The sequence below is a fragment of the Canis lupus genome, chromosome 17, assembly GCF_003254725.2.
Source record: "Canis lupus dingo isolate Sandy chromosome 17, ASM325472v2, whole genome shotgun sequence".
In the NCBI taxonomy this organism is placed as follows: Eukaryota; Metazoa; Chordata; class Mammalia; order Carnivora; family Canidae; genus Canis; species Canis lupus.
Window position 1 is genome coordinate 14,380,344 of NC_064259.1, and position 576,716 is coordinate 14,957,059.

At 43.1% G+C, this 576,716-nt stretch overlaps 1 protein-coding gene, 6 long non-coding RNA genes and 1 pseudogene across 8 annotated transcripts in view; 3 read left to right on the top strand and 5 right to left on the bottom strand.

Moving 5' to 3' along the window:
• Window positions 1-83,499: 83,499 nt before the first annotated feature.
• LOC125752759 (uncharacterized) lies at window positions 83,500-83,974 on the top strand. The gene is made up of 2 exons (XR_007402943.1): window positions 83,500-83,657; window positions 83,741-83,974. It is a non-coding gene; the product is annotated as an uncharacterized LOC125752759 (long non-coding RNA).
• Window positions 83,975-148,207: 64,233 nt separating this feature from the next.
• Window positions 148,208-365,603, bottom strand: OSR1 (odd-skipped related transcription factor 1). The gene is given in 7 exon segments (XM_035700561.2): window positions 148,208-148,986; window positions 148,988-149,026; window positions 149,028-149,139; window positions 149,915-150,614; window positions 228,853-228,929; window positions 341,276-341,373; window positions 365,324-365,603. Coding segments are annotated over 4 exon segments (984 nt in total). The 5' UTR covers window positions 150,583-150,614; window positions 228,853-228,929; window positions 341,276-341,373; window positions 365,324-365,603; the 3' UTR covers window positions 148,208-148,821.
• On the top strand, window positions 261,145-263,651 carry LOC112664773 (uncharacterized). Its single transcript, XR_003139957.3, has 2 exons — window positions 261,145-261,780; window positions 263,413-263,651. It is a non-coding gene; the product is annotated as an uncharacterized LOC112664773 (long non-coding RNA).
• A 26,437-nt stretch (window positions 365,604-392,040) lies between the features above and the next one.
• LOC112664771 (40S ribosomal protein S8-like) lies at window positions 392,041-396,985 on the bottom strand (annotated as a pseudogene).
• Window positions 396,986-424,663: 27,678 nt separating this feature from the next.
• LOC125752765 (uncharacterized) lies at window positions 424,664-443,888 on the bottom strand. 2 transcript variants are annotated; one of them, XR_007402974.1, is made up of 4 exons: window positions 443,675-443,888; window positions 442,493-442,580; window positions 427,703-427,810; window positions 424,664-426,521 (listed from the first exon to the last, which is right to left on the bottom strand). It is a non-coding gene; the product is annotated as an uncharacterized LOC125752765 (long non-coding RNA). The 2 variants fall into 2 exon arrangements; XR_007402975.1 differs by lacking the exon at window positions 443,675-443,888 and adding an exon at window positions 443,535-443,643.
• Window positions 443,889-461,997: 18,109 nt separating this feature from the next.
• Window positions 461,998-478,420, bottom strand: LOC112664769 (uncharacterized). The gene is made up of 3 exons (XR_003139955.3): window positions 475,346-478,420; window positions 470,878-471,706; window positions 461,998-469,562 (listed from the first exon to the last, which is right to left on the bottom strand). It is a non-coding gene; the product is annotated as an uncharacterized LOC112664769 (long non-coding RNA).
• Window positions 478,421-489,575: 11,155 nt separating this feature from the next.
• On the top strand, window positions 489,576-496,316 carry LOC118351147 (uncharacterized). The gene is made up of 2 exons (XR_004806017.2): window positions 489,576-490,161; window positions 495,047-496,316. It is a non-coding gene; the product is annotated as an uncharacterized LOC118351147 (long non-coding RNA).
• A 79,382-nt stretch (window positions 496,317-575,698) lies between these two features.
• The window catches only part of LOC112665094 (uncharacterized), a 2,695-nt gene continuing 1,677 nt past the window's right edge, over window positions 575,699-576,716 (bottom strand). Inside the window, exon 3 of the long non-coding RNA XR_003140211.3 lies at window positions 575,699-575,849. This is a non-coding gene — a long non-coding RNA (uncharacterized LOC112665094). The remainder of the gene's footprint in view (window positions 575,850-576,716) is intronic.

The window sequence follows — 576,716 nt, forward strand, 5'->3', positions numbered from 1 at the left end:
AAAGAGTGTGGCTGATATAAAATACAGTGGTGAATAAATGCTCCAAACCTGAGAAATTGTGAAGATTCATTTCAATTTTTTTCACAGATTTATGCAACTTAATTAGGTTGGGAGGGAAGCATGTGATTCCCAGACACAGAACAAGTGAGAATTTGTATATATAATATGTTTATAAATTCACTCAACATGCAAATTTTCCACCAGGCCTTCTTTTCTTTCTCTAATCCTAGCAAGGACAGAGAGGAGAAGGCAGCTTTCCTCAGGCATCTGCAGCAGGCCACATGGGATGCTGGCTATCACTTGCACGAATTGTCCCATAAAGGCACCTTCCATCATCCCTAGATTCTCAGCCAAAGTACCAGGGCTTTAAGGACAATGGTGTTCACTCACCCATTCATTTAGCCAGCATTAATGGCATCCCCCATTGCCTATAAAACCCAGTATAACATTCCAGGAGAGACACACAAATGAATAAAACCAACCAGGGAGTTTCCAGGTCTAAAGGAAGATACATATTACTCTAACACCAGATACAAAAAGGGAGGAAGGAAGCAAGAGCAAAGTTGAGTAAGAGTTATCAAAAGAGCTGATGTTCATTATGTAATCTATATGAAATGCACTATCAATGGTTCATTTTTTAAAAAGCAGAGTAGTCATTATATAATTTTGCCAATTAGAAACAAATATCTGAGTGATATTCATCATCTTTTATTACTCAGCCATCAGAAAGGATGAATACTTACCATTACATGTTAGTGGATGGAACTGGAGGGTATAATACTAAGTGAAATAAGTCAACTGAAGAGAGACAATTATCATATGGTTTCACTCATGTGGAATATAAGAAATATTGCAAGGGACCATAAGGGAAAGAGGGGGAGCTGAATGGGGAAAAACCAGAGAGGAAGACAAACTATGAGAGACTCTTAACTCTGGGAAACCAACTGAGGGTCACTGGAGGGGAGATGGGTGGAGGGATGGAGTGACTGGGTGATGGGCACTAGGGAGGGTACATGATGTGATAAGCACTGGGTGTCACACTATATGTTGGCAAATTGAAATTAAATTTAAAAATTAAAAAAGAAACAAATGACAATTTGAATGAAAAGTTGAAAGTTTAAGCCAGATATTTTGCCTACAATGAACAAAGAGCTTTTATTTTTAAAGATTATTTATTTATTTATTCATGAAAGACAGAGAGAGAGAGAGAGGCAGAGACATAGGCAGAGGGAGAGGCAGGCTCCATGCAGGGAGCCCGATGTGGGACTCAATCCTGGGCCTCCAGGATCACGCCCTGAGCTGAAGGCAGACACTCAACCACTGAGCCGCCAAGCGTACCTCAAAGAGCTTTTTGTATTAGCTTCTGCATATATAGCAAGCATTAAACACACAGTCTTATCCATTTATATATATATATATATATATATATATATGTATATATATATGATATGTTCTGTGTATATATATATGTTCTATATATATATATATATATATATATATATACACACACACATATATATTTAGATTTGGAGATGAATTATAAGGCCACAACAACTTCCAAATTATTCAGATATTGGAGTGTCAGTGAGACTCATTGCTGTAAAAATCAAGCCTCAAAATCTTTCTCTTTTCTTCAGATTAGGAACACAACATATCCAAAGCACAGCTTAGCTAGGGAATGGTTTAATATGTGAAGTAAAATACAGATTTCTAGCACAAAAACACACTAGGTTTATACTTGAAGAATACTAAAATCCTCAAGTATATCACCAGCTATCCACACATCAAATCTGATCCTGAAAAGTGAATGACCATCATGTCAGCTGCCAGAGTCAACGGGGAAAAAAGTTTCAAACAATTCAGAAGCCCATGTTTACTCACAGTGTATACTACTTGCACATCATTCTTCTTCATTGCATTAAACCCTGAGGCTTCTCTTAGCAGACATTTGATGCCATACCTTGAGAAAAAGAAGAAGGAATAGGGGCTTGAATGAGCACAAAATGATATTTCTTTCCTAAATGGAGTATAATTCTGACAGACTTTTTCCAAGTAACTTGGGATTTTTGAGGTTTGACATTGATCGAGCAGATGTAAAGCAAATAACACATTGTATTATAAGCTAAATTGCCATGCTGCTTTCTGTGTAATAAGAGTGATTTTTAAAAGAATATCAAGGATACTGTGAAGTGTGCCCACTCTTCCAGAAATCAATCTTGTGACCTTGATACGATATATCAATTTATTGAAAAATATGACATATTGAAACTAGCTGGTATAAAATCAGTGGAGAAAGAAAGGACAAAACATTTTGATAAATTTAAATTATTATAATCTGTTAAAAATACCAACAATAAAAATAACATACTTGAGAGAGTTTCAATGCAAAGTAGATTAAATTATGAAATGCCAACAATATGAAAGATGTTTGGAAGGAAGATAAGGATATTGATTAACCTTGGATTCTGTTAACTGAAGTATGAATGGTAAAAAAATTTTAGAGTGACAACCAAAAGAACAGCAATAAAATGCATAATTTTCACCCCTCTACGGGAAAAAAAATAGAAAAAAGGAAAGAATCTAGTCAATAAAAGCAGGGAAGGAAGAAAAAAAAAGAAAACATCATGGCAAATTGAAAACATAATAATGCTGAAAAATATATCATAATAGAAATTTAAATGTTTAGAAATAAATTGCAATTAAAGCAATATATCTCTACAAATACCCACCATTATAGCTGTCGTTGTAGTCATGGTTATATAACTATTCCTACCGGGCATCTGGCATCTAAAAAGTTCTCAGAGGAAAATTAAAGTCTTATACATTTATATATTAGAAAAAATAAATACTGAATATAATTACATAGGTTTTAAGTTTAAAAAGAAAGCAGTAAATCCAGAGGTAATGTTGACAAGTCGAAAGTAGAGGTAAGAGGAAAATGTGTAAAAGAAAAAAAGGAAGTAAAAGAGAATTACGAGATTATTGATAACTGAAATAGCAGAAGGCAAGAAAGGTATAAAGAAGGACAGAGGGAATGAATGAAAGAACTTCTAGGGATCCCTGGGTGGCGCAGCAGTTTGGCGCCTGCCTTTGGCCCAGGGCGCAATCCTGGAGACCCGGGATCGGATCCCACGTCAGGCTCCCGGTGCATGGAGCCTGCTTTTCCCTCTGCCTGTGTCTCTGCCTCTCTGTCCTCTCTCTCTCTCTCTGTGACTATCATAAATAAATAAAAATTAAAAAAAAAAAGAACTTCTAGCAAAGTTAATCAGGGAAAAGAGAGGAAAAGAAAGTAATCAGATAAATACAGATAATATGAGGAATGTAAATTATGCCATAACTAAATATAAAATTTAAATTACATTATAAAAGTATATTCAAAATAATTTTGCATCAATCATTTGAAAATATAGTAAAATATGTTAATTGACTCAAAATACATCAAATCCTAAACTCATGTAGAACTATTAAACAAATGGCATAGGCAGTCAAAAACACACAGCCCTTCAAACCAAGATAACATAACAAAAAATTTTATCAAGCCTTCAAAAAGCAGCTAGTTCTTTACTCAAAATTTATAAGAATAAAAAAAAGAAAAGATATGTATCTTATTTCATTTGGCCTGTACAAACTTAATTTGAAAACAGGAAAATTAAGAAAGGTATAGGTAATCTCACCTATGAATATAGATGTGACTCTCCTAAACAAAATATTATATCAAAAACAGCAGTATCTATTTTTAAAATGCATCATAACTGGGTAGAACTTATTCCAGACATGCAAGAGTGTTTTTTCACACACACACACACACACACACACACACACACACACACACAAAAGAAACACATAATAATGAATTTACCACATTAACACAGTGAGGAATATGTTTAATAGGGGTATAAATATATATCTGTTAAGATGTAACAATCTATTCACGATTTTTTTTAAACAACAGAAAGCATTTACCTAGCATCATAAAGAGCCAACTGGATAAAAAAATATGTAAAACAAAATCCATACTAAAGCACATACCCTACTTACTGGTAAAATTTTAAAATCGATTAGAGAAAGACAATTATTATATGATCTCACTCATATGTGGAATTTAAGAAACAAAATAGGGGATCATAGAGGAACAGAGGAAAAAATAAAACAAGACAAAATCAGAGAGGGAGACAAGCCATAAGAGACTCTTAATCATAGGAAACAAACTGAGGGTCGCTGGAGGGGAGGTAGGGGTGGGGATGGAGTAACTGGGTGATGGGCATTAAGGAGGGCATGTGATGTCATGAGCACTGGGTGTTACACAAGCTTGATAAATCACTGACCTCTACCTCTGAAACCAATAATATATGTTCATTAATTGAATTTAAATAAAATTTTTTAAAAATTTAGAAGTAGTCTGGGATCCCTGGGTGGCTTAGCGGTTTAGCACCTGCCTTTGGCCCAGGGCGCGATCCTGGAGACCTGGGATCGAATCCCACGTCCGGCTCCCGGTGCATGGAGCCTGCTTCTCCCTCTGTCTATGTCTCTGCCTCTCTCTCTGTGTGTGTGACTATCATAAAAAAAAAAAAAAAGTGTAAAAAAAATTTAGAAGTAGTCTCATTCAAATCAAACTATTGTCACAATCTTTAGCTCACGTCAGCGAAATAAGACAAGAAACACAAATGTTTAAGATCAAGAGAGAAAAATATCTGATGATGTCATAGTGTCATAGATGTCCCTGGAAAATACATGAAGACTGTCAAAATTAAAACTAATAGAAGTCAGCAACATGCAGGTTACCTTCCACTTGTACTTGCACACCCCCCCTCACCCTTCCCCACCCTCCCCCACTCTCCCCTACCCTTCTTCACTTTCTCTGTGCCCTGTGGCACTAACTTCTGTGAGCTTCAGATGGATGTGGCCAGTGGTGAGAGGGAGACCAGAGGCAAGGCAGGAGATCTATCAGCAGAAAGTAAAGCCAGGCTACTACTGTTCCTCAACCCTGTGTAGCTGCTGCTGGCCAGCTAATCCTCTCCACAGATGTCTTCGCTTTTGTCAGGCAGACTTCCTATGGGGACCTCCCTGTGTCGGGTTCCAGGCTTTGCTCCTCCTCTGACCTTTCAGGTGGGCGGCTGATAATTGAGCCTTACTATTACTAGCCCCAGGCTACTGTATTAACCATGATGATTTTATATACCCTGCTCACGCCTCTGTAAATAGTCTCTTTGCCAAACACTTCCCAAATTAACTTAATCTGAGTGTTCCATCTATTTCTTGCTGAGATACTGGTTTATATAGGCAAGTGCACTGAACACATGATCAGAAATATAAATCAATTATTTCTCCATCAACTGACAGGAGCCAATCAAAATATGATTATTAAAGATCCTGGAAATTAGTCTGGCAAAGAAAATGTGTAAAATATTCACAAAGAAATATTTAGAATTCACTGAAGGACCTTAAGACAACCGGGATAAAATATATGAACATACAATGTTCACTTTTGGAAAACCCAATGTTATAAAAATACAGATTCTCCCCCAAATTAATATGCAAATCAAAGGGGTTCACATCTAAATTCCAACAAGATTTTTATGAGATGGAATCTTTCAAATGAATTCTAAAATGCAGAGGGAAATATGAAAATCTAAGAAGAGTCACTCATCTTTGGAGGAGAAAGGAGGAGAAGGAGGCAGGTCAAGAGAAGGAAGGAGAAGAATCTCTCCTACTAGAAATCAGGATGTACTTTAGAGCTAGAGAAATAATAAAAGTGATGTATTTGCATAAAAGAAAATTTACAAGTGAACAAAAGAGAGAGCCCAGAAGCAAACTTGAACATTAATGGTGACTTGCATTATAGCAAAAATTACATTCTAAATCACTAGGGAGAGTCTCTTTTATGAAAAGTATTTGTATAATAGGCTATCCATAAAGTGGAAAAAATAATGATCTTGTTTAAATAGCACCAAAAAAGAAACCCAAATATTATAAAAGCAAAAACTTTATTTAAACTGCTAACAAAGTAGACTATCTTCATCATCCATGCATAGAAAGATATTTTCAAACAATACACCAAAAACTAAACTTGTAAACCAAACAGTCATCTCATTCTACCTTCATGTTAACTCTACAGGCTAAGAGAAAAGGTATTGTTGGGTTTTGGGGTTTTTTGTTCTTACTCCTAAGGAAGGCCTATGTGACTTGCTTTTGGTGACACAGATGAGATTTTGTTCCGGGTCTGACTAAAACGCTAGTGCTTTGGGAAAATTATCACTGTTTTTGTCTTTCCTTGTATTTTTAAGAAGCTATTAGTCACTTAGTTTTGAAAATTGATGAAATTTTTGACTATTTTAATGATGACCTACAGTAGATGGAGAGGTGCTGGAGGCAAGACCTGTACTTATATTCCAGTAAGAGTGCCCCAGAAAGGTTGGAGGCAGAGAGGAAGGGCAGGATCCTGTGTCCTGACACAGCTGATGCATGCCAAACCTGAATTTTCCTGCCAGGTCAAAGAAAAGACACATGCCACCAAGATCACCATCCTTCCAGCACTGGACTCTTTCTCTAATTAGAATGTCAAGAGGTCCATTGGTGGAAAACTTAATTAAGAGTAGATAACTGAATAGAACAGCTTCTTTTCTGATACATGGTAGACTTATTATTATCTCTGAATTGATTCAAAACTCTTTTGAACCCATTACTATACCATCAAGTGTTCAAATTTACTCCCCACCTACCATTTTGTCTGCCACAAAACCCTGTTTAACCATTAAGCATGGAGGCTTTCAAGCTCTGGGATGTGGAAACTAGGTTGAATGCAGAGCATCGAACTTCCTGATACTTGGATCTCTCTTTCCATCTGCAGTCCTTATCTCCAAGTTCTAGCATGTTCTATGCCCAGGAACCCTCCCCCCGCTCATTCTCTTGTACCTTCCTGACTGTGGTGAACCATCCCATCTGGGGCCAAGCACCTGTTTACGAGGGTAAGGGTAACACATGAGCTGTGATTGGGACAGGACTGGGACTCGTCCCATGGTTACTTTAGCTGAAAAAACTTCATAAAGGAGGGTAGGGTTGTGGGGACCTTGAAGAAAGCCAGGATCAAAGCCTACAGTTCAGGCTTTCTGGCAGGTGTGTTTGATTGCTTTGTGCCTACAACCAGGAACTGTGAAACGTGGCTACCAATTTGTTTTCATCCTTTGTTGGGCTTCGTCTAATAAGGTCAAAACAGCCTGTCAGTTTAACACAAAGGTACTAGCTGGTTCATTGGAGACATTCACTTACTGTTTGATTCGGCAAAGCCAGAGAAGCTGGGAGCGGGACCGCCCTCTCGCCTCCCTGGCCTCCCTCCAGCCCCCTGGAGTAGATTTGCTATTGTACATTTCGAGATTGCAAGGTGTGAAAGAGGTAGCTCAACATGAGCCCTGGTGAGTGAGCAGAGGGGCTTTGCTGCTCCGGGTTATTTGATCTGCGCTGTTAATCACAATGAGCCCTACTGCCATTGAGGGATGCACACCACTTCACGAAATTCAATGTACTCAAGTCTATCTATTGTTGGTCTATGGTTGGATAAGGATAATTATTACAGTAATTAATAGATCATTTGCAATAAGAAGAATTTGCTCTATTATCTTCACCTTTATCTTCAAAGCATTAGACAAACAGTGACTTGATCCTTTAAACACCCCCCACTTGGCCTATTCTCGTCGGTCAATTGCTCCCCACATTAATCTTAGGACATAGCAAGGGAAATACCCCCTTCCTGTAGCTGGGCTCAGTAATGACAATCTTCTGAGGTTTTGTGGCTACAGCCACCTTCCTTCCGGCATTTGGTGGGCTGAACACCCCGTTCATCCCACTGCTGGGTGGTGAGAGATCCCAAACAGTGCACCACATGGAACTTGAATCATCTTCCAATACACTTTTTTTTGCAAGTAAAAGTAGCTGAGTGTGTAGGGTTTCATCTGGAGCTTTGAATTCTAGAAAGTAGGAAGAAAGTGACCATGTAGACTTGCAACAAACACACAGCTGCAGGAATACGAGGTCTCCGTGCAGGCCAGCCAGAGCATGAAGAGAATCCAAAGTCATTTTCAGCCTGTGTTGGTTCTGGCTAGAGAGACCAAAAGTATTTCTCAGCTAATTTTTCAGGTAATGAAAAGGAGGAAAAAATATCTACCTAATTTGAATTTTAAAATCTTGATTTATTTCTGCCAACAATTTGCTTGATAGCTTTATCTTTACAGACTTTGCAGTGGTAACATAGTTTCACCAGACAACCCTTAATCACCCAGCTCTGCAATATTATGAGGACTGGGTGTCCAATCACGTGATAGTTCCCAGCAACCAGGCTTTACTTTTTTTTTCTATACATACACAATACCAGATGGAACACTTTTTTTCTTAAGCTGAGTGACATTTTTCAACTGTCGATTGTATTATATTTGTACAGCACACAATTAAATGTTTGCCCATTTCAAATTGAAAATCAATACTTTCCCTTTATATCTCTTCTGTATAAGGAAGCAGCATTGCCTCCAAAGGGAAAATACTGTTTCTAGAGTTACAGGTCTTGTGGTGAATGCAAAGGTCATCGGCTGCGTGTGGCACCACACACCGTGGTATGCTTCACTCAGGCTGTGACAGCTTGCTGAAAGAAAGGTTTTTAGCCAGACACAAATTTGGGGGTGATGAAATCTGTTCAACGTCTTCCGTAGCTTCTCAGGAAACATCCGGTGATTCTCCCCAGCCGCTGCCTCCTAGGCCATTCCTGCAAGAAGGCAGGAAGCAGCTCAGCACTGAGACCTGACCTTCAGCTCAGTTTCTCACCTGGGGACAGAGAAAAGTTCTCATAAATTGGAGTCAGGAGACCTGTGGACCCATTCATGCTCTGGGACAAGGCCACTCTAAGGCCTTAGACCAGGCAGTCCCCCTCCTGAGTCTCCAATCTCTACTTAAAAAAGCCAGGAAGATTCCTGACAGAAGTGACATTTAAGTTTATGTCTAGTACCCTCTGTCAGCTTTAAATATATAGCAATGATAAATCAAGCATAAAAAGAGAAATCCCAAAAGAGAGAGTTGGGCTCAAAAACCCGACAAACATACCATGGACTGAAATAGAACTTAAATGCAAAGCAGTGAGCGGAGCTGAAGCCACAAGCCTCCTGGGTCATGATCCAAACCAAAGCAGTGGTGGCCAGTAATCAATGGGCAAAATGGACGCCAAGTGCTCCACACAAACTGGGAGATTAAAGCTGTGGTCTGCACCTGGAGTAAAGTGCCATAAAGCCAGCTCCCAACCATGGCCAGAGGCGAAAAGAAGCTGTGATTGATTCTGCCTAGAGCTTATGTTCACAGGAGAAGGGGTACAGGAGAGCACAAATACCAGAAATGGAACCAAGCTACCTGCTGGCTCAGTGACAGGGTTTATTTGAAATTCATTAGATGCAGAGCTTATCTGTGGTCTCAGAGCTATAAGGCTGCACGTTTGAACTTTATAGGATAAGAAGGATACATGTAGAGGGAGGAGCAAGCTTTCAAACTCATCTAAGACAAAAGTTCTAAAGGTACAAATATATCTTATGGTAAGAAAGATGGCCAAATACTAATGTATTGAAAAGCTATTATCTTTTATGAAATTAATTTTATAGAACAGCTTGAGAAAAAAACAATAAATTTGTGTAGGAACATCAAAGAGATAAAGGAATCATTTCTCTGAAAACAAACAGGAAAATACGAAACAGAAATTGGCAGAAATTGAACAAGAGCAGGAAGTGAAAAATAGAGTCACTTAAATGAGAAAGACCTAATACTCTCCAGACTTGACACAGCAAAAGATGAATTGGAAAATAGCACAAAGGAATTTAACGAGGATATCAATTATGTAATATAAATCTATAGAGCTTAAAAAATTGTTAGATGTATATTTTAAAGAGAATGGAAAAGTCAGAAAAAAGACAAAGTTTTATAGAATTGGAAAACATGTGACTTTGCAGACTTACATTTCACTTCAATGACTAAACCATAAAAATAGTCACATGAACATATCATAAAGATTAAGAATAAACAGAAAAATGATACAAACAACTGGAGAAAAAAAGACAGGCTATCACAATGTTTCAACAGTAGGACCTAATGTTAACATTAGGTTAAACTTAACAGAGCAACAGGAGACAGAAAATGGTAGGTTAAAATATTTAAAATGCTGCAAAAAGATAGCCAAATCTGGAATTTTATACACAAAAGTATACTTTGGAATGGGAACAAAAGAAAGACATGCATATCTACACAAAATATAAAATAGTTTAACCATTATAGGCCCTCATTAAGAGAATTTTTGAAGCACTACTTCAGCAAGGATTTAAAAAGAAAAAAAATGTACTCAAACTCAAGTATGACAATTATTACAAAAGACAACTATTAAATTATACACACACACATAGTAAAAACTGATGAAATTTTGATATCAGAAAGTAAAGCAATAAAAACCATCAATGAAATCAAAATCTAGCTTATTGAAATAATCAAGAAAATTCAAAAATCTCTAGCCAGATTTAAAAAGAGAAAAAGACAAATTGCCAATTTCAGTAATAAAATTGATACATTGCTAGAGAGCTTATAGATTAAAAGGATAAAGGAATGATAATATATTAATTTTATATAATTCTATACATTATATAAAATAGGCAAATTCCTTGAAAAAATCTACTAGTAAAGAAAAAATAGCTAACCTAAATAATCCTATATTTATTAAATAAATTAAGTTGTAGTTAAGAAACCTTCCCCACAACAACCCCCCCGACACACACCCCCCCCAACAAACAGATGCAAATAGCTCAGACCCAGTTGGTTTGAATGGTGAATTAAGAAGGAAATGTCAGTTTTACACAATTTGTTCAAGAAAATCAGAAATGAAGGGTGCTTGGGCGGCTTAGTGGGTTAAGCGTCTGCCTTCAACTCAGGTCATGATCTCCAGGTTCTGAGATTGAACCCTGAGATGGGCTCTCTGCAAAGCAGAGAGTCTGCTTCTCCCTCTCTCTCTGCCCCTTACCCCACTCATGCTCTCTGTCTCTCTCTGTCTCCCCTCAAAAAAATAAATAAAATATTTTTTTAAAAAAATAAAAAAGGGAACACTTCTCAATTCATTTTATGACCCTAGGATAGTTATTTTCATTTACCAAATAAATGGTGAAAAATAATCACATGAAAAGTTGCTCAGCATTCATTGTCACCAGAGCAAATAAAAGCTCCACACACACACATAAAAAACACTACACAATAGCAAGCATGGTTATATAATTTTTTCCCCTGACAATACCAAGTACTGGTAAGATTTTATAGTAATCAGAACTCTAATTCATTGCTAGTGGCAATGTAAAGTTGTACAACCATTTTGGAAAACAATTTTAGTTTCTTACAAAGTTGACCATCACACATACCATATGACTCAACCATCCCATTCCTAGATACGTACTCAAGAGAAATTACAACTTATGTTTACATAAAAACTCTGAATGTTTGTAGAGACTTTATTCAAAACTGCCAGGAACTGGTAACATCTCAAATGTCCCTTATCTAGTATGAATAAACAAACTTGTGGCATATCTATATGATGAATACTGTTCTGCAATAAAAATGAACAAACTGATATGTGCAATAATGTATGTCAACTTCAAATCTGTTATGCCAAGTGAAAGGAGACTACATATTGTATGACTCCATGAAAAAGAAGGAATCTGTTTAAAGAAATTAACAACAGACTAAATAAAGCAAAGAAAGGATCAGCAAATTTGAAGACAGGTCAACTGATACTATATGAAGAAAGAAGACAAGGAAGAGAAAAATAATTTTAAAAAGTTGAGCAGAGGGGATCCCTGGGTGGCGCAGCGGTTTGGCGCCTGCCTTTGGCCCAGGGCGCGATCCTGGAGACCCGGGATCGAATCCCACGTCAGGCTCCCGGTGCATGGAGCCTGCTTCTCCCTCTGCCTATGTCTCTGCCTCTCTCTCTCTCTCTCTCTCTCTCTCTCTCTCAATGTGACTATCATAAATAAATAAAATAAATTAAAAAAAAAAGTTGAGCAGAATATCTAAAATTGATAGGACAAAAATCAAATAGTCTGAATCCTTGAAACTAAAGTCCCAGGAAAACAGAAAAGAGGAAATTGGAAAGTAAATGTTTGAGGTTATATTGGCTGAGAATTTTTCAAATGGATAAAAGAAATTAACACAGAGATATAAGGAGCTCAGCAAAATAAAGAATAACATAAGTTACCTAGAAATATCATATTCAAATTTATAAAATTAAAGATAAAGGAGAAATATTAAAAATACCCACAGGAAGAAAAAGACACAATACAAATAGAACAGTAATCAGAATAATAACACAACAGAAACTATGGAAGTCAGATGACAAAATGACAATATCTTGAAAGTGCTGAATTTAAAAAAAAAAAAAACCTTTTGGCCAACATATATACAACAAAAGTATCCTTCAAAAATGGAGATAGGATGCTTGTTGCCAGTATAATTTAGTAGCTCCTACTAGACTGGTCTCTCATACAAATAAAAATATAAATTCTGGGCAATATGCACAGCAGCAACTAAAACAATCATCTATACTTACTGGAGCAGAATAAAAGTAGCAATATTCTGGAGACAGATTAGCACTTGCAAAAAAGGAATGACACCGTGTGCATTCCCTGTTATCACAGCTTTCCGCCAGAGGGTAAACCCTAGTGAATGTCTAAAGTCTTTGTGCCTGAAGAACTGGAGGAACTGAAGGGAAAAGTTTAAGTAACCAGAGAGTTGAGAAGTGAAGAGGGATTTCCAAAAAGAAGAGGACCAAAAAGAAGTAGTTACAAACTCTGTGTTTCCATTCTGCCCAAGTATCTGGTCAATCCCTAATTCATGTACACATGTGTGTCTGGGTTAAAAGGGGAAGGAACTGAGATTTAAACATATCCCCCAAAAGATAAGAGTTTGCTGTTTCTTTCAAACCAAGTTCATTCTCTGCCAAAATAAAAAATAAAATACAAAGTAAAATAAAATAAAAACCCATTCAGATTCTTTGGAAGAATATTTAAAAATCCATAGTCTCCACAATGTAATATTCACAATACTCAAGCTGTGATCCAAAATTGTGTGACAGGAATCCCTGGGTGGCTCAGCAGTTTAGTGCCTGCCTTTGGCCCTGGGTGTGATCCTGGAGTCCCAGAATCGAGTCCCACATCTGGCTCCCTGCATGGAGCCTGCTTCTCCCTCTGCCTGTGTCTATGCCTCTCTCTTTCTGTGTGTGTGTGTGTGTGTGTGTGTGTGTGTGTCTTTCATGAATAAATAAATAAATCTTTAAAAAAATAATAGAAGAAAGAAAAAATGTAAAATTCAAAATTGTGTGACATGAGGAACCAAAAAGATGTGGCTCAACTTCAAGAGAAAAAACTATCAATGGAAATGAGCCCTGAGATGATGAGGGTGGTATAATAAATCCATAGGGATTCTAAACCAACTCCTATAATAATGCCTCATGAAATAGTTTTAAATATTTACAGTGAAGGAAAAGATAGAAAATATCATCAGAGGGACACCTGGGTGGCTCAGTGGTTGAGTTTCTGCCTTTGGCTCAAAGCGTGATCCCAGTCTGGGGATCGAGTCCCCCATTGGGCTCCCTATAGGGAGCCTGCTTCTCCCTCTCCCTATGTCTCTGCCTCTCTCTCTGTCTCTCATGAATAAATAAACAAAATCTTAAAAAAAAAAAGAAAAAATATATCAGAGAAATAGAATCTGTACAAAGAACAAAACAGGAATTTCTATGTTTAACAATTACAATACCTAAAATCAAAATTTCACTAGCCAGGTGTAACAGTAGTGTGACGGTTAATATTATGTGCCAACTTGGCTGGACTACAGTGCCCAGATACTTGGTCAAAACATTATTCTAGATGTTTCTGTGAGAGTGATTTTAGGATGAAGGTAACCTAAGGTCACCTATGAAGGTGAGCTTGTGTAAAGCAGATTACCATAATGTGAGCAGGTCTCATCCAATTGTCTTCATAAAACAAAGACTGAACTCCCCTGGGCAAGAAGGATGGCATTGCTTATGACTTGCTTGATAGTATTCAAACCTGAACTGCAACATTGGCTCTTTCCCTGGGCATCTAGCCTGACAGCCCACACAGCCACTCAGTAGATCTTGGACTTGCCAGCCAGTATAAGGTTGAGAATCAATTCCTTAAAATCGATCAGTCTGCACGCACACACACACACACACACACACAGGTGCACACTATTTGTTCTGTTTCTGTAGAGAATTCTAACTAATAAAAGTGGAATGGAGATGAAAAAGGAAAGAGCCAATGAAATTGAAAAAAATTAATAGAATTATCCAACTTAAAGAACAAATAAAATAAAAGTTAGGGAAGGACAGTTTCTAGGACATGAGGAACAATGTCAAAAGGCCTAATATATGAATAATTGGAGTCTCAGAAGATGAGAAAAGAGAATATGTGGCAGAAGAAAATGTTTGAGGAAATAATGAAGTCATTTTTTTACAAATTTTGTGAAGAATATAAATTTATAGAATCATGAAATGCAGCAAAACTCAAGCACAGTAAATATTTTAAAAATCATGCCTAAGTAAATCATAGTAAAATTGCTAAAAAAACTAATGAGACAATTACTAAAGAATATAAAGACAAAATTCACATTTGATACAGAGAAACTAAGTGATATTTATAGAGAGACTAGAATATAAGGGAATAGCATTTTAAGGTTCTGGATGTGGGTGGGAAACTGCCAACACATAATTCTTTTTTTTTTCTTCAAGATTTTATTTATTTATTCATGAGAAACACAGAAAGAGGCAGAGATATAGGCAGAGGGATAAGCAGGCTCCTCAAAAGGAACCCAATGTGGGACTTGATCCTAGGACCCTGAGATCACGACCTGAGCAGACACTCAACTACTTAGGTGTCCCGCCAACCCATAGTTCTATACTCAGGAAAGATAAGCTTCAAAAATGAAAGTCAGATAAAAGCAGTTTTAGGAAAATAAAATAAAATAAACCCAACAGATATAGAGGAAGTGTATTAGAAGCAAATGTAAAGTAGATGGAAACTCAGATATTCAAGAAGAAATGACTACCATCGGAAATGATAAATATCTTTGCTTATGTAAAATGACAATGGTTTTCTCTCAATTATTTAAGAAATGATGAACTGGTTAAAACAAAATTATAACACTGTCATGTAGCATTTATAATATATACTGATGTAATACATATCAAATATATCAAAAATCGTCTAATTAGACTGTGAAGTTAATGATGTATATTTTAAACCCTAGAGACTTTAATAAACCACTAACAAGTATGTAAAAGGTAAGGCTAAAAAGACAATGGATACATTAAAATGAAATTTTTAAAGCTATATTTAAATAATAAAAAAATACAGGAAGGAGTAACAGAATTGTTTAAAAATGAAATAAAGAGAAAATAAATAATATCAACATTTGGTACCATTACACCAAATGTTGATAATGGTATTAAATGTTAATGACTAAAACACTCTAAGCAGAAGGCAGAAAACTGTCAGAATGGATTAAACCAAAAACTGAAGAAAATTTTACACATGAAAGCAAAATGTAAGACTCACATCAAATATAAAGAGAGATCGCTTGAGGGATGCCTAAGTGGCTCAATTAAACATCAGACTCTTGATTTAGGCTCAGGTCATGACTTCAGGATCGTGATATCAGGCCCCACGTTCACTCCAAGCTGGGTGTAGAGTCTGTTTGAGACTCTCTCCCCTTCCCTTTGCCCCTCCTCCCCTTCTCTCTATCTCTCTCTAAAATAATAATAATAATAATAATAATAATAAATAAATAAAAACAAATACAAAGAGATAGTTTGAAGGTGGAGGAATGGAAAAATATATACTTTGAATACAGTATGCATAAGAAAACAAAGATGTCTGTACTATTAATAAATAAAATAGGTATCAAAACAGAGTATTACAGGAGAAAAAGAGAAACACCAAATAGTGATAATAGAATCAATTCTTCAGGTATTCATGATGACTACAAACATCTATGTGGCTAATAAAAGAGCCTCAAAATACATAAAACCAAAGATGGCATAATTAAAAAGAGAAATAGAAGAAAATCCAAGGAATCTATAGAAAAACTCCACAACTAATCAGTAAGTTTGACAAGATCACAGGATATATAACACCAGCATTAAAAATCAGTTGTATTTCTATGTATAAGTAATGAACACATGAAAACTAAAATTTAAAATGTCATTTGCAATCACTAAAGATATTAAATACTTAGATATAAGTCTAGCAAAATATATACAGCATTTGTATGCTGAAACCACACATTATTGTTAAAAAGAAATCAAAGATCTAAAAAAATGGGGAGATATTTTTGAAAAAGAGAGAGAAATAGATAACTTCATAATCACAGTTTAATGGATAGATTAAGTAGTATTATAAAATATTAAAAATATATAAATTTAAATTTATATATTATATATTTTATATTATACAAATATTATATTTATATGTTATAGAAGTAGAATATATTATATATATATATTTTTTAGGCCTTTAATGCACTTTGATTTTTTTTATTATATATATTGTTAAAAATAAGAACTATGGGGCATCTGGTGGCTTAGTCTGTTAAGCATCTGCCTTCAGCTCAGGTCATGATCCCAGGACCCTGGGATTGGCCCCACATGGGGCTCCCTACTCGGTGGGGAGCTTGCTTCTCCCTCTACCTCTGCCTGCCACTCCCCTTGTTTATGCTCTCTCTCTCTCTCTCTCTGCAAATAAAATATTTTTAAAATAAAATAAAAATAATAACCAGATAAAAGTAATATCTAGATAAAACAGCAAAAATTCCCCCCCAAAAATAAATTGCTCAGATCATTGATGTAATTATTATTTGGGGAACATTACCATGAACAACAGCAGAATACATTTCCTTTTCAAATGTGTATAAGATGTTCAGCAAAACAAGACCCTACATATTCAAAAGGATTGAAATTATATCAAGTATGTTCTCTGACCATAATGAAATTAAATTAGGATTCATTATGGATAAAACATCTTGAAAAAGTCCAACAATTTGTTTTTGTTTTGTTTTGTTTAAAGATTTTATTTATTTATTCATGTCAGACACACACAGAGAGAGAGGCAGAGACATAGGCAGAGGGAGAAGCAGGCTTCATGCAAGGAGCCCAACGTGGGACTCGATCTCGGAACCCCAGGATGACACCCTGGGCTGAAGGCAGGTGCTAAACTGCTGAGCCACCCAGGGATCCTCAAAAGTCCAACAATTTGGAAAGTAAACAGTATACATTCAAATAATCTATTACTCAAAAATGATAGGAGAATGAAAATAACAAAATATTTTAAACTCAATGATAATAAAGATGCAACATGCTAAAATTGGCATTCAGCTAGGAGAATGAAAATAACAAAATATTTTAAACTCAATGATAATAAAGATGCAACATGCTAAAATTGGCATTCAGCTAAAGCAGTGTTTAAAGGAAAACATAGTTTTAATGTTTACAGATATATCTAAAGAGAGATCTAAAAATCAATGACCTAACATTCTACTTTTAGAAGCTAGAAACATAAAAGCAAAGTAAAACCAGGCAAAAGGAATAAATGAATATAGGTAAAAGTAACAAATCAATTAAATTTAAAACTGAAAAAAATAGCAAAAAAAACCCCAAGTTTAGTTATTTGAAGGAAAAAAATCAACAAAATTGAGAAATACTTCAACTAATCATTTTGAAAAAGAAATGAAGAAGAGCACAAATTAACAATATTACAGGTGAAAGATATATCTCTGGACCCTACAGATATGAAATAGATAATAAAATAATATTATGACAAACTTTATACAAACAAATCAAACATTTTTGGTAAAAGGGATGCATTTTTAAAAATATAACCGAAATGACACAAAATGAAATAAAATCTGAATAGCATTTTATAAAGAAATTGTGTTTTTTTTAATCAAAAATCTTTGCATAATAAAATACCAAATCATTTTACTGGTGAATTTTATCAAATATTTAAGGAAGAAATAACACTAATTTTACAAACTTAAAAAAAAATACATGGAGACAAATACTTTCCAAATCACTTTATACTGCGAGCATAATCCTAAAACCAAAACCTACAAAGACATTACAAAAAAAAATAAAATTATAAATCAGTATCCCTCAAGAACATTGATGAAAAGTGCTTAACAAAATACTGTATAAGTACATGGACTCCAGCAGTTGTGTACAGTAATATAATGCAACTGACATCCTTCTCCAGGAAAAGGCTGGAAGCGTCAACAATCTGAGATATCCCAAAGCTTACAGTACTTGACTCATATCAGAGCATGAACTTTCTAAGGGAAAAAGAAATTAGCCTAGTCCCTTTCTGAGGTCATCAAACACCTATTTCTTTTTCATCCCTGTTCTCTCTTCCACAGGATCAGTTTTATCCTAAGGCTGGCTCTCTGCTACCGCAGGATGCCTACCGATAGCAATACTTGCTCATTCTTGCCTACAGGAGTTAAAGAACATCTCTTCCTGGGGTTTTTTGGGGTGTGTGCTTTTTTGTTTTGTTTTGTTCTGTTTGTTTTTTGTTTGTTTGTTTGTTTCCAATCAAGGAAAATTTTACCAAAAGCCCTTGAAAGTATGTTTCCTGCCCACTTAGGAACGAATTCTGGCTAACAGGGAATGCCAGATGGTGATTAGCTTAGGCCTGAGGCCTCACATCCTTCTCTGTCAAAAGACATAGGGATGACTAGGATTGAATGTATTCCAGGGCCCAGACCCAGAGCTGGGAAGCTCCATAACAGGGAAGGACTGGAAGGACAGCTGGAGAGACCAGTAGTGTTCACTGAGTATTACTGCTTATACCACAGGAAGTGCTGTCAAGCATTGGTGGGGCTGGCTAGCTTTTTGACATTTCCAGTTTACATTTCGTGGCCCATTAGTCCTTGAAAGTATTACTTGGTCAAAAAACACTAATCAGAGGCCCAAAGTGACACCGGCCTATTTTGCCATTCAAGGGAGGACAACATGACAGGAATACGGCATTGGGAAGGTGAATAAATGAAATCTGCTGGCTCAGAATCAGAGGGAATTCCAAATCATGATCTCAAGGAATCAAGATGCCTCAGAATCTGTCAGTTTCCCAGAGGGGTTGTCAAAGATCCCTGGGGCCTTTTGTGCCCTTGTTGATCTTGGTGAAGGTCGGGAGGATCCCGGTGTTCCAACAGTTAGGGAGGGAGATTTCGTGACTCGGCAGTGACTTCTAAGAAAATGTGTTCGGCTTCATACCCTACAGGCTACATAGCACTTTAAAAACTCTTGCCTCCGTGGCCCAACTAGATGGGGAAATACATTTTTGTTCCAGATATTTATTTAAAAGTTTCATTGTCACTTAATAAATCTATAGCCATGGCATCCATGGAAGGTTTCCCCAAGTGGTAATTTATGCTTATTGTAGAATTACTTTTGAAAGTGCATGGGCTGCCTGTCACTGAGGGAAATTGTGGCCATTCAGTTTTTAGACTTATTGGCTGTTATAGATTTGGGAGTTGATATATATTTGAAATGTTTATGCCTTCTCTTTCTTGTTAATTATCGATCTAAACCTTTATGGATTCCAAGACATTTGTGAACAAGGCTTTCATTAACCCCCAAGGCTGCGGAGGGGTCTGGCCAGTGGAATTCCCAATTTACAGATATGTAAAAAAAAAACTTGGGGGTAACAGGATAATTTCTGGGGTCACACAGTGGGTCCATGATGGCCCAGTGCACAGTTATTAACAGGGGTAAAAGACACCTGACTTGCTCTCCAAAAAGGACACCTTTGCTGTACCTAGAATACACAGTCGGAGTTGGCCCCAGACACAAATGGGATGTGGACACAGCCCTTTGCAACCTTCGGGGACACCTATCCTATGTCCTGTTTCAGCCCCTACCTAAGTGTAAGCTACCTCTGGTGGATACATTCTCTTATTCTGAAACAGGTATAGAAGATTTCCAGACCATTAAACCCTTCCTCTCATTTTATGCTGCTCCTCTTCCTTTTCCTCTTATCTCCCACCTACCTACCACTCTAAGGCAATGGAGGGTCTTAAAAATAGAAACACTGGCTAGAATCTCTCAGAACTTAGGCACCAGAGCATGAGAGCACGGGGAGTCCAAGGCGAGGTGGCTTATTGATTCTCCTCATTGGTGGGAACCCATGCAGGACCTCAGAACTGGCCATAAGTCCTGCCACTGCAGGGCTGGCGTAGAAGCTACATCTGCTCACACGACGACCCTTACCTCTCAGGTCCACAGAAGGAAAAAGGAATGGGGAAGACACTCTATTTTCTTCCAGCTCCTTGCCCTCTCCCAATAATTTCCTAAGAGGATTACGTGCTAAAAAGAAAAATTAAAACTATTTTTCTTTCTCTATACAAGACCCTCTGCATCTGTCTGGCCTTCCAAAAATAACTCTGGTCACTCTGAGGTCTGACTTTGAGGCCTCCCTAGCACTTTTCTTACCTTCTTGTTTCCTTGGAGGTCATGACCTTGAAATAACATAATACAGGTTGATGGGAATAATGAGAAAGCAGATATCAGATCCTGGAGGCCTTAGGTGCAGAGGTGAAGAGCCAGGATGTTACACTGTGGGCAATATGGAGCCTCTCCAAAGTGCCTACCTCTTCCTTCAGGAGACCAGAGAAGACCCAGCCTCCTTTCTCCTGGGCCAGGGACACTGGGAGTTCTAGAGTGCTCTCTGCCTCGTGTGAGAACTAATGGGTTCTCAGATTTAGCCTGGTGAGCCTCTCCCTGCTGGACACAAGATACCAGCACCAGAAAGGTCCTGAAAACTCTGCTTACCTGAGCCCTGCATATGTAAGAAATGAGGACCCTGAGGCCCACTGAGTAGAAGTCAAGTCTTCAATCCTTCGATCACATGCACCTGATTACCGATTCAAGAATGAGGGGGTCTTCATGGGGTGCCTGCTTCCAGGAGGCCTGTGGTTTTATGTGTGTGAGCAAACACATTTTGTTTAAGTAGACCTTCCTCCTGCCCCCACCTCCAGCCCCGCCTCTGCCACCCTGCCTTTACTCATTGCTAACAGATGCCACCCCCATGCTGCAGCCAGACAAGAGCAGGAGCGCACAACCTCCCGCGCTGGTGAGAAGAGGGAGAACTGATGAGCTGCCACAGTGCAATGCATATGAGGGCCTTGGCTTTGAATTTCAAGTGTTCCTCCCCCTCCCCCAACCCTCCAAGCCAGGCCTTCCGACAATCTCTGTTCTGTGTCCTCTCACATGTGGGAACAGCAGGATGAAAGGCCCCTGTGAGCTGCCGAGGAGCTGGGGCTCCCCCCAACAACCTCACCCCGGGGCCAGGGAGCTGATGCGTGAACCATAACGGGCTTGATGTCAGAGACCCGAATTGGAATTCTGGCTCTGCTGTGCACACCAGCTGTGTTACCCTCACTGTGCCCCACAGCCACATAAAGTCTTGGACTCCTCACCTGAAAAATGGAAACGTTGGTCTCCATTCCTGCCATATACACCATTTCTTTGGAATCAAACGAGAAAATGGACTCTAAAGAGCTATTGCAACTATTCAATGCAATACATAAGTAAACTGGCACTCTAATTGCTGTGCTTTTGCTACTTCTGTTATTAGGACTCCTCCTTTTATTATGATTAATAATGGAAATGAGGAGGATCCTGTTGAGTGGTCCATTTCAACTGCTCAATAGCCTCCTCCCAGAGGAATTAGTTTCATCCATTCTCTTCTTGCACTCACTTTCAGCACAGAGCAGAGTGGGGAGACAAGATCCCTCAGCTGTGAAAGGGAGATTGAGCCAACCACTGCCCACCCACCCGCCCCAATGTACTGAGCCTCTGGTCTGATCTGAGCCTTTTCCTAACTTCAAGAGTGCCTGACGTCTCAAAGCGCAAGTGGGCAGAGAGACCAGCTTCCTGGGATCCAACACTGTGTGCATGAAAGTTTAAAAACTGAACATACCATGAGAAAACACGAGAAAGCGTTAAGAATAAACTTAAATGTATACTGCTAAGTGAAAGAAGCCAATCTTGAAGAGGCTCCATACTGTATGATTCCAACCATATGACGTTCTGGAAAAGGCAAAGCTACAGAGACAGTAAAAAGATCAGCGGTTGCCAGGGGTTGTGGGGGAGGGATAAATAGGCAGAGCCCAGAGGATTTTTAGGGCAGTGCAAATCCTCTGTATGATACTGCATGGTGGATGCATGTCATTATACATTTGTCCAAATCCACAGACTGTATAACACTAAGAGTGAACTGTAATGTAGACTATGGACTCTGGGTGATTATGATGTGCCTATGCAGGTTCATCCATTGGAACAAATGGACCACCGTGCTGTGGGATGTTGACCATGGCAGAATAGGGGGAGTGGTTGTTGTGCATGTGTAGAAACTACACCCGGGCTGCTGTGGGAAATCTCTGTACCTTTCCCTCAATTTTGCTATACCCTTAAAACTGCTCTAAAAAAAATCAAGTCTTTTTAAAATGTGAACATGTGCCTCATAAAATAAACTAATATTTGCTTCTTTAGGAATCCTGAAAGCTGAGCTAGCAGTTTGACTTTTTATGAAATTTGGGACCACTTTCAGGGCTTCCTGGGGGAGAGCAAGATGGGACAGGAAATGAGCAGGGATGTTAAAGACTGGAGGAAAACACAGTAGGAAGAAATGGCCAGGAGAAATACAACCCAGGGAATGCCCGGATCCCAGCTCAGTCACAGACCTAGATGGAGGCATAAGGCTTCTAAGTCAGGGTTCTTTTTTTTTTTTTTAATTCAATGTGCCACATATGGTATAACACCCAGTGGTTATCTTCTTAAAAATGTTTCTGGAATGATAAAGATTTCCTCCTCTGCCGTCAAAGGCATTAGCTAAGAAGCCAACCCTGATATTGCAAAGCATTATTTGCTACACCAGACACCAGAAATGGAGGGCCATGAACTTTCTAGATCTTTATCATTTGTTATCCTGTGCATCACAAACTTTCTTGCCTTCACACCCATGGCATGAGCCTTGCCCTGTTGTTCCCCCATGTGTGAAAGCAGTAGCACATGGACAGTAGGGAGGTGGGCAGTCTAGGGGTTCTTTTCCTTCCTAGTCTTCCTCTGACCATTGCTGGTTTATTTATGGGTGTGCCTCCTGGGCCCTGTACTGGCCAGGCTTTCTCCAAGGCCACCTTGGACACACTGTGTGGGGTGTCTGTCCCACAATGGAGAGCTACTGTGGAAAAATCTGAGAAGAACCTGGTGTATAGGCACAAGAACTCAGAAAATGCTGCTCTGGGGTCAAGATGGTTCTGTTTCTCTCCATGAAATGAAACTCCCCCAGAATTCCCAGCCTGCTGTGCTGCTTTTCAAGCATAATCTGGTGGCAGAATTTAGACTTTTGGGTCTCTAGTTTTGGCCCATGATGTTTCAAGGACACAAGTGGAAGTAACGTGTCTTAGGTCTTGAGGATTGAGAAATATTTGTCCTTCAACATGCAGTTACCTGAGCTGTCCCTGCCAGGAGCTGTCCCTGATTACCCCTTCCCCCAGCACCACGACAGGATGACTATATCTACTCTGTGCTCCCCCATCACCCCATGGGGACCTCCCCCCCAGCATTTATTACATGGTATTGAAACGATGTGCTTGCTTCTCTGGCTTCCTCAACAAACTATAAGGTCAAGGATCCTGCTTATATGACTAGTTTTGGTGACCCATCTGTCCTTGTGACCCAGGGGCTCAGCAAAGTATCTGGCAATTAGCAAGTGTTCAGTAAATGTTTGTGGAATGAATGAAGGGATATTCAAACCCTAGGGAGCCAGGAAACCACAAGAGTGGTAAAGAGGGTTGATCGGACCTCCAGAATCCTAGGGGTTTCAAGCCAAGACAATAAACAGTAGTGACAAAATTGATACAAAGATAGATAATAGTAACAACTTTGCAGGAAATATGTGATTCACTAAATAGGGTTTGAGCATTTTTCAGATGGTATCTCATTCAATTTCCCTATAACCTTATGAAGTTGACAGTATAACCCAACTGCTTCAATGAAGGGATTACAGGCCTGAGAAAGAGATCTTCATCAGAGACACCCTCTATCCTGCCTGGAGTGATTCCTGGGACCTGATGGATTTATGTTTCTGAGCATTTGCAGAAAGGGGAGGCAGATAAGGGACATCACCGTTCACTGCATGCCCACCTTAGACCAGGCTGTGGACTGGGTACACACTACACACACATTTTCATTTAAGCCTGCAGGAACCCTGAGGGAACTGTATCATCATCTATAGCAATTTAATAAATGAAGAAACCAAGACTTAGGGGGTGAGAAAAGGTTGAAATGCACCCAGGCAATGGGCAGGTCCACACAAGCTGATATAGACTTGGCACTCAGTAAATATGTATGGAATTAAGTGGGATGGAATTAAACTGAATATTCTCTATTCACAAAGTCAAACTCTATTTTAGGGTGCCTCATTTCCACAGACCCAGCAGGGTACCACCCTCAATCTCTCTTTAAAAGGCAGCAATGAGCCCCAGGAGCCATTTGGAGAAGTGAGAGCAAGAAGTGGTACCTCCCACATTAATGAACGTGTGCGGTGGTCATGGATTTGGGTTGAGGCTATGGCCTGTAGGCCACAAAATCTCATCAGCCTTGTAAAGGGAGATGTATTTATGCAAAAGGCTTGCCAGTTGGACTGCACAGGGCTCTTTTCTCCCAGAACACCTTAGGAAGGCAGTTCTGGTGGTAGCAAGAGTGGCTGTGAGCCAACTTAGGGCTGTGTGCAGGCCCCCCCAGAATATAATTGGAATGTTATTTATTATATTTGACATAGCAGCCTATGGCACTTGGATGCCTGGATCTCCAGCAGTGATCCAGAGAGGAACGGGGTAATCATTTTAAATAACTGAAGATAATTTGCTTTAAAAAATGTGCATATTGGTTGTCTCTTGCCTAGAAATATCTCTCAGTGAGGGAATGATAATTTTGGATTTCTGTAGCTAGCTTGGAAACTAGTACTTATAATATTTTCAGTTGGTGGCAGCAAAAGTCTATGTAGTTTAATATCACCAGATTTAATATTTTAATTGGAACGTGAGCTAGACATTCCAATGCATGAATCTTTCTGAGAACCTTGCCATCCCCTTATTCACCCAAGTAATCCAGTCATGGAGTTGGTTTATAGTCAACAAGAAAGTCAACTGGAGGTCCCACCCTTTGGACTGTTTTTCTCTTCTCTTAAGTATGTCAAAATATTTTAAATGTCAGTTATTCCCATTCTCATGGCTCAGACAAGCTCAATAATCAGTAACTTCCCCAGCTGCATAACAAATGCTAGGGGAGGTGGTTGCAAGAAAGAGGAGAGCTTAAGAACTTGAAAGCAATTACAGCCAAAACAGTTCACCCCTTTTGTTTCTGCAAGTCTTGTGCAAAAGTCCTTCTCTGCTACCGTTCCCTGGGCCCCAGAGTCTACTTCCCCTTAGAAGCAAGCAACAGCTTGCAGCAAGCTTTTGTTGACACAAATTCCATGTTGCCTGGTGCTTTTGTTTGTTTCACACATAATTCACATTTTTCTATCTTACATGCATTTTTCATAGTCCGTCCTGAAGCAATGTCCTGGCTTCCATCTGGGACTCCCCGTCTGGGGTCAAAGTCCTTGCAGATAACTGGGTTAAGGGTGTTGATGGAACACTCAGCAGGATGGAGCTGACATATTAGAAACTACGTTCCTACAATACAGAGATAAAAAATCACCTTGGATCAGACCCTAAACCAAACATAAAAATGAGAAATCACTCAGGTAGCCCAGTCTTAAGGACATTTAAATTTTCTTCCTTTCTATTCTTTTCCTAAAAGAGTTTTTACAATACTCAGAGGGGGAAACAGAAGTTTTGATTCTTAGATGGGACTCCAAGGGAAGAAGAAAGGGAGGACAGAGAGCAGGAGTAGGGGACCCACTGGGTATTGTCAGTGGCCCAAATGGCATTTGTAAGACTTTCCATGACTCATTAAACCTTCAAGGTAATGTCCTGAAAGTGAAGACCACTTTTTCTATCTCCCAGCTCAAGGATACTTGAAGGGAACCTCTAGACATGGCTTTTCCACTTACAGCCAATTCCACGGTAGACACTGACTTCATGGAAGTTACGAATGCCAAGACTAGAAGACTTCTTAGAAAACATTTATTCCAAATTCCTTCATAATGAGGGACTCTACTCATGCTATGCAGCATCTCCAATGCATAGACACCCCATTAGTAGGGCATTCACTGTTTCACAAGGCTTCTCATTTCCTTATTCAAACACTCCTCTGTGACCAAGTTCCTGTTTCCATTGAGACAAAGCACAAGACCCTGTTTACCATCAGTGAGTGTAAATTCTACCTTAAAGTCACAAGCCTTTAACCATGGCTGGGTTGTGTGATGGTTATCGGCACAGGTTTGCATTCATTCTGTCCTGAATTCAAGCCACATGTCTGCCACTTATGTAACTTTGAGCAAATGATGTAAGTTCTCCAATATTTAATTCATCTGAAATGTGAGCACAATAGCAGGATCTGTCCTTTTAGTCAGGCTTGCCTGTAAGAGGTATAATGGTGGCAGGACCACATGGCAGAAAGAAGTATGAAACCATGAGTCAGGAGATTCATGTTTTGTCCTAGTTTTGCCCTAAGTGGGCTGGGTGACTCATGCAAGGCTTCCTACAACTCACTCCTCCCTTTTCTAAAATGTCACTCATAACACTTGCCCTGCCTATTAGCACCTAGATGCCATTATAGAGATCATACGCATGTGACTTGCACATCCTGCACCTGTGACCTATGGTACAGCACCAGGCAGATCAAGGCAAACATTCAGTACCCAGTGACTAAATTGTGCTTGTGCTTTCTGAATGAAAGATTAGAAATGGTGGGTTGAAGGGGCTTACTAGATGATGTTTGCAATTTGGTAGGCTATCTGGAAGGACAAAGTCCATAGAAAGCAGAAGCTGTGTCTTTGGGCTTCAGGAAAAGGATCTGGGATTCAGGGAAGGACTTAGGTGTTACATGTTGTAAAAGAACAGGAAGGGCAGGAGTGATGGGAAGAGCACATCTCTGGGTTCCAGAAGATGTTTAGTGGTAGCCTCTGGGGCACTGATGAAAGGAGTTTTAAGCAGAGGTGAGTCGAGGGGCCCCATGTGCTGAGGGGCAGTGGGCTGCTTGTGGTCAGCTTCCTTCACCTTGCTCTGATTCCCAAGATCACTGCTTCTTTGAGACAAAGCCCTAATTGAATCTCCCCCAGAAAGTCATCCCTCAAGTCTGGAACAATGAGAAATCGACCCCCTTTCTAAAATGTAAACCACAAGAAACTCTTAACTTCAGAGAACAAACTGACAGTTGATGGAGGAGGTGGATGGGGGATGGGCTCAATGGGTGATGGGCATTAAGGCGGGCACTCATTGTAATGAGCTCTGGGTGTTGTATGTAAGGGATGAATCACTGAATTCTACACCTAAAACCAATTTTTAATAAACTAGAATTGAAATAAAAAAATAAATATAATTCCTATAATAATTTTAGTCTGTATAAATCATCTAGTAATTATGAGTGTAAAAAAATAACATCTGGACAATGTATCTACTACTATCCTAAAATAAGATTATTTACCATTTTGTAGGTAGAGCATATTATGGTCTGCCGTTCAGCCACCTGACATCCCCCTGGAGCATACATCAAATGTTACATAAAAGGGATTTCAGCTCATTTCCTTCCTGCTTCATGGTCCCGATCCCCAACTCTTAATCTTGCTTACATGTCTGAAATAATGGCCAGCATCCTTTGCCCGGCCATGTGTTTGCCTCCTCTTTTATTTTTCCCCCGGTCTCTCCTTGGCAGTCCCTCTGCCAGTACACTGCCTCATGGAAAGCCTCTTCACTAAGCTGGCTCAGAAGGGACCAAAAATCTGGAATGAAACCATGAGGTCCATTCTATGCCTCTCCTTTACTTCTACCATGCTTATCAGAGAGTGGTCCACAAACTAATCTCTTGATAAAGATTGGTAAGTTTAGATCACCTTTAAAGAAAGTGGCAAAATGGTCAGTGGACCAAGCAGTGTATGCAAGAATTGGTTGCAAAAATGAGCCATTTATGAATTTCCCTCAGTTACAGCAATGGGTCTTGAACATGGCAGGTGCTCAACAAATATCTGTTGAATAAACTCTAGAAAATCAAGGCCAAATGAGTTAAGTATCAAACACTCCAAATGGAAAAGTGGGTAGGGAAGAACTAAGAGAAGAAGTACTTGCTGACATGGAAAAGTATCTCATTAGGCAGAGCCTCTGCTCTTAAATACCAGCCTCCACTTACAATGCAGAATGGTAGCTACTCTCCTTCAACCTCCTGAACCTCAGTCCTACATGACAAAGGCACTCCTGGCACTGTGCTGTCCACAGCAGGTTAGGAAGGCTGCTAATGGAAGCAAATAGAAGTTACCATGGTGGGTGGGTGACTATCACGTCCATACCAACTTTCCAACTTCCCTTAGCCCATGTCCAGGTATTCCCTTAGGAATGCTTTCAGAACAACTGACTCCAATCCAGTTAAAAAGTTGGTTTGCTTGAACTCAGTTATGTGTTGGCATCTGAAGACTCCAGTCCAAAGAGATGGGTGATTCATCTGTTCATCACGATGGAGGTTGGGATGGAGGAACAGGTCCTAAGGACAAGAGGATGCATAGGGCAGTAGGTATCTACCCTCAAAAGCTAGTCATCCTGAGAAACCATCACCCTGTTTACCCTAAGTCATCATTGTGCCTACCTTCCCAGCCCTAATATGCCTCTTTCATATCTGTTATTTCCCCATTTATGTATACATAGCACATATGGATCTCCTATACAAATGCCAAGTTCATGTTTTTGTTCCTTCTAATACAATTATTAATTAAGTGCCTTCTGCATACCTGGCATAGCACTAAATGCTTCTCATATTTTGTATCATTTAGCCACTCTATCAATGACTGTAAGATGACTATCGTTACCTCCAGTGTACTACTGAGGAAACTTAAACATAAACAGGTTGCCCAAGGTCACACAGCTAATAATAAAATTAGATTAAAATCCATAATTTCTGAAGCTAAGACTAGTATTATTTTCATTGTACCACACTTACCCTTTAACAAGTGTATAATAACACTTAAGAATTCAAATGATAGCTATTAATTATGAGTATTTATGAGTTATGAATCCCTAAGTAGGAAAGGCTTATATGATTTATGTATTACATTTATTAATGTATCTGTAATTACTTTAGTGCTTAGACTAAATATGGAATTTTACTGTTATTTCCATTCTGTATTTTGCCAGTTACTCATTTGTCCCTGCAATATTTCTGACATAGTTTCTTTTTTTAAAATATTTATTTATTTATTTGTTTGTTTGTTTGTTTGTTTGTTTATTTATTTATTTATTTATTTATTTATTTATTTATTTATTCATAGAGACAGAGAGTGAGAGAGAGGCAGAGGCAGAGACACAGGCAGAGGGAGAAGCAGGCTCCATACGGGGAGCCTGACATGGGACTTGATCCCGGGTCTCCAGGATCACGTCCTGGGCTAAAGGCAGCGCTAAACTGCTAAGCCACCCTGGTTGCCCTCTGACATTGTTTCTATAGAAAGATACTTTACATGCTTTGCATCTATTTTGCAAACCAACCCCCACCACACACACACACACACAGCAGGTATGAGCCCTACTCTTTTCTTCTCCCAGCTGCAGCCCACAGGACAGGTGTGCAGCCTCAGTGGTGGTAATTCACACATACTTGGGGTTCTGTGAGATATAACATTTTTTTAAGTTCTAAATAACACAAATTTGGACGTTGTCAAAATAAAGCCTATAGTTAAAACCAACACATACCATCTTAGGAAAGAGCAGAGTTTCCGGGGAGTTAAGATGATCTTATGCAGGTGGAATATTTGGACCTCTACTTCAATCAGTTTTGACACAGATCTGGGAATAAGTGGCTATTCTCTGGCCCAATCATCTGGCCTACAATCTAGTGGGTTTTGGATATGTGCAATTTGGGCTGAAAGAATCCAAAGTGTCCAATAAAAACAAGAGTTTAAAATGGGAGACACTGACATAAAGTAGTGTGAAAACATGCTCTGTTCCAATAAAGACAGCTGAAAAATTCCCCCTTTTGTAACACTGAGCAAAAGTGATGACATATTTGGTCTCATACTGAATGCATGAAAACAGAGATTTTTTTCTTTGCAGAGGATGAAAACATTATTTGGTGTCCTTTTCCAGCAACAAATGCTAGCATTTCACAACAGGTGAAATTTGGAAACCTAAAAGGACAGTGGGAGAGGACAGTTTTTCTAAGAACAGAGTTTTGGGTTCCTTCTCAATGTTCACACCAGAAATTTCTAAAGGCCAGTTTATTCTTCTACATCGTTACTGCCTGTTGTGAATTAAGTTTGAAATACCTTCTCTTGACATGTGGCATTTCACCTTGGTGCTCTTTCCCCATGGAAAAGTCTTGCCCATCTGTTTTGAGGCAACTTGGCATCAGAATCTGATTTCTCTTGGAAACTTTAGGATAGGACTGGTCATCAAAGCACATTAATCTCAACTAAACCTGCAGCTGAACACATGCATCAAGTGCCTCCCTGCCTGATGTGCAAGTGTTCTCACCATGCGTGCTGCAATCCTACGGTTCACTCCACAGCATAGTGCTCCCCCTTTCCTGCACACCCCAAACCCCCCATCCTGCTCTGGGTAAGAGCCCTTGGCTTGTTTGCATATTTTAGCCTGCTCAGGCTCCTGTTTAGCATTTGTTTTTCTTGGCATTTCAAAGCATCATGTCCATTTTTATTATACCCTTGACAGACCAAATCCTAGTGCCAGCAGGCCACAATGAAACGAACACTTAAAATTTATAGAAGAAATTCAGAATATATTTTCCACAGAGCCTAGAAACTTCGTCACCTGGTAAAATACTGCAGGCAGGACAGTGGGCTTCCACTGCATTTGTGTGACCTTCAGAATCGGCTCTGACTTTTGAATCTCTCTCTTTCTCTCTCTTCTTCCCCTCCTCACCTATACGCATACACACACAACAACAACAACAACAACAACAACAACAGCAACAACAATAAATTAAATTCCGGTATAGATGCCTGTTAACCTTCATGACATAGCCACAAACCTAGCACCTGAGTTTTGAGCACTGAAAACCAGCAGTTATCTTTAAATAGTATAAAAGACTCAAAGCCCCAATCATTTCAACTCTGTCTATACAAAACATAGCCTAGGCTGGCTATGCATAGCTCTTTCTTTACAGATAGATAATTTTTCCCTAAAGACTAAATGTTTTGAGGGATATTTGGGCTCAGCCGCACATGTTTTCCCACCAAAACATCTTACCTCCTGACAGTTCTGAGATTTGAGATTGCTCCCATAAACCCAGTTGTCAAATAACCAAAAGTGAATACCAACATGGCACCCACGAGGTGATCATGACTCTGCTTGAAAGCTACCAGTCCCCACAAGGAACATTTAGACAAGACCCTTGCTCTTAGGAGAACATATCTAGTTGAGAAGGGAAATCTTAATACATCTAAAACAATCAGTATACCTTCTGAGTTCCACTGATACAAGTTTAGTTACATTTTCCAAGTTCTTTGATCATGGAATATATTATAACAACTCATGAAGGAAAGGGAGTTCTGATCAGGTGGGACTACCTGGGAATTTCAAGGATGCTAGTATTGTGCGTTTTATAATCTATGCAGGCACCACGTAGGTATTTGTTCTCTAACAGTTGGTTAAAATGTACTTGTAATTACCTGCTCCTAAGTCCTCAAAATCATCGACCACGGCCTCAGCTGAGCTGTAACTAACTATAAGTGTCACCCAGCAATGTCAGATTTATCATCCCAAAATGCTGTTTCTTTCATACTACAGCATGTTGAGGAGCTGAAAGGTCCTCTCTCTTGCCCAGGATATTACTGAGTTCTAGCTTCTCTGAAAGGAATCTTTAAAGTGTGACATCACATCTGTAATAGTTATTTTTATTTGTCAACTTAGATGGTATTTTTGAATGAAATTATCACTTAAATCAGCTTTGAGTTAGCAGCTTGTTCTCTGTCATATGGGTCGGCTTCATCCAATCATTTGAAGGCATGAACAGAACAAACAGATTAGCCTCCCCAAGCAAGAGGGAACTTTCCAGCAAACTCCAGAAGTCTTTGGACTTCTTCCACACCAATGGTTCTCTTGGGTCTTCTCCTGCTGGTCCACACTGAAGACGGAGTATCAATCTCCATAACTTCACAAGCCAACTCTTTATGATTTCTTTCCCCCTTCTCCTCTCTTTTGTTCACTCTTTCTCCATAGAAATATATATGTGTGTGTGTGTGTATCCTCTATATGGTTCCTCTGAAGAACTGACTGATACAACACCCATTGCTGCATAGTAAGTTATACCAAAACTCGGAGGCTTAAACTACAATTAGTCTTACGTAGCTCCTGTGGGTCAGAAATCTGGGCACAGTGTGTATGGGGTCCTCCACTTCAGAGTCTCTCACAGGCTGCAATCAAGGTCTCTGCCAAGACTGCAGTCTCATACAAAGCAATCACCTTGCTTGGGGAGGGATCTGCTTCCCAGCTTCTTTCCATGATTGTGGTAGAGTTCAGTTGCATGTCACTACTGCAAGGAGGGACCCAGTTATTTGTTGGCCATTAACCAGAGGTTTGCCTCACTTCTGAACCATGTGGTCCCTTCCATAGGACAGGTCATGATATGCAGCTTGTTTCATCAGAGCAAGATTGCAAGAGAAGTCAGAGGGAGAGGGCTACCAAGAAGCAAGTCACAGTCTTTATAACCTAATCATGAACATGACATCCTACCACTTTTGCCATATTCTATTCGTTAAAAGCAAGTCACCAGGTCCAGCCTAGCTTCAAGGGCAGGAGACTGCATAAGGACACTAATACCAGGAGGCAGAAATCATTGGGAGCCACGCCAGAAGCTGTCTACTGCACCCATCTGACCTCCTCTTTCTCTGTTTTTCTACATGAATCCTCAGTGCAGCCTTCAGAACTCTTAACTGACACTCAACATAACCCGTACCTTTGCCAGCCTGTTGTTCTACCTACAGTGCTCTTCACTGTTTCTTCCTAGCAAATTGTACCCATAACTCTGGATATGAATTTCAAAAGTTGTCAGTTATCTCATGCATGCAAACACTTTGACTTTAAGACATTTATCCGTACCTATCTAGAGTCGTGCATTGAGCCTCAGGAGATGTGTAGGTTAAGTCTGAACAAGTCATCATTAGTGTCACCAGAGGAAATGTATTCAACTTTATTAGAAAAGTGTTGCTCAGGAATGTGGGCAGTTCACTGAGAAGTGTCCAGATCTCCTGGACCATGTGGAAACAGAGAAATGGCCATCCTTATCAAATTTCCATTGCTAAAACCATAATGGTAGAAACACAAGTCTAATTTCATTTGAAGGGAAACATTTTCAACCCTCAAGAGAATGACTGGTTTTAGATTCTGGGTTCTGTTTCAGGGAGGCATTTTTGTTTTGTTATTGCCTCCCTTCTGTTCTATGGAGGTCAGTTCCATTTCAAAGAGAATAGTATTTAAGGTTGGTTTGCTGTATGGCAAGGGATTTGCATGCCACCTCATCACAAAGGTATTTATCTTTCTGAGTAAAGTGAAAAAATAAAAGGATACCAAATTATGCTTGCCAAAGAAAGCTTAAAAATCCAAATGACGGGTCAGACATATATGATTGCTATAATCTACAGGTTTCCCTCAATCCAGTATAGAAAGAGAGACAGAGAAAGATGCCAAGTGGTAAATTTTCAAGTTCCCAATCTTAGGCTTTTAAAATTAAGTTCAGAGAATTAACAGTTTAATGTAGGGAAGTTAATTTTATTGCTATTATTCATAACATCCTCCTTCCCTTTGTTTTTCTCAGGTTTATCAATTGGTCTACTTTCACGTCATCTTTCCAGATGAATAGAGGGTACAAAAATCACACCAGCAATCATTTTGAATAACAAGCTTGGACGTCAGACCTCAAAAGAAAATAAGAATGCAGGGACACACGTGTGCACAGACGCTCACACAGCGTTTTTCAACATGAAGGTATAAAGGTATGTACGGAGGAGTGAAAAGGATTCATGAACACTGTCAGAATTAAGAAAGCTGCTGAGGCAGTTTCTTTGGCTCAAGTAAAGTTTGAGATTATTTTTTTGGCAAGAATTACATCTTTAGGGATGCTAAGAAAACAATATGATAGCTACAGAAAGAATTAACCCTTCCATTGCTTCAGAAACCTTCTTTGAGCGGTAGACCCATTTGGCATGTCACAGGATTAAGAATGGGGTGGGGGGTGGGCACCGCAGAGGTGAGGAAACCACTCTCACTAATCAGTGTGGAGCAAGGCACCATGTGAAGTCACCAGTGTAAATAAAACCCCATGATGACCAAGTGCAGCAAGGACAAGCAGTGACGTTCATTGTTCTCTCTCTACCTAAAATGGAAACCACTCAGATACAGACTGGGGAAGCCAACTGGATAGGAAGAGCAGTGGGGAAAAAAGTTGGTGACAGGCTATGATGTAAATAGACTCGCTGAAAAATCATTTTGTCTTAGTCTTAAAGCCTGGTTAGTTCTAGCATATTGAAATTTTTATAACTCCAATGTGCAACCAAGAAGCAGTTCTGCATGTAATCTCGTCTTAATAATAGCTGCTAAGGGACTGTTCGATGAAAATTATGAATAAAAAAGGTAGAGCTTCAGAAACAGCTGGTAGGAGGGATTGAACAAAACCATTTCCTACCCGTTCCATTCAACAGTGGCTTCACACAAACTGAGGTCATCGCATTATTCTGCTATGTTTCTTCATCTCTTTTTCCTGAGAGAATTATAAGAATAAGATCAGTATACTCAAAAGAGTAAATGGGAGTCTTTTTTCCACGAAGTTATAAGTGGTCCTTTACATATTAGCTATTGGGGTAGTTAGTGGTCACAAAAGTTGGTAGCGAAAGAAAGGCTAGTAAATCACTTCCTGCAAAACTTCCTAGGGTATCAGACAAGCCCTGGGAAACTATTTACTCTGAGATAAAACACACATGATTGGGAAGTGCTATCCATAGAACAAGTATTAAATTGTGGAGGTACTGATATTAGTTGAATATCGGTGAGAAAAGTATGCTATTATAGCTATTCGTTTGCATTTTCATGAAATGCAGCTAGAATTTTATATCTATTTTATTCTCGTATTTTCCTAATACAGTCCAATCAGAGTTAAAAAGAAATCTGTGGCATTTCCTACTCCTTTCCAGCAGTGGAAAGGCGTGTATATAAAAATCAATTAACATTTTTTTCAAAACCAAATCAACCATCCAATAATCAACTGTCTTACACTGAGCACTTACTATAAGCCAGGCAGAGTGTCAAGCATTTGCATATGTTATTTCATGTAATACTCACAAAAATACAATGAAACTGTCTCATTTTACAGATAAGAAAATTCAAGTTCGGACAAGTAAATGGTTTAATCAAGGATTCACAGCTGCTGACTGCAGTGCGGAGGTAAGAACCAAAGTCTCTGAGGGCCAGTTCCTCCTACCAGCTAAAACTGCACTCAGGGCACCAAGCCTCAATGTTACATCCCTAGAGTTAGAGATTCATGAAGTCCTTGCTATCATATATATGATGGGAATAGAGGAGAATTGGTATTTGGTTTTAGGTGTTCTTACCTACTATAACCAAAATTTGCCAATTTTTAATACTCATGTGGATTCTTTATACTGTTCTATTTTATTTACTGGTTCATGAAAGCTCAAAGTCTTAGCACTGCTGATCCAAGGAGCATGTAGTGTTCTGAATAATAAGAGTTAGGCACTATGGTAGGCTGCAAAAATAGCTAAAATCCTCCATTCCTCTCTGTATCCACGTTACTTTGATGTTACAGTGAGACTTTGAAATCCTCCCACTGAAGGATGGAGGTTATTTCCCCTCCCACATGAATCAGCTGGGTCTTATGGCTTGGCCATACAATGCTATGGAAATAATTGATGTGCCAGTTCCCAGTTTAGGTCTCAAGAGACCTTGATTACTTCTGCTGTGTCTCCTAGAACCTACGACCACCATATGAACAAGCCCAGGCTAGCTAGCCTACAGGAGAAGAGAAACGATGTGCCCAGATGTGTCTCTATTACCCACAACAACCAATATCCAGTTAACCCCAGAAGCAGAATCATCCCGCATACATATGAGTGAGCCCAGCCAAAATCGCCAACCCATAGGATCATCAGTTAAATAAATGGCTGTTGCTTTAAGCCTCTAAGTTTGGGGCTGGTTTGTTCCACTGGAAGGCTTAACTGATACAGGCATATTTATAAGCATTAGATAGAAATTGGAACAGATATTAGAAAATCTTATCACTCATCAGAACTCTGAAACCAATCTTGGAATAATTCCTTAGCATATACATTCCTTGCAATCATCTTTTCCAATCTTATTTTAAAGTTGAAGCAATTTAGATGCACGCTGTTGTGAGAATTATGCAAGCTCACACATCTAATTATTGATAGAAAGTATGTCTAGGAACCTCAAGCAATAGAACTATTTATCCACATGCCCTGAGTGCACTAAAGTTACCTTTGTTCATCTATCTATCATTACTGAGTGGTGTTTTTTTGACACTGTGCATGGCACCATCAATGATCTCTGTGGAGCAAATGAGGCTCTAGGAGATGTGTTTTGATGACCCAATGAAGGGAACAGAACGCTCCTCATGGGCCAAGCTGACCCCATTTTAAATTAGAAATATTTTCGATGGAAAAAAAAAGAAATATTTTCAATGCTTGTCAGTCAACTGGAGTAGCTAGGAGCTGGAGGACCCCAATCGAGTGTATGGGTCTTAGTCCTCTCTGTGCTTATTATGGCCCTAGAACAAATTCCTTTCCCACTCAGCCATTCAGATTCCTCATCTATGAGGTAAGGGGGCTGGACGCTGAACTTTACGGCCCTCACCATTCCAACAGCATCTTGAGCCCTTAATCTGGTCACTTAAGGCTTGGAAATGAGGCCCAAAAGATAAATGCATGAAAACCCTCTGGAGACAGAAAACCTGGTATCTACTTTAGTCGAGTTTAACCTGCTGCTTTTCTGAAATCCAAACAAAAGGGAATTTGGTTTACAGGTGTTATTGTTATGGGTTATTGTAGGTTATTCTTCTAGAAATAAGATTTCTACAGCTTTTTTCACTAAGGTTGCTTTTGTGCACACTACGATCTTGGTTTTCCATGGTCGGTCATTAAATGTATTCTGTGACTTGAGTTAAAGTATATTCAAGGATCCACATGAAAATAAAACCAGGCACATTGCAACCTCTATTGTGATATTTATCACTGATGGCGCTCACATGACTGCAGAGCTCCATAAAACTCTGGAGGGGTTACCTTCACTTAATGGCGTCCTTCCCTTTCACTCACCAGCCACTTCTTATTGCAAACAGCTGCTTGGAAACGAAAAAACATTTTGTATTTCCAAGGGACATTGTTGGCTCTCAAAGTACTTTACTCATTTTATTTAACAAATGTTTAAGTTTAATCAAATTTCTAATTCCAAAAATGAGCCGATCTTGCATTTTGAATCGCTAGCTCATGAGACCTGTGCATTTAAAATAGTATAAAAGGAATCACATTCGAGAGCCAAAAAAAAAAAAAAAAAAGTGCAGTCTGTGGCTTCTATGGCTTTAGCTTCCTCCTGCGATGTTTCTGTCACCCCCTTGGACCAGCTGGCTTCTGCCCATGCATTGATTCTGAGGGGACCAACGACCTGGCTTATAATGAAGGCTTCCCTGAGTTCTGATAGAAAGTTCATTTCAAATAATCTAGGGAAACTGCATCAGCACCAAAGTAAGGGAGGAAAACAAGCATAATATAAACTTTATTAGCACTCTTTATAATGAAATAAACTAGGCTTACACTTCTTTTGCAGGGGAAAATGATGAACACAAAAAACATACCGTATTTTTACTTACTAACGTGCACTTGTAAAATGCATGGCATGCTGTTTTACAGGCAGTAGCATATAAAATACTTTTTCCAGATGTGGATTCATAATTCTCTAAAGACTATAATAGTTATCATAAGATTTATGGAGGATAATTATTAATCACATTTTTTTCTTTTAGAGATCTGTTTAGTAAGATGAAAGAGAACTTTAAAACGTCATTTTAACCAAATGTAGATGGCATAATATCAAGTTACTCCTTTTGTTCAAATTATTTTTAATGACTTTATTTGTTTTATGGCCTCCACAAGTCAGTACCAACTTGGTGGTAATGATCTATTCAGGAAATCTCTTAAGATTTTAAAAGTAAAATAGCATGGAGCTATTTTAAAAATTAAATGAACTGAACTGTGTGACTGTGTGAGTTGATTAGTGTTCATTTATTTGAGGGACATGGGAGCTACTAAAGCTTATTTTTTATAAGATTTGGAGGAGACAAATCTTGTGAAAACCGTGGCACACTGAACATTCAGGCAGCTTCCTCAATAGAACCTCAGAAACCCACGTGTGTCTGAAGTGCTACAAGTAACACATTGTTAAATAAAACACACATTTCAAACACGGATCCCTTTAATCTGGCTTAGATTATTAAAAACACAGCTGTGCTAAATCCTTATTGAGTACCTGAGTCACGTGATAAGTACAAAAGTCCAAGAGACCCTCCTTTTGTCATCAATTTATTTGAAGTAAGTTCTGCCTAAAGCTTAACACTGCCAAAGGAAAGAAAGGTAACTCTGAAGTTGAAGGGAACTCATCAGTCCTAAAATAACTCTCCTCTCACACACCATCTCACTGCTCTCCAACTCACTGCTCCCCTGGCAGGGGTGCTTACACGATGGGTGTAGACCATTACTGAATGAATAGTCAGCATATAGATCACCTTCCTTGTTCCATCCAGACTCTTACAACAGCCACCAGACTTTCTTCACCTCTAATATACGTATAATAACACTTAGTTTGCAAGTTATCATAAGTGTTATAATCAAATGATGAGTACAAGTCATCTATAGCCCAGCACATAGTCAGTATTCAACAAATAGGAGCTATTCTAATTATCATGTATGTAAGCATATGAGAAGTTTGTCTTTATTCTGGAAGAGTAATATAGTCAAATAGTATTTATTGACAAATGTGAAAATAAAAGCTGCAAAATTATTATGAAACAGAAACCTTTTGAGTCACTACCACGTATAATCCAGTATTCTGGGCTTGGTAAGGGACAAGCAAACACAAGGGGGAGGGATCTATGTTCCAAAGTGTTGAAAATTTCAGCAGTATTTTAAAGTGCCAGGAATATGAGACCCTGAGATCAGATACAGACCTGGGTCGTAAGCAGCAATTACCACATGAAGGGAATGGGCAGTGACTCCTGAAACTCAAGAAAGGGTTGAGAATGGATGGGTAGGCTATGAAGACTTCACCCAGGATGAACCTGAGTATAAGAAGGTAAGAAGTATAAAGGAAAGAACTCAGGGGCAGCCGATATTTAAGTGAATCAGGTAATAGGTGTAGCCGAACAGCTTGAGCAGTGAAGTGATGATGCCAGAAGAATTGGCTCTAAGTAACTGAAAACCAGGCTCAGTTTCTGTGTGGAGACACCAGGCCTTCCTGAAACTCTCTGAGAGTATGAAGGAAGGCTGTGGCTAATATCGGTATCAGTCCCTAAAGGAGGAGACGTGCTACATCTGATGAAGATTAGTATCCCCAGGGGAACTTCCTTTCCCATGAGAAAGGAACTCCCCTCTCCTGCACAAAGCAGCCTGTCAAGAACACAGCCCTCCAGCTACGCCTCATGTACCCCTCCACTGCAACAGTCTCTGTGGTCCTGGCAATTCCCTCTCCACTCATCTGCCTGCCACACAGAACTGTGAGCTCCTAGAGGACGGGAACTACTTTCTCTCCGCTTCTCCAAGATCAGGGAACGAGTTGTAGTCTGAGAATGTCTGATGAATGGTCTTATTCTTGGCTGAAAGTCCAGTGGTAATGGTGATTGTCAAAAGAAGATGTTTACATACAAGGTTTTCATCCAGGCAGAAAGTGCCACATGGAAAGAGGAAAAGAATGTAGGAATAAAGGGAGCGCTAAAGTCCACCTGGGATGAAGATTAAAGCATTCCCTTGCACCTCTTTAGTTAGTCTAAGGGTGCAACCTGGAAATGCACACGCTGGGGACACTTCTTAACCAGAAGCCAGCTGACCATAGTGATCTATTCAATATCAAACCAGACTCCATCTTGTTCCTTTGTCCTCCAGAGGAGAGACCAGGCAGGACCAGATCATGAGCAACAAAGTGTCTTGAGCACCCTACCCAAGAGCCCATTACCCTGAGAGTGCACACAGGCTTGACCTCTGCCTGAACCTTACAGTCCACAAAGCAGCATCCTTGGACCATGGAGAAACATGCTCTCCTACTTGGTCAGCTGTCACTGATCTGGAAAGCAAATGAGTGCTCTGTCCTCATGAGACAAGAGACCCTCCCTTACCAGAGGGAGTGGGGCTGGAAGATAATCTGAGTGTCACCTTGGCAGTATACACGTAGTTACTCTTCCCTACAAGCTTTCCCCTGAGATCTTGTCTAATCTACTTACCTGGAGGGCACTGTCCAAAGTATAGGGGAGATGCTTCAGAACAAATTCCACATCTCTTCTAAGCCATGGCTCCTCCTTTCTTTATAAATGCTTCTTAGTTGAACAAGGAACACAAACCAGAGGTTGACAGATGCGCCCTGCAAAAAAGCCATGTGGGGAGCAATAAAGAGAGCCTCATGGGATAAGAGAAAAATACACCTGCTTTGTAGTCAATGTAACCAGACTACATGGCCCAGAATACATGCATCATAGAATTTCAGAGATTATAGAGCAAAGATTGGGCGGATCTTCTCTGAGGAGACAGCATGCCAGTCTTTTCTAGAGCAAAATAGCCAAGGAAGGTAACCACTGTACATATGTCTCCTTGTTCTAAGCTGGGGCCAGCCAGATCATGGCTCTCAGAGAAGTTTACATTAGATAATGGGTAAAGATAGAGTTTTTTAAAGGATTTTATTTATTTATTCATGAGAGACACAGAGAAAGAGAGAGAGGCAGAGACACAGGCAAAAGGATAAGCAGGCTCCATGCAGGGTGCCTGATGGGGGACTCAATCCCGGGTCTCCAGGCCCATGCCCTAGGCCGAAGGTGGGGCTAAACTGCTGAGCCACCCGGGCTGCCCAAGACAGTTTTGAATAAATAGCATGTGGACCCACCGTCCCTTCACCAGCTTCCTTCATGTCTGGTTCCTCGGGGAAAAGATAGTTCACACATTTATATGACAGTTGGTCTCAGGCAGTATTCTTACTGTTTTGCATAGAATAATGCAATTAGCTCACAACCACCCTATGAGTTTACACTATTCTCACCCCCATTGTTATAAACCCAAGTACTATGAAAGTTGACAGACACCCTAGTAGGGAAGGTAGAGTCTCAAAGGATGTTTTATCTTCTATCAGCAAATGCTTTTCAGGACCCCAGTGTCTATAAAAAGAAAAGCTCAACTATAAAAAGATGAGTCTCAACTCATCTCTGTTGAAATCCAGATAGTCTGTAAAGTTCGAGAGAATAAGTGGCATTTAACTCATTAGTCTGCACCTAACACCACTGTATATTCTCTTCAGCAGCTTAAAGAACAGAAGTGAGAGCAAAGGTGGGAACTCAGGACATAAATTTACCATCTGCAGTGAAATGAAATCTGATCCAAGGAGTTTCCACTTTGAAGTCTTCCTGAATCTGTGTGGGTTACAGGTCTGAACATATCACCAGCTTTGACAGGTGGCTTTATTTTTCATTTCAAAGAGGGAAAAAGAAAGGCAAGGAGACCGAGAGAACACATGCACAGTGGAGCTTTGAACATTGCCCTCCGAGTGCTCACAGATGCACTTCCCTAAGTTCAGGTTGCATGTTCAGGAGACCAAAAGAAGTTGGGCTCTTGTGCCTCCCAGACTTTTCCTTCCCTGGTCAGAAATCTGTGAAAGCAGCTGCTCACCAGCTTCCTCCCTGCTTGGAGTACCCACCCTTCTCCTCAGCTCCTGCTTGGGCTGCAAACCTTGCCCACACTTGAGCCAATGCTCTGGGGGCTGGCCATCTGTAAGGTGATGCCAGCAGGCAAGAGAGAGCTCCAGTGGAGGAGAGCTTCATTTCCTAGCAAATGACAGCATTTCGGAAGGCTGAAATTCGGCTGCCCTTCAAAATCATTCAGCCCATAGCCTGCTGGTTACAACACTGAGCCTGTCTAACCAATTACCTTTAATATCCTGAGCAAGGCAGAACATAGAGGACTGAATATGGCCAATAGCTCACTCTGGGTGTAAGGTCACCAACGTGTGATTTAAATCCTACCTCCCTCCAAAAGGATTACCTGTTACTTACTCATAAAAAAAAAAAAAAAAAAAAAAAATGCAGCAAAGCAGAGCCTGAGTGTTTCCCAGTGTAAATTCAGGCAAGCCCATGCATGTCCTGGCCTGCCACAAGCCTCCACCATGAGGTCCCCAGGAATCCCCTGAAAAAGCCAGTGCTGACCATCACCACATCCTGCACCATAAGAACCCCTTACACTATGGGGAACAAGAGGTCCCACTCCACTGGGTGGGAGAAGGACATTCTTCAGGAAGAATGGGTCTGATGTGTGAAATCAGATCACTCTCACGGCCTTGTAGGGAAGATGACACTCAGGTTCTCTTCCAGCCAAGCCCACTCTGGGCCAGCTATGCATCCTCAGGGGAAGGACAGAGGGAGTGGGTCTCTTCAACAGCTGTGAGGTCAGACCCCCCTGTACGAGACTGGGAGCATCCAGCAGCATAACTCAGGGGTGTCCTGAACTGAGTGCTTGGAGGACAGGATTTGGCTTTGTATCTTTAATAAGTGACATTTGTTTGACATTTATTTCTGATTACAAAAGTAATACATGCTCATTACAGAAAAACTGGAGAACACGGAGAAGCATGAGGAGGAAAACAAAAGTCCACCATAATCCCACCCTTCTGGGCCTTGTGTTTTATTTAGTCAAATCTTTCTTTTAGACTGTCAATATACTTATCAGAAATAAAAATATTGTTTTCTAACCTGCCCTTTTGTAACATTGCAAGAACCCTTTCCCCCATGATGATGGATGCTTCCACAACAGGGAATGTCTAAGATCCCTGTGTGTACCTGCCATAATTTGCTGGGACCCTTTGTTGACTATCGGTTTGACCATCTATCATTTTTTATATTATAAATAACACTGAAAGGGACATCTTCTATGTACAACTTCATGTACATCCCAGATTTTATCCTTAGAATACAATTTTGAAATCCAACCATGGGAATAGAGTGTTTGGCATTTCTTATTTTCAAGGTTTTTGTTGCATACTCTAATTTTAAACTGACTGACAAATCCACTTAGAATTGCTCAGTTAATGTCCTTGGCTTCCTGGAGACTGGAGGTGACTCTGTGTTCCAGGGTTTGGATGGAAGTACTTCAGGGTACTCTTGGAGTCTTGTTGCTGTCATGAAGAGTGGGGTTTAATTAATGTGTGATGTCATCACCCAGGGCAGTCCCTTATCTCATAATTGACCTTCTCGAGTGTTCTTCTCTACTTGGTAGTACTGCAAAGCATTTAAGCATGGATTTGAAGGTTGAGAAGGCCTGGATTTGGATCTCTGCTTCTCTTATTATTTTGTGACCTTGGGCAAATTACTTCATCTCTTTTAGTTTCCTCTTAGACTTATTGTTTAGTGCTGTGACTACCCACTAAGCACAACCACCCAAATCCTGCCCCACATTTGAAGTTTATGCTGAATGCCTTATCTTATGATTGAGATCAAAGCTGAAGACTTTGGGTTGTATGCTATCAAGATATAAAAAAAATTTACTGTATCAGGATTTGCTGGGTATCAATAAGTGAAACAGTGATTGGGAGTCAAAGGGAGTTATAAAAACTAAGTACCTTAGAAATCAACTAGCCACACTCTCCCATGCAGCTTTGCAATGTGAGAAGACAAGCTGGAGAGAGGTGAGCATCAGCCCTATTTGTGAATATCCATTATCAGTCCCTACACTCTAGCTTTTTTCTAATGGCCTTCTTCACCAGTATTACATACTCTCCGAAGCAACAGAAGGAAACAGGAAAGTAAATGGCACTTCCCATAGAACTTTTATCATAGAAGGATTTGTGATATTTGACCTGCCAAAGGTCTTATGGGAAATAGTGGGAAAGTGCAAACTATCCCCAGGGCAGGAGGGATGTAGCTATCATTGGCTAGAACTGGCTTGCTATGGGCCCTATCCTGCAACCAAGACAAGTTAAAATCCAAGGGAGCTGGGTTTCCAATAATAAAAGGTGGATATGAGCTAGAGATCTACTCCTGGGTATCTGTTGCCTCAACTTAATCACTGAGCACTACAGGTGTGTGTGTCCTGGGAATTCAAAAATGATGGGGTTCTTGAACTCTGTGAACAATCATAAATCCCTCTGAGAAAATGTTGAATCTATGTCCCTATATCTTTGTATTCTTTAAATACAAAGAAGTTGTTGCAAATATACAGGGGATTCATGAAAAACCCATCCTATAAATCCAAGATAAAAACACAATGCAAAGTTAGAACAAGAAGGAATTATCAGGTGCTGGGGTAGATTTAGCACAATTGGGCTCTCAGTTTTAAGCACATCGATTGCCTAAAAACAAAGGGGAAGCACATTTGTTTAATAATGGTTACTAACCACAAAACCAAAGCATTTGAATCCATCTTTAGAGACACATTTATTTCTAAACTTAAATTTAAGGAAAAAATGATCACATGGATCTTGACAGAATACATCCCAAAGTCTTCAGCTTTGATTTCTTTTGAGCATAAAAATACACTCTATGAAAATGAGAGAACACCCCTCCAATGATCTGATTAACTACTTTTCAAGAATAACTGGAGATTCATGGTGCCCATAACCCCTTCCCTCTGGTGAAGAAGAATCATGTGGCTCATCTTTGTTAAAAATCTCTTTCCTAAAGATGAAATAAGGTTAAATCAGAGATGAACACAAACCATAAGAGACTCAACTCTAGGGAGCAAACTGAGGGTCACTGGAGGGGAGGTAGGTGGGGTGATGGGATAATTGTGTGATGTGCATTAAGGAGGGCATATGATATAATGAGCACTAGGTGTTATATGCAATTGGTGAATCACTAAGTTCTACCCCTGAAACTAATAATACACTCTATGTTAATTAAAATGAATTTAAATAAAAAATAAAACTAAAAAATAAAAGAATTGTATAAATCCATTTATACATATATCCCTATTTTACAAACAAATGCAAGAAAAATCAATCATGAAAAATGAAGACTCATTTATTAACTGAATCTGACCAGACAACTGTAAAATAAATAATTTGGAAAAAGAAATCCCTTTCCTAGAACCATGGGCTAGGGCATGCCTCAAGGGCCCATATACTCATCCATTCATCCATTCACAACTTTTTCCTAAAGGCTATTCTATTCCAGAAGTTGGATTAAGGCACTGGCCAACAGAAACTGATAGATTACAGATGAGAGAATGATATATGACCAGAAAAAAGCAAATTGATGCACTGTAACCATATTCACCTGTGAATATCTGTATGCCTGCATGTGGAAGTGAGTTCCTCCATCCTGTGTGTAACACTGTTGCCTTCATGCCAGGCAGAAGCTAGTTAGGGTCAGGGCCTAGGCTGTGTCTACCTTACCTACAGTTCTGACGATGCCACTGGGTGTTCAGTAAGTACTTGCTAAGAGAGGGGTTCACATCTTCTCCTGTGCCATTAGGTCTTTCCCTAAACCTATGGATAGGTTAGACAGTACTGTCTGACCCCTTCTGGAGCCTGGCTCATAGCCCTTCCCTTAGTCCAAACCTGCTCCTCCTCTTGGAGCTAAGACTACATTTCTTTCCCAAGCCTCTCAGAGCCCCATGTGGCTCTCGGTTCACCAGCTGTGCTCATGCATCCAGCTCCCAGCTAGAAGCAAGAGAAAGGCAGCAAAGTGTGTCCTTCTTTTTCACTTTCAGCTTCAAAATAGAGTTTTAAAATAAATACTGAAAGAGGGGTACTTGGGTGGCTCAGTCAGGTAAGTATCTGACTATTGATTTCAGCTCAGGTCATGATCTCAAGGTTGTGAGATCGAGCCCCACATTGGGCTCCGAGCTCAACATGGAGCCTGCTTAAGATTCTTCCTCTCCCTTTCCCTCTGCCCTCCCCACTCTTTAAAAAAATTTTTTTAATTAAAATAAATATTGAAATTACCAACTTAAAATAACATAAGGTAAATACTGAACTCACTAAATTAATAAGATAAAAACCTGATTCTGTTAATGTAGTTCCTTGTTCCTATTTTAAAGGAAAAAGTCCAAATCCTTCATTTTGGGCACTCATACCATAGCTAAAATTCTGGAGAAACTTAGGAAAGAAAGGCACAATATTTAGTATAATTATTCCTAAAACCAAGCCTGTAGGAAGAACATCTTTGTGACATAGAGTGGTGTAAGAAGAGCTCAGCTAAGGGAACCGGAAAAAATGAGTTATGTCAGGAGATAGTCTGGTCCAGCAGGGACTGGTTTGGCTGCAGACTGCACACGACAGCAGCTCACATCTACGGAGAGTCCTCCAAGACTCTGCAATCTGAGTGTTACACACCTAGTCTCATGGAGTCCTCAGGAGCAACCCTATGAGTCATTGTTATTATTCCCTTTCTACAAATGAGGAAATGGGAGACCAGAGGCTATCTTAAGTAGCTGTAGGTGATAGATCTGGGATTAAAATCCAAGTTTTGGAGTGCCTGGGTGGCTCAGTCGGTCAAGCATCCAATCTTGGTTTCAGCTCAGGTAGAGATCTCAGCTCGTGAAATCAAGCTCCATGTCAACAGGGAGTCTGCTTCAGATTCTCTTTCTCTCTCTCTCTCTCAATAAATAAATAAAATCTTTTAAAAAATCAAAGTCTCTCTGATTCCATCACTCAAGACCTTGCCGTATTTAACTACTCTATTATATTTAACTATATTTAACTATTGCTTTTTTAAAGCATAGGACCAGATCCTTTTATTTCTATAGTCCATTCCCAATATAATGTGCTGGATCTACCACAAGGCATGTTGTGGTTGTGGTTATTAATGCTGTCATTGTACTTAATGAAAAAGATAAAAAAACAATCATTACTTTTGATAAAAACTAACGTGTTTATGACATTTTGTAAGTATAGTATTAATTGATTCAGCAACTCTTTGAGGTTGACATGTCCTGTTTTATAGATAGGCAAACCAAATTCAGAGAGTTTGATGACCTGTACATTTGTCAACCCATCAGCATTAGGCAGACCCAGCACTATCATGACCCTGAGAGTCACAACACCCCAAATGTTGTGCCCTAGGCATCTCGCTTTCCACACCCTAGGCTCTGCCCTGAGCCCAGCCTCTACCTAAATTCAATTCTCCTGGTTGTGCAGATTATATTGCTTTCGATCATCTTGTAAGATATTGGTGTTTCCTACCCACTGGAAAAGGTTGGCACAGTAAATTAACCATGAGTAAGGAAACTTGAACACAAATGCAGCCAGAATTCTAAGACTCTTGGTGAGATGCAGCTTATTCTTGGGCCCTTAGGCTGGAAGCTTCCTGGGGACACCACCTGTGAATCATTTATCTCTGTACCTCCAACTTTGGCCTTTGGCTTGATGCACAGTGGATACTGTGATATTGAATGAACAAATCAATAAACACTTCTGAGTTTGGAGTTCTTGATGATCTTCTTGTGCTTCTAGTGCTTCCTCTTTCAACTTGTTCTTGGCATTTAGAGAAGATAGAAAGAACTCCAGGGAACCTTGGTGAGCCCCAGATCAAGTAGGAGGTAAGAAGGTCTGTATGGTACAAGCTCCCGCTCCCAGCCTCGCTCTGACCTTCTTGTCTCCCTGCTTCTTGCTGACTCAGGTCCCTGACCCCAGAAGCTTCCCTCTGTCCCCTTGAGGATTTTTTACAGTTATAGGAAACCATTCACCTCCACTTCCCTATCCCAGATTATTCACTGGTATAACTGAGCCCTTTTCATCTGTAATCCAGGGAGTGACACCCCTTTGGAGAATGCTAAGATCCAATTTTATATAAAGAAGGGCTTCTTTTATTTCTTCCTTCTATTTTAGGGAGAAAGAGAAGCAAGATTGATCCCAGTTTTCAACATGGATTGAAAATGGAGTTTTGCCAATTTTCTATATTTTACCCTGTAGCTCTCTGCCGGCCAAGGTAGGAGAACAAGCAGCCTGTGTTCCTGGAGCATTTTTCTGAGAACAGGAAAATGTCAGTGATTTGGATAATTGAATGTCTGGATTAGAATTTACCTATGCCACATCTTTGAATAAAAAGGGTTTTGATTAAATAATATCAGCAAAGCAAACAGGATGATAAAGTAGAATTTCTGTCTGATTCAATGAAAAAACTATTTATATTGATAGTATACATAAGTAATGTTAATTGTGATCCAATTCAATCTCCTTATTAAAACATATCCCATAAGGCCCTCTACTAATCAGGAAACATTTATTAGTCAAGTTTGGGTATATAACTGGCTTTCTTGGGTTTTGTTAGTTTTGACGTTTCAGAATTCAGTTTCCCTCTTGTCAGAGACTGTTCGCATCTATGAGGTTTCACCAGGGTTTTACCTGGGGCAAGTTCTCATGGGAAGGGCCTGTCGGAGAGTTATTTGTCAGGACCAACCTTGGCCTGAGAAACGTGATGAAACTGCCTGGCTCTCTGGGTGTCAGGGGTGGGCACGCCATGGACTGTGAAAAGGGATGGAATGTAGACAGAAAGGTCTTTGGACAGAATTCCAACAGCAGATGAATCTCTACTCTGGTTTTGCAACCTTCGGTAGCATTGAGATCTTTCAGCATACTGCTTTATGCGATAAAATTTTGAAAAGAGGTGAAGAAATTGGACTGTCTTGCAATGATTCCAACTGTGCCCAAATATCTTGTAAACAAGAAGAGATTTCGAGTGCAGAATGACATCGCTTTCAGGGTCTTCCAGGGCAAGACGGTGCTGAAGGAAGTAGTTGACAAGGATCAGAGGGAGTCTGATGAGGGTCCTTCCCCTTCCTGGACCAAGGAGCACTGCCAACCATTTGTGGGCACCCTGACTCCCTTTACAAAACAAGCCAGGCCTTAGAGCTAGAAGGTTCTCCAGATGTTACATGGGCAACACCATTACAATTGGCTGAAATAGAAACATCTGCCTGACAAGACACCCCCATTCCTTGAAGAGACCAAAAGAAAGTTAGTCCTACCAGATGGTGACAACTCAAGTTTTCGAACACTTCAGCTAAAGGAATTTGTATTACTGCACTCTGCTTCCTCTGGCCTGGCTCTATGTGTTTACAGAGAAAACATCCACACATGACATCAAAATCAATTATACATCTTCATGCATCACAGATGGAATCTTACCATGGTTTTCCAAATAACTAGCTCTGAGTGCCTTGTGGATTCTTCTCTCCTCTCCTCCTCCCACCCCCTATATACACACATACACACATACACACACAGCTCCTCTTCCAAACCTTCCTGGACCATGCCCACCACAGTGGTCTCTTTCCACCTGAATTTCCCAGGAACTCATTATTCTCTCTGCCAGAGATTCTTCTCAAAAGTGGAAAGCTCTTGGGATCCCTGGGTGGCGCAGCGGTTTGGCGCCTGCCTTTGGCCCAGGGCACGATCCTGGAGACCCGGGATCGAATCCCACATCAGGCTCCCGGTGCATGGAGCCTGCTTCTCCCTCTGCCTGTGTCTCTGCCTCTCTCTCTCTCTCTCTCTGTGACTATCATAAATAAATAAAAATTAAGAAAAAAAAACGTGGAAAGCTCTCAAGCAAGCACTTCACTATCTTTCACAATGTCTTCCACTGAACTGGCACTTAGTTCTGGCTTTCTGGTTGACTGAATAATTTCAGGGTAGTAAATATACACAGAGAAGCTACTCCTCCTTCTCTGTCATCTCTATGTGTACCCCCCTCCCATAAGTCTTCTAGACTCAGTGATCCCTGCCCGGTGAGTTGTGTGGTTGGGAATTAGAGGCATTCCTTCCCAGTTCCCTTGATGTAAACTAACGAGGTTGGGCTTCTAGTCTGTAAGAACCTTTTCCAGTGTAACCTGACAGATTTATGTGATACATGACTTTTCAAAGAGTCACCCAGTTAGTTCCTCAGGCAGCAGCTTCATAATTTAATTTTCAAGGAAAGAAATTAAGCTTTTTTAGTCTCATTAGTCTTTGTGTCTTGTCTTTATCTTGATTATACAAGCTCCTTTCTGCCCCAGGAAAAATGTAAAATACTGTTCTCAGCATTATCTTGGGATCTAATAAGGATCACTCACCCCTGCTCTGACCCCTTCTGCAGGGATTCATCCTTGGCCCAGTAGGTAGCACCATATCTCCCCACCCAAGTCTTCTGCCCCTCTGTCCTCCCCTGATCTTCCACCAGCCCTGCTGGCCATACTGGCATCTGAGTAATGAAGGCTCTGAGTACTTTCCCTCCTGAACAGGCCCTGTTGCCTGCTCCCCTAGATTCTCTCAAGATCGTTGCCTTTCACTTGAAAGTTTTGTTGTTGTTGCTATTTGTTTGTTTGTGTTGCCTATTTTCAGAACTCTTCCACTTTCCTCTGTATGACTTTCAGGTTGAGATGACCACAGGGGCTTTCCAGGCCTCTATGTTCCACTCACCTACAACCCAAACAACCAGATGTGAATTGTATTTGCATCTTCCCTCCCCAATAAAATTTCTTTCCACGTGAGAGCCAGAAAGTCAGCAGGAGAGTTGGCTAGAACCCCATCAATCTAGCCAAGACGCCTAGAAGCCTCCAGAGGGGCACAACACCTGCCCAGACACACCTGCCGGGCTCCTACCCCAGGCCATCGAAATGCTCCCATGAGTGGTCACAGCCCTCTTGTGCTATCAAATCCAGTATGAAGAGTATATACCACGCTTCCTGGAATATAGCTCTCAGAAAGTCAAAAATATATTGCGATCATGTGGCAGTCCCCATGCACTGGGAACTGGCACATAGCTGTGAGTAGCAAATTTTGTTGAAAAAATGAATGAATGAGTAGCCATGTTGGCCATGCTCCTTCCTCCACATACAGATTTCTCATTTCCTCTACCTTACAAGCCCTTCAAACTCATGCCCTATATACCATGACTAGCTTCTTGTCCTCCTCCCCTCCTACCACCAACCTATTCTCACTGCCTACTATAATAATATTTGTGAACTACAAGTTACCCCTCTGGGGTTTAAGCTAAGCAATACCAAGTCTTTTGCCTTTCTTCACAAAACTTGCCTTTTGACCATTATCTTCCTTCTACTTGGACTCTCTCCAAATGGTCCGCCTCCCTTCTGAGTTGTAAAGCTGAGAAAGAGGTTAGGTTTATGAAGCCAAACCATTAGGTTTTATCTATTCAGATGGGAGCCTTGGAGAGTTTGGTTTCCAGCTCTCAGAGGGTATAATAAGTTTCAATTAGCCAGAATGACAAAATTACCCCAAAAGCAGCCACTTCTTCTATGCACTGGCCATCACTGCAGTGAGGTGTGAACACTGCCCATCATCTTATGAGCGATCAGAGGAGGTCTGTGACACCGTGAGACTGTCTTTACAATCAAGGTGGGAATTAACTGGCAAGAGCATGATGATCCAGGATACCATTGTGGTCTCGGCACTTCCACTGGGAGGCTTATCATCCTCTTCTGTTTACCAAGGTCTTTTAAAAATTATTATTATTATTAAACACCTAGGATTGTGGGGTTCATGAGCTGCATGATAGGAAGGCTTAAGCTCAAGTTGTCTAAGTTGCTTTTGGAAGAGGATCAAAACCCAAGCTGAAGCTCCTTCCCGCCTGACTCACAAGGCCATTGTTATTATATTTAGCTTTGGATAAACTTTCCTATGGAAGGTGATTGCTCACAGCAGTTCATTTTAAACGTGCAGGCTTAGATCTGGCTTCATGTGTGAGCGCAGGCCTGTCATCGTACATTCCAGGTCACTCTCCGAAATGAATTTGTCTTTCCTCAATGTTTCTCAGAGCCGGGGAGCAGACATTCCTTCGGCTCTGCATTAATCCAATTACTAAACACCTGCAGACGTGTAATAACAGTTTGGGTGCCAAGAGCCTTAGAAATGGTTTTAGAGCCGAATGTAATCTGCTGTCCTGCTATCAGGAGTCACGTTACACACCTGCCAAGATCCAAGCCAAAAACATAACACTCACGGTTCTTACTCCAGGCAGGAATGTTCGGTGCACATTACGGAGACAAAGTGACAGGCATTTTAACTTGACTGCCACGGAGCCCATTAAACATCTTGAACTTCTTAGTAATTATATTCAAAGTCATTTTAGTACTAAAATATTTATAAGAAATGTATGACAAAACAGGATTTTTCTTCCAGGGATGGTTACAGCAAAGCCTTCCCCCATCAAATAGAATTCAGTGAGCATGATGAGTCAGGCTGATCCTCTGTGCTTCAGAGGATGTCAGAGGTGGCTTCTTATAGATCATCCCCAAGATGCCCGTGGCCACAAGGATGCCTGAAATGAGACAATAATCCCATCCCACACATGCACTCTACCTCACTGCAAAGCTTCCAAATAATTTAGATATTCAGAGACCAAAGAGCCCTGGTGTTCCCAAAGATCCTGAGCTCAAGCCTAAAACCAGGGACACTTGGAAAGCCACACCAACACTGTTCTCCAAACACAGTCACCTCCAAAGGAAATGCAAGAAGACTTTGGAGAATTCTTTCAGAACAAATCACATAAGCCTTGATTGAGAAGTAATTGCTCATTTTGCTCTTTTGAGCCAATTTTGAGGAAATTCTATTGCTGCCTATGGGAAGAGTTAAATAAACATTCACAGACAGCCCTTAAGTTCTGTTTCTCACAAGACACAAATTTCTCTACAAGCAGAGCTTCCATATTATCTAATTGTCACCAACCTGAGCTCTTAAAGGATGAGGACAGTATCTCCCTGTGTCTGTGCCCCCAGGACTTTGTGGGGCCTCAAATACAGTGGGCCCTTAGGAGATGTCTGCCAAGTGAATTCTCAAGTCAAGGGTCACTTCCTGTGACACACCATCCTGGGCTGAGCACACATCCAACTGACTGTGAGGATATCCTTTCCCTCCCCTTGGTCACTTAGTCTACATAACAACAATAACAACAACCAACAATGCTGGAAACATGAGTGGCCAGGACATAAGAGAGTAGTAACTGTCCTGGGGAAGGAGGCATAAAAGCGTGTATCCTTTACACAGTCTCCCTGAGCTACCCACCCTTGCCTTTGAACAAACCTCACCCTGAACCAAGATTTCCAAGGCCCCTCAGACAGCCTGCCACTTTCCATAGCAGAGCACTCAGAGTCCATACCCCTTGGCAGGCACTCCAGCAGCAGTAAAACATGACATGGGATTGGTCTCTGCATGGGTGTGAGACTTGCTCTTCCAAGGGCAGGAAGTGGCATCATGTTTCCCCCCTCCATTAGGTTTTCTCCCACTTGGTACCCCAGGTCCAGGTGCTCACCAAATAGAACAGTTTAGCATTTACTCTCCTTGGATTTTCTTTCTGAAAAAAAAAAAAAGTGCATAGCTTAGAGGCCACAGCTAACTTGGTTTCCAGCTGTAGTCCAAGTACTTGCTGACCAAAGTGTGGCCCAGGGACCAGCAGCCTTGGCATCACCTGGGAGCTTGTTAAAAGTCCAGAACCTGAAGCCCCATTACTAACCCCCTGAGAAAGCACCTGCATTTTAGCAAGATCCTCAGGAGATTCAAACTGATAGAAGACTGGGGAGTCTAGTTAAGGTATAACCCCCTCTTTTTGCAACACAACCACTGCAGAACCTTAAGATTTCTCTATTTCTGGAAGAGGAGGTCTCAAAGCAGAGTGAGTTGTGTGTGCAATGCATTCCCTGTAATGGGGAAACACGCTGATGATCCAAGATGCCTGAGCGGAAGAGAAGAGAAGGCAAACAACAGCATCACCATGTGCCTGAGAGGACGATGCTCAGTGTCCAGAAAGAGTGAGCACGGAGCCAGAGCCAAGGCGGCCAGAAGCTGGCTTCAGAGCAGCATTCCCGGGCTGGGGCTCCATCTGCCAGCCCCTCCCGCGCAGCCCTGCGTTCCCAGCCCACATGTAACCTTCAGCCCCAGCCCAGAGCAGTCAGCGTGACAGTAATAATAGTAGTCACAAGAAAATGCAACCTCGATCATGCTAACAACTTCTGAAAAGTAAAATGCTCGGGATATGATTTCAATTAAAACTCACATTGTCTGACTTGTCTCTCTGCATAGCAAAAGTTCACCTCCTCTTGCCCTCTTACCCCCTCTTTCCAAAACTAAGGCAGACAAGAGGAGCTGTGGCAATGCTTGCTCTCACCTTGAGGTGCAAGGCTCTGCGTTCCCCGCATCACTTCTCCATGCTCTGGTCTGCTGGTCCCCCACTGCAAAAAAGAAAAAAGGAAAAAAGGTCTTCATGCTCATCTCGCCTCAAACAAATCCCAAGGATTGTGAGTAGAACCCAAGTCCTCTCCCTCCCTCTCTCCTCTTTCTCTCTCCTCTTTCTGTCTTTCCCTCCTTCCTTTCCTCTCTCTTTCTCTCTCTCTCTCTCTGTTTATTCATAAAGCATTCTGAACTTAAAAGGAAACTGTTTTTGCACAAATGGAAAAAGCCTAAATCCTTTGCCAGGGCTTGTCTCCTGCATCAGTTCTGATCACCTAGCAGGTGAGTGCAGACACTGAGGTGGGGATGGGGAAACACTGATCTAAGTCAGTCAATCCTGGCACATAATTTCCCCAAGGAATCAGAACTGCTGTCCTGCTAGGGATCTCTAATGCCTCCTTTCAACAAGATGCTAAGCAGAATACAACAAATAAGGCTGGCATCAAAGCCATTCGGTTATGTATAAACAGTCAAACTTACGCTTCCTAAGAAATTTCTGAACTAATGCAGCAAATATTTGTTGAGTGTTTGACCCTCTTTCTGGATCTTCTTCCCACCTTTTCTTACCCGAGTAATGCCTGTTCACAATGCTTTAAAATTAGCTCAAATGTTATCTATACCTAAACTTTTCCAAATCTCTCCACATTTCCCAAATGCTCTCCCATTCTGCTTGGGGCAAGTCTCCTCCTTTGATGGGGGTTTTCAGGAAAAACAAAATTAGCAATTGTTGCTCAGATGGTATCCGTCTATTACTTTGGTGGGGAATTAACTGTGACTTTGAAATTCAAATGAAGTAATTTCTGTAATAATATCATATATATGTTCCTGATAAACCTCACATTTTGTAAAACCACATATTAAAAGCAGCAGGCCTTGGGGGAGAAAAAGGTTAAGGGCAGACCACTCAAAACATCTGAAATTTTAACCAGAACACTAACAAAAATAGTAACAATTAGTAATACAAATAATAGAATAGTGAAATCACCACTGGCATTTGCTCCTAGCATCAAAACCACTTCATCCTTTGCATCTTTAATTCCTTTAATTTAATTTCTAATTGAATTCCTTTCATTCCTGTTTTTGAGACATAGGTCCCCAGGGGTATTTATATCTATGAGAGATCAGCTTCACCAAAATGCAATTTATGATCCAAGGTGTAAACCTTCTTCATCCATTGATTTTTTTTTTAACACTAGGGGAAATGTATTTGCAGCTTTCTCATTTGCAAGGAGAGCTTTCCCAAATATTTTAAAACAGAAGAAAGTGCACTGGTACTAAAAGTCATCATATAGGCCACTTCTTGCTCTAAAGTAAACCATTATGAAGGATTTTCAGCTTTTTTGAGGTCATCCATCACAAAGGCATTCTTTTTTACTTGAGAACAAGTTTGCTTTCCTTTGTTTGAACATTAAAACATTACAAATTACCATTATACTGATGCCACTTTGCTTATTGAAGAAACACATTATAGCAGAATGGACTGTATAGATATTTGCAACTAAGACTATATGAATGTTTCAAGTATCAGTCATGTGGTGGACAGAATATTGTCCCTTAAACAGCAAAAGGGCCTTGACTTTGCAGACGTGATTAGGGATATTAAGAGGGAGGGAGGCGGGTGAGGGATGGGCTAGATGGGTGGTAGGTATCAGGAGGGCACTTGTGACCAGCACTGGGTGTTATACGTTAAGTGATGAATCACTGAATTCTACTGAAAGCAATATCTCACTGTATGTTAGTTAACTAGAATTTAAAAAAAAAATTTGAAGGAAAGAAAAAGATGGGAAGATTCTCTTGGATTATCTAGCTGGGTTTAACATAAACACAAGGGTCCTTAGAAGAGAGAGACAGGAGGAGTGCCAGAGTCTGAGTCAGATATATGACAGCAGCTGCCTCTGGAGTGGTGTGGGGCCATAAACCAAGGGACACAGGCAGCTCTAGCAGCTGCAAAAGCCCAAGAAACAGATTCTTCTCTAGGGCCTCCAAGGGAACACGGCTCTGCTGATCCACTTTAGACTTCTGACCTCCAGAACCATAAGAGAATAAATTTGTGGTGTTTTAAGCCACTACAGTCCTGGTAATCTGTCACAGCACTGATAGGAAACTAGTACAAATGGTCAAACCAGCACAGTAAGGTCAACATGTGTCATTATGGCTTCATCCGTCTCCTTCACCATGACCACCTCCCCAGTTGTTCAACTGGGGAGCCATGATAAAACTTTTACTGTGGGCAGACCACATCAAGAGTTTTGCCACTATTGTTTCATAGCAGATGCTCATTGACCCAAAGATTGAGACAATAAAGTGATGAAAATAATCAAACAGGTCTTTGTTAAATATTTGACATAACCTGAATAATTATACTTACTTTATGAAGCCCCTAAGTTAAATAACTCCTCAGGGGAGTGCACTGAGTAATATTTAGACCAAGGAAGCTCATCCAGCTATTGACTTCAAGGTCTTGGAATTAATTCTGTATGTAATAGGTGTAAGGGGCTTGAACTCTAGCCATTTCAGTCTAGGAGAACTACTTCTTACCCTCGCAAAAGTGCATTGCTATGCCCAAGAAGACTGCAAAGCAGGCACAAGCTGCAGGTTCATCCCTAGCCTTAGTTAGCAAGAAGACCACATGTCGTCAGCCAGAAGCAGGGTCAGGGACCCAACCTCACCTCCTTACACCAAGCTAAGCCTTTTCTCCCCAGGAATAGAAGCAAGCAGCTTGCAGAAGTATGTAAAATGCAACACACACCACAAAATACCATTCTCAGACCAACTCCACCAACTTTCTGTTGAATTTCATTTCAATGAACAAAGAGAAGAGATGGTAAGAGGCCTTCCACATCTCCTCTAGTGATTCTGCCTGAGGTGAGAGGGCACAGCATACTCCTGCCCCCAGGAGTATTTTGGGGTGGAACTCCCTCTGCTATCACTATCACTCTTTCCAGTTAAAGCATCAGGCTCACAGCATTGCCTTTCAAGATGGGACAGAAAAGCCTCAATGCTTCATTTCTCCTGTGCTTATTCCATACATTTCCAGATCAAAAATAGACTTCATGAAGTGATGTAATCAATAAGCATTCCACAAACACACAAAGCAGCCCTGGGGTTTTATGCAAAGTCCAAATAGAAACGTGATTTGGGCTGATTTGATAGATCTGCTTTCTGGTTGGCAGAGCTCAAAATACATATCCTGTTCCCATATCACCCCAATTTCTTACTATCCTTGCTCCCCTCTCACTTCCTAATACTTTCAGATTAGTCTAAGAGGGAACTTCAATTCTTTCCTCAAAGGTAGGAAAAGTGAGTTCTTTTCTCCTGGGACTCAGAAGCTCCCACTCATGTCACCAATTCACTAGGTCACACAGTGTTACATTGCGGCTCCCTGAAGAACATAGAATGTGGTGTGGTGGACTATCTGCAAAGGCGGTGCTTAATATCCCTTCCCATTCATGCAAGCCCACACCACTCCCCCTATGAAAAAGTAGAGTCTGCTTCTTCTCTAAATGCCAGGGTGCCCTGTGACTTGGTTAGGCCCATACTTTAGCTGGCCAGGCAGCTTCCACCTTGCATTTCTTGAAGGACAGCCTCCCTATGAAGATGCTCAGGCTGACAGGTGAATGGTAAGACAGCAAATGGAGAAAAAATAGTTGTCTGGAGGACAATTAAGGTTCCCAGCCCAAACCACCTGATACAGAAAGAGACAACTCCACCAAACCCCACCCACACCAAAGAGCAAATAAATGATGGTAGTTGATTAGCTATTACACTGAGGGGTGATTTATTATGTTGCAACAGAAAAGTGAAACAGGAAATCTGGAGTGAGTGAGGGCTAAAATCCCTTCTTGTCCTAAAATCCTTTGTTTTTCATTTCAAAACAAAGTACTCATCTGAAAGTGCCAGAACTAAGATGTGATTAGTTGAGAGGACATTATTTCAAGAGGCATCCCCTTACCTCCACCCCAGACAGACTCTACAATTCTCACACTTGGCCATAATGGAGTTCAAAGGCTGAGCCAGTTTCCAAGCTTTGGCCCTTGGCATCTTAGCAGGGCAAGGAGATGGGTATCCTAAGCCTAGATGCCCAGAGCCCCTGACAGGGAAGAGAAGAAAGGAATAAAACTATTACAGAAAAATTGGGTGGGTAACTGAACAAGGATTATGCTATAATAACAATGAGGATTGGATTTCATAAAATCCTCAGTTCATAAGTTCATGGCTGGAAACAAGGTCCCCTCTGGAGCACTGAGTTCAGCAGTCTTGAAAAAGCCAGCACAACATTTACATCTCTGCTTTCTCCGCTCTGGTAGGAAGACCTGGTTTGTAACCACAGCCCAGGCTGACAATTGAGAAAACACAAAACGTGGCCCAGTGATGTGGAAAAGTAGCTGCCCACCAGGTGTTACTTAGAAATGCCATCCAAAGAAAGGAAGCAGAGAGTGCGAGCTATCCTAGGTGCTTAGAATAGAGGGGAAAAGGGGGGAAGCAGATCATGGGGAAAAATAAAAACAAAATGAGCCTTACAAAAAGAGGGCATAAGGGCGTTCCAGAAAACAACCCCCAGCACACGTTTACATCCCATGATTCCAGCGTTTAATGATGTCAGAGGTTGTTTCATAGGTTACCTGGCAGAGGTGGAGAGCCTGGGATTTGGATAATAACAACCACATTGCTCAGCTTCTCCTCACCAGACGGGCAGAGCCTAGCCGCCAAGGAGTCCCCTGGGAGCAGCCTCTGCTCTGAGAGGCAAATGAGCACCCCACCGTCACTCGGATCTGCAACTGAGCACATGATCTCAGTGTGTAGTGGAGGCCCTGGTTCCTGCTTCAGGATAAATTCACAGAACAGAACAAAAGCCCAGAACTGAGAATGCACCAGGAGACTCAGGCAGGAGACTTTGTTTGCTGTATGAACTGGGACAAAGCCCTTCCCTTCTCTGGGTCTCCATTCTCTCTCTGTAAGATGAGATAGTTGGACAAAATGATGTCTTTGAAAAAAAAGAAGATGATGATGATGAGCAGCAGAGGCTCTGCACTGACCAGGGAGCCTACTGTGGGGCTCGATCCAAGGACCCTGGGAACATGACCTGAACCAAAGGCAGATGCTTAGCCAACTGAGCCACCTGGGTGTGTCCAGAATAATGTCTTAAGAACTTTCTTAACTCTACAGTTCAATTTTTAAAAATCATTTCCTATATTTCTCTCTTTCTGAAAACTAACATGAATTTGCCTGCAGTAAATTTCTATTCACTCCCTGAGTGGCCGGTAGGGGGGGGGGGGGCGAGGTGTGCTCATCTCCCTTGATTCCCTTGTTGTGAAAATTCGAACAACACAGAGTACAAAATGCCTGTCCTCCAAGGCAAAGCTGTGATAATCTAAATACAGAGGTTAGGCATTCACAGAGGGCTTCATCTAATGACTAGATGCTATATTAGTTATTTTTTTTATTAAAGCTTTTTGGTCAGACACTGTAGCCAGAACACTTTCTGTTTGGGGCCCAGGAGGTATTTTTTATCGAGAGGTTCTTTGTGGTAGATATAAAGGAATAATTCAATGTTATAAACATCCTAGAAACACTTGAAAAGAAGGAACCTTCTCTATAAGGACACAAAGTAGATCAAGGGGATCCCTGGATGGCTCAGTGGTTTAGTGCCTGCCTTTGGCCCAGGGTGTGGTCCTGGAGTCTCAGGATCGAGTCCCACATCAGGTCCCTGCATGGAGCCTGCATCTCTCTCTGCCTGTGTCTCTGCCTCTCTCTCTCTCTCTCTCTCTCTGTCTCTCTCTCTCTCTCTGTGTATCTCATGAATAAATAAATAAAATCTTTAAAAAAACAAAAACAGAAAAACAAAGTAGATCAATAATGTAGAAATTCAACCTTTTTATTTTGTCCAGATTTCTTGGTTCTTCTTGTGTCCATTTCTTTCAGGTTTTATATTGCCTACTTAAACTATTATTACACACTGATGGTGCTATGTTGACATCTAGTACTGTTGTTTTCCCTCAGATTTCTAAGTTTTAGTGGTACCTAAAACTGCTAACATAGTGGATGCTATGTATTTGTAACAAAACGTTCATTATGGATTGACTCTTTGACCAACAGAAGATGACCTTTTGAGGGCCCCTCAATGCTTTTTGTCTTAATTTCTACTTTATCTGATAGCAGTGTTAGCTAGCTGAGTTCTTTTGGTTTCCCTCATACATTATTGCTCATAATTTTATTTTTAATCCTTTTGTCTTATTGTCCTTGGCTGGTCTCTTGTTAACATTCAATGTAACTTAAACCAATCTGATTGGATATTTTTCCTTGTTATATGAATCTGTTATATTTGTTCTTGTTTCTGTCATCTCCTCCCCCCCTCCCCCCATTCTCATGCTATCTCTACCAACCAGGGAATTTTTTATTATTTATTTCTTTTCTTTAAAAAAAAAAGATTTTATTTATTTGTTCATGAGAGACACAGAGAGAGACAGAGACATAGACAGAGGGAGAAACAGGCTCCCTTCAGGGAGCCCGATGCAGGGCTTAATCCCAGGATCCTGGGATCATGACCAGAGCCAAAGACAGACACTCAACCACTAAGCCGCCCAGGTGCCCTATTATTTATTTTCATCCTTGCTGCATCTTTATTATTTTCTCTTTTAGGAATTCTTACTGTGCATAGTTTGGTCTCCAAGATCTATTTCCAATATTTCTTCAGCAATCTCTCATTTCCTTCTTAATTCTTCCTTAGCATGCTGGAGGGCTTCTTCAAGCTCTTGTCTCTTCACTAATTGTTTTCTACAGTATAAAGCTAGCCATTTGCTATGACAAAAATAATTTAAAATTTTCTTAATGAAGTATTTCATCCAGATGAGGTTAAGTACTCATCTTGATTTTCTCCTTTTAATGATGTACCGCATGTCCCCTGCTCCTTACTAAGTTTAAGAAAACGTGTTAAATACTTTCTCAAGTGTTCTTGTTTTCTTATGGTGAAGTTATTTCAGAGAAAGGGTTGTACTTTGTCAGGGTCTGTGGCAGCGACCTCCTGATATGCAGAAAGCTCTCAAATGTCTGCAGTGTTGTCCTGTCTGGTCACCTTACAGAAGGAAATCTCCCCTTTTCCCCTTGTGGTGAGGGCTCACTTCTCTGCCTCAAGTGTCACAAAGGCCTTCCAGAATCTCTTCCTACCTACTCTTTAGTCAGGAGTTCTTGGTTGAAAGTGGAAAGTGGTCAAAACATCTGAGTCAAACTAGAATGAGGAGGGTCATGGGGAATGCAGTAGAGCAGATGAGGCTAAAGTAGAAGTGTCATTGGTAACTAAGCTCTAGAATCTTAGGGTTCTCTCAGGACTATAGTCTAGTCCCTTATTCACAGTATAGCAACACAGTCAAAAGTCAGATTGCTTGGGTCAGATTACATCTTTCCACTTGTTAGCACCATGACCTCTCACTTCAGTTTCTCCATCTATAAAATAGAAAACCAGTACCAACCTCATAAAACTGTCGCATGCATTAAGCGAGGTGATGTAAGCATATTACAGTACCTAGTACATAATAAGCATGATAATATCACCTACCAGTAGCTCATGTTCAGGTAGGATTGAAGTAGAGATTTGTGAGAACCTGGTCTGTATCTTCCTGGTGGAAATTTTAATGGGAAAAATTCCATACAGATTAAAGAAACCAAAACAGGGGAGGAAGAACCAACTCAACAACAGATTACCAATTCATAGAACCAATATCCTAGGCAAATCATCAGAAAGCAGAAAGAGTCATCCCTGATTAACAACTGGGAGCTTCCTCTCAGTACAGATGGAGAAGATAGGACTCTCTGGCCAGGTCTCTAGTAGGTGTGACCACTTCCACTGGGCACTGAGCAAGTTCAATGCCTCTTTTTCTTGTTAATGAGGAACCAACACTCCCTCTCCAAGGAAAGCTTCACTGCTAGTGCCTTCACCCACCTGGAGTATTTACTTGGCTTGGCCAGGATCAGCTCTCATTTCCTTCCTGTCTTAATCAAGACTCTTTGGATGTAATATAATCAAAATCACACTCAATCAAAGGGATAATAAACAGCAGAAAAGATGGGCTAGACTGGGAGCTTCATCAACAACTAGACCTGGGGATTCAACATCCTGAGAACTTCTGTAGAATCACCTCCACTGCTCCTTGTGGAAATTTTTTTTTTTCTCTTAGACAAGCTCTCCTGTAGGGCAGAGTCATAATTGTGGAGAGTTCCAAGACTCTCTACTCTGTAACCTAAGAGATGCAGCTCCCTTAAAAACAAATTATCTGGATAGCCCTGGTGGCTCAGCTGTTTAGCGCCGCCTTCAGCCCAGGGCCTGATCCTGGAGATCCAGGAATCTAGTCCCGCATTGGGCTCCTGGCATGGAGCCTGCTTCTCCCTCTGCCTGTCTCTATGTCTCTCTCTCTCTGTGTCTCTTTGTGTCTCTCATGAATAAATAAATAAAATCTTAAAAAAAAATTATCTGAGTGACCTTGCTTGAGTTATCTATTCATCCCTGAACCAATCACTATAGCCAAGGTAATGGGGAGCTTTTGTCACCCTCCATCAGAACCACATGTTTGATGCAAGGAAGAAGCAGTCCCCTCAAAGAAGGAGTTGCTGTTTTGAGAAGATAAACACTAAATGACAACAATACCTCCCTCATACGCCATCTCAGCCGACAAATCAATAGTGCTGACACTGAAATCATCTAACAAGTATTTACAGCTTGGACAATCACAATGGCCACTGAAGCCAAATTCTGGAGATGTCCCTATTGTGCCAAGCCTAATTCTGTTATTTGCTGGATTGGGGGAGACTGAAGCATTGGCAGAGGAGGGGACCACCTGATGGCAAGGACAGCCTGAGGGAGCTCAAGAGGCTCCAGGAATGGCCATCCACCAATCACTATAACTGCATTTCAACATTTTCACAATTGTTTGGTTATTCCACCATACACTGGTTGCATTTGGTCCCATGGACAAAACTCCCCAAGTATCTAGGCATGTGGATGATACCTTTCACTGCTCACTCATATAAATAAAGATTTCTTTTCCCTTTTTGGCATATTCTGTTGATTGTTTCAAGGTGAATTTGAGAGGGACTAGTTCAGTATCAGTTCTTATGTTAACAGCTTGCCTAGAAATCTCTGGAATTTTTAAGATAATCTTTTTAACTAAAAACCAAATCTCATGGATGCCTAGAAACACAGAAAACTGGTCTAGTCCTTGCAGCTGAACGTTTGTCTGCTCAGAATGCCCAGGGACACTAGGAAGAAGTCAGAATTCAACATTTGAGAGCAAGTATTCTTCGCATCATGATCCAGACGAGTCCCAAATATCTGATGTTGCTGGCTCTAAAAGCTAGTAAAAACACAGATACGGGTCTTCTAAGGTTTTGTTGTGCTTATTTTGTCATTGTTATTTCATTATTTTGTTGAAAATTTACCAAAACTAAAAACCAGAACTAAATATTCCTCACAACCCACTAATTGTTCTACAGAAAACCTTTCTGTTCCTTCCTAATCTCAGTTGGACTCAGCCCAACTGGACGAAAGTAGTGAGCTTTATCGAGCTGATTACACCCTCCTGCCACACACATGCGTTCCCTCCTCATTCCCCAAATGACCACATACTTTAAAGAAAAAAGACCACAACTGATATCTCTAAGATATTTCAACTTGCTTAAAAAATATAATATGCTTTTCTGAGGTCATTATTTTTCTGTTTCTCTGCCTCTTTCAGAGCTATCAGAATTCTCTGAATTTTTTCCCCATAAAAACACCTTCAGCTTTTTCACTATTATAGACTGCATAGTCGTTTTTTTTTTTTTAATAATAAAAGGTATTCTTTGTTAACAAAACACTGAGGTGCTTGTAAGTTATTTCAGGCATATATGGAATTGCTATTTAAAAAGAGAAATCCCAGATACTTTAGGAAGCATGTAGATTAAAGTGGAAAAGAATATCATATCTTTTGAGAAAGCATCACCCAACTCTTCCACCATCCATGATATATTTATTGGCCCTTCCTTTATTAATGATGTCTGGTAGGCCCTCACCAAATCCATATTTCCTGGAGCCATCAAATGACTGGGTTCAAGGTTTCTCCTTCATAAACCTCAGGTGAAAGTTTTGCTGCAGACCATGGAACTCCAGAGATTTGGAGGATAGCTATAGATATTGTTATAATACAATCCTGTCTTGATAAGCCTGATGGGGCCAGCTTCCCACAGAAGTATCCAGAGAGCTCTAGGTATGACTCATGTCGTTCATAGAGTATTTGGAGCTCTGTGATGGTCTGGTCCCTATTCCTCTTCGATCTTATCTCATACTATCTCATACTACAACATACCATGTGTCCTGGACCTTGAACACACCAATGACTCTCTATTCTATAGAGATTACCAAGAGAGATAAAGACACACCAAGACCCAAAATGTTTCTTCTCGTGCTCTTTTGTCATCTTAAATCTTCCCCTTCTGCTTTACCTCTCTAGACACTAACATAGAATCTATTTGTTCAGCATATAATACAGAACTGGGTAAATCATGGATATTCGATGACTTTGCTCTATTTTCCTTCCTCCTCTTTTCTTCTGTCCTTCCCTTCTCTTTTTTCTTCTCTTTCTCCTTCTCCTTCCCCCCATCTCCTCCCTCTTCCTCACCACCACCACCAGCATCACCACCACCACCACAACTACCCATCGTCACGCTCACATTTATCCTCAAAGATGTAGTTCAAATGCAATCTCTTCTGAGAAAACTTCCCTAATCCTCTATTCAGAATTAATTGGACCACCTCCTCATACTCATTGCTTCTTTATCTCAGCTCAACAAAGTCATTTTACTTTGCATTAAAGTCAGTTTTTTGTTATTATTCCTACTTTTATTGTTGTTACTTTTATATTATATAAACTCATCCATTGGTATCTACTCTCTTTGAAAATAAAAATCAGATCTGATTTTATTTTAGAATACTCATCCACATCCTGGTCATGCTTTATGCTTTCCCTTAATAGGCAATTGGTAAACATTAGTTGAATTGGATTGGCTGCCAGCAAAATTTTCTTATTTTGTTGATATTTCAATACTTGATCTGAGTTTGGTTTTGCTGTACTGCATCTCATATTCTGTAACTTATTCTGCAAAGTTGAACATGCTTATCTTTTCAAATATTTATTTCAGAAATTAATTTTGAGGTGGGCACATTAATGTTCTCAATAGTACAACTTGGCTCCTCTGGAATGAGCTTCATGCTGTTCAAATGTGTTTCCCTTTTGGATCCACATAGAAGTAAAAGACTAGGTTGCTCTTGATATTTTCACAGGATATCCTCTGACCCCTAAATTAATTTAAGTGTACTGTAGGAAGGCAGTGAAACATTTGTTTGGGTTTCAAATCCCAAAACCTGACCTCCTAACTCTCGCCCCAAACTGCACAGGAAATTTCTAACAGTAAATCAAGAGCCAAAAGTGCTTTATGACAGAGTCAAAGAAAAGGAAAAAAAGACTGAGAATGACCAATAGGATTGTTTCTATTGTAATTTAAAAATAGTCTGCCAGCAGAGCAGAAATCCAGTCATTGGCTGTGTGGTGTAGGGATAGAATTCTTTACAAGAAAACTCTGTTGCCCCATCTTTTTCCTCACTCACTTTAGCAAGAGCTTCTCCTGCCTGGAATTGAAGGCACAGAGGAGACAGACCACATGCACCACTTCCTAATCACAGGATTCACTACTGAAGATCCAGACCTAATTTTTCCACTTCTATCTACTCTCTTCTTCTATCCAGTCCCCACACTAAGGTCTTACACTTATGCCACTGACTTTTAATTTTGTGATTTAATTCTAGCTTCATCAAGCTCAAGACCATATACCTGTGCAACATCTCCAACTTCATAATCCCCCAGGACTCACAATCAAATATCCAAAGCCATTGTCCAAAGCTCACCTTCTAATTTGTCCTCTCACACTAGACTGACCCTATTAATATCATGCCACGTCTCCCAGGCTGGAAGTCTCAGAGAAACTTCCACAGACCTTGATGGTTCTTCACATCTGATTAACTGCCATAGTTTACAATTCTTGGACCACATTCTTACTCAAACTATGCAGCAGTTCTTGAACTACTCCTCAATTACTACATGTGGCTGCTCTTAAAACAAAGCTCATGTTATTGAGCTATGTTTTTTCCTTGCTCCAAAATGTTCTTTGGTTCCTCACTATTCCCTCAGTCTAGCACCTAAGGCTGGCCGAATCATCCTCATATCCCATTGTTACTAGGCACCTACCACAGATGTCTTACATACATTCTCTAGGAAGGCAGTCTGATTGCTGCATTTCCATCCCCCTCATAGCCTTATACTGTGTTTAGCATACAGTAGGTATCATTAAATATTGATAAATGGAATCTCACATGCCTATCTTGATTCCAGAGTCCTAGGTCCAGTCCCACTCAAATGAAACCCTCCTTTCTTCATGTATCATCTTGTACCTGATCCAAATTCCCCTAATTGGAATTTTTAATAATTTGGGAAGAAGCCAGGCTAGATTTTATCTTTGCAATAGCTACTTGAAAAGTAAATTAATAGTGTAAAGCAGCTAGCATGACATATATTTTAAAGCATTAAGAATGACATTTTTATACTTAATTAGTATTCTCTCTCTCTCTCTCTCTATATATATATATATATACACATATATAAGAAAAGTACTCTTCTTATACACATCTAATCCTGAATGCATCTTAATTTTATCAAAATAAAGATGTATATAAGAAAAGTATATACTTTTAATATACACCCATGTGTATATATACACATCTAATCCTGAATGCATCTTAATTTTATCAAAATACATTTCTTATTAAATATTTTATAATCAGGGGCACCTGGGTGGCTCAGTGGTTGAGCATTTGCCTTTGGCTCAGGTTGTGATCCCAGGGTCCTGGGATCCAGTCCTGCATGTCCCCTCTGCCTCTGTCCACGTCTCCCTCTGCCCATGTCTCTTCCTCTCTCTCTCTCATGAAAAAATAAAATCTTTTTTAAAATTTATTATCAGACACATCCTGCCCACTGATTCCAGTCAGTGAGGCTGTATTGTGTATAGTGATTACTCAACTCTTCCTCCTCTGACCTCCTACTTTTCAGTGATTGATGCAAAGTGAGCCTCTTCTGAGCCTGACATCAAAATCAACTACCATTTTCTACTTTAAATTCATGCAAACTATCACTGCAAGACTGGGACGTCTTCCTAGAAGTACGAGCAACAGCTTCAGAATCTTGAGTCTCAATGCCTTGGAAAACTGGTGTGACCTCATACTGCCTGTGGGCTCATCTATGGAAAGGATAGTGATGATTGGAGCTCTTATGCCCAGTCTCCAGTACTGCCTGGCCCTACGAATTTAGAAGCATTTCCCTTTGCCCAAGCCATGAGGATTAGTTAGCTGAGTAGCAAAGACTAAATTCTTACTCCCTGGTTATTTCCAGGTGGACATAACTGGCTCCGGAACCAGCCTGGGATCAGATTTTACCTTTTTACCCCAATCTGCTGTCCACACCTCCTCAGCTGACTGATGAGGTTCCTATTATCCCAATTGCCCCCAGCAAATGATACTCAATCATTGCTGAATCTAGCACAACATGGGAGTAATTTGGAGAATTCTAGGCTACAATGCCTACAGACATCATCAAACTGGAAGAAAATGCTGTGGTTGGATGTGTCATGTGGCATTAATTAAAAACAACCTGCATTTTTACAAATGCAGCTGAGCGCCCACTTATACTCCTCTACAGTTTCCAGTTAGCAACCACAAAAAACATTCTCCATCCCTTTAACTTCACAGAAACCACCACCCGTAATTCACTCCAAGGCACAGAATTCCAGTGGATTGGTTCTTAATTAATCTGTGCAGGGGAGACATTTTCCCATGCAAGTTACCATGTGAGTGATAACCCAGTGTTGCAATATCCCACTCAATTTGCCTTAATATTCACACAAGCAAGGAATTTGAGACCCAGGGAAACCAGCAACTCCTTGGAAGACTGCCATCTACTATCAAGTTACTTTAGCCTAGAGGCTGCCCTTTAGGATATATCACATTAGGAAGGACTTCCTTGAGAAAGGGGTGCTTCAGGACAAATTATTCAGTGTGGGCTCATGCCTACATACACAGATATTCAGACAAGACCTTGATGTGTTCATTTAACCCTCTTGGCCTCTGTTTTCTCATCCATTCAATAGGGATAGTAACCTCTACTTGCTTCATAAAATTGTTGTAAAATAAACAATAAACAGCAACTCAACGTGCAATGCAAGGAAAGCAAATGCAATGCCTTTTTTTGTTGCAAAAATAGGCACCCCATATCTACTGCCAGGCCTCAGTTCCCCTTTCTCCTTTCCTCAGGCACAAGCATGTGACATAAGGTGACAGGCAAATGTCACTAGATATTGCCATTAAGAAAAAGAAAAATTAAAAGTGATCATTATCCATGTACCCAATATGCTTGGCATATTTTGGGAGAGTGAAAAAATGTGTTGGTCCATGAATAGCAAGCATATTATGCTTTCTAAATCAAACTATCAAGATGGAAATGATGATATAGTTGAAAAAACACAATTCAACACTGCCTAGAAAAAAAAAGATGTAGAGATAGTAGGACACCCATACATGCACACACACACACACAATGGTAAATTGTTCTTAGTAGGTTAATATCAGTTACAGTATATATTAAGGACAACCTTGGAAGGTAAATCATTAGAAAATGGCAATCTGGAGACTGAGGATGAAAGAGAATGGAGCAACTCAAACTTTGTAGTTTGTAATGGGAGTTAGAGTTTATAGGATTCTTGCAAAGACAGAGTCTCTGTTATTTCTGGTACCTTAATTATAGGGCCACTTCCTCTTTTGCTCACTATCGGAGGTCCTGTCCAGAATCCTGTCACTTTTGTTGGCTTGGGCATTAGCAGTTTCATGATTAAAATGATCCTTCACTGATGGAAATGAGCAAAGAGAAAATGACCAACAGTTAGGTCTTGGGTGAGTGTTTGGGGGATTAATAGAGTATAGTATTGTTTAAGAGAAGAAAAAATAAGAATTAAAAAGGTTCTCCTACAACATGTGGTCCAAATCCTTCACTGGAGGCATTAAAGCTCACAAAGAAGAAAAGACCCGCCCAAGTTCAAAGCAAGTAACTCCTACAGCTGGTAGGAGTCCATTGAGTAAGGCTGGCCTCATATCACAAGTGACCAGAAGGAATCACTGCTATTTTCCCAAGGACTAACACTCAGAAAGTCTAATGTCTTTGTTACTCCCTTGAGTAATTGTAATTTAATTAAAAACAAGTATTTCGTTAGGAAAATTTGAAGAAAATGGAAATCCAATCACTCATTTTTGTCTTCTTGGAAATTGTGGTGAATTGTGGGCAATTTCTCAAAATATTCAGCCTTTTAATTCAGTATTATATATTTTATGGAATTCTTGGTTTGGGGCAATGAGATCTGTCCCTTTTTTTCCTTTCATTTTCCAAGTATTTTCCAAGTGTATCCTACCTTTTTCTTGCTCTTCTTGCTTAGCCCCCCTCTTGAAATGAATCATCTGAAACAAATTTGTCAAAAATGAATGTTTGCAATTGCCACTTCACATTCTTTAAACCTGTATACAGTCAAGAGTAAAGTGGCAATTTTGTCATAAAATTCTAGCAGTTCTATTCACTTCCTCAGTATTTTTGTCTTTTTCCTAAATTTAAAGTAACTTCTATCAATATTAGCTATCTAGCCACTTAGCACCTTTTCAACTGCATATTGCTTTTATGCTTTAGAAATTCTTGTGTAACTCTTCTGCAACCTTATATTGCAATCATTATGTTGCAAACAAAACCATCTTTCCTAAAACTTGAGGCTATGGGGAAAAGCATGAAAAACCTCAGTAAAGATTTAGGGACAAGCTATGCCTAAGCTTTTAAACCAGCTGTTGGCGTGAAGGGCACAAACAAATGCAGAGCAGTGAAATGTGATTGGCAAGGTGCCCTCTAAGGACAGGCCTACAGCTGGAAATCCTGGAGATCACATTGCCACCACCTGGGTACAGACATGTACATCAGACATTTGTGCAAGAGTCAGGAGTTGAAAATTGAGCACAAATACTGATATATGTTGGACACTCTGAAATGACAGAGGTAAATTCCATAAATATATAATGTAATAAAAAATAAGCCTTTTATGCAAAAACCTGCACACAGATATTTATAGTAGCTTTCTTCATGATTGCAAAAACTTGGAAGAAACCAAGATGTCCTTTAGTAGGGGATTGGATAAATAAACCATGGTACATCCAGACAATAGAATATCAGCCAACAATAAAAAGAAAAAAGCTATCATGAAGACATGGAGGAAACTGAAATGAATTTACTAAGTGAAAAAAAGCCAATCTGAGAAGGTTTCATACTGTATGATTCTAACCACACAGCACTCTAGAAAAGGGAGAAAACTGCATATATCAAAGGATCGGTGGTTGTCAGCGATTCGGGGTAGGGGTGATGAATAGATGGAGCACAGAGAATGGTTAGGGCAATAAAATTACTCTGTAGGCTTCTACAATGGTAGATATGTGTCATTCTCCATCTGTCCAAATCCATAGAATGTACAACACCAAGAGTGAACCCTAACGTAAGCTCTGGACTTTAAGTAATAAATGACAATGACATGTCAATGGGGGTTCACCAATTGTAACACAAGTCCCACTGTGTGCAGGAGGTCAGTCATGGAGGCTGTGCTTGGGTAAGGGCAGGTGAATAACACTCAGCATCTTCCCCTCAATTTTTCTGTAAACTTAAAACTTCTCTAAAGAAATAAAGCCTACTAAAGAAAAATTTTGATTATCTTTATTATTAATAATACTAGCTAACACTGAGTGTTTAATCAGTGCCAGACAGCACTCTCGGTCCTTTATTTGCATCCATTTATTTAATCCTCAAAAGAGCCCTAGAAGGTAAGCACTAGTATGACTTGCATTTCCCTGATGAAGAAGCCACAACGCAGAACAGCTTAGTGACTTGCACAAAGTCACATGACCTAGCTTTCATATGCCGGGAGTCAGGCTCCAGATTTGTTTCTTTCATTGTCTCCAAGGCTCTCACATCTGAATAGCAGTTGTACTATGAAAGGGAAGGAGGAAATAATTCAAAGCCTGGATTGTGAAGAGTGTTTTCTGAGCAAAGACAGGAGACCTCCCAGTTGTAGCTGCACTTTGGCCTGAGCTGAGGGACCCCGACCCCTCGCCCCACATCAGCGTGGCTATGGCAGGAGCCATGTGCAAGCACGCTGTCTGCTGGACACCACAGTGCCCGTGGTGAGCTCTGGGATGGATGTGCGGGTCCTCACCCCTACAGAAGGACCTGATTGAAGAGGTGGCGTGCACGGGAAGCTCATGGGGATTTCACAGCCCTGTCTTCCGACTTGGGCAAAGGGCACCAGTGTTTGTTTTCAAGAGAACTGAGCTGAAGGAGCAGAAGGTGTTTCCAATGAAGGCCCACCTGTATCATGTTAAGGAACACACGGGAACCATGGCTTTGAACTTCAGCACCGATGACTGTTTCTCATGCAAGTAATAAAAAAACAGCCTGTGTGTGTCTATAGGGTCTATAATGGGCTGAGGATCACTGCTGACCCCTGGCCCTTCAGATATACCCCCCACGCTGGCTCGGGGCTGACCTTGCAGTGCCCAGAGTCCATCACTTGAGCATAGGAGGCTGCTCCATGATTGCTTCCCCCAAAGTAACCATACATCACACAGACCAGCTTCCTTCTCTCCCAAAACATGCCTTGGCTGGATGCTCTCTCCTGCCTGCCTAATAGACCACCTCCACCTTCCCAGAAAGGTCAACAGGAAGGAAGCCCTAATTGTGCTTTGCTTCCTCCAAGGACAGCCTCAGAAATGTGGAGGTGATTTCTAAAGAATGCCCTGAGGTCCAAGATCAGATGGAACCTAGAATCTCTGGGCCAGAAGCATAAGGATCTAGAGGCAATCTGAGGATCTCTGTGTTCTCACCAGCACCCCCTGCACTACCTCCCCACGATGTGGCCCACTGGTTTCACATATCAGCTCCAAAGTTTTCCTAAAACAAAACAAAACAAAACAAAACAAAACAAAAACACATTTACTTCCCCTTAGGGTTCTTTCCCAAGTAACTGGCAACTCAAATAATTGATAACCTAAGCAGCTGGTGAACCTGACACTGTAGTAATATTAATTGGTGGCTTCAATCTTACTATGTCTTCCTCTCCTACAGACACCTCTGGTTTAAACAGAGGACCAAGGGAGGCAATGTTTAACCCAACAGATGGCTTAGCAAACAGTGGAATTTCTGACGCTATGATCCTAGACTGGTGTTTGCTGACTTGCCAGTTCTTTCCAGACCCTACTGAAGCCCTAGTGGGCGTCCTTCATCACCCACATTTGTGACTGTCCACTCAGACTACAGGAAGGCTAGCTCGCCTGAGACCACAGGCTGACTTCCCATAAGTTTAAGAGGTCTGTACCAAATTGGGGCCATGAGAGTTGCCTCATTTGCTAGTTTGCTCCTGTGTAAGTTAGCAAAGTCACAGCCTGAGTCATGGGTCTTCCCTGGGACAGCTCTGCTCTCTGTGGGAAATTAAAAGCCTAAGTTTCAGGGCATGTCTGCACTATTGCAAAACTATGATACAAATGAAGATGTCTGTCCCCAAAGTTCATTGTGAAGATCCAAAAAAAGTACAGGACAATGTTCTGTGAACTTTATTTTTAAAAAAAGATTTTATTCATTTATTCATGAAAGACAGAGACAGAGACAGAAGCAGGTTCCACACAAGGAGCCCGACGTGGGACTTGATCCCTGGTCTCCAGGATCAGGTCCTGGACTGAAGGTTGCGCTAAACACCTGAGCCACCCAGGCTGCCCTGTTCCCTGAACTTTAAATACTTCACATTTCTGCTATTAGAAGCCAGGACGTTACAATATATTTTAAAAGTTCGCTGGAGATGTAGCTTCATGTGTAAATGTTCAGTCGCAATTTTATTTTTAATCTTTGGGTCACCAGCTCTGCATTTAAATCAATGCCTCTATGACCAGCATTGTATTCTGGGCTACAGGGAAAGCATAAGGAATGTGAGACCCAGTTCTGCCGTCCATGCATCTACAGTCTGGCTGGAAGGCCAGGTCACACGTGGGAAATAGACATATAAGCAATGCAAGATGTAAGATAGGTTTCCTTGTTGTTGGTGCCTCCGTCACAAAGACAGACTCATGGACAATTCACACTCAGCAGTGTTGCCCATCTGACCTCTTTCACCATCACAGTCATCCAGGACCCCTTGGGCAGGGCTCCCCACCATTGCCATGATCCCTGCAGCAGCATCCTACTCTTTTTGCCTCCATGCTGGAGCCCCTTCCCACTCTAAGCCTGGGGTAGACACATGGGTTTTGAATCATCCCAAGATGAGAATAGAAACATGTTCTTCCAGAAAAGGAATGAGCCCAGTGGTATTAACCAGGTCTGTTCCCTGCAGCCTGGTCCAGATACCCCCTGTCTGGGCTCCTGGGAGCCCTCTCTCATCGCACTAAAGCACATACTCTTGTAAATCTCTGAGATCAGAGTCTCTCCAATTCATCCTGGTGCCCACAAACCCCAGCACAGGACCTGACACAAAGTTACCCAAAACAGATATTAGTGGGAAAAACAAATGACGAGGCAACCATATCGTGGGCTAAATGTTTGGAGAAGCTAGCCTGAGAACCAAACCCCATAGGCTCCCCTGGGAACTATTGTTAAAAAAATGACACCAAAAAAAGTGAAAACATATATGAGCATTTGTGTTTGCACATAAATACAAGAGCGTGTGGAAACGTGGGAAAGAAAATGCACTGGGTTGTTAACATAGCTGGGGGTGGGGAGGCAGCCAAGCGTGAGGGGTGGAGAGAAGCAAAGAGCAAGAACCACAGATGAAAAGAGAGGCTTGAAAGGGAAAAAGCTCCAGAATTTATAATAGAGCCACATATAAATATCTAAGGAAAATTAGGAAAGGGGAATGATAATTCTCTGGAACAAGCCAAATAAGAAATGAGGACAAGCCTAAGGGAGGAGATGAGGTGAGTGTTCGCAGGCACACATGCGAAGACATGAGCCCCAAGGCCAGGAGCCCAAAGGGCACCTTCACAGCACCAGTGTAGGGGCCTGGGTGCTCCCTAAGAGATCCAGGGCCCCCAGACTGCTGGCTCTGTAGGCTCCAGGCTTTCCCACTAGCATGTCCAACTCCAGCCGAGGACAGGTCCAAGTAAAATGGTTCACACAGCTACGCCTGCATCATATGAGCTGAACTAATATCAACAATTACATCAGGAAAAATGTGTTTACCTTGGTTTCCCGCCACAGAAAATGGGTCCAAAATGATGTTGAACATACGCCTTTCATTCCTGCTTCTATTAGAAGGACAAATAATTTAACAGGTGGGACTCAGAATTCCATGGTTCTTTTTTTTTTTTTTTTTTTTTTTTTTAACTGTAGAGTATTAAACATTCCACTTTTGGTCAACTGAATCTGGAACCCTTCTTAACAGACCTCAGCGAGCTCTATTTATTTTGCAAAAGCCCTCCTAATGCTCACATGAGCAGTGAGTTGGAAAGGCCTGGGGAGTCCAATCAGACTGTACTTTTACGTGTTATCAGTACAATATGTTGCTTCAACTGAGAAAGCAAATTCTGTGACTAACTCCTCCAAGAATTGATCCAGACAGCTAAAAGAGAGGAAATCCATTCGACTTTAACAAGGCAATTGGTCCAGACTTCATACAATATCATTTCAGTCTAGAATTTTCATCGTCACTGCCAAAAACATCAAACAGAAACATTACAGGACTTTCACTCGCTTTTCACTCTCCAAAGAATAGCCAGCTTGTTCCAGGCCTGAGCAGCAAGAAAGGAATTAAAGGGAGATGGGGCGTGGGGTAGTCACATGGGGCATTTAACTGTTTCTCACTGTCTGATTTCTGAGCTTCATGACAATTATTCCTAAAAAGTTGATGTTTTGAAATTAAGGACAATCAGAGGTTTCCCTGTATGTTCAATGCTCTGCTTCTCAAAGTCTCTCCAACCACATCCATCAGATTATCATATTCACCTTTCCTCTTCTATCTGTCTGTCCTATGTAATCATTCAATAGATTATTCAGGAACTGTGATATTTATGCCAGATATCAATTAAAAAGTCTCTCAATGATCTGTGCATAGAAGAGTGCAATAGTAAAGGTAACTCTGACTACTACAAGCCCAAAAATATATAACGTGTCAAAAACTCAATCAGCATAAATAACTGGTTCCCATGAATTCCAAAATAGTACAGATTGGTGGCAGTCTGATTACACTTGAGATTTGGGGACCCATGATCTTTCCTTCATATTCTCAGTTCTCTACTAGGACCACAGAGTCTTCTATGTTCAGCCAGCAGACAGGGGATCAGATACTGGAAGAGCCAAACCCACTGCTTAAAAACCTCAGCCCAGAATGACACACAAGTCCCACTCAAAATCCATCAATCACCTAACTGCAAAGAAAGCTGAGGAATATCATCTAGCTATATGTTCCAGAAGAGGAAACACATTTAATAAAAAGCTAGCCACTGTCTGCCATGGACATCCAACTGGAATAATCCATTCTCTAACAATCCATACTTTAGAGTAGTGATTTTGTTATTACCATGGTAATTTCGGAATCACATTTTGGTTCAGGTTGTGTCTGTGTCTGTGCATTATCCAGATAACTGAACTATAATGACCTAGCTCCAGAATCCTGCACAGAGTTCAACACCTGATACTTGCCACAGATAAATACCCAGGGAATCCTGAAGTACACTATAAAATCCAAGTCCAAAGTGAATCAGATATACTTATGACAATCCAAACTCTGAGGCAGAGTATTTGTCTAAATAAGAATATGAGGAATGATACAAAAATTTGCCAAGCACTCTGCCTTCACTGTAGACACTGGCCAGTCTGGGTGCTCATATGTTCCAGGCCTGCAGTTCAGACTCCTAGGGGCTTTGCGTGCACAATACCCACCATGTTCCAACTTGTTACAGGTCACACGGCATGTCAGTAATTCTCCTTTAATCTTCAACAAAACTTTGTAAAATACAGCAGAAATTACTGCCTTATCTTTAGGTAGAAACAGAAAGTCTAGTGATCTAAAGGTAAGTAGATGTAGGAGAAAATTCTTTTTTTATATATAAATTTATTTTATAAATTTGCCAACATATAGAATAACACCCAGTGCTCATCCCATCAAGTGCCCCCCTCAGCTCCCGTCACCCAGTCAACCCCACCCCCCGCCCACCTCCCCTTCCATCACCCCTAGTTCGTTTCCCAGAGTTAGGAGTCTCTCATGTTTGGTCTCCCTTTCTGATATTTAGGAGAAAATTCTAAACTCAACACCAGCACTTACTTGCTCCCTAGAAAGACTAGAACTGGAGTCATTTCAACAACTATAGTTGGCTTCTTCTTTCCACACAGATTGCTTTTTCCAGATCATTCCTAGTGCTTTTATTTAACAAAAGAAATGTCTAACACACATTGTTCTTTAAATATGATTGAATTTTGCCAGATAAAACTTATAAAACCTAAGACTTTGTTGCCCAGAATATGGTTTGTGGACCAGTAGCATTGGAAGCCCCTAGGATTTTGTTAGAAATGCATATTTTCAGGCCCATCCCTAACCCACTGAATCAGATTCTCCGTTTAAACAAGATACTCAAGTGATATCAAAGCACATTAGAGTTTGAGAAGCATTGCTCTGGGATGTTGCTTAACATATTAACTTAAATGGTTAGTAGAGGAAAAAATGACCTAATATAAAAAGAGTTCCTACAAATCAATAAGAAAAACAAATATGGGTGGTTCAGTCAGTAGAGTCTATGACTCTTGATCTCAGGGTTGTGGGTTTGAGTCCCATGTTGGGTATAGAGATTATATAAAAATAAAATCTTTTTAAAAAGAAAGAAAAACATATAGAAATTGTTAAAATATAAGAGCAGTTTATTCACAGAAGAAATGTAAATAAAAAGTAAACATAAACATAAAATGTTCAGCCTCTCCAGCAATTGGGGAAATGCAAACTAAAGTAACATGTTACCATTTTTCATCTATCAGACTAGCAAATCCTGTAAAGTTTAATAATTCCAAATAGAAAATACTTTAGGAAAAGGGCATTTTCTTATGAGTGGAGAGTTTACATTGCTATAATCTTTTTAATTTCAAAAATTTTGACCAAAAATTTCCACTTTTAGGACTCCAATCTATAGAAATATCTGTTTAAATGTGAAAGATAGAGATGCCTGGGTGGCTCAGTGGTTGGGCATCTGCCTTCAGCTGAGGACATGATCCCGGGGTGCCAGGATCAAGTCCCACATCAGGCTTCCTGCAGGGAGCTCACTTCTCCCTCTGCCTATGTCTCTGATTCTCTCTGTCTCTCATAAACAAATAAATAAAATCTTTTTTTAAATGTCAAAGATAAGATGATCTTCATTACTCCATTTAAATTTTGAAATGTATAGGAATTCTAGACATCCATCTATAAAGAAATAGTTTAAAATTTTAAATGTTTATTTATTTATGATAGTCACAGAGAGAGAAAGAGAGAGAGGCAGAGACACAGGCAGAGGGAGAAGCAGGCTCCATGCACCAGGAGCCCGACGTGGGATTCGATCCCGGGTCTCCAGGATCGCGCCCTGGGCCAAAGGCAGGCGCCAAACCCCTGCGCCACCCAGGGATCCCTAAAGAAATAGTTTAATATATTACTGGTATTCATGTCAAGGAACTATGCAATAATTTAAAAAGAGGTCAGTGTCACAGAAAAAAAGGCCATACATTATTGAATTCCTACACTAGTCGCAAAATAGTACATACAGTATAATCTCACACCTGTGTTTTAAAACTCAGTAGGACATAGGTGTATAGATTTGTTCAAATTCACAAGACACTAAACTTAAAATTGGTGCATTCTATTTTTATGGGAATTATACCTCAATAAAGTTTATCAAAAGGAAAATATATATGTTAGTGGATGTTATGTATTTTGGGGCCTACCAAATGGTCTGTAAGGAAATAAAACAAGCCTTTCAAAGTGGTAGAAGCCGAGCAGAGGAGGATGGGAAGAGGAACTTTCTACAGTGTTAGCATTTTTCCAAAAAACATGCACACTTCTTATATTTTTAAGTCAGGAATCTAAATGAAATAATCAGAGTCATCTGCAGTGATCCTGAATCCACGTGGAAACCCACATCCAGCCTGACTTCATTCATTGCTTCCATCGGCTGAGTTTAGTCATTTGGTATCTGATGAGAGGCCCTACATGCAGAAGGGGTGTCGACGTCACAGATGGGCCCTGTATAAACACCTGTTTATTACTTCATACATAACGACTGAGCATCCTTAAACATCAAGCTAAAAATTTATGGAAATTTGATCGGGACACCTGGGTGGCTCAGTGGTTTAGCGTCTGCCTTCCACCCAGGGCATGATCCTGGAGTCCTGGGATCGAGTCCCACATTGGGCTCCCTGCCTGGAGCCTGCTTCTCTCTCTCTGCCTGCGTCTCTGCCTCTCTCTGTGTGTGTTTCTCATGAATAAGTAAATAAAATCTTTAAAAAAAATAAAATAAAAACTTTACGGAAATTTGATACACAAAGAAGACATAATTCTAGCCCCCCGCCTTATCACTCTTCCACTGAAAAAGCTGGACACATTCTGTACCAGATACTGTAATGAGACTAAATTTATAAACCCACCTTTAAAGACTCCTCTTGCTGCATCACCCAGTGAACATTGTTTATCATCATTTCCATCTACTTCTTGTTCAATTCCTGTCCCTCATCCCAGGAGGTTCTTGCTTAGCCCAGAAACTCTCAATCAACTACCTTCCCCCATATTCTGTCTTGTTTGTTGGATGGTCTTGTCTCTGTAAGGAAAAAGGGGTCTTGTCTTCCCCCTCTTTATCACTCCCATCACCTTTTTTTAAAGATTTTATTTATTGATTGGAGAGAGAGAGAAAGACAGTGAGAGAAAAAATGAGCAGAGGAGAGGGGCAGAGAGAGAGGGAGAAGCAGACTCCCTGCTGAACAGGGAGCCCGACTTGGGGCTCAATCCCAGGATCCAGATATCATGACCTGAGCCAAAGGCAGATGCTTAACTGACTGAGCCACCCAGGTGTTCCTTGCTCCCATTGTCTTGTATAAGGTCATGTACATAGGAATAATTAATACAACTATCAATGATATATACTTTATAATCATTTAAATGTTTGACAAAGGAGAGAAAATGAGTAGGAAATGAGTGCTTTTCCGAAGCCTGATGAGGTAGGTATTTTCCCCTATTCTATAGATGGATAAACTGAGTCTTAGCAAGATTAGGTGATTTAGTTGGGCTTATACAGCTCATAAATGATAAGACAAGCCTTTAAATCTATTTCTGAATGCCTCCAAAGCCCATGTCTCTGCTCTGTACCATGCTGACTTCCTAACTTGTCACTTAGGTGATCTCACTGAATTCCCACATTGCTGTCTCAAGAAACACTTGTTGATTGATTGATGACATGTTCAGTAGCAATGTGGTCCAGTTCAAGGGTTTCCCACAGCTGAATTTGATGAAAAGCCCCTGCTGTGCTCAGAGAGATTTAACCTGTTTCAAACTCTGGCTTTCCCTCAAGATCATCAGTCTCAATCTCATGACCTGTGCAATACATAGCATGAAGTTTTATATACTCATAGAGCTTAAAAGTAGTCTGAAATGACAGAGTTCAAACTCAAGGCCTGGCATCTGAGGCAAGGATTCAATGCCAGAGTGTCTACCAATACTCCACTTCCCAAAGTTCTCTCTGGTAGTCACTGGGCCATGTGTGGGTCAGGCTGTCCCAGACCAGCTGCTCTGACTTCACTTCCTGAGAAGTGGACAGTTGATATATCAATGTAGAACCCTGGTCCCTGGAATGCAGGGACACAATGATGGCATAAGGCCATCTGAACACTCTAGAGTCAACGAACCAGGTTCCAGGTACAGTTCTCCATTAACTCGCAGTGTGCTTTTGGGGAAACGTTCAACATTTCTGTGCCTGTTCACTCAGATATACTATGGGAATAATAGCACTTTTCCTCCCTACCTTCAGGAGGTTAAGAGAAGCAGAGAGATGCTATTTATGGAAAGAATATAACCACAAACCCCTGCCTGTATACTATATGGTGAATAGTCTCTGTCATTACAGGAGGTGGCATGCTGCCATGGACAAAGTACTGGGAAAAAAATCAGGAGACCTGGGATCCACTCCTGGCTGAGCTGAAAAATCTCTTCATGTTGGGACATCCAAGATGCTCTAGACTCATAGATCCTGTGAGTCAGAAAGATAGATTTCCAAGGTAGCTTCATTCAGAAGTAACATATTCTTATTAGCAGAATGATCCAGAGGAGAAGCATAAAAGCCTGGGATGTGTATGTATGTATATATGTGACTAAGCCATGATCTCTCTGGCTAATTTCAGCTGCAACATCCTGGGATTCTGGGACTCCAGACTTAATATTGGCCATCAGTGACTCATTCAGTCTTGGTGCTTGAAGTATCTCTTTTGCATTGTGTTTTATTATTTTCAATTCTGTTGTTATTTTTAACTATCTTGACTTAAGTGCATTTTAATCCTATAAGCCACCTCAAATCCTTTTTTGATCCATGCCATCTATAAAATACATCAATTAACAAGCAACTTGCTTTGATCTTAGTAAATCATAGAATTTCACAGCTGGAAAAGAACTAAGAAATCAAATTCAGCCTCAAATGTTGAAAATGGTAAGATAGAGGCCCAGAGAGAGAGAGAGAGAGAAGGCACGCCCAAAGTCACACATCCAGTTGGAGGAAGAGCCAGAAAATGACCTGAGAGTTCACAACCCATTGCGTCTATATCATTGTATAAACATAAGCTGGAGTCTCAGTTTCTCCAGCAATAAAATGGAAATAATAATATTGTGGTCTTGCAACACTATAAAAGAAAAAACTTGTATCGTTATTACACAAAGTTTTTAAAACTTTCATAATAACTAATGTTCTCCCTTGTATAAACATTGTGTCAGAAGAAAATTTGTATCAATATTACATATGGTTTTCAAAACTTTAATAACTAAATAATGTTCTTCCTAAAAACTCATGGAAAGATTCTTGGAAACCTAAGAACATAGAGTAAGCTTTACTTGTGTCACTCACCAGAACACTTCGAACTGGGCTGTTCAGACATGCAGTCTGTACACTGCATTAAGCTGGCCAGTGAAGGGGCTAGTGAAAGCCTGTATAGACCAGTGGCAGACTGGCTTTGAAACTACCCCCTTTTAGGTGGAGACCACTGTGGCACAGAGAATCTCAGCCACAGATAACTCAAAAACTTATTCCTGAGGGTTTCTGAAGTGGGCAGAAATTTTGGTGGCTATGCATTAGAGGGTCCTCAGAAAACAAATTACATCTCACTGATACAGTAGTGACAATACTATAGAAGAGACACACACACTACAGCATCCTGATCAAGAAGTTGAGCAGAGAGCAGTCAAAACATTGAGATGTGGATTCTTAACGTGGCCACATACCAACTCCGTGGTCATGATCAGGTCACATGATTTCTGAGTTCAGGCTCCTCATCTCTAAAACTGGAGTAAAAACAGTATGTTCTTCATTGGGTGTTCCTAAAAACTAAGCTAGTTAATTATTAATTAATTGCTTAAAGCAAAAACTAATGCATGCTAAAAACCCAGTAAGTGTTAGCTCTTATTCCATTACAGCAGGCAAAGGGTGCTGGGGTTGGTGGCAGAGTTTATAAATCCTGCAGCGGCCTGACTCTCTAGACATGAATCTCAGACTCTCCTGTCCCAACTTTTGCACACGATTAACAGTTGTAGACTAAAAATGTTCCATTTCCCAACATCAATTTTCACCTGTACGACAGAAATTTTCTGTTCTTCTTGAGTATTCACAGAAGAGGGTCCAGGCAGAGGAAAGCCTCAAAGCCTGTGAGGACTGCACAAGTAACCACCCCTGGACCCTTGCCTTGCCCCTCAGGCCCAGTGGCTTCCCATTGTTGCTGGTCCCTGGGTGACCAGTCCCTCTCAATTCCCTTCACCTTGCCCCTGCTCTGAATATAACTTCTTCATTAAACTCTCTGCTGGGGGGTGGACACCTTGGTGGCTCAGTAGGTTAAGCATCCGCCTTTAGCTCAGTCATGATCTCAGGGTCCTGGTATCGAACCCCAGGGTGGGCTCCCCGCTCAGCAGGGAGTCTGCTTGTCCTTCTCTCTCTTCTACCCCTCTCCCTTCTCTCTCTCTCTCTCTCTCTCTCAAATAAATAAATAAAATCTTTAAAAGAAATAAAAAGTAAACTCTCTGTTGAGACTGATCCACGAGCCATCAGCTATTTGGCCAGGCTGAGGTGGAGTCAATATTAGGCTGCATTAGCTGCCTTTAAGAGTCATTAGAGCCACAGAAAATTTTTCTCTAGCATTTGAGTAAAAAACCAGTGGAGAAACTAAGATTCAGTTAACAAGTTTTGCGGGAATATGGTTGTTACAAAAGGCAGATAAAGCCTGAATTGGGCGCTCTCAACAGGAGGAGGATGTCTTCACTGGGCCCAAAACACACTGCAACCGACTTTCTATGAGTAGTTGAAATGCCAAATGCTTCCTCTTTTAACCCATTACCACTTGGCAATTTAGGAGGAGTCAGAGAACATAAATGAACTGGTGGGTTCTTCAGGAAATCTTAAAGGAAACATAAAAGAGACAGTTGCAGCTACTGTGAATGATTATGAAAGCAAATGTGATTGTGATGCATTTTAGGAAGCCGCATTAACTCGACACATTGTGGTATTTCACTGTGTGACAGAGTAACCAAGGGGTGTCAAATCTTGGAACACACCAGGGGCTCCAAGCAGACATCTCTCCTATCACCAAGATCATAAAGACTTCTGGGTCTGTGGCAGAAACGTAGAGGTGATATATTCCTTCTTTCTACTCTTGAGGTCCTCTGGGTTGACCACAGCCTCTTTCTGAAGCTGAATTTCCCTTCTTTGCAGAAACCAGAACAGGCATAAACATTCCCTCCCTCATTCTCAAATACATGGGAAATATGTTCACTTTGCCGACCTCAGAGGACTTCACAGCAAAGAAGGTGAACTCTTCCTTTCTCATTCTCAACAGACTCGGGGATGTTGAGCACATTCTCTTGGGGTATCTCTCAGAGTCTATGATACAGGCTGCTGATAATTTGGTTTTCACCTGATTACAATCACTTGCTGTTTACTCATCCACTGAACAAGTATTTATTGTCTCTATGCTGACTACATGCATGAACACCAAGGATACAGTAATTAAGAAGACATTTAATTGACATTAATAGTTAAATTTTAAGGTGGATGGATAATTTTGGCTGGTGAGAACTGCTCTGAAGAAAAGCAAGCAGGGGAATGGGCCTGAGGGTGACTGAGGGCAGGACAACAGCACTACCTCAGGAAAGGAGCAGATCATGAGAGAGACCACTGGAAGAAACCTATCACTTGCACCATGTCGTGCCTCCATCTGTGATGAGAATCTCATCAGCACCCTGCTCTGTCAGCCAGCCCCTGCCTCAGGCACACCACCCATGGATCACACCTACTCACGCAGCTCCATAAGCCCATGGATTGCCTCCACATTTCTGTACCTTCATTCAGGGCCACCTGTCTAGACTGCCCTCCCCATGCCCACCCAGGACTCCTGGGCTCAAGACCACTCTCCTTCCACCCTCAGGTCAGACATCTGTTGGTATAAGCTCCTCCTGATGCATCACCTCTGCCTCCATGGCACCTTATTCTCAGCCGTTGCTGAGCCTGGCCCACATACAATCCTGAAAAATCACTTCTGACACATGATCACACTTCTCACATCATATTAGAATGGTTGCTTTGATCACCTGTCTTCTGATGAAGCCACAAGGCCCACTTCCTCTCCCTGCCCTGGGCCCAAAACACACTGCACCAAAAGAAATTCTCCTCCCCAAACCATGTGATGGTCTTCAACTTGATTTTACAAATGGGGAAGCAAAGACTCGGAGAAGTGAACTCACTTACCTAAGTTCACACAGCTAGTAACCAGTTGAAGCTGGAATTTACCAGTGGGTGTGCTGAAGCCAAACCCTACTGATAGAGGAGCAGCATCCAGCTAATTGGGGTAAAAAGAGGGGAGCCGGGCCTGAAATGCCAGAATCACTGGCAGCCCTTGCGCAGGTGTCATGTTGAGCCTCCACAGAGCCCTGCTTGAGCCCCTTTCGCCTCTAGCCAGAAACCGGAGCTTATCTGTGGTATTTAAAGGTCCGAGGTATTGGGCAAAGTTTCATGATGCGGATGGAAAATGTCTGCTTGTCAAATTTCAAAATCTTGCCTTAATTGTCTTACTTTTTAAAAAGGTCTTTCATTCTAAAAATATTCTCCTGTGACCCCTGCAAGAAATTCCCCTTTGTCATTTAAGTGGTCAGAGAAAACCCTGAAGAGCTTAAGGAGCAGCAATGCGGGGTAAGCAGACCACAGACCTATCTCAGATGTCTGAGATTCTCTGAGCCCATGGAGGCAGAGCACTGGCTGAAGCAGCTGACCTTTATTTTAAAAGCCATTCTTTTTCCACTGCAGGGAAGGCAGCTTTCAGGTGAACATGCTCCCTGGAAAATTCAGTTGCCTGCGGGAATTTCAGGGGAGCATCCCAGCAACCCCCATGTCCCATCACCACTTGTCCACATAAGAAGTCAGGACTCTCCTCTTTTTCTGTAACTTTATCACCCCTGGCTCTAATTTTTCTCTGAAATCTGTGGCTGTGGTCACCATTGATCCATCCCGTCTTTTCCATGTGCGTTGTGGTCTCAGCTGTCTCTCTTCCAGAATGATCCATTGGAAGCCAGGCCCATGCCCCATACCTATGCACTTTCTGCAGTGTTTCACACACTGCTTAATAACTGAGTCAACGGATTGGTCCTCCATGCCTACACATACGGAGCTCTGAGTGGTCACCACAGAACACAAGCGGCTCCGATCTTGAGATCGACTGTCCAGATAGAGATCTTTCTGCACGCTAATGTACTATTCTAAGGAGGTACCACATGGACATGGGGAAGTGCTTTCACAAAACTGAGTCAAGAGTGAGGAAGAGCCAAGTTATTGGAACACAAGTCCCCAAAGTAACCGTGGGTTTGTGTGTGTGTGTGTGTCAGCACTGACACGAGCCACAGCCTTCACTCTTGCCTAGGCTTCCATCCAAGGCACACTATAGACCTAGCTTTGGGATGGGTAAGGTTGGACTGGGCCCAAAGAGAACTGAGCCACCTCTTCCACCACAGATGCCTGGTTAGAAGACAGGGAAAGATGGTGCTTTTCTTAAGTACAACTTTGTTAAATAAGAAATTGTTCTATAATTTGGTATCTCCTTCCTGAAGCTTGGCCTATATTTCAGGCAGTGTCTGTTCAAAAGAGAAGGAACAATTGAACAATGAATGAGTCAACCACACTCTGAGAGGCATTTCCTGATATATATACATAAAAATTCTTTCCAAAACTGAAGTGTAAACTATACACTAGGCCTCTGGCAGTCTCTAGGGGGTCTTAATCATGCCAACAGTGATAGCAAAACCAGAATGAAGAGGTCCCTGGGCTATAGTTAAACTAGAAGGCCAGACTTTCTGCTTCATCCTCCTGAGTCTTCCCCAGTAATGTGGCTAAGAAGATCACAGACAGGTCAGGACAGAAGGGGAAGAGTGGACTACTATCCACTGGCCCCTTCTCATTCTCCCAAGTGGATTAACAAAGGACCATGGACATGAAAGTCAAGAAGCCTAGGCCTCCCAAGAGTATTATAACCCTATCCTTCCCATGGTCATTGGGGTGTGCACTCAGAGCCATATCTCCAGGGCAAGGATGCATCATCCTGGCTCAGCATGCTTTTTCAGAGATTGCCTACCCAGCGAGGTAGGACTGCCAGCTGAGTCTCACCTGAGTAGTAAGTGGCCCACTGGACCCCATGTGAAACATAACTGTACTAGTGAGACAGATTCATGGGTACTTAATAGCTCATGGCAAAATCTTCCCACAGGGTAACAAGAAACTTTAAGACTTTCTTGTCAGGGCACCTAAAGATGGATGCCCCAAGAGGACAGACTAACTGCATAAGTATGTGCGTAGGTGCCCAGGAGACAAACTGGGCTTGCCTTAATGTGAGGCCACAAAACTTCTAGACAATGCATTATCTCCACTTCCTCATAAAATTCTTTCCTTCTGTGACCTCGGCTAAGTCATATGATAAGCTACTTAAAACACATACATACTCCCACACCCATACTCATATGGACACCAAGGGAGCAAGAGCAGATGCAAATATACATCTAGTACAGGCAAATCCTAATAGCCTCCATTCTGAAAGTGTGTGATTTATTGGTCTGTCAGTGAGACAGATGGGGAAGAGAGGGCAGTGAATTCATAGCAGTGACAGTAGTGATATTATGAGGTCTGATGAGAAAGAATGAGCCCAAAGCCTCAAGGCCACAGCAAGATTTTGCTGCTTCTGAGAAACCATACTCTAGAGTCAGAGGCATCACTTGCAGTTCTCTTCTGCCTTCTGTGTGGAGATTCTAGGCAATGGCACCACCTATTAGTGAGGGATCTTCCAGGTGACAAATGGAATTCTTAGGCCATACTACCAGGGAGGTGGCTTGCACCCTTGGATCAAGCCCAGGCTGGGGGATAGTAGAGGATACCCCTGGATGCAGCCTGGTCTCAGAAGGATTATGGGCATGATTGCTATTTTTTGGAAGATAATAAAAATTTTTGCTCAGTCACAGAAGAATGACTGCAAAGTAATTCATACTGGGAAGGTCTGGGCTAGGGACCTTTACTCTGTCTTTATAGTGTACAGCATATGGTTTAGTTTGGGAAAATGAGGAAAGGCTTTATATATACATAAAGCCATCAGTGAGGCATGGTTGAAAAGAGTCCATCATCAACTGTAACCCTAGAAAATGTAGCCCATGCTAAGTCAATGTGTATTCCATTGCCATGAGCCACTCTCCAGCTTCTTTCTCCAGGGCACCCAGCCCTGGACTGCAGAACTTCACTGACTAGAAACACACAGCACAGCAACTTCTCATCTGTCTCCTATTCTTGTCTCCAGTGCCAACCACCTGCATCCTTTTGCAAATCTCTAATATCTAGATCTATTCACTCTATCTCAATTCAGGATAGCCATTAGACTACCACCCTCTTGTCTCCTATCTTCCTGGAAAAATTTAAACTTCAGTGACTACTCCATCAACATGAGAGACCAAATAAATATGTTTCATCTTTAAAATCCAGCTTTATTGTGCATTTCATGGAAGATCTTGGCAAGAAACTGGTTGTGGCTGAGTAATGTCATTTTCTCAACCCAAGACAACTGCAAAAACTGTGAGGTCTTGAAAAAAAAAATGGTGCCTGAGGGCATGTCCACAACCCTGGGTAACATTTGGAAAAGCAAACACTAGAGGCCTGCTTCTTAGGCAGACTTCCATTCTGTCCTCCATATTAAAGGGGCCGAATTCACCCAGGACATATAGCATGAGAGAATCGAGCACTAACTAGCACCCTATCCTACCAAAGAGTGATACTGGCTCCAACAGTATAAGCCCTGGGGCTCTTTATCTCAGCAAAAGTCCAGGCAGAATTAGGTCCCAGGGCCAGACTTGCTCACCTTTGCTGATGGAAGGTGCCAGTAGACCTGGGCTCCATTTTGGTAGGTATTACTCTGTGATGCTTCCAAGGTTTACTTCACAAAAACTTTGGCAACTCAACTGATAAAGTCACTGTATAAAGTATGTTGAATTATTCCCTTGGGAGAAGTGACTGGAGAAACCAAGTCCTCACACCCTCTCCATCCATGTCTTCTGATGACCATATATGATTCAGCTATGGTAGCCAGCATTATTGCTATGGTGGCAACCATAGGCAAAGAATCTCCTGTTCTTGCATGTGAAAGTGATTGATGTCTAATTGGGAATCAGACCTGCAAAGTTTCATTGGCCCTAGATTCTCACCGAGTTAATCTACCCCAGATCCACAGACAACCCAACTGCAGAATGAAGTAGAACCAGACTTAGTTTATCTTGCCAAAAGAATGGTATGATGAGTTCTGTTGCCAATGGCACAATCTGCAATACCATAGTAAAATAAAAATCAATGCCTCTTGGTCCTAGACATAACCACAATACTTTTATGGATCCACATTCTGAAAACTATGATAGTGAATATCTTATTAGTATTGATTTTGGCAACTTCCAAAGATGTTGTGTATATCTTCCTGCCACCCTCTAAATCTCCCGCCCTTGCCACTTCATCAATGACTCCACATTTATGAAGAAAATCTGCATAAGAAAAATCCCCACTCCTCATAAAACTAAGATCTCTACACATAGGAATGTTTTATTGGAAAAAGTACTTTAAATGAAAGTTCTCAAAAAAATACTTAGGCAAGGATTGTCTCATTGTTTGGGTACCAAATAAAGAATAAATGTGTATCATAGTGTATAATTTTCAAGCTCTGTGCTACATTTACAACAGTGAAAGAGATCCAACTCCAATGCAAGCACCTTGAAGGACCAGGGTTTAATTAACTGCATAGTCCCCAAAACTATGAAGGTTCCTGGAACATGGGAGACTATAAATATTTGTTGAAAGACTAAATGTCAGACTTAACCACATTGGGGGACACATAATAAATCCTATGTGCCAGCTTTTGAGCATAATCAACCCTATGCCCCAGTTTCTCTCCTCCTCTCAAAACATACACCCATATCCACATACTTAAACACATGCATGATCAGCTAAATTAGGCTGTTGCATGCAAAGAAAACAGAATAAAAGATATGGCATTATTATATTTGGACATTACAGTTTAAAAAGGTCAGGAAAAATCTAACACACTCTGATAGACACACATCCTAAGAGATTACATATCTGGGTAGGTAAAAGTATATAGTGCGATGAAGCATCATTTAGTTACAAACTAAAACTTCAAATAAACTTTAAAAACTGGGAATTGGAAACATATTAAATTCTCTGCTTTTGTTTACTTGTTGTTGTTGTTTATCATATTAAAAATAAGACAAAACTGTTTAAACTCTTATAGTTTTTCCATACAGAACAGTCAGATGACTTCAGGAGAAATCCCACTCACCAACAGACACTACACACACTCAAATCCAAAGCCCTAGTTGCTCATATTTATTTCCCAAACTGATTAGTAAACACTGGCTTATTAAAGACTAGACCCAGAGATCATTTTCATATATATGCCTCATTGGTTTTATGAGTTCTTGGTGACCATAAAGGTCTTGAATTCCTTTGCAAACAGCAAAAACAGATTTCCTCTTTGTGGGGTACCAACAGTTTACACCAAAGGCTTTCGTGAGATATTCCTAGTCTGTGCCTATGGGTAACTGAAGGCCACCACTCCACTGACATGAAGGTAATCAGGCATTAATATAAGTAGAAAACATTTTAAAGAGAAAGACACTTGTGGTTTGAACCTGGTCGATCTTGGAAATGACTGTTTGCTAATGAATTGCCTCAATGGCCAAAGATGCCAGTCAATATCCACTAAAGATACAGCAAATGTATTTTAAAGGATAGAAATACAATATATTTCTACATGCAGATTTTCTGAATTACATTAAAAAGGATAATATTAAGAATGAAGCCCAACAATTCTATAGGATGTTAGAGTTTGCGAAGCTTCTTTCCTTTCATAAGGTCTTTTGAAATCTACCTCTAACTGGCAAGGCACACAAGGCAGGTTCCAATGTGAAATGCCTGCCCCTCAGATGGAAGGGTAACAGGAGTTAAAATGGTATCCTTCTGAAATAACACATTATAAAATGAGATGATAGCCACCAGTGCAGGATTTGCAAAAGAAATGTTTCAAAAATCATATCTGCAATCCTGAGTCCAATAGCCACTCTGAAAAACTCTAAGGTTGAAGAGACCTTGAAGAAAGGATGTCTTTGGTAAGAATGCTAAGCATTACCACCACCCCTACATACACCCCATGAAGGAAGGAAAGGGGATATATCCCTTTTACCTGTCGGGGGCTTTAGAATTACAGGTTGGAGAGCTCGATCTGATGTCTAAAGGCAAGAGACAGAGGGTGGTTCCAAGCCTGGAAAAACCCACAAAAGAGGCAGTGAAGGTCCAGTGACCCTGAAATTAGAAGCAGGGGAGATGGCTGTGTAGGAAATGTCTATGTTTCAGGTTTCCCTTAGGTTCCATATGGACCCTGTAGAAAGATACCAGAATATATCATGGTATGAAGAGCTCTGCCCAGGAAGTCCTTGTGGGAACTGTATAGCAAGATAACCCCAAGAAAGGCTGAACATTGATATCTGGAGTCATAAGTGACTGATATGAAGGGGCAGCAACCAATGTTAAGGGAACAGTGGTTGATACTCACTCTAAGTCACAAGCTTCCACTAAATCCAGAAGGCAACAATATTGGATCGTGATAGCCCGTCAAGCAGTACCTTTCTCACTCCTAACTCTCCCACAAACCCCTAGATGATCTAGAGCAGGCTAAGTGCAGGTATTGGGGAAGGACAAATAGCGTAGAAGGGAAAAAGAAGGGGAGGTGGGGGGGTGGAATGGGGTGACTGGGTGAGGGGAATTGAGGGGGGCACTTGAAATGAGCCTGGATGAGCACTGGGTATTATACTATATGTTGGCAAATTGAATTCCAATAAAAAATATATATATAAAAAAGAAGGGAAGCAGACAAGACTACCATAGCCACCACTTCACCCCACCCCCGCCCACCTTCAACTGCAGGCCTCTCTGCCTGAGGTACTATTGAGGTGAGGCAGACGAGAAGCTGCAGTATAAAATGAAATTCAAAGCATCAGAAGTTCGAAAGATCTAGGGGCTCCCCATAAAAGTGCAACTGCCTAGCAACTGGTGATTATATTTCATGGCATACCTCTAAGATACCTGAATCTGGGACTCTTGGGCTGAGACTGGGTTACCCTACAAGTCCATTTATGGAAATCAAATCCAGGATGAAAGGAAAGGCCGTCAACAGAAAACTGTCCCAGCTTTGCTCTTCATCCCACTCCCCTTGAATGTCATTGTTTCATAATACCTGAGGCTGTTTCATTTGAACTCATCCATCATTGGCTAGGTGCCTTCTTTGTAACAGACACTGTTTTTGTTTTTTAAAGCATCTAAGAGCACCTGGGTGGCTCAGTCAGGTTAAGTCATGATCTTGAGGTCCTGGGGTCAAGCCCTTCATTGGGCTCCCTGCTCAGTGGAGAGCCTTCTTCTCTCTCTTCTCTCTCTCCACTTGTGTGTTCGCTCTCTCTCTCTCTCTCTCTCTCTCTCTCTCACAAATAAATAAAGTATCTAAAGGGAGTCAGATCTCCTAGCTCCAGCTTCAGCCCTGGCACTACCTTGCTATATTAATTTGTGGGCAAATCCCTCTCTGCATGCCTCTCTCTTTCAGCTTCCTGTACATAAAATCAGAGCACTGAATGAGATGACCTCTAAGAATGCCATTGTTCTAATGCAGCGTAGCACAAATGGAATCTGGAAAGACATAAATGTTGCTAAAATATGTAGAATTAAGTAGCCCTAGAATCTTATAGCATTTTGTCACCTTTGCCAAATGTGTTCACATTCATTATCTCATTGGTTTATATCTCCACTTCTGATGATAAGGCATTGGTATCATTGGCTTACTGAATAAAGAAAGAATCAGACTCAGAGAAGGTAAATGAATTATCGGGGGTCACACAAATAGCAATACAGTGTGGACCAGAAGTTAGGCATCTTGACTCCCAGCCTGGTCCCCTTTCCTTGCCCCACAAACTCTGGCGTTCGCAGCTAATTACAACACAGGCAGCTCCTGAGAACCCATCAGGGTCCCTTCTCACTAATGTCAGGTAACAACATTATACCGGTCTTTCTCAAAGTCCCAGTGGCTGGTCTGAGCGGGCTCTTCCCAGAGGGTCTTGTGAACCTCAAGTAACCTTTCCAAGCTTCTTTCAGTAACTCTGACCATTTGGAGAGAAAACAAATCCATACACAGGGAATTTGAAGTGTTATTTTAACTTTGTATACCACACATTAAAAGTTACCCTTTAACTTGAATTTTTGAATGTAAGTTGGGGGAAAGAAAAGTTTTTGGCACATATTCTTCAGGTGAATGCGCCAAGGGCTGAAGTTTAATGCCAGGACCCCCAACCAAACTCCAGAGTCACCCTTTCCCTAACCTCTCCTCCTATCCACACACACTTGGGCTTCTCCCCTTCACTGTATCTTGCCAGCCACCTGGAAGTTTTCCAGACCTTCTCCACACAGGGATGAACTTAAAGCAAGGACTTTGCCCCAAACACTCAGAATTTTCCTCCAACTTATTCTTTATCTTGTTTAGTGAAAGAATTGTTACTGCATTGTTAAAGGAAAATAAAAATCAGTAATATACCATCATTACAAGAGCACAGAATAGTCTCATGACCCAAAGTAGACACACACATACACACACAAATGGTAATGAACATCAATTGCTCCATAGTTCAATGTTAATTTGTATTCAATATCTGCTAAAGAAGAAGAGTAAATTTTAAAGATTTCTATTCAAAATGACTAAAATAGGGATGCCTGGGTGGCTCAGCGGTTGAGCATCTGCCTTCAGCCCAGAGTGTGATCCTGGAATCCCAGGATCGAGTCCCAAGTCAGGTTCCCTGCATGGAGCCTACTTCTCCCTCTGCCTGTGTCTCTGCCTCTCTCTCTGTGTCTCTCATGAATAAACTCAAAAAATGACTAAAATATAAAAGTTTCTTTGAGAAATAATCAATGTATGGGGAAAAGTCACTTACAGGAAGGAGTTCACTCCTTGAAAGTGTGTACATCCTTATATTTTTTTCCTTATATACAGAGTCAACTCTGATTTCTGTTCATTAAACTTTTACATGGATGGTTCTGCTATTCCATCAAACATAAAATAACTGGCTATAACCACACAAAGAGAGAGGAGAATTATACAGAAGCGTTAATAAGATCATATTTCCTAAACTATTATTAAGAAAAACTCATTTGAGGATTCTAAAACATGCTATCCCAACCAGGTCCATGAGCTCCCTGCTCAGAATTCCCCTGCCTAGCCCTGGAACCCTGACTTCCGAGGAGGATGGGGGTGGGGAGTCAGCTAAGAAAAAGAAAGACCTAGAAACAAATGCAGGTCTTCTGAGAGCTTTGACTACCACCCCAAGTAACCTTTGGATGGTCTGAAATGGTACTGATAATATTAGATAATTCTATCACTACTCAGTTCCCAAAATTTGCCACCGCAACAAGAGGGAGTGTTACTGGCAAGTGAGTAGTATCCTGCAGGGCTGAGGGTGTACTCTGCTCAATGTCAAACTTTTCAGCTGAGTGGACAATCTAGTTTAACAGTGGGATGCTGGGAGCAGGGACATTGGACGCCAAAGCTCTCCTGGTCCTGTTGGTAACTTCATTTCCCAAACGTTCATAATTAAACAGCTTTTATTGAAGTAATCAGCATGAGCTCCTTAGCTTTGTTTTTGCAACCGGTATCGTGTTTATGGAGCCAAATATTGGAGACTTTGATACTGAATACCTCCTCGGATGTGTTAACGTTGGCAGGGTCTCTAGATTCTGAAGATGCCGGGCTGCCTCAGCACAGCCTTCCCTCCACCCTCTAGCTCATCAACCCCCCCACCAAACCACAGAGCTGCAGCTCCCCTGTAAGACTCCCTTTCAATATTTCTCCTGAAAGTCCCAGGGAATGGTGTGCAATTGAAACAGGGTGAAACATGATCTCAAAGTGTCTGTCGGACCAGAAGTTTTCAAAGAAAACATTTCTTAAATCTTATGTTCACTGCTGTTTCAGCAGGCCAATTAGATTGGATGGGACTTGGGGGGAGCTGTCGCCAGTCACTGCAGCAGGAATAGCAAACAAGACTTAAAGCAAATAAACGAGCCCAAAACTGGCATCCCAGGGGCCCCTGGCCAATGACCCCCTTCATTCCCCAGTTGGATGGCCAGCCCACCCTCTGGGACCAAGAGCCAAACTACAGGTTAATCAGATGAGACATTAGTTAGCAGCCTCGATTACTAGAAAGTAATTAATCAGGGAAAGTCTCCAAACAGGAGGAGGATAAATAAACAGGCAGGCACATGCGGTCCCATTTTGACTCTAGATAAGGCTGCCATCCAGGTGTCCCGCTGGGGTAGAGCCCATCTGTCTTGTTCAGTTCCTCTTTGGAAATGTGGTGACATTTCTCACATCTGCCTAGAAAATGCAAAGCCAAGAGGGCTCTGAATGGGAAGATGATGAAGGACTTTGGAAAAACTATTTGAGGAAAGGCTCCCAAGGGAGTCTTATGGTAAGCCCTGCCCTGAACACCCTTTTGTATTATATGTAAACTGCCTTGTTTCAACATTTCAAAAAAAAAACAAAAAACAAAAAACAAACAAACAAACAAAAAAAAACCGACTCTAGTTGGGCCTCCAAACTCCTATCCATTTGGAGAAAACCAAGGTCCCAGGTGGTATTTGGCTGGTCTGTGCCTAAGGCCAAATAGTTTGGTTTATTAGCCCCTCAAGACTCTATCCAACCTCAGACACTCTCAGTATAAGCTACAAAGAATTCAGACCATCTGATATAACTGGTTCCTTCTTCAACCTTGACTTGGGGGTGAAGAAAATTGGAAAGATGGGAAGAAAATGCAGTTAATGCAAGTGGAAAGTATCACCCATTGGTCCAGCTTGACCTGACCTAGCACATCAAATAGTCATTCTTCTGTGCTGTGTCTTTTTCCTTCTGGAGGAACAAAAAATGTCAGCAACTAGAAAATGCACATAATGTAAACACGGCTGTGTTAGCTCAGCGTCAGAGAAAACACACCCAAACGTAAGTCAGCACAAGACAGCCTCTATCCTCTGCTCAGAGGACAAGCACAATGATTTTAACCTAATGACCCCCTCTTAAACAGCTCTACAGCAAATCACAATTAAATAAATACCACTTAATAGCAGAGATTTGTTTTATGGCCAGATTATTTGTGGGGAGAGAAAGAGAAGGTTGGATGAGTCATTTCATTTTTAATTATAAAATTAAGGTACTTTCCAAGTATTAGTATAAATTCAACACCAAGCTAAATTTATAAAATGCTATAAAAACAAGTTATGGATATTCTGGAACAAAACAGAGAAGCTGGGGATGAGAGGAATGGAAGGATATAAAAAACCGAGGTGGCTTGGTCTTGTCTTCATCTAAAATGGAGTGGAGTGGCCTTCCTCCAGCCCAATGATTAGGAGTGACCAAAGCTGGATAAAATCATGACATAAGCACCGGTGAGTGAGTGAAAAATGCAGCCACATAGGTTTCTGTAGAAAACTGCAGGATTAGATGTCAGGAGCACCAAATTCAAGGTCTAGCTCTGCCTCTGTCTGGGGCACCAGGAAGGAATTAGCTGGGGTGGAGGAAGGAGAGCTGTCAGAGTTTATGACTGGCTCTAAGAGATCACGAAGGCACTTGTGGACCTAGGGACCTGACCAGGTCCGATTGAACCGACAGGCTGAACCGACACCTGCCTTCCATCAAGAACTTATCTCCTTCACTCCCTCCTTCCTCCCTTCCCTGGAAAGTCTCACCCTCCTTATTCTTTTCCATCTGGTTATTTAACTCTGATATTTTGGATGTATTTGATTTGTTCATATAGGTGCCAACATGCAGGCGACCTGATAAAGGCTTTGTGACCTCCAAGGGAATCCAGTGACCCTTTTATCTTGCCCCCATGGACCTTTACAACTCCCAAAGCTTGATGATTGTATCCGTGGGCATACCAGGGCTCAATCAAAAGCCAAGTTCCACAAAACATTTTCTTCTTTGAACCTCAAATGATCCCTAAAAATCAAGGGTTTCCAGAAATATCTACAAGTTCATCCCCGGTGTGTGCCACTACTAAGATCAGAAAAGGTACTTGAGTATATAGAGAAAGGGGAGCCCTCTTGCACTGCTGGTGGGAATACAAACTAGTATAGCCACTCTGGAGAACAGTATGGATCTTCCTCAAAATGCTAAAAATTGAATTGCCCTGCAATCCAACAATAGCACTACTAGGTATTTACCCAATGGATACAAAAATACAGATTTGAAGAGACACATGAACCCCGATGTTTATTATCAACAATAGCCAAACTATGGAAAGAGTCCAAATCTCCATCAACTGACGAGTGGATAAAAAAGATGTGGTGTATAAACACAATGCAATATTACCCAGCCATTAAAAAGAATGAAATCTTGCCATTTGCAATGACGTGGATGAATCTAGAGTGTATCATGCTAAGTGAAATAAGTCTTTCAGAGAAAGACAAATACCATATGATTTCATTCGTATATGGAATTTAAGAAATAACAGATGAAAAAAAGAAAAAAGATGAATATATGGGAGGGGGAAAACAGAGAGAGGGCACTATTGGACACATAACCATAAGAGACTCTTAAAGGTAGATAACTGAAGGTTGATGGAGCAGGTGGGTGGGGGATTAGGGCAACTGGGTGATGGGTATTAAGGAGGCCACTTGTTGTGTTGAATACTGGATGTTGTATGTAAGTGATAAATTACTGAATTCTTTAGAAACCAATATATAAGTGATAAATTACTGAATTCTCTAGAAACCATAACTAATTAGCATTCAAACAAAAATTTGAAGAATAAAATAAATATATGTGCTGCTGAAGCCGGCACTGAAGAAAAACATAAATAAGAGCAGAATACCAAGCTAAAAAGGAAGGGGGGGGCACTCATGCTGCTGGTAAGCCCATGGCCATTCACTGGGCACAGCAAAGTCCATGAGATGGTAAACACCACTTGGGAGCACTGCATCCCCCAAAATCAACTTCTCAAAATTCACTGCTTAGTCATTCATTGATCATATCATGAGAAATCCTTGTCAAAGTCTTTGTGAGAGCTGTGCCACAAATTTTTGCATTACAGTACCTAGAAAGAGACATGAACATAGCAGTTGTCATTTATTTCACATTTACCAAGTAACTGCCAGTAGCCAGACAGACACTCTGCTGTTGCAGAAGATGCACAAAAATAAAACTTAGCTCCTCCTACAAAGAAGCCAATAAACGAGACAAATACTTAAGTGGATAATTATAATCCTGAATGGCACATGTTAGGCCAAATGTAGCTGAACCCATGTCATATGTTGCCGAAGGGTATATAGCTCTTTCCCTTAATCCTACAGATCTCCAAGTCTTGTTGGTCTCTAGAAAATCACTCACTAAAGCAAAACCTTAACAAACAGCTCTTCCTGATGGCTGCATTAACACAAGTTCAAAGTCCAGGCTGGAGATGATAGTCCTAAATCACTCTAATGGATCCCACTTGCAGAGGGACCCTGACAGATAAGCATATACACAGGAGAGAAAGAACAAAAGGGTGAGTATCCTCGGGGCCATGACTAAGAGGACATAATAGGAAGAGAGCCCAGGAGGTTCTGCAAGACTCAGAAGCCTCAGAAGACCCTTGAGTAATCTGCAAGGGCCTCAGGGATGAGAATGTATACTTTTTGTGCAGACAGCCCCACATGCACAGGCTGTGGTCTCTGTGAGTGGAGCCCCTGGAGTTGTGCAGGACACAGCTGTGAAATCACATCAGTCATCCTGCACTCATATCTCCATCCATTGTGCCCAGAAGAGCAACTTCTTGATAAATGTTTGATGAATATGACACACTGCTATCTACAAATAGGTGAAAAACTGCCATGTGAAAGATGAAGCTTGATCTGTATTGTTTTAGTCGCTGCCCGAGGTGGCAGAGAAGGGCCAGTGGAGACAAGAGCAAGAGAGAGGCAAAAATGTTTCTTAAGCTTTAAAGAACTTCTTATGAAGCAGACTAGTCTAACCATGAAAAGGATGATGGCCAGAGGGGGAGGGTAGGTAGGCTGTGAGCTCCCTTTCATGGACACTCAACAAGTAGAGAGTAGATGAGTGGCCGTCAGGATTTGGGGAGAATATTACATTCTTAGAAGAGGAAGCAGAGGTTGGGCTAAAGCCCAGGCTGCCTTTGGGTCCTGATAAAGAAAAAACCATTGTGAGCAGACCACTGGAAACTCCCAAAGCTGGGTAGGAAGTAGCACAAATGGGCTTGAGAGAGTTAAATTTCTATTTGCTTCCAGAACATTTTAAAAATTATTTCTTGTCTAATCAAAACATTTCCAAACAACCGAGGTCAGATAATGCCACGCTTACCACATGGGTTTGCTCAGCATGCAGAAGGGCCTACAATGCTGTCTGACTGCATTCTGCACATAGAGGAAGAACTACCCCATCCGTGCCTCCTAATCTGATGAATCCTTGTCATAAATTCTGCCCAGGCAGTCGGCAGGGCGGCTGCTGGCACTGGGCTAAGGGGAGGGGCTGCTTTACGAGGGCCCAAGGAGACAACGGGCCGCCAAGCCCTCTGTGAGAAGCTAGTAAATCAGCAGCCAGGGGAAGCTCTGTGAAGAAGAGGCAGCCCCACATCTGGAGTGCCAGGGTCCCAGAGCCCAGGTGACATGGGCAGGAGCAGGGAAGGGTTTTGGTCCACTTGTAGTGGTGGGACCCTGGGGACTGTGGTGCTGAGGGCACAGTAAAGCAGGATTCCACAACCCCTGAGCCTCCAGCATGCTCTGATCCCTGTCAATAAGCTCCAAGTTGGAGGCCAGGAATCCAGGGCCAGCAACAGAAAGCATCTCCACCAATCAGTAGCTCACATTCCAGAAGGGAGACACAATCAGGGAGGAAAGAGATTCTATGCGACTGCTTGAGTTGCCCTAACAAAATACCCTAGACTGGGTGGCTTAAACAACAGGTATGAAGGCAGGAAGTCTCAGATCAGAATCGCTCAGGATCAGTTCCAGATAAGGCTCTTGTTGAGAAGTGAACTAAGCTACTCATGGGGTTGCCACCTCGGCATCCGTTCTGTGAGGCCAAGTGGCCTGCAGGGACCTACACTGACTCTAGTCCCTGAAGCAAGATGCAGCAGCAGAGTCCCAAGCAAATGTGAGTTCCTGATTGGCTGTCCCCAACAGCCCTTGTGAGCAACAGCCCCCCTGCCTCCCAGTGTCTGTTTGCCTTACGTGCCCCTAAAGAAGAGCCCATACCCTGTTCTGCTTTGAACTGACCAACCCACCGCTCGCCTGGAAACCACACATGTTCCACCCACAGACCCTAACAAAGACCAGAGTCCCAGCCCCGCCCTCCCATCTGCACTCTACCTTAACCACCCTATGTGGCCCCTCAAGCCAGGTTCTTCCTTCAGGACCTGGGAGTAATACACTCTTTTTCAATTTCTCCTGTGATCCATTATTGAACTGAGGGTCACCATCCAGCACCTTATACTCTGTTTGACAAATGTTAATTTACCGCAGTCCTAACAGCTCACTTCCTGGCTTATAGACCTCTGCCTACATACTGTGACCTCACAAGGTAGAGAGAGAGGGAGTGAGCTCTCTACTCTCTTCTGATAAGGACACTAATCCATTGAATCAAGATCCCAACCTTATGATTTCATTTAACTTTATCTCCATAAAGGCCCTACCTCCAAATACAGTCACCCTGAGGGTTGGGGCTTCACCATATGAACTTGGGAGGGACACAAGCATTCAGTCCATAACAGAACTCTAGAAACAAAAACTGAGAGAAGAGGTGAGAAATGCTATTAGAGAATTGAGCAGAACTCTGTGGAGTGACCATCTGACAGAGGGACTTGGGGGTGAGGGACAAATCAAGGAAAGTGCCAAAGAAGAGACATCTGATCTGGGCCATGCAGAATAAGAGCCCATCCAATGAAAAATCAAGGAGAGACACCACACAAGAGAGTGCTAAGGGATCCCTGGGTGGCGCAGCGGTTTAGCGCCTGCCTTTGGCCCAGGGTGCAATCCTGGAGACCCGGGATCGAATCCCACGTTGGGCTCCCGGTGCATGGAGCCTGCTTCTCCCTCTGCCTATGTCTCTGCCTCTCTCTATTTGTGACTATCATAAATAAATTTTAAAAATTAAAAAAAAAAGAGAGAGTGCTAAGATATACAAATATTGGAGTCAGGCTGTCTAGGTTGCAATCCTGCCTCTGATCCTCTAGTTCTGTGACCCTGGACAAACATTTTAACCTCTCTGAACTTCAGTTTACTCATCCGTAAAATGGAAATAAAAGAGTCTGTTTGACATGTTGTTGTCCCTGTAAAGGGACCTAACCAATAATGCTAATGAATAAAGGATGGCATTCCAGGCAGAACATGGAGGAGAGCCTGTCAATCACACAGAGCCTTGAAAATAGGTATCCTGTTGAGGTACAGGTGTGCAGTTCAATGTGACAGCTTCAGAAACATCAAGGAAGGAACAAGGACATGGGATCAGTCCAGATTAGAGGTTATTTAATGCTGTATTTAAGAGTTTGAACTTTCTCTGAGAGCTCAAGGAAGCCATTGGGAGACATGAAGCAAAAGAGTGATATGAAGAGGCCTAGTTTTAAGGACAACCACTCAGATGTCCATGTGAAGCAAGGGCTGATTGGGAGGAAGAGCAAAGCCAAGGAACAAGGCTAGGGTACCCAAGACGGCAGCCCAGAAAATGTCCTGATAACCATTCTGCCTAGCAGTTAAGTCCCTTTCCCTTAAAAAAAAAAAAAAATCTTCTGAACTCCACAACATGCAAGACTCAGTGCCAAGGGCTCACATTTAGACTCTTGTTCCAACCTCAGTCTACTCAGTATTTAGGATCCTCCACAGTCTTTTCCAACCCACCTTCCAGTTGCTCCCCAATACTCCTCAGCAGGCATGCTGGGCTCCAGCCAAATGGACTGAAGGGCCTTTCCTGGTAGAAGGAGCTTAAACTATGTCTTCTCTTCATGTCCTTGCTCTTGTAGGAACCTTCATACCTGGCTTTGAAACACTCCTTTCCCACATACTAGCACTGTGAGACCTAAGGCAGATCACTTAACCTTTCTGAGCATCCATTCTTTCATATGTGTAATTTAAACAGGGGGAGTACTTAAATCAGTGGCATATTCTAAAAAAGTAATCAACCCATTTAGCACAAAATCTGGCATATTTGCTGCCACTTGCCTACAAGACTCCCAGAGCCCTCTCCAGGATCTTTTTCCAGGAGGCAGCTCCTGACCCACTGGCCTTCGGGGCCCACCACTGACCTCTACAGCCTGTCCCTTCACTCTGCTCTCAGAAGCTAACATACATTACAATCTCCAGGCACTTTGTTTTCTCCACCACAAAACTACTTCCTGGTGGAGAGGTCTCACAGGGACCGTATATTTCTCATCTGTGTGATCTCTCAGCCCTGAGCATAAGAGATTGTGTATAGATCTGAACTGGGCAAATATCTATACAATGTTAGGCTATAGGCTATAAGGGATTAACAGAACAACACCAAGAGCCCCTCCACCCAACATGCCATGTCCACACTCCCTTCTATGTATGCTTTTTTCTTTCCTGCCAACAGTCTCTGAAGTTTAGACCAGAAGAGGCCATGGAACAAATGGAAGCCTGCTAATGAAATGGCCAGTCACATATGACATGACCCAACCAAAGCCATGAACTAAGACAATCAGATTCTCTGTTAAGAACATTGCTGGAAATGAGAAAGTCAGGCAAAGACAAGAAAAAGTGAAATTGAAAGGAGTTTGAAAGCCCTGATGTCAAGACAGAGACATTGAGGAGAATTTACAGTTGAAGCCACAGGAGCTTCCACCAAGTAAAAGTTATAAGAAACCAGAAATTATCAGTAATAATAGAAATCACATGTTTTGAAGATCTCCTGGGTGCCACCCACTAAGCTAAGCAATATACGGATCATCCTATTCATTTCTTTTACAAAAACCCAATAAGTGGTTACTAATACTAATCCCATTAGAAGAATTGTGTCACAGAATGGTTAAATATCATAAGCTCCCCATTACCTTTATTACCTCCTCAATTCCTAATAAACTTTCATACCATCCCCTATGCCCACTACCCAGTGCTTAAAGTAACCTGAATAAATCTCTTCTCCTTGTAAGGAACAGAACCAGAAAGTACTATGGAAACAAAATCTCTGCACAAGAAATGAAAAAATGTGCAAAAAGCAAAGAACACAAAGAAGTGCCCCAACAAACTTGGTCTAGAACAGCCCTACTGTCCAGAGTGGTTTCCCAGTCCCCAGCATGGAGGACTCATTCTCCTGGGCCCCAGTGGTCTGGGCCATGCATACCACATGCTGTCTAGTACCTTTAATGATCTTGTACTATCATGCCTTTTCTTCCAAGCCAGCTTGTGAGCTCCTTGAAAACAGAGGAATCATGCTTTCTCATGTTGTTTGTCCTTTGGCAAGTGAGGGTGCCCTGAACATTTTCAGAAATCATCCCCCCGGCTCTGTTCAAAGTGCCAGTGATCCCACCCGTGTATATAGAATCCTTCAGGGCTCTCCAAAGGCATCAGAGCCCTTAGGTGTAATGTGAGAATCACCAGCAGAATAAATAAATCCCTGCCCTGGTGGCAAATACTTCCTTTTACTTCTTCCCCTATAAAAGCAAACTTCTCCGACCCAATCTCACAAGTGCTCTCTAATGGGTTCTTAGTTTTGTTTATGCCACTTAGTTCAAGCCAGAAGCAAACAAGAGAAAATGCACAAGGAACCACCTAGCACAGCTCATGGCATAGAGTCAGGAACTCTGTGTTTCCTCCAATACTGCCTTATTTGAAGAGTGCAAACTTTCATGTTTTAAATGGCCCAAAAAATGGTTGGGTAATAAGTGGTGGGTGCCATAGCCAGGAAGCCTGCTTCTCAGCATTTGTGCAGACTTGCCACATGAAAGCAGGAACAATATAAACCAAGGCACCCATCTTGGGGCTTCCAGATGGCCCTCACCAATCAACAGAGAGTTAGACTAGTCCACACCTCCCAAGGGGGGATCTAGCTCAGGATTCCTTCGCAGGATCAGCCTCAGAAGAAGCTGCTTCTGCAGAGGTGGGCTGAAGAAGTAAGTCTTTTCCTCAGAAAGTGGCAGATACTGAGGTTAAAAATCTCACACAAGGTTCAAAATATCAAGAAGGGAATTAAGGAGATCCCCACTTGCTGGGGTCAAAGTCAAGCTATGAAGATTGGAGCACAAGCAAGCAGGCAGGGGGTCAAGGGTGGGACTGCGAGAGTGAAGGAGAATTACTGGCTTTCAGAGGTTCATCAATGCGGTGTTTTTCAACTATTTTTAGTGGATGAGCTCTTTATAAATGAAAGATATGCAACCCTAACACAAAAACAGATTTTTCAATTGGTTATTAGTAAATCAGTACATTTACTAATTATAAAGACAACTGATAAGAACAACAATTTAATTTTAGTAAGATGAAAATTTGAAGTAGAGGGTGACCATTGCAATTTTCTATCATTCTCAGCTTCCAATTTATTTCAATATTTTGTCTTGATTCTACTGTTTCAAAAGAAAAAAACAATCCTGGTCTCAGGGACAAATTGCTGCAAATGATAGTAGCTATTTTTAACCAATCGTTTTATAACGAAGATAATCTTCAATTAGCCAGCAATGGTAGGAAAAGCTTCATTCTGAAATCCAAGGGGGGGAGGGAGATTAAATATATTGAAGGACAAAACTGCATAATCACGAAAAGAGAGAATCCTTTAGCTGAAAAATTCCCAGCCAAGATCTACTAACATTTACCACTTGATTTCACAGATTGGCATGTGCTAGAAGCATGGGCCAGTTGGCCTATCTTAAAAGTTTCTTTCTGTGTGGAGTGGACATAAGAGCCGAAGAGGCCTCTGGTGGGGAACTGATGAACAACCCAAGAATTCAAGTTAAGAAGAAAGAAACTACCTAATCCATACCAGCAAATAGCTTAAAAGAGTGGTAGAAAGAAGCAAAAAATGTAGAATCTGACAGATTCAAGACAAAACCTCAGATAGATCATTTATCTGACTTTGGGCACATTATTTACAATTTCTGAGCCTAAGTATTCTTATCCATAAAACTGGGATACTAATGTTCTTCCACTGGATTGTAAAAATATTAAATGAGATGCAAACGTACAAGCCTGGCCATTTAGTCCAATAACTAAGAACAAGGATGGAATGACCCTGACCTGAGTGAGGGGACATGGAAGCCCATTGGTCATCTCTGGGGGACCTGATCTAGACCTAGGAAGATCTTGGGAGCAGGCCCTCATCAGGTGGAGAGGAGAGGGAGGAGACAGTGGAGCTCACTTGGTTCTTCCTGCCTCCATGGGGATTGATACAGAGGACAGAGCCCAAATGAAGAGCTGAAGAAGGTAGAGGCTGAAGGCCTCAAAGACCAGAACATGCTAGCAACAAACACAGGCAAGTCCAAGGAGGACCCCTGTGTCCCAGTGATCACTCTTCTGTGAATTCCTCCGCATGTAGATTTTTACAAATAGACATACCCAACTTACCCTCCACCCAAAGTCTACAGAGAATTGCAGCACCCATGCCAGACTCTTCAGCAGACCAGGCAGAAAGGGACCACATGAGGGCAATGCTGCTTGGTGTCAACCCTAACCCTATACTCTGAACTCATGCACCATGAGGTCACCACTTCATCAGTGGAAGTTCTGGGTACCTCTCCCTGTTCAAAATCAAGGTTCTATGTTCTCCTCTCTTTTCCCAAATTAAAATAGCTGCTTGCTCCCATTCACACATAGGCTTCCTAGAGTAATTCCTTCCTGTATTCAATCCCATTGGAATCTCTTATTTAAATGGGATCCTCATTTCTCTTTTGCCCTAAGATACTTACCACCATGATAGCCAGCTAACTCCCTAAGTCCACCCCCACATTGGCCAGGTCTCTCCAACCCCAACTGGAGATGGACGGAGATGAGATGAAAGGGGAGATTCTTCAGGGAGAGGAAGAAAGCAAAGCCCCAAACACTGCAGCCTTCCCTAGGAAACACCCTTCAATTTCACCTGATACATTCCCTCAGGCAGGATTCAATGAATCCCCTAGGTGCTCTTTACTCCCATACTGCTGATCTGTGACTCAAAGCTTCAAGTCCCATGAGCGAAGGGCCTCATAGGCATGTGGCTTCTTGTTGAAACAATATACCAAAGGAGAGAGAGTCCATACCCCCTCCTAAAGGATCTCTTAACACGCTTATGTAAAGATCCCTGATTCTCAGAGATCATTGTCCTAGTGACAGGGAGCTATAATTGATTATTGTGACTTGGATGCCTAGAGAATGATTCATTAAGGTCCCACCATCTCTGTCATTTTTAATGGGAAGGGTTGGGTAGTATGTAAACACAATTATGACAGGCAAGGAGAGAACAAACAGACCAAAGAGAGAGAGAGAGAGAACCACAGAGGTCCCTGCAAGGTGAAGACTTTCTTTCCCAGAAGTTTAAGAGAACTCTGTCAGAGATGCCCTTCCAACAATTGTCCTGACCCAGTGCTACAACAAGGCCTGAGCAGTGCCACACCACCTTCCCAGGCATCTCTGAATGCCAACAGAGCTCCACAATAGATAATTAAATGAGTGACTGGGGTATTATGGTGGCACTATCTTTGAAGTGTACTTGCTTTTCCTGGAAGATGTCTTACAGCAGAATTTATGGTCATGCTAAGCTTTATAGAGGGTACACTCCAGGTCAGTGACTGATGTGCTCCAGTCTTTATCCTCACTTTACAAAGAAGATCACAGTGAACCCCAAGGAGCTTGACTCCTTGTTACATGAAATCATCTCACTGTGATCTCCAGGAGAAAGTCATATCTTAGTCATCTTGAATCTATCTCATTTTCTAGCACCATGCCTGGCACGTATTGGGTACTCTATATGGTTTACTGAAGTACTAGAATTGGGATGTGTAACTGCTATTACCAGCTTTACCAAGACACTCACTTTTCTTCTTAATATTTGAATTGACCATTTAAGTCTTACCCAAGTAATCAGGATATCCAGATTATCTTCCTTTGGATTTTCTCTGCCTAGAATTGTCCATGTTCATTCAAACCAAAAGGGTTACTTCAACTTTCAAACACCAAGTAAACCGAGAACCTGAGAATCACATTTATCCACCACTGAAAGCCCAGGTTTTGACTGCTATGGCTTTTGTTTTGGCCACATTGATTCCTTTCAAAAACAGATATATCCTAAAGGCACACCAGTGATAACACCCTGTCGGGTCCAGCTCCCTATGCAAACAGTACTTTCTTCAAAAGGAACAATCCCATCTACTCCAGAGTTGGGCTTGGCCAAGGATGTCCCAAGCTTGGTTTCCTAAGGTCTTTGTTTTACCCTCATATGTTCAGCTATTGTTCCCCGGAACTAGGAGCTCCTAGCCTTAGCCTAACTCTATACCCAATCCAGCCCTTCTGCCCTCCTCCCTGCAGTGCCTGGCAGTCCATAGCCCTGGCCCTGAGCCTGGGTCCAGAGCAAATTCCACTGAGTTCTCCCTGGGAACATATGGTTTGGAGGAAACTTAGCCCAAACGCTCTCAATCCAATCTTGTTCCCAAAATTGTTCCCAAGAAGAAAACTTAGAGTTTCAATCCTTTCCTCCTTTCCTCCTAAAGGATGATTTTTGCCACTACACAAATTACCCCACAGCAACCCAATCCACTAGTGCTAGGAGGGACTGACTTGGTGAAGCCACAAGAGTTGGCCTTACGTTTACATTACAGAGTCCTCACTCAACTGTTTTCTGAAAGGAATAAGATCTGCTCCAAAATGTTTTCCTGATTCCACCTAGAAAGAAAAGCACAGGAGTTGGCAACTTTTAAATGGAGATTTCTCTACTTTTTCCTTCTTCATTTCTTAAGATCTAAAGTTTTAAATTAACCATGCTTTCCAGTCTAGGGCACATTATTATCGTTAGTCTGCACACATTCTCTTTTAATAATTTCTCCCCCTTAATGCCCATTTCTGACTCATTGCCCTCCTAACCCCTAATGCTAACCTTAATCCTAACCCTACCCCAGCATGGAGACTATTCTCATGTGTTTAACGCACCTTGTGTCTATGTTTTCTTGTAAAGTATGCATTGTATTGTACACACATGGAATGGTGCTACGGATCTCATTCTATTTTCTACTTTTTAACTCAGTACTATATTTTAAGGTCCACCAATATTTAGCCCCACTGTCCTAGGGCATACTACCTTGTCATATGCAAACATTTTAACTATCCACTCCCCCAGTGATGAGATACTGGGCTGCCTTCAACATCTTTCCCCATAAACAACACTGCAATGCCTCTCCTCACGTAGGTCACATACAGACCTAGGTGAGCCGGATTAGAATAGGTGTATATTTATTTAGCTAAACCTTGCCACACTGCTCTGCTGAATGTCTCCAGCAGAGCAGGAATGTTATTTTATATGCCTATACTCCCTGACACATGGCATTATCAAATTTTAGAATTTTAGCCAGAATAACAAGTATAAAGTCCTATCTCGTTATTGTTTAATTTTCATTTAAGTTGAATCTCTTCATTTACTTATTAGCCTTTGAGGTCTTTTCTCTGTCAAATTGGTGATTCATATCTTTGGCCCATTTTTCCACTGAGATTGTCTCTTTTCCATATTGATTTTTAGGAGTCCTTTTTATGTCCTACAAATTAATATCTTGTCACCAGGAATGTTATCCTGGTTGTTAAACTGTTTTTAACTTGATTCATGACGTCCTTAAATTTGACATGATCAAATCCATCAACTTTTCTGCCTTGTGCACTGTGTTTAATGGTTTTATTTAAGAAGTTCTTTCTCCCTCTCGACCTTAAAAGTATTCTCCTATATTTTCTTCAACTAAGACTATGGTATTTCCTTCAACATCAAAGTCTTTCCTCCATCTGAAATTCACCTTTGTATGTTAATGTTTATTTATTTTTATATTGTGAAGCAGTTTTCCCAAATCCAACTATTAAATTACTTATCTTTAAGCCCCTCACGCCTGTCCTCAATCTGTTGTGCCAGTTTTCTGGAATATTAAGTTCCCAGATGTAATAAATACATGTGTAGATGGATATACATATATAATATCTGTACATATAGATTATAAAGAAATATGTACACTCTATGGAGATGATATAGATGTTCAGATACAGATGTTTCAGATACAGATATAGATCTGCAAATACATAGATGCATGTCTATCTCTGAGTTCTCTATTCTGTTCCATTGGATTATTTGCTGAACATGTCTTAATATCTGGCAAATAAATATTCCCTTTTCTTTATTTTTTTAAAATTCACTTAACTATTCATGGACCGGATTTCTTCCATATATTTTTAAAAATATGTTTATCAAGTCCTTCAAAATATCCCACTAGAATTTTAAATGAGATTATATTGAATTTGCAAATTAATCAGAGCAGAAAACAGCTTGATAATATTAACTCATTCCATACAAGAATAAGGAATGTCTCCATTTAAGCAAATCATCTCCTATGCACTCTAATAGAATTTAACATTTTTCTAGAAATAGAAATCCTGTATACTCTTGATTAAACCTACTCCTAAATATTCTGTAGGTTTTATTGACTTATGGAAGATTACCTTATTATTATGCTTTTTAAAAGACTTTATTCATTTATTTGAGAGAGTGTACAAGTGTACCAACGGCGGGGAGGAGCAGAGGGAGAGGGAGAAGTCAACTCTCCGCTGAGCAAGGAACCCCCCATGGGGCTCGATCCCAGAACCCTGGGTTCACGACGAGCCAAAGTCAGATGCTTAACTGACTGAGCCACCCAGGCTTTCTGCTCCTTATTATATTTTTAAATGATTGTTGATTATTGCTGATGAAAAATCATGTTAAATATACTTAAGCTGACTTGGGATCCAGCAAACTTGTTGAACTTTCTTATTACTTCTCATAGTTTCTATTTTGGGGAGGGTGGTTCTATTTTTTTTTTTTAAATAAAAGCTTATTTCAGTTTTATCTTAACAATTACCTCACAGTGACAGCAAATATTCCTTCTGGGAATCCTTTTTTTTTTTTTTTCCTTTTTCACATACAAAGATTATAGATTCAAAAAGCTAAATAAATTATGTTTTTAAAAATAACTACTTTGTGAATAATCAGAACCAAGAAAAAAGATGTAACTGCATTTTAATATGGAACATGTTCTCCATAGGAGCTAAAACTGGAAGTAGATACTGACTTGGCTCTTAGAAGAGCTGTGAATACTGTTTAGAGTAAACTTTTGTTTATGAGTTGTAGAGATGATGTTACACATCAGTGATAAAATTAAGACACAAAGGTTATACCAGGGTTCATAAACATGGGTCTTTCAGCAGCTCATGTCAGGAAAACATCTTGTGGAAAGATGCTGCAGTTACACTTGCTACACAGAAACACCAATGGTTGTTTTTGTGCACAAGGACAGTCACTCAGCCTGAGTCACCAGGGCAGGACAGTAACTACTCCCAAGAAATGTCAGATGGCACACTCTTTCTTCTTCCTAGGTCCATAGCTCCATATCCTTCATCCTCTGTCCTCCTTGCTCCTGTGGCTACAGTACGTACACGTTAAAGTTACCCTGACTGGAAATATTTGTGAAAAATGTTCCCAGTTCATTGAACTTTGGTCAGTTTTCAAGCAGTGGCAGATGTTTCCCCTGTGCTATTCAGAGCCTTCCCTCATGTTTCCATAAGCAGGAAGAACCCTGAAGTAAACGAGTGCTCTCTCTCATTAAAGGCAGGAATATCATACACCAAAAGCAAACTCAGTCTGGATGGAATGAATATGTTACATGTCCCAAGATCCTTCTGTGGATTTTGAAACGATGGTGGCAATCTCAATCACATGGAGGCCATTTGGAATAGTTCTATTCTTTCTCTGGAATAGTCATATTCAATCAGAAAAGGCTGATTATTTTTACAGCCTATCAAAGAGCAGATGAAAAGCCTCCGTGGCTCCACCCAACAGCAAACACGAAGAGTCCATTCCCATCCTCAACAAGGGGCTTAGAATCACCCCACTTTGGAGTGGGCTGGGGCCACCATCACCAAAGCCAGCTCCCTGAGGCCTGAGCTGGGGCAAAAGGGAAGGAGTGACTGGGACTTGGACAAGAATCTTGCTCAGCTCTTTTAAAATAGACCCATGCTGCCACCTGGTTCCCATTAAAGCCTCGAGACAGGGAGACTTGCCCACTGAGGCACCCAGGTGGAAGAATGAGGCTGAGGCCCTTGTGCTTGGAGCCCAGAGAATGTTCCCAGCATATCACAATTACAGAAACATCTGTGCCCAACAGCTTGCAGCTGAACTGCTGTGAAAATTTACAGTGTTCGATTGCTTTCAGAATTTCTCACTTCTCAGCCTGAGGCAGGGTGGTCTCAAGGCTGCCAGTGAGTTGCTGCAGGAAGTGAGAGAGATCACAAATTTCCAGTGTTTGGATGAAATGTGGCATAAGGGTGTGAGGGGTGAGCCCAGGGCCCTGAATGCTGTGGATGTCCATAACTGAGCATTTCTCTTTTTTTAATTTAAATTTTGTTAGTTAACATACAAGGCAATATTGGTTTCAGGAGCAGAATTCAGTGATTCATCACTTACATACAACACCCGGTGCTCATGACCACAAGTACCCTCTATAATCCCCATCACCCATCTAACCCATCCCATACCCACAACCCTCCATCAATCCTCAGTTTGCTATCTAACACTAAGAGTCACTTATGGCTTGTTTCCTTTTTTTCTTTCCCCCTCCCCATATGTTCATCTGTTTTCTTTCTTAAATTCCACATATTAGTACGATCATATGGCATTTGTCTTTCTCTGACTTATTTCACTTAACATCTCTATCCATGTCACTGCGAATGGCAAGATTTCATTCTTTTTGATGACTAAATAATATTCCATTGTATGTTGCGTGTGTGTGTATATATATATATATACGCATATATGTACACATATATGTGTATATATGCTGATGGACACTTGGACTCTCTGTAGTTTGGTTATTGCTGATAATGCTGCTATAAATGTTGGGGTGCATGTACCCTTTCAAATCTATATCTTTGTATCCTTTGGGTAAATACCTAGTAGCACAATTGCTGAACTGTAGGGCAGTTCTATTTTTAATATTTGAGGAAGCTCCATACCGTTCTTCAGAATGCATACCCATTTGCATTCCTACTAGCAGTGCAAGAGGGTTTCCCTTTCTCAGCATCCTCATCAACACCTATTATTTCTTGTGTTGTTAATTTTAGCCATTCTGATCTATGTGAGGTGGTATCTCATCATGGTCTTGAATTGTATTTCCCTGATGATGAGTGATGTTGAGCATCTTTTCATGTGTCTGTTAGCTATCTGGATATCTTCTTTGGAAAAGTGTCTATTCATGTCTTCTGCCCATTTCTTACCTGGATTATTTGTTTTTTGAGGATTGAGTTTGATAAGTTCTTTATAGATTTAGGACACTAACCCTTTATCAGAGATGTTGTTTGTCAACTAAGCATTTCTTTCTTCCTTTCTATTCAATCAACATATACTTCCTGAGCATGGTGTGAACCTACCATCCAAATGTGATTAAGAGTTGGTCCTCAAAAAGCCAATAACTTGTAAATAACCAATGGTTAAAAGTCATTCAAATAATTTATTATTTATGTTGAAACCACAAGACAACAGCAAAAAGCTAATGATAAAAAAGCTATACTAAATGTAAACAGATTTGAGAGAACAATATAGAAGAGCACTACTCTAAGGTCCTCAAACAAGCAACAATAGCATCACCTGGTAGCTTATTAGAAATGTAAATTCTCTAACTTCCACCCCAAACCTACTCTCCGGGAATAGGGCTCAGGAATCCATGTATTAAAAATCTCTCCAGAAAATGAGTGGGAAATATCAGAGAGGGTTATAGGACATGAGACTCCTAACTCTGGGAAACGAACAAGGAGTAGTGGAAGGGGAGGTGGGCGGGGGGATGGGGTGACTGGGTGACGGGCACTGAGGGGGGCACTTGACGGGATGAGTACTATACAAAAAAATAAAATAAACAATAAATAATAAATAAAAATAAAAATCTCTCAGGTGATACTGGCTAAACCTTCAGAAGCAATGATCTAGAATATACACAAAACCAAAAATCAATCCTAGGCGAACAAATTACCCAAAACAATCCAACTTGACTTTTCCAGGGGACCAGGGGAAACAGGCAAGAAGGACAAACTGCACGGTGCAGTGTAGCAAAGGGTCATGGCACTCAGTGGTGAGAGCAGATTAGGATTTACAGCAGTAGTAGCAACAGCTAGCCAAAGGAGGAATCCATAAAGTCTTGGAGAATTACAGAGATTGCATGAGGATATTTTCTTAAAACACTTAGCGAGTGTTAATAGATGATATCATACAAAGACCTCTCAACAATTAGAGGATAAACAATTCAAGGATAAGACTGTGCATGGTTGGAAAAATTGGCTAACAAGGCCTCTGTCACAATTTACACAACATCCCCACAACTATTACTACCATCTTCTATGCTACGAACCAAGGATTTTCACTTTTTCCTACTTTTAAATATTGTAACCCATTTGTGATGGTTAATTTTATACGTCAACTTGACTAGGCCACAGGGTGTCCAGGTATTTGTTAAACAATATTCAAGGTATATCTGTGAGGGTATTTCTGGTTGAGACGAACATTTGAATCAGTAGACTTAGTAAAGCAGACTGACCTCATTAACATTGGTGGGTCTCATCCAATCTGTCGAAGGCCTGAACAGCACAAAAAGTGAGAGTAAGAGAGAATTCTCTTTCTGCTTCTCCTTGAGCTGGGACATCAGTGTATTCTGCTACTTTTAGACTAAAGATCTTGGGAGTCCTTAGCCTCCATAATCACCTGAGCCAATTCCTTATAATAAATCTCTTTGTGAAAAAAAATAAAAAAATAAATCTCTTTATGTATAAATATATATATACATATAAACACATATACACACATATATACATACATATGTATATATAGATATGTGTTTGTATCTATGTATGTGTGTGTGCATGGATGTATGTATACATATATTTTTTTTCTATTGTGCCTGTTTCTCTGGAGATTCCAAACTAATACACCATTGTTAAAATAATATTTTACCTGGCTGGAATCAAAATGCATAGGAATCAGCTGCTCCAGTTGAGAAGTACACTGGGCCTCCAAACTCTTCTATTTCCAGCTTTGAGAGGATTCAAGAGATTTTAAACCATGAAGTTAAAGAAACTTGTGTGTGCTCTTGATTCTAATTTACTATCTTCAACAAGCTCACACATACTCCTTGCCCATCCTAGCTCCATCCTCGTCAGCCATGTAGAAATAGAGGTGACCAGTTTCAAAATCATTTAAACCATCTTTTATAACCTCTCTATGAAAGCCAAGGGTTCCCATTTTCAGTGTATTCACATGCATCTTTGAGAGAGAAAGAGTTTAATAATCCAGTCTTGTGAAAATTGGGCTCAATTTTCTGACCTGATCCAGAGCCCTGTTCTGAGGCCTGCAGAAGACAGAAGTAAGACACTCCATAAAACAAACCTCTCTGTTGAAGATAGAAACTACACAAAGGCAATGTGCTTTCAAAAGACTTCTACAATCACCGTCACCACCCTCAATCAGGCATTACATACTACCTGTGATGCAAAAGTTCTTATCATAGCTACTTGGCACTTTTATATTGAGTTGGGCCTCTGACATTAGAGCAATGTTGGATGCTTAATACATAGCCAAAACTTGGACCTTCTGATTTCCATTGCATCACATTTTTCCTCCCTTATCAGCTTTATTAAGGTATAATTGACAAGTAAAAAATTCATATATGTACAATGTGATGTTTGATAGCTGTATACATTGTGAAATGATTACAACAAATAGGCAAATTAACTTATCCATCACTTCACATCATTACCAGTTTGTTCATGGTTAGAAAACTTAAGATCTACTCTCTTAGGAAGTCTCAAATAGCAAGAGTAGACTATAGTCACCATGCTAATTTCAAATGACTTATCTTCAAGTTAGTAATTCTTTCATCTGCATTATCAAGACTATTGTTGAAGCTCTCTCTTGAGGTTTTTCAGTTCAATCATGTATTCTTCAGTTTCAGAATTTGTTTTTTATGATTTTTATTTATCAAATTTCTCACGTCACTCAAATATTGTTTCCTTGATTTTGTTTGGTCACCTGTGTTCTCTTGCATCTTGTTCAGCTTCTTAGGCAACTTACAGATTTCCATGTTTTGTGGTTGCTGAATTTTTATTAGTTTCCTTTGATAGTGTCACATTTACCTGCTTTTCAATGATGTAGATAGCCTTGCATTGGAGTCTTTGGTGGAAAAAAACACCTCTTCTAGCCTTTACAGACTGGTTTAGCAGATAAAGATTTCCTGTTAGATCTCTGGGTGTTGGGAGTCTCTCTGGTGTTGCAGTTGAGTAGGGTTGGAACCAGGTCATGTGGCTGCTGCTGGAACCACAGTTGGCTGACCTGTTATCAGGAGCTTAGGTGGGTATGGATCATTCCTGGTCCCTAAGATGACAGAACTGCCTCTGGGACCTTGGTCAGTAAGGCTGGAACTGGGACAAGGGTCCACTTCAGGGTCTACAGATGGGTCTAGAGACAGAGGGGATTGTTATCAGGTATGCAGAAAGGTACCGTTCCCACCATGTTCCAGGGAGGGCTCCTACTTCATCACTGGATAGATCCCTGGGTGGGGGTAGGATTGGCCCCAGACCACAGGAGAGTACTGCTCAAACCAAGTTACAGAGCTGCTTCAGGCTCCATAGCCAGGACCATGGCCTGCAGGTCTGCCTCTAGGAATACATTTCCCGCTGGATCTCTGGCAGGCAGGACCAATCTCAGACTATGGCTGAGAGAGGCTACAGCCAGGTCACGAGTTGCATCAAAGTCCACAGCCAAGACAGGTCAGTTGGCCTGCAATCCAAGGCACAGAGGGGTGTGGATCTTCCCAGTTCCCTTGGCAGATAGTACTGGCAGATGGCCTTGGCAGGACCAAGGACAAACAGGGCTGTTGCCAAGTCCACAGAGGGATGGGGCTGTTTCTAAGTTATAATTAGGACCAGGGTTGGCAAGCCTGCAACATGAGTGTGTGGCTTCCCTCTCTAAATGGCTCTCCTTGGTCTTGGGTTCCACTGGGGTTTCACGACATATTCCCTATATCCCAAAGTTGCCACAAAGGCACTTTTGTGCATTGATGGCTGCCAAATTGTTGTTGCTGTTGGAGGATACAAGTGGGGAACTTCCTGTTATAACACCTTGCTGTCATCTCATTTTTCTGTTTGGTTTGGAGATCTCTGATCTGGTAAAAGATAAGATGATGTAGGAGCAGATATTGTCAACTGCACAAAAAATTTTAGTTGCTCCTGTATGATTCTTGGTCTATATCAAAGTATAATATTAGATTTGATAATGCATATTGGGGTTCTTTTTTGGTGGTTTAGGTTTGGCTTTTCATTGGTTAATTGGTTCATTGGCTTGGGGGAATTTTGTTTTGATTTGTTGTTGCTTTTAAAACCATCAACCTGAACTAAAACATGAGTTAGAAACAGAGCAATGAAGAGGCATGTAATAAATTACCTTAAAAATAAACTATGATCATGTATTTTAACTTTGTAGAAATAGGCTAGGCTATTAATTTAGGCTCCTAGGCTTTAATTTTTTTTTCTTGATTCCACTACCAGTGAGGAACAACAGAAAAAGAGAAGAGAGGAGAACTCTCATGGCATCTTTGACAGAAAAATCTGGATTCTAACCAGTCATAAATATGTGTCTAACATAAATAATTGAGGGGATAGAAATAGAAGAGAGAGAATTTATTTTTAATTGTCAACAGGAATTTAAAAATAATCAATGAACTTCAGAAAACTTTCTTGGGCTATTCTATGAGAGACTTTTCCTGCACTGTCCTTGACCTAAGAGGGCCATAGCTGAAATCAATCCCTAAGACATACAGTATGCTTTAAAGAAAGGAATGCAACATGTGAAAGCAGAGAGTTAACAGTGGAAAAATATCACACTTTGAATCACAGAGCATATAACTATAAAGGCATTAGAGGGCTTTCAGAATAGTCCCCCATTTAATACATAGAGAAGATGAAACTGTAAGAGGAGAAGTGGACCAAAACAAGGCAAAAAAAAAAAAAAAAAATAGGCACTTTACCTAAGAGGAACTTTAACTAACTATAAACATATGTAAAGTTGCTCAATTTCATTAGAAATGAAATTTGCCAGCTAAAACAGTAATAAAATACATTTAACACCACCATACTGGCAAAATACTTAAAATCTGACAATACCAAGTGTTGGTGAAGATGTGGAAAACAACCAGACAATAAGTAGGTTACAACAAATTTAGAAAGCAGTTGGGCATAAAATTAAACACACATAACTATGTCCATCCCAAAATTAGGTGTACATACTCTAGGGAAACTTCAGCAGATGGGCCCCAGGAGAAAAGCCTAATAATGTGCATAACATAATTTTCTGTAATATCAAAAAGCTGCAATGACCCAAATGTTCACTAAGAAGAGAATGAGTAAATAAACTGAGATGAAGTAGCATGCCATTTAGCACTGAAAATAAGTAAACTATAACTATATGGTTGAATTTTATAAATATAGTTAAAAGTATAAAAAGCAAATCAAAGAAAAACACATTACAGTATTTCTCAGTTTGATAAAGTACAAAAACAACACTAATCAATATATTATTTAGGGATAGGGTATGTATGTGTGACATATAGAGAAAAACAAAAAACAAAAACAAAAAATAAAAATCTAAAGTAATGGTTAGCTCTGGGGTTTAGTGAGGATGGTGTTGCCAATAGGGGAAGAATGCAGGGAAGACTTCAAAAGTATGGGCAATGTTCTACTTTCTAATCTGCTTAAAAGGTACTCAGACTTTTTTTTATTGGTCTATAAACAATACATATGCCCTTTTATATATGTAATTGTCAACATTAAAAACAAAATTAAACTTGTAACTTTAAGACAATCAACACAGACCAGTAGTCAAAAGGTTAAGTAATTTTTCCAGGTCACTCCACAAACAAATGACCAAATCTGGACTTGGGCACAGATGATCTAGTTTCATCATCCAAGCTTGTAATGACTGTTATTCAGCCTATCATTCTACTACACAATATATACTATACTCCTTACTTAACCCTGCTGAGTCTCTGCCTCTTCATCAAGAAAATAAAAATTAATTGTAAGCTTGTAAAGCTCCAAGTACATCACTTCGCCCATGTTATGTGCTCAAGCAAAGATAACCCTAAGAAGGAGGAAAAGGAGAAGGAAGGAAGGAAGGAAAGAAAGGGGTCGGCAGTCAGAAAAGAATGGAAGACAGAAATGGAGAGAGGGAGAAAGAGAAGAAAAAAATAAGAAGGAAAGAGAAATACCCATGAGGAATGGCATCCGTAAAGAAACTGCTCATGCCCAATTTAGAAAATGCACAAAGTGGAAGTGTAAACTAGAAAATCTGTTTTCTCTTCATTGCTGCAGGCCCCAGAGCATCTGGTCTCATTAAAGGTGCAAAAGTCGAATATCCTATTGAAAATTCTCTTTGGTGTAGGAAATTAAGTTAAATTAAAAACATGACCTTTCTTTCAAACTGGCAAAAGTGATCTCGCTCTCTAAGCATGATCGTATCCATCAGCAATACATCAAAACCAGACGTCGCTGTGGGACTTCTATGGCAGAGCCATCAACCTCCTCTGAGACTTCCATTTATTTGGCTCCATTCAGGCAAAGAGGATCAGGTTCTTCATAAAATCCAAAAGAAAAAGGTGATATCCGCCCAGGGAGGAGAGTTTCAGGTCTTCTCTAACATTTCACAGGCCATTCACTCAAAGGGAGAGCTGCTAACAGCCTGGAGGGTTGCTGCCCCCACTCTTCACTTTGGATATAACACTGAGCGGAGCTGTACAGACACAACTGCTCTCTCTGGCAGAGATCAAGTCGTGAATTCAATTGTAATCTCATAAAACCCAACTGGGAGAGCCCTGCAGACCCAATGGGGACTCCAGGCAGCAACATGCATCCACCCATCTGACGTGCCATCCCTCTCCTTGTTCTCTGCTTCGCACATCCAACCCCAAGCAGACACTATCCTTTCCCTACACCAAGATCCTCCAGAGCAATGGGGCATTATCAATCTAGCTTTGCCATTCAACCAACAACAACAAAACTCAACTTTTTACAATCCCATTAATAGCCAGGTCTTTCTGGAGGTCCTTCTGTAGTCCAGAGAGAATGCAAGGGGAAAGAATTCTTCAAAGAGCAGAGCAGCAGTACTGCTAAGATAGGAGCCCAGAGCAATGGCAGCCCTATGAGAAAGTGACTGGCTTTCTGAAACCAAAATCCAAAGAGATATTCAGAAATGCAGACAAAGAATCTATGCATAAGCATAATAATTGCAGTGTTCCTTATTCTTTTTAAGACTTATTTATTTGAGAGACAGAGAGAGAGAGCAGCAGGGCAGGGGTGGGGGTGGTGGGACAAGCAGAGGGAGAGGGACAGAGAGAATCTCAAGCAGACTCCCTCTTGAACATGGAGCCTGACTCAGGGCTCAATCTTAGGACCTGATCATGACCTGAACCAAAATCAAGAGTCAGAGGCTCAACTGACTGAGCCACCCAGTGCTACAACCGAGGTGTTCTTTATAAGGCCCAACTAGTCTGAAACATTTTAATTGCCCAGTTTAGAAGATGGTTACTGAAATTGTGGTCTAACTATACCGTATCACTTTAAAAAGGCTATGTCACATGAAAACTTTGGTTCCCCAACAGGAGAATATTATTCCAATTAAATTATTATTACTATACTAATGTATATATTAACATTAAATACAACTTTACAATTTACAATGAGCATTTATGTAGAATTTATCCCATTTAAAACTATGAGCTAGACATTGTTCCTATTTACAGGTAAGGAAACATATTTTCAGGAAGATTAAACAATTTGCCCAAGTTCAGATACCTAATAAGTGGCAGAGTTGAGATTCAAATCCAGGTTCTCAATGGAAGTTGGCGGAAGTAGATATACATGCAAAAAAAAAAAAAAATGGCAGGCCTTTCATGAAGAGGCTTCAGATAATTGTGAATACACTGGAAAATGTGTTTGACCAATATTAAGGGCCAAAAAAAGACTTTTGACACTTTGTGCTGGAAAAGCAAAGACATTTACAACTCTGAGAAGGCTTTCACCCTAGACCCTTATATGCAGGGGTCTGCTAAATAACCTAAAAGGAGGGAAAATGAATGGGAAAAAATAGAGAGGGTGACAAAAAATGAAAGACTCTTAACTCCGGGAAACAAACCAGGGGTAGTCGAAGGGGAGGCGGATAGGGGGATGTGGTGACTGGGTGACGGGCACTGAGGAGGGCACTTGACAGGATAAGTACTGGGTGTTATACTATATGTTGGCAAATTGAACTTCAATTAAAAAATATTAAAAAAATAAAAACAACAAATTATTAATAACCTAAAAAGATAGGTAGCTATATCAATAATAATAATAATAATAATAATAGGAGGAGGAAAAACAAGAAAATGAAAGAGGAAAAATGGCACTAAAATACAATTTATTTCATAATTTTCTAACAAACACCTAACAACTTCTGAAAAATCCCTTAAGAATTACATAATGGGAATGTGAACTGGTACTGCCACTTTGGAAAACTGTGTGGCAGTTCCCCAAAGAGTTAAAAATAGAGCTACTCTACAACCCAGCAATTACACTGCTGGGGATTTACCCCAAAGATACAGATGCAGTGAAATGGCAGGACACCTGTACCCCAATGTTTATAGCAGCAATGTCCACAATAGCCAAACTGTGGAAGGAGCCTCAGTGTCTATTGACAGATGAATGGATAAAGTAGATGTGGCCTGTGTACACAATGGAGTATTACTCAGACATCAGAAAGGACAAATACCCACCATTTGCTTCAACGTGGATGGAACTGGAGGGTATTATGCTGAGTGAAGTAAGTCAATCAGAGAAGGACAATCATTATATGGTCTCATTCATTCGGGGAATATAAAAAATTGTGAAAGGGATTATAGGGGAAAGGAGAGAAAATGAGTGGGAAATATCAGAGAGGACAACAGAACATGAGAGACTCCTAATTCTTGGAAACAAACAAGGGGTAGTGGAAGGGGAGGTAGGTGGGGGGACGGGGGGACTGGGTGACGGGTACTGAGGGGGGCACTTGATGGGATGAGCACTGGGTGTTATGCTACACTAACAGGTTTCAACAGACCCCTGTATTTGTATGTTGGCAAATCGAACTCCAATTAAAAAATATACAAAAAAAAAGAATTACATAATTGAAAACCAGGATCACACAGAGCTTATTTATTTCTTGACACTATTAATTGTTTTGATCACCAAAAACTTTTCAGAGTGAAAGCAAGTACAGAAAACTCACCTTAAATATCTTAGTTATCTTCTGGTCTTGTTCCTACTGGTTAGCAGAGGATGTGAAGTCTGAGGCAGTTATTTGAAGAAGGGTCAAAAAACATGCAATAGCATTATTCACAATAACTAAGATATGGAAACAACGTAAGTGTCCATCGATGGATGAACAGAAAAAGAATATGAATATGTATATATAATATACATATATATATAATTATATGGCCATAAAAAATAAGAAAATCTTGCCATTTCTGACAACATGTATGGATCTGGAGGGTACTATGTTAAGTGAAAGAAGCCAGATACAGAAAGAAAATATGTGAAATTTAAAAAAAAAAAATCAAACTCAGAACCAGAGAGCAGTTGTTGCTAGGGTTGGGGGATAGGAAAATAGAGACATAGTGGTCAAAGGGTATAAACTTCCAGTTGGAGGATGAATAAGTTCTGAAGATCTAATGTATAGCACAGCAACTATGGTTACTACATGCTTGAAATCTGTTAAGAGAGTAAATCCTAAGTGTTCTTACTACAAAAAGAAAAGGTAATTAAGTGAGGTTATGGGTGTATATTAGCTTGAATGTGGTGATCATTTCACAATGCATATACATATATATATACACATATATGTATATATATATATACAATCATCACATTGTATACCTTAAATATATTTAATATATTTAAATATATATATTTACTTTTATTTGTCAATATACTTCAACAAAGCTGGAAAAAAACACATACAATATATATAGATATATTTCCATTCATCATCATCCTTGATTTAGAAAAAAACAAGCATAGCAAAAAAACATGCATTGAAATACAAGTAGAGAAAATTATACTGTAGTAATACAATATGGAATATTGTGAGTGTCTGTGTGTGCATATAAACTAAAAAGAAAAGGGTAGTAAGGAAGAGAAAGGAAAAAATGAGCACTTAATTCCACCCAAAGAGAGAAAGATTAAAGCTACTGTACAAAACACTAACAGGTTTCAAACAGACCCCTAATTTCTGGAGGTCATGCTCAATTCATATTTCTTCATCCGGTCCTTTCAATGGATCCATCTGCTACTCATGGAAACCTACAATTGTTGTTAATGAATCCAATGTTCTCTAAGTTTTCCATAAAAGGTTCTTTTTTTAAAAAATGGAACTTGAGTAGCTAAACTGTTTTTAAAAGAATAGTCCATAGACTGTGCAGTGTTACTTTCCCCACACTCCACCATGCACTGAAGTCTTAATTAGAGCTATAGCTATCTGAACTATTTTTGCCTTTGACTTTATAGCACAACATGTAATTCCTATTGGTATAGTAAACCAGTAACTTCAGTATTTGTTAAAACTAAATAAAGTTTATAAGCCTATCAAAATACCTCATGTTTCTTGTAAATGTTTAGGAAACATTTCTGAAATGTTTCTGAAAGTTAAGGTCTTAAGAGTTAGCAGGAATCAGTGACCTCACTTTGCACTTTTCTTCCTTCTGAATGAAGCAAGTCCTTCACTCTAAAGAGGCAAGGAGAGTCAGCCATCAGAGAGGGGAATCAAAGAGAAGATGGACCACAAGAAGAAGGACAGATCTCTTCCACAACCACACAAAGTCCCTGAAGATGGCACACTTTGTCTGTTAATTGCCTTAGCAGCATCCGTTAAAAATGGCACCTGTGGGGGTGCCTGGGTGGCTCAGTTGTCTGAGCATTTGATTCTTGATGCTCTTGATTTTGGCTTAGGTTGTGATCTTAGGATTGTGAAATCAAACCCCATGTCTAGCTGATATTCTCTCTCCTTCTCCCTTGGCTCCTCTCTGCTAGTGCACCCTCTCTCTCATAAATGAATGAATCAATCAATCAATGAATCAGTCAATCAATCAATCTTTTTTTAAAATGGCGCCTGTATTCCCAAGAACTCTAAGTAGAAAGTGAAGTAGGGTGGAAGAGTGAGGGCTCAATCCACATAGTAGCCCTTGGGGAAAACAGCCTTTACTTACTCCCTATATCACTTCTGAAAAATTATGTCATGTCATTGCTCTTTGGCAGGGTCTTGAAATAATGCCTCCATGCAGAAAGCAGTAAAAATCAGAGCCTCACCAATATTCCAAATGACTACACCTCTGTCTATAAACCACCAAGTCTGTAAGGTAGAAATAACAGAGATACCACTCTCACTGGGTTCTGAGCATTAAATAAAATAATCCATGACACACACTCAGTATAATGCTTCACAGTAGGAATTCTAATGTACTATTATTAGTGGTTGCTACTATTGTGGCTGCTCCTATTATTAAAAGGCTCTACATGGTAAACCTTTGAGTTTCTTCCAGGAAGCTATAGGTGGTATAGCCTTTGGCTGATTCAACACCTTCCCAGCTAGTTTTGATGGATACTCACACCTGGATGCTGATCTCTCTTTAAGCCAGTGCAATATTTGGAAGTATTAAAACAACATAGCAATAGCAAAGCTATTCATGGTTTGTTCATGTATAGCCCTTCGAAAATCATGAGATTTGCTGACATATTTCTGGTTACCTTGAAAGAGTTGTCATTACTTTGTCTCATTTCCTCTCTTCTTAACCTCTTTTGAACACAATTTAGTCAGGCTTTTCATGCTATTATTCCACCAAAGCAGCTCTTACCAACACCTCCTGTGAAGTCCATTTTCAGCCCTCACCTCACTCTCTTTACTGAAATATATTTTCCCCTTGACACAACTCATTTGGTTCACTTTCAAATTCTTCATCTTTTCCTATTAGTCTCCTTCCTAAGATTCTCCTCATCCTCCTATCTAAATGATGAGTGCTCCAGAACTCAGTCCTGGTAACTCTCCTTTTCTCTATACTGGCAATTTCATGTAAATCTGTGACTTTAAATGCCCTTTATATGCTAATGACTCCAAAATGTGCATCTCTAGCCTGAACTCTATCTCCAACTATAGAATTCTACCTCCAACTACATGCTCAGTACCTCCATTTAAATGCCAAATAAGTACATCAAAATTGTCAAGTCCAAAACAAGATTTAGAGTTATCATTTCCACCTGTGCTCCTATCAGTCTCCTCCAACTCAGTAATTGGTAACTCTATCTTTCTAGTTGCCAAGGATAAATTCCTTGGAGATATTACAGATTCCTCTCTTCTGGTCATATTCAATGTCTGATCTGTCTGTAAGTCCCAGAGGCTATACTTTCAAAACATAAAGAGAGATGCAAACTCTTATCACCTCCACCACTATCCCCCACTAAGTGAGATCAGGAGACTATGAGCTGAGAAATAACATGACATGACTTAGGTTTAAAAGGACCTCTGGAAAAAAAAAAAATAAAAAAATAAAAAAATAAAAAAAATAAAAGGACCTCTGGCTATATTGACAATGAACTGCAGGGGGTTAATGTCACAAAAAGAACCAATCAGACACTAGGTAGCATTATTTATTGCTGTATCCCCACTACCTAGAACAGTATGTGGCTTATAGTAAGAGCCTAATAAATGTTGTTTAAAAAGGAATAAATATAGCACCAGAAGATTCTGGAAGGGCTGTCAAAGTCAGGGTTTGTCATCATAACAGGTAGGTTAGACAAGCTACTCTATTTGGTGTGAAACATACAACAAAGCACCAGAGTGTATAATATGCAGTGGATGCTCAATAATTACATGTTTGACAATTGGTTAATTGGTGGATGGATGGATGGATGGATGGATGGATGGATGGATGGATGGATTACTGATCCAAGTATCAAGTATCCAAGTATCCAAGGAAGGATAAATTGACCAATGGGTAGATATTAGGAGGTAGGCTACACAAGCTGTTGGGCCTTTGTGAGATGAGTCAAATAGAGAACAAGGGCTCAGAGCAAACAATATACCCAAAGTCATCACCAAAAGGTGATGAATGTGGGAGAAGACATTTGTCTTAAAAACTTCCAATTCTCAAAAAAAAAAAAAAAACTTACTACACTCAGAAGTGTGCTTTGATTTTCAACAGTACATGCAATTGACCACACACATCATAAAGTAATAGTTTTGTTCCATGACATTGTGCAAATTACAAATATTTTATTGAGCCAAAATGTGTAAATGTCTATTAAAATGTTGTTTTAACCCAACTGATAATGATACTACACTTAAACAAGCTCTACCCCTCCAGGGTTCTGCTGACTACCCAAACTTATCATTCACATTAACACATGCACAGCCCTCCGTCACACAGCACATCTTGTGGCATTTTGAGCCATGTCAGTTTGGACTTTTTCTTTGGTAATATAAATCTAAGAGAGACTAAAATCTCTCTTTCTGTCCAAAGGAATTTCTCAGTGACTTATCCAAATGCCACTATCAGTCTGTTTCTCTACCATCTGAGTCTCTTCATTAGACATTGCTGGCTCAGATTTTCTGGGAGACACTGAGCAGCCATCAATGGTGGCCTGGGGTTAGGAGCTACATCCATGCCCCATACAATAATGGTTCAGCACTACGGACAGCAATGTGTGTGATTGTGTGTGCCCCCCACCCCAAGAAATTTTATGTTCTAACTACACTCAGACGTACCCATATCACACTAGCTTCTTTCCCCAAAAAACAGCAATAATAACAGGTGGGATTTATTGAATGCCCAATGTGTGCCAAGCATTGTACTAATTTATTTTGCTATTCTATTCAGTCCTCTAAAGAACTTGACAAGATAGGTATGATTTCCATTAATGGATGAAGAATCTAAGAACCAAAGAGATCAAGTAACTTTCCAAATGTCAACAACTAAGTCTCCAGAGTGGATCCTTGATCTCTTTACAATACTATCTTTACCCCCACATACACATATAATAAGGTTTCCTCCCAAGAGCCCTATGAAGCCCTAGTTTAGTGGGCCACCAGTTCATTTCCTGATAACAATCAGTGACAGGAAGGTCCTATCTCAGAAAGGAAAATATGGCAACCATCAGGTGCCACCCAAGGAGAAAACCATCATTGTGCAAGGGAGAGAAAGGAGCCTCTGAAGGATTTTTCTCCAGCCATATCTATAGATTGCTCACAAGGTCTCTGGGCACATAAACCACAATGATAGGCACATTCCATTTACAAATGCTTGCATGTTTTCATTTTCATGTCTCTGAAATCTACATTTTTTCCCAAGCATAGCAGTTTTCTAATCAATCCCGCATGTCTTCTCTCAACCATGTTTCTGAGGGCCAGCCAGACAAGCTGCAAAGTCCTTGGCCACAGAAGCACCTGGCACCCCAATGATGTGTACCTCATTGTCTTAAATCTAAGAAAGGCTCTTTGATCTCCCTGCTTAGGAAAGATTGTGGCCAGGCTTTTTTCCAACATCCTTCGAGACCCAGCATTCCCTCTTCTCCCAGATCCTTTGCTACTCACTGACATCAAACTCTACCCACCCTTCTTCATCTCCCATTGCCCTGAGAAACCATACCTCTTTTTGGGTCCTCCTCTTGCCTCTATGACATATATCATAGAGCTTTCATCCAAGGATATGCACATGACTCTCTAACTAGACTATAAACTCATTGAGGACAAGAATTACCCCTACGGGGGAAGCCTTGATCCTGGAACTACCCCAACTTTAAGCATCATTCCTTTGACTTTCTATGGAGTTATGTTCATATCGGTCCATGTATCCTAATTTTGACATTAAAATGTGGTCAACAGGGCAGCACTGGTGGCTCAGCAGTTTAGCGCCGCCTTCGGCCCAGGCCGTGATCCTGGGGACCCGGGATTGAGTTCCATGTCAGGCTTCCTGCATGGAGCCTGCTTCTTCCTCTGCTTGTGTCTCTGCCTCTCTCTCTCTCTCTCTCTCTCTCTCTCTCTCTCTGGGTCTTTCATGAATAAATAAATAAAACCTTTAAAAATAAATAAATAAAATGTGGTCAACATATTTACAACTTTGGATCTCTCATATTGAGTGTTGCCCCTTATCTTAGGACGCTACCTCTCAAAATATACACAGACACATACACAAGCATATATGTATATGTATGCATGAGTACATACATGTGCACGCATATGCGTGTGTGTGTGCGTGCACACACATATGTGTGTATATGTATACTTTCTCTGCTACTGAAATAATGATTTCCTAAGAATAGAGGATATGTTCTAATTCTTTCCTGAATTTCTAAACTCTGGTACTGTTCCAGGCACACAGAATGTGGCCAGGTATTTGAAAGGTGGATTTAAACACAGAGCATGTGCATTAAATGGCTCTAATACTGCAATGTGAAAAACTCTTCCAGGAGCCTTACATGGAAAGACCCTAACCAGCCAAGTCTAACCTGTTTGTGTGTGACACTCAAGAGCTGGGAGACAGTGCTGAATCTCCAACCTACAAAGGCATGTGGACAGGAAACACCTTTACACAAAGCACCACGAATGGATCATCCCTCACACACTTCCACTGATCACCTTCTATGTGCCAGACCTGGTTGCTAGGAATAAGAAATTAATTGGTTCAATTTTAACTTTAAAAAAAATACTGAAGAAAATTGAATTCCTAATGCAGTACATAAGAAAGGAGAGTAAATTGTTTTTACTGAGTACCTCTTCTGTGTCAGGTTTATTGTGTATGTTATCTCATTTAAGCATTGCAACCATCCTGAGAGAGGGAAATCATTTTCTCCATCTCAGGGAGCTCTACAAAGATCTGAGCCCTCATCTGCACACCTGAAATGCATGCTGCAGGCTCATAACACTTGTGGGATGCAAGATTGATCACACAAGCATCCCTTCTCCACTCACTCACTATCTGTTTCCATTTCTTCCACAGCTCATCAGAGATGGTAAGCCAATTTGAGCCCATAATAAGTAGAGTCTAGTAATGTTCCTTTATGATAGAAAAACAGTAAAGATTTCCTGTTGTAATATTAAATGCCACTTAAAGGAGTACAGATGCTGAATCTGAGTAGATTAGCCAAATTATGGTATAAACTTCAGCTCTTAGAGTTGTATCCCCAAGGCAAAGTAAAATGTCCAGTAGTGGTTACCCCATTCCTCAACAAAAAACAGCTTTCTAAAATATGATGCAAATAAAATATTACATTTCTTAAACTATGTTGTCTTTGGGTCAGTTGCATATTTTCTATTGGAGTTAATACCACATATTGAGGTATAGGAACTTAAGACAGGCATCTAATGCAGTGAGCTATTTTAGGCAAACCAAAATGTAAAACGACAATGTGCTCTGCACAATGTAACTTGTGTTAGTTACATTGCTTTTGGTCCTAATTGATGCTTTGCTGTGCAGTATAAAATCCTTTACCTCTGGTTGCAGCACTGGGCAGAGCAGAGAAGCATGTGTTGGCCAAGTAGATGAACCTGGTATATGTCCTCTAGGGGTTGCTCTTTGGGAGGCCCGGCCACTGCCCTCATGACACCACTGTAGTCCAGCTTTGTGTTTCAATCCTAAATCAGGAAAAAGCATCCAAGGTTCCAAACTTCTATCTTCCCCCTAGACTATTATAAAAACTCCAGGGCCTAGAATAGTGTCTGGCATATAAGTACTCAAGAAATAATGTCTGAAAAAATTGGTATCACCAACATAATGGAATTGATAGTGTTACACCATCTTCCTCTCCAAAAGCACTGATTTAATCACCCATGAACTACAGTGCCTTTGTGGAAGTCTGGGAGTCCAGTGGAGAAGCTCCAGCACACAGCTGGAGATAGATATAGATAAAGATAGATATAGATATAGATATAGATATAGATATAGATATAGATATATAGGTATATATAGAGAGAGATAGAGATTGGATGCATTGAAGAGGGTAAGAGGAACAGTTTAACTTTACCTACGTTACCCCTCCCCCAAAGTGGCACAGCTCATTGCCAAGAGAGATCTTCTCAGACTGTGACCTCTCCCACAAGGGAAAGTAAGTGCACCTGAGTGAGCATCCAGCTTCCCAAGATATGTGGGACACTACCAAAGAGACCCAACTCTTTCTCATTTCACTCAGATCTCTGAGTACTAAGTAGGGAGTAGGGAGTGTCTAAGAGCAGCCAGGCCTCTTGGAGGGCATCAAAGAAATATATATCCTACTAACCATGTTACACACTCCATCAGGAAGCCAACCAATGAGCCATTGGGAATATGTTACCTACAGATCCTCTTGCTGGTCCACAGGTACTCCAAAGGCATTTCAACCTCAACCAAAACCCCACTCCACCATCCTGTGGCCAGCTCCCTGAACACAATCCCTATGACAACAAAAATGAGCCTTTGCAGACAGCTAGTGAGTACATGCAAAAGCCAGCCCAATTCTGCAGGATTGTGATAAAGCACCCAATATGAGCATTCACCACAGTCATAGAGAAAGCAAATGGGAAGCTGACAGCCCAAGTCTGGTTTTGCAGGATTAAAAGGCAGCATACAATCTTAGGAATTCACCCTCTATGCTGGAACAAGAATTGTGGAGTGGAAATATCAATATAAAATATCTGAAAAAAAGGCTGAGAATCCCTAATATGGGTCATGGAAGATATTTCCCAAAGCCAGTGAATAAAGACAAGAGGAGGTGATTATTTCTTTAACTGTGAATACAAACTTCAAAGAAAATTAAAAATTAAGTAAGCATAACACCACCAAAGAAATAATATTTTCTAATAACCAACCTCAAAATAAATCGTCCAATAAAAATACAATATAGTCATTTTAAGAAAACACAGAAGGGCAGTTCAGCAAAATCAGCAAAATGATAATAGAATGAGAAGTCTATTAGAGATATAGAAATCATTTTTAAAAACAGGTTCTGGAACTAAAGAATATAATGAATGAAATTAAAATTTTCATAGAATGTCCATAGCAGACTGAATTAATATAAGAAAGAAGCATGAGGTGGAAGACAGATCTTTTGAACTTGTCCAGTTAGAGAAAACAAATAAAAAAGAATTCGAAATATTAAAAGAAAGCCTATATAGACTATGGGATACCATTAAGAAAAATAATCGTGCATTATTGGAGTCCCAGAGGCAGAAAATAGGGAGAAATGGACAAAAGCTTATTTAAGCAAATAATGGCTGAGAATATATTAAAACTAGAGAGAGATTTGGACACTGTTGGTAGGAACGTAAATTGGCACAACCACTTTGCCGAAGGAAATCAGTATGGCATTCCCTCAAAAAATTAAAAATGGAAATACTATATGATCCTGCAATCTCACCCTGGATACATATCTGAAAGAAAATAAATTATCTTGAGATATCTGCACTTCCATGTTCATTGCAATGTTATACACAATAGCCAAGACATGGAAACAACCTATATGACAATCAACAGATAGATATAGAAAATGTGATATATCTATATCATATAGATATATGGACATAGATAGATAGATATCATGGAATATTATTTTGCCATAAAAAAGGAAATCTTCCCACTTGCAACAACATAGGTGGACCTTAGAGTATTATGCTAAGTAAAATAAATAAATCATAAAAAGAAATACTGTATGATCTCACCTTATCCAAAAAAGCTAAACTCATAGAAATAGAGAGTAGAATGGTGGCTCCTGGGAGCTGGGGGTGGGAGAAATGGGGACAAACTTCGAGCAAGATTAAGAAATTCTGGAGAGTACATACAGCATGGTGACTGTAGTTAATATACTGTATTGTGTATTTAAGAGACTGAGCAAGGGAGAAGCAGATTTCCCAACACTCTGCATGGTCACAGCTGCCATGATCACTTGTCAGAGAAGCTTCAGCTCTAAGATCTGCCCTTTGTTTGCAGCACTCATTGAGGCACAAGGCCACTGGCCAAAGCTTGGGCAAAGGATTTTCCATCAGGAAATTTCAGATATGGGCTTAACACTAGGATACTGATATCTCTGCATTCCTATCTGCAGGAGTTGGGAGTCAAACCTGGTACAGGACTCCTTGCTAGCATGCCACCCAACCAGTTTTCCTAATGTTTGTTGACACCTGTGTCATCTTCTTTTGGTTCAAAGCCTACCACTCTGGGTGTTCATTCAGTTTCTAGTAAAAAATTCACCCAATATTCTATACTAATTCTTAAGTGTTAAATTGTATACCTTAAAAAAAAAAAACTAAAGTCCTACCCCTAATATACCTCATATTTTGATCTTATTTGCAAAACGGGTTGTTATAGATGTAATTAGTTGAATTAAAATGGGATTATATTCTAGTAGGGTGGGTCCCTAATCCAACATGACTGGTGTCCTTACAAGCAGATGTCCATCTGAAGACACAGAGACACATGGGGACAAGGCCATGTGATGACAAAGGTAGACAATAAAGTTCTGCAGCTTCAAGCCAAGGAACCAGAGACTGCTGGCAAACTACCAGAGGCTAAGAAGAGGCAACAAAGAATTCTCCTACAGGTTTCAGAGGAAGCATTGCTCTGCCAATACCTTGGCTGCAGATTTGTTGCCTCCAGAACTGGGAAACAATACATTTCTATCATTTTAAGATGCCACTTAGTTCACAGTGCTTTGTTATGACAATCCTAGAAAACTAATACAGAAATTATTCTATGATCCAGCAAGAGTGCAATAGCACCACTCCCACCCCTGGCTCACCAATAAACACAATTCCCATACAGAGCTCTGAAGTGGCACTATATCTCATTTATTCAGAAAGCAGTGCTTTAGCAGACTCAACTATGGAACTGTGGCCAAAGACCAGAAAGGAAGCAAGAAAGTGTCCAAATACATATGACATAGTTCACGTTTTTAATTCCTAGAAGAGATCTTCAAACACTCATTTAGAACCTACTAACCCTATCTAAGAAATTGCCCTACAGGAGAGGTGACCCATAAACTACTGGAGAGTTGGCCTGGAGCTCATAGCAGTGGCAAGCAATAGCTGAGGAAGGAGAAGATGGACAACAACAAGTGACATTTAAAAAAAAAAAAATCACAGCATCCTGGGGCCATTCAGCGCAGTGCACAACATTTCTACATTTTAATAAATGCTTGGAAAATAATGATGTATTTGGTTCATCCAAAATGCAGAAGTGTTCTTTCCAGTCGATATGGAATAACAGGGACCATTTTTTTCTCACCCTGCATGAAAGGACTACAAAGCCAGACAAAATATATGAAAACAATCATGTTCAGGACACAGGATATCAGGCAACAAGTGACAGGGGTTCCTGAGAAATGGGAAAAACTGAGGCTAGCCCTACTGCTGCCTTGAGAGTTTGTAGGCTTTGGGACTGGGAGGCAGGGTCCAGTCAGAGCCCAGATTCTTTTGAGTTGAGGAACAGAACAGAAACTCCGGTGAGCTCCCAGGGAAGAGAGCTAGCAAGGAAAGAGCTGCAGAAAGAGCATTCTGGAGATGTGGGGAGTCTCTCTCACATCTTCATGGTGTCGGGAAACTGCCCAAGGCTGGGGTAATAACCACCAGAAAGGGTCAGCAAGAGCATGGCTTAGAGTTCATACACACCTGGAAATAATGCCTGTTGCCACAGCAAAGTAGAAAACCTCATAATTCGTGGAGCATTAGGCAGAGTACTAAGCAAGGGCTTTGGTTTCTTTTCCCCCCAATAGGGGGACAAAATAGGCTGAACTAAACACTAATTCCAGTAGCACCTAACAAAGTTCCAAATACTTTAACAACAGTGTGGTCTCAAAGTATCTCCCACAAAACACTTACTAATTACAGATGGAGAAAGGGTAAGGTTAAGGGGGTAAAGCCTGGCAGACACAAGTTAATCAAATGATCAAAAGTTGAGTCACCAGTACTGGACAAATCAGTGTGCCTCCTCATAGGATGCATTAATGGCATTACTTTTGTTACACTCCTGCCAGGAAGGCATGATCCAAATCAAATCATGGGGACATATTAGGCAAACCCCAAATGGGGGACATTTTACCACATAGCTGGCCCATGACCTTCAAAAGTGATAAGGTCATGAAAGTCACAGAAAGACTGAGAAACTGAGGTTGAAAGAGACAAAAGATGCATAACTAGATACAAGACGTGATCCTGGACTAGATCCTGTTTCCCTAAAAGCCATAGTTAGGCACACTGGAAAAACTGGAGTGAGATCTCTGGGTGAGGTGACAATAATACATAGATGTTAGTGTCCTGACTGATTTTGATAGTAGTACACTGAAATCTTCCAGCAACTTGTTTTTAAATGGTTCAGGGGAAAAAATATTTGTAATATTCCAGCAAATTTTCTGTAAATATGAAATTTTATGCAAATAGAAGAATAAAACTCTCTTGAGAAACACACAGGAAAATTCTAATTTAGAGAGACATCCTATATGGCTACAATGGGAAGATTATATATTGCAAAACCACCATTTCTTCAACATAAATATTATGAAGTCAATACACTTCAAATCAAAATTCCACCAGAAAATTGTGAACACATTAGGGCAAAAGAGCCAATAAAATATTGAAAACTAAAGAAAGAAAGGAGGAATTTACATTTTAATGTATCTGAATTTATTTCAAAATATAATAACCAAAAGTGCATACTGTGACACCAATCTGCAAAGCAGAACAACTGAACAGAATGAAAAGACACCATAAGAGGTCAAGTATGAAAATTGCATTTGAAATCACTGAGGATGAGTTATTTATTAAGTATTAGGCTACTGGTTAATAAGTTTGCGGGAGGGAATTTTAAGTATGTACCTCATACTATATATCAAAACAAATCCATGTACATTAAAGTTTAAATACAAATAATGGATTTATAAAATAGAGAAATGTAATCAATATATTTCTAAAATCTTGAGATGGAAAAGGATTTTCTAAATGTGACATCAAAGGCAAAACAGAAAGGAAGACATAAATGGAATTATGTACATATGTATTTAAAACCTTTGTACAGGGATCCCTGGGTGGCGCAGCGGTTTGGCGCCTGCCTTTGGCCCAGGGCGCGATCCTGGAGACCCGGGATCGATTCCCACATCGGGCTCCCGGTGCATGGAGCCTGCTTCTCCCTCTGCCTGTGTCTCTGCCTCTCTCTCTCTCTGTGACTATCATAAATAAATAAAAAAATTAAAAAAATAAAAAAATAAAAAAAAATAAAAAAAATAAAAAAAATAAAACCTTTGTACATCAAAAGTACACAAAGAAAGATAAAATAGTTGGTTGTAACAAAATTAGCAAAGAGTTATAATGTCCTTACTATTCAAGAACATTACATATCAATTTGAAAATAAACCCCCAAAAAGAAAAGAAACAATTCATATAATAAGACAAATAGCTAACACATGAAACTGAGTGTTCAATTACATTAGAAACAAAAACACAAATAACAAAATATCATTCTTCACCTATCACATTAACACCGGGTAGATAAAAACATCACTTACAATAACAAAAAGTTAGAAATAAGCCCAGCTTAAAAAAAAAAAACCTGTTAAATTAAAATATTATGTTAAGTAGATATGTAGGACGGCCCCGCTATTTCTCTACCCTGGTACACATGCCCTTACAGTCCTGCTGACTGTCAATATAATGGGGTTTATTCCCCTGATTAGGTCATGTTATACGACAGTTGTTTTCAAAATGAGATTATTCTGCTGGGCATAGTCTCATCATATGAGCCCTTTAAAATGAAGAGTTTTCTCCAGTTGGTCACAGAAGCAGCCAGAAAGTCCAAACACAATAAGGATGCGATGCACAATTGCCAGCTTGCAGATCAGCGAGGCCACATGTAGGAAGACCGGTGGCCTCCAGCTGCTAAGAGTACTCCGTAGCCAACAACCAGCAAGGATGAGAGGACCTCAACCATACGACCTTGAGGAACTAAATTCTGCCCACAAGAATGAGCTTGGAAGCAATTTTTCCCAGAGCCTTCAGAGAACCTTACCCAGCTGACACTTTGCTTTTGGCCTTCTGAGATGTGAGCAGAGACCCCAACCAGGCCATGCCAGACTCCCACCCTATAGAACTGTGAGCATTATAATATATGGCTATTGTTTGAAAGTGCCGACTTTGTGGTGATTTCTTACACACCAATAAAAAAACTAATGCAAATACATTCACACAAAGTATTAATAGGTGTTTTCATTAAAGGTGCAAGAAAACTGGCAAATGTTTAAGATATAATACTTAGTTTTTAAAAAGGAATCAAAACCAAGTATACAATATATTCACAATTTTACTTGATATGCATGGAAGAAAGACTACACAAAAGTATATCAGAATGGCATGAGAGGTAAAATCTGGTCAAAGAATTGAGTATTCTAAATTTCTCCCTTATACTTTTCTGACCCATTTTTTCCCAAAATCAGCGTATATTACTTTAACAAGCAGAAATAAAATTAGCAATACTTCGACAACTGCCAAGAACAAAGCATCTGGTTTCGAGGGGCTACTGAAGTATTTCAGCTACTTTATCAATCAGATGCAAAAAAAGAATACTTAGCATCCTTATATTACAAATTAAGCTCTGTTATGAAATAATAATACATAAACACAAGTCAAACGTATGGGACTGTTGTCCTGACCACTTCAGGGCCAGTCCCTGATGTGACATTAATTCTGGAGCCTGTGTCTGTCCAGTTTAGCAGCTGAACAGCCCAGTCTCAGACGCTGTGAATGAACTTGGGGAATGCTGCAATATTAGCCTTCTCTGCTAATCCTGCTAATGCACTCACAATCTATTTGACAGGCTGCCCATCACGGCCCCTCTGTCAGGGCGAGCAGTGTTCGGAGGTGGCTGTGACAAGGGGATTACAGAAAGGACGCCCCGGAGGACAGACTGGCCCTCCCTCTGCTGCACTCTGACTAGCTTTGTAGATAGGCCGCATACCACAGAGGGCATCGGATTTGTCTTCAATATGGACCTCTTGGCACAGAGTACCAGAGGGAGACGTTCACCAACCCAGGGCGGATGAGTGTTTACTGACAGCCACGCCATTCTCCAGTCTCATGGAGAAAGACAAGAAGGCAATTGGAAGGGACAATTCACAGGGCTAAGGTTTCTGGATCATTCCTTAATAGCAGAGCCCCACTTCTCTACAGAGACCCTGCATGCTCACTCATGTGATGAGTCATCACACACCTCGGCCCCCTCCTTTCCCTCTGGTTAGCAGGATCCTCAGTGAGTGCTTGACACTCCATAAAAGTTACATTTACAGCTTGGTATTCATTAAATTAGCAGGACCACTTTATTTGCCTTCTAAATTTTCAAGGATTTCATTTTAAGTGTTTCATTTAAATACAAGGCAAGATGGAAATCAAAGGTACAGTCTTCGTACTAGCAGATTATTATTTGAAAAAGCAATATAGGATTTGTCCAGAGCAAAGCCGCTATTCCTTTTCCTGAAATAGTCCCTTCCAGCTAGCCCCCATCACTCAGGCAGTAGACAGCTCCTTCTACTTCACTTTACACACATGGTTCTCAAATGATCAAAAGGAGACTCTTTCCAGAAACAGTTAACTAGTTACCGTCTTTCCTTATGAAGTTTTCCTCACCCTCATAATCAATCAAGCCAAGGCTTTTTGGCTTCCCACTCAGCTAGGAACATGTTCTCGGGCTCAGGTACCACAAAGGACATAGGGAGTGCTGAGACAAACAGAACTGGCCCAGGTCTTCAAGGAGCCTGCAATCTAGAAGAGATGACATTATCCCAGTGTTACAAGTGCTCTAAGTGAGGTTTCTGTACGAGCACCTAGGAGACATCCCTGGACCAGGCTGTGGAGGCCAGAGTCTGAGGCCATGTCCTGAAAGAGTCTAGTCTGGGGGACCTAAGTTCCTCTTACTGCCTTCTCCAGCTGTATTTTGGCCACACTGATCATTAGTGCCTCTACTGCAAGATGGACCTCGAAGGTTAGCTGAATGTCTTAGCCATGTCCCATCAGGACAGCACCCAGAGGCCCACCTGAGGCTTCACTGTCTACTCTGTCATCAAGTCCTCAATGTGGTGAGTGCTTCAACATTATTCAGGTTCACAAGCTTGTAGTTAAATGAGCAGAAATGCAAAGGAACCTCTCACATACCACATTGCCCTCCTCAAACAAGCCACACCTTCTCCCCCTGGAAGATGAGGACAATAGCTCTCATGCAGGCAAGAATCAGACATATGCTCCTGCTCCCCGTTCTCCCAGAAGGAGCTCCATCCTGAATGAGACCTGTGGCAGATTGCCCCATCGAGTAGGAGCAGAGGCTGAAGGCCACAGATCCTCATCTTCATCATTCCTTGGCCTGTGCTCAGTACCCCTTGGAAGGCCCAGAGCTTTCTCAGCCTACCCCTCTTACCTACTCTCTCCCTCCCCAGGAGTCTTCATCCTTCTGGGCAGGACAACCAGAAACCTCAAGTACTGGGAAGTAGTAGAGGGTCTTATGAGTGCATAGATTTTGGTGTCTGAAGAACCCAGAATTGAAGGCTAGTTCAATGATATACCGCGTCACCTGGCGCAAATGTATACTTCCACCCTCCATTTCTTCATGTAAGAAAATGAGAATAGTATCCTTGGACACCATCTCTCAGACAATGTTTGGCACATGGTAAGGACTCAATAAAATATCTCCTCCTAGCTTATCTCCTAGGTCTGCATCTAAAAATCAGCTCTTGCTAAGGAAGGAAGGGTTCTCATGAGAAAATGAGGGATTCCAGAACCCTGAGGAGCACGTAAGGGTTTGTTTTCAAAGGGAGGTAGGCTCTGAAATCATCCTGCCAACAGAAGTACTTTCAATTAAGGTAATTTCTGTTCATCACTTAGAGGCATGCCTCCCAGGCCAGAGGAGAATGTGTACCAAGGAATACACCAGACATTAAGCCCAACTTTCTGGCTGCACATTTACATGTGGATTTTCTGGGAACCTCAAAGGACCTGGTGCCAGCCAAGCAGGCTGAAGACAATCACCCATTGTAGAAAACAATGAAACCAACAAGCTGGAAAAGTCAGAATGGATTTCGCCTGGCCTCCGCAGGCTACACTAACAGATCCTCACTGATAGTCATGTTCCTCATCTTTCTGGCCCATACCTATTGTACAGCTCAGAGTGATTTACGTGACAGGGAAGTAAGCCAATAGTAGACACACAAAGAAAACTCTAAACACTGCTTTACATTTTTTCTGCCATTCAAAAATGTGCTCTGCTGCCAATTGTAAAATGACCTTAATATCTACGGATAAAGTCCATGTACTAGCCAACTTTGGCTCACTTGCTAATTTCAGATTCTGAAGATTAGAAACAGTAGATGAAGTTGACAGGGATTCTTTGTTAGCTCCTTGCCACATCTAAGAACCAGTTCAAAGACAGAAGAGATCCTGCCGACCATGGGGGTGGCAGCAGGGCTCCTGGCCTCCTACAGTTGGCCTTATGCAGAAATCCCCATGTCAACACACCAGTATGGTTGGTGTGGTCTCGCTACCGCGAATGCTTTCCTCTGAAACTGGAAATGAGTGTGCCTTGTTTCTCTAGAAATAAATATTTACGATTCAAATCTCTGTGTTCATTTTTTTTTCAAAATTTGTGTTTTTGTAATTGTCCTTACTTCAAGACCAGTTGGTTTACTTTTATTGTGCTTCTGGGACAAGTCAGAGAATGCACATGCTTCTGCGGATTTCCTAAACGTGAGACTGATTTTCTAATCACAGCTATTTCGATCCATGTATGTCTGCTGCACAGTTCTGTAAACCATGTGCGAGGCCTCTGCCCGAATCCGCATGGGTGACGCAACCAGCAGCCTTACGACTAAAGAATCAGAGGGTGCAGGAGAGAAAAACAAATTTGGTTTCTCACTCATGGCAAAAATGGACATAGTCGACCATGTCAATGAAGTCTGAAAAAATGTTTATGGCTCTCCCGAGCACTATTTGAATTCACTTTGCTCAAAGATATTTTTGACACCAAAAGAAGCTGAAAAGCTGGGAGTGTTTACAGATGCTTTTTTTTTTTTTTAAACTAAATAAGAAGATGTGGATAGTCTTTAGCAATATTATTTATACTTATGGCACAACTTTAATTTTTCTCTAACCAAAACTGTGCAAGTCAGAAAAGATGAATACTTTTATTCTCGTTGACAGTTAAGGAAATTGAGGCCCCAAGAGGTTACAGGATTTGGCTAAAGCCACCCAACAAAGTTCAGCAATGAAACATGTGCCAAGACACAGGTTTCCTGCTTCCCAGTTCCTTCTATCTGGGTTATCTACTTAAGTTGCCCTGACTCATGGAAGTAAACATTATGCAACATATATTTGGAAAAAGTAAAAACTATTGCTCTCAATTTGCATGATGTTCACACTTAGCCTGGGCTCAGGTACAAGTCATAGGTCTTAATCAATAAATAATATTAACTGAAGATAAGTTTTTTGCTTTAATAGTGATTCCTCTCCCTGCCCAGTGCAATACTAAGAAATCTGTAAGGCACAATTTTAGAGATAAAAAAAAAAAAAAAGAGCCTAGCCTGTTAGGAAAATTTGGACTATGAAGGAAACTAACCTAGTATTTTAGGAAAGTTTAGACATATTCCTGAAACTCCATTCTCAAAAATTTAACAAAGCCTAAAAATCTATGGACATATTTATATTAAAAATTATAACCTGAACACCAGACACAGGAGAAGGGTGAAAAAGAAATCCATGCACCCAGCCACTAGATACATTAGATTTTTTTCTTTTCATAAACAAAATAATACAACACTCAATTATACTGGGTCAAAATTCCAGACATTATAGCTAATCTAAAAATATCAATTGTTCTTTTTTTTAATCAACAGGGACCCTACATACGAACATCTGAAAATAGGCAGAAGTTTTGTAACTTTTTAATAAAATACCACCCCAGAGCATTTTATGTCAAAACATAAAGTGAGAATTTTGTATTACAAAATTAAAAACACCACAATACATTAGAGTGACAACCCAGGATCGTGTTAGGACAAAAATAGAAGTGATCCCAGGAAATGGGAATTTGTGGAGAAATTTGTCACTTAGTCTCTAGTTTCATCAAGCCAATAAGAGTTCACTTATGCAACACAATATTCAAAGGGCCACAGATTACCACTCAGGAAAAGACTGAGGGAGGACACCGGGGTTCTGTCTTTGTCTGCCTGCAAAGTGGGGCTCCTCCCTGCTTTACCCAGGTGTATCTGACAGAGTGGGCAACCAAACTTGCACCATCACGTAGAGGTAGCAAGGCCTTCCGCCCTACCCCTGGAAGAAACCATGTGCAAACAACAAAAAGGACCTCTCCCCTCCTAGTCTAGGTAGTATCAGTGGAGGCCTGGTGGGAATCCTGAAATCCCACCTCTTCCAAGTGGTAAGTGGCACCGTTCTATTCCCAGAGTGCTAAGGGATGCCAACTGGGGGACCTGGACATTCACCCTCACATGGTAGTACTGAAGTGGCACCCCTTCTCCCATCATGTAACAGCAAGGCAAGGGAAATTTACTAAAACATATTTAATTAGGGCAGCCCAGTGGCTCAGAGGTTTAGCACCGCCTTCAGCCCAGGGCGTGACACTGGAGACCCAGGATCGAGTCCCACGTCCGGCTCCCTGCGTGGAGCCTGCCTCTCTCTCTGCCTGTGTCTCTGCCTCTCTCTCTGTGTGTGTGTGTGTGTGTGTGTGTGTATCTGTGTGTGTGTGTGTTCTCTTGAATAAATAAATAAAATATTTTTAAAAATATATGTAATTAAGATTCCAGAGTCTCATAACTCAATACCAAAAATGTCAAGGGTACAACTGGAAGTTACAGGTCAGACCAAGAACCAGATAAACCTTAACTTGAAAGAGAAAAGTTAATCAAAGCACATCCACATCAAGATCACACAGAAGCTGGAATTATTTACAAGAATTTTAAAGCAGCCATCATAAAGATACTTTAATGAGCAATTATGAACCCTTGCAACAACTGAAAAATAGTCTCAGCAAAGAAGTGATAAAAGAAGGAAACTAAAAATATGCGGGAGAAAAAAAAACCATTGTAAAAGCAAAATCACAGCTACATACAATAGACTTTCTCTCCTCTTGAGTTGTCTAAATTATGTTTGATGGTCAAAGCCAAGAACTAACATTGTATGACGTGGATGTCAGTGTATGTAGAGCAAATATTTAAGACTATTCTGTCATAAACAGAGAGACTAAAAGGGCTTAAAATTTGGTGTCGTAGGTCAGGCTGCTATAGCAGGATATCATAGACTCACCGGCCTAAAAGGACAGGCACTTATTTTTCACAGTTCTTGAGCCTGGAAGTCCAAGATCAAGGTGCCAACAGATCCAGTGTCTGGTGAAAGTCATCCTCCTGGTTTGTAGATGGCTGTCTTCTTGCTGTGCCCCCACCACCACTACATGGTACAAAGAAGAAGAGAAAACGAGCTCCCTCAAGACCCTTATAAGGGCACTAACACCACTGATGGGAGCTCCACCCTCAGGTCCTAATTACTTCTCCAAAGCCCCATTTCCTAGTATCATCACATTGGGGATAAGGATATCATCATAGGTATTGGGGGAGGGGGGCATTCAGTCCACAACAGGAGGTATGGTTTCTACATTCACTCAAACTGCTAAATCACTGATATTAGTAGATCTTTGTGGTGATTTTATAGTTCTCGATCTTCACCATGGTGGTGGTTAGAACAATCTACCTCTTCCTATTTTTGTGGGGAAATAGCATAAAACTATATGCATACACTGTACCAGTATCAATTTTTGTTATGATATTGTACTATCATTAAGCAAGGTGTAACCATGGGAGAAAATGGGTGAAGGGTACATGGAATCTCCCTCCACTGCAACTTCTTATAAATCTATACTTAATTCAAATTTAAAAGTTTTTTTTTCTTAAAATCAGAACTGTTCTAGATCAAAGATGCTAAAGACACAAATGCAATGTGAAAAACTTCAGGTTCTGATTTTTAAAAATTTAGATGTTGGGAAAATTGGGAGAACCTTTAATGTAGATGGGACATTTGATGACATCAGGCAAAATTATTATTGACAATAATATTGTGGTAATACAGCATAACACCCTTATTCCTATGTGTGCTGGATTATCTGGGGCTGAAATATAATGAAGTCTGAAACTATCTTTCAAATAGTTCAGGGAGAGAGAAGAATATAACAAAACATGATCAATTGTTGACTTTATGAAGAAGATGCAAGAATGTTCTTTGTCCTATTCTTTCAGTTTTTCTATGTGTTTATATATTTTCATTTTAAAAAAGTTTGAGGGATGGAATGGTGGCAGGATATGTGATAAAGCAAGTATAGTAAAATATTAATTGTGGAACTTAGGTGGTAGATGACTGAGTGTTCACTATAGATTTCCATTGTTCTGTATGCCTGGAAATGTTTAAATTAAAATATGGGGGAGGGGGAGAAAACTGAGGAAACCTACCAAAACCCAGTGCCCTCCCCCAATACTCCTAATCCTCCCTGGCCCAGTTAAATACATACTTATGATAGTTCAAAGAAAACATCATTTGCCAGGGGCAAAAGCTTGCCTGGTTTCTTGCCTGGAGAAGCCCTAGCAACGCCTCACATTTTTCCCAAAGTGGTAAAGCCCCCATCACTGCCATGGTCCCAATGCCACACTGAGGAATCTCCCATGAGTACTGCCGACTGTCAAGGAGAGACAAACCTGAACATGTGATATATATTAGAGCTTCAAACAAAAAAAAATAATAAAATAAAAAATAAAACAATTCTATCATGATGGTGGCAGTTTTTAACACACTAAAGTTAGGAACTTATAGAAAAAGAAATTTAAAAATATGGAAAAGATTTAAAAAGATAGATCTATGGTGCACAGATCTCTGTAACAGCTAACAAGAACTCTCTGAACCACTCCACTCACTTTGGAGTGACTGCTCAAATATTTCAGTGTTGGCTGGTCTTTCTAAGGACAAGGCCATAACAGAAACCATCCCTGACACCTACAGCACCACACCTGCCCTATTTCTTCACCTACCACAGCCCTATAAGAGGAGCTACGTGAGATACTGAAGATATTCTGAATTCTGCACAGAAACAGTCAGTGCTTGACCCAGGTTAATAAGAAGTCAACCAGCCTCTCAAGTAGATATCATTTAAGGCAAGGCCTGGATTCTCTCATTTTCCTTCTCTGGTCCTTTGGGTGGTGAAGAATCTAGCTCTTCCTGCTCCATCTCCTTCACCTTTATTCCATGTCCCCCGTAAAGTTTCTCATGCCACCATCTACCTACAGTCTCCAAGTGGTACCCACTCCCACCAGTGACAAAAAGCAATCCATTCCTGCCCTTGCTATTGAGTCTCACAAGCAAGAGTTCAATGAAACCAAAGGTTGAAAAGAAATTAATTATGCTTACACCTCCCCAGAGATGGCTGACTTGCTAAGAGCCAATTCTATGTTTAGAAAGAAAAAAAAAACAAAATTCACTCCACTCATCCATCCACCCCACTTTCCAAAGTCCTTCTATTTTCTAATTGCTGGAGCTGGAACTAGCACTGGCCAAGAGGGGCATCAGATAGCCGGGGGCTTGGAGGGGCTGGCTAAGAGGACCATTCCTGCAGATCTGTGCATGAAACAACATTGTACAACTACCTTTTCTTTAGGCTATGGACACTGTAGTACAAATCAAAGAAAGCACAAATCCAAAGACGATTTGTAATTGGGTGTGTTTGCAAAGTGAAAGACCCCTTGCCACGTATTCGGTCACACTTCCACACACATGGGCCCCTCCCCTGCCGGGTCCGACACCTCAGTCTGCACCCAGCTGTTATTTTCTCCCTAGGCATATGCCACAGAGGAGTGGTTAAGTAGGGCACTTACATTTTATCACCCGCCTTCCTCTCTCTACCAAATATAACAATAATCTGTGAACTGATTTATCCATTTGTCTTCGTGGAGTTAAAGAAGGCCTCTTCCAAGTTTTCAAGGAAGGTTCACGACCACCAGTCCACGTGACATTCTTCTTCCATCCCATTTCATTATCTCTGGGTGCTGAGACAGTGAAGACCAGAAGAAGATTCTCTTAGGAAGGCAGCTTGGGAGGCAGGCTGCTTCACGATGCTGGGAGAAGCATCTCTAGTCCCTTCACGTGGTGCTTCGTAAACGCCAAAGTTGTTCTGCAGCACATCAGGGCCCCTTGTTGGTTCGAGTGGTGAATAGATGATTGAGAAAACGTGTATAACTTTGACCTCTACGCCAACTGAGCGAGGTAGGTGGGAAGGCTATTACCTCCACCGTAGAAGGAAAAGCGAGGCTCAGAGAAGGGCAGGCACTTGCCCAAAGCTTGTGAGTGGCAGGAAGAGCTACAACTGGGTCTTCGGGCCCCTTCCCTCAAAGGAAATGCAACTTCTTCTTCTTCCACTGACATGAGGTTTGACAACCCCCTCCCCTACTGTCTCAGGTCGCTTGTGAATTTTTCATCTGAAACTTATGCAAACTGGGCCCAACCACCATTCTGGCTCTCGCAGCGGCCCAGGAAGCAGGGCTGAACGGCCAGGGTGGGTGACCACGCCTGTGCCCCGAGAGCTCCGCTGGGCTGGAGGGCAAGGCTTCCGTCTCAAAGACCCTGCTCCAAAGGACGAGCTGCGCTGCCCGCAGGGCGGGGGCGGCCCGCCCCGTCCCCGCGCGGAATCCCAGGGACCGCGGTCCACCAGCGGGACTCCCAGGGGCTCCAGCCCGCATCGGCCGTGCGCCGCCCTCCGGCGTTACCAGCTGCAGCCCGCACACGCCGGCAGCGGGGTACGCCCGCACGGCCAGCCCTCCGCGCTCCCGACACCTGAAAGCGGGCACCGAAGACGGCGGCCACTGCCCAGGTGCGCAGCGGGACCTGGAGCGCCGCGACGAGTTCCTTCTGCGCCTGCGCGCAGAGCATGCGCAGTGGTGGAGGCGGAGGGGGTCTAAGGGGGGAAGCGATGTGGGCGGGGCCAGAGGAACGATGTGGGCGGGGCTAGGAGAGCGGCGTGGGCGGGGCTAGACCCCCGCCGCAGCTGCTGCGCCGAAACCCAGCGCGCGGAGAGAGCGTTGCTAACCGCGAGGTGCCTGCTGGCGGGGGCTGTGCCGGGCACTCTCCCTCTCTCGGGGCGCCCACCGACGCTTCGGGGTGCGGACCCTATCGTACGGGAACGAACGAATTCTCCGCGCGTTTCTGGCAGGATTCGCAGGGCGGGGCCAGGAGATGTGGGAGCCGTGGTGTCACCGCCTGTCTGTGACGTCACAGGACGGAGTAACCGAGATGCGGCTGTAGACTCGGCGGGAGGCCTGTGTGACGTCACACAGTGCTGTGCTAGTGCTGTGGGCGGTGGGGCGGGATGCCTCCGAGCCGGCGCTGGAGACCCCGGGATTCCAGGGGTGGGGTCGGGTGTGCTATCACCACCGCTTCCGCGGTCTTGGAGCTGCGGTGGTATCGGGGAGCCCTAGACCAGTCCACTGAGTTTCTCCCTTACCCAGGACCCTGTTAGCCCCGACTCCCGTGGCCAAGAGGTCTGCAGGGGAAAACGGCCCATCCTACACCCCCGACCTCTGGCTACATTCCGAAGGAGGAGGTGGAACCTTTACCTCTTACTTTGGGGAGAAGCCCCTGAGAGCCTTTCCCCAGAGTGCTACTGACCTCCCAGAGCGGAGAAAGCTTCAGGCTGCTTCCAAGGTCTCCTGTGCCTTTTACCCATGCAGCAGAGGTCCAGCCTAGTAGCCCCCCCCCCATTCCCTTGCCCCCCACAGGAACAGCTGGCCTAGCTGGCTGCGTGGGGAAGGGCCCCAGCTGGACTCTCCTCTCCCTTCCTTCACTCCCTAAAACCGACCTGAGTCACTCTGCGCACCTGAGACCAAAGAAGCTTCATGTCTGAGGACTGGGGTCGGGGGAGGAAGAGGAGGGAGAGGGATGGGATCTTGGAGGGGTGTACCAAGTTGTCCTCTTGCAGGGTGTGCAGGTAATAAAACCCACCCAAGCGTTTTGGGCATTCTCCTTGCCTCTTCTTGCTCCCCACAGAGTAGGAGCTGGAAACTGCCCCCAACCCCAACCGCGTTGCCTGGGAACTGTAGCCTGTGTGGTGTCTGGGGGCCCGCAGCCCCAGCCCGCCCTTCCACTTGCTCTGCTGTTACTACACAATCTCTGAAACTACTGTCAGGGTATAGATGCGGCGAGCTGTGCTGAGAAATGGCTTCTGGGTCCACCGGGATGATCGTGAGCCACTGGTAGAGCCAAGCAAGGTGGAAACATTGTGAGTCAGTGGAGGTCTTTGGTCAGTGCCCTGCCCCACTCCCCAACGCCTCTCTACAAACCGTGTGCTGGGAATCCATCGTCTAAGGATGCACACTTGATATTGAAAATCTCTCAATTCCAGGGCCTAGGACGGAAGGCCGGGGTTCAGGTTACCAGAGATGAGGTGGGCCAGAATGGAAAAACCTCCCCTGTGAACTTCTCGCATTTCACAGCCTTCATGAGGTCTTTGGAATGAAGCTAACTGCAGAGGCCCTAGGTGTCCCGGGGGAATGGGAGGTGGCTAACCTGCGATGGGGGGATGGAGGGCGGGGTGCAGGGGCAGGAAAGAGATCCTTAGAAAGAGCAGAGGAACTGAGGAAGGTGCTCTCTCGGGTCCTCGGAGCCGCCCACAGCTTTCCGTAGAGGCTGTGTGTAACCAGACACTGTCGTTTTAGAACAGCCAGGTCCCCAGACCTCAGAGAGCTACTAAAGGAACTGATGTGGCTCCTACCATGAGCCCTAACATAAGCCTTAAGACCTTACTATGGCCTGCGCTGCGCGGGGGATAAAGCCCTCGAAGCCCCCAACCCCCTCCCCCCCATCCTCCCTCTCTGAGCCCAGAAATCGCGGTTCTCTGGGGTCCAGACTCCGTTTCTCTCCTGGGGAGCGTCCCCCTGAGGCTGGGGGGAGAAGGGCTGTGATCTTGCTCAACCAGCGGAGATATCCCGGCAGAGGACCGTCCTCCTCCGCCGCGGGCCGTGGCACAGGTCGAGAAGGCTTCGAGGGCACGACCAGGCATCTCGGTGAGGGGTGGGCAGGGCCTGCGGCGGAGAGTCCGTCTAGAGAGCGCATCGCGAGGAGCTGTGGGGCGGACACCGTGAGGTGCCCCGGTCCCGGGCCGCCCCTCCAGGCCTGTCCAGCAGGGGGCAGCGTGGCTCCGAAGGCGGAGGCCCCGCCGAGGCCACTGGGGCGAGTTGGGCTCCGCAACCTCGCAGCTGCGAGCCCCGCGCTGGGCGGGGAGGGCCGCCCTGGGGCGGTGGGGATGGTGCGGCCCGAGCTGGAGCCGTTCGGCTCCTACGGCCCGAGCTGGCTCGCTCAGGTCGCAGGGCCCTGCCGGCCCCCGAGTGTCCGCGGCCGGCCGGGCACACGAGCCCGAGGGGCTGCGCGCTCCGCCTGGGAAAGGCCGCGGGCGCCACCGCCTGCGCCGCCCTGCGGTCGGGGCTCGGGAGCCGGGCAGCCCCGCCCCGCCCCAAGCCGGAGAGCCCCGCGGCCCGGCCTCTAATTGTGGGAAAACGAGACGCCCCGGGGAAGGTTCAACTTGTGGAGGGCCGACTCAGATTTCCCCTCCTAAACTTCCCGGGCCTCCCAGGGCGCCCGCCCCCGCCATTCCTCGCAAGGCTTTACAAACTGTAGGGAATCTTCGCGGGCGTGGAGCCGTGCCCCGGGCAGGGGACGCGCCCCAGCCAAAGAATTGTGCCTGGGGGATCCTTACAACCCTAGGGAGGGTTGTAGGTTTGGGGCTTTGGGGAGGCGGCGATGATTGTGCAGGTGCAGCCGGGTATTGGGGACCAGGGGTCAGTACTTGTCCCGAAGGACACCCCCTTCCCTCCCCCGAGCAGCTGCAGGAGGCTGGTACGGAAGCCTTTGGTTGAGAGGTGGGTGACACTCTGTCCCTCTTAGTGGACCCTAAGCGACCCCGGCATCCGGAGACGTTGAGATTGCTCACGGCTGATGTAGTGGCCGCGGGCTTGGCCTCTTTATAAACCCCCAGCCCTGTGGAGTTGAGGCCTGGGGACGCTGAGACCTAAGGCCGAAATGGAGGAGTGGACTGAGCAAATAATCCCGGGACGGGAGGCGGACCCCCACTGGGAGAGGGGACGCTTCCCCAGGGATCTCAACCCCATCACCTCAATAAGGCGGGGCCGGGGAAGTGGGGCAGGTTGGAGCCCGTAGAGGAGCCTCCCTGCGTCCTGCGTTTGGGAGGGAAAATACCTAACCTACAATGCCTGTAAAATAACCGTTTATTTCATATTTTTAAAAAACTCCAGTGATAAATGTCCGTTACCGATGGTCAGCATAAAGTGCCAATCGCAATACAACGCCCTGCTCCTAGCCGGCTGCTCGCTCGTGGTGACTGGGCGCGGAGCAGGGAAGCCGGAGGCGCCCCCCCCCCCCAGCCCCGGGGCCCGAGGCCCCCAGGCCCCCGCCCCGACGGCTGCGGCTGCGCTGCGCGGAGCAGGGAGGGGGCGTCCGCGCCCCGCGCTCCCAGGGCCGGGCCGGGCCGCTGAAGCAGATACACGGATTACACTTTTGCAGGCTCCCGGGGGTGGGGATGGGGACGGGAGGAGGGGGTGGAAGCTGCGATCGCGCAGGACTTCTTTCCCGCTCCCCTCTCTCTCCGCAGGCAGAGTTACAAGCTTATATGGTCAAAGAAAAAAATAATAAAGAAAACGTATAAAATAACAATAGAAAAAGTAATACTTCTGGGAGAGGCGCCGCTGCGGCTCCGCGGAGCTTTCGTTCTTTTTTTAAATGCAGTTTCCCTTCCGCCACGTGAGTACCGCCTTTTGGCCAAGACTTTAGCCGCGTCCTGGGGGAGCCGCCCGGGCGGCTGGGGTCACGGCTCCGGGCGGGGCTCTCGAGTTCCGCGTGCGCCCGGGACCCAAGGGACAAGTTTGGGATTGGGGAAGGTCCCGGGCACCCCTCCCGCTGCCCGCCAGAGTCGCCTTCGGCTTCTGGTCCCTCTGGAGGAGGGGGCAGCGTGACCCAGGGTCCTGGTGACCCACCCGGAGGCTCTCTTTAGCATTTGATCTTGGAGGTTTTGAGCTCCTTCACCTGTGAGTGTAGCGTCTTGTGGACAGCGAGAGTCCTGGACTGGCAGAAACCTTTCCCACACTCTTGACACTTGAAAGGCTTCTCTTTGGAGTGAATATATCTGAAAGCAAAAACAGAGAATTGATCTTTGCAAAATGAGGTAATGTTGTAAACAGTTACCCAAGATCCTCTCCTGCTGCAGTGAGGCACTTGCCCTCCAAAGGAAGGGGGGAGGTGGGGGGCACCGCATGTGGAGTGGGCAAAATGAGAAGTTTGTGAATAGAGTAGGGACGTGAAGGAAACCCAAAGGCAACGTCTGATCCATTGGATGCCTCAACAGGTCCAGCTTTGGCTGGTCCCTGCCTTCCCCAGGAGGGACAAGCAGAGTTTCCTTATAAGGCCTGGGTTAACAATAAAGGTGAATGAGGGAACCTAGGGGGAGGGGTAGACGATTTGCTGGAGCTGTGCTGCCCAGGCTGTCAGCCTAGCTAGCCGCATGTAGTCATTAAAATTAAAACTAAGTAAAACTAAAAAGTTAATCTCGCAGTCACACTAGTTGTGCATTTCAAGTGCTCGGTGGTCACATGTGAAACAGGTCCCACTTGGCCATCAAGGCAGAAACTTGTATTGGACAGCACTGCAGATGGAAGAAGGGGTGAGGAAGCTGTGCCTGCCTGTCTGGAGTTCACGGAGACCTGACTTAGGCTTCCCATCCTTTCTCCAACCACGCTCCAAGAGCCTATCCCTGAGCCTTGTATGGCTTCCTTTGCTATGTTAGAGAAGTCCCAGAAACTGATGCTTGGAGCCACAGCAGGGCTCAGGAACCACCTCATTAGGGAGGAGGATGGTGAGGACAGAGACAGATAGACAGCTGCTCTGGGAGCCACCCACAGTACCTGTGGTCCCGTAGGTGGTCTTGCCTCCGGAAGGCTTTGTGGCAGATGTCACAGGTGTAGGGCCGCTCATCGGTGTGCGTCCGCTCATGGATAAGGAGATTGTAGGACTTAGTGAAGTGACGGCCACAGAACTTGCAGACAAATTCCTTCTTGGTCTTGGAAGGCAGGCGTCCCCTCGTGGGCTTCTTTTCTGGGGACAGCTTGGTTACATCCAGGAGGGCACCCAGCCCACCAGCGGGGGAACCAGGACCCTCCCCCCGGCCAAGCTTAGATGGATCTTCTTGCGTGGCAGCCAAAGCCAGGTTGGCAAAATCAAAGCGTGGCTTGGTCTTGAGCGAGGAGGGGCCGCTGCCTCCAACAGTGATCTCGGGCTTCGGCTGGATTACGTGAGGAAACCAGGGAAAGGCAGGCAGTTGGAAGCGTGTGTCCACCAGGCTGGACACAGCGCCCGGCATTTTGGAGAAAGAGGAGCGTGGCAAGTGCACGGCAGGGTAGCCTAGCGTCCACTGGTGCAGATGCACCGCGTGCAGGGCACTGAATCCATACAGGTTGGGCAGGTGGTCCGAGGGCACCGTGGGCAGGCCGTTCACTGCCTGGAGGAAGGAGTAGTTGGTGAGCTGCAGGGATGGATGAATGGGCACTGGCGCAGGCAAGGTTTTGCTGCCCATTGTGGTAGTTGCCCTGTGTTCTCAATCTCAATCTGCAAAGAAAAAAGGAAAGAGAGGGAAGAGAAAAAGAGAAGTTCAGGGTAGGTCGCCCTTCCTTCTGAATTCCAGCCCAGCCACACCCTCTGCCTCCCCCGTGACAGATGCTGGAAGTCTAAGACCCCACTGAGGGAACCCACTGCCCTCACAGAGAAGATGGAACCCTCTCCGATGCAAGGGCTCCCTCCGAATGGCCTTGGCAGAGACACACAACTTGCCACAGAGACCAGCAGGAAACCAAATCCTGTGCAACTCAACAACTTAAGTGAGGGCCTCCAGGGTACAGAGTGCTGAGAAAGGCAGGAGCACCGGGAAACGGGTGTGTGGAAATTCACATCCACGCCAGCCCGAGTCGACACGGAATTGCACTCCTGCAAAGAGAGCAGGAACTTGGAATTACACTTATACATTCACGCGCAGATAAACAAACACAGAAATGCGCAACGGCAGATAAACACAGATTCGCACGTTCTGAAGCAGAGTTGGCAACAAGGTACAAAGATAAACTGAGATGATCCGTGTCGTAGTCCTAAACAAAATGCAGGAACTGGCCCGAATGTGTCCATAGGGGCGCATGTGTGTGAGCACACACATACACACACGGGGGATCGTGTGGAACTCAGGAAGGGCCTCACAGAGAGACAGCACAGTACAAACACACACACACACACACACACACACACACATCTGCGTATCTCCCGTCTCCCGTGCATTAGGCTCTACTAGCTGATCTTCAATTTGGCTTCCAGAAGCCATGTCATCTTTCTCCTCAAAACTCTCAACTTCGATGTCAAATTTGCTTTTCTGCCTCACTGTTGGGGAGCCCTGTTGACACCACCCTCTCCGCGGCTGCTTTTGGATTGACTCCTCACCTTAGCCCCTGGGGATCCCCTTCTTTTCAGCGAGGGCATTGACACCACATTCCTTTCCTCATTCAGACATCAGCAGTCACATACAAGGGGGCTTCAGTGTCTTCCCTGCCCCATTGAAAAGAGAGCAGTGTCTTGGGGCTCTCTGGATGTTTACGCCTGCAGTGACACCTGGGCAGGTGGGCATGCCCTTGGGCAAAGCACTGAAGCTGGCCCCTCAGCTGCTTTAATCTCTGCCCCTCCAAATGCAAGGCCAGGAAGCTGAAGTGACCGGCAGACTGGCATCTCCTGGCCTGCTTGGTCAGGGTCACCAGCCTCCATGGACAGATCTGGGCTCTGCAGAGAGAACTTTCATCTCCGAGGCCTCCCAGACTGTCCTAATTGAAGCCAAATTGAAGATCAGTCTGTCCCGTGGAGGCAAGATGGAGAGAAGGAAAGTAGAGAGTTCACGGGGGCCTTGGGAGGCTCAGGTGCTGAACGCTGACAGCTTCCCTAGCCTAGCTTGCCCTCAGCCCTGGGCCACAAGGCCCAGTCAGGCTCTGCAGCCTTTCACCGCAGCAGAGCTTTCCATGGAGGAGTGCCCTGTCCGGTCAGGAAGGAGTAAGGGCAATCCTGACCCAGAAACGGTTTCCCTGGGAAGCTGGCAGAGAGGTCACCGGCTGAATAGTGGGTGGTAGGGAAAGAGGCCCTGCTGGGAGTGGAAGGTGCACAACAAGGAGAGCCTGCAGAAAAGTCCGGAGGCGGGAGGCGGGTTATACTTCGCAATCATCTGAAAACCGAGCGTAAAGGAAGCAATGAATTCAGCCTCCGGGCTAGGGGGAGGCACAACTCTGCGGTGACCTTGCCTCTGGAGCTGGAGCTGGAGCCGGAGTGCCCACCCTGGTGGAAGAGCCAGGGCCTCCGTACCAGTCTTCTCTCCTGCTGGGATCACTGGTGGCCCGGTGATCCTAGAGCCCCAAGATCATCCTAGAGCGCTAAAACAGGGCGAAGTAAAATAGGAATTGGGCCCCAGGGAAAGCAGGGGCCCTTTGGGGTTGGGGGAGGGAGAAGGAGAAAGAGAAGACTCTCCAACTTCAAAGGTTGGCCCAGATTTAGGCGAGGTGAGCGCTCTTTGATTTGCTGTCACCTCTTCTTCCCCTTCCAGGCGCAGGAAATCAGATCCTTATCTCTGGCTCCCCGGGGTGCGCCGGGCGCCACCGGGGCCTCAGCTTGCTCCTCTCGGGTCTCGGCCTATCCCAGGCCCGGCCAGCGGTGGCGGCGGCAGGGCTCTGGGCTGCACAAGGGCCTGAGCCCGCGGTGCCCCGGTGGGGAACCCACCAACGTCGGGTACTAACCTGGCTTTTCCTCGCCTATCCCCCGAGCCTAGAAGGCCTTGAGCTCCATAGGGGGAGGGGGCATTTGCAACCATCACTGCTCTTGGGAGCCAACCTTTCCGGGCTATATGCCCGATCTTGTTTCCCCCAACACTCAATTTATTTTCTTCAGCAGCGCAGCCAGTTTCTTATTTTCTGCCGCATTCCGAGGCCAGGGCTCCCCAGACTCTCGCCAACGACTTTCCCGGGGACAAAATTCGTTCGAAACGTGGCTCCTTACACTAGTACCAAGAATGGGCCAAATGCACGATCCGGTTTCAGGCGGTCAACTAAGAGAAAAACACAGTCTCACACTCGCCTCTCCAGCTGGAGAGGATGGACAAACTCTAGCCCCTCCTGGTCCGGTTGCCCTGACCCCGGAGCCCTTGTGCGAGCGCTTTAGATTTTTAAACACGAGGGAAAACACCTCTCTTGGGGCCAGGCACCCACTTGGCAAAGAGCCTCGGGACCTGAGAGGTGACGGGGAGAGATCCCGACTACACGCAGGCAAAGCCATTCGCGCTTCCAAGCCCGGGTCCGCTGCGCAGCGCCCGCGCTGCTTCCCTGGCGCGGTGGAGCGCCAACCTCAGGTCTTCAGCCAGCCCTGTGCCGGGCATTAATGAAGTGTGCAGAGTCTATTAAAGTGGTTTATTCGGGGCTAATTGAGCGTGAGCGAGTTAACTGCTTGCATTAATGAGGACGGAGAGAGCTCCCCGAGCTTGCGCCTGAAGGAGCCCAGCAGCAGCCCCAGAAAATCATCCTTGACATCGAATCCCCAACACGCGTGGTGACAGGCGTCCAGACCCCTGGCTGGGGGACTAACCACCGCCAGATACTTCTGTGGGTTCTCCCAACAAACGAGATCGAACGAACCCTTCGGCTAGGCGGCCATCCCGCCGCATTTAAACGCCCGCTGTGTCCTTAGCGATCTGTTTCCCAATCTTAATGAAAGCGCAATTACTTCGGGCAGCCCAGGATAGGACATCACCCACCGGTGGTCCCCTGTCCCTGTCAGCCCTTCTCCTCTCTGGGAGGTGGTGAATCTGGGAGACTAACCAGCTTTGCACGTGGTTTCTGTTCCCAAAGGCCAGCGCGCAGCCCAGGGTCCCCTTGAAATTTACCAAATTGTGGCAACAAAGAAACCCTCGGAGCCACTTTGCACTCTGAGAGGCTACCCCGCTGCTGCCCGTGCTACTGCTGCTGCTGCTGCTGCTGCTGGAAAACCACTGGATATGGGTTTTCATTCTTCCCATCAGAGCCATTTCGGGAAAGAAATCAGTTCCGCGGACAGCCCCTCGCCTCTTTCCCTCTCCCCTCCGTCCTCCCCTGTTTCTCCCGAAGGCTGAATTCGGGGACAGACAGGGGAGGAAACGAATTCTTCGCTTATAAGTCCCAAACCCGGGACCCTCACGGCACCCATAGCGCTTCCGCTGCTCGGGCGTGGGGTCTCCAATTGGGAAGTAGGGTTCGCGCCCCCCTGCGCGGGGCCTTGCACCGAGACGGGTCGCGGGTTACTCCCCAAGGCCTTGGCCACACAGAGCAATCATCCTACAGAGAACACCCCGAAGTCGGAGCACCAGTGCGAGGCGGGGTCAGGCTCGAGTCCCCGCGCTCCGGGTCCAGCCCGCCTGATACCTGAGCGCAACTGCGCAAAAAAAAAAAAACAAACAAACAAACAAAAAACAAAAACAAAAAATAAAAACAAAACCAACTTGCACGAGCAGCGCGACCTGGCTGAGGCATGCACCTGTCCCTGCGCCGTCGGCTGCGGCCGTGGCCATCCCTCCGCTCCCTTTTCCTTCTTCGTCAGCTAAAGTAGGTCAGAAGGAGCTAGGCGTGCGTCTCGGGAAAGTTAGTGCTCGGGAAGTTTCTTCGGTTTCTTAGAGGGGGGCCCACGGGCTGGCCTCCGAGGTGCGCGGGCATCCCGCCGCGGGTACCCGGGAGCCCCGGGGCAGCAGGGAGGCCCGCCCCCTCAGTCCCCGGAGGTCGGAGGCCGGCGACCCCGCGCGGGAAGTCCCTGCGCCCGCACCCCCCAACCCCCCTGGGCTGCAGCTGCTCTCACTTTCACAAAGGTCCTGCAGCCTACGTTTGGCAGGAGGAGCTTCCTTCTGGGGCACACAGAGAGGAGACACCCGCCGCACGGTGACAGGGGACCCGGGAGTGCCGCGCGCACCCCCCTCGCCGAGCAGGGGCTCCCGGGGCTGCAGTTACCTCGTTCCGCGGCGGTCCCGGGCTGAGGGCGTCTCCGGGGCTCCGCTGCGGGGGACCCGGGAAGCCAGAGGCGCTGGATTCCACAGGCACCCCCGGAGCTCTAGAGTCCTGGCCCCGCTCCGGCTGCGGGGACTCGGAGCGCCCGACGCGCGGGAGCGCTCGACTGCCCCGGAGGCCTGCCCTTCGGGGGGCGCTGAGCCCAGCTCGCGGCTCCCCGGTTGGGTCTGAACCGGGAGCGGCTGAGAACTTGCTGGGGAGAGACCGAGCTCCGACTCACTCATCCCTTAGCACCGAGCCGCCTACTTATTTTAATCCACCACCCTCCTCCCTCCCTCCCCCTCTCCCTCCCTCCTCCCCTTGCCTCAGGATTCCTCCCCTCCCTCCCCTGTCCCCCAACCCTGCCCTGCGCCTGCGCACTGAGAGACAAAGTTTTGCTGACCCGGGCAGCAGACTTTGGCAGCTGCGCTCACTTCGCCCCGGCCTCCCCGGACCTGCGTCCCCCGCCTTTCAGTCCCGTGCGACCCCTTCTGCATTGCTGGGCCCCCGAGGGCACCCCTGGTGTGCTGGAGGAAACAGCCTCAAGCAGAGGAGAGCAGGCTGAAACTGCACATTCCGGGGTCCTATTCCTGCGCGCCTGGGACAGAAGCCTGTGCACGGGGGCCGGGGGGAGGGGGGCGGGTACACCAGGATCCCCGAGGCGTAGCTTGGACTCCAGCGCTCTTCGGCCCGGGCAGAGTCGCCCTTTCTCCCAGAATCCCTTCCCAGAGGCGTCGGGCCCTGGGTATCTAGCAGTCCCTGGACATCCACGAGTGCTCACCTCCAGGGCAGCAGCCCAGACCCAAATGCCTAGGGCTGACGTCAGACCCCGGATTATGGAGGTCGGTGGAAAAATCGGAGGTGGTGGAGGTCAAGAGAGTTATTGTCCTAGGATCCAAACCCCTCTGGGATCCCACCCTAACACACAGTTGCACCCTCCAATCATGTATTCACTTGTTTTGGGAGGATAGGTTGGGAGTTTGGAGAGCACGCTGCAAATTTCCTCAGCTCCAGGACCTCTGAGCCCAAGGAGATGGTTCAGGTGGCACTTGGGACCTAAGGAGAGGTTAGGGTTCCCGCTGCAAGAAGTACGGTCTTCACTGCTTCTGCCTTAGAGAGAGTACCAATACCTTACTGACTGCTGGGCTCTGGGAACTGACCTCTAGCTGACCCCAGCCCTGACCTCTCCCTGCCACCTCTCTGGAATACTCAGACCTGGATTCAGGAGGAGGCAAAGGTTTCCCAGGACTTGGGTGGGTCCAGATTTATACCACTGCAGTTCCAGGGTTTGCCCAGGGTTGCTGCTGAATGACCCACCCAACCCTTGGGGCTGAGTCCTGGCCTCAGTAGGTCTCTAGCATATTAGGACCATGTCCTCTGGGGAGGAAACAGTGCTATGTCCAGCTTCACTCTGATCACTCTGGTGTCATTCTCTGACCTAGGGAAATGACAGTGGAATTGCGCACTCCCCCCCCCCCCCCCACAGTTGAAGAAGACCCTTGTCTTATTTATCCACAAGCCTTTAGGAGAGAACCTGGCCTTCAGCCCCCACTTGGTGTGGGGAGGAGGAAGAAGGGGTGCAGTATTTACCCCAAGGGACAGCCCCCAACCCCTGCCACAGGTTAGTGCTGGAGTCAGGGACCCACATAAGTTTGCCTGTGCAGTCGGAATCCTAGCAGCTGCCAGCATGAGGCGACATTCTGGCCAGGGAGAGGCCCCCTGGGAACAGCAAGGAGCTGAGATCACTCTCTTCCCTGAGATTCCAAGGCAGCAAGTTCCAAGAGCAGGGGAAGGCCTGGAAGAAAAGTCCAGCAGGGCATTCCTGGATTGTACTCGCTTCTACCTTGGTCCAGGGAATTTGCCTTTACCAGTCTCAGGCTTGCCTAGGAGACAAAGCTAAGGAACCTCCATCAGCATCCAGGAAAGCATCTAAGAGGGGCCCCCACAGTTGGCCCTCTGGCTGTCTGGATTGCTTAGGAAATGTCCACTCAGGACAATCAGTGGGGGATGGAGCCCTGAGGTGTAACAAATCCTATCTCCTGCTCAGAACACAGAGCTAACTGTGTTTCCTCCATCTTCCCACCTGCCATTTTCTTCTGAATCAGTGTCCCTGGCCAACATGCTTCAAGGATGTGTAGAAATCATCTCCAGGTAGTAGGATCCCTAAAGAGCTCTTGGAGAGAGTCTTCAAGGATTCCAAAGAAAGGACCCAACCCACAACTGGGTTGTTTAAGGCCACTTTTGCCAGGGTATATAGAAAACTGATTTGGACTCAGGCAAAATCTTGGAATTTAGCGGGTGTAGGGCAAGATGGGGATGCAAGGCTGGAGCTGGCTCTTCGTGGCCTAGCATCTAGGGCTTTGCCTCCCAAAGGAGTTCTGGCTACCTCCCCTGGAGCTGATCTGCAAAGTAGGACCAGACAGGGTGAGAGAGATGTGGGACTCTGATGCAGCTGAGGCATAGAGGTGCCTGTTTCAGATACGGGCTTGGAAGATGCTACTTCTAGGTCTTACTCTGACAATGGACAACCCCAGAAACCTCAGAAATGAAATGAAAGATTTGCTGGTTTCTGAAAAGTCCTCTACTTCAATCCGAGCTCCCAAAGGGGTGACCCACACACCGCGGCCTCAGTTTCCACCGGAAGCCAGCCAGGTTCTGGTTCTCTCTGAGGAGGACAAGCAGAAGCAGCCCAGAAAGCTAAGATCTCCTCTGCCCTCCGTTCAATGGGGAACAGCCAAGGATCCCCCTCCCCCGCCTATTTAAGAGAGACTGCTCTGCCTAAAGCAGGTCTAAAAGCTACTCCTGGACTCTGCCTCGGCTGGATTGAGGAGGGCAGGACCCAGGACACCACCTGGGGTGGTGGGGCTTCCAGGTTAGTTTTTAGGGAAGTCAGATTCATTTAGGACTCGCAAGGACATCACGTTTGCAATTAGTAAACTTCCTTGGTAGCTGGAACCTAACCGTTCTATAGCCCCCGAGCCCACTGCAGGTGATGAAGCTCCTGTCTGGACACTCACCCTTTTCCCAGTGGCCAACGCACCCACCCTGTGGCCAACGCACCCACCCTGCCACCCGCGGCTGCAGCTTCGGCTCACTAGGAGCCTGCGGGCTCCCCCTGCAACCACACCCGCAAAAGTCGGCCAGGCTCCCTCTGGCTCTCCTGCCCCCACCCCCAGCAGGGTGGAACCGCGGGTGCCCAAGGGGTCCCAGTCTCGGCTGGAAGTGAGCGTCCTTGGGAAAACATCCCCACGCCAGCCACCAGGCCTTCAGGTCCGGGGTACACCCCGCCAGTGCAGGTAGGGTCCAGCAGGGATCAGTACCCCGGGGCCGCGGAGCCACCTGGTCTTTAACGGTTTGCACCCAGTCCCTCAGCGAGCCCTTGCTGCCACCTTTTCTGGGCACGCCTGGGGTTGTGACAGCTTCCCTTGGTCTCCCTTCCTAACCCCAGCTCCTCTCCCAACCTCTGCTTACTGGGAAGGAAAGAGCCCCAGTCTGTCTTCGGGAGTGAAAATTGAACAGCTTCCAGAAAATTCACCAGAACGTGGCCTCTATTGCTTTGGAGTATTTTGGATTCTAAAAAAAAAAAAAGAACCCCACTTCTCCCTACCCCCAGCCACACACACACACACACACACACACACACACAAAAGACCTTATTTTTAAAAATGGAATTTACTTATTAGCACTTGTGAGTTTTCACTTTCAGTGCAAGCTTTCCCGTACTACTTTGTGAACAATTGGGGCTCTGCTCGTTTGACCCCCCTTTACGCATGTACAGAGCTTTCAAATAACCCAGAGATTTAGGTATCCCTCTGTAATCATTTAGATGATGGATTGTAATGGTTCAACAGTTCCTCTGGAACCATTACGATCAATCAGGTCAAAACTCAGCTTGGGTGGGGGGTAGTTTTTAAGCAGGGGAGGTAGGTAACATGACATCCACACACACTTGTACAGATAACACGCTCTGATAACGTACAAACAACTCCAGAGTCTTAGGAGAATAGATCCCAGGTGAACCCGAAAGCCGGTGTTTATTGTGACAGCGACAGACAAGTTACAGTATCAAAACTGAAAGGGAAAGTGAACTGTTTTTTTTCCAGGCAGTTCCCGTTTCGTAAGTTCTTTAGAAGCCTCTAAGTATCGTGTAACTATTTGTCACCTCGATAAACCTAACAATGCACACATGCATGGAGCTACCCTTGCTTTGTCAGAAGAGTACGTGTGAAGCCCGAATATTCGTGTGAAATTGCACGGATCCTGAGCATGCTATCATCCGTAAAATGAAATGATGATGCCTTCCAGCGTGAGGAGCAAGTGTAAAATGTGCATAAAAGGTGTAGTGAGGTTTTTTTTTTGCTTTCTTTTTTTTTTTTTTTTTTTTTTTGCTTTTCGCACAAACATGAGTGGCCGGAATTATTTTAGACACTCAACAAAATCTCCGTTCCGAGACTACTCAACTTTTCCTCGTGTGCAAAGGCGGAAATAAATGCATTAGAAACGGGGCAGTGTCTAATCAAACGGAGGGTGGTGGAGAAAAGTTATTTTAACTGAATTGTGTGTAGTCAGGGTGAAACCCCGCGGATTAGCGTTACCTTAGCACGCCCGCGGCGTTGCGTCTTTAACGGGCTACCTCGGCGGTGGCGCTGGAGGAATCAGCGTTCGCGGTAATTAAACATTTCCAGACACTGGAGGGTTATTAATCCGCGTTGCGATTTCCGGCGAAGGGACTCAGCGAGTCTGGCCGCGAGGTTTTATCCAGGGATTCGGGGAAGCAATCCTAAAGAAAACGCGCCACCTGCTGGCGACCAGGTGGCATCTCCCGGGGCCCCCTCCTCCCAAACTCTCCAATCCAGTTATCTCTACTTAATCTTACCTGCAAGTGGGTTTCTGCCCCTTCCATTTTCTCCTGTGAGTTACGAAATTCGCCTTCCCTCTTGCACTTCCAAGGAACAAACAAAAGAGGAATTCCCTTTCACCGCGGGGGTTTCTGGTTTTCCCTGCTCCCAAACCAGATTTGTGAGTTTCTGTTTTGTTTAGTTTTTAAATAATCCGAAATCCTTGGCAATTATCTACCACCATTAGTTTCTGGTCCTGGGGAAAAACAATGAGCCAGGATCTGTGGAACTTTTCTGCACTCTGCAAGCTGGGTTATTAGCCTGCCTTCCAGGTAGCTCCTAGGTTGCCTGCAGGGTGAGGAGAGGAGGATGGGGTGCCCCCTGCCCTCCAGCTCAGGGCCGGTCAGTAAGTACTGGGTCCCTCTGAGGATTCGGATTCTGGCTTCCTGAAGAACCATAGCAATGAAGAGAGGGAGTCTGCTTCCGTGAATGGGGTTTCCTTGAAACATGTGATGAGAATCCAGGTCTTTTGTTCCTCACTTTCCATCCGAATTCCCTCACAGAATATTATAACTGGACCCTCTCTTTTCCTTGGCATCAAAGCTGTGTACAGGGTGCTGGTTTGATCCATTTACAGACTGCAGTACGATTACCACCGTAGCTCGAACACTTCTGTCCTTCTTATAATCACCATTACTTGGGTGATGAGGATGCTTACTTAGGAGCTAGTCTCTTAGCAACTTTGAAGTTTGTAATTCAGTGTCGTTGGCATATAATCACTATATTGTGTCTTAACTCTCCAGAGCTTACACTAGCTGCAAGTTTGTACCCTTAAACAACATCTCCCCAATTCTCTCACCCCCAGCCCCCAGTAACCATCATTCTACTCTCTGTGTTATGAGCTCAACAAAGCTGCACCCTTGAGGCTTTCCTTCCTTGTCATCAAAGCTCCAGCTTTTCAGATAGGGACCAAAAGAGAGACATCTTCAGGATAGACCCGTTATTGTGCTCTTCCGTCTGGTCTCTCCTCCAGAAGAAAAGAGGGTATAGAGGATCCTTGGGAGCTTTAGCTGTGCAGTTTTTGCAGGCCTCTGGCCACCTCACTTACACTTGAGAACCAATGCAGAGAAAACAAGTTAGGGACTAAAAGAAAGGCAGGTTCCCTGCCTCTGCCCCAGACTATTAGAAGAAGGTTCGCTTGCTCGCCTACCACTGTCGCTCTCTTTGCTCCAATAAGAGGTAGGGCCTCCCAGTTCCTCATCCTGAGCTTGCAGGGGGGTGGGGGCAGGAAGGGGACCCAACTCAGACATTCCACAGAACTCCCAAGGCTGCCAATGCCAACCCTCCAAAGGTGATGTGACACTGTGGGATGCCTCAGCTTGATTCATGAATAATGGTATTCACCGGGTGGAAGGAGATCAGGGGCTTCTGCCTCTTTCGTGTTTACGGCAGGAGGGCTTCCTGAGTACAGAATGTCACACTGAAGTAGTGCTGTGTTCCCAAAGTGGTGGCCCAAGTGGGAAAGAAGTGATTGCCCTAGGAAGTTGAAAAGCATCTGGATGAAGCTCTAATAAGTGGCCATCCTCCTCCACCTGGATTGATTGAAACCCAAGTACCAGCTTTAGGGAGGGGGCTGGGTAAGAGATGGAACTGAGAATGTTCCAGAATACTGGCCCCTTGAGCAAATCCAGAGTGACCAGCAAGCTGTGAGAGGACCACCCCCTATTTTAGAAGAACCCTTATTTCTCTGATTCCTATGAAATCAGACTTCATAGGAGGAGAACAAGTAATATTTGTGGATCGGAGCCACATTACAGAATAGTGCAGTATCTGCACAGAGCAGGAAACCACACCCCCTATTTTAGCCAACCACAAGGGCCAGGAGCCCTTCCTCAAAGGTCACAGCCCGAGGTTGGTGTGGACACTTATAGTGCCAGTTCCCACCGTAGCTCCCTTTATTCCCAGGTGACTCCAGGCAAACCCACTTGCGATCATGCTTCTCATTCCCTACATCCAAGCCTTTGCTCCAAAGATAAAACATCTGCTGAAACACTTTGAACAAATCCAAAATATGAAAAAAGGAAATATATTAGCATATGATTTTTCACTTCAAAATGACTAATGGTCCGGTTCCTTTGGTATATTAGGTGTTAGTTTTCGTATCACATGTCAACAATAAAGAAATGGGGAGAAAATTCAAAACTTAAGTGTTGTTATCAATGTATTCCAGATAAAGAAATTTCAGGAATCATGACTTGGTCTGGCAAAACTCCAGACTGTAAGAAACATTTCAAAAGATTTATCTTAAAAAAAGAAGAAAAAAAAAAAAGGATAAACCATGTATTGTAGTGGGGTTTGTTCTTTCTTAATTTTCTGAGAAGCTATCCAAGGGGGAGCTGTGAACGCCCCCTATGATTGGAAAAGGCTTGGTTTTCAATTCTAATGTCTTGCATGGGCAACAATGTGACCACAGCAGGAGGCTTGACACAAGGCACTTGAGTCTTAGTTAACTTAATATAAAACCCACCCACTGAGGAAAGGCAGGATGAGCAAATGTCGCCTGGTTCCATTTAGGAGCTGGCCAGTGAGCTACTTCCTGCTGGGGGTGGTGACCAACAATTAACATGTTACTGGTTTCACAAGGTGCTTTTCAAAATCCTGTGGCACACAGTCACACCCAAAGATTTTCCATGATGAAGATCCCTGGGTCCCATCCTTGAGTTTCTGATTTAGGAGGCTTGCAATGGGCCCCGAGTGTCTGCATGTCAAAATGAAAGAAGAGCATTAAAAAACTCCTGTTGGCTAGACCCTGATGTCCTGATCCCAAGTAACACAGCAAATGTGTTATCATCCACAGATGATTTGGATGTTGGTGGTCTTTCGAGCACATACATACTGAGAGCCATTGGTAAAATAGGACTCTGGCCCATGATATATAGGCCTGGCTAAGGAGAATTTCAAGGATTGAAAAGTTAACCAGAGTCAAAGAAGTGGCTCTTTATTGAAGCACTTGAGTAGGTGTGTCTTTTTGTAAGCACCCTTTTCTTTTCTTCTTTATTTAAAGATTTATTTATTCATGAGAGACACAGAGAGAGAAAGAGGCATAGAGGGAGAACCAGGCTCTCTGCAAGGAGCCTGATGCAGAACTTGATCGCAGGATCCTGGGATCATGCCCTGAACTGAAGGCAGATGCTCGATCACAGAGCCACCCAGGTGCCCCAGCACCCTTTTATTTACCTGCAAGAGAAGAGAGTTGTACCTGATAATTTACAAAAACCTGCTCAGTTCCTCAATTTTAAGATTCCTCTTGGTGCATGCTATAGAATGATGGGAGATGTGGGGCAGGTGCTTGGGTCCTGACGCTTACATCATGGAGGAGGCTCCATCCTGCCAACATGTGGTATTTGTCCCATGAGAAAGCTGTCAAACAAAAACAAAAACAAAAACATCCATCTCAGCTCACAGAGATAAAGGTCACTTTTGCAGGAGAGCTCCCTTGGGAATACAGGTGCCCAGGAGAACCAACAAGTGAAACTGCCTTCTAAAGTTGGGTACACGGAGTCTATAGTTGGTTCTATGACTGTTATCAGAAGTTGCAAAGAGAAGGAAAGTGCTCTAGGCCCAGTGGGGAGTCCTCGTTTTGCCCACCCTGCACCTTCCAGATTTTGTAATAGGATTGATGGTTATTCTCCACCTAGGAGCAGTCTAGACAGCAGAGTGGAAGCACTACAATAGGAGATCATTTGCTGTGTTACTTGGGATCAGGACATCAGGGTCTAGCCACTAGGATTTTTTAAATGCTCTTCTTTCATTTTGACTGTACCTTTCCAATTTTGTTTTGGCAAAACTCACTTTACCTGTCTATCCATTTAAAAAACCATGTGAAGTGTTCCATGGGAGTCCTAGCGATTTGAGCCACCTATCACATATGTCGGTGAGGTGACATAGTCATCTCTCTTTGAGAGTGTTTATTTTGATTTCCTTAAGTTAGGTACCTACAGGGCCCGGGGCTGATGGGAAGGGCCTGTGATTTCAACCACTGACACCACTGGAGTAACTTCTGTTAGGAAGGAACTCTGTGCGGTGCTTCCAGGAGGAGGAAGAGTCACTCCTGTTTTACTAACGGAGCAGTGAGGTCCAGAAGCCTCCCTGTGGCACTAGGTCAAGGCTGCCGGGTGCTGTCCTAAAATGGGATGAAGCCTCAGGGTGCACAACCAGACAGTTTTCCCAGGCCCCTCACCCCCTGAGCTTGTCAGCCCAGCACACCTGCATCATCTGCCGGAATCCTCACAGCAATCCAAAGATGTCGGTGCACTGATTTTCTTACTTTCTGTCTGAGCAGGTCTGACTCAGAAATATCATCTAACTAGTCCCAAAGCCACAGAGTTAGGGGAGTCTGGAGCCAGGACGTAAGCCCAGTTGCATTTGATTCCAAAGCCTAAGTTCATAACGAAGGCATACTTGGTAGGTACTCAAAGCGTGGTCTGCTGGTGGCAACGGCACCACTCAGGGAACTTGCTAGAAATGCAGAGGCTCAGGTCCTGCCCCGGAACTACTGACATGAGAGCTGCATTTTGGCAAGATCCCTGCCCCTAGATGTATGCACAGGAAAGTCCGCAGTGCACATTATCTAGATTCCCTGGGCCGAGGCCCAGGCTCTAGCCCTGCTATACTGTCTTTGCCCTAAACACACGATTTAATCTCAGCTTCTAGAATAGAGAGGAATAGCTCCTGGGTGTACAAGATCAAATCAGAGAGCCATAGACTAAAGCTTAGAAAAACTGTACTCCAAATCACAGGTGTCCTATGAACCCACAAAACCCACTTTGGCCCAAAAGTGAGCAGTGTGGGCCAACCCTTTCCCCATGGCCATTGCCCTCTCCTGGCTCTCCAGAGGTTAGGGTGCCTAAGCAGAGCACCCCCTGTTAAGCTGGACATAGCTTCTCTGTAAGACAAGCAGGCTTCAGGACTTGCTAGAAGAGATGGGGGATGAGAGATGTAGCACCCCCCAGTGGTATTTTGGGAGCCATGGTATTTGCCTCTACTTCTCACTTCCTAGTTGAAGAGAAAATAGGAAGGGTCTCACAAGATCTTCTTTGGGGGAGACATGAGCTTACAACAGTAACATACACATTATTGCTGATATGTGCACATTAATAACGTGCAATTGATGGGTCATTTTGGCACAGATTATGTTTTGAAATTCCAAAGGTACCCATGATTAGGGATGGCATGTTAAAGTTACGCAAAGGGTCACTTTCTCGCGAATTTAAAAGTTCTTAAATAGACACTCTTGTTTGACTATCCCAATCCCTGCCAAACTCAGTGAAGTTATTAGATCATCCTCATCGATACTCTGCCAACAAAAAGGAACGGAGTTTCAGCAAGTGTGCCTCAGCTTCTTTTTCAACCCCCGTCTGTAAAATCACACGCAGAAGATGCCTAAGTTGACGTGCGGTGGACCGCGGCTCACCATGCAGACCACATCAGCAGTCCACGGGAACATGGGGGCAAACGCTGGCACTAACCTCTCCCTCTCCAGGTGTTGGCTCCTCCAGGAGCCCCAGGCTTTCCAACTGGCCCCATTTGACTCGCTCCCTTATTCTGAGGTTGGAGGGGTTGCAAGAATCACCACATTTAGGGAGATGTGCCTTTTAAGAGCAGGGTCTGGAAAGAATCATGTTTAACCTACAGGATTGGCATAGAAATGATGGAATTGCCTCCATTCCAAAAGGCACAGGGTGTAAACTCTTGGAGGAACCTGAAACATATCGTCTTTGACACCTCCATTTCATAGATGAGAAATTTGAACCTCCAAATATTATTTACCCGGTAACACAACGGTGATGCGGAGCTTGCTTTCCTGACATCTGGTGGGTCCTCTTTACATTTTGCTCCCTGCTTCCCATTTTTGTGAGTGAGGCCTGGGAGTGTGGGGTCTTCTAAGGGCCCCTCTTTGTTCTCCATCTCCAGAGGACAAAGCCTGTGTCAGGCAACGATGTCCCGGGTAAGAGGCCCTCCATGAACCGGGCAGGCCCGCCACAGTACACGGATGCACCGCTGGATGCCTGAGCCCGGGCTTTGGATGATTGCTGCTCAGTGCAGCAGCTTTATGAAAACATTAAATGTCATTACTTATTTCTTCATGTCCAAAATGTATACTTCAACATTTTTTCTTTGTAGACAAGTGTCACTTTTACTGCAATCTTCAGGCCAGATGTTCCTGGTATAAGTGGTAACAGCTGCCACGCTGGCAGACGTGTGGCTCCGGCTAAGTCACTCTCCAAAGACCCCAAGGCCCTCTCTGCAAAAACACTGGCATGACAGGAGAAACCCATACCTGGCCCTCCCAAGCCGCCTGGGGAAACCACGAGGAAGGCTGGAATGGGGCATTTGGGTGGGCAGGTTGCCAAACCGCGACTGCATTTCCCTCTTCCTCGGTGATGAGCTGGAGTCTCTGGATAGGGAGAACTGCCTTGCTCCTTCCCTGCGGGCTTCCCTTCAAAGCAGCGTTTATAGTGCCATCACCCATTATCCACGTCCTCATTTGTCTGGGCACCAAGTCATTTCCCTGGCTTTCTGTCACCCTCACCATAGCCTGCTATGATCTCAAGTTGATGTTCTATTGTTTGTGAATTTTGCTCCAGTTGTAGCCGCCTGGTAGCATTTATCTTCTGTGCTCCCTTGGGCTTTGGTGAATTCTTCAATAAGGTTCCATCTCAGCGCCAGCCTTTCCAGAAAATGCAGGCACAATTTGCTTCCATCTTCAGTAAGACTGAAGACTCGATTCAGCCAAAAAATAACTCTTTCCTTTGTAATTTTTGGCTCTCGGGCCAAATAGCCTATTATTCGAGAATGCCATCCTGTTAAGTAAGGTTGAACTTATAAGACATGCAAATACAAGGACAGACACAAATGCTCTCCGGACAGCACACAATGTATCTATGGGTGGCTGCAGCATGATGCTCCCTCCAAGAGGTGGCGAGCTCATTCAAAGTTCTGGCTCCTTCAGACAGGAGTGAGGCCAGCACTGGGCAGGAGTAAATCACTTTGGTGATGCTGGAATCTGGCTAGATATGAACTCAAAGGACAGAAGGCCTCCTAGATCTGAACTTTTAAGAGGCCAGTGGCAGCAGAGTGGTCTCCTGGAGTAGCTTAGCCACTGTCTCTCCCTCCAGGATCCTTGGTCTCAGCCCTGGGAAGAAGCCACTTCCACCACAGAAAGACCAAGAAGTGGCAGAAAGGCTGGCTTTGGGTCCTGACCTTGCCTCTCACTAGCTACGTGGTCTTGGGCAAGCTACTGAACCACCTGAAGATTTATCTGTAAAATGCGATGAACACTTGTTCTTTGAGATTATTGTGATTAATGACCCAACATCCATAAAGCTCCTGGCACAGAGGGAAAAACTGATCAATGTTATTTCTTTCTTCTGCAGGGACCAGATTATGGTTTTGTCACTTCTTTATTTATGAGAGACACAGAGAGAGATACAGAGACACAGGCAGAGGGAGAAGCAGGCTCCCTGTGGGGAGCCTGATGAGGGACTCAATCCCAGGACGCCAGGATCATGACCTGAGCCAAAGGCAGACACTCAACCACTGAGCCACCCGGGTGTCCTGGTTTTGTCACTTCTTGAACTGAGTGGTCTTTTAAGTGAATAAAATCAGGACCATTTTCAAGCCTGCTGCTACAAATAGAGTCAGAGCCACAGTGCCAGTTACTACACCAATGTCACTCAGGTTCAAATTCATCTTCACCTTCTGTGGTGTTGGGGCCAGGACCCTGCAAACCATATTTTCCTTCTCCCAGCTGTTAGGCTTTGCAGACAGGGGAACCTGGAGACAGTCTGCTCACCGCTTCTGTCAGTGTCACCCTACCACTGTCTGTCACTCAGCCTCCCCCAGTGGCTCCAGCTTCTAGCCTCTTCCCAAGCTCCCAAGCCGCAGCCTCATCATGCCCTTGGCGGGTGCATGGGTCTCCAAATGCCAGCCCCACCCCACCCCACCCCTCGTGATGGACTGGGAGAGCTGAGCCTCTGATCCATGGATTTTCTCTTCAGAGCTCCTGAGACTTCTAGAAGTGGTAGGGAAGTGCTACCTCCCCAGAAGGCTGAGCCCCAGCTCTGCAAGGTCCTCCTTCCAGCTTTTAGGTTCTGATGAGCCCAACCTCTGCCTTTGTGTCACTGTGGTGCTTCCACTGTTCTTTCTTATACTCCTTCACTCATCCAACCCGTTTTCTCTATTGAATTCTCTGTGGAAATGCCTAGCATGGTTAATTTTCCCAGCTGGACTCTGACCACTCCAGGGACCATATATCCCAGTTTGCCCAGACTATCCTGATACTGTATACTACTTTTCCTGGCATTTTGTCTTGTTTAGCATTTATCTCACACAAAATTGTCTTGGTTTCTAATGCAAATTGTAAAGTCACCTTAGATGTAGTTGCCCTTTTAGAAGGCCACAGGGGAAGGACTTTAAGCACTTGCATGTATTAGGCTTCTCTCTGTAGATTTCCATCATTTCTCTTTGATCCAGAGCCATATTCAGATTCTCTACTTTGGAGCAGGCATTCCCATCGATTGTTTAAGAAGGGGAGAGCTTCTTGAATATAGCTTAGAACTGGAGCTGCAAAAGCATTGCCCATAAGTCCTCTTTCTTGCGATTCTACAAATTAGCCCCTGCTGGCTATCTTCATCCAGCCAGCCCAGCCCAGCCTCATCTACTAAGGAAGCAACTGCTCCTGTTTTTGAATGCCTTATATAAAGATTTAATTTTTTTTTAATTTTAAAAATGTTTTCATACCACGGTCTCCTTTCCCATGCAATCCTAAAATCACTGGAATCCCTGTTATCCCCAAGTCCTTGATCAAAGTATTCTCCCCTCGCCTGGAATGATACTCTCCTTCTACTCACAGATGATCCTCTTCTGCTCAAGTGTCAACCTCCTCGAGCCCTGCCCCTCAGCCAGTGCCTTCACCCTCTTACAAACCTATTTCATGAAACTCTCTACCTTGCTTTTGGCACTCTACCACCTTTTATTGGGTTTGGTTGCTTTGATTTATTTTTTGAATATTATTTTTAAAGTGAGGGGGTGGGGAAGGGGCAGAAGGCAGGAGGGAGAGAGTCTCATGCAGACTACCTGCTGAGCACAGAGCCTGATGTGGGGCTTGAGCCCATGACCTTGTGATCATGACCTAGCTGAAATCAGGAGTCGTGCACAGAACCAAATGAATGACCCAGACACTCTGGGTCTGGTATCTTTTATAATGTGGCCTCATATTGCTGTAATTTTTAATGCATCTTTAATTTGTCAATTTGGCCAGTTGGTAAGTTCTCCGATAGAACTGTCTGGACTTCATCTTCGAATCCCTCACAAGCACCCATCAATCTTCTCTGGTCTAATAACATCTGACTTCTTCTACTTAGTCCCCTTATACTCATCCCTCTCACTACCCCCTTCCTAACCTACATGTGTACCAGGATATTTTGCACCTCTGCACTTTTGTTCAAGTTGTTTCCTGTACTTGGAGCTCCCCTCCCCCTTTACCTGACTCATCCCTCCAGATTCCTGGTAAAGCCTCCTCTGATACCCCAGCTGAGCTGAGTAACCTCCTATCTACTGCCATCATTCCCGTTACAACCTCTGTCATTGCACTTAGCACATTATACTGAAATCACCTCCTACATGCCTGTCTCTTCTGATGGGCTTCTCCATAAGCTCCGAGGATAAATGATGTGTCTTGTGCACCTCTGTGCTCACAGGACGTAACACAATGCCTGTCACATAGGAAGCGCTTGATAAATGTGTGTTGACCTAAACTTAATACATTTTTGCTGAATGATTGAATGACATCGAGGCGGCAAATCCATGAGCTGCCATTTTTCTCCCCTGGACACATATTTATCTCCTTCTTCCCCTGCCAAAACCCCAACGATTGCTTCACTGTGCTGCATAATCTTTCTGTCAGGTCTCTGACACACAAAACACATGTAATCGTTCCATTATGAGGGCTGGCACTAAGTTTAAGCTGAGTGTACAGATTTATTAGATCTTGTACCAGGAAACTAGTGAGGCAGAGAGTTTAGGGGGATTTCCAAAGGGGATGTAAACTGTTCATGAGCCCTTGTACTTCGAGGCAATTCTATGTTCCTGTGGGGGCCTCAACTGTCCTTGCAGATTGTGTTTCTCCATCTTCGTTTGAGAGATGCAGGCAGGCTACTGCTACAGACTGATTTGTAGAAGAAAAGAAGGGTCAAGGGCAATGAGCAACCTGCACATTCCATACTTGCCACAGCCACACTTAATGACTAGAATGCCCCACACCATGGACTCACTGTTTCTGTGTAAAGAGAAGTTGCACACAGTTTAGACATCCGGTCACCTGAAGCACATTTTGCACACTGGCTAGTTTGCTATGTTGATATGACTGTGTGTTCCTACTCTCAGAAAGGAAAGGTATTGGGTGCATTTGACAAGAATGCCTAGCAGGGGTTCTAATGGTCTCCCAAGTGTTTGCTGACTCTGTTGCCCCAGGAATCCAAACTTTAAAGCTCCATCTAAATCTCATCTCCTCTAAAAAGTTTCATCAACCATTTCAGCCTCTAGGAATCTCTCTTGAAGCTCTGAAGATGAATGGTTCCCAGTGTGGTGCTCCACTGCACTATCGTAAAAAGACCGTGTAGTGCAGAGAGCCCTGGATTGGGATTTTTAAAGCTTACATCCTTGTCCTCGGTTCCTTCGTGATATTGTCTAGATCCCTGCACACGTCACCTCTCCCTCTTCTTCTCTCCTCCTTTCCTCCTCCTCCTGTTCCTCCATCTTCTTAATCCTCCCTTGTTTTCTTTTCCTCATCCTTCTTCTTCTCCCCTTCCTCCTGCTTCTTTTCTTCTATAATGAACAAAATATCTCTTTCATGCCCAAATTGCCAAGCCAAATATATGGGAAGGATCTTCACGACACATTTGTGAAAATAGTGTTTAGGATACAGAGTGCACAGAGTAAAAGATGGTGGTGGCAGAAGGGAAGTTTTGTAGATGTTTTTATTTCATAGAACCTGGCTGCCTTCAGGAGGGGAGTGGCAACAAGAGGCAGGCACTGGTTGCAAAGGGTCAAACAAATTTGGGAAGAATGAATTCCACAGATGGAGTTCAAGTTTGAATTGAATGAGCAGTCACTACCTAAATATTCCCCAAGGGGGCCTTAAACCTAAGGATGGATCATTGGTATGGTGGCCAAAATCTGGGAACAACCAGAGCCACCGCTGTTTCTTTCATTCATTCAAAGTACAGCTCACAAGCTTCACTGAGAACCAGACACTGGAAGGCACCAGAGACATGGTGGTGAAGAAGGTACAATCCTTGTCCTTACTAAAGTTTCTAATTGACTGGGGGAGACATGGCAAGGCATTGTGGGTATTACAAAAAAGGGGAGCACAGGGTGCTTCTAAAGGACATAGGATGGGTACCTAGCTTGGTCTCGGGAATTCAAGGAGGGTCTTTCTGGACAAGGTGACATCTGACTCAGGGAAGCCGACTGCAAATAAGGAATAACTACTAAAAAGCCTGAGAGTAGGGGACTGAGGCCCCCATTCGCTGGACTGCCCCAGGAGAGATGTATCAGGAAACTGGCAAAGCTGAAGCTTCAGGTCCTCTCACTCAGGCCCTCTGCAAGATTCTGACAACAGTCAAGCAATTTGTAATCTTATCATATGTTCCTGTCAAATTATAAAAAGTTAAGATTAGTTAACTTATTAACTAATTAAGTTAACTTAGTTAACTAAGAGATTAGTTAAGATTGCTGCTTCTTTCCATTTTGACTTTCTATCAGCCATTTCCTGCTATGGATAGATGGCCTCCTATACACACTTTGCAGAATGACTGTGCACTGTAACATGAAGGTGAAGACCAGAGGTACCATTGGGCTGTGCATTGTTTTGAGGCGACCCTACCAGAAGTATGTGGGTAGAGCAAACAAATGAACAAAACCACATAATTGGAGCTAGAAGCTAGGGTGGGAACGTTTTTCCAATTTTAACTCTTATATGAGAACCACTTGATGGAGGTTTTCTCAAACCTTAAAAGTTTACAGAATTACCAATAGCAAGCTGTAAAACTAAAATAAAGTTCCCTAAACTATAAATGGTAAAAAATAAATTTTGTCCCATCATGCTAGAAGAAAGACTAAATTATCTTTATTTCTCTATATCAAAATTTTACTTAAATGAAAAAGGTCACCAAAGAGTACATAGCCAAAAATGTTGAGATAATCCACTATGGAGGTATATCAGGCAATTATTAAAAATAGTTATCTGGGGATCCCTGGGTGGCTCAACGGTTTAGCACCTGCCTTCGGCCCAGGGAGTGGTCCTGGAGTCCTGGGATCGAGTCCCACATCGGGCTCCCTGCATGGAGCCTGCTTCTCCCTCTGCCTATGTCTCTGCCTCTCTCTCTGTGTGTCTCTCATGAATAAATAAATAAAATATTAAAAAAATAAAAATAAAAATAGTTATCTTTCTGGATTTTGTGACACATGTTGTATTTGTCAGTTCTTTAAAATATGTAATTTGGGGGCTTTCTTTTCTTATTCTAAATAAATATTACTTCCACATCGAATTTTGTCTCTGTAATTTTGAATTCTTTTTTCTTAAAGAGGGTCTCCCAAATTGGACAAGCTTCAGGCTTTTCCAAAACTTGACTTACCCTGGCTGATCAAGTGAGTTCTTCTCCCTAAATCCTAGTACTTCTTGCTTGTTATGCAAAACCAGTGCCTGAATAATATTCCATTGTATACATAGACCACATCTTCTTTATCCATCATCTTTCGATGGACACCGAGGCTCCTTCCACAGTTTGGCTATTGTGGACATTGCTGCTAGAAACATTCAGCCATTAGAAACGACAAATACCCACCATTTGCTTCAATGTGGATGGAACTGGAGGGTATTATGCTGAGTGAAGTAAGTCAATCGGAGAAGGATAAACATTATATGGTCTCCTTCATTTGGGGAATATAAAAAATAGTGAAAGGGAATAAAGGGGAAAGGAGAGAAAATGAGCAGGAAAAATCAGTAAGGATGACAGAACATGAGAGACTCCTTACTCTGGGAAACAAACAAGGGGTGGTGGAAAGGGAGGTGGGTGGGGGGTTGGGGTGATGGGGTGACAGGCACTGAGGGGGGCACTTGACAGGATGAGCACTGGGTGTTATGCTATATGTTGGCAAATTGAACTCCAATAAAAAATTAAAAAAAAAAAACAGTGCCTGAGGCATGTAATGTGCCTTTCCTGAATGCTGCGCCCTGTTTTCTGAGAGCCACTGGCTTCCTTACCCCAGAGCTGAACCCTTAAGGGCCTGAGGAACCTAGAGTCCCCTGGAAGGATGCTTTCAACTGGAGGATTTGTGGGTGGAGACACCAAGAGCTTGGGTAGGGTGCAGTTTGGGCAGCCAAGAGAACTCTGTAGTACATGCACCCTCAGGACACTGCCCTTCAATGAGATTTTAGGAAAGCACGATAGAGAATATAAGGGGAGGCCTGGGCTAGAATGGGGATATATGCGGCCTCAAAGGGATGGAAGAAATAAGAGGAATGCTTGTCAAAGTCAGGCAGAGGCCTACTTTGCAAAGCTTCCAACCACTTCCAGGTGGCAGAGAAAATGAGGTCTGAACAGCACTTGGTGACGCAGCAGACAACAGCTGACCCCAGCCTGTGGGCCTGTACTTGGAGGAAAGGTCACAGTCTTTAGGCAATGACAGTTGGATACCCTGGGGCAGCAACAGCTCAGGGAAGAATGAGGGAGCCAACAGACAGAGCCGGGAAGGTCAGAAAAGCTGGAAAAGCTAGAAAGACTCAGTTTGCCCTGGAATTGGTTGGCTAATTGCAAAGAGAGATACTCTTCTGTCCCCATAATTTTTTCCTCTTTGGGCAAACACCTAAAATGTACTTTGGAAACTGATAAACTAAAGGGCAAGACCGCTGTGTTAGTCAGGGTTCTGTAGAGGAAAAAGTATCAATAAAAGATAGACATCCATATACATGCATGCATGGATGCATTATGCATATATAGGTTTATGTATATGTAGTTTCATGATAAGGAATTGGTTCGTGTGATTACAAAGGCTGAGAAGTCCCAAGATCTGCAGTGGGCAAGCTGGAGACTGAGGGGCTGATGTTTAGTTTCAGTCTGAGTCCAAAGGCATAAGAAAGAGGGGTACACACAGATAGCTTGAGTTCCGATCTGAAAGCTGGCAAAAGCAGACCCAAGAAGAGCCAATATTTCAACTCAAGTCCAAAGGCAGGAAAAGCCCATTGGCCCAGCTCATCCAGTCAGGCAGGAGGCAATCCCTTTTACTCAACCTTTCTGTTCTGTCCAGGTCTTCAACTGACTAGATGAGGCCTGCCCACATTGGGCATGGCAATCTACTCTACCTAGCCAAGGATTCAAATGTTAATCTCATTCAGAAACACAGGGATAAACCCACAATAATGTTTCACCAACTATTTGGATACCCTGTGGCCAGTCAAGTTGACACATAAAATTAACCATCACAACCTCCTACCTCCTTCACCTTGTCTCCTGGAAAATGTTAATAGCTGGAAGAAAATGAGGGAACATGCAACACTGGCCTTGTAGGGCCTGGAGAAATAGAAGTTATCCCACCTCGCCCTTTTGCAGGAGCAGGGGTTACTTCTGGTGATGTCATGTATCCCAAACATAATTTTAACTGTTTGTTGATTGCTTCTTATTTTCCAAATCAGATTTAAAGTTCTCTGAGGGGATCCCTGGGTGGCACAGCGGTTTGGCGCCTGCCTTTGGCCCAGGGCGCTATCCTGGAGACCCGGGATCGAATCCCACATTGGGCTCCCAGTGCATGGAGCCTGCTTCTCCCTCTGCCTATGTCTCTCTCTCTCTCTCTCTCTCTCTCTCTGTGTGACTATCATACATAAATAAAAATTTAAAAAATAAAAAATAAATAAATAAATAAAGTTCTCTGAGGACAGAGAACTTTCCCCTTTCCCCCAGACACACACCAGTCACTGAAGGCAGAGCTTACTATAGGCCAAATAATTCACAAAGTGCCAAGGTGTTCGCTAGCATCATTACCTGAAACATTTATTGCACTCTTTAAGGAGGAATGGTCTCCTTCTTCCAGAATAGTCTAGAACTCTATTCTATAGATGATGTATAAAATATGTAAAGACCCTAAAACAGCTAATTTCTACAATAAGGAATAAAATTAAGCTAGTACAGAAGTCCATTGCAAAAGTAATCATTCTTTAAAGTGCTGTCTTGTGCCTCATCATAGGGAATACAGAATAGTGTTCTCTAAGCCTGGACCCCTACACCATGCGCGGAAATTCAAACAAGATCATATGAAATTCAAGTACATAATTTTGGGGGTAATTATTAACTATTTGAAAAAAGGAATAAGAGTTTAACTTAAAGAATGATTACATGTGATTTAAAAAATCTAAACAAACCCGATGTGAATAAGTTTGTTTTTCCTGCCAAAAAAAGCTTTAAAATCTTTCAATCTTTATCTTTAAATCTTTTTATCTTATTGTTGATGCAGTTATATTTTAAAATCCCCACTTTTAACAAGGAAATTGATAAGACTTCTATTCCATTTCTTCAAGATTTTATAAATTCAAAAAAAAAAGATATTGAGGCCACACTATAGGTGACTCTGCTTTATATTTAGTAGAAGAAAAAATTATTTGGGAAAATTAAGTTGAGGGCCACTCAACTTAATGAATGAAATGAAAAATGAAATGAATGAAATGAAAAAAAAGTTACCAATTCAAATCCTTATGTTCGTGTTCAAAAAAGAAAATCAAATATTTTGGATTCTGAAGGATAAGTCTTAGAGTCACGAAGTGCCTCCAAGATCACATGTGGGCACTTAGATTCTAAAAACACTAAAGGAAGTTATGCGGAAATTCTTCTGATGGAATAATAGGCACTTGGTCATCAAGGAATCATCTTTATCCAGTACAGGTAGACACCTGCTCAGAACTTGGAATGCTGAGGTGTAAACATCATGTTCCGGCCCCCCTTCTGGGTGCTCACTCAGGTCTACATTGTGCCATAGGGCCAACAAAAGTAGATGCATGGGAAAGAATGGGATACTGGTCCCAAATGGCCAAGGTCAGGAAGTATCCTTGCTTTCTGACTCGGGCTGCTTCTCACCATCAGCGCTGACTGCTCTCCTGTGTTCCTGCCTCACTCTCTGGTGGCTGCACTGTCCACTCAGAGCGGACTTTCGGTGAGTCCATCCTGTAGCTCGCCTGCCTGCACTCTTCTTGCTGGTCTGCTTTCACAGGCTCGAATGAACCCAGCAGCAGCTCCTCTGCTGCAACTCCTAGCCCTTTCTGAGGGTGTTGTGCCCTCCTCCAAGATGGGAATCTGGAGGACTGTTTTATCAAGAAAAAGCTGAATTGTAGGCCTTTCCTGTTTTCCCCTTTTTCCCACCTGCAAGTGACATAGATACTGGCCCCACAGCAGCCAGATTGCTCAACTCCGAGTGCTTGGGCACTTCTTGCCCACTTTCTGATGTGGCCAAGTCTGGGGTCACAGGAAAACAAAAGGAGTAAGGGAAATAGCCACTGCACAATGCTCCATGTGGATGGCTGCCTCTTGGAGCTCACCTCCAGAGAGTTCTGCTAAATGAAAAAGCCCAGAACATCAGGCTTTGACAGAACCCTTGAGATTTTATTAACCCCCTAATTTTATGGCTTGGAATATTAAAACTAAGAGAGATAAACTTTCTAAAGTCAGGATGTTAGAGACTGGCTGAAGCCTGGTGTGGGTAACTCCCTGCCCTGCACTCTCTCTACTCTATAAGGCCACACCCTTATTAAATTATTGCCTTAATAACACCATCAAACCAACTTTGCTCACTCACATTCTTAATGGCAAGGTACTGACTAAAATGTCACTTTGAGGACTTGAGAACTGTTTTGTGGTCTCTCCACTCAGCGATTTGCTCAGATGGATACTCTGTCTTCCAACAGATGGAGAAATAGGTGACTGATGTCCGGGCTGGGGAAACACCTGGGGGATGGCTTCTGAAAAACTACAGTGGGAAGAAACCTCCAGCCTATATTTAACCTCACCCCCTTTTAAATAACCATATTTATATTTGGAATACGTGAAATGGTTAACTCTGTAGAGGAGAGTCAGAGAGGGTACCTAATCCCAGCTTGATGCAATTACTTTCACATGAATTTAAAATAAAATTAAAGTTAACAGTTTAAACTGATGTTTGAGGGTTTTAAAAAGATTTAGTTTCCTTTGGAACCACTGTGTTATTTGATCCAGTACAATCTTTTTGAGCTCCATGCATAACATCTCTACCCAAGTACCATTACTACTAGATTATGCCCATAGGTTGAGTTACAAATGTCTAAAAATCTTAAAATTATTAAGCTCAGATTAGAGTGTTCAAAGACTATGGTGTTATTTTAGTCTCCTGCCATATCCTCCATTTACTATAAACTTGTTATATTGGCATTCAAATAAAATGTCATAAAGCAAGTATGTAAGGAGGTGTTTGGGGTTTGTTTCAGGCCTCTGCGAGCCAAGTTTGCATGGCAACCAGGATGTATAACAGAAACACTCAAATAGTCTTCATAAAAGAAATGCTGAGCAGAGCTCAGGAGTGGGACAGTTTCTAAGCTGGGGCACACCATCAAAGCTGGTCAGAGCAATGACGGGTCCAGATAGGGACAGCATGTCACCCAACATTGTCTCAACAGAATTCTGAGATCCCTCCGAGCAGCTGCCAAGTGCTAAGGCATCAGAGGCCAAGCCTCTAGAGATGCAACTTCGTGGAATTTGCAGATGTTACAGTTGGAAGGCCTTTTCAAGGCCATTTTACCAAACCCTTTGTTTTATGGGTGAGGAGATGGAGACCCAGAGCTGTGATTTGCCCACAATCTCCGAGGTCTGCTGTAGATTCCTAGCAGAAGAATATGGATGGGTATGCTCTCATCCATGTTCTCTGGGTTAGTGAATTCTCTTTTGTTTTCCCAACTGGGCATCAACTGCAACTGCTCTGAATTAGGACCAAAAAAGCCAGGGTGGAGGCAAAAGACTTTCATTTGGACATTGCCTAAACAATACTCATAGGGAGTCTTTCTGTGCTTCCCAGAGCAATATGCCTGGTAGATCTTTCCTTAGAAGACCCATCTCATGGGATCCCTGGGTGGCGCAGCGGTTTGGCGCCTGCCTTTGGCCCAGGGCGCGATCCTGGAGACCCAGGATCGAATCCCATGTCGGGCTCCCGGTGAATGGATCCTGCTTCTCCTTCTGCCTATGTCTCTGTCTCTGTCTCTCTCTCTGTGTGACTATCATAAATAAATAAAAATTTAAAAAAAAAGAAGACCCATCTCATGAAATCAGACAAATGGTGCTTTGTTTCCACCATAGAGAAGGGATTTGTCAGACCTGAGTTAACCCACCTGCCACCATACGGAAGGGAGAACTCTCCTTTGGAGTCCTTTTTGTTTCTGAAACTGAAGGGTGCAAGGGTGGTTACCTGGAATGAGGCTGCCGCAGAGCCAGGTGAGGTGAGATCCATGAACCAGGAACTTATCAAAAGCTTCAATCTATCGGTAGCCACCAAAGAAGATGCAGCCTATATGAACAGCATGAGAGTTGCCTGTCGATTTCCAAACCTCCTGACAGCCCCATGGTTTTCTCACCCAGTACTCCTAAGAGAGAGTGACTTGAAGCCCATGGTAAATACTACTCTAAATTGTGATTTCCTCTGAGATCACAAAGTAGAATAAGAAGAGAAGCAAGAAAATGGATGCTCAGTATTGCTGGGAAAAGATGCTACATTATACGAGAATCTATTGCATAAAATCTTAAAACGAAACCCATATTTACATCTACTAAAATTAAAAATCATGATGAGTTTCTCCTATTCCTGTCTTTTTTTAAAATTCAAAACCGATACTCTGCAATCCCATTTCCTCCCCATTCTTCCCTAAAGGCAACCAAGCAGAATTCCTCTAGTCTCCAGGATATGTGTTTATGCATATGTGCAAAAATGAACTCCTAGTGTACACTTTTCTCCAGATTTATTTTACCCCCACTCATTTTCAGTTCCAAGAAAATCTCTACTTCTATAGTTTTCTTTTCATAAGAGAGAGCTTTCATACAGTAATATCTGGGTCCTCTGCATATTCCTTACTCATCCCTTCCCACAGACAAGAGGGAAGTTATCTGATTAATGAGTTTGGAAGAAACAATCTTGTTGCTGTCTCTCTATGTTGGGTGTCAGGTTCTGCAGGATGCAAGCAAACCCCTGATCTTCTACCATGGGGCAGAGGGCGGCTCTTTGCAAAGAAGGCCCATGACTGTGAACTATAGGCCAGCAAACTATGCAAGATTGTATAATTTAGAGGAAGTGCTAGGGAGACCATCAGACCACTGAAGTAAACCACATTCCTCCAATCAGCTATATTAGTAACATATATGAGATACTTTAGGTAAAGAACTCAGGAACTTTTTCAGCCCTCCATACATTGAGGAAGGTGGAGAGAAACTGTCCTGAACTTGAGTATAGTTAAACAGGGTCCTTTTCAGGGAATGAAAACAACAATCATAGGAAGATTGGTGGCCACTGAAATAATAAGACACAAGTTGCCAAGAACCCACATGATTTTGTTTGGTACAGCTAAGAGCCTGAATATTAAAAAAATAAAAATAAAAAATATAAGGGGCACCAAGGTGGCTCAGTTGGTTAAGCGTCTGCCTTCAGCTCAGGTCATGATCCCAGGGTCCTGGGATCGAGCCCTATGTTGTCAGGCTCCCTGCTCAGTGGGAAGTCTGCTTCTCTCTCTCCTTCTGCCCATTTCTCTGGTTCCTGCTCTCTCTCAAATAAATAAATAAAGTTTTCCAAAAATTAAAAATATAAAACACTTTATGGGGTTTGCATTCTGATGATCTTTACTTGAAGTGAAGTGGGATGGGAAAGCAAGGATACCATAAATATGTAGAGTGGGTTTGCCAGAGAAAACCCAGGACACCCAGTTAAATTTCAATTTCAGATAAACAATAATGTTCTAGGATAGTCCAAATATTATACAGGACATACTAAAAATTATTTCTTGTTTATCCAAAATTCAAATTTAACTCGGTGTCTTAATTTTTTGACATCTTTATTGAGTAATAATTCATATGCCATAAATTCACCCAATTAAAGTCCACACTTTAACGGTTTCTAATATATTCACAGGGCTATACAACCATCACCACAATTTCTGTTTAGAGCATTTTCATCACTCTAAAAAGAAGCTAGTACCCGTTAGTGGTCACTTCACATCTCTGCCCCCAGCCCTTAGCAGACACTAATGTACACTCTGTACCATTAATCTATGTTTTGTCCTCATACCCTCACCTTCCTGGACATTTCATATAACGGAATCACACAATCCGTGGTGCAGCCTGTATCTTTAGTTTTTATTTTTTTTTTATTTTTTTATTTTTTTATTTTTTATCTTTAGTTTTTAAATCTGACAGCCCTGGCTTAAGCCAACCTGGATGGCAATGATGGGTAATGGCAACCCAAGAAAATGCAAAGGGGAAATAAATATGGTGGAGCAGGTGGGGAAAGTGGCATGTTGAGAATCTGGAGGAGCTGCCCTTCCCTACATTATGGATTCTTCCCACAGGCACCAAAACCTGAGTGCAGCCAGCCACTCTGGCTAGTTTAAGGAGGACTTTTTTTTTTTTTCCTAAAGGAAACTCTTATGCCATTGTAGGAGAGTCAGAGACTCAGAATAGGGGCTGTACCTTCTGGAGCAACACCTACGCACATCACAGAATTGCTTGCAAGGGGGATCCCATGATTGCCACGTTCAGGTGCTGTGGCCAGGACCCCTGCCACCTCTGTACCTGAAAGCCTTGTGTGTCCACCATGCTCCCCTATCCTCCCAGAATAGAAAAAGATTCCATGTTGACTCTCCTCTTGACCAGCATGCAAGAAGTATAGCAAATGCATAGATTTCACGAGGAGGTCCGTCTTCAATTCTTGCTGCCTGGGGTGGTGAGTATAACTGGCAGTAACTGGATTCATCATCCTGTGTCTTGGCTACCTAAAGATTGACCCTGTCATGTGGGAAAGGTACAGGACAGGTGTTCACAAGATTCCAGGCCAATCTGAGTATGACACCTCTACCATCTCTTTTCCCCGGCTTGCTTGGGACAATGTAGAAATGACTGCTGGCATCAGAAAGGCGAAACTGGGTAAATGAACGATGTCAGGCAACTCCTTGATGGCAGCAGAAGACCCGGGGCCCTTTGAACAGAGAAAGCACCAGCAGCCCAAGAATACTGGGTGGGACAGTTGGGATGCCTGCAGCTCCTAAGCACCTTATTTTTGGAATCTCCACCCCAGGATAACAAATATATTAAAATTCACCCACATCCCTCATTAAACATAATTTTTTCCCATACATTCTTTTGGGAAATCTCTTTGCCATTTGGCACTTAAAACTATTTACATTGTTTCGAGTGCTTTGCTCCATTTAAAAATTGTAATGACTAATTCACAATTATCAAGCAAGCTCAGGAATTCTTATGAAATAATAGAGTCAAGCAAGCAGTTCCTTTCAAGTATAATGAATTTTTTTTTTTTACTAATGTCAAATTTTAACAAGGAAAACATTCGGTATAATGCGACATTTTAATGACATCATTAACAAATTCTTGCTTCTGGTCTTTCAGTTTTCTATTTGTCCTTTGGATACAAATAATAATTTCCTGTTTCCACCCTTTACAAGGAACACTGAAAAGCTTCCTGGATAACACAACAACATGAGGCTGTTCCTATAGAAAATTATCTGTGGGTTAGGGTGGGAAAAAATATGATTTAACAAAATTAAAGATGAGAGAATAGAATCCTACTGTAAGGCTGCACATCATTCTGGATGAGGGTTTTCCTCAAACTGCTCATTCCTCTTCTCCCTCTTCTGGTCTTTATAAAGACCAGAAAACAGAAAACCTCATCTGAACTCTACCTTTTGAGGGAAAGTAAATTCTCAGCCAAGATGGAAAGGGACTCCAAGAGAATTTATCCATGTTGTCTCAATACAAAGAAGGTTAAACTGACCTGCTCTCCTTAAGCATGAAAAAGGTTGGGAAGAGCATGCAAATATATGATAATAGGAGAGATAAAGGGGCACCACATGCAAAAGACAGCATCTAATCAAGATGACCTCAGAGATGAGATGTTCAAACAACAGAATAAGAAAAAAAGGAAGTTTTTAGAGTTAAGGAAATAAACCAAGGACCAAAACACCACTTAAGACTAATTAATTATATATTTTATATCACAGATATATAGATATGTATACAGATTTAAAAATATAGAGATATCTATTGGTGATATATATTTCCTGTGATACTGGATTTATTGATACCTGTGACATAGAAAATATAATTAATTAGAAACAGATTGAAACAGAGCTGACTACCTCAAATGAATTACTGGCACACAGGAAAAGTTTAAAACAATCCTACTGAATGTGAAGGGAGAAAGGATTATGATTTAAAAGCAATCAGAAGAGGCGCCTGGGGTGGCTCAGTTGGTTAAGCATCTGCTTTTGGCTCAGGTCATGATTCCGGGGACCTGGGAATCCTGTGTGGGCTCCCCACTCAGCAGAGAGTCTGTTTCTCCCATTCCCTCTGCCTCTTCCCCTGCTCATGCTCTCTGTCTCTCTCTCTCAAATAAATAGATAAAATCTTTTTTAAAAAATAAAAGATAAAAGCAATGGGAAGAGGGGTGATACAATCTAACCTGAAGATGACTGGAGTCTCTGAAGTGGAGAACCCTTTAAGTAAAACAATATATACTCTAGTCCTAATAAAGAAAAAATTCAAGGGACAAAGGAACTATCAAGTCTACTGATTGAAAGTCATGCTATTTGCAAAGAAAAGCAGATATAGAACAACTGAATCTATGCCATAGCCAGCTTACCTAACGGATTTCAAGGAAGCATTAAAAACTAAAAACAAGGATAACAGAATTAAGACAAAATATGTATATGCATATGTATGTAATATTAATTATGCTAACACATGTAAAGAGAATAAACCAATCTAGTAAAAGTTTCATAGATTGTGTCACAAAAACTAAATCCAAACATACTGCATACAAGAGAAGCTTCTATAACAGATCACAGAAATACCAAAAATAACAGGATAAACAAAAGCACCTTGTAGAAATCCCACCCCTCCCCAAGTTATAGAGGAATTCTCCTATGTTTTTGGCTTATATTTATAGATTCATTTTTTTTACATTTACATTTTTTATTCGTTTGGAACTTTCTCTGGTATATATTGTGAGAAATGGATCTGGTTTTATCTTTTTACAAATGACTCTCCAGTTTTCCCCCAACACAGTGATATAAAAGGGTTATTTTTGCCCCAGTGATCCCAGGAATGACCATTATCATCCACAGTTTCACTTGTTTCTAGGCTCTCTATTCTACAATTACCACAGTTGTGTTGTGATTTGTTTAGATATCTATGTGATATGTTTAGATACCTATTCCCTCTCATGACTATTCTTTCTCAGGGCCTTTCTAGTTATTACTGCAGGTTTGGTTTTTCCATGCAAACTTTGGAATCACCTTATCCAGTTCTAGGAAAGGTTTACTAATCAATGTTATCAATTAGGAACTAATCAATGTTATCAATTAATTTATAAAGAACTAACATCTTGATGGTGTCAAGATGTCCTAAGCAAAAATGAGCAGTATCTATAGGTCTACTTTTGTATTTTTCAAGAATGATCATAGTTTTGGGGTGCTTGGATGATGCAGCTGGTTGAGTGTCCAACTCTTGGTTTCTGCTCAGGTCGTGGTCTCCCTACATAGGGCTCCACCTCAGTGTGGACTCTGCTTGAGTTCCTCTCTCTCCTTTGCCCTCTGTCCTGCCCCTGCTCAAAAGCTCTCCATCTCCAAAATAAATAAAATAAATGCTTAAAAATGACTATAGCTTTTTTTCATACAGTATTTGAACACTTCTTCCTAAATTTATTCCTAAAGTATCTAATTTTCCAACACTATCAAATAGGTTTTCTCTTTCACTATATCTTCTAGCTGGTTATTATTTGCACATGTGAAATCTATTGATCTCCATAGATAACAAAGTATCTCAAAACACGATGTGCTGAGATCTACCCTACTCCATCCACCTTTATTATGTCATGGGCTGCTAATCATCATCACTGAATCCATGAGAAGAAAGAGTTGTTGACTGAGGGAGAGATCCAGCCTAGGGCACAGGCCTGGCATTTGTGAGCTCCGGTTTATTTGCTCTTATCAGATCAATCTCTATTATCTAGATGAAGGCACAGGTGATGAAGGTAAATCATGACATTTTCTGATTCTATGCAATCTGACCTGCTTCTCATAGGATAGGAAGTCCCAAGAATACTTTTCTCAATGCATCACCATTAGAATTTCATTTGCATAAATTTAGGCTGGACATTTTTCTATGGAGCTTTTTTACATTTGAATTTCTATGAGGGGGGGCACCTGGGTGGCTCAGTGGTTGAGCATCTGCCTTTGGCACAGGTCATGATCCCAGGGTCCTGGGATCGAGTCCCTTATCAGACTCCCTGCAGGAAGCCTGCTTCTCCATCTGCCTATGTCTCTGCATCTCTCTCTGTATCTCCCATGAATAAATAAAATCTTGAAAAAAATTTCTATGAGGCTTCCTGGATGAGCTTCATACTGCTAGTGTAACCACCACAAGCTTAATGGCTTAAAGCTATACACATTTATTCTTGTATTCTATATACAGGTTAGAAGTTCAGCATGCAACTCATCAAGCTAAGCTCAAGAAGCAAGGAGGGCTGCATTCCTTCTGCAGGTTCCAGGACAGAAATGTTTCCTCCTATTTCAGATTCTCGAGGCCAGCTATATTCCTCACTTCATGGCCCCTTCTTCTTTCTTCAAAGTCACCACTCCAATCTTTGGTTTGGACTTCACATCTTTATTTTCTGACTGAAGCTTTCGCCTCCCTATTATAAGGACCCTGTGATTACATTGGGCCCACCCAGATAATCCAGCAAAATCCCCCCAGATCAAGATGCTTGATTTAATCATATCCGCAAGGTCCCTTTTGTGATGTGGGAATATATTCACAGGTTCTAGGGAATTAGAATGTGGGTATCTTTGGGGGCTATTATTTTGTCTACTACATTTTTCATTTACATTTTTTCTATAATTTAATGGTTGATGGAATATCTGGGAATAGATGCCTTCTGGGAAGCAACAGAGTGTAGGAAAGAACCTAGACTCCAGAGTCTGATCAACCTGGATTTGAGCCCTGATGCTTTGCCTGACTTGCTGGATGACCTTATGGAAGTAACTTTTTTAGGCCTCATTTTCTTCATCTATAAAATTGAGTAGATAATAATAATGTCTACTTAAGGTTGCTGCAAGAAATAAATGACTTGACAATGTAAAACATTTAACTGTGTCCGGCACACAATTAGCACTCAACATCTGTTAGTTGGGGTCTACTGGCACTTCAATTCAAAAAATGAAATTACTTTCCTGGGGCACTTAGGTGGCTTAGTTGGTTGGGCATCTGCCTTTGGCTCAGGTAATGATCCTGGAGTCCTGGGATCAAAACCTGCTTCAGGTTCCCTGCTCAGCAGGGAGTTTGCTTCTCCCTCTCCTGCTCCTCTCCTTGTTCATGCTTTCTCTCTCTTCTCTCTCTCTCTCTCTCTCTCTCTCTCTCTCCTCAAATAAATAAATAATTGTTTAAAAAAATTAAATGACTTTTTAAAAGATTTTATTTATTTATTCATGAGAGAGAGACAGAGAGAGAGAGGCAGAGATACAGGCAGAGGGAGAAGGAGGCACCATGCCGGGAGCCCGACATGGCACTTGATTCTGGGTTTCCAGAATCACGCCCTGAGCTAAAGGTGGCACTAAACTGCTGAGCCACCCTGGCTGCCCACTAAATGACTTTTCAATGGTGCTGTATTAATACACTACTGAACTTATTTGGGCATTCTTAGATCTTGAATAAGTAAACTAATCTTTCCATAACCCAAGTTGGTCCCTGACTTTCCCAGCCCAAACAGGGCATACCATCAAGGAAGCCATTTATCAATGTAGGCACACACATATCCCTCTATGTCTCCACTCCCAGGAGTATCATATATTATTCTAGCAGAGTGGCAAAGACAGTGCAAGATCTGCTGTCTTAAGTCAGCACATGAATAACTAAGCTGAAGGGCATTCCTTATTGACATTGCTATACTTGGTATTTCAAATATTTGTTATGCACTCCTGTAATTATACAAAGAATCATCTAATCATCATATCTAATCATATTCTGGTTTGTTCTAGTCCCTGCCCACCTCCCAGTAACTATTTGTCTGGGGCAGCAGGCTATCAGAGAGAAATCCTTTTCACGGTGTGGTCCCAGCTTTTGTTACTTTATTTTGCAAGCTGGACTTGGTAAGTCTGTCTGCCAGTGTCCCTGTTCTTACATCTGCAATTATAATTGAATCCACACATTTAGATTTAATCATACAACCTCATATAATAATACATTGGTTGCCATAGTTTTCTATTGCTTTAAGCATATTTAATTTATAAGCTACTGTATTTCTAATGACTATTTTTGGCAAAGGATTTTATTAGTATCTGCTAGACTCTCTTCCTTCCAGTTGGATCTAGTTGAAGTGCATGCACACTTATAAACACACACAAAAGAAATGAGTTAGTATGATTCTGTCTTTATGGTGCTTAAATTCTTCCTTGTTCAATTTTTCTTTATTCAATAAGATAGTATGAAGAGGGATCCCTGGGTGGCGCAGCGGTTTGGCGCCTGCCTTTGGCCCAGGGCGCGATCCTGGAGACCCGGGATCGAATCCCACGTCGGGCTCCCGGTGCATGGAGCCTGCTTCTCCCTCTGCCTGTGTCTCTGCCTCTCTCTCTCTCTGTGACTATCATAAATAAATAAAAATTTAAAAAAAAAAAAAAAAAGATAGTATGAAGAGATTGGCCATAATCTAATCCCTTCTTGCCTTACAAGGAAAACAGACTTGCCCAATATCCAGCTCTCCATGATTTCAGAATTAAAAGTCTTTGAATTTTATTAAGATGGGTGATAGAGCTCTGCTATTCTGTGTGCTATCAGAGTTACTTTAAATTCCTTGTAGGTATATATTTTTATCTTGATCAGTATTTGCTTAGAATATTTTACTTGGGGGATCCCTGGGTGGCGCAGTGGTTTGGCGCCTGCCTTTGGCCCGGGGCGCGATCCTGGAGACCGGGGATCGAATCCCACGTCGGGCTCCCTGCATGGAGCCTGCTTCTCCCTCTGCCTGTGTCTCTGCCTCTCTGTCTCTCTCTGTGTGACTATCATGAATAAATAAATTAAATCTTAAAAAAAAAAAGAATATTTTACTTGGTGAGAACTAAGAAATGGAGTAAAACTCAATTAAACTCATGAGAAAACTCATGAGAGCCTTTCTGTGGCACCATTATCCTCTAGTGTCCCTAAGGTTTCCCAACCAAATATCTTGACAATTTTTCTCATCGAGCTGGGTCAGCAGATACCAAAGATTCTAGCTTGATGCAAATGGACCCAGTTGGTTGGAAGATCATATCTCCATAGCGATAGAGCTATCCTTGGGTTGCCTCCATCACATGACATCCTGAACCACTGCCCTCCCTGTATATCTCATTCCCCTTTTCATTTCCCAAAAGCCATTCAGTTAAGTGGCTGGGGTCCACTTCTTGCGTAAACCCCCCATTTCCACAGTCCTCTCCAATGTTAACCCAGTGTCCACTTACCCAGTAAGGGACTTACTGGAACTCCACGGGAACAGGAACTCCCAGTTCAGAGATGGTATTACCTGCTCCTTTTCCCTCACTGGATTGTTTTCGCATGCATCCAGTCAGCAAGTTTGGCAGTGGCATTTATTTTGATGTCCCCAGAAACCCAGTAAAACTCAGATAACATCCTACACAGGATACAACCTCAGGCTTTGTTTTCAATGAGAATACATGAATCCTGGAGGAGCTCTTACAGGAAGTAAAGGACGTAAAATGACCTCAGACTCCCAAAAGCTCAATACAGGCCTTGGATATATTCTGTATGTGAAATATTTAATTTTTATTTTGTTTTGTTCTATTTTTCTCTATCTTGACTTAAAGGCAGCAAGATACATTCCCTTAATAAAACTTCAAAATCAACTTAACCTTTTAATATGTCTAGAGAAAATAAAGCATTTGTATTAAATGCTAAAGATATTAGAAAAAATACAAAAAAGGAAAGTTATCTTCATATCTGATTTCAGTTGAAATGAAAAGTATAAAAGTTACTATGGATATCACTTATATAGAAAGTGAAATATAAGAATCACATCATATATAAATGCAGAACACTGAAAGATGATAACCATCATTTAAGTGACACAAGCAATGATTTGAAGGGGCACCTACCTGCACCCCAATATTTGTAGCAATAATGTCCACAATAGCCAAAATATGTCCATCAAGAGATGTCCATCAAGAGATGAAGGGATAAAGAAGATGTGATACACACACACACATACACACACACACTGGAATATTACTCAGCAATCAAAAAATTAAATCTTACCATTTGCAATGACATGGAGGGATTTAGAGGGTATTATCCTAAGCAAAATAAGTGAATAAGAGAAAGGTAGTTATCATATGATTTCATTCATATGTGGAATTTAAGAAACAGAAGAGTGGACAATAGAGGAAGAGAGGGAAAAATAAAACAACATGAAATCAGAGAGAAAGATAAACAAGAGACTCTTAACTATAGGAACAAACTGAATGTTGCTGGAAGGGAGGTGTGTGGGGGGATGGGATAATTGGGTGATGGGCACTGAAGAGGGCACTTGACGTAATGAGCACTGTGTGTTTATGCAACTGATGAATCACTAAACTCCACCTCTGAAACTAATAATACACTATATGTTAATTAATTTAATTTAAATAAAATAAAATTAAAAATAAATTTTAAAAACACATAAATGCAACAGCAAACATAATTAGGACAAGCCTTCTAGAAAGAAAAACTTGTTGATTGTATTAAAAATTCATAATCAACTGTTTGTTACTTATGTGAGACAGTTAAGATCCAGTGACGTCAAGAGACTCAAAGTGGATGCATAAAGTCAAAGGTCAGTTATCACTACGTGCATGTAATGATGTCAATGTAGTAGATGTAGGAGGAGGTATAGTTTCATATAGAAATCCAGCTATTGACTTAGATAGAAAAGCTAATGGCTTTCTCTGGGAATGAATAAAATTCATAGCAAAATACTTTCAAGAAGACAGTCATGGCCAAAGACATGGTGAGAATACGTGCACCCGTTGTTTGCCCCTTCACTGTCCCAGGGAATGACATTGAGGAGGACAGTGATGAATAAGCTCTCCCTGGAGTTTGTTGTCTGGCAGGGCGATGCGAGTTCACTAGCAACCACTGTCCTAATCTGTGCATTTTGGGTTAACATAGGTAACCCGAAGCAGAGACCTGCTACTAATTTTCCAGGGGTTCAGATTCCAGGTTTTTCTGTGATGGAGATGTTTGGTAGTCTGGTATATTTACCAAGCAGACACTCTGGCCTGCATGAGCAGTCTCAGATGGCAAGATATACCCACCAGAAAACTTTCATAAATTATCACTGAACAATATTTTAAAGATTTCACAGGAAACATTGTAAAGTCTATTACTAACTTCTGTTACACTGACCATGTTGTCAAAAAAACAGGATCATTTTTCCACCGAGGTGTAAGTCATATATATATATATATATATATATATATATATATATATATATATATATAAACTTCACTGTTTAAAAATTCATTTTCGTTTGACAAAACAATTAGCATTCTTTCTGAAGTTGAGATCAACATGTGAAAATGTTGTCTGATTCTGTAAACCAAGATGACAGATTGAATATACCGTGCATACCTCACAAAATCCTGAAAGGGAGCGAGGGCACGTCACGTGGAGTTGTTCAGAGTTTGTTTAGAATGGCCCGGCAGTCTCTATTGTAGTTGTAAGGTGGGGATTCTTTTTCAAAGGAATTAAAGGATGGCTTGCTGACATGGCTATCTTCTTCAATATTTTAACTGGAGATGCTTTCTTATAGGTCTAGACATGTAACTATGTCTTCATTGTCTACCAAAACCAGCTTTGCTTTAATGCATCTAGGATGTTGATGAGGTGTCTTTGACTCAATAAAAGTGTCTCAAAATGAGAATGGGGAAAATGAAGCCATTTGCAAATGCTTAACAAAAATACTTTATCCAACTGCTAACCTCTCACTTAGCACTAAGCACTTGTACCACAGAGGCTTTGCTCATTCTTTCTTTTTCCGGCATTCTTTCCCAAGGTTTGCACAGGGTCTGTAACACGTTCTCTGCATGCCCGCACCAGCTCCTGCATGGGCTAGCATGAGGAATTTGGGGTTTGGGTACAGAGTGGACAAGTTTCACATGCCGGTCAGCTGAGTGAGTCCCAATGTGATGGTTTGTCATTTTCACACATGTTGAACTTCCAGGGCACTTATGGCAGTAGGAACCTTGGTACCTGTGCAACTGTGGTATTGTAGCAATTCCATAATGAAATTCACATGGAATCTCCCAACCCAGCCAGATTTGTGTCAGCTTTCTTAACATGTTCCAGTTGCATGAAATACTAATTAAAGGCACTCATTGTTAACTGATATAAATAGTCCCCACTTAGCCCATTATAGGTATGGGCTGTAAAACAAACAATTACGTGACAGATGATACATGTGAACATAGAGAAATTCTGTAATGACATTTCTGTAACTCTGTAACCTCTTCAACCACCATATGTTCCACATTAGGAGCTAAAAGGGGTGCTGATTGCGAAGGTGACGCTCCCTCCAGCGTGTGACTTTTCTTCTAAGAATAGAAAGCACCTCTGAAGGATTTACATTACAAATGGAGTTGAAGCAATGAAATCATTAATGGGAGCTGGTTTTTAACCATTCCATGTATTTGGGATTCTTCACCCAAGTACCAAGCAACAGCATCAGGCTACCTACAAAATTCTCCCATCTGAGGAGAGAGAAATTGAGAGAAGCAACTGTATGCAGTCAAGCACATCTATCTTCAAAAGTCACTATTTTGTCCCTGTGCATTCAAGTTTAATAGATTTTGACACAGTCCAAAATTAAGTTTGAAATGTGTTCTTTTTCTCCACAAGATAAATCAATTGCATGTCAAAATTATCAATGACTGTAATCATTGATGAATTGCCATGCATATAATACTCCTGGCCATCAAATAAATACAGAAGTTAATTAAACTATGCAATGCAAAATATCTTCTACTTTCTTGTCTCTTATTCTCCTAACACAGATTACAGGTATTTCTTCTGAAATACTGACAGCTGAGCCCATCAAACAAGAGAAATTGAAATATATACTTTAGTTGAACAACCACTTTAAGAGATTGTGAACATTCTATTAAATTACAAATTGTTCATGTACAAATGGCACATGGTCTCCACATATTCAACCATTATTAACTCCAAAAAATGGCATTTTTTCATAATTACTAAATTCATTACTGTGAATTTCTATTTCCTGGCCTCTTTCTATTTTCCAGGTTTTATGTTAAAGGCATTATTATATTTATCTTATTTATTGCTTAAAAGCCTGTAGAGCAGGCATTATTATTATTAACATTTTATAGACAGTCATTTAGGCATAAAGTAAGAAACCTGCTGAAATGTTTGATCAGCTACTATGAGCTAAACTCTGTAATGAGTGTTGGGGATACAAAGGTAACAAGATAGGAATGGCCCCTATCCTTGTAGAATTTACAGTCCGGTGAGGAGGTAGATGTGAAATCATTAGTAAAAACTAATTAGATGAAACTATGCTAAGTGTCATGGAGGGAAACTTTTGAGAACTCTGAGAACATTTACAAAGGGCAGGTATATCCTAGTTTGTTGGGTCAAAATGGATTTGTCTTATGAAGTATGCTCATTTTGGGATGTGAAGTATGAATAGGATCCAAGAAGGCAAAATGGGGGTAAAAGAGCTTCCCAGACAGAAATTATGCCCACTATCCTGAGAGTGGAAGGAGATAAGAGTATTTGCAAAAAAGAGAGGAGGCCAGAGAGCTTAAACAATAATAAACAGGAAGAGAGTGGGGAAAGAGGAGGGGTGTGGGGGCAGGGAGGCCTAGCCAGGTCACTGTGGGTTCTGCAGACTTCACCAAGTATTGTTGAATTTGTCTTAAGAGCAACTGGGAACCACTGAAGCAGGAGAGTTGCAGGTCAAATTTGCATTACAGAAATCCCCTAATCAACATGAGGAAACGGGCAAGTCTAGAACATGGAACATTACACTACACAACCAGCCTATTTTCCTTAGAAATTCAATATTACCAAAAAGGCATAAGTGGGGGTGGGGATGGGAGAGGATATTTTAAAAAATGTTAAGAGACTCAACAATCACATGCAAAGAATGATCCCTGATTTGTTCCTGACTTTATAAGGAATGGTAACACAAGAAATTTTTAGAGATGATATGGGAAATTTTACTATAGATTTGTTACTAAGTTATAGTAGGGCATTATTTTTAATTTTCCTAGGTATAGAAATAGTGTTATGATTATGTAGAAGCATATTCTTACTTTTCTGGATATGTGTGCTTAAGTATTTAGAGACAAAATGTCATGATGCCTGTGTTTTTTTTTTTTCTGAACCATTTCAAAGTAATACACGTGTACATCTGCGTACATATATATAGTTTTTTTTAAAAGATTTATTTATTTATTCATGATAGACAGAAAGAGAGAGAGAGGCAGAGATACAGGAGGAGGGAGAAGCAGGCTCTATGCCGGGAGCCCGACGTGGGACTCGATCCCGGGACTCCAGGATTGCGCCCTGGGCCAAAGGCAGGCACTAAACCGCTGAGCCACCCAGGGATTCCCTATAGTTTTTATTTTATTATTATGTCTGATTTTCTGCATCTTTTAGTGGTAGTAGTAGTAGTAGTAATATGAAGTCAGAGAAAACAGCCACGGTTCTGGGTAAGCAGTGGTTGTGGTTGAGAGAGATAAGAGTAGACTTGAATTAGTAGACTATACAGAAGCATGGGTAAAAGATGAAAGAAGTTTAGCTAAAGGGTTTGTACCACAGAGGGAGATACATGGATGCATATAGAAGATAATTAGAAAGTAGAATCAACAGCATTTGGTAAATTGATTAGTTATGCAGGAAAAGGGAGGTGTCAAGGTAACTCCTAGGTTTCTAGATAAACAACTAAGTGGATGGTTGTGCCATTTACTGATATAGGAAAGAGTAGCAGAGGAGCGGGTGTGTGGGCTAAAGATTTCAAATTCAATTTAGGGCATGGTGAGTATGAGGATTTGGAGATACCAACATGGAGATGCCAAGGAGGTAGATATACATGCAGATCTTGACCACAGTAATGAACAGACACACACACACACACACACACACACATCCAATACTCTGTTAAGTTGTGATTTTTTTCTCCAGCTGTGTTCTGGAGTCCCAGATCAAAGACAAAAGTTTGGACTCAGCAGTAGTAGAGGTTTTACCAGCAGGAATGACAAAAGAAAATAATGCCCCCAAAAATAGGATATTGTGAAAATGATTAAGGAATTTGTATGTGGAAGTTAACCGTTAATTATAAAAAGGGAAGTAAAGAAAGGAGACATCTATGGATGGGAGGAAGTAAATTAATCAGTAGTTTGGAGGTCACGTTACAATTTAATAACAGGTGAAGTGCTATAAGTTGAGGAGACAACATTGAAATAATACAAGATAGCATATGGAGAAGAAAAATTTTTGAGAGAATTTTAATGGTGATGGTAAGTCTCAAAGTATGACTATGGAATCAGTAATACAAGGGGGTTGGGTTAAAAAGGAGATCACTGTTTAGTTAGGATTGTCATTGGTTGCTCATTGTAAAGAACCCTAAAATGCCAGTGGTTCAAAAAATTTGAAAGATGACTTCTCACTCTTATAAAAGAAGTTCAGGGTTAGGCAGACCAGGGAAACTGACACTGGGGTCTGGGTTCCTACCTTACTGTAATAGAATCCTATGGCTGCCTTAGCAAATTACAAAAACTTAGTGGCATAGAACAATAAAATTATTATCTTGTAATTCTATAGGTTAGAAGTCCAACAAGGTCTCACTGGGATAAAATCAAGGTGTTGGTAGGGCTGTGTTCCTTTCTGAAGGATCTAGGGAAGATTTCATTTATTTGTCTTTCTCAGCTTCCAGAGGCCACCTGCATTTCTCAACCCATGGCCGTTTTCCTTCATTTTCAAAGCCAGCAATAGTGGATTGATTATTTCTCATGTCCCATAACTCTAACCCCCTCTTCCATGTTTAGGAATATATTGTTCCTATCTCAAGGTACTAAATTACATCTGCAAAACCCCTTTTGCTATGTAAGGTAATTTATACATAGGTTGCAAGGATATGGGTAGTGTTTGGGATTTGGAATAACATTATTTTGCCTACCACGCTTGCAAATTTCCCAAGCTCATTGTATGATTTCCATTCTTGGAGGTGCTTAAAATGCAACATAGGGGGTCTGCACTTTAAGGTTAGGATGTAGAAAGTAGTGATAGATCATTGCTCACCTCATAAAAGCAAGAAAAATTGGATGAATTACAAAGACGATATTCTTAAAAGACACAAGACAGCTATGAAAGCAAAGAGGTTTACAAAAATTAAATTCCAGTGAGGGCTTCCTAGGTAAGAAGAGATTGGAAGATGTTTTCCACCTTAGGGGAACTTACTGAGTCTTATCACAGGGTGAAAATCATGCTTAATAGGCAGAAGAACTCTACTAAGTAAAGAGAGAAACCAGCAGAACTCCTCATGTCTGCATGGGCTGGAAAGGTGAATTTGAATCTGGAGAAGTTTCAAACATAGGGCCACTTTCTCCCATGAGACTAGGTGCTAGGCTAATGAGGTAGCCTGAAGCACTGAGCTGAAAAAGCAGAATAAGATTTCCTATTGTCTCTTGAAATTTAGACTCCCAAATCCTGGGAAACATCTAAAATAAACTCTGACAGGTCTAACACTCATGAAATTTGAAATGACAAATGAATTGATTCTAATTAAAACTCAACCCAGCCCTGACTCAGTTCAATTATTAATTGAATAAAGATGATCAGTTCCTCACTCTGTCTTCTTAACAAAGAATGGGTAAGTCTTCTCTAAGACTAAATAGCATTAACTCAGTCTTGATATTTCTTTCATACACATGTCCAAAATGTAATTAAAACTTGAGATATAAGGAGGATAACAATGTGATAGGTAAAAATGAGACTGATTATCAAGGGAAAAAATAGACAACAGAAGCTGACCCACAGCTGACTCACTTGTTGGAATTAACAGGGATAGATTTGAAAAATAATTGCTATAGATGTGTTAAATAAATTAGAAGACTGACAAAAATAAAAGAAAATAATAGAATTTCAATAGATCATGAATTAAAATCTATAAAAAGAACAAAAATGGACATTGTAAACTTGGAACATGGGATCTCATTGGCTGAGCTTCAAAGCATACCCAACTGAGAAGATAGAATTAATAAACTCAAATACAGGTCAATAGAAATTATTAAAATTTCAATTTTAATTTAATATCATATTTAATATTTTATATGAAATATATAATTTTCTACAATAACTTAATAAAATTATTTAAAATATAGAGAAAAATTAATTAAAAAGAGAAACAAAATTGAGCTTGAGAGATGTGTAAAACATAACCAAATGTTCTAGCATGCATGTAACTGGAATGTGTGAAAGTAGATGTGGATAGAGGAAAAAGGAAATGGCCAATTATTTTACATAACTGCTGCAGGATATTAATCCAGAGAAGCAACTGTTGCAAGCCAAAGATCTAGAAAAAATATAAAACCACCAGAAGGGAGGATAAAAAAACCAGTTACCTTCAAGGAGCAATGATGCAAATTACCATGGACTTTGGGCAAAAACTATGGAAGTTAGCAGATAGTGAAATAACATATTTAAAGGGCTAAAAGGCTGCCAACCTAGGATTCAAGTTAGCAGGAAAAATCCTTCAAAAATAAATGAGAAATCAGATATTTTCAGACAAATGGAAGTTGACAAAATTTTCTGCCAGCAGACCTAAAATATAAGACATTAAAGAAAGGTCTTACAGCAGAGGGAAAATGATCCCACAAGGCAACAAATAATGTAAAGAAGCTATGAGAAGCTCCTGAAGGGGTACATCTGTGGGTATAAAGGACTCTCAACTCTTAACATTGCAACATTAACAACATCTTGTGGTTTTAAAATTATACATATAAGTACAATATATGACCATCATAGGACAAAAGCAAAGAAAAGGGTAAATGTAGTTACGTTGTTGCAAAGTTTTTCTGTTGATGATGAAGCAATAAAGAGCTAATTTAAATTATAACATATTAAGTTAAGGATGCAAGTTATAAACTCAAAAGTTGATATTAAAATAATACAATAAAATAATGAAAATGTTAACTAAGAAAATAAAGTAGAACATAAGGCAGCAAAACAGGAATAAAGAAGAGATGGAAAAAGAAAATAGCAAGGTGATAGACATAAGCCCAAATATATTGGTAATCACATTAAAAGAAAATCTATGAAATAGTCTAATTTAATGGCAATATTGTCATACTAAATAAAAATCTCAGATGAGCAGCCTGGGTGGTTCAATGGTTTAGCACCGCCTTCAGCCCAGGGTCTGGTCCTGGAGACCCGGGATCGAGTCCCACGTCAGGCTACCTGCATGGAGCCTGCTTCTCCTTCTGCCTGTGTCTCTGCCTCTCTCTCTCTCTCTCTCTCTCTCTCTCTCTCTGTCTCTCATAAATAAATAAATAATATCTTTAAAAAAATCTCAAAGACCCAGCCATATACTATTTATAGGAGATATACTTTATATATAAGAATATACATAGGTTGAACACAAAAGAATGGAAAAAGTTGTTCTTTGCAGACACTAGCCAAGAGAAAGCTGGAACGACTAAAATGATTTAAAACCAAGAAGCATTAACAAAGCTATAAATGTTTTTGTCATAATGATAAAAAGAGTAAATTTAAGAGAGTCTACTTCAAATATATATTTAATATATGCCTTTAAAAAATAGAAGACCAGAATTAAAGAAAATTCACCAATTTCAGATGTAAACATACTTCTCTGAGTAAATAACAGAATATGTCCACAAAAATAACTGAGAATATGGAAGATTTGAATCTTCCCCATAATTATTCAATATACCTAAATTACATTAAGAGAACCCTGAACTCAAGGGCTATATAATGGACATTCTCCAAACTGTGTGAGCCTCACCAGGAAATACACAGTATGCTCTCTAACACTGAAATTAAATTAGAAATGAATAGCCATTTAAAAATGTAGAAAACAGGGATCCCTGGGTGGCGCAGCGGTTTGGCGCCTGCCTTTGGCCCAGGGCGTGATCCTGGAGACCCGGGATCGAATCCCACATCGGGCTTCCGGTGCATGGAGCCTGCTTCTCCCTCTGCCTATGTCTCTGCCTCTCTCTCTTTCTCTCTCTGTGACTATCGTAAATAAATAAAAATTAAAAAAAAATGTAGAAAACACACAAATGTTTGGGAAATAATTAACACAATTCTAAATAGTCCATGTGTTGAGTAAGAAATCCCCCCAAAATATTAGGAAATATTTTGATACAAAATGTTGAAAATAAAATATATTCAAATTGATGGGAGGCACCAATGGTAGTGCGGAGGAAGATGTATAACTTCTATGCATAGATTAGAGAAGAAGAAAATCTTTACAATTAGCGATCTAAAATTTCACCTCAGGAAGCTAGAAAAACATAAACTCAATCTGCCCAAAAAGTATAAAGTATAAAAAATGAAATAAGAGCAGAAAGTAGCAAGGGGAAAAATCAACAAATCAAGAAATAGAGTCTTCTGAAAAGATTGATAAAATTGAAAAAAACTCGAGGAAGATTGATCTAAAAGAGAGAAATGCAATCACTATCAGAAGTGAAAAAAGAGATATTACCACAGATTTGAAGTTATTAAAAGGAAAATCAGAAGATATTATTGTGAAAAACCTCAGAGTAGAATATAGCTTCAAAACCCCCAAACTTCATAGCAGAAACAGGAAGGGAAGAGGGTGTGTTCCTCTGTGTCCTGAAGACTTTCTGACTGACCCACATATACTGCTGCTCATCCTTTTTTGGCTCAAATGCAATCAAATGGCACTTGTTCTCTGCTGCTCTTCAAAGAAAGAGAGAGGATGCCCCAATCTAGAATGGCCTGTGACGATGGGTAAATCATTAGCAAACCCAAAGGATTCTCACATCTTACACCAAACCGTATCTTTCCACTTAGTCTCTATTAGGTTTACAGGCAATGTTTTGTTTCTATAGCCACTGATTCTTTTGTTTCATTTGTTTTCTTCATTCTTTTGCTTCATTTTGAATCCAGATATGGAAGAAGGTTGTCTATTAGTTGACCACATGCAGACTCAACATCTGTATTCCAGAGAATGGATTCAAACATCATTCAATCTAAGCCTTTCATTATACAGATGGGAAACTGGCCCATGGCTGCAAAGTTCACACGTTAAGACTGACAAAACTAGAATCATGGTTGAACTCAGGCATTATGTCATATCCAGTGTTTTACCCACTGCCTCTTGAGGGCTCTTTATTTAGCACTTTTATTAGAAGGAGAGGAGAGGAAAAGAAAATTAAAGGGAAGGGAAGATGAAGAGGAAGAGAAAGGGGAAACCAAGGCACAGAAAGGTTAATTAATTTCCACAAAGTCAGAATCCATATTTGGCAGTCTCCAAAGCGCATATTTATGCCTAAAATGCTATGTTCTGAACCATTATACTAAGAATAATCTCCTTATAAAAATTCATTGGAATTTTTAACAGGGGCTTTCATTTCTTAACCACAGAGTAGTAATCTTTTTTACCTTCATATTATGGAAATTTTCAAAACAAAAATATAATAATAAACAAAAATATAGATAATACAATGGATTCTCTGTAATCATCATCCAGCTCCAACAATTATCACTATTTTTCTAAGGAAATAAGTGACTCTAATATACCAACTTCAGCATAAAGGAGAAACTACTAGGAAAGACAACAGAATTTTTTCACGTAGAGACAGTGTCTTCTGCCAAAAATTGTCACCTCAACATACAATATTGAAGTTTTCCAAATAAATCCTCTAGATAAGTCACAAAAGCAGCAAATTCATATGAGTATATTATTTTCTCCTATTCAGTGAGAGAAGACAGTGAGTGTTTGGCAGTATTCTCTGCAAGTCAAAATGATTTTGGCTTCACCTCTCTGATGCATAACTGACATTTAGAAGTTGAATGTCATAAGCTGAATTTCCAAAAATTGAAAGCAAATCTGCCTTTGTATATGAACACCATAATTTTAAAGACAGTCTCTTGGGCTCTTTTGAAGCCAACTTTTTGACATTTGGGAAACATATTTTACCTGAAGGGTGGTTGTGACATACATGCTACAAAGTGCTGTGTAATCTTCAATGATAATAGCAACACACAATGGTTTTTAAAAGTTACAACTATACACACACAGTAGAGTCACATCATAAGCATATCTAATTGACATGAGTTTGATTACGTCTACCTAGAGGAGAAACAATAATAGGCTGTGAGCTTCCTTGTACCATCTCCCTCAGGAATGCAGAGCCTGAGGGGAGCCCAAGATAGAAGCTATAAATATGTGTGATTTTCACATTATCCCAAAGTTGCATGCCACTCAAATATAAGCATCATGTTTAAAACCTAACATACAAAGAAAAAAAAAAGGAATACATTCTCAAAAAAATCAATCAACTCCTATACTGAGATAAACCAGATGTTGGAACTAACAAACAAGGATTTTAAAGTCATTATAAGTATGCTCAGTGAAGTAAAAGAGCAGACTTTTCATGAATAATAAACTCAGCAGAGAAATAAAAAAATCATAGAATATAAATAGGAACAAAAAAGGATGAAATTCTAGATCTGAAAAATACCACTTCAGAATTTTTTTAAAAAATCACTAGGTATCCTTAATGACTGAATGGGCATGGCAAAAAAAAAAAAAAAAAAATTGTAGGTAAACTTGAAGAAAGAGCAATAGAAATTTCCCAAGATGAAGAACAGAGCGGAAAACATTTAAAAAGAACAAGGCCCTGGGGATCTCTTAGATAGTATCAAACACTATAACATACAAACTTGATGAAAGACAGAAATTTGCAGAAACAAGATGCTAAATGAAAATCAAGAATCATAAACCCAAAGAAGCTCATGTTAAGGCACATCAATGCCAACATGTCCAAACTGCTCAAAATGGCTATTTTATTTTCTATTTTGTTTCAAGTTTTTATTTAAATTCTAGTTAGGGGATGCCTAGGTGGCTCAGCAGTTGAGTGCCTGCCTTTAGCTCAGGGTGTGATCCAAGGATCTGGGATCAAGTCCCACATTGAGCTCCTTGCAGGGAGCCTGCTTCTCTCCTTCTGCCTGTGCCTCTGTTTCTCTCTCTCTCTCTCTCTCTCTCTCTCACAAATAAATAAAATCTTAAAAAATAAAAATAAAAAAAATTCTAATTAGATAACATATGCTATATATACTGTTGTATTGGTTTCAGGAGTAGAATTTAGTGATTCATCACTTACATGTAATACTCAGTGCTCATCACAAGTGCCCTCCTTAATAGCCATCACCCATTCAAACTGGTTGTTTTACTATACCTCTTTCTGATCCAGACAAATCAATTAGATATAAAATTAGTGAGAATATAGAAAATGGGAACAAAAAAATTAAAAACGTGATCTGATAGGTATGTGCAGAATCCTCTTCAGCAACAAATAAAGAGTAGACATTATGTTTCTATACACTTGAAATATTTATAAAGATCAACCACATATTGAGCCAAAAAACTCATCATACAATAAAAACTTGAATCATAATGGATCTACTCCCTAAGCAAAATTTTGTTAAATGTGAGAATGACATTTTAAAAATAATTTTAAATTTACATATGCTAAAATTAAAAATACACTCCTAAATAACTCTTGGATTTGAGGGGAAAGTAATGGTGTAAATAATGAAATATTTTGAACTAACTAACTAAAAAGCACATCATATCAAAGTTTGTGGTTTGCAGTGAAGGTGTACTTAGAAGGAAATTTATACATTCAAATGATTTTTTTTTAAAAAGTAAAAATTGTAGGTACTCAAATAAAAGAAGCTATAAAAGGGCAGAAAACTCAAAGAAACTAGAACTTAAAAATTTAAGAGAAGATTTAACAAATAGAAAGTAAATTCACTATAATAGAAATAACTAAAACAAAATGCATTTATTTTTAGAAAATGGCACATTTCTAACAAAATGGAATAATAAAAAGAAGGGAAAAGTAAACAATATTAAGAACAAAAAATAGAACATTTGTACAGATTCAGGGGAGATATAAGTAATCTCAGAAATTTCTGGGAATAACTTTGTGACATTAATTTGAGAATTTAGATGAAATGGACAACTTTCTGGAAAAAATATGAATGAAAATAATTTACTAAAGACACAATAAATATTTCAACAGACTGATAACTACCAAAGAAACTGATAAGAAATTGAGTCAGTAGTCAGAAATAGAGACATCAAGCTGAGGCTATTTTGTAAGACTGTGAAATATTCAAGAAAAGAATAACTGTTAAAAAATTGTTTTAGAATATAGAAAGATATTTTCCAAGATCTTTTTTGAGACTAGCACAACCATGGCACAAAAATCTGATAAGAAAAGTATAAGAAAATGCAATTATAGACCGATCTAACTGATAAATACAATCATAACTGTTCTTGATTAAATATTAACAAGTTAAATGCAGCAATATGCATAAACGACATATGAACATGTAGAGTCTTTCCCAGGATTACAAGGATGGTCTAGTATTAGAAAATCCACTGTTATAAATGATCTCATTAAATAGTTAAAGGGAAAAATTACATATTCATCTCACTAAATAAAGATAATCATTTAAAGTTTAATATTCATTCTTGTTAAACAGAAAAAATGTTGGCATAACAGAACGTGACATCAAATCATTCCTGTTGTCTCTGGTTTGAGGCTCCAGAAACTTAGAACAAGGCAAAAAGTTTTAAGTATCTTTACATTCTAAAGCAAGTTGCTCAATTCACCACTGATGGACTTGGGAGAAGGGATGATCAAATTCCTTTTCTGTCCTATTGAGAAGGATGAAAAGTCAGACCCTCGTACTAGGTAATCTGATGTGCATGCATTGGGGAGAGGAAGGTATTCATTTCCACCTCAAACCAAATGAGGGGGACCTTCAAAAGAGCACCTGGAAAATCTGAATGTGTCCTTTGATTTGAGGACTTAGGATTAGTACCTACCATGGGCACTTGCCATCAGAAGTCTAAAAGCAAGGAGCTGTTTCTTTTTTTTTTTTAATAAATTAATTTTTTATTGGTGTTCAATTTACCAACATACAGAATAACACCCAGTGCTCATCCCGTCAAGTGTCCCCCTCAGTGCCCGTCACACAGTCACCCCCACCCCCCGCCCTCCTCCCCTTCCACCACCTCTAGTTCGTTTCCCAGAGTTAGGAGTCTTTATGTTCTGTCTCCCTTTCTGATATTTCTCACACATACCTTCTCCCTTCCCTTATATTCCCTTTCACTATTATTTATATTCCCCAAATGAAAGAACATACACTGTTTGTCCTTCTCCGATTGACTTACTTCACCCAGCATAATACCCTCCAGTTCCATCCACATTGAAGCAAATGGTGGGTATTTGTCGTTCCTAATGGCTGAGTAATATTCCATTGTATACATAGACCACATCCTCTTTATCCACTCATCTTTCGATGGACACTGAGGCTTCTTCCACAGTTTGGTTACTGTGGACATTGCTGCTAGAAACATCGGGGTGCAGGTGTCCCGGCGTTTCATTGCATCTGAATCTTTGGGGTAAATCCCCAAAGTGCAATTGCTGGGTCGTAGGGCAGGTCTATTTTTAACTCTTTGAGGAACCTCCACAGTTTTCCAGAGAGGCTGCACCAGTTCACATTCCCACCAACAGTGCAGGAGGGTTCCCCTTTCTCCACATCCTCTCCAACATTTGTTGTTTCCTGTCTTGTTAATTTGCCCCATTCTCACTGGTGTGAGGTGGTATCTCATTGTGGTTTTGATTTGTATTTCCCTGATGGCGAGTGATGCGGAGCATTTTCTCATGTGCATGTTGGCCATGTCTATGTCTTCCTCTGTGAGATTTCTGTTCATGTCTTTTGCCCATTTCATGATTGGATTGTTTGTTTCTTTGGTGTTGAGTTTAAGTTCTTTATAGATCTTGGAAACTAGCCCTTCATCTGATACGTCATTTGCAAATATTTTCTCCCATTCTGTAGGTTGTCTTTTAGTTTTGTTGGCTGTATCCTTTGCTGTGCAAAAGCTTCTTATCTTGATGAAGTCCCAATAGTTCATTTTTGCTTTTGTTTCCCTTGCCTTCATGGATGTATCTTGCCAGAAGTCACTGTGGCCGAGTTCAAAAAGGGTGTTGCCTGTGTTGTCCTCTAGGATTTTGATGGAATCTTGTCTCACATTTAGATCTTTCATCCATTTTGAGTTTACCTTTGTGTATGGTGAAAGAGAGTGGTCTAGTTTCATTCTTCTGCATGTGGATGTCCAATTTTCCCAGCACCATTTATTGAAGAGACTGTCTTTCTTCCAATGGATAGTCTTTCCTCCTTTATCGAATATTAGTTGCCCATAAAGTTCAGGGTCCACTTCTGGATTCTCTATTCTGTTCCACTGATCTATGTGTCTGTTTTTGTGCCAGTACCACACTGTCTTGATGACCACAGCTTTGTAGTACAACCTGAAATCTGGTATTGTGATGCCCCCAGATATGGTTTTCTTTTTTAAAACAAGGAGCTGTTTCTTGAGGTGCTTCAGGGTAAAAGAGACAGTGCTTCATGGGTTGAGCTCCTGCTCCCCCAGTTTGGTGAGAACAGAAGTGTGTATATCTCATGGGTCAGCTTAAAGTCCCACAGAAGGGAGCCAAGCATGGGCCATCCTAAAATGAATGCTGTCGAAAAGGGCTGATGGAAGAGATGAGCATATCTCTAGTGAGTAGTGGACTAGTGGAAACCCACAGCCTGAGTATGGAATCATAAAAGATTGGGTGGTGAAGGCTTTGCCTGAGTGAAAGGAGCTAAATGCAAGAAACCCACTGAAAGCATCACTTCAAAGAGTCACAGAAGCACTCCAGGAAAGGAAAGTCAGCTTTTCAACATTCACCATATCCAGAGACGAGCAATGACAGTCAAGGAAGACTTCCTAACTTCCTACCACCCTAGACGAATCCTGGAAATACGAAAACACCAAGTGGTGAGCCTGAGAAAAGGAACAGTGGAGAAACAGTTGAGGAAGCAGCCATGGTGCCTCTTTCTCTCACTGTGGAGCTTACAGCTTGAGATGCACCTCATGTGCAGCAGGGTGATTTTAAGTTGGATTAAAGTCTGAAGTTTTATTATTAACTGGACTTGACTATTTATAAACTTAAAGTAGCTGGAGAACATTTTATGACCTGAGACAACTGGCAAAACTTGGGAATCTAAACATGCTTTCATCCCAGGTAAGAAAGACCTATTCAACAGGGCTAAGTTAATCAAAAGTGATGAGGGGAGAAAGAAAGGGAAATCTATTTCTGCCAGTGACATCCTGAATCCAGCCTGTTCAACAGGCTAGTTAGTTAGGCTAGTTAAACCAGGGTTTAAAAAGGTAACTATATTGGGATCCCTGGGTGGCGCAGCGGTTTGGCGCCTGCCTTTGGCCCAGGGCGCGATCCTAGAGACCCGGGATCGAATCCCACGTCGGGCTCCCGGTGCATGGAGCCTGCTTCTCCTTCTGCCTATGTCTCTGCCTCTCTCTCTCTCTCTCTGTGACTATCATAAATAAATAAAAATTAAAAAAAAATAAATAAAAAAGCTTTAAAAAAAAAAGGTAACTATATTAGTTTGGTAAATAGTATCTATTCCAAACTACAGGGAACACACTTAATGTGATACTTTTTGGCAGTGCCCTTGTAAAGTCAAAGAAGAGATCAGGATGGTCACATCCACTGGTTCTATTCATCATTGCCCTGGAGAGTATAGCCAATGCAATAAAGCTAGAAAAGCTTTTGTGTAAGGAATAATAAGTGGAAAGGACGAGAGGAAATGTTATTTTCAGACAATGTGGTGGTCCATTTTGAAATTTAACTAATATTAAACTATTAGTTTTAATAAGAAAGATGAACATTCAGAAATAAATAATGGTCTTTGCTGCAGTGGGATCCCATGTTTATATGACGGTTGTTAGGTGTAAAGCTTTTCCTCTGCTTCTAGAAAGTACTGTTGTAACTAAATTGCATTCCTTCAATATTCCTACACTGGAAGCCCTAACCTCCAGGGACCCAGGATGTGACTGTATTTGGAGATAAAGCCTTTAAAGATATGATTAACTTAAAATGATGCTGTTACAATGGGTCCTACTCCAATATGACTGGTGTCCTAATAGGAAGAGGAGATTAGAACACACAACAAAGAGAATACCAGGGTATGCATGCACAGAGCAAAGACCACTTGAGGACACAGTGCAGGACGGCCATCTACAACCAAGGAGAGAGGCCTCAGAGGAAACCAGTCATGACAATGCATTTAATATTGGACTTCTAACACCAAAACTATGAGAAAATAAATTTCTGTTGTGTAAGCCACCTCAGATGTGGTATTTTGTTATGGCAGCCCTAGAAGACTAATACAATCTTATGAATTAACAATGTCTAATTAAAATGTAATAGGAATATTACATTTAAAATATCTCATTTAAAATAGCAATGAAAGGGTAACCCAGGTGGCTCAGCAGTTTAGCGCCTCCTTCAGCCCAAAGCATGATCCTGGAGACCTGGAATCGAGTCCCCCGTCAGGCTTCCTGCGTGGAGCCTGCTTCTCCCTCTGCCTGTGTCTCTGCCTCTCTCTTTCTCTGTGTCTCTCATGAATAAATAAATAAAATCTTAAAAAATAAAATAGCAATGAAATTAAAAAGTACTTAATTAGGAATAAATCTAACAACAGTACATGTTTAAGGTATTTATAGGAAAAATTATAAATCTTCCTGAATAAATGGAAAGATAGAGCAAGTTCACCCTTAGGAAGACAGTATCATGAAAATTTCCATTCTTTTCCAAATTAATCTATTACATTTAGTACAATAACATCAAATTCAACTCAGATAGAGTTTTCATGAACAAGGAAAGAAATTAAAACAACAACAAAAACACTGACAAAGTACATAGACGAAAGCACTTGATTCCCTTGCTGGCTATAATTTAAAAGCCTTAGTAATTAAGGCAGAGTAGTCACTATGCATTTACGAAGTATTATTTGAGCTTTCACTGTAAAATACAATAATTCTTGTTGTTTTCAGATTTTAAAAAATTGTGTTAAGGATTGTCTACCATTCAGTTTTCTAGAAGACTTTTTTATTGCTATAGAAATAGCTACTGTAACAATGCCTTTTCAACATCCCAAGAAATGGCCACATGGCTTTACTTCTTTCACCTAATAACAAATTGTATTATATCAATTGATTTCTTAAATGGAAATATCCTTTTATTTCAGGAATAAACTCAACTTGGTGGTAACATGTAGTTCTTTTCACATGTACCTAAATTTAATTAGCTAATGTTATATTTGGTATTTGTGAGTCGATATTCACAAGTAAGGTTGATCTCTAGCTTCTTCTATTTTTTATTTTAGTATTGAGGTTTTCTGGCTTTAAAAGTTGTAAAGAACTTCATTTTTATCCTTTGGAACGGTTTAGATAGGATATTAAAAGTCGATCCTTGACAGTTTGAAATAATTCACTAGAAAAAACTTGGGGCCTACGGCCACTTTCTTTTATGTGGTGTGTAGTTTTTTATGTTAAAAAACATTTTATGTTGATTACAATGCTACTCCTACTTAAGTTTTCTACTTCATATGGAGTTAGTTTGATAACATAATTTAGAAATATTTTCAAGATTTTTTTTACAAGAAGTTGTAGATTAACATAACAACAAAAACAACAACAAAATAACTCTATATATCAGATTCAGGCAGGGAAGAAACAGCTGCCTATTAAGTCATTAGTCTCTGAGTTTGGGACCTTAATCTCTAGTTTGGGAAAACAGCAAGATTATAATAGGAAATCTCTTTTAGCTTTGATCAGAATATTTTTTCATCAAGTGAATTAAGAGTGTCATATGCTAAAGTCTAAGTATACTTCCTCTGTCTAGCTTAAGAGGATACAGAGAAACAATAGATCTATCTCATTCTCCAAAAGGGCTCACCTTCTGGTTATAATTTTCCTTTCCAATGAAGAACACAATGCATAAAAGTAACCAACAACTGAGTAGTGTGCCCCTGCAAAAATTAATTCTTCATCATCTCTTTCCACTATTGCAGGATGTCAGCCACATCAGACCACCCAGTCCTTTGACTAATTCTGGTACGTGAACTCTATTTCAGGAGGCTCCAGTTAATTTCTATCTCTCTGCACACCTGTCACTACCCCTCCCCACTCCACACACATACACCCTCTGCCTAAACCATCCCCAGCCTGCCATCAACATTAGAGATATATGTGTTTCAAATTTCTAGGTCTAAATTTCCAAAGAGAATTCTGGTTTTACTCATGACAAATGGCACCAAAGCTGCTGCCAGGTTTAGATTATTGTGGGACCCTAAGTTTGGGTGCAGACCCATTGGGTCAATGTCAGTACAGGGCACCTAGTAGCCAAGAACCCAAGTTTCTTGGGAGGCTGGTATCTTAAGGCCAATATCTAAATGCAGTGATCTTTTTTTTTTTTTTTTTCCTATCAACTCTGTTTCCTCTCTTTTCATTCCTTCTTTGAAGGCTTCTGGATCCCTGATCACAGGTAATATTTGAGAGGGAGGAGGGAAATAAATGGTGGACATAAAAAAGGGAGGGGTTATACACATTAAATTTTTTTGCCTCTAAATGAAAAAAAAGTGTTTTGCAAATTTTTATGGCTTTTGAATTTAAAAGCAGAGCAGAGAAGGATACTTTTGAAGCACATGGGAAAAGTTCCAAACCAGAGCTGCTAGGAAACAGCAGTTGAGAGAGGAAAGTTCAAGAGCCATCTGTATGTCACCAGTGCCTCTGAAAGCCCTGGGAGGTGCTGGAGGAAAGTGGCATCCTGAGGCAGTTTATTTTATGGTGAGTGTATAAACGTTTGAGAAGACCCTGAGAACCACATTTCATCACATGGCCTTCAGGGGCCCTGCAGTCTACCGGCTAGAGGCTGCCAGGAGGTGGAAGGCCACTGAATACCGTGACTGCTCTGTCCTGTGCCTGCTGAATAAAGTATCACAGTAACTTTATTTTTGGAAACAGCCCCAGAACTGGAAGACCCTTTGCTTGTGGCACCCTCATTTCCACCTTGAGTACAAATAGAAGTCAAACAGAAAGTTGGTCAATGGCCATCTAGATGGGCAAAGCCAAGACTGGATGGAGTTAAATATGAGTCTTGAGGAGAGATGCACAAGAGTGGACGTGGTGAGCGCCCCACACCTGGGGCAGAAACAGGTCCCAACCCCTCCCTGTTGGGAGAAGTAAGAGGAAAGCATCTTCCAAAGTCAAGAAATTTGTTGACCAGCTTACAGAGCGGCCAACTGGCTGTGCTTTCTCAGTTGTCCACTGTGAGGAATAGAGATGGAGAGACCAGGACTTAGCACTGCCAGTCACGAGAGGCCAAAGGGCATTGCACATTTGTTTTCCTTCTGTTGTGGAGATTTCAATGGAGTATCCACTATCACACTCCAGTTTCTCACCTCAGAGTGTAGAGAAAGTAGAACACACAGAAAGAGAATATTGATCTGGCAATACAGGAAGTATGTGGGACCGTAGTGATCTATAGTCCTTTGACTAATTCTGGTACATTAACTCTATTTCAAGGCTAGCAGAACAGAAAGAATTCTTAGAGATTATCTGGGTTAAAAAATACGTGCCAAAAAGTGAGGCAATGGCCTGAGCTCACATAGGAAGTTAGTGGTACAGATGACAGTGGAGCTAGTCTCTCTTAGTCTTGGTTTAGTGTCTGCAATATTGTGACTTATAAGAAATACATATTGGGCCATTCAGATGATCAGAGTATATTTCTCACATGTATTTGGTCTTTGCCTGGCTTGCAGTTCCTACAATCCTTGGAATTTCCAGTGATAAGAACTTTGAAGTTGTTTTTTATTATGTTATTTAAGGTGACTTTTGTATCCCAATCAAGGGTGGGGGAAAAGGGGCTGTTTGCCAGGGGGCCCAACCATGTACTTAGAGGGTTGGAATTTTTAGACTCACCTCCTGGCCTCTGGGGAGGGGAGAAGAGTGGGGGTTGAAGGCCAGTCATGACTGTGTAATGAAGCTGCCATAAAACCCCAAAGGACTGGGTTCAGGAACTTCCTGATTGGTGAACAGGTGAAAGTTAGGGAGAGTGGTGCACCCTGAGAGGATATGGAGCACTCTTTCCCCATACCTTACTCTATGCATCTCTTCCATTTGGCTATTGATTCATATCCTTAATAAACTGGTAAACATAAGTGTTTCCCTGAGTTCTGTGATTCTCTCTAGCAAATTAATCAAACCTAAGGAGGAGGTCATTGGAAGTTCCAGTCTGTAGCTAGTGGGTCAGAATCATAGGTAATGGTCTGGGGCTTGTGTTGGCATCTGAATTGGGGATGGATGGCATTCTCATAGGATTGAACCCTTAACCTGTGGAATCTGACGCTCTCTCCAGGTAGTGTCAGAATTGAGTTGAAGTCTCAGATAGCTTTCTGGTGTCTGATAATTGCTTGGTGTTATGTGTAGGGGAACCCCCTCCCCTGAGTTAGAATTGGATTCACCAACTCTGAGAGAGTATTCCCCATCTTATCACGAAATTTCTTTTTTTTAAAGATTTTATTTATTTATTTGTCAGAGAGAGAGAGCACACAATCAGGGAAGACAGCAGGCAGAGGCAGAGGGAGAATCAGGCTTCCAGATGGGCAGGGATCCTGATGCAGGGCTCCATCCCAGGACCCAAGGATCACAACCTGAGCCCAAGGCAGACACTTAACTGACTGAGCCACCCAAGCGCCCCTCATACAACTTCTTAACGACTCATTCACATGTATCCACACATTTATTGAGCACCTTCTTTATGCCTAGTGCTCTCATGGGTATAGGGAAAGTAGAGGGGTGGTTGTGCTGTTGGGGAATGCTGGAATGTAATAACATCCTACAGTTCCATAATCCTTTACAGTTTACAAAGCACTGAACATACTCTAGCTCATTGGTCAGTTTTGGTCCTTAAAGTCTGAGAAGTGTTTATCCTTAGTTTATATGTGAGAAAACAAGCATTGCTCGAGGTAATACAGGAAGCAATATAGCCAGGATACAACTCAGATACTTGACCTCAATGATTTTCAGTGTAGTTAGATAAAACATAAACACGTGAAAGAATTAGTAAATTATATACGATAGTACAATAGTTCATTTAACTCATTCTTGCATAATTTGATAAGCTCCATTCCTTTGAGAAGCTTCTGAGCAGAGATGTCCAATAGATCTTTGAATCTAGGTGGAAGGAATAGAAGACTCAGGATCCATCACATATAGATGGCAATAGAAATCACAGGAGTTGTATTTGAAGTTGGCCCTTTCAGCAATGATTACCATTTTATTAACAGTTTACAAGAACAAAGGAGAGAACCACTATGATTTTGAGAGCTGCAAGTGTAGGATGCTTTATTAAAAGTCATCATTCGTGAAATAAAAAATATACTGAGGAATTGGGTTATCTACCCGGCCTCTCCACTCTGACTGGCTGGAATTTGAATTCTCTCCAGTCTATCTGTTGATCTCTGGCATTAATTCAACTGACAACTCTCCAATAGTTGCTCTTTGTTTGTCCTCATGGCTTGCTACTCTATGCAGCTTGGTACTCAAGAAAATATTCAAGAGAGAACCTCTGTGCATATTTCTGCAACTCTTTTCCATCTGTGGTTTTTGTCCTTTGCTGTATTCTGTGCATCAAATTCCAGGCTCCATCAGCTTCCACTACTCCAACCTGTGTCTTCACAGTTCAGCAACATCACCGTGTTCTGCTTGGGTTCTCCCTCCTGTTCTTCAAGACATAAAATGTCTCCAGGGAGAAAGTCAGGATGCTCATTACTTTCATTTTGCTTTTCTTCTTTCTCTCCGGGAATGTAATACAGTTCTGAAAACAGTTATTTTCATATATGTTATCCAGGTTTCTAGTTGTTTATGATGTGAGGGAAATTTCGCTACCACTTAAGCTTCCAACATGGCTTAAGTGTTCCCACGTAGTTTTGAAGTGATGCCGATCTGCTCTGAATGACATTTCGCATTAATTGCTGTATGTTAAAATTTTAAGTGTAACCATCTCAAAAATAAAAACGTAAAATAAAACTTCCAACCCAAGGGAGCACAAGACAAGGTAAAATAAAGAAAACTTGGTCATTCCAACACTAGATGGGAAGGGAGGAAAAATGAAGGAAAGAGGATTCCAGTGCCAAGAAAGGAAGTCAAGAGCAGGAACAGATGGGACTATTTACTCCTGACAATATAGAGATGATTGAGGTATTTGGAAAAGACTTTAAAATAAATACTGGATGTTTAAAATTCTCAAAGAGCCGAAGGAGAAGCCAACATGATGGAAGAATTAAAAACTACGGAAGATTAAAGGTAGGCATTAAAAACCATGAGAAAATTAGAACTGAAATAAAAAATTAGAAAAAGCTAGACATAATATTCTGAAGAAAGAGTAATTCCTTGGAAGTTAGAGTGGAGAAAATCTACTGGGATATAACAAAGAGAGATAAAGGAATGGACATCTACAGCATTCCTCTCCCAACATGTCCACAATACATAAAACTCACTATGACTTAATTATAAAGTAAATCTTATTAAAATCTACTAGAAAGGGTGATTTTAACATACTTCTCTCAGAAACTACTCTAATCAAAAAAAGCAAGTATGTGGGATTCTTGAACAACATGATTCTCAAGCTTGATCTAACAGATAATGTTTAGAATCTTGGGTAGAGGGATCCCTAGGTAGCTCAGCAGTTTAGCGCCTGCCTTTGGCCCAAGGCCCGATCCTGGAGTCCCGGGATCGAGTCCCACGTCGGGCTCCTGGCATGGAGCCTGCTTCTCCCTCCTCCTGTGTCTCTGCCTCTCTCTCTCCCTCTCTCTGTATATCATAAATAAATAAATAAATAAATAAATCTTTAAAAAAAAGAATCTTGGGTAGAGCAATAAAATGGGTCATACATCAGATGACCACACACACACACACCAGTCTGTTCTCTATTCTGTTCCATTATTGAATGTGTCTTTGCTTATACTGATACCACAATCTTAATTATAATGGCCTTATAATTCTTTTTGTCCTCCAGTCTAGAAGATAAAAGGTTAATCTGTAGCTTCCTTCCCCAATCTATGCTTCAAAATTTCATAAATATACCGAGGGGTGATGAATCTTGTGGAAAAGGCTCTCAGTTTTGATACTCCCATAGCAGATGATCACCAAAACCTTTGTTGCTTTTCTGTCCTCTGTGGCAGCCTTCTGTCAGGAACCAAGCCTGGATTTCAAGTCTTTCTCTGGGCCTGGATTTCAAATCTTTTTCTTGGGATTTGATGAAAGTCCCCAAGGAGAAAGTGCCTGTTAGTGCCAGTGTTAATTTACCACTCCTCTTGCTGGTTTCTTTTTCTAGCTAACTCCCTGTGGTAGCTCTTGGCTTTTAAGAACTAGGGACTGCATTAGTTTCTAACACCCAAATGTTTTAAGAATTTTTTTGGTTGGCGGGGGCGGTGCCTATGTGGCTCAGTGGGTTAAGCATCTAACTCTTGATTTCAGCTCAGGCCATGATCTCAGGGTCCTGAGATTGAGCCCTGTGTAAGGCTTTGTGCTCAGCAGAGAGTCTGCTTGAGGATTCTCTCTCTCTCTCTCACTACCCCCTCCCCTGTGCTCTCTCTCTCTCTTTTTAACTTCACAGATGGCCTTAAATTCATCAAGTGTGTTATGGGGGGAAATAACCATATACCTGAAGCCTCTCAAGACATCAACGCTGTTCACTTTAGCCTCATGAGACCATGAACAGCTTTTCCGGTTTTCCTTTGCCCCAGCAACAGTGCCGTGATCCTTAATTTATAGCCGGTACCAAGATCGATACATCCTCCCTGGGGGGAATGAATCAACTGCTGATCTTCAGCTCTCTCCGAATGGTCATCTACTGCCTGAAAATTCAGTCCATCTAGTTTTCATTGTTTCCATAGCTTTCCAATGTCTTTAAAATATGATGCGTGTATTTTATCTGGCTTTTCTAAGTGATTGTTGTTGATCACAGCAGAGGCCTGCCAATTAGACTAGGATCCACTTCTCACAAAGAAAAAATATGACATTTTTTTACTCAGGTTAAAAAGTATAGGGGTTCTGGGTGGTTCAGTCAGTTAGGTGTCTGCCTTCAGCTCCAATCATGGTCCCACGGTCCTGGGATCAAGCCCAGCATTGGGCTCCCTGTCCGGCAAGGAGTCTGCTTCTCCCTCTCTCTCTGCTCACCACACCCCACTGTGTACTTTCTCTCCACCCCCCACCAAATAAATAAATAAAATCTTTTTTAAAAAAAAGTATAAGTAGGTTTGCAAAGGCCCACCATATCAAAGGAAACTGAGACGAAAATTGTATGCGCCTCCATGTTAGCAAAGTAGTTACTTAGTATGACTAGAAAAGCCAAAGGAGGTTCCAACCCTAATCCCCTTCCCCACTTCTCTGCCATGAGAGTGATCTCTTCTACTACAAACAGATACCGTATCCATAAGGGTACGTACTCTAGGTTATGATCAATAAGAAAGTTTATTTGCTCTGACAAAATAGGAGGCCTCACTTTCTTGGTTTGGCACAAAGATCTCATTTGGTGAGGAAAGCAGCCTTCTCCACCTTGATCTAATTAACATAGGGCATATAAAATTAGCAATATCATCTAGTACACTTTGAAAGACATGAAAAGTCTAACAGTGAGAATCACAGACTAGATATTTATTTTTGTAAGTGGATATGGGAAGAACTTGGTCAATGTTTCCACCAACCTCTGTCTGTATATCCAGCCTTACCTAACAAGCTGGATATACAGGAGACATTACTAATAGCCCACTGAATATTTATTATCCTCCTTCCCCTTTTTGCAGAATCCCAATTTTGTTTGGAGAAGTGGGGACAAAATGCTTTGTCTCTCAGGCTCACTTGTAACTAGGGATTGTCCAAGGAGACACAGCTGTGGTTGGAATTTAAGGGGCAGTCTATCAGATATGGAAAGTTTGTTTTTCTGATTAAAGAGATAAATGCAGCTGGTATATGCCTTTTGTCCTTACTCCTTTACCTTGCTTCCACCTAGAACACACTTCTGATGCCTGGAAATGAAACAGCCATTTTGAAAAAATACCAGAGGGTGGGAAAGACAGGGATATTTCCCTGGGAAGTTGCACTGTCCCCAAACTAACAATATCCAGACTACTTGCTATGTGAGAAAAAAATAAAGGTGATAATCTAGCACATGTAGCCAAATGCAATCCTAGTTAATGGAGATGAGTTTTTTACAGAATTTTAGGAATGTGCAATCTAGTAGAGGTTCTGAGAATCCAAGGAAAGAGATTTTAAAAATGAAGACCACTCAACTGTGCCATAAAGAAAACATGGAAAGAAAGGGGTTTATGAGAATACCAAAGATAGTTCTTGATTATTGGGGGTTTCCCTAGAACACTGAGTAAGGCTTTCCAAAACCTGTTCATAGCACACTACAGAATTATTTATTCCTCCCCTTGCTGTCTATACCCCAAAGTCCTTTTCATCCAAAAATGATGACATGTCCTAGTCTTTCTCCCTCTTTCAAAATACATCCCCAAAAGTTTTCCAGAATTTGTCCTGAGTTGCACCTTGTCACTCTTGCCCACCTCCTCACACCTTTTTAATCTATCTTCTCTTGAAAGTCCTCTTTGTACTTTCCAAAGCAACTTATTTAAATTGGTTTGGTTGCTTTTACTTCTACTTCTCATCTATTATCCACATCTGTGCAACAACACCAGGAATAGAACTTGCAGAGGAAATTATCTTTAGCATGAAAAGAAAGGTGAGAGTCCTTTATGTTACCTTTTATTATTTTATCACACATAGATATGCATGATTAAAATACATGCTTAGACACATGCATTCATGTGCCTTTATGAACACAGATAATCCTGAAGAATCTTCCTCAAACTAGGCTTGCTTTCATAAGGATCAAATGTCAACTCCCACCTTGGCCCACCCCTCTAATTTTACTCGGTAAACGATAATTTGTACCATTCAATCCCCCTAAATGGGAGCTTCATCAGCACATTTCATGACATTCAAAGCAATTCAGAAGGCTGCTCTTGAAAAATAACATAGAGTACCACACATTCCATACATCATCTCTTCTCTTTGCAAATCCAGAAGATGGGAACACCCTTTCCTCTCCCCAGCTGTCCAGTGTCGTCCACTGACTGCCATGTTGCACAGGAAACCCCAATCTCAGTTCCCCCTGAGTCGTCGAGGCCACATCCCAAGAAATAATTTCTGCCTTAGGAAACAGTGCCCTTGCTTCTAAAGCCACATCTCACATTTTATTTTGGGTTTCTGATGCCCTTTTTATTGTCATCTGTCTTTCATCAGTCCCCCATGGAGAATTCCAGCTACCAGTACTAACAACATTATACACAGTACCACCATTGATGCCAACATCAAATGGAAATACATATTTTTTTTGTTAGGGTGTATAAACTTCCTGGTTTAATGAAGCAAAGCTACGCTGAAAGTTTATCTAACTCAGTTTATAATAAGAAAATGCCTTGGTGCATGTATTTGTGTTGTAAAGAAAAGCTAAAATTAACACTTTTAAGACCACCTCCGACACAGGAGTAAATCTTGTTATAAGAAAAAAATAAAAAGAAAAAAGAAAATCAAGGTAAAAGTTGATTAAAACACCAAACCAAATTAAATTTGATCTAATAGTGTTTACTTGTTTTAACATCTGGAAAAGTTTGGGCATACACTGCAAACATTTTTAACCTAATTTAAAAATAAATTATGCTTAGTTTCCACAGATGTATTTAAGTTGGGTCCTTTTAAAGAAATAATTCTTTAGGAATTTTTTGGTTTTTTGCATTTAACAGGCAAGAATTTAGATCATAAGGTGCCAATGGAAAGAATATCTAAATATCTCCCCTAATGGGTCCTCAAAAGAGGACCCTAGTATTTAAAAAAATATCATTTAAAAAGATCCTATACCCTCTGCTGGGCAAAAAACAGACAGATGTGGAGGATCTCCTAAATAAGGAGGGGATGTTGCACAGGGATGTTTTCACCTGCAGAGAGGGGAAAGAGAAGTAGCTGATGGGGGCCTCCGCACTGATCTTGACTCTTTAGAGCATATGCACTAAACTCCAGGAGAGTGAGAGGCTCCCATACAATTGAGAGATTAAGCTGAAATTCCTAAGGGCTCCGGCACCCCTTAGAGGCTCTACTTTTCTTCTCCCTGCCCAACAAACATGTTTCCCCCCAGTGGCCAAAGTGTAGAAACTATTCTCCCAAATCCCTTGACTGTTTGGTGTTAGAGCTTGCAGCCCCTTCCACCCCATCTTATGTATCAGGGAACACTCTACATGCTACTGGGTAAGAAAGGTACTTATGGAGACTAGCTTACTTAAATATAGGTATTTATGGAGACTAGCTTGGGAAGAAAAGCTGAAAAGGCTATTTGAAGACCCAACACAACCTTGATCAAGCCAAAGTTCTGCTCTTTTGTTACCAGAAATCTAAAAATTTGCCTCCTTATCTGGTTGGCATCAGCTTAGCTGTTTACTCTGTACATGAATCTGTTCCCCCAACACCCTGCTTCTCTCTTCCCCCTACTCTGCATTTGGTTTCTCAGATCTGTCTTTCCCGAATTCACAAAGTACTCTGTAGCTTCTTGACGGATGGTCATCTCTTTGGACTTATTTTTTTTCTTCCCAGTCACAGCCTAACACAGGACTTCCTGCTTTCGCAGCAGGCAGTGAGTTATGCTGGGACACTGAGAAAACATAGGGCTGATTCATCTTTTGTCTGTGGGCTTTTTCAGCACCCATTCAATACCCCAGAAGAGAGTTATTACTTGATAGAAACAGTATAGACAAATGTAAGCTGTAAGTAAGAGACCCACCTACCCCCCTTTATTTTTCCTCTGTCCTCTCTTCCTATTGCAGTGTGCACCTTCTGGATGCAGCCAAGGGCTTGCCCTACTAGGGGTTCAGGCAAAGGCTGTGAGCTTTGTATGTCTGGGAAGGGCTGTGGTCAGCAAAGTTGGTTTTCTTATTAGAAAAGTCTGTTTTATACAGTGATGAAGCTTCACACTTGTGATTTAAAAAAAATTCTGTGGCAGAGACATAACCTCCCTCTAAATTCTCATCTCATGGCGTAACTTCATCCACAAACTCATAACTCAGAGCAGCCTGTGGCTGAAAATCTTGTACACATTTACTCCTTAGTCCTCATTGCTAGAAGGTAACATAGGTTAGCCACAGAATAATCCTTAAAACAGTAAGAATCACAGCCATTCCTCTCTCTTCTCAGCCTTTATATGCATTCATAACCTTAATGCACACCCCTTTAAAAACCAAATCAGTTCTGTTTTTTTTCTACTTCCTTTATCATTACCTTTCTGCTCTTCTACCTAGAACACTGGTTCTCAAAGCATGGCCAGCCTTAAAATCACCTAGGAACTTAGGAATGCAGATTCTCCAGGTTTTATCCCCAACCTACTGAATCAGAAACTCTGGGAGTGGGGTCCAGTAATGTGTGTTTTAACAAGCCCTGCATGTGATTCAGATGCATGCTCAAGTTGGAGAAACACTGACCCGAGAGCCAGTAGCTTTGCTTTGTAGGAACTAAGCATCCCGGCATCTCAGAGAGACTAGCTCTCACTTTAGCCATCACACTTGTAACCATAGGACAGGGAGCAACTCATGAGAGCCTGCGGCACACGTCCACAAAGCATCCCTGCATAGAGAGGGTAGTCTGGCCAATCCACATGTTAGCACTGCAGTCCTGATTAAGGGAAACACCTCCAGGAGACAAGTGACTTGGAATGTGAGAGGAAGTGATTGCACATCATAATCAGTAAATTGCATGGGGATGAACAGAAGCATCTGCTACTAACATTTTCAAAGCTCCATTTTTTCACAGGTACATTCCAGAGTGTAACAAACCATTTCCACATGTGGGGGCTGATCTTTCAACTATATATCTTACCTGCCTTTTGTGTCATCACAGATTTCTTTAGAAGTTAAAGTTCACTTCAAAGTCATAGTGAAGCCAAAAGCTTTTCCAGGTGCAGTGATGAGTCTTCAGAGATGTTGGTGATCAAGGGCAGAACTGTGAATTCAGGGAGGGCTGTGAGAGCTAACCTCCCTTAGTGCCGCTCTCACTTCTGAGATCCTCCTGCCCACGTCAATTACATGGACGCACATTAGAATCCCTGAGGAAGCTTGTTAGCATATTGATGCCTGGGCTCTACTCCTAGAAGTTCTAATTGAATTGTTCTGGGTAGGGTCTATGCATTGCCATTTTTGAAAAAGTATTCCATATTCTTCTGCTGTGCACCCCAATTCTAGAACCACTAAATTATATGACTATTTCTTGAGTACTTACTGAATTAAATGAATATTTCTTGAGTACTTCCTTACTATGAGTCCCTAATAAGGCCAACAGAAGATTCAAAAAAGCATAAGGAAAGAAGGTGTGTCCTCAAGAAATGGGGAAGAAAATATACCCACCTAAACTAGAACCCATAGCTTTCTAAAGTGCTACATTAGAGCTACACAGTTACCTGTGCCAAATACAGGGTAGAGTTAATGCTAGGTGGAAACAAATGGTTAGCTCTACAGAGGAGACTGGCTTTGAATCTAGTTTTGGAGGATTTTCATCAGACAAGGGAGAAAAAAAAAAAACATCTTGGGCTGAGAAAATGCAAATAAACAGAAGTGTGAAGGCAAGAAAGTTCAAGAATTTTGGAGGGATCAGTAAATATTGTAGAGTCACATACAGAGAATGAGATTGTCAAGGTCACTCAGACCAGATTTTATTTTATTTTTTTTTCAGGCCAGATTTTAAAGGATTTGTGATTGCCATGGCAACAATTTGAGTCTTATTCTCAATGAAAAGCAACACTATGTGTTTTAGAAAGATATATCATTTAGAAGATAACTACTATTTTAGAAAGATATATCATTTAGAAGATAACTACTATTTCTACCAATGAAATTGTTGGGAACTATGCTTAGCCAATTAAAGAAACACTCATTGACCATTTAATTGACTTTGCTGCAAATTCCCACACTACAGTATATGAGGAATTTAAAAACGCCCAAGGCAACTATTTATAATAGATTCTTGAACCTTACACTCTCTTATAAAGCTAGTATACAAAACAGAATTTTGCCGGCTAACTAGCCAATTTCTGTTGCTGCTGCTAATCCTTATTTTTTTTTAATCGTTTATTTATGGTAAAAGTAGGCTACTGGACCCATGAAGAACATTAGCCCAGATCACTTAGCTGAAGTAGTGTTTGTCAGGTTTCTCCACTGTAAAGTTATCTTCTCCCTTTTTCATACTGTAATCTTTGAAAGGAAGTCACTATTTACACCTCCTTGAGGGCAGACTGTCTACATAAATTATTTGGAATTCTACATGGGATATTTGTCTACTCTTCCCCATTTGTTTTGTTCAATCATTAATTTATATCAGTATAAACCTAGAAATTTATTTTATACTTTGTATTAGAATCTAATACTGCATTATTTACTATGACTTTTTTTTTTTCATTTGTCTGGGCAATTTTGCATTCTTTTAAATCATAATTCTAAAACACGGTTATATAAAAAAGTATTCAGACTGTTATCATTTTTAAACTGAGCTCTTTCTATGTGAACTATGGTATAGGGATGTTTGTGATCGCAAAGAACAGAGCTGACCTCACTTCCATTCTTCAAAAACTAATTCGGGAAGGAAGGAAGAGCATTAATGCCTGCCATTACAAGCAGTTATTTGGAAATCCAGGAGAATCTGAACATCCTAGAAAATTAGACATTCAACATATGACTCTTCACCAAGCTTGCTCTACCTCACAAACATTCTTGGGTTGCCTTTAACAAAAAAAGAACACGTTTCTCTCTCCTTTTGCCACTAATACAAGCATTAATTACACCCTCTGCCAAAGTATGCAGAATATTTACTTTTATGATTCTAAGCAGACTCCTGACACTGATGTGGTGAAATCTGAGAGGTTGAGCAGCTGAGTCCTAGGGTTTCGGGCTGAGTTTGGGGAGGGATCAGTTATCCGATTTACCATGTGCAACCAGAAGTTTGCTCCTTGATTTTTCACCAAACCTCTGTAAAGAAAGCAACTTGTTCATAGTCATAGTGTAAGAGGAGGAAAAATAATAAACCTCTTAAGATATATATTGCCAAACCACCACCATACCCACATGTCGGTGAGAGCACAGAACACTTGAACCTTTCTGACCAACTTTATACTGCCCATTGATCTTCCTTCACTTTGCTAGGCTCCCCTTCCTCCATCTGTCAAGGGCCCTCAATGGGGGCTCTTCAGTTCACCTTCAGCAAAATGTTGACAATCACACATCAGATTTTGCTGACACATGTCATCTCTCTTGGGATGTCCCCATGACAATGAATCCACCCTGGTCTATCCACAAAGCCCAGCAGGAAACTACAGCAGCTGAAGCAGCTGCTTCCTCTTGACTCCAGCCTTTGGATGAACATTACTGGCATTTTTCAACCTCGAGAGTTGAAGCCAGGAGAAAATGTAAGTACCCTTTTACCTCCTTACAAAACTGAAGGAGATCATGCCTCTAGACTTCCGGGTACACTTCCTCTTCTGGCAAGAGAGCTTCTTTACCATCTGTTTCTAATGTTTTTTCTTGTCTCATCTTCCCAAGCAGGCTCACAAGAGCTCTGCCCTACTTCTTTCCTACTGCTTTGTGAATTCTCTCTCTTTACATTTACTGAATCCTCCTACCACTTAGAATGTTCTATCCACCTCTTCACCTACAGACCCCAGCCCTAACTTCAGGGCACAGCTCCAAATTTACATACTCTGTGGCTCCATATCACCTCCCAGCACCAGAAATTTCACCTTTCCTGCCAATGTGGTATATCTTCTGATTTGCAGGAGTGGTCTGTTATTCCTCTGCTGAAGGCAGAAAGTGGGTCCAATGCATCTTTTATATCCCCAAAGCCCTGAACATCAGGAATTGTTTTCTAATGTATATGTGCAGGAGACCCTTTGGTGAACCATAGAAATGATCCTGCAAGGGATGCAGAGCTGATATTTCCAGTCTTTCAGATGTAGAAAATCAGCAGCATGTGGATGAAGAGGTTGGCTAAAAACCAAATAGGTACTTATCTTTGCTCCTTCCTCCAACATCACAAAAGATATAAACCCCAAATGACAAAGCAAGTGAAAGAGGGGATTATAGCAAACAAGAGATAGTCAACAGAATTTAGGAAATAGGAAACAGATAAGCAAGTGGTAACTAAAGTTTGATGGCCAGTCAAGGGTCTATGGAGCCAAAGGATGCTGACTGATTCAGTTAGTACAACTCTGGAAAGATAAAGAGATGGGAGGGTGTCAAATATCCCCAAAGGCTGCAGGGTTGGTTGAGCCTGAAAACAGGAGGATTGGTTGGTAGACCCCAGAATCCTCCCCAGCCCACACAACTAAACAATCACCTTTCTTCTCACCAGGTATAAAACAGGTTTCCACTCTGGAGATACTTTGGACTTGAGGTCCCAAGGTCCAGTTAAAGACAAAGGTGAAGAGCAATTTACACATTCAGTACAATCCCTATCAAAATACCATGGACTTTCTTCACAGAGTTGGAACAAATAATCCTAAGATTTATATGTAACCAGAAAAGACCCTGAATAGCCAGAGGAATGTTGAAAAAGAAAACCAAAGCAGGAGGGCATCACAATGCCTGATTTCAAGCTGCATTACAACAAAACAGTGTGGTATTGGCACAAAAAAAAGACACATAGATCAATGGAATAGAATAGAGAACCCAGAAATGGATCCTCAACTCTATGGTCAACTCATCTTTGACAAAGCAGGAAAGAATATCCAATGGAAAAAAGACAGTCTCTTCAATAAATGGTGCTGGGAAAATTGGACAGCCACATGCAGAAGAATGAAACTGGACCATTCCCTCACACCAGACACAAAGATAAACTAAAAATAGTTGAAAGATCTAAATGTGAGAGAGGAATCCACCAAAATCCTAGAGGAGAATACAGGAGCAACCATTTTGACCTTGGCTATAGCAACTTCTTGCAGGACACACCTACAAAGGCAAGGGAAACAAAAGCAAAGATGGAACTATTAGGACTTCATCAAGATGAAAAGCTTCTGCACAGCAAAGGAAATTGTCAGCAAAACTAAAAGGCAACCTACAGAATGGGACAAGATATTTGCAAATGATATATCAGATAGAGGGCTAGTATCTAAGATATATAAAGAACTTATCAAACTCAACATCCAATAAAAACAAACAATCCAGTCAAGAAATGGGCAAAAGACATAAACAGACATTTTGCCAAAGAAGACCTACCACATGGCCAACAAGCATATGAAAAAATGCTCCACATCATTTGTCATCAGGGAAATACAAATCAAAACCATAATGAGATACCACTTTACACCAGTGAGAATGGCTAAAATTAACAAGACAGGAAACAACAAATATTGGCAAGGATGCAGAGAAAGGGGAACCCTCTTGCACTGTTGGGAATGGAAGCTGGTATAGCCACTCTGGAAAACAGTGTGAAGGTTTCTCAAGAAGCTAAAAATAGAGCTACCCTACAACCCAGGAATTACACTCAGTTACCCCAAAGATACACACATAGTGAAATAATGGGACACCTGCAATGTCCACAATAGCCAAACTGTGGAAGGAACCATGATGTCCTTCAACAGATGAATGGATAAAGAATACATGGTATATATACACAATGGAATATTACTCAGCCATCAGAAAGGATGAGTGTCTACCATTTACATCAATATGGATGAAACTGAAGAGTATTATGCTGAGTGACATAAGTTAATCAGAGAAAGACAATTATCATATGATTTCACTCATATGTGGAATATAATATATAGTGAAAGGGATCATAAGGGAAGGGGGGAAACTGAGTGGGGAAAAATTAGAGAGGAAGATAAACCATGAGAGACTCCTAACTCTGGGAAACAAACAGGGTTGCAGAAGGGGAGGTGGGCAGGAGGGTGGGGTAACTGGGTGACAGCATTAAGGAGGGCACGTGATGAGATGAGCACTGGGTTTTATATTATATGTTGGCAAAGTGAAATTTAAATAAATAAATAAAATAAAAAAGAAAACCCTACGCCAAATGACTAAAAAAGTAATAAAAATAAAAAATAAAATAAGATGTAAATATACAAAATTATAGATGGCCACGTTAAAAAAATAAAGGCAGGAGTGAGGCACCAAAGGAGAAATATAAGAGTGTAAGTAAACATCTGCAGGTGAAATAGTAAAACCCACCATCTTTCTCTGCCAGGTGGCCAGAACACCAGGAGCCAGACTTATCCTCCCCACACAGGGGGATAGAGAACTCTCTCAGGAGAAGTTGATAAACCCCAAGGGAAAAGAAACCTACTGATCCTGTGGACCCAATGAAACAGCCAAGTCCTCACCCATTTATCCCAAAGCAAAGTCTGAGGTTTAATAAGCACTCTTGTCCTCACCTTAATCATAGCTACCAAACATATATACACAGGTTCAGACCAGGTTTTTAGGGACGCTAACTTGAAAACCAATCTCTGACTGTAGGTTAACTATACTGGAATTTAAAAAAAAAATCTCTGTGCCATTCACTCACACTATGACATTTGCAGTAAGTTTTTAATAGGAGTCTAAACCAAAAAGGGGGGAGAGGGAGCTACTCAGAGGAAGCAGACACAACTGAGGAATCATGAAACATTTTTTTAAAAGACTGAATACTCTCAGATATAAGAGATATTAAATCTATGAAGAAAAGAGTAAGTACTAGTTAAATAGTGAAGAACCCTCTCAGAAACTCAAAATCTTACAGCATTGAAAATTAGCATTTAAAATTCAATAGAATATATGGATGATTAAATTTAAAGAAATCTGGAAAGTATAACACAAAAATGGATGGAAAAGGAAAGCAATAAGCTAGAAAATTAAAGATAAACTCATGAAGACTGACATTTGACTGATGAGCTAACCAGAAGGAAGGATCATAGAAAGAAACTGTAAAAATACATACTGTATAAAACAGAAACCACATATATATGATATTCTTGAGCCAAGAGATATGGCTTTCCAGATCAAAAGGGACTATTGCCTGCCCAGCATGTTGAATTAAAAAGAAGATGCATCAAGGCATATCATCATAAAATTCCGGATAAAGAGAAGCCCTCAAAGTTCTCGAAGAGAAAAATCATACAAAGAATTTTTCTCACATAAAGAATTAGGAATAAAGTATTGCCTCATACTTTTCAAAAAGTAGCATTGGGAGCCAGTTGAAAGTAAAGAAATGCCTTAAAATTCTAACAGGAAACTATATCCAATCTAGAAAATCTATACTCAAACTATGATAAAATACGAGAGCAGAATAAAAATATTTTCAGACATGCCAGGTCTTACAACATTTTTCTGCCTCGTATTTTTTCTTAGGATGCTACTGGAAGATGTATTTCCTCCCAACGTAAAGTCATAAGCTAAGAAAGAGGAAGACATGAGGTCCAGGAAACCAGGGATCCAGCTTAGGAGACAGATGAAGGAAATTCCCAGGATGATGATCAAGACAAATCCTAGGATACCAGTGATGCATCGGCCCTGGAGCATAAACAATCCTGACTGGCAGAGAAGGACAGGACAGATGGTGCTAGAAGGAATAACTCTAAGAAAAAACAAAGGCTGAAGTATTTGTTCATATTGAGAAGTGCTTGGTAGCCCTGTTGGAAGAGCTGTGGAGGTTATGCAGATACCAGAACGAAACAAAAGAAGGAATTACTGACTACAGAAAGTTGTAGAGAAACATAATGAATAATCATATACTGTATAGCTCATCTTTTATTAACATTTACATACTTCTATACCATTAAATACTGAATATTGGTTTGAATAAAAATGGTGGCTTAAATACAAAGGTGGAATGGGGAGATGAGATGTACACGTGTTCAGGGCAGGGGCAGGAGGCTGGTACGGAGAGGGTGAAATCCTCATCTTTCAAAGAACTAAGCAATAGATAAATAATATCTAAAATTGGAACCTTGAGGAAAAAGTCAGCATAAACCTGATACTGAGAGATATGGAAGAAAATTCCAGAGAAAACAACAGCAAGGAATACAAGTGGCTGTTTCTGAAGGATAGAAGTCAGGAGTGGGGAAGGGTGGTAACAAGGAACTGCTGTTTTGTATTATAAGATTTAGAATGTTATTTGACTTCTGCTTTCAGAGAAGCAGTGTGGTACGGGGCTTCAAAGTCCAGACCTTGGTTTGGATGTCAGCTCTGACACTTATTGACTGTGTGAACCTGGTCAGCAAATTTAACCTCTAACTGCCTCAATGTCCCCTTTTAAACAGGAGTGATAATGTTTGACTCAATTAATAAATTAAAACAGATTACTGTATAACTGTTTGTTGTTATTGTTAATAAGCTCCCTACATATATTACTTAAAAACTAAAAATAGTAAAGAGTCAAGCAGTATGCAGATTTTACTTCTGAAGACTTGATTCTTTTTCACATGAAGTAACAGCCAGAATGTTCTTATGTTCAGTTTTTGCCCTAAATGCACCAATTTCTGTTCCTTTCCTTTCCTACAGAAAATGTTCGTGAACACAGCAACTACTGAGATGGGTGGGGCTTCGGCCCTCCTCACACACACACCGCACCCACCCCCAGGAGGTGTCTCCAGAGTGGTCGATGCCATCCTTCCAGACCTTCCTTGGCTGAAGACCACAGTGTCAGTGAGAATGTACTGAGTTGACTTTGCGCTTGGGTTTTATGAGACAACAAGTCGTAGATCATCTTAGATCACTGTGGTCATCATGAAAAGACTTGCTGTCCTGCCAGGGTCTCAGACAGAGCTCTTTGTGTTTCAAAAGTGAATGAAAGAAGCATGCAGACACATTCTAGGAACCAGCTCTTCACTCGTTCCTCAAAGGCAGAAAAAGATCCTCCCTTACCGTCCCCTCTTCTCTGCCCTGTGCCTTCTCCTGACATCATCCTGTGAAATCAGTACCCAGTGGAAAACCTAGAAGGCCTCTACTGTCTTATTCAGCTACAACTTGGGCTCTGGTCAGCACCCACATGAGAGGAGAAACCAGGGTGACCTGCTCCATGGCAGAGTGTGCATGCATGCCTTAGTGGGACTAAATGCTTTCATTACACAAAGTATAATGGAATGCATGCATGGACATGAGTTTGCTCATAGCTCTGACATCTACCCACTCTGAGACCTTGCATAAACGTTGTCAGTTCTCCAGACCTCATTCTGCTCTGCTGTGAAGTCTGAGTCCAAGAATCAACACTCTCATTTCACCTGGGATGAACAAGGCCTGAGGCAGTGAAGGGACTTACACAGGTAGCACTCATGAATTAGAACTGGGACCCAAACCCCAGTCTACTGAGCCCAGGGCATTGCTCTTTCCATGGTTCTTCATCACTACCCGATGTCTGAATTATCATCATCCCCTTACAGACTCTTCCATGGGAAAACCCGAACCCTATCCAGAAATTCACAGAAAGATAGTATCATTCTTTCATGATATAATTCCCTTCCAAGGCTTAAGCGTTAGTTTTGATCTTACCAAGAAATCTCCAATGAAAATAACAAATGGAAGATTAAAAGCTCCAAGTCAATTTAAACAACCCTATACTTGCATATACAGTCAAACCAGCATATCCGAAAGCAAGTTCTCACACAAAGTCATAAACTCACCCTGCTGCAGACCAGCAACACCAGCCTCTCGGGAAGGGAGCTGCTTCTGAACAAGTAACTGAGATGGAGAGCCAACGCTCCCCTTCCTCCCCTCCCCTTCCCTGCCCACACCCACCCAAAGGCCAGTCTTTACCAAGCTGTTTGGCAACTCTGTTCAAGACAGCTTAAGGTCCAGGAGTGGATTAGGAACAGCTAACACTCTGGCAATCATTTTCCTTTCCCTTGAGCCCAGACTTCAGTGGGCGTGCAATGTGGCATTTTGCTTCTGATTTCAACCACTTCCCCAGCAATTCAGCACGAGAAAAATAAGAGCCCATGCCAGCACAGGAGCAGCCCGCCCCAAGTCCTCTGCCTCCCCGCCATGGAAAGACCCTTGGTGACTGGGCCATCTCCTATCCCAGGACCCAAGGAGCAGGCCACCAACAGCCTGTAGGATAAGACAGGAAGGTTTATCCTGTGTTGCTGCCTTCCCTTCAAGCCAAGGAAGCAGATGGGTCTTCCATCCTGCTGAAAGCAGCCTGGGAAATCTACAAGGATGGACAAGCCATTTTACTTTTAAACCACTCATGGCAGTCGTTGAAAATTATGTATTCTGTGTTTCTGTGTAATTGCCAGAGATCAGAAGTCTAGAACACAAGCTAAGGAAACACCAGGCATATTACCTTCATTCTCTGGTGCCCCTCTGGGTTTTGGGTCTTGCATCCCTCATTCATCCTCCACTTAACTGACAGTGACTCAAAACACATCTCTGAATATATCATACCCTCACATGGAATTACCCAGGGCCCCTGGGAATCTGCAGCATAGAGCCCCATGCGGCGCATGGACCTCAGATGACCCCACCAGCTTCTTCCACTAGCTTCTTTACCACGTCCTCTGCTTCAGTGTTGCAAAGCCATGCATAGCCCAGGTCCTGTCTCACCTCTCAATTGTTGAACATGCATTTCCCTGTTCTTAGACAACCTCCTCCACCTCTCAAATAGCCTAAGCCCCGATAGAAACACTACCTCCTCCAGAAAACCCTCCTTGGTTCCTCCAGTTCTCTGAGTATGGAATATTCCTCCATGGAATATTGACTGTGTTCCTAAAATGACTTCTATCGAGATAATTTTTAAAAATCTGTCTCTCAGGTTAGTTTGTGAGCTCTTTATGAAAGACAGAACTTTCTTCTCTGAGTGCCTACATCAGCACCCAGTGAATAGAATGTTCTCTGACTGTGTTTTGATTCAATAATTCTTAAGGGCAGGGAATATGTTATATCCTTTTTTGGATCCTCTAGGCAATAGATGCTTCAAGTGGCTTGTGAATGACAAAATAAACTAAAAAACTATGTTTCCCCAACTTGAAGAACTTGCACTTTGTCCTCAGACAACTGTATGTCTGAGTCTCAATGATGTCAACCTGGGACTTTGTCTCTAAGTGGTTCATCATGCCTGCAGTCCCCAGGAGGCGGTCTGCTACTTGGGTTCCCTCCCTGCAGGCAGAAGGCTCTGCGGCCTCCTGCTACATCTCCTCCTCCAGGCAGTTAACCATTGCCCTGCAGACTTCCTCTCCTCCAGGCGATGGTGGAGCAGGAATCCTGCCCCCTTGCCACAGGTGTTGGAGCCTCTTGGGAGTTACAGATTGTGGGGGAGGAGGAGGAAGTGAAGAAGTTTGCTTACCTTTTCATCTGGGTAACTGCACCTGTGGTCCACGGATGGTATGGCTTCTGGAGGCCCTCCATATTTTTCACACAGTTCTGTGGGGGGTAAAAAAAGTCCTCATTACTATCTAATCAAGGCAGACACAACAGGGAGGTTATAAAATGTGACATGATAAAACAAGGGGGTTAAAAAGGATTGTTACTTCACTTCCTTTTCCCAGTGGCTGCTCCCTCCAGCCTAGAACGTTCACTGCTCAGTAGATGGCATGGGCTGACATGTATACAAGCTTACAGATTGGAACCCGAGGTTTCCAGAAATGTGTCGATAATCACCTTCCAGGAAGCAGTGGGCTTTAGCCAGCATCTGACATGGCCTACAAATTTTGGTATCAGCTCTTTCTGAGGAAACCTGTTTTTGTAAAGGGGCCACCAGCACACCCAATAGACACTCTCTGGTAAGTTTGTGAATTGCTACAACATAAAAAGACAGGCCCGGTTTGAATTACCAGGCTCCAATTCCTCGCTGGAGTTCTGGTCACACTCACTACACAAACCATCTGGAGCCTCGCTCTGGCACTTTGTTATTTACTCGCAGTCCCAGGTGGAATTAGAGCCCATAATTCACCGATGTCCGCCCTCTTCTCCATGGACAGCATCATACCTCATCTCAGCAGTCGCCCTCTGGCCATCCATCAGCCATTCTAACTTGGGAATCCCTTGCCAAAGTAGATGCTTTTCTCTGGGGATTATCATTATAAATTAATGTTTTAAATTTGGGGACTAGCCTGCCATTTTGGAAAGCACTATGCCTTTTTTCTCTTAATCTCACATGTCTCAAACTTATAAAGGGTCCACTTATTTATCCCATTTTCCCTTCCTCCCTTTATAAAGATTTCTGGTCACCAGCAGACCATATGCTCCAACTTCTTTTACTTCTCTGGGAATTCATTACCAAACCAACCTACCAACAATGAAAACCTCCCACTTCCTCAAGATCTTCAATGAGAAGACCACTGCTCATCAGTGAAGACTGAACATATTACTGACTCTCTCTGTGCCTCAGTTTACCAGAGGAGAAGGCAGGAAGAACTTTAGTCAAAAAACACATACTGGTCTGTGAGCAAAGGAAGGACCTTCTAGGTGAGCAAAAGTCAAAAGAGAGGGAGAGGTATGATGTGTCCAAGAATTGGAGAAGTACAAGGAGTTTGCTATGCTGGAATGTAGGAAATAGGCAGTGGAGCAGAAGACAAAGCTGAAGAGTCATGGGGAGTGAGATGATGAAAGCCCTTAAACGCCATGTAAAGAAGTATGCATAGGTTTTCAAAGTGATAGGAAGTCACTGAGGTTTTAAGAAGGGGTATCATGTGTTTAGACTTTGTTTTATATATATATATATATATATATATATATATATATATATATATATATATATAAATTTGTCAGAAAGGATGGAGGCTAGATTGAAAAGATGCAGAAGTCAAGGAAGAGAATCCAGTCAGGGGACCATAGGGATGGTGAGGATGGATGGATGGATGGGAGCCTGGATTAAGGTGGCAAAGTGGAGACTGAGAGGATAGGACAGAGCTAAGATATCTTTAAAGGGGTTAAGGTTAAGGGGAATGAGGGATGGAATGACTTGAGTAAACGCTCAAGTTTCTGGCATGGACAACTAGATAAACAATAGTGCCCTTCAGGCACTATTGGAGGGAGGTAGGGAGTAGAGGGAGGGTTTTTTTTTGTTTTGTTTTGTTTTTTAAGGTAGTGAATAGAGGGAGTTCTTTTTTAAGAAAGGGGAATGAGAAAAAGAAATTTAGTTTGGAGACATTTTGAACAAGTGCCTGTGGAACACTCAAAAAAGTGTTTCTATATACAGTAGGTGAAAAGTGAAGACACAGGAAAGGTACGATCATCCAGGGAGCAAGTAGAATAGGAGCAAACAGGGTCTCCCATGAGACCCTAGGAAATCACTAACCAAAGGAGGATAGAGTTTCAAGGAGAGGCTAATCACTTGTGTCAACCATACCACAAGTGAAGTCCTGGAGAACAGAAACCAGAAAGAAGTGGGCTTGAGAATGAATTGGGAGAGATAGTAAATGTGAGCAGTGAATGTGGTATTTTGGTACACTCAACTGTGAAAGGAGAGAGGGCCAAAGGAAATTATTGGTTGGTTAGAGGCTTGTTGTTTTATTTTTATTATAATTTTTATTTTTTAATCTTTTTTAAGAAGGTGGGGAGAGGGGCAGAGGGAGAGAGAGAGAGAGAATCCCAAATGGTCTCCACACCCAGCACAGAGTCCAATGGGAGGCTTGATCTCACGACCCTGAGATCATGACCTGGGGTGAAATCAAGAGTTGGAACCCAACCGATCGAGCCACCTGGGCACACCCATTGTTTTATTTTTAATAACATTGTGTTTTGGAATAATTTTAGATTACAGAAAAGTTTCACAAATAGTCCAGTTCCCCATATTAACCCCTTATATTACCATGGTACATTTACCAAAACTCAGAAACCCACATTGGCACATTACTATCAACTAACTTTCCGAATGTATTTGGATTTTATCAGCTTCTCTACTAACGTCCTTTTTAAGTCTCAAGATCCAATTCAGGGTACCACGTTGCATTTAGATCTCATATCTCCCCAGTATCCTCTGCTCTTTCTTTGTTTTTCATGACCTTCACTATCTTGAGGAATACTGGTCAGTAGCCCATAGAATGCCTCACAATCTGAGTTTTTCCCATGGTTAGACTGGGCTTATGAGTTTTGGGAAATTATACCACTGAGGTACTGTCTTCATCACTGCATATCAGGGGCTACATGATATCCACATGTCAATGCTGACGATATTAATTTTGATCACTTGGTTAATGTAGTGGCTTGGCCACTGTGAAGTTTCTGCTTTCTGTTACCCAACTCTATTCTTTGGAAGTGACTCACCACTAAATCAGCTCACACTTTGGTGTGAGATGGGGGTGGAGGTAGGATTAAGCTCCACCTCTTGTGTTTTTAGGATGAGGAAGATTCTCCTAACTCAGTCTGTAATCCTCATAATTTTCTCCTTTATTTCAGATAAAACTATAACAATGGGAGTCTCAAGCACACAATAGAGCACGTAATCCTGAGATTTTATTTTGTTCATTCATCAATTTTACGTGTGTTACTCAAGGTCCAGGCAAAACAACTCAATGCCTAGTCTGGGACCCATACTATACTTCTCTCTTTCCCTGATCCATTTGGTTACCGTGTCCTTTCATTTTTACCCGTTGAACATTTCACATTTAGTCACAGGTCATAACTGATAAAACTCTGTCAAATCAACGGACTCCTAAGTTGCTTACTGTTTCCTCCAGGTGGAACCCCACCCTCAGCCCCAACTCTTGGTAAATACAAAAGGACAGCCAAGGAGACAAAACTTCCTCTGTATCATCACCAAACTCTAGTGTGGTCAGTATGGATATCAGATGGCTAAATAGCTTAGAGCTTTGGCTTAATAGCTTAGAGCTCATCCTGAGGAAATGGCTCAGAAGTCCCTTCCTGGCATTTTTCACAGAAACTCCCCAGGAATATGTCTTTGAACAAGAATCATCTGCTTGTGGGATGCTTGTAGGATGAGTTCAGTCTCAGCAAAGGACAAGCAGGAGATCTCGGTTCCAGGATTGTTCTGCCACTAAGCTACTCTGGAAACCAGGGTTCACCATTCCAACTTGGATATCTTGATTTCAGAATTAATAAAATGAAGGATTTGGGCTGATTATAATGAATTCAGTTCATTCCACCAGCTGCTTTCTTAAGCACCTACCACTTGATCTCATCACTGGGGTTTCTTTGTTAGAGTCACAGGATAGCATGATTGGCTTTGGGAATGTTGTGTGGAAGCCATATCTCAGAAGAATCACATGGAAAATGGATTAGTGCTGCACAGGTCAAATTCCAGTTTGGTGAGTTGTGTGAGATAAATGTGGGGAAGCCCAGTGGAAAGAAGGGGCTCCTAACCCCTCGAGAGACAATGCATGCTTCTTCCACGGGGGCGGGGGGTGGGGGCAGGAGGCTTGGCAGCCCTCTGTTGCCTCTAGCCCTATCCCATCAGGTGGGGTTAGCTTGCTGTTGAGCTCACATGACAGATGGCTCTTTGGGCCTCCAGAGTGTTCTCTAGCCATCACCAGGTTGTCAAATTGCAAACAAAAGCCATTCATTGCCCTCATCGTCTTTCCTAATTCTTCCTAGTTTCATAACCTCAAACACACATAACCTCAAACTGTGCCATAATCATCTGAGGGTCTTCCACTCCTTGTTTACCTATATGAACCATATTTTTCTGAAACTCAAAAAATCAGTACACATCACCTGACAGAGAGTGTTTTTGCTATCCCTGACTACAAAAACAGTCTAGGCAATGTACTTTGGGTACCAAGATATTATTTCCACATTTTTTCAATGCTTTCTTACATCTTTTTTGGGACTTACCAGGGTTCCAATTACAACTCCTTTAGCAGGTTTGGATGCAAATTTTCCTTCTACCTTCTACCCCTTCTACTGCAGGGGGCTAGCATACTGTCAAAGTGAAAGGTGGGAAGAGGAGTGAGGAAAACACCTGGCCAAACTCACCTGCAGGCAGTGGAGACTGTGTCACAGAAGGATTAGAGGAGTGTGACACAGTGTCACTGGCTCCAGCGTTCAATCTGCTGATACTTAAAATCCAACCATCACAAATATGTAACATTGACACCAATTTTTATTTATAATTAAACAAAATGTCCAAGAGTAACTGGACTTATAGGTTTTTTTTTTTTTTTTTCAATTATTACCACCTTCAAGAGAAGGGTTTGATGTCAGGTGGGAGATTACTAGAAAGTGGAAAAGTCTCATGTATCTGAGATGGAAGTTCACATGGGACCCTTGCTTGCTGCCTGCTGCAAGTTCTTTAGGAAATGGCCAGCCACTTGCCCCCCAGTGGAGTCTCAGAGTGGGAAATCCTCTGGCTCTCCATAATCCCAGAGAGAAAACAAGAGACACCAGGGGGAAATGACCAATCTCAGGGTGACCACATCCTCATCCACTGCAGGGAGAATAACTAGGCATGTCCACCATTATTCAGAAGAGCCTAGCCTGGGACCCCAGAACATTCCAAATTGGACTTTTCCACTCCTCCATCAGAAGGCTGGGATGCATGGGTGGCTCAGTGGTTGAGCATCTGCCTTTGGCTCAGGATCTGATCCCAGGGTCCAGGATTGAGTCCTGCATCGGGCTCCTTGCAAGGGAGCCTGCTTCTTTCTCTGCCTATGTCTCTGCCTTTCTCTCTGTGTCTCTCATAAATAAATAAAATCTTTAAAAAAAAAAAGGCTGATAGCATAATCTTTAACATCTTGCCCAGCTTGAAGCACCTATGGTTTCCTTTAGATTAAGCAGGTATTTCTCCAGAATGACAGGAAATATAGGAGAGACATGGGTAACATGAACATCTGGTTGTGAGAAAGATGAAGAGAGGAAGGGCATTGAAGACATAAAGGTTCTACCCATATGCAATCCATACAACTTCTCTGAATGGTTCCAGGAAAAGTGACTCTCTCTCCTTTGTCCTCACGTTCTATTTTGCCCTAGACTCTCTCAATGGTTTTAATAGCAAAATCATCTAAAATCCATCATTTTTTTTTATTCCCCAGCCCCCTCAAAACAAACAAACAATGTACTTGGCAGGAATTCCCACCTCCATTCCCTAAGGAAACATCCTGGGAACTAAAAATAGGCACCACATAAGAAGCTTCTCAGGGTCCCCTGAAGCCAGAATCCCTTCTACACCAGTTCTTTGGAGCTTTAGAGTTTCTTGAAGGTATCTGCAAACAAAGCCTGCTAAACACTTACTCTACTTCCTTTATCAACTGGCCAAATTTTTGCTCCAAAACAGTGTATCACAACAGGGGATCCCTGGGTGGCGCAGCGCTTTAGCGCCTGCCTTTGGCCCAGGGCGCGATCCTGGAGACCCAGGATCGAATCCCACATCGGGCTCCCGGTGCATGGAGCCTGCTTCTCCCTCTGCCTGTGTCTCTGCCTCTCTCTCTCTCTCTCTCTGTGACTATCATAAATAAATAAAAAATTAAAAAAAAAACAAAAAACAAAACAGTGTATCACAACAAAGCTTAAGAGTTGAGTTACCTGCTCTGTCATTGACAGGACAGTAAACTTTCTCACTATGCTTCTCACACCTTAGAGGTCCCACCAAGCCTCTTCCAGGCTTCTGAATGTCTTGGAGCTGAACTGCTGGGGGCTCCAGGCTCTCCCCCTAATTCAATATGAACAGCTCCACTTTTATCTGCTTTATATATTGGTCTCTCTCTAGGAATTAAAAAGTGTTTGAGAACCACTGTAGGGCAAGTTCTAGTCTGCAGTGTTATTTCCAGCCTGAACCCAAGTTCTAGTTTCTTTACATGACATGCTAATAAATCTCTGCTTTGGCCTCCCAATAGAAGAGGGAGGACAGAAGCAGCCCACTGGTCTTCAAGACATACTGTCATCTGTCACATCAGGTTGCCTCCAGGGGGTCTTAAATCCAGAGAAATACGAGAGTAGCCATTTTACTTCTTAAGACCCCTCTGATGAGAGAAGCCTCATTAGCACGCGTGCACAGTAGCTAGTATTTTACATAGACTAACTGGCCTGTTTTCATTCCTTTTAAATACCCAAAGGCATCCTACCTACATGAGGAGCTGAAGGCCTACAAACCTTGGTCGTAAAAACTGTTTGCACACTACGCAAGTGCTAAAGAGCACCTGAAACCACTTTGCCTCTATTTGTTTTGCCCCCTAATACGCACACTGGTATATTAGTGTTTCTTTTGAATCCCCCTGGGTTTGGATATTATACACCCCAGTTTTAGTTCAAATTGAGTTTTCACAGCTGGATTATAAACCAATGGAAATGTTGATCCAACACCAACTATATCATTCCAAACAGGTGTTGCTTTCATTAGCCTTATCGTAAAACAAAAATTAAAAATTAAAGGAAAACATTTTAATGGACCCAAAGAGTTTCTGAAGGTCTTAAAGGGAGCAGGCAAATTATTGAGGACTTTTAAGCCTTATCTCCTATTCTCAGAGGCGCTCTTAAAAATTCAGGAACACTTCTGAAGCTGCAATAACACCCTGGTGTTTTAAGAGGAGGAAAAAAGCTGGCTTCCTGGGCATGTTTTTCAATGGAGGAGGAAGTTTTTAAGTGAAGGGAGAGAGGCTTTGAAAATCCATTCACCTAGGTCCTAGACATCCTCATCTTAGGCAGGAAGAAGACAAAAACAGCAGTCTTTGGATGTTACTTCTGACCTTCAAGGGGATTAACACTATTTTCCGTGCAGACAAAGGAGTTTTACATGATTTCAATTCAGTGCAGAAAACATACCTACTGGGTACTTAGAGAGCAGTGGAAGAGAAGTTGCAAAAATCCTACCCCCAAAGGGTGTTCAAGCTCACTGTTTCACACACATGAAACCACTTAGAGAACAAGTTAAAATTGGATATGAATTAGCTCAGGTGTGCTGACATTTCAGCAAGACAACACAAACTTCCTCTGGCCTCAGGAAGTTTAGGATAATTTCCCAGAGAAAGCAGAGTGAGCAGCTAGCTTCTGAGATTGAATATGGAGGGACAAGCAAACAGAGCACCTCAAGCTGGAGAAACTGTATCAGTAAAGGTACAGGGCAGTAGCTCTGCAGGTTGAGTGTACACCGGTCACCTGCAGGGTTGGTTAAAACTGACTCCTGGGCCTCCAGACCTTCTAATTCAGTGGATCTGAAATGAGGTCCCAAGAATTTTCATTTTTAACGGGTTTCTAGCTGATGCAACTGTTGTTGTACCATGGACCACACCTTGAGAACAACCAGTGTGGAGGAAAGATTGCACATAGCTGTTAGTGGTTCAGCTATAAGAGGATTTGTATACAAGGGTAGAGAATACAGTTCCTTAGAAAGATGCTTGTTTTGTGATGGTGTTAACTAGATTACTTTTATGCTAAAAATTTACTCATTTCCAATTTAACCTCCTTTCTAGCCACCTTGAGTCCTATTCACTGTCTTTCTCAAAGGAAAGAGGAGAATTCTCTAGTGAGTGCTATATGTGGTGCTGCACCTGTGTTAACTTATTTTAAAAATGCAAAAAAAGGGGATCCCTGGGTGGCGCAGAGGTTTGGCGCCTGCCTTTGGCCCAGGGCGCGGTCCTGGAGACCCGGGATCGAATCCCACATCGGGCTCCCAGTGCATGGAGCCTGCTTCTCCCTCTGCCTGTGTCTCTTTCTCTCTGTGTGACTATCATAAATAAATTTAAAAAAAATACTTCTAAAAAAATGCAAAAAAATCATCAAAACAATAATGATAACGATGCACTCTGCACTTACAACAAGCACTCACATGCCTCTGCTTGTACCCTTGCAGGCACAGGTGGCATGCTCTGTGAGATGAAGAGAGGTTCCGCTGCTCTTAAAAGTCTTCTCCTTCTTTCTAGGCAAATACCAACTTCTCTGGTTGTTTCTATTCCTCAGCTTAAGGGTTAATTTATTCTGAAGTACAAGGAACAGAAAAACACTAAGGGACCTCAAATGACAGGACTTATAATAAGACTGTAGGAAAGAAGTAAAATATAGAATCTACACAATGGACTCTTGAAAACACAATGGTACTCACAGTTTAAGAGCAATTCTGATGATTCTCTCAACCTGTCTCCTCTGGGATGGCCATCCACTGTTCTCTACACTGAGGCCCCACAGTTCTTCTGACCCAACTTCCTTTTCTCTGCATGCTTCTCTTCCCTACTGTTCTTTTGTGTTTCTCTGTGTGTGTATGTTTCAAAACTCCCCAAGAGAAAGAATTGGCTACTGATCATCAGTCAACATGGGGCTCCTCTATTGGGCAAAGTCATTGCACAGGATACGGTCCACTTGATAGAGAAGCAGTGTTGTCCAACAGAAATATAATGCCAGCATCAAATATAAGAAGTGTATGAAATTTTAAATTTTCTATTAGCTACATCAAGAATGTAACATGGGAATGCAAACTGGTGTGGTCATTGTTGAAAACAGGATAGAGGTTCCTCAAAAAGTTAAAAATAGAACTACACTAGGACTCCATAATCACACTACTGGGTATTTACCCAAAAAAATATAATGACACTAATTCAAAGGGATTCATGCACACCTATATTTATTGCAGCATTATTTACAATAGTCAAGTTATGGAAGTAGCCCAAGTGTCCATCAACAAATAAATGGGGTATACACACACACACACACACACGAGATCTTACTCAGCCATAACAAAGAATGAAATCTTGCCATTTGCAACAACATGGGTAGAACTAGAAAGTATAAGTCAGTCAGAGAAAGACAAATACCATTCAATTTCATTCATATATGGAATTTAAGAAGTCAACCAAATGAGCAAAGGAAAGAGAGAGAGAAAGAAAAATGAAGAAATAGACTCTTAACTATAGAGAATAAATTGAGAGTTACCAGAGGGGAGGTAGGCAGGGGGATGCATGAAATAGATGATGTAAGTGTAAGAGTACACTTAACATGATGAGCACTGAGTCATGTATAGATTGCTGAATTACTATATTGTACACCTGAAACTAATATAACATTATGTTAACTATAATGGAATTAAAATTTAAAATTTAATAAAAAATAGGGATCCCTGGGTGGCGCAGCGGTTTGGCTCCTGCCTTTGGCCCAGGGCGCGATCCTGGAGACCCAGGATCGAATCCCACATCGGGCTCCCAGTGCATGGAGCCTGCCTCTCCCTCTGCCTGTGTCTCTGCCTCTCTCTCTCTCTCTCTCTCTGTGTGACTATCATAAATAAATAAAAATTAAAAAAATTTAATAAAAAATAAAGCGAATGCTCTAAAATAATAACAAGAATGTAACACAAAAAGTAAAATAATTGGAATAACATTTTATCCAATCAGTATATCCAAATTATATTTTTAACACATACTAAATAAAAATTTATTCAGCTATTTTACCTTCTTTTTTCCCATATTAAGTCTTTGAAGCCCTATGTGTATTTTATACTTGGAAAGTATCTCAGTTAGATTAGTCACATTTCTAGTGCTCATTAGCCACATGTGGCTGGTGGCTACCGTATTGAATAGTATATTAATAGATGGTTACTTCTGACTAGAGGACTGATCTTTAGTTGTCACCACTATTGGTCAGAATAACAGGGTCGCATGATATAATATTTTAAAAGACCACCTGTCACTATTTACTTCCAAAAGGTACTAGACAAGAAGTATGCTCACAGTCCCATAGTCCATTCTTCTGAGCTAGTCCTAAGATTGTGTTAGTAGATCTCTATTATCATCTATTCTCATTAGCTTCTACCTAAGCTATGCTGGTACTCTCACTCTGGTCTTACCAAAGGGTTAGTGATTACTTTTGTATTTCTACCATCTTCCAGTGACCTGGTGACTACTTTTATGTTAATACTATTGAGTCTAGTTCTTGTGTCACTGCTACAGTCACCTTCTCATACATACATCCAGACTCATATACATTTCTCTTATACATTTATTCCCATAAAGTTTGTAATGTATTTACCATATTTTATAAGCCTTCTGACCATAAAAGATTATTCAAAATAAGTCTTGTTTCCTCTTATATACACTTACTTTGTACATACATTTATAGCATCATTTATTACTATTATAAATATTTAGATATGTGTTCATTCATCGCTCCCCTCCCTGATAATACACTCTGTGAAGTAATTCTTTTTTTTAAAAAAAAAAAAGATTTTATTTATTTATGAGAGAGAGAGAGAGAGAAAGAGAGAGAGAGGCACAGACACAGCAGAGGGAGAAGCAGGCTCCATGCAGGGAGCCTGATGCGAAACTCGATCGGGACTCCAGGATCACACCCTGGGCCAAAGGCAGGCGCTAAACTACTGAGCCACCCAGGGCTCCCTCTGTGAAGTAATTCTTAAAATGAATTTATCAGCAAGCCAAAAATCAGCATCCTCAGTTCTTAGTACAGTATCTTACCCATAAGCATATTAATAAACATTTGATAGTGGAATAAATAAGTGAATCAACATTATTATTTGCCTTGAGGAGTCTTAACTGCATTTGATTGTGAATGTAAAGATTTCAGAATGAATAAAAATCCATATAAAGTTTCCATAATCATCAGCTTGATTATTTGTTTGCCAGAAGAAACTGCATGCTTCACCTCAAGACAGAATGGGCTCAAAAGGGAACTAAAGTGTGCAACATAGTATAAGAAGAATAGTCCTGGATAAAAAAATAGGGTGTTTTAATCTTAGGTATAACAATTAATTTGCTACATAAACGTAAATAAATCACTTCACCACTCTGAACTTTAATGTATTTGTGTTGTGTTATATTTTAATGTTAAAATTAAAGCACTGTAGTTAGTTAATTTCAAAGGTTCTGTCCATCTAACTTTCTATGATTATAGGAATTCACAAGTTCAAGAATAACATTAAACAGTATGTGTCAGGGTTTTTATCATTTTTATTATCTTATTATTGCAATGAGAAGTAGCCCAACTGATAACCAAGTATTTATTGCTTTATTCTGCAATTACTTGTTTATATGTCTACATTTCAAGTTAGGTTAAATTCTTGAGAATAAGAACAGTACCTTGTTCCTCTTGGTACAATCAATAACTGAATCAGGGAATGCACAAAGTGGTTTTCAATAAATGTTGACTAATGATGAAGACATGCATGAATAGTCATTATTCATATCAAATGCATGAATAGTCATTATTCATATGAAATATCCAAAATTTCTTTTGCCGAATAGTTTAAAATGAGTGGGGTGATGGCCTCTATTTGGGATACCTTTTTTTCAGACTTAAAATGTGAAGATCATAAATGAGAAATTCCAATACTTCCATTCCATGCCATAAGGGTCACAGAGATAGGAAATCCTATCAAGGATCCAATACATTTAGAGTTTACTGAGAATGATGTTTTGATGTCTTCCATCATGATTGTGAATCTGCATATGACTCCTTTAAATTGTTAATTTTTGCCTTTTATTTTTTGAAGATCTGTTATTAGGTGTCTACAAATTTGAAATTGTTATACCTTCCTAGTGGCTTGATTATTTTATAATTAATAAGTGAATTTCTTTATAATGTCTCCTGCCTTAGAGAGGACTATTAGCATAACCACATTAGCTTTGCTTTAATTAAGGTTTGTATCATTGAGGCACCAGTGAGTGGGCTCTATGAAAATCAAAAAGCCCCGATTTGTGACATTTGCAGATTTACAGGGAGTGAATGCTCCCACAATGAACAATCTCAAGCAATTAAAGTTTTAACAACTGACTTGTAAAAATCCTGAATAGTTAACAATCAGTTCTCCTAAGTTCTTATGAGATGGTGCCAGGATACTACTGGTTTTTCCATGCTTTTACTTTCAATCATTTGTTTCCTTATATTTCAAGTGCTTCTCTTTTAAGCAGACTCCAGTTGGACTTTTTATAAAATTTAGACAGATACATCTTTCAAATATGATATATATATATACTACATTGAATATAATTGCTAACATTTTAAAGTTTATATTTGCCATATTAATATTTGTTTTCCATCTTCCCCATTAATTATGTTCCTTTTTTTCTTCTTTTTCCCTTCCTTTAGCTTAATCAAATGTTTGTTATTATTCCAAATCCTATCCTATTATCTCATTAAGTAAACATTTATTCTTGTTTTAGTAGTTATCTTCAGTAACATACATTCTTGATTTGTTAGAAACTAATATCATTTTGTACTTTCCCCATTTCTCTGACATTGAAAGGGCCCTGGAAATCCTGAAACTTGAAGATTAATAGAACGTGTAACTGGGGTTCCCAAGATCATCCTTGGTGTCAGTGTTTCACTAGAAGGACTCACAGGACTAAGTATATAGTTATACTCACAGATTTGATTGAGTTGAATGCAAAGAGACAAGATAAAATCAGTAAAGGGAAAGGGGCATTTGGTAGTTTGAGGAAAACAGGCACAAAATTCCAAGAGTCCCCTTCTAGGGCAATCACACAATACATGTTTAATTCCCAAGCCACAAGTTGTGGCAACTCATGTCAAATGCTTGTCCACCGGGTAAGCTCATCAGACACTCAGCACCCAAGGTAAAGATTGGGTACTGGTCATATAGACACTTAACAACATTCCAGACTTTTAGGAAGAAAGGAAATATTCAGCATGAACCATTTTGTACAAAGAGTTTAGGTATAGTGAACCACTCTTCTCAGTCCAGAGAACGGTGGTGACCTTCCCAAAATTTAAGTTCCCAGAAGCCTATGGAGTCAACCCTGCAAGCAGGTCTTTCTAATGAGAGCAGTCTTGTAACTGCTGTGTTATGTCTTTTTTTTATACAAACTCCCCCCCTTTTTTTTGTATATTTTTTCATTGGAGTTTGATTTGCCAACATATAGCATATCACCCAGTGCTCATCCCATCAAGTGCCCCCCTCAGTGCCCGCCACCCAGTCACCCATCCCCCCACCTACCTCCCCTTCCACCACCCCTTGTTCGTTTCCCAGAGTTAGGAGTCTCTCATGTTCTGTCACCCTCTCTGATTTTTCCCCTCATTTTGTGTTACTGTTACTATATATTTTATTTCTACATATCTTTTAAATCCCATAAAGCTGACTGTTATTGTTTTTTAGAGTCAACATTTCTTTAGATTTACCCACATAGTCAACTTTTCCATTCTCCTTCGTTTCTTCCTTGATTTCCTTTTAGGGTTTTCTGTAGGTCATTTCCCGCTGAGAATGAGATCTGTTGCCTCTTGTCAAGAGTGTCTTTATTCCTTCTTCATTTTGGAATATTTTTGCCGGCTATAGAATTCTGAGTTGGCATTTTTTTTTTACCCAGCACTTCAGACATATCATTCTGTTGTTGCGTAGTTTCCGTCTAGTGAGAAATGAATGATCTTAAAGGAACTGTTTCAAGAGTAATGGATCTTTTTAACTCTGAATGATTTCCGCTTTATTTTTGGTTTCTGGCAGTTTTACTATGACATGCATAGATGTTAGATTTATAACATTTTTTGAGTCAATTCTTGTCCATTTCTCTTCAAATATTGCCTCTGTCCCATTCTCCCTGTGACATCATACTTATATTAGGCTTATAGCTCTCAACTGGGGAGGATGGGGATGATATTTATTTGCTCCATGGCAAATATACCCCTACAAAAAATAATTACTTGATTCAAGAAATAGCAATAGTGCAGAAGTTTAGAAACACTGCAGTTGGGATGCCTGAGTGGCTCAGTGCTTAAGTATCTGCTTTCAGCTCAGGGTGTGATTCTGGGGTCCTGGGATTGAGTCCCACATCAGGGTCCCTGCAGAAAGTCTGCTTCTCTGCCTATGTCTCTGCCTCTCTCTGTGTGTCTCTCATGAGTAAATAAATAGTCTTTTAAATTTTTTTAAAAATTAAAAAAAAATTTAAAAAGAAACACTGCAATTGACTTTTCACCAGATTTGTGTCTCTTAACATTCTTTTCTACAATTCTTGTCTTTTTTTGTCTCCATGCTTCACACTAAATATTTTTATCACCTGTCTTTAAGCTTACTGAGCTCCTTTCAGTGCTACTTAATTTTCTATTAAATCCATCTATTAATTTCTTAATATCAGATATTAGAATTTTCAGTTCTAGAATTTCCATATGATTATTTTATATAGATTCCAATTCTATGATGAAATTCTCCATATTCCCATCTATCTTCTTGAACATATTAATCACAATTATTTTTAAACTCATATCTAACAATTCCAATATCTGGGTCACCTGTTTCTCTGGTCTATTTACTTCTCAATTCTGTCTTCAGCATATGTGATCATTTTAATTGAATGTCAGATATTGTGCTTAAAATTCTGTAGATGCATTGGATAATGTCATTTTCTTTCAGAGAGGATTCAACCTCTCTTCTGGAAGACAGGTGGGGACAGATGATCTCAATCCAATCAAATATTGTATTGAATTCAGACTACACTGAATTATTGGAAGTCTTAGTCTACTTCTGGTTAGCCTCCATCTATAGAGAGTATAATCCTCCAGCAGTGCTGTCTGAGAGTCTGAAGTGCCTGCAATGGTCATCTCTTCATTTCAAAGTTTGAGATTCCCTTTTTCTATTTCTTGGCATCACACAACCACCAAAAGCTCCACTGTTTTTCAGCTGATTTCTGCTTTGCCTTTTAGCCTCTTGTCCTATGCTGCTTAATTGCCAATTGCCTGGTGTCATTCTCTGCACCTTTTTTCTCTTCGGGATCTTGACCCTCAAGTTTTAGTGGCCTCAAAAATCCAATGTTCTTTTGCTCTCTAGCTATTAATATTTCCTAAAGCTCTACCACTTCCCTGCCCATTAAAAGTGGTTCTCTGACTGGCTTCTCAATCTCTTACTCCACACCAAAACTTGCCCAGTGCCCTGTGTAGGAAACCAGTATGCTCACCTCACTGAAACTCTCTTCTCTGCAGTATCTGGCCCCTCAAGTCAAGCTCCCTCATGCCTTTGGACACTTAAAAATCAAGCCCCTAGCTGTTCTTGGCAGGAAGAAAAGTCTGCCACAAGCTACTACATTGTAGCCAGAAGCAGGATTCTATATTTAGAAATTAGGTTGGATATAAGAAAAACATGTATTTTTCAGTGAGTAATGTTGGATGCTAGACTGGATCATCAAATGCAGGAGTAGTCTCCTGATTCCTTTAAAAGCCAGAGGAAATTTCCAGGGAACTTTGATAATTAAAGATGCATGCATAATAGGGAGTGGATGCAGAAGGCGAGGCAGCTAGACAGAATGATTTTTCATGATTTCCTGTGACCCTGTCGATCCTAACTCCTGCCAATACTTAAACACTCAGAATTGAACAGAGCCATGCATTTTCTTCCCACGGTTCTCATTTTGGTTAGCAGCACATAATTCAGAGATGGAGGATTGCAATTCAGAGCAGAAAAATGAAAATATAAGAGCTACATGTTTATATGATGTTTCCAGTTTGATTACAGTCAGGAAATATAGTATGTTTGTACTCTTTCCAAATTCCATGAGCAAAGCTCTTCTAGAAAATACGTTTTTAGGAATAGGAAGAAGGTTTGAAAGGGATTTCATATCATCTAGGTATTTCAAGCTATGGTTTTCCAGGTACATTACACTCCTGTCACATCAGATCTTTGCCAATCTGTTGTAAGAAGGAAGAGAAAGGAAATGCTATGTGTTATCATATGCAGTCATTGTAAGAGCCTTAAACTTACCTCCTGTCTAATATCATGTGTGCATGTTAAGTAGAGGTGAACATTACAGGCATGAAAGCTCAGTTTAATGGCAGGGATATTATTAACATAATTTTGTATGCCCTATGCAGGATAGACAGGGATGGCCATTTCCTAGAAATGGATTCCTCAAGTGAAGGAAGCCTTCCCAGCAGAAAGCCCACACTGCATCCCACAGCAGCTTGCTTCCTGATGCTCTTTAGTGGTTGGAGGTCAGCAGAGAAAAAACGGAAGGTTTGTTGAGGTGGTTCCAGTGTGAGCAGGAGTCTACACTCCATCACCTACCTCTCTGGTACCTCCCTTTTAGGATACTTTGCAGGGAAGCTTGGGGGTGGTCCCAAGAGCATGAAACTGAGGGGTTGGATGCCCTTAATTATTCAACCTAGGGTTAGTGCTTCAAAGTTGTGCCTGGGTGTTCACTATATTAAATTAGGGGATATGAGTAGATAATCACAACAATTTCACTCAGAACAGACCATGGATCCAGGACTCCCGTTAGCCAGGTAAAGATACAGAGCAGCAGAGAGGGTGTCTGATACCTCATGCAAAGGGTCTGTACTGGATGAGGAACTTCTCCATAGGCCTGAGTTTGAGGCTTTTCCCTCAGTCTTCTGTCATTACACATTTTGCTATGGAGATTCAGATAAATTCATATATGTTTTGTGAATTTCTTTTTTTCCTCATTTTACCACATATTCCTCAGCAAAATATGCTATAATCTTTTGATAGCTGAAAATATAACTTGTTATCTCTTCAGTATCAAAATCTATGTTGAAGATCCTATGATGGTCACTTTTTTCATTATCTTTACATAACCTACATAAAGCTAAGTGGCTAGTGTTCTGGCTCAACACACAATTAAATTCAGAAGAGATCTAAGACTGGCATTCAAGAGAAATTGCAAACAACTTAAATTCCCAAAGTCTGAGAGAAAATGGCAAAGGGCATTGGCAGTGCAAAATGTACAGGAAAATAATCTTCAAAATTTGCTTTCAGCCATTATTTTTCCAAAATTCCACTCATTGTGGCATGACTATCTTAACCAAATATCTTTCTCAGTATCTCAAAATGACCCAAAATGCTCCAAACTCAAAAATCAGTGGCTCTTACCTTTTCCCCATGTCTCTGCCTTTCCTCCGGCTTTTCTTTTCTTTTTTAAAAAATATTTTATGTATATATTCATGAGAGACACACAGTGAGAGACAGAGAGAGAAGCAGACTCCCTTCAGTGAGCCTGATGCGGGACTTTATCCCAGGACCCTGGGATCACTACCTGAGCCAAAGGCAAAGGCAGATGAAATCGCTGAGCCACCCAGGTGCCCCTCCTCTGGCTTTTCTATAAGCTAAGTCCATTTGGCTTTTTTTAAGGCTCATGTCAGCTCTCTTCCACCAATTATCCAGATCAGCTCCACTAATACCTCAGCTCAGGATCACCAGATATCTCCTTCAGGAATCAGCACTTGCTGACAGAGGGTGGGAGGGGCAGGAGGCAGGACGAGAGTACAAACACTATTATTTTAAAACTCATTTTAAAAAAAAAAATATTTTAATGTATTTATCTGAGAGAGAGAGAGAGAGAATGAGCAGCGAGGAGGGACAGAGAACTAAGCGGGGAGCCTGATATGGGGCTTGATTCCAGGACCCTGAGATCATGACCTAAGCTGAAGGCAGATGTTTAATGGACTGAGCCACCCAGGTGCCCCCATTTTAAACCTCTTTAAAAAATCTCTGTCACATTTGTGTTATGAAAGCTCACTTTTTAAAAAAGGTAAAAAACATGTATTACATCAATTTACCTTTGATTTTCCAATCCTAGAAAGAAACTTAACTGCATGCATTCTCTTTAGTAATAGATAACCCCAAAAAAGATCACCTACATGGTGAAGTGTTCTGGTCAGATTCCAATGTTCAGGTATGTGTAAACCATGTTTACGCTGATACTTTTGATAAGAGTTACACTTAGGTGTGCGAGTTTTAGCAGCAAGGAATTCTTTCTAGTAAAAACAACCAATATTTAGTTACCAACGTAACATATGCAAAGGATTTTCACACCAATTACCTTATTTTATCTTTATATCTACCCGTGAAAGGGGTATGGGTTTGATAATCATTCCTATTTTATGCACGGGGAAGAAGAGGCTGAGAAAGGTAAAGTGACTTGTCCAGGTACTTACAAGGGTAGGTAGTAACTGACTTTAGGTATTCTGACTTCACATTCCAGAAATTAACCACTTCACTGAATTTCTCCTAATTTTATTCTTTTTGTTTTCACATGCATGTGCACACACACAGACACACATAGAAGCTAACTGAAACATGGCCAAATATTACATATGGGCAGAGTGTGATATAGACACACACACAGACACACACACACACACACACACACACAATCATGTATTAAATCAACAAAAATCCACATAGCCACCATTTTCTCTTTCTAAAAGATGCCCTGACCTATGACAGAATAAACAGTACTGGGGGCCAGAACTATGAAGCCAGCTCATGCTTCCCTCCACACTGATGTGCTTTGTTTTTTAAAGTCCTTGCCATTTACATTATTATTATTTTCATTTTCTTGATCACCCGAACCTCAAAGGAAACAGACTAATGATATTCCCGTCGCCCCTCAGTCACCAGGCTCGTGATGGGAATGGAAGCAGCTTGGACCGCCCCAACTGCCCCTGCAAGCCCTTCAGGAACATTTACAGAGCTGCTACTAGAAGCAGCTGGGGTTCCCATTTGCATCTCGCCCTGTCTTACTTTTTCCCCCTCAGAAAAAAAAAATTTAAAAAGCACCCACAATACCCTGGGGGAATTTTCTGGGACAAGCTGCAGGTGCTATGGATATTTTCATTTAATAATCATTCTTGCAATTCAGCACATTTGTAATCCATGTGGTAAACTCTGACTTACATTTCTCCCAGTGGACGCTGGCCAGATGCAGAAACCAAAGAGCTTGGTGTGCCGGTACTGCCTCTTCCTCCTTTTATAGTTTGTGCATTTGGATGTGTTTAGCATGATCTGCGAGTGCAGGCTAAGGAATGTGCTGCGTTTAAAAGACCCTTTTGTTGACATTAAGCAATCGTAAATAGACTCAGAAATGATACTCCTTGCGTTTACTGTGGAGTGCTTTAATTGGACGGACTTCTCATGTGATATCATAAAGAACATATGCATATTTTTGGCAATCCCATTGGATTGTGAAGTGCAGAGGCACATACAGAGCAGCACATTCCTGACATCCATGGGTTGTCTCATATATGTCACCACATCTTCCCACCAGGATTGTTTTCCCCGCACACTTCAAGATGGTAACTTCCCAATCTGTCCAAATTCTATTTGGAATTCTCCTGGACTGTGTAAATGTCAGGGCCAGTTTCCTTTCCATGTGAAGAGCTTTGAAAGGAGAACTGCATGCCTAACTCCCTCATAAATATGAGCCAGAGCATCCTTTTTTTTTTTTTTTTTTTTTTTTAAGGTGTGTGTGTCAGAGGGGAGGGAGGGAAAGAGTTTGGCTAAAAGTAAAAAAAGAAATCTCTTTTCAAGAATGACATTCTCCTTATTTTCACCACATAAACAAAATGTTTTACGCCTGCACAGAGCCAGGTTCCGAATGGTGGATTCTTCTGGCTAAGACATTCCGAGGTTGCACTGAGAGACAGTCTCTTAAGTAGCAAACTACATCGGGGCTACCGCCATCCCTCGCAGGCCCTGAAAAAAGGCAGAAAACAGATGGCACACTTAAAGGAGTAGTTCAAGAGATTTTAACAAAAAGACTATGCTCAAAGATATGAGAATTAAAGGAATCAACTGAGAATGGGAGCTCTGGGGGACTATATGTACTAAGAAGCTGTTACAACTTCTAGGCCAGAAGGGATCCAGCCAGAGCAATAGCTGTGGAGCTCAGTAGGAAGTGTGGTGTCACTGTAAACCCCAGCCTTGGAAGTCTCCAGAGGAATAAGAACCCAGGTTTTCATGTCCTCCCTGCCCCCAATTCCCTACTAGTATCTCCCTTGGTCCAAACTAGTCAGTCCCTGCCAAGGAAGGTGGCTTGGATGCTGCAGTCTGGAGTGTAGGGAAGCAGGGAGAAGGGTGGAGAAGGGGTTGAGAGGGGCAGAGACTAGCCAGAGACAAGATGAGGCCTCCCCAAAGTCCGGAGTACTCCTGGGTTCCCATATATCATTAGTGACATGTATTCCTCACCACAACTCAATGACACGGTTATAGCTCCATAATACAGAGGGGGAAACTGAGAGCTGGGAAAGCAAAGTAACTCAGACTATAGAGCTTTCTAAAAACAGAACTGCTAGGTTCTTCATAGGAAGGTGATGGGTAAGCTTAAGTGAGCATGGTACTAAACAGAATCTTAGCAATTCTGTCATTGGAAAGCTCCATTTAGGTCTGGAAATTTCTCATCACAGATTGTGAAAAACAGTATCCAAATCTGACTGCCTCCGGACCTCAAAGACACAGGAATGAGGACTGAGATATTGAGAGATGTCAAACCATCTAAAAAAGAAGTAAATAAATCTATCCAGACTAAGTTTAGCTAACAAGAGCTCAACAATAGCAAGGGTGATCATGCAATCTCCAATAATGGAAGTATCACTCAGAAACGGGCAGAGCTTCTGGAAACAGTCTCAAACACAATAGCCACAAGTTTCGGTATTCATGAAAATCTCTGGGATAGCATTCACCCTGAGTTCATGCCTTCATTAGCTTGTCCTGGGAAACTGCATGTGGTATTAGTAGTAGATTTTAATGAGAGCTTAGGGAAATTTACGTATTTCTTGGGCAGTAGAGAAATTGCATTGTAAGTTTTAAAATCACAACAGCAAATCAGAACTCTGCAAAAAGACTTGGGGGAGAATATTCATAGTAGCGTTATTCATGATATCTCCAAGTCAAAAACACCCAAAAGTTCATCCATAAGAGAAGCAGAAAACAAATAGTGCTGTATTCATGGAGCAGAATCACACTCAGCAATAAAATGAATGAACGACCAAATACGCAATGACAAGAAGAATACTTCGCAAAAGTGTGTTATGCGAAAGATTCAGACAAAAAAAGCACATGCTGTTTGATTCCATTTACACAAAGTTCAATAGTAGACAAAATTAATCTGTGATGATAGACATCAGGAAGTGGTTGCCTGTGGGAAAGAGGGTTGTTAATTCATTGGAAAGGACACAGGGGACTTTTTGGTGATGGATACAGTTGTCAAAATTCATCAAACTCAATATACAAGATCTGTGAATTTTACTGTCTGTTTACTATACCAAACAAACAAACAACAAACACAAGGGAATGTACCTGCTTTTGTCTCCTGGGGTGGGGGGGGGGGAGGGCACCATTATTTCTTTCTGGGGTGAATAGATTGACCAGCTGCTTTAGGTTGAAAAAGGAAGATACGGAATCCCTGAAGCTGACAGGAAGTCAGAGCAAGAGCTAAGCTACTCTGAGGACAGAGGAGAAATTTGAGGGTGGATGAGAACAGTGGAGAGGGAAGGAGGAGGTGATAAGAAAACCAAACTATGGCTGGGGGACATCATGAGGAGGTATCAGCCAAAAGGATATTCTTTGTGCTAAGGGGCGAAAGACTTTTAAGTACTGCAATCTTAACCACCTCTGTTACCCCAATCCTACAGTAAAATCGAATACACATAAAAATAAAACACAAGAAATCTTTTAAAATATGGAGGAAAAGACACTCTGGTCAGCTGGGAAATAGAAAAGAGGACAGCATGGGTCATGAGAAGCAAAGGGTAGCCCAAAAGCAGGTGGGCAGTGAGCATGGGGACATAAGTGGCCCAGAAGTCACAGAAACTGGGGCAAACCTTGAACATCCCTGCCACTCCCCCATGTTTTGGGGAATAAGTGAACATAATACAAACTTGAAACAGCATAATTTCAGCTGACCTCAGCTGGTTACCACAATTTGCGATATTTAAAAAAAAAAATTGGTCATTGTTCTTAAGTGATGGTATTTTTATGCTTATGTATCTCATGTCATTGATTCTAAGAGGCTTACTACTACTACTACTACTACTACTACTACTACTACTACTACTACTACTACTTTTGAACTATCCTGAAATTTAAAGCTCATTACAGTTGATAATGTGTTATAGTTTGTCAGCATTTATTCTTTTTTATTGGTGTATAAAATACTATTGAGTATTCCGATGATAGTGTCCTAGATCTGATGGAACTTGCTATTACTGGTGCACATTAATTAGCTAGCTGGGGTGGGCTCATAGCTGTAGAGCCAGTAAGAAGGAAACCTTCATGGGAAAAAGTGGGCTTGGGGGTCAAGGGGACATTCTGAAAGGTAAGACAAAGTGGCAATGGAAACACACAGTAACTGAACGGGGGCAAAGAGATTAAAGCTAAATGCATGTGAAGAGACTTCCCAAGGTCAAGTGGGGAGGGAGGTAAGAGCTCAGACACCAAAAAAAGAATTTTCCCCAAAAGAAAGCCAAGCATGTGGCACAGTCTACTACAACCCGAAAAATGATCATTATCAACAATCTCCATTTCATCTCAGCTATGACACAGGTGTTCAAATAGAGACTCTGAACATCTCCTTTTAGTCTTTTCCATCCCTAGTGTTTCAGCATGAACATATCTGATAGAAAGGAGATAGACCCTGAAAATACCTGTTCCTCTTGGTTTCCACCAGTTGGATCTTGGATACTCAATGGTTCGGGTGGCAGATCCATTCATACTAAGTGCCACGAGTTCACTCTTGCGTTGGACATGGTAGGCCTCCCACCTGAACCTTCAGTTTCCCTTGGGCACGGGGCACTGTGTTAGTCTGCTAGGGTTACCATAGCAGCGTACCATTGACTGGGCAGCCTCACAATACCAATGGATTTTCTCCCAGATGTGGTGGCTGGAAGGCCAAGATAGAGGTCCTGTGCTCTCTCCTTGGTTTGCAGATAGCCACCTTCTTGCATGTCCTCAAATGGTCATCCCCTTCTCTTTGAGCATCCCTAGTATGTCTACGTTTCTTCTTAAAAGGACAACAATCAGATTGGATTAGGACACACTCTAACAGCCTCATTTTAACTTAATTACCTTTTTTAAGGTGCCTTCTCTAAATATAGTCATATTCTGAGGTCCTAGAGGCTAGGGCCTCAACGTGTGAATTTGGGGAGAAACACAATGCAGTCCATTACACGCACCAGAGATCATAGTAGGTAATTTTAAGTTCTTCACAAGATTAATTTGAATTTTTCTTTTTATTTTGGGGGTTAAGCTTAAACTGAATTTATTAAACCAATACATTTTTGAGACAGATAATTTTTGTCCTCCTCTGATGTTTCCCTTTTAAAGGACATAGCATCTCTCAAATCAAAACCACAATGAGATATCACCTCACAACTCTCAGAATGGCTAAAATCAACAACATAAGAAAATACCAGATGTTGGTGAGGATATGGAGAAAGGGGACCCCTCTTGCCCTACTGGTAGGAATGCAAACTGGTGCAGCCACTGTGAAAAATAGTATGGAGTTTCCTCAAAAAGTTAAAAATAGGACTACCCTACCCAGCAATCATACTACTAGGTATTTACTCAAAGAATACAAAAATACTAATCTGACAGGATACATGCACCCCTATGTCTATAGCGGTATTATCCACAAGAGCCAAATTATGGAAACAGCCCAAGTATCCATCAATAGATGAATGGATAAAGAAGATGTGGTCTATATATACAATGGAATATTACTTAGCCATAAAAAATGGAATCTTGTCATTTGCAACAACATGGATGGAGCTAGAGAATATTATGCTAAGTGAAATAAGTCAGAGAAAGACAAGTACCACATGATTTCACTTACATGTGGAATTTAAGAAACAAAAAAAAATGAACAAAGGGGCAAAAAGAGAGAGACACACAGAGAGAGGCAAACCAAGAAACAGACTCTCATTTATAGAGAATAAACTGATGGTTACAAGAAGGGAGGCAGGTGAGGGCATGGTTTAAATAAGTGATGAGGGCAGCCCCAGTGGCCCAGTGGTTTAGCACCGCCTTCAGCCCTGGGTGTGATCCTGGAGACCAGGGATCAAGTTCCATGTCAGGCTCCCTGCATGGAGCCTGCTTCTCCCTCTGCCTGGTCTCTGCCTCTCTCTGTCTCTGTGTGTGTGTGTGTGTGTGTGTGTGTGTGTGTGTGTGTCTGTCATGAATAAATAAATAAAATCTTTAAAAAAATAAAGAAAAAAATAGGTGATGGGGAGTAAGGAGTGCACTTGTGATGACTCCCAGGTACTGTATAGAAGTGTTTAATCACTATATTGTACACCTGAAACTAACATTATACTGTATGTAAACTAACTGGAATTTAAATAAAAACTTAAAAATTTATAAGTAAATAAAAGGACATAGCATTTCACTTTTCCTTTTTTATTTATGTCCTTTTATACAGAGAAACGAGGAATACCTGTTTCTACCTACTGCAACAATTCATGTGAAAGGCCAGTAATATGCCAAACATTTGCAGCTTTTTTCCAAATAGACACAATGTGTTTAAAGCAAGGTGATTCCTTCGAGAATTTGCAGACTCCTTCTTACTCCTTAAAGGAACTACTTTGTGAGATCTGAGTAATCAGGTGATTGATCATTAAGTCTATGAGAATTGGCTGGGTGAGGGGAGAAAGGATTATCAGAGAGGAAATAGAGCAGAACATTCCTTGACTTCCATAGAGAATCAAGGGACAGAATCAAAAGTTTCAGAAACCAGAAATGGAGCTCAAATCAATAATCAAGATCTTTTACATGATTATGATATGCCTGTTTATAATTATGCAATGTGCTGGGCACATACAAAAATTCAACAGCTTCACCATCCTTCGCCTTTTCTCATTTGGCAAAGAATCCATTGTATCCAGAGTTGAGACATTTTTAAGCATCCTGCAGTCCAGAGGACTCAATGGCCTTAACATATTTTTTTCCTTAAAATAATGACAGCGAATGCAATCTCATACATTTAAGCACAATGTATTTTAACCTGAAAGCAAGAACTTGGATTGGAGTATCTAAGGGCTTACTGAGAGCATCTTCAATGGGAGGCAACATCAAAGCAAGAGACACAGGAACTCAAGTAAATGACAAGAGTGAGTGAGATTAGAAGCCCACCCATGCTTTCCTTCCCAGCCCTGCTGTTGCTACTCCTAAAGTTCATGCTTTCATTACTTTGTCCTGAGAAATTATAGGTAGTGCCTACTTGCTCTCCATACCTCTGGTCTCCTTCCTTCCTGATCCATCCTAGACACACCAGGAGTTCCCTGTTCTTGAAGCACCATTCTGATTTCATTCCTCAAAGGTCTCTCTTGACACCCCATTAACAAGACTAAAACCCATATACATTCTGGATGTCAATGCCCTTTAAGAATTGGCACTAACCAAATTCTCCAACTTCATCTTCAACATTCTTCATTACGAACCCTTCACTTTAGCCCAGAGATTCTCCAATCTAGCTGTAGTGAAAGTCCCAAGAAGGGCCTTTAAAAAACATAGAACCCATATCCTCCCCTATGGGAACTGGGTCTTTAAATCTGGTGTAGAATCTAGGAATCTCCCCTTTTAGAAGGACCCCACTGTTACTGATGTACATCTAGTTTGGATGTTCCATTCAAATTCAATCTTCATTGTTCATTTGAACAAATCCTCTGTGGGTCTTTCGAGCTTACCTCTATCATGAAACTGCCTTTCTCTCTCTTCCCCTTTATCTCACCATCCTTTCTCACCACCAACCACAAAGTTTCTCTCCCTCTTCTTCACTCCCATTCATATATCTCTACCTTCCATATGGTCCATCTCACTTTCTACCTTATATTTTAACTGTTTTTACCTCCCCAGTAGACTGTAAGCTTTTCAAAGGCACATTGAACATCTAACTTGCCTTTGTCTCTCCAGAACCAATCAAAAAGTCTAGCAAAAATCAACATACAGCAAGTATCTCTTGACTTAATAGGGCTTGCCAGTGATTCAGTAACCCTAAATCTCTTTAGGAGGAGAAAGGCTGATAAAGATTTTTCATTTCTATAAATATCAGAATCCTATTTTTACAGTAAGTGCAAGCTGAAAACATTTTTCCAAATGAAAAATGTCACACCACATGAGTGAGTCATATAACTTCAGAGTATGTTTCACACCTTTTATAAGCTACACGAGCATGGTTTTGTCTTTCTGTTCTTCATTTTGGAGAAAAGATATCTATTTTCCTTACTCACAATGAAATTTTTGTTCTCATCTGATGAAAATAATTGTTACGAAGTTTGCAAGGTCGGTTGTCATTCACCATGAGGATAGAAGGTAATAAATTAACAATCACATGGAATTAACATATTTAGATAATCACTTAATCTTTGGGGGTTAATCTTCCATTTCTGAATTTCTAAGATTAACTACTCCTTAGAGCTTAGGATCTATTTTAAGACAAAAACAGAACTGACTGAAGAGAACCCCTCAGAGAAAGAATCCTTAGATTTCTCGCACCTGTGGTTTTTCATTGCTCCTATGGAGAGCTTAGGTTGGTGGACACTGGGAGCTTGAAGTACTCCTTGGGGACGTTTTGTTGGAACAGTAGAGTTATTAAATAGCTAAAACGTCATGGGCAATAGATCTAGGTTACAAAGACAATACAAAGAGAGGTTTCCAAAATAATGTCCCCACCTGTAACTGAATGCAGCAGTGATGAATATAATCCTAAACAGCAGGCAATATGAAAAAAAAGTTGCTGAGCTCTGGAATGTATTATAGGTAGTCTTTGAATTCCTATTCAGCCTATTCAAAACTTTCTCCTCATTTTATGAAATCCCAAAACTTATTCTTGTAATGAGTTCATGTCTCATCCTCTATGTTTTTTTTTAATATCAAAGAAAAAGGAAAATAGTTTAAAATTCCATAAAAGCTCTTAAGAGAATTTTGGAACAGACGGAGTACTTACTGTACCAGTTTACCTTCCATCATAATCTGATCTCCCTGCTCCTCATATACACACAAACATCATTCTTCTAAATTCCTAGATGGCAAATTGCTTCCCCTAAGGATCTTGAAACATTTAGGGAATGTGACTTCCAAAATAATTATTGTTAAGCGTAACTCTTTAAATATTTAATTAATGCTTATTCCAGAGTGTTGTGGTCTAAAACAACCATTTATTATGTTCATGGATCCTGTGGTTCAGGAATTTGGACAAAGCATAACAAGGATGGGCTTTCTGCTTCACACTGTCAGAGACCTCAGCTGAAAGTTTCTAAGAGTGGGGGCTGGAATCGATCACTCATGGATCTTGTAATTGAGGCTAGCTTTTGGCTGAGGGCTTCAGTTCCTCTTCAGGGGGCCTCTCCATGTGGGCTAGTTTGGGCTTCCTCACAGCATGTTGGCAAGGGTCTAAGGTCAATAATCCAGAGATACAAAGGGCCAGGCAGAAGCCACATCACCATTTATGACCTCTTATACAAAATCATGCGACACATTCCATTTATTGAGGTAGTCACGAAATCCCATCCAATCTCAAGAGGAGGAGAAATAGATATTGGCTCTTAATGGGGAGAAGTAAGGTGCTGGAACTGCATGAGGAATTGGGAATCTTATAGCAGCCATTTGTGAATGGGGTTTGTTGACTTTGAGCTTCCCTTGTAGGGTGATCTGGCTGGCTATTTCTGGGGAAGCCTTGATTTTAGTCTTTTCTTTGGGGATAATCATATTGCTTGAAGTATATTCTTTGAATTTCCTGCTTAGGGCATTTGTATCCTAGGAGACTCACTGGGACTGGAAGGGAAAGGACTGGGGAACTCAGGATTCAATGTTGTTATGTATAGAACTTGGTTATCTCCTGGTTTTCAGCAGGACACTCTATCTTCAATTACACCAACATCTGTGCCAGCCAACCCCCAATTCAAAATTCTTCTGTTTTACCCTCTTCAGAGAATAAACATCTAGTACTCTGTAGGCCTGGGGAGGGTCAGTTTGCCAGTGGCACAGATTTTAGAAGACCTAAAAAATCTGACTGCTTTGCCAGTGATTTTTACCCAATTCTATTTATTTTTGTTCCCACCACTATGTCCTGTTCAAGGGTAACTGAAGCTGTCCATCTTGAGCATTCTGAGGAATCTGTGATAGGTAACCACTCTGGTTTGGGATTCAGCTGTTTGGTTTGCTAGCTCAGTTACGATTTTCTGTACCCTTTCCAGCTTCCAAATACAATTGTTGTTTTCCTCTTTATTTTCCAGTTCTTTGAATCTCCTCCTTGTGGCTTTGGTGGGGTCTTGACAAGGGGGGTGACTTTAGATATGCATATTTGAGCTTCCATTTTAGTCTATGAGTCTCTTAGGTCTCTTTCAACCTATTGTTCAGGTGATATGATTAGTAAACAACTAAAGATCCTATTTGCTCTTCTTTCAACCTGCTCCTCTTTTTTAGCTCCTCTTTTTTACACTCTTAAAGTATAAAAGTGAATTTCAGGTGTGTTCTAACCAGTACAGATTATAACTGTTATTCCATTTGTTGTGGCATTCAACTCAATGCTTTTCAAACTATGTAAGGCAAGATAGTACCGTCCCTTGAGTCATTAATAGGTATGGTCAAAGAAAGTCTGGAAAATACCACGTGCTCTCCTCTCAAACATTTACAATACTATAAATCGAGAAAGAAATGTATTTAATTTTTTTAATCCAGTGTTTCTAAAACATTCGACTATATAATCCCTTTTATGGAGAATATCTCATCAAAGTGGGGTTCACTAACCTCTTGCATCAGATCATTTGGAATTCTTTTATATATTTGGATACAGATCTCAAATCAAGATTGGGCCTGTGGAATCTGCAATTTAAAACAAACAGCTAATTCTTATTCAACCTGACATTGCTGGAGACCTTATTCTCCACCATTTGAACCTCCATATCAAGGAATTCTTGCCTTGGCCCCTCCCCCATGCTTTATGTATTCTACTCTTTAGGGAGAAATGTTTTTCTTGAGCAGTGAACTTGGCTTACACCCTGCATCTCTCTCCTCTCTTTGGGATCTACTTGTTGCTAGGAGAATATATTTCACCCTGTGGGGTAGGCTTTGCCCTGAGGGAGGAAACTTGTGATTATCCAACTGTTCCAGAGACGTGAGTTTAAAAAGTGTATCTAATACAGGATTAAAACAGTAGAAAATCAATCTGCTCACTCAAAGTGTTAAAGGTGATATTTTATTCTAGGTTACCTATGTTCATCTCTCAATTGGTTCTGAACTGAGGCATGTTATATATTGAGAGGAATGTATTGAGCTGCCTCAAACCTCAAATTTACATTTGAGCATAACTGACCTAAAGGTAAACTTCAAAAACCTATGACCAAATATAAGTACATCATATAATGCAGTAGAAAACACATGGCTATTTATCTTTTTGGTTTTCTTTCTTCCCTTTTTTTTTTTTTCTTTTTGAAATTTACAATCATGGGAAGAGCAGACAAGGTAAAGAGGCAGTAACTGAAATTCATTTATTTGGAAGTAATTCCCAAGGATTTGAAAATAGCCAGATCCATCCTTCATATTTCTTTTAAGATCCCTCTTAAGACAAGCAGGGAGATAGAAGATCAGCATGGTAACATCTGGTTTGTTTAGGAATAGAAGGGATGTAGTAGATGAGTTCTTGGAAGCATTCTTAAAAGATGTGGAAGGAGAACACCTGGAAAAGCCCACTCTCTATTAAAGGGAGGCTGCAGGGAACCAGGCAGAGGAGGTCATGTTGAACAAATCGAATGGAGTTTCCTTGATATATCCCTGTCATGAAAGATGAAGGAGATTTAGTGGCTGCATAAAGAGTACTTTGATTTTAAATAAGATTTGACAAGATTCCACATCTGGGATTAATGGTCAAGGAGAAGTCATTGAAGGTAGGTAATGTAGGGTGCAAGTTACAGAACCAGCCCAAGACAGGGAGATGGATGAGGCAGGGAAGAGCTTTGTGACTTGGAAAAGGATTACCTGCATGGAGGAGGGGACAGTAGGAATAGAAAATGGTCAGCCGTGTTGGGCTAGGTTTTATTTATAATATGCATTGAAAGGGAGGCAAACAACAGAACAAATGCACCAAATCTTGAGATGATTCTGAAACTCGGACTCAGCAATCTTAGCAAATTACACTGCATATGGATACAGGTCCTTGGCTATGACATGGTGCCTTGGGCAGAGGGTAGGAAATCAATATAAAGCAAAGAGACCATAACTGATGAGCCAAGGAAGGAAACAGCCTAATGGTATTTCCTGAGGCCAGAGCTTTAGATGACTGTAGAGTTAGCCAAATTTGTCTTCGGTGTTTCTAGCTTCTCTTTTTGAGCCGTCTCCTTCAAATCTCCCCTTCACCTGCACCAGAAACCACCCCCAATCTCAACCCCAACTTCCTGAGTTTCAGGCATTCTAGTGTTGTCACACTTTCCTCTCTTCCTCCTATAAAAACCTAATGTCAGTAAAGTATCTAACTCCCCCTAAGGGATAAATGTGTAGAGAAAGTGTAAGGCATTACTCTTCCCCTGGGCATTTACATTTTAATGTGAGACAAAAACTTGAAGTCAGATATTATAGCTGTTGTGATAGGATTTCAGAGCAGGCAGGGCATGGGGAGGATATAGTAGGGTTATGATGTGTCCCTGAGGTCACTCATGGCTGCTGTCTCCTGCACCTGGTGGTAATATCAATGCTGGTCCTGCCAAACAGTATTCTGGTCTTCAGTGCTTCTGAAAATATACAGTGAAAACAGAACTCTAAAAACTGATTTTGCAGAGGAAAAAACATTATTGGCAGGATCCCATGGTATAACATTATGGTGCAAGAGTATGAGGGAGGAAAGAGCAACAGGAAAGGATACTCAAGCCCAGAGACATTCAGGCTCTAAGGACTGCAAACCTTTTCACCTTCAACATCATCATCCTCATCCCGATGGAAATCATATCCTATCCAACTGCCGCTTCTTCCATAAAGACAGGAACAGACATGATTTTATTGTTCACCTTCTTTTACTAACAGCATTAGAAGAAATAAAAAGATGTTTTCTACGATAAATCCTCATATAAACTCAAGGAGAAAAGGGAAGGAGGAGAACAAAGTGGACATTAAGCCCTGTATTCAGCTACCGTGGTCTTTCCTGCTTATTTGGAATCCCAGAAAGGTGCAATTACTTAAGTGACAACGATTTTCCTTTAGAAATCTACTAGATTTCTCTCTAAAGACACAGGAATGCACTTATAAAGGAAGATGACTGTGTTCCTACAGCTTCTTCACTCTTACCCAGAAGTCAGACACTCAGCAGCCTCAACTAGCAGAGACACAGCTGAGAGGTCAGTATGAAAAGGCACTGAGTGTCTGAGGGACTCTCAAACTCTCCAGAAACTTAATCAGAAGAATCTCTCAGACCCTCACTGGAGCTCAATTCCATCTTCTGCATCAGGTTTTAATAAGGCTAATTACCTAGTTTCTCATCCCAAGATTAGAGTCAGGGCATAAAAGAGTGAGCATAAGCTAAGACAACTTGATAGAAAAGGAAAAGAAAAAAAATTATGAAAGGGACACAAGGACTTTAAAGCATTCAGTCTGAGGCCACCTGGATCTGGGACAGAATCCCGCTATTCAGGGTGTCCTGAAGCCTCACTGTGTCACAGCAGATTTCCAACTTTGCTCTCCACTACTCTCTCTCCAGTTCATTCCACTCTGGCCGTCCTGGCCATGCTGTTCCAAGATCACACCTGATCTCAAGTCAGAGCCTTACGTTACTATTGCCCCTGCCTATAATGCTCCGAGGCAGCTCATCACATGGCCAGCCCCCTACTCTGCTCAAATCCCTTCACCATTCCTTAACTAGCCACCCTCAATCTGCAGCCGATTACCCTGTTCTATTTTCTTTATAAATGACAATTACCATTTGGGATCATGCGATTTATATACTTTTCTGCTTATTTCTTTTCTGCCTTCTTCCCTTTGAATGAAAGCTTCATGAAAAAAAGAATCTTGCCTTGACTGGTCACAGCTCTATCTCCAGAACTAGAAAGGTGGGGGGGGGGGGGCAGTAGCCACTCTATAAATACTTGTAAAGAACTAATAGAGGAGGGGTCCCCAGTGATACCACTGAATCTTCCCTAGAGGGTGACGTTATTGTCAGTGTCCTCTCTGTGAAAAACAGAAGCATCTTTGTACATTTAGTACATCTCCTGCTCACAATGAATTGTTTGTATTTGCTGGAAATTCTCAGTCATCTGGAAAAATCTGATATTGTGAAAGAGCCCTTTCTGCAAAAGGGATACCAAGAACGTGGTGAGGAGAGGTGGTTGCCTGTTTTCCCTCGCTAGATAAAAGGAGGCCACGAGTCTTTTTGCAGTTCCACTCAGGAGCCAATAAAATAGAAACAAAACACACATGTGCCAAGAGTTAAGGGACAAGGCGGAAGTGGCTTAGGTTTGTGGTCTGTTACCACATGACAACATTGAGTTGGAGCCAAGGTATTTTCTGTTCTCTCCAGTCTCTGGATGTTGGAAGGCTCTGCTTTGGAACAGAGGGGATCAGCATGTCACAGAAGAGGAACTCCATGCCTGGCGCAGGGGTGTGAAAGCGTCAAGGAAGACACATTTCAGCAAACTGAAGAGTTAGGAAATTTAAAGTTTCCCCTCTGAAAGGGTAAGTAAATTATGGGCCAGGGCCAAATCTGGGCTCCCCCCCCCTTTTTTTTGAGGGGATGGGGGTACTTTTAGTTTTTATTTTATCAAATAGATTTTTTAAATTTTTTTTAAAACACCTTCTCATATATACTTAGAATCTTAGAATCTTGCTAGTTCCTAAGAAACAAAATTAGCATGGCATAGTGGAAAGGGCATTAGTGTGGACGTTGGGGGATCTATGTTATTACTCTGACTCTTCCACTTACTCGTTATGTCTGCTGCCTGTTTTTGTGAATAAAGTTTTATTGGAACATAGCCACACTCATTTGTTTACACATTGTCCATGGATGTTTGCCTATTATAATATCAGATTTAAGTAGTTGTGAAGGAGACCACATAGCCCACAGAGCCTAAAACATTTACTATCTGGCTCTTTCTAGAAAAAGCCTGCCAATCCTTCCCCTACACCAGTAGTATGAAAAGAAATATGTTGTTATACCATATGAATTTGCTGATATTTGACTGTTTTGATTTTTAAAACATCAATTTCATATAATTCAATTTGAGTTTGTTCTTTAAAATCTGTTCTTCAATATCCATCTCAAAACCATTTCATCCATAAAGGTTTCCCCAGTTCTTCCAAACAGATGGGAACACTCTTCTCTGAATCCCCATAGAACTCTGCTCCTATGATTGGCTGATTCTATGTTTGTATAATAGTCATTCCATGTATAGCTTCTCATCTACTACTAAACAGTACTATTAACAGGCTAAATTGTGTCCCCCTCCAAAATTCATGTTGAAGTCTAACCCCCAGTTCCCCAGAATGTAACTGTATTTAGTTTAAATAAGTAGTTTAAAGAAGTAGTTACGTTAAATGAAATTTATAAGGTGCGCCCTAAACCAATATGATGGGTATCTTTCTAAAAATAGATAAGGACACACAGAAAGACACCATAAATGGCACACAGAGGAAAGAAAATGTGAAGACATAGCAAGAAGGTGGTAGTCTAAAAGCCAAGGAGAGAGGCTTAGAAGAAACCAAATCTGCCAGCAGCTTTATCTTAGACTTCTAGCCTCCAGAACTGTGAGAAAATACATTTCTGTTGTTTGATTATGTGGTATTTGTTTTTATTTCTGTGGCATTTTGTTATGGCAAACTAATACAATATCTTAAGAAGAAAACTTATTCCTTCTTTCCCTTTGCATTCCCAATAGCATCTGGAGATGCTTGTCTAGTATTTATTTGTTGATTAAACTTCACAGAATTGAGTGAAACAAAATGTATACCATGATGTGTCTGGGGTTTTTGATTTTTCCATAATTCCTAGAGTGTAAATAAGAATTTTCTATTCAGAAATGCTCTAGAAGCCTCTAGAATGGCACATTCAATAAACATTTATGAAATGCTCAGCACAAATGTCAACTTACACAGTTCTGATGATTTACTGTTTTCAATGAAAATTGCAGAAGTGCATTATCCCTTTCTTGGTCTACTCAGGCAGAGAGAATATCTACAGTGCCGGGTAAGAACTCTGTCAATTAGAATAGCAGGCCCTTGGCAGCCAATCCTGAATAACAATCTTCAGGGGAGACCAATAATGAACATTAAACAGAAATATTAAATGTGTAGCTCTAATTTACATTCCAGATGTCAGAATCTGCAAAAATGGGCAGTGCAACAAAGATCAAACAATCTGAAGAGCCAACACTTTCCTGGTTTATCCACAATCCGTTGAATAAGAAGTAAGAAGTGTGACTGCTTCACATGGGACTGTAGCCAAACCCAACCTGAAAGAACTCGTTTTGCAAACATCTCCCAAATGCAGAAGCTTTCCTGGTTGTTCGTTTCTAAATGAACAAATAAAAGGTTTCAGTATGAACAATGTCCAGATGCCCCAGAAGCCTGATCTGTTTGCCAATTCCATTGACCAAACACACATTCTACTCCTTTTAGATTTCAATGACAGCACACAGTGAGAAGCATTGTTTTATTTGCTAAGGATTTTACCAACTTAAAGCTTGATGAGCAGATAGCTAAGGAGACACCACCGGGCATTCTGATGGATTGGAAAATCAGAAGTCATTGAGTATTGTCAATTCTGATTTTTCCCAGACCCATACATTTCACCCAGGGAATTTCCACACAATTATTGGAAAACCTGAACCACATTATCCCTAACCAAGTCCTAGTTTTTAGTGGCATAAGAAACCTCCTCCTTGAATACACTGAAGGCTTATAAACACATGGCCACTGTGGCTTAAATTCTCAATAGAGTGTGATTAGCTTTTCAATGATAGGTTCCTTAAGTGTCTCTGGAAAATAATGCCTGGTCACTAGTTTGCCCTTGGCCACTGGATCAAGCAAAAGAAGTATTCCAAGTTGATACCACAAACCCTTTTTCTCTGTGTGTGGTAGGGGCTTTTCCTAAGAAGTTGAAATTCCTATTGTTAGTCCCTGGTGTTCAATAGAAACATGACTTGGTGACTCCAAGTAAACAAATCATAAATCATTTCATTAAATCCACATCAACGGACCCACATACAAATGTGACAAAGGTGGATGTGTAAAAAAAAAAGGTGGATGTGTAGAGCTATACATATCTGCATAAACTAGGTAGGACTCACAATAAGATTGTTCAATTAATTAAATAATCTGGACTTCAGGAGATTTATTTTTATTATTATTTTTTTTATCCAGACTTATCACTGTTCTACAAATGAACCATTGTCCTAATGATTTCCAATCTTTTTCATGGCATGTAGTAGAACTTTGGGAATGACAACGCATGTACAATTCTTTCTGTGGCCTAAATCTTTAATGCACCAAATGCATATTTTTTAATGACAATGTTTATCACATCACCCTTATATCCCCAACACCCTACTGCCACTGCACCCAAAACTTTCCATGGCCCTTTGTTCCCAGCCTATTAAAATTAAGCTTCTCCATCTCCCACATTTTTTCTCCAAATTTCTCAATCCTCTCCAAAATACATCTGCCATTTACATCAAGAATGTTTCTTCCATGTCTCCAAAATAACTGAGTCTTTTCCTTCTATTTCTTCCTGCCTACCATTTGAAGGATTTCTTCCAAACTTCAAACTCCAGTTCAAAATGTAATTCCTTGAAGTTTGCAGAATGCAAACAACATTCCTACATTCATTCCTATAGCACGGATCCTCCAGACCACATAACTTAGCAATTAATTATATTTTTAAATACTCTTGTTTTATGTGTTTTGGTCAGGTCTCCCTAAAATGCAAATTTTGTTCATTGCTGTATTCTTAGTACCTAGAATAGTGCCTGGCACATGAGAGGATTTGATAAATATTTGTTGAATGAATAAATGATTAAACAATGTCTCCCTAGAGAACCACCTGGAATCTCTCAAGGCTAAGGACCATTATTATTACCCTTTTATATTTACTCCCCACAATCCACTGTGGAGTACATCCTCTTTACCCAAACACTCATCATTCTCTAATGCCTGGTAACTGATAAGTCAGCCAAAAGTCCAACCACTGACTGTAGTTCGATGCCAACTTTGGAGATGAATACAATGCAATGACCATGTTACTGTGGGCATTGCCTAAATTCTTCCTAGGGAAAGAAGAAAAGAATAAAGAGAATGAGAGAGAAAAAGATCTATTAAGATTGTCAAGAAACTGATTGTCCTTAAAGTTGAAAATCAGATCATCCATCATTTAGGGAGCATGGTCCTTCTTACTTATAATGTTTCATATAATCATTGTTAGGGCTAATTATGTCTGCTCTACACAGAACAAAGCTTATTAAAAAATAATACCTCCTCAGATTTCTATGTGCACACATACCTCTGAAGTAGACAGCCAGATAAGTATTTATTTATTTATTTATTTATTTATTTATTTATTTATTTGAGAGAGAGAGAGAGGGCATGAGTGGGGGCGGGCAGCAGAGAGAAAGGGAGAAGCAGACTCCTCACTGATCAGGGAGCCTGACTTGGGACTCAATCCCAGGACCCTGGGATCATGACCTGAGCTGAAGGCAGACACTTAACCAGCTGAGCCATCCAGGTGCCCCAAGGCAGGTAAGTATTATTATGCCCATTTCATGGATGAAAAAACCAGTAGATTTGTCTTGTCAATGTGATAGGGATACTAAATGGTAGAACTAGTTTGCCTCCCATTTTTTTCATGATGCTTTTTACAAAGATCTATAGTCGTAAAGATAATTTTAATGTCAACTCACTTTCCATTTTTTGGAACCCTCCTCTTTTTTTTTATCTCTTTAGTACTTCTAATGGCCTATCTTCCTTCCCTGATTCTCATGAAAATCTGATCATTGCTAAAATGAGCAAAGCAAATTGTAGCAATTCTGATTGTAGCAGGGTAATTCTCTGAAATAGCAATCAATGCACTATTACAAGCTATTTCTTCATGTCAACATTACTCAAAAACCTAGATTTTTGTTTTTGAACTGAACTTATTGCTTTAGGGAAGGAAAAAACACAGAGAATAGAAGAATCAGATTTTGACTTTATGTTTCTTAAATATACTCTAGAAACAGAGCATAACCTCGAGAGCCAAGGCTTTCACTGTGAGAGCCAGACTTTTACGTTAGAGAAAAGGGTTTCTGAATCTTCAGCAACTTGGATGGAATCAGAATACAAATCTTATACTATAAATAGTAGTATAAGGAAGAAGGCAGATATCCCCTCAGAAATTATACTTGATCTAAGCCAAAAGGCTGAGAAGCAAACTCCCCCAGAAATTACATAGCTTTGATCTGCTAGAAGAACAAGAGAATTGAGATGGAAAGTGGGGCAAGATTTAGTAGTTGTTGCACAGATCTCAGAGGAGGGATGCACATCTCCATATTAGCCTTCATATATGGCCAGTACTAGCCCTAGAGGAAGATGATAAAAACTGTAACTAGATATAAAATGTAACCAGAGAGGACTGGCATCTCACTTCCTGTCCAGCAGCCTGATTTGAGAGCCTCTCTTATGTGGCCTCTCCAACCTCAGTGCAGTGAAGCAGGAAGGAAAGTTGGGACCAGTCAAAAAGAAAGAAACTGAGACCATCTTCTGAATGTCCTCTAGCCCTAGGGAGCCGAGAGAGCATCTGAACATATCCTATATCCTTGAGGGAGGACTGACAAGGGGCATTATTGGCAGTGATGGCATGGGTGGGACAAACCTGGACACCAGCAGGAGAGACAGAGGTCAGTGTCACTGTACCTGAGGTAAATCTCATTAGTGACCACAAAAGTCAAGGACAACTATGCCAGCCCCTTGCCATAATGCCATCACCTGCATACCAACCCCTCCAAAAACACTTTGATATCACTCTGGGCTTACAAAGGATGTGGGAAAGAACAGAGTGACTGGGCTTCAATTTAGGCCTGCCTAGAAATGACTAAAGTTCCCGCTATTGGGCAGAAAGGGGCTCAAGGGAGTCAGCATTTGGTTCCAGAAACTTTGAGAATGTCATAGTTTTGCACACCTGCATTTCTACCAGAGATACATGCGGCAGGTGATAGGCTGGGAAGGATGAAGACCACTGTGGGACACTGAGCCAGCACAGGAATGCCAGATCCATTTCAGAAGCTGGGTCTGTCTTCAAAGGGTTTTGACTCGCCGACCTCTGGCTGGCCTACGCTTTCTCCTCAGACACACCAGACAGACGAGTAAACACAGATCACAAGTGGACCACATGTTCCTATTCTTCTTCCAAGTGCTTTGTGGCTGTGGGCCTCCCCCACTCCAGACTTTTCATCTAGGTCTTCCTGACTGATGCTCAGGCCCCACAGAAGCCCCCCTCCTCCTTCTCGCAGCCAGATAATGGCTCAGAAGACAGCGATCCCATTTACGGGGGCTTCCCAATATTGGCAAAAATCTATACCCACAGCTTCTCTCATATTCATGGTCTACAGTGCCCGAAACCTTGACTTTACTCATTGCTTTCAACAAATCATTTTTCTCTGCTGGTATATCCCTTTAAATGCTGACGTTCCCAGGTAGAGGCCCTGCTAAGTTCCTAACACTTCACTATGAAGATATTCTTATATTCTTTCCCTCTGTGACATGGGTGACCTAGAGATGCAGAAAGACAGTGAAATTAGGAAGAAGGTGAGGACCCAGAAAGGGGGAAAGTGGGTCCAGAATGGGAAGTTTGGAGGAGCCAGAAGGAACTTTGCCCATCATATTTCTTGAGGATACACTCAAGTGTGCAGTGAACTGCCTCTGTAGGTGGCTAGAAGAAATAAAGTCCAGGTCAAAGACCAGGCTGCCTGACGGAGGATGGAGGATGAAACTGTGAACACAGATGCTTTCTGATACACCTGTATCCTGTGGTTCCAAGTCAGCCAAACTATGCATCCACTGTTTTAGAATGGTAGTCCAGAAATCTCCATCTTATCATTGATTTTCTTAGCATTCAACTCTTAGCTGAAGCTTAAACTCTTTTGCAAGTAAGGAAATGACTCCCTTAAACCAGCATAGCACAGAAGCTAGAAGGGAATTTTGTAACTATCTTATCTGGTCCTTTTCTGCACCACAATGCAATAAAGGCAGCAAGTCCCAGTTTGAGCCTCTAGAAATTCACTTTCGATTTTTACTTTAGTTGGAGAAAGAGTGGGTGAGGAGAATGAAGTGGATCTCTGAAAAATCCATAGAAGCTGCATCAGACACACTGTGGGAACAGGCGGCTGCTCACAGGAGTGCCCCTGGGGCTGAGAGTAGCTGTGGGAGAAAGCTCAGCCGCCTTCTTGAGAACATCCTTGGAGACCATTTCAATTCTCCTTTCACACCTGGCATGTATTTATGCGGTACCAGAAAAGCGATTTTTACTTTTAAATTATGCATGTGGATTTGCACCTTTATTCTATCAGAATCAAACTAAATGTTACTCCACAACACTCCATATAAAGTTAATGATAAAACGTGACTAGAGCTCTTTCCTGAAATATGACATTCTTCAGGGACCCTAAAAGTATTAAAGGGACTGGATGCCAGGGCCAAATCATACCCCTGGAGTCACATAGAAGTTCCACAAGTACTTGTATACCAGTGACATATATATTCCTTGGTTTCTGTGAATTCAATCAGAAGGTTTATACGCAAAGCCCCTGAAAAACCAGAGTATCACGGCCTGGGGTCCAGAAGTTGGCCAGGTCTGGGCAGAGCAGTCCATAGCCACACTTGACTGCAAAGAACTGATGCTGGACAAAGTTGAGAGAAAACTTAAAGATTTAAATTAAAAAGGAAGTTAAACGTCCACCACTATAATTCCAAAGTGTGGCAAAATTTAGGAAATTAGAAAATCTATTTTGTGTTGAACTCAATGAGTATTTTTATTTTTTAATTTTTTTAAAGATTTTATTTATTTTTTCATGAGAGACACAGAGAGAGAGAGGTAGAGACGTAGGCAGAGGGAGAAGCAGGCTCCAGGCAGAAGCCCAATGTGGGACTCCATCCTGGGACTCCAGGATCACACCCTGAGCCAAAGGCAGATGCTCAACCACTGAGCCACTCAGGCATCGCTTAATGAGCAGTTTTTTAAATTTTATTTTATTTATTCTTGAGAGACACAGAGAGAGAGAGAGAGGCAGAGACACAGGCAGAGGGAGAAGCAGGCTCCATGCAGGGAGCCCGATGTGGGACTCGATCCCAGGACTCCAGGGTCACTCCCTGGGCCGAAGGCAGGCGCTAAACCGCTGAGGCACCCAGGGATCCTGCAATGAGTATTTTTAAATCAGCATTGATCAATAGCTGTTGGATTGCATTTTGTTGACCTAGTGTCAGAGATTTGGCAGAGCAACTTAATTCAGAATTTTTTTAAATTAGATTTTTTCTCATTTTCTAGATTTAATTTGCATTTGGTCTGCTCATAATGTAATTGAGTTCATTTGAGACATAATACTCTATATGAAAAGCATATATATTTATATTTGTATATATGTAACATACATATGAAATATATAATCACATATCTAATACTTGTATATCATATATAAATACATATATAATGTAAATACATATAGGTTAGTGTGTGTGTATATTTCCATGTAGGAAATACACACAAGAGGCTCAGTGGTTGAGCATCTGCCTTTGGCTCAGGTCGTGATCCCATCCTGGGATACTGAGGTCCTGGGATCGAGTCCCACGTCAGGCTCCCTGCATGGAGCCTGCTTCTCCCTCTGCCAGTGTCTCTGCCTCTCTCTCTGTGTCTCTCATGAATAAATAAAATCTTTTTTTAAAAAAAGAAAATACACACAAAATATGTAGGGTATTTTGGAGAAGGCACTGAAATAGGATTCTAAAGGGCTGACTGGCTCTACCACTTATTATGGCATGCTAGCTGTCACTGGTAGTCTGTGTGGCCTTGGATAAGTTATCTAACCTCACTGGGCCTGGTTATTCACTTATAAAATGGGCATAATCCATTCTCTCAGTATTATTATGAGTAGTAAATGAGATAATAAACATGAGAGCAGTTCACTCTTAAACACTCATTTATTTATATATTGGAAACAGAGACATATATCCTGATGGTCGTTTTTTTCTTTTAAGCTTTTTTTTTAGGAGTCTGGGTCTTGCAGAACTGTGATGGATTATCCATGATTAATTTACTCAAAACCTCCCAGGGCTCCAGTGGCATATCAGCAATTAGCACCTAGCAGAAGTTCACTACACTCAATCCTTCATTAATAAATATCTCTTAATGCTCTATCAGCGAGCGATGTTCCATGCATGGTACTTACTATGACGGAAATGTTCTATATTTTTACTGACCTAAATAGTAGCCACTAGATACAACAGGATACTGAACTTTTGAAATGAGATCAGTGCAATTGACAAAATGAATTTCTAGTTTTATTTCATTTTCATTAATTTGACTACAAAGAGCTACATGTGGCTAGTAGCTACCACGCTGGCCAGTGTAGGCGGGCTAACAGCTTGAAATAGCTATATTTAAAGTACTGTTCCAGAGCTTATATTTCCCTAGTAGCTTGCCCCACCAAGATACAATGTCTGTCCCCAAAGTGACTTCCAGCCCTATAAAGGTAGGAAGTATGTCTTGAATTAAAGCATACCAAGCATTACAAACACACAGTGCACCTCCCCATTCCCATGGTAGACAATTACTCCCAAAGAGGAGACTCAAGAAGGCAACACTTAATCAAAAGGAATGAAAAGCCAGTGGTGGGATTTCCAGAACTGAGGCAGGAACAGGGTGTCAGGAAAAGAATCCTCCTTAAAGGATTTCCTATAGACTACCTCTCTCTCCACCTCCATATATGGCTCTGTCATCTCTCCCACCTTCTCATCCCTCTCACTCAGCACACACATGACAGCCTGCTTATAAAGGCCAGGAGAGACACTACCATGGCCAAGTTTGGGTCATTGTGAAGATGTGAATTTTTCTAAAGGAGCAAAGGTTGTAGTAGCTGCAGAATATTCTGGAGTGTGTGTGTGTGTGTGTGTGTGTGTGTGTGTGTGTATTCCTTCCCCCTTTCTTAAATAGCTCTAATTCCAGCATTGAACTTGAGACTGATCATTATTTCATCCTCTCATCATCTCTCAATATATTCATACCAGCACAGACAAGACTCCCAATGTCAACACTGTTTGCTTTCCTTTCTGAGCGAGACACGTTCAGTCCTACACTATCACACATTTAGAGCAGATGTTCCTAAAAAGGATAAACCAGGTGCTTAACATATTTTATTCCAAGGGGTAATTTTAGAAATTATTGCAATCAATGACCTAATAATAGTGGTGGTAATGATGAGGCCAAGTTATTATTACCTATTACCTTTAATCATCGACAGCAACTCAATTGGACATAATTGGAGGCATCATCATAAATAACGTGGAGCAGATGGAAGATGCTGGGCTTTACATTTCCAGGACTAAGTGGGAGGGTTAATGATGGAGCAATGGGCACAAAAAATGGGCCACTTATGTCCAAAATGCACCCTGCACTGGAATCTTCCCCAATACCCATAAAAATGGAGCTGAATTTGATAGAGATAGAAGCAGCCAACCCCACACTAATTTTGCAACAGCCTTCTCCCCATCACTTGCTGCAAGACCTCAGTTCTGCCCCACTTCCATCCCTGTGGGGTAACAGTGGCCTGCTTTCTTTCTTTCTTTCTTTCTTTCTTTCTTTCTTTCTTTCTTTCTTCTTTCTTTCTTTCTTCTTTTCTTTCTTTCTTTCTTTCTTTCTTTCTTTCTTTCTTTCTTTCTTTCTTCTTTCTTTCTTTCAATTTTATCAGCACAAGAAAATAGAGTAATAGTCTGTCCTAATCATCCCCTAACCTCCCTCATTCTAGAAAAATCATGCCTCTAGGGGTAGTTTCACCTTTCAAAAACATGCAGATGTTTTGATGAGTCATTTAGCATTACTTTAATATTTGACATGAAATACATTAAGAAACCACGTCACTTCCTATTCAATAACTCCACAAAACATCCCTTTCCTATGTATTGTTGACTGCTGTTTATGTACGGAATGCACATGGAAGATACCTTAGCTGTACAAAGGGAGTAACTTGATATACAGAGAACAGCCTAGGAGCTGGGTTTTGCCATTGGGGTTCAATTCCTGCAAGTACCATCTACTAGACCAGTACATTGGACAAGTTACTTGTCCTCTGTGAGCCTCTGTTGCATCAAATGGAAATAGCTCATGTGAGCAGACTCTTCCCTGTGAGCCAATGACACCTCATGCTTTTCTCCATAAAAGCACTCTTCCCTTCAGACTATAGCTGTGGGTTTATTTTCCTGTCTTGCCCTACAGACTTTGAAAAGGTACTGTACTGGGTTATTCCATTCACTATCCCTGGTACCTGGCATACACTAAGTGCTCAATGAACATGAGCACTTTTCCTCTCTAAAGTAACTTAGTCTAGGTGGGCAGACAAGACCAACATCCACAAAACAGAAGAGAGAGACAGAGCCAAAGAGCCAGTATAGAGTCAGGAGGATCAATGTGGCTCAGAACAGCCAGGCAAACCAATTGGAAGTGGGACTGAACCACATTTTGAAGGCTGTGCTAGAGTCTTTCCAGACAAAGACAGTCTCCAAATTACCTTGCATACTTCTTCATCCTTTGGTTCCACATTAATCGAATGACTATAAAATCGATCCTTAAGAACTATGTAGAGATGAAACGATTCTTTTTTACTTTTTAATAGATGTACTCATTGTAGCTCAAAGAAAAACACCATATAAATATAATGGTAATCACATTGAGGAATAAAATAGTAATGGTGCAAACATTCATGTAATATTTCATGTTTGTGGTCTTTGAGGGAAGTTTTCACTCACATGCCTCTAGATGAATAAATACATATGGTCCATAAATATGTCTAAAAGCTCTTTTCTCTGTTGTATGCACACATACCTCACCACAGAACTAAAAACAAAATCACTTAAAATGTTTATAGAGTCATAGTCTTTTTTAAAAAAATCAGAATTCTCATTAAAGCCAATAGGAATTTGGTATAAAAATTAATAGCAGGATATAAGCTTATAGAATCTTATCAATAATATCTTTACAATCCACTGGGCTCTTTGAGATGTGCCAAACATAACCAAGATTTACTGATGGATACAATATTTTGGGGCATAAAACTTTATATGTGTTTTCCTTTGCTCAATTAGTAAATCTCATCTAAGTTAATATTGTCATGAGATTTTACTTAGCAATCGCCAGATATCACAAAGTAGACACTTTGATTTGGATTCTCCACCTATGTGCTCTAAGTCTCTACTTTATTTCATATAATTATGGGAATTCAGCTGAAGAAAGAATCTTTAATTTGAAATAAAAAACTTACTTCACAACTACAATTCATACTATACAATGAGAGGTATGAATGAGGATAGAAATTTGAATAAGAATCTCAGCTCTCTCCTCTCCATTGATCTATGTGCCTGCTTTTGTGCCAGTACCATACAGTCTTGATGATCATTGCTTTGTAATACAGCTTGAAATCTGGCATTGTGATGCCCCCAGCATTGGTTTTCTTTTTCAATATCCCTCTGGCTATTCAGGGTCTTTTCTGATTCCACACAAATCTTAAGATTATTTGTTCCAACTCTGTGAAGAAAGTCCATGATATTTTGATAGGAATTGCATTGAACGCGTAAATTATCCTGGGTAGCGTAGACATTTTCACAATATTAATTCTTCCAATCCATGAGCATGGAATATTTTTCCATCTCTTTGTGTCTTCCTCAATTTCTTTCAGAAGTGTTCTGTAGTTTTTAGGGTATAGATCATTTATCTCTTTGGGTAGGTTTTTTCCTAGGTATCTTATGCTTTTAGGTGCAATTGTAAATGGGATTGACTCCTTAATTTCTCTTTCTTTAGTCTCATTGTTAGTGTATAGAAATGCCACTGATTTCTGGGCATTGATTTTGTATCCTGCCACATTGCTGAATTGCTGTATGAGTTCCAGCAATTGAGGTGGAGTCTTTTGGGTTTTCTATATACAGTATCATGTCATCTGTGAAGAGGGAGAGTTTGACTTCTTCTTTGCCAATTGAATGTCTTCTATTTGTTTTTGTTGCCTGATTCCAAGACTGGGACTTCTGGTACTATGTTGAATAGTAGTGGTGAGAGTGGACATCCCTGTCATGTTCCTGATCTTAGGGGAAAGGCTCTCAGTTTTTGAGAGCCATTGAGAATGATATTCACTGTGGGCTTTTCATAAATGGCTTTTCAGTGCCTGGTTAATGGGCACTGAAGAGGGCACTTAAAGGGATGAGCACTGGGTATTATACTATACGTTGGTAAATTGAATTTAAATTTTAAAAAATATAAAAAATAAAATAAATAAAATCTTAAAAAAGAAAAAGAATCTTAGCTCTCAAAAAAAAAAAAAAAAGACTCTCAGCTCTCAATAAGACTACCTCTTAGTTAAGGGAGACAGAACATGAAAGTCTCCTAACTCTGGAAAACGAACTAGGGGTGGTGGAAGGGGAGGTGGGCAGGGGGTGGGGGTGACTGGGTGACGGGCACTGAGGTGGGCACTTGACAGGATGAGCACTGGGTGTTATTCTATATGTTGGCAAATTGAACACCAATAAAAAATAAATTCATTAAAAAAAAGATTACCTCTTAGTTGATACGGAAAGGAGAGAAGACTAGCAAACAAATACAGCATAATGTAGACATAAGTGAAATAAGAGAAATAAACTCAGGCTCATATGAAATCTCCAAGAACAAAGAGAGTCTGTGCAATTGGAGTGATGACCAAGGACCATGGAGCAGTTGAGCTGCAGCAGCCTTTGGACGAGATGTGTTAAGAGGCTTGTCAATACAAAACAGAAAGCTTGAGCAATGACAGGGAATCAGGAAAACAGGGAAAGCAATGAGTATTCTTTGATGTGTTGTCCTAGCAAAGGAATGTTGGGAAATAAAGTCAGAAAAACAGATTGGACCCCAATTCTTGAGCATGCGGAACATAAGGCTAACATTTGCAACTTCGTTTAGTAAATCATGAGAGACCACCGAACAGGAGGCTTCTCTTTCTTGCAGGATAACATCCGCACCCTCAGCATGGTATACAAAGCCTATCATCTTCTGAACTATACCGGTAAAGTCCACAAATACACTTCCCCTGTGCCCTCTGTGCTTTGACGTGGAATTCATCACTGTTTCATTAAATACTGTGATGTCCATATCTCTGGGTGAGTAACCTCCTCATCCAGGAAAACACTGCTGACCCTTGGAAATTTAGTTCAAATGTCACCTCTTCCATGAAGCCTTCTCTGATAATCCCTAGCCTCACCCTCCTATTGAGCTAATACCTCATCCCCTCTTCTCCATGGTAGCACCACACAAGAGCTCTGTGACTATACTTCTCACATTTCCTTGTATTCGTTTGCTTGACCATTTTCCTGCTACACTAGGCAGGCATTCAAGACATAATAGTCAGATAAACTAATTCATCTATTTTTATCACATCGACTTCCTGAAAATATCCAAGGCAGTCTCAAGTAAAGAGCTTTAGAAAAATGAATGTGACAGTGATGTATTAGGTAAATTGGATGGGAAACTACAGGTTTGGAAGGAGGGGGAGGGACAGTGGATTCTGCTCTGAACACGGAAACTCCGCTTCTGACGTCTGTGGCAATCAGGGCCTGCTTTCAAGGCTGTGAGTAGTTCAGATCAGACAGGAATGAAGAATTAACTTGCCCCTCTTGCTTCCCAGCCCAATTTACCATCACTTTTGATAACTTCTTCCAAGAGGACTTGGAATTTCTTGAGTCCCGTCTCTCTCATCCAAATATTTCCTTGAACAAGAACACGAACGGGCACGTTTTCAGATCCTGTGACTCTGAATGTGTGTGAGCTCAGGGAGAAGGAAACAGAAAGTGATTTGCAACCCTGCACTGGAGGGAGAGCCACCGTCAGGGGGGCCCAGGGATTGTTTCTGTTATTGCTGCCTTGCCTTCAGCCCGGGTCTGTTTATTGTTATTGTGTTATCCCCTCACTGATGCTCAATCCATGTCCCCCTCGCAAGTGTGAAAGGAAACCTGGCAGGAGTTACCATGGCGAGAGTTCTGAATCAATAATGGATTCATCCTGAGATACAGCACGACATCTGTTAGATATTTGGAGACGCTGTCCATCCTGCCTTGAGGGGTCCTGCAGCACTCAGGCTCCTCTCTCCCTGGAAGGCTATAAAACACGGAGAGTTAAGAAGTGGCAGGAAAGTGCTAGTGATGCCTGCTTAAAAGAGCAAGTGCTAGGACATGTAGGATGCATACTTTTGAAAAGGAAAGACTGGCGTTTAAATTTAGCACATGTCCTTGAACTCACAAGTATAGGGAACTTGAATCAGGACAAGGAGAAGCATTTACGCTGCCACTAGCTGTATAAAGGAAATGTATATTTGCATAAGCAAGTATTTTATATGCTTCTGTTAAGGATTTCAGATTGTTCTCTTACCAAGTTTTTTCTCTTTCTTTCTTTCTTTCTTTCTTTCTTTCTTTCTTTCTTTCTTTCTTTTTCTTTCTTTCTTTCTTTCTTCTTTCTTTCCTCTCTTTCTCTCTCTCTCTTTTTTTTTAAAAATCACATTAAATGAACTTTAAAAGAACCTTCATGGAAACCTTGATAGCTTCTAGCCACAGCAGGTCTGGTAGGGGTCCCCAGTGAAACACCAGAACCCCTTTTCCTCCTGTAATATGAAAGCTTACCAATGAAAAAATCAACACCAGAGAGAGAGAGAGGAGGGGGAGATGGAGAGAAAGAGAAGAGAAGGGGGGAATGAGCAATGTGGGAGAAGGTTCAGGATCAATGGGAAAGGAAAAGACAGGTGGGGGAAACACATAGGAGAGGAACAGAGGAGGAAGAGGAAGGAGAACTCACATAAAAACACAGCCTTGGAGAAAAAAAAATTTACAAATTACACAATCCCCCTTTAACTCGATGGTAAAAGAAATCCTGACACCAAGCCACAACAGTTGCAACAAAGACAAAGCAACTTTTTAGGACCCTAATTTGGAAATTCAAGAGGTTATCAAAGTATCAATTAGCAAACTGCATACTTGGCACAACATTTTTAACAACCAAGCTCACCACTTCGAAGGGAGTCTGAGAAAAGACAGATGTTACGAAGAGATCAGAAACGCCGGGAGAACGACAGAAGGAAGAGAGCAAGGGAAAGCCAGGAATGAAACAAAAGTTGGAATATTTGTTTTATGAAGTATTAATAACTTGCGAAGGGCTATTTGTCATTGCCGAATTTAGAAATTTATTATCCTATATTAACAGGAGACCAACATGTCTAGAGTCATTGGCTCAGAGTGTTTTTAAAACATGCCTTCATCCAGAGGACAGTGACCCAAGTTGACAGGCAGTCTCACACTGAAAGGGGAGAGGACTGGACTCTAAATCTGCCAGTTCCCATCCTCACTACCCTGCTCAAGGCCAGAGAGTGTGTCTGGGGGCCCGGGAGGCTTTGAAGTTCAGAAGAGTTTGGGATGGGGAAGGAGGAGTGGCCGGTGGGGGTGGCTGGGGGGAGTGGGAGGAGGGCTGGAAGAGAATGAGAATTTATCATCAGGACCTTTAGGGGGTTTCAAATAAAAGCCCCAAATTAATGTTTAATATTTATGAAATTCTGTGCTGTCACCTGTGTTCTCAGCTTTATTGCCTCAGTGTTTGCTGAGCCCTCGCCATATCATGAGGGACTAATCTCCGATCTTTGCAATTTCATTCACATACAGGAAAAAACATGTGCTTCCAGCTTCGGGATGCATCTTCAGGAGGCAGGAGAGAGGGTACCATCACCTACTCTCCGTATGTTTAAGAGAAAGAGCATATAGTAACATCTTGGGATTTTGTGAACATCTGGAATGCCTACCATTAAGGACGTTCACTGCCTCTAGAGAGAACCCCTTTCAAATGTCAAGTTCTTGAACACTGGTACATATCCTGTTTGCTGCTGTCTCTTCGCATCCAAGACAGGGCCTGGCACCCAAAAAACCTTTTGAATTAATAAGTAAATGGGATTTAAAATCGGGTCTCGACTCTAATAAAACACACCTTCTCTCTGTTTTATCATGGTGCTCAAGATACTATCTGCTTGCATGGCCCAAATGGGATTAAGATCAGAAAAGCGGATCCCTGAACTCCAAACTCAAACTCTCTCCTGGTCATCTTTCTAAGCCCTAATGTTTGAATTGCACCAGGTTCCAGGAGTAAAATACAATATTTACTGTAAAGGAACTTCCAAGCGCCCTATCACTTTGCTCACTTTCGTTAGCAAAGTGAAGACAAGGCCAGAGTATAACCATAGCTTGCTTTCTTTTTTTTTTTTTTTTCTTTTTAAAGACTGTATTTATTTATTCATGAGAAACGCACAGAGAGAGGCAGAGACATAGGCAGAGGGAGAAGTAGGCTCCCCGAAGGGAGCTCGAGGGGGACTCGATCCCAGGACCCTGGGATCACGACCTGAGCCTAAGGCAGATGCTCAACCCCTGAGCCACCCAGGTGTCCCACAGCCATAGCTTTCTATTCAATATTTTCTATGCTCCAGATCCTGATCTCAGCATTTTGCCTATGTCAACTTGTTTAACCTCACAACTCTCTGAGGCAGGCACTGTGACTGCATATTTATAAAGAAAGAAACTGAGGCCAATGAGACTAAATCATTTGGAGCCCATACGTGGCAAAGCCAGAGCACGAACCCAGCAGTCTCCTTGCTGCTTGTGAGCCAGGACTATCCACAGGGCCAGAACCACAGAATGTTACGGCAGAGAGGAAACACAGAGATGGTCTGGTAAACTCCAATTTAGATGCGAACATTGAGGCCTGGAGAATTAAAAGGAGCTGCTTCCAGATCACACATTTAATCTGAAAAAGTCCATGAACATTAGGAATTTACACAGTGCTTGAACATTTTGGAGCTGTATCTTGCAAATGAACTTTCATTTGGAAGACCAAAGGCATACTGGCTCTTGGGTATCAAGTAGCTCTTATGCAATGCTGTTTTATGATTTAAATGTTGTTAATCCCAAAGCATATGGATTTGATTTTTCTTTAAATGTTCATAAGTTTAGAAATGAAGGAAATAAAGAAGAGTCCTGCAGATGGAAGTTTGAGTTTTTATTTTTCAAACCAAGAGGATTTTTTTTTTTTTTAAGTTTCAAATGCTAGGCAACAATTGGCAGGTTCTGCTCTGCTCTCCCTACCCACTGGGTTTGTGAGTGGCACCAGAAATTGGCCTCTTTGGTCTTTGCTTGGGATTCACATTGCACGCAGTGAATTCCTTTTGCTTATAAATAAAGCACTCACTATCAAATACATTTCTCCATCCCAAACTCTGATAAACCATTCCTTTTTCTGCTCAGTTTATAATGACTTCTGGAAACTCCTTCAAACACACTGTTAGATGTACTCAAAAAACAGCTTTGGATGCTGAGGTAAAGATTCTGCACTAGCACTAGAAAGCTGTGTGCTGGAGGGTGAAGAGTGAAGAAATAAAACTTAAAAGAGTTCTAATTCTAGCTTTCCCGCCAACCTGCTCTGTGACTTTAGTCAAGTCCTTAAACCCATCTAGGATTTAGTTTCCTAATCTATGAATGTAACCCTAAGGATTCCCCCATTCACATCTCCATTTCTGTGAGATTTGAGACAATGGATGCAAAAGTCCCTTGAAATATTTAAACATCTGGAGCATGCAACATTACAGGAGCTTCTAAACCATCATCCCTCTGCCCTTCCCCTGGCTTCAGCCTTCTCCTCCTGCAAGACGTAATTTAAGTATTTAAGGAAGCCTTCTATGAAGCCTCTATCCCCACACATAGCACGTAACCACCTGGTTCTAGGTCTGCCTGCCAGACTAGGAACCTACTCCTAGCCTTTATTTTATTTTATCCTCCAAATAGTCACCAAAGGTTTTCTGAGCACATACTAAGCACTCATAGATGTCAAGGGCTGGAAATGCAAAGGTGGCTAAAACTCAGTCCCTGCCCCCAAGGAATTCACAGCCAACTGACAAGAGCAGAGGAGGAAAGCAACCATGATGATGAAGTATGGCAAAATGGGACCCACACGGGGCCCTTGAGAGTGGAGAGGATCTTTGCTGCAGGCTGTGAGCCACTCTTCTCCCTGCCTGCTGAAGGTGTGTTCTAAATTTCACTCATTCTCTTTCAGCAGGATCTCTAGCAGAAATTAGCATTAAATCTAATCTCCCCGACCTCCAGAAGGAAGTTTACTATCACCACCCACTGAGCACTAGGGATGTGCTCCAGGCATTTCTCTCAAATTCCGGTGACCAAATAACTTTGGCACCATTGACCACACACCCAGGTGGTGCTACATATATAGGCCTCATAACAGCAGCTAATGAATCATTCCCTTTGGCTACATAAAGAGAAAAGCCAAAGTTGCCTCTGGCACCCACCCTGAGTTATAGGCCTAGCTTCAGAGGAGCCAGGAGGTAAAGCCTTAGCTACTTTAGCCTATGTTTCTTTGCATATTCATATATAGACATAATAATCTCTTACACCTGTGGCATACTTCTCCACAGCCACCATCCTATTTGATCCTAACAACTACTCATCACAGTGAATAGAGGCAGGGATTACTTCCCCTACTTTAGAGATAAGAAAAAATGATACTGGATGACTGGGAGTAAAACCCAAGTTTGCAGACTCATTATCAAGTACTCTGGCAATTATAGCATACTATGGGACACTTAGATTGCCCCTACTTTTCATGAGTTAGTTCAAGTCTACAAATGCTCCCTTAGACTGGGTTAAAATCAGGCACTGCACTGGACCTGAGAAGAAGAAAAAAGAACAATACCACACAGCTTCTAGAAACACCTATCTGGTAAGATAACATATGACAGACTGTACAATTAACTACATGACAGGCAAAATGAAGCAGGTGCCAGAAAAACACCTAAAGAGTTGTGTTGGTTTAAATAAAGTGTAAGCAAATGGACATAAGCCAAAGTAGAGGTAGAAGTTAAGGACTTGGGGAGTACAGAACCATGGGAGACATGGGAGATTTTGTCCCTCTAGCAGAGTCTGTCTGGGAGGCTCTGGGAGGCAAGGGCTCTAGAGCTGGCGGGTCATCGCTGCCACTTGGCTTGTTTTCACAGCACTAGTTAGTCTAAGATATAGTTCATGCACTCATGGCATTCACAGTCAGCTGGAGCAGTAATTACAAGGCAAGACCCAAAGAGCTGAGCAGTTGGTGGAGGTCCTACAAGCTTAGAGGAGTAGGAACCTTACACTCTGGTTACCAACAGAGATGATTTCAACAAGGAAGAGGAAGTACATGGGGCTGGATTGATGTGGCTGACTTCATTAGCCAGAGAGGTTCAAGTTTAGGTTGAACTATGGTCACACAAGAATGTCTCTATATCCCTGAATTCCCTCTTATATCTATTTTATAGTCACTTACACATTCACTCAGTTCACAAATATGTTCATGGTGCCATAGTAAAACAGAACTAGTCATGAGACCAGGATGACATGAAGTTGTGATCCACACGTTGAGTTGGATGAAATTAACTGGAGAGGAGAAGGGAAGGATGAGGAAGACTTAGAGGCAGAGACACAGCATGTGAAAAGGTCCTGTGGTCTATGGGGGCAAAGAGATTTGAAGTTGCTGAAAGAAGACACACGAGGGATCACCAAGAGTATGAGAGTGGAGGCTGCTGCACTTCGGGGATGAAGGGTTTCAAATAGGTGGGCAGCGTGAGACTTATTTTGCCCCAAGATTAGACTCCACAGTGGCTAAAATCTTGAGAACAAATTAGAAAGAGGCAGGTGTAGATGTGGGGAGTCCAGTTTGGGATTTATTGCATAATCTGGTCAAGAGTTAATAGGACATTGGGCCAGAATGGTAGAGGGAGAGAAGAAAACAGGTGGATGAGTTAGATCTTTAGGATGTATTGGACTTAACAGAGCTTTGTGAGGAATCAGGATGGTTTTTATTACATTCAATCACCTACTCTATATACACATATAGTGAACTTTGTCTTTGTTCCTACATGTCTTTGCTCTGTTTGATTTTAATATTTTCTCTTTATCATTGCTTTTGAAAATATCATTATGATGTGGATTTCTGTAGTCTTATGTTTCCCATGCTTGGAGTTTATTGAACTTTACGTACTTCAAATTTCTGCTAAACGCATACATATTATGAACTATTATGTCATTTTGATAAATTGACTACTTTATAATAATGTGATGTCCCTTTGAAGTCTATTTTGTCTGACATTAATATATGTACTCTGGCTTTCTTTTGATTAGAATTTGTGTGGTATATTATTTTCCATCTTTATACTCTTAGCTATGTCTCTCAAGTGGGTTTCTTATAAACAGTATATAGATTTATTTTGCTTTCTTAGCTAATCTGGCAATCACTGCCCCCCCCCCAGCTTTATTGAGATATAATTGATATGTAACATTGTGCAAATTTAAGGTATATAGCATGAGGATTTGGTATACATATAGACTGAATCATTGCTTTTCAATTGGAGTGTAGACCAATTACATCTGTTCTAATTATTGATATGTTCAGACACAAATTTATCATTTTGCCAGCTGTTTGCTAATTTGTCTCTTCTATTCTTGATGGCTTTCTCCCCCTCTTTTCATGCCTTTTTTGATTATTTTTGTGCTCATTTTATCTGCAGAATTGGCTCATTGGATACACCTCAGCTTTAATGTCACTTTTTGTGGTTGTTGTACGGTTTATGATGTATTTAACTTCTAAAAATATGCTCTTTCTCTAGTTGCCTTTGAGATAGTCTCTTTACCTAGAGTTTTGAGCAGTGTGGATATGATGCGCCTAGGCATGTTGGCAAGGATCATCAATCTGCTTAGGGATTTGCTGGGCTTTGGGGATCTTTGGTTTATTACATTTCATTAATTTTGGAAAAGTCTTGGCCATGAAATCTTCAAATATTTCATCTGCTTTGTTCATTTCTTCTCCATCGGGGACTCTAATTTCACATCTGTCAGACTTTTGATATTGCCCTACGATGTATGGATGTTCTGTTCTCTCTCTCGTGCCCCTGCCTGGTTCTCCTCATTGTCTTTCAGTGTGGATTAGTTCTATTGTCCTAACTTTTGAGTTCACTCATTTTTTTTTCTTCAGCTGTAACCAATCTGCTTATAAACTCTCTTTTTATATATAGTTTTCAGCATCTATTCTTGCATGTTGTATATATTCTCCAGTGGCTAATATAATTAATACATATTAACCACAGCTATTTCGAACTACAAGTCTGATGGTTCCAACATCTGTAACATCTCTATTGTTTTATCTCTTCACAGTGTTTTTTTTTTTTTTTCCTTTTCCTGCTTTTGGGGGTTTTCTTAAGTTCTATTGTTTAGAAGAACAATATAGATGGAGGGTTTTTTTTGTTGTTGTTGTTTTTATAGATGGAGTTTTAAAAAAAAATACACACATGCAAGAACAAGCATGCCTCTTCTGTCAGCCCATCAGTGTAGAGATCAATTCAATGTCACTGATCTGGGCTTGCAATTTTTAGAGCCCTAGTTACCTTTGGTGCACCACTGGGCCCAAATGTGTCCGGTAGTGGGCTGCATCACCTCATGCTTCATGAGGGTATGGAGAGCTGAGTGGTGTCCTCAGTGCTCTTGCTCTCAGCTTTCCACTGTCCCTGCAACTGTGCACCACAAAGGACTCTGCCTGTGTGCTCCCAACCAGCTCTAGCCAAAGACAGCTGGCACGTGTTACACGGTGCTGGACTCGTAGTGGGGGTTCTTAGTTCTCCCAACCCAGACTTTATCTTCAGCAGGTCCTGTGCACCAGGGCCTTTGGGGACTGAGCTTTATCAGTGCTCCTGCCCTCCTGCTCACCATGACAGGCAGACTCTGCCTTGTATCTGTGTGATGGCATGGAGCAGCAGGGTACTGGTGGCAGAGAATTTCTTGTCACCCCCTCCTCCTCAGTGATAGAAGACATATGCTTCATATTGGTGCAGAATCCTGGATCTGACCAGGTTTTAAGTCCTTGGTTCAGCATTCTAAGGCCTTCCTTTGGGTGTGAGGAAGGATCTCAGGAAGTTAGTGGTGCTTTATTTCTGTGTCCCAGCAGCAACAGATCACTACACATCTACACACCTGCACCATCCCCAGCCTCCTGCCCTGTCCCCATCTTTCTTTTGAACCCACTGGAGATCAACAGAGAGAAGCTTGTGAATGAGTGTGGGTCCCCTTGGGTCTGGAGCTCCCAGTTATTGTAAGCTGTCTAATGCATCCTCACTCAGCCCATAAGAGCTCACTACAGTGCTAGCTTTACCTGGTGGCCTCCTCTTTAACCCACCTTCTGCCAAATATGGACTCGTTCACGTGCTTCTTCTCTTCTTGGAGAGACCTGTCACTTCTGGAAGTCAGTTTACATAAGTTGTTTTGTGACCTCAACTCTATTATGGATTTAAGAAAGTTATTATAGTCTCTTCTCATTTATAGGGAAAGAGCAAAGTTACCTTCTGGCTTTCTATATCCTAAGCAGACCCAGAATCCTATTCTACTCTATATACTATTTTATTCTTTTCTATTTCAGTTGTATCACAATGAGGCTTGAAAATAAAAATAATATCCAGTCTTTTCTATTTCATTCCACTCCATTAAACAAATCATAGGCAATGACCACCAAATCTAAAACCTCAGAATTCATGAATTAGTCCTGATCTGCTCAAAGCCATAAAAAATATGGATATAATGGATTGGTAGGATGAAGAATCCAAAGTTTTCCTCTGGAGCAAGGATTTATCTCAATAATGTTATCTGTACATCATTCATCTCAGTATCAGTAACTCCTCTGCAGTCCTGAAAACAAAGTGGCCATTCCATTATACAAAGGAATAAGATGCATAAGAAAATAAATTTTAACTTGATAGAAATATCTAAATTTTTAAGGCCCAACTTACCCCAGATTGACTCGATCTAAACCAAATAATCTTGGCACTTTACAAAAAAATCAGACTCCAATGTCAAAGGACAGATTTACCAACAATCACAACTATCCACACAAGTTCTGAATGTGTTTTGAGAAATATAGACAATAAATGAGTACCTCTCCAAAGTTTCTGTTTTGATTGGAATGACACTCAGTGGAACAACTGTCTATTTGGCAACCAGGACTTACAACACAAAATTGTAAGCTAAAGACTAAACTTGTCAGGTAAGTGTAAGCATTAGGCCAACAGGAAAGCACCTGGACACAAGGCAAAGAGTTAGGCTAAAAGTTAGGGTAGGGCCTACAGATTTAGAAATCACCAAATCACACAGCTGGCTTGCAGAGCTGAGCTCCCTGAGAGAGTGGGTACAAAGGTAGGCAAACAGAAGATCCAGTGAAAAGCGTAAAGGGAAATCCTGCACCACTCTGGGTTTGGAATTAAAACCAACAGGAATGCCTGGGTGGCTCAGCGGTTGGGTGGCTGCCTTCAGCTCAGGTCATGATCCCGGAATCTGGGATCGAGTTCCGCATCGGGCTCCCACGAAGAACCTGCTTCTCCCTTTGCCTATGTCTCTGCTTCTCTGTGTGTGTGTGTCTCTTGTGAATAAATAAATAGTCTTTTTTTTCTTTTAAAAAGGAATTAAAACCAACAAAGAAGTCAGAGGAAAATGGAAAGATAATGAGAGGACCAGAGAGACAAAGAGGAAAGGAAATACATGCTATCTGAGGGAAAGGTCCAAATAAACCAGGGCAAGTCCTTGTAAAGTGCTCTGATAATTTTATATATTATCTGTGGCCTTAGAGCTTAAACATTTTCTGGCTCTACTAAAGTCACAATCCATGCAGTGAGGCTGACAAATATACCAGGTATCAGGAGTTATGGAAACAATCTCTGGTGCACTCTGTAGCCTAATTTACTGTCATAAACATTGTGGGAAGCAGAAATCTCTATGGCAGCTTGGTGTGGATATTCTCACTGTCAGCAGGGAAGATTCATTGCCTCCTCACAATGCTGAGACCCCAACAGCATTTACCAAGACGGATGACTTGGTGACAGACACTTCAGGCTGAAAGTTAATAGTTAGCCCAGGAAGATGAAACACGAGAACATCAGAACTATGCCCCTGGGCCAACGGCTCGGTTCTTGTAGTCCAGGAGAGTATCTGAAAGGAGGGCTCCTAGAGTGAGTGCTCCCAGGCAGGAATGTCACACTCAGGGCACCCCCAAGGTCATGGGAAGTACCCAATCACCCTGGCTGCCCTGAATAATAATTTCTGCTACACCTTTCATCCACAAATGAATTGAATCTCTGCAGTTCCCTTGCATTCTGGCCAGTAGCACCTCTTTGGCTAATGGGTTCCAGAAGTACATTCACTTCCCTCTTTTGAAATTGTACCTCCCTTTCATTTATTCCAAATTTACCACTCTTAGACATGTACTATCTGTGTTTGGTAAATAAGCCTCAGCTTAACCTCTCCATCCTACCATGACTTGATAAATTCTGATTTTATCTGAACACAGCCTTATCTTTCCAAGGAGACATCTTTTTTCTTTAAGGCTATATGCATATAGCTATCTCTTCTCCCACCACTTCTTTAATCTGTTAGGCTGTTGGTCTGGATTAAAAAAAAAAAAAAAAAGGCAGATCTCAATGATACAAGCTAATATCCTCCTGTCAGCCACAGCTACCGTACCCTTCTCTATTTTTCTCCAGAATTGAAGTTGAGCAACATTGAACAGAATCAGTCATCTGATTACCAGGATGACTTTCTCCTTAACTGAGAGGGAGTGAAACTGTTACTCTCTTATCAAATTTCAATCTCCCTCAATCTCTGATAACATTTCAAATTAAACCAAGGCCTTCAGCATGACTTAGCACTTTAAGAAAGTGGTATTACCTCAGGATATTTAGGCAACAAAACCAGCAGAGTAGTTCACTGAAGGAGGCTAAATGCAGATGCTAAGGACCTTGCTTGTCACCACACAGAACATGTCTGTAATCATACGTCTGGAGATTCATTTAGAAAGATTGTATAAATTTAATTAGCAGGAAATCTCATTGTTTTTATCATTGTACTTCAATTTTGACTAAGACATAAAAGGCACCTAGATTTCAGAGCTCGCTTTTCCAATCTGGTTTCCAAATGAAGGTGAATTTAAAAAAATCCACCTTCCAAGTAGATCAACTTTGAGGATGAGTACTTCTTAGTAATCTAGCCTCAACCATGTCCATAAGCAACAGCCCCTGAGGAACCCATAACTTGAATCTGTGCTGCAAGGGATGCAGTGACCCAGAGATATGGTCCCTTCCCTTCAAGAGCTTGTAGTCCAAGTACAAGTAAAATGTAGGTATAATATGAAAAGCACTGGGTGAAGAATACAGCAAGTAAGAGAAGAGAACAGTCTGAGCTAAAACAATCTGAGAAGCCCCAACAGGGGGATGAGGGACTTCTCCCCAGCCCATAGAGAAGGTTGAGCTAGAAGTGTATGCGTTCATAAGCTGAGTGTTTACACCAACTACAAAGACCAGTCTGACCCCCACCCCTACCCCCCGCAAAAAAAGGTGAGTGGAGCACAAGTTTCACTACTGACTTAGGATGCTTTCAAAAAAATCATTTATCCTCTTGAATTCTGTTTCATCTTAAAACTTATACTTCTGGTTCAAAATGGCAGCCTCAACACTTGCATGTACTTCCTTCTCCCCCCTACCTCTGCCAACTCACTGATAAGGCCTAAAGCAGCAGCATATAGAGTGTCTCTGACACCCAGGATAGATCAATTTTTAATTCTATCTTCCTCCTTAGGACAAAATTACTTTCAGTAATCATCATGTCCTTGGTTTGTTCCATAATTTAAAACAAAAAATTAATATTTAAATAAGAAACTTCCATTTAAAGACATTATTATAATTTAATACAAGAGTTCATGCATGAGGGGCACCTGGGTGGCTCAGTCAGTTAAGTGTCCAACTGGATTTCGGCTCAGGTCATGATCTCAGGTTCCTGACATTAGGACCCATGTAGGTCTCTGCACTGGGAATGGAGCCTGCTTAAGATTCTCTCTCTTTCTTTCTCTCTGCTCCTCCCCTCCTTTAAAAAAATAAGAAAAAAAAAAAAAAGACTTCATGCCTGAGCTACAATTTGTACTTACCATAAAAATATTACTCCTCACACTGTCCTGTGTATCTCTCTGCTTTAAATTTAAACATAAATAATACGCAGCATGATCACATAGATTGAGACAATTAAGGTAACTCAGGTTCCATTATCTTTATAATACTACACCATCAGTGCTTATTTCATATCTACTGCTTAAATGCAGTAATATGTTGGACCACAAGGACTAGAGACAGAAACATCTCCAAGAGTAAATTTGAATAAGTCTAAAACTTTATGAATCTACTCTGGAAACAAACATGTAGAGCCGAGTCCATTTGTGTTGAGATCACTGTGTAATCCACATTAACTAATGTGGATTAATTCCAAATTAACCTTCCTGTAGAATCTGATGTTTGTTAGGAGAAAAAGTCGTTAAAAAATGCACTTATTTTATATATATTAACCAAAGCCATTGTTAGAACTTAGATTTTTTTTTTTAAAAAAAGATAGTTTTGGGGGGTAAGGAGAGCATTTTATCACTGACCTTGGTGATAATAAAAACCAGACTTCTTTTAGTTCGTTCTATTACTGCTTATAAACTCTCTGCTGACAATGTACCTCTGTTACCTATACCATAAATGGAGCTCTCCAGACTGCCCCATATCTAGTATGCCCCTGCAGTGAAATGTAAAAAGTAAAAAAATTATAAAAACAGTGAGAATGAGAATAATGGTCATTCGAAATAATCCTAGACAATGGGATAAACCTGCCTATTATGCTAGGCTGTAAGGGGCCACACCTCAGAGCATGTATAGGAAGGCTGCCCCAGGAGGAATTCTTCATAGCAGAGTTTTTTGGAATGAGCGAGGACACAGGGAATGGGAGAGGGAGGAAGAGGTTGAGATGGCGGGTGAAGAGGTCCCTACGGAATTCTGCTGGGTCAACCTGATGGCACCCCCTCCCCAATCATCCTGGCCGCTGCAACCACAGTAGACATTGAGACACAGGAAGACCTCAGAAACTCCATGAAGGAATAAAGCCATTTTCTGGGAGAACTTTGTGTCTACCCACCACCACCATGAGAGTTAGTACCCCAAAGCTGACTCTCTTCATTTAGACCCAGCAGAGGTAGAGGCAGGAAGTCTGGCAGTCAACACTCTCAAAATCTGAATCACCATCTCCTTCAGGAGGGGGCTTGAAGCAACAGAGCAAATTACGGATCTGCTCTTATTAATCAACCTAGCTATTCCTTTCCAAATACGAATTTCAATCAAGGCTTCTGAGAAACTGCAGTGAACCAGCTGTTCAAAAGAAAGAATAGCATGGAAATAAAAACTGAGAAACGGAAGATCATCTAGAAAAGAGGAACAAACGTCCAAAGAATTATAATTAATAGCCTCAGAGAGGTTCCAGAGGAGTGGGCATCCATAAAAACAAGAACAGGTTGTTATTTTTTTTTTAAGATGGAATCAAAGAACGAACAAATAAAAAAAAAAAAAGAGCTCCTGGCAATAAAAGCACATTATTTAATACAAGGGCTGAAAGAAGGGGCTCAGGGAAACTTTCAGAACATACGTTTTAAAAAAGACAAAGAGAAAATACAAGGGAAAATTATATGGTGTATGCATAAATGTTTCATTTTTCTCAAAATATCTGTTATTGACCCAGTTAATAATATTGATGAATAGCTATATTAGAATTTAAGAAATAAAGCAGTACAATCTGATTCTCTAGATGTTTCTACCCTATGACAGAATCACAGATGATTCATGCTAAATAAAAGTGGAAATCATCTAGGTTAGTAGTTTTCAAACGAAATTCCCCTGAGGACTAGGATTTGACAAAATTTTCTTAGCAGGTTTAACGTTAAGCTAAGTGAACAGAGTCCCATGTCCTCACATCTAATTTAAGCAGGGTGGGGATTTTTTTTAAATCTGTTTTTTGTATTGGGGCTCTACGTACGTTTCATTTGTGACTGAGCTATTTGCTATGGAACTAATCTGAGGCCTGCAGTGCTAATACTTGCACGTCCCATTCAGACTATAGTTTTAAAATATGTATTCATTTATGTAAAAATACTGAGCGCTGCATGAAGGGGGCAGAAAAATAGGATAGCTAGTGGTGAGTTTCAGCCTCTCCTCTTGTCCCAGGCATCTTGGATGGGGCCCAAGCTTATAGTTTAATAGAACAAAAGCTCTGTGGTAAACCAGATTCTCTTTCTTTAGAAGGGTTTATCCTCCATCTGTTGTTTCTTAAGCATGCTCCTTGGGAATCTCACCCAATATCCCAAATGGCTAACTCTAAGATCACATATGGTACTCTTCTCCAGAGGAGTTCTGATAAATTCAGATTTCTCCATCTTACCCCATTTCCATAGCTGGTTTAGCATCTCATGTAGATGAATATACTGGGCAATCACTCAGCTGGTCAACCCCATTATCTGGTTTAGTGTATTTAACACAAATGTTTGATAACCACTAATCAAACTCAAACCTCTTGTTTGCAACCGGGGTTTGGGATCTAGAAGACAAAGTGAATTCACCAAGGTGGCACATTTCCATGTTATACACGACAAAAATGTTAGTATGCTCTCCGATAGCTTCACTTAGGTATGTTTTTCTTTTCAGATGGACATCAGCTACCTTGATTAAAGGTCACCACTTGAAGTCTTTTTCTAACTTCCCAGCACAATATTAAGAATAAAACAAGTGCCCAATTAAGTACCCACCCGTTGGCCAATCTTTCTCAAAAGAAAACAGACACCCATTTTCTATGTAACAGGATGTAAATGTCCAACATTTCTGCTGCAGCAATTAGAGAAAAAAACAGAAAAATATTTTAAAATATGGAGTTTTTTGTTTTTTGTTTTTGTTTTTGTTTTAGACATCAGATAGTTAGAGAAGCAAAAATGGCTGAATCATTCTACATTTCTGGAGAAGAAAATGTTCTTTTTTTAGAGGTAGCTGACAAACACTGGCTGCTTTCCATGCCAGTGGCATTTGCCAACCGTGGTGCAGTACAAGGTGGAGGCAATTTTCCTGATGGGAAATGCAAACTCATAGAGTTTGGTAGTTGCACAAACAAAGCTGGAGGACTGAGATCTAGTCCAATCCTAAATCTACCACCATTTTTCCCAGTGGGACACCTGATGAGGTTTGAGAAAGCATAAAAAGGCTGGTAACAAATCAAGAAGTGGTGGCCTCTGTGGGCGGGTATTGAAGAGGGATCTGGTGGGAAGGGGCACAAGGGAACTTCTGGTGATGATGAATAGATCCTATAAGTTGTCTTGAGGAGTGTGTCTGTGGAGGTAAAACCTATAGTTCTCCCGCACAGGGCAAAGTCCAGTTCTTTCCTCCTCCTGTGAGTCATTCTTTCACCTCTATGTCTCCCTCACTACTTACCCTAAACACTCGCACACAGAACACTTCACTTCTGACACTTGACAGAGCGACAAGGGAGATAAGGGCCTGGGAATGTTACTCTGGGCACACACTGTTTGGGACGAGTCATGGAAGGTAAGAGTGGACAATCATGCTATCATGTGGAGAAAGAAAAGAGGAGGGAAGGAATTTGTTGCTTCTTAGGAGCAGAATGGAGGCCGATGGAAGCCAAAGGAGGAACTGGCATGACATGGGTCGGAGACACCAGCAGAGGCAGATTTTGTAGGTTTTTGTAGGCCATGCTAAAGTTAGGATTTTTTTTTTATAGGAGGAAGTGACTGAAACTTTAGAAGCAGAGAAGTGGCATGAAATAATTTGTTTTAAACGAAGGACTCTGGCTAAAATTTATGATGAGAATGGAGGCAAGAGAACAGTTAAGAGGCCATCACAGTAGAGCCAATGGCAGTGTGGGCTTGGGCAACAGTGATGACAGTGGAGAGCAGTGGAGATCTGAGCTCAGGGGTGTCATCAGCAGGGTCTGCTAATGGACAGATGTGTGGGATGGAAAGAAGCCCTTCTTCCTTGTGCACCAAGTGCTCAGTTTCCAAGGCTTCCAATGCACCGCTTCTCCTAGTTTCCTTCTATTTTACTAGATTTCTTCTGCTGCTTTCATTCTTCTATCATAACCTCACATACCTTCCTTTACACCTTCTTTCCACTAGAATTACTTTGTATTCTCCAGAGTGCTGAGTCCTGTTTTCTCTTCCTTCTACATATTACCTCTGGAGCACTTCTTCCTCTGCCACAAGTCCCAGATTTGCAATTCTAGTTCAGATGGCTGTCCTAATAACAGATCTCATTCCCTAGTGGATATCACTGATGGATTGGTCCCACAAATGCTCCAAACAAAATACGCCTACCCTTCCTCAACCTTCTCCTAAATTCCCTCAGTGTTTTCATAACATAACTTTTCACTCAGTCATCCAAGCCAGAACCTGGGTGCTATCCTAAAATTTTTTTCTCACCTCCCCAAATCTAGTAAGTCACAATATACTATCAGTTTTACCCCTAAATACCTTCCAAGTCTTTCCCAGCATCTGTCCCCATTGTTTCTTCCTTATTTCAGATACTTGAGTTCTCTTACATAGATTGTTGCAAATATCCCAAGGTTTCTCTCTCAGTTCTCTTCAAATCTAGTCTCTACCATGCCTGGGGAATGGTCCCTATATCACACAATCCATTCTTACATTTCCTCTGCTTTAGAGTTCCATCAGTTCCATTGCCTCTGGGATAAAATACAAGTGGCTTGCAGGGCATACCAGACTGTCTGTACCCCACTTGTAGCATGCACCTCATCTCCTGCTACTTCTCAAAACATACTGTATTCTCCAGCTATCCTGAATTATTTGCATTCTCGAAATCTTCCATATTGCTCTATGCCTGAGGAACTAGTGCAAGTATTTCCTCCTCTGAGAAGTCTTCTCCCATCCTCACAGATTCAATCAACTTATTCCTCATCTCAAAATGTTATTTTGGACATTTCTCCTATATAACACTAGTTTTACACTGTGCAACTACAAATTGTTTGATAGCTATCTTCTCTCCTCTTCTCTTTCATTCTTCTTTATTATTTTTATTCTGTATTCATTCAGCCCCTTATACTTCCCGCCATGGGCAATGAGGAGTTAAGTCTTGTCTTTACAATGCATCCATGCTGCTACGCTTTTTTATATGCAGTTAATATGTTGCTTCTAACAGATTCATATTGTTCCAAGGTGAACACACCCACCACATTTTATCCATATATTCTCCATGTAATACACAATTGGAATGCCTTCAGCTCCTTGCTACCATACAGGGTTACAATGAACTTATTTACAGATGTTCTCTCTTCTGTAAATTGGCTGTTCTTTGGCCTGCTAAGAGTCCATACACACCAGCAACTGACCAAAACCCAAGCCTCATTTTTCAAATCAGACCTGCTACTTTTTCTTAATTCTGATTAATAAATCATTATTTGCTTGATGCAGTCATCTTTTTTGTTGTTGTTGTTAGTTAGCATGTTGAGTTTCCCAAGCTGATTAACTGGTTAAACTCAAATTTTTGCACCTGCAGAGCAATGACCCCTGAAAGATATGTGTTCTCTGTTTGACATCTCTTTAATTTTATTAGTGGCTTATGGACAAAATCACTTGACTGAAACTTTTTCAAGTCTCAGTTATTTGGATTCACAAGAACATTTTTCCCCCGGTTATAAATCAATGAACCCAGTCAAGATTAACTGCCTACACATGAGCTTCAAAAGATCCTCTATGGCCAGACAGAGTTGAAAGAAACACGTAATTCCATAACACACTAAATACAAGCTGATCAAAGTTATTGGAGCTGGTTACTTAATGCTGTACTTCCTCATTGTCATACAATCTGATTTCAAGTAGTTTGAATCTAAAACATATATTCCTAGATCCAAAAACTCCTCCTTTGGAAATAAAATCATCATTTCTATATCCTAACTGGTCAAATTGTGTATTTAGACAAAAATGTGTATTTAAACTAACCCCCAGGTTAAAAATTTCTGAATTTGATTTGTGAAATTCCATATGTTTTAGGAATTAAAGCAAAAAGAAAAGAAACATAGCTAATGAACCATTTCAAATAAGAACAGTTCCCATACAGAATCATCATAGAATCCTGGAAGCAAAAGGAATCATAAATCCTTAGGTATTCTGTAGAGAAGAAGAAGGTTGTTCAAGTCCTCAGAACTCTGAGGAGGTGCCAAGGGGCAATCATGTGAAGAACTGAGACCCACAGGGTGGGACTTACTAAGGCAGCCTTCTTTAATCTGCTACATATACATTTTTTTAAATTTTGTGATTTTATGTAAAAGATTATTTGAAAAAAAGTTCCACTCTTTAAAAATATTTTGAAAGTCACTGGTCTAGACCAGTCTTTTACACAAATCTGTTCCTTCCATGTCATCCTTGACAGGCAGTAATCCCAATATCTGCTTGAGCACTGCTGTCATTGTGAGTTCACAATCCTAAAGCAGCTCATTTCCATACTGAATATCTCAAGTTCTCCAAAAGTTCCATCCTTCTAGAGTGCCAAGTTTTACCTCCCCATAAGTTCTAAGCCCTCCATGTCCTCTGAGATAACACAAAATTTCTATGTGTTGTCTCCCTCCTCCCTGTCCCTTCAGAACTAGACGTATGCGATCTCTTGTCCACAATGCACATTTCATTCACATGTAAGACAAACTTTCATCTCGAATCACATATTCATACATCTATTTCCTTTTTGCTGATTTCACTTAAACTTAAATGCCTGCTCCTGCTAAACAAAGACTGTAAACAAATATTTAACATGTCTGTTACATGTAACACAGAGAAACTATTTTTTGTGGGTTTTTAAAGGTTTTTATTTATTTGAGAGAGAGAATAAGACAAAGAGAGCAGAAGTGGGGTGAGTAGCAGAGGGAGAAAAGGCTCCATGCTGAGGAGGGAACCTGACGTGGGGCTCGATCCCAGAATTCCGGGATCATAACCCAAGCCAAAGGTAGACGTCTAACCAACTGAGACACCCAGGCACCTCCAGAAACTGTTTTCAACAAAATTTATCAGTCCTTTCCCACCTCTGACCTTTCTTTATTATAAATGCAGGAATCAAAACAATCCTGAATATATTTTTGATACTACTGGTAGTCACCATCCACACTGTTTCAATAATTAACACAATCTGTGACAACATTCATTGTTCCTGCTATTTTAGACAATTTAAACTATAGCTCTTCCACTAAGCAAGATGGATAGAGACAGCATGCCATTTCTGCTTTTCCTTCTTGAGACTGTTACTTTTCAGAGATATAGGTCTCCACAGCCATCCATATTTCTCACCTTGCTTTCATCACGTAAACCTGAATTCCATTTCAAGTGCTCCAGGTTTATGCTTAAAAGCCAGTGCCTTGAGAAGAGGGGAAAAAATTGTACTGCATTTTCCTCCTGTGATTTGAAAACATAATGGGTGTACATACATATTAAATATTTTCTTACAAATATCTAGGTCATGTTTACCAGCTAGGCTTCTTCTAGCTTACAATGAAATATACCCATATTTAATCAAGGCATTAACATAAGTAGGAGGCTATTGATTTAAGACAATTTTGAGATCCACCAAAATTAGTTATTGTATATTTTGTCCTTCTGGTGGCCGTGGATGCCTCATATTTTCTCCGGACATTCATCATTAGACATGTTAGCCCTTGAAATCTAACTTTAATGCTAGACAAATGTTTCCATTTTGCTGACTCCCGTATGTTCTCTGCATTTACCATTCCACTGGAATTACTTATTCCATTAATAATAATTTTTCTTACAAATCTAACTGGTAGGAGAGCTTCTGAGTATTTAGGTCTACATTCTACTTTCAGGCCCTATATTCTGTTTGCATAATTTGTCTGTGGAGACTCTCATCTTTTCCAGTGATGTGAAGTCTGTTTTACACAGGCTACCTAGGACTGGGTCCTTTAAACATGTAGATTTTTTTAAAAATAGGGCACTTAAGTGGCTTAGTCGGTTAAGCATCTGCCTTCAGCTCAGGTCATGATCTCAGGATCCTGGGATGGAGCCTTGCATGGAGCTCTCTGCTCAGTAAGGAGTTGGCTTCTCCCTTTCCCTCTGCTCCTCCCCAGGCTTGTGCTTTCTCTCAAATAAATAAATAAATAAATCTTAAAAAGATAAAAATAAAAATCATCAGTAGAAGGAATATTCTCTTCATGTTAGTTGCTCCCTTACCCATGTTGTCATGGGAACTTAGAGTTGATCATTCTCTTTCTGTCTCTTCCACCATACAAATACACATCTTGACAGCATGGATTGCCTTCCTTACTTAGGCATCCCCAGGGCATGAGCCCAGCAGATTATACTAGGCACTCACCCTATATTAGTTGGTAATTAAATTCAAAGCGAAATATATGTTTTTCCACACTAGAACTAAAAGACGATAGGCAATAAAAACAGACCCTAAAATCTTAGCCTTGGATAAGCCTATCAACCACGAGCAGAAAACTTCACCTTTCTTAAATCCACATTCTGACCTCTTCAAAACTCTACCTTTTAATAAGATGTGTAGAAAAGTCAGAAAGGCCACCTGAAATTGTAAAGTGTGTTCTCCATCAATACAAACCAAAGCAAGGAAGTGAAAGTCAATGAAAACCCAGCCATACAATTCCACTGGAAAGATCGAGACTTCTGATTGTGCCCTCTCAAAGGAACAGAATGTTTGGGCACCTGTGGGGATACTGTGCCAGCACCACGTAGTGCTGTAACCAGTAGACTCATTTTAGGAATCAGAATCATATGCCAAGGCAGGTGGGAAAATAAAGAGTAGGTGTTCAACTCCTAGTAAACCTTGCTGGAAGAAGAAAAAGTACAGCTATCCAGTTGATTGTGGGTGGTGAATTTATGAGAAAATTAGAAACAAAATCAGACTATTTAAAGTCTTAAGCAGTAGGGAACCTTGGAGAAAGAAGGTGTGAGGTTTGTAAAAAGCCAGGAGTAAAAGGAAACAAGTTATGCCTCAGGAAAAACCACTCTACGCCCTCCATTTTGAAAATACTGGCAGACTAGAGGGTTAGAAAATGAAATCCACATTCAGTCCGTGGTAACTTTCCAACCCTGGATCCATAGAACAAAAAACACACACACCTAAACACACACACACACACACACACACACACACACACACAAACTCCTGTTTAATTAAAAAACGAAGCCTGCCAAGACTGAATAAAAAACATCCTCTGTGGCCTGAGGAGGCAGCCCTCAGTGTGTGACTGAGAATCTACAGCTTGGTAGCCAAGGTCAAGCAGGACTATTTGCAGAAGCATCTGTCTCCCTTTGCTTCACTGACTTTCACTCATGTCCATGCCTTTGCTTACCACCTATGTGATGGCAAGGACTAGCAAGTTTTTGAGGTGAGCCACGATCTCTCCTCTGAGCTTTGGCCTAAGGTATCCATATGCCTCTCCGCGTCTCCTCCGAGATGGCACAAGAGCACCTCAATATCAACGTGTGAAAAACTAACCTGTGATCTTTCCTCATACCTGGTGTTCTTCCAGGGTTCCTTACCTCAGAAATGTCACCCTCGCCTAGCCAGCTGTACCAGCCAAAACCCCAGGAGTCAGACTTCTAGCCATCACATAAGTGTCTAATCTAACACCATGTCCTTGCCATGTCCTCCATTCTGCCCACTTATCTGCACTTACTCTACCACATTCTTAGTCTTTCTTAACTATCTTGTTTCATCTTCACTACTGCCTGAGCCTCCCAACAGGTGTCCCACAGTCACTCTTACTATTCTGAACTGTCCCTCATGCCAAGCTTTTCTAATCCTTTCAGGTTTCCCATTTTTTCTAGACTAAAGATCAGATTTCCTATCCTGGCCCCAAAGCTTTTAATGGTCCGGTGCCTGCCTGTTCTCCCAACATTAGCAGGAATCACTACTTCTTGTTCTAATTTCATACCACATAACTTCTTTCAACCCTCCAGAACACTCTGCTTCCTCCTATCATAGTCTTTGCTGGAGCATCCGCTTCTTCTTGGGTCTCTTCTGAGCTGGCCCATCTTCATTCTGATCTCCCCTCAAATGTCATTTCCTTAAGGATAGCTTCCTGACACTCAGACTGGATTGGATCCCACATTTTTATGCCATTATAGCTCTTGGTTCCTTTTCTCCTTAGCCCTTATCACAGTAGTGGTTTTCTATTTGAATATGTATCCTTGTGATTCAAGTCTTTCTCCCCTTCTAGATTATAGATGCAGGAACCATTGCTGCTCTTGTCACCACTGTGTCCCCAAGGACCCTGATACAATCAACATTGTTCTACTGTGTCGATGAATAAATGAAAACTGTCACCCAAAGGCTCACTGTAATAATCTTTTTTTTTAAGATTTTATTTTATTTATTCATAGAGACAGAGAGAGAGAGAGGCAGAGACACAGGCAGAGGGAGAAGCAGGCACCACACAGAGAGCCTGATGTGGGACTCGATCCCAGGTCTCCAGGATCACGCCCTGGGCTGCAGGCGGTGCTAAACCACTGCGCCACTGGGGCTGCCCTAATCTTTCTTCTTAAAAGTCTAGCTGAGTCCAATGTGGTAAAGCCCAGACTTAGAATCCTAGCTGCCTTGGCTATTCATGCCTAAGCTTGGGGAGGCCCAGGCCTGGAGGGAATAAAGGGGATCTCGAGGACAACGCCTCTTAGCACAAGGTCCAGATCCACCTTGACAGCAGGATGGTCACTCTTAAGCCTCAGAATGTCCAAGCTTGCAAAAAAAAGTGAGGCAGAGATCTGCTCATGTGGGTCAGACGTCAGCCTTGAGAGGGCACAAGCTCTAGTTGTACCAATAAGGGCAGGACTCATGATTTCTTGCTGGGCATCATGCATGATGAGCCACCTCCCAAATGACATTTTCTCCCTACTATACACCATGATGGGAGATTACCTGAACAACTTTGGTCACCATTTTTCTACCATAAAGGAGTTTAGGCCAGTACAGTCTGAACAAATTTCTTAATTAAGTTGAATATAAAATAGGTTCACCTAATAACTACATCATCTAGTACATGAGGAATATTTAAAGACTCGAGTGTCTAGGCTAAGGCTGAAACAAGAACCCATAAAATACGTGAAAAGATCCAAATGACTAGTGTCTGCAAGCATATCCCAAAAATATTTTTTACACTCTTTTGGTATGTCTCGTTCTGATCACATCAGGAAAACCAGATGTTAAGAGAAAGAAAGTAGGAAAAAAAAAAAAAAGAACCCCACAAAACAACTTGTCTGACGATTTTACAAAAACAAAAATGAAATTAGATCATTTATTTCTCAAAATTCGGAGTGCCAACTCTGATCTAAGTGGGTCTGCTTATCTGAAATTATACAATGATAATGGTTAATGCCAAACCTCTGTTCCACAGACAACATGGAGAGCTTTGCTCCATCCTTGTGATAATATTAGTTAAAATGATGAAGTATTTTAGAAGTTATAAATCACAGTTATATGCATTATATCACTAGGGTTCTTTAAAACTCTGAGAGGTTATGTGGGCAAATTTTATTACCATATTGATACTGTCATTGAGGAAACTGAGGCTCAGATCAGTTCACTAGGAATAGTGTATTTTTTTCATACCTGAGACTTAAAAGCTAAATCCATACCACTGTTTTCTTTCCCTTTTTTTTTTTACCCCCATTGCACCATTTAAAAATAGCAATTTATTGGGATAAGAGAAAAGATCCGTCTCATAGTTATATTTGAATTAGGAAGATAAACAGAAGTTATCAATTTTCTGCATTTTTTTCATTGTTCTATAGTTTAGTGTTGATCTGGCCTGCACAGAGCTCCTGGTAAAAATGCCATGTTCTGCCAGAGAAATGTGAACTATGAAACCGAAATCTGGCACATTTTTACTTCTGTGTGTTTGGGAGATAAGTTCATAGTTCTCTGCCAGTAAGGTTCCATTTTGGTATAGACTCAAGAAGGTTCTGCTACTGTTTTCATTTGGAGCTGAATTTTGTAAACTTATTTCCATTTTAAAAGTATTTTTATTTATCAAGCAATTGATCAAAAAATGCTTGCTCTCGGCCCTATGCTGAAATCTGAGGCTGACCAGGGTGGATAAGATGCAGTGCACTCACCAGTTGTTTGGAATTGCTGGAGGCTGGGTACACAAGAACCAGTGGCAGGCAGCAGGCCCCAGGTACCAATGTTCAGGCACCAGTGCCAGGTGTAGGGAAGGGAGAGGAAGCATGGACATGAATAGTCAGCTAAAGCTATGTAAGAGGGGAAAGCGAACTAAGGCTATCTGTGAAAGCTAGAATCTCAGCAACCTGCTGACAGAGAGAACTGCACCATACAGCAGAGTGTGAACCTGACCTTGGGACTTGGACTATTAGATCTGTTTTATTTTTTTAAGATTTTATTAATTAGGACCCCTGGGTGGCTCAGTGGTTGACAGTCTGCCTTCGGCTCAGGGTATGATCCTGGGTATGGGGATCAAGTCCCACATCGGGCTCCTTGCAGGGAGCCTGTTTCTCCCTCTGCCTATGTCTCTGCTTCTCTCTTTCTCACATGAATAAATAAATAAAATCTTTTAAATAAAAGATTGTATCTATCTGTTTGACAGAGAGAAAGAGAGAGAGTAAAAGCAGGGGGAGTATTAGGCAGAGGGAGAGGGAGAAGCAGGCTCCCCACCAAGCAGGGAGCCCAAAGTGAGGCTTGATCCCAGGACCCTGAGATCATGACCTGAGGGGAAGGCAGATGATTAACTGTGAGCCACCCAGTTGCTCTAAGATCGGTTTATTATTGTTACTGCTACTACTGTTATTTTCCTTTCCTGCCTGGAGGACAGCTAAGGCCTATAGAAAATGTCCTTGGACGTGATTCTTTTCCATTGTCTGATTATTAAACATCTTATTTTACAACACTTCCACTTCCCAAATAGATCTTGATCCTCTCGTTTGTTCCTCCCCTCAGGCCTGAAAAGTGGGGGGAGGCAGATTTAGTGCTCCCTCTCTTCAGATGGGGAGGCCAGCCCCCTGGGGCTATGCACTTGCATGTTTTCACTAGGGGAACATTCACCCTTGGCCTCTGCTTCACTGTCCAGTGGGGTGGGTGTGGGTATATGCACGCTTGCCCACATTCTTTGTTTTGGCTCATTTCACTGTAATCCTCTGTTGCTCTTCTCATACACACTTTTAAATGGTGGAAATAGAAGACAAGGAGTTGGACAAACCTCATAGAAAATTGACCTTAGAATCCTGAGATTCAGTACAAAAGTCTAGCAGTTTTTCCCAAGTGCGCTTGCAAAATTAACAATCTTTGTTCTTAGCCACATGACCACCTTATCAAGAATCTTAATTCCAAAGCAATTCGAACACAGCTGGACTGTTTCAAGGCTGCAAGGAATTCCTAATAGTGCCTGTCATTGCTGGATTTGAGTCATCTCTTTGGGGTAAGGTGAGTGCAAGTTGATATCTGAAGCTAAGAGCTTTCCTCAGGGTCACCCTGTTTCATAGGTGCTTAGATCCCAAGTTAGCTCAAGCCTCAATCCCTGTGATATCTTTTGTTCTCTTCTTTTCTCCAGCAAACACCTTCCTGGGTCCTGCTCCAGGGAAGAAAAGTGTAAACAGCACTTCCCACTTGGCTCATTAGGGATTCCACCCCAAGAAGCAACTCCTGTGAATTCCTAAAGAACCCAAAAAGAAGGGGAAAAAAGCTATTATATTAGAGCTAATAAATAACTTTAGCAAAGTTGCAGAATACAATGTTGACATATAAAAATCAGTTATATTTCCTTTTTAAAAAAAGATTTATTTATTTATTTAAGGGGGTTGGGGCAGAAGGAGGGAGGGAAACAATCTCAAGCAGACTCCCTGCTGATTGTGGAGCCTGACATGGGGCTTGATCCCACAGCTCTGAGATCATGACTTGAGCTGAAATCAAGAGTCAGAGGCTTAACCAGCTGAGCCACCCAGCGCCCCAAATCAGTTATATTTCTATATGCCATCAATAAACAATCTAAAAGTGAAATTTAAAAAAATTCTGTTGGCAATAGTATCAAAAAGAATAAAATGTTTACAAATAAATTTAACCAAGGAGGTGCAAGAAATGTGCACTGACAAGAAAAATGAAACAAAAAAACATTTTGAAACAAATTTTAAAATACCTACATAAGTGGAAAGATATCCTATGTTCATGGATTAAAAGATTTGATATTAAGATGGCAATATTCCTGAAGTCTATCTAAAAATTCAATGCAATCCCTATCAAAATTCCCATGGCCTTTTATGCAGACATGAACAAGCTGATTCCAGAATTCACATGAAATTGCAAGAGGCCCTGATTAGCCACAATGATCTAGAAAAAGAACAAAATTGATGGAGTCATATTTTCCAATTTCAAAATCTACTATCAAGCTATAGTAATTAAATGATGTAGTATTGGCATAAAGGTAGACACAGAGGTCCGTAGAATTGAAAGTCTGGAAGCAAACTTACACATGTATCCATTTTTGACAAGGATGAAAAAAGCCATGTAGTGGGGAAAGTGTAATCTTTTTAACAAATGCTGCTAGAACACCTGAATTTACACATGAAAAAGAATGAATTTGGGCCACTACCTCACGTCATATGTAAAAATGTATTCAAAGTGGATGGAAGGCCTAAATGTAAGAGCCAAAGCTATTAACCTCTTGAAAGAAAATATAGGGTTAAATCTTCATGACCTTGGATTAGACTTATAGTTTCTTAAATATGACACCAAAATCATAAGGAACAGAAGAAAAAATAAATTGAACTTCAACAAAATTTCAAGTTTTCATGCAAAAAATACTACCAGGAAAGCAAAAAGATATTCCACAGAACAGGAAAAAATATTTGCAAATCATGTATCTCATAAGGATCTAGCGTCCAGAATGTATAAAGAACTCTTCCAACTAACCAAGAAAAAAGACTAACAACACTATTTAAAAATGGTCAAATGGCTTGAATAGGCATTTCTCTAAAGAAGTTATAAAAATGGCAATTAGCACATGAAAAGATGCTCAACATCATTAGTCAATGGGGAAATGTGAAGCAGTCACAAATGAGATTCCACTTTATGCCCACTAGAATGGCTCCAGTATTTTTTAAAAGATTTATTTATTTATTTATTTATTTATTTATTTATTTATTTATTTATTATGTGAGACACAGAGAGAGGCAAAGACATAGGCAGAGGAAGGAGCAGGTTTCTGTGAGGAGCCTGATGTGGGACTCGAATCCCAAGACCCCGGGATCACGACCTGAGCCAAAGGTAGAAGTTTAACCACTGAGCCATTCAGGTGATCCAAATGGATACAATTAAAAAAAAAAAAAAAAAAGCAAAAACCAGAAAGTAACCAGTGTTGGAGGATGTAGAGAAACTGGAACCTTCATACATTGCTAGTGAAAATGGTATAGCCCTCTGGAAAATAGTTTGGTGGTTCCTTAAAAAGTTAAAAATAAAATTACCATATGGCCTAGAAATTCTACTCCTAGGTAAACCTAAGAGAATTGAAAACAAAATTCAAACAAGAACTTGTATGTGAGCATTCATAGTAGTATTATTCATTAATAGCCAAAAACTGGAAACAACCCAAATGTCCATCAACTGATAAATGGATATATAAAATGTAGCATGTCCATATAATGGAATATTGTTCAACCATAAAAAGGAATGAAGTACTGATATTCACTACTATACGGATGAGCCTTAAAAACATTATGCTAAGGGCCAGCAGCTAGTCACAAAAGACCACATACTGCATGGTTTGTTTATATGAAATGTCTAGAATAGGCAAATCCACAGGGGCAGAAAGCAGACCAGTGGTTACTGGGGACTCAGGGCAGAGCACAACAGGGAGAGCTCAGAAGGTACGAGATTTCTTTTCAGGGGGACACAGATTGCTGGGCATTAGAGAGTGGTGGTAGTTCACACAATACTGTGAATGTACTAAAAGCCACTCACTTTGAAATGGTTAGAAGGGCAAATTTTATCAAATCTCAATAATTTTTTTTAAGATTTTATTTATTTATTCATGAGAGACACAGAAAGAGAGGCAGAGACACAGGGAGAGGGAGAAGCAGGCTCCATGCACTGGGAGCCCGATGTGGGATTCGATCCCGGGTCTCCAGGATCACGCCCTGAGCCAAACCATGCCCTGGCTCAACCGCTGAGCCACCCAATCCCAAATCTCAATTTTTTTTTAAGAAAAAGCAATCCAAAGAAGTACAACAAAAATCACACAGGATCAAAAGTGCTTTCTGACTCATCTTCTCATTCGTTTTCATAGAAATCACCATACACAGGAAAAACTATGCTTTGATGATAAATTCAGGCTCTGTGATGAATTCTATTTAAAAAAAAGATTTAGAGATTTTAGAGATTTCAAAAATTGAAGCCCCTTCAACTCTCTGGGCTCCAGTTACCTCAGCTGACATCCTAGTGTCCACCTGCCCAGTGTACGGGCGTGGCCTGGTCTGCATCCAAAGATCACATGGAAAGGCATTGAGTCAGTTCTAAGCCTGACTCATCACGAGATGGGTTAATGGTAAAGTGGGAGGCGAGGGGGAAACAATCCACAGTTTTTCCTAAGATTTCCTCTGAATTATCCTCATTTGTGGGCAAAATGCTCAAGAATGCTATTTTTAAGGAGTGACGATATTTGGGGAAAATGTCCTCAGAGGCAGGGGAGGTAAGGACTGGGAGAAGTTTGCCCAAACCACAGGGCCTCTGAGCTACAGGCCACATCACCAGCAACAGCCCTAATGAGCTCTGTGTTGGACTCTCCAAATTGAATTACATAATACATTTCCGTTTCATTTCATGAATCACAACTTGGGATACAATGTTCCTGGGTTGCAGTTGATATATTTCAGAGATTACCAAAGATTTCAAAAAGAAAAATCTATTTTATTAAATTCATATGTAAAATGTCTGTGTGTCAGCCAACTTATTTATTTTCAAATTTGGGATTTTCTTAAATGCCCTAGTTAGAGCTCAATGTCAAGAGAGTTCCCGATAAACCCATTAATGAATGGTAAGACTGCAGTTGCCCCTGGATTTTTCATTTCTTTTGACAGCTCAGTTCCTGGTTGATGATGGTGGGTTTTATTACAGCTGCCCCTGTTGGAGTCCCTTTGCGGGTGAGAGTGAGAAAGAGCCGAAAAGCTCAGAACACGGGCAAGGGGAAGCGAAGCTGGTATGCAGGGAACTAGAGACCCGTGGATGCAGTTCACTAGGACTCCAGGCCCCGTATTCAAACAGTGACTCCTCTGTGGATGGCAGTGTCCTTGGCATTTGTCATTACTCACCCCCTTTTGGTCAGGACAATTGAGGAATTAGAGCACAGCTTCTGGAATCCAAAAAACATAGGTCCACATCCTAGCCCAGCCCCCGTTAGCTATGCAGCCTTGGGAAGGTTATGTAATCTCTCTAAGCTTTTGGGCATCCAGCTGTAATGCGGGAATATAAAAGCACCTATGTCACAGAGCTGTCCCCAGGACTAGCGGCAGGAGATGTGCAGAGTGATTAGCACAGCACCTCGCATCTAGTAAGCAGTCAGCAAACATCAGCCGTGTGTTACTGTGATTCCACCTTGGAAGCAGCAACTCTTAGGTGGAAAATCGGTTCTGGGTCCTCCAGCGTCTTCTGAGTCGTCACTCATTTTCAGCTGATGATCAAGTTCAGTTTTGCGAAAGTATGTACTCTTTGAGGTGTGACCTGGCTGTGCCCCATTAATTCGTGCATTCATTCATATCTTCTATGCGTGAGACAGAATGTGAAACAAGGGGAACAAATTTCAGAACAAAACGCAGGGTCTTTCCTCCAGGTTCTGACTGGTGAGACAGGTGAGGATCGAGATGGGGACAGGCTGATTGGTGAGCGCCAAATGTGATTTAGGTGCCCTGGGAGCAGAGGGAGGCATGTGACCCAGAGCAGAAGTGGGAGGATGGTGCCCTCCCCCACCAGGCTGCCCTGCGGGTGAAACGGAGCCAGGGAGAAATGGGAAAGGATGCTGTGGCAGGGGTGGGTACACTCCAGCTGGGGAGAAGCTGAGAACAGGTGCCGGGAATGGCAGCTTCAACATCTAGGAGTCTAGGCACTTCACATCTGTCACTGCAACCAATGTAACCCTCCCATTTTACAGATGAGGAAACGGAGGCCCAGAGAGATTCTGCACCTGGTTCAAGATCGTATAGTCAATAGTTAATGGCAGGGCAAGACTGGAGCCCAAAGGTGACTAACTCTCCCCATAGGACCATACCAACCCCTTTACTCTATCACACACTCTGTAGAGAAGATGTAAGTGACTGGTGTCAGTTCGAAGTCCAAAGAAGCTTCTTCTGGACTAGCATGCTTCTACCCATCAGCATTGAACAGTCTAAGGACTATCTAATCACCCCTTGCTCCAGAGCAATAATGAGCAGGCGAAAGGTCACTTGAACAGTCCCCATGGAAGACTCCCTTTGGCCTACCTTCTCACACCCCAACACAATGCAGGTGTGGTGGGGGCATTGTCAGCTCTTACTCAGGAAGACAAAAAACAATTCTTGTTTATAAAAGAATAACATAGCCCTGTTAGAATGATTGGATTTTTCTTTTTTTAACCTTTTAACCTCTTTTCTAAACACCTATCAGTGGACTAGGATCTCTTAGTTATCCAGACACATTGTTATTAACAACCCTGATGATCAGTCTTGCCATAGACAGTCCACAGTGCTAAGGGGCTGGTGTGTGTCCGACAGGCTCTGTCCCTCAGGGTGACACCCCTTACCTGACCTTGCACTGCATTTTTATTTTATAAAGCACTGTGCTAAAAAAATTAAAAATAAAAATAAAATTAAAAATAAAATAAAAATAAAATTAAAAATAAATAAAGCACTGTGCTTCCTCTTTCTTGATGCCCATAGCCACTCTGGAAGGGAAACAAGACAGATACGTCACATCCACTGGATAGAGTGCTTAAGGGACACTCATGGTGTCACCAGGGCCAGTACTTGCATCTCAACACAGTTCTATTCCCTATCCTGTTCTCTCTCCTAATTGCTCTGTTCATTTTGTACCTGTGAGGGTTAACTTGGAACACAGGAGTTCTGTTAAATATCACAGTAGTTAGTACATTTTAATCCTGATCCCCTAGCCTACTGTAGCTGCTGTAAAATATATGGCAATAATTTCCTGAGGCAGGGTAATGTATAAGGAATGTCAGGCCAGCCTCTGGGCATATTTGCCTTAGCTCAGTTTTATTAAAGTGAAACTTTTATTAAGGCATGTGGTGAATTGAGCAATCGGCATGATTCATGCTGTTATAAACCCATTGCTACACTCACAATAAATCAATGAGCCATTGTCGTACATTTGCTGTGGAGTTGGGAGAAACGAGGAAAAAATCAATATGGGGATATTATTCAGACCATATGAAAGTATTAAAGTGTATTCTGTGTGTATTAAACCTGGCCAAACTATATTTCATGTGCACTTTTTTTTTCTATAAGTATCTCCGTTAGTATCCTCTACCCTGTATTATTTGCTAATTCATATCCTATTGTGAAATAATTTTAGGACATATCTCGAATCCTACACAGGTCTTCATTTATTTTAAAAATGCATTTCATAATGACAAATTTGCATAATAAAATGGTCCTGAGGCAAAAGCACTGACAATATTAACTATGAACCTCTTCCTTTACAAATGCACTGTAGCTGTAACTGTGTAACTCAAAAAACATCAACCAACAGGCGGAAGTGATTTGAGCCAGAGAAAGGGCACTTTTCATTATCCCTCACCTTGATGGGGACAATCACTGAGGCAGCAGCAATTTCCACATAGCTGGAAATGATTACTGTATCTCTGTTTACCTGGAACCTTGTCAGGATGCTGAAATACGTATTGGTGACAGACATCTCTCTATGGCTGCTGTGTGTGATCACCTGAGTTTCTGCTGTGGGGAGTTTCAGGTTCTTCTGCAGGTTGAGGTGAGCTGGTCACCAAAAAAGTGGGTAGCTATTCCTGGCTTCAAATTCAAGGGGCAATACCTCTGAAATCGTTCTCTGTTTTAGGAAGGAGGGAGCTGGGCCATTTATTGCCACCTTTATTACTTAAACGGGTTTCTGAGGGGCTTTAGTGCTCTCTAAAACAAAGGCTGATTTTCATGATAGCCCTATGCACTACCCATGGGGTCCGAGGCCCTCTGCCCTTGCCCAAGGGGAAAGGCATCAGTGAACGTGCCGTGGCATCAGTTTCCGCAGGTCCAGGCTGTCTTTGACAAGTGCCCTAAGCAGAGAAGACTACAGGAAACGAGAAGAGGCAGGGACAGTTCCAACCAGAGGATCTGAGATTTCTGAAGGAGGTTCTGAAGGATGGGTTTAACTTCCACGGGCTATACACATGAACCAAAAATATTTTCCCTATCCTTGGTTTGGTGGCTGTTTGTAGCTTGCCACCCCGGGGCCATCAGCTGGAGAAAGAAAATCAGAATGACTCCATATAGCTGGAAGTCAACTGGGAATCTCCTTAGGTGACATCATTTTATATCTTCCAATAAAAGAGATCCAAATGCATACTTCAGGCACCAGGGACCTCAAGGGACTTTTGTGATGATCCTAGTAAGGTAGGAGGCATGTTGTAACCAGAAGGATCATGCTCATCCGCATGCGGATACCTTTCTGCTCAGCTTTGTTTTGTGTTTAAAAAATATATATTCCTTGTTTAACTATTTAGTCAAACTGGTTATAATTAAGAAATGCTATTTCCCTTGATTTCAAAGGAAATAGGAGGTGGAGAGAGCAAAATAAGTGGGAAAGCTGAATAAGAGAGCTGACCTCCCAGGAAGTGCAGGGTCAAGGAGGCGGGAAGGAGCCTCCCCCTGCCAGCTCACTCCTGACCCCACTGACTAGTGCAGCAGCTCTGCTGCACCCAGGATACAAGGCTGGATGTCCCAGTTTTCTGCTGCCTCCCATGCTTCCATTTGGAGCCCAACTTATTGACGACAGGAGCATCAGTGGAGAGACCAGAGTGCATGTGACATAATCTTTGGCTTTAGTACGGTATGTGTGTCTTTCAGGGCATATGGTCCGAGATGATCCATCATGGCCTATGATGTCAGATTATCCACTGAGACTGAGGTCTCTCTGCAGAAATGCAATTATATTCAGATAATGGCATTTCCAGTTGTTGCGATAGACAAGACTGATGCTGGGAAGAAGTGACTGGTGGAACACTGGATGATATACGCACAGGGCAGGCTCAAGCATGAGGCATCGGGACCCGAGCTGTCGGTGAGTTTAGCAGCTCTTTCCTTCCCTGCACATTTCTCAGCAGTCAGCATTGGTTGCTATCCAAAACCCCATGGTCAACCATTCCAGGGGCTCAGCCCAACAGCCGGGGGAGTCCCAGGCCACTCAGTGATTACCCAACCTCCACTTGTCCCTCCAGTCGCTCACCGCCTTCCCAATTCATAAACCATGATGACCATTTAGAGGGCTGCCTTCAGCACTTTGCTCTGTGTGTGTAATAATCCCAATCATTTTCCTCTTCCTCTAAATCTTTATTTTCCTTAACTTTTCTACCTTCCATTCATTCCCTTCGTTTTTAAGGGTGGGGTTTTGGGGGTTTGGGCTTTTGGTTTTTTTTTTTTTTTTAATTAATTATTTTTTTTTAAGACTTTTCCTCTCAATCTAGATCTTGCTTTGAATCTTCTGGCCTCCAACACAGGGTTGAGAACAAACAGGAATCACTCTGTGGCCGATTTGCTCATTTACCCAGTACTGACAGAGAATCCACACGCTCCTGGCCCTGGGGACTGGGTATATGAAAAAGCAGTATGGCGTGACAGGAAGGTGGCCTTAGAAACCAAGCTGTTTTGGGTCCAAATAGCTGCTTGCTGCTTTCTAAGCCATGGGACCTTGGTTTCTCCATCTTGGCATAGTGCCTGATACATAGGCACCCACTGCATGGACCCATTATATCTATTATCATTTCTAAGCTGTAATCAAGACCCTTACAGAGTACATGTTTCTTAGGCTCATCATCTTTTTGTAGATACTTGTTCCATCTTGCTGAATTACCTTGATATTTGTTTAAATACTTGAAAGGAGATTTTGGAAGAGATTTTCAAAGCCCAAAGACATGAAAACAACAGATAGATTCAGTGTTGATTAAAAATCAGTAAAATTTTCTTTTTGCTCTTGGATCTTGGATCTCAGAGACCACCCCACCTGGACCTTACTCCCAGCCCCACTCCAGGTTCCATTTCTCTGCCTTGGGCCAGCAATGATCAGCAAGCCTCAGTAAATGTTTGAATTGACTTTCTCTTCCCAATTGTATGCATATTTTAATAGGGGGCATTATAAGACCAACCTGCCATTCAGGCGCTAAGGAATGTTTTCCTGGCAGATCTAGGCTGTGTCCTAGCCTAAGCCAAGCAAATCAGATCTCCAAGGAGAGGCATGGGGATCTGTTTTTAACAAGTCATCAGTTAAGTTGGATAGCCCAATCTGTACCATTCACAAAACAAGGACAGGGCATCACGTTGCCTTTAAGAAGTGCAGTATGGGCAAGAAAAATATAAAATAGGATATAGGCCCTCGGGGAGTTTATACTCAACTTGGAAATTATATACATATATATATGCATGTGAATGTGTATACACACACACATAAAAAAAACAAGTATTTGGGGATCCCTGGGTGGCGCAGTGGTTTGGCACCTGCCTTTGGCCCAGGGCGCGATCCTGGAGACCGGGGTTCGAATCCCACATCGGGCTCCCGGTGCATGGAGCCTGCTTCTCCCTCTGCCTGTGTCTCTGCCTCTCTCTCTCCCTCTCTGTGTGACTATCATAAATAAATAAAAAAATTTTTGAAAAAAAAAAAGAATCTTTAAAAAAAAACAAGTATTTATACAAAGGTGTCATCACTTTTTTTGTATATTTTTTATTGGAGTTCGATTTGCCAACATATAGTTTAACACCCAGTGCTCATCCTGTCAAGTGCCCCCCTCAGTGCCCATCACCCAGTCACCCCATCCCCCTGCATACCTCCCCTTCCACTACCCGCAAAGGTGTCATTACAAGTGAGATCAATATGAGTAAAATGCACAGAAACAATATGCCCAAGAAGATGGAACTAGTGTGGCATCTTGAACAAAGTTTGTATAGGAATTTTCAACTCTTGCTATTACGAAAATGTTCAAATATCCACCCAAGCCAAATAATAGTGCTGTGAACCCCCCATGGGCCTGTCACTGATTTTCAGTGACTTTACCTACCTTTTCACCTGTCCTCCTCCCCAGGTCCCCTCAGAGCGGGGTTTTGTTTTGTTTTGTTTTGTTTTGTTTTGTTTTGTTTTTTTAGGCAGACCACTCAAGCCCCCTGCTGGACCCAGAACTATCTGTTCCCCTGTGGCAAGACCACATTCACATTCATTCTTCTTCTATGCCCATCTTGTTGAGGACAGGTCTGCAGTTCATACCTTGAGGAGCACTGTTTACAAGCACATGCCAGACCTCAAGGCATGTGTTAATAAAGAGAAGAGTGAAAGGATCCCAGGCAAAGGCAATGTTGAAAGTGGGATGAGCCGTGGCTGGGAACAAACCTTCATAAGGGTACCTAAACCATGCCAGTGACTGATATATGTGTCTCAGTCCCTTGGCAGCCCTGAGAGAAGCAGCATTATTTCTCACTTTATGGATGAGGAAACAAGAGGCTTCAAGGGAATAGGTAATGTGCCCAGTCGCTCAGCAATAAATGGACAAAGGTGGGTCCCTAAGTTCAGTTCATCTCCAAGGTCACTGCTTGCTCCCCTGACCCTGTAGCTTCCTTCTCACCAAGCATACAACCAACCACCAGCTTGATGAGAGCATGAGGATAACAAAAACAAACAAACAAACAAACAAAAAACAAAAAAAAAAGTTCTAGGAGAAGGGGATGGAAAGGAAGAACCAGGCAGGATGGTGGGGTTTGTAGGTGCTGAGAGCAGGTGCTTTCCTTTATCTTTATAGTGGGCAATGAGGAGCCTTTGAAAGTTCTATATTAAGAGGCACCTGGGTGGCTCAATGGTTGAGCATCTGACTTCAGCTCAGGGAGTGATCCTGGGGTCCTGGGATTAGTCCTGCATTGGGCTCTCTGCAGGGGGCCTGCTTCTCCCTCTGCCTATGTCTCTACCTCACTCTGTGTGTCTCTCATAAATAAATAAAAGGTTTTTTTTTTTTTTAAAAAGTTCTATGTGATGACATTTACCATGGTGAAAATTAAAAATTTTAGTATTATGAAAATAATGTAAGCCTTCTGCATAAACTTTGGACGATAGAGAAAGAAATCCTACACAACAGTTATTTAAATTTCTTTAGTGTCTTTTCCCATTTACTTGTATTTTTAACATAACTCTAATCATACTCCGCATATATTTTTATATCCTGCTTTTTTATTTAACATTACATCTTATGTATCATGTTATTTCATAGTTTGTATCTCCATCCCTTATCATGATTTCACTAGCTCATCTAGTAAATATATTATATTTCATTCAAAAACCTCTTCAGTGGTAAGTACTTGGGTTCCATGCAGTTTTGTGTTATATAAATAATGCTATGATGAACAGCTTTATGCATACAGGTTTTTCTGTACTGAGGAATATTTCTGTAGGAAGGAGTCAAGAAGTAGAATAACTGGGCCATATGAGCAGGATTTTGATTCTTGATGAGTATTGCCAATTAACTGCTTCCCAAAAGGATTATGCCAATTTACATGACCACCAACAACACAGGAGAATGCCAGCACTGGTGTATTCTGAGTGGGGAAAGGGGGTCATTATGTGGAAGATTTCAACATGAGATTTAACCATGCTCTTTGATCACCAGGTGTTGTATGTAAGTACTGAATCACTAATCTGTACACCTGAAACTAATATTACACTATATGTTAACTAACTGGAATTTAAATTAAAACCTAAGAAAAAAACTAAAATAATAGTAAAAATGTAAAAAAAAAAAATGTTTTTGAAGAGATTTAACCTTGATCTTGAAGGTAGTAGGGAGCCATTGAAGGTACTTAGGTAGGAGAGTGAGAGTGAAAAGCTTTGTAAGATTCACCTGAGGTTAGCACTTGTGAGGCCTAAGGAGAACAGCAGACTAGTAGTCAGGTGCCTGATTTTTGCCTTTGTTCTACTGAAACCAACTGTGTCACCTTGGGCAAGTCACTTGTCTTCAGGCATTGGTTTCTTGCTAAGTTACATGAAGGTATGTAGTAATTGATCCTCTGTAGTTTTATAGCACTAAGGTAGTATGAGTCATTTGAATTATAGATAATTGAAATTTCACAATTAATTGCTCATTCCTCTAAATTACAATTTCTAGTAAAAATCCCAGTTCTCTAGGGGATGGGTAATATTTGGCACATATGTCATTATATCTGCTCCTGAATTAATGGCACACGGAGCCCATGGATCGTGGCTCTCTTTCTGGTGCAGAATCACCCTCCATACAGCACTTAGGCAGTCCCTCACTACCGACGGGTGGTAAGTGACATACAAGAGGAGCCCCACCGGCCATGCAGGCCCTAAGCTAACCTCCTTCCTGATTCCACAGTGTCTAGAAAAGCAGGGGGGATAGATGTAGAGAAAGAAAAATGAGAAGGCACAGAGAGCAGTGAGACATGAACCCTCAAGCTGCACTGGCGATGGCCCATTATGTTCTAAGAACTTTACAAAGACTACCTTACCTCATCCTCAAACAACTCTGGTATGCAGGTCATTATTAGCCATTTCATAATAGAGAAACTGAGGCATGGGGCCTTAGGGGCATGCCCACAGTCACACAGCTGGTAGGAAATGGCAAAGCCCAGGTTCCGACCTTGACAGTCTGGCTTCAGAGACCATGGACTGTGACACGCATAAAGGGAGGAGGGGACTTGTGAGAAGAGCAGGCAGGGGTGGAACGGGGACACAAAGAGGAGTCCAGGTGCTACATGACAGATGATTCCGTCATTTCACCACAAGAGGGTCCTCCACTTATCATTCATTTATTCTCTCAATTCTTAATTTCAGGGGATTTTGAACACATGGGGGTTGAGTGGAGAGGGCCACTTAGTGCTCTGCTTTGGGGATAACAGAGGTAAAGGATCATGAGCTCCCAGAGTTCCTGAGAATTTACAAATGGGCAGAGAAATAAGGTCTACAAAGCCCTGGCTAAACTACACAGTGGGATGAGAGGAGCGGATACAGCGATCTGAGGCCCAGGTAGGGGGTCCTCCCTGCAGCCAGCGTGGCTGGGGGAAGCTGAGTGGAGCAGAGTCCCCTGCATCTTGAGCCATGGGCAGGATGAGATGGATTCACACAGATAAGGATACAGGCATCCAAATAAGAAAGGCGAGGTGTGCATAGACAGGTAAGAAGCATGTACAACAAACAGCATATTTGGCCTAAAGATGGGAGCATAAATGACGGTGATAAAAAATAAAGTTGGAAATGCCATCAAAGACTCCACTGGTCAAGATAACATTAGTCGAAACCAAATGAAAACCCAAATTCCCAATGGCTTAAGACAATACACAGCTACTTCTACCTCACAAACCAGACCATCAAGGTTTTCCTTGTTAGCAAAATGGTTTACTCTAAGTGGTGTTTCTGGGACCCACACTCCTGCCATCTTGTGGCTCCTCAGCTCCCACAGGTACAGAAGGCTCTGTTTCCAAATGACAGAACCAGAAAAAAAAGAAAAACAAAACAAAACAAAACAAAACGGCGGGATAGGAATGGTGTGCCCTCTTCCTAATGACATTAGCCCTGAAGCAACACACATCACTTTGCTTGTGTTTCGTTTTAGAAATTCGGTGGATGGGAAATGAAGTCCCAGTCTGGACAGCTGCTTCCAAGAAACATCTCTACCTGTGGGTGGGGAGGACCATCTCAACCACAGGGCCTTGATCAGAGAAGGCCTTAACACCAGGCTGATGCGACATGGTATCATGGCATAGGTACACTGGCCTTGGAAAGGTTTTCAATTATGTTGGCAAAGGTACACACTTTGGAAAGAGAAATCTGGCAACAGGATATCTCTGAAGGAGGGAGACCGTGTAAGAAGGGGGAATGGCTGAAGGCTTAAAAGGACCCAGGCAAGAAGTTGGGGACCTGAATGAGCAAGTAATAGCATTGGAGGAGAGGACAGGAGGAAAGGACAGGGTGGGCTCACACACAGAGAGAGGACAGGGCAACCCGCTGGTGAAGGAGTGAGGGGGAGGGGCACTCATCAATATGGGGTTCCTGCCCATCCAGGAAGCAGCAGAGATTCAGAACCCCCCATGAGTCCCAGCGACTAGCAGGAGAGCCTCTTTCTCCCTGCACCATTACAGAGGTATGAGCCTGTGCCTGCACTGAAGGGATGGGCCACGGCAGATATATTCAGCTCCATTTGGCTTGGATGGAGCCAAAAGAAAAACATCGAATCCACGAGCTCCTGGGCAGATCTTTCCTGGATATGTCTCAAAGGCAGTGTCCATCCCAGCTTTGTCTGCATCTGGAGTGGAGAGCGTCTGGGACTCAGGAGCCTGCTGGTGGACCATGGACATGGGCAGTTGCCAAGTGTGGCCGAAGCTGCCACCGGAGATCTGTTTTCACAGGTTTTGTTTGGAAACTCAGTGTGGGGCTTGGGAGCAGCTGGGAGATTCTGAGTAATTGCGTACCCTGGGGATGGAGGGAGGCCAAGTACAACAGCCTTTCCCAGAGACCCAAGGGAAGGCAGGCAGGAAGTCAGGTGAGGCCACACGAGGCCCAAGGCCAGAGGTCAGCATCAGTGCCCTGAGGACACAGCTCTGCCCGATACAGCCCTTAGCTCCTGTGCCAACAAGCTGGGCACTCTGAGCCCTGCTCTCCGCCCCAGGGGTTACTTCCATATCAGGGAATTTGGGTGCTTTCTGTACTGCAAGTGGGCCCCCCTTAAACCATCAGAACTGGATACCCTGAAACTTAGATAGACCAGAGGATGATCTTTTGTTTCCCAATGTGTTTCCCTTTAGACTCAGATCAAGTATCAGCTTTGAAGCTTTCCTTGACCTTGTTCTTTTCCCCACTCCAGGAAGACTGATCATCACCTCCACACTCAGGGCACTTCTACCACCAACTTAACATGTAACCACCCAGAGTCAATCACCAAATTTTGCTTCAATACATAACAGGTGTTAAGGACTGTGGCTAGAAGGATAAAGCAGCTTCGATCTGTGCCATTGTCACATTTCCCTCCAGGCTGTGATCGGCTTCCTGACTTTTGAACATCTGCCTAGCTCAGGGGTGCTTATTAAGGCTGATGGAATCAATGTGGATTTGCCAAAGTATTCTGCTGTCTCCAGCAGAGATCACCAAGAGATGGCTCAAAATGCAAGCTCTGCTAATACATTTTTTTTTTTTTTAAAAACTTTTTTTTTTATTTTTTATTTATTTATGATAGTCACACACAGAGAGAGAGAGAGAGAGTCAGAGACACAGGCAGAGGGAGAAGCAGGCTCCATGCACTGGGAGCCCGACGTGGGATTCGATCCCAGGTCTCCAGGATCGCGCCCTGGGCCAAAGGCAGGCGCTAAACCGCTGCGCCACCCAGGGATCCATTTGAAATCAACGATTTCATTCTCTGGCCCAGACCTTGACTCCAGCCAGCTGCCATTGGAAGGTGACTATACTGATTCATTGCGTGCAATGGGGTATTGTCACCTATCATCTAATTCCTTAGAGTCATTACCGCCAGGCAGTGCGAGAACACTGCATTTCAGGATGACCTTAGGAATATGTCTTTCATATCAAGCAGTGATTTCATCCCAAACAAAATAATAAGAGATCTCGTGCCCAAAAGCTCTGTGTTCTAGTCTAGCCTTGATGACAGAAGCCTTGTGATCTGGCGTAAGTTAGACAACTCTCCCAGATCTGAATTTTGAAGTTTCCTCCACAGTAAGCAGACACTTGCCTCTCGCTCAAAGACTCTCTTACTCCCCAATACTAAGATTTCATCCCTAGATCCAATTTTAGTAGTTTGATTCAGCATTAAGTTTTTCCACAGTTTAGACCCTCTGTGCTTCTTTTTATATTCTATTTTTTAGTCAAGGAATAAAAAGACAGCCCTTTTGACCAGACAGCCAAGATTCCCAGGTGGACCCCTCTCTGAGAGAAGCACATATGTCTGTCAAGATTCTGAAAAATGTATCCTCTTCAATTCCTGTGTTTTTCTTTAAAAGAAAATATATAGAAACCGCAAACATATTTGTATCATTCCCATATGATGCCTTCATTCTTGAAGGAAGTGTTGGATTTTCTTGTTCTTTGGCTCAAAAAGCAATGGGTGACATCAGTGAGCTAAAACTTGCAAGTTCTACTGCCCTTTCCCTATTAAACTTGAATGTTTACTTCTCAGGGGATTGGCCAAGAAAAGTCCATTTGGGCTGGAACGCAGCATATTTAGTCTCAGAATTAAGGTAATTTCTTTGGAAGAGTTTCAACCAAATCAATTTATTTCAGAGATGTTGGTGTTGGGTCCCTTTTAAAAATTCCAAAGCCCCAGGCTTTTTAACTGTACCTGCTCTGCTAACACAATTCCAAGCTGGCTCTCACTCTCAAAGCCATATACCCTAGGTGTATGGGATTCTGTGATGTGTGCCTTGGGTGTGCTAGAAAAAGATTGCAGTTTTACAGGGTGACTGTAGATGCATAGTTGCATGGGCCCTCTGGACACTGAACCCAAGGGCTTGAAGAGTCCAGACAAGATCAACCCCGGCATTATCTATAAATTTCCTTCAACAATAATATACCTCCTAAAAATTATTTTCCATTTGGTTCTTACATCAATTTTGTGAAGCCAACAGACTAGGTAGGTATCATTATATCTAATTTCATAAAAATATACAGGGGTTTGGTGGTATTAATTCCCTTGAGAATTCTGGCTGCTGAATGGCAAACCTGAAATGTGGTCTTCATGTGAATAGCACTCTTCCACAAGCCTGTCCTGTCAGTCAAATCAGGAGGAATTGTGAGTGAAGAGCTGTTATAAAGTGCTTACCTTTGAAGATGCCCCATTGAGAAAACAAATGTCTTAGTATGATTTGAAGACCACCTAGAAAGCTCCTGCCTAAAATTATTTCCTCTACTTGTCAATGACACCAATATTTTACCATTAGAGAGCTACTTCTTTCAGCAAAGAACTGGGATTCTTGCAATTCCCTGAGTTTAAAAGGGTCCCTTGAAAGAGCTAAGGTATTATCTAATACTTCCGGAGCAACATTTCATTATGGTAACATGAGTGAGCATTCTTTCCTTGTTCCTGATAGGCATGTCGTATGTTAAGAAAGGTAACTCTCATCTCTATTTTACTAAAAGTTGCTAACATAAGTCATTCCTCTTAGCCAAACTGGGCTCTCTGCTGTCCCTGAAACAGCTAATTCCATTGTTCCAGCCATTACTCCCTCATTACTCCAACAAGTCTGTGCTCATTCTGGTTGCTGCTTTATCAGGCTCTTGTTTTCCCCAGCTCTGGGGCTGGAAAGTCTATGGATTTGCTTACAGATGACCTACTCTTGTTTCTTGTTCAGTAGATAAGCAAGGAGTTATGCAAGTTGCCAGGACCACGTAATGGACTTATGTCTAAATGCTGGAACCTAAGACAAATGCTAATTTTCTGATACCACGTCCATGTGTCACACTGAAGTAGTAAGAGCAGGAACTCAGAAACTAGTCCATAGCTTCCTTTCCATTCCTTATTCTTTTTTTTTTGTACCAAACACCCTAGCATCCTTCACTGCCATGTAGAAAATCTATGAGGGTTTATGCAACTGAAAACTGTCCAGTTCTGTATATATTTTTCAGAAGAGAAAATAATATCAGGTTCAAATTCTGATTGCTAAAGATCTAGTGATCCAAGTTTGAATCTCAACTCTGTCACTCGCTGTGTAACATGGCAAGCCACCACTTTTTTCTGGGTCTTGGTTTTTTTACCAACAGAGTAAGGAGTATCAGTGGTATTTCTGTTGACCATTTCAATTCTAAAATACTAGTAATCAACAATCTTAGACTCTGGGTACTATAAGAACAGAAAGTAGTGGGCATGATCTCAGGGACCTTGGGAATGGTCTTGCAAGCTACTTGCTGATGACTTCAATCCCTTTCCCCATGAATTAAGCTCTTCTTCTCCTAGTAGATCAGACTTTCCTACTAACTGACAGTCACACTGAAGTGTAAATAACTGGTAGCTAATTCTCTCTTGAAGGTCAAGTATGGAACAGAGCAGCTGATGACAAGTGGGCATCAAGTGCCTAAAAGAGGGGGAAGAGTAGAATTAAAGTCCAAGAAGAGGAAGTGGAGAACTCTAAAGGTGGTCTTTGAGATGGGGTGGCCCTGGCAGGTTAGAGGGCAAAGGCAAGCCTAAGTTTAACCTTTCAAAGCTTCAAATGAAACACCAGGGCATCTGGCCTTCCTCCCTGTGCCAAAACGGCCTCCCCTCTGGAGTGCAGTGCTGCTTGAGATCCATCAGTCTCTGAGGTCAGAAGGTTAATGTCCCACTCTGACTCCAGTCACCTCTCTATGCCCCCTCTGAAACTTCAGCTCTACATTTTTAAGATGCATATAATAAAACTTGACCCTGAGGTCCACCCCATTAAAGGATAAAACAGTAATCCAGATACATACAACATTTCAGATACAAGGAAGCTCCATTTGCCTCTGTTCTGAAATGGAATGCTGACAGATTTATGATAATTTGGATATTGTCTTTCTTCATATATTAAACTTACTGCAGAGAAGATTGTGGAAAGTGGAAAAGAACTTCAACTGTCCTAGTAAAAATATATGGAAATGCTCATGGAACTCAAGAGAGAAGGGGGCCTTTATTTTTACCTATGACACACATTCATATAGAGACTATAGAAACAGGTTACAGCCTCCTTAAAACATGGTCATTTAACCTATTTCAAGTGTCATGCTAGGCATAGGTTACAGATTATTCGAAAGAAAAGAGATGCCTTGTTTTTCATCTTTGAATCCACCAAAATGCTTGGTACAGCTCCTGGTATGTAGTACATGCCCAGTAATACTTATTGAGGTTGATGAATGAACTTGAACATGGCCATTCGGGAGCGGTGTATTACAGAATAAACATGGTACTAGATTAGGGGAGTTAGCATACCTGCATTTTCATCACAATCAATGAATTGAAGGTATCTTTGTATGACTTCTGAGACAGGTCTTTGAGAGGCCTTGCAGCCTTCCCCCTTTTAGAATTGCCCTGACCTTGCCTTATGAAGAAGCTGATTTCATCTACTAGAGGGTGAGAGGTCACGTGGAAAACAAGGGCCCCCCCAACCAACAGCCAGCACCAACTTTCAGACATGTGAACGAATCCATCTTGGACCTTCTGGCCCAACTGACCCTCCAGCTGAAATCTGTCATGAGTGAGCCCAGGAAAAGCAGAAGAGAGAGTGTTCAGCCATACAGAATTATGAGAAATAACACTGTTTTAACCTACTAAGTTTTTGCATGATTTGATACACAGCAAGGGTTAACTGAGCCAGGAAATTAGACCAGGTGACTTTTTTTTTTTTTTTTAAGAGAGAGGAAGAGGATGAGCAGAGGGAAAGGGAGAGAGAGACTATTAAGCAGGCTCCACAACCCCAGTGTGGAGCCCCAAATGGAGCTTGATCTCACAACCCTGAGATCACAACATGAGCTGAAATCAAGACCCAGACACTTAACTGACTGAGCCACCCAGGGGCCCCTAGACCAGGTGACTTCTAAAGCGCTTTCAGCTTTATGATTCCAAAACCTTATATAGAACTAATAGTGAGGATAGGACAATATTGCTGAAAGCATCTCTATTCTACATCATTGATTTTGCAGAGGAGGAAACCAACACAAAGAGGAGGGAATCATTTTCCCAAGTTTGTCCTACCTAATGCTTGACTTTGTCGCATAGATTCTGACAGGAAGAAAAGCGAAGTCTGGCCATGCCCTCTGGAGTGCCCTCCACACACTGGAGAAGATGGTGCTTCTGCTCTGTTTCACAGATCAAGGAACATTCCTTTCTGAAGAGCAGCCAGTTCATTAATGGACAAAACCCCAAGAAATAGCCCACACCATCCTTCCCTTTAAAAGACCCTGAATCTTTGTATCTTTATCCTAGGACCAAATTCAAATGTAATTGAAGAGTTCAACTTAAATTTGGAGAGGTTCAGGCTTTCAAGCACGTACTTCTAATATTCATTTTATGTCCTAACAACGGTTCTCTCCTCTCACCACCATATCGTGTCTACCTGCCTTAAGTAGTGATGGCTGCAGCCTAAGTGTGTGCAGTCTGCTGCTTTTATGTGCATCTCTGAAACTACTCATGAAAATTCTTCTCCATGAAGTGTGAGCCATTACTAACATACCATACAGTCTGGCATTGATTTAGGGCCAACCTGGGAATTTCAGGGTTGGGCTTGGATTTATCTGAGAGGAGTTAAATGTTTGGGGCAGGGGTGTAGTGCTGTTCCAACAAAATGGCAAAAGTAAACTTCTAGATGAGTGTCAGCAGAGAGAATTAGAAGAGACAATTAAATAAATACCTGGATGGAAATTGTGGGTCTGGTGCCATCAGCAGAGCATACAACATCCATTTTAGACACATTCTAAAGACAATTTCAATAAGTCATCTGAGAAGATGAATCAAATAAATCCCAAATCTTAAGAACAGATTGGTTGCTATGTGGCTTCTTGCAAGTGGACCATTAAATCAACTTTTTTAAAACTAACAGTTTCTCCTGTCATCACCAAGTGAAGAAGTGGAGGGGAAAAAAATCGGTTAGCCAAAGGAATGACATTCAGATGTTGAAAGGCTGAAACCTGAGGAACACTACCAAACTGTTGCTAAAAAACAACAAGGAGCTGGTGTTGAAAATGAAGACACAAAGGAGCGCGCTCTCCAAGGCTTAGCACGTGGTCTGTGCCCGCACGTGCTGACTGGCATCAGCGATTTGCCTAAGAAAACACAGTAGCTCTTTTCATCCAGCACCTTCTTACCTGTGGTTCTAACTCCAGATGACAGTGGTGAAGCTGGAAGAGGGTTGGTGACCTGCATCTTTTCACATGGCACTGCCTCATGTTTCTGCAACCAGCAGTCATGTGAAACTCTGTTTTTTCCCAACCTGTTGATCACTTATTATCCACTACTGTTGAACTCTCAGCAGACAGATTCACTGGTCTAAGAGTTCCCACATCCAGCAAAGGTGGTGAGATTCATGAGAAAAAATGCCAGCATCCCCAATGGGTCCAAGTACATAGAGTTGGCAACTAGGGGTATATAGTCCCAGGTTAAATCATGTGACTGGAACCAAAGTCAGAATTATTGAGAGAGCACTAGAATAAGAAGACATAGAGAGTAGCCCAGCTATGCTAATTACTGCCTAAGAAACAGGGAGTACTACTTAATTGTTCTGGCCTCAGTTTCCCAATTCAGAAACAAAACGGTTTGACCAGATGATCTCTCTTAAGGAGGAATAGAAGCAGTCCCCTCTTCAAAACCACCCTGTCATGTCAGCTGTGGGATCATAGTCAACCCGACCTCAGAATCTTCGTTCCTCATCTGTGAAGCAATAGAGTTGCAAGGATAAAATAAGTTACAATGTGTTTAGAGTTTAGGATGTTATCTAGCATGTGGAGATTAAATATTCAATATATGTTAACATAAACATTATAACTCGATTATTCAAGTAAGTTGGAAACGGGAAGAGAATGAACTAGAGTAGCCATCTGATGGCATGAATGTATTTGAGGTTATAACAGGAACTGGCCATGCTTCCCCCATTTTCTCCATGATGTGTCTGTTCATCTTTCAAGTAATTTGTCACTTTTATGGAATTTTTAAAAATGGTTTTTTATTTATTCATGAGAGACACAGAGAGAGGCAAAGACATAGGCAGAGGGAGAAGCAGACTCCCTGTGGGGATCCTGATGCAGGACTCCATCCCAGGACCCCAGGATCATGACCTGAGCCAAAGACAGACATTCAACCACTGAGCCACCCAGGCACCCCATGGAATATTTTTATTATAGGTTAGCTTTTCTCTATTAATCTTTATTAAAGAATAATCATAAAAATCAGCATAAATATTTTTATTTACTTCAATAAAGAAAAATTGTCTTATTTGCTGGTTTGTTTAGACTTTGTGGGTCTTCTGACCTTTGACTAAGTTTTACTAACATTTGCTAACATTTAAACTCACACCCATCAAAGATGTGTTAAAGCACATGAACAACTTCTTCATGTTTTTTTCTGTTTAGGAAAAGAGAAAATGAAAGCAAGGAATTATTTAGGTGTTAGTTTCTCTTACATTGAAGAAACATCTTGTCAGGGTGTCTTCAATTTCTTTTTATTCTGCTAAATTCAATTAGAATGTAAACTCTCTAAATCTCAAATAGTCAATCCTTGGGTGGGAGGATTAGAGTAGGGTTCTAAAAATTTCCTTCTTTACAATATTTTGTAATTTCTGAATTTTCTAATATGACCTTGTATTTTATAAGAAAAAACAATGCTATTTTTAAAAATACTCATTGGTCCATCCATCAGCCAGACGTGTACAAACTGCTCCATCCACCAAGCTGAAGGCATCTCTTCAGGCATCAAGAAAACCACCAAGATAAATGGCAGTGTCTCCTTTCTTGAAACCAGTTTATGGAAGAGACAAGACACACAGATAAAGTGAACTGGGATACATTTAACACCAAAGAAGATATTTAGGTAAATAAACCTAAAGCAAGAGAAGGAGCTGGGGTTGGGGGGGCTTCTTCATAATAGCATTGTCTCTATCCTGCACTTGCTGATTTCACCACCATGAACTGAGGCCCTCTTACTTGCCAGGCCCTGATGTAGGCTTCAGAGGTACAATGATGAATAAGACCCTCTCTCCACCCTCATCAAAGTCATAGGATAACAAGAGATACAGAGACCTAAAAAGATCATTTAAAATGAGTTATTGAGGGTATGTAGTGCTCTTTCATATACCTATTCATTCATTCATTCATTCATTCATTCAACAAAAACACACTGAACAGTTTTTTGTGTCAAACACACAGAGCAAGGCATAAATAAGAATTGAACTCTGCTTTCAATGAAGCTTCCATGTGAACAATCAAGTATATGTTGCAGCATCCAGGGAGACTGGCAGAGTAGATACCATTATCTGCCTTCCACAAAAAAACTGAAGCTTGAGCTAATGTGCCCAAAGCCACACAGCAATTAGGGGCAGATCAGGGCCCCGTCCTGGTAGAGCCTTCCCCTCTGCATTGTTGGTTTCCACAGAGGCGGAAGTCTCCTCCCTTATACCTGACTGGTAGTGGAAAAAAAAAAAAAAACAACCCACACATGCTAAGGAAAATAAAGATTTTAGCAGCCAGCCATACACCCATACACCTGACACATTTCCTGATGCCACCTGGCTGCCATCGCTTTCCATGGACCAGGCCATTCAGAGATGTCCACATTTCCACATCAGTGCATTTCCAGCCTCTCTGAGCTGGGAAGATTGTCAGCTACCAAGTGGGAAGAATAATGTGATTCATTTATGTGAAGGAAGAGTGCTCAAAACTCTGAGTTGAGCCCCACAAAATTAATCCCACTACATTCTTCAAGCTTGAACTGTGGTTTTGGTGAGGAAAGGTTCAAAGCATCTCTGCTAGAAGAGCAAACCTACAGCACCATCCATCTCACAGAGGGCCACCACACAGAAGTGGCTTGTATTCCATGTCTAGGGCCCCTGCTTCCTTCTAGAGGTTAGTTATGAGTAGAGAAGGCCAGGATGGAGAGGGGGATTCTGTGGAGCACTGTCTCCCATCTGTTCTGCAGCTGCCCCCATTGAGATGGAAGGTGCTACAGGATTCTTCCTCAAGTCCCTGTGAGAGTCAGGGCTGTGGTCAGGAACACAGCCTGTGTGCTCACCCTGTGTGCAGGTGGGTGGCTCAGCCTGCGCTGGACATCAAGTCTGCTTCTGTTGTCTGCTTCTGTTGTCTGCTTCTCACTTTCAGCTCTTCTGAGCCCAGGTTTAAGTGGCAGGTGGGGGAGTGCTAACCGCACTGGGCTGGCTCCCAAAACCAGAGTTCCCATGCACTGACTCAGGGGCCTGGGTCAAGTCCACACTCTCTCTGAGAAAATTCCTCATCTGCAAAGGACCGGAGATTTTAGGAAGCTGACTTTGGCAAGTGCTGACCAGTGGGCCACGCACTCTGCCCAGCACATTGTAGGCATCACCTGGCTTAATCCCCACATCTGATGAGGATGCTGTCGTCATTCCCATCTTAGAGTTGAGAGAACAGAGAGGTGGAGGAGTATGTGCCAGGGACGGAAGAGCTAGTGAGAAGGGGCACTAGGTCCCCGCCTGAGGCCTCTGCTTTCCAGGACCTGAGCCGTGGCCCAGCTGTCAGATTTGCACTGTGCAGGCCGCCCTTCACTACGATGGTTTGTCTTATGCGTTTTCAACTTTACAGTAGTGCCAAAGTGATGTGCATTCTGTAGGAATTGTACTTTGGATTTGGAATTTGGATCTTTTTCTAGGCTGGTGAGATGTGGTCCAATCTCTTCATGATGCTGGGTAGTGAAGATGCTCTCCATCAGCCACATGACCACGAGGGTGAACAACCAATAGGCTGACACCCCCTCTGCACCCAAATGACCTTCTTTTTCTCATTTTTGGTACAGTAACCAATAAATTACATGACATATCCAATACTTTATTGTAAAATAAAGTTAGATGATTTTGCCCAACTGTAGGCTAATGGAAGTGTTCTGAGCATGTGTGAGGTAGGTGAGGCTAAGTAATGATGTTTGGTAGATCAAGAATATTAAATGCATTTTTGACTTAATGATATTCTCAACTTATATGTAGGTTTATCAGGACAAAACCTCATAGTAAGCCAAGGAAGATCTGTGCTGACTTCAGCATTGTATTGTTTCTGATTTTATTGGTAATGATTTTTCTGTTTCTAAGAAGGCTCTTAGACATTGGTGATATATGAATCCTTTAGAGCATCTTTTTAAAAAAGATCCTTCTAGTTAATTTTAGTGTTCTTATTTTCTTTGATGTGGGATGAGCCTATGATTCCATGTAATAAATGTTTTAACAAACACAACAGATTTACTAAATAAAGACAAAATGATAAGGTCTCTATGTCCCAATGCTGGATCTGTAATGTTTCTTAATTTACTTAATAATAATATCACCTTGGATGTTTATTTTCAAAAAAAGAAAAATCATCAGACTTCTCTCTTGGAAATTCTGGCTCAGTAATACAGACTGAGGCTCAGGAACTTGGAATTTTAATACAGTTGCTAGGTGTGTCTAAGGAAGAAGATGCGCCCAAGTCACCATAAGACAAACTACATGTTATGGTGGTTTTATAAAGTAAACTTTGAAGGGTATTTGAAAATTTTAATGAATTAAATAGGTGATCCCTGCATAGTTTAACTCTGACAGCCTAGCTACAAGCCTAGATCCTAGAGTCCAGTGGCCCTAAGTGGTGACCCTAGTTGTTTTGCTAATTAGCCTTTTAAATTAAATAGACAAGGATCTTTCTTGGTCTCATTTTTAAAGGGCTTTATCAGGAATGAGTGCTTAGTGAGTACTTGTTTGAGCCTCTATTGATATGGTAAGGAAAAATAAAAGTCCTGAATATGCACCAGATACTATGCTAAGAACATTATAGTTACTATCTTACTTAATCCTCACAAAACCTCTGAGAGAAAGCATAACAGATAAATGGAAGAAGATCATTTTATATCAGTAAATAAAAATAGGCTAAACTCTCTTAGCAAAAAGCAGATCTTCTCAGATCAAGTCAGAAAATGTAACCATGATACATCACCTATAAGTACAACAAGGTAAATGACACAGAAAGGTTAAAAGCAAAAGGATTTACCTAGACACATCAGACAAATGCAAATAAAACTAGAGCAGAGATAACAACATCAAAAAAGGGGGAAATATTAAATGAGCAAAGCAATACTTTTCATGTTGAAAATTAATAATGATCATGTAATTCATAAATACTTATTGCTAGATAATTTAATATTTAGGTAATAGTTTTGAAAAACTATTTTTAATCACAAAAAGAAATCCTAGCAAATAAAACTCACCAATGCGAATTTGGGGGAACCAACCCTACATTTTCACAGAAGAACAATTCAAATAATGTAGACTGAAAGCCCTTGCAGCCTGATTTCACCAGTGGCTCTCATCTCTCCAGGTCAGTGTTGTCACTGAGATCCTGCCCACGACACCTCAGTGTGATTCCCTAGACTCTGTTCTCTCTGGCACGGTGTTCTCCATATAGGCTTTTTTCGGTCCAAACCCTATCATCGCTGTTTCAGAAATTCTTTGCTGTTGCAGCTTGGACCCCTGGCTTCTACTGTGTTTACAGTTTTTTCTAAATGTGTATATTTCATCAGTCAGTTCTGTGGAAAACAGGGACTCCAACACCTGAACCTCTTGTCTAGAAGGCTCTTCTTGAAGTACTCTATAAATGTCTTGAGAAAAAATATTTTTAAATAAAATAAAATAAAAAATAAATAAAACAGCTCCTTTGGTGCCTGCTTGCTGCAGACAGAGAAAAAAAATCAAGGCTGAATTCAGTATGGTCACCAGGAAGGTAGGTACCTCTCAGGAATGCACTTACCCTAAATGCAGGAGGGCCATACCAGATTTCAAGGTATAGCAAACTCCCTGATGTTCCCTGGCCTCACTGCTGTATCCCAGATGGTGGAGTAGACGGTTTAAGGAGGTGTTACAAAGTACTGATCAAGAACACACACTCCACAACTGTATTATATATTTGAAAGTTGCTAAGAGAGTAGATCTTATAGGTTCTCATCACAAGAAAAAAAATTTGTAACTATGTGTGGTGATGGATGTGAAGTAGATTTACGGTGGTGATCATTTCACAATAATACAAATATCGAATTGGTGTACACCTGAAACTAATATAATGCTAGATGTCGATTATATGCCAATAAAAAATTAGAAAAAAGAATACATGCTCTTGGGCAAGTTATTTTGAACCTTAACTTCCTTATGCATGAAATAGAGAAGGCATCTGTCTCACAGTGCCTATCATAAAGCTAAACAGGAGAATACGTGCAGAATACCTACCATGGGAGTGCACAGTCGATCTTGAATAAATATTATTACTGATATTATTATTGCTGGCGTTATTAGGTGAGACTAAGGCTCATATGAAAAAGGCTGCTTACAGTTATTGGAAGTACTCCAAATCCGAATATTATTTTGTGTCAAAGAAAACATAGTTAATTTTCAGATGGCTGTATCTGTGACAAATTCAGAAGAGCACCCAGCAGCTTTAATTCATAGCAACTCCATGAATGCTAAACAGAGCTGGTGTAATGGCCTCCTCGGCCAGTCACACAGGTGGGACAGTGCCCCATTCACACAGCCCTCTCTCACTTGGAACTAGGAAGATCCAGGTCCTGTCCACTTCTCCTGTATCCCACCAGAGTAGGGGTCCTAAAACTGGCCTGGCACCTCTCTTGCTGACCCTATGAAAGTCTCTTCTCTCCCAAGGCCAAGTTCAGGAAGCTGGGGAGGATGATCTCTAACACTAACCCCCTGTGACCATTATTCTTGGCCATCGTGACAGTCACTATACTGGGAAGCCAAATTCCCAGACAGGGGAAGAACTACCTCAGTGAGGAGCCACATATTTGGGCCTCACTGGGCCTCTAGGTCCAAAATCCTGTGCATTTCCATCTCCTTTCACGAGAGTATCACCTTCTTCTTGTCAGTCCCTAATGTGTCCCCAAATGTTGTTTGATTGCATGAATTACAAACAAATATATTTGAAGACTCTCAATACAATGCCTTAGGAACACTGAAAACAAACTGGGGCATTTAAAGGCAAGATTGTGATTTACCACCAAAAAACCCTGAGAAAAAGCATTATGATATTAGAGATACCCAAGGATATAGTAGAGGTCACTACTGAGGGTGGAGAAGCAGGCAGCGGCCAGGCAGCAGGCACCCTCACACAATAGGGGTAAGACAACCAAAAACCATTAAGATGTTCTCCAGTTAGGAGAGGTAAGTTTTAAATACCAAGCTTCCATGCCAACAATCACTGAGCTCTACAAAACAAATTAGCTCAGTTCAATGCTCTTTAATCAGAAGCTGGTAAACAGCACTGCTTAGATAGAAGTTAGCATTGAGTTAATATTATTCTTCTCCTTTCCATCTCTCCTTCATTGAGAGAGCTGTATGGATCCCAGGAAAACATCCTGGGCCAGCGACTATACTAAAAATTAGTTCTGGAGACCAACGGGTCGTCATAACTTCTGTGGGAATGCAATCTAAAAAGTTGAGGGTAAGAGGGTGGCTGAGAAGCAGGAGATATCCTCCAGGTCGCAGGTCCATCCATTCATTTATCCATTCCATCCAGAAACATTTGCAGACAGCTGTGTGGCAGGCATGGGGGTGGTAGGTGGCAGGAGGGAGGAGGCAAAGACCATCCGCAGGAGCATCAGGAGAAAAACCACAGTGCACCACAGTGTCAGGAAAGAGAACTAGCAGTGCTTGTGGTGAGCAGCAGAGGAGAGAGCATTTCTGGCAGGTGGCACCCCAGGAAGGGGCCGTGAAGAAATGAGCAAGCCTTTGGGGAGCAGAGAAGAGGAAGGGCCAGTCCTGCTGGAGCATCATTGAACTGGGGGGTGGCCAGGGCATTGGGACATTTGACAAACTACCCAGGAGCTTCTCATTTCAACCAGGAATGAGATTGCCTGCCCAAGGTGATCCTCACTGCCCCAGGCACTGACAGAAATCACATGGCCTACACCCAGCCTCCTTCATGCTCCAGAGCTGCCCACTAGGTGACAAGTGGTTCTTGGGAATGTGAAGACCTGTCTCCCACACCAGAGAGGCAGGATGGCATGGCGGTTCCCAGCCAGCAACTTGGCCTCCTGTGCACACTTCTTAGTAACTTTGGCAAGTATACAACCTCTCTAAAGCTCTGGTTCCCTCCTAGTAACAACGGGATTGCTACAGACAACCACACAGAAAGATCTGTGAGGGTGAAATTTCAGAGTTCCTGATCTCTTAGAGAACCTCATAAAAGCTTCAGATTCTGTCCCCCCAAAAATGTACATGCCCATACACAAATCTGAGTCGCTTCTCAGAGGTCAGCAGACTCCCCAAAGGTTGTCCATGGATCAAGGTTAGGCACGCCTCCTGCCTCTCCCTGGCTCCAGAAATTTTGCTCTGGTTAGGGTTTCATTTACACCTAAGCTTTTCTCAACCTGTCCAGCTCTCTTCAGTTTACAGGGGACAAAACTGGTTAGGAGCTCTGATTCTCAAACAGGCTGGGTAATACATATATACACAGAGCACGGGGAGAGTAGAGGCCACCGCGCGGAGTAGAGAATGAGAACCAGATGGCCCAGTTCAGGGGAGAGTGGAAAGAAAGACAGCTGCCCGAGGGGGCTGCTCTGGGGCTTACCCCTAATCAAGCCTCACAAGGAACAAAACCAGGGGAAGGCAAGACGGAAGTCACTGGCTCGGAAGGACTGGGAGTGGAAAGGTGGAGGTGAGAGAGCGCGGAGGTCAGAAGGAGAAGAAAGGCAGTCTTTTCAGAAGCCTTAAAAGAAGACCTGGGGGACCCGGACAAAATATGTCAGTCAATAGGTATTACTGATTTCCGAGCAGAACATCAGGCACTGTGGATCAACTAAGCACGAAAGCACCCTCCCTGAGGAGTCATTATATAAATTCCTGTTGTGTCCATAAATGCGGGAGGCACTCATTCAGAAAGAAAATATGTTTTATGAATTTACCAGTAGTGATGGTGAGGTTACTGTTTCTGCTCTGAGTCCTGCCGATAGCCTGGCACCCAGAGCTCTCTCCTCTCTGGCCAGGCTCGCATCCTCTAGGTCCTCAACCACATCCTATTGTTGCTGTACAAGCTTGTGCTCAGATTGTTCACCTGAGAGCTGCCCAGGCCTTTTTCCTCCTTCTAGAAGAATCCTATCTGTTCCTTGAAGGTCAGTTTCACCACCTCTCAGGAAGCTCAGATTCTTTTCATGCACTCTGGAAACACAATGGCTTCTCCAGCTTCTAAACTCCTAGGACACTGACTTGTCTACAAAATTCCTTTGGTAGAATTTACACACTTCTTTGTCTTATTAATACAATAAAATAAAAGGGGGGCAGTCACTAAGCACAGCTGAGTCATATAGAAGGAAAGTTGTATTTAACTGAGGGCTCCTCAGCTCTGATGAACATCTCTTGATCTGCACACTTGGAAGCAAGACACAAGGCAAATTCGGTTGCCTTACATCAGTATTTGCAAAGGCGTGGTCCACAGACACTGACATACAAATCGCCTTAATGGCTTATCCAAAAATGCAGGGCAAAGTTTTCATACAAAGGAGCAGAATCTAGAAAGTGGAATAATTCAGCTACGAATTTTATTTTTTTATTTTTATTTTTTTTAAAAGATTTATTTATTTACGATAGAGACAGAGAGAGAGAGAGAGAGAGGCAGAAACATAGGAGGAGGGAGACGCAGGCTCCATGCTGGGGGATCCCTGGGTGGCGCAGCGGTTTGGCGCCTGCCTTTGGCCCAGGGCGCGATCCTGGAGACCCGGGATCGAATCCCACGTCGGGCTCCCGGTGCATGGAGCCTGCTTCTCCCTCTGCCTGTGTCTCTACCTCTCTCTCTCTCTCTCTCTCTCTCTCACTATCATAAATAAATAAAAATTAAAAAAAATTAAAAATCTTAAAAAAAAAAAAAAAGAGGAGGGAGACGCAGGCTCCATGCCGGGAGCCTGACGCGGGACTCAATCCCGGGACTCCAGGATCACGCCCTGGGCCAAAGGCAGGTGCTAAACCACTGAGCCACCAAGGGATCCCCAGCTATGAATTTTAAAAAGAAAAGTCCCTGGGATTTCACAGAAAAGATGGAGAGTTATATGACTTTCATAAGCTAGAATTCCCAAAGTGGGAGCAGAGTGCTATGTCAAGCCTAGATCTCAAGGAACACAAACATCCCAGCTAAGCTCAAGGTGTGCACTACATCGCCTACACTGGGAGGTAAGTCTGTAGCAGCTATCACTTTTATAGTACACGCCTAGTTGCATGCCGTACACTTAGAAGGTGCTAGATATATATATGCCTGAGCTGTGGGACTTGACAAACAGTTCAAGAAGAGTATAAGATAACAGAGAATTGGTCTAAATACAAGCCACACAGAATCCCAACATCTTGAAAAAGAAAGAAAGAAGAAACATACTCTCAGGCAATTGATTCAATTTTGGAAATTAGTATCTCAGCTTTAAAAAGTTATGCACAGGGATCCCTGGGTGGCGCAGCAGTTTGGCGCCTGCCTTTGGCCCAGGGCGCGATCCTGGAGACCCGGGATCGAATCCCACATCGGGCTCCCGGTGCATGGAGCCTGCTTCTCCCTCTGCCTATGTCTCTGCCTCTCTCTCTTTCTCTCTCTGTGACTATCATAAATAAATAAAAAAAAATAAAAAAATAAAAAATAAAAAATAAAAATAAAAAGTTATGCACAGAATATCAATACATATGATATATATTTATAGATATATAGATATTGACATATACATATATATAATCAGCTTTTATATCTTGACCTGTATCTGTATGTACATATGTATATCTATCCCCAGAGAACAGAATAAGTTAAATTGATCTACTAGAAGACTTAAAAGTTGTTTCCCATAAATTTATAGGTACCATCTTTGATGACTGTGACCCATTTTTCAGTAAGCATTATAATCTGGAAATGCTTATTCATCCATAAATTTGGAGGTCAATAATTTACTATTGGATACTTTGACTTTAGCAGGTATCTCAAACTGCCATCCAATATATGGCATACATGAGACATAGTCTCATAGTGAACTATAGTCTGATGTTGTAAAGTTTAGGCTACACTCCACATGTGGTAGGATATTGCCCCTGGTCAGTTTCAGAATTTATATCTTGGTCAAGTGCCCTGGACTGCTGACACATTGAAGGAGTTGAGCTTTCCATTGGTCAGAGCTGGGTAGTGTTGCCACAGATATGCTCCAGCTGTCCAGTACACACCGCAGGCTTCCCGGCATGACCAGATGAGCCAAATTCAAAATAAAGAACTTCCTTTGAAGTTCCATAATACCCTCCCTCCCCATCACCTATAATCTAAAAGGATAACATCAAACCACTAGTTTTAGTCTCCAATACTGTTTGTGCATCAATCATACCTTCATCTCTACTCCACAGATTTGTTTGTCACGTTAGCGCCCCAACTCTTTTAATTCTGGACAAAAGGCATAGGAATATAATTGAATTTTGTTATTAAAATTCTTGAAACTGCCTCAGTAGACACAAGAGACATGTGGTCATAGTTTCCTAAACCTTCCTTCAAGGACACATCACTATCAATATCAAGATGATATCAACATGTTTATAAACAATTCAACTTTCCCAGTTTATATTTACTTTTGATTAACCCACCTATAATGAAAAGAGCTTCTGAGTTATCAAGAAGACAGGATTCTGTACACAGAAAGTTCACTCTGGAGCTCATCCAAAATGGTGGGGAAAACTTCTGATTCCTCAGAACTTCTTTTAAGGCAGAACCCGAATCTGACGCCAAGACCTTCACTGAAGAGCTGGGAGTATGCACTCCAGTTTTCCTGTGATCAGCTCTTGTAAGCCCTTGGAATGACATAATTCATGGCACCTGATCTTTGTGACCATAATGTTCATGCATACTCAGCCATCTGTCACTGGAGGGCTGTTCATTTGTTCAACTGGCTATTCCTTGCTCTATGATAGTCCAAACATTGTAGCACACATTGGAGTTGCAGATGAGAACCAACATCACAAGGTATTATGTACTACAACACATGAATGCACACTATATAACTTTCATTTTGCCTAAGTATCAAAGGTAAAGTCAGGCTGAGTGCTAAAGGACAGATGATGGAACCTAGTGGAAGCTGAAGGCCCAGCATGTGCAAAGGACTAGAGACACACGGTGTCACTATAGGGTACCAAAAGAGGAAGAGGAAAAAGGAGAGTTGATGAAACATTACATTGGAAGAGAGTATGACCCAAATGCTAAGGACATCAAGTGATTTGGGCTTCACTTGAAAATGATGAGGATATAGTGAAGGCTTTTGAATTAGGGAGAATCATGACCCAATGGGAGTTTTAAAAAGATAACACTGATCTCCCTGAAGGGTATGGGTAAATTGGAGAGGTGTGGAATTTGAGCTAAGAAAATCTATCACGGGATTTTATTTAAACAGACAAGGAGAGAGGCTATGACATGATTTGGCTTTGAAAAATACATATGGGGATCCCTGGGTGGCACAGCGGTTTAGCGCCTGCCTTTGGCCCAGGGCACAATCCTGGAGACCTGAGTTCAAATCCCACGTCGGGCTCCCGGTGCATGGAGCCTGCTTCTCCCTCTGCCTATGTCTCTGCCTCTCTCTCTCTCTCTGTGTGACTATCATAAATAAATAAATAAATTTTTAAAAAGAAAAATACGTATGAAGTAACTGAATTTGTGTGTGTGTGTGTGTGTGTGTGTGTGAAAGAGAGACACAGAGAAGACAAAGATTCTAAAGATTCAATGTTTGTGATATTGTTAAACTAAAAATATATGGTCCAAGGAAGCAATGATGAGTAGAAATGGAGTGGACACTGGGTATGGAGCCTTGGTAGTCCTGTTGATGCCACAAGAATGAGATTGACTCTGGAAATGGAGGGGAAGATCGCGGACAGAAGGCTGAACATCATAAACATGAAGGGGCACAGCCCTGGGAGGAAACAGAGAAGGAGCAGGCAACTCAGGAGAGCAGAGCAGTAGAGACCAAGGGAGGAGGAAGGAGAAACAATGGGAAATGCCTCCAGGGTCACCACCATGGGGCACTTCTTCCTGTACACCAACGGTGACATTTATTTCACTTTGGGTGATGACTGAATGTCCCAGAGGCAGAGAGGAAACAACTTTTTTTTTTTAAACAAATAATACATGTCAAACACAGCACGAAGGTTTTACAAACAGTAACCCTAAGTGTAAGAACTACTTTCTTATTATCCCTACTAACCCTACAGATGAACAAACTGAGACATTAAATACATCCCACACATGAAATTGTAGTTGATCACAAATCAGAGCAAGATGCAATCTCAGTCTTGGTGTTGTGTTCTTTCCATAATGCCACACTGCCCTCTTGGGTTTTCTAGGGCAGGTATCCACCTGGGCACCCCCTGGGCATTCTGGAGAACAGGGTATGGGAGCAAAGAGGAGGATCAGGACCCTTTGAGGAAGCATGCACTCCCCCTAAAGTAAATGTCTGACTGCAGGGTGGCAGGACTTCTAGGTGCCACCCAGAACCCAGCTCCAAACAGGTTCTCAGCTGTGGCATCCCTGTGAGAGGGAGGGAAGGTCCCTACTACCTTTCTAATGTTGATAGACATAAAGTCAGGGACATGCTTCAACCATGATAACCAACTGTCCTGGGTGCCCAGGACACAGGAATCAGGACAGTCCAGGAGGATCAGTTTTTCTGAGCCAGTGGTGAGCCCAGGTAACTATAAGAACCGGAGTCCAAGGCTGATGGGAAGTTGGATCCCACACATTATCTGGACATAGGCAGGGGGAGCCCAGATCCTTTGGGGCAACAGGTCTTCTTCATTTGAAGGGGTCTTGATTCTGGACTCTTCCAAGGCTAAGCAAGAACCCTTCGGGAATTTCCTGGGGCAAATGCCTGGAGCTAACACCCATCTCAGCAGTAAAGATGGGAGAACAAGATGGCCTTTGTCATTTTTAGCAGCCTCCTTATGACTCCCTGTCCTGTGTAGGTAACCACAGGCTGGGGGCAACAGGAGCATTTCTGCTCTATGTCCCCTCATACAGGCCTTTTGCACCCTACTTTCCACTGGTCCCCACCTCTCTGCTGCTTCAGCCAGTGTAGACCATCACCATCACCCACATTCATTCCATTGGCCGCACTACCCATTCTTAGGCTTTTCCTTCCCAATGTGCTCTCTACTCCCCCAAAGTAACCAGTAATAAGAAGCAAGATTGGCTCCATGTAATGTGTAACAATGTAACGTGTTGGTTTGTAAAGAAGGTGGATCCCCACTCATCCATCTCCCCATGTGAAGGAAATGACTCAGAGCATAAAACACTATGGCTCCCTGAATCACGGCTCATTTCCATTCTAACTCATGACCAGATTTTTCCTTCTTCCCCTCCTCCCTGTCGCCATCTCTGTCCTGGTCTTGAGAAGGAGACCTGCCACCAGGTGGGACTCACAAGGAGCTGCTTCTAAGAACAGGCCAGTCTCTCGGCTGAATTTCTATGGACCATTAATTTCCCTGGGACTGGCTGATACAGAAAGGGCTCAAATCTAAAAGGTGAGCAGGAAGGAGGACAGGGAGAAGAGAAAGATTAAGGAGCACTAACATGGACCTCATGCTTTCCTAAATTTCTCCAAAGTGAGCCACATCTAGCAGTTTGAAAGGAGAACACCTTGTCTCCTGGCCACTCACTGCCTGCCCCTCACTCCCTGCCCAGCACCCTGCAGCTGGGGAAGGCAGGGGAGTGGGCAGTCTCCTCTCTGCAGGGTATAATCTGGGAAAGGGACAGAGGGCAGCCCTCTCTCGACACAGGCGGTTCATCCAGGCCTCACTCTCCCAGTGCTTATTCTTCTTTCTGACCCCACAGAGAAAAAAAAAATCAATTTTAAAATACCAATTAAAAACCCCTTCTCCCAGTGCGTATTTGGTTACAGTAGTCTACATCATGCTTCCCTCCTTACAGATGTGTAATTGCCCTGAAAGCAGAGTTGTCCAGAAGTGAAATATTAAATAATTCAAACCTAAAATGTTCCAGAGGTAGAGCAAAGAGAGCTGGGTACGTGTAAGTAACATACTATGTAGAACCGGGAAACACACACACACACACGCACTCACAGCATGTGCAGTGCACTTTTGTGACTGCTAAAACTATAACATCTGGAATGCCATTCTGGAAAACTTCCAGATGTTTTCCATGAGGAACACTTTGTAAAAATTGTTAGCCTTCTAGGCATTTGTGAATTTTGTAAGGAGAGTACACTCCCAGGCCCACATAGGAGCATATATGGGATTATAAAGTGCTAAATGCTTTTCACAACTGTATAAGCAATAATGCGCTTTGGGTAAATATTCAGGGAAAATTATTTTTACAGACTGAGCAAATGGATATGTTCCAATCTGCAATTAGATTTGTATTTCAGAGAAATCAAGGAATGCAGGACAGCTCGTCTTAAGGCAGCCTGCCTGGGAGCCAAAGCTCCTAACCTGGGCAACATCACACATCCTGGTCATTAATTTCCTCGTTTGTAGTCATTCCAACACTGGAAGAGGCTAACGTAGTTTCATAGCTTGTTATATTTATCTTCCTTCCCGAGGATTTTTATATTGCATTTTATAAATCCGGCTTCAATTTATGTGTAAGCCCCATAATCATTAGCTTAATGTAGAAAGAAAGAAAGAAAGAAAGAAAGAAAGAAAGAAAGAAAGAAAGAAAGCAAGCAAGCAGGCTTGGGAAGAAAAAAAAAACCACACTCCAACAACAATGCCTGGGCAGCCCTTGGAAGAATTGTTAGTTTTTAAAATGCATAATATATAAACATCTTAAAGGAATACCCAGAGTCTCTTTTGAAATCAGAAATTATGTGAAGCAAGGAAAGAATCATAAAAGCTTATTGATTTCCCGAACCCACTGAGTAAAAGTATTTTTAAACCATGATTCACATAAGGGATACATTTGACACATCAAGAGAAGCTGGAAACCAGGCTCCATGCAGCCACATCAGATATTGCTCTGAGCCGAGTTTGTTTACCATTACAAAGTGAAAAGAAATTTGCTTTTCCTCCCCTGCTCCCTTTCCCCTGAGAATGGTGATTTTTATTGATTTTTGTCCATTATATATATATATATATATATATATATATATATATAAAATAGTCAAAGTTAAAACCTCTATGATAAACTAATCAGAAGCCTTGGCATTTCCATTCCACACATTGCTGCTGTCCTTTCTATGCGGGGCTTGGCCTCAAACCCAGAGAGAGCCAGAGCTCCTGAGGCCTTTTTGTTTTGAGGTTCTAAGGCTTTCCACTTCCCTGAAAGAATCCTTCAACTGGGATCTGCAAGATACTCCCAGGAAAGATCTGGCAAGGCAGAGCCTTCTCGGTAAACAGGTGAGGCGTCTGATCTGGAAGCCATGCTGGTCCCAGAGGAGACAGGCCCAGCAGGCCATTGGGGGAATGTGGGGAGCTCAGCAAGGGATGGCAGGCTTTGTCTCCTTCATCTGAACTCATCCTCATCACCTTCCAGGCATGTCTACCACCAGGGCTTTTTGGGGGTAAGAAGAAGTCAATGGTCAAACAGATGCACAGTCCAGCAAGGCAGAAGAAAGCATGAGCATCTTCCATTTTTTTTATTCCCTAGAGTCGTGGTGAGCCAGCGCTGGGATCTCAGCATCTCCCTGGGACTCCTTCATTTCTTTTGACCATTGAAACTCAGAGGAGAAAGAGACATGCTGCCACTGTTGTGGCCCTCCCAGCGCACCAGTGACTGGCATCTCCTCAGGGAGTTGGTTTCAAAACCCCATGCTTAGCACCAGTGACCCTAACTTCTTGGTTGCCAATACATGAAAAGAATAGAAAGCTACGGAGCTCCCAATTCTACCCAGGGCTGCTTCAAAGACAAAGGGAAAGAAATGAGAAATGGGAAAATGCCCAACGAATCAGAAAATATCGCAAGGTCAACCCACCTGGTATAAATCAGTGTGCACAGTTCCAGAGGATCGCATGGAAACCTCACGCTCACGTGTAATTTGCCCATCCCGAAGTATTTTTCCTAGTAGTGCCAAATGCCATAATGCTCTCTGTCAGTGATTTGAAATTATTCTATAAGCTACATATCGGGTACACTATTGTTAATGAAATGCACACAAGATGATGAACAACTTCCTTTTCCTGCTGGAGCCCCAGCTGCAACCAGTGCCTGGATCCTTCGTGCTGTAAATCAGCCCTTTGTACTCCAGGAGGATTCAATGAGCTGCAGGTGTGGGCTTGTGGAAGGCCGCCTGGGATTAGGTAGCAGCATTTGATATGAGATCCCAAACAGCACTGGCAATCTACACGCCACATGCGGCCACAGGCTTTGGAGAAAGCAAAGGAAAAACGCTGATGAAATGTGGCACGGGACCATGGAATGCAATGTCAAACTTTCACATCTGCAGGAAAAGAAAGAGAGTTCCTAATTTTACAGTGATGATGTCATTGAGAATTCATGACAGTGGAAATGATGGGCCAAGGTTTGCAAACTTAACCACTTAGGAGGTTGCTCACCGAAGGTTGAGCTTTTCAAGGGACAGTGCAGGTTTAAATATAACGCTGATTTGCCTTCCTGGCCTGAGGCATCACTAGTGTGTGTGGGTGGATGCACGCACATGTGGGTGCACACACATTTGCACTTAGGCACTGGAGAGAGAAGGGACAGGAAAAGAAGTTTTATTTGAGAGGTCATGCTTTGCACCAGCATATAAAGCTGATGCTTTGTACGCCAAATGTGTCCTTAGAAATATACTGTCTCTGTGTGATTCAGCGCAAAACATTGCTAGCTGTCCTTAACAACAATATATCTTTTAAAGATGGATTTCAGACACCCTAAAAATTCACCAGCCAAGAAAAACTATCATAATTGTTCACTCTCTCCTTAACGTTAACTACTGAAACGCTCTTCTTTTTAAATATTTTCTTCTTATTTGGGGCTGAAGAGACATGCAAACAAGTCTGGTTTTGTGATTAGCATGCTGATAAAATATATATTGAAGAAAACATATCTTTAATTTTTTAAGAGTCTGTTTTTCATTAGCTTATCTTGATAGTTTAAGTTAATCATTATTTTCAACCATATATGATTTAGATATTATGTCATTAATTCATGTATAGTCCATCTGAGTAATGATTGTGGTTTTCTACTTTACAAATTCATCTACTTCACCAAGAAACCAACAGAGTCAAATTCCATGCAACATCTGGTTTCCATTGAATGTAATTGCCATTTGCAGAGTTATAATCATGTGTTATTGTAAGGACCACGGTGTCAATCACTTCCCTAATGGGGAAAATTCAATGCCTAAATACCTGGGAGAACAAGAAGCTGACTTAAACAGGTGCATTCAGACACTGGGTTTTAAGTAGAATTCTAGCCTACCCATTTAAATAAATCATTTTAAGGAGAAACAATATTCTTTCCATCCCCTGTAGCAAGGGAAAGTATAACACCCAGGGCCTCAATCACCCATGCTCAGTTCCAGTACTACATCACGTTTAATCTTTTTTAAAATGTACAAATATGTCCATATCATACCAATTTCTTATGTTGCCTACACTGGTAGGAGCCCCTGAAGGCCAGGCAGCAATTCTGAAGACTTTCTGGGGGAAGAGTACATCTTCTGATTCTTCCTGCCTTACATGAACTCAGTCATCTCTTTTATAATGAAAAGAGGCTAAGCTTGATGTAAAGAAAATATTAAGCTGCTCAAAACTACCAAGGTCATTATATCCTTTCTAGCCCAAGGGGTTTTTGTGGGGATAATCACATAAGAGGTTAAAAAAATCATGAGGCACTGTGTTCTAGCGTGCAATATGTAAGCACTTTATGGCAAAAAAAAAAAAGTGAACCACATTTCCCTGACCTCAATTCCTATTGTGTTTACAAGCCAAGCCTCGTTAGAACTGGTAAACGTTTGGCCATTCATTCAGAAAACATTTCCGAAGGCAAAAATAACATGCCAGGAATTGCCCCGGACATTCAGGATGCAAAGATGAATCAAGACAGAATCCAGAGGGTGAGAGCGTAAGTAATTACAGCATGAAACATGCAGGCCCATGTATTATAACAAGCAGAGAATGGCCATTTTATCCCACCTGGCTGAGGAGGATCAGTGAGTCCAAGAAGGCTTCCTGGAGGAAGTGACAGCTGAGCTGAGTCTTAAAGGGTAAGTAGGAGGCTTTCTGTATGTTGGCTGTAAAAACATAAAGACATGACATTTTAGTCTCTGCTACTAAAATGTTTATGGGACTAAACTTCATGATTCAATAGAAACACTATAAAAAGGTAGTTTACAACCCCTTTCAATTCATTCATTCACATACTTATACCTAGGCTATTTACTATTCTATTCACTGAACTAATATTCCTCATGTATGAGGACTTAGGAAGCATGACAGAGGAGCAATTCTTCAGAAGTAGTTTCTATTATCTTTGGCATTACCATTACCATAATATCATCTTATATTTGAGAAACACTGCAACCCACAAAAGACTTCCGAATACATCTTATTTTCCCATTATAATAAAAAGTGTAAATAACAGATGAACTCCATTGCAATTCACAGATCTTAGGAGGTCATGGTGAAGAAAGGCCTAGAACTCAAGTCTTTAACCTCCATCCTAAGACTGATTAGCTTAAAACGTGGAGCCTCCCCTCCACGAGGAGGTAGAAAGGGAAACTGTAGCACCTCACCCTTGGTGATATTCACCATAGCTGAATGGATGAATACATTTTCAGCTCTTAATTAGACATGCAAATGGAGAAGACTTGTATGAAGAAACTTCAAACTAGAGTAGTCAACAAGCACCATTTATCCTGGGCTCTATGGTGCATTTCCGGATCATGTCGGCAACACAGTTATTCTCATACTTTTCTTTCTTTTCAAGCAATGGGTAGAGGGGTTCCATATCCCCCTGTGGCATTTCCAGGCTCACAGCTGGTGAGATAACCCAGAAATTCTTGAAAGGATGACCAGATGAGGTAGGCTACAATGGATGAGTAGTGATTTAAAAAAAAAAAAAAAAAAAAAAACAGGATAATTAATAAGCAATGTTGAGGCACCTGGGTCACTTGGTTGAATGGCCAACTCTTGGTTTCAGCTCAGATCATGATCTCAAGGTCATGGGATCAAGCCCTGCATCAAGCTCTGCACTCTGCAGAGTCTGCTTGAGGATTTGGTCTTTCCCTCTGCCCCTCCCCTCACCCCACATTCTCCCTCCATTTTCTCTCTCTGTCAAATAAATAAATCTTAAAAAAAAAAAAAAAGGTCAATAAAATAAAATAACTTCTGAAACAGGAAGGTAAGGAGAGCCAGTGTAAGTAAGTAGCACTGGATCAGGACCAGGTTCTAGCCCGTGGGTTGTTTACCCCTTTACCCCTATGAGCCCCTAGGGTGACCAGCTACTCGGTAGGAAGTGCAGCCCCTATCCCCCACCCACCCCAAATGTTTGTTGCAAGAATCGAGACAAATATCTAATACAAAGATGTGCAAATTATAAATAGTGAGCAAATGCAGGGAAGGTATCATGATCCCTGACAAATTGAGAGGTGCTTCCCTTTCCACCCGAGGCTACCAGAGATTGGTTTATAGTAATAACATCTGTCCAGCTGAGGCCCCCTGAAGATCATAAGACCCACAGAGGCAGGAATCGGGTTTCTAGGTTCTCTGAAATGCAGAGGAAGGCTGTTCTCAGAAAACTGCTCTGTTACTTTTTTGGTTTTAGTTTTTAGTTGAGTTGTTTTGTTTGTTTGCTTAGGAGACAGATGATGAGTGAATTCCAAGGGACTTGGAGGCTCCTTGCAAATAGTCCACAGCTCCAGAATGCCCAGGTGCTGGCTATAACTCGCACAGTTGCTCGCTGGGACAGAGCACATGACATTCCTCTGACATTGTATACTGAGGCCTCTCAGAAGGCAGCTAGCAGGAGGCTTTTCAGCCTCGGGATTAGCAACTGGCCACGTCTTTTTGGAATCAGGTTTAAGGAACCAGTCAGTAATTGCTGGGAGAATTCATGCTCACATACACATGCACATGACAACAGGGGACAAAAGGTAACGAAGCAGATGATGGAAGGTCCCTTGAAGGTACTTTGTTCCTGGAAATCTCTCACTCACAGAGTATTAAAGGCAAAGTGACAGATAGTGTGATACTGGTGTCACCTGCAGGAAAGAATCTCCTCCAGGATTAGCTGTCAGAACAGCTGGGATCAGCTCCAGGTCATGCCAATTATCTGTTGGGGACTTCTATCTCTTGACCTTTTTTGGTCTCAGTTTGCAGATCAATACCATGGGGGCAATGTTTGTTGCTGTTACACTTTATGGGATAGTTATAAAAGTTAAATATGAAAATGATTCCTAAACTCCAAAGTGTTATGTTCCTATGGCCAGTAGGTCAACAAATGTGGATATACCATGTACCCTATAACCAAATTATTAATTATAGGTGGCTCTATATATTATATTGTAAGAGCTGACATTTATTGCACACTTGCCATGTGCTTTCACCATTCTAAGCCTGTCATGGGTTTTCATTCATTTAATCCTCACAACCAACCAATGTAGGCACCAGTATTGTCTTGTATTTTTCAGGTTCAGATTGCTTAAGTAAAAAGCAGCACAGCTCACAAACAGTACAGCCAGATTTGGCCCCAGGAAACCTGCCTCCAAGCCTGTGTCCCTAACCACACTATATGGCTTCTCATACATGCAGGAATATACACACACACACGTATATTAAACTCTTTGTCTTGAAACAACTTCAGACTAACGGAAATGCTGCAAGAATAGTACAAAAAATTTCCAGAATATTTTTCACCTAGATTCCCCAAATGTTAACACTTTAGCATATTTGCTTTACCATTCTCCCTCCCCACAAAAATACATACACATATTTACATTTTTCTAAACCCTTTGAGAGTTGAGTTACAGACACGAGGCCCCTTAAGTGTCTAAATATCTCTGTACATTTCCTATAAACAAGGACATTCCCTTATACAACCGCAATATAATTATTACAATCAGAAATTAACACCAATACAGTATCATTACCTAATCCACAGATCACACTCACATTTGGCTAATTATCTCAGTAGCATCCTTTATAGCAAGAGTTTGTGGGTTGTTCCTTTTTTTAAATTTTTTTTTCTGAGATCCCATCCAGGATCACATGTTGCCTGACCTTAACATTTTTGAAGGCAACCGAGTTTGGTCTTTTCTGGGTTTTCCCCTGATGAATTCAGGTTATGCATTTTTGGCCAGCGTACCACAGAAGTGATGATGTGCCCTTCTCGGTGCATCAGGCCAGGAAGCATATGATATCTATTTGTCCCATTACTGGCGATATAAAAACACATAGATTTTTAAACCATACTCCTTGTTTCCCATGTAACATGTCTCCCCAGCTGCCCAGGGAGCTCCCTAAGGCCAGGGCAGGGCCTGATTCGGGTGTAGATCCTTTACCACACCCTGCACAGGCTGTGTACTCAGTCTGTGCTCAGCAAACTCTTGCTCTGTGTTCTCATTTCTGACCCAGTGTTTCTTTCAAAATCACTCCCTATAATGACAGAGTCAAGGACTAGCCTGTTTCCACCTTCATTCATCCTACAGGTGGAATGCCTGCTCAATTTGGGGAATACCATTTCCATGTCAGGCTGCTGGGGGTACAGGGATAAACAAAACACAGCCCTGTGGTCCTCAGGAGATGGCACTGCCATGCTACCCACCCAGCAGAGAGGCAATGACATAGTCCTCCTTCCTCCACCAGCGAGATCTCTCATCCCTCTCATCCACCTCCACACTCAACAGCATAGTTCCCAGCAATCAGGGTCCAGATATCATGTCATGAATCATGCACTGTCAAGTGTCAGAAGCTTCTAGTAAGTTAATGCATTTTCTTCCTGATTGCATGTTGGGTTATAATCAACAGTTTTCCAGAAATAAGACCTTAACCAAAGGAGGGATTCTTGTGGTGAGAAGGCCAGGAGGGAGGAAGGTTTCTGGGCAGCAGTGCCACCCAGGACACCCCATGCCTCATACCACAGGGGGTGTCCCCTGCCCCATTGTTCTGTGAGCATGACCCCTATAAAGAACTCAGCCCCCATTCACCCCATGGGATACAGTGGTCCCAGCACAGATATCATCCTTGTACTCTCCAAGAAATGGTTGAATAAGGCAGAAAGGAAAGAAATGAAACTGACACAGTCTTTATAGCACCCCAAATGTCTCTGATCTGTCCCTCTGGCCCAATTAGAAATGCAGAATCAAATCATCTATTCATTTATTGAAAAGCTGGCCCTGTGAGGTGCCACCCTCAAGGTGATCTGGGGAGAATGCTAGAAAAACATGCCCTTGCCCTCTAGGAGCCAGCCAGCACATGTAATAGGCGTCCAGCAAACCTGTCAACATGTCACCACCTGCTGATATGTCGTAATAGCCTTTGACAACTGCACGTGTTACCGTCCACTCAGAGCCAGTGATTAAAGAGAAAAAGCAACACAAACTGCTGCTTTCAAAGAAAGTGGTCTTACTCTCTGGGGACAGGGTACATGCTGAGCCCACAGTGGCAGTGCAGACAGACAGGAGGCTGGCGGAGCAGGGTTAAGAACACAGGCTCTGGAGGTCAGGGTCTGGGCCGCAGTGCCAGCTCTAACACTTGCAAGCTGGGGACCTCAGACAAATTATTTAACAGAGCTAGCTAAACCGCCTTACCTGTAAAACTGGAATCTTAACAAAACCTTTCTCATAGTGTTCTGAGAACTACACGAGATAATTCTCTCAGTTGGCTGGCTGTGCTACCAGGGAGATAATAAACCCTCCCGGACTGAGGCAGTATTCCAATGCTTTAGGCTTTCTGGAGCTGGAGGCTCAATACGGTGTGTCTCTACCCCCATCTCTAAACCGGCCCTGAATTTCTATACAACACAGCAGCAAGGAGCAATCATCTGTGAAACTCTATTGATGTGTTTTTAAAGAAGCCTATCAAAACCTGAATATCTAGAATATTCTAGATATCTGCAGACATTTGAAATTTCTATAGCAAATGTGGGGGAGGGGGCAATGCTCCCTGATGTCAAAGGTCACCAAGCCTTTGCAGGTTTACATTTTTATGCTGTTGTTTCTCTAAATCTCTTCATATTTATTTTATCTTTTGTTTTGCCAAAATTTCTTGACTTTTCAGTTATTTAACTTTTTAAACTGCTTTTGTCTCTTCTCTCTTTGTATTTTTAAGTGTTCCAACATTACGTTTCTTATCATTCTAAATGTAAAGTCTGTCTTCCTTCTATTCACTTGATTCTTTCAGCCTTTAGTTTCTAAAATTTCTGGTTTTTATCATTTGTCTTGTGGTTTTGTCTCCATTAAACATTTTAATGTTGGCGTTGGCTGAGAACGTCAGGCAGAAATCTTCCCTCTTTTGGGGGTGGGTGTGGGGGTCATAGTCATGGGGCAACATATTCCGGAGTGATTCAGTACTGTCACCCCGTCTGCTCCTACACAGCTATTCTTCTGGAGCCTCTCAAATGGACTCCCAGCAATTTTTTAAAAAGATTTTTAAATTATTTATTCATGAGAGACACAGAGAGAGAGGCAGAGACATAGGCAGAGGGAGAGACAGGCTCCCTGCAGGGAGCTTGATGCAGGACTCGATCTCAGGACCCTGGGATCACGACCTGAGCCAAAGGCAGATGCTCAACCACTGAGCCACCTGGGCACTCCAACTCCCAGCAATTTTTAAGTCACTCCTAAAAAGTCATAATCTAAGTAACGTGTGAAATCTTCAAGTTTCAATTCCTTCTTCAGGACAATAGTGCATCTACTCTTGCATTCATCACACGCAGCTCATTCCTCTCACATTAGAGGAAGGTCATGGCCTAGCCTGGGGTCATCCCTAGCCAACCCTGGAAAATCCAGCAAGCCAGGTGAGCGGTGAGCTACCCACCATGCAGGAGAGGTGAGACGCAAGTCCTGGCCACCAGACCCAAGCACCCCAATCACAGGGCCCTCGCTGCTCTGGAAAGTTCTGGCACAGCCTGAAACCCCAGAGAATACACTTGCCTGGAGGAAGGTCATTCTGACTCACCGACTAGAGTTTACAACTTTGCCTCCATCTCAAAATAGAAACGCCAATTCCAGTATGGAGCGCAACCAGGCAGGAAGGGATATGCCTTGTCTACATCACCATTTGCAGCATCCAAATGATTGCTCTTGGTAGCCAATGCAATTGTAAGAATTCTTTTAATTTGAATTAAAGTATTCAGACTAAATACTTTAAGCCTTAAAGTAGGCTTTCAATACCCTCCCGTATTCCCTATTGCACATAATCCTCATATGGGAGGAATGAACTCAAACGATCGATTAATAGACCCAAGGACTCATGGTGAGTGGCCGATTCAGAACTGGAAGCCAGGTGTCCTGCCCTCTTTGCAGCGTTCTTCCCCTGTGTCAGAATACCTCCTACTGTTACCCAGCAAGAGCCTCACCCCAACAGAGGAATGCCTCTGCCTGCACAGCATCATCTCAAGGGCCACAGCCACCTGGTGGCTGGGTCCTGACATCATTTTCTGCCTTAGGAGAGATCAGGAGGCATTCTCAAGGGCAATTGACTAAGGGGATAAAGGGACTGAACCCTAGGGTGATAGGGAGCTATCTTGAGGAGAAGCCAGCCTGGGAATATGAAGCCAAATAGTGCCCTTCTGCCCACCAAAGTCTCCCCACCAAGTTCTACCCATCAGAACGTGACTCCTGTTGCTCAGCCGACCACATCAGGAGCCACAGCTTTTAAATTTCAGTGGACTTAATTTTCCAAACTTGGACTTTAAACAATGTATCTATGTCCGGTATGTGGGCCAGAACTTCGCCTGGGGGCTCCAGGTCACTGAACATGTAGAACATTGATTGAAACATTTTGTGGAACAAACAAATTAACTTCCTGAATGGAAAATACAACCTTGCCTATTACCGAAGAGTAAAAATCCCAAACGTAAGATTTATCTCTAATAGTCTATCGGGGAAAAAAAATCTGAACTCAATACCCCTTTGCCTATTGAATAACACTAATCCTGGGCAATCCCTCTTCGGTAACCCTGCTTGTCTGCAGTCTGACTCAAGCTTGTTAAAACTAACCCATTTTTCTTCTACGAAAGATGTAATCAGTAGTAAGGAAACGAACTTCGAGGATCCTGCTAATCAATCTACGTTCCATAAATGAAAACACTCCCCAATTGGTAATTAGTTTCCAATGGTGAAGTAATTAAATATTTCACTCCGAATTCCCTCCGCTCTGCATCTGGGGCTTTGTGAACGTTGCATTTTCCAAGACCCTGTGTGCAATCTTGTTTTATTTATGGCTCAGCCTTTAGAAGCTTTCTGAAACTCTATCGAAACCACACAAAGGCAAGGGGAAACCTGACAAGTGTTGAACTTGATTATTACACTCAGTCAGGCCAGGTAAAGCAGAGACACCTGATCTGCCCTTGGCCCATGCGTTATCAAGAAACCATGATTACATAGTTCAGGACAGTTTTAGGAGTTCAAGATAGAAAAGTGGAAGCCAAATGTTTTCTTATTTAACCTTGATGAGGAGCTTTGGGGAATGAGAGATGAGCTTGAGTTTTCCAAACAGATGTCTGTCTCGTTTCAATCCCACCCTCCTGGCTCCTCACCTGGTCTTCTGTTACTGAGATGCAGCATCAGATCCCATGCAGGAGTGAAAAATGCCAATGCCATATCAACCAAAAAGTGCACTTTTAGTTACTTGACCAAGGTGGAGTGAGACGTGTGACTAAAATCTGTTTCTTTTCTTTTTTTTTTTTTTTAAGATTATTTAAGAGAGAGAGAAAAAGAGAGGAAGAGAGTCAGGGGGAGGGCTAGAGGGAGAGAGGGTCTCAAACAGATTCCCCACTGAGCACAGAGCCTGATGCAGGGCTCAATCTCACAACCCCAAGATTATGACCTGAGCCGAAGCAGAGTCACATGTCTAACCAACTGTGCCACCCAGGCACCCCTAAAACCCATTTCTTAAAATTTAACATTTAATCCAATAATTGGCTATTGCCAATATGCATATGAGAAGTTGAAACCAGAAGTTTTTGTGAAGAAATGTTGAATCTTTCTCTTCATATGCAGGGTCAGTCGTCAACTGGTTATTATAAGGAGGCATGAGGGGATCTGGAATGGAGAGTATTCCCTGGCAGTGCTACTCTCAATCCTCAAGCCTCGAGGGCCAGCGCACTGGTTGTATGAAATCCCTGGTACTGTCTCAAGTTCACACTCCATCCACTTACCTCTGGAAAATTGCCATTAGCAACAGGTAATCATGTACATTTTCAAGGTCTCCCCATCATGATTTAAACACTTCAAGTTTTATCATTCTCAATAGCAGCCACAATTTCCTACCCCTAAAGAATTCTCAGCTCAGCAAGGTGGAAGGAAGGAAGGACAGCCCCAGTTAAAGACATGCTCTTTCAGAAGGTCAGGGAGAATTTAAGTAATGTGCTTTGTCCCAGGGGAAATTCTCACCAGGTATAGAACAAATGAGAATGGGTGAAATAAGCAGCCCATCTCCATAAAGAAAATGACAGAATTTAAAGCCAGTAGCAAAAACTTAGTGGAAAGAATCCTAGACTAGGTATCAGAAAGCCTTGATTTTAACCCTGGATCTAGCACCCAAGAGCCATATACCTTGACAGCTTCAAGGAGACTGTTTTTTGTTTTGTTTTGTTTTGTTTTGTTTTGTTTTGTTTTGTTTTGTTTTGTTTTAAAGAGACTGGTTTTATATTCCCCAGGTCCTTCTCACACTGACATGCTGTATTTTGAGAAAAGTTCAGCTATTCCTGATCATAGGCAGGAATCATGGGCAGCATCCCCCCCGCCCCGAGCCCCATAACAGCCTATTGTTAAGGTACAGTTTAAAGAGTGTGCACTGAAGCACTTCCTCTTTTTTTTTTTTAATATTTTTTTCTTTATTTATTTATGATAGTCACACAGAGAGAGAGAGAGAGAGAGGCAGAGACATAGGCAGAGGGAGAAGCAGGCTCCATGCACCGGGAGCCCGACGTGGGACTCGATCCCGGGTCTCCAGGATCGCGCCCTGGGCCAAAGGCAGGCGCCAAACCGCTGCGCCACCCAGGGATCCCAAGCACTTCCTCTTAATAGGAGGATGACCTACTGTGGGTCCCTTGACCTAGCAGATGTGGTTTTTTCGTCCACAAGATGTGAAAGCCTTATGAGATGTCCTTAGGATCAATGAGATGAAGAATGTGCAGACACTGTATAAATAGAAAAGACCAATACAAATACCTGTCTTTTTTTTTTTCCATCTCATTAAATGTAAATGTCATGAAACCCATTGTCCACTAGCTAACTGCCTACCTAGCCAGTAAGCCTGGTATTAATGGCAGAAGACTGGGTGAACCCCAAGGCTTAATTTGGGGTGATCTTGTGTGCCATTGGAAGTATTATTTCTAAATGTGAGAGAAAACAAGCCTGGAGTCAGGTCATATATTACATTTGTAAGAGTAAGCATTTAACTCTTAAAAATGTACACATTACCTCTAAAATCAAGGATAAAAAAGAAAAAAACCCCATTCTATGATCAATCAGATGGGGAGTTTCAGAACATATGCTTCCTGCAAAGGAATGTGGAGATCATCAGGATTTAAAAATCCTTTGAACAATTCATGATGAAATTTTATGGCATAATCTTCAAATTCTCTGAAAATTTTGTTCAAGGTCTTGAATTACATCAAATTTCCTTGAAATCTTTGTTTTGCTTTGCAAATGTTTACAAAAATAGTGATAGAAACCTTGCTGCTGGCTGTCATCAGAGATAATCAGTTTCCCTAATGGATTTCAGATATATTAATGGAAATGCTCCTGTACCCCCAAAAAATAAAGGAGGAAGGAGCACTGCCCACTAAGCAGTAAGGCATTGTAACCTCCTGTGAAAAATGCACTAATGATAGTACCAGAATTAGTAGCAGCAGAAGCTGAAATAGGTACTGAATGAATACCTATTACCAGATCCTAGGCTAAGCATATATAAATGCTTAGTCCATCCTCATAACTCTAGGAGGCAGACACTGTTATTCATCTTTTATAAGCCATCAAGATCCATATAGTTATGTAATTTGCTTAAAGTCACAAGGCTAACAAGTGGCAACACGTGGATTTGAATTCACATCAGTCTGATTCCAAAGCCAAGCCTCTTCATTGCTATACTCATCTATCTTCATATAAACCCATAAAAGCCTGTGCTCCCAAGTCTGCAGCTTAGGGCAGCCCAGGTGGCTCAGCAGTTTAGTGCCGCCTTCAGCCCAGGGTATGATCCTGGAGACCCGGGATCGAGTCCCACGTTGGGCTCCCTGCATGGAGCCTGCTTCTCCCTCTGCCTGTGCCTCTGCCTCTCTCTGTGTGTCTCTCATGAATAAATAAATTTTAGAAATCTAAAAAAGAAGAAATTACCAAAGTCCGATTCCTGGTAGGACTTCATAATAAATTATTATGTTTTGAGATTTTTAAAGTAATATTTCTAAAACCAAGTAATACTGAATATAATTTTATTAAATCAATTTGTTAATAGTATTCATGAATTTATTATATATATTTATACCTTCTAGATATTAGTTTTTCAAGATTTTTTGTACATATGAGTATGAGTACTATATATATTTTGAAATCATTTTGGAGTTTCAGTCATTTAACTAAATACAATTAATATCTAAATATTTTTATTTTGCTACCATATCCTTAATTTTAAGTGTTGTGCAACTTAAATGCAGATAATTTTCTGAAGCTCAAAATCTTATGGTAACTTTAATTACTTGATCTACAAATTTATTCAATTTTTACAGGCATTTGTTTTTTTACCATAAAGGACCACTCTCTGATTTAAGCTAGAAAATTAGAAGATTCATACATGATAAGCAGAGTAGTCTAAATACGTCACCAATTTGGCAATGTAATGAGGACTATCTCAAATTGGATTTGTCTGTCCACAAAATTCTTTAATCTAAATGTCTTCTTTGCTTAGAAAATGTATTAAATGGAGCAATGATGTCAACAAAAAGCTATGGCAGGCATCACTCCAAAGTACCTCTCTTACAAAGGAAAAGATTTGAACAGGCTCGTGCATCCATAAGTTCAGAATAATAAAGATCGAAATTCTTTCATGTGAGTGGTCATAGATTCATCAGCTAAGCTTAAGACTTTATGAGGTCAGTTAATAGGTGCAGGCACGATGCCTCACAGAATTGCAGAACTGGCCATTTTACACTAGTCTGAAAGATTATCAGCAGTCTAGGGCAAAAAGCGCAAAGAAATAGGGAAGTTTCTGCTTTTGAACGGCACTGTTAGGAAGTAGTCAACATGTCCAGTGACTCACATACTAATCTAAGAAATCATTAAACTTAAAAATGCTTTCATGCTAGCTTATGAATCTATAAATATTAGTAACTATGTTCAATTAATAACACTTGTTAGTATGACTGAGAAAGAAATAGTTGGAAAAACACTATTTGTTCGCAAAAAAGTTCCAAAATAAACTATTGGAGGCACAATATTTATAAAGTGCTAAAAGCCCACACGTGGTATGATATTGAAGGAATGCAGTCTGTTTGTGACCAGGGGTGTTGGCTGCAGTGAGAGGAAACTGGGACAACAAAACCTCTGCCTTTCTCATCATCATGGGGTGCAGCTAATGCTTTGTTCACAGAGAATTCTCTTATCTAAATGTGTGAATTTCACACGAAACCATGTTATCAGGATGGCAATCCTAATTAAACCCATGTACCACAATTACAGTGAAGAACCTGGATCAGAATACAATTCTGTGTTGTTTTACAAAAAATTATCCTGGATACCTAAAGGAAGAGTTTTAAAGAAGTTGTAAGCCCATAAAGGAAGACCTGAAAAATTTGAGAGGGCAGAAGGGAGTGAAAGAGAGGAGTAAGTTCCACTTTGCTGATTTGCATAAGGGAAACTATTAGCTTCAGGAAATGGCTTAATTAATTGACACTTGAATCCACTTAATCTAAAATTGCTAAGTCTTCACCATAAAAAAAATAAATAAAATAAAATAAAATAAAATAAAATAAAATAAATAAAATAAAATAAAATTGCTAAGTCCCCACAAAAATGCACCAAAGTGCACCCAGAAGGTTTATGCAAAAGGTCAAGGCAAAAATTCAACTTTGGAAAAGCAAAGTTAAAAACGCTTTACTGAACATAATAAATGAAATAAATAAAATAAAATAATGCTTCACTGATAATATATAAATATTTTAGTTTGAATACAAAAGACCGAATCACTGAGTTGAGTAGAGCAACAACTGAAAATTATCATTTTGAAATTTCTGTGAAAAATTCAATGGGATTTGAAATTCAATTACATTATCATATGAAATTTCAACATTGCATGTACTGCTGAAAAAAGAGAAACAGATTAGATGCAAAGAATGTATCACACCCTTGACATGTTAATTTAATCTTTAAAGAGGCTGAATCACCTGTATTCTAGTTAAAGGAAAGAAAGTGTTTCTATCTACTGGAGGACAATAAAAAAATATATAAGCTCTTCTGCCATTTTGTTATAATGCTGAGCAAGCATTATTTCTTTGAGAATGTGTGTGAACATCATTTATCTTAAATGGTGACTATCAAGGTTTTCAAGCAATCAGCATTAAAAAATATTGATGAGGATTTGTGTGCAGCCATTTCAAGCATAAAAAATATTTTTTTAAAAGTTATACTGGGTGATGAGCATTAAGGAGGGCATGTGATGTGATGAGCCCTGGTGTTATACACAACTGATGAATTATTGCACACTAAACCTGAAACTGATGATGTACTCTATGTTGGCTAATTGAATTAAAAAAAATAAAGAAAATAAAAAGTTATGTTCAAAGAGGATAAAAATGATAAATATATTTATGTTTTCCCCAGGGATTCATATATTAAAATTCTTGCCATACTTAATGTAATATAAAGATAATGTGGTGAATGTTTTCTCCAAACCCCACTAGATGCCTCCGATTCCTGTTTGAGTTATTGCATACACATATTTTCATTTCCTGAATGTTCCACATTGTGATGGTCAATTTTACATGACAACTCAATTGTGCCATGGGGTACTCATTTAAATAGTTATTTCTGGAAGTCTGTGAGGGTGTTTCTGGATGAGATTAGCATTTGCATCAGTGGATGCAGTCAAGTCGACTGCTTTTTCCAATGTAGGTAGGTACTATCCAATCCCTTGCACACTTGAACAGACAAAAACAGGACAGCTGATATCTGTGTTAAACACTAATAAAGTTACAAACTTGAAGGAACACCTGAACACTCATGATATTTAGAAAGATAGAAGGTGAGTGTTCACATCCTGGCTTCACCCCCCATATTAGCTATGTGATCTTGAGCAAGTTCCTCTGCTGTGTGTGGCTATCCTTCCTCATTTGTAAAACATGGATAAAAATTACCCCTACCCTGTATTGTTGTTAGGAGAGTTAAACAATGTTTGTTACACCAAGTACTTGGAAATGCTTAAAAAATATTCTTCCCTCTTTCTCCTGGGCTAATAGTTTAACTTTCAATTATTGGATCATGAATTAACAAAAGGCGACGATCCCAACCACCTATTGTGGGAGCTGATCTCCTAATAACTATACCCCAAGTCCACAAAGCTCATCTTCCACATCACAGGCAACCCTGAAAGGACTTAGAACTTCATTCAGAAAAGCTGTAAGGCTAGAGGCACTGAGGAACACAACGGTCTCATGGCTGTTTATGATTGCATATCACCGTAGGACTTGAAATCCTAGGGAAAGGGTGATCTAGGATTCAGTGGTCCACCCCAAAGCACCCCACAGGATTGACATAGCAGAGAAGAAAGCAGTGTCATGCAGGATCAGGCCTGGAGAGAATAACGCCCTTTATTCTCCAACACAATGAATCTCTAATATGATGGACAGATTAATATTATTAACTTTGGCAAATCCACAGCCCTCCGACCCCTTGAGGCTAGAGAAGGGACTTGTTGATTTGGAGAGTCTCCAAAAATAATTTCACGTGAGAAATCTCTCTCTTGGATGGTCCCCACAGAGGAAGCATGCTAAATTAGAAACCGTAATCTGGAGGGATCACGTAACGGCATTGATGCTCTCTTGTTGGTTGAAAGGTCAGCATGCCACGTCCGAAATGTGGACTCACTTGGGGGGCCAGAGCGAGCAGTAATGAAGTTTTGTCACAGGGAGACCATGTCTGAAGTAGGAAGATCGAAGGCAGTCCCCACCAACCTGGATGAGAAGCAAGGGCTTCAGTGACCAAGAAGTTCACTCACACAGCTTGCGAGGTGAGCTGTTGTGTAAAGACCTTCTGTGTGTCTTAAAAAGGAGAAGCTTCCAGGAAAACAAGCAGGAGTTCTGAGTTCTGTGGGATAAAATTGCCGAGTTTCCTCTAAACCACACATGGAGACCAGAGGACGGACCCTAATCTGCTCCCTGAGAAAACGCAGGGCTTCGGCACCGCCAACCAAAGCTACAATAAGCTGTCCATCCTGCTCGGAAGCAGCTGCTCATCCTTAACAAACTCCGAAGGGCCAGAGAGGTCAGGAAATCTTAGAAGTGAGAGATGGAAAGCATCCAAGAGATCACCTTATTTATCCTCCTGACAGTTGGATTGTTCTGTCCAATGCTCCTTGCCGCGTTTGATCTACCTCCTGGCTAAGAGTCTCCCCTTGAAGAGCCACATTCCCCCTGGAGACTCATGCTGTCAGGAAGCATTTCATGATTTCTGGTCTATTTTCTTCTCCTCTGACTTTCAACACTACAGGTCTAGTCTGGTGAGACCAGATGTTTGGTCGGAGGTTTGGGACTGAACCAAGGAAAAGAATATTGGGACCGGCCATGGAGCTGTTGCACATTTCAACAGCTCCCAACAACAGTGCATGCTTGGAGAGAGGCAAAATCTCAGGCGGGAAGGATCAGTGGGAAGCCTCTGAGGGGCAGGGCTTGTGTTACCTGGTGGAGAAGGTGGCTGCCAAGAGCTCGGAGACATTTTAGAGGTCTCTGGAAGACCCCTCTGCCTGTCACCAACCCCATTCTCTCTCAAAATCCCTCTCTTCCTGCTATAATCCTACCTCCAGCAACTAACAGTCTTTATCTCACAGTGAAAACTAAAGCTTAAAAAAGGAGACATGGGGGCTGATACTGTCACCCAGTAAAAAACAACCAATATCAGCTCCCTTCCAAAATCAGTTCTTGAGAGCACTGCACGTTGTAAACTCTGGGATGAAGAGATTATGTCTGTCTTGTTTATCACGATATTGCACACAGCAGAGCACCAAGTAGTAGATCTCCAATAAATATGTGTCCAATTGGATGGAAGTGAAGCTGGAGGCATCCCACACATACAGGAGAAAGAGGCATTTCACAACTTTATTTGTAGAAAGCAAGCAGCCAAAATGTGTAGCTGAGATCTTTGAAGAAACCCTTTATAAATTTCATATTTTAATTGTCCCAAGTGGTCCAGTAGAAAGGTGCCTTTATCATTTTGAGAAAGATACCAACATGCAACTGTCTACCAGGCACTTGGCTTTTGCAGAGACCAAAATGAGTCCATCATCTCTAATGCAGGACAGGATCAGCCCAGGAGACAAACTACTCTGCCACTTATTTGGAAAAGTTACTTAACTTCTCTGTGCCTTGGTTTCTTCATCTGTAAAATGGCATCATTATATTTCCCTTATGGAGACACCATGAGATTAAGGGTTTAGGCCCATGCTGGTGCTAAACAAATGTCAGCTCTGTGACTTCCCTCTTTCTTCTCTTCACATCTGTATCTCTTCTTGTGTTCTCTATTCTGGGAAATAGTGTCACCAACATCCTAGGCACCAAGCCAGAAAACCCAGGGTCATCCCACCCACTCTTGCTTGCTCTATCTCTAACCTCCAATCAGTCTCCAAAGTTCTCAAGTCTACCTTATTCAAATCTTTTGCCATCCTTCTCACTGGCTCTTAGTTCAGATCCCAGACTTCTCTTGCCAGATCATTTGGTAGTATCCTCCTGGTCTGGACACAGCCCCCCTCCAATCTATCCCCTACCATGCTCCCAGAGCAATATCTCTAGGATAAAGACCTGATGTCATCCTTCAGTTACATTCGCCAGTAATTTCCAGTTACCAAAATTCCTACTTGCCCTTCAAGACTCAGTGAATCTCTTCTCGCTACCCCCAAGCTGAGTACACACTTCTCTTCTTGCTAACACTCAGCACACAGATGGCTTCTAGCACTGAGGACACTCTTCTCTGCCTGCCCCATGAGGCTGCCAGTTCCTAAAGAGCAGCACCACGTCTTTCACTTGGATTCTTTAAAACTGAGAACAGGACCTGGCACATCACGTCTCACACAGAGGTTTATTAGATAGACAGAAGGATGGATGGATGATGGATGGATGGCAAAGCAGAAGCAGACGCCTCTAACTTTCTCAGCAGACCAGTAGGGAGGGAGTCAAAGCCAAGATTCCCTAGCAGCCAGACGAAATAAGACCACATGGAAAAAAAATAGCTTTTTTAGAATCATCTCACTTAAGGGGCAGGTGAATATTGAGGAAAGACGTTCGAAGCTGGTTTCAAATAGATGTTGGCAAATAGAAGTGACATCAGGAAAGAGACTCAGACTCTCATTATTCATTACCCTGTCGCTTTAATTCATTGTGTTGTAGCATAAGCCAAACTAATTAGGTCTTATTTTGCAAACAAAATTCTCATGGCCTGCTACATGAAATTCTTCTCTAATAGGTAGCATCTGCGGCATTTATTTCATCCACTAATTTTGTAACCTTCTCCAAGGTTACAAATATAGGACTCATGTGACATGATGTGATTCAGACAGAGATGAGCTGTGTGGCCTGGTCCTAGTCCCTGGGTCGTCTTCTCCCTGGATGCGCCTTCCCAGAGAGTCTAGACAGAAGACAGCCAGCCAGCTCGGTTCCTGGTAGGCTGTGTCTAAGGAAGAGGAGCCCAACCACCCTCCTGTGGAGCATGCTGCAGTCAGAGATGAATTCTGTGGTGAGGTGTGAGCTGGCTTTAGACACAGTAGGAGACCAGAGGGAAGGGAGATACCAAGAGGCTGGTGTAATCAGGGGCCTAGGGCCTGGATAATTTTCCCGGATAAGAGAGGACTCAAACAGTGTCTTGAAAGACAGTAGGACGAGAACAGCAAGATGGTGGAGGTTTGTTGGTTTTTTTTTTTTTTTTCATGTTTGTTTCTGTTTTGTTTTGTTTGAGCAAAGCCCCATAATAAAATCAAAAGGCAACATGGAGAGTGGGAGCCATGACTCTCCTGCCACATACCCTGTTCTGGTCTTTCCAAGATAGAAAGCCTTCACACTCATGCTGTGAGCAAATCAGAAGAGCAACAAGGGACCCTGTTCAGAAAAGCTCCGCCAAAACCAAATGCACCATGTTCTTCACCACCACTATATGTATAACAAGGGATCAAATGACAAAGCTGCCAATATGGAAGGTGCAGTCTCTCTGGGGGCACCTGGCAAGCCCAACTCCGTGCTTATCAAACTACAGGGATACAGAGAGGCAGATGGCCTGGTGTTTGGCCCTGGCAAAGAGGCAAATCTCAGATATAAAGTAAAAATGTTAGAAGGAGTGTTCCCATGGCCCTACTATGCATCTCACTCAGCCTTGGTATGGTCTTCTAGGTTTTCAGCAGAATCTGCAAGAAAGCACAGGGGCTTTGTCTTTGCATGGGTCTTTCTCATGAATATGAGTGGGGAATGCTTTGGGGGTACCTGCCAGCCCCTGCTTCTTCTCCCAGCAGCACTTTCCTTGGTGAGAAAGAAACTTGGAGAAGCCTCTGTTCTCACTGGATTCACTCAGCACACCAGGGATCTTCCCAGGGCCTCCCTGATAGAATGCTGCTTTCTAGAAAGTGATGCCCTTTGCTCTTCTGGTTCCCTGGTTCACATCGCTTTGGTCCATGAGCCTTCTGACTCACCTAGCTGACTGCTTCTGCCTCAAGCACAAAACTCACTCAATGCCCCTGCCCTTCTCTACCCTGTATCCCCCAGGATCCCTGGGAAAAGCATGCCTACACAGCCAGAAGTTCAGGGAGTTCCTCTCTAGGGGCATGTCAATCAATGAGCAAGAGAACCCCCTGATTCTACCTCTGCTGGACAATCCTTGGGGGGCAGCCAGGAATGCAGCCTTTATTACTGGGCTCCAGCTGTCCCCAGTGCTCTCTCGGTAAGGAAACTTTGCCTTGGCTTCTGTCCTTCCCACGTGCTGCCTGGTTCTGACTCCTGTTTCCTGGGATGACCCTCCAAGTGAACTACCCTGCAAGTCCTTGTCTCAGGCTCTGCTTTCAAGGCAGAGTCAACCCATGCTAAGACCCTGCCTCTGATGCTGTTGAATTGACATCATAGATGCAACTCTTCCTGTGGGCGTGAATTGACTCTCTGTGGGAAGATAAGTTAGTCCCTGAATGCCAGAGCCAAACTAGCCCAAAGTCTGCCCAAGAGAAAGTTCCCGTGATCTTTCCCAGATGGCAAATTTCTAGGCCTTGCCAGTTCTTTTGTTCTTCCCTAATAATAGCTTTTAATTGTAAAAAATTAAAAGAAAAATAATTTCCCTGTGATTTTTTTTTTTTTTTGCTTTGCTTTGACATAAAAAATATCAAGAGCCGTATTAAACATGTCTCTTTGCAAATATATGCCAAGCTAATGCAGAATATTGGGCAAGCTGCTGTAATAATGATAGTTATATCTGTGATAAAAAGCAAAAAACTTGACATGAGGTTTTATTTCAAAGTAACAGGCATGTCAGGAGGGCTGGAGGCTATATCCAGAAGGATTTTTACTCTGTGTGAACCTGACTTGTTCCATCATGATTTCTGGTCCCTTGGTCTCCCATATGCAATTTAAGAACAAAAGTGCATGAGGGGAGATAGGTGAGGACATCGATGTGATTCTGGAGAAATACAATTCATGTTCACTGTTTTTAGAATTCCATGACTTTGGAGTCAAACTACGGCAATAGACACATTAGCAGCTAAATTGTATATACTCATTTATTCTGTAAGCAAATATGAACTAAGAGCCAACTATGTTCCAGGCGCTCTTCTATGTGATAAGTAGAAGTTGGTGTCAAATGTGAAGTACTTATAAGATGCACATGAATGAGCAGAGTCAGATACCCCAGGAACAGCAGGGCGACTTCCTTATTGACAATATTGAGCTTAAGCTCAGTTTGAACAAGTGTGGTCAGTCTATTTCTTTTAAAAAGCAAAAAAAAAAAAAAAAAAAGAACAGAAGAGAGATTCTTGTCAAACTCCTCTGGTAAATCCTATGTGGCCTGAGCTGCATTCTAGTCATGAGCAGCTGGGACCATGCTACAAGTTAGCTATCTTAACATTAGGGGGTCAAACCGAAAGCATTATACAACCTAGAGTCCACTGCTCTCATCAGTTAAAGATTATTTAATGTACTATAACTTTCAGGATAAAATTATTGCAGATGGCTATTGATGAAAAGCTGAAGATGAATGTTTTAAACACAGGATCACTGGTTTCATTTTGAATAAAACTTAAAAATTAAACATCATGAAGCAGCTGAAATTGTTTTGAAATCCACTTCTGTTCCCATCAACCAACCTCTGGTCTGTCTACTATGACCAGTATGAAAACAAAACATAGAAAACAATTTAGATATTACATTCCCCCTAAGAGTAATATTGCTGCCAATCCAACCTTACTTAGGTTAATCAGTAAACAAGAAGCTAGCTCGTTTTTTGCACTAAAGTAATTATACCTGGTGTCCATTCAGACTGCATATAGAGGAATTTAATATGGAGACTCCTCATTTTACTCAAAATGTACTGTACTAGTACAGGATGGCAAATATTTACTAGTGTGAAAGCAATTCTTTATATTAATCACGTAAATGAATACCTGTAATCAACATGTCCAGTTTTGGTAATTCATTTTTCTAGGCTATATTTGCTTTGATGACATTTATTAAAACATAGTTTTATGTCTGTGAATTTCATAGGAAAAAGTTATGGTTTGTATTTTATGTGCTTCTTATTTGTCCTTCCAGTAATTTATCTTTATTGTATTCTCCAAATGTGGTGGTTTGCATTGGATTGGAGATTTAAAAAACTTGTCCTTAGCCACATAAAGAGAAGCACTGGTACAGATGTCCAGCCAGAGCTGGATGACCCACTGCCATGAAGCTAAACTGGGAAAAACCAATTCAAGAGATGGGGAGATACTAAGTTATACAGCCTCTCAGTGCAGTGTCTTGACATGGTAAGCCCTGAGGGTCAAATACTAACCCTGAACCCGTGAACAATCTGTAAAGTGGACACAACTGCAAATACCAAACCTATGAAGAGTATAAATTGCAAATTGACTTTTTTAAATCCTGGGAGGCAAGAGAGATTGTTGAAGGCTCAAAACCGTGTTGGATGAATGAGACTTGACAGAAAAAGAGTTTTTAGCCTTGAAAAGTAAAAAAACCTCAAGAATAGGTCATTTCTGTCTGCAAAAAAATCTTATCATGGTTATCATGGCAGAGGTTAAGAGAATTTTAGGAAGTATACCAAGATGCTCCAAGTGGCAAAACTACAACTAACAGGGAGAAGGGGCAGAAAGGCAGATACTGATGCAAAAAAGAATTTCTCAACAATCGTGACTGCTCAGAAATGAAGAGAGAGCTGTGTCAGGTGGTAGTGAGTCTCCTGTAAGAGTAGGAACATTTGGAGCTGTTGAGGAGATGCCTGCATATGGGAGAGCTTGCATCCTGCTGGGTTCTTAGTGATTTCTCCAGGAACTATACTAAGCCTTTTGCCATGTAGTATTTTTCTTCTAATCTCACAGTAAATCTGGAAAATAATGTCATTATCTGCACATTATAAATAAGAAATCAGAAGCTCTGCAGAGTTACCTAATATGACCATAGACATACAGAAATGGCAGGCAAGAGGCAGCAATGCTAGAGGTGCTGACTCCATGCTCTAACCAGAATGTAACGTTGTCCTCGAATCTGAAAATCCATAATTAGATGTACCCAAAAATATGGAAATGTGATGAGAAACTTACAAAGAGAAGAAATACCTCCAAGATCAAAGTGACCACAATTTTTCTTTTCACATACCATGAAGTACTTTTTGAAGTCTGGGGAGCAACCTTTTCTGAAGACTTCTAGAACACAGTGTGGAAATGCCTCTGCTCTTTCCATTTGCTTCTTCCTCTTCCATAACCTTCCCCCTTCTCACCTGAAAGTATCCAGAACCCTCATGCTGCCTAGGATAGAACATATCTCATTGGTATCCTGAAGCCAGCCTGGTGTTAGCTTTCCCCATTGTATTTCCAGAGAGGTGTCCAGAGACAGAAATGTTCAGCCCAAAGGAACATACTAGAATGGTGGAATTTCTGGTGTCACGAGATTCCTTTATACAGGAGATCTTTCCAGCACATACCACAGAGGGCACCACTGAGCACTCTGTGTGGCAAATTTCGTCCTCCTCTTAAATATCAATATAAGCACTCTTCAGCAGTAATTTTCCTGGAAAATACACAGATTCATCTATTCATGTTTTGGAGAAAGATTTCCAAGTCCTCTTTCTTAAACAGAAGTCTGCTAAGTCAGATCACCACTTCTTTGATCCTTGCCGAAACAGCAACAGAGGTCCCAAGATTCTGACTCACCGCCCAATGCCCTGACCCTGAGCAACCCAGCCCAGTCCTTGTCCTGAGCGAGATGGCATTCCTCCGTCTACTCTCTCTCTCCATTGCTTTTGATTCTGCACACCCTGAGTCATCTGTGCAGATTCCACGTGACCAGCTGGGTAGCCAGGATCCAGCTCTGTGTCACTTGCCTTGATGGATGTGTGTCCACTTAAGCATCTGCTCAGGGCACCTGTTCCTCCACCCCTCAGAGGGCCAGCGACTCTCCATCTTCCCTCACTTGTCTTCAGCACTTGGCCCACTGGGATGTTACTAGCAAAGCTTTCCCTTTCTCGTAACAGATCTGTCTGATTGTGTAACTCTATCCGTTTACTTCGGACAGCATTTTCAGCCCTGTCTAATCTCCAAACAGATGAATAATTTTCACTTGTACATTTCAATGAGCTTGGGAAACATTCAGGGTTACAAGGGACAGCTAGAAATATTTCCAGAAAGATGAGTCAAATAATGTTGGAGGTGACTGGGAAAGAGAAGAAAGGACCCTGCCACACCTCTCGTGAGCCAACCGCCCTGACGTGCACTTTGGGGTCACTGTTTTCAGTTTGCAAGTCCTTGGCTGCGTGAAATGAAATGTCCATCTCTTTGTTCTGCCTCCCACTTTCTCCTCTTTCTCTTCCTCCTACTCCTCTCCCTTCCAGTTTCCCACCTCCATACAGGACATTGCCTAATGCCCACTGATAACCCACGACACCTCGCTTTGTCTATTAGGAGATTCTTTTCCTGTAAGTGTTCAGAATCCCTTCCATTTGCCAGCTTTCTAATTAAGGATAGCCTCTTCTCCAAGGATGTCATTGGGAAAATGGCCAGAAGGGACCTTTCACTTTTCTTCTCAGGGCTATAAGGGTGCCTTTAAAGAACAAAAAATTTCCAAAATATCCAACAAAAATATTCCTGAGACACCTCTCCTAGAAATACATCCCAAGTGTGGTCCAAAATAAATTGAGGGTTTGCCTGTACAACAGCTTCAAGATGTCTTAAAGCTGTCAAATATGGCAGAAGGATCACACACTCACCGAAGCATTCAGTTAACCAAACCCACAGACTCCAGGGCTTTCAAAACTACAAGAGTAGAGGAGAGTAGTTTGATTGACTTTGACTCCAAAAGTGAGCAGGCGCAGAAGTGCCTCCCAGACATGAGGAGGTACGCGCAGCGCTAACAAACAGGAGCTAGCCTGGGAGCAGGGCTTTGCATACCAGGTTGGTTTGCATCATCCATGTAATTTGCAGAGCTTTAGCAAAAAGTATTTTGAGTGTAAGAAAACAGTAGAAACTCTGCTGGGAACAAGCTGGACAGAGTTCACCCGTCTGTGGGGAGCAGGGCATGCTGGCTCCAGGACCAGGCCTCCTCTCTGCTTCTGGAGCCTCAGCATGATTCCTACATGAACCTTTTGCTCCTTAGTGTTAGAAGCAGCTCCAGCCTTGAGTGTGAGTCCAGCCACCTAACCAGAAGGCTCAAGCTCTTTCAAAGCCAAGACACCCCGAGCTCTTCCCATTTCCACGTCATCACACACACTCTGCTTGTTCCCCTTCCTCTCTTTCCCCCCACCTCTTCCCCCTACTTTCTCCCCAGCCTCTTCCTCTGCTGCCCAGCCCATAACTGTTCATGTTTCTCAAATCTCTCTCCTGGCCACTGCTCTTCTCAGTCCTGGACAAGCTCGTCCGTTCTCATGGCTTCCATCCCCACTCAGAGTTTCCCCGAATCCACAGCCCAGGTGGGAGCTCTAGATCACTCCTCACCACTTCTGCACTGAGTTAGGGTCCATCTCACCTTGCGCATCCTGATTTCCTACCGCTTTAACCCCTTGTGCTGAAACACCCCCCTGCTCCTTCAGTCTCTGACCTGGACATTCCACTGAGTCAAGAAGGCAGTGTGGTGAGTGGAAAGTGCATGGACCTTGAAGGCAGGCATGGTGGAAGTTCTTTCTCTATCATGTAAGAGCTGTGTGTCTCTGGATCACCTGTCTCCACCCTCAATTTCCTCACCTGGATAATGAGACCAGTGCCACAGGGTTCGCATAAGGATTAAATAAGATAATGCATGTGAAGTATTCTGCACAAGGCTTCACTCATAACTGGCCTTAAATTAGTGGTAATAATAGTAGTAGTAGTAGTAGTAGTAATGATAGCTGCAGCAGCAACCATAATAACATGACAACTGGACACTGCCCTGCCCCTCTGTCAATGTCCCGCTCCCCCAGCCCAGGCTGGACGTGTGCTGTCAGCCATCCCCAAAGCCTCAGCAGCCTCCTGTTCTTGTCCCTCTCAGGCCCCTCTCCACCTCATATGTGCTCTCCTAATTAGAGTAAATCTCTTTACTACCCCCATGGACCCCCCACATGAGATAGGGATTTCCAATAATAATAGAAAACATCAGATGTGCAACAGGCAACAAACCTCTTTGTCCACTGGCTTCTCAACAAGCTTATTTTTGAACCCTCCTCTGCTCTCAGCTGCTTGGGTGGATGAGTACAGCTGCACTGGCTCAAGGGTCCTGGGGGTGGCTAGTGAAGCAAAGGGCCTTCAGTGGGGTTCAAAGAGGAAAACAGGACATAGCATAATTGAAGACAGCAGAGATGCTACCATAGGTTGCACATTTTGTCCTTGACTGTGGAGCCAAGGGCTCTTAAAGAGACCTTGTTGTCTACTTGATATCAACCTCAAAGGGTAAGGATGTCCCTGGTATCCCTTAGAAACACAAAAGGAATGTCTATTATGACCTGACAGAAGCATTATGGGTCTCTCTCTATCTTTTCCGTTTGAAGGTATTTTAACTACTTAATTCTTAACACTCACTAAAGGAATTGTATTTCATAACTTCTTACCAACTTATCTTTATCAGCATCAGGTAATGCCCCCTTCATTACAGAATTCCATGACTTGGTGAACAAAGACATGTTTGGTTTTTAATTTTTTTAAATCCCAACAAAGACATGTTAATGCCATCCATGCCATTCACGCCCTGAGTCACATTCTCTATCATGGTTTCTCTTTTCAGGCAGAGAAGCCATACCCCAAGAAAGCACTATACTCCTAATTTAACTGGAGCTTAGCACTGTGTCAGGCAACTGGAGCCAACTGACTTCCCAATATGGTACCCTATTCTGTACATATTACCTAAAACTGTGCTCTCCAACCTTCCTCTTTTTTCAGTACACATAGAAAATAATACCTTTTGTATGGCTCCCTGGGGTAAACAGGTGATGCTGCTCACAGCTGGCAGTAACTAAGCCACAGCTCCAGGGGGCCCCAGGACCTGTATGACCGCCCCCAAGAATTAAGGAGATCCATATCTCAGGCACACCTGTAATCCATTTGTAGCAGCTCAGCATGCCCTGGCACCCCTGTTGAGAAGCACTACCTAAAAGATTATCTTATTGCCCAAGAGACCAATAGAATGTTCATTCCTTTAAATAAGATCTTCTCTTCAGAAAGTCCCAAGTCTATTTTTCACCTCAGTGTTAGCATCTCTGAAATATGTTTCCCATTCAGTAGTCAGTGCTTTGTCATTCTCAGCAAGGAAGATGGCCTGGTGGCCACAGTAAAGAATCAGAAGCCATGTGGATGCTGAATTTGTGATTCAGCAGCCACAGCTTCTGACTCACTCACACTGAATGACCTGTGGAAAACCACTGGACTTTGACAGGCCCTAATCAGACGAGCCAGAAAATGATATCAGAATAGGTTTCTACTGGAAACCAAACACTGTGTGAAAATTGAGACTTCCTGAGCAGATAAATTAAAAGCAAGCTCTACAGGAGTAGCATGACGAAAGCCATATGTTGAACTTTAGCAGATGCAAGACAGAAAATAACCATAGCCTATAATATCACACAGTGTCACAGCCTTGCACTCCTATAAACTGCTGAACTGTGTCAACAAAGGCACCTGGCAACTGTCCTTTCTATGTCAAAAGCATTAAGTTGTAAAGTCTGTGGACTCAGAAGCCAGACAGACCCGCAATGGAATCCTGACTTGAATCCATGCTAACTACATAATGGTGGGCATGTTGCTCACATGAGTCTCAGCTGTCTCATCTGTAAAATAGGAATGAATGTATCCTCTAGATTATCTCCACGGACATCAAAATATTGATAGAAATCTAGTAATGACTCTTGACTTTTAAAAAAGCACCAAGATAAAAGGAAAAGATGCCAATGAATAAAAGCTCAATGGATAAACAGTAGAGGCCATAACACTGAAGCCAAGAGTAGGACTAGGAAGCCCCAACTGCTGCCACAGTTTTACACTATAACAGAAGTGTTCACAGAAAAAAAGTTAGGAACAAAAATTGAAAAGGAAAAGTTCCAGTTTCAGACCAATATGAAGTAGGTGTACTTTTTCCTATTTTCCTTGTTAAAACCTGTTTTATTTCTGCTAAAATGTTTCTCTTATGCCTCCTGCAAAAAAACCTGAGCATTACATGTACAACAAACATAAGAACTCCAAAAGGTAGTGAGAAGCATCCAGACTGGCTAGGGACCTTGAAACCCAAAAAACACCATGACAGTCAGTTACCTGGGTTTTCCTTTCACTTCATGTATCCCAGACTGGGTGCTAGAGAAGCCAACAACTCAGAAACATCAGTGGAACAGATTTTTAAAAAGAAAAGAGAAAAACCCCCAACATCCAGATCTCTTTAGCAAAAGCAACAGGAAAGGGACAACCTAGCAAGATAGAGGTATCTAGACAATAACCTCTCTGCCCTAGAAAGACACCATGAAAAAAATAAATCATGGCCACACTCCCACCCCCTATCAGCAAAGGCTGAATGAGAAGCCTAAGCTTTCACCTTCACCTGATTGTGACACAGAGCCTTAACTCGCCCACCCATATGTCCTCCACTGCAAGTGCAATATCAGAAAAGCCCCAAAGAAATGCTGGGATTTTCATCCTGGCTATAATGAGCAACTACCCCAGTGAAGGGGTATGTGGGAGTCAGTGAGGGCCATGTGGGGATTCTGAACTTCAACTCCCAAGAAAAGGTAGTTAGGTATCCTTTCTCATCCAGCCTAATGGGAAGTCAGGATATTCACTATCTCCCTGTGGGAGCAATGACTCCTTAGCTGTGTGGTGTCAATGGAAGCCTCATGGGGAGAAAAATGAAGGTACCCCCCTCCTCCTAACCAAGGTGGTATCACCAAAGGCCTAGTGGAGAGCCTCAATTTCCACCCCTACCCAAGGTGTCCTCCTCCCTTCCTCCCACCTCCATTCCAGGGTGTCAACAGAGGCCAAACAGGGTAGGATTTCCACAGCCACCTGGCAGTAATGAGGCAGGACCTTCATTTTACTTCTAATGTGGTATCAGGCAACACTTGCTAAAACAGACTTAAGTAGGACCCAGAGCCTCATAAAATAATACCAAAAATGTCCAGGATACGATCAAAAATTACTCAGCCTACCAAGAATCAGAAAAATCTCAACATGAGTAAGAAAAGACAATAAATGGATGCCAAAACCAAGATGACACAAATATTAGAATTATGTGAAAAATATTTTAAAGTAACCATCATAAAAATACTTCAATGAGTAATTATGAGCACACTTACGACAGGAAAAAACAGTCTTACCAAGAAATAGAACATATAAAATAGAACCAAATAGATATTCTATAAATTAAAAATACAATAATCAAAATTAAGTCAATTGGTTGTTTCTTCTGGTTTTGCCATTCTGCTGTTGAGCCAATCAAAGAACTTAAAGATAGAATGGCAGAAAATATCCAATCTGAACAATGGAGAGAAAATAAACTAGAAAAAAAATTAATAGAACCTCAGGTATATGTGAACAATGACAAAGGTATAGTATTTGTACTTTAAGAATACCAGAAGGAGGGATCCCTGGGTGGTGCAGCGGTTTGGCGCCTGCCTTTGGCCCAGGGCGCGATCCTGGAGACCTGGGATCAAATCCCACGTCGGGCTCCCGGTGCATGGAGCCTGCTTCTCCCACTGCCTGTGTCTCTGCCTCTCTCTCTCTCTCTGTGTGTGTGTGACTATCATAAATAAATAAAAATGTAACAAAAAAGATAACATTATAAAAAGAAAAGAATGCCAGAAGGAAAGGAAAAAGAGGGTGTGATAAAAAAAAGGCATTCAAAGAAATAATGCTGAAAATTTACCAAATTTACAAAAGTTGTAAAATTCCAGATTTGAGATTTTGAGAGTTCACAAACCCTAAAGAAATCCACAATGAAATCATAGCATAATGAAACTTCTGAAAATTAATGACAAAGAAAATGTCTTGAAAGCAGTAAGAGAAAAGCAACATCTCACTTACACAGAGAAAACAATTCAAATGACAGTGGATTTCTCATCAGAAACCATGAAGGCCAAAAGGAAGTGGAAATTTTGTGCTGAAAGAAAAGAACTGTCAACCCCAAATTCTATAGCCAATAAATTTATCTTGCAGAAAATAAAGAGAAATAGACATCCTCAGATGAAGGAAAGCTAAGAGCATTTGTTGCCAGTAGATCTATCCGAAAAGAATGCTAAGGGAAGTTCTCTAAACAGAAAGAAAATTAGTAAATTAAAAAAAAAAAGGAATCTGGAAGGAAGGAAGAACAATGGAAGAGCAAAAATATGGGTAAATATTATAGACTTTCCTTCTGCTTTTGAGTTTTCTAAACATTGTCTGATGTGGTCCTCAACATATATGGAAGAAATGTTTAAGACAATTTTATGTGGTAGAGGACAAAGAGACTTAAAAGAGGTAAAATGCCTATACTTCACTCAAACTGGTACCTTGTAATATGTTATTTATGTATATTTGATGCCTACAGAAACCACCCAAAAATTTATTCAAAAAGATACACTCATGTGGACTGTAAATCAAACTGGAATTTTAAAAATAAGTTTATGTAGCCCAAAAGAAGGTAGGAAAAAAGAAAACAGAGAAATGAAATATAGAGGGAACAAACAGAAAGCAAAAATATAAAATGTCAGACCTACACCTTAACATATAATCACATTAAGTGTAAATGGTCTAAATATATGAATAAACAGACAAAGATCACCAGAGTGGCTGAATAAAGCATAACCCAACTAGATCCTATCTATGATAAACTGACTTCAAATATAATGACATAGGTAAGTTGAAAGCAAAAGGATGGAAAAATATAATCAATGGATAGACTATCTTAATCAAAAGAAAGCAAGGGTGGACATAAGTCAGAGCAAAGATGATTGCCAAATACAGAGAACAACACTGTATAAATAAAGAGATAAATCCATCATGAAGATATAGCAGGCTTCTTTATGAATAACTAACATCTTTGTAATTTTGTATCACATCTTTCAATTTGCTCAAGTTTCTGTCTCCTTTTGTAATGTCATAATGTTTTCATCTAGGTTATGCTCATTTCTTGATTTGTGAGCACAATAGTTAACAAATATTCTGAGGGAGGTCATTCAAAGCTATGAAAACATCCTATTTCTCCTTAAAGATTCACCCATTAATTTTAGTGTTCAGCATATTGCCTGCAGCGACTATTACTGTTATGTTCTAATGGAGATGTCCTATTTCCCTCATTCCTTCTACATTTATTAATTGGAATTCTGCTTATTTTTATAGCTACCCAGTAGCCAATTGTAAAGTTGAAACCTAGTTTATACAAACAGTCCCTACTAATGGGTGCTTAAGCTGTTTTTGTTATCATAGACAATATAATAAATTAGTTGTATCCTTGCACACTACAGATTTGTAGCTCACACTTGTGAAAGTATACCTTAGCATTTTCTTATATTTACAATTGGATATGTTGAAATGATGAGAAACGCATTTGTAATTTTGTTACATAATGCCAAATTGCCCTCCATAGGACATACCATGAGAAATTTGATCTTAATAATGATCAGAGCTTTAAACCCAAGGACTGAATACATATTATTTCCAAGCACATCTACAAGGAACATTTATGAAAACTGACACATATTTGGCCATAAAACGAGCTACAATATATTTCACATAGTGGTGTCACACAGACTACATTCTATGATCAGCTTAGATCACAATGCAATTAAATTTAAAAGTCAATAAAAATATAATTAGAAACACTCATAGGTTTGGGAATTAAGAAATACATATCTAAACAATTCATGTATCACAGGCAAAAGTAGAAAATATTTTGAACTGTATGATAAAAAGTGTACTCTATATCATGTGGGACATATCATATTTAAAATGAAGATAAATCTGTTTTAATAGGAAAATTTCTAGTCCAAAAAGCTTTAATAGAAGAGAAGAAAGGCTGAATATTAATAAGTTAACTATTTAGTTTAAACACTAAGAGAAAAGAATGATAGAATATATTTATAGAAAGGAGGAAGAAAATAATGATTATAAAGAGAAATTAATGAAATATAAAACAAAGCCAATATTTAATTTTAAAAAATGAATCCCAGTGAAATCGACAAACTTCTGGTAATACTGGTTCCAAAAAATGGAGGGACCAGGCATAAATACACATTGAGAATGAAAAAGGCTGCAGAAATTCAAATGACAACATGAGGATATCACAAAAATCTTTACACCAATAAATATAATAAGAGAAAATTTAACAAATTCCTAGTAAAACACAACTTGCCAAAACTGACTCAAAAAAAAACAAAACAAAACAAAAAAAAAACCTCTGTCCTAAAACTGCTAAATAAATTAAATCTGTACTTTAAAGTACTTCACACCGGGCAGCCCCAGTGGCGCAGCGATTTAGCGCCGCCTGCAGCCCAGGGCGTGATCCTGGAGACCCGGGATCGAATCCCACGTCAGGTTCCCTGCATGGAGCCTGCTTCTCCCTCTGCCTGTGTCTCTGCCTCTCTCTCTCTCTCTCTCTCTCTCTCTCTCTCTCTCTCTCTGTGTGTGTGTCTTTCATGAGTAAATAAATAAAATCTTTAAAAAAATAAAAATAAAATGGTAATAGATACCAACATCTCATCTCAACAAAAAATAGAAGGAATTTAAGAGACTCATCCATAATAATAAAAATAAATTTGCAGACTGGCAACAGAAGAAAATGTCTTTGGCTTTCTTTTTTAAAAATCTGTAGAGACATCTTACCCTTTAAAATAAAAAACAATGGGCACCTAGGTGGCTTAGTTGGTTAAGTGCTACCTTCAGCTCAGGTCATGGTCTTGGGGTCCTGGAATAGATCCCCACATCCAGCTCCCTGCTCAGTGAGCAGCCTGCTTCTCCCTCTCTTTCTGCCCCATCCCCTGCTCATGCTGTCTCTCTCTCAAGTAAATAAATAATATTTTTAAAATAAATTTTAAAAATAAAATAAGACAAAAATGTCTTCTGTTGATTAATGTACTATACAGATCATAGCCAGTGCTGCAAAGCAAGAAAACTAAATAGTAGATATAACCATGGAAGAAAGGAACAAAAGTGTTAATATTCAAATGTGGCAAAACTGACAAATGGAAAGCCCAGAAGAAGTTACAGATGACCATTAGAATTAATAAGGGAATTTAGCAGTGCTATTATATATAAAAATCAATATTTAATGGTTATTTATATTTCTATATACCAACAAGAAAGAGTGTGAAAATAAAATTTTAAGATATATATTCTTACTATACCATCAAAAATATGAAATACTTAGGAATAAATCTTTTTTTTTAAGTTTTTTTTACTTTCTTTATTCATGAGAGACAAACACAGAGAGGTAGAGACACAGGCAGAGGGAGAAGCAGGCTCCATTTAGGGAGCCCGATGCAGGACTCGATCCCAGACCCTGGGATCACGACCTGAGCCCAAGGCAGGCACCCAACCGCTGAGCCACCCATGCGTCCCCTTAGGAATAAATCTAACATAATATATGAAACTCATTTTTATAGAGAAAATTATAAAAACTTCACTGAAGATAGTAAACAAGAGCTAAATAAATGCTTATGGGGAGAGGGCTCAGTTTTCAAAAAAAGTCAGTTTTCTTGCAAATTTGTATATAGATTTGATGCCATTCTAATCAAATGCCAACTTTTTTGTGTAAACTTGACAAACTGATTCTAAAAGGTATGTGAAAGAGTAATAGACCAAGAGTAGTGAAGACTATAGAAAAAGGATGAGGTGGGGACATACCCTACAAATGTCAAGACAGCACACTACTACATAAGGATAGAAAAATTGCTTTATGTATGTTTTCAAATGCAGATCCCAGGAGCAAACACACACAACCATTGATTCCCTCCCCTGTCATGGCACCAATCACAAGGAATAAATGAATGAGTGAGTGAATGAATATTTAAAAGTAGAGAAAGGGACAAAGGATTGAAAAGTAAGCACATATTAATAATGATGATGGCAATAATAGTGTGATAATGATAGCTAACATCTCTTGAACACCAAATTTGTGAAGGGTATTCTTTTTAGACACTTTTGTGGAATTACCATATTTAATCCTCACAACAATAGAGAGCAAACCCTCTATCATTTTCCCCTTTTATAGATGAGTAAGTAAGCCAAGACCACTGAGTTAGCATGATCCAAGCAGTCCAGCTCCAGAGCATAGGGATCCGAGTAATGACAGGTAAGGTCAGGCTGGTGACAAGTTTCTTCCCTGCCCCAAATCATTTCAACCCTAGATCTGATCTCTTGCACACGTATTTATTAAGCACTGTGAAAACCAACTATTTTAAAAGTCATGGGTTAATGAACTCTCACTTCAAAATGCAAATACTCCTGGGATAATCCTTGAATGTTAGTCATTTGAGTATTAACGGGACTTTATTCAGGGAAATGGTTTCTTTCCAGCAAAGTCATCTGTGTTAAAGGATGAGAACTGAAGGTAGGGGGGTTAGAGGCAGGGAGAGCCTGTTAACAGCCTCCGATAATAAGATATTAGGAACATTACAGAGGTCAAATGACCAGGATTTAACAACTGTTTTTATAATATTCAGTAAACTCAGGCAGAAAAAGTTAGGCAGAGCATACCCACCTTAGGTAACTATATATTGACACGTATGGAGCAGGCATATCATAAAGACTCATTGAGGATACTTCCACCCTCATTTCTGGAAGGAGTTTTAAACTTATGCAGAAATGTGTATACAACTTCCCATTGTGGGTTCCAGCTTCTTCTGTTGCTAACCCAGATGAGTTGTCTACGCCCTCTGTCTTGCTGGGAGAGACCACTGGCATTCCCACAAAGACAATGACCGTAGCCCAAATATCTTGCCCCTCTCTACCTCCCTAGTCAGTCCTCTGCTTATGGAGTTTGGGGGTAGGGTAGGCAAGGGTGTTGGTGATGGTGAAGGGAGTAGAGGCAGTTTTGCCAACTGTTGGTAAGCTCTAGTCAGGGAGGAGACAGTGGTTGGGCAGGAGTCTGTTCAGTTATCTTCAGAACATGGAGTTGGTAGTGCCTGTGGGTTTCTGCCATTGGCCCCAGTGCCACCTCCAGGCTCAGAGCTAAAATCTGGTGACATATGTATCCAGCAGTCAGAGGGTAGCGTCATTTCTCTCCCCAAGGAGCTAAATCTACAGAGCCACATTTCCCGCCACATGGGAAATGCTGGGTGAACGATCTGTGCAGTCCCACGGGCTGCACGCTTAGAAGGGGAGCCCCATTTGGGGTTTAATGCTCCGTACTTGCCGTTTTGAAATTCTTAATACTCTTATCTTTGAATTTCTGTTTTGTAAGTGTTACAGGCTGAGTTGTGTCCTCTCCCAGATGTATAAGTTGAAGTCTTAACTCCCAGCACCTCAGAATGTGAGCTTATTTGGAAATAAGGCTGTTGCAGATGTAATTAGTTAAGATGAGATCATACTGGAATGAGGTGGGATCTAATCCAATGTGTCTGGTGTCCTTATAAAACGGAGAGATGTGGACACAGAGACAAACACACATAAAGAAGATGCAAAGGCACAGGGAGCTCACCTTCTACAAGCCAAACCATGTCTGGGACAACCAGGAAATGGGGGCGGGTGTGGAACAGATTCCCCGCCACAGCCCTCAAAAGGAACCAACCCCAAAGGCATAGACTCTCCCCCACAGCCCACAGAAGGAACCAGCCCTGAAAACACCTTGATCTTGGACTTCTAGCCTCCAGAACTGGGAGACAATAAATTCTGTTGTCTAAGACGTGCAGATGTAGTACTTGTTACAGCAACTCTAGGAAACTAGTATGTGAAGTCTCATAAAACAAGGCATTAAGCATCAGGGCTTGGAGCCTCCTGCCACTTCCCTGCCTCCCTTGAATAGACTCCATGATGCCTCTATCCTCCTCTCACCCTGCTCCCCATGTGGGGAGCATTAGGAGGCACGGATATCTCATACACTGAGTCACAGTGCACCCACTGGATGAGAGTCCCACTTGCCCTGCAAGTATCCTTGTGCCCTGGAGAAAGGGACATTAAACAGCAAATAAAAACCAAATCAGAGAGGGTGACAAAACATGAGAGACTGCTAACTCTGGGAAACGAAAAAGGGGGTAGTGGAAGGGGAGGTGGGTGGGGGGATAGGATGACTGGGTGACGGGCACTGAGGGAGACACTTAATGGGATGAGCACTGGGTGTTATACTATATGTTAGCAAATTGAACTCCAACAAAAAAATATACATAAAAAAACCATAACAGGTTTAAAGAAAGACACGGAAACAAAACATTTTTTTCCCTGCTTTTTAGACAAGAGGCCCTCCATTTTTGTTTTGCACCAGACCCCACAAATGATGTAACTGACTTTGGGAGAGAGAAAAGTCAAGGGAAGCAAAAGCAAAAACCAGAGGGAAAGAGAACTGACAGTTTGAAGCCTCTGGTTCCAGCTGTTCTTGAAATCCAGATATAGGGGCTTGAGACTTCTCTGACATACACCAGTATCCTCATAATACAGTCCCTCATTTGTGTAAGAGATTTTAGTTGTTGATGGAGTTAGCTATTCCGTAACCTACAACCAAAATAATCCTAGCTAATAGTGACATGAATGATACGTGACTTTGAATTCTACAAATCTGAAATAGCACAATTTTTTTAATCAGCTTTGTACACAAATTTTGAAATGATAGGACTCCAACTTTCTTTGAAGATTTCTCTAGGATCACATCATTTCCGATCTATCTGGCTGAATGAATTAGAAACTATGTTTCCCATTAAGATCACATGATAGAACCATTTTAGCTATTAAGTAGAACAACCCACCATCTTTTAACAATATCTCGTAAATCGTGCTGTTGTATTTGCACTCATAACTTGTGTGGGTTCTTTAACATTGACTATTATTATAACTGAAAACCTTTTTTACATCTCACAGCAGTATCATCCAAGCATTCATTAAGCAATAACAATGCTAGCAGCAATAATACTTTGGACCAAAAATGAGACGCAACAACATCCTACGAAGAAACCAGACAAGGACCTCTGTGTGCTGCACTTTTAGCTTACTTAGCAGGCAGCGCTATGACAATGATTATAGAGAATGCTAGAAAAGTAAAAGCCACACAAAACGTGTTGCACCTTTAAGTTTACAGAAAGTAGTTATATATACCCAAGGATAATGGAAAGTTTGGTGGCTGCGATGGCTGCCCAGGAATGCCATATAATATGCCCCAGACTCCAAAAGCTGAAACTTACACACTTCAAGAATGCATTCTTGCCACTTTATACTTTCATAACTTTATTTATCAAAGAGTTATTTATAGGAAAATTAGTCTTGAATTATGTAAGATTTGGATGAGGCAAGGCCTTTGGGAATGTGCCCTCACATACAATGTAACCAGTCTGAACCCCCTCCTTCTTGGCTTGGGGACCCAAGCAGAAGGCCGTTCCAGGGGAGTGTGTCTGGGACAGGCTCTCCTAACTTCTTGGCTTGTCATCAAAGCCTGTCAAAGGGCAGCCCCCCCATCACCAGCCTGGAAAAGGCAAAGCTGAGAAAACATCCTCCCAGGAGCAGTGGCCAGCTCTTGGGTCCCCATCTCACACCGGAATACCTTCCAGGGAGTGAGAGGCTGGTGCTGAACAGGGGGACTGGCTCTCAGTTTCCTCACACACATTAAGGATAACCGGAGTCCGGGTCCAAGGCAGGGTGGGCCCGACAAGCACCTCGTGTTTTCCTTCCCCATCACGAGAACCAGCAATGTCATCACATGAAAAGCCTCTTGGAAGAAACCCATTCTCCCCCTACAATGAGCAGATGCCACACAGATTTGGTGCATCATTTGTAAACGATTTCAAAGTTTATTTGTCTACTCCAAGGAGATTACTGGAATCTCCAACTTCATTTTAATGTAATTGTTTCCATGCTGCATGGGAAGCTTTGCAGCCACAGTAATCACCTCTGATGTACAATTAGAGGCTGAGAATCTGCATCTCTGCTGAACACAACCTCTGTGCGAAGGCTGCTACCTTTCATGCCTGCAAACTTCTGCTATAACTCCACTCAACAAAAATCTACTGAGAGTCTGCTGGGTGCCAAGCAGGGGCTCAGCCCCTTAGAGAAAGCAGAATGCACAGTGAGCCATGATCTCTGCCTTCAACAGGCTGCTGTTCCACTACTGTGGCTTTCATATTTCTGTAGCTGTAAAATGCTATCTTCAAATTATTCATAATCCTACACAGATTGCTGAATAAAACAGCAAAATATACAACTGTGTTGTTGAAATGAGGAGGGCAGAGTTCCAGCAATCCCGCCCCGCCACCCCACCACCCCTCAAATGTTCCCTGTGGATACAGGATCCCCAAAGAACCCCCTGTGTGAACAATATACAAATCCAGAGCTCATAAAGTTTCAATAACCTCTGAAAGATGCAAAACTGTGACAAACTTAATGAAAATGAAATGCCCCAAAAGAGAGCAAAGGTCAATTAACTAATAAAATCAATGCCTGAGCAAGTTAAGCAAGATTGTTTAAAGCTGAATTGTTCAGCTTTGGGAGCATTCTGGTAGCCTGGTGAAGGTGAGCCACCATAAGAACCGATGGAATTCTTTCCTTTCTCTTTCCGGCCAAGCCTCTCATGAAGAACTTCATACCAGCATCTTACCTTTCTCAGAAAAGCAAGTAGACGAATCTTCTTACACCCTAGCCAGCATTCCTTCCCACCTCCTCTGCTCTATCCCAACAACCCTTCTCCCTGCCAGCTTCACTCACTCCCGACGTGACCTCATCCTGCCCACAGTTTTAATGTCATCCACCTGCTGATGGCTCCATTCCCACCCCCGCCCTCTCCCTGAATTCCAGGTGCAAGTTTCTAGTGCCCATTTGCTATCTCCACCTAGCTGCCTCCCAGAAACATCAACTTAGCACATCTAACACGGAGCTCTGTGTTTTCTTCCTGTCCCTCCTCCAATTATCCCCATCTTGTGAGAGGAACCCCATCTACCCAGCTCCAAACACAAGCCCAGTTGTCATCCTTGGTTCCCTTCCCCACGTCCATTCCACCAGCCATCTTGCCTTCCCTGCTTCCAGCTGCCTCCTGATCCATCCCTACAGGCCCTCTTGTCCACCCCACCACCATCTCTCACCCAGACACTGCCACAGTCCTCTGACTCCTCTCCTGCCTTGACACCTGCCCCACCAAAGCCTCTTCCCTTCACAGCAGCCACCATGAGCCTTGGGCAACATCAGTTTCTTAAAAGCAGCAATTGAGGCACCTGGGTGGCTAGTGGTTGAGCATCTGCCTTTGGCTCAGGTCATGATCTTGGGGTTCTGGGAGCAAGTCCTACATCAAGCTCCCTGCAGAGAGCCTGCTTTTCTCTCTGCCTCTCTCTCTATGTCTCTCATGAATAAATAAATAAAATCTTTAAAAAAAAAAAAAAGTAGCAGTCAATCTCCCCACCCACACCCCCACCCCTGCTAAGGCTCCCTTTTCAACCTGGTTCTCCCTCTCCAACTCCCTCTCCCTCCTTGGTGAGCTCCCATTAGACTTTTTGCCTCTCCCCTTTCCAAACGCACAGAGCTCTCTCGCACCTGCCTTGGTTCCATTGCACTAGCTACTCCATCTACCTAGAATTTTCTTCCTACACACCTGGGCATGGCTGACCCCCTTCTTGGCATTCAGGTCTCAGCTTCAAGATGCCCTACTCAGAGATGCAGTTTTGACCCCGAGTCACCCTCTCAGACATCTCTTTATATTAAACATAGCACTTACTACATTTAATATTCCCTTTCATTTATTTGTGCATTGAATATGTCTTCTTGCTATTAGTAGGATGGAAGTTCCATGAGGGCAGAGCACTCTCTGTTACCACTGCTCTAACTCCAAGGCTGAGAATTATGCTTAGTCCATAATAGACAAGTAATAGACATTCATTGAGCAAATGGACGGATGGATGGATGGATGGATGGATGGTAAAATGCATCCTGCCTCTTGGAAAAACTGTTGGTCTCCAAGTCCTTGCAATTAGGATGAGCTTGTCAATCACAGTAACCACCAATCCTGATCATGGCAATGGGCCCAAGGTCTAGGCATGTGAACCAAGCAGAGCAAATGACAGTGGAGATCAGTATGCATGGATGCTAACACAAAGAAACTTCTTTCCTCTGGGCTAGGATTATTTAAGTCTGCAACCATCTAAGGCTGCATCCTTCTCCCCAGCGTATAGAGAGAAAACAACAACAGTGGTCACTTGTATCACACAGTGCAAACTGTGCTTACTGTAGGCCAGGCACTGCCAACTAGGGCTACACACAGTTGCTAATGTGAGCCTCACAACAACCCATGAGAGGATCCCCATTGCTATCATGGTATTTCTTCAGATAACGAAACTGAGGCCCAGAGAGGTTAATTAACTTGCTCAAGGTCACACAGCAGTCTGGCTACAGAGCTATGCTCTTAACCACTGTGCTCTACTGCCTCCAACAACAGGAAAGAATGGAGGCCACCCCAGGGGAAAAGCAGAGTCAGAAATGGTGGCTGGCTTGGTCCCACATCCAGTTGTGTCGGTGGCCTGTGTCACCTCTGAATTTTCCAGTTTCAGGAGCCAATATATGGCTATCTATCACTTGCAACTGGAAGGGTCCTGACAATTACAGAGAACACCATAGAAGGGCTGGTTGGGGGTGGGGGAACTCCAGAGAAGCACTACTAAACTGGCTACACATTGTGTGTTTGCAACTATTTGTTACAAAGAGAAATTAAGCTTTTTATTCTCAAATTGGAAAGTCAGGGGCAACTGGGTGGCTCAGTCAGTTAAGCATCTGCCTTCAGCTCAGGTTACTATCTCAGGGTCCTGGGTCCTGCTCTCCCTCTGCCTCTTCCCTCCCCCCTCACTCATGCGCATGCTCTCTCTTGCTCTCTCTCTCTCGAATAAATTTTAAAAATCTTTTAAAAAATCATTTGGATTTTCAATAAATCAAATAAGAATTAAATGGCTGTTACATATCCTGCCCTGTCCTAGGTTTCATATGGTAGGGAGAGATATTTAAGACAAAATGTTAAGTGTACTTCCAAGATACTACATTGTTTGGAATAATGAAACCAGTGTTATAAGGAAAGTCTCTCTGGAGACAGGAGCAACATCAACCTGAATCCCTCAGGCATTTGTGCAGACTGTTGTGCAGACTGTTGTGCCCTTGCAAGGAGCAAGGGCATCGGGGAAGTGCCTTCCTGTCTACCACTATCCACCACCCAGGTACAACAAAATCCTGCAATGGAGCAAGTGGAATGTCATACCGCCTCTGCTCCCTCACAGGCTCCAGACTCTCTAACACCCCCTTCATCAGAGAGAGGATTAGAGAAATAGTGAAACAACCAAACAGCTCTTAAGGAGGACTCCTCTGGCTCTGGCCACTCAGGCTGTCTTCCTAGCTGCTGTGTACCTAGAGGCTAGACCCAGGACACACTAAGTAGTTGGAGAGGGATTTGCTAAGCTTCTGGCTATAGACTTCCAAGATCTTTTTTATTTTTTTAAGATTTTATTTATTTATTCATGAGAGACAACAGAAAGAGGCAGAGACACAGACAAAGGGAGAAGCAGGCTCCACGCAGGGAGCCTGATGTGGGACTCGATTCTGGGACCCCCAAGATCTATTTGCTTCCAAGCAGAAATAAATTTCCACACTGATGGCCACTTCCCTGTGTCTTCTGTCCTCTCTTGTGCTAATTATAGGAACTCTTCAGTTGACAACAGAAACACTTCAATAAAGTCTTTCTGTCTGGGACTGAGTGGAACATACCTCTATCAGAGAATAATTTCCAGACATATGAAAATATTCAGTAATTCAAAGGGGAAGACCCCTCTGGTTAAGGTAGCACAGTTACTTCAAAGCCCCATGTCCTCTGCCCATAGTACAGAGTAATGGTAGAGAAAATGCAAAAGGGGAACAAAAAAGGCAGATTCATTATGGAAACCAAGATGCACTTGTGGTAGACCAGAAGTGAATAGAAATACCCAACTGAAAAGTTGGCTGAACTGTAGGCTTGTGGAAGCAGGATGGAGGTGACAGGCAGTATCTGCTTAAAATCAAGCTGGGACAAGATTTCATAGCATCCTCTCCCAATTACCTGGGACTACTGTCTCATAGGACCATGACCTAGGAATGCTATAGAAGGAAGACAGAGCCTTATAACTGGGGACAGAATCAAAGTGCCCACTGGCCTGTGGCCTGGTCTGGAATGTCCTCATGCCATCCTGGGGCAAAAAGCTGAACTTCCATTAGATCTGATTCTGGACTTGGGAAAACTGAGGGATCCCCCTGGGTGAACACAGAAGGAGAGAGAGAAAAAATAATAATAAACAAAAACATCACATGCAAAGTGAGATTGCAAATCTAAATTCCAAAACACAGGAAAGAATCTAACACTCTGAAGACAGCCAATAGTATCACAGCAGGAATTCACACCAGATGAAATTAATTTCACGGAATAGTCTTTTAAAAGACCTCAAAATAACTGTATTTATAATATTCAAAGAGATAAGTAAAAAAAAAAAAAAAAACCTCCCATTTTTAAAAATGCAAGAAACCTTGAAACAAAAGCAGAAATCAAACAAGAATAAAGAAAGGGAGCTTGAGAGGGGTTAAATCAATGATAAAAATCAGTTGCCATATGGTCTCATTCATTTGGGGAATATAAAAAATAGTGAAAGGGAAAAAAGGGGAAAGGAGAAAGAATGAGTGGGAAGTGTCAGGGAGGGAGACAGAACATGAGAGACTCCTAACTCTGGGAAACAAACTAGGGGTGGTGGAAGGGGAGGTGGGCGGGGGGTGGGGGTGACTGGGTGGCGGGCACTGAGAGGGGCACTTGATGGGATGAGCACTGGGTGTTATTCTATATGTTGGCAAATTGAGCACCAATAATAAATAAATAAATAAATAAATAAATAAATAAATAAATAAATAAATAAATAATAAATATCAGTTGCCAGAAGAAGGCAGAGAACCACATACTGTGGAAAAGTCATAACATGTTCCAGGCACAAAGACTTCAGAAAGCACATATATACTGAGTAGCTCAGATTGGCTGGGTGTTGGGCAGAAGGAGAAGAGATCAGAGATAAACCTAAGTAGATAAATGTTGAACTTCAACAAAGACACCACATGTGCTTGATCACTTTTGGCTGTGCCATACCTCCTTCCCCAAATAGGTTGCTTTGATCTTTTCTGAGCTCCCTTGGATGTCTCATCTTTTAGGACACTTGATAACCATCTATATCTAAAAGTGGCAAGGCAAAGAGAAGCTGAGACCTTGGTCTCCAGTGTTCTTGGGGTAGATGGACACCATCATGATTCTGGACAAGCCATACTGCCCTATGGTGACCACTTCCAGATGACCCCTCCCTTTGCATTGGGAACTCCCAGTGTCAGATATCCAGGGGTACTCCCAGCCATTGCTCCCTAGCTGCAGAGAAAACTGCTTTCTGGAAAGCATGTTTTTGTCATCTTGCCTGCATCCAATCTCAAGACTGCGGGTTCAAGTGAATCTGGATTTTTTTTTTTCCATTCATGCTGCAGTTTGGGTATTTATAGCATCAGACAAGGAAGAAAATTACTTTATGTATGTATATGGATATGTAAATATATGTGTAAGGGTGTATATCTAAACAGTATATATAGAAATATTCTGGGGTTTTGTAAGCATTTAGTATTTGCCAAATTGTTACTTCTAATGTTAAAATATTTCTATTATCTTATTTATTAAAAAACATAAATTAATAGAGACTAGCATAAGATCAAGCAAACACAGATGCTTAAAGATAATTTATTGATTTTGGCCCCTACCATTTTGGAATTCTGAGTAATTGATACTGGTGAGTTACCTGAATACCTGCCTAAAATCATCAAGTGCATCTCAGCTGCTTCCATCATCTTAAGACCTCATTCAAGTTTTATTTCCTTGCTGAAGACTTCATTGCCCTGCAGTGATTCAAGAAAGTCTGACCCCAGCAGCCCAGCTAGTGCTATTCATCTGGCCCTTCTCCGAGTGTGTTGCAGAGATCTGTGCCTCTCTGCCTATCCTATTAAAATTACAAAAACCCTAAGGAAAGTGTATCATTTAAAAAAAAAAAAAAAGAAATACCTTTTATTTTGCTCTTTCATTTTATTTTCTGATAACAAAAACAATGATTGTCAAAGAAAATAATTACAAGTCACTAGCCATTTTATTACACAGAGGTAACCCCATAAAAATTTTGGTGAACATATTGCCTTTTTTCTATGCATGTGTATCTTCCTTTTCCAAAACTGTGACTATACTATATAACCTCCTTTTTACCTAAAGATATATTAGGGCATCTTTGCCAGCAAGTGGAGTTCTACATCAACCCAGACACTATTATCTGCCTCTTTTCACTAATCAGAGCCTGAGGCTCAGGAAGGTAAATCTCTCTGCTAATATCACATGGTTACTACTGAATGGCAGAGTTAGGATTTAAACCTAAATCTCCTCATGTCCAATTATCTTTTGACTTGCACAAATTCACTAGGCTAATTCTCAGTCAAAAGAATGCCGTCAACAAGGGGATTAGCTGCTCAGGTCTTCCGGATTTACATGCTTCTATCAGAGCACAAAAGTGTAAGAGCCAACATGACTGTTTGGCGCTTTGCTGGAACACTGGGGAAGCTCTCCGACTGTTCAAGCTGCCAAGAGATGTGAGGAATCAGGACCTGGGATGAGGAAGAAAGGACCTTTCCAAGCCAAGCTGGGATTTCAGTTTATGAACAAAGCTCCTTCTGTCACCTTGAGGAGAAGAGATAAAGCTCATGCGCCATGTGGTGTGAGGACAGGGGTGTATTCTACACTGCTTTTCCCAGGGAAATGGAGCCAGCCACCCTCTCTGATTTCTCCTTATCCCAATGGCAGAAATCATGGAGATGAGGTCTTCTATAAGGTTGTGTTTGAGGCAGAGAAGCTCGGAGGGTCCAGAGGATGAGGATGTGAGGTTGAAGCTAGAGATGAGCCTAGCAAGCAGAAGCAGCCATCTCTATACCTGGACATCAGGAGCACCAGCAAAGGCTTTGCTCCTCGTAATCTATCATCAGCCTTTAAGAAACCCTCCTCTTAGGGCATCTGGGTGGCTCAGTTGGTTGAGCATCTGACTCTTGATTTCAGCTCAAGTCATGATCTTAGGGTCCTGGGGTTGAGCCCCACATCAGGTTCCACACTCAGCACAGAGTCTACTTAAGATTCTCTTTCTCCCTCTCTCTCTGCCCCTTGCCCAGTTCATGCTTGCACTCTCACTCTCTCTCAATCAATCAATAAAATCTTTTTTTAAAAAAAGAAATAAGCCCTCCTCTTATCTCTCATTTCAATACTCAACAGTAATTATGATAAGTATTGTTGATGCATACATATTATGCAATTTTCAGATGCTAAGAACTTCACATACTCAACCACAGTAAGAATTATTTCTATTCCTGTTTTACAAAGGAGGAAACCAACGCTTAGAGAGATATCCCTAAGATCACATATTTGGTGCCCAAATTAGTCCCAGCACCTAGTTTACTTTTTTATCATTATTCAAGGGAGGGTTCACTCTTCCCTACCACCCTAGCCTTGAGTTCTGCTTCCACTGACAAGTGTAGTGAGGACATCCAAAAATGTTGCCTCCTGACTCCACTGTGACTTAATCCGCTGTGACACACCAGGACATAGACATTATGATTACTAATAGGTTTGCTTTTATACCAGAAAATTTATGGGCCTTTGAAGACTCGAATTCAGGGACCTCAGGGCACGCTTCCTTAGGATTTTCTATTCAGGGACCCTAAAACAGTTTTAAAAGATTGTTATGCATGGTATCATTCAAGATATTTATTAAATTAAAATTCCAGAGCTAGAAGTACCCTTAAGAATCCCCTAGCCCAACCTTTTTATTTAACAAATGAGGAACTGAGCCCCAATCCTCTCACTGGGAGTATCAGGGGCTGTGCTTCTAATGTATGACACCCTCATAAGGATGAGACTCAGAGAAACAATCTACATTTTACCAGGTCACCAGACTTTCATCATCCATCATTGGGGGGAGTGGATATTATATCTGGCAAAATGCCCTCTGATTTTCTGTTTTCACAAAACAGTACAAAAAACTAATTAATCCCATGCTTGCTCTTTTCTGGAATGAGGAATGAAAGCTCTGAGAGCTTTAAGGAGGAGGGCACTGTATTTAGTAACTAGGAGGGACCCAGAAGTAGGCAGGATGGACAACAACTTATATCCCCAGATTCCAGAGACACAGAGGAGGTCCTTCCCACTGATGTAGGGAATCAGAAGTGCTCTAACCCCCAGAGATGGGGATGTTCTCCAGTATTCTTCCCAGAGATGAGTGAATTTAAGAGACTGCAGCAAGGTCATCTCTGAAATAGACATTGGTGTCCTCACAATGGTCACTATCGGTGCAGGCAGCCATGAGGCATCTTCAGTGGTTCTGAAGGCAACACACAAAGGATGGAAGAGAACTTGGCAGATGTCACTTCACTTTGTTGCTGAGAAAAATCAACATGATGTGATCACTGGTTGACAAACTCTTAAAAGGAGGTAAGGAGCACAACTATTTTGATTTGGGCTGAAATGCAGAGTGGGATTCTATTGTGATCCCTCCATTCCTGAAGACATACCATTCATCCAGCTGTACAGTGGCTTCTCCAGAGCACAGCAGAAGGGTTGGGCTTCATATAGGAGGAAGATGAGGCAAGGTCATCAGCATAAAGTAGGGCTCTTTTGGAGATTTTTGGAGGTAAGCAAAGGTATGAAATTTGAGATTTGTAGACATAGATTCAAAGGGAGTTCAATCAGTGGAGTTATGATGGGATCTTTTTTCTCCAACAGCATCCAGAACCTCAGGTATGAGTCAGTGGAAAACACAACTAGGTTTAACTAGACTGAAGGCATGGTATGAAGGTAAGGGAGGTAGGAACATGGCAAGGAAGTGGATATGGTGCTGATCAAGAAACCAGAGCTTGGTCAGGAGGGAACTGGGGCCATGAGGAAGGTGGGATTAGTGAGAACATGTTGGGGCTGATGGATTGGGTATCTCAGTGAGGCCAGAGAATTGTTGGAGTCAGTAGAGGGCAGACTAAATTAAGCGGAAGCCTGGTCATGGAGTTTTGTATCTGGAACCAGTCCTAAGAGCAAGTCATGGGGAGCATCAAACACCAGAACAATAGAAGGCAGACACCCAAGGCATTTAGAAGTGAAGGTAAAGCACTGAAAGAAAGATCTATGGGGATGAAACCTTTCTAGTGGACCCAGAGTACTGTGCTCCCTACAGTCTGCCCTGTAGTGTGTCAGACAAGGCTGCAACCCGTTAGTCTCCCCTCTCTGTGCCCTGAGCTGCAGGACGAAAGGCAACACATTCATAAAATTTCCCAGTGCCCTTCAGTCACCAATGGTGGGACTAAGCCAGCAGAATGGACAAGGGCTCATTTTCCACGATAAACTCTAGAAGATTCCCTATTTCTTCACAGTCCAACTACGTAAATAACAAAAAAACTGAACTCTACAGGGCAGAAATCAAAAGACGCCTATTACACATCTTCCAGCAGCTACACTGGAGGCTTCCCCAGTGGAATCTATTCTTACTACTCACAATGACTTTGAAAGGTGAGAATAAGGGCAGTTCTGGGTGGCTCAGGGGTTTAGCACCGCCTTCGGTCCAGGGCATGATCCTGGAGACCTGGAATCGAATCCCACGTCGGGCTCCCTGCAGGGAACCTGCTTCTCCCTCTGCCTGTGTCTCTGCCTCTCTCTCTCTGTATCTCTCATGGATAAATAAATAAAATCTTTTTTTAAAAAAAGGTGAGAATAATTTGCCCTATTTTACAAATAAGGAAGCTGAGATTTTGAAAGCAAGGAAATTAATTCAGGATCTCACAGTTAGCAAGCAAAGGAGCCGAGACTTGAACCTCAGACACTGATTCTCAAGCCCATTCTCCTATCATCATAGCATGCTGCCTTTGGTGAAATGGGGGGAGGGGGGCAAATAAAAACCGTGGTTTCTTTGAACATGGAACACATACTTTGGGATGTTCTCCAATACGTTCTGTCTGAATCCACATCAAGCAGCTCTGAATGCTCTCAGTTTATGGATTCTTCCTGGGTCCTTTCCGATTTGTCCTGCCACGGGCAGAGGCAGAGCAGCAGCAATATTTGGTTTAAATGAATGCCAGACCAGGCTGTAGCTCAAAGAAATGCATGAAGAATATCAGTTTCACTTTCTTTCTTATGTTTAAAACAAGGTTTTCCCCCCAACAAATATTTGCTGCTGAAGATGTCCTGCGTTAAGCCCCCAGTCATGATTTTGCAACTCAAGAAAACATGTGGTCTGATGAATTCTAACCTTCACAAACCTACAAATTGCACAGTGCTTTGGCCTAAATCGTGTGAAAACCAAGTATTTGGTTTGAAATTTGCCATCTCTCTTTGCAGGTCCTCCCAGTTTTCAACTATTGTCAAAATTGAAAAACATGATTTCAGAAGATTAAGAACCATTAGCTGAAACTCTATTTAGAGTTTTAAGCACTAGGCTTAAATTATTTCAAGAATACTGTCTTCCTCAAAAACCATTTTGTATTAAGGTTAAATTACTTGTCAATTCTCACGCAATGCATTTGGGAATCTATCACAAAAGTTTCTTCTTCCCAGCTAGGAAACATCGTCTGGGGTGAGAGAACAGGTCACAGAAGCTTGGAGCTGGGATGCAAGGCAGTCAGATCTGGGATGAAGGGGACATGAGCCTCCCAGAGCCCCGACCCTGAAGGATTTCTGTTTTGTGGAGATGGTAGTTATTTGGAGGCTGGGTGACTTTTTGCTTTCAGATATTTTTCCTTTCTTTTTTTCTCTTGCTGTTGCACAAGGGACCTGATCTTGGGAGGAGGGTCTTAGGATGGAGGACAAATGGTCAGGCCTGGATCATGGATTCAGGTAGGAGTCCTAAGAAGAGACGGTCCACTAGGTGTAACCAAGATGGGGTTTCCACAAACTTGGGCTCGGGAAATGTGGGCTCCAGCAGGAGCAATGGAGGGGTTGGTGCGTGCTAGGAGAAGACACAGTGAGACTGCAGCTGCAGTAGAGTCTGGGGCTGCACCCTTGTTGGCCTTGCAGTCCACAGTCACTTAGGGATTGCAGTGTAGCTGCCCCCTCTGACTCCATCCTCAGTCTCTCTAACCCCCCTCCCTGCAGCCCTGGGTAAATGCAGATTCTAAGAGAGGCAGGTCTGGGAGTAGAAACCAAGTCCTCCTGCTGTCCTAAATTTTAAACATGGAAATCCCAACCTGACAGTTCCTGCATTTCCAAGATTTATGTGCAGTCAAGTCCTCCCCCTCTTATCTTCCTTCATGTCTAGATAGCATCTGATGGGGGCAGTGAAGACAGCAGTGGCTTATGATAAACAACATAAAAGTGGGATTCAGTTCACATCAGCATAATTCTTCTGGCACTGAAGACCAGAAATGAAGTGTGGGCACCTACCCGGAGCCTTATCATCAGCCCAGGTGCTGAGCCTTCTTCCAGAATCCCTCACCACAAATGCTCTCCATTGTGTCTGTACATCTACCCTGATTTCCACCTTGAACTCCAGCCTGGATTCGGAGAGATAGAGGTGGCACGTGAGCTGAGCTATAGAGCGCACAATCTGAGTGTGCACAGGTGGAGACACGGGTATTCTGAGGAGCTGGAACAGAAGACCCCCAGGGAATCACTGAAATGTTAGTACCTGCACCTTGAAGTGAAGATAAAACTCAACGTATGCCATGTGTCAATACAAAATCTCTCTCAAATTCCCACAAATTGAGGGAGTAGATGGAGTGAGGGAGGTTATATCCTCGTGGTGGGCTGTGACCTGTCAAATATAATAGAGACTCAGGCAAGCAAAATGCCTATCACTTCCAAATTCTAATTTCCCTTCAAGGCCCAACTTAGTTCTTACCCTTTGGTTACCTCAGACTACAAGTCCATTTTGGGGTGTTGGGAGAGGATGATAATTAGAAAAGAGAGGAGAAGGCATTGAGGCCAAGCAAAAAGACAGAAAAGACCTAAAGATTTCTCATTGAAGTGTAGGCTTGGCACTTCACTGCTGTGGCATTTCTCCCAAAACCTGTAGTCCCAATCTAATCATGGGAAAAACATCAGGCTAACCTAACTGCTTGACCAGTACTCCTCAAAACTGTCAAGGTCACAGAAAATAAAAGAAGACTGAGAAACTGTCCCAGATGGGATGCGACTAAAGACACAGGACAACTGTGTACAGTGTGGGACCCTGGAAGAGAAAAAGGACATTAGTGGAGAAACTGCTGACACAGAAAACAAGCCTGTAGTTTAGTCAACAATAATGTATAATGTTAAATTCTTAGTTTTGACCAATGTCCCATGGTTATACTAGATGTTCATATTAGGGGAGATCTGGTGCTGAGTATACAAAAATGTTCTACCTTATTTTGGCAACTTTTCTGTAAATCTAAAATTATTTCAAAATAAAAAGTTTATTAAAAAAAGGAATGTAACTTTAGGAGAATCAAAGGGAAAACAAGCATTAGCCTTAAAGTATATCTCTTGATTTCTGAGGTAAGAAAGAGAGCTGTATAAGACTTGTGTGAGGGACAAGCAGCAGGTGTTTTGGAGTTCATTGACAAAGTCACATAAGCCCATTTACTACCAAAGATATCTGAATAGCCTCAATAAAAGTTACCAAAATAGGGCGCCAGGGTGGCTCAGTCAGTCGAGCATCTGCCTTCAGCTCAGATCATGATCCCAGGATCCTGGGATCAAGTCCCACATGGGGATCCCAGCTCAGTGAGGAGTCTGTTTCTCCTTCTGCCTTTCCCTCCTGCTTGTGATTCATTCTCTCTCTCTCTCTCTCTCTCTCTCTCTCTCCCTCTCCCTCTCTCTCTCAAATAAATAAAATATTTTTTAAAAAGTTACCAAAATATCTCACACAAGAATACTATTTTATGTCTATGAGTAAATGGCAGCCTCTAGGAGATGGGATAACAGTAGCTTGTGTTTATTAAGGTTATCTGTTTCAGGAACTGCCCCAAGAGCTTCAAAGACATGACCTCTTTTAAATCTGAAGTCATCCTATGAGGTAGAAGCTATTATTTTCCTCAGAAAATGTGACAGGATCACAGACAGTTTAAGTGACTTACTCAAGGTCTACCTAGCTAGAAAAAAGTGGAGCTGGGATTTGAACTAGACCAGCTGGAGTCATACACACTCTGATGGTCCCTCAAAGGGCCATCAACTTCTCCAAGGATCTGAGCCCTCTTCTATGTCCCAGGCTCTCATGAGGCCCTAGGGATACAAAAAGAAGTAAAACAGACTGGTATTTTATTTATAAGTATACAGTCTTTGTTTCATTTAATCTCCATAACAATTCTGGAAGATGAGCAGAAATGCTCCCATTTGACTCCCATGTTGCAAAAAGAAGAGTGAGACTTGGAGAAGTTAGGCAATTTTCCTTAGGCTAATAATGGAGAAGTGGGCAGAGCTAGTGATGAGGAAGTGGGTGACACCAGGAAAACCACTGAATTCCCATAGTTCCCAGCATCCTGCACTTAATCAGTCTTCCAGTCTGGTTAATTACTAACATGTTCCACTCATGTCTACCAAGCATAAGCCCACTTTACCTTCAAGTCTCATGAAGAGAGCTCAGAACAGGACTTGGCCCTAGAGAAGGAGCCACCCATGAATGAGTGCAAGTCTGACTTGCCTCTGGAGACCTAGCTATTGGGATCTACGTGTGAGTGTTCTCAGATATTGAGGACCAGATGCAGTGAAATGTGTTCCTGCACAGATGGCCATCAGCCTGCTTCCTGAATCATGATCACTGAAAGCCTTCCCCACCCCCAATGCTAAGGATATCTCTCCTCAGCATCTTTAAAGTCTTGTTTGGCAGAGTCAATATCAATCAATTTCCAGAGACAGTCATTCAACAATCATCCAACTATCTGATTAACACCCACAGTCAAAGTCAGGAAGTCAAGGTCAGCATGGACTGTGAGTCAGGGAGTTCGGATCCAAAGGGAGTGCATTATTCCACTTGGTTATTAAGCATACAGTTGTAAGTGCTCCCTTTCACTCTTAGAATGCAAAAACTAATTAATAGTATAATAGTATACTATATAGTATACTAGTATAATATAAAAAATTATAGTACTTCCACTGTAATTATATTTGCCTATTTGTGAATGAAATACATTTTTTACTCATCCTTGCAACCAATCAGGGCTTCATGAATGAATGTCATTCATTCAGTCATCCATTCAAAAACATTTACTAAACACCTATTATGTGCCAGGGACTGAAATGTTTGGAAGGTCAGGGTAATTAAGGCAGTTCCTGCCCTCAAGGAGTTTACATTTAGAAGAGTTCCCAGACCTGTAGAAAGAAAAGTGTGAGGAATGAAAGCAATAATTATTGTGTACCCCCCAGGTATAGGGGACCTCAGAAAAGAAACAAAATAGCTTGGCTTTGGGAGATCAGGTAGGGTTTCATAGAGAATAAGATGCTTGTGTCAACTGTGAAAAAAGAGTGAGTTTTTTTAATGGACCAGGGGAGAACATTCTAATGTGTCATTGTTGTTGAGGATAAAGAGTAGCAAGTATGCTACAGAAATTCAAGAATGACCTGTGGATTAAAACACGTGTTCACTTATCACTGATTCATGGACAGAGGAAACTTGGAAGTATACAGCTGTGTACACTGAGCAAGGCCAAAGTCCCAAGGAGGACAAACATGGCAAAGACAAAGAAGAAGGCAGAGAATGACATGGTTTATTTCTGGAAACAAGAGTTTTGGCTGATTGAACAGCCAGTGAGCATTCTCTAACATGCCGATGCCAGGTCTGGACTATGACCCAGTTCATGGGGCAAGGCCACCAGGGCCTTTGTCCTCTTACCCCTGAAGGACACTGAGCCTCTCATCTGCCCTTCCCATTCTCCATTGACACCCTTCCCACTTTCCTTTCATCACATTTTGTTTATTTTTTTAACAATAAACACCTTTATTACATGACCGAAGATAGATGAGAGGAAGGTTTATTTGCCTTGCTGGACTTTGATTTTCCACTGATGGAACTCGAGCTCCTTGCCCTCTAGCACGTAGCCATCTGCTCGGCCACACTGACCCTGTCTCAAAGCCATGCATGCCAAAAGCTGGCCGTGCTGGAACCGTTCCTCCAGAAGACTGCTGATTTTGGCATTCTTTTTCCTTTCATCATATTCTGAATTTTCTTTGATCGTTTTTTTGTTTAAAATCTCTTCCTTCTAGGCAGCCAGCATGGCCCCCTTGTTGTGCCCCCAGGGGGGAGGCAGTGCAGGGTGGGGCTCCTACACTGTGGGGACCGTGGGCTCTCCGTGAGCACGATCCAGTTCTTCACTAGGGCCATGGTGTGGACCAGTTCGTTGTTGGAAGCATCGTAGACAGCATCAACAATCCTTGTTTTGTGCATATGACACTTGGAATCCCAGGAGAAGTTCCCTCAAGGCACAGTGCCTCTTATTGTGTTTATTGCCTCCCCAAACATGGACTGTGTGTATGTGGAGGGGGCCAATCTTCGTGTTGGCAGCACGGCATCCCAGCTCATACTTCTGGTTCTTGTGGTAGGGCTTTATCTTGCCCCCAGTCTTGAAGTGCCTGTGCCAGTTGTCCTGAAAGATGCCCATTGCTCTCCATGCTGGCTGCAAAAGACCCTTTCATTAATTTTCAGTATCTGACTCTCCTCAATTTTTTTTCTAATTTTTTTTTCAGAAGCAAACACCATGCACTCACCTCTTCACTAGCTTCTGTCAGCCTGAAATTCCCTGAGACTGAAACTTGTGTGATTCTTCTGCCTCCCTACCAAATGCACCCTCCTCCTGCAGACAAAGGGAGGCCAGAAATCCATCCACTCTCAGCCTACTCCTCAGGACAACAAACACCCCATCTCAAGAAGCACTAGGAAAGCCAGATCCCCTATTCTCCAATATTGCAAACCTGGAGCATTGAATAAGCAAGCAATCCTCTATTAGAGAAGAAAAAAATCACATTCCTAGTGGCAGTCAGCAGGAGGCAGGGGCTCTTCCAGCTTAATGACTTGCAAATCAAAAGCATGAAAACCAGAATGCACCTTTTGAACCTCTTTCCCATTCAGCCTCGATGTCCTCATAATTTTCTCCCATAGCGTTCCTGTTATTTTTGCTACCAGAGCAATAACCTTCCTTGTGCATTTTTAAAATGTGGGAGGAGGAGCTGTCCAGTGATCTCAAAGCATATGTTTTTGATTCTCATAAGATTATGGATACCAAAGGAATAAAAATGGAAATCACTACTGCCAAGATATGAAAGAAAGTTTGCATAGTAAAATAATTTAAACCTAACATTTGGACCCAATAAGGCAAATGGAACGTTTTTTCCATATTTTTGGAAAATGTGCATTTTCTTCACATTAAGTGGTACCAATAAAAAATAATGATTCTCACTCAGTTTATTTCTATAAATTAGATTGGCTTATAGTTTTCCAGGACATGGTTTTGTATCAAGCTATATGGCAAACACCTGAGCATAAAATGCATTCCACTGTTTGCTTCCATGTGGGAGAAACAGGTCACCATGCCTCTCTCCTAAATCTAGAGCAAAGGTCAGCTAAAGCCAGTCAATATATTCAGTCCTCTCTAGCTGCTGAGAATGAGTGTAACATCAGCTTGCGGAGGTCCGTGAGCAAAGCCAGGAAGTTCCTCCCAGATAGGCAGGGCCACCGTTTCCCATTTCCCGGTTAGAAACCCGAGGATTCTGCAATCCTTGCTGGTAAGCACATTTGACTCATCCTGGAATCAGATAAACACAGAAGGCCAAATAATAAGAAAGGGCTTGAAAACACGCATAGGTGGAATCCGTGCATGACCACAGCTAGGCGAAGCTAGGCGAAGTCTCTGGAATGAGAGTACAGCTAAAGAAACAGTAGGCAGATGGGGATGAGAAGATGGGGAAAGGGGAGAGAGAAAAGAGAGGCGAGAAAAGATGGCAGAGGGGGAAGAGATTAAAGTAAATGTTAGATCTAGACTTGTGTTGTCTAAAAACAAACGAGTGTAAAGGCACAAGAAGGCTCCCCCTGTGAGGCCAAAGCTCTTGGAGACCCAAACTAAAGCCGAGATGGTGGGCTGAACACCAAGTCAGAACCATGAGTGATGCTTCAAGCCCCACCACTCCTGGAACTTGCTGGATGCAAACTAAGGCTGCTGAGAATCCCCTTTTCTCGCCATCACATGTGACAAATTCCTTCCTTCCTCATCTCTCAGGCCTGTTGGAAAGCTCAAAGAGAGATGAATGCGAATGAACTGTGATCACTGTAAAATATTCCACACATGGAGTGTGTGCGGTGGAAAGAGTGGAAGGTGGTGAATTATTTATTATTCTTTGGCTCAAGTGTCAGCTGTTTGTAAAGTCTTCATGTCCTCCAGCAGCTGAGGCACGATCCACTGAGATTTAAATAAAATTGCCTTGAATCCCTAGCCCACAAACGGTAGGAAACCAAGCATCCTTCCCAATATCCCAGAGGATTTGTAGGGAGGCTATTTTGTCCTCATTCCCTCCTAGCTCCAATTTCCCACTTTCGCTGGATTTCCAATCCCTTCTCCAATTTTTATCTTCTGCAGGTGTTGGATTTTTTTTTTGTTCATCACTGGGGCCAGCCTAAGTTCTGGCCTTTCCCCCACCGTACTATGGACATTAGACTGGTCATGGGACTTTCACTGAGGACTGGAAGATACAGGGTAGTATTGTATGTACTACATACAGGGAAGCAAGTGTCCTAAAATTAAATGCCAGGGATTCCTTTGTTAACTGTGCCTGGCTCCTCTGGGCACTGGAAATACCTCACTGGTCATCTCTGCACAGAGAACCCCAGCCCACCACCACCCAAACTGACTTTTCTTTCCCTCCCTCATCTCCCATCAAGCTATCAGCTCTTCTCTATTCTTCCCCGATTCTATCACTCTTTTCTCAGCCCCTCTTGTCTGCCTCTGATGCAGAGGAATCAACCCAGGCTACACATTAGAATCTCTAGGACAGGGCGGGATATTTAAAAACAGTGATGCCAGATCCTACCCAAGGCCAATCACATCAGAGGCTCTAGAGCTGGGGCAGGCACACATACTTTTTCAAAGTTCCTAATGTACAAGCAAGGTTGAAAACCACCTCCAGTCTAAGGCATCTAAACCATGTCCCCAGGCGAGCTCACCTTTTGTACTCAAAGTCATCAAGGTATTTTGCTAAACAAAAGATAATTCTCTCCGTGAGAGAATTGCTGCCAATTTTTTAACTGAACATGATTTTTCCTGCCACAAATATTATCTTAAGAAATTTGCCAGCAATCCACACTTCATTTATCCAGGAGTCAGGATCTTTCCCCAACATGAGCATTTCTGGATGAGTCCCCTGCTCTCTCCCTCCTGGCTCATTTTCCCAGGTCACGAAATAGCAGGGTAGGCAGAGAAGAAAGCAAGGAATCCACACAAAGAGGAACCTGGTTTCATTGTTGAGAAACATTATGGCAGGTAGAAATTCAAAACTAAAATGGAAAGCTGACAGTATTTTGGAATCATGTGTACAGAACATTCAACTTTAGCAAGAAAAAAAAAAATAAAAGGCAGCCCCAATGGCAGTGTTTTGTTTTAAAAGCAAACACAGAGATTATGTTTTCTGAATATTTCAGAAAACTTAGATTCTGTGGAACAGTGCCATATATATCCTCCCCTTTTGTTCTCCTAACAACCATGTGAAGGAGGGAAGTGGAGCAGGAGTTATTATTCATTTTCCCAGCAGAATGAATTTCTACTCAGAGGGGGTAAGTAACTCCCCCAAAGCCACACTGCTCATGGCAGAGCTGTTGCTTAAAACATAGCTTTTATCTTAGTCTGTTCCAGCCACTGTAATGAAGTACCGTAAACTGGTGGTATATAAACAAGAACATTTCTCACAGTTCTGGAGGCTGGAAGTCTCAGATCAGAACGCCAGCCTGTGAGGAGAGCCTCCTCTGTGTTGCAAATGGGCCTTTTCTCAAATCTTCACATGGCATCAAGCAGGGAGGAGCAAGTCCTCTTGTGACTCCTTAGGGCTCTAACCCCATCCATGCGGGCTCCACCCTCATGACCTCATCAAATGCTAATTACTACCCAGCAGCCTCACATCCCAATCCATCACACCATGAGAGAAGGATTTCAACAAAGAATTTGGGGGGTGGGCCACATCCAGCCCCTATCAGTCCTCTCTCCCACTTAGGTACCCTTCCTACCTCATCATGTCTCCTCATTTGTGTCACGTTGCTACCAGCGAGTCTCTATGCCTAGGGTGTGTGTGCAGGTATACACACACACACACACACACACACACACACACACACACACACTTGCCATCCCAGCCCGGGAGGCCACATTCCGTGCGCACATGCCTCCTGAACAGGGGTGATCAAGGAAGAACATGAGATACCCAGGAGCATCTCTGCCTTCTGTGTTTAAGACGGGAGACGGGAGAGCAAGCAGGGCACTTGCGACCCACGACCCACTAACGGGGCCCTTTCCTGCCCATTTCCTTCTCACCCCCTGCTGTGCCTTCATGCACTCCCCTTTGAGACTCTGCATATCTTCTCTCAGGAAAGGAGCTGATGTCAGGCCCTGCCTTTGTCTCAACAAGTCTTTGTCACCTGTCCCTGAGGGGAAGCCTTTTAGACTGTCTTTGTTGGGAAAAAGAATGGTAATTCATAACATTCTAGAATTAGAGCTAGCACAGAGCCCCAGGAATGTTTGTGAACTGACTGGTTCTTGGCTCGCAGAGCTGGAAGGGCTCAGTGGAGGTCATCTCCCGGCCTTAAGACAGGTAAGGCCTGTCAGGAGGCAGGCGACAGATAGGAGAGACTGTGGGAAGGCAAGCTCTGCTGGGGTGGCCACCACCCCACCTGTGCACAAATCAGGCCCTGTGTCCTGCAGGGTGCACCGAGGCTGATCCAGAAACAGAGATAGACGGCTCCCCACCCACAAGGAAACAGAGTCCTTCAAAGCAGAGTTGCTTTCATGAAGATAGGTGATCTTGGGGCTGCTGGGCCAAACAGGGGATTCTGAGGTATCAGTGTTCTAGCCAATTCCTATGGAATGTTTGTGACTTTGAATAATTTCTGCAAGCTCTTCGGTTCCAGGCTCCACAGACAACCTTGGGTGAGAGAGAAGAGGACAATGAGATGTTCTAAAAAAGCCTCTAAAAACTCATCACTTGACAGGACCTGTATCACCGCCTATTGCCAGGAACACAATAAAATCTCTCCCCCTCCGCCCTCCGCCCTCCGCCCTCCCCGCTCTGCTCTCTGAGATGCAGTCTTGGGGACTGAGCACATATGGGTCTAGTTGGTCGATCTGTTGTCCTCCAAGGCCATAAATTCAGATGGTCACAAATTAGCTTCAGGGAAACTTCAGGCGGAGACACGCACGCGCTCCCATTCAAGTTCTGGTGTCCAGGCTGAAATATGGCTGCATGTGTTCCCTTCTGCATCACCCGCCTGCTGGAGATGCCACCCTGTCAGAGACAGTTTATGGAGCGGCCAGGAGGCCAGAATACAGTGGCCAGCTACCACCCCAGCCAAGGCGCCCCAAGGCTTTGATCTGCATCAGCAGGGCCGGCCGGTCATTCCTGCACACGGGCCTGAAACGTGGCTTTCCAAAGCACCCCCGGGGGCCCTGGGTTCCTCCTGCACCCCACCACAGCACTGTCAGTGCTGACACTTTTCTTCCCCTTCCCACTCTTTGTGACATCCCATTGTCACCAGCTACACACAGAGTACCCCTGGTCCTTTGCCTTTCCTAGTCCTGACAGCTGACACAGAGCCTGCTCACACTTTGCATGAAAATGCTCCTTCTTGGAGGTCCTTCTCCAAGAATCTGAGCTTGAATGCTGGCAGGACATGAACTCAAAGCAAGATTCAGACACTGGGTTTTTCTGAGTCCTAGGAGGTACCCTGGCCTAGTCTATCAGGAGCAAATTTACACTGATCTCCAAAGTTTGTGCCATCATAATGCTTTTCTGCCCCAAGATAAGTCCAAAGGCAGTGAGACTCACTTGAGAAAAGAACACAGCAGGAGCCTGAAACTCTCAAGCTGCCCCAGCAGGGCTCTGGAACCTCTGAGTGTAGCAAACTCATGGCAGAGCTTTAAAAGAACCCAACTGGTGCCGGGGTCCCCTTCCCAGACACAGACACCTGATTGGTCTGAGGTCCAGGGATTTGCAAACTCTTAAAGGCACTTCGCCATGCACAGCTGAGGCTAAAAACAGCCGAGTGAAGACAATGTCACTTTTCCCCATAGTTTCTCTTTAAGGCATCCCCCAGCTGGATGAGGAGAGTTTGGGAGGTACCCCAACACTCTAATTATGCTTCAATCACCCCCTCACTTGTGCCCTCCCATTTATTGGGCACTTGCACTGTGGGAGGCTCTGTGTTAGCCCTAGTATAGCTTCTCCAGAGAAGCAGAGCCAACAGGATGCTTGTATGTATAAATACACACACACACACACAGAAATTTATTATCAAGAATTGGGTAACGTGATTATAGAAACTGAGGTGCACCAGGATCTGCAGTCAGCAGGCTGGAACTGGCATTAAGTTCTAGCCTCCAATGGATTGGATGAAGCCCTCATCCCACATTTGAAAGGACAATCTGCTTTACTCAATCTACTAATTCAAATGTTAATCTATCTAAAAACACCCTCAGGGACCCATTCAAATACTGTTTGTTTAATCAAATATCTGGGGACCTCATGACCCAGTTAAGTCGACACATAAAATTAACTGCCACACATGCTGTTCTAGGCACCACAGCCACATTAAAAGGATCTGGATTCTTGCCCTCAAGGAGCTGCCAGTCTCATGACAATGAAAAATTTGCATGGAAAGCTAGTCTCCTAGTCTCCATGGCATAGAGCAGCTGTACAGAGCGGACAATGGGGGCTCAAAGGAGAGATGTCTGAGCCAAGATGGTCACCAACATCCTCCTGCAGAAATTGGCAATAATCTGGCTCAGAGGTTATTATGGGCTGAATTGCATCTAATGAAAGATATGTTTAAATTCTAACCCCTAGTAATATGACCAGAATGTGATCTTATTTGGAAATAGGGTGGTTGCAGATGTCACTAGCTAAGATGGGGTCATGCTCAAGTAGAGAGAGCTCTTAATTTGATATGACTGATGTCCTTATAAGAAGAGGAGAGAGACACAGAGATGCCTTCACCAGAAGCTAACAGGGCAAGCGCCATGGAACATTTTCTTTCCCAGAGCCCTCAGAGGAATCAACCATGCTGACACCCTGATGTCAGACTGCTGGCCTCCAAACAGTATGAGAATAAATCTCTGTTGCTTTGAGTCACCCAGTTTGCGGTACTTTGTCATGGCAGCCCTAGCTAACTAAAAGGCTAGGACAAGTGGGGTGAGGAAGTAGACTAGGAGGAGCAAAGATGGGAATGAATAGTGTTAAGGACAAGGAACAATCCAGCTAGAACAATGAATTTCATTAAAATAAAAAAATGATTGAAAAAAGGAATCAGAGCTGCCATCTAACACCTCATTTCCCCAGCAATCCGATGGTGCTGCCCTGTCTTGAGAGAAACTTCTCACCTCTCCACCCACATCAGGCACTACCTTCCTCTTCCTTACCTACTCCCCCTCCCCAGGCACAGTGACTGTGAGGGTGGGCATGTGACCCAAACATCCTTCTTGGCCACAGTAATTGGTCCATGGATGGGCATGAAGCCAAGGCAAGCCAATTAGAGACTTTCCTTGGGACTTTTTATTTTTACTATTATTAAAACTTGTAGAAAAGAACCCTTTTCTCTTTGCTCACAGGCCTGTGAAACATGAACTTGGAGCTGCCCTCAGCCACATCCTTATAATGTAAATAAATAAGGAGATAAAATGATCCTTCTATCACTCGTGCCCTTGGTTCTAGACACCAAGGTTTGGGGAGCTGCATCTGGGTTTTTACCCCTTTCCAATTCTTCCATCAACTCTTGTGAACTGCCCCCAATAACCTTGCCCTTACACATAAAAACAAAAATAACTTTGTTTTTAAACTGACTCAAATGGATTTCTGCCACTCGCTACCAAAGGGGCCCCAACGAGTACATCATGGGAGAACGCATATTGCCCACATCCTAAAGAGCTTTGATGCCAGACTGCAGGGTGTATTTTTAACCCTATTAGCTAGAGATTATTAACTGGAGTCTATAGAATCTGGCTTCAGGGTTCCCCATGAAACTCCAGAAAAATATGTGCAAAATGCACACAATGTGCACCCATCTGGGAAAAGGCAGCATAAATGTCAACACGCTCTCAGTAGCAGAGTCCTTGACCACCCCCCAAAAAAGATTAAGAACCACTGACAGGAGCCATGAGGAGCCATTACAAATGTAAGAATCACAGAATCTATCATCCTCATGAATACTGCTTAAGCACCTCACATAGCCAGCCATCTCAACAAGCACGCTGTCCATTCCAGGGTCAAGAGCTATTAGGGATGTGAAGATACACATGATATAATTTTATCCTCAAGGAGTCTTAGTCACCTTGGGGTGGGGACGGGCATCTACATAATTTCAACAGCAGGTGAGGGTATGACAATGTAATGACAATTCAGAGGCCAGTGCCTAGAACATTGTCCACAGCCCTGAAGCAGCAGCCGTGTTGCAGTAAATAGAACCATGGATGGGTTCCTCCCTCACATAAGCCAGTGCCTCAGAGTTTCAGGGTCTTCATTTTTTAAATGGATAGAGGAATCCTGCCAGACTACCTCATAGGATGTTGGGCAGTTCTAACAAGAGACAAGATAACTGTTAACTTGCTCGGGGCCTGGAGACCCCTGGACAAGACATACAATGCCTTCTCGGGAGAAGCCTGTCTCTGGAGCCAGCTCGTGCTTCTCAAGCAACTGAGACCCTCACACTAGACCGACTAGCAGCATCAGCATCTCCTGGCCACATGTTAGAAATGCAGGTTTCAAGTGTCACCCCAGACTTTTTGAATCTGGATCTGCAAGATCCCCCAATGGAGCTGTATGCAAATTAGTCTGAGACACACTCACTCAGGTAGTTCTTAGCATAGTGTGAATATGATCTAACAGGGAAGAAAACCCACCCAGAAGAGACAGAAAGCATATCAGCTGGCACCTTGACCTCTTTCTTCCTGCCATGGGAGCATAGGATGCGATGTGCCACAGTGTGTGAGCCAACCCTAGAATTGGCCTTTGGTCCTGCTAGATGCCGCTCCTGAACCACAGACATATGGTCTCCTTGAGCCTTCAGAGTGACACCAGCATACTTTGCATGCATCAGCACACTCAGAGGGGATTAGCTAACATCTGGGGAGCACGGCCTGCTGTATTCTGCTGCTTTGTGGAACAAAGGAGCACAGGAAGGCTCTTGGAGTGCCTGAGCACAAGCCCAACACAGTGCCAGCGGGGCAAGGGCTTCCCAGAAGTCAGCAGCCCCATCACTAGGCTTCAGATGACCACAGCAGACAGACAGACCAACAGCAGAGCTGAAAGGCTAGGGCATCAAGAACTCGGGGTCTAGGGAATAGTAATATCAATTAGGCCCAAAAGATTCCCCTGGTTCAGTTAGTTTTAGAAATGCTGCATTAAACAAAGTTGAATTTGCTCTTTCACAGGGGTGCCTTTGACTCACTGTGAGTGCTGTGAATCTTCAAGACGAACGCAAAGTAGATTTTTTTTTCCCAGACACTAATCACAGAACACTTGCCATCTGCGGGAGGCAGCCAGGGCTGCAATGACCAAATACCACAGGCTGGTGACCCAAAAAACAGCAGCTGACTTCTCACAGCCTTAAAGCCTGGGAATCTAAGATCAAGGTGCCAGTTGATATGCTTTCTGGTGAGCATTCTGTTCCTGGCTTGCATACTGCTGCCTCCCATGGCAGGAGGAAAGAGAGCAAGCAAGTGTCCTAGTATCTCTTCTTCCAAGGGTACAAATCCCATCGTGATACATTCCTCCCTTCATGACCTCATCTAACCCTAATTACCTCCAAAAGGACCATCTCCAAATACCATCACATGGGAGTTTAGAGCTTCAATATATGAACGGAGTGAGGGGGGATAGTCAATTCAGTTCCTCTCACTACTCCGCCATAGGTAGGAAGGCTTCAAAGCAGAATGGGAAATACTAGCAAAGATGGGCATGGCAAAGATCCCTCTTCAGAAAGACAGTCCAGGAAGGCCTGCAGCAGGAATTCTAAGGGCTTTCTTGTTCAGGGCAATCAGGTAATTAAAGCATGTAGGTGTTTGCAGCAAACATGCCAAATGTGCCAAGAAGTTCACCGTAATAATGACCACCACCATTTCTGAATACTCAGTATGAGCTAGAGGCACATTAAGAGTTAGGCTTTATATACATCATCTCATTTAATGCTCTGAACTACTGTTTAAGGAAGTTACTATGGTCGTCCCCATTTTCAGATGATGAGACCAGGGATTTAAAAAGTCAGTTAGCTGCTGTAAGTCTTACAGCTAGTAAGTGGCAAAGCTACCCGAGATCTCTCTGACTTCAGGCACCTGCTAAAATGCTATAAAAATTCCTCATTCCTGAGCACGTGGGAAACATGCCCAAGACCTACGCTTAGCCTTCTATGGCACCTTTCAGGTATGGAATCATTCCTGGTGGCTCTGGAGAAGACACAAACAAAACAAAGCCCAGCTTGATTCGCAGGGTCCATCAATCTTTAGTTTTAAGTTTTAGGTTTATCACCTCTCTTGTCACCATATTTAGTGACATATGTCATACACTGGTTTATTCAAACTCACAATACAGAGAATTTAAAAACTAGGCAATTCTCAACGGTAGACATGGAGCTTGTGTTGATTTGCTGACACTAATCTCCACCTCTCTACCCCTGTAATTAGCTATTCAGTTGGTAGAATGAATTACTTCTAGGTTTTCCACCCATCCTACCTGTCAAGACAATATGTTTATATTTACAAATTTCAAAGAGGAACTATAACTTGTCACTCTCAATCAATAAACATGGCTTTTGTTTGTTTTTTTTACAAAGGAACTGCTAAAAAGTTTTCCTCTGTGTAAATCCAAGGACTTGCCTCAAGCAAAGATGTAACCATACTTGGTCAAGAATGAATCTGTGGATTCCCTGGGAAGGTTTTTCTCCAAGTGTAAGAATGGCCTGTCCATATGCCACCCTCATTCCCAGTGTAAGGAGAAAAAGTGGAAAAAAAAAAAAAAAAAGAAGTCAGGATTTTTCAGATGCAAAGAGTATGGCTACAAATAGATCTGGCCTGAGAGCAGGACTAGTGTCCTGCCCCAGCTCTGCTCCTAACGAGCTGGATGACTGCCACTGTGCACATAGCACTCCCTGCCTCCTCACCCGTAAAATGAGGGACAACACCACCCACATCTCAAACCTACAGTTAGTGATCCCATGGGTGATGAGTGTCATGGTGACATTTGTATACCAGCCCTAGTTCTAATTCCTGGAAAATGCCCAATCTGCTTATATCATTCACTCCAGGGGAGCTCTACAGTTTTGATCAGAAGAATCTCAGAATAAGAAGCTTTCACCCACACCATCCAGACAGATGGAAATGCATTCTATCAAGTCCTTTTAAAAGTGTACACAACACTGCACACAAGCCAGCGCCAGTGTCTAAACAGCTTTCTTGATCTAGAAGTTCTTTATCTCTGGCCTAAACTGCTTCTACTGAAATAAAAGATTAAGACCAGATTGCCTTTATATTCTGGGTCATAAACTTATTTCTATCTGGCAATAGTAATTAAATTGCTTTCCAATCTGCTCTTTTCTTATTTTATTATTAATTTTAAAATTATTAATCATCCTAAACACATGCAAAGGTGTTGAAGTTAATACAACAGCAACCTGCATGCCCACTGCCTAGATGTAATGCCTGCTCCCATATGGCCATTTTTGCTAAAGCAGAGAGAGCAGTTGTTCTTAAAAGATATAAAGCACTACAGATATGGTCACTGACCTGCCTACACTCAATCCACTGCCTTTTGTTCTCTGTAGACATAACAACACTAGGATTTGGTGCACTCTGCCTCTCATGCAGTGTCTATATGTTTACTACATATGTGTACACACATAGTAATATAAAACACTCTTCATGAACTTTTAAATATATATCAGTGGTATCATATTGAGTTCATCAATTTGAAAATTGCTTTCTTTTCCTCAACCCAGCTTTTTAGATAATGGATAATAACACTGACTCCAAGTTTTTTTGCTTGGGATCAACATATGGACAATGCTACTATGAAGCCTCTTGCTAAGGTTTCCTTGCACACATACAGAAAACTCTCTAGGGCCTACATATCTAGAAGCATTTGCCCTAACATCCAGTTTTACCAGCAGTAAATTTTTATATCTTTACTGGACATTTATGTTTTCCTTTTTGTCAAATAAAAATCTTTGGCTGCTTTGCGTCTTAGGCTACTTTTCTTTCCTTTACTGATTTGTAGGGATTTTTATGTTTCAGATACTGATCCTTTATCAATGTATGTGCTGAAAATATCTTCTACCATGTGGTTTGTCTTTTCACTTTGGCAATGGTTGATTTTGTCATGCAGAAGTTTATCATCTTAATGGAGGCAAATGCATCCATCATTTGCTTTATGGTTTGGTTTTTCTGTGCCTTCTTCAAGTAGTGCTTCCGTTTCCTGGGGTCCTAAGTATATCCTCCTGGTCAACCTCACATAGACTACGTGGTCTCAGTGTCTACCATCTTTCCTCCTCAGTGCTTTTAAAAGTATCATAAAGATGATTTGTTGCTCTTTTGAAAGAAATAAATGGTTATTACAGAAGATCTAGGAAAAGCAGACAGAAAATAAATCAGTACATCATTAGGTTACTTTTAAAAATAACTCTTATTATCCTTTGGTAAAAAATTAGAGAAGAAAGCAAACGATGAGAAACTCCAAACTCTGGGAAACAAAGGGTTGCAGAAGGGGAGGTGGGTCAGGGTGATGGGGTGACTGGGTGACAGCATTAAAGAGGGAACACAATGAGATGAGCACTGAGTGTTATACTATATGTTGACAAATTAAATCTAAATAAAAATCAACTCTTAACTATCTTCGAACAGAATCACCCACCAGGGCGGCCCTACTTATAGCCCCTTTCTACATCACTGAACGTAATATGATATATGATGGACACGGCTGAGCTTTGGAGAAAGACAGATCTGGATCTGAATCCTATCTCTACCACCTTCTAGCTGATTTATCTTGCATATGACATTTACTTCCTCTGAACTTCAGTCTCCTAGTCTGTAAGATAAGAACAGTAACTCCCGCATTGGGTTGTTATTGTCCCAGTGTATACCAAATTTCATATGTCAGGTCTATAACTGGCAAAATCTTTCCTTAAAGAATCCTGTGAGCCCTGGTCTACTATCTACCAGGGTTTAAGGTCCCTGGAGAAAAGTAAGAACAGAGCCATGGACATTCATATTGGTTAGACCCGAGTTACAGACAGGATTTCAGGAAAGACAAATTCTGTGCAGTCAGTAAAACTCAAATGGCTGAGCCACCCAGACACCCCACCTGGAGGGCTTCTTAAAACACAGATGCTGAGCCCCACTCCAGAGTTCTTGAGTTAGTAGGTCTAGAGGGGGGCCCAAGAGTTTGCATTTCTCACAAGGTCTTGGGTGGTACTGATAGGGCTGTTCCAATAGTCTCTAGACCCCTCCATTTATACAAGCACACTATAGAAACAGTGCCTAAAATGGCATGGAAACTAGATGGAGAACAAAAGCCACCAGCTGACCTCATCTTCAGTACCCCCCTCACCCCCCCCCAAAGGAGTTAATTAGCAAAAGGGAAAACAATTGACTTTTTTGGTATTATATAATCCCATTGTATTTTTGCCAGGTATCAGATTTCACGACTTACTGCCATGTGCCACTGTCATGAAAGAACTTATTGTTACATACACAAAACAAGTTCACAACACTGCAAGAAGTATAATTCCACATTCTTTGTCTCATTGCAGTTGAAATCTTCAGGTTAATAGGCAATTACATTCACAAAACATGTCGTGCTTAGAACGAACGTGGCTCATGTTAAGATGGCCCTCGCCTGAAGAAAGACTATTTTTAGGAAGCTTGGCAAAGAAAATTAAAGTTTTCAGCCCAAGCATGCACTGCCAAATAACTAACTCCACCAAATTCTTTATTACCAAAAGAAAAAAAAAAGGCAACAAAATAATGAAATCTTTCTTTTGACCATTTTGGGGAATTCTCTTTCCACATCTAACTCCCCTTCAGCTTTCAGAACTTCCTTCACAGAATTGTTTGTATGTCTTCCCTGCAGGACAGTAGTATTTGAAAATCAAGCTGGAAGTCATGTGATTAGAATTTCTTGTCTTTCTATGTCTTGGAGGAATCATGGAACCTTTCTGCTTAAAGTGAGAAGGTGATTAGAGTAGGACCGGTTTCACTTTCAAGGACCCAGAGCTGTGGACTTCAGATGAAGAAGAACTCCATACCATTCTCTGAAACAGTAAAAATCCTTTAAAACATAAAAACTGAATCCCAATATGTACTTTTTACAGTTATAGAAATCCAAATTATTTCTTTTTCTATTAAAGACTGAGCTTTCAATAACATATCTGTGAGTTGGGCCAGGATTCTTCCCCTTGAAGACAATGGAGCAAGTGTCTGAAGATATAGGCTCTGGACTTGGCTGTCACTGAGACTGCTCTGAACAGCAGTTCCTTAGAGGTTAGATGAGCATCTTTTTTTTTTTTTTTTATGTGAATTCCTGCCTCCTGACTGGTCTCCTTATCTGTAGTTTCTCACTTCTAATCCATGCTCAACACGAGTGGGACTCAAAGGGGCCCCAGACCAGTAGCATCAGTACCACCCAAGACCTTGTGAGAAATGCCTACTCTTGGGCCCCCATCTAGACCTACTAATTCATGAACTCTGGGGTGGGGCTCAGCATCTGTGTTTTAAGAAGGCACCCCACCTGAAGGTGGCTCAGTCAGTTGAGCATCAAGCTCTTGATCTCAGGGTAATGAATTCAAGCCCCACACTGGGCTCCATGCTGGATGTGGAGCCTACTTTAAAAAGAAGAAAGAAAGAAGAAAGAAGAAAGAAGAAGAAGAAGAAGAAGAAGAAGACGGCTTCCAGTTGATGCTTATGCATATTAACACAGGAGAGCCGCCAGCCCACACTGAATCTTTGCAGGGCAGGTCATAGCTCCTTAGCATAGCTCAGAAAAACTGTCATGACCAGCCTCCTTCAGCCCCCAGACTCACCCTCTGATTCCCTCCATCCTGCCACTCCACTCCTGAAGTGGACCTACTACAGAGCAATGCTGACTTACTGAGGTGCCACCTCCTCCACTAAGCTTTTTCTTCCTCTATTCACAGCCAATTCATCACACTTTGTCTTCTGGTTTTTGCACATGTCCCATGTTTAAGAGCACCCTGTGAAAGGGTTGGAGACACTGGTCTACCCCACTAGCCTGTGAGGTCTTTGGAGACATACAGTCACTCATGCTTGCTCTCATCAACTATTACTGAGCACCAGGTATCCAGGTGGGCACTCAGGATATAATGGTTAATGGTGCAGATGGAACTTCCATCTTCTGATTCTTTTTTTAAAAATTTAAATTCAACATATAGTACATCCTTAGTTTCAGATGTAATGTTCAATAATTTATCATTTGCATATAACACCTAGTGCTCATCACATCATGTGCCCTCTGATCTCTAAATCTTCATCACCTAGCACCTTTATTATCTTAATTATACCACAATTATCTTAATGTTGAGATAATTTCTTTTAAAAAAAATGAGCATGGGGAGATTTGTGTTAGTCTCTTTCTCCCCTTGATATCCCTTTTTTCCTTTAATTTTTTATTTGAGTATCATTGACACACAATGTCATATTCATTTCAGGTATACAACAAGTTTGAACATTATGCTATGCTCACCACAAGTATAGCTACCAACTGACCGGGAACCTTCACCTGTTGGGTCTATCTGCCTACCCTCCTCCCCTCAGGCAACCATCAGTTTGTTCTCTGCGTTTATAGGTCTGATTCTCCTTTTTTGTTGTTGCTGTTTATTCACTTGTTTTTGTTTTCTTTTTTAGATTCTACATATGGGTGAAATCACACAGTCTTTGTCTTTCTCCATGTGACCTATTTCACTTGGCATACTACCCTCTAGGTCTATCCATGTTGTCCATGAATTGTATTAATGTTGTCAGTGGAATGTATCAATGTGAATTTTCCACCTGTGATATTGTACTATAGTTCTACATGATGTTTCCTGCAGGAAAAACTAGGTGAGAGGCATATGGGTTCTTTCTGTGTTAGTCCCACAACTGCATATGAATCTATAATTATCTCAAAATAGGGGCACCTGGATGGCTTAGTCAGTTGAGCATCTGACTTGTGATTTGGGCTAAGGTCATGATCTCAGGGTCATGAGATCAAGCCCCATGTCAGGCTCTGCACTAAGCATGGAGCCTGCCTAAGACTCTCTCTCTCTCTCACCCTCTGCCCCTCCCTACCCTCTCCCTCAAAATAAAAAAAAATAATAATAATTATATAAAAATAAAAACTTATTTAAAAAAGCTCTTGGGTCTTTCAAGAGAAGTTAATCTGTCATGCAGGCACTATATAGGACTTTGAATTCCACTAATACACTCAGAAATGCTATTGTGAACATCTATATGAGATGGACATAGGGACGTGAACTAAACTTTTTGTGGTAATCATTTCACAATATAGGTAAGCCAAGTCGCTATGCTGTATATCTTGCAGTATACCTGAAGTGCATACACCACTTCTAGCTCAATAAAACTGAAAGAGGGAAAAATGAGAACAAGAAAACTGGCACTTAGTAAGTATTAACTCCAATCTCTCCAAAACCCTTAGGTTGTCTTTCAAAATTCTCCATGGTCTGACCTGGCTTATTTATCCATAATTAAACTCCACTTCTCTCCAATATGGTCTATCTGGTCATCACTGGCTTATCCCATCTCTGCCCAGCCAAATTATATTCCTCTTTCAAAGACCAGAACAAGTCCAATGGCATCCGGCAAATCATTCCTGACAATCTTAGCCTCTGGTAATCATCAGTATTTGTTATATATGTCATTCCATCAGCTATCACCTTGTATTATGAGCCATTGTGCATGCATTTCAGTTTTGTATCCCCAACTAGATTTCAAATCTATCTCAAGGATGACTAGGCCTGATTCTCCTTCCTTCTCTGAAGGCAGGTAGAACAGAATGACTAAAAGCAGGAACTCTGGAGTCAGAAAACCTGTGTTCTAACCCTGATTCAAAAGAAACAATGCTGAGGTCCCGAAGTTCTCAACATTTAAACACAGTGGAATCATACAATGCGAGGTAAATCCCTCTTGCCTCAGTTTCTCCAAGGACACCCTTGCGTTACTATCCCTGCAATTGCCTGTATGGTTAAGAAATGATCCCATGAGATCCCTGAGCAAGTATCACAAAGAAAGTGGCTGCAGGGGTAAAACTAAACACACGGGTGTGATTCTTAAAGTATCCCTGATTTGTACAATTATTCTATGTGAAGCAGTGCATTCCCTGAAGCTGCAAAATAAATTTTGCTGTGAATGCAAGCAAATGCCCAGTCTTCAAACTTCAATCTATAAAAATGTTCCTATATCTTTATCCTAATAGAGGAAGCAAGCAATTAACTTTTAAATATTTATGCTGATTTTCATTAGGAAACCAGATGTTTGAAAACAGTCAATGACTTTTAGCTTTTCAAAGCATTTGGCTTGACTGATTTATCCGACTCAAGAAAGCAAAGATAAAAATCTTGCCAGTAATATTTTGAAGAGTGGCTAAAATCTGAGGAACACTCCTGAAAGAATGTGTGCATAGGGTGATGCAAGTAGTAGGTCTGCTGCTTATCTCTTCCATCTCCCCATGAGAGATGTCCTGGAAGCTGGTCCCAGGGAGCCAGCAGAGGTTGCTGAATTCTAGTTTCAGGTGCACAGTTGAGGACACAGGCGCCCAGTGAGAACTGCTGACACTTGTGTGGAGTTTCCCACCTCACATTCGTTTTCTTAGCTCCCAGAGATGCCAGTCTGAGGTCTTGAATGGACAGGAAGTAGGTACCTCTTTGGTGTGCCCCAGTTGAAAAGTCTGATAAGTAACGGCCAGAGCTGAGCGCAGCTTTCCACAGGAAGTCCGCTCTGCTTCAGTGCTAGAAATCAGTGTGACGTCTAGCATAGCCAAGTGTCCCTGCAGGACCCCACTGGGAAATCACTGGAGTTTTATGAGGTTAGCTGCAGTTTTTGTGTAAACAACATAACGTTTTATGATGGGAAACCTAGCCCTTTGCTTTTTATGTAAAAGCATCGATTAAGGCTTTTTTAATGTTTCAGATGTAAAGAAGTGTGAAAAACTAATGTTGTTTCAGAAATGGTCCAAGGAAAAAGATAATGCAGTAGCTACAAGTTTAATGACCTTTCTCATAAAATTATGTAGGGGATTTGTGATAAGTGTGGCAATAAAAATGGTTTTGTTGCTTCTAATTTTCCCAGCTGTGGATTAAATGCTTTCTAATGGATAATACTATTACTGTCTATATTCATTACTTATTCCAGCATGGATTGAATATATTTCCAAGATGAATATCAATAAATTCACATAGTAGATTCTTTAATTAAAATGCTTTCAATAGTAAAGTTTCTTTATTTTTGTTTGTTTGTTTTTTAATTGGAGAGGGGGTGTTGCCAACACTACCTTTTGTAAAAGACAATTTAAGTAACAACCAAATTCAAATTGTGGCTCTGTTTCATTAGTCAGTGGTCAAAACCCACAGAATGAGCACCAAGAGTGAATCCTAATGTAAACTAAGGACTTGTGTAATAATGATGTGTCAGTCAGGGTACGTTCATCAATTATAACATACACACCATTCTGGTAGGAGATGTTGATAGTGGGATATGGTGAGAGAGCCCAAGGGTTATATGGGAAATCTCTGTACTTTCTGCTCAGTTTTGACAGGAAAACTAAAATTTCTCCAAAAAACAAAGTCTATTTAAAAATTCTCCAGGTGTGTGTGTGTGTGTGTGTGTGTGTTAGTAATGGGGGTTAACTTCATTTACTGATATCTGTGATCTAAGCCTAAAAGTCCTTCTGTTTAATCCCTTCATGTCATGTTGGAAATCTCTCTAAAATGCATTGGTCCTGGTGCTGGGAGTGATGGCTCTCACATTAGCTTGAGTAAGGACATTCATTTCTCTACAGTCCCCCACAAGACTAGAGGGAGATTGGTCTGTGAACTGCCCCCAAGGAATACCCTAGAAATAGCCTTCTGGACTAAATCTTTGGGACAAGAGTACCACGCTGCCGTTTGCCTTTTTCTTGTAAAGTTGAGGTGGGAGGGGAAAAGGAGAAACCCCATCAAGGACCTTTTCTAAGGATCGCATCTCCCATAATCAAGGCCAGACCCTACCCAAGGTTAATTCTCATGTGAACACAGGTGCCCATTATCAAATTAACCAGCTTTTGTCCTTAGGTCTTCCTAAGAGAACATACTACCCGGAAGGTCAGAGCAATTACTGAAATTTTCAGAACACTTCTTGTCTGAGGCCCCTAAGCATGTTAGGGCAGAATGTGATTGTCTGGTATACTTTGAGCAACACTGATCAGTGGGAAAAAATGATGTGCCATGGCAGAGGTGCCCAGCGGGAGAGGACATCACACAAAGAAAATGCCTACCTATTTCTTCTGAAGTGGGCAGAGAATATAGGGAGAATCCCTAGGATACCTCAGGATGGACCCTGCTGTGGCCACTTAGCTCCCCTTGCCCATAAACACACTGGCATGTACACTCTTTCCCTAAGGAGCATTCAGGGCCCAGTCCATGGTTAACAGAGACTCCCTGATTCATGCCTTTCCACGAAAATTTCAGATGTCAGAGCAACGCAGTGATGTCCCAGCACTGGCAATGCAGTAAGTCATGTGCTCATCCCTCACTCACTTTGCATCATGTTGGTGCTCTGAGTCAGTCTGGGGAGACGCACGCACTCCATCAGCTTATGATCTGTCTTTGCACAGTGTCCCCCTTGAGAGAAGCAGAAGCAAAACAGACACATGTCTCCAGGTGTTGGTTGCCTGCCTGGAAAGTCAGCCCTGGTTCTTCATCGGGGGGTGGTCCTCATGCTCTGGCGGAACACAGCTGCCTCCCACCTGCCCCCCACCGCCCCACCCTCAACCCCAGGGCTGACCTTCAGGGACCAGACTCATTAAAGGAGAGAGGTCACTTACCCCTGTTCTTGCCAAAGTTGGCTCATTATGGGCCGAAACTGCTGAATTACATGTGGTGTTTTACGAGACCATCAAGTGTCAAGGAGTGATGGAGTGAAGGGTGCCATGCAGATTCTGGCACAGGCCACAAAGAGGGGCCTTGGGAGTCTTGCTGGTGACACCCCTCCTGCTGGACCTAGGGTATCACATTCACAGGCAAATGTGAGACCATGCATTTGCACTGGTGTCTCCTCGGATATTACCCCCGCTCCAAGAGAACAATTCAATTTCTATATCTTTCTTTTTTTTTCTTTCATTAAAGGAAAAAAATCACTTCCCTAGAAAAATACAAACTGAAAAACTTAAGTTGCATTTTTAAATGAAAGGGAAGATATTTTTCAAGTAAAAGACAGGGGTGGGGAGAGAGACAGAGACAGAGAGATTCCTTCCTACATCTCAAGCCAGGAGTAAGATCTGGGACTTCCAAAAAGGTATGACTCCTAGAAACTGATTAATTTTTAGATCTTAAAAAGCCATACAGTCTCTTTAAAGAGCAATGAGAGCCTGATTCAAGTTGTTAAATTTTATGTTGTGTGTAATGTTGTAATCGATGTCAAACCTTTCACATTTTCTTACCACTGACATTGGACAGTCTACTCCACTCAAGGGCTCAGTTACCGGAGTCGAGATTAAGTAACCTAACCAGGAAATAAGGGCAGAATGGAATTTTATTACATGGAATTGAGAAGTTCAAATGCAAAATAATTAAGTCTGAGCCAAATATAGCCATTCTCTCTCCCATCAGTTTATTTGGTGGATAATTGGCTGTATTAGGTATTTCACTGAGCTGCATATAAAACTTTATTGCCCTTGTAAAGTGCATGCTGTGAATTCTGATGCTTCTGTGTGTTTGGGGGGACATAACTGTTCCCTTTGCAGAACAGTGCTGCTTACCTCGATCCTGAAACCAAACTAGGCTTCCAGGACGCCTGCTGCTGAAGCCCCTGGTGCCAGGATGTGTGTGAGGAGCTCAGATCTAAGCCGGGGAGAGATAGCCATGTAGCAATTGGAAAAATAGCCCCCTGGAATTTGGAGCCCATGAAATGAAAGACCAAAACACCTGCCCTATTTGATATGGGCTCTGTCAAGTTACTGCCAGGGATAACATTTTTGTGTCTGAATTAGTAATAAATAAGTCAGTACGGAGTGTCATTCATCAGATCTCAGTGCTTGTGACAAATCAATTTTGTTTTAATATGTGGGGTCTTTTCCGAGGTGGTCTCAGCACCCCCCATCCTTCTCAGAAAGGCCATTTGTATACCGCTGAGGGCCTGCCTTCCTGTGCATCTGACACCATAAGAACAATATAGAACTGACCTAATTAGGATCCTTTTCTGGGAAAAACAATATGTGGCTACATACGGTTTCAGTTAGACTCCAGAAGCTTTCCTATTCTTGTCATTCCAACAATACGCTTGAATCCCCATGTCTGATTTGTTTTTCGAAGCAGACTCACAATGTATTCCCCCAGGTAACCCAGTGTGGCCTCCTCCTCTGCCTGCACCCTTCTTCGCCCTCTAGCTTTTTTTCAGTGTAGTTTATAAGACCTCTCACGCCCCGAATGACAGAGTCCTCAGATCCCCGAGCTCACAGGCACAGTAGACCTAAGTTACCTGGGGAAATCATTCCTTCATTTCACACATAGTCCCCAAACCTCTGTTCCATGGAAACTACTGTCCTAGGTATTGGGGGCATGATGATAAATCAGGCAGGGTTCCTGACAACTTGCAGCGGGAAGCAGCCTTGCACTGGTTCTGTGCACCCTGGGAGTCTCAGAAACTCCCTAAAACGACATCCAAAATTGATACCAGTGTACTTTTGTGGGCAGAGGGTCTGAAGTTTTCACCAGATTCCTGACGGGTTCTGTGACCCTTGGGGGGAATAAAAGTTAGAAATTACTAGAGCTGGAAAAGAGGACAATTAAATCATGATAATATCATCCATAAAGAGCTTGTAAAAGAGAAGTGTGTACTTAACACAGTGCCAGGCTCCTGCACCAATACTGGCTGAATTTGTACCAAGTGCAATGGAGGCTGGGAGAAACAAGAACAATTATTTAGGCCAGGGTAAAGTGGGGAGGAGAACATTAATAAATGTTTCAAAAGGAGGGCACCCTTGGATGAGTTTTTGAGAGATGAGTGGGAATGTGCCAGGAGGAGAAGGTGTTCTTGGCAGAAGCATAGCCACACAGGAGAGCGTGAGGGCATGAGGAGTGTGGTGAATTTGGGGATGGGTGGACGTTCAGAGGTGCAAGGCACCAGATGAGACCCCACAGGAAGGGGGCCCAGATGACAGGGCTCAGCCCCCCAAAGGAGTGTACATGGCATGTAGGCAACAGAACTAAGGAAGTTGTTCAGAAGGGATCCAAGTTCTTCCTTGGGGGATAACAGGGAGTGGTCAAAGTATGGAGTCCTCACTTATGGGGTAAGAAATGTTGGAGAGGCCCACATTCTCCAGGTTTGCCTGGAAAATGCCATTTTCCCACTCAAATCCTGCAGTCCAAGCAGTCCCAGGTAGGCTGGGAGACTGGTCAGTCCAGCCCCAGGAGGCAGACAGGCAGGGGCAGTCCCGGGTCTGGAAACATACATTTCAACCTGTGGAGAAGAGGTTTGGAGGGGAGACTTGTCTGGGGCCCTGGGCTTGAGACTTGGACCTTTGAGAAAGATTTGTATAAAAATACTTCTCATGAGAACATCACGAGCCACTTCCCATGCATGTCATCAAGCCTGAAAAGCCCTTGAGAGCTGCCAGCAAGAGGAGTTGGTATGTCCCTCCCAACACAGTGTGGTTGGCAGTAGGGAGAGTGGTCATAGGCTGCTTCTGTGATGGCCCAGACACAAGGGGAGGCTGGGGGAAGGTGGGCAGTGCCCCGGGTGGTGCCAGCACATGGCTTGTGCTGCTCAAAGTCCACAGAGCCTCCAGGCCTATAGCCAGCCAAGTCCACCCCTAACACTGACAGGCTAGAATACAAAAGGAGGCTCACTTAACCATAGTATACATATTTAGCAGTTATGAGTCATGCCAACAGACTGCTGGATAACTAAATTCTCTCCTCCAGCCTTGACAAGTATTCCCCCAAAATAACCTGGATGGCCAGGTTCCAACTGGTTTCTCAGACTCCTCAAAGCTCTACTCCAGAACGTGGCAGTGTGAGTCAGGCCAACCCCCCGCCTCCAGCCCTTGGCTTGCTTACTATCTTCCTACCCCTGCTTAGTCTCCTCTGGTTAGGGCCCACCCATTCAAGCTCCACGTGCACCCCTACAAGCAACCACTCCTTGGTCCTCCCTGGAGCCTAAGGGCTGAATCTCAGCAATCAGGTGTCCCCCACAGAGAGGCCCACACAGGCCCCGGAGGTAAGCTCCAGGCCACTGTAGCAGGGAGTTCTGGTGGGGAAGCAGGACTCAGGTTTGGGACTCATAGTTTCTGAACATCTGGCTGATCCGTTGACAGGGAGGTGCACAGTCAGGCCAAGGGTGAGTGGAATCCTCTGAAATGCACTGCCCAGAACAGAGTAGCACTGGGTGGAGCTGCCCCAATTTGGGCCACCCTGAGCTCCTCTGCCAGCAGGATCGGTAGGCCTGGCTTCAAGCTTTGGCTCTGTGCCTCAGTAGCTGTGTAGCCTTAGGTAAAATGTTTGCTCTCTCTGAGCCCATCTCATCTCTAAAGAGAGTATTTAACCAGCTACTTTGCATAGATCCCATGAGGCTTACATTGGTGGTTCAGTGATAGAATTCTCACCTGCCCATGAGGTTCAGAAAGGTGATCACTACATGTCCCAAGGGACCTCACCAATGGGATGAATGTCTGATACTGTCAGTCTAGTAGGATAGATTGAACATGGAGAACATACTCCCCCCTCCTTCTCACCTCCATCTGGGCCACAGTGGGATGGGGAGGGAGAAATCAATCTTTGCCTTGAGTCACAACCTGATTTTGTGGCTGCAAAGGTCCAAAGCAGACACACTACTGTGTCTTCTCTGCTCATCTACCAGCCACACGTCATCCTCCACCCCAATCTCATGCAGAGCTCCTCTCCACCACAGACTGGTCCCAGGAAGAGCCTAGGGGTAGTGAGATGGGGAGCCTGGGAAGTTGTCCTTTGGGAACCGACTAGCACATCCTTCAAACAGAAAGGGGCTCAACTCTAATTTGTTCATCTGCAAACCTCTCTAAGTCAGCAAGACTGACTGTCCTCTTTTAGACCTTAAATCTCACCTCTGCTGTAGGAAATGACATCTCCAGTCAACCTGGTGAGGGCAGGAGATGGGGGTTCCAGTCAGCCCCCACAGGCACCCAAGTGTTGAGAATGGTTTCCCCAACCATGTGTGGTCAGTCACTGTGCTCTCTGAGGGTATCCAGTGGAAGAGGAGCCATTTGTCAAGGTCAGAGCCTCATCTAAGAATCTGGGCACCTATGAGAGGTTCACAGAGAGGGTAGGAGAAGTCAAGGTCTCCAGGAAGCTGGTGTGGGCATGGTATAGAGCCAAAGAACAGTTCTGGACTTTCTGGTGGCCTCCTGAGGACAACAGCAGCCAACAAAGCAGAGTAAGGATCTGATAACCTGCCAGAAAATCCCACCCGGGATAAGCATGGAGAGCAGGGAGTGGAAGAGAGAGTCTTCATTCCTCTGGTTGGATTCCGCTGTGGTCATAGAAAGCCATGGAATTAACTGACACGAAACTACACTTTGTCCCACTCTACTGCACCAGGATCAAGTGTCCATGAAGTACTTATACTCCCCACCATTAGAGTGTAGACACAGGCCATTTTATACTGAACCCGCAGGGAGGGAGAAGTCTGTACCCCTTAGAACAAGCCTTCTCATTCCAACACTATGTTAGGGACCCAGGAATCCTTTGTTGCAAGGCTATTGTGTGCATTGTAAGATGTTCGACAGCATCTCTGACTAGATGCCCACGGTCTCCAGACACTGCCTAACATCCCCTGAGGGACAAAATCATCCCTGGATGAGAGCCATTGCCTCGGACAGAAATAGGTAGAGATGGGAAATGACACACAGAGGAAGTCTTGCTGCCTCCAAGTCCTCCTCTGACCTCGCCAAATTTGCTCAAGGACTCACACCCAGCAGACACTCACACCAATGAACTCTATGGCCAAGGGGAAGAAGATGAAGAGCCACAGAGGCCCATCCACTGACAATAACATGACCGACACTCACCATGGCCTCCCATGTTCCTGGCAGCGTGCTGAGCTCTCTGTATGGAGACTCCAAATTATCTGGGTAAAAACCCTCTGAGCTACAACATGATGTTGTCTCCATCCTAGGGGAGGAGAACCTACAGCTTACAACAGATGAACAACTTACATAAGGTCGAGCAGCTGGCTGGCACTGGAGAAGAGGCTGGAACTCAAGACCACAGAGCACAGAGCCTGCGCTCTTGAAGTCTTGACACACAACAGTTTTAATTGTAACGACAATCATCTCCTGGCTGTGGACTTTGGGGAGATGCTGAACGGAAAGGAAAGTGCCCTGATGTAGGTGGTTTCATCTGGTCTTTACCTGAACCTCTCTAAGATGAGGGCCCGGGGGGAGAGAAAGCCTGGCACTTCCTTGACCTTTGCCAACTGGAGTGAGGATAACCATCAGAATGCAGGTGGCACACAGGAGGCCTCCTCAGGAGCCACAGCTTTGTGGAAGAACCCAGCCTTTGGGCTATGGAATGGGGAAAGCAGGCTACAAAAGTTTTGCCAAGATCTGGTTGTGAGATCTGAGCTACCAGCTCCAAAAAGAGGAGTCGTCACCAGCCCTATGCCTGGCCTCCATTCCCTGGGTGCCTGGAGATTCAGCTCAAGGAAAACAAATACTGAGTGTGGGGGGAAGTTCTTTGCTGCCTTTGAAAACCCAAATGCCAGCAGCTCAGTACTGGATCCTAGGAAGGCTTCAATCACATTCCAGGACTTGCAAGCAGCTCAGAGATGGAATTTGGGGAGGAATGTTTGTTCCTTTCCCCTTGCTTAAAGGATCTGAAGAGTGATTAAAAACAAAAGACGGTGAAGTTTCAAAAGTACATCAACGGCATCCCTTTAAAAGCACACCCAAGCCCAAGATGAATGCTCAAGTGACAAGATACTGTACTGATTAATTATTAAGAACACATTTTGTGCGGTTTGACAGCTATGCCAGAGCAATCTGCTTCATAGTGATTAAACCTCAATAAATGTGGTTCTAATAATGAGCTGGTATTGAATTATCAGACAATGGCAGCCTTAGTAAATCTTAATTAGTTTTGTCTTTTGAGCCCTCCATTTAAATTCTGAGTAATACAAATGTGGGTCTGAGGAGTGAGGGAGGCATGGCCACCATCCCGGGGGTGCCGCCCTGGGACCCTGGCCCCCCAGCCCCCCAGACGCAGAGTTCGCCAGCATGCAGGATGGTTGGGGAGGAATCAAGAGTGGAATGGGTGGTGGTTGACGGGGGTGGGGGGAGTACGGGCACAGCTTTTCTGGGAAGTTTGCTTTTCCAACAAACACAGCCAGCCCTCCTTCAAACACCTCTGAGGAAGGAAAGCCTCATTAGGCCCAACAGCTAGACTTTTCGGGTGAAAACAATTATTTCTGAAATGTGGAGCTCTAGGAGAGAAAAACAAAAACAAAAAACACAAAACCAGGAGACAGGGAGGGAGGAGGGCTAGGAGGGGAAGGGCTCCTATGAGCTCAAAGCTAGGAGAGCTAGAAGAACAGGCAGATGGATGACCGGGTGACGGGCCAGCCACCAGGTCTGACTGGAGGCCTTTCAGGGTAAACAAACTGACCAGGGCATACAGCTTTGCTTCAAAAGACCTACAATTACTCGTTTTATTGCTCAGAGTTACAAGATGATGGTATCTCAAAAGAAGGTGACAGCAAGTTAACAGATCAGTCCCTGAGGGTGCCTGGCCCAGACGGAGAGACTCCCTTCTCCAAACAGAGATGCAGGCACAATTAGGCTCTTTCCCAATGAGACATTTCTCCGCTTTGGGAGCCCGGTGGAAGGCCAGTCAATGCACTCTCCACCTCCATGCAAGTTTTGTTACTAATTAACTCCTAATTTGGGAAGGGGGGGAAAGGGGTGTCTCTTTCAAGAATTTCTCCCTCCGGAGATGGCATCTCTGAGCAGCAGCATTTGGCAGTAAAACACAACAAATGTCAGAGCAGAGTGGCTGCAGGGCTCAGGGATTTACGACCGGGTTCCGGAATGCTGTTAAAGCCGTGGCCAGAAACTCTGATTCCATATTGGGACGGATTTGGGTAATTAGGCAAAATAAATGAGTCTTGTCCCAGGAGGCAAGAGGCCTGGGTCCCATCTCTATGTTAACTTGTGTGACCTTGGGCAAGTTGCTTCTCTTCTCTGGGCCTCATGTCACTGTCTAAAATGGGAGTGTGGGGTTGGGACGCCTCAGGATATTTCTAGCTCCAAAAGTCTATGATTCTAAGATCCTAAAACTTGGAAGACATTTCCCCAATAGACACACGCACTCCAAAATCAATGGGACCTGGCTGAAAGTCTGGTGGTGAGGGACCATTGTCTGAATGGATGCATTACAGGATACCAGACGTGACTGTGACAGAGGGGTCAATCTCACAGCCTTTAGCCGTCGTCAAGGACCCATTCTTTTCACACTGCAAGCTTGGAACAAGGACAAGGATCTTCAGAGTGAATCCTCAGAGTGGCCTGGGCCTCCTCACTACTTTTCAACCAAGGCAAAGATCATTTTCAAAGGTCAGTCATCTGTTCTTTGGAGAAAGTTCCGGGAATCTTTCTGTCTGGTCTTCTCTGCCCTGCATGGTGACACTCAGGTTCCAGTTTTGAGCAGTGTGTCTTGCTGGCTCTGGCAGATGCCCTAAGTCTGGCTACTCTGCTTCAGCCTAGCACAGAGTTGGACCAGCGGCATCCTGACACCCTGGCACCCTGGCATCGAGCAGCTTGTGTTTACGTAGTACTGATTTACAAGTGCGTTTGCACTGGGCATCTGCTCCAGAAGCTGCCACAGAACCAGAGAAAAAACTGTACCTCCGCTCGAATTCAAAAACGCTAAACTGACTCTGACAAGAAATGGCACTCTTTACACAGACAGACAATTCAGTTTTTTCCACTGATACCCTTTTCTTCTTTCCCATAACAGCTCCTGTTAGCTAAGGAACTCACCTCACAAACACAACCAACCTTCCCTTCTCCCCTGCAGCACTTCACAACTGAGCTTTATTTATTTTTTTTTTAATTTTTTATTTATTTATGATAGTCACAGAGAGAGAGAGAGAGAGAGAGGCAGAGACATAGGCAGAGGGAGAAGCAGGCTTCACGCACCGGGAGCCCGACGTGGGATTCAATCCCGGGTCTCCAGGATCGCGCCCCGGGCCAAAGGCAGGCGCTAAACCACTGCGCCACCCAGGGATCCCACAACTGAGCTTTATTATTATTATTTATCATCATCATCATCATTATTATTGGCTATCTCGTTTCCCCACAGCAGTGAGAAGCACAACTGTCTTGATCAATGTCCTCTCCTCTTTCTCCAGCTCAGTTCCAGGTTCATAATGGGGCTTAAAGAATAATATTGGATGAATTATCAAGTTCCAGGAACCAGGCTATTGCGGCTACCTAAAGATGCTCGCAGAAGCTGCAGTGAGAATGGAATAATCAAGGAATGTGAGGAGGGCATGAAGTTGGGCTTCCCAGGGCTCTCTCGCCCCAGGCCTCTCTCCTGAGGACTCCCCTGGAAGTTGCCTTGCTGGTGGAGCAGTCAGCAGGAAGACGCCACCTACAGATGAGTGTGGAGAAAGCACTGGGATGGAGCCGGTTAAACTTGAAAAAAGCTGAGTCCTGCCTGGGAGTGAAATAGTGCTCACTGACCGGTTTGCTTGGAGCTCTGGTTTCCGATTTCCACTAACATCTTCTGCGCACATCCCATTTTATGTCTCCTGGCCATACCAGCTCACTCTTTACTAAGCAGCTTTTTCCCCCAAAATCTCTAAATAAAACTTGCAATTCTTGCCAAATGTTCTCTTTATCAAGCATATTTAGTAACATGAGTGTTACAAACGGATCACGAACAGATCAAATATCATATGTTTGTTTTCAAATCCTGGAAATATTTTTCAAATCATGTCTTTCTTCCTTTCTCTCCCCCTACCCTCCCTTTTCAGACACATCATCAACCTCCTGACAATTTTGGCCAGGCCTGCCAGCAGGCAGCCAACCACTGCCCTGGCAAGAAGTTGGGCAAAGTGTGGCTAGGGGCAGGTGGCAGCTGGTGGAGACCACTTATCGGCCCCCTGATGACGTGGTACCTTCTATATGGTGCCACAAGGGAGTGGTGTGTGTGTGTGTGTGTGGTAGTGTTGGATCCTGCAGGTGAGGCACATTACGGGTACAACAGGGCCCATGTGTGGCGTGGTGCATATGGTACATGGAAGGACACAGGCTACAGTGTGATGTGGGCGTATCTGAGACTTTGGATGAGGTCTGTGTGCTCTATGAGCTCTGTGAGATATAAAAGATTATGAGATGTTTATGTATATATGGATGTGGTGTGTGTGCATGTAACCATGGGGCATGTATTAGGTGGGATCTGTTGGTGTGGTGTGGTGTGGTAAATGACATGTGGCTTCGTGTAGTGCAACTAAGGATAAAGAGAGGCAGGGGGACATGTGTATCAAAATGACATCTTGGCCACCAGAAAGTAGCTCCAGGTTGACCAGGCCTTGGCTCTGAGACTATTTCCAGCTTTGGGAGAGCTGCTCATGCCAGGGAAGGTCACGGCACCTGCCACTGGCAGAGTGGCCTCCATGCCAAGATTTGAGTCCAGCCTTGAATCTACAGACCTGGACTTTATAATTGGGACAGCTCCATGGCTATCTCCTGATGCCCAAGGATACTGAAGCAAAACAAATGAGGCAAATTATGCTGTGGCTTATAAGCAGCTGCAATTCTAGGTCAAGGGCCTGAGGAAGACACTGGAGCCCTTGGCCTGAGTAAAGTGTGTGGCTGGCTCATGTGTAGCGTTAGTCCCTGGGGCCACATTATCACTAATAATGACCTCAGCCCAAGGGAGACAGAGTCTACTTTCCCATCCAGCAAACAGTACTTCCCTGAGGCCTAGAGAAGGCGCCATGGCAGGCTGCCCAGGATCCCATGCAAAGGTCACAGCTTCTTCCTCAGGGGCTGTCCCGGAGGAGGTGCCAGGCTCCAGTCATGTCACGTCCCTCATATATATATGTGACTTCCACCTCCTTTAAGATTCAAACCCTGCTGTTTGGCCTCCAGGGCCCTCAGGTAACTTGTCCCACTCTAAACTAAGGCAAGGGACCCATCTTCAACACGTAGAGCACAAGGTACGGTTCAGGGAACTCTTGCCTGAGAGCAGCAAGAGGGAGAGGCTTTCAGAAACTGAGCCCAGAGGATGGTGGGCAGGACACAGAGAGTCACACAAGACTGCTGAGGCGATACTCACTTTTGAATCCCTGCTTGTGACTGGCTTTTGAGGAAGAAGGAACCCCAGTGCCTTCCTTTTGTCATTTAAAACTCCAACATGACAAACTGATTTGAATAGCTTACTAACCAACATGGCCCCAGATACCGGGGTTATGGGGAGAATAAAGCCTTCTGAAAAATTACTGCTGGAAGCAAATAACCCAAGAAACGTCCCACTAGCTAGGAACTGTGGGGGCCAGAGGGGCGGTGTCAGCCTAGTGACAGACAAACTGCAGGCCACAATTCTACACTGAACAACACTGAAACACATGGAAGAAGCCCAACTGAGTCTTGTTCACATCTGTGCCCAGCAAGATGCCACCCTCCCTCCTGCAACCCTCTCTTCTCTCCCCTACCTCAAATCCATTGTTCTTCTGTGCTTGTTTGTCTCTGGAAGCCTGAACTCCCATCCAGGAGATGAAATGAGAAGAAAAATCCACTATGGCATTCCTCTTTCTTCTCTCTTCAATTTCCCTGGAAGTAGACACCCACCCTGTTTCCCAAATGCAGTCAGTCCACTTCTCAGTAAGCAATTAAAGTGAGTCCATCCTTTAAATATATGTAGGAATACTTGGCCTTAGAATTTATCCAAAAGCAGCTGAGACAGGCACAGAGAGTCAAAATATTCCCACCAGAGAGACAGGCCCTCCTAGTTATCTCTAGAGACAATTGAAACAGCCTCCTAACCAACCTCCATGCCTCCAGTAGGGTCCCAAATCCCTCATACTCTGACCAAAGCCCGGTTTTCCTGAAAGGCAGTGTTACTCCCCTGTTGAAGGCCTTCTAAAGGCCCCTCAAGTACCAGCTATTCAACATGGCAGCCCAAGTCCTCTCTCTCAGCTTGCCACTCCCACTCCATATCCACCCAAAATCCATGTCTAAGAGCTCTACATGTCATGCTTTTTCTTGCTTCTGAACAATTTGCACAAGGGGTTCCTCTTGTATAGAAAGCCCTTACTGTCTTATCTACTAGTTAACAGATTCCCTCCTTCAAAAGTCTGCTTGCCCATCACCTCCTTTGGGGACATTCTCTCCCCCATCTTGTCCTTGCTGTACCCTGAAACATCACTTCTAGAATCCTCTCAGCTAGAAGCTGTTTCTTCTCTACAAGCCTAAAGGGTGTAGAAGAGAATAGGTATCCTCTTTGCCCCCCATTGCTCTGTATCACTCTGCATGACAACAACCTGGAAAGACCTAAACCTGAAGGGTTGCTCCCTTGCCTTTACTTCTCTCATACTCCACATTTGATTCATTAGCAAGTTCTGGTAATGTTACCTCCAAATGTATCCCAAATTTGACAACTTCTTCCCTTTTTTATCATTAAAATATTGGCCTAAGCCACGAAGGACTCTTATCTAGTGTACTATAAGGTCCTTCTAACTGGCTTCCTTGCCTCCTCTCTTGCCCCCACCTAATCCACTCTTTACACAGCAACTAGCATGGCTTTTTTAACTTTTTAAAACAGACATTTCATTTTTTAGAGAAGTTTTAGGTTTATAGCAAAATTGAGCAGAAAGTACAAAGGGTTCCCATATACCACCTGCCTCCACCATATACATGCAGCCTCCTCTACTATCAACACCCCCCACCAGAATGGCACATTTGTTACAACTGGTCAACTCACATTGACATCTTGATAACCCCAAGTCCAAAGTTTATATTTGAGTTCCCTCTTGGTTTTGACAATCTACAATGACACGTACCCACCACGATAGTAGCATACATAATAGTTTCACGGCCCTGAAAGGTTTCTGTGCTGCACTTATTCATCTCTTCCTCCATCCCCGATCTTTTTGCTGTATCCATGGTTTCATTTTTTCCAGAATGTTATATAGTTGAAATCCTACAATTTGTAGCCTTTTCAGACAGGGCCTGTTCTCTCAGTGATATGCACCTCTTCAGTTTCCTCCCAGTCTTGTCATGGCTTGACAGCGCATTTCTTTTTAGCACTGAATAATATCTCATTGTCTGGATGAACCACAGTTTATTTATCCAGTCACCTACCAAGGACATCTTGGTTGCTTCCAAGTTTTAGCAATTATGAATAAAGCTACAATAAACATCTATGTGTGGGTTTTTTGTTTTTTTTTTTTTTTTTGGTATGGACATAAGGAGCACAATTGCTAGATCATATGGTTAGAATATGTTTAGTTATGTAAGAAACTGCCAAGCTATCTTCTGTACCATTTTGCATTCCAACCAGTGATAAATGGAGTTCCTGTTGTGCCACATCCTCTCCAGCATTTGGTGTTGTCAGTGTTTTGGATCATTCTTAGGTGTGTAGCGAGCAGGATCTCATTGTTGTTTTAGAGATGAGTCTTTTTAAATCTTAAATCTGATTGTGTGGTTCCTCTTTGAAAGGCTTTCCAATGAGTTCCCACCATGACACAATAAATACCAAACTCCTTACGATGACCCACAAACGCTGCATAGTTTGGCCTCTATGCAAACTTAATTAGCTATGCCCATTCTGATTGGTCAGCATCTATGCCATGCTGATTCCTTCATGTTTTAATTACCACCCGATTCTCCAACCTCACTGAACACCATTCTCCTCATGGCTATCTTGCTCCAGCCAACCTGACCTTCTTTCAGTCCTTAAATATGCCAGACTTCTTTCTGGCTTAGGGCTTCTCATTGGCCATTCTTTCTTCTTGAGATGTTGTTCTGCAGATCTGCATATGACTGCCTCCTTCAATCAGGTCTTGACTTAAATACTTCTTTTTTTTTTAAGATTTTATTTATTTATTTATGAGAGACAGAGATAGAGAGAGAGAGGCAGAGACACAGGCAGAGGGAGAAGCAGGCTCCACGCAGGGAGCCCAATGTGGGACTCAATTCCGGGACTCCAGGATCACACCCTGGGCTGAAGGCAGGCGCTAAACAACTGAGCCACCCAAGGATCCCCTAAATACTGACTTCTAAGAGGGGACTTGCCTAACTCCAGGCACTTTCGGGTAGGTAGATAGATGGATGGATGGATCCTAAAAGGAGTGAAAGAAAAGTTGGCTGCTGTGAGCTAGAAGGCCATTTTATCAATGGAAAGAGCCATTTCAGGAGTCAGTGGGAGCACTACTTCAGTTTCCTCTGTCAGAGAAAAAGGACTAAAACAGAGGAGGGTGTACAGAATAGCATAGGGCAAACTGAAGGGATTTGACAGTATCCTTGACATAGTATAAGCTTTTGGAGGAGTGTTGAGAGTCATTCATGCTCCTAGGAGCTTATAAAGCATCAAACCTGGGGCACCTAGGTGTTTCAGTCAGGTAAGTGTCAGACTTTAAGTTTTGGCCCAGGTCATGATCTCAGGGTCCTGGCATCAAGCCCTGAGTCGGGCTCTGAGCTCAGCAGGGAATCTGCTTCAGGATTCTCCCTCTCCCTCTGCTCTTCCTCCCATTCACGTTTTCTGTCTCTCTAGAAAAAAAAAAAAATCATTTAAATAAATAAATAAATAAATAAATAAATAAATAAATAAAGCATCAGACCTTAACTACACAGTAGCATAAGAATGAGTATTCAATGTACACACCTTGGTAAATTCCTAGAACATTAGACTAGAGGCAGTGTGCCTGGGGAAAGGAGAGGCCAGCTCTGGGCTTGCTGCCTTGTGGCTATAACAAGCTCTCTTGTTTGTATCTTGAGCTTTTTCCAGTTAATTCAGAAATCAAGGCAGAGAAGAAAACTCAGTATCACACGTTACCAGGAGCATCACAGATCAGCTGTGGTCTGGAGAGAATCTGAGCCTGTGCCATTTGATTTTTTTACATGTATTCAATTCCTTTTTTGATGCGATCAAACGCAAAGCTTACTATTTTTAACATTTACGACCAAAGATAATTGGCAACTTTATATAGCCTCTGTAACGACTTTTTTTAAAACCATGTCTGATTAAGACACTATTTAGGTCATGGTGTCTCAAACCGGGTCATGAACCATTAATACATTGTGAAATCAATTTAGATGGTTCACAAACAGCAGATTTTTAACAAAATAGAATATACAGTAGATGAGAAGAGAAAATCTCAAAGTGTATCACACAGAGTGAGGGTATTTTGGAAAACATATGTTTCAGTTCTATATATAATGTATATATATGCACATATGTGTATAATGAGACACAATGAAAAATGTAGGGGCACAGCCAAAAAAGCAGAAGCTATTGCTCTAGGTTTCACTTGACTATATAAATATGTTATGAACAATGTATAAAATATATTCTAAAATAACTTCAAAAATTCATATAGAATTCATTCATGTCAGTGTAAAGCTGCCAAAGACAATAAGCATCAGAAATAGTACACAACAGTTGTGGCAATCTGGAACATCCCATTTTAAAGCTAGGATCCTAACATTCCACTAGACTGCAACTCTAGTGGAGATCCAGGTTCTAATATCTTCTCTTTTACTCTCTAGCATGATGGCTTTAGGAAAGTCTCCCTCCCTTTTCTGGGCCTCAGATTCCTTATTTCTAAAATGAAAGATGTGGGTTCACGTGCTTCTGAGTAAGCCCTCCACTGAAATCATACATTCTGAGCCTATGAAAATCTGTATGAAATGATCGAGAACTTCAAAATCAAATCCTAGCCGCTACTTACCAGTGAATATCATTGCCAGTTTCTGCAATCAACAATTATGATGCATCCCCCATGGGGCGGTGGTGAGGACTAGAGTCATTCTCACAAAGCTCCTGGCACAGGAGAGATCTGCATAGGAGATGGTTGCAGTTATCACGCCCTTCTCTGCCTCTCTGTACTGTGTGTCTGAGCACCAACCAGTTATACCTCGAAACTGTGACTTTCTGTGACTGTCTCTGAGAATCCTGTCCCCAGGGGGATTAACAAATACAGAAAGGGAAACTCCCAAGGAAGGAAGAAGGAAAAAGGATGGGAAGGAGGAAGGATTCTCAGCAATAGCAACAGCTCAGTTGCTGTGCTCCAGGCTAAACGTAAAATCTCAGGAGGATGCTCAAGGGCAAAGAGATGTGCCCAGTATATAGGGTCCCCACATACAACCCAGTTCAGTGGTTAGCCAGCCTCTGACTGCTCCCTATCCATGCTGAACAGCTTTGCAGGAGGAAGTCAATCCTTACAGTGTGCTGAGATTGACCACATCGTAATGTCCACCCCAGGATTCTCCTGGCTATGCCCTCCTAAGACCTCTCACCTGGCCCTGGTCTGCCATGGTTTCAGGGGACTTCACCATGAACTGGTCATATCTGAGTTCTAGATGGCACAGTCCCTACTGCTGATGCTAATCCTTTCCCAAGTACAAGGTTTGCTACTGGCCTCTACTCCTCCCGTCAAGACAGGTAAGGTGCTCATTCCACTGAATTTGGTTAGGGTGCAGGTAGGTGGACATTTAGTGGTTTTTTTCCTGAAAAGGAAATTAACATTTATGATTCATTACATAAATGCACACTGACTCTCAAGCACACCACCACTGCAAAGAGCTAGAGGTGATGAGACAAGCTAGCATCGTTGCCTGTCTCTAGAAAATGCACAGCAAGAAAGAAAAAAAAAAAGTTCAAACAAATTGTTTATAAAAGCCAAACAAATGTGTTGGGCTATTTCATTGTCACTCACACCCAAGCACTCCTGCTGATGGATGGAGGTTACAGAAACACCCCCCCCTTACTGAGGGTCAGTCTTCACTCAAACACCCACTGCTGCCAAAGCTGTCTCCATACAGTGAAAAAAACAAATGACCCTCTGCCTCTACTCACAGATGACATCCCTGAGGCACCACCAAAGGCAGGTAAGAGAGGCTTTACATCCAGGAAAGACACGGCAGGGCATGGAGCCTTTGTCTGGGTTCGCGTCTCCTGTGGTACATGGCTGAGAGGAAAGGAGCCACGTCTATGCCCTGGTGGCCTCAGCCACTGGACATTCAATAAGGTGGAAAGAATATTAGGAGCTACCAATGGGGCTAAGAATTGCCCACTTCCCTGACGCAGAGTCTGGATGACATTGGCAGCTCCCAGCCTGCTAGTCTGCAGGGCCTGGGAGGATGGACAGGTATGCAAGGAGCATAAATCCAATTGAAACAATGGGACAATACCCAGGTCTAGACATTCCCTCCACCTGGGGAGCTGCCTCCACAGCCCTGAGCCTCAGCTCATCTGGAAGGAGGACCAGGATTGCGAGAATGCAGGAATGGCTCCTGAAGCCAGAGCCACCACCAGCAGGCCCTTCGCTGGGTGGGGTGACCATCGAATGAGAGGTGGGGAAACCACAGTGCAGACAGTCAAAGCATCGCTTCCCTGGCAAAGGCAGAGGCGAGAAGGGAATGAACCGACTGACCTGAGAACAGCCCTGATTCCCAGGCCCCTGTCTGGGAATTCTCTTTCCAAATACGAAGGAAATAAAAATAGGTAGGCAGGAAGGCCAAAGTATGTTTGCAAAAACCCAAGTCTGGTTTTGAAATGCCTGCTCCCACCATTTCAAGACTAAGAATAATGGAAGAAGTCGGGGATTCTGGCCCCGTCCCAGGGTGCGAGTGCACTTGGATTTGAGAGCGCGTTCATGTCTATGCCACACCAAATGCTCTGGAGCTAGTCAGAAGTGTCAGAAGCCTTTACAGAAATGAATGAGTAGCTGATGAAGACATGTGGCTGCTGACAAGCAGGAATTAGCCCTATAAAACATTTCAAAGTGTCAGTGATGGAAACGTACTCCACGGCCATACAGTTGCAAGGGCAGAACTGCCCACACTCTGCTAAGCTTTGCCAGTGGCCCAGGCCCAGGACGGGCAGCTTCCACCCAGCTGGGCCTCGAGACAGGACCACCAGGCAACTCAATGACGAACAGACCAAAATGGATCGTGTTCAGCTTGTCACTTCGACTCAACTACCTTAAACATCTGGGTTTTCCTGTAACATCTTGTCATGGGCTGTATCTTAGCATGTGACTGTCTCTAGAGGTAGAGGTAGCTTTAGATTAGAAAGGTAGTTAAATTTAAATGCAGTCATTAGGGTGGGCCCTAATCCTATGTACTGGTGTCCTTTTTAAGAAGAGGAGATCAGGACACAGACATGTACAAAGGGAAGACCATGTGAAGAGACAAGGAAATGATGGCTGCCTTCCAGCCAGGGAGAGGTCTCAGAAGAAACCAACCCTGCTGACATATGACATCCTGACCTAGGACCTCTAGCCTCTGGGATTATGAGAAAAATAAGTTCCTGTTGTTTAGGCCTCCTGGTATGTGGTTCTTCGTGATGGCAGCCCAAACAGACAAATATACACCGGCTGGGCCTGTTCTGTGTGTTTAATTAAAATGCCTGGACGTTTCCATTTGTTAGCAGGAATCAGAAGGTAGGTGAGGAATTCACACACCTGCAGCACAACCTCACAGACATGGAAGCCCACCAGTGCTCTGGAGCTCAAGAGAACTGAGGACAGGGACAGACACCCAGTGACAAGCCAGGTATTAGGACAAGATCTTGACACTCATTTACACTCACTGTAATCCCGACAACTCTGAGAGGTAGGCATCATTATACCCATTTCACAGATAGGGAAGGTGGTTCTTAGAAGTGATAAGTATCTTGACAAGGATATATATGTATTCAACAGCATAAGAGAGATAAAAGGGACACCTGGGTGGCTCAGTGGCTGAGCATCTGCCTTCGGCTCAGGGTGTGATCTTGGGATCCTGAGATCGAGTCCTGCACTGGACTCTCCACGGGGAGCCTGCTTCTCCCTCTGCCTATGTCCCTGCCTCTCTCTGTGTGTCTCTCATGAACAAATAAATAAAATCTTAAAAAAAAAAAAGAAGGGAGATGAAAATCCAGTCTCATTTTAAAGGTTGTATTTCTCCCTCCAATATTCCTCCAGAATCAGTGATACAAATTCACAAACAATTAAGCCATCCACCATTGGTGTGGTGGGAAGGCCCATAACCAGAGGCATCTGGGCAGGGGCTGGCAGATGAAGGATGCACTGACTGCGGTTTCCAATCATGTGTCCCCTCCAGCACAACACGGTTAGGTCACACTCTCTTCCCCACATCCAGGGAGGGGATGATCTGAACCCCTCAGTGGATAATTTGAAACCATACCAAGGGATTCTAGTTTCTGATTCCAGGGGGTATGGGATCCCTGCTGGGAAGCCCCATGGAAGGGATTTGGCCAGGGATGCCCCCAAAGACACTTCTAGCCCTGAAAGTCCATGGCTCTTGAACATCTATGGAGCCCCGAAAGTATAGCACTCTGGCATGGTGCCTCCAGAACATTCCTCAGAGCCGAGCTCAGGGTATCCACACCGGATCTTCAACTTCTCTCTGCACAAACAGTGATCTGGCTAAAAAGAGCAGCACAGAGTGCCCAGGAATGGCCTTGGCAGGTCAAGATCAAAACCCCTTGAGGGTGAACTAAAAGTTTGTTGTGTTTGTTCTCACTTGCTCAGATCCAGGGAGGGAAGTGGAAAGACGCTGGGCTGGCAGGTCGGCACTACCCCCTATTCTGTCTTAGATGTGGCAGGACAAGCAGTTCTACCATCGTGACCCTGCCAGGGAGCGGATGACAAAGGCCAGGCCAGGCTGATGGCTCTGGGCCCTCCAATTCCAGCTGGGGTCACTCAGACCCCCACATGAGCCCAGCCTTGTCCTGAGGCAAAGGAAAGATAGATGGGAGGCTGGCCAGCAGCACACAGGCTCAGTGCCCAGGCAGCTGGGCCACCCATCCATCCTGACCGGGGCCCTGGTGCTGGTAACTGCACTCAGCACTGCATTTACCTCCCTTCCCCATTTATTCCTCCCCCCACCCTGATGTTCTCCAAGCTCAGGGCCCCTCGGGGCCTCCCTGGTCCTCTCCAGAGCTTGCTCCAGGAGAACAGGACCAAGGCCTGGACTGGCACCCCTAGTCAGAGAAATGTCACTACTGGCCTCAGCCATACTTCCTCAGGGAAGCATTTCCTGACCCACCAAGACTGGGTGAGAAGCTATTCTTCTGTGCTCCTAAAGCCTCTAAAACCTATGACATTGTCTGAAAATTATGTTGTCTGTCTTTCTGCACTACTAGAGTACAAGTACCTAGAGGGTAGGAACTGTCTTTTTAACCCCTGTATTCTTAATGCCAAGTATGAGATACAAAATTCAAACAGTATTTGTTGAGTAAATGGATTAAGATAGAAGAAAATTTCAAGGGATGCTAAAGACCTCTCCACCCAAGCCAAACTCCTGTCCTCATACAGTACAACCTTGGGGCACTTGCCCCCAAAGGCCTCTGGAAAAGCAGAGGGAGATCCCATAAAGTGACAGGAAGGAATTCATTCAGGGATCCAAATGAGGCCCTGGCATCAAAAGACAAGAGAGAACTCAGCAGCTTTTGGGTCTCCTGCCTGGTAGCATTAAGTTAGCAGCTGACAGGCACCTGATGAGAGAGAAGGAAATGGGGCATGACAGAGAATAGGGGGAAGGGGTCCAGGTAAGCTCAAAGGTAGAGGAAAGACCCCAAACCACCCAGCAGTCAAACATCTCAGCCCTCTGACCCCAACCTCCACTCATGTGAAGCTTGCAGGAGCACAAATGAATCCTGATCGAGAATGCTAGAGTACTGCCAGCATCCTCTCAGCCAGGACCCACAGTCCCTGAAAGGTAGGAAATGGAGATGTGGGATAACCTTGTCCTGCCCTCTCTCCCCTCAGGGAGCTCCCTATGTAAACTCTATAAGAGCCTGAACTGCATGGGGTAACTGGTGAGATATGGACAGATGGCCCTTGGGGATACACACAGCCCTGTGGTCTGGAGGCCAAGTGAAGCTTCCTCAGAAAAGAGCTTGGGTCTGGCCCTTGATGGGTTAGCAAGATTTACAGGGAGGAACATCAGACAGGGTTGTGAAGGCAACAGGTGTAGTGTGCTCGGAGAGCTGGAATTCCAAAGGGCAGGGATGTGGGGAGGCCTGGAGATGCTGACAGGAGGGAGCTGGAGAGCCTCGAGGGTCCTGGAAGGCCTGCAGCTGCTGAACTGATAGCTGGGCTCTGGAACTGCTCTACACACCAGGAGCCCATCAAAGGTGGGTGCCTGCCCTCCCCAGCGGCTCCTTGGAGGGCACCCTGGAAATAAATGGCTGTCCTTCATCCCCCAGGGCTTGGTACCACCAGTTCCATTTCCCAGCCCAACTACTAACAGTGCCATGGTGAAGTCTCACTTAGGCTGGCCTGGCCCGGCTGAAGGCAAGCCTACCACAACTCCTCCCCAGGGGCCACTAGTGGGACGAGGAGGCCCTAGGAAGCAGGGCAGGCTGGGCCAGTACAGGTGGGCCAACTGGATCAGGAGCTTTCCTTATCAAGTGGCTTCTCTAGGAGATGCACTGTCTGCGGACAATTTGAAGACAGTGTAAAACAGACTTCGGTCTACCACAGGGCGCCTACGTATATAGCACACAGGGAGACAATGACTCTGATTCTGATCTCACCCTCTTCCAACAGGCCCACAGAACTTCAATACTCGTATTGTCCCTTCCTCTAATGAAACCCTCCATGCGTACCTGGAGCTTCTCCAAACCACAGATATGACCATGTCACTGCCCTGCTCAAAAGTTGAGGTGTCTTCCAGTCCCAACTGCTTAGCTGGACTTTCAAGACACTTTGTTTCTCCCAAACCTATTTCTGCAGCCTCTCCCTGCTCCTTCTCGACTTAAGCCCCTTTACCCTGGAGAACCATGGCTTGGATTTGATCTCAGCTGTTGAGTTCTGTCCATTCATCAGGGCTCTGCAGCTACCTCTGCTCTCCTCCCCCTGGAAGCTTTCGTAACCACGACCCCCAGGAGCATGTGATTCCTTTTCATATATTTTTGACATTCCTTTTGATCCTTCCTTGCCCACCAAGCCAGTCATTGGCCATATTTGTCAAGGAGAATGTCTTCTCACCTTTCTGCTGAAGCCACAGAGACCTAGAGAGCAAAGCCTAGCTCCTGTCCTGCTGGGCATTCCCCTCCATGGTGCCCAGCATCATGTCGTCATGCCCTGCCCCCAGCAAGTGCACCTCAGTTGGGCTCTGGGGATATTCTTTTTTTTTTGGAGAGAGAGAGAGAGATAATGCACAGGCACATGAGGGGGGTGGGAGGGACAGAGGGAGAGAGAATCCCAAGCAGGCTCCATGCTTAGCACAGAGACCAACTCGGAGCTTGATCTCACAACCCCAAGATCATGACCTGAGCTGAAATCAAGAGTTAGACACTTAACTAAATGAGCCACCCCTCAGAGGTCCCAGGATATTCTCGACTAGTGGGCAAGGCCCCCAGGCTATACCCTCTTGAAGAGAACTCTTCCTCCCCCAGAACAATCTTGCTATGCTGTAGTAGCTCTGGCCGAGAAAGGCCCAACAGAGAATATTACGACCTTGGAAAACCCCACTCTGCCTCCAGGATCAGTGGCAGCTTGGACGTCTGGCACCAAGGCCAGCTACATCATTTGCAGGGCCCAGTCACCGCAAAATGAATACACAGGCCCCTGTTCAAAAAAACCACAAAAACATGCTATTAAATGTACTAAAATACAGAGGTTTCTACTTTCTTCTTCAGTCTCTTTCTTAACCTGTTATGGTGGGGTTTTTTTCTAAATAAATTTTATTTTTCAGAACAATCTTTGATTTACAGAAAAAAATGGTGAAGACCACCCAGACTTCCTGTCTACTCCACACCCAGCTTCCGCCAGTATTAACATCGTCTGTGAGTATGGTTCATGTGTTACAACTAATGAGCTAATAGTGATATTGTACTTTTATCTTAAGCCCATACTTGATTCAGATTTCCTTAGCTTTTACCCAATGAGTTTTTCCAAGCCAGGATCCCATCCAGGACACCACGCTACTCTGAGTCACTGTATCTTGCTGGGCAACTCTTGCTGTAGTGGTTTCGCAGACCTCCTTTGTTCAGGATGACCTTGACAGTTTTGAGGAGTGCTGGTCAGGTGTTTGGTTAAATGACCTCTACTTAGATTTGTTTGATGGTGTTTCCATGATTCGACTGGGGTTGTGGGCCCCTGAGAGGAAGCCTATAGAGGTAACGTGTCATTTCCATCACATCATATCTAAATGCTATGAACCTGACTTATCACCATTGGTGTTGACATTGGTTCCCAGACTGGGGCCATATTTGTCTTGTTTCTCCACCATAAAGTTCCTCTATGTGCCCCCTTCTGCCTCCTTTGGAAGGAAGTCACTATGCACAGTCCACACTTCAGGGGTGTGTGTATGTTCCATCTCTTTAAGGGTTTTCTACATAAATTATTCAGAATTCTTCTGCACAGATTTTTTTGTATTCAGCTGTTTGTATCAGTAACAATTCAATACAGCTTTATTTTCTTGTTCGAATTGTTCCAGCTTTGGCCACTGACAGCTCTTTGAGTTAACTCCTATGTTCCTCTGATATACTAAATGATGCTCTGCTGGCCCGGGCTTCCTTTCCCTTGAGTATATTGACAGGCAGAGGCAGCACATTGAGAATCAAGCCACAGGTCTTGAAACTCTGGCTTTCCCAGTTCTGTGGCCTCCCCTGGTCATTCTGTCTCCACCTCAGTTAGGTCCCCATCTGTAAACTGTGGATCCTCCTGCCCCTTCCCAGCCCCCTGGAACTGCTGGGAGTATTTATTGGAAACAACAACTCCCAAGTGTTTAGCACAGCCTCAAACACAAGGGAAGTCCTCAGTAAACAGGAGCTGCATTTTCCCTGAGGTTTTGACTCTCTGAGACTCCATGCCAAGTTCCCAAGGTGAAACACAGCTTTTATTTCTAAGTCAGAAAGGTCAGCTTGGGCAAGCCTGGTGCTAGAAAAGGTGCCCAGGTAAAAATTCTCTTTGCAACATCTATACTCAATGCTACCTCCAAATATTCAACCCATAAAAGCACTGTCCAAAGGACAGCTAATGGAAGCCACTTAAGTCTGCAGCATTTTCTGCCCACAGGCCCAGGGGGTTAGATTTGTGTTGGGTTTCAGCAGCTAGTGGACCTCCAGTGGGATAGATGTCCGGGCTCAGGGATCCTAAACCACAAAACTGGTCCCACAGAACACCACCTGTGACCTTGCAGACAAGGGGATGTTTCTTGGTTTCCATTCTATTGGTTCCCTTTAACTCCTTGGAAAGCCAAATCCTGAGAATAGTTACTTCCTATCCATGGAGGGACTCTGACTCAAGGTCAAGTGTCATCCTGAGACCAGTGCACCTGCACACACTTTCTGAGATGTATTTGGCCCAGCACACCAGAAGGGGCACCAGCGCCTGGTCTTTTCCAGGAGGGGCATGAAGGGCATCTTCCCACAGAAGCATCTTCTCCCTGCCATATGATGAGACAGCTAGCTATGGGGTCTGAAAACCCACCTGCTGGCAGGACTCACCAGGACAAAGGAGCCCAAAGGTGGCTCTGACTTTCCCCTCATCCTGGCTCAGCTGATAGGAGTCTTCACTCAAGTGGGTTCTGCTCTGGAAGGAGATCCTCTCACAAAGACTGGTTCAGAAATTTGCCGTTCCAGCTGAGAAACACTGCTTAGCATCACTGACCTCCATTGGCTCCATCAAGCTTTTACTAAGCATCTACTATGTGCTAGATCTTGAGCTGGGTGCTGGGTGCTGGATGCTGAGTATAGACAGATGAGAAACACATGCTCTTGGGAACCACCAAATATTTTGGTTTATGGGTATTAGGTCACCATAGCTGCCATTTTGAGTACTTATTTTGTGACAAAAAAAAACACATATCACTTAATATGTCATTAACAGGTAATTAATTATCACTATCCAACCATGAAATCATGGCTTTTACAATGTTCATTTTATATATGAGGAAACTGAGGCCCAGACTGGTTATGAAGCTTGTCTTGTGTCACAGAGTGTGCTAGTTGGCCTCTGAGACACAGATGCCAAGACAAGATAGCTGTGAAGGATTTATTGGGATAATGCCTGTGAAAGATACAGGGACCAGGGTGCAAAACTAGCAGAAAAGCCTCAGGTATGACACTTGTAAAGACTACCTCCAGTACCTCCAGTACCTCCAGTGCAAAGACTGCCTTTGGGGGAGAGTCCTAGGGCCCCTGCCCAGGGCCCCTGAGCAGAAATGTCCAGGGGCCGGTATACCTACAGCACTCAGCCAGTGGCTGAAGGAAGCCCAGGTTGAAAGCAACCTAGGCTCAAACACTGTGAAGGATCCCAAAGGTGCCACAGCTGGAGGCTGTCAGCCAACCACCCTCCTCACTGCTCTTCCACAGGTTCTTCCCCCCAGGAGATCCCAGCAGCCCACCTCCATGGCTGCAATGCCAAGGAGCCATGGCTCAACCAGGTTTTTCATCCATTATGCTAGACTGACAACCTTATACATGATTAGGTCTTGGAATGCTCTCTGTAGAACTTCCCAGTTGGTCAGTTGACAAGCTTCATGAAGCCCTACCACGTGTTCATGCTCGTGGTGTATAAAGAGAAAGCCTGGCCCCCACCTAAGGGAGGTCCTAGGCTGGTAAGGGACCTAAGACTGACAAAAGCACATCCTGAGATGAGCCAAACACAGTCCCTGCCTTCAGTTGGTCACCTTCATAAAGGAACCAACAACCAATTACAAAAAAAGTGAAATGTGTGATAAGGGAAGCAGTCCTGGCAGCATTATGAAAGCCTTCCTGGAGGAAGGAGCTTCTTCATGGAGGCCTGAGAAGTGACTAAGCATTGGTAGATGAAGATGAATAAATGTGGGAGAGGTGTGTTTCCTGTAGAGGGTCAGGGAACGGGGAGGGAGGGAAAGAAAAGAAAGCAGAGGCAATCACATTTCCAGCAGAAGGAAGGAAGGGCCTTGGCAAGGGCCCGAGAGAAGTTATGGCATATTCATGGAGCCCAGTTCCAGTTCTTCTGGAAGGCTGCAGGTGGGAAAGGCAGCCAGGAAAAGTGAGGCCAGAGAGTGTGCAGCCTTGACTCCCCACCAATGCATGTGTCCCGGGGACAGTGGAAACAAATGCTACATGAGGCTTAAGTCACACAGGGTGGGTGCTAACAGCAGTGAGAATAAACAGTGAGAGCAGGGGAGCTCAGCTCTGTGGGGTCAGAGTCCTAATAGATCATCAGCAAAAACAACTCCAGTCATGGGGCGACTGGGTGGCTCTGTCGGTTAAGCGTCTGACTTTAGTTGAGGCCATGATCTCGGGGTTCTGGGATCAAGCCTCACATCAGGCTCCCTGCTCAGCAGGGAATCTGCTTGTTCCTCTCCCTCTGCCCCTCCCCTCACTCATGCTCTCTTTCACTCTCTCTCAAATAAAGAAATAAAATCTAAAAAAAAAAAAAAAAAAAAAGATGCCAGTCGTGAGAACTGATGGAATCCCCAGAAAGGTTTATGTAGCTATTTTCCTCCAAAGCAAGACCTCAACTTAATCAGATGACACAGGAAACTAAGAACTGGCAATTCTATTCCTACATCTCCATTCTGCAAAGGAGAGTTTCTGAGAAATATTAGATCTTTCTGGCGATATCTTCTATAATACTGTTAGCCAAAGTGTCCCACTAACTGTGTTCTTCTACCTCAAAAATTTAACCACCTGTTTAATGCCTACTTTGACTTCCCTAATTAACCACACACACAGGGGAGACTCCTTGCAACCTAAACTGTTGTTCTTAAAAAGCATTTTAGCTGTTTGGGTAGTCATGGCCCAAGTCCATCTCAAGTTTGCAAACAGCTGAAATTCCTCCTGATATCTTCACATCAACCCTTCTAGTAACTTACTATGTCGAATCAAACTCCAAGCTTTGTGACATAAAACAATGATCATTTATCACCATCATCATCATCATCTCTTTCAGTTTTGGAGGCTGGTACCTTGATGAGGTGCTTCTCTCTGAGAATCTCTCATGTGGTTGTAGGCAGATGGTGCCTGGAGCTGGAGACCAGACTTCCTCACTCAGATAGATGTCTGGTGATTGATGCTGGGGCTACTGACCAAAGCACCCACATGCAGCCTCTCCATGTGGCCTGAGCTTCCCCGCAGCAAGTTCCAACAGTGGAAGGACCAGTGGAAGCTGGCCTTAACAACTTTTATGAAATCTTTGAAAGTCCATAGCACTATGCCCCCACACTCCACCTGTTAGAAGAGTTGCAAAGGCCCACCCAGGTTCCACAAAGATTCTACCTCTTGGGTGGCCCAGGTGGCTCAGCGGTTTAGCGCCACCTTTGGCCCAGAGCATGATCCTAGAGACCCGGGATTGAGTCCCACATCCGGCTCCCTGCATGGAGCCTGCTTCTCCCTCTGCCTGTGTCTCTGCCTCTCCCCCCCCCCCCCCCCGCCCGTGTCTCTCACAAATAAAAAAATAAAAAAACTAAAAAGATTCTACCTCTTAATGGTGGGCCATCAGGTCACATTACAAACAGAACATGTGGGATAGTTCAGTATCATCAAGGGTATCTGTGGAAAACACACTCTAGCACAGACACAGTAACTCTGCTGTAATAATTCACATCCCTCCAATGTACAAAATGCCCCCATGCTCTCCAGCAAGGTCCCCAGCTTGACATCTGGTGTCTCTCTAAGTCAAGTCCAGATACCATTGTGACCCCACAGGTGCGGCTCCTCTTCCACATTGCCTCAATCTATAGACCTATGAACAAAGTGACATGATATCTGTCCCCTACACCCCCAACATACAATGGTGGGATGGGTACAAGACAACTGCCATACACACCTGTTTGAAGAGGAGGAAAACTGGAGTCATCCAGCAGTAACTAAATAGAAAAAATTCCCAGCTGTTTTCCTACATGTGCAATTGATATGAAATGCAAAAGTTTGCATTTATTCTTTAAAAATTTTACCTTCTCGGGATCCCTGGGTGGCGCAGCGGTTTAGCGCCTGCCTTTGGCCCAGGGCGTGATCCTGGAGACCCAGGATCGAATCCCACATCGGGTTCCCGGTGCATGGGGCCTGCTTCTCCTTCTGCCTGTGTCTCTGCCTCTCTCTCTCTCTCTCTGTGTGACTATCATAAATAAATAAATAAATAAATAAATAAATAAATAAATAAATAAATAAATATGCATTTAAAAAAAAATAAAAATTTTACCTTCTCATTTTAACCTACAGCGAGTAACCCTTGGCTGTGGGGAATGGTAGAGAAGCCCAAGAGAGGAGTGACAGAGGAAGTAGAGCATTGTGGCTGCCATTGTGGGTGCTCTGACCCACGTGGTCATGGAGCTATCAGTTGATGTGTCTTCACCACCATGCCCTCCTGGCCCAGCCCAGTCACCACGGGGATCCGCATGGTCACATGACCACATGGCATCAGTCTCACGTCTTCACTCCATAAGTGAGGACATGAAGTCCCTTGATCCGATGTTGGTGCCAAGCCAGAGTACATGTAGCTAAGGCTAAGGCTGTTGGTCACCATCTTCTGCAGCCCAAAGACAGAGCTATCCACGGAACAAAGGCAGCAGCAGTGCGAGCAAGGCTTGGGGGGCAGCGGGGTGGGCATAGCCAAAGACTTGAGTGAACAAAACCCTGAAGATGCCATTTGAGCCACACCTCTTCTGGAAGACATTAAGCCAATAATAAATCCCCTACTTTGCTTAAGATAATTTGGGTTTAGATTTTTTTTAACTTGCATCTGAAAGTATCCTGGTACACTCCCATTTTTCTCCCCACACTCTTTGCTTTCATCTAAGGTCTAGCCTCCCATGGACCCTTTTTGTCTTTGTATAAGACCACCCCATGGAGGGACACCTAGGTGGCTCAGTGGTTGAGTGTCTACCTTCGGCTCAGGGTGTGATCCTGGGGTACTGGGATCGGGTCCCATATCCGGCTCCTTGCGGGGAGCCGGCTTCTCCCCCAGCCTATGTCTCTGCCTCTCTCTGTGTGTCTCTCATGCATAAATAAATAAATAATATTTAAGAAAAGGCCCCATGGAGTACCTAAGTCCTTCTTGTCCTGGGATAAGCCCACGTGGAGAAGGAAACCTGCTTTCTTCTTTCTGGGTCCTCTAGTCTTTCAAAGAGCTGGAAAGTAACCACAACTCACACATGGCAGCTGTCTACTCAGACTTAAGCCCAGCCCTGCAACATTGGCCCTGACAGTGAGCAACCCCCAAGAGTGCACACCCTGCAAAGGGAAGCACCAAGATGGCCTCATGAGATAGCACATGCCAAGTGCCCCCATCCCGGAAACTGCCCAAGCTAGGACCAGCCACTCTCTCAGGGCTCTGCCTGTTGGCTCCTTTCCTCTACAACTTAGAAGCTGCTAGTATCAACATGTCAGCAGGAAATGGCTCTTTAATCACTGCAAACTCCCTCCTGACTGTAAAGATTAGGTCAACTTTCAGCTGTAGGGCCTCCTCTTCCAGGGTAACGGGGATTGCATTTGACAGCAAATCACAATGCTTAGCACCATCCCACACTCACAATCTGGTCAGATTACATACATTCGACACCTGTGTAGAAGGCAGGGCCTTGGATAACAGGGGGTTGAGAAAGTAAGATTTGGGGTACAATGGGCTCGGGGGAAGAAAGAAGGTCAAAGGTGCAGGATGCAGCAGAAAAGCCTGAGTCCTAAGTAGCTGCTCTCTACAGGCAAGCGATCTGGGGACTTGCTAGCCGATGTACACCAAGCCCCATGGCTCTCCCAATCTGCACTTTGAACCCAGAGCAACCTACCAAGAGGCATGACCCCGGGAGGGGCATGAGATTTTTCAACCTTCTTTCAATCTCTAAACATATGTCATTCATTTGCCCGGACACTTCCGTGGGCTGCAGGCTACAGCACAGCTGGGATTCACTACAGCCATACCACCTCCCAGCATGGAGCTGTAACTCCATCCCTCCCCCTCCTACCCAAAAAAGCTACTATACACTTCAATGTATTAACTACCATTATTAACAAGCCGCCAAAAAAAAAAAAAAAAAAAAAAAAAAAAAAAAAAAAAAAAAAAACAAGCCGCCAGTGGTTCAGCTCACAAGAGATCTAGACGCCGAATATGGCAGACGTCACCACTTGAGCCGCTGCCTCACCCGGCTCCACTTGGGGCCCGTGCCACACGTTTATTCCATGGGGCCTCCTCTCTGGTGTGGACTTCAGGGTCTCTCTGTCTTCATGCCCCTGGTGGTAAGTCCTCAGTGTTTGAGAGTGAAGTTGAAAAACAGCAGATCCTCATCTACTGGAAAGCCTACTTCCAGACATACCCAGTGGGCTCTCCAACACCCTTATGAGGCGAGCTCAGCGACCATTCCTATCTTCTTTTGACAGATTCGTTTATTTTCCGAGCAGCAGACACTCTTCTAATAGTAAACAGAACAAAGATCCCTGCCCCTAGGGGGGCTTACTTTCCAAGAGAGAAAGATATTTTAAAATAAGCCAAATAAATATGTAGTAGAACTCAAGTTGTTTAAAGAAGATACATATATCACAGAATATTACTCAGCCGTCAGAAAGAATGAATACCTACCATTTACATCGACGTGGATGGAACTGGAGGGTATTACACTGAGTGAAATAAGTCCATCGGAAAAAGACAAGTATATGGTTTCACTCATCTGTGGAATATAAGAAAATAGTGCAGAGGATCATAAGGGACAGGAGGGAAAACTGAATGGGAAGAAATCAGAGGAGACAAACCATGAGAGACTCTTAACTCTAGGAAACAAACTGAGGGTTGCTGGAGGGAAGATGGGTAGAGATAGGGTAATTGAGTGATGGACATCAAGGAGAGCACACGATGTGATGAGGACTGGGTGTTATATGCAACTGATGAATCACTGAACACTACATCTGAAATTGATGTTGTACTATATGTTGGCCAACTGAATTTAAATTTTAAAAAAAGAACTAAAGTTGTATGTTGCAAGGCAACAGTGGTATAGAGAAGGAAAAAAGAGCAGGGTAAGGGGAGGTTAGGTGTGCTACTGGGGGGTGGTGTTTGCAGAATTAAAAAGGGGTTGGGGTATGCCTCATCAGAAAGGTAAGATTTGAGCAAACACTCAACAAAGTGAGGAGTTAGCCACATGAACAGAAGAGAACAGTGTTCCAGGCAAAGGGAACAACCAGAGCAAAGGCCCTGTGGCAGTACATGTCTGGCACCTGTAAGGAGAAGCCACAGAGACCATGGGGACAGGGACAGAGTGAGTGGGGGAGACATCAGTGGAAAGGAGGCTGCAGAGAAACTGTTCCAACCAGAAAGAACAAGTTCCCCCTATGGCCAGAGAGGCAGTACGCCTGCCCCCCCAAAACCCAAGTCAGGCTGAACACAGGCCCCTCACTTAGAGCCCAGGTACTTCCCCTGCAGATTCAAGGCAGACAGGCTCTCTGCCTCTGGTGGTTCTCCGACCTCCGGTCCCCAACCTCCAGCCAGCAGACCGAGGACCCGGCCACCATACAGCAGAACAGGCTGCTCTCCCTGGTTCCTGGAGGACAACATCTCACCTCACCACTGCCCCTGTCCTGCTGGCAGGAGGGCTGACAACCATGAAGAAGTGAATTATAATAATCACCAATAATCAGGGGGCCTCTTCTTTCCTTCACCCCAGGCCCAGAAACCTCCGATTACAGATCCAAGCTCCTGGGATCTCCCAATCAAAAGCTGGCACCTACAAGGCAAGGGCTAGCCAGGTCCGGGACATGGAGTTCTCACCTCCCACACAGCCAGGGCCCAGCGGCCATCTGGCCAGGCTCCGCATGGCCAATCAGACAGCAGGCAGGCTGACACAAGGACTGCCAGGGCATCGGGGCTGCAGGAGGCATCTGAGGCAATGCTCCCCAGCTGCTCAGGCGTAACTCAATCAGGCCTTCGCCAATAGGGGAAAGAGCATATTACAGAACCCCGGACGTGCCAAGAGCTCCTTGGATCCACTCTTTCTCCCAGGCCTCACCCTCAACTTGGGCTCAGCCTATTAGAGCTAAATGGCTCTATTTATGACTATCCAAGTTTTTTGCTTGGCAGGGCACAGAACTGGGGACTTAGAACTCCAACCGCCAGGAGCACCAGGAGCGCAGCTGTGAGTCCTAAGGGTAAAATCACAGAGTCTTGCTCCCAGTGGAAGAAGGTCAGTGGGAAGGAAGCTGCAAGTAGACAGACCAGTCTGGGCCTTCAGCATCTCTGAAGCAGGAAAACAGGTGCAAGGAGCTGACCTTGGATAGGAAGGATAAATAGTCTGGTCTGGGACATGTCTGAAGTTTAGGCCAGAAGTCAGGAAAGAAGTCAGAGTGGAAACACATATTTGGGGGATGTCTGCAAAGAAAGCTATAGTAAAAGGACTGGAGTAGATGAAGGAGGAAAAAATTTACAGGGCATACTGAAACATATCAGAGAATGCTGCATTTAAGAGTTGAGAGTTGAGACAAGGCCAAGTATCCAGGAAAGGAGAAAAAGAAGGGGCATCCAGAGAGGTAGGAAGAGTCAGGGTGGCGATGAAGTAGGGCAGTCATGAGTGCTGCTCATCAAATAGTCCTGCTTCCAGAAGCCTGGTGGGACTGGGTTCCTGACTCTCCTTGTAGGAAGCAGAAACATATGACTTTTTTCGGTCAATGAGTTATAAGTGAAAGTGATATGTCACTTTCAGCCAGGCTTTCAAAGCTGGTGTGATAAACTGGAGAGCTCTCTTTCCTCTGCTATACTGACCACATGTCTTTGCTTTAAACCACTGGGATCATTTGTAACATAGCACAGCCTGGCCTCTCCTGATACACCAAGGGAGGAGTTTCTAGAGGGATGATGGTGAGCAGCATGCAGAAGGGTACAGGGAAGATGGGGACTAGGCAGTGTTGTTGAGTCTGGCAAACAAGCAGCATCAGTGACCCTCGAGCTTGAGTTAAGAGAGCAAGAACTAGATTAAAAGGCATCAAGGAATGAAGGCCGACATTTCTTTTAAACATTCTGGGGACTGTCAGAAAAGTAATGGGGTAGCATGAGAGCCAGCAGGGTAGGAAAAAGGCTTAAGCTTTTATTCCTAAGAGAAGCCAGTGGAGGGACAAAGAGATAATATGGATGATGGTCTGATTTGCCCAAGCTCATTACCTGTCTGTATCACTGGAAAGCAAGAGAAGAGAGAAACTAGATGCCCTGCCCCTGCATTGTTTTCCTTCCCTTGTTGTACATCAGCAAGGGTCCAGGGGACTGAGCTGAAGTTAGCAGGGAGTGGAAGAGCACAGAGTGGGAGAAAGATCCCAGTAGTAGAGGATGGAGGGGCTAGTGAGGTAACTGATGGGAAAATGACCAATCTAGAAAGAAACAGGGATGCTCAGGAGCCCCTAAAGGTAGACTTCCATGAGCATGAGTTTCCATATCCATAGGATGGTGTTCTCATAGCACAATGAGGTGGGGAAGATAAGAGAGGATAGTACATGCATATCAGCATGTTACAAGTTATAAAGACCCATGCACGTGTGATAGAATCATAGTTGGTCATCATGTGACCTGTTTGGGGTAATTTTACCCAGAAAATCCATCACCTCTGGTTGCTGCCAGTGAGACTCCCAAATCAGCCACAATAGCTTGCCAACAGGACAACCTCAGGTCTATACTGGGTGTATGCAGAATTCTCATATAGTCCTGAGTAGACACAGGTGGGAGATGTGAGTGCCAACTGTAGCCTCACTGGATGACCCTGAGCCTAGTGAGTCGTCCTTTCTAAGATCCAATTTCTGATGCACCAAATGGGGGAATGGGACCAGACGAGCCCTGAGAGAACTCCAGCTCTGACATTTTAAGATATAGGAAGATTCAATTAGCCCTCTAAGTTCCTACATAAATAAAACATAAAATTATTTATAATCAAATAAACCTGGAATAGTTACTATACTATTAAGTACACACACACACACACACACACACACAAATAACAAAAAAAATAATAACTGTCAAACAACATTTTGGATCTTCCATCCCTTTGACTCAGTTCTTAGCCCAACAATACACATAACTTTGGCCACATTAAAGCCCCTTTACTGCCAAGGAAGGCTCCAGCTGGGTCAGCCTGCCTGTATTGTACCCTCTCACTGGCCAGCTCAGAGCGCCCTTGACCCACATCTGCCTCCAAACCACACGGGCTCCAGCTGTCAGATGCCTTCAATGGGCCGCACACATGTGTCCAAGCCTGCCTTTATACTGCAACCCACCATGTGAAGGAGAAAGTGTGCCACTGAACAAAACACATAAAATTAGCACTTGGGTCTGTGCTTACCCTGAACTTCATCACTGTGGCCAAAGACGCCTACTAAGATTCAAGGACAGAAATCCTAAAGTCTGATCTGCTCTAGCTCTTAGCCAGTCCCTGTTAATCCCCTCAGTGGAATATCAATTTTGAGATGTCCTGGGGAAGCTGATACCCAGGAAAACTTCCCCAGTCTCTCCTAACAGTATGTAAACCAATCAATATCCTCCTCTTTCTCTCTCTCTCATTCCCACATACACTTACCTCAGTGTAACTGCCTCCTGAACCCCAGTCCATGACTTCCGTATTGCCTTAACAGGAGTACAAGTGTCATAGCAGAGGGAGTCCTGGCTAAGGCAGGGTGTGTACAATGTAGCAGGGCACCTCCATGCTGCCCTCAGTTCAGATTGTGTGATGTTCTTTGGGCTGTAGAACGTGGAGCTTGAAGCAGCAAACTCATAGACTGGTGCAGAGCCCCTGTGTCCCAACAGCCTCCTGCATCATTTCAGCAAATGCAAATGGAGTGACTTGGTCTTGGGTTTCTAGGTGAGCTGGTGAGGAACACACCCCTGAAGACAGAGCTGCCTCCTGGGGCTAGTGATTCTTAAGGACCCCTGTCTGTCCTCAGGCTGTGCTCATCCTGCTCAAGGATTAAGTGAGACTCACTTCAACACTATTGGGGACTGAGTTCTCAGTCTACTTTCGTCACAATTAGATGCACAACCAAAATGCAGACCTAAATGTTTATTTCTCTGAACACCAGTCTCCTGCTCTCTGAAATGAGGTGTTTGGATCAGACCATCTCTACAGTCCCAACTCTCATACAGGCACTTTCCTGTATATACTTACTTCAAAGGCTAAATTTTATAGCCAGGCCTAGAGTGAAGATTGCAAAGGCAAGGGGACTTCAGGAGAGTCAGTGAAGCCCCTGACAGCTCACTAGGGTCCTAGAAATTCCACTGGAAGAGATTCAGGTCCCAGGGTAAGGCGCTCACACAGACTCTGCCTTTAAAGTCGCCTCTACCAGAGAAGGAAATACCTGAGCAACTTTCACTCACTCACCTCTCTGCCTGTTGCTGGAGATGGCTAAGCACCTTCACTTACAATTTAAGGCCTTCCAAATCGTCCTCATTTTACTTGTCTTCTCATCCTTACATCCCCATCCTGCCCTAGATGCATCCTCAACCTCAGACACAGGGACAGATTCACTCTGCCATCAGTTTACTTTCCATCATCCCACATACTCTTTGCCCTCAGAGATCAGTATGTCTATTACAAATAAACCTACCTAGGCATTAAAGAAAGTCCTAAGGACCCCCCACATGGCATTTCAAAGCCTAGTTCAAGCTGCTACTTGCTACTAATTCTTGAAATGGATAAAAAGATTTCTCCAAACCAGAGTTTTCACAACTTAACACTGGTCTTCTTCCTAGTGTTAGAGACTGAACTGTGTCCTGTGTCCTCACCACCACCCTGCCGTCTCTCCAGCAGAACTCACATGTTGAAGGGCTAACCAGCAGTACCCAACGATGCAACTATGTGGGAAAAGAGGATCTGTCTCTAAAGGAGACATTAAGGGGATCCCTGGGTGGCTCAGCAGTTTAGCACCTGCCTTCGGCCCAGAGTGTGATCCTGGAGTCCCGGGATCGAGTCCCACATCAGGCTCCCTGCATGGAGCCTGCTTCTCCCTCTGCCTGTGTCTCTGCTTCTCTCTCTCTTTCTCTCTCTTTCTCTCTCTCTCTCTCTGTGTCATGAATAAATAAAATCTTTTTTTTAAAAAAAAAAAAAGGAGACATTAAGTGAAAATGAGGTTATGTGGATGAGCCCTAATCCAATCTGACAAGCATCCTTACAGGGGAGGAAATTTAGACATAGGCATGCACGTACACAGAGGAAAGACCATGTTAGGACACAGTGAAAGGATGGCTATCTGCAAGCCTGGACTTCTGGCCCCCACAATTGTGAGTAAATAAATTTCTGTTGCTTAAACCACCCAGTGTCAGGTACTGTCACAATGGTCCTAGCAAACTATTACATCTAATGTTTATTCCTTCACCCAACCAGTCCAAATGTGCCAACAGAACATCAGAATGAAAACAGCCATAGATTGTTAAGTCCAACACCCCTATTTTTCAGATGTGCGCATTGAGGCCCAGTGAAAAGAGGGGACTACCAAAGTCATACAGGATGCAGTGAGATGACCTTCCACCCAGAGCTGTTCTGGTCATAAAGCACCAAGCCCTAGAGCTAGGTAGGCATGGCCGCACAGAACTGCCTGAGTGGTGCAAACACAAAGACAATCCTCCCATGAAATGCTTCCCCACACACCCCAAAGCTGGGTATAAGTGGCAGGACACACAGGCCCTGACTGCCTGGCTCTGTCCAGAGATAGCTGCCTCAGTAAACCCTGGATGTGCCCAGGGCAACCCCTGAGACTATACAATGGAGCTTCCTGGGCTCACACCAGAAATCAGCTTGCTATAATCTGAAGCCATCTGAGGGAGTTTTTAAAAAAAACAAAGCTAACAGCAGAATGAAGAGAGCCATGGTGGTCTAGACCCACTTGTGAGCCCTATGATCTCTTTCTGAAAGCCACGCTGTCTTCACAAGTGGAAAGCCTTGCTCCAACTTTTCCTCATAATCTCAACATTTACATATATTTGTTGCATGAGCAAGATTTGGCAGTCCTACATAAAGTCGATGCCCTGGAAGGTTAAGGAAAGAAGAGAGCCCTTTGGACTGGAGTGATCAACAGGCAGGTTCCTAGAGACGCTAGAACTTGAACTAGCCCTTGGACAAGCAGGGCACTTCTCAGAACGGAGAATAGCAGTCATTCCAGAGACAGGTTTACTTTGGGTTTCTGTACTGAACTAGCTGCCCAGACTCAGGCTGGTTAGGCACTTGGTCCTCAGTAGTGAACAGAAACAAATGTCTGTCTGAGGTTGGGCGGGGGTGAGGTGGGGGATGGGGAACAGGTCAAAAAGAAGACAAAGTCCTTGCTACAAGGAGTTCCTAAATGTGAATGAGAAGACCAAGCCCTCTTTTTGAGACTAAGCATGTTGGCCATGGGAGTGGCTTATGGTCTATCTAACATGGTTACTGGACTATTTGAAATTATTCACCATCTTCCAGGATCCCTCAGTGTTAATGGCCAGCATTTTATGAATAAATAGAGGATAAGTACCTCCAGACTCCCCTTCTGGAAGAAAAGACCCCTCCAATGAGACATCTATGACAGCACAGTCACACCATTCAGCTGCCTGAACTTGACCTTGGTTGTGTTTTTTGTGGGTTCCCGGCAACTGAGGCTACCCACAAGAAGGTCAAATCCCAAGAGCCCATAGCTTACCTCTCCCCACCCACCAGTTCCTGAGCTAAAATTCCATTTCATCCATCATTCTGTATCCTATCTAGCTCTAGAATACCTTCATCTCCCACCTCTCCAAGCTGAGAAGGTATGAACCAGTATTTAAATACTGAGGATCCATTTTGGAGGAATTGACCATAGACGAGACATGTTCGTCTTCCAAAGCCTACTGATTTACTCTCATAATTTCCAACACTTGCTTCATTTGTATATAAATGTTTACAATGGATTGAAACATTTTTAATGTTCTTAATCAAGATTTGTTTTCTTAAGGACAAATATATTTGATTTTATAAATTTTGATTTTATAAATATATTATCATTCTCCTTTGCTGTTAAAGAAGCAGCATCCTTGATATGGTGTTCATCACGTAGCTCAGTGACTAGTGGCATGTTGAGGTCTGTGCCAGGACAAAGCATCCCCTGGGTCTAAGGGGATATTCTTACCTATGGAGAGGGGTGCCCTCACACTGAAGACCAGGCAGGAAGGCAGGAAGGCAGGAAGGCAGGAAGGCAGGAAGGCAGGAAGGAAGGAAGGAAGGAGAGAAGGAAGGAAGGAGAGAAGAAAGGCAGGCCAAGGAGAGGATCAGAGTGCTTCTGGCAAAGTGTCTTTGGCCACAAGAATGTCAAGATGTCTAGGGGGAATTCGAGTATTAAAATGGAATCTTCTCATTTTGGGAGTCCATTTAGAACTAGAAGCTAAAAAATTCAGGCAAGATGTCTGAAAAGCTGCCAGCCCTTTAGGACAAGAAGGTAGAGGTTGGAGCTATGAACTTGGAGAATGTGCTATGGTTGCCTTGGCTTCTTGAATTCTCTGTGCTCTTTTTTCCCATCCATACCCTTTAGTAATCAGTTACTGTCATTTGGAATGTCCAGTTTGCCTTAGCTGCTCAAGGAAAATCAGGGTAAGCTTAATTAAGGTCCATCCCATAACCAGAGTGCTAAGAAGGAATAACTATGTTTATTACTATGAACATCTTGATGAAATAGACCATTTTCTAGGATGATAAAAGTTACCAAAACTGACTTAAGAAGAATGTCCTCTGAATACACCATTAAACATGAAATAAATTGGGAAAAAAATGTGAAGGAATTATCTCTACAAATGGCTATGAGCTAAGACAGTTTTATGGATGAGTTCCTTCAGATTTTTCTAGAGCAGAGAGAGATGGAAAGCGTTCCAATTCCTTTTATAAAACTAACATAATTTAATGAGAAACCTGGCAAAGATAATATACAAATACATATATAACATTATATATGTAATACTGTATATGTGTATACACATACACACATATATAAAGATCAATCTTACTTATGAGTATAGATGCAAAAATCCCAAATTAAAAAAAAAAAAATAAATCAAATCCAGGAGATATTAAAAGAATAACTCAATATGACTAATACTGTATTTATGCCTGGAATGTAATGATGATTTAGGATTTGGAAGTATTCACTAGTCTACATCAATATGTCACAGGAAAAAAAAACTATATAGATTCTAATGATATTTTTTTATACATTTCTTGAATTAAAAAAGAAAAAAAAACCTTAGCAGTCTAGAAGGCTGCAATCAACATCCTACTCATGGTCAAACAACAGGCTCATGTCCACTAAAATTAGAAACAAAGCAAATATGACTTCTGTCACTATCATGACTATACATTTTCTATTTCTAGTCAATAACATGAAGCAATTCTTTTTTAAATCCAAGAATCAAATTACCATTATTAGCAGAAGATACTACATTCTACAAAAAGATAAATAAATCCCAGAGAAAAACTGCCAAAACCAATAACAGTTCAGTAAGATAAAAGCAATTACAAGTTAAAAATACACAAATCTATCAGTTACCTATATACTAGAAATAGTTAATGAATAATAATAGAACTACAATGGTAACTAAAAAAAAAGAAACTCCATTTAAATGATCAGTGAAATAATTATAATAAACCTAAAATAATCCTAATGAGAAAACACACAAGGTCTATTAAAATTTGTTAAAACTTTACTGTAAGACATAAAAGCAGACTTGAAGAAATATCATGCTTCCAGGGGCAAACTAAATTTTTTCCCAAATCTTTTTTTTGTAAAGACACATATGGGTGACAGGAGGGAAAAACCAAGGCTTTCATGACAGCTCTAACAGGCACTGCTCATCCTTGAAATGGCTGCATTAGAGAGCATTAGAGTGGCTGTGTGACCATCTCATGTCCCAGAGACGGGAAAACATAAGCTTTAGGAACACGACAAAACACAAAATGTGATTATAATGCTTGAAATCAGCTTTAGAAATTGTGTGGTTAAAGTTCTCTTTTGTTCTGTGACTCCAAAAATCTCTAATGATTCATTCAGGTAAGAGAGCAAACAAGACTGTGAGGGCCATCTCATGGAGAAAGGGACCAAGATAGTGACCTAGACTGTTCTGTCACAACCCTTCCCAACCATGTAAATAAAGCCTATGGGATCAGTGGTGGCACAAAGCTACTATGGTAAAAGGGAGCTACTGAGGAGAGATAGGATTCCTTAATGAATTGTTAGGGAGCATGGCTTACATTAGAGGGAGAGAATAAATTCTCCATTCAGTTTTACGTGAAAATAATTCCAAGATGAATAAAGAGTTTATCTGGAATTAATGTTAAAAATAAATAAATAAAGGAAGAGAGAGAGAGAGATCGTAGAAAGCACTGAAACTCTAGAGAGCAGGGATTTTTGCCTGTTTTGGTTACTGCTATATTCTAATATCTAGAATAGTGCCTGCCACATAATAAGTGCACAGTAAATTTATTGAAAGGGTGAATGAATTAATGAACGAATGACTCTTTTCCTTTATCAATTTTCTGCCTATATCTTTGTCACACTTTCTACTTGTTTTTTTCCCTTAGTTATTATAACTTTTTAAATCTCTTTTTATCTCTTTACATATTGAAGATAGTAACTGTGTGCATTTATATTTACTGCAAATAATTTCCCAAACTTGTCTTTTCCCTTTTCATTTATCTGAAGTAGTTATGTACAAAAAAAAAAAAAAAAAACAAACCTCCACAACCTATATATTTGAGGTCAGTCAATTCTCTTTTGTAATTTCTTTGATTATTATCTACAGAAAGTCATTCCCAATTCCAAATTGCTAAGGCAGCTGAGACCACTGTCAGCAGGCTAGTCCAAGTTATCCCCATTACATGGCTGGTCCATCCTCTCCCAAGGGCTGGGGAGCTGCTCCAGAGACATCTGATCCAGAGGGTTTCCTATCCCAACCAGATTTGTCTAACCCCCAAAGTGCTCCTTCCAGCGCACTCTTCTGCATAACCACACGGTGAGGTCATGTGTTTAGGACACCATTGTTCCGTCACTATGGAGACGATGAGATGTCAAAGCACTGGAAAGAAGCCTCCCATGTAGGATGAAGCCAAGGAAGAAGATGGAGAAAAGACAAGAAGGACCTGTGCGTTAGCCAAAGGACCCAAAACATCCCTAGAAGCTCATGAGGTCATCCCCATTCACACAGTTTCCCAGGTGTCAGATCTGTTTGGAAAGCACATAACCTTTCAGGCCAGCTCAGCACATAGCCACAGCACCTAACCTCAGAAGATGATGTTTTTGACCCTTTAACCTCTGGGGCTCCCAGCCTGACTCTTAGCTGGCTGATGGCCTTCTCTGGAATCCTCCACTTAGCTTTCCTGTTTTTCTCAGAATGTAACTCCCTGTTCCTGATCGCTTCACTACATCATCCTTACCCTCCCTGCCCCCTCCAGATTAAACTCCTAATCTACTCTCCCCTCTGCTTCCAAGACAACCTCTCTAAAGCAAAAATCTGCTTGCCTTACTCATCTTCTAAAATTAATTCAGTGATTAACCATTGTCCTAAGGGGAAAAAAAATCTAAATTCCTTAGGATGATATTCAGACCCTTTCTAATCTGGCTCCTGCTTCTATCTCCAGCCAACCTCTTACCACACCCTTCTTCATACTCTACCCCAACCACATTCTTCCTGTCATTTGAAAATGCTGCTTTTTCTACCCAAGTAACTACCCGTTACTGATACCACTGGGCTAGGTGGAGTCCTGTATACATTCTCAGATCTTAGATAAGGAAATTAGGGTTCAGAGTGGTAAAATAATTTACCTGTGGCCATACATCTTTTCAGTAGCAGAACTGGGATTCAAACCCAGGTCCTTCTAACTCTAGAAGTCCTGGCCCTTTCACTGTCTAGGGTGACCAACCATCCCAGTTTGCTCAGAATTATCTCCATCTTGGCAAATGAAAACCCCATGTCCCAGGAACCCCCTCACTCTCTGCCAAACCAGGATAGCTGATACCCTGCCACCACCCTCAAGCTACTACCTCTTCCTGTTAATGCCTGTTTGTCTTTCACAGGTGAGTTCTTCCTCTGCCTCTTCCAAAAACCCAAGACCATTCTGCACTGGAGAAGTGTGTTTCCTCTCTCCTACCGTATTCCTGGGCCTGACTCTACCCAGTCTACTTATATCCTGTCTCCTCTATCCTGTCTCTCTTGCTAGAGGATGAGTTTGTGATCACTGGAACCAAGGCTTTGTCACCTCTGTGGCCCCAAGGCATGACAAGGAGTAGGGACTCAATTAGTATTTGTGCCTTGAATGGGCAAATCTGACAAAGGCTGCTCTGAAGGTGACCAGGAGGCCAGGACTCCTGAGAGAGCAGTCTCCAGAAGTAACTGTAGTTAAAAAAAAATTCCCGAGTGGTCCCATCTGGAGTATGATGGTCAGCAAGCGTGACCCAAGCATTTGCTGTACTTGGCACTCATGGCTCCTGTTACGTCCATAGGTACAAACCTGAACCAAACCCACTGCAGCTGGTTTAAGCTCCTTGGCATCCTTAAGGCCCACCTTACCAACTTCTGGGAATGTTAGGTTTGGGACCCACTTATGAAGCTGTCCTGGGCAAGGAGGAGAGAGAAAAGGAGACATGCACAATTCACAACTTTTCCAAATAGTTTCTACTCTGGAGTCCCAGAAATGACAGTGTCAGCACCCACAGGAGGGAACTGCTCCTCCATCCCACGTTAACACAAAATCTGTTCCATTCCAGGCCTGCCCTGGGGAAGACCCGTTGTCCAGAAAGGAAGAGAATGAAGGTGGCTTCACTCTAGCCTGGATGCTCCAGCCCTGCTGAGCAGGCAGACATGAAAGTTAGGAAAAAAAGAAGGAAAACTGTATTGTTGGTATAAGAAAGAGTTCAGGGGCGCCTGGGTGGCTCAGTTGATTAAGTGTCTGACTTTTGAATTTGGCTCAGGTCATGATCTCAAGGTCGTGAGATCAAGCCCTGTGTGGGGCTTCATGCTCAACATAGAGTCTGCTTAAGATTCTCCCTCTCCCTCTGCTCCTCCCCCCACTTTCTTGTGTTCTCTCTCTCTCTCAAATAAATAAATAAGTAAATAAATAAATAAATAAATAAATAACTTTTTTTTTTTTTTAAAGTGTTCTGATTCAGGTTGGTTCCGATTTATCCAAACATGTCCCACTACTCTGACATGCACCTTCTGGAATCAAAACCATTCGATACATGTCAAAATGTCACCATCACTGCCCACCAGCCACACGTGACAACTCTCTCCATGCAGGAGGTGCTGAGATTCGATCCCACCACTTCCTTCTCCTGCCTGCCTCTGCCCACAAGGAAAACACTCCCACACTGGGACACTCTGGGTGGGCTTGGGGAAACAAGGTGAATAATAATTTTAGCTCTTGGGATAAATACAGAAGAGAAAGGACAGAGATGAGAGGAACCAATGGAAGAAGAAGAAACCAGTGCCCCTAACTCAGGAGTCAGGCCCACAGCTCAGTGGGCCAAACACATATTTGTATAGATGATAATCTAGAGGATATGACTTCTCCCTTAACATGGACAGTAATTAAGAGCCACAAATTTATTATCTCATATTAAGCTCTGCATCCAACTTTTAGGATAGGAAAGGTCTTGATTATTAGTCCCATCATTTAGATGGCAAATTTGAGGTGCAGAAAGGCTAAACAACATACCAGGTCCAGCTGGTAAGAAATGGAGCTCACACTTAAACCCAAGTCTGTTTACTCCATATTTTATTACAGCAAGCTCTCCTGTAGCCCTTCCTATGGTCTAGGATTGTCCATATAGTTTCTCAATCATGCTAATGAGCCTGGGCTCTCCTCTTCATTTTCCTGCATCCCCTTCAGCCTTTGAATTATTTCCTTCCTGACTGCCAAACATCCCAAGAGGCACCTTTGTGAGAAGTGACCATTACTTAATTCACGCAGAGCCTCCCTAGGGAAGAAGGTAGAAGTCAGGGATATTTCACATGTCCTAATCAGGCTTCTGTAGTTCATTGCACTCACTTGAACAGGTCTTCAGAACACCTACTGTGTGCCAGGCCTGGAGCCATGGGCCATGGAGGCCAAGCTCAAGGCCCAGAACTCACCTCAGTCCCCTAGACCTTGGTCAGTTCATGCCCATGTGCCATCTGAATCCCAGCAATCCAGTGAGTTTACTGTAACTTCCCAGGAGGGAAATGTGGGAAAGTTCAGGCTACTAGGAGAGCCCAAGGGGAAAGAGGAGGAACTCTGAGGTCAAACACAAGATAGGGTCAAAGGATTAATGCAGTGCCCTGGTTGGCAAAAATCTAGGCACCCACTGGCCAAGGAAGTGGTTTAGGCATTTGTGATCAGATTTCTTGTTCACACCACAAGATATAAACAACCAGGCAGCAAGACAGACAGCCTCTCACCACATTTGGAAAAGATTCTTTTCCCATTGGTTTTTAAAACTTTTTAGACTGCATTATGACTTTCAGTTCCTTTAAAAGTTTAAAGCAGATGGGCCTATGGATGAGAAGTGGCTTCTCTCCTGTCAGGGCAGAGCAAAGAAACTTCTACAAGGACTCTTAACCACCTATGGGGATCACACTCTCTTATTGCCAGCACTCTGCCAATCCCACACCCCCCATAGAAAGGCCTCCTAAGCCTTGTAATGGACCCAGAGCCTCCCCTGTCCAGCATCACCAGAGAAAGGGTAGGTGAGTTTGGCTGGTCCCAGAAGGCTTCCCTGGCTCATGTATTTGCAGCCTCCTTCATGGGTGACTGGAAAGCTGGTTCCCAGAAATGGAAAGCCACATCCTGTGAAGAAGAGGCAGCAGGAGCACAGAAATTCAGGGATTCAGGGGAGTGGGGATTGTCTCTAAGGGAAGAGGCACTCTCTGCCTCCACAGGAGAAGGGGAGGACTGGCTTCTGTGCAAATAGCGGCCTCCAATACCCTTACAACCTTAGTGCTGGACACTGCCTCCTGGTATGACTTCTGAGACACAAGGGGTCCTGCAAGACTCCACACCCCCTACCTGCCACTATTATGGAGAATCTCTAAGGAAGGCTGTGGCTTCATGCACCAGCCAAGAGGAGCGTGGCATTTACAATTTTCATAAATGAGAGGGAGTGGCTTGTGAAAGCAGATTTTATTCATTAAAAAGAGAGAAACTCCAGAACATTTAGTCCATCAGAGAGGACCAAAAGGGAATGCAAAAAAAAAAAAAAAAAAAAAAAAAAAAAGTTGGGAGAACTTGGGATGAGGAGTGAGTTGTCACACTTTACCCATGGGCTATGCAGTGTGATCCATATGTGGGAATGGGGATGACTATGCAGGGAGTCAGGGAAGGTCTCTGGGGCCAGTGTTCTAAGAACAGTCTCTAGCCATTTTGCAAGTAATGCATAAAGATCCAGGGAAGCCTGGCTCTGAGAGAAGATGGGATAGAATTTTCAGGATTCCTCGAAAACCCCAATGCCTACCTCCACTGGCCCCTTATGAAATGCCACCATTAGCAGTACAATTCTATGAGATGTAATAAGGCTGGACCCCCAAAAGCCAATAATGCTACTCCAAGTTGGCACTCAGTGGCATTACTTTCTAACTCCCAGCCCCCAGAACCATTACGCATTAAATATCTCTATGCTGCTTTTCTTTAGCAAATGATTCCCTTTTGCTGTTTAAGTGGCTTAAGAATCTTCTACCAGGTTTTCGAGAGGCAGTAACTGCGGTGGAAAGTACACAGAGTGGAGAGGAGGCCGGGGTCTGGATGGCTGTGCCCCTTAAGCTGTATGCCTCAGGTCTTGCCTCTCTACTAGCTGTGCTCTCATCAAGCCACAGGCTGCAGGACTAATCATGACTTCATGCTCTTCATTTTGCTGGATGTTTCTGTAAGACTTGTCACAGTTGACTATTCACTTCTTCTGGACACACCTCACCTGTTGTGGGTTGAACTGTGACCCCATTCATGCTGAAGTCCTAACCCCCAGGTCCTCAGATTGTGACTGTATCTGGAAACAGGGTGGTTGCAAAGGTTGAGATGAGGTCATTGTGGAGCAAGGTAGACCCTAACCCAATATAACAGGTGTCCTTATAAAAAAGGGGAAATTTGGAGATAGGTATACACACAGGGAGAACGTCATGTGGAGGTAAAGGCAGAGATCCAAGTAATGTTTCCGCAATACACGGAAGGCCAGAGATTGCCAGTAAACCATCAGCAGCTAGGGGAGAGGCACGGGACAGCCTCTTCCTACAGCCTTCAAAAGGACACAATCAAACTTCTGGTCTTCAGAACTGTGAGACAATGAAATACTTGTTTTAGCCATCAGGCTTGTGGCATTTTGTGACGGCAGCCCTAGCAGACTAACACATAGCTCTTTCTCTCGATAACCTCAACACCACAACTTCATCGTTCCCTCTTGCCTTGCAAACCCTCCTCAGGATCCTTCGCTGGCTCTGCTTATGTCTGGCTAATTTCTCTATATAGGAGCATCCTGAGCTCAGCAACTCACCCCCTTATTTCCTTTCCCTATACTCTTCTTGCATGACTTTGAATAATCTCTCAATGTGGGGCGTTAGAAATCACATATATGCCCATTTGAAATCTCCCTCTCCTAGACCTACACCCCCAGCTACCAACCTAGCATCTCCTCATGCCTAACAGGCATCTCAAACCTAAGTCCAAAACCTGCTCCCAAGCATCTGAGCTGCAGACTGGGCCCCAGGTCTCAGGGAGAGGAGTGCATCTCAGGCCAAGTCTCGGGAATATTGAAGCTGTGCCCTGGGAGAAAGTCACAGGTTCTCCTAGCACATTGACTCAACGGGATTTGAGTTATAGCAAGTGCCAGGTATTCGAGGTATGAAAGAGAATAAGACAAATGCCATTCCGGTCTTCTTGGAGCCCTACTGGAGTCTTCCCCAAAAATATTTTCACCAGTCCACAAAAACAAATTATACTAGATGACTGGCAAAAAAAATCTCTCAGAATTACTAATACATAGGTTTAAATCTGCATGTAAAGAACACCTCTTGCTTTTATGTTTCAAAGCTAATTAACCTTCACCAGTCCCAGTGAATTTTACTCTGAGATCTTTTCATATCTGAGTCTCTTCTTGTTATCCCAGGGCTGCCATCATATGAGCCCTAGCTTGGCCTTTGGTCTCTGCCACTTGGCATGACATTGCCAGGAGAGCATGTCATCCTAGCACTCAGGGTTACTCAGAGCACTCAAAATCCCTGGGGCACAGGCCACATGTGACCCAGGCTGCTGAAGGGGTAATTATGAGCAGGTAGTCAAACCCAATGTAACTGGCAAGGGGCAATCCAGAAGCCCAGGGCCTTGGCTGGGAATGCCCCACCTGGGTTCCAGGTTACCAGTGACAGGCCTGTATCTTCTCACTGAATCAGGGTGCAAGCAGTGGCAAGGAGAGAGGCCTTTCCAGGAGACCATGCACAGCAAGTGACCACCCCCAGCAAGGGCCTATAGCAGCTTCTCTGACAACAAGCAAACCCCTGGCATCCAGGCTGGGCCCACACCACCAAGTTTCTCCTTCCTTGCCCTCCTCGGTGCCCTCTCCAGTTTTTCTACCCTGTTCTGGGAGACCAGCCCAAGGGACCATGTGCTGAAGAACTTCTCCAGCCCCATCCCCTCTGTGCCGTGTTGTCTACTGTAACTCATGGGCTTGCATGTAGCCCTTGAATCCTGCTCTCTGACTAGAAGCCTCTTCCAGGCTCCAGGGCTCCTCCACAATTAGAGCCCACCTTTATTTTTCCATGAGGCCACTGCTCACACCAGGAGGGCAGGAACCATCTCATCCAGAAAACAGAGGGACTTCTAATTTGGGGTTCACTTGAGGTCTGTTTAACACCAACTTGGAAGGGAAATCCTGGCATCTGAGTCTCCATTGGGCACACTAGGGATGCAGGAATCAGGGCCAGATGGATGAAATTACCCTTGAAATGTGAGCAAGACTGCAGTCCGAGACAGGAAGGAGGGCACAGGCATCTGGGGCTATGTGGCACTGGGCACAACTGGGGGAGGGTGCATGCGGTGATGAAGCTCCCAGCTTTACCAGGTTTGGAGAGTTAGCTGGGGGCTCTGGACCAGAGGCAGAGGCATAATTAGCAGGAAAGGGCAGCACCTGAGACAAGGTCAGAGCATCTCTGCTGCCCAGGCCAAAGCCTCCCCACCAAGCTCTGCCCACAGGTCAGCTTGTAAGGAATTTGAAACTTGATAGAACTTTCCAATTACTTCCAAATATGTTTTTCCAGCCCCAGCCTGCTAAACTAAGCCTTTCACTACTACTGATTGTGGGATTGACTGCAAGAGTTTAATCCCTATACAAAGGAAGGAAGAGAGAGGGCATCTCCTGAATGGAAAGGAGACCTGCCATGGGTCTGGGCCTGATGCATAACAACCCAAGCAGGCCAAAGAGAAGATGTGGGCCAAGGACCAAGAGGCAAGGCAGGCAGGTGAGTCCAGGTGCCTGGCTCAGAGTGCTTAGCCAGAAGCTGGACATACATGCAGGAAGCAGGGCAGTAACAAGGGGTCAGGGGAGGGGGAGGACAGCTGCTGGAGATCCCAAGGAAGGAGCTGGGTCCTCAGCCAGGGGATGGGCCAGCAAGCTGCCCATCCTCTGGTACCTGTCCCCTTGCTTTCCCCACTTGGATTTGTCCATCTCACTCACATCTCTGTGTCTGCCCCACCAGACTGCTTGATGTGCGTGTATTCCTGGGAGATACAAACAGGAAGCAGAGGTGGTATTCAGTACAAGGGCATCAGGTGAATAAATAAATAAAACTGAAAACCACCAGCCACATCTCAGAGCTTATGCCTGAAGCATTTCAAAACCAGAACTCAGGTTCTTAGAGGCCCACCCCATCCCACCCTCGCTAGTGATTCCCTCTAGCCTCCATCTCTCTGGCAGAGCTTGATGGCTGCAGGGGGTTCAGAGGCCTCTGCTGGCCAGAGGTGGATCTGGGCACCCACCTCCCAACAAGAAGGTAGCCTACTGAACGTTTCCTTCTCTGTTTCCTTCCTCAGTGACCACATCTTTCCTTGTAGTTTTAAATGCCATCTCTGCAAGCTGATCACTTGCAAATATCTATCCCCTGCCTGGTCCTCTTTGCTGAAACCCAGACCTAAATACACAGCTGTCAACTTTGGCATCTGGAAGCCTAATAGGATCTCAGACTTAACATGTCCCTAGCCAGCCTCCTGCCTACACAGCTACACTGTGTTCCCAAAGCCTTCCCCCTTTCAGGAAACAGCAATGTCACTCTTCTAGCTGCCAAGCTGTGAGGGTTACTTTTATGTAACCCTAGTTGGGCCACCATGCCCCGACATCTGGTCAAATACTATGCTGGATGTTCTGCGAGAGTGTGTTTTAGATGAGATTAACACTTAAATCAGCAGACTTTGATTGCCCTCTATAATGTGTGTGGGCCTCATCCAATCAGTTGATGGCCTGAATAGAAAAAAGACTTGCCCCAAGCAAGGGGGAACTGTGCTAGCTGACAGCCTTCAGGCTTGAACTACAGCCTTAGCTCTTCCCTGAGTCTTCAGCCTGATGGCTTACTTTGAGGATTTTGCCAGCCTCCATAATCCCAAGAGCCAGTATTTTCACATCTCATTGGCTCTGTTTCTCTGTAGAGCCCTGACTAATACACAAGCCAAAAATCCTGTAGTCATCTTTGACTACTCTCTTCTAACCCAACAACTAATCTGACAACAAATGGCACCAGCTCAACCTCCAAATTATGTCTAGATTAACAGCTTCCCATTCCTCCACTGCTAATCATCCCAAAATGAGCCACTATCATCTCCCACCTGCATTACCACAACTCCTCCTGTCAAAGGGATCCTTTATTTTTTTTTCTGTAAATTTATTTTTTATTGGTGTTCAATTTGCCAACATATAGAATAACACCAAGTGCTCATCCCATCAAGTGCCCCCCTCAGTGCCCGTCACCCAGTCACCCCCACCCCCCGCCCTCCTCCCCTTCCACCACCCCTGGTTCGTTTCCCAGAGTTAGGAGTCTTTATGTTCTGTCTCCCTTTCTGATATTTCCCACTCATTTTCTCCCCTTTCCCTTCTCTCCTTTATTCCGTTTCACTATTATTTGTATTCCCTAAATGAATGAGATCATATAATGTTTGTCCTTCTCCGATTGATTTATTTCACTCAGCCTAATACCCTCCAGTTCCATCCACGTTGAAGCAAAAGGTGGGTATTTGTCATTTCTAATGGCTGAGGAATATTCCATTGTATACATAAACCACATCTTCTTTATCCATTCATCTTTCGATGGACACCGGGGCTCCTTCCACAGTTTGGCTATTGTGGACATTGCTGCTATAAACATCGGGGTGCAGGTGTCCTGGTGTTTCATTGCATCTGTATCTTTGGGGTAAATCCCCAAAGTGCAATTGCTGAGCCATAGGGAAGACCTATTTTTAACTCTTTGAGGAACCTCCACACAGTTTTCCAGAGTGGCTGCACCAGTTCACATTCCCACCAACTGTGCAAGAGGGTTCCCCTTTCTCCGCATCCTCTCCAACATTTGTGGTTTCCTGCCATGTTAATTTTCCCCATTCTCACTGGTGTGAGGTGGTATCTCATGGTGGTTTTGATTTGTATTTCCCTGATGGCCAGTGATGCAGAGCATTTTCTCATGTGCTTGTTGGCCATGTCTATGTCTTCCTCTGTGAGATTTCTGTTCATGTCTTTTGCCCATTTCATGATTGGATTGTTTGTTTCTTTGCTGTTGAGTTTAATAAGTTCTTTATAGATCTTGGAAACTAGCCCAAAGGGATTCTTTAAAAACCCAGGTCAAATCATATCCCTCTGCTCAGAAGCTTCCGTTTAATTCATTCACAGCTAATGTCCTTACATAGCCATAAACAACATGTATCCCACCCCACTGAACCCCTATTAACTACCTCTCTACATTCACCTCCTGCTCATCCCCCTCCAGCTACATCTGCTTCTTTGCTATTCTGTGAACACACCAGACAGTCCTGCCTTGAGGCTTATATACCTGCTTCTCTCCCTACAATGTTCTTTCCTCAAAGATCTCCAGGGCTCACTCACTTCCTTCCTTTGGATCTTGACTCAAATGTCAATCTTACAGTGAATCTGTCTCTGGCCATCCTACCTAAAATTGAACCCTATACACAAACACAACACTCCCTAGTGGTCACGTCATTTATTTCCCATCATAGCCCACATCAATATTTAATAGGCTGTATACACACTGCTCATGTACAGTAGTATTATATTATAGTATACAATTACAGAATTATTCCCTCAACTAAAACATGGGACTTGTGGCAGCCAGGAAGCTTCATCTCTGTTGATTAAAGCTCTATTCCCAGAGCCTATGCAGTGCCACTTCTGCTCCTCAGACCAGCATTTCAGTTTCAGAACTTGTGTGGGCCACATTCATCTCCTCTCAAGCTGTGAAACAGAGGGGAACTCCAAGGCTAGACTGAGCCTTCCCTTCTGACTCTTGTGCTTGGCTTGTGCACCTAATCAAAGTTCTGAGTGTCCCCCACACTAGTAACTAACATCGTGGGAAAACACCTACCACCAGGCTTCCTTCCTTATCTCTGGAACATTCTAAACACTCAATGGGCATTGTTGAACACAGGTGGAACTTGATGGAGGTTTTAAAAATGAAGGATGACAATAGGTGCTCTTCACAGCCTTCCCTTATTGGGCCCTGCATCAGCAGCCTCGTCCTCCAAAACCCCAATTCCCAGAGGGACCGGATCTTCCCTCACATGTATTCTATGTGGGAAAAAGAAAACTTTTTTTGAACCTTGGGGATGAGTGTATTTTTAAAATATCATGTTCTCCAAGGCAAGAGACAAAGAGATACCCAAAGACTGAAGAAAACAACCAGGACCCGAGGGAAACACTATAGACAGAATTCTAACTAATTTGAAACAAAAGTCCAAATTGTTCCATTTTATTCTGTGCTGATATTGATTTTTTTTCTGTCTCCCCTGTTGCCATGATAACCTGTCAACAAACAAGTGATGCAGAGGGACAAGTGATGGGGATGGGCCCCGGGGCCAAGACCTGGCCCTCAGGCCAAGGAATGCCCATCCTGCTGCCGAACCAGCCTCTCCATGATATCTGTACATGCTCTGTGGGCCAAGTGAGTCATGAATGTAGACATGAGCTTCCTGCCTGGACTCTGGGCCCTCTCAGCTTACAGTGGGGCAGCTGCCACTGCCAGAGGAAGCTGTAACCACAGATACCAAAACCTGGACCTCAGCTAACTGTCTCTCTCATGTCCCTATCTTCTTCCTGGAGCTGTGAGAGTGCCCAGCACTGGGCTGGCCTGGCCAGCACTCAGAACATGTTTGATGAACAAACCATTATGACTACTAACACATCCAGACCCTTGGAATCTGCCAGATGTCTACATGTAGTAACACATTCAATCTTTGCAGCAGCCACACTGATGGGGCTATCATCCCCATTTACAAATGTGCAAAAGAGGCACAGAAGGCTAAGTAACAGCCCCGGGGCACACAGCTAGTGGGTGGGCTGGGATCTGAACACAGGCAGTCCAAATCTGGGGCCTGAGCATGCAGGCACCACTCCACCCACACTGGAGGGGTGATGTGGATGACCTTAGCCTCCTAGTCCTTATGGCCTGCTGAAAGACTTGCTGGGCTCTACCCTCATGGCCTCCTCGTTTTCAAACCCCCAATCCTGTGCACTGAATCCTCTGACCGGCATGATCATGCTCTCAAATCTTCACTTCCCCTCAGTCTCATTTCCAAAGGCCCACCCTCAAAATAACTCCCTGACCTGCTCAAGAAGTTTCCACTCTATCTGCCCACCCACTGGATTATTGTCTCTACTTATTATCTCTTATTTTCCTTGTTGCAATCATCACTATCTGAGATGATCTTGCTCATTTGTTTCCCTACATATATTGTCTGTGCCCCTCCAATGTTTCAATAAACTAAGACTCTTCTGCATAACTCAGTGCAATATCCAGTACCAGTACCTAATTTTATTGAATGTGCAAATTGATCGCTGCACAAAAAAGAATGAAAGCCCCAGGAGCAGGTCTCTGCCCTTGTAGAAGAACACAGAGCAGTGGGCAGCAAGGTGCAAGATCAGAATGGATACTGTAGCTTCTGCAGTGTGGGGGAGGGCTCTTTGGACCCCACCCACAGCCTGAGCCTCCAGGCCCAAATGTTTGCCGTGGGGCTGTAGAGTGACACCCTCCATCTACAGTGACCAGTTCGGTCACCAACCATATGTGGCTAGGGAACACTGGAATCATAACTACTATCATTGGGGAGCTGGATTTCTCATTTTATTTCATTTTTATTAATATAAAATTTAAAACTGATACTGGAGTCAGTTTTTGGAAAACTTTTAAGTATGTTTGGAACAATTTGGGTATGTGAATTTACTTTTTCAACACTCAGTTTTATGAACTCTAAATATAGATCAAGTATTGCCAAGGAAAATTTAGCATCTGAATTGAAATATGCTCTAACTGTAAAATACGCACATTTGAAGACTGAATGTGCAGAAAACGAATGTAAAGTATCTGGTTAATGTTTTTGCATGGATTACATGTTGATATGATAATATTTTGGACATACCAGGTTAAATAAAATGTTATAAAAATTAATTTCACCTGTTTCTTTTTACTTTTTAATGGGGCTACTAGAAAAATTTTAAATCACATATATAATTTGTATTATAAACATGTATGTGGCTCCCATGTTATTTCTACTGGATGGTGCTGCTGTCTAATAGAACTGAATTTCTGACTTAAATATAGGCCCAGTTTGAGGTTTTCTTTTTTTTCTTTCGAGATTTTATTTAAATTCTAGTTAGTTAACATTTAGTATAGTACTAGTTTGGGGATAGATTTTAGTGATTCATCACTTGCACATAACTGACCCAGTGTGAGTTCTAGCAGGAGCAACAGTGTACAACTGTTACAGGGAAGATCCCTTTATGTATTAGTTTTGTCCCTGGGATGGTAGGGAGAAGGCCAGGGACCCTGAGTGCAGTGGGGCATCCTTGACCCAAGAACCACTCCATAGACACAAACCACAAGAGCAAACTGACCAAAGCAAAGCTCAAAGTCCCTCAGGATCAGGTCAAGGGTCCCACTGTCTCTCACAAGCAGACTGATTTCTTCTACAGAGAAATATTCTTCCCTGCTGCAAAACAACATGCTACATTTATTTTTTCATTTAGTTAAAAGAAATTCTCAAATTAATCTAGCTATATAGAAAAAATGGGCTTCCTGCCACAGCCAGGAGGTCTGTGGAGGAAGTCAGACAGCTTCCCCAAAAGCACCCTCTAAAGCCAGTGGAAAAGCATGCCAGTCTTTTTGAGCTGGAGCTTCAGCCCTAAGTGGGGAATCTCAGTAACAACCTCCTGCCAAGCAGCAAGGGACAGGCGACATTCCTCCAATACTCAGCCAGCTTGGGAACTATGGAAAGCAGCCACCAACCCATCAGGAATGTTTGATACTTACATTAGGTGACAAGAAAGCCAAATCACTATACAGACATATTGAAGCTCCTACTGACACGATGCTCCTATTGTATAATGAGGTTCTGGGAAAAAAAAAATTAGCCCTGCAGAAGAAAAAGTAAAAATAAAACCTGAAAGTGAAATCCTTATGGGAAAACAACAACAACAACAACAACCGAAAAGAGGTTGGCAAAGCAAGAAGGGTCCAGAGTCTGGGAAACCTTTTATGGCATCTCTCGACAATAAATTTTGCTGAGCAAAGGCCCCTGGCAAGCAAATCATAGCTCCTTGCTTTCAAGTTGTTGACATTTTAAAGGGAGTTAAGCCTCACAGCAGGGAAAGAGTTAACAGACTTCAATGGGTCTATTATGAGTCTTTATGGAATGAATGAAACCGGTTCACCTCCAATTTGGACCTCACCACCTTCACTCCCCACCCCCCACCCACCACAAAGAAAGGTTGGTAATGGCTGAATGAAAGATCTCCTTCATCCTGGAGAAGCTTGCTTTCCAGGTGTCCCACCCACAGAGGCCCGGAATGTTCAACGGTGCAGTGACAGCCCTTCCTGTGGGCAAGAGAGAGCCTGAGAAAGACACCTGGCCTGAGTCAGGGCAAGGAGAGTTCCCCCAACTCAAAAGGCTGCCCGGAACCAATCTGGGGAATGAGTCCACTGTCACTGGGGACCCACTGCAGTCCGGGCTTGCAATTGCTCTTTGCAAAATAACATCCGCAGTAGGCAGAATAATGGCTTCCCAAAGATGCACAGGTCTTAATTCCTAGAACATGTTCATGTGTTACCTTGCATGGCAAACGGGAATTGAGGGAGCAGATGGAATTAATGCCAATCCACTGACATTAAAATATGGGGAGAAGCCTGGATTATCCAGGCAGGCCCAGTGCGATCACAGAAGTCCTTCAACATGAAAGAGGGAGGTCGAAGAGTCCGTGTCAGAGTGATGCTGTGTGAGAACGTCTTGTCCCACTTTGCTGGCTTTGGAGGAGGAGAAAGGGGCCACGAGCCAAGGAATCTCGACAGTCTCTTGAAACTGGAAAAGGCAAGGAAACAGATCCTCCCCTAGAGCCTCCCAAAAGAACACAGCCCTGCCAACACCTGGCTTTTAGCCCAGCGAGACCCATTTTGGACTCCACACTCTAGAACTGTAAGATAACAAATTTACAAGGTTTCTGACCACCAAGTCTGTGGTAATTCATCACAGCAGCAATAGGAAACTTACAACATCTTTCCTTCCCGAGACATTCCCAAATGCCCACCTTCCTCCTTGAGCAGATTATGGAAGACAAGGAACGGTTTCTCTCCATGAAGTAGAACCTGTTGTGGGGTTTGGTCAGACATTAAATGTATTCCTTTCCTTTTCTCCTTTTTAAAAGATTTTATTTGTTTATTCATGAGAGACACAGAGAGAGGCAGAGACATAGGCAGAGGGAGAAGCAGGGTTCCTGTGGGGAGCCTGATATGGGACTAGATCCCAGGACTCCGGGGATTACAACCTGAGCCAAAGGCAGATGCTCAGCTCAACCACCGAGCTACCCAGGCATCCCTCAAATGTATTTGTTTTTGAAGGGCTCTCTCCTTCCTCCCCCTGGAGTCCTATTCTTAAAAACCAGGAACACAAGCCTCAGGAGCCTACATGGTCCCCACCCTGACCATTCAGCTTCATGTCCCCAGCCTCTTCCTGTGTCTTTTCTTTCAAGCTTACCTCCCACCTGGGAAGCTGAGGGAGAGGTGGCCTCATGATCAAAGCGGAAACATATAATAACTCTATTTTCTCTACCACAGTGATGTAGGCCAAGAGCCAGTGGCTTCAAAGAGGCCCTGAGAACATTCATTCCCTTCCTTGTTCTACATATGAGGCTATCAAGGAACATCAGAAGCTTCAAGGTCCCATAGCCAGTTAATGGCAAGACTGCATTAAGACCCAGGGCCCCTGACTTCCAGCCCAGGGCTTCATGTTATATTTTCAAGCTTTCTTAAACCAAAGATTTCTGGAACCTTCTGGGCCCCACGGGGAGAGGAGCTGTTCACAAGGGCAGATATTTCCCTTGCCCTGCACATTTGGCTTCTCATCTCCTCCTCCACCTGCTCACCTTTCCCCCAGAGTTCCCTCCACTAAGGGTCTGTCAGGCTCTCAACTCCTCACCCCACAGTTCAGGGGCCTGACGCTGTCTTCACTCAGGCAGGCAGCACAAAAGGCTTAGGACACATTAGCTCCTGGAAGGAAAGAGCTGCTGTAACCACAGTCTTCAGTGTGAGGCCGGGTGCCTGGCCTCCTGTCTCGTCCCTCACAACCAGCTTTGGCAGGGCTCTGAGCCCTTGGCACCCCGGTGCCCTGATGGGTTCCTGCTCAGGGCTGTGCAAACCCCGCCTCGCTTCCCGTGTGGCGGGGCTCTGTCCATGTCCCATAAATTTCCTTTCAACATCATCACATCATCAGAGGCCTCAGGAGGCCCATCCCCTCCCCTGCAGATGGAAGATTCCTGTCTGCAGCCTGAACCAGGGGGCAAAGCTCATTCTTTAAAAGTGAACCCACCTTAGGGCAAGTGGGGCAGTAATCCTTTAAAACCAGTCACACTTGCCTAAGGCAGGGCTGTTTCCTCCATCTCTATGCCTGTGGAGCGGGAGCCACCTCCCGGCCTGCCACCCCACTCCCGCCTCAATGCCTGGGCCCTCTGTGTCCAGCCGCTGAGCATTTGACCTTGACTGCTGCCCAGTCTCCCTCAGACAAAAGTAACCAAGCTATTTGCATTTGGCCTTCCCTTTTCCTTGCTCCCCACCAAGACTGCTCCCCCTTCTCTTAATTATGCAGTAACGAACAACTGTGCTAACCGAAATTGGGGCGGCTACTTGCCTCTAAAAGTCCATAATTAGCCCCACGGGAACAACAAATACTTGCAGAGCTCCCCACCTCCCCTTGGCTGCTGCTGGAAGCAGGCCGCCTCTCCAAGCCCAGCATTTCGGGTCCAATCTGGAATGCATATGTTTCCCCTCAATCATTCACTCCATCAAACGTACGGCAGGCCTGAGGGGGCGGGGAGGCCGCTAGACTTCTCTGAGTCTCTGTTCGCATGAGCGTCCTCATTATAAAGGGATGTTGTGTTCACAGGTAACCAACAGCCCCCTGCGCATCTGGGAACACTTTGAGTGATTGCTGGGGAGAGAAGAAATTTGGGTCATAACTAATGATCAACATCCCCTTTTAATCAAATGAAGCCGTCATAATGTGTCTATCCTCCAGGGGAACAAGGCCCTTTCACCTCCAGGAGGTCTGCAGTAGCATTAACCTCTTCGGGTAAAACTTGCCCAGGTAGGAGGGAAGAAGGGGAGCTGTCAGGTTTTGAGCACCCACTGTGTACCAGCCCCTGCACTGAGCAGCCTCAACATTGGGGCCTTGAGCCACCCTGGACCTGCACCAGATCAAAGCTCTTAGTCTTGAGGGCTCCTTAGAGCCCAGATTGCTGGGCCCCACGTAGAGTTTAGATTAAGTAGGTCTGGGATGGAGTTCGAGTATTTGCATAGCTGACAAGTTCCCATGCGATACCGATCCTGCCAACCACACCTTGAGAACCAGCAGGAGAGAATTAAAATACTAATATTTATCATCTTCAATGCACCACGCCCTTTGTAAATATCATGTAATCGAATCCTCATAAAAATATGATGTGGTGTTGTCCCCATTTTGCAGAAGAAACTGAGCAAGTGCTGCCTAAAGCTCTGGAGCAGTTGGCGTGGAAAAGCTATTACTTAGTGGCCAGGTGGGTCTGATGTCAGACACCTGGCCCTGTCACAGCAGCCAGGGACATGCAGGCCACGGGCTGAAGGGTTCAGAGAGGATGAGCACACCTCTCCCTAGGGCACGAGGGAGACTATGGGCCTTGCACACCCTCACTGTGTACCCGGGACTTAGGGGCCTTCTGTCCACATCAGTACCTGGCCTGCTTTCCTGTCTACACACGGGACACTGCAGCCCTGAGTCCTGCAGCAAACACCCCTTAGTCTCCCCTCTGATCCCCCCTGCCCCTGGGACATGCGTCACTCCCCCGTCCTCTCCCACCCTCACTCTGCCTCATCGGAACACCCCCACACTCTTCTTTCCAGCTCCTCCCAAACCAGTTCAAGAGGAGGCTCTTCCAACTGATCATGAGGACACATGCAGAACTCCAACCAGAGTATCCAGGAAATGGCTGTGGGTTCTCCAACATGACCAAACGCTATGCCGCTTGCCCAATGCACAGGTTTGCTCCTCCCCGGTGGTTTGTAAAAGAGCAGGTGGACTCACATTTCTGTGTTCCCAGGTCACCAAACAAGCCCCTTGGCTACATTGCTCACCACTCTAGAATCTTCCCTTTCAATTGGAATTTATGAGAATCTGCTTAGCACCGGGTGCTATAGTAGGGGCCAGGGGAGGGTGGGGGTCGGATGGCCATCACATAAAGCACCTGTGTGCCAGCCTCTGTTTCACGTACCTCCCGTGTAACAGCTCACTCAGTCCTCCCGGCTGTCCTGTAGAGCAAGGTGTGCCACCATTAGCACCTTTTTCAAGAGAGACACCAAGGCACAGAAAGATTAAGCCACCTGCCCAGTGTTGCACAGCCAGGAAGTGACAGAGCTAGGGTGTGAACTGAAGCATCAGGGCTCCAGAGCCCAGGAGTGGAAGCATGCTGCCTTGGAAGATAGAACAAGAAAGAGTGATTAACTCCCTGATCCTTGCCCTCAGGGAGGCACAGCCCGGCCAGGGGGAAGGAGGAACTAGCTAGTGGTGGTGGCAGTGTCATTGTAGTTGTTATGGCTGCTGTCAGAGTTGTCATCCTTGGACTTACAGATGCCATAGCTATGGCTGTAGCTGTGGCAGCTGCAGTTATAGCGGCTAACACTATCACAGTGGTTGTCGCAGCAGGCAGCAGCAGACTGTCAGCATCGATACTGAAATCATTACAGCAACAGCAGTAACAGTAAAATACCTGCCATTTGCAGGGCGCCTTACTTAGCAAAGTGAGGGACAGGATATGTGGCGGGTAGGAGTGCAAATCCCATAGGCAGATCAGGTTCAGATCTGACTCCTCCTGACAGGTGGTCTGTCTCAGGCGAATCACTCAGCCTCTCCGCCTCAGCTTGCATACTTTTGACACAGGGGAAATATCACCTACCTCATGAATTTCTCATGGAGATTAAAGGAGAGACTCCATGGCAGGCCTTAGTGCGGTGCCAGGGACTCGGAAATTCTCCATTGGTGTCCCTCAGAAGGACGGTGACAGGAACAGTGACATGTGAGTGCACTGGCCATCGGTGAGGACTCTGGGCAAGTGAGGGCACAGAGACGACAGCACACTGAGGGCAGATCCCTCTATGTGAAGGATCTGGAATGGCTTCAGAGAAGACATAGGATTTCAACAGGACCTCCCAGCTGGGTGTGACACCCTGAAGACCACATAGATGGTCAGGACAAGACCGTGGAAGAGCAGGTGCAGGCCTTCCCACTGCCCTGCTTGTCCACAGAGCACCCCTGAGCTTCCTCCTTTGTTTGTCCCCCAAAGCCTCAGCCCAGCTACCTCTCCCAGGGCACTCATATGGCCCTGTGCCCTCTCCGCCACTGACTTCATTTGCCTGCATCTCTCCAAATGTTCCTCCTAACCCTCTTCTACAAATAGCTAAAGACCTTCACATAGTCCCCTGGCATTCCTTTGTGGTTTCATTGGGCACACAGGCAAGACAGGCCAGCTGATTAAGAGGTCTCCAGTTAAGTTCATTACTAACATGTTTCCTGAGCCCCAAGGGCTAGACTATGTTTTAGAGCCAACCTCTTTCCTACTCTCTATCCTGTGGGGATGCCAAGGGCCCTTTCTGCTATCCAGTGAAGAGAGGCAAGACAACTCAACCAGCTTTATGGATGCAAGGCCTGAGTGACACTGGCTCCGCCCTCATGGGCATGGCTGTGATGTAACTACCTTTGGAAGCCCATCAGCCTTCCTTCCACATAATGTTCATGCACTCAGGGGCTTGACCCATCACATGCAAGTCACTGTAGGAGAGTCCAGATGAGTTCCCACCCTCCAAGAGCTAGAGCCCATGAGCAGTGGTATGGCAGGTCCTCAGACAAGTATACTTACTCAAATGTAGTGAGTGCCAGAAGCTGGGCAAGAAACTAACATTCTGAGTGCACCCACCAAGTGCAGATGCTATACTAATAGTTTTCATCTAAATTGTCTCATGTATCCACATAGCACACTTGTGAGGTAAGCATGTATGTCTATGTTGTAGAGATGAGGAAATCAGAGACATCAAACAAATCTCTTGAGGTCACATAGCAAGCTTCAAAACCAGGGCTGTGTTACTCTTCCCAATATCCCACAAAGTGAGTGTCAAATTGGGGTTGGGGAAGGGGAAGTGCACGAGGCTGAAATGATCAGAGAAGGCTTTTTAAAAGAGGTGAGGGAAAAAAAAAATAAAAGAGGTGAGGGTTGTCCTGGACAAGGGGGTGAGTTGGATGATAATGGATAGGGGTGAGGGGATGGAGAAGGAATGCTAGGAATTGTAATGGCATGAACAGATACGAGGGGCTGAGAAGCACCTGGTGTGTTAGGGGATGCAGCAGAGTGCCTCCGGGGCTGCAGGAGGCTCCCCACCTGGGAGACAGGGAGGGTTGGAAGGGCTCAGCAAGGCTGATCAGAAGAGTTTGATGGATTTGGCTAATCGTACCTTTCTTCTGGATGCAGTGGGAGCCATTGAAGCCTTTTGGGCAGAACTATGTAATGGAAGTAGCCCCTTAGGAAAATCACCTTGGCTGGGCTGTGCTAGCTAGGTTGCTGAGCAAAGACCAGGGGAAGAAATGCCACTCAAGGAGACTGCTGCAGTCATCCCAAAGTAACAACCGATTTGGTAAACGAATTTCAAGGCTATAAACAGACAACATTTTTTTATTGTTTTTTCAATCCAAACTACATTTCGTTAAGGTATGATTTTTCCAAACGTCAGGAAAAACAATCCATGTTAACCTATAACTGTGAAACAATTATACGGGCAGCAAAACATCTTCTGCACAAACTGCAATAAAATACTGTTCTTGGTTCAAGAAGTCAGGGCAAGAAGTGACTTCTGAATCAGCCTTCCACTTAGCAATGCAGCTTTCTGCTCAAAAAATTCACAGTCTTCCTTCACTGGATCTATTTTAATAACATAATGAAGGCCCTGTAACCCTGTCCTCCAACCTTCCCTGAGAATGTACCCTAAGTGCCTCAAGATGTCCAAGGAACATCAAAGGGAAGCAGAATTATTCTTTGGATATACCATAGGATAAAAATCCTGATATCCCACTGCTGGAAACAAAAACCCAGGACAGCTCCCGCAGTGCCCATAAAAAATATGGACTCAGAAGATTAACTGGCTCCGATGCTACAACGCTTTAGCCAACCGTAACCTGGCATTTTATGTTGAAGAAAGGAAAAAAAGATGCCTTTATTAATACTGCTTGCCAAACTTCCCATGAGGCCTGAGAAAGGACTCACTCTGGCCTTCCTCTGCTCAGAGTCCTGTGCTAAAAACTGCTGCCTCCTCTTTAAAGTAAGGCCAATCTGAGGTGTCTGAAGAAGGACCCCCCTGGAAAATGAACAGCCTGCTCTCTGCCAAAATGTTTAACTCCTTGTTGCCTCCATGCTTCACACAAGCCTGAGCACATATCACTTCTCAAAGCACTTCCCATGGGTACACCTTGTCCCCATGCTGTCCCCGGGAAGCAGGCGGGGAGGAAAGATATGATGATCATCATTTTACAGCTGTGGTATCTAGGTCCTGGAATCACTGTCATTGAGATGTTTATAGAAATAGCTAGAACATAAGAGACTCAACTCTAGGGAACAAACTGAGGGTGGCTGGAGGGGAGGGGGTGAGGGGATGGGATAACTGGGTGACGGGCATGAAAGAGGGCATGTGATATGATGAGCACTGAGTGTTATATGCAACTGATGAAATACTAAATTCTACTCCTGAAACTAATAACACACTCTATGTTAACTAACTTGAATTAAAATAAAGCTTTTTTAAAAAAAAGAAATAGCTAGAACAGTATTCCCTGGCCTGGGGTGGAAGGAGGACAAGCAGCTCTGCCTTAGGCTGTGAGGTGGCTAGCACTGTCCTAGTTTTAGAGATGGAGAATAAAGAGTCAGAGGTAAAGTGAGTGCCCAGCTGTTCCTACTGCTGCTGACATCCAGGACTTCTGTTCGCCCCTCCATGCTGAGATTTCAGCAGCCCAGGCTAGCACAACTGGCTTTGAGAAGCAAGCCACCATGCTCCACATTCCCAATAACATGCATTATAAACAAAAGGATATTCCCAAGTCAAAGAGAAGAATGATTTTCTTTAAAAGAATATACACTTTTTTTTTAAGTAAGCAAACCAAGCAAATAATCTCCTTTAATGTGAACCGCCTTTTTCCCAAATGCCCAGATTCTGAGGGTGAGGGTGCCGCCCTGGGACTCCAAGTTTTCCGCCCACTGTGCATACACACACACACATGCCTGAACACCCACGCATTTCAGTTGGACATAGCACAATGTTACATCACATGTGCCACTGGGAGGGAGCCAGAAAAGGCCCATGATGCCCAACGTCACTGGTTCCCTTGCAGTTAAAAGCCTCTGTTGACACTGTTTCTCAAGCACCTCCATCCAACTCCACTGCTTTGCCCATTTTTCCGCTTCCTGCATGTCTGTGGCATTCCAAACACTTCCCTCTGGAGTGAAGCATCCATGAGGGGATGGGAGGGTGGGGTTATGGATCAATCAATCAATCAATCCATGGGTAGATGAACAAATGCATGGATGAATTCCCATGGTAGCCTCAAAGTCCTGATAATCAGAGAGTTAATCCCCCGAGGGTCACTCAGAGCCATATATCCCATCTGAAACAAAAGACCTTCCCCCGAATGTCATAGGTACCTACCTCCATTCCTTTGCCATGGCAGCAGCTCAAGGAGGGAAACAGCTAGTGCTACCTCTGTCACATCATGCTGGAATAGGTCTGACTGCGCTCTCAGAAGCAAATGTGGTGTTTCTGTCTAGGTGATGCAGTCCCTTGTGATCATCTTCAGAGACCTTGGACCTCTCCCATCTCCTTTGCATCAGGATCCTGGACTCAGTTTCTCACAAGTCAGTGCTTCCCCACATCGTGGACACCAAACAGGAGTCTTTAACTGGGCCCACCCCTAATCAACCCATGCCACCAATACTTCTGTGAATATAAGAATTTGATTTTGACTTAATACCTTTTCCCAAGTCTGGGTTGGAAATTTTTCTGTGAAGGCGGCCTATGAAAATATAACTGCCCTCAAAAATTGCCCTATGACCCAGATGATATGTGAACATAGAAGACACCTCATCATCCTCTTCAAGAGAACACCAGATCTATCTCTCCTTCTTGCCAGCTGTCTGAGAAGTGGTAGATATTTGCCTCTAGTAGAAACATCTCCTTGAACTTCCCCAAATTGCTGGAATGACACATAGCAAAGTCAGACACAGTCCCCAGTCTGAGCCTCTCCAAACCCATGAGTTACAAAACTAAAGAACGGCAGTGTCAAGAGCATCTCACAGTACTTGGCAATCCCAACGCACACTCCCTTTGTTTAAATGGGGAAGCTGAGCCCCAGAGAGTGCTAAGTATCCTCTCTCTCCTCTGAGGCTCTCTGCCCTTGGCCAACTGCCGAGCCTCAAGGTAGCTCATGGTGTGGGGATCACCAGTGGCCAGGGGCTGGGCTCAGAGGCTTGAGAGTCTTCAGAAGGCCACCATTTCCAAGCACGGGCTTCCTGCTGAGACTACTGAGTGGAGGAAGTAATAATGGAGATTGAAAGGCATTCTGCATTTGACCTTCTGCAACCCCACCGTTTTTCAGTAGAACCCGATAGGGATCAGTCACATCTGCTCTCAATAGCAAATGTAAAAAATGACCTGCAGCTTTAAGGTCTGAAAAACATAAACTTGTGTTAAAAGACTGACAAAAAAAATTCATGCACTCCATAGCATGATGTCATTCAACTGCACACACATTGTAATAACAATCGTCCATCAGGACCAGGGCCCTGGACCTGCACTCTCCCCTCCTGGGAATCATAAGCTTCTCCGGTCCCCCTGCATGTCAGCCATGTGGCCGGTCACATAGCAGGCCTGTGTAATCAGGGCTGGGCTGCTAGGCTCAACTAGGCCCTGAGCTACAGCGGGTATCAACTTACCTTGCTCCCCACTTCAAACGCTTGGGTGAACTACAGGAAGGCTTGATGGGAAGCACATTCTGGAAAGCCCAGAACAAGCTCAATCTGCCAGGGACCAGGGGAGCAGCCCAGAGCTGGCCAGAGGTCAGTGGGCCCTCAGAAGTCAGGAAGCTCCTCATCAGCCACGTGGGTGAGGACTGCCAGGCCACTACTTTGCTGTGAGCAGGAGCCAACCAGGATGCTCTTCTGCTGACCTGTGGTGCCACAGCCTCATGAAGATGGTGACTCCTCCTTCATTGCCATGCACTCCTGCTTCCCTACCTCACTCCCATCTGGGCTATGGTCAAGAGCTCCTGACCCATGGCAACTCAGGAAGACAACCTTAGAGTACCCCAGAGAGCTCACTAGATCAGCCTCAGTTGTCACTCTGCTGGACCAAGCAAGGTGCCTGGGGCCCAGAGCAAACTAGCCAGGATATCACCCTTCAGAAATTCACAGTCCAGACAGGGAGGTAAGATTCTCTGAGACCACACATATCCCGGGCTGAAGAGAGATGTCCTAGGACCAGAGGATGGAAAACCGGGAGCTACAAAGGGAAGAAAGTTCACATACTCCAGACCCTGCCAAATCCTGTGGTTGGATTGATTTCCTAAGCTAGACACCCCTTCATTATTTGCTTGAGTTCTAAATCACAACCCACAGGTGGCAATGGCTCTGTGTTCTCATTTGATTCATTATGTACCCACTCTGTGGCACACACCAGGCTAGGCACATGCACATCCCTCTCTTACCTCAATACTCTTGACAACCCAGACAGCAAGGTGGCACATGGATGGCTTGGAAGGCTCATGAGGCAGCTCTTGTGGGTACATCTGTTTCTGTTCCACCAGGAAGAGCTTCCTCATGCTTTCTAGCAGGAGCAGAGCTCGGCCAGACTCTAACCAGCAGCAGAGCAAATTCTGCATGATCCCCTATTCTAGCCAGTGGAGCATGTTTTGTGGCCCAACTGGCTGTGTTTGGAATGACATGCTGAGTTAACAGTTCATCCATGGAAGCAGAGTGTCAGAATCCATGGTTCTTCCTACATTCCTAAGATCATTTAAAATGCAGCCTCTGTCCTCAAATGGCTCATAAGTTATTAAAAGGAGAAAAACCTGTAGACAAACAAGCATCCCTGTGTATGAGTGCTGAGAGAAACATCCCCAAGGGGAATGCTGGCGACACAAAGGATGGAGTGCTCAGTAAGACCTGGAAACAATAGAAATCCTTATGTTGGGAGTGGCCCTCAAATTGTCCACACCTCCTGCAGGGTGCTAAGTGCACGAGGCAATGTGGTCTCTGGCCCCACGGGCTCTACTCTCACTGCAGAGACAACACTAACTCATCAGAACAAAGAAGAGATCAGCTGGGAAAAACAAATGGCCATTGCTAGAGGCCAAAGGAGGGAGATGCCCAAAAACTGACATATAATAAGGCCACAATATGACTGCAGAATTGAATTAAATCAGGCAAGTTGGAAAAACTTTCTAAAGAGATGACAGAGGCTAGGCTTCCATGAGTGAGGTCTGAATGGTATAAAGGGCTGAGACAGCGAGCACGCCAGCAGGGGCCTGCCAACAGAGCCTAAATTCAATGTCAATGTGTTGACCAGCCGAATAGATGATTCAAACTGGCTTCCAGACGGCAGATTGTAGAACCAAACTCTACTCTTGGCTACCCCTGGCTACCTGGGCCAGCACCTCAGAGCTCACCGTCTAGTGCTAACCCCTCCCCAGTGGCAAGTAGCCTCCAGCCTAGATAGGAACTGAGCTCTGCCCAGACCCCCAGGAGACTTGGGGGCCATAGAGACTTCCCAAATTTGGATAGAAAAGCAGCTATTCAGTGCCTCCTCCACAGGATACATAGCTTCTCTCTAAATCAGCAGGAACCCATCACTAAGGCTATGAGAAAATAAACAAAGGGAATCTAATTTCAAGGGACACTCAGGCTCCAGGAAGAAGAACAGCGTGCTCAGGCGGGTCCTTTCCCTCCAAGGCACGCTAAGTTGTGGGAATCTTACAGCTCCAGTGCCAGCAGATTCAGGAGCACTCCCTGCCAATGATGGAGTGATAGAGTCACGCTCAGGGCTCCCTGGGGACACTCCACCACGGGGGGGGGGGGGGGGGGGGGGGGGGGGGCTAAGGGGTGTGTCCACAGAGACCCAAAAGAGAAGCCAGAGGATTCCAGCCCTGCCCTGAGCCAAGAGTTTGAGCCAGTAAACGCTGTCCTCTGTCTCTGGACAGAGACCTGGGCTCCCCTTTAACGGCCTCTTCAGAGTCAAGGGACCACGTGAACATCAACAGTCCTGCTTGTGAAATATCTATGCTCCCCATAACAAACCAGCTTCCTTTTACTATCTTTTTGTCTGGTCTCTTTTGTAGGCAGAAACACCCAGCATTCTGTCTGAACTGAATCGAGTTAGACCTCAGTGTTGTAGAGCATGTGTTATCAGTCACAAAGCACACATCTCAGGGTAGGGGAGGTAGATGGGCTCTTAAAAAGGAACAAATATCAAAAGTATCAAATCCTCTAGAAAAATAGAAGTTACTCAACCTGAGAAGTTTGTTTGGCAGAGTGATTGGCTGGGCTCAGAATGATGTGTTGGCCTGAATGTTTCCCTACTGAAGCAGAACTTTAGCAGCTTCTTGGTTCTACCAAAGTGCAGGGTATGATTCGAGCTGTTGCTTCATAAAATATGGGGATGCCAAGATCACTATAACACAGCTCCTGTCCTCACACAACTCATGAGTTTTTAGGAGGAGAGAGGCTCTGATGGCTTAACAATTTCAGATCTATAGAGGGAGATTATTCTCCATCCCACAGAGGGCCACAAGTGCCAGCAGCATTACAGAGCATTTTGAGTGCTCCAAAACTCAGAGGCAAGAGGGGCAAATTGGCCCTTTGAGTGTGAGAAGTGGCAACTGGAGTGAGCTCAGATCCAGATCCAAGAACCAGGCAATGTCAGCCATGCTCCAAATTCTGCCAATGACCTACTACAGGACATGGGGACAAGCACCTTGCCCTGTCTGGGTACATTGCCCTAAAGATAAGCTTAGCCTGGGTGATTTCTGAGAGCTTGCCCAGTGCTGATCTGTAGGTCTACAGCTTAAACAGGAAGAGGGTTGACAAATCTGCCAACAGGTTGGAAGAATTGTCCCATGCCCATTCCTATCAAAGTGCTCAGATTGTGCTATCAAGCTCCATGAAAGTTTGAGTCTGTTAATTACTCCTAAACCCAGAGATATCGAGAGACAGATATGTAAATTAGAACTAGAGAGTGAGATTAATGTCTACATAGACACAGATTCAGATACAGAAATAGCTATAGATTTTGATTTAAATATACAGATGAAGACAGAGATGGAGATTGAACTGAGACATAGATATAGATATATGTGTACAGATACACATGTCCCACTGAATACCTTTCTCATGGCAAGGGACAGCACACAGTACTAATGATTTTGAGTTCATTTCCTACTTGCAGCACACCAAAGTCCTCTCCATTCTTCAAAGCCCATCTCTAGAACCTCCTCCAAGGAGTCTTACTTGACCAGCAAAAGAAGTTCTCCCTCTTCTAAATTCCTTCAAGTTGCCATTTGAGCCACCTCAGCCTCAGGATAAAAACAAATTAATTATCACCTGCAGAAGTTCTCCCACAAGGTAGAAATTATCTAACACCTGCAGAGGCTGCCAAGGACAGCTGGGCTTCAGGCTGGCTGCTCTGGGTGAAGGTGCTAGCAGTCAGCTTGCCTCCGGTAGCAGAAGTGGCTCACACTGAATGCTTATCTACAGGATGCCTGTATTTGAAAGTGAACTTTGACCCATGCCTCAAACCATTCACCAAAATTAGCCCAAAATTTTTTACAAACCTAAATATAAAACCTAAAACCATAAAGAAAAAAGAGAAAAGAAAACACAGGAGAATGTAAAAAGTAGAGGGGGTGGGGAGGCAAATTTTTTCCTTGACAGATCATAAAAAGCATTAACTGTAGAAAAAATAGTCAAATTAGACTTGTGCTTAGTAAAAGACACCAAGAAAGAGAAAGAAAGAAAGAAAAGAAAGAAAGAAAGAAAGAAAGAAAGAAAGAAAGAAAGAAAGAAAGAAAAGGTGAGCCACGAGAAAATATTTGCAATACATACCCAACAAAGAACTAGAATCAAGATTCTATTTTTTAAATTCCCATAAATCAGTTTTTAAAAGATAGCCTAAAGCATGGGAAAACACTTTGATGGATGCTTTCCCAAAAAGAAATCCACATGGCCAATAAACATATAAAAAGATGTTCAACATCATTAACAGTAAGGAAAATCCAAAATAAAATTACAATGAGTTACAACCATACACCCACCAGAACAGTCAAAACAAGACCTCAAAACCAAACGGTGGAAAGGATGCAGAGCAACTGGATCTCTCACACTTTTGCTGGTGGAGGTATAAAATGGTACAACTGGGCACCTGGATGGCTCCTTGGTTAAGCCTCTGCCTTCAGCTCAGGTCATGATCCCCCGGTCCTGGGATCGAGTTCTGCATCAGGCTTCCTGCAGGGAGCCTGCTTCTCTCTCTGCCTCTCTCTGTGTGTCTCTCATGAATAGATAAATAAAATCTTTAAAAGATAAAATAAAATGGTACAACTACTTTGGAAAACTGGCAATTTCATGTGAAGTTAAATATACACCTAGCTTATGATTCAGCAATTTCACTCCTGTCTCATTACTCAAAGGAAATGAAAACATGTGTCCACAAAAAGACTTGCATATGAATACTCCCGACAGCATTATTCTGAAAAGCTCCAAACTGGAAACAACCCAAAGGCCCAACAAAAGGAAAATGGATAAACAAATTGATGTAGGCTCACGCAACAGAGTAATATGTAATGATAAAAAGGAATGGTCCGTTGATATACACAACAATATGAATAAACCTCGAAAACATTTGCTCAGCTAAAGAAGCCAGGAAAAAAAGAGTTTCTATTGTTTGATCCAATTTTTCTATGAATTCCAAAACCAGGCAAAATTGACCTATGAGGGCAATATTCAGAATCATGGTTTTTTTTCCATGAGAGAGGAGTGCATATAGGAAAGGGGCTTAGGGAACTTTCTCAGAGGATGAAAATGCTTATATCTTGACAGGGGCATTGGACTGACTACAGGGGCATTGGCTACATGGGCACAGATATTTCTTAAAATTCATTGAACTATATACTAAAGTTCTGGATGTTTTATAGTACGCAATTATGCCTCAATTTAAAAAAGAACTGATTCACTTAATAATTATTTATAACATGCCTTCTATTGTACCAGACCTCAGGCTAGGGGCTGGGGATATGGCCAGGAACAGGAGGCATCCCCTCTCTCAAGAAAGAATAAATGAAAAAAGGACCCCTTTGATATTTCCCACATGCCTAGCTTCCTAGTGATTAAAGCAGCTTCCAGGCCTTGCCAGTCACACTTCACAGGCACACACACACATACACACAGAAGCAGGACTCCCCTTGCCCCACGACCCTGGGTCTCTGATAGATATAAAACAGTACATAAACATTTGGGTCTCCAGGATCCCACCAGAACTATACTACCTGCCCCAACTACCTGCCTCAGGTGAGAAGAAACCAAGCAAGTAGCCCATGTACTCCTGACTGTCCTCCCAAGGAAGGCACCAGCTCTTCTCCTCGGACCTTGTGTATAGAGCCACAGAGACTACAGGAGATGAGGAGGGAGCCATTGACCTGCTGGCTCCCAGCAACCCCCCCCCCCGCCCCCCCACCTACCCCTCCAGGGAGAGGAAAATGCAAACAAAAGGCCATTCTCACAGGCAGCCCTTCCAAGAAAAACCAAGTTCTAGAGATGCCGGGTCTGGTGTGAATAAGGAAAAAATGCAGAATTCCAAAAGACAAGGTCCAAAAAACATTTCTCCCGCTGAGTGTGCTATGAAAAGAAAGGGGACAAGGAGGTGGCTGGGAAGGAACCCCAGAGCACCCACAGCCAATGACAGCGTTGACCTCCAGCCACTGCTAATTTTCCTGGACAGAATCTGATGTTCAGTGACCCAGGAGGTGCCCTGTTACTTCCAAAATGTTAAGTCTTACAGGAAAGAACCTCTTACTTCTGAGCTTTGATTCCTCATGTGTGAAATGGGAATGATGATCCTCACCCTGCCTGCTTCACAGGCATGATGTGGGGCTTCATCGTGAACAAAAATATGAAAGTACTTTGTAGACTCCAAGATGCTACACACCTTAGCATGATCACCATGCATCCCATTTCACAGCCTTCGGATATTTGTATTTTATAAAACACTATAAATTCTGGCTCCAACACATGCTAAGTGTGTGGCCCAGGGAAAGTGATTTTATTTCTCTGAGCCAGCTCCCGCATCTGTAGAATGGGAATGTTAATGTCTCCCTCAACGTGTGCAGAGAAGATCACAAGGTGCCAGTGAGGCCTTCAGGAAGATCTGTGGTAGAGTTGGCATTCAGTAGCTGGGAGTTGTTATAATCCTTACTATGGAAGGGGGTTCACCCACTTTTGCCATGTGGAGTCTTTAGAAGAGTAAAGGAGCAGAGTCTCAGGTTGGCCAGATAAAAAACCAAACACATAAGCTTGGATTCTCTGAAATGGCTTTTTAGGCATCCTGCTAACATTAAGAGCTGCTGTCATATACTAAGCCCTGTTCTGAGCCAAGCACTGTGCTCAGAGCTATGGCCCATGTTCTGGCATTCACGGAAACTAAAGGAGGCAGGAGGATGTCCTCTCTGCCTTACAGAGAGGGTGCTGTAACTCAGCAAGGTCACAGAACTTAACTGGGTTCACACAGAGTGACAGAGGCAGCATACAGATGCAGGACTGTCCTGAGTGCACACATGTACACAACTGTCCGAGTCCAAAGCCCACGCCCCAGGGCTGCAGGGTGCTGGCAATCTCACCACATCAGAACCCTAAAATAACCTTGGAAACCCCAGCCAACTAAAGAGACCCTGCACTTCCAGAGCTGAGCAGAGTCGGCAGCCTGGGGACTCTTGCTCAGCAGCCTGTCTACCCCACCTCCACCCCATTCTCTGCCAACCTCCGGGAATATATTACTTTTCGTTCCGCCTTCTGGTCTGCAGGAGATGTTAGTGAGGGCACAGCCAGCCAAGGGCAGCAGGAGTCCATCCACATACTACTGGGTGGGCCAGCGAGGGGCTTCAGATATTCCCTGACCCTGGGGCTACTTGGTGAGCCTAATGGAAGTGGTATTGGTAGGGAGAACAGGGGGTGTATGGAAGCAGGAAGGAGGGGCGGTACACTGTGACACAGTAGCCCTGGAAGCCAGCCTTTGAAACTGCAGCCCAGAATGGCACCAAGGGCCAAGGTCGGTGCACCTTCACTCCTAGGTAAGATTGTAGGGATGGGTGGAGAGAGGGGAAGAGGAAAACGGAAGAGGAATCCAGAAATGTCTGAATTTCACATCCATCTCCATTGCTTCCTAGAACCGCGTTGCTAAAGATGTCACAGCAGGTGACTGGGCAGCCGGTCTTCCCATTGAATGATGGAGCCAACACTAGCTGAGCATCTACAGTGTGTGACACACTAGGGCAAGCTGAGCATCTACAGTGTGTGACACACTAGGGCAGAGGCCAGGGCACAGTCATGGGCAGAATATAGCTCTAAGCTCCGGGAGGTCACCTCACTCTCTGGAGACTTCTCCAGGAGGGGAGAAGAGTGCTAAGGACCCAGGTGACTACACTGCAGGGTGCTACAGGCCACAGCAGAAGCGGTGGGGACACAGAGATGGGCTTGGTCCCCTGCCCCAGGACCTGAGCAGGACAGGTGCCCCAGGTAGGCTAGACAGGCAGCACTGAGTCTAAGGACAAACAGGGAGGGTGTCCAGGCAGAGGAAACACTGTGAGTCCAGTGTGCAAAAGAACTGCACTCAGGTTCAGGAAACATCAGGGAGTCTAATAAGTTGGAGCACAGAAAGCAAAGGACAAGCTGTGTCCTGTGAGCCTGAACATATGGGCAAGGCCATAGGTAGTTCTCTGGAATTTAAATTTTCCTCTCAGAGCATGGAGGCAGAGGCATGGCACAGTCAGATTCAGGCTACAAGAGACTATCTAAATTAATTAAATAAAATTTAAAATGCAGTGCCCCAGTAGCACTCACCACATATCAAGTGCCCAAAAGCCACCTGTGGCTGGTGGCTACTGTACTGGTCAGTACAAATCTCGAACATTTCCATTATGCCAGAACATTCTCTTGGACAGCACTGTTCTATTACAGTTTCCATGGAAATATGAATGGATTGGATATAAGGAGGGAGTGAAAAGAAGCAAACTACCCAGCCTGGGACCTACATAGAAAGTTGGATAGAATCAGATTGGAGAGTTATGTCAGGGTAAAGGGGACAGACAGGGTTTGAGAACCATCAGACCTGAGAGTCATGGAAGAGGAAGGATCTGAAGAAGTAAAGAATTATGGCCAGTTTTCTGATAAGGTTGTCTGGAGGAGGCGTTGCCAGGGGCAGCAGTCACTCAGAAAGATAGAGAAAAAGAGAAGCAGAAGCAGGTCTCAGAGAAAAGTGAGTTGCTCAGTTTGGGCCATGCACACCATAAGGTACCTGCAGAGCAGCCAAGGGCTGACTCACATCCAAAGGTGCTGGGTTCTGTGGCCGTACAGCCCAGCTGTGAGCTGTGTGTTAGCTGGGGGGAAAGGCTGCGGTGCTGGTGCTCCAGGCCGCAGGCTGTGTGGAGCTGTGTGCCATGGGACTGCATGCAGAGCTGGGAGCCACAGGGCTGGGCGCTGGGGGGCAAAACGCCATCTGGTAAACCGTGCTGTGTGTGCCGTGTGCCATGTGCCCAAGGGGCCCAGGGCATTGGGGCGGAGCATGCAGCTGGGGGACTTCAGGCGGCAGTGCTGAGGGGCTCAGGGGCTCAGGGGCCCTGGGCTTTGGGGTTATAAACCACACGCTGCACTCAGATCTGAGGCAGCGGGGCAAAGGAAAGAGTTGCAGGATTGTGGGACTGTGTGTCGGGACCATGGACATGCCATTGGAAGAGCCTCCTCTTTTCTGCAGGGTGGAAACTGTCTTTGGTCACCTGAGTAAACCTACAGGAGTCACTCTTCTAGAAGCAGCCTGGGGGCAGGGGGGGAGGGTGCGCACACAGATGGATGTGTGGACAGTGGGCACTGGCAGCAACAGGCTGTCACTTGGATTGTGGATGCCACTGGGCACCCAGCTGGGTGACCTGGTGAGCCCCTCAGGAAGGAGGCCTGGGCTGGTCCCCACCTCGTCCCCACCTCATCCCCAGTGCATTGGACGGGGCACAAGAATGTTGTTCTCCAAAGCCACTGGGACACTTCCTGTCAGTCCACGTAATTGAGTATTACAGTATTTAAATTACAAATTGAAGATTATTTTTACAGGTGTCATTTTAAATATAACACGAAATTTCTTGACATTACATCAGCCCCACCACACAAACAGCTGCTCCAGCCGCCTGCATGTGTGAGGCACATGGCTGAAACTGGCAATGGGGTGTGTGTGTGTGTGTGTGTGTGTGTGTGAGTCATCGAGTGGGGTGTATGTGAAATGGGTGTGAGTCCATATGACTGTGATCGGATTGTATCCGCGTGTGTGGTTATGAACGTGCACATATAAATGTATAGTTTGTGCATTATGAACGTGAGTGATGGCGAACACGTGGGTCCGTGTTTCCGTGTGAATGAGGGTGTGGGGTATGCCTCTGTGTGTGTGAGAGTGAGAGACAGAGAGAGAGAGAGCACGGGAGGGGGGGCACACTGCCGGATGCTCCAGCCCCACAGGTGACAACCCTAAGGGCAGCCAGAGCCTGGCCGAACTCTGTCTCCCTCTAGAGCGACCGCAGCCTCGGGCAGAGGGGCTGTGGAAGCTGCCCACGGCGGTGCTGCAGTGCCCTCCAGTGGACAGAGCCCCCACCCCAACCCCCCGACAGACCCACCGCGGATGGAGCAAACACAGCTTGGGCCCTTGCTGAGCCTGGTCAGCTCACGCCAGGCCCCAAGTCCTCGCCACCCACTCCTCCTGAGTGGGGCAGGAAGAGCCTATCCTGAGGCCCCCTTAGCTCCCCATGGCAAGGACTCCGTGGGGATTTAGCCATAGCTCAAATTCTCCTTCTGGGGCACTCCAAACTCCCCCCTGCTAGATCTTGCATGGCCCGAACACATCCCACTTCTTTTTGCCATGGAGCATCCCCCACCTCAAGGATGCTCTTACCAAGTGGGCCTCTTCCAGCAAGTTCCCCCTGAGCCCCCAGGTGAGCAAGAGAAGCACCATCCCCAGGGTCCTTTCTCAAAGCACAAGGACTATCTCAGGGGCTCCGGTGGCCATCAGTCCCCTGCGGGAGCCCCAGAGGACAAAGCTGTTCCTGCTCCGCTCACTGGGCACAGCATGGGCAAGGCAAGAGAAGAGACGCTCTACGAAATAGAAACTGTTCATTTGCTCTTTCAAGTAAGGAAAGGCAGGAGTGTGCAGAGAGACAGAACAGGGAGGAGCAGGACCTGTTTTCATTTCGTCCAGTCGCACTCTGTGTGCCTGTGTACACAGGCAGGGCTGTGCTTGAGCCTTGAGGGTACAACTTAAACATAGCAGCTGTTCTAGGAAGCTATTTTCAGGGAGAAAATGAGGGAAAGCTCAGGGAGAGACTGAAGCCTAACAAAAGAAAAATTCTCTTATTAAAAATGTTATTCGTGGCACTGGCAAGCCCCCACCAGGCTGCCTGGCTGCAGAAGTGCAGCAAGAAGCACCGTCCAGCCAGCTGTATGGGGGCCGGCCCTGCCTCCGCCAGGTCTCCGAGGCCAGAGGGAGCGGTCATCGAGATGCGCCCAGGGATGGGGCATTACAGAGGAAAGCCCAGGCAGCCCACCACAGGGAGCAGGAGAACCAAGGACAGGATCCATGCATTGACCTCCTTCTCCAAACCGCTAGACACTCACACCAGGACTGAGCTCAGTGCCCCTCTGGACTCACTCCTCACAGGTTAAGGGGCCGGATCCAATCTGCAAGTATCTGTAGCCACCTGAAGCACCTGACCACCTGACCAAACCACCCCATCAAGGCCTGGTCCATTCAGGGGCCCAGACTGCTCCCTGCCCTGCCCTCTTCTCCAAGGCTCGGCTGGCACTATTCCACACCAACATCCCGGGCTCACTCGAAAGAAGAGAGGGAAGCCAAAAAGCATCTCTGCCACGTGGAACAGAAAAGAGAAAGGGCGAAGGAGCTGGCTGCCCTCACAATGTGCCAAATCCACAACATGGGACTCAGTGTGTGAGCCAAAGAGCTCCGAAGAAGGCTTCTCTTGGCTGTGTCTAAAGTGGGTGTGGATGCTCAGCCCTGAGCCAGGTGACCATCCTCTCCCTGTGGGCCTGAGAGGTCCCCTTTCAGGCATTGGCCTACCCACATCTGGCCCCAGCAGCTCAGAGCCAGGGACTCTGCAGCACACAGCTCCCCTGCTCTCTTATCCCTCCCATTACAGGGCAGCAGAGCTAAAGGCAGAGCTGCAGGGTGGGGAGGGAGACTCTGAGGTTCCCAATGCACAGGAATGGGTACACAAACATGAAGAAAGAATCTGTCAGAACAGGAGCAATCTGGTGGCTACCACCTGCTTGGAGTTCCAGTCCTCCGCTATTTTCCAGGTAGCTTATTCCAAGTCTGTGACCTTTTCTCTATCACTTCTGATTCAAATCCTTTCCACTCCTCTATGTCGCTGTCCCTTGTCTCCATCCATGTATCTATCATGGGAAATGCAAGACAATCTTTCCATGCTGAAAATACATCATAGACGGTCCCAATCTGGGTCTCAACCTTGATGGTGGCCCACTTGCAAAGCTCTGATTCCTCACCAGGCCCTTCTCAATTTGCTTCTCACTGCTTTGAGGAGCTTCAACTTTCAAAGAGTTATAAATGTGGCTGATGGCCTTTCTCCAGCAATGATGGCTATGGGAAAGGAGGCTAGAGCCACAGGGAACCTGATGGCCTTACTCCAGCAATGATGGCTGTGGGAAATGAGGCTAGAGCCACAGGGAACTGCATTCACATCCTAAGAAGACCAAAGTCACCATCGCCACCACTACCATCATCATCACATCTAATGCTTATCAAATACTTACATATGCCAAGCTCTGTGCTGAGCACCTTAACAGATTATCTCATTTAACTTTTACAACAAACCTACTAGGGGGTCTGACTGTCTGTCCGAGGAGCAGATAAGGGGTCAAGGTTGTGCCATGGCTCCTGGGCACGCAGCCTTGCCCACTCCAATCTCCATCCGAATGTCTCCATGAGCCTGACCCACATGTTTCAAATAGTGGGAAGCAACTCATTAGTGGACTCATGAAATACATAAAGGGGGTCAAAATCAGCATTTTTAAGTGAAAGAATCAGATGTTTGGGGTGCACTGCACAGAGTAGGGGCAAGCATTGTTTCATGAGATCACACATGGGAGGCAGTGAAATACAGTTTTAAATGTAGTCCTTACTGTAGGTCAGTCAAGCTCTAAAAGCTGTTGTCCTAAACTCTCAGTCCACCATCTGAGTTCTCTGTGTGGGAATTTGCATCCGGTTCTCCCCGTCCTGCCCACTCCAGTGTCTCTTCACCACCCACTGGCACAGCTCCCTATGGCTTCCGCTTGGTGAGGAGCAGCCACTGGGTCCCAGAGATGCTGCGGAGTCTGTCACGAGGGCAGCCAACTGGCCAGGCGGGGGGGGAGGCGGGGGGGGCGGGGGGGGGAGTGTCCCATGAATGCCTTTGCCATCTGCCTCCTGCCTCTGGGAGGGGCTTCAGCCTGCCCTGCAGGGCTGATGTTTCCCAAAAGAGGAGTAACAGCTTCTTCCTCTCTGAGCTGTCAGGTTAGTGTCTTTGTCTACAGAATTAGCACAGGTGCACCTGCAGGCTGGCGTCCTCATTAAACTATTTTCTGCATCTTGATCCCATAAGGATGGCTCCAGGGGACTTTTCAAGTAAGCACTTCATTTGCAGTGGCCTCTCCAGATTGGAAAGGGTGGTCGCAGTATTATCGGCAGAGGCGGAGGGAGGCCTGGGCCTGTCTGAGTTTTCTCTGCCAGCCAATTGCCACTGGACCAGCTCTTGCACAAGTGGAGAAGTCAGCAGATGTGTCTCTCCACGACTTCTTGCCTTGCATCTCCTGTCCTGTTGACCCACCGGAAGAGTAGACCTTCTCCTTGCTGTGGAAAAGCCCCAAAGCAACAGCATGAACTGTCATTCTGGGCCGCTCCTCTTTTGTCTGAAAGGTACTCTATGAGAGAATACATTCACTAAGGGTGGCATTCCAGGTGGGGATTCCAAAATTCCAAATTCCAAAATTACCCCATACCAGGGCATCCATCTACTCCACTTCTGGGAACCCTCAGCCCTGTTCTCTATGCACCTCTGGACCCAGCTTCCCCTGAGCAGCCTCCTATGGCTGCCAGTCCAAGGAGGGAATGATTCTAAACATCTCTGAACACCTCCCGGGACCTGAGGAGTCAGGAAAACACAGGTGGGTCTTGGGCTATTTACTTACCACTGTCCTGAGGAGACAGGGTCCTAAAAAGGACAAACATTGGTCAATGACAAATTGTGAATGCTAAGGGACAGTGTGGAAGGTCAGAGTCAAGATCACTGGAATTTAGAGGAGGAAGAGATGTATTTGCAGTGGCAGGGAGGCATGGAAATGCTGGATTCCTAGAAATAGGGGCTGGGATCAGATCTTGGAAATGGCAGATAAAGGGACCACACAGACGACATGGCAGAAATAGGTATTCCAGGCAGGAAGGATGGTGTGAGCAAAGGGAAGGGAGATGAAAAATAGAGGACATGTTTGGCAGATAGTATGGCGATTAGCCAAGCTCATGTAGGGTCTGCTTATACGGGAGGAGTAGGTCATGAGGAGCAGAGCTTTTCAGCCAGGTGCAGATGGACACATAAACATGGAGACATGAGGACTCTAAGCCTTGGGCTTGGTGTAAGGGGCCTGGGGCAGCTGAGCTCTGAGTCAGTCCCCCTAGTTGACATGAAGAGGGTCTGCCAGCAGGAAATTAGAGCATGATGCTGAGATTATGCCCCATTTCCTACAGTTGCCCCCAAAACAATCAGTCTCTCTCTCTCTCTCTCTCTCTCTCTCTCTCTCTCTCTCTTTCATATACAAAGTATGTTTACTGAGTACCCACTCTGCTGGGGTTTATGCTGAGTGCTGGGACTCAGCAGTGAATCAGATACTGCCCCCGTACTCGAGGGTACATGGTCCAGTAAAGAAGACATGCAACTGAAAATTCCATCTCAGTAGAATGCAGTCAGGCCAGGACAAAGGCAAGTAGAGGGCATGATGGGAGCTCAAAGGCAGCATCTAAATCAACCTAGGAAGCCAAGGAAGATTTCCCCAAAAGCTGATCACCGAGCTGAGTCTTAAAGGGAGAGGGACAGTTACCCAGGGGAAGAAGGAGAAAAGGACATTCGAGGCCAAGAGAACAGCATGAGCAAAGATGAGGCAGCTAGCAACCATATGAAATGCAGAAGGATCCAGAAACAGGTCAGATTTGCTGGAGTGATGCCAACACTGCCCTGCTGACCAGGAGAACAGGCTGGAGGAAGGGAGAAAGGGGCAACAACATAGGATGCAGGAAGTCTTCTCCAGTGCCACATCTATTACTAAAATAGAAGATGGGTGCCCCTTGATGGGGGGACTGGGAAGAGTGGCACTGGGCCCCCCAAGGCTGAGGTTGCTGGTCCTGCTGCCACCTGACACTCCCGCTCCCTTGAGGGTGCAGCCTTCACTGACAGGCTAACGCAAGCTGAGTATCTTTCCAAAAACCTTATTCTTAGCAAAGGTTTTCCTGTGACCTTTCTTGGAGATGGAAAGAGAAACACTCTTCACATAGCTGTTCCCTGTCCTGCGTTCCAAAGAACTACTCCCCCACTGGCTTTATGAGGGGGTAAAACCCCCAGGGATCAGGGTTAAGAAACATTTTGAAGGAAGATTTCCAGGAAACAGAGAAGAGGGATCTGATTAAAGTCTATCAACTATGAAGTTGTCCTCAGGGCAATTACACTTGGCAGAAACATTTCAGTTCATTCAGGTTATTCTACTGGCAGACCTGCTTTTAAAAGGAGGGGGGGGGGATCACCTCCACAGCATGGTAAAAAGTGATTAATAAAGACCACCACAAGGCATCTGGAGAGGAGGAGAAAAAAAACCCACAAATTCCACATGCACAAAGGCAGAAGTAAATTTATCTGTATGTCTAATAGCTAAGTAATCACAAAATCTAATATTTGGGGAGGCAATCCTATTTTTTAAAAGAAGGTATAAAAATGAGCAAAATATCAATAATTAAAAAAAACAGGAACAGCAGATATAAAAAGAAAAAGTGGAAGCCTCAAAGGTACGCAGTTGTCAGATCCCAGGCTCCCCCACCTGGTTCCAGCAGGTGCCACAGCCAAGCTTTCTGGTGGGACCCACGGGGATCAAAAAGAATCACCCATTTGCCCAAGCTCCAGAAGCCTTACTCTTTTTAACACCCTATCCAGTGTGGCTCCTCTTCTCACACATCCACATCCAGAGGCCCAGAGGGACAGTGAATAATACCTCAAGAGCCAGGGACCGTGAAATGAGTCAATGCAGGTTTCCAGCCTCCTAGTCCTGACTTGGAAGCCTGGAAACATGCCTCACACAGACCCACCTGACAAGCCGGGCTTCTTCCACCAGACCTTCCTGCCTGGTCCCTGGGCCCTCCTCCCTGGGCCAGCACACCCGTGCCTGCTAAACCCAGTTTCGTGTGCAGATGAGATGTGCTTGGACCAGGATCAAACTGCAGTTCCTATACAGAGGGAGCCTGGCCGGCAGGGGGCCTATAAGGATCCCCTCTGACCTCCTGCCTGGACCCTCTGATTGGAGACCTCAGTTTTGTTCTTGGTATTTCTAAAAGCTTAAATAGCTCTTGCAAGTTAGACCTACCTCTTATTTTTCATCATTTTCCTTCCTGTCTTCATTCCATAGCCATCGTTTTTAGTCCAATATGAGAACAGAGGACACCTACACCTGTCTCCTTCATAGGTTTATCCCAGGGAGGAAGTAGACACAGAATTGGAACTCAGGTGTTGGCTGGGGTCTCCTCCCTTGTAAATCTAAGTAAAGTTGGCCCAAATCCCTGATCCACATTTTGGAAACTCCAGTGGTTTCTTTGACATTCCCATACATTCCTGCATATGTTAGGAAAGCTAACACCCTTACGTTAGTTCATCCACCTATAACATCTTTTCTCTTCTGAATTCTTATTTTTTCCTCAGTGATGGCTGTTTATTTCCACAATGGACAAGATCCAGACATGAACCCACAGCCTTTTCAGGCTTTACACCACACACCCACACAAGTCCTTGGTGTGTAGGCTAAATTTTACTGGAGGTTTAGGGCCAGGGAAGAGTAAAGGATTATATCTCAAAAGTGTTTGCAACTTTGATCGTACATGAGTTATTCTGGTCTTGAAAATTCTTCAGCCAATTCACCACACTGATCAACCATCCTCTCCCCACCTGATTTCTCCCAATCTGTTCTCCCTGACACATGTATTTTTATCTAGTTCTTACATACAACAGTTCAGTAATCTCTTTAGTTTCCTGTCTCCTGCTAAACCAGGGCTCAAAGTCCTACCTTCTAAACCAACCAGCTCATCCAGATATTTCCCTAAACAAATCTAATTCCCTCCTCAAGAGAAATTCTATACCATCCATGAAAAAAAAAATGTCTTCTGCTGCATCAGCTGGCATTTCCTATGTACTATGATCAGTACTACAGTGTGAGAATATATTGGCTGCTATGGGATCAGAGAAGGACAGGCTTGGATTGAAGAAGTCAGAAAAAATATCCCAAAGGAAGTGACATCTAAGCTGAGACCAGAAAAAGGGGTCTCGGCTTTTTAGCCAAGAGAAAAAGGAAAGGGGGAAGAGGAAGAGAAGTGCACATAAAGGCCTAGAAGAAGAAAGAGGCTGGTACATTCAGGGGACCACAGGAGGTTTGCACTGGCTGGGATAGTGCAGGCTGGGATAGTGCAGGCCGCGATGAGAGAGAAATCTGGAAAAGAGGCTGGGCCAGCCCACACCTCACCAGCCAGGCAAAGAAGACTGACCTTGATCCAGAGGCAATGAGGAACCAAAGAAGGCTTTAAGCAGAGAAGTGAGACAGCCAGATCTATACTTGAGAGGAAGATGACTCTGGCTGAAGATGATTAGGAAGCAAGACTAGAGATGGGACCAGTGGGTGGCTACTGCTGTGGCCCACACAGGATAGAGGACCATGGCCTGGACAAGGGAGGTCCCAGTGGCAAAGAAAAGATGGACACAACATCAAGACACACAAAAGATACAGAAATGCCATCTCATGACGTAGGCATGGAAAAGGGGAAAGAGTCACAAACAACTTTAAGATCTCTGAATGGGGGGGCAGCCCGGGTGGCTCAGCGGTTAGCACTGCCTTCAGTCCAGGGCCCTGGAGACCTGGGATCTAGTCCCACATCGGGCTCCCTGCATGGAGTCTGCTTCTCCCTCTGCCTGTGTCTCTGCCTCTCTCTCTCTTTCTGTGTGTGTGTGTGTGTGTGTGTGATGAATAAATAAATAAATAAAATCTTTTTAAAAAATCTCTGAGTGGACAACTAACTGGCAGATGGTATCATTTGTGGAGGTGGACAACACAAGAGGAGGAGCAGGTGATTTGGGGACAGAGGCACCCATCTCCCTCCATGGCCCTTTGTGTGAAGGCACACATGCTTCCATCCTGGGTCTGTCCCCTCTGGTGAGTTCTGCTCACTCATATACCCCTCAGATATCACCTGCCAGAAAGGGACCCACAGTGACTTAACAGGAAAAAGCAGCTACATATTACATATTTTTCCCATACTGCGGGAAACCAGCAGAGGAATCTGGAGGCCATCAAGTGGGCCAACTCAGTTTCAACATTGCTCTTGCCACCCTCTCTGACCCCAGTCCTGTGGCATCCCTCAGAGGAGAGTTCTGGGTGAGGCGACATCTTCCAGCCTGACCCCCATCTGGGTCTTGTAAGTTCTAAATCACACGCCACAGCCTTCTCCCAGCCTGCGAGAAGATGCCTTGGTTTGTTCTCTTCCACATACATAGCCATTCATCAAGTCCAAGAAAGCCAAGCACAAAGGTAATATCACTTAGCCAGGCTGCAATTAGCAGATTAGCGGCTTGTTGCTCTTGTCCTGTGTCCCACTCTATGACTTCATGAAGGCCCAGAGTGTCTCAACACTGGGCTGCTCCAGGAAAGGGCCCATTGACTTCTCTGGCAACAAAATTCCCCTGGCCTGTCACCGTGAGTTTCCCCGTTGTAGAGCTAAACTACAATTGATGTTCTGTCTCTATCAATTTCTCAGGAATGCTGGGACGCGTGCCCAGTATTAATGAAGACAGCAGAAAGGAAGGCATGAGATTGGCCCTGCTCCAGAGCTGACGGAGAGCGTGGATCCTGAGTAGTTCCTGGAGACCCGGAGAGGCCCGTACAAGGCAAACAAGCAGGCCCTGGGGTCACACACGAGGCTTGGTGGGGCAGACAGATGCCGAAAAGGCTCAGAAGAGAATTTCTGCTGGGAAAAAATAGCCTCAAGATCATCCCTTTTGTAATCACATATCATTTTCACCATCTAAGAAAGGCAATTTTATCCTAGATTGAAAGGACATCCGCAGAGGTACATGTATATGGTGGTTCACGATCTCACACTCTCTCTCTCTCTCTCTCTCTCTCTTTCTCTGTCTCTCTCTCTCTCTCTCACACACACACACACACACACACACACACACACGGACTTTATAGGATATGTTAGGGGACAGGGCAAAGCTAGAACTATCTGTCAAGAAAGGGGCTGACGCTGTATCTCCAGATGTATGCCCAAGTCCCTTTGGCACCTCTCAGAATCACCTCTCAACTCAGAAGCTCTTCCAGGTCATAAGCAGGGGAAGCCGGGGCTAGTATGGGGAGGCCACATGGATATCAAGCTGAAAGCCAGTAAAAAAAGGTTTGTCTTCATCCCAGTTTAAAAAATGAACAGAAACTGGCCATTGGCTCCTGTTTCTCAGACAGTGTCATTCAGGGGCTTCTGGTCTCAGAACTTTTTTAAAATCACGTATAATTCCTTAATCCTTCCAAACTGACCAGCTCCTTTTAAGTTTTGACTGGTTCCAGTTAAGCTGGAACAAATCTGAACAATCCACCATCAATCCCATCAAACCAATTTACAATTTACTTAGAGCCAGAGCCTCTAAGCTGCGGGTCTCTGCAGGATTTAGAAAATACAGTAGAGGCTCTCAAGGCACACAGAACAACCCAAGGGTGATGGTGGGCTATCTATAGCACTGGAGATAACCATATCTGCCCTGAAAATTTTCATAAGAATCAAAATAAACAAATGGAAAGTATTGTCTACACTCAATAAAGATATTCACTAAAGGTGAACTAATATTAGGGGCATGATCATTTTAACACTGCTCTGAGGTGGCTGGGGAGATGGAATTTATTCATATGCCTCAAAACCCTCATCCCCTCTTGGGATGTATAAACTGCATTAGAAAAAAGACACATGTCTTCTTCCTCCTGAACCCCCTCACCAGGGGCTGTGCAATAAACATGAGATGCTCGTAATAACACAATGCTTTTTCTATGTGGTGGTAAGGGGTTTCCCATGGAACTGAATTTATAACAGAGGAACTGTTGTAATGGTGTTGGTAGAAAAGCAGGGTGAAGGAAATAGGACAATAACTGCAGAGAGAGGGACAAGAATGCAGAGGAGAACATAAGGCCTTCACATAGTAAATTCTCAATAAATATCTGAGAAGACAAGTGAAATGAACACACGCATCAAAAGAATACCATGTAAGGCAAACACACTGGACATAGATAGAAAAAGGTTTTTATTCATGCTTGGCCTCTTTCTAGCCTTGTAACCTTGGAGAATACTTAACCTCTGGCTTAGTTGGTTTAGGCTGCTATAATAAAATCCCACGAACTGGATGACTTAGAAACAACAGAAATGTATGTGCTCACAGTTCTGGGGGCTGGAAGTCTGGGATCAGAGTGCCAGCATGGTGAGGTTCCAGTGAGAGCCTCTTCCTGATCCGTAGTGCGCTCATGTGGCCTTTCTTGGGTGTGCACACGTACGTAGAACTCAAGCAGCAATCCCTATCAAAATACCATTGACTTTCTTCAGGGAGTTAGAACAAATTATTTTAAGATTTGTGTGGAATCAGAAAAGACCCCGAATAGCCAGGGGAATATTAAAAAAGAAAACCATAGCTGGGGGCATCACAATGCCAGATTTCAGGTTGTACTGCAAAGCTGTGGCCATCAAGACAGTGTGGTACTGGCACAAAAACAGACACATAGATCAATAGAACAGAATAGAGAATCCAGAAGTGGACCCTCAATTTTATGGTCAACCAATATTTGACAAAGCAGGAAAGACTATCCACTGGAAAAAAGACAGTCTCTTCAATAAATGGTGCTGGGAAAATTGGACATCCACATGCAGAAGAATGAAACTAGACCACTCTCTTGCACCATCCACAAAGATAAACTCAAAATGGATGAAAGATCTTAATGTGAGACAAGATTCCATCAAAATCCTAGAGGAGAACACAGGCAACACCCTTTTTGAACTTGGCCACAGTAACTTCTTGCAAGATACATCCATGAAGGCAAGAGAAACAAAAGCAAAAATGAACTATTGGGACTTCATCAAGATAAGCTTCTGCACAGCAAAAGAAACAGTCAACAAAACTAAAAGACAACCTACAGAATGGGAGAAGATACTTGCCAATGACGTATCAGATAAAGGGCTAGTATCCAAGATCTATAAAGAACTTATTAAACTCAACAGCAAAGACACAAACAATCCAATCATGAAATGGGCAAAAGACATGAAGAGAAATCTCACAGAGGAAGACATAGACATGGCCAACACGCACATGAGAAAATGCTCCGCATCCCTTGCCATCAGGGAAATACAAATCAAAACCACAATGAGATACCACTTCACACCAGGGAGAATGGGGAAAATGAACAAGACAGGAAACAACAAATGTTGGAGAGGATGTGGAGAAAGGGGAACCCTCTTGCACTGTTGGTGGGAATGTAAACTGATGCAGCCACTCTGGAAAACTGTGTGGAGGTTCCTCAAAGAGTTAAAAATAGATCTTCCCTATGACCCAGCAATTGCACTGCTGGGGATTTACCCCAAAGATACAGATGCAGTGAAACGTCGGGACATCTGCACCCTGATGTTTATAGCAGCAATGTCCACAATAGCCAAACTGTCCGGTCTCTCTTTCAAAAGGGGCACTAATCCTATCGGACCCGGCCCTGCAGCCATGACCTGATTTGCTTCCCAAAGGCCCCATCTCCAAATGCCATCACATAGAGGGTTAGGGCTTTGGTATATGAATTTGGGGGCAGGGGACACAATTTGGCCCGTAGCAACTCATTCAACCTCATTTGCAAAATGAGGTTAATAATAATTCCTACATCTGTGTCATGTATTCCCTTTCACTCATACTCTCTCTTGTCTGGAAGCGAGATATTCTGGGATGTTGCTGACAACCAGTTCTGAAACTTCTTGCTGGATAGGACATGTGGAGAACGTGTGCCTCCTCGAGGCATATGTGCTCAGAAGATGTGTTCGGCCATGGGGCTCCCGGGACTCAGTGAAGTCAACTGAGAAGCTGCTGATTCAACAAGACTGTTTAGGAACAAGCTACTGTGAAAACACCTTAGTGTCTTATTGGCTTCTAAGAATCTCCTAAGATTATTGTGAAGAGCAGAAGTGGGGACACTAAAGTGAATGACAGGCAGCACTTAGTTACAGGGAGAATTCAGGAGATCCCACATCTACACTCCAATTTTTGAATTAAAGATGAAAAAAAACCCAACAACCTTATGTCAAAGAGATAAGTAATGCCTGAAAGGATCCAGGCATCTTTTCTATGGAGGAGGGACTTGAGACAGTGTATGGGAGCACCCAGACTTCCACCTGCTGCTCCAAGCTCTAAAGGGGGTGTGACAGCAGCCCCTGTATGACGTTTCCATAACTCAGAGCTTTGTGCCAACTCTATGCACTAAGCTCGGGGAATTCTGGGGTGTTGCCTGAATACTAGTTCAGGGACAACTAGTTGCCTGAACTACTGCTCAGGGACAAAATTCAGGACCATATGTGCCCTTTCCAGATGGCCTTGCATAGGGGAGCTCGGTGGATGAAGACCATCCCCCACCAGGACCGGAGTCCTCTGGTTTGCTACTCCTCACTCCTCCAGAGCAACTCCCTGATGATGGGGACAGGTCAGGTGAATGAGGCTGCACAGGGCTCACCCTCTAAGCAGTGCTGGCAGGGAGCCCATGGCTCTGACTATACTTTCCCACTGTCGCTCGGGGCACTGAGCATTCACCACAGCCAAAATCAATGCCAAGGCCCTTTCTACAGTACCAGTTACACTGTGAAAAGGTTGTCTGCTTCCTAAGACCTTGGGTCCTTTTCCTGTATTCTCCTACTGAAAGGACAACAGTCGTTCGTCTGTGTAAATGCCAACAGATGAGACCCAGTGTCCTTCTGGCCAGAATTGGGGATGGAACTGGGCATTTTCCATGTCAGCTGCAGATGCGCCATTTCTTCAGACCCCACAGTGTCCTCAGTGTGTGCTCTACTGCGGTCATTTTTCACGTCTCTTTGTCCCCACAAGACTGTGGGCAGCTGCAAGGCACACTTAGGTCTCTCACTCTGTATCCCAGTAGGTGTAGGTAATATTTTGTCTTGAAGAAGTCACCATTTTGTTAAGAAGACAAGATATGCATTAACAGGATAAGGTACGGGCTCTGCCTGTTGCTTCAGAGTTGTAGCTGAGGCCCAAAGCAATGGACAAAAGATGTTGAGTATCCCATATTCTCAGTCCAGAGGGTCACCATCTCCCTGCACCATTTGCTTCAAGGGACCAGAACCAGCTCTACCACCACAAACTACCAGCCTCAGTCAGCATAAGAGACAATTGGAGAGGCAGATAGGGTTGGCCTGTGTATTGAAAGTAGTGCTCATGCCTTCCCCTCAAAGCAAGGGAAGAGGTAGACTGTAACCATCACTTGTAAAAACTGTAAGTTGTTTTAGGTTGAACTGTGTCCTCCAAAAATTCATATGGTGAGGTACTCAATACCTCAGAATGTGACCACATTTGGAAATAGGGTCATTGTAGATGCACCTAGTTGACACGAGGTCATAGTGGAGTTGGGTGTGCCCTAATCCAATATGACTAGTGTCCTTTTAAAAAGGGGAAATTTGAGGGGGAATAGGATGTGGGGACTGGAGTGATGCTTCCACAGCCAAGGAACCACCAGAAGCGGGAAGAGGGTCCTGGACCAGAGTCTTCCTAGTACTTCACATGGAGCATGCTGCCAACACTGTGATTTAGGCCTTCCGGTCTCTAGAACTGTGAAACAATTTCTGGTGTTCTAAGACACCTAGTTCATGGTGCTTTGTTATTGCCATCCTAGGAACACAAACAAAAATATTTGCAAGAACAGGGAACTTTCATTTCATTTACTTGTTTGATGTACGCTTTAGCATTAGACTTATTGTCTTACTCCTTTGTTATCTAAGCTCAGAGAAAGAAAACTGAAGGGAACCAGTGTGGTGGTAAGTTGCCAAGAAGAAAGGAGAGGAGGGAGCAGAAGTATCTGCCTGACTTCTCAGATTCCAAGAGGTATAGCAGATACTTGCTGCTCTGGGATTGGCTGCAAAGAGTAGATAAGTTTGAGAACCACCTAACATAGAAGGCAGGAAGACCCACAATCAGTGCGATTCAGGCTGAATACTGCCATCTGGAAATGGGCCAAAAGGACTGGGCAAATATCAGAGGGGCCTCCAGTACCTAGAGAAGTCTCAGAAATGAGTCCTTGTGACAGAGCACAGTGGAGCTACCACCCTTACTCATGGAACTCATAGCTCATGAGCTAGAAGAGCAGTTACAGATAACCCAGAAGGAGGCCATACTTCATCCAGGTAAGGAAGATGCTTACCCTCACTAGGGTCTCTTCATCCCACCTCAAGATATCTGGGGCCCTAAAGGTCACCCATGCATGCACACACACGCACACATATACACATTCTCTTTCAAAGCCACTGGAGCCAGATAGAGAGGCTAGACTTACTAAATAGAAAGAGAAAGCTATGAATCAAATTTGAGACTGAGACTGATTCAAGTTTATTAATTATTAGAAACAAATCTTAAATCACATAATACAAGACAGGAAACAACAAATGTTGGAGAGGATGTGGAGAAAGGGGAACCCTCTTGCAGTGTTGGTGGGAAAGTGAACTGGTGCAGCCACTCTGGAAAACTGTGTGGAGGTTCCTCAAAGAGTTAAAAATAGATCTGACCCAGCAATTGCACTGCTGGGGATTTACCCCAAAGATACAGATGCAGTGAAAAACTGAGACACCTGCACCCCAATGTTTATAACAGCAATGTCCACAATAGCCAAACTGTGGAAGGAGCCTCGGTGTCCATCGACAGATGAATGGATAAAGAAGATGTGGTCTGTGTATACAATGGAGTATTACTCAGCCATTAGAAACGACGAATACCCACCATTTGCTTCAACGTGGATGGAACTGGAGGGTATTATGCTGCATGAAGTAAGTCAATCGGAGAAGGACAAACATTATATGGTCTCATTCATTCGGGAAATATAAAAATAGTGAAAAGCATTAAAATTAGTGGAAAATATCAGAGAGGGCGACAGAACATGAGAGACTCCTAACTCTGGGAAACGAACAAGGGGTAATGGAAGGGGAGGTGGGTGGGGAGTTGGGGTGACTGGGTGTTGGGTGCTGAGCGGGGCACTTGACGGGATAAGCACTGGGTGTTAGACTACATATTGGCAAATAGAACTCCAATAAAAAAAAATACCAAAAAAATATAAATAAATAAATAAATTTTTTAAATTACTGTGTAAACCTAAAAAAATTTCACAAAATAACATTGTCCTAATAACCAAATGTAACTGAAAAGTTACGGCATTTGGGTTAGGTATTGTTCAGAGAGTCACTAACTGGTATAGAAAGGAGATTCCAGATGGTTTCACTGAAAAAAAAAAAACCTGGGGAAAAAATACTATAAAATCCATGATAGGATGAAGTTGAATGAATAGAGAGTCCTCAATAAACCAGTTACTTATAAGTGAAGTGATGACTAATAATATCAGGTAGCTTTTCAAGGAGGCAATGGAGCGGGTGAAACACCTGGAAGTTCAGAGGATACTAGAGATCACCTGGACCAGACTAGTCAAGAGAGGCACGGTCAGGCACCACGGAAGCTCAGCCTCAAATGGAAGGATGGGGCCTAAGTAGTGGAGAAGGAAGAAGGGAGGATTGACATCTTTTTTCAATGAAGTGACTAGCAAAGGCCTGACCCTGGACTGGTGCTTGTGAAGAACTGATGAATCGACATTCTGGAACAGGGAATGGTGGGCAAGAGTCAGGGCCTTGGGACAGGCTTGAAATATTTTAGGTAGGGGAACTACAGGAAAGAAACAGGAGAAGGAAGTTGGGGCCACCCTGCAGGGACTATCAGTGCCAAGCTAAGTGCGATGGTTCCAACTCACCTGCACTCAGAAGACCAGTGGCCTGACAGGGCTCCCAGCACCTGGGTGCTTCCTTGGCCCTCACTGTTTGCTTTCCTTGCACAAATCTAACCACTGGCATGCTGGAGTGTCCCGAGGCCATGGCATGTTGGATGAAGGGATGACTGGAGGATACTGCTGGCCAGGTGTCAGGGACCAGCCCAAATCCCCAACCTGACCTCACAAAGTACCTGCGCTCCAGAGCCCACAGGAGGGGATTCAGGGCTGGCAATGGAGGCCACTGCCCCAACCCCCACTCTGGCTTCGGGAAGCAGAATCGGCTGTTGGAGCTTATGAGACAGTGTGTTTTATCTGGCTTCTGGCCACCAGAGAAAAACAGCAACAAAGGAAAGAGGAGAAGATATGGATTATTGGCGTGGAAGGCCTAATGACAAACACATTTGCATGTATTTCTACACGGAGAGTCTGCCCTCTCTGTGGCCTACTTGGGTTTTCTTCTACGCTCCAAAGGGCAAAGCCAGGTGCTAGCTCGAGATAACGTCTCTCCTAGTCCCAGGGCTCTTGGTTCAGCATGGCTCCAAGTCCCAGAGTTTGGGCCACTGCGCCACATGCCTGATCAACCATCTTCTCCTTGTGGTTTCTTTGTTTTTGCAGAGTATTGGCTAGGCTTTCCCGGAAAGCATGGACCATACTTAATTCTGGGGAAATTGACACAGAGACATACCCTTTGTCAGCGCCCCTGAGCCCAGTCCTGTGATCAACACTCATGTGTATTGTCTCTTTTGATCTTTCCAAGTCCTTACAAGATAATAGAATCTTATCCCTATTTTAAAGACAAGAAAGCTGAGGCTTGAGAGCGTACTCTTTCCACTTCACCACACCACCTCCCAGGGTGAGAAGAGAGCCACAAAGATTATTAAAGATGATGAAAATTGAGATTCATGAATTTCAGAGTTGAAAGGACCTTGAAATAACATCTTTCCCAATCTTCTTACCAGGCAGTCGATGAAACCAGGGTCAAAGGGGGAAAACAGACTTACAAAAGATTGCATGGAGCTCAGGGGAGAACATGGTCATGTGCACTCTGGCCTCAGCCTACCATCATTTGGAGGCAACTTAAACAAGGCAAGATTAAGGCTAGGAGAAGGAGCTGTTCATTATCAGGGGTCTATGCGTGGCTATGTGGGGAACTCGCTCAGCTCCCTGATCCCACAGGCCCCAAACCTCTGGGCCTGGGAACATCCAAGCACATCTAAAGACGCTGTTGCCTATGGGTGATGGGTAAACATCCTCCTGTGACATCCACACATCTGTCACATGGAGATCCCAGGTTTCTTCAATATCCTGGCCTTTAAGGACTCAATCTTTGCTTCTCTCACTCTGTGCAATCCACAGCCAAGCACGTAGCAAGAACACACTGGTCACAGTTGAGAAATGGATGGACGTTGCTGAAGCTGGAATGTAAATTGTAAATTATAAACAGAGTGTCAGCTGGGATAAACTCGTTTAACTTACCAGCAGACCTTGTCCACAATGTCAATTAGAAGGAAAATAAAAGGATGTCAGGAGACACAGTGAGAAAAAAGGAACAGAGAGGCAGAGGGAGAAAAGACAGTGAATAAAAAGCCTCCAGAGCCCGTCACGCAGTGATAACCTGGTGCCTGGAGTCTAGCCAATGGCTCTTTATGGTGAAATCCCAACCAGCCCCCCAACCTCACCCCCACATTGCATCAGTAAACCTAGAGCGAGGGCCTTGGTAAGAAGCTGGCTGGGCAACAACATTTCAAGGCCAGCAATGCCAATCCACTGACTCCCATCTCCCCTATCAATCCAGCTGAGCACACCCAAGGCCTGAACTGATAAGAAACAGACTGGTCTGTGTATGCTGCCCCTGTATCCCAACAAAAGGTAAGGTCATTCTGTCCTGTGCCAGTGGGTCTGAGAGAGCCCTTGATTTCTAGTAGCCACCAGGATATAAATAGTTTATATTTAGAGACCAGGATAGTGCTTTTAGCACATAGTAGGGACTTCACTACGTAGTAATTACAGCTATTTACAGTCTGTGCCAGGCATGACAGAGACTGACATACAAAGACTTATTTCCTTTTCTTCTTGGGCACACAGACTCTACTCCCCAGCCTCTTCTGCAGTAAGGTATAACCATGTGTTGAAATTTGGGCTGGTTGAATGTGGGCAGAAGTGCTCTGTTCTACCTCTAAGACTGGCCCATTAAAAGTTTCCAAGTATAATCCTCTCTCTTTTCCCCCATCTGTCAGCCAGATACAGAAAATTCAGCAAAGCAATATATCCCAAGGGGAAAGCAAAATCATGGGTTGGAGATGCTAATATTCTGAAATGAACATATCTGATGCCACTTAGAGAGACACCAGGAACATCATGTTGAACTTTGTGTGATGAGGAGTAAGTCTTGAGCAGCCCAGGTGGCTCAGAGGTTTAGCGCCGCCTTCACCCAGGGCCTGATCCTGGAGACCCGGGATCGAGTCCCACGTCAGGCTCCCTGCATGGAGCCTGCTTCTCCCTCTGTCTGTGTCTGTGCCTCTCTCTGTGTCTCTCATGAATAAATAAATAAAATATTTTTTAGAAGAGAGAGAGAGAGAGAAGAAGTCTAGAGAGAGAAGTAAGTCTTCTACTATATTAAACCACTGAGATCTGGCGATGTTACAAGCATTAGTATGATTTACCTGACAGACCTAAGACCTTAACCTTGGTTTCCTCAGAAGACTCCACTGGGGGCCTGTTTGGATGCCCAATTTTGATGCAACTTTGACCTTATATCTAGCTCCTGAAAGCATCTCTATGAAGCCAGACCCTTTCTCTCTACTCCGGCCAACTATCAACAGTCCTCTTACCATTAGGACAGATCTTACTGGCACTACATCCTATCTCCTGCCAATCCAAGGGCCAACTGCTCAAGGACAGGGGGTCACGTCCTCATCCCACCCAACTCCACGCAAGTGGGGCTCAACTGACTCCTGGGAATGCCTCGCACCTGAGGCAAGGAATTAGAACAACAGCCTATCCTTTACTCAAGAAGGGCAACAGGAAGTAATGAAGAGAACAGTAAATCCACAATCAGTCAACATAAAAAGGAAAAAGGCAAAGGCCACATGTTACAGTGTTAGGATGCAGAAGCATGGGTGACAGTTCAGACATCACATACCCACCTGGATCAACACTGGTGTAAGAGCAACTCACCAGCGGGTGTGGTTACCTGAGCCACCCATAGGTTTGCCATTGCAGCTCTATACACTCACCTCTTGTCCTTCTCTTCCTAGTGCAACTGTTCTTAGATCTCATGGCCATTACTTCTAATTAGCCTTAGTTGTTCATACATGGTTAGCCTATGGCCTAACTTGACTTGGGAGAATGCAGCAAATGGGACACCTTATTACATACATATAAAGTCTTAAACATCCTCGTTCTCTCTTAGATCAAATACTTTACATGCATTCAATAACTAGATCTTCTACTTTTGTGACTTTTCCCTGCACCCTGGATGCTGGGAGGTGTTGGAATCGCTGCTAGGTATCCCACTGTGCAAAGGACACATCACTTCCATGTCTTTCTCAAGCGCACTTGTTGATTCACTGCACATCACAGAGAGTATGCTTTTCAGGCCCTCTCTGGGTTTCACCATCTGCATCTGGGGCACAGGTGAGAGCTAAGGCTAATGCACCAGACTTCTTTTTCTCTCTTACCTTCTGAGGGACCTACTGAACACAAATACAATATTTCTTTCATTCAGGACACCAACCAGGGTTGATGCAGAGCAAAATGTTGCCAGCATATGTAATATTTGCATTAGAAAATCAATTTTGACTTAGGACAGCCACCAGTGATCCCTGTTTGATGACAGGTGGTCTCAGTTCTGGCTCAAGCTTGAGAGGCTGGGGACCATGGCCAATCAACTAATCTATCTGAGCCTCTGTTTTCTGTGTTGTGTTTTCATTTGTAGAATGGAGACAAGAGTGTATTCCTCACATAGTTAGTAATGTTGCTGAGACAATCACAGGAGATAAAGTGGAGATACTTTGCAAACTATCAAGTAGATATGTTGGACAGGGGTAAGGGTCACAGTAAGCATTTTCCCAATCCTGGTGTGCCCTACACCCACATCCCCAGAGGTGCTACTATGTCCCATCCCTTCTTCAAAGCCCAGCACAGACTGACTGCTTCCTCATCTGAGCATCTGTTACCCTAATGGCCCCATGATCATTTGATTACTTCTCTCTAGCTATAGGCACTGTAGAGCTATATGTCTAAGGCAGTTCTAGCAATCAAATCCTGTTGGCTAATTGAGGGAGCCATGCACGCACTTGTGTGTGTGTGTGTGTGTGTGTGTATGTATGTATGTATGTGTGTGGCTTGACTTCCACACTAAATTGGCAAGGATTATGTCATATTCATCTACTCATCTTAGTGATTTCTGTGGTAAGCTGGAATGTATAGCCCATCACAGGGGTTCGCAGAGAAAGGGCATCTACACACCTTTAAAGTGGAGGAAACTTTGGGAAGGCCATGTAATTTGAATTGAGACTCAGAAGATGAAAAGACATTAACCAAATGAGGGAACAGCATATGCAAAGGCCAGGGAGCACAGAGCACCTCAGGGGATAAAGCTCAGTGAGGGTGGCAGGGTGGGTCAGGGCGAGACAGTGGTAGAGAAGGGTGAATGCGTGAGGATGGGGACCAGGGCTGCAGCCACCACAGCCCAATAATGAAGAAAAGAGCCTTGGGGACACATGATCTTCAGCATGGGCTCTGGCTTTTTTTTTTTTTTCACCACTTCTAAATCTTATGATTCTGTTTCTCTTCATCCCCAAGGTGGTGGCTCAGAAAGCCCCTAAGAAGCAGTCGAAGTTCTTCATGTCCAGCATCTGGTCTAGACACAGGAATGAGATCAGCACAGGCCTGGGTGGGGGCAGGCTGCCCAGGCTGTCCAGTGGGCGCCCTTTCTTGAGGCTATGCTGTCCCCCTGGCTGCCAGGGGACAGCCCCACGTTGTTTCAGCCCCTGCCTCCTTTGTGCTCCATACTCATATTTTCTTGACACAAACCATACAAAGTTTCAACACTTGGAGACTGCAAAGTAAACCATTTGTACATACCAGGTCTGGTAACACTTTAAATAATAGGCCAGTTAGTTAATGCTGCACTACAATAAAAATTCCCGTCCAAGTACACATTACGTCCTCATTAATGCCAAGTGAGTTCAGCGTGATTAATGTTATGACAATAAATAACTGGGAGATCATGATGACCGCCAGGCTGCAGCACCACAGCAGGGCCCGGGGCAGCTGAGCCTTCTGCCACCCTCCGAGCACACAGAGGTGTGCCTGCGCCTCCATTGGGGGCACACCAGCCCCTCCAAAGCACAGTTCTGGTGAGGATAGGCATGCCAGGGAACCCGAGCCTCGCCAGCCCCACACACGTGGCTGCTCTCGAGACAGCTGGAAAGAGAGCACAAGGAGCTCATCAGGATTTGTCCTTTTCCCCCAAGAAAAGAGTACATGTTAGGAGCTGGAAACCAGGCCCTTGACTGCATGGGCAGAAAGAGGCCCTCCTTGGCCTCCTGGCAGAGTCTGGAGCCATAAAAGCTGGGTGGCTTCCAAGTGCTCTGGGCACTGCCATGAGGGGCTCAGAGAAGTGGATGGCTCTCTTGAGAGTACAGTGAAGGCTGTGGTCGGGGAAGAGGGAACTTGGTCATCACTGCTCAGTGCCTGAGAAGAACAGACAAAGACATAGGTTCCTGCCCTTAGGAAGCTTCCATCACTGCTGGAAAGGGAAATCTACACTGTGGTTGGCCAAAGAAAGGGGACGCTGAGTCTGTTCTCAGTATCTCTAAGTATGTGGGAGCCATGTCTCCATGGCAAGAGACACAGAGGAACAGTGGACTGCTCTGAAATCAGAGATGCTAGGCTGGCAAATAAGATGCCAACAAGAGGGAAATGAGAACCATATTAGTTGGGGAGAGAACTTCACAAATCATGGAAACTTCCTCTTTGGCTTCTGGAGTATGGAGAAGACTTGGTAACTCGATGGGCAGCTCCTTCGGCTCCTTCCCTAGCAGTCTGGAGTTGAAATGGCTCACCCCCACAAGGTCCACCTCATACTCACTGCCAAATGGTTCTGGATTCTGTTGAGACCTGTGGACAGTCCTAGGCTACTGGCCCATGCCAGACCTTACTCAAGTGTTGGCTTCTGGCTTGCCCTTGGCCTCACTGGGGTGGTACTGGCCCAGCTTTCTGTGAGTTCCCTCAGGCTTTGGAGCATCTGTGCTCAGCACAGGACCTGGGCTATAATAGCTGCTCAGTACATGGTAGAAGTGAACTCTGGGCAGGGGCCAGAACTCTCCATCCTTCCTTCTACAACATGAGCCACCAATTCTAAAATCACTGGCCCTATAGTCACCCCCTTTCTCACTAGGCAGCCCCAGTGAGAAAACATAGTCCCTCAAGGGCAGGCATCCAGGCTGAGACTAGAGCCCCAGATGGACACGGAGGTGAGGAAGGTGAGCTGTCACTACTTGTTGCGAAAAAAAACAGCTCATACTTTCCACTTTGGCATCAGAAGCCAACACCATTGATTAATGGGGATGCTAGGTTGACCAAGAAGTAAGAACGGGAGTGGCTAGAAGTGGGTGTTGACTTTTCAAACAATCATAAATTCCACGAGGGTGACAAAAGGGCATGCTCTGTAATTGTGTTCATTATTTACACTAAAACCTAATTAAAGTCATTATGCTTTTTGTTCATTAAACAAACTTACTGGCACAGACAGCAAGCCGGCATAAGTGCTGTTGGGCTCACTGGGGAAGTGGAGAACCTCAGGTCCACCCTCATCCTGTGAGTCTAACATTCTCTGCAAAGGAAGACTCTACAGAGAGAAACAGAATAGGACAGAGAGGGACAGGAAAGCATCACAAGGCTTCCCTGCAGCCTTTGTCCTACCTCCTCCTATGATGCAAGACCAAAGGATTCCTTCCCCTAAGCCCTATATCACTGTAAGAAAACTGTGTCTGGGCCAGGACTGGGCCAAAGCCAGACACTGCCAGGTGTCCAGGGAAGATCAAGGTCCAGGAATAAGGATAAAAGTCAGTATAACTAGCCAACATTTTCAGATGTCTTCTACAAACAGGGTCCACTGGAAGCCTCAAAAATTTTTTTTAAAAAATGAGATCTCTATGTGAAGTCATTAACATTTTATTATGGATAATAAGAATTTAATCTATCTATAAGGCAAGTTGGGAGCCTTTGAAAAATGTAAGGAGAGACGACCAGGGGACCAGAAGAAGGTTGAAATTTTCTCTGTTTGGGTTCAGAACAGCCTTATAAAGAAAGTGGTGAGTGATATCAGAAAAATGACAGTAACTGGCTCCAAATGACAAGAAACATTGAAAAACTGTTAGAAGCAACTTTGTCAGAACTCTGGAAAACAGTCAAAGTTTTCTAGCAATCAAGAAAACACAAAGGCAACTTTAAAATTATATTAAAAACCCTTACCTTACACCAAACACAAAAATCAACTCAAAATGGATTAAGGACTTAAGACCTGTAGCTATAAAACTCCCATAAGAAAATGCAGAGGATGATCTCCTTGACGCTGGCTTTCGTAATGATTTTTTTTTTTGGCTCTGACACCAAAAGCACAGATAGCAAAAGCAAAAATAAACAAATGGGACCACATCAAACTAGAAAATTTCTGCACAGCAGAGGAAACAATCAAAAAAATGTAAAGGTGACCTATGGAATGAGAGCAAATATTTGCAAACCATTTATCTGATAGGGAATCAATATCCAAAATGTATAAGGAACTCTTACAACTCAATAGCAAAAAAAAAAAAAAAAATTAAAGAATAGGCAAAGGACCTGAATAGACATTTTCCCAAAGAATACATGCAAATGGCCAACAGGTTCTTCTAAGATGTTGACTAGCAATGGTAAAATTAGACAAAAATCCTTATTTTGTTACTGACCTAAGAGGGAAAGCTTTCAGTCTTCTGCCATTGAATATGTTAACAGTGAGTTTTTCATAAATGCCCTTTATCACATTTTTTAAATTTTTGTATATTTTTTATTGGAGTTTGATTTGCCAACATATAGTATAACATCCAGTGCTCAACTCATCAAGTGCCCCCCTCAGCCCCCGTCACCCAGTCACCCCATCCCCCCACTCACCTCCCCTTCTACTACCCCTTGTTCATTTCCCAGAGTTAGAAGTCTCTCATGTTCTTTATCACATTGAGGAAGTTCCTTTCTATTTTTAGTTTTCTGAGTGTTTTTCATCACTGAAAAGCCCTTTATCACAGGCTTTTTCTGCATCAGTTGAGATGTCTCTGTGTTTGTTTCTTTGTTCTGTTAATGTGGTGTATCACACTGATTGATCTTCCTAAGTTGAACCACGCTTGCCTTCCTGGGCTATACCCTATCCAGTCATGGTGTATAATCTCTTTAACATGCTATTGTGTTCTGTTCGCTAGTATTCTGTTAAGAATTTTTGCATCTACATTCACAAAGGATATTAGTCTGCAATTTTCTTTTTTTATAATGTCCGTAGCTAGCATTGGTAGCAGGGTATCCATAGCCTGACAGAGTGAGTTAGGAAGTATTCCCTCCTCTTCTATTTTTGGAAAAGTCTGAGAAAGATTGGTGTTAATTCCACTTTAAATGTCTGGTTGAATTCACCAGTGAAGCCATCCGGTCCTGGAATTTTCTTTGTTGGATGTTTTTTGATTATTGATTCAGTCTTTACTTATTATAGGTCTGTTCAAATTTTCTTACTTTTTAAAAGTCCATTTCTAGAAACTTGTAATTTGTGTGTTTCTAGAAACTTGTCCATTTCTTTTGGGTTATCTAATTTGTTGACATACGATGGTTCATTGTATTCTCTAATAATCCTTTTTCTTTTGTTAAGGTTCATAATAATGTCCTCACTCCCATTTCTGATTTTATTTGCATCTTCTCTCTTTTTTTTTTCATCAGCCTAGCTAAAGGTCTATCAATCGTTTTGGTATTTTCAAAGAATCAACTTTTGGTGTCATTTATTCTATTTTATATCTGCTCTAATCATCACTATTTTCTTCCTTCTAATAGGTTTGGTTTTCGTTTGCTCTTCTTTTTCTAGTTCCTTGAAGTATAAAGTTATGCATCTGAGATTTTTTTTTTAATGTAGACTGCTATAAATTTACCTCTATTGTATCCTATGAAACTTGATACATTACTACTGGAAGTTCTATCTAGAGCAATTAGGTAAGAAAAATAAATAAAAGGCATTCAAACTGGGATGGGAAAATTAAAACTATCTTTAATCACAAATGACATGATCTTAGATAAAGAAAATCCCAAAGGTTTCACCAAAAAATAAAACAAAAAAAAGCTCCTAGAGCTGATAAACAAGTCCAGCAAAGTTGCAGGGTACAAGATCAACACACAAAAACCAGCTGTGTTTTAGTACACAGGCAATGAACAATGTAAAAGAAAATTAAGAAAACAATTCCATTTACTAATAGCATCCAAATAAATAAAATACCTAGCAAGAAATTTAATGAAGATGGTAAAGACTTGTATATAGTAAGCTGTAACACGTTGCTAAAGGAAATTAAGGAAGACTTAAATCTTAAAATTGGAATTAATTTCTAAAATCCATATATTACATAAATGTATAAAAAAGGAGAATCCAGTATATACAACTTGAGACCAAGTGAATTTGTTCATAAACCCACGTCTGTAATGTTTTATAACATTAAAATACATTCTCCAAAATTTTTAGCAATTCACAAATGCAGACATGTTTGAACAAGCCCCTGGCTTTCTCTTGTTACATTATTGAAGAGAGCGCATACTTTCTATGCCCTCTTTTCATACCCTGGTTAACAGCCTTTTTGACTTTTCACTGGAGTTTCATCTCTCACAACAGATTTTTACACTAGTTGGGAGAATTATTTGCAAAAGACTCTCAAATACCTTTTCCATTTGCCCAGATAAAGTATATGATAGACTCTTCCACATTATAGATTTGATTCAGTATTAAGCTCTATAGCCTACTCTTCAATTTTTTTCAAAATTCTATTTTTGGGCTAAGTCACAGTTGATATGTTCAGCTATGCAAGTTTTACACTGTACAATTCGAGTAGGGAACATTCAGTTAGAAAGCAAAGTGAATAATCTTTGTCTCTCTCTCTCTCTCTCTCTCTCTCACACACACACACACACACACACACACACACACACACATTTTCATACTTCTCCTCAGAGTCACAGTCACAGTGCTTTGAGAACAGAACACACACTACATAAAGATATGCATTTGGGCATCCAGCTCAACTCTGTGTCTGATTACATGGCTCATATGGCTCATGATCCACACAGGGCTTGCACTAGGTCCCATTTAAACTCTTATGTCAAAAATAGTAGAAATAACTACATGTCTTGGACCTCTAATTAAAACTGTAAGTGTTAAGTTAGCAAGAACCTGCTGCAATGCCCAGGTGGTTCTGCAATTAATCATCAATTCCACCCCACCCCCACCCCATTCCCAGGGCACAAGTACAAGTCAAGACCCAGCAGGGCAGAAGTGCTATCTCGGTGTCCGCCCCAGCCTGATCCTCTGCTTTCATTCTGCTATTTCTCTGCTATCTTTGGTCACACGTATCCCTTCAGGATCCATGTAGGTCCACACCCCATTCTTCTCTGTTCTCGTGCTGATTCATCTGTCTGGCTGCATTAATCCAATCTGGTTACTTCACTCTATCAGGATTGATATAATTATTGGACTGAATCCTCACTCCATTTGTCATTTCTCTGAATTGAGTTTTGAAAGCACAACTCTTTCCGCCTTACCTGCCCAGGCTGCTTTTCAACTGTTCCAGCAATCTGCAACCAGATACTAATCACTGTTGTCCAAATCCACACAGAACAAGGAATTCTACAAGTACGGCTCTGCTCTGGTGCCACTTTACTCATGCCCTGCAAGAAAAGCTTTTGGGGTTCACATTGCCTGAAATACCCTCTTCCACTATCCTGAATCCCATTCCTCCATTGGGATGGGATAGTTTTGTTCCTCCCATACTGAGACATCTCTTCTCCTATGAAGAGATGCCCCATCAGGGTGTTCCCATATAATCATGCCATTTACACAATCACATAATTAGCTTCTCCCATCCCTTAATAAGAGGAGAAAGTTAAGGAAGTGGCAAACACCATCTATAAATGTCACAGACTGTCCCACACCGGGCATTTCAGACCTCTGATAAAAGGGCTTGTGCATCAGACTGCTCTTGAGGGTCACGTGGGTGGCCCATGACATGGTACACTGGATTGGCTTAGCAAATCCCATAAGAGGACTCACTTAAGTATGTGGCTATGTTCACGGGCCCTCTAAGTATCACTTATACCAAACAGCCTTACCCAAAAGCCAACACTCCTATCTCCAGCAGCCCTCTCCTCCAAACTCCAGAAGGACCTACCCAGGCATTGTTAGTCACAGTTTTGTGGCCATAGTAACTCATAAGCAGAAAAGAAAGGGTCCCTCTGGAGGTTGGCCCCTCTAGGAACCCAGGATGCCTGGGTTCAATACAGAACAGATGGGGTCCAGTGATGTTGTCAGGGAATATATGGCCAAGAGCCATGATGGGCCCCAACTGTTCATGAGCAGTCATAAAAAGATCCAATTCAGTATCTACTTCTTGATATGGATCTCAGAGAGAACTTCTATGTACTATTTCCCTTCACAACCACTGGGGTGGAAGATACACATCCTCTAAGCCTTCCATGAAAGAGTTAAAATCAGGTTGGAAGACTCTGTCTTCAAAAATGTCTGATGTTTTAAATCTTATTGATAGAGCCTGGAACTAAGCCTTCCTAAGCCTCGATTTCTTCAGTTATAAAAAGAGAAGATGGTCTACATCAGAACATGCATCAGAATTAACTCATGAACTTACATGTCTGACCCTACTCCCAGACAATATCAACCATCAGATCTTAAGTGGCCTAAGCATGATAAGTTAGAAAAGTTTACCAGCTTATTGTACATGCCCCACAACCTACAGTTCCATGAACAGAAGTTAACACTCTACACCAGGTGAAAATGTGACCATAGCATGATGTTATTGACAACTCTTTCCTGACACCAAACTGGTTGAACTCCTTAGCTATGCCCAAGGACAGCCTACACATCAGAGATTTAAAAACCATGCCCCCAAAGCCGAGCATGACAATCAGAAATCGAGTGGGGCCATGGCCACCCCTGCCCAGGCCAGTGCAACTAAGCTAGAGATAAGGGTGTCCTTTACCTGTCACCCCTTCCATGGCTCCCAAGGTCCCCTGCTCTTATTCCTGCACCATTCCATGGGACTGTCTATTACTAGGTCGCCTCTCCCAGGCACTCAATGGGGGACAGGAATGTGGGTGTCTTCCATGTTGATGGTACCACTTGCCATCCAGTCATCCAGATTATAACCCTCAGAGTCTTCCTTCTTCACTTCTTCTTCACCAGGTACATCCTCAGATCCTGTGAATTCTTTCTTTCTTTCTCTCCATCCCAATGCCACTATCTTCAAAGATCAGCTTCTCCCTTGCCTGGAATAATACAAAGGCCTACAGAAATCGAGTGGGGCCATGGCCACCCCTGCCCAGGCCAGTGCAACTAAGCTAGAGATAAGGGTGTCCTTTACCTGTCACCCCTTCCATGGCTCCCAAGGTCCCCTGCTCTTATTCCTGCACCATTCCATGGGACTGTCTATTACTAGGTCGCCTCTCCCAGGCACTCAATGGGGGACAGGAATGTGGGTGTCTTCCATGTTGATGGTACCACTTGCCATCCAGTCATCCAGGTTATAACCCTCAGAGTCTTCCTTCTTCACTTCTTCTTCACCAGGTACATCCTCAGATCCTGTGAATTCTTTCTTTCTTTCTCTCCATCCCAATGCCACTATCTTCAAAGATCAGCTTCTCCCTTGCCTGGAATAATACAAAGGCCTACAGGCAGGTGTCCCTCGAGCTACCCTCTCACCTATCCTCTTGGATGAACTTTTCAAACTGAGGTTCTGACTTAAGGGGTTTTCTTATCCTGGTACATAAAACACAGCCAGTAAGATGTGTATTTGTGTATTTTTACAAGTGGATTCACTACTTTTATTAGAATTTCAAAGGCATGTGCTCCAAAAAAGTGGATAGACACCGTCTACCATGCTGCAAGAACTTTTCTGCACCACTACTCTCTGTTCTGACCAAGATGACTTTGAGGGCAGGAATCATAACTGAATCAATCTATTTCCCCATCTTACTTGGTATCTGGCACAGAGGAGGAAGTCCCATGAATGTTGAATTATTATTAGCCACAGCTCAGTATGATTTCAATAACATGGGAGTGATGCCTTGCAGAACTCTCCCTCATGGGCTGGAAACCCAAAGGAAACTCTTGGCTCTCTCCTAGCAAGATAACAGCCTTTCACTCTGAAGGAAACTGTGCATGTGCAGCAGCTTTGCCAATGAAAGCACGCCAATCAAAGGTGCCTCCAGCCAGTAGAAGGGACTTGGGGCCCTGTGCCAGCTGCAGCAGGTGATTCATTCTCAGGCATGACCATGCACCTTGTCAGTGCCAAACTGTCTGCCCTTTGAATCCAGGCCCCCTGTTTGACCAGGGGGAGCCAGTTCCTAAAACCCGCACCAGCCCCAAAGATTTCTGCCAATCATTACTCCAATCTTGGGCTCCCCTACAGATGCCGAGCTGTATGTTCAGAGATGTTTATAGCTCAAGTTCCAGAGACAACTTGGAGGGCTTTTGGGTTGTAATCTACTTAAGACAAAAATCCATGACGTCTCCTTGGAATTCTGCAGCTTCCCAGGGGACATTCCTGGACTTCGGGGTATTTTATTTTCTTGCATTTTGTGTGTCCAGGTGAAAGATTCTGGAGGTAAGTCAGAAGACAACAGAACATGCAAAAATACAAAACGTACATTTGCAAAGGGAAAAAACAAGGATCATAGAAACCCATTCCTCAGGTCAGTTCCAGCAGCATAAGCCAAGCACAGAGGTTTACAAAGAAACCAATGTTTGCCTCATCTACATGGTGTCTTCCTCCAGACAGCAGGTAGGCAGGGCCAATTTCTCAGTCTGTAGCATGGACATTACCTTTAATGCCCAGGTGCTCAGTTCCACCCATACCACAGTGGTGACTAGCAGGGGTCCCAGCTCAAGCCTACTCAGGATCCCGAGATGCACGGGGCAAAATCCCCAGAAATCTAACTGCATAAAGAATCACACTGCCTTCATGGAGATAATTCATTCTAAGGCAAGACTGTATAATGTAGACCTGAATATAAAATATCCATTCCTTAGCAAAGGTTTCTGAATGGTTCTGTTCCTCTCCTGTCTAGTCCTGTGGATTCATGTCTGCAGTTTTTAAATTCTTTAATATGAGGCAGCAGCCAAAAAAGGCTCAGACAAGCCCTCAGTTTTCGCACTGTGATGGCCCCTGCACAGCAATGCTGTGACCAGCAAGACCACAATTCCTGCTGGGAGAGAGCAGGGCAGCAGGAGTGAACATCAGTATGCTGTGGTGGCCCGAGAGGATGGCCATAGTCAAAAGTCATGTTCAGGCAACATGCCAGGACCTATAGTGAGAAGGACACTCAGAGAGGAGGCAGCAGTTTCTAGAAGTGGAGGCACAAAATAGCAGCCAGTCGTGCTTATGAGCACACAACGGACACAATGGGAAATACAGACATATTTGGTGGAAGTCAAGAAGTTGAGACCCTATAAAATGATAAGGGAAGGAGACAGTAAATTCAGATCCTTGCCCTTAATAGGAGTTGTTTGTATGCACAGGTTGGGAAAGTGATAGAATCTCAAGTTATAAGAGAAAGAAAAAAGCATAGTGATGGGCTGCTCCTTTTGAGGCCCCAGATCAGCCTCTCATGGCCTTATTTTCCTGACCCAAAGATGGGAACTGCCTTTGGAAAACCAGTGAGCCCAAGCCAAGCAACTTCTCCATAAGCTACTGCAAGTGAACCTTCCACCTCTCCCTGGGAGACACTGGGAGTCGTTCAGAGAGTTCAATGAACGAACGGGCTGCCAGGGAGGAAGGATTTCGGTAACAGTCCCTGGTTGCTGGCTCCATCACAGGGCACAATAAGGTCCTCCATGGGCCTGTGTGGGCTAGAGCCGCAGCCCCCACCGCAGAGCAGGGGCAGGCCACTTGTGAGCACTGTTTACCGAGCCACCATCCTCACATTCTGGCTCTTCCTAACCCCACCCAACAAATCCTGGGAGATGAGGGCAGAAGAACATGACCACAAGACAATGGAGCACTGCTCACTCATCCAGGCATCCAGCATTTAGCAAACACACGAATGCGTTAGACACTATGCCAGACACTGAGTACATGCTGGTGAATAAGACAGACACAGTCCCTGCCCTCAGGAAGCTTACAGGCTAGTGAGGCAAATAGGTGTCAAAGCAGAAGTAATGAGGACTTTCGAGAAAAACAACAGGCTTCTGTGAGAGAACACTGTGGGCCATGGAACCATTCCCTGCAGAAATGCTTCTTACTCTGACATGGGAAGATAATTAGGGTTGGTGTGGGATAGAGAGTGGTCTGGACGAAAGCCTAGAAGCCAGTGGAGCATTGAGGCTCAGAAGGAAGCACAGAGTAGAGGAGAGAGAGCAGGGAGGAGGGTGAAGAGGAGGCAGGTAGGACCACATGAGGCCTTGGAGGCCACAAAAAAGATCACACACTTTCCTGGTGACAAGTAAAGGCAACTGGGGGCTGAAGGCAGGGACACAGCCAAGCCCCATGATCCACTTCATTTTGATAAACATTAGTCTGGTTGCCTGGGGACAGGCCGTTGGAGAGGGCTGAGGAATGACATCAAAGAAATGGTCAATTGCAGAGAAGTTCAAGAGAAAGCAGATGCAGCTAGGCTAGCGTAGAGGCCATAGTACAGAGATGGAGACATCTGAATAAAATTCAAAGATAGAACCAACAGTAATTAAGGATGGCACCTTGGTCTCCAGCTGCAGGATCCAGGCAGTTGGAGGGACCATTTATAGAGGCTAATGGTGAGGCGGGTTCAAAAGAGAGTATCAGTTCTCCACTGTGGGACTTCCAAGAACAGATGCTAAAGAGGCAATTGTGTTGGTTTTGACTTCAGAAAACAGAGACGAATTTGGGAGTTCCTGGCACTTGGCTGGACACTGGGGTGGAGGTGGGCAGCCTGGCCAGACTTACAAGGCACCTGTCCCGCTTACAGCACCTGAGCCTCCCAGTGCCCCTGGAGGTTAGGCGGTATCATTGCTTTTTTTTTCATCCGATCATTCCCCAGCTTAAAGGCCTCCCTCCAAGTGCTAAAATGAGGAGCCAAGGGCTTGGAGAAGGCTGCAGTTAGACAGCAGCAGCTTGTCTCTCTGCCCTGGCCTCCCAAGGAGTCCTCTTAGTGCCAACCTAACTGTGTCCCTGTCACCCACCTTCTCTGCCAGCTCTCTCCCCTCATGCCTTCCATCCTTCCCACCTACCACCCTGCAGGAATGCTCCCCTCCTCATCTAAAGCAGCCACCATCAGGGCATGACACAGCTCTGTCCAGTGGTTTTACCTGACCACTAGCCCATAGGCACATGCATGCACACACTACAGATAAGTACCCCACACACCATGCATAGTATACACACACTACATGCAACATGCATACCACACATGCACATGCACAACACAGTCTACAGATACACCACACACATACACACAACCCATGCATACCTCACACACATCACACACACACAATGAGCCTATTGCATACACACCACAAACTCCACACACTCCACACAATACTATACACACTTTCAATACATACAAAATACACAAACTCCATGCATGCACGCACACACACACACACACACACACACACACACACTCCCTCAATCCAGACAGCACTGATTTCCCTGTTCTCGGAAGGCCCTCAACACTGACTCTGCAACCCTCTAAATAAAATGATATATCCAAAGCACTTGAAATAGCTCCTGGCACACAGGGGCCCTTCTTTCTCCCTGCCAAGGCCCCACACACACCTGGTCTGTAACTGAGGTTGCCCAGAGAAACTAGGATCCACATGACTTTAGGCAAAGAACAAATAAGCAATCACATTCCGGGTAACTGAGGAAACACCTAAGAATGAGCTGAGCTCAGTGGTGGCCTGTGGACAATGCCTGGATGATGCCACTCGCCCTGCATTCATGTTTCACATTTCAGAGCAAGCACAGCCTCAAATGCTCAACAATATTTCATCAAAGCAAATGGGAAGCAGAGTGCTGAATGAAAAACAAAATGAAACAACTCTGGAATCAAGAGTAGGAGACTGCTTCTATTACCCTGGCTTTGCCATTAACTTTGAACAACCTTAAACAAATCACCTCAGAGTTTCAGCCCTCGGCTGCCTATTTGTAAAACACAGGCCATCTTTCCCCAGGCTCTTCGGAGGATGGGTGTGAATCAACAATAAAGCATCTGCAAAGTGGAAGTGCTAGCCAAGAAGACATCTCCCTGGTAGAGACCTAGCATATTCCTCAACCCCTGAAGGGTAACAGTGTAGATGCCACCAACTGGACATACTTCCGCAGCTAATTCCAGGGATATGTTTCCACAGTGCCATAAAAAGAGGGAAGCAAAGGAAATTACTTTTCCCCTAAGGACCCTGGGCCAGGCACATAGCCAATATATTTTTATGTAATGCCAGAGTCAAAAATCCTAAGACCTCCATACTCTTCACAACAGCATCAAAAGTGGAACAATCTTAACACAAATCACACTTACTTCCACTGTCCCTGGACATAACCCTGTGTAGGGTTGTTTTGGGTTTTGTTGTTTTCATTTTTGTTTTTGTTCTTGCATGCCCAGAAACAAGACTCACGGGTCTCCTGCTTTGCTGGGGCCCTCACAGTGACCCAGGTCCCTAAGAGGCCCAAACATGGTCCCAGTTCCCAGAGCCACAGCAGGGACTGACCATGGCCTCTGTGCTTAGGGGTGCTGCCCTCAGTGTCGTCTACGCCAAAGTACTAAGACCACAACCACCCCTGGACGTGAGGCTGATTAAAGCAGGTTACGTGAATTGCCGAATTAAGTCGTCCAAAATTGGATAAAGCGATTGTGAAATCTGTTTTGAGTCAACCTATACATGTCTCATTGCAGGAAAATGTCTCGGTAAGAGTTCATGGAGGAAAAAAAAAAACCAGCAACTCATTGTTGGCTGACCTTCCTGGGCTCCTAATATTCAGTTCCCCAAAAGGCATCTTAGCCATGTAATTTCCAATATGGGAACAATTTGAGTTGCAATTAGGCAAATCTCAGAAGGTTCTGCCACTGATTTGTTCGTTCTCTCAATATTATTCTATAGGACACACTAAAAAACTGTGCCAGGTTCATGCAGAGGGCAATTGGGAACAGCGCATGTGGGTTACAGAGGCTGGGTAAACACATCGCTGCTCAGTAATGGCATCACTAGGCCACTGGACCTGGACACATGGCCCTCCAGCCCCAGGGGCAGCTAGTAATGGCCCTTTGGGGCGGAGGGGAGAGGGAGGAGGGGGGGAGGGACGATTAGCAACTCAGAGGTGTGCATCGAGCAAGTAGGAGGCTCTGGGCAGTGAGTATGGAGGTGGCTAGGGTAGCTACCAGCTACAACGTAGCCCCAGGGATTGTAGGTGAAAAAAAAGCTAACAGATTCCTGGCAGTAACAGATTTTGTTGTAGGCCACATCCTTTAGTGAGTACCTCCTCTGTGCCAGGTCTGAGCTAGGCCCTAAGGATACTGGGTTGGAAAAAATAGCCTTGACCTCAAGTAGTAAGGTGGGAAGACATACCAGAAAGCAAGCCCCATTGTTACACAAGACAAAGAATGGTAACAAAGAGATTCTTATCAAAAGTTCCAATGAAAGCACAGAAAAGGAAGAGATTAATTCTACCTATGTATGAGAATAAGCTTGGAGAAGGGCATATTTGAGTGGGCCTTGAAGCATGGATAGGAGTTTGGCCGGTTGGGAAGAGAAAAATAGTCCCAGAGAAGCATGTCCTCTCTTGGTTGGGATGAGTTGGCACTTCCTGAGCTGTGAGTGGTTCCTCCTACGGGCTGAGTCTTCCCATGTCCCTGGTCTCCAGGAATAAGGAAAGGTCATTCCTGCCATATGGGACACATCAGGCTTGCCCTGGACTCCTCTTATGATCTGTCCCCTATCTTAAGGGGGCAGGTTTGCTCCCAGTGAGAGGAATGTCTGGATCCTCCTCAAAGTTCTGAGCCCAAAGTGCAGAGGCTGTCTCGCCTGCTTCCTGACCAGACCAGAGCTCATGCCTGAGACCAGATCCTGTTAGAACTGAAGAGGAGGTGTGGACAGAATCAGCCCTGACTGGAAGGCTCTGGATGGCAAGGATCGTGGCAGGTTGATCTCTGTCTCCTCTTTCTCCCAGACCTGCTCAGGGCCCAGCTCTCAAGACTGAGTGGGTACGTGTGAGTGTGAGGGAGTGGATGCGTAAGTGAGTAGTACATGCATTAGTGGGAGGGCATGCATGTAAATGAGTGTGTGCAAGTGTGAGTACTTGAGTGTGTGAGGGGGTTTGTGTGAGTGAGTGGGTGTATAAGTGGATGTGTGGTGCATGCACGAGTGTGTGGGTGTGTGAGTCTGAGGGCCTAAGTGAGCAAGTGTATGCATAAGTGAGTAAACACAAGCCGACCAGCCGGAGGCAGTGCCTGCACATCTAAGGTGAAGCTTCAGTCTGCATCTCAGGGTCCAGTGAAGGGGCTGCTCCAGAAGCACGACGGATGCAAAAGATAGGACAACGGTCAGAGGAGTAAGAGGTGAGAGGTGAGCTATGATAGGCCATGTGTGAAGTGCAGTTTGGGGTCAACATGGGATCGAGACGTCAGGAAGGAGAGTGGGTTACAAGGGGGAAAACAACCTTCCCAAAGCAAGAAACCTCAAGAAACACGTGGGGAGATCAAGGGGGCAGAATTACGCCCCTAGAAACCCCCTGTGTCACTTCTGACCAGTCCCCCCACGACACCAGTGTCCCCAGGAAAGCAGGTCCCTCTGATTCCCTGCAATTCCAGCAAGGGAAGCCCTCAACAGGCAAAATGTAAAGGCAGACCTGGGCAAATCCTGCAACAGAGCCCCTGGAAATGGTGACTCCACCACATACTTGAGCATGCTAGGGTGCAAGTGCCACTGGCTGCTTCTACTAACTGGGGCAGCCCCAGATCCAAGGGACAGCTCAGGGAGAACTGGAGAAGTGGGGAGACATTAGAGCAGAGAAGTAGAGATCATTTGTTCAGGGACAAACATTTGTCATCCTATTGGACTTTTCTATCTGATTCACTAGAGAACCCCAAAGTGGTCATTTCTGCTGTCTGAGCATCTGGTTCCCCAGCTGGGCAATGAGGGTCTGTTGTCCATGATTAGAGGGCCTGGCTGCTCTATCCTTGTTAAAGATGCAAACCCCTACACCCCTTCCTCTGCAGGGAGCGGTGATGAGCTTCCCAGGAACATCAGGGATTACTCATGTGGCCAGCTTTTCCTGTCCACCCAGAGGTGATGGCAGTAGAGGTGTCATCTGACCCATCAGGAAGCCACTGCACCAACTCAGCGTGCAAAAGGAACCCAGTCTCACAACAGTACCCCATCATCACTCCTCAGGTCACTCCATGACATTACTATCTGAAGAACAAGATGCCACTCAGTTGTAAAAACCTGAATGGCCTGGGCTGAGCCACTTGTAAGGGAATAAACCTATGTCCAACTCAGGAAGAGGCATCATACATAACTAGGACATTACAACTGAATCTCTCCCCACTGAGCCCCGCTGTGCTGATGCAGGGTCCTCCACACTCCCCTCTCTGCTGTGTGTGCTCTCTGCTTGAACCCCGAAGAGCAGGCCTGGCTGGCCATGTGCATCCGTGCCTGGCTAGCTCACTCAAGGCTACTTCCTTAGGTAAAAAGACCTGGACCTCTGAGAGCTCTCTCCCGCCCTCACCAGTCTCACAACCAGCTCCAAGCATTGTTTCTTCACACTTAAATCCATCCAGGAGCCAGGTTCATCACTGGGCTCAGTTATCTACAAGTGGGGTCAGAGCTGTATGGAAACATGGACCTGCCACATGCCTCCTGAGCCCACAGCAGCCCCCATGGAAACAAGGCCTAATGACCTGGTAACTCCAGACCCTACCAAGACCATCCTCAGCAGCCTTGACGTGGGCTGCAATGACTTGTCCCTGCCCTAGGAGGGCATAAGGAATTCTCCATAGAGAATTGTCAATTGTCTTAGAAAGTCTGTCCCTCTCTGATCTTCATTCTTCTCATCTTCAGGAAAGGCTAAATGGATTCATGCAGGCATTTGATTCTGACAACCAAGAATTCTGAGGACAAATTCCAATTTCTGTTCCTGATTTCACTGACACTCAGTCAACCTAAAACCAGTTTGGTAAAACATTTATTTAATCATGAGGTTTATACAGGAGAGTTTTCAATGAGACATTTCACATCAGTTTTCTAAAAAAATAAGTGAAGTGTTTCTAAGAGCAGACTAGTCCTTGGGAAGGGAAAAATGAGAGAGAGAGAAGCAAACCATAAGAGACTGTCAACAGAAACAAACTGAAGATTGATGGAGGGAGATGGGTGCAGCTAGATAGGGGATGGGGATTAAGGCGGGCACTTGTGATGAGCACTGGAAGTTATATGTAAGTGATGATGAATTACTAAACTCTACTCCTGAAACCAGTATTGCACTGTATGTTAATTAGCTAGAATTTTTTTTTATAAAATCTTTTTGTTTTTTTTAAATTTATGATAGTCACACAGAGAGAGAGAGAGAGAGGCAGAGACACAGGTAGAGGGAGAAGCAGGCTCCATGCACCGGGAGCCCGACGTGGGACTCAATCCCGGGTCTCCAGGATCGCGCCCTGGGCCAAAGGCAGGCGCCAAACCGCTGCGCCACCCAGGGATCCCTAACTAGAATTTAAATAAAAATTTGAAAACAGAAAAAGGACACAGGGTCAGAGGCCATCCCATATCCCATATTTTCATAGGATTATTCAAATAGTTATGGACTTGCAAAGAACCCTCTAATTTCTACTCAATTTAACTCACTAAAGCTTCCACTCCTCTGGCTTATATACTTTGAGGGTTAACATGACATTCAGTAAAAATGGAAAAAAAATAAGAGTAGACTGGCCTAGCACTCTAAATAATGGAATCCAGCTAAGGGCCTTCTAAAGAAAGGAGAATCCTTGTGGTCCCATAAGAGGGGATGGAAAGGGTCAGAAGCCACAGAAGCAGACACAGATGCCACAGAGCCCAAAGCAGGTGTTCTGAATTTTTTAATAAACTTTATCTGGAAAAAAAACCTTAAATTTGCAGAGAGGTTGCAAAGGTGGTACAGAGAACTTACCAGCTTCCCAGATTATTCACTTTTATGTTTCCATAGTACATATGTCAAAACTAAAACCAATATTGGTTGGTTACTATTAACTAAACTCCAACTTTCCTTCTGATTTCACTAGTTTTTCCGATGTCTTTTCCTCTGTTCCAGGATTCAGGCCAGGGCACTGCAGTGCACTTGAGCCTCATGTCTCCTTAAGCTGCTCTGGAATCTTTCCTTGTTTTTCATGACCTTGACCATTTTCAGAAGACCTGGTCAGGTATTGTGTGGAGTGGCTTTCAATTTGGGTTTGTCTGACATCTTACTCCTGATTAGCCTGGGTTTAAGGGTTTTGGAGAAAAATAATATACCATGAGGTGAAGCACCCTCCTCATCACAGGACATCAGGGTACATTCTATCAATGTGGCTTATCCCTAGTGATGTGAACTTGAATACCAGGCAAAGTAGCACATGCCAGTTTCTCCACTGTAGAGTAGATCAGGAATTTTTTTAATATCACCCCTTCCAGACCTGAGAAAGCACCCAGAGAAAGCTGCTGCTTCGGTGTTCATCCAGCTCCATGAGCCATGATGACTTGTCCAGAGGTGACAAGTATTTGTCAGAGCTCCCCCACGACCTGGCTGGAGGTCTTATTTATGGACCTCAGGCAGAACCAAAGTGGCCCCACTCCATCAGGAACTGTATGCCAACAGGGGGTGGCCCCTGGCCCAGGAGAAAACGATATTTCTTGGGTTGATGTCCTCAAAGGAAGTCTGTAGTTGCCCAAAATGTGATCACATTCACAGCTGTAATGTGGCTTTATGAACATTCATCTTCTCTATCCTCAGCAAATACCTACTGATTGAACTGGGTCTATCCATTTCACTCTTCCTCTCTCAGAATGCCTCTCTCTTAATTTCCTTCCTTTTTCTTCCTATTCCCTGTCATCCTCCTTTAAATGGCTAGTAGAGACCTGGAGTGCAATTTTTACTTATTGGCTATGCTTGTTAAATAGTTCTCTCTGCTTTCCCTCATTTACAAAACAGAAAGTTGGAATAGTCTCATTTCCCCCTCCAAAAAAAAAAAAAAAAGAAAAGAAAAGAAAAAAATGGCTTGGGTTGCTTTACACATGTGTTGTCAGATGTGTTTTCCAGAACCAACAGTGGGGAGGCACTTTCTAATGTGCCATCTGGCTGGAGGATTTGACACCAGGCTTGTCTGACCACCACCAGCAATCAGAGCCGCTGGGAGGGAAAGTGCACTAAAGATGCCCTCCTGCTGTTTCTGAGTTCATCACAGAAGCACATGCCAAGTGCTGTTGGAGGAGACCTCAGAGCTCCTTTGTCCCACTACCTTGTCCTACAGAGCCCTGAAACATATTGATGAAAAGAGAACTATTCAAGGTCACAGAGCACAAGAGTGACAGTGGGACAAGAACCCAGTACTTTGGAGCCCTCCTCTAGTGACTTTTCCACTACATCATGGTTAATTAGATCGTGGAGGGAATGGCTACCTTTTCCCACATTGCTATTTACCAGTAGGTTAGAACATAAAAATCCCACACAGGCACTTTTCCTAACAAATACTCCCATGATCTGTTTCTGATTTAATCACAATGCATCTGCAAGTTTAACCAAACTAAACAAAACACAGGTCAAAATCAGCACCAGTTTGGACATCATACGCAGAGCATCCATGGCTCCAGTTACCCTGCACACAACCTGGAATGCATAAGATAAACCTTACACTTTGGGATTAGTGCTCAGTAATAGGCCTGATGTTGACATGGGAATGCAAATGAATGACTGCAGAGTTTTTATGGCCTGAGAACGATGAGGCTGGCAGCCTACTGACTTAGTTCCACAGCAAGCAGCCCACCGAAGTGTTGGAACCAGGAGCAGGACTGGCTTTATCCGTCATCAGCAGAGAGGCTGGCATCTCTCCGGGGCCACTGCGTGTGCTCTAGGAGTTCTTGTGACAGCTGAAGCTGATAGGTTCTCAGTGAGTATCCAGATGGCCAGGACATCTGTCTGTCTGTCCGATAAGCCTTTCTGCTCCTTCCTGCATTTGCCCAAATATGATGGAAGAGCAGGACTCTAGGAGAGACCCATATAAGAGTAGGTGGAGTCCACAAATGACTCCAGCCAGTTGTATGGACAGACTTATACTCCAAGATGTGGCAAATCTGGAAAAGAACGTGCATGCAAAGGCTGAGACTCAGCCTTTAGCCATCCTGAGCCAGGGGGGTTTGCAGCCACCCCTCTGTTACACACTGTACCTGCACATCATAGAAACTACAGACATGTCCATATCACTGTTAAGTGGCTCTGAATACATTCCACTCACAACATTGGCTTAGTTTGGCTATCTTATCCTTTTGGGAGCTTGCCCAAAGTCACACATTGAAGAATGCCATTCAGATATTGTTATGGTAGAAAATTCTCAACACAAGTGGACTCAACTGACCAGGCAGGCCCGACCCGGGTGTTCCGGCTGGGACCCCCTGATGCTGAGTCTGGCAGGCGCCCTGTGTATTTGTACTCCCAACAGATAGCTGAGTTGCATGGCAATAGCATCTAGAGACGCCCACAAATTGTCCTTTCAAAACTTTCACACAAAATTCTAGACTTTCCCTTACTTTACAAATATATACATTCATTTGTAAATCCTTCTACAATCTCAGCCCAATCCACATTTTTCAACCTGTTGTCCTACTTGCTCACCATCACTCAGTGCTACAGCCACATCAGGTTTTCCTTCTCTAACCTCTGCCAGAAATTTCCTCCCTCATCAAACCATCCCCCTTTGCTGATTACAGGGCTCTCACTCATCCTCTAGATCCATCAGAAGCTTCCTCTGGCAAGTCTTTTTCATCACCTGATCAGTGATCAGTTACTCAGAACTCCCAAAGAATTTCTTCTGCATCTACCTTCTGGCCCTAATCCTCAATAAACATCAAATTGTATTAACATCAGCAAGTTCCCTAATTAGGAGCTAAGCTCCTGCTTTCAGCCATACAGAAAATAAGACAGAAAGACCTGAGCTCTCAAGACCACAGGGATAAAAAAAAAAAGGGAGGGGGCCTTTTTCCCTCTTCTATTCACACAGTTATAATTCAGCTTCATTTTTGGTCTTAATAAAAAGCATTTGCAATGTTGCTAATGTTCCTCTGGGCCTGTAAACATTTTTACTCCAAACACATCAGCTGCAAAATGTTGGAGCTCCACTCAACAAAAAACACAAAGGCCAGAGATCCTTCAAGCCAACAGCCAGAGGGTGGGAGCAGAGACCCCACTCTGAGCAAGCTACTCAGTGCCTGGGTGGGCATGTGTAATTCACAGGCAAAACCAAACTAGTAAAACGATAGCAGAAGAGGGGATGTTTTTGTTCTTTTTAAAAAAGATCCCAACGTTACCTATAAAGCCTCATGAAATATTTCACAGTGCAAATCAAGAAGTAGAAAGCATCGAGATTTCGCTGCTACCATGGCCCAAAACAGTTCACACCTCCAGCAAGCAAAGCCAACTAAACCAAGGTAAAATTTGGATGCCTTCCCCTCTCTTAGCTGCCTGAGGGAACAATTAAATTAAAACTATAATGGCTTTACATCAGAAGGAAGTTTACCCAAGCCACACATGAAAAGCAGAATCCTGATTTCATTGCCACACCTCTGTACTCCATGGTTAAAGGACCAAAACACTAGTGGTTGTGAAAAGTAGGGGAGAACAATGAACAAATTCATGAATTTGGATTTCTGGTGCCCCAGCAACCTTTTGCCAATTTTAAGAATGCCTACGTTTTCTGAAAATCTGAGTATCTAAGAATCTGAAGATGGATCTGGACCTCATACATTGTTACTTTACAACAGGAACCCTTGACAGTAAGTTAGAAGGTTTCAATGAAAGCTGAAAAATCATTAGCTTTGCAATAGACCTATACACAGAAGACATGGGAGTCATGAATATGCTAATGACTTTTCCCTGCTATGCCCTTGTGGTATTGAGGTTTCATCCCCAACGTGTACATCAATTGTGCCAAATCTAAGCAGCTTGCAATCTGCAGCAGGAATCCCTGCTTTACATGAAACAAGCAGTATGAATCACAGATGTTATGAGGGCATTTCTGAATAAGAAAATTCTCCCCGCAGAGTTCTAATGATCTAGTAGTTGGGTAAATGTTCCCCCTAAAATGGAGCAGTAACCTGATAGTAGAAAGGTTATGAGTACAGTAAAGCTTTAAATATTTTCTAAACTAACACATTATTGGAGGCTGAATCAGCCAGCAGACCTTTCTGGATCCATGGAATATCTAAACGTGTCTTAACTCTGCTGGAATGTAAGCTCCATGAGGGCAGGGATGTGGTTTTGTTCACAACTGTACTTAAAAAGAGGGATTGGCATGCAGAGGCATGTCCATATCTATTGGATGAATTGGATGATTAACTAATTAAACTTCATTAATGAAGAAGAACATCATCTCAGAGGGCCCCCTAGCTATTCCAGGAAATATGAGACCCACCAAATACAGGGAGCTCACTATATAGAAAGCCAGCAGAAGGAAGATTTGTCTGTTCTAGTATAGTAAGCCTGCTGAAAGCAGAGACTGTGGACAGGTTAAGTGACACTCACTCACTAACTCCATCCTGCGTTCCCAGCCTTGGATCAGGACAGGAACTACAGACATGGTCAGAGCACAACAGACAGCCCTGGCATCTTGAACCCATCCATGACAATGATCCGTGGAACTCTGGATGGATTTCCAGCCTACCTGAAGGCTGGGGGACTGAGAGAGCATCACAGGCCTAGTCACCCTACAGAAGCTGAGCATCCAGCCAAGGCACGATGCAGGGACATATGTCCCTTTGATTCCTCTTCTTCCTCATGTCCATGTGTTTCACCCCAGGCATGTGTAAAATCCGGAGGGAGGGTTGCAGACTCTGTGCAGGAATAGTGCTTCCTTCCAAAGCAAAGGAAGACATCTTGGAAGGTTGGCAAGGACTGGTTTCAAAGGGCCTTGGATACAAGAAGAAGAAAAGAAGGAAGCATTTAAAAGCTATGAGGGACTTTAGGCAGAGTGGTAACAGTATGTTGGCCTTGGCTGTGCCCCCCCCCTCTGGAAACCAGGCCAGTGAAGGCTCTCCCCAATGGCCAGCTACCGGGGGCCAGCCAGCTGCACCCAGACAGCGTGTAGAGCAAGCTGGCAGCAGCCTCCTCACCCACATTCCCACAAGAGCCTCTTCCTCCTCACTGCCCCAACCACCTATGCCACATCAGGGGATGTTTCTAAAACACGAGTCCAACCACCTTACCTCCTGGCTCCAAGTCCCCACCCGCCCCACACTGTGCACAGAAACCCCTCCAAGCATCTGTTCCCTGGGACATCCGTCCACCCAACTGACATTTAGTGAGAAGGGGGTCTCAAGGATGAAAGGACAGGAGAAATTGAGAGGTGATACTACTTAAGCTGGACAAATAGGAACCAGAATTCTAGCGCTGGCTCCATGTGAACCAGGTCTTTCCGCCCTGTGGTTTCGTGGAGATCCCTCTCTTCAATCAGTCACATGGAGTATCTACTCCCATTACAAACCAGAGGTGTTCTGTTTCAAGGGGGAGTGGGGGCGGGGTGAAGACCACCCACTCAGCTCTTCCTTTTTTTTTTATAAATTTATTTTTTATTGGTGTTCAATTTGCCAACATATAGAATAACACCCAGTGCTCATCCCGTCAAGTGCCCACCTCAGTGCCTGTCACCCAGTCACCCCCACCCCCTGCCCACCTCCCCTTCCACCCACCCTAGTTCATTTCCCAGAGTTAGGAGTCTTTCATGTTCTCATGCTCTTCCTCTGAAACTCCTGAGAAGGAAGCTCAGCTCCACGAAGAACGTATTTTCCCAGCAGAGCAGGAAGCTGCTGACAGGGCCTCTCCTGGCCCACACAGCTGACCATAAGTGGCATGAATGAAGACACTCTCACCCTTACATACTCCCAGAAAATGCATAGAATATGCATAGTGGTGGATGTTTTCTGTACCTACCAAGGCTGCCACCTCCAACCTGGGACATCCATCCAATAAACCATCCTCCTGTCCTGACCAGATCCCAGGGAGGACAACTGGCCCCTTTGACAGCTGACAGACCCTCCACACGGCTTGGCCCGCTGCTCCCACACTTCCTACAGACCAGACCCTGGCTCAGGTGTCCACCCACAAAGGTGAGAGGACAAAAGGAGAAAGGCCTGTCCTGGTCCCCTTGGAGCTCCCAGGCTGATGAGGGAAGCAGACAAAAGCTCAGGTGCCCAATGTATCATGGCAAATGCCGTGATGGAAGGGAACAGTGGGTTCTGGGGACAGGGAGAAAACAGGCAAACTGCCACAAAGGAGTCAGGAGAGTAGCAACAAGGCAGAAATGGGCACTCCACAGCTGGAATCCACCCCTGGGGGCGCAGCTCCTCCAAGAGCCACAGCACTCTCCGCCAGTGACAGGCAGATCACACCTGCCCACTGTCCCAAGGCTGCACAACGGAGGCCACGATCCCTGGCTAACCCACAAAGAACCCTGAGCCTAAAATGACCAACCAATTACAACATTCTGTGTCTTCCCCTAAAAATGGGAAAAAAAAAAAAAAAAAAAAAAAACAAGAAAACAGAGAACGATGGACAGAAGAGATTTGTGTTTTGGTCCTGGTTTATACCAGCTGTGTGACCTCAGGCAAGTCACTTAACCTCTCTGATCCTTCCTTTCCTTATCTGTTAGTAGCAATAATCTACAATGATTTTTTTTCATTTGTAGATCACAATGTGCTTTTACATAAACTACCTTAATTTAATCCTCACATACCCCTATGGGATTGGAACTATCTCTCCATTTTGCAGATGAGGAATAACAGGATCAGAAAGATCAACGTTTATTTGAGTAACAGGCAGAGCCTGAACTGAAATCAGATTTCCTAAATAAGCCTCACACTTCTGGTTCTGCCCACCTCCCTGGCTACTTTTTGTCAAAGCTGACCTCCTTTCACCCATGGAGGCCTTCTACCTCTCATGACTCAAATGCCTGGTTTCCTGTGTCCTGATTTTCTGTAGCATGGTGCCCTGGGACAGCTGGAAAGACTCCAGCTATAGGTACATTCACTGTTACCCTTCAAAGCTCCAAAGATAGAACATTCTCTTCTACCCTAGTCTGCCAGGCTAGGCACCTCCAACAGATCCCCAGAGGTATACAGTGGCAGAAGAAACTCTGGGTCAGCTACAAGAGTGTGTGGTCAGGTTGGGGAGGGATGTTGAGGGTTTCATCCAGAAGCAGATAATAGTTGCAGGAAAAGACCAATCCAGGATGAGGAAGGGAGGACCATGACCACATCAGCAGCCGTCTAAGTTGCCATGGCTGGGGACACTGAAGGCAGAAGGCATTCCCCATGTCCCTGAGGGGGTGGTGGGATAGCAAAGCTGCAGCCCTGCAAGTAGGGGGCCACACCTGGCTCCATGGCCCACCAGGCCCACTGCCTGCCCAGCCTCAGCCTCTCAGGCAGCACTGACTCACAGAGGGACCTGCGGGGCCAGCCTGGCCCGGCTCTTAGCACATCTGAGTCACCATCTCCTGCCTGAGCCACTGTACGAAATTCCTTCTCCCAGAAATAACATCCATCTTTTTTTTTTTAAGCTGGCAGGAGAGCTTTTTCATGTTCTTGGGACTGTAAACTGAGCATCGAATTTTCCGCAACTTTTCCTAGGAAGTATGCCTTGTGGGAAAGTGAAAAACAAGTCCATTTTAGGGCCTGAACATTTTCATAACTCTTGAGCTGCTTTAGTTTCTCCCAAAGTCATTCACCTGGGGAAGATCCAAAGTGAAAATGTGTCAGAGAGGCCATAGACCAAAGCAAGCAAGCACAAGGTCAGGTGTTCAGAACTGCTCAAATGAGTTCTCACCAGACAACAGCTACCATTCTCTACCATATGTAGGAAATGTGTGTGTGTGTCTAACCTTCATAGGAAGCTTGCAAAGTGAGACTTATGGTCCCATTTTACATTTGTGAAAACTGAGGCTCGAAGAGGTTAGGCAACTAGCCTAAAGTTAAGCAATGGAACAAGGATCCAAGCTCAGTTCCCAAATCTTACATCCCTTGACTAAACCACACAGCATCTCTACTTTCAGCCCCATATGTCCTGGTAGAGGGCAGCCCATTCTCCAACACACACACCTATCTATCATCGAGCATGCCAAGGGGTCTCCTTAGCAGCATCTCCTGGCCTCTTCCATCTCTTTGGCTAGGCTGTCTACCTACCATCCCTACCCTTCCCAACTACTGAGGCCAAAGCCCCCTAACTGCATTCACCAGGGAAAGGAAGAAGATGAAAGAGGCACTGCTCCTCTGGTCAACCACCATGTCCTCCTGGGAAATTACTGACCTCTACTAGCTTGTACAAGACACTGTTTCTCAGATCCCTACATGAGCCCACCTGGGAATACAAACTCTTATACATCAAGGCCCTGAAAAGACAGAGATGGTCCTTAGGAGTATGCTAGCTCACTTGTAGATGGGCATCCCAGAGTGTAAGTGCCCAGGATGTAGCAGAACCACCCTCCGCCTTGCCCTGTGCCCTGGAGGCTGGCCTCCAGGTGCATAGGTGGGCTCCCTTGCCTTCCGGCTCCCAGGAGACTTTGGCCAGTGGAAGTGCTAGCCCTAGAGCACAGAGTGGGTGGTGAGAAAGTAAGGGATACTTCTTACTACCCCCAGCACAAGACCACCAAGTTTTGACCTCTTCTACCAGAGTCCCTGTCTCCTATGGCGAGCTCCAACTCTAGCTAGAGCTCTCCCTCTCCTTCTCTGTGCTCCTATCTGGTGCTGCCTCAGGGTGTTCATCATCCCTTTGAGGGCCCTTGTCTTTCTCAGACTTTGTAAACAGTCCTTTATTAAACTGTTCTCAATTACCTCCATCTACTTCTTGCCAGGACCCCAACTCATTCAGTCATTTAGGGCAGAGGTGCTAACTTGAATAGAAGGACGTACGGGGCCACTTCTGTGGCTTATTATCAGCAGAGTCTGGCATGGACATGCTGCTTTTAGTGCATTTGTTATTCATTTACGGTATTACATGCAATCTAGATGTACCCAAGTTCCTGTTGGCCACAGCCTTGGACCCCTGGCAATAAATTCTTTGAGAACTAAAGGAGAGAGACCTTGGCCTCAGAGGCTTCCCAGGATCCACAGTGTCCACATTCACACGTGGTACACGTGCCAAGTAACATTGTGATCCAATGCAACATAATGCATATAGTATGGTTTTGGATTTAAGTATAAAATTTGGGTTAAAATCCATTAGCTTCTCCAACAGAATTGACTTGCTTTTAGTCTGTACAGGTTTATTCTTGGTGGGAGAGAACAAGATAACTGAGACCCACTTCCTGGCCTTGAAGAGCCAGGGTGTCACGAGATGTGAAAACACAACACAGCAGAGAGGTATCAGGGAAAGCTTAATGGAGGAGGTCTCCAGAGGGGTTTCTAAAGGGTGGAAAGGAGGTTACAAAGTGATAAGATAAATTAGGGCATTCCGGGCAGCAGGAACAGCACGTGTAAAGGTATGAAAGCATGGAAGAGTATACTGCGTTCCAGGAACCATAACCAAGGCATTATGACTTACACTTGGAATGTGCACGGGGAACTGATAGTCATCAGAGTGGGGAGTAAAGCCAGGGCCTTGCAACCATGCTTGCAGTTCAAAAGGAAGTACAAAAGCACCCATAAACCAAACTATAAATGAGTGTGACAGCAAACACCCATGTGTAAGGCTCTGCTAACCAACAAAATAGACTTTTTACCACAAAGGACTACATGGTCAGCTGATTTCTAGGTTCAAATTTATACTCCAGAAAAAGGAGGCCTGAAAAGCAAGAAAATGCAGGTCACATTTTTTGAAGTACTTGAAAGAACCTTGTTGAGTATTCACAGTCTATGAACTGGTGTGTATCTGTGCCAGCTGGTCAGAAATAGCCCTAAAAATGGAGATATGAACAGATGGATGGATGGGAGGGAGGGAGGAAGGGAGGAAGAGAGAAAGTGAATGATTTGACAGACAAATGATGGAGATGGATAAAAGCAAATAGATGTTTCCAAAGACTCCTTACTCCCCACCATCAAACTTCTAGCTCAGTGAATGAGTTCTGCCTACTGTCACAAAAAATAAAAGAAAGAAAAAAAACATTGCGAATGGCCAACTGAACTGGAAGCTGAGTTCAAAACTCCCAGAGCCTTGAGAACACACCGTGCTGAACTCTTTATCATCCCACAAATAACTGGGGAGAGGATCCATGTGCCCATCCATGCCTCTTGTTGGCCCCGCTCTCCTGGACAATGTGGGGATCACATGTGGGGATCCTGCAAGAGAACTGTGCCCTGGGGAACATCACAGACTGTAAATTCCAAGGAACATTACAAACAATTTAAGGAAACTCTTGCAATTTTGTGAGCCACAAATGGCTCCAAGGAAAGTCTGGTTCAGCTTTCAGACCTGGCAATACCTTCCTTCGTGGCAGAAGGACAGTGGCCACGAAAAGACCAGTTTTTCCTTCCCCATTTTCCCAAAGGGATGGGCCCTGAGCTGGGAAGGTTGCATTTTCCCCCACCTGTGGTTTTATGTTCAAGCCAAGTCAATAAACCGAAATACGGCTTTGGTTCAGATGATTCTCAAGGAGGAAAACAGCAATTTTGCCTTCAAAGGGACAGATCCCAGAGCCAGGAAATAAGAGTTATGTTTCCGGCTACGCTAAGGAAAAGCTGGGCTTCAGGATTCCAGGGGCTGAGCTCCCACCAAGTCCGGGGCGGCTGGGGATAGGCTCGGGCCTTGGAGACAGTACACACCTGTCATCTAAGGAAGACGAGAGATTGTCAGGGGCAAAGCAGACCTTGAAAGGGAAGCAGTACTGGGAAGGAAAGTCAGCTGAACCAGGACACAGCTGTCTGCTGGTGCCTCAAAGAGCAGAACAAACCAGGCAAACACCAAGGAGCCATCAATAACACAGAGATGTGGTAGTGGACCGAAGGAAAGGAAGAAGTAAGACAGCCCTTGAATCATGAGGCCTCCAGCCAAGTCTCTGCTTTACCTAAGCATTCTGTCTGCCTGGACCTCCATTTGTCCATCCAGAAAATGGACACAGTCACATCTGATCTGCTTGTTTCACAGGCTTCCATGGAAAAAAAAAAAAAAGTAAGACTGCCTTCAGGCTTTAGCAAAAATCACTTTAGAGTATGTTCTGGACCAGGAAAGCTATCTCCAAGGGATCTTGTCACCACTGACACTCCTTGCCTCTCCAAGTGTACAGTAAGCCAGTCCCCTCCCCTCCTGCTCAGGTAAATTCAGATGCATGGAAGTCCAGCTTCCCCCATGCCAGCTCTGACTCTGGGCCTCCAGGCTGTCAGCCTCCCAGCGCCGCAGTCCCCGGGGATCGTATACAGCCTCAACACACCCCAACACTCCGCCGTGACCAAGACATGACAACATTTAATGCCAATCCAATCCAATTACTCATGCCTGTATCTTCCTAGGCACAATGCTGCACAGAAAGACATTTTACAGATTTCAATAGACATGGGAACCCAGAAAAATCTACAAGATGCCAAAGGTTTATTTTTCTAGGATTAACACAATGACAAGGAATCAGCCATATATATTGTTGAATATGACCAGCCAAATATTTTTTCTGTAATTTCTACAATAATATGAAGAAAGCTGAAAAAAAAATTAAAAATACAGGCCGCTGGTGTTAGGCTGGTCATTGTAGCCTCTGGCTTCCAAAAATAACAGCCGCCCCTATGAATTACCAACAACGCTGTTTGCAAGACAGTTGCTTGATACAAGAAATGGAACATATTAACAGGAGCTTCCTGACAAGATGGGGCTTTGGGAGGACAGGCTGACCTAAGACGGAGGACGCCAGGGAGAATGTGAGCTCTCAGCCACCAGTCCCTGTGGTGTGTCCTCCCTAAAGCTCTCCCCGAGCCCGAAAGGTCACAGAAGATGCTGCCCCAAAACCACACTGATTTAGAGCAGTTAACCACAGGCTGGAGGGTGAGGGGGGAGTTTGAGTGGGGAGGAAGGCATCTGGCTTCAGCCACACATCTCTCAGAGCTCTGAAACAACCCATTAACTGGGTTTATCTTTCCAGACCCGGGAACCTGAGGAACTAACAGAGAAGGGGCAAATTTGAAACCAAAATCTAAGAGACAAAGATGGGAAAGGAAGTTTAGTGTGAAGGAAAGCCAAGAAGGAATCCAGACGAGGTGTGCCTTCATACAGACATGTGGTCAGAGAAGTCCCCCTCACCCCCATCCCACCCCGGGCCTGGCAGCAAGGGGTCACCCTCTGGGGCCTCCATTCTCACTGGCCCCACACAGACAAGCAACTAGGCCAGTGGAGTAGGTGAGGTCAGTGTGGAAGGAGGAAAGAAAGTGCCCCAGGCTGAAAGTCTAGGGAGTAGAGGTCTGATCTCACTTCCCCCACTTACTGTCTCTGTGATCTTAGATTGGACCATCCCTGCCCTAGCCCAGGTGTCCTCAATTCATGGGGCTGTCACAGGAAGCAGGAGTGAGAGAATTATTGCAGTGCAGTGGAAGCACCACAGTCCCCGGGGATTGCATACAGCCTCAACACACCCTGATGTCTAGAGGCCAGATCCCTCTACCCCCAAACCCTGCACCAAGGGAGGTCCTGTGGGCAGTGGGAAGAGAGCCTAACCAGAGGGAGCAACCCCAGGCTGCTTCCGGGGACCCACCAAAGCAGTTCCCAGATTTTAAGAAGCCAAGAAGCAGAAGCAGTGCCACTCTAGGACCCCCAGCAAAGAAGCAATGATCCTGGGCCCTCTCTTAGGAACGAGGGCACAGATGGACAGCTACTTGGACAGAACGATGGAGCATGCTTGCCCAGAGCCTCAGGGAACACAGCCCAAGCCCCTGGGGCTGCTTCCTAGCATCAGACATGCGCTGCGTAGAAGGAAGATCCCCCCACACCTGACTCCCATACCCTCACTGAGGAGCTGGTCCTCCTAACTTCATCCTCACGCCTATCCTCTCCTCCCTCCTTCGACCTCATGTAGCAAAAGGGGCTCTTAAAAAAGAGAGGAATCTTGGGGAGGAGAGCTAGGGATGGAGTAGATGAGTCAGACTGGACCCTGCACTGAAGGATGCTCTGGCTGAGGGGAAGCTGAGGCAAAGGTACCCAAGACTGGCTCAAGATGGGGAGGGCAAAAAAAAAAAAAAAAAGATGGGGAGGGCTGCACAGGTCAGACACCTAGAGAGGCCCTCCGGCTGCTGTGGTCGGTGAGAGGAGAAGGCCCAGGAGAACAGGCTGCCAGCAGGAAGCCAGTCAGGAAAGCCCATGCTGGCCCCAGGCCGCCCCCTCCCACCCTGTGAGGCTGTGCAGAGAAGGTGGTAAACACCCCGGGGACAGGGGACAGGCGCTGGTCCATCCTGGGCCTCCCACATCTTCTGTTCTGTTCCCTTGCACAGCACCCCTCCCACCGCCTCCCGCATTAGCCCCACTGCTGCCTGAGGCCATGTCCACTGTGTCCTTTCTGCAGGGAACAGCCCCCGGTGCACACTTGGTTGGGTCTGGCCTTTTCTCTGTTAAAGTTCCATTAGTCCACTGAGCACCTCCTGGGTGCTGGGACCCCGCCAGCCCTCGGGGGACTCCTGGCAGGTGGGTGGGTGCCCTGAAGCCTGGGGAGGAAATGAAGAGTGCGGTCTGCCCCAAACCCCACCAGCAGAAGGCTGCTGCCCCCAAGGGAGCCAGGGATTTGAGAGAACCATGAGACAAACACCAAGTGTTTTACCACTGGAAATAAAGTTGAAAATGTCCCTGGAACCCACTTTATCCAGAATTTCCAGGGGAGTTTGGTGTGAGTGACTCACCACGGACACAATGGCTGGTTCCAAGTGCCAGGCCAGCTGAGCTCGTGGATATTCAAGCAGAGCTCAGGAAAAGACAGTCCAAAGAACTCAGGCTACGCCTGCCCTGAAGCCGAGAGGGTTGCCTCTCTCCTTTCCAAACCCACCCACTGCGGGCGGCTCAGCAGCCCCATGCTCCTCGCAGAGGCTGGATGAGGACAGGAGGAAACCCAAAAAACAAAGCGGGCAATAAATCTCTGCCTGCCCATGACAGCGCTCTGGCACACCCTGTGTTCTTTCCCTCTCTGAAGGAAAAAAAGATACATAACGAATAACAATCCCCAAGATCAGAAGAATTATTAGCAAAGTTTGTGCTACTTCCCACCCTCTTTCTCACAGACAAAACATAGGCTCTCCAGCAGCACCTCCAGCCAGTGCTTTATGAGGACCCAGCAAAGCTCTCACAGACCCCATCTCCTTCACAAGTTAAGAGGCAGACTCAGGCCAGTGGGCAGAAACCATCTTGTTCTGTTCCCCACACACACCTGCCACTGGGAAAGAAAACCCAGATCCCACATGGGAGCAGGTGGCTTGGCTTCTAAAAACAACTTCCTTTTACAGCCCAAGAAACTGTTCCAGAAAGTAAGAATGACATTCACAGTAAGTTACCACTAAACAACAACCATAGGCCACCACTGAAGCTTGCGACAGCCCCTCCAGAAAGACTTCCCGTTGAACAGAGGAGAAAACTGAGGCTCCGAGGGATTGAGTGTCCAGTATCACCGGCAGTGAGACAGTGACATGTTAACCCATCAAAGCCCTAGCTTAATGGCCACACTTCTGCCATTTCCCTGAGCGCCTTCCATCCCTACGGACCTTCCTAAACAGCAGACCCCTAAAACAGGAGTGAGCTCTCAAAGGGCACAGAGTGTGAAAATGACTTGCAATATCCGGGCAGCACACCAGAAGAGCATCTGTACAGCCTGGGTGCAAACACCTGGAAGTGAGGCTAATTCAGGCCTAGTGGCCTCCGTAAAAGCAACAATCATCATAATATAGTATTACACCACTATTGCCATGCAGCCTTCCTTGGTACAACAGAAACGCTGGGCTTCCGGATATCCCAATAGAGAGAGAATCTAAAGCTTCAACTCAAGTGTGAGGCGAAAGAAGAACCCTTTTTTTCTGGTGCTATCCAGGGGGCAAATGAAAAGCTTTCAGTCCCTGCAGGCCCAGCTCGCAGATCCATGTCAGGCTCTACCTCCTGCCCCTGCCTCTGGATTCCTCCAACCCTCCAGCTATCAGCAGCTCAGACATCTCCCCACCCCCAGGGAGGCAAGCAGCCCCCCAAAGCCAGGCCCCACTGAAGCTGCTCCCACTTTCCTGCCCGAGGGTAGATGCTGGGCATGGAGGCATAGCGATGTTGAGGGTACCCCCGGCACGTCTCCTCTGAAAGGTGATGTGCAGGGTGGTCAGAAGCTCAGACGGAATCTGAGGCCGATAGGTAGGAATGTGAGCCCTTGCTGTGTAATTCCGAGCCACAATTACTTCTTCTGTAAACTGGGAACAATATTAGTCCCCACCAAAAGGGTCACTGTGAAGATTACAACACATAAATGCTACAAAACCCTTAACATGGGGTCTAGCCCATTGTTGGAACTCAGTAAATATCACCTATTAATATGAGAATGGTTAAATAGAGACTCAATGGATCAGGGGCACCTGAGTGGCTCAGTTGGTTAGGCGTCTGCTATTGGTTTAGGGGGATGGAGCCCTGTGTCAGGCTCCCTGCTCAATGGGGAGCCTGCTTCTCCCTCCCCCCTCATGATCTATCTCTGTTGCTATCTCTGTCTCTCTCTCTCTCTCAAATACATAAAATCTAAAAAAGAGAGAGAGAGACTCATTAGATCAGCAAGACAAGGCTGGTCAGTCCCAGACCTACCTGACCTTTCATCCCCTTGCCCCCCCTCCTGGCCTCAGCACCCCACAGGTCCCAATACACACAGCTCCACTCAGGATGAAGTCATTCATCCAAGCCACCTCTAACACAGGCAGGGCCTGTGGCAAAAGTACAGCTGTAAGCCTGTGGCCTATCCCCTACCTCATCCCCAGCTCCATCTCCATCCCCACACCATGAGAGACCCCCCCAATAAGATTCAGGATAGACCCCAACAAGTCTCCTGAGCACATCTCAGGGCCTCTAGGTAGAGAACTCCAGGGTCCCTGGTACCAGTGACATGGCAGGAGAGCCTGGAGCCAAGCTCTGGTTGGGAATGTCACTTTGAACCCTTGTCTTTCAGGGAAGGGCATGGCCAGACAAAGTTTTGTGAAAGCAGGGACACAGAGCATATGGCCAGAACAATCACATTTACTTTTTATCCAGTGCTTTCTCTAGGTTCCCTATGCACTCTAAGGATAGTGAGATGAGTAAGACCCAAATCCCACCCACAGGGAGTTCGCAGTCTAGAGACCTTCCTCGCACCTGCAGTAAGGTGAGTCCTGGTGCAGAGGTATGGGCTATGGTGTCAGAGGACAGAGGGGGACAGCTTGGAGGGTGGCAAACACCAGAGCAGGGGATAAAGGAAGTCCCCTGTCAGAGAAGGGAGGCAAAGACATTCTAAGAGGCAGAAGCGGGCACAGGCCTGAGATGTGGGACAGGCTGAGCCACAGGGACTGGCACAGTTTGCAGGGTGGAAGTGGGGAGGGTTTGGATATAAGGCACAAAAGCAGAAAGGAGTGATCTAAGATGAGCCCTTTATGCTGAGGAACTCCAGACTCTAAATTCTAGCACCCACTCTGCCTTGGATGCAGCATGACCTTCGCTCACCCACAATGCCCAGTCTCAGCCTCCTCCCCTCTAGGAGTTGCTGAACTGCCCACTCAGGCCCTGGGGAGGCACGCCTGAGTCCTCAGGGCCTTGGTGCTGGCCTGGCCAGTACACTACCTACAGTCTCCCCTGTTAAGTCTCTAAGAGAGCCTATCAGAGCAAATTTCCAGATGGATCTCCAGCAACCCCAGATGGACAAAGGAACAAATGTGCAAAGCAATTCCCAGCCCTTTCCTTCCTATGCCAACCAGAGAAAAGTCACTATGCCTCTCTCTGCCCAGGCCTCTCTGCCCTCTACCTGGCCACATCCTAGGCCCTGCTCTATCTCATCTCCTACAGAAGGGCTTTCTCAGCCTGTTCAACTTATCGGGGTCCCTCCTGGTGCTGAACCCCATCAATGTTTACAGTCCAATCTGCTTCAGTCCCACACCATCTGGGGACAATAACTGATCTGCCCCTTCTCAGGACAGAAATGTGGCCCCACTCAGCACAGCTGGCACACAACTGAACACACAGGGAACATAAGCAAATAAACACCTGCTACAGGGAGGCATATGGTTCTCCAAGGAGGTACAATGTCCATATGGTGTCCTCCCTCATTTCCTCAGGCTCCAAGCCTATGGGCCAACCAGCTACTAGCTGTGGGGCTTCCAGGACACTGGGCAGAGTGGGTAACAATCAAGCCCTTCTAACTTCTACATTCGTTGTTGTCCTCCCCGAGGATAGCTGGTCCTGGTTCTGCTATGTGGACAGTCCACTTCATAGAGGCCTCTAGCCAGGGAAGAGCAGAGGTGGAAAGATGCTTAGTCCAAATTCATCATTTTACAGGCCAGAGAACAGAGATCCCAGGTAGTGAGGGCCTCGCCCAGTTTATCCCAGGTACCGAGAGGAAACTCACCTTTGTATCCCCTGCCCCTGTGGCTCCCTCTTGCACCTCCGCCCAGTGCCAGGACATCCACGGCAGCTTCAGTCAACAGGCACCTGAAGCTCTGGACAATACCCAGCCCCTGTCAGCTGGAGGATTATTAGCCTATGCTGAGCTGGATGAGGCCAAGCTGAGGGCTGACTGCTGCAGCCCAGCTGGCCCTAGCTGGAGAGCAAACTGCCCACCAGAGCCAGTCCCTGCCCCCTCGTGGGACACCGTCCCATGCGACCAAGGAACTAGTTCATTCGGAAGGCCCCTCAAAAACCATTAGTATCTACCTCCAGTGCTCAGGGAATGGTGATGTGAAAAGGCAGTCCCTCCAAAACTTGGGGAAATACAGAACTACTGATTTAGAAAATCTTAGAATAGAGAAGGCAGAAAGTCATATGCCCTTCTCAGATGTACCTATAGTGATGATTCCCTCAGTGGGAAGAGGGACCTCAGGACAAGGATGGAAGGAGATGGGTGACATGCCTACCACCTTCTTCTTCTATTCAATAGGCCCTTGGCCTGCTTAACACCATCAGAAAATACCACCCTCTTCTCAGGCTACACCTAACCCCCACATGCCCCAGCCTTGCCACACACAGCTCAATACACACTCTGCTGCACTCAGAGGAGTTTCCTCACTACTCAGCCCCTATTGATGCATTCATAAATGCACCAGTCACTGAGCCTCCCCAAGGGGGCAACAACCTAGGTCCAAGCAAAACCAGTGGGGTAAAAGGAGGGCAGTCCAAAGAGGCAGACCAACCTGGTCACAGGCAAGGAGGCAGAAACCAGCTGGGCACACCCAGGGAACAGCATGGCATGGCCCAATATAAGAGGGTGTAGGAGAGCAGCAGGAGAAAAATGCAAATAGTAGCTTGAGGTCAAGTCACCCAAAGCACCTAATACCAGGCTGAGAATCGCCTACCCCAACCCTGGCAAAGCATGGGTTTTAGTTAGAATCCAAGATATACTCAGAGAAGGTAAAGAGTATCCTGGAGTATCCTCTGGAATCCCAGTGAGGTTGCACATGCTTTCTAGGCCTCCATGGCAAACATATCCTCAGCTTCTACACCCCAACTCAAGGGTCACTTGTTCTCTGAAGCTCTTCCCACTGCCCAGCCCCCTCCTTGACCCACAGGACACACATAGAGTCTATTATAGTACTTGTGACATTCATTGTGCTTAATGGTTGGCACTTCTCTCTTTCCCTACAACACTAAGTCTTTCAAGTGCAAAGACCATGTCTTATTTATCTCTATATCTTCGGGGGTCAGCAAAATGTCTGGCATGACCTGCTTGTTCAAAAAACAGAGGGATGGATGGGTGTGTGGATGGATATGGATGGATGGATGGATGGATGGATGGATGGATGGATGGATCTATGATCGATGGACAGATGGTTGGAGAGGGAGATGGATGGATGATAGACTCTGCCTTGAACAGTAAATATCCATAGAAAACACCTCCATTTCATAGTACTCATGGGTTCCATGAACATATCCTAAAATAACCACTTGTTCAAACTCTAAAATGGATAAAAGGATTTGACCCAATTATCTTGGTTTTCCCAGGTCCTCTTCCCTCTTTCTGTCCAACTATCCCATTGGTGCCCAAAACCTTTGGCAGACTCCTCAGCAGAGCTGAAATGGGGCATCAGGCCCAGCCTCCCAAAGCCATCATGGGAGAGGAAGAGCCACGACTGGATCCTGGCACCAGAACATCCCTTCAGTAATTACATGGTTCCAGACAGACATAAATAGACAGATTAGCCTTTCTGCATTTTTCTCATAAAAATAACAACAGTTCCTAAGCACACTGGCATGAGTGCGGACATTAAGCATTGCAACCTGCTGTTCTTGGCAGTCAAGGGCTGGCCTTCCTTGCTGTTCCCCCACCACCACCACCTCCTCCTTAGGGCTCTTGGAGGGCTCCTCATGCCTGGCTCTGTCCACCCCTATCGCCCCAAAGCCGGTTGGCAGCCAAGCCCTGAGACTGGCTAAGGACTTTTATGAGCATCATGTCCATGATTTGCTGTTTTCTTGGCTGGATCTTTATCTGCTTTTCGTCATTATGTAACTAGAAATCCACACACACGGTGAAATGATTATATGCCCCATTCTGTACTAGAGGAAAGAGGAAGAATCTGTGTTCTGACCCAGAAGAAGAGCACTCTCAAAGGTGAACCCCTTGCTTTATACACAAGAATATGTAAATCTCTTTCCTGGGGATCCCTGTGTGGCTCAGCAGTTTAGCACCTGCCTTCGGCCTGGGGTGTGATCCTGGAGTCCCGGGATCAAGTTCCACATCGAGCTCCCTGCATGGAGCCCACTTCTCCCTCTGCCTGTGTCTCTGCGCCTCTCTCTCTGTCTCTCGTGAATAAATAAATAAAATCTTAAAAAAAAAAAAAGTAAATCTCTTTCCTCCTTCTCCCTTTCCCCCTCCTCTTTTCTCTTTCCCCCCTTCCCTCTCCCTCCCCTTCTCTCTCTCACCCTCCCCCCACTATTTTGTCACTTGTCCTCAGTGCCCATGCTGAACAAGTGTCATACCAGTAGACCAAGAACCAAGGCACTTACTACTCTGGATTCTCTCTGCCTCCCTCTCTTTCTCATCTGACCTTGCTCCTTCCTCCTTAGGCTCAAGGCTCAAGAATCAGAGGCAGGACAATGGAGCCTGAAATACTGGTTACCAGACCTTCCTCTCTTAAGCCCATGAATTCCCCAACCTGAAAATAGTACCACCTCATCCTCCTCGCAGATCCTGACTCAGTCAAGCCTCTGACCACAAGTCAAGGTTCAGGAACTGCTTACCAGATGGCCCTGGCTCCTCTGGAAGACAAAAGGTGACCAGCACTGCCTGCAGGCCACAGAGAGCTTCATCTTCTCTTCTATGTGATACTATCATTCCCCTTGGCCTCCTCCAGAAAGATCCAGAACAAGGCATGGGAGTTTGATCAGGCTACATGCCACACACCCAATGAACTATGCAAGGCACCTCTCATGAGAGCTGTGCCACTGAATAAAAAGAGGATTTGAAATCACAGGCCTCAGGTTCAAGCCGCAGCTCCACCACTTACCACCTATGAGATCTGAGCAAGTCGCAAAAACACAGATTGTAATACAACATTCTGATCATTGCCAAATGCTGATTAAAAAAATAGTATTTCAGTAAAATTTGCATTTACTACTGTTCTTAGTGGGTATGAGAATCTTTTCATATCTTTGTGACCATGTTATATACATGTCACATATCACCTACCAACCTCTGAGCACCTCAAAGGCAGAATTACTTCTGATTCATCTTCAGAGCCTACTGTCCAGCCCAAAGATCACTCAGTAAGTGTTTATAGAATGAAGAGTGAATGATTGTTGCAGGCGCTGGGAGCTGACAGTCTAATGATCGATCTAAGCTCCTCTTTTGACTGGGTCTTGCTTCTCTCAAAGCAGCTTTTCAATAGGACTTTGAACATACAAAGCAGAGTTTTATGGCAGGTCTGCCAGGTTTTCTTCATGAGGAGATGTGTCATGTATAAAACATGTTAAAGATCATAGAGCACCAATCTCACTCAATACCAAGTTGGTACTATGAGTAGAACCTTGAAGAAACTTTTGTGGGTCATCCTGCTGATTATCGCTCAGTAAGTCACCAACAAGAGAAGGCACTTCAGGTGTTCTGGCTCAAAGCCCCCCTAAGTCAGGGTCTCTATACACTGTATTGGGGGTCCTCTTGCTTCTCACTGTAGTCCAAGTTTTGAGGATAAAAGCTCACTTCTTCCTGCATATCAGCAATCACACATTGCTTTTTAAGGATTCTTTTCTTTTGTTAAATCGTGTAAATTCTTAAATCCTTTTGCACTGATGTGTTGAACCTTATTGTACATTCAATTAAGGCAAACTTTTATAATTTACCTTTTGTTTTCAATGACCCTGAAATGTTACAGCATGGTATTCTATGCAACTAGTTCTCCTCCAGGGTTGACACTGTATTTTTCACATTGATTTAACGGTTGAGTGTAGGTTTTCTTGTCCAGCAGGGTTTTCATGCAGTGTGTAACCATAGATGCATGTACTTGTGTTTTGTGTAGGTGTTGAAGGGCAATGATGTATAAAAAAGTGGATTCACCTGTTTTTAAAAATAAAACATTGATTAAAAAAAAAAACTGTAAACACTGCAAGCTATACACATCTGCCTCCCAACCACACCCTTGCAGTCAGACCTGGCCCATGCAGTGAGGCATTTACCTAGGGGCTCCCACAGCTCCCAGCATTGCCAAGTCACTGACCAGCTTCCCCAGATACTGTGAATCACTCCAGAAGGGCCCACTGCAAGCCCAGTCTCCCCCGTCTCAATTCTCAGACAGACTCCGGGAGGGCAGCCTGAGCTGAAATACGCAGTAATGTGGCCATCAGCCAGGGACATCTACAGCCCAGCCCTCTCTATTTTAGAGTGAGGACAGGCCTGGCATTCACAGCAGGGGGAGGCCAGATTTCCCCCAGCAAAGTCTAGACCTCTTTGCTGTGAGCCCTAGAAACCTCCAGGCTTGAGGGTTACTTAACAGGTGTGGGGTGTGGGACCAAAGAATCACAAGGCCAGGAAGGAGAGAAAGAAAGGGAGCTGGTTACAAAACAGCCTGAGAGGGAAGGGACATTACCCTCACATCCAGATTCCTGGATTCTGAGGATGAAAGGAGCAAGCATTACCCATCACTGATGCAGAGGAAGGAATGCAGGTCTGTAGTCACATCTGCCTCTCACCAGCTGGTTGGCTCTTAGACATCCTTGGATGTCCTGATCCATATCACACTGTAAGACAGGCAGTCCTCTGGCAATTAAATGGTGCTGGAATTTCTGCCTCCAGGGCTCTAATTCTCCTCAGAGAACTGGAACTTTGGCTGATGAGGTGCTTCCTCTTACTTCCCACTCCCACATACCCCAACAGCACAAACTGAGCCTGGGGCCAGACAGTTTCTCCATCAATAGCTCTTAGATTGACCAAGTAGAAAAGGGCTTTGGAAGGGAAAACATGACTTTTCATTGCTGGTGGGTTAGTAACACCAGAAATCTCAGGACTCTGAATCCTAAATCACTTCTAAAATGAGCCAGGTACTTTCTTCAATCCTGTTCTCCCGTGGATTTTCTCTGCCTCTGAGAACAAGGTCTATACACTTTCTTTTACGCCAGCCTCATAGCCAAGAACAGGACCAGACACCAGCTGGGTGCTTGGTGAAGCCCAAGATGGATGGGCAGACACAGAGAGGCAGATGAATGGAGATACTGATTGTCTCTGTAAAAGGAGGCCTGGCCTCTGCACATCCTGTCTTGCCCTGGACTGGACTCTTTCTTTCCTATTCTCCATCACCCAGCCTTCACTTTGCAGGGAAATCTATCAGGATGCTCAGAGCCTCACATACTTCCCTGGTGAGCTGCAGCTTACTCCTTCACCATTAATCTCCAGGAGGTTGGCTCCCCCAAACCCCTCTGTTTCCAGTTTTATCTGAAACAAAAATAGACTCTTGCAAACATTCCAGTCTTTGGGTCATTGGTTCATAGGCTTTGTCCAGCCCTGGCCAAGGTTTCTACCTCTGAGCTCACTCAGTACACCATGGCCGCCTGGGCACAGCCAGCTTGTTGACACTGTGGCCGGATTCAACATAGCATGTTGTTCCTTTGGGCCTTTCCAATGGTCCCTAAATACAAAACTATTAGAGACACTGATGCCAATCAGCCAGGCACCATAAGCAGAGGCCAAGGTACCAACCAGGTGTACCAATCATGTAATGGGGCAGGATTCAGTCATCACTGAGGACAGCTGCCACCCCTTCTCGGGGCTCCAAGGGCACAGGATTTGTATAGATCTTTCTGCATTTAACCCATTGAATTCTGAAGGCATTTGTTTACTTATACATCTTGCCCTGTCATCTTAAAGCAGGAGCCAGGTTGGATTCCACACTAGGAACTTGCCAGAAAATATCACCAACATCCCTCCTGTACAACTTTTATTAAAAGAGCCTTCAAGACAAGAAGAAATATTTCTTAAAGGACTGACTAAATGTGTACTCATGCTGTAGAGTCTATAAAGCTTACATTAAATTAGACCAGGTGGTCAAGAGCTATGGATCCAGGCTGTTCTGTTTGACCATCACCTTTCACCAACCCCCATTAAATTTTCCTGATATAAACTTTGCCGCTTTGTCATCTGCTTGTATTCAGAGCTAAGATTAGAAAAAGCCATGTGAAACATTCTGATTTTTTTATTGGAGGAAATCTGTCCGGTATTTGACACAGTGTCTCGTTTTTGTCTGACGTTTTTTCTTAGCATGTTATAAGCACTGGTGTATATATGTAATACCTCATATACATAATATCTTATACTGTGTTGTTATCTTATAAATCCTGCTACTGGTCAGATTTCTCTATTCACTTTGGAAGCTAAGATTGTATTGTAGATTAAATGCTGGCCCACTGCTACGAAATACATAGCAATGCATTTGGAGGACAAACCTGACCTCTGACTCTATTTTCTTTTCATTCCTCTATCTACCCTGGGACCCACTCACCTGTCTTTTTATTTTATCCTACTGTTGTTGTTTTTAAAGATTGTATTTATTTATTCATGAGAGACAGAGAGAGAGCAGTAGAGACATAGAGGGAGAATCAGGCTCCTTGCAGGGAGCATGATGCAACACTCAATACCCAGACCCTGGGATCACGCCCTGAGCCCAAGGCAGACAATCGCTGAGCCACCCAGGTGTCCCTATCCTGCTGTTTATAAACAGTCTTTAAGGTCTTTTGTAACAAACTGGGGTCTTAATTAATTAATAGACCAATTTATTAATTTATTAGTGATACGCTTATCAACTAGGGTAGGTTAGGTTTTGCTATAAAAACAAATAATTCCAATATCTCAGTGGCTTAAGACCACAAAGATCCACATGTGTGTGCCTGTGGGTGCAGGAGGGGGCAAAGGGGAGTGGGGGGGGTGTGTTTCTCACACAGCACTGCTGGGAGCCATGTTCCAGGCCATCATCATTCCAGCTCATACCCTGACAGAAGTTCCTATTGGACACATGCTTCCATGATCACTGCAGCGGAAAGGGAAGTTAAGTTATATACTGGCCCTTAAAGTTGCTGCATTTCACTTCTGCTCACATTTCATTGTCCAAAGTAAGCCACACAATCATAACTAATTACAAAGAACAGTGAGGGACACCTGGGTGGCTCAGAGGTTGAATGTCTGTCTTCGGCTCAGGGCGTGATCCCCGGGTCCTGGGATCGAGTCCCGCATTGGGCTCCCTGTAGGAAACCTGCTTCTCCCTCTGCCTATGTCTCTGCTTCCCTCTCTCTCTGTGTCTATCATGAATAAATAAATAAAATCTTTAAAAAAAAGTAACAGGGAAGTAACAAAATACCACTGGTCTGAAAGGTGGAAAACCAGAATATCTGTGAACCTTGCTAATGATGAATACAACAGCCAGGGTCGCCCGTACAACACACCATCTAAATTGGTACACTTTGGAGATTGAGAAGAGGAACTAAAAGTACTAAAATTTAAATAATTTTTTAAATGTTTATATATATATTAACATTTTGATTCTATTTTATTGATTGAAAATTGTTCTTTTTAAAACCAAATTTTAAAAGTAAAATTCTTTCTAAAACCATCATATATACATAACTACATATATCAGGGTTTTTTAAATCTTCTTTTATGTTGATAATCTGAACAGTAAAAAATAGCGGAAGCAAAATAGTTCATTCTTAGTGCATATTCACATATTTTAATTAGTTTCTTAAACATAATGGCTTTTTAAATCATATCATGGAATTTTTCTGAAAAATATAATTATTTCAATATGATCTTATCATTTTAGATTTTTCCATTAAATGGCCTATAGTTTCCTTCAGAGTTGCAAGTTACAATTAATGAATTTGAAATTGCTGACTCTCAATTGACCCTTCTTTGTAGACTGCAATTTTTTAATTTAGAAAACATTCTGCCTCCTGGTCCTGAGATGTCTGGTAAGCTTGGACAAAATTTGGCTAAATGGAGAATATTGTCAATTTCAATTATTTTTTATATTGAAATGAGTAAATATTTCACTTCAAATATTTTCACAGATGCTTTCCCTTTGCCTCAGAGTAGTTTTCCCTGACAAAACATGTCAAATAAGTTGTCTTTATTAATGATTCATTTGAATGGTTCACCAGTCTTAGATGCCTCTAAAGCACAGGCCTACTTACATTTCACTGCATTTGCAGGGTGGAATATAAATTCACTTCATTATCATATGAACACCATCCTAAGACTCTTCCCATAAACTAAGACATCCCCAGACACTCCAAAAGAATTGAATATTAAATATTTCACACCGTATCAGCTCTAATTATTTCACTTTTTCAGCTCCTCCCTTGCTTTGATAGAGATAAAACTTGAAGGCTTTGTTTTCAGTCATTGCAATTCACTAAAAGATTCAAAAGCTGATGTGGTAAGGTGAGCCATTCATTTAATTTTGATTAAATATTTCCAGCTGGTTTTGAACAAATGAACCGAAACTTAGATAATTTGTTTATACAAAATCTCAACATTTTAGGACTCTGAAACTGATTGACAAAGCAGTTCTTTAAAAGTTCAAAGATTTGTAAAATCTGATTAATGAGAGACAACAAGAGGAGAAAGTATATACTTCCATGCTAAAGTATTATTTTGTACTCAAAATCATTTTTGACATAAAATTTTTGTTGTTCAGTTTTTCTTAATATATGTAAAATTATTTCATTTTTTTATAACTCTGGCTTCTAAATTAATAGAACAACATGGTTATTAATTATATGTGCACCCAATCAACCCTAAGTACATTCCTAGTCTACAAACATCTTAATTTAGTAAGAATAATATTTGTTCTACAACACTGTGTTCCACCAAAATTTGTACTTTTAATATCACTGCAAAAAAAAAATCATCAATGTTCAATTTCTCAACAATTCATAATTGTATTCACTTCAGCTGTTTCATCTTTGACAGAATTAACTTCCAAAAGCTTACTTGGATTCCATAAATTGTGTGAAAAATTGAACAAGTGTCAAAATTAATTTAATGGATATTCTATTTGAAGCATCTTATGACACTGATATAATGCTGGCTTCACACGATCCTTCTGCTGTTGAGCCAACACACCCACTGCTATCACTTCACTTTCCATCCACAGCCAGGAAAACTTGGAATTTAAAATGAGTGAAATTAACTTAGTAGAAAAGACATTTGGTATAAATGAGTCATAAAATGATATATAAACACACCTTTTATAGCTATTAATCCTAATTATGTTTGGGCACAAACTTAACTACAAAACTTTTGAGAGGCTGATGCCTCTTCAACAAACATGTTTGTGTCTTCTGGTTTCCATGTAGTCAGTGGTATTACTACATCCATGGTATCACCAAACATTTTCTCCAAGCTACACATTAATCATTAACCTTCTTGAAGGACCAAAAAAAAAAAAAAAGTACTTAATTTTGTATTAAGCTGGCGCAGCAGTTTAGCACCGCCCGCAGCTTGGGGAGTGATCCTGGAGACCCAGGATCAAGTCCCACATCAGGCTTCCTGCATGGAGCCTGCTTCTCCCTCTGCCTGAGTCTCTGCCTCTCTCCCTCGCTCTCTCTGAATGAATAAATAAATAAATCTTTAAAAAAAATTGTATTAAGCATGCATTTTGGATTTTTAACTCATTGTTATAAAGAGCATGCTATCAAAAAAATTTTAAGCATTACTAAACAATAAATAGCTAATAACTGACACCAATAATATACAACAAAACCATTCTTGAAAGAGTATCCAGACTTCTTGTTCGCTGTCCAGCAGAACTTCTCAGCCTGTGTTTCCTACAGATGTTTCACATATACCCAACATATAATTTCTCTCATTTTCCAGTGACCCCATTGATTTGTGGCCTGGCAGACTTTATGTATCTCATAAGTTGAGGCACTTGCCATCGCATAGCTGGTTGGATTACCAAATGAGATTCATTGGTAATCCACCCCCAGTCACCACCCAAGGCCAGGAGTCAATACCTTGTTCTATCAGAAAGCAAAAGCATAAAAAAAAAAAATTAAAAAAAAAAGAAAGCAAAAGCATCCCACTGGCTGCCCTTAACAGGTAGGTATTACTTATATTCTGTCTGGTAAGGGAACTGGGAAACAAGGGGTAGACCTTTTATATAAAGTAGTATATTATTAACTCTAACTACAAAGCAATAAGCTGAAGATATATATTGTGTTTCCTAAAGTAACTACTACAATAATAATGCAAAATGTATAGCTAAAATTCAATTGAGAAATCAAAATGAAACACCAAAAACTGTTCAATTAACCCAAAAGAAGGAATGAAAAGAAGAAAAGTGAAACTTAAAAAAGATATGAGAGGGTGCCTGGGTGGCTCAGTCAGTTAAGCGTCCAACTCTTGATTTTGGCTCAGGTCATGATCTCAGGGTCATGGGATCAAGCCCCACATTGGGTTCTGTGCTGGGCATAGGGCCTGCTTAAGATCCTCTCTCCCCGTCTCCCTCTGCCCCTCCCCTGCTCCCTCTCTAAAAAAAGAAAAAAGAAAAAGAAACAGATATGATAAATACAAAACAAATGGCTTACCTGAATCCAACTATATTGATAATTAAATACCAATGTACTAAACACTACAATTAACAGGTCAAGTAAGTCAGACTGAATCTAAAAAAGTAAGTCTCAATTATATACTATCTACAAGACATATACTTTAAACATGGAGGTACAAATAGGTAAAAAGTGAGAGGGAAGAAAAAAAACATGCATACTCATCACTAAAAAGCTGAAATGGCTAGTCACATCAGATAAAATCAACTTCAAGACTAGTTTTCGCAGAGATAAGGAGGCACACTTTACAATGACAAAGAGTTCAGTTTCACACAGCAAGCTTAAATGTGCTTACAGTTAAAAACTTCCAAAATATAAACCAAATTTGGAAAAAGGAAAAGGAAAAATCGACCAATCAACAACTGGAGCAGGAGACTTTATTACCCCTCTTTCAATGACTGACAGAATGATAAAACAGGAAGGCAGGCCAGGTATAAAAGATCTGATTGACACTCTTGGTCACCCAGACCAGACAGCCATGTATAGAAGCCTGCACCAGCAACTACAGACTGCACACTCTCTTCAAATGAACACTGACTATTCACTATAAGTTGGGCCAGACAGGTTGGTACCTGAGTGGTTCAGTGGTTGAGCATCTGCCTTCAGCTCAGGTCGTAATCTTGTAGTCCTGGGATCATGTCCCACAACAGGCTCCCCACAGGGAGCCTGCTTCTCCCGCAGCCTATGTCTCTGCCTCTCTCTGTGTGTCTCTCATGAATAAATAAATAAAATATTTAAAAACTAAAGAAATAAATTCAAAATATTAAAATATTATGGAATATGTTCTTTGGTCACAACAAAAGTAAACTAGAAAACAATAATAATACAGAAGATAGAAAAGCCCCAAAATATTTGGCAAGTAAATAATCCCTCTTAAACAAAGCTCCATAGAACTCATAAGGGAACTTAGAAAACGTTTTGAACTGAATGAAAGTGAGTACAGAGTGTCTCAAAATTTGTGAGATGCAGTGCAAGAGTGCTCAGAGGACATAAGCCTCACATGCTTATATTAAAAAGGAAACAAGGTGAAGAATCAGTGATAGAACATGTCACCTTAAGCTAAAAAAAAAAAAAAAAAAAAAAAGAGCAAATGCAACTCAAACTAATAGAAGGAGGGAAATAATGATAAAAGTAGGAATAGCAATCAAACAGAAAACAGAAAAACAATGCCAAAAAAATTTACTTTTGATAAGACTGATAAAAGTAATGTGCCCCTCACTGGAAGGATAGGGAGAAAAGAGAGAAAATACACATTACCAGTCTGAGAAATGCAGGAGGAAAATTGCTACAGGTCCCTGAGACATCAAAAGGACAACAAAGGAATACTATGCACCATGGTATATGAATAAATTTTACATCTTTAGATAAAATGGACAAATTCCTTGAAAAATGCAATGTGTCAAAACGAACCTCAAGGTGAAATACAAATTCTGAGTAGCCCTTTATCTGTCGAAGATACTGAATTCGTTACCAAAACCATTCTCAGAAGGAAAAACCCCAAGTTCAGACAATTTCACTGCTGAGTTCTATCAAATATTTAAATAAGAAATATTAATCTTATGTAAACTCTTTCAGAAAACTGAGAAAGGAACACTGCCCAGCTCATTTAATGAGTTCAGCATGCTCTCATACACCAAAGCCTGCAAAAAAAAAAAAAAATTTATATATATATATATATATATATGAAAACTTCTCCATGAAACAAATGCAAAAATTGTTAACAATATACTACCAAGCAGAACCCATCAATGTATTAAAAAAGATAATTCACCATGAACAAGTGGGTTTATACAAGGAGTACAAGATTGATCTGGTATTCAAAAATCAAAGAAATTTGCCATATCAACAGAATAAAGGAGAAAAACTAGGTGATTCATCTCAATAAATGGAAGAAAAGCATTTGTCAAAATCCAAAACCCATTCAGGATTAAAACAAAAATGATCAGCAAATGGGGAATGGAAGGAAATTTCTTCAATTTGATAAAGGGCAGTTACAACAAACAAACAAACCCCACCCTACAGCTAGTATCATACTTAATGAGGAAACACTTTTCCCTAAGATTGGCATCAATACTTGGTAATAAAACAGTTTTCCCCAACATCGGTAACAAGGATGTCCATTTTCAACACTTCTAACATTAACATAATAATAGAAGTCCTAGCCAGTGCAATAAAGAAAAGAAATAAAAGTCATAAAGACTGGCAAGAGAGAAGTAAAGTACTCACTTTTCATAGATGCCATGATTGTTTAATTATCAAAATTCAAAGACTCAACAACAACAGAAAACTACTAGAGGTAATAGAAGAGTTTAGCAATACCAGAGGATACAAGATCAATACACACAATCAATTGCATTTCTGTGTACTAGCACCAAACAACTGGAAAATGAAGTTAAGAAAATTTCATTTATTATGTCAAAAAATATAAAGCACCTAGAAACAAATTAAACAACAGTATGGCAAAACTTCTCCATGAAAATTTTAAAATACTTCACTGCTGAAAGGAACTTTTCAATGCCTAAACAAATATTTTTAAAAGCATATTATGTGCTTGGTATGTACTGCCTGAATCTATTCAATAAATTTTAATGGCCATGATATTCCAGGCACTGTTCTAGGCACTGTGGATAAAGCAGTTTAAGTCCTGGCTTTATGAAGTTACATCCTAGTTAGGGGAAGCAGACAATTTAAAAAATATATATTATCCTATAATATATCAGGTGCTAATAAGTTTTATGAATAACAAAGCCTGAGGAGAGAGAGTAATGAGGGAAGTTTGTCTTACAGATAGTTAGTGAAGACTTTTTTGATGAAAAGATTCAAACAGAGACCTGAGAACAGTGAGAAAGTGAGCCATTAGATAAATCAGAGACGAGAATACCGGGCCAAAAAAACAGCAGGTGCAAAGGTCCTGAGGCATGAATGTGCCAGTATGAGAAACAGCAGAATGGATAATGTAGTTGAAGTGTAGATGAGTGAGCAATAAGAGTAAATGATGGCGGAGAGGTCAGGTCTCAGGGGCCTGAATCATGCAAGGACTAGGGATTTTACTGAGTACATCAGGCAAAGACATGGGAGGATTTTGAGCAGAAGACTGCCATGACCAGGCATGTTTCCAAAGGATCTCTCTGCTGCTTTGGGAAGAATATGTATAGATGGCAAGAGTGAAAATAGGAGCCAAGAGGCTTCTCAGTACTCTAGTGAGAGATGCCAGTGCTTAGGTGCTATGTACCAGAGTGGTTGCCCTGGTGATGGAGAAGATTATCACCTGGGTTCTGAACACTTACCAGGGATGTGACCCGCTGCATCTGCTGGTGGACCAGACATGGGGTTTGAGAGAAATAGAGAAGTCAAGGATTTTGGCCAAGCAATCAGAAGAATGAAGTCATCATTTGGAAGAATGTAGAAAGCGCGTTTGGAATAGAAATCAAAAGGTAGATTTTGGACTTGTCTCTGTCATGATGCCAGTTAGCTTAATCAAGTGGCAATACTGCTTCTGGAGTGTACTGGCAGAGGTCAGGACTTGAGATAGAACCTGGGTGAGGGCATCAGCCTGTAGGTAGGGTAACATATAACTTCTCTTTCAAACTGGGACTCTTTTTGAGATTGAAAAGTAGTATTAATTATGCCAAGTGACAAAGTAAACACCAGAACTATGCTAGGAAAACCAGGACAGAGGGTCATCCTGCCCATGGAAGGTGTTTCAAGCCATGAGACTGGGTGATGGCTAGTCACCTAAGGCAATGAGTGGGCAGAGAAGAGAAGCATTCCAGTGTCGGGTAATCAGAAGACGAGGAACCAGCCCCGATGTTTATAGCAGCAATGGCCACGATAGCCAAACTGTGGAAGGAGCCTCGGTGTCCAACGAAAGATGAATGGATAAAGAAGATGTGGTTTATGTATACAATGGAATATTACTCAGCCATTAGAAATGACAAATACCCACCATTTGCTTCAATGTGGATGGAACTGGAGGGTATTATGCTGAGTGAAGTAAGTCAGTCGGAGAAGGACAAACATTATATGTTCTCATTCATTTGGGGAATATAAATAATAGTGAAAGGGAATATAAGAGAAGGGAGAAGAAATGTGTGGGAAATATCAGAAAGGGAGACAGAACGTAAAGACTGCTAACTCTGGGAAATGAACTAGGGGTGGTAGAAGGGGAGGAGGGCGGGGGGTGGGAGTGAATGGGTGACGGGCACTGGGGGTTATTCTGTATGTTAGTAAATTGAACACCAATAAAAAATAAATTAAAAAAAAAAAAGAAGAAGACGAGGAACCAGCAAAGGCACTGCCAGGCAGTGGGCAGGATAGCTGAGAGTCTGGGACCCAGAAAGATTTTTGAAGAAAGGTTTTTTATACAAGAGGCAGTGACCAGTTTCATCCAATGCTACTGAGACAAGGTAGGAAAGTGAGTGAAAACTGTATAAGAATGGAAGATAAACCTCTCATTGCTAGAAAAGAAAGTGCTCAAAGACCATATAAATTTCAGTCTTGTTCACAGTCAAGGTTTAAAAACAGAAAAATGCTAGGAATTCCATATAATCAGTTTTCATTCTGTTCCTTCTTTTACAAATCCAGTGTCCAAAATGGATTGTACTTTATGGTTGGTTAAGAAAAAGATAAGAAAACAGGAAAAAAATTATAGAAAACATAGCACTTGAGATGAGCCAGGCACTGTGTTTTACAGGTAGAGAAGGGAGGCACAGGCAGGTGAAATCACCTACTCAAGGCCCCCAGATTGGTAAGTGGAGCAGCTGACATCTTGTCCTGGGTCGGCTAGCTCCAGAGGCTGCACTCTTAGCCCTGCACCTGTAAGACAGGGATATATACACACAAGAGGAGACTTTTCAGCAATTGACCACAAGGTCCTTTAAAATAGTTAAATTTCCAGGGGCACCTGAGTGGTGCAGTTCATTAAGTGTCAGACTCTTGGTTTTGGCTCCAGTCATGATCTCGGGGTCATGATCTTGGGGTCATGAGATCATGTCCCAAGTCGGGCTCCATGCTCAGCACTGAGTCTGCTTAAGTTTCTCTCTCCCTCTGCCTCTTCTCCTTCCCCTCCTCTAAAATAAGTAAACTAAATATTTTTTTAAAAAACTTACAGTTCCAAAAATCACAGGAGTAGAATATAGGATTACGCACTTGGAACCTGATCCCATATGGATGAACTAGCTCAAAGGGTAGAGTTTTCCTACTCGACTCACCTCCCCCAGAACTTCATCTTCCGTAGGTACATGGAAATCCGACACACCCAGCCTTCCCTCTGTCCCTGGGTCTTGGAAAACATACTCTAGAGACATGACTCTTCCTAAAAATGCCACTAATAGGCTGCTCACCTGAACCACAGCATTCCAGGATGGTTTGCGAGCCAGTGCATGTGCCCACACTGGGGCAAGATCCACCTGACAGAGTGATTACATATAGAGGTGGTTTGGTTTGGGTTTGTTCACTCAAAAACATGTCATGAACCTCTTATCATTTTTTTAATTATTGCATATTTTCCTTTGTGGTACGAGCCACATTTCAGTTAACCGATCCCTTAATAATGGAATTTAGGAGTTTTTCTAGTTTTCCATTAATCAGAAATTAATGAATATCCTGGTGTGTTCTCATACAACTTTTCTCATTCAGTTTCCATCTTATGCTAAATCTTTTAAAGCAGGACTTCTGGGTCAAAGGATATGCATTTTATGTTTTGATACTTGTTCTCAAAGAGCCTTACAAATAGGTTGTACTAGTTCATACTCTTCTGAACTAAATATTTCTCAACACGTTGACTGTTACTATTACTTTTTTAACCCAATCTGTTTTCCTTTGCCAATAGGCACATGATATCTCAATCTTTAACTCAATTTTTTTTTCATCATTAGCAAGGCTGAACATCTTTTTACATGCTCTATTTTACTTCTTTTATAAATTGCCTATTCAATTTATTTATCCATTTGTCTACGTGGGTTGTTTTTCTTTCTCCTTTTGTTTTTTGGGTGTTTTTAAAGATTTAATTTATTTATTCATAAGAGACACAGAGAGAGAGGCAGAGACATAGGCAGAGGGAGAAGCAGGCTCCTCACAGGGAGCATGATGCAGGACTCAATCCAGGACCCCAGGATGATGACCTGAGCCAAAGGCAGATGCTCAACCACTGAGCCACCCAGGTGTCCCTCTCCTTTTGTTTTGTAAAGGGCTTGTATATATTGAGCTTAGTAGCCCTTTCATTAACGTTAAAAATATCCTTCCCAGTTTGTCATGTGGCTTTAATGTTAATCTGGTTTTCACAGGGCAGTAAACTGACTGTATCAGTTTATTATACCAGACCCATATACTTCTAAATAACCCACAGATCCTGCAACCTTCCCTCCAGGAACAACAACCTAAGCTCTGGGGAGAACACACTGACTTAATGTCTCTGGTGGCACTGTGCCTCCTGCCTCCATACTTTTCCCCTTCCCAGCTTCTTCCTCTTGACTCCCAAAGCCCTCCTTGAAGCATGATGGAAGCCATCTACATGATCGTCCTCTTCTAAGGGGCTTGTTTTATAAAGGCGACATATATTCCAAAGCTGAGTTTTAGCATAGAACTTAGCCTTCTGCCCTCATGCATCTGTTTGAGCGATCCTGGAGCACCACCAAGCCCAGCAGAGGTGGGTGGTCTGTGTTTGGCAAAACCATTGAACTTTCTCTCTGGTCAATAGTGGGGATGCTCTGTTCCAATCCCCAAAGAGGAAAAAGGGAGACAGAGAGGCAGATAGGTCAGCACGGGGAAAACCCGTGGCAGGGCTCTGCCAGCCCAAGGCCTGCCCCAGCCTCATGTGACCGTGGCCAAAAAGGACACTGTCATCCACGAACAGGCCCAGCCTTCTCCCAACAAAGCCCAATCACTGCCAAACCTCAAAGGCCTCCAAGGATGCTGTGGCAAGAGTCTGCTCAGAGATGACTTCACCAGCCTAGGGTAAAGCCAAGAACCAAAATACTTTGTCTTCTGCTGTTTATTTTTAAATCGTGATTATGTGTTCCCTCTTCTTTCAGGGACATCAAACATGTAGGAACATTGTGCAGGGACTTCTGGGGGGCCTGGCCATTGGCAAGAACACAGAGGAGATGTCGGGCAGGTGCTGGGAACAGTGTCTCCATGGCAGATGTTCAAAGGGCTGACCACACTTGGCTAGACTTGCTATCCAATAAGTATGTCTAGTCCCAAGGCTGTGGTCATATGGGAATAGTCACGGGGCACATGGCTCCTCATCCCCAAGAACAGGACTTCCTCGGCTGCATCCTTCAGAGGCAACTGCTTATCTTCAAGTTCAAAAGGTAGAGTTCACATCTTCTCAAGGTCTTCCAGAGCAGTATTTCTTCACTGTGTTTTGTATAAATCCCAGCTCTTTGGAGGCCCATACCTTCAGGCAATCTATTCACCACCACTCCCTATCACGCTCATTCATCAAAAACTTCAGTGCCAGGTTGATGATTATCTCCAACCAAAGTCCCTTAGTCATTTCAACATCTACCAGATGACCTGGCTGGCACCCACAGGCTTAAGGGAGACTCCAAGTACAAGAAATGAATGTTGGAGAGGCGAAGACAACAGAGTCTACTACAGACAGTCTTCCGGTCTGATGCCAGGGCCAGTTCTGCGGTGGACACAGCAAAAGGAAGGGTAGACCCTTGATGTGCCTGAGAAATGCATTTCTAGATGCTGTGAACCCCTTAGAGTCAAAGATACACAAAAATGTTTGTGCTGGATCCTAGCTTTCTCCTGAATCACAAATAACTGCTTTTCCAACTTTTGTTAGTTTTCTCCCAATTGGTGAACCATTTTGAACCATTACAGTTGTTGAAATGGTTTTAGGAAGTGCCTGTTCCTGTCTTCACATAAAACACATGGAGAATTCATTTACACCATTGGTGCAAGCCCCCGCTAAATTCAACATTCCACCTTCCAATGTGTCTAAAACTTCTGAAAACTCTCATTTTCTTAACCCGCTTCAATTTGTGTCTACCACCAGCAGTAGCTTTTGGCATCCTTTAGTGGTCATTACTTTTCACCTAGAAACCAAATTGTAATCACCTCATAAGAGGTGTCTGACACCTTATACCTAACACTTAACAGTGTCCACAATGAGGAAAGAGGACGTGAGCTGCTCTGAGCAACCTGTGGGGTGCTAACAGTCTACAGTAGAGACATCTGTCGGTTTTGCCACCTGGCATCTACTCACCATTCTGCTGACAACCGTATCCTCTCACCAACTCTCAGATGCTGGGTTTAGTGGGCTTCACTCCATAATCAGGACTAAAGCCTATAACCTAAGCTTAAGCCAACTGGATCATCACATCACATTAATCTGGGGACAGACACAGGACCCAGTCCGAACCAGAGAGAGGCAATGAGAGGTTGACTAAAGTTTCTAGGAAAGAGACTGCTGCTATTTCCTGCTGGCCTTGAATTTGAGGAAATGTAACTTTAGGAGCTAAGGCAGCCATTTAGTACCCTGAGGGAGGGATTCTACTTCCAGATGGACTCAACCCAAAGGAAGCAGAGTTCAGAGAGATAGAGAGGGAGAAGGAAAGAGAGAGACGCTGAATCCTGGTGACGTTGGCTGAGTAAGGTCCTGCCTGAAGCCAAGCCTGAAACCAGCACAACTCTGCTATTTTCAGAGACATGAGCTGATAAGTTCTCTTTTTGCTTAAGGTAGTTTGAGTGGGGGTTTCTGTCCCTAGAAAGCAAAAGTACCCAAATAGATACAGTCTAAATGGTAGCTCAGTCCCATCTCAGGCCCCACCAGGTTATGGCAGATATTTGGTCACATCAACAACAGCATACCAGTTCACATTCCCACCAACAGTGCAGGAAGGTTCCCCTTTCTCCACATCCTCTCCAACATTTGTTGTTTCCTGTCTTGTTAACTTTCACCATTCTCATTGGTGTGAGGTAGTATCTCATTGTGGTTTTTATTTGTATTTCCCTGATGGCCAGTGATGCAGAGCATTTTCTCATGTGCCTGTTGGCCATGTGTATGTCTTCTTTGGTGAAATTTCTGTTAATGTCTTTTGCCCATTTCATGATTGGATGGTTCCTCAAAGAGTTAAAAATAGGGCTACCCTACAACCCAGCAATTGCACTACTGGGGATTTACCCCAAAGATACAGATGTAGTGAAAAACCAAGACACCTGCACTCCAATGTTTATAGCAGCAATGTCCACAATAGCCAAACTGTGGAAGGAGCCTCAGTGTCCATCGACAGATGAATGGATAAAGAAGATGTGGTCTGTGTATACAATGAAATATTATTCAGCCATTAGAAATGACAAACACCCACTATTTGCTTCAACGGATGGAACTGGAGGGTATTATGCTGAGTGAAGTAAGTCAATTGGAGAAGGACAAATATTATATGGTTTCATTCATTCGGGGAATATAAAAAATAGTGAAAGGGATTATAGGGGAAAGGATAGAAAAATGAGTGTGAAAAATCAGAGAGGGCCTCAGAACATGAGAGACTCCTAACTCTGGGAAACAAACAAGGGGTAGTGGAAGGGGAGGTGGGCGGGGGGATGGGGTGACTCGGTGACGGGCGCTGATGGGGGCACTTGACAGGATGAGCACTGGATGTTATATACTATATGTTGGCAAACTGAACTCCAATAAATAAAATTAAAACAACAACAACAACAACAACAACAGCAACAACAACAGCATAGTGGCTCCTAGCTTCTACCTCCACTGTTACCTACAGGGACTCAGCACTACCATCCCCAGGGCTCCCTCAGTCATTTCTTGGTGGGGACTTCCAAGATGCTTGGTGGGTATCTCATATGTGTTCAGGAACAGTTCTGGTCATGTTCTATTACAACACCCTCTTATCAAATGACCATAGCCAGAAGGGTAGGATAAATCCACTGATCCTATTATGCTCACAGCAGAGGTGGGAGGAGAGGAAGTACTTGGTGGCCTCCACTAAGACCACTCAATTAACATGAAGGAGGGTCCCTGCCATAAGGAATAGAGAACCATTATCAGAAGAACAGAGAAATAAGAGCTGGGCAGACAAAACAATGGGCCCTACCATGGGCATGGATGGCCATTCCCACCAACTGATGAGGAAATGAAATTCAGAAGGATGGATCTGTGCCCACAGTCATCAGGGGAGGAAGCTGCAAAGCTCAAACTCAAGCTCTAGGGTCCAGGGTGCTTCCCCTGCTCACCTACTTCCTTTGCTGCAGAGCTCGGCACAACTTAGAAAGAGCAGAAATGTTCCCAAACTCGCATGCCAGTTCTTTCCAATCCACTGTTGAGTTAGAACACACTCCTAAACAGTGGGACAGAGGCATAATCTGTCTAAGAACCCAATGAGCCAGCAAACATGAGCACCAGGATCCCAGACTCCCCATGTTGTAAACTGTCATAGAATACCATCCTGGAACACCACAGCCTTCCTCCCCTTAGAAATAATCATTTTATGGAATTAAATGTGATCCTTTTCCAGGCTTGATCCAAATACTTCCTGATTCACCTCTACCTCAGCCATCCCTGTGACGCTAAGATCCTGTAATGCCCTCATGTCTCAAGCAAATTCTTTGGGCTTTAGACTTCCTCTCTCCCATCATCCCAGAATTCCCTGTCTCATTTCTATGGCGAAGGGCTTTCTGCTCCCTTCTTTCTCTGAGCCTTTTCTTTTTCAACCCAAATTCCAATGCAACCTTCAAATCTCAGGCTCTTCAATGTTAAGAAGCCTAAATTGAAAGCAGGAGACCTAAGGGTAGGAGCCAATCCTGGGTCTGCTTCCCTTGACAGTGTTGGCCAGTTCCCCCTCTCCAGTCCTCTCTGGGGCATTAGTTCCCTTCCTAATGGCACAGCACACAAACTCCAGGGTTTCCTAGATCATCTGACCCATTATAAGCACAAAAGATACCCTCTCTTCTCCCCACCCACTACTTCAAGCCTCATGACACTGAATTCTGCAGCATTCACAACAGGGATGAGTTCTGCTCCCAGGCTAGACCTGAATGATGGGAAGCGATGTTCTTGGCCCTAGAGACATGAGAGTCCCTGGCTGTTTCTGTTTTAAAAATAAACCATATGATTCTCAGATTTGAGGGTTGAAGAGCAAAGAGAAAGGGGATATAAGAGAAGCTTCAGGGCTGATTGCCAAAAATGTTTCCCACCCACCAATTTCTTTAACAGGGAGCATCTCAAGGGGGAGCCAACCACATGGTCTTGATTTATTGCAACTTCACTCATCAGGCTGGTATCCTTTCAGGAGTACTGGATGGCCAACAAGCAAAAGCCTTTACAAAGCCCCTTCCCTCCAACCCAGGGCTGGCCAGTGGCCAGGAGAGAGGCCTGAAGGAGTTCTGCGAAGCCTCCCAGGAAGCTACTCCTGCTGGGTATCTTCCCCCACTGAGCCAGAAAGCTCTGCGAGGATCACACATGACAGAGATGTGGTGGCAAATGTCACATGGGGAACAGGTCCAAATGGAAGCCTTGGGACTGGGCCCAAGTGTGATGGATCCATGTCTTGAGGAGTACAGATAACAAAATGGAAACCACAACACACACTAGACCCCATGGATGTCACCTCCCCACACACCAACTCATGCACACTATGTAGGCACATCTCTGTGAGCTCAGCCTCTGCCTGCAGCTGGGATGCCTCTGATTTCCCAGCTACCTGTGAATGGGATATTTAACCTGCTCATGGACTCTCACTACACACACACATTCCTGAGAAGTCCATCATCATGAAAAGTAATTTTAGTTATGCCAAGAGTTAATGTCCCTCTTCCCACGTGCAAATCCAGGTGCAGAATTAAAGCAAGTCATCTGTTCCCCACAGGAACAGACAGTTGTCTACAGGAGACGGTCTGTGTTCACTGAGCCCAGGTGTGTGATGGAGTTTTGCAGCTGGCACCTATGCCCCAGGTACATGTCTACAATAACAAACATGTACCTGTTAAACACCAAAGCCCTCAGACACACAGAGGAATCCATGTCCCCTGTGAGCTCCATCAAGCTCCCTCTAGAGGTAGCTACTGGAGGTCAAGGAAGAACTCCCGGAAGGAAGAAGAGGGCTGAGGCCAAGTAGTTCCTGTGAGCTCCTCTCTCAACTGGTGGCTTTTTTCTAAGCATATCCTAAAGCCAGCAAAGGCATAAACCCAGCCAGAGTCTAGCACCAAGATGCATCTTCCCACCAGAGGATCCTCACAAGAATGTCTTTTACTGGGACCTGATCAGGGACCATGTTTCCCAGCTTCTGAGCTGAGCCCTTGCCTGAGTGTATCTTCTTTCCCAGACAAGAGGGCCTGTACCCCAGATGTCCAGCCTTCGTACACTTCTACCTACAAGCTGTAAATCACTCATCAGCTCTGCTCTGGGGCTCTTCTGGCTGCTGAAAGACTCCTGGAGCTCAGTGTATAGTCCATACTACCAGCCTAAGAGACAAACTTGTGGGCACAGAGGATGAGCCAGCTGGGGCATTCTCTAGCTTAGGGAGGGGGCACAGTACCAAAAGGGAAGCTGAGTATCATTTTATGATTGGGGAAAACACCAATGGTGACAGAGGAAAGAGGCAAACCCCCAGTAACTGGCTGTTTCCCAGACTAGAAAGTTCTAGAACATACTCCTGTCCACTCAGAAAGGATTGCTGCTTCCCAAAACACCTGCTGGCTATACTCACTTTCAGGAAAACTCCATGGTAAGATTCACAGAGGATGGCTCTCTAAGGTGGTATTAGTCCAATTTCTCATTTTCTAAATGGGAAACTGAGGCCCAGAGAGACGGCAGGTCTGACCTAAGCATTGCAGAGCTGGACCATGAAGCCAAGCTGGTACAGCAACTGAGAACACAGGCTTTGGAAACAGGTGGTCCTAAGTTCAGTCTAAAATCCACTATGGCCAAGGGTCAACACTGACTTCTCCAGTGAAGTAAGAACACCACCAATCCATGGAGGTAGGTGTTAAATGGGACACTACGTAAAAGAATCCAGCATAGCACAGGAACTTAATAAATACCGAGCTCTGCCTCTTCTTGTTCCTATCTGCTTCCACCAATCTGAGCAAAGCCTCAGCTGCTTCCCAATATCTGACTACATGATTCTTTTGAAGATAGAGCCCAAACTGAAAAGTCTACCCCAGTGGATGAGAGCATGTCAGCCCCTTCCAATGCCAGGAGCAGGTAATGTCCAAGATTCTCAGGGCTGCTGGAAAAGACATTTCCTCCAGTTAGAGGCCAAAACCTGCCACACCCCTCCCCTGTGCTCCAATCCTGTCACAACACCAATACCGGGGGGGGGGGGGGGGGGAGATCCCTCCTCGTGTGGGGGTCTTGGTAGCCCTCCCTGAGAAGAGCAGGAGAGCATCCTGATTCACAGCATCACCCAGTCCCAGATGTGGCTGAAGGTCCTTGCTGCTGACAGAGCCTGAAGGGCTTTCCTGGGTCAGAGGGAGCACGATGTAAGCTGCAGGGCCCTAGAAGCCAGAGCCAGAACCAGGGATAGCTACAGGTTCCTGGGAAGTTATAGGGGTGTCATACCTGCCATATCTATACCCTTTTTCAGCTTATAAGATGCATTGGTATCTATCTTCTCAGTGCAGACGGCAATGGGCCAACTCAAACAGTAGTGACTCCAAGACAGATCCTAGTACTGGACGGCCACCTGCCAGAGATCGCACTAGTAGTTTCTCTAGTGGGCATGGGGAGGAAGGAGGTGATTTTGAGGGCCTTTCCAGACCCAGATGTCTTCAAGGCCATTAGAGGTTTCTTGACCAGCTCCATCAAGTTTCAGGGCACTGATGGACTGCCCCAAACATCACAGAGTAAGAAGCCCTTTGCTTTTATGACATTCATAAAGGAAACCTCCTAAGCCACGTACGTCCAACAACTTAGCTGCAACTCCTCACCTGAAAAAACCCAAGCTAAAATGCCAGGCCTCCCTCCTGACCCAGAAATTGAAAACTCATTTGCAACATGAGCCTAGCAAAGCAAGATCTCCCGCACTGACCCAGTGAGGGAAGTAGGCCACACAATGGGGGGCTCCTTGTGATTGGCGCCTGCAGTGAAGCATTCCAGGCTGAGCCTCCCAGGACACACACATCTCTGTCCCATCAGTCTCCACACCATTAACAAGTGGAGATTTCCCTAGGCTAGTCCTTGCCGGGCTAATTGGGCAGAAGGAAGGCAGTTTTCCTGGGACAAAGTAAGTCACTTTGTCCAGGCACTTGCTGTAGCCAAAGTGGGCCATCTTTCTTCTCTGGATTCTAAGATCTCCATGCCAGGGGTGATGAGGGGAGGAAGCACACTGGGAACCATTCAAGTACAAGCCCCCTCCAGCGTCCTGAGCCTTGAGCCTCTGCCACAGGACCATCGACCACTGACTCAATACTACCAGTGGCCAAGACTTGTGAATGATTGCAATCTAGACATTCTCTTCCATGTATTGAAATCTGCCTTCCTATTTTGCCCCATCACATTTTCATTTACTCCACAAATATTTATTAATCAGCTACTATGAACTAAGTAGACGGTCCTTACCAAACCAGAATTTGAAGAAACAATTATGCCCTCCTGAATTCCCAGCTGCCAGTATTCCCTATTTCACCTCCCCCCTTCAGCTACTCCTGCCATGCTGAAGGTTGAAGGCCTCTCCAGAAGAGACGGAAATCTTGACAACATACCTCCAAGTGTTCCACCCTGAGAGTTTCAAGGCCTGGGGCCTTTCAAGTCACAGGAAGCTCTGACAACTCCCTTAGGTCAGTAGAGGGATCACCTCTACTGGTGGACCCCCAGTGGACCCCTTGAGGGCTCAAACAAACCTGCCTGGCCCAGGGAATGGAGGCCTTCCAGTAGTCAACACATAGTGCTTCAAACCACGAAGATAAAACTGTCACGAAGATGCTGGCCCCATTTTCTCTGCCTTAATTCTTGAATCTTATGGGAGCTCTGTAGCCATTTTGGTTTTATTTTGTTTTGTCCAGGCAAGGATGAAGTAAGAATCCAAACATCGGATATCACTGTGCCCTTACTGATGACCCACCCTGGTGGTTTTCAAATTATGCTGAATGGAGTCCTGCAGGATACAGAGCCCTTTATAGGATGCCAGGGGAGCGGACTGTAGGAGTAAGGTAGGAATTGAAGCATGAGTAGCATTGTCCCTGCCCTGTCCTCTCAGAAGAGGAATTCAGAAGTTATCTATTCTATATATGGAGCTTTTTGTTTCAAGAAATATTTCTTTATTTTTTTGGATATCTCCTGCTTTTCAAAAGACAAAATAAAACCAGGGCCCAGAGAGAGAAGGGACTTGGCAAAGCAAACAAAACAGGTTGTGGGAATCTCCTGAATGTTGGGCCAGAGTTTCGATTCACTCAAGCTTTAGGACCACTTTAGGGTAAAATTGCTGTACAGTGACACTGTCCCAGGACAGATCGATGGCACCCATGCCCTCAAAGCCAGTTTCAGGGCCCACCTCGAGGTCCTACAAATGCTTCACTTTCCAGGGCTCATCCACGGATGCAAGCATAGAGTTGCTCCTAAGAGGAGTTACCTGGTTCAGGTAAGAAACCCTTACAAGGCCCCAAGCAAAAGGCCCCACACAGGGCCCCAGCGGGGGCTGAGTCAGTGTAGGGAGACATGGTGTCAGCGTCTAGCTAAGGCTCAAATAGATCATGAATAATTTGCTGGAAGCAGCTGAAGGCCATACACATTCTACAGCCATCAAATGTGGACTGTACATTGTTCTTAAACTTATTTCATTTTCTCTTTTGCCAAAAAAGAAAAAGAAAAAAAAAAAGACACAAGTTTTGGGCCATGAGAACAACCCTGCTTCCTTTGCTCTACAGCTTTGCGTTTCTCTGGGCCTGGGCTTTTATTGGTGTTTTGTCTGCGATGGGCTTTGGCCACATAAATGTGAATGAAATGAGGTAACTCATAATTAAATCTTCTGGCTACATTGTGGCTGGTGGCTAATACCTCGGGTGTTGGTGGAATTGATGGAGACAGGCAGGCAGGCAGGCCCCCCAATCAAGTGGCCATGGGGCTGAGAGCCAGCATGTTCCACAGATCAGGGGCTTGAGACCAAGGGTGTGGGGTGGGGAGGCTTGGGGGAAAGGAAGCCAGGTCTACTTTAGCTGTAGCTGCAAGATTTGCTTTGCAAGTGCCCCACCCGGCACTGAGACAGCATCCCTGAGCAACCAGGGGGCCCCCATTCTGAGGGCCATACAGAGGGAATCGGCTACCTGAGGACCTCCCCTCTCCAAGGAGATGTGGGCAAGGACAAATGGCAAAAAGGACACTACAGCCCTCTTTTCTGTCTGTAGCCCATTCTTATCCACTCCTGCAGCAATAAAGGAAGAGAAAAGAGAAGGAGGAAGACAGGAGTGATGAGGACATAAGTGATAACAAACATTAGATATCCCAGCAGCCAGGGGGCTGAGGACTGAGCCAAATTTGACTTAGAGAAATAAATGTGACATTTCTTACACCCAAATGGCATGGATCAAATTCATACTGGTTATACTTGCTTTTAAGTATATCAGAAATAAAGGTTGCCAACAGTCCAATTCCATAGATACTAAACACCCACTTTGTAGCTCCTCTGCTGTGACCTTGCTCAACCCCAGCAGATCCCCTGTATACCCAGGGAAAGCCCTGGATCCCTGACATTCCAGACCCCACAACAGGAGATGGATAGCATCTTTCTGCCACAAGAAATATTTAGAGTCTGGCTGAGGGCTTTACATTTAGCAAGTCATCAGGTAACACGGAAATATTCTCAGGTAAAGATTAAACACAATTCTTTCTAGATGAAGAGATGTGGGCACAATATTTCTCTTTCCTTCTGTTTATTCACCTATTAAACAAAAGTTTCTGGGGCCACTTTACTAGACATACCTCATGCTCATCAATATCTGTTTCTTCTCTTCTTCCTGGAAGTAGAAGATGCCACGTTCCAGCCCCCTTGCAGTTAGATATAGCCCCAGAACTAATTCTGGCCAAATGGGCTAGGAGCAGAAGAGATACATATCACTTTCAAGCTGAAGCAAAAAGAGTAGTTGGGGAACCCTCCTTCATCCCACTCTCCTGCCAGAGCAATCAACAAAGACTGTATACCCCAGCCGGTATGGGTACAAGGGACAGAGCCTCTATCGGCCCAGAATCTTGAGTGACTGCGTGGAGCAGAATACCCACACCAACTGTAATGAACATAAAGCACAAGCAAGAATAAAACATTGTATTAAAACATCGAATTTCCAGGTTATTTTTCTACCTAACTTACCATATCCTAAATACTGTAATGGTGAACCCCATAAAGCCTGTGTCATAAACAGAAGCTTTAGGAAAAGGGGTAAGTAATCAGCAGAATGTAGAGAGCCTAAATAGAGGAACAAAGGAGAAAAGCCATAGAAAGCAGGGCCTATGAGCTGCCCAGAAGAGTTCTGCCAAGTTCACAGTCTCAGGAGGCTGATCCTACCCTGTCTCATCCCAGCTGGCAAGTGTCCTCCACCATCCAGAAGTGCCCTCTGCTTTGCTCCTACCCCAGTCCTCCCTAGTCATCCATCTGAGCTGCATGAGGGGTAGCGGAGACCAGCTGGCAGTAGGGACAGGACCAGCCACATAATTCCAAGGGCCCAGGGCAGACTGAAAATGTGGGTCCCCTTGTTCAAAAGTTATAAAGAGCTTCAAGATGTATGTCCTTCTTCCATAGAAGCTCATGCATGAACCCACAAAGTGGGGGAGCAGGAAGGCAGAAGCACCAGCAGGAGCGAAGTATCACATACACCTCCATTACCATCAAGGCTGAGTCACAGCACTGTTCCTAAAATGCCTCTGGGAGAAGCAACAGCTCCTGGAAAAACTCAGTGAAAGAGACTCCCTTGAGGCCATGTAGCCAGTGAGTAGCACAAGTACACTAGCCAAGCCAGCCCTCCCACGCCCCCCATGTCAGATGAGACACTGATGGAGCTGAAACCATGAGTACCTAGTGCCCATCCACTGCCTCCATCAACAGAACATGTAAAGGTGGAGTCATTCCTACACACCCATGCCCAGGAAGGAGGCCATGGTGCTGGGTGCTCTGGCAACCTTGGGCCACACCAGGCAGCCTCAGAAAAGGCATCAGGACAGCCCAGCAGCATCAAGCCCAGTGCTGGGGGTGAGGGGGTGGGCTCCCAGGCATGAAGGCAACTTCAGGAACCCTATCCAGGGAGGAAGACCACATTCTCACAAGATCAGGGCCTCTAGAAGACTCCCACCTAGACAGAGACAGTCATCAGTCTCTCCTACCCTCAGCTCCCCCTCCTCTTGGTCCAAAGAGGCAACATGAGGTAGGAGAAATAGATCTGGTCTCAGCCCTGCTACTGACTTACTACATGATCCTCAGAAAGGTCTTGAGCCTGTTCCCCCACAATGAAATCTAAAGCTGGATTTTATGACCTCATGATTCTTCCAGAGAGGACTCTTACTCCAGTGGGACCAGCCATGTCAACCATAAGGAAATAAACTCTAAGTCCTCCTGAAAACTGATGGAGAGATGGGCCTATGTGACTTTACCTCCTTCCTGGATTTGCTGGAGGCGACCTCTTTGTGGGGTCTTGGAGCCCCTCTGCCCAACCTCAGGTCGTGTGGTGTGATTTCACACTGTGGGGGCCCCTCTGGCCAAGGCTTTGCCATAGACGCAGCCAGAAGCCGCTGTCCAGCTGGCAACATGTGGGATCTCAGACAAAGGCCATGAGTAAATCACCCATAAAATCACTCTCTTGCTCCCCACCCAGCTCTAATGGACCCCACAGAATAATTTATGAAGCCCAAGTGGGGAAGACTTCATGCACCACCCAGGGCCATAAAGCACAGGGTCTCCTGATTGTTCCCCAACTGCCCCATGAGCCCCAGGCTGGAACAGAGGAGCTCTCTCCAAGCATGTGTTTCTAGGCTCCAACATGGAGGAACTGTTTCAGTTCAATGAAGGCCTTCCTGGAAATACCTGGGTGTCACAGCCTCAGAACAAGGACTTGGGCAGAAGCTCAGGGCTCCAGGAGACAGTCATTACCATCTCCGCCCCCAGGACATAAAGCAGAGTCTGACACACTCACGTGGCATTTCATGAATGTTTCCAAATACCTATTTCATTATTAGAATCAAACTTATACCTATATAGAATTTAGAAAAATCGAATAGCACACAAAATCATATAATGAAAAGAAACCCCCCCACACACACACACACACCTAACATTAAGAAAATTATCTCATGATTAGAGGCTAGTCCCCCTCTACAGATGCAGAAATCACAGTAAGACAGGTCAAACAGCTTGTCCAAGGTCACCCAGCTCATCTGTACTGGAGCGTAGTACTCTGACCACTCAAGGCGAGTGGTTCCTCTGGATGCATTTTCTACACTTTTTATCCTCATGCTGGGATGTCCAGCATCCCTCCTGTCTAGTTCACACTGTTACATGGTCTGCACTAAAGAAAGATGGGGAAGGGGGTGGTTTCTGGTCCTCCTTGCACACGTGTGGGGCCTGGTGTCCTGCACTGCATGCATCAACAGGCCCCTCTGCTCTCAGCTCTGCAGCCCTGGCTCCTCATGGAGCTGGCTTACTCTTGCTCCAATGCATGACTCCAACCAATCTCTCCCAGCACAGCTCCCCTAGCGAAGTCCTACTAGAAACTCTCTCATCCACCCCTAAGCTCTGAAGCTACAGAGCCCAGGCCTGGACATCCTAACTGGTGTGCTGAATACCAGCCTTTCTGCCCACTCTGAGAGGATCTGAGCCAGGGCTGGTGGGACAGAAGGAAGGAGAGGGAGAAAGTGTCAAGTCCAGCGCCTGGGGGATGTGGCCCTAAAACCCAGAGCAGACTCAAGGGGAGAACATAAGACACAATGGTCACTTAAATGGAGAATAAAGAAATGAATATCTCATTTGGGGACAAATTAACTTCAAGCACCAGTGGACCCTGGGGAAAAGGTCCAGTAGACCATGAGAAAGGCAGCTCAGAGACCACCAGGGCCAGACCACCTGCTGGAGGTACAGAGGCCACCCCGGCCATGGCAACATGACAGCATCCTAGGGACTCACATTCTAAGCATGAAACCTGTGCCATCTGGGCTCAACCCAACCAGAGCTGTGTGATCAGGACAGGTGCCCCCAAAGCACTCAGAATTCTAGGATACTAAATTACAGGAGAGCCCAGAACAGAACATTTTAAGGTCTTGAATAAAATTATGGAGAGGGAGAGACAAGAAACCTATGATCATAAAATCCTACCCTCTCAACAGCCCCCGTGACAAGCAGCCATCCTCACTTACTTGTCTTCAACACTTCCCCCACAGGCATTCCCACCTCTCGAAGTGAGTTCATTCCTTGGTGGAAATTTGTATTTTTTTTTAAGTTTTTAAGTTTTTTTTTAGACAAGGATCTGCCTTTTTGTAATTTCTGCTAACTGGTTCAAGTCTAATCTCCTAAAGCAGTGTTTGCTACATCTGTTTCCTCTGTAACATGTAACCAATGACCTGCAAACGCATACCTGTGCACATTCCTTCATACATTCACTCAGCACATTTTATTGAGCACCTACCAGGTGCTATGTACTGGAACAGAAAAGAGGATGAAAGAGACAAAAACTCCGACCTCATGAGCCTAAATTTAGTATTGCTTATAATAATAATAAATGAAGTGCGCAGACTGTCAAATGGAAAAAGAAGAGGAGAGAGTCCTCAGAGCACATTTTTAAAGAGAGCACTCAGGTAAGGAGAGATCTAAGCGGGGGGGGAGCAAGCAAGCTATGCAGAGGGAGCAATACATGCAAAGGCCCCGCAGCAGCAAAAGCTAGGGCACAGGGAAGACAGGATTGAGGGTAGGCATAACGCTATGGGGTCTAGCTAAAACTGCACCCTTAGCTCTCCACCTGGTAAGGATCTGGGAATGAGAAGGACATTTGAGAGACGAATCTTTAATTTCCTATTTAAGGTACATTAGTACTTCATTATGAGCCACAGATTATGCTGGCAGCACACCTCACAGTGGAGATGATGCCTCAAGGCATCGCCACGTGGTGTTGAGAGCACTGCCCTCCAGACAAACCCAACAAGCCCAGCCTGCTCTTTGGAGGAGAGACAGGAGCGCTCCCATCCCTCACTGTCCTGCTGTCCTCCTCTGGACCCGCTCCAGGCTGTCTAGGTCAATCAATCAGTCTCCGTTCTTTCCAAAATCACTATGTGCAGTTCACAACAGGAAAGATGGAGAAAAGGCACGCTGCAGATCCGTTCACACACCACTCAGGTTGCCTTAACCCAGACGCGTGACCTCCATGTTGGAGAGTCGGCGCGCAGGCCCACCCTCCCCCTTTGTAACCCACATCACCTCCAATACCAGAAACATGTATCACACGGATCTTTTCCCTTTTTTTAAGATGTTCCCAAGAAAATCTGTATTTAATTTATGGGCAATTTATAATGGAAATCGACCATATAAAATGTATACAAATGTGTAGGGCTGTATATAGGGCTTGGAAGGAGACAGTTGAGCTTAGCAATAATTAACGTGAAGGGTCTCTTCCCTGCTGCCAGGTAGACATTTGGATTGCCCGGACTCTCATTAAACTTAAACCAGAAAGGGCTCAGAGGCCGAGGGCCAAACATTCCTCAAGTCTATGGAGGACGTCAGGACATGGAGCCGACGACAATACATTTCACCAGCATTGCCAAAGCCTTGTTTAAGTTTAGAAGATGCCTGTATTGCATTACTTGGACAGAGAGAGCCAGCCCATGCGCCACAATCCATTTTCCAGAGAAACAAAACCACTTCCAACCAAACCAACCCCAAACCAACATGAGGCCACAGCATTGGCAGGGCGGTCAGCAGATCAACAGGACACCTATCTGTCCCCACCCCTGGCTCCAAGGCCTCCAAAGGCAGGGCAGCTGCTGCTCCCAGCACAGGACTGCCCTGCTCAAGTCAAAGAAGAGTTACAGAGAACCTCAGAGCTGCCAAAAGCTATTTCCAGGGGACTTTGATCCACTGATGCTGTAATCTCTGAAGGGAAACATACTTCATTTAGAAGGTATTCTTTGGTGTCATTCCCAAGGAGAAGGCATACTTGTTTTTGGAATAACAGAACACTTACTCTCTCCTCTCTTACTCGTGTTCTCACTCTCCCTCACTCCGGCCACGAGCACTCCAATTGTGATGGTGCACAAACAACCTTGCTGAACACAGTGAGAGATCATAGAACATACTGTCGGCCAGAAAAGCATGTTTTCAACAATGCCCAATTAGAAGCCAAAATCCTAGATGGCCGCAATACCATAGCCTGAGCCAAATCTCAGGCTCAGCCGTTCCCCCACCGGCCTCCCCCAGCCTCCACCCGCTGAGGATTCTTTGTTCTGACCCCTTTCAGGGTGAGACCCCCACCATGGAAGGGGTGGGCCCCCCAAAGCACATCCAGGTCCCTCAAATCCCCCAAATGCCATGGCGAAGGGTGGTACATTTAAATAAGTTTTTCCTGGCATATCCTGACATGGCTTAGATCAATTACCTCATTTTTCAACAATGAAAAGATTAAACAGTTGTTAAGGGTTATAAAATGATTTAATATGCTATTAAGAGGAGATGTAAACTATCAAAGTTTAAGTTTCCAGAGAGAGACTTAAATATCAATTATATTCGCATCCAATCTGTATGGAGCTCCCCCCTCCCCCTGCAAAAAAAAAAAAAAAAAAAAAAAAAAAACCCCACCCAGAAATCCACATCAGGGGCAGCTCCCCACCGCCTGGGGACACACGGCCCCTCCGAAGGCGGCTGTGAAAATCCAGTTCCTGTGCGCTGGTTTCATGAGAATTTGTCATGGCCAGGGAAACCAGGCTCAGACTGTTCACAACACTTTTTCCTTGAAACAGAGAACAAAATCAAATTTTGGAGAAATTTTAGGGATATGTATTTGTGCTCAGTGATGGGAAAGGACCATTAAGTACCTTATGTGAAATTAGAGTAGGTCTCTAACTTCTGAACCCTTACTGGTTTTCACTCACTCGCTGCTGGCAACATTTCAAAGGGTAATTTTTTTTTTTCAAATTACCTCGTAAGGCAAAAGGAAAAAATAAAAATTCTTTGCTTCCTCTGTCTCCTCTCCTAGTATTAACTTTTTAAAATATGGGTTCTCACTTTACACCCCGAACAATTCAGCCTAGCCGAAAACCTGCCGCCCCTGATACTGACATCTCCCGGATTTGCATAGTGCCCGGTTTACATAATCAAATGGAGTAAAGCGTGCATCCTGCCTCAGTTCACCTCTTGGCCCCTGGATAGGTTCCGACACTGTGGGCCCCATCAGGAGGATGACTCGATAACCCGTTTTATCAATTCCAACCGCAAGAGGGAAGTTAAGGCAGACCCTGCTGCAAGGGGAGCGCTGGGTCAGTTTTCATCAGATACAGATGTGCTCCCACTTCCCTGTTCACTCCAACTAGAGGAAATCCTACAAGAATGGCACAGATGGGCAAGCTGCACTACGGTGCCATGTGTCTAGACTAGGGACCCCCAGGCTCCCTGCTCCCTCCTTCAGACCCCAGGACATCTTTAAAGATGAAGAGGGAATCTGGGGGTGGGAAGCAATGCGACCCTCCTCCTGACATAAGTCTGGGATTGGGGGCGGGGGAGAAGGGGAATAGGCTGAAAGAACACTCGGGGAAATGTTTTGCAGAGTGACTACATCCCAACCCCAGGCTACTGCTGCCCAGTGTCCAGGGACCAGAAA